Raw genomic sequence first — 484,859 nt, forward strand, 5'->3', positions numbered from 1 at the left:
CCCGCCCCGCCCCGCCCCGCCCCGGGTTCCCTGGAGACTCCGGCGTCCGCTCCTCCATCCGGCCCCCACCCCAGGCCCGCGGCTTGCAGGGTGCGGCCGGGGGTCGGGGCGGGGTGGCGCTCGCGCTCCAGGTCGCCGCCCCCGCGGCCACATCAGCAGCCTCTCGCCTCCCCCGAGGCGGCGGCGCGGCTGCGCGTGCGCGGGGCGGGGGCGGGGGCGGGGGCGGCGGCGGCGGCGGCGGGGAGCGCGCGGGCCGCGGGCGCCGGCTCCGGGGCTGTCAGCGCAGGGCCGCGAGGGCGCGAGGAGGCGCGCGAGCAGGAAGGAGCCGCGGCCCGGGGCCGCCGCCACGCCGCCGCGGGGGACTAGGTGAACGAACGCTCCTTCCATCCCCCGCCCCGCCCGGGTCCCCCCTCCCCCGGGCCGGCGCGGCCGCGCTCCGGGGCAGGTGATAATGGAGGGGAAGTCTGCGCCGTGGCCGCGGCGCGGGGTTCGGGCGCATCCCAGGTACCGGAGGGAGGTGGGGGCGCCCGGCCGGGCCCTCTGCGGCAGGGGCGCGGGAGGGCCGGGCGGCGGGGAGCAGCCGCCCCCTGCCCCGCGGAGCCCCCAGCCCCGCGGAGCCCCCAGCCCCGCGGAGCCCCCTCCCCCGCGGAGCCCCCTCCCCCGCGGCCCCCGCGCCTGCGGCTGGCCCTGGGCGGCGGCGGGGAGGGGGCGCGGCGGGGCGGGGTTGGGGGTGGCCGAGGGCGGGGAGGGGAGGGGAGGGGAGCGCGGATGCAGACGCCGCGGGGCGGGCTCGGCAACCCCGGCCCCACCGCTTCGGGGCGCGGCACTGCTCCGGGTCGCTGCCGCCTTCCATTCCTTTCTTTAAGTAAAATATATCTCAATTAAAACAATACCCCAAACGTTCATCTACAGGAAGAGATGATACGTTCGTATGTAATGATGTATATTCCATTTACAGACATGTTGCACATATACGTCCTCTTTCTGTACGTGCAAGCTTGGTTTGTTTTTTTTTTAATTGAGATATAATGCGCATACCATAAAATTTGCCCTTTTAAACTGTGGCTTTTACTTTAGTCACAAAGTTTTGCAGCTATCAGCACTATCCTGAGCGTTTTCATCTCAAAATGAAACCCTGGACCCATTAGCAGTCATTTCTCATTTCACCCCTACCCCATCGTCTGGCAGCCGCTAATTTACTTTCCCTTCTCTATGGATTTGCCTATTCTGGAAATTTCATATAAAAGGACTAATACAACATGTGCTTTTTGTGTCTGGCTTCCTTCACATAGAAAAATGCTTTCAAGGTTTATCCATGTTCTAGCTTGTACTGGTACTTTATTCTTTTTTTATGCCTAGGTAATATTCCATTGTATTGCTGTACCATAATATCACATATTGTTTATCCATTCATCGCTTGATGGACAATCCCGGATGTTTCCACTTTTTGGCCTTGTGAATAATGCTGCCATGAACATTTGTGTACACGTTTTTATGTGGGCATATGCTTTCATTTCTCTTGGGTGTCTTTGTGTTTAACTTTTTGAGGAACTGCCAGACTTTTTGCCCGGTAGCTGCTTCCTTTTACATTCTGCCAAGCACTGTGTGAGGGTTCCAGTTTCTACACATCTTCACCAACACTTGTGATCATGTATTGGCTGGTTTTTATTTTAGCCATTCTAGAGGGTGTGAAGTGGTATTGATTCACATTGACCTAATGACTAATCATATGGAGTATCTTTTCATGTGCTTATTGGCTATTTGAATAGCTTCTTTGGAGACCTGTCTATTCAAATTCTTTGCATATATTTTAATTGGATTTTTTGTCTTTTTTTTTTTTTTTTTTTTACACGTTGGGTATTTGTCTTTTTATTGATGTATTATGTTGTTCATTTATGGAAAAAAAAATAGGTTTGGGGCTAGTTCTGACTAAAAAAGCCAACCGACCTGATAGCAAGCACCATAATGTTTCTTGGGGAAAGCTGAGTTAAGTGCCGTTTACGGTTTTCAGACTATCCTACCTGTCAATTCTTGGGCATCTTAATGCCTGTTTCCATGTCTCATATCTTGAGAAAAGCCACAAAGGTATGCTATGACCAGATTCAAGAGAGACCACACACAGTTGGTGTTTTCATATATTTCTTGCTTGATTTGAAAAAAGTACCAGTTATCACTTTAATTACAAATAATTTATTTTGATGGCTGGTTAAACAAACTACTAAAAATAGCAAACACCAGTTATTCAATTAACATTTCATATGCTTAACTTCTCAGGCAAAGTGGGAGATCTTGTTTTCCTAAGTTTTTGTAGTCTTTATCACAGTTAGACTCATCTATGGGCAAATAAATATTTTTGATGGCGCTGAAGTTAAGAGCCACTTACAGCTGAATGAATACCGGTATGCTTATTTCGTGGTTTATTTCTGAGTACACACAAATTCAGCATTAGCCTTAGCTCTTTTTATAGCAAAAACCACCGAAAGAGACAGGACACCTGCCTCTCAGGAGTTCAGGCTCATTTTCCTATTACTCTAATGTGACTGTTCAAAAATATACTTCCAAGTTTCAGAAATGCTATAGAAAATAAAATTGAAGATTTCCAAGTAGAATTAATGGATAAACAACTGATTAAAACTGTGAAGAGCAGCCCAGTCCTGGTTTTCAACTACTAAATTATAAAACAATGGAAATGGTGTTTAACCCCTTTATGCCTCATTGACTTTCTTAGTAGAAGGAATAATTTCAATATATAACCTGAATGTCTGTTTTTCTTTTAGCTAATGGAATGATTATCAGATGTTTTGAGAATAATAACCTATCCAACCTAGTAGTGATTGTTACTGACTCACCCAGTGGATATAAAAATGTCCCATAGCTACAAATGGTTTTCAAGTTGGCCTTCTTCTTGGTACCTTCGAGTTTTTAGGACTTATTGAGGACTGAAAGTCAAGTGCAATGAAAAATGGGAACATGATCCCTGGGAAATGGTGATCAGAGCAGACCTGCCTCCTATATGGTGAACTTATAGGCGCTTCTCATCTTTTCTCTGAGATTACTGTAGTTACATTTCTATAGCTTAAAAGTAATGTGTGTGTATTTTAATATATATGAATAATAATATATATCTCCAGTAGAGTTCAAAGGCTAGGAGTCTCAGTTGTTTTGTCCTAATGTGAATGCATTTAATCAAATTGCTTTGCCCCTCCCCCCCATTAGCTACACTAGGGAAATGGGAATTTTGACTTGAGGAAGGATAAGAGAGGTAAGTAGTATGGGATCATGTGACATTTTGGATGTTTGGCAAAATTTGCAGTATTTTTTTTTTTTTATGATTTGATTTATTCATGAGAGACAGATTGAGAGGCAGAGATGAGAATTAGGCTCCCTGTAGGGAGCCTGATACGGGATTCAATTCCGGAACTCCGGGAACACACCCTGAGCTGAAGGCAGACACTCAGGCATCCCCCACTGAGCCACCCAGGTATCCCCAAATTTGCAGTATTTCTAAAAGTGGGTGTTGAAAATGGAAATCTTTGGGTAGCATAAAGGGTCTGAAAGAAGAGGAAAGAAAAGCAAGAATGAGAATTTGGAAGGGAAAGTTGTAAGCTATTAAGATAGGTACAATTTATTTAGGCATTTTTGCCCAAGGGAAATTCTAAATAGGAAAAGGTGGAAGAAACCTTCTTTATTTCAGTCTTCTTCCCCTTTTCCCCACCTTGCTTCTCCATGCTACTCTTCTCCTAAGGACCCAGGAGGCCGACTGTAATGACTATTGTTCATGTGTAAGCTTTTCAGTGCGTTAAGTACACCCCTTCTATTTCCAGTTTCAGGTCAAATTGAGATCAGAGTCAGGAAATCAGATGAAAATTAAAGTACTGTGAAAATACAGTCTTATTGTAAAGCTGGATTGGAGAATTTAGCTTAGATCTGTGCTTATTCTGTTCCTTCTTAATTTACCTTCCCAGAGGCAACTGTAGCACCTAAAAAGCTGCGGGTCAGGTCTCCCCTCAGGCAGGGAAAGTCCTGAATCCGGAAGTTGTCCTCCTAGGAATTGGAATGGAAAAGGAAAACTTCCTTTGAAGGCATCCGAGTGGGAGAGAGCCAGTGAGAGTTTAGGGGTGGAGCCTGTCTGGAATATTGACCTTTATCCTTAGGTGAGTCACTTTCTCCAGGAATTGCTGATGAGATAGAAAGAAAAGTGCCCCTTTAATCCTATTTTCTCCTATTTAGGGGGGAGTGAAAGTTCTGTTATCTTTGCAGAGAGGGAAATAAGAGGTGTCCTCTTATCAAATGTATCGTGTTGTGTGTATTTTGTAGGCTAGTCTAGGAATTTAATAATTTACAAAATAGGAACTGAGAACTCGTTTTCCTTGGAAATAGCTAAACCTCTCAACAGTTTTTGAGAAGGTGATTGTTTCATTGTGTGGTTAAATATAGAGAGTATTAAATCTACATCCTAACTTGTTTTACTCCTCAAATATTTACCAGGTGTCCAGTACTTAATAGGTACTGGACTAGGCCCTTGGGATTCAGCAGTGAACAAGAATGGGTCCTTGCTTTCATGGAGGTTACTCGCCTAGCAAGACAACTAGTGCAAGAATGATCACAGTAAGGTGGAATAAATGTTAAAAAGCTTAGAATACTTTGGGACCACTGAGGAAGGGGAACTCATCTGGGAGGGTCAAGGGAAGTGCTGGTTAATAGCGAAGGGTCACAAAGTAAAATAGGAAGTAGCCAGGTGAAAGGGAAGAGAGGATGAGCAAGAGTTTTAGGAAAAAAAGAACATCTGGAAAGGCCAAGAAGTGAGATAGGGTAGTATATACTAAAATAGTATTTTTCAAACTGCAGGCAACTAGGCATCCATGAGTAGACTGTAAATTCAATTTAGTGGGTTGTGACCTGCATGTTTTAAAAAAGAAATCAAATAGAAAGAAGAGCGTATCACACATAGTAGATTGTGATATGTAAAGTTTGAAAATCTGCTACAGTGGAAACAGAAAAAGCCCTGTGTGACCACAGCCAGAGGTCTTAGGGATGATGATGCAGGATTTAGTTGACCTTATTAAAGAATTTGGATTTATTGTAGAGGAAATGAAGCCACTGGAAGTTTCAATAAAGACCTGATTAGATTAATATTTTCTGAAGATCCCTTTGAATGTCCCAATTTTTCTCTATTTGAATATAAACTGCAAATTCCTTGGCCCAGTGTTACAGGTATTCCAAAGTTGGTTCTAGTCTATTTTTTTCTAAAGAATCTTTCCACTATTTTTGGTATTGGAACCTCCCATTTCGTAAAGATTTATTGTCTGCCTAAGTGCCTTTGCGCTGACAGAAGGTCTAGAGGAGTGGATCATGCTTCTGTCTCACTCATGTTGAACCTCTGGCATTTAGCTTACTGCTTGGTACCCACTAGGGATTAAGCAAATCTTTGTTGATAGAGTCTAAGCATTCTTAATTTTAGAACTGTTACATAGTAGGAGAAATGACCTTGGCATTTCTAATAATTCTTGCTTGTGCAAAGAAGTAGGCTTTATTAGAAATTCTTTTTTTCTCAGTTGGAATCGTGTTAGTGATAGAGCCATATTGATTTATTTAAAATATAATTTAGGGCAGCCCCGGTGGCTCAGTGGTTTAGCACCGCCTTCAGCCCAGGGTGTGATCCTGGAGACCTGGGATTGAGTCTGGCCTCCGGCTCCCTGCATGGAGCCTGCTTCTTCCTCTGCCTGTGTCTCTGCCTCTCTCTCTCTCTCTCTCTATGTCTGTCATGAATAAATAAATAAATAAATAAATAAATAAATAAATAAATAAATAAAATAATAAAATATAATTTAACAAAAAGCACTCTTAAAACAGTAGCAGAGAGAAGAAAAAGAACAACAGATTTTCTGATTTGGGAGTTTTTCTTCCCAAAGAGTATAGAGCAATGACTGATTATTCATGAGAGGAGGCAATCCAGCAGTCATTTGTATTTTGTTTGGATAGGCATTTTTTTGAGCACTCACCAAAAGACAGTTTTGTGGAGATGGCTAGGAACAAAGAGAATAAATTAGATTAAAATGTATCAATCATATGAACTTAATGGAGAGGCAACAGAATATTAAAATTTTGGTCTTAGAAGTAAAAATAGAATATCCATATATCCCAAAGAACTTACAAATAAGAATCTAATGATGTCAGTTTGTTGCCAGAAAATGATTGTACTGTCACAGTACTGTGACTTCACAGAATTAGATTGTGAAACCCAACTGTGAAGGAAAAATAAGTATATGGTTTCAATAAGTGGCAAGAGAAGTTATGAAAAATTCATGAAAGGTAAATTTCAAGCTCTGATTCAAATTTCTCTTTAATACACTTTTGAGATGTGAAAACTTGGCTAATTAGTTTTGTAAATTAGATTTTATGTAGCTTAAACATGAGTGCTAGAATCTAATTTTGCTAATATGGGATGGCTTTTTAAAAATACTGAATTTTATATTTTTATGTTCTACAGAGTCCTATTTTAAACAGTGAATTGTAGAACCTAAATTGAAACTGCTAACTTGTATAAATTTATCCTAAGGAAATAATTCTAAATATGGGAAATTATTATGCACAAAGATGTTCATTTTCATTGCAATGTAGTTTAGTCAAGAAAATGTCCTGCTCTAGGGAAGTGATTCATTAAAATGTGGCAATGCTCTTGAAATTTAACCATTAAAAGTACTTTTTTAGAGCAATGATTTCTTATTACTTTTTAAATTAAAAAATAAAAAGTGTTCAATATAACAAAAATTCAAATAATATAAAAATATGCAAGATTTAAAAAGTGAAAATGGTATTTCAAGTCCTTACCCTACCCTATCTCCACCCCCCACCCCTCAACCTAGGCCATCCTAGTTCTTTATAAGTAAATACTTGGAGCAGTAGACCTTTTTCTGATTTTGAATTGTACTCTCATGAGGGTCTTCTGGTTCTTCTCAAGTTGGGTAGGTGGAGACCAAGTGGGTGGGAACCAGGGTGCTAAAAACCCTATACTGCTTTGTTTGTTCCTATTATATATATATATATGTGTGTGTGTGTATATATATATATATATATGTATGTATGTATGTATTTCACATAGGGTTTAATTTAAACAAATAATTGCTTTGCATTAAAAATAAATGTTTAAAAACTATGGGCCTGATTTATCAAAATGAAGTCCAAGCCCTCTAGGAATTCCAGGTCTTACCCAGTTTACCATTTTGCTACACAGTGATAGGAATGTTCTTCTCAGATCTTTTGATTTCCCCAGGAGTTTTTAACCAGTCAACTTGTTAGAATGCACTCCCCCACGCCTCCACCCTGACTTTTTTTCCCATCTCTCTAAATCTTACCTGTTCTTTAAAGTTCTGTTCACCTTTGTTTTGTTCATTCCTTATTTCAACATGTATTTAGCGAACACCTACATTCTGACTAATACTGAATGGGAAATATGCAGAATTTTGTACCAAAACTCAAACTAGTAAAGGATGACCTTCGTGTAAATAAGGGCAATAATGTTTTTTGCAAAGTAAGAGCATTGTGGGTAGGACAGGTACTAAAAATAGAAATGGTGTCCTCTACAGTTTTATGTGGCACTTATAAAAGGGCAATTTATGATACAGCTACATTTCTGGATCTTCAGTAAGTACTTGTTCATTTATTAGCTGAGTAATAGAAAATGCAGAGTTCACTTGTGAATTAAGGATGAGACTTCAAGAAGGAGCTATTTTCATTCTTGAACAATCAATTGTGTTTAAAAATAACTTGAATCCAAGTTACTGGATGCCAGTGTTGGGCATGAGCAGAGCTGAGAATGAGCCTTGGAAGGACCTTGGTGCTGTCAACCTTGTCTCCTGTGGCCACTTACACTGGTGTGGAAGGATCATAACAGAATACAGGTGCTGTCTTCCGTATCATTACCTGGTTAGTCAGAAAGTCATGAATTCAATTCCTGCATCTTTATCTTACTAAGTTTACAACTTGGGCATATTCCTTAACATCTTTGAGACTTAGTTTCCTAAACAGCAATGTGTGGACATATGTGTCTCCCAGGTTTTCAAAAAAGACTATGAGAGAGCCGGAGCCTGATCTGCTATTTTCTTCATGATATCTGCCACTTTCCTCTTTATGTTTTTAGATAAGCAATAATTTTTATAGTAACATTTGAGTTTTCTTTTTTTAAAGTCAGAAAACTCTTTTTTTTTTTTTTAAAGATTTTATTTATTTGTGAGAAACACACAGAAGCAGACACAAGCAGAGGGAGAAGCAGGCTCCCTGGAGGGAGCCTGTTGTGGGACTCCATCCTAGGACCCCAGGATCACGCCCTGAGCCACTCAAGCATCCCAAAAAGTCAGAAAACTCTTGTACTCTAGCCTTTCCAGATTATAAGTCTTCAAAATAATTCCAGGCAAACTCATGATGGATTCCATCTTTCTAGCACTTCATGTTCTGGTTGAGCAGACAGTTCTTCAGAATAAACCCTACAATTGTGGTTTAAGGTAGTCTGTTTTATTTGTAGATTGTAAAAATGTTATTTAGATCCCTTTTTAAAATTAAAAAACATCAGATATGATATGTAAACCTAACAATGGTGTTAGAGCTACTTCCTATTCCAGCTTTCATTTTCTTTTTTTCTTTTAAACACTGGTTTCCTGAAGACCTTTATTGTTCAGTATATCTAAGTACTGTATAGTATACATACATAGTGGTCAGTGTATAAATGTAACACTTTATAGCTTGCTGGGCAGTTTAATTAATTAAATTAAAAGTAGGATAGGATTTCAGTGCCCTGGTGGTACAGTCGGTTTAGTGTCTGACGCTTGGTTTTGGCTCAGGTCATGATTTCAGGGTCGTGAGATGAGCCCTGCCTTGGGCCCTGTGCTGAGCATGGAGTCTGCTAAAGTTACTGTCTTCCTCTCCCGCTCCCCACCTCATTCGTGCTCTCTCAAATAAATAAATAATGCTTTAAAAAAGTAGGATGGGATAAATTATATAAAAGATAAATATTAAACCTCAGTTGATTTTTTTAAAAAGAACATTAGAACAAAACAGTGGATCTGAAAATTATAAGCCAGGGTTCAATACAGCAATGTATAATATTTTTGTGATCATACGGTATAGTATATTCCTTAGTAAGGGGCAAAAGAGGTGGAACATTAGGTTTTGAACCTTTTATAAAAAAATGTATAAAAAGGGATCCCTGGGTGGCGCAGCGGTTTGGCGCCTGCCTTTGGCCCAGGACGCGATCCTGAAGACCCGGGATCAAATCCCACATCGGGCTCCCAGTGCATGGAGCCTGCTTCTCCCTCTGCCTGTGTCTCTGCCTCTCTCTCCTTCTCTCTCTGTGACTATCATAAATAAATAAAAATTAAAAAAAATTAAAAAAAATGTATAAAAAGAATGATGAATAATGATGATGATTAACATTTTTTGAAGGCTCAATACACTGATATATGCACTTTACATGTACTAATTTATTTGATCTTCATAAAGACCCAGTGAGGGAGATATTTTTTTTTTGTGAGGAAACTGAGGTGAGAGGCATAGTTTCCACAGCTAGTGAAAGTCAGTATATAAGCCAAAACAATTTGATTTCAGAGCGCAAGCTCCTAACTAGTGTCATTATCATTATGTGTTGATACTTCTTGACATTGAATTTTTTGAAAGAAAATCATCTCTCTTAATTGAAGTGTGGAGATTTGCTGAATAAATCACTTGGAATTTCCCCATAAAATCACTCAATGCAAGTCCTGTTATTGATTAATTCATTTAATGAAAGCATAGCAAATACTTACATAAGCTTTGTACAGTTTCAGACCTAGCATAAAGCATTTGCCAGTGGTTCCACATCAGTAATACAACTTTGAACAGCCAGTTAATATTCTTTCCTCTTCAAAATGTACTTGACTGAAATCTCTATACTCAGGTGTAGGATTTTGTGCATAGGTTTCATAATCTGAATTTAAAATCATATTACTCTTGAATCACTAAGTTTTATGCCTGAAACTCATAAGACACTGTATTAGTGTAATTACACTAACTGAAATTTAAATAAAATCTTGGAGAAAAAAATTAAATCGTATTACTCCTTAGAACAAAACCTAGCCCTTTCTCAATCCCTGGGGGTAGTGCTATATAGGCAACCTAAGCATGCATTTGAGCATTAGCAAGGAAGCACCAAAAGAGAGAAAAACATTAATTTTTGTAATTTTTATTTTATTTTTAAATTTTTTGGGGGCGCCTGGGTGGCTCAGTCAGTCGTTTGGGCGTCTGCCTTCAGCCCAGGTCGTGATCCCAGGGTCCTGGAATTGAGCCCCACATCGGGCTCCCTGCTCAGTAGAGGAGTCAGCTTCTCCCTCTCCATCTACCCCTGCTCATGTGTGCTCTATCTCTCACTCATTCTGTCAAATAAATAAAATTAAAAAAAAATTTTTTAAAGATTTTATTTATTTATTTATCAGAGACACAGAGAGAAAGGCAGAGACACAGGCAGAGGGAGAAGCAGGCTCCATGCAGGGAGCCCGATGTGGGACTCAATCCCAGGACCCCGGGATCACAGCCTGAGCCAAAGGCAGACACTCAACCACTGAGCCACCCAGGCGTCTACGTTTTATAATTTTTAAAGAGACAATGAGGTAGTCTTTCTAGAAAAAAAAAATCATTAGTAATTTGTTTGGAGTTATTATTATGAAATATATGTGATGGTTTGTGGGAATCTGGCCCTGCTTTGGAGCATGGTGGGGCAGATACAGTTACTTATTCACAATTATCTAACAAATATAAATGAAACCTTGGCTATGAAAAATGAATACAGCAGAATAACAGCTATATGGTACTGTTTAGGATGTGTTCATTAAATGAAGGCAGAGTAAGAGAAATATACTTTGTTTTATTATTGAAAAGCAGTTTCTTAACCTCAAAATAGGATTCTCTGAACACCTTTGCTAACTATTCCTCAAGTTTTTTCAAACAGTTGTACTAACTGATATGTCTGCCTTTTAATTGTGCTGACTATACTGGGGAATGAGTGGAGAGGGAGAAGTAGGGAAGAAAGGGGCAATTTTGGAGCTCCTAGGAGTTTTAGAAAGAGGAAATTATGAGTAATCACTAAAAGTAGCTTCATAGGATATTATTGAAAAGGAAATTTGGGGGATATTTTATAAAATGCAGAAAGCAGGATGTAAAATAATATATACAGTGTGAACCTATTTTTGTTTTAAACATATATAGAGAAAAATTTAGTAAAAAAAAAGTTATATATACCAACATGTCATTAATGAATATCTCTGAATGATGGGTTTCCAGAATAAACCATTTTTATGTATCCTTGCTTTTTTTTTTTTTTTTTTTCTGAGAACCTATTGCTTCTATGAGAAAAAGAAAAAAGAAAAAAAACCCAAAACCCTATCCTAGGTGCACTAGAAGCACAGTTTCAAATGAGCTGGGAAAGAAGGAAGGGTAGTCAAGACACTTTTTGAGCAAAGACCATCATGACAACTAAGTTGATTTTTAGGTGTCTTTGAGGGTAGTTAGCTTGAACTTCAAGTTGGACTTAGAGCTTCCCCTGCGCCTTTTTTTTTTTTTTTTTTTAACTGATATTTGAATAAAAAGGTACATAGCCCTGACCAAAGGGTAGAGAGGAGAAACTTGATTGCAGGGAGTAAAGATACTGAGTTAGGACATTGTTTCACTTCGCTGCCAAGATAATTGAGTAACATAACACTGTGTACCTGTAGTTTACCTAATCTGGGAACAGTCTCTTGTACCGATTCCATGTGTTTGAACTGACTTCACAGCTCTGTGTACCCGGGAGTACTCTTTAAGGAAAGTGCAGTTTGGGAAGGTAGAAGATCAGCTTCATCTCCTTGGGTGCTGCCATTGTGAAAGTGTCCCAGGGAAGGTGACATTAGGCTACCACCTGAGGAACACCTGAGAGAGGGAGCTGCCCTGTTTCATAACTTTGGAAGGTAATGTAAATTCATGTGGCCTGTGCATAAGGGTCCTGCTTCACCTCTGAGATAGGGGAAAGAAAGAGGGGGATGGTGGATAGACAGAAGTGCTTTGAGTAAATAGTTGAAATGAGATACTGTGAAAATTATGGGGCACTCTAGGTCTAAAAATGGAGAAGAAAAAATGCTAACTTTACATGTGGCCCATCCTTTCCTTCGCTTTCTTAAAAACAAAATTTTATTTTTCTTTTAAACCTTAACACATTAGCTTCCTTTCTTCCTTTATTCTTAAAAATAGAATTTTCTTTCTCTTAAATTTTGACACATTGGTATTCTTTCTGCACCTTGAAATTCTGGAAGCTTTCATTTTCAATTTTCAGTTTAATTATACAGAGCTAAGTGTATATTTTATGTTGGTCCGGAAGTGGGTTTGCATTTGTAGGGTCTATAAGAACATAAGCCTGTGTTATGTGGGGGAAAAATCAAAGTATACTTTTGTATGAATTCTGAAGAATAGTTTTTACTCATTTGAAATGCTGATGAACTCATAACTTCCTAATTTTGGTATTTCAGATTCACAAGTGCCAGAGAAAACTGGTAAGGAAATATATTTATGTTTTAGTCTTATGTACACTATGGTTTACACGAAGGTGTTGAGTCAGTTTATAAAAAAATAATACAATAAATGTTGGTTTTTTTAAAAAAAGAATTATAAAACTAGTACCAAAGAAAATAAAACTAGAAGTATAACATTAAAATGGATAAATTAATCATAGATTTGAATTTTTGATATACCTGTAAGCTTCTTTGCTGCTAAAGGAAAAAAATAAGATGGCTCAATATTTATTAAAGAAAAGTAAAAATATCAGTTTTCAGTAGCAAGGCTAACTGTATTGTTTCTAAATAAAGTTTCATATGACTTCATGCATGAATGATTGATGAGAAGGGGATGTTCTCAGTAGTAGTTCTCAGGAAATTAATGAATGTCCATTGCTTGTCAATTAAAGGAGAGAGTCATTAAGTGAGTTTTTGAATAAGATACATGAAAGAAATGTTTAAGACAGAGTAACAGAAATAAACTTTTTTAAATTTAATTTTTATTTTTTAAAAGATTTTATTTGTGAGAGACACAGAGAGAGAGAGAAAGAGGGAGAGAGGCAGAGGCATAGACAGAGGGAGAAGCGGGCCCGAAGTGGGACTCATCCCAGGACTCCAGGATCAAGTCCTGAGCTAAAGGCAGATGCCCAACCACTGAGCCACCCAGGCATCCCTACTTTGTTTTATTATTGAAAAGCTTAAAACAGGGTTCTCTGATTGTACTCTTTTGCTATCTAACTATTCCTCAAGTTTTTTCAAATAGTAGCACTAACCGATATTTCTGGTAATAGTTGACTTCCTGTCTTAGAAAAAGAATTTGTGTATTGCTGTGAACTTAATCAGAATATCTAGTTAAATGATTGAATTTTTCGCCCCATTTTTTAGTTGGTTTGATAGGGGCTAGATATAATCTAACTGATGGCACTTGGTAGAATAAACTCTACTTTGTTTATGCAATACACTTAGTTCTTTGAACACACACGTATTTATTCTGTCAATATTTTCTCAATAAGTAGAAATGGTTTAACTATGAATTGTGTTGTAGTTGACTCATTAGCTTGTTTTTGTTCTATCCTAAATAAAGCATTCTTTCAAAAATTATTTACTTATTTATTCAGTGGAATTGAAGGTAGTGATTCTGAAACAAAATTAGTTGCTCTGGATCTGGTTTTCTTTGAAAAATTGTTTGAGATGTGTTGGGGATTTATTATACAGAAGATTTAGTATACCCGCTGATTATTTCTGGTCTTAAAACAATTCTTTACAAATGTTTGGTTGTTTTTTAGGCATATAGAAAGAATTGATAAATTTCAAGACATTACTCTTTTTTTGTCAGTGTGCGATTTTAGAAATGAGTGATTGTTTTATGTAGTCAGCTAGGTTTTGGATCTCAGTAGTTGAATCATGTCCGTGACTTCTCAAGCTTTTGTGTTTGTTAAGAAATATCAGAGCCAGCAATTTTACAGCAATTCATTGTTACTGAGATAGCAGTTAATTGTTCTTTCCTTCTCCCAGTTTTTAGTAACTTGCCAGTAAAGTTTGATGTCACTACCTATAACTTAAATGAAACTTACATGAGTGCTTAAATTCAGTTTAAGTCAAAGAAGTCAAGTTTTTAAAAGAAGATGGTTATGTATTTTAGACAAAAAAGAAAAAAAGGCAGGGAGATATTCTCATTGTACTTTAGAGGTGAGCCTTTTAACCAGAGAGGATGGTGTTTGTGAGATGGTGTCTTATATTTTAATTTCTAAGTACTTTTTTAAAAAAGATTTTATTTATTTAATTGAGAGAGGGTGAAAGAGTGTGTACATATGCATGCAGGGGAAGGGGCAGAGAGAGGGAGAGGGAATCCCAAGCCTATACGTGGCTCCCAGCACGCAGAGCTGGACATGGGGCTTGATCCCAGGACCTTGAGATGATGACCTGAGCTGAAAGCAAGAGTTGGATCCTTAACCGACTGAACCAGGTGTCCCTCAGTTTCTAAGTATTTTTAAAGGAGCTGAACAGTGATAAAAATTTATAAGATGTAAATTACTATTACTCATCTGTTGTTTGGACCAATTTGATACTTCGATCTTGTAAAGTCTGTGGGACAGTTATTGAATTGACTCACCTTCATTTCTTAGAATTGTTATGGTGGGATAGTTACTGTAGTTACTGTTCCTTGTTTAGCTGCAGGACATGATCAGAAGACATTCATGTATTTTTTCTAGTTATATATTCTTAACTGGATACCATGAATTATATTCTTCTGCCAAGCAGTAATAGTGCCTTTGGAATTCTTGAGATTTCTTTTATATTTCCATATTGATTTCTTTTGAGGGCCAAGTGATCTATTACATATCACAGGAAACACAACATGTCATTTCTGTCATGTGGGAACGAAATGGATACGTTTCATTTTAAAAAATTCTCTTTTTTTAAACTGTGATAGGAAAATTGCTAACCATTTTTGGCATTTAATTTTGACTGTTCTTTCCTCTCTGTACCCTTAGTTTTACATTGATTTGGGTAGATTTCTTTGAGGTGGAACAATCTGGTAGAAAGTGTAGAAGTGGAAAAGCTGAATAAAGGAAATTGGATTGAATAAAGGAAGCTTAGAAAAGAAAATAATATACCTGGTTTAGATAACCTAGTAGAAGGAATCAAGTCATTGTGAAACATTAGGAAGTTCAAAACAAACAAACAAACAAATACACCTCAAATAAGCAATGTAGAGTCCAGTGGATGAGAATGATGAGATCAAAGGGCTGAAAATGAGAAATGATTTTGGTAATAGCTGTAGGGCTAGCTCAAATGGAGAAGAGAGTTTTTCAATATGACTCAATAGTCAGGCTGTCAAGATCTCTGATCTCCATAAATGGTGCTAGGGTGTCCTCCTGGGTTCTGGTGAGTACCCTCATGCAGAGTGCCTCTGCATGAGGTCATGTCAGAATGGCAGAAAGTGGTGTTGGGGTGAACACAAGAATACGAGGGATGATTGTTTAGGAGCTGTTTGGGATATGTGCTAATTGATGGTAAATACTTAAGGAAAAGAGAATTGCGAATAGGAAATGGAGAAGCTGAAGTTCAGGTCATGAAATTGAAATCTAAAAGGTTTTTAAACATAATTTTTGCTTAAATGGAGGAGTTAATCATTGAGAGAAATTGGTAAGAATTTAAGTTTACATAGGTTTAAAACTTAAAATGAAAATAGTTAAAACTGAGCAGCTATAAAGTCAACCTGCTGTTTGGGTGCTTCAAAAAAGCAAATTAAATAGACATAATCCTTCTTTATGAACTGATTATACAATTAAATAGTTAAGTACTTAACTGAGTATTATTCAAAAGAATGAACCAAAATTGTTTATGAAACAAGGAAATAATTTGTAGATCAGCTGAAGTCTGGTTTTGTTTGCCATAATCTTTCTGAAAGCTAATTTAATTGACCACATAATACATCCTCTTTGGTTACTACCTACTTTTGAAGAACAAACAGAAACACAGAAGACATATACCCAAAGAGAAAGCGAAAGGAGCAGAAAGTACACAATTTATACAAATATATACGATTTATACAAATATATTTATACACATATAAAATACCCACCTGATGGACAAGTTGAGATTTTTGACTAAATGTGGTAATACTGGTAACAGTAACTCAAATCACTTTTGGTATGGGAAGATAAAGTATTAAGCTCTCATTTAATGCCTTTCTTAATAATTAAGGCCTGCTAACTCACAGGTTGGCTGGGTTTTTTACATGTATTATTTAACCTTCGCAATGAAACAACACCTCCTCTAGCACAAAGAATAAAGCAACACACATAAAATACACTGCTTTTTCCTAAGTTTTAAAAACAAGCAATTTGAACATTCATGTTTTTCATTTTTGTAACTGAGGTAGAATTCATAAGGAGTGTCTGGTATTAGTTTATTTTCCTTAAAGTCAGTTACTCCCTGACATGACTATAGACCAGTGCTGTCCATGACAAAACTGTCAAAGGGAATATAGAGTGGATTCATCTAAATGTGTTCAATGGAAAGCTGTCTTTTAGTCTGAGATTTTGCCTCTTCTATGTGCTTTTTTTTTTAATTTTATTTTTCTAAGTTTTAATTTATTTGCTCATTTTAAGTAATCTCTTCTTCCAATGTGGGACTCAAACTCACGACCCGGAGATCAAGAGTTGCATGCTCTTCTGACCTAGCCAGTGGGTGCTCCTCCCCTTTTACATTTTGGTGTTAAAAGTACACTTATATTTTTAGAAAAATATCATTTAAAAAATCTTTAGATTTTTGTATATATATATCATTTTTAACAGTTTTATTGAAATATAATTGACATACATCACTGGGTGAGTTTCAGGTTTACAAAATAAAGATTTGACTTATGTATGTTATGAAAAAATTGCCACAATAAATTTAATTAATATCCATTATGCCATATAGATAGAATAAAGAGAAATGAGGAGGGGAAAAATTCTTTTTCTCCTTGTGGTAGAACTGTTAAGATTTACTTTACTTTTTTTTTTTTTTTAAAGATTTTATTTATTCATGATGGGGGGGGGGGCAGAGACACAGGCAGAGGGAGAAGCAGGCTCCACGCAAGGAGCCTGACACGGGACTCGATCCCGGGTCTCCAGGATCACGCCCTGGGCTGAAGGCTGGCGCTAAACCACTGAGCCACCAAGGGATCCCCAAGATTTACTTTTCTAACAACTTTTATATATCCTACAGCAGTGCTAACTATAGTTCTGGTGTTGCACATTATATCCCTAGTTCTTGTGTATCTTATAACAGAAAGTTTGTACTCTGACCTTTTTCCTCAGATTCCCCCATCTGTTCCCCCTGCCTCTATCTCTGGTAACCACAAATTTGATCTTTTTTCTTTGAGGTTAGGTTTCTTTCCTTTTCTTTTTTGTCTTTCTCTTTTTAAAAAAGATTCTACGTATAAATGAGATCATACGGTATTCCCATTTCTCTTTTTTTGACTTATTTCACTTCCTTCGTAAAGCACAGAGTCCATTCATGTTGTTGCAGATGGCAGGTATTCCTTGTTTGTTTGTTTTTATGGCTGGATAATATTCCAGTGTGTGTGTGTGTGTGTGTGTGTGTGTGTGTGTGTGTATTATATATGTACACACACGACAACTTCTTTGTCTACTTACCTGTCAGTGGACACTTAGGTTGTTCCATTCTGGCTATTGTAAATAATGGTGCTCAGAACACAGGGGAGCAGATATCTTTTTAAGTTAGTGCCTTTGTTTCCTTTGGATATGTTCCCAGAAGTGGAATTGCTAGGTCATATGGTAGTTCTATTTTTAATTTTTTGAGGATCCTCCATACTGTTTTCCATAATGGCTACACCAATTTACAATCCGCTGGCAGTACATAAAGTTCCCTTTTCTTCACATTCTGATCAGCATTTGTTATCTTTTATCTTCTTGTTGATGGCCATTCTAATAGGTGTGAGGTGGGAACAATTGATTTTAAAGATTTTATTTATCTGACAGAGAGAGCACATGCGATCAGGGGGAGGGGCAGAGGGAGAGGGAGAATCTAAAGTGGATTCCATGCAAAGCATCGAGCTCTGGGTGGCTCAGTTTCACAACCTGAGCCAAAACCAAGAGTTGGACACTTAACTTTTGAGCCACCCAGGTGCCCCTTGGGAAAGATTGTTTTTAACTTGGTAAAATTTGAGGGGAAGTTTGACTGGTTAATGAGATCTAAATATTTGCAAACCACTGTTTTAAAACTCTTTAACCATAGATGGAACCCATAAGTGCTCAGTAGATCAGAGACTCACCGAAACTTAAATAGGCAGGAATCTGTATATCAGAGTCCTTTTTAAAAGATACACTTTTAGGTAGCTTTTGATAGATCATGTTATGGTAATAATTCCAGACTCGTGGTGGCTTTCAACCACAATGCTTTATTTCTTCTTCACATTACATGTTGCCTGTGAGTTGCTGAGGATTGGCTACAGTAGCTGGGGCTCTGCAGTAGCTGGGGCTCTGCACGCATCTTTGTCCCAGGACCCAGTTTGAGGAAGCAGCAGTAACCTAGAACGTGCCTGTCTCATGACAAGGAAAAGAAGACATAGCTGAACTGCTTCTGCTTATAGGTGTTTCTGCTGCTGTCATTCTGTTAGCCAATGCAAGTCACGTGGCCAACTCTGGTGTCAGTGGAGATGAGGAAGTCTAATCCTCTCATAGTCCCTTCAAGGAAGGTGGCAACAGGTGGAGATAATTCCTTACAGGAGGGCAGCAATAATGGGAGTAAAATAGTCTACAACATCATGCATACTGAAACACTCATGTAGCGTGTATGAGTAAAGGACAGTAATAAATAGATATCCACCATCAAACTGAAAAAATATAACCAATACCTTTGAAGCCCCCTGTATGTTTTTTTTTTTTTTAATATTTTATTTATTCTTGAGAGACACAGAGAGAGAGGCAGAGACACAGGCAGAGGGAGAAGCAGGCTCCATGCAGGGAGCCTGACGCAGGACTCGATCCTAGGTCTCCAGGATCAGGCCCTGGGCTGAAGGCAGCGCTAAACCGCTGAGCCACCCGGGCTGTCCCCCTGTATGTTTTTATACCACTTAGCCAAATACAACCGTTCTTTTGAAATTTGTGTTTATCATACCCTTCATATATTCCAGTGTATGAATATCCCACAATTTAGATTTTCTCTTGAGCTAATTCCAGTTTTTTGCTAGCACGAAAATGCTGCTAAGGGTATTCTTTATGTGTCTTCTGGTATACAGTGCAAGAGTCTCTTCAGGGAATGAATTTGGGGTGGAATTGCTGGAATGTGGGTCATATACATCTTTAATTTTAGTAGATAATGCCCATTGTTTTCCAAGGCGGTATAACATTTACAGTTGCATTAATAATGTTTTATGTATTACCAGTGCTCATACCTTTATTCACATTTGAAAGTGTGACTCATTTTGAGTGTAGTGAAAGTAAATCAGATTCTTTTTTGAATGTGTAGGGAGGTGCTTCTCAAACTTGTGTGTGTACACAAATCACTTGGGGATGCTATTAAAAGTGAAGGTTTTGATTCATAGATTGGGGGTAGGGATGGGAGCTGAGAGCCTGCAAGTCTAACAAGCTCCCAGGTAATACCAGTACTGCTGGACCATAAACCATATTTAGAGTAACAAGGGCGTAAGGCAGTAAAATAGAGTTGTCTTCTTTGGAACAAAACTGCTAAATGACAGGATTTGATACAGCTACTCAGTCTGGGGTTTTTGAATCATGCCTCATATTTTCATTGACATTAGATGATAGTATAGATAATTTTTTTTTCATTTTGCAGTTTTGGAAGAAAAAAAATCCCAGGACACAGTTTTAACCATTCTACTTGTACTCTACTGCTCCAGATTTTTAAATTTGTAATTTTATTTTATTTTTTAAAAATATTTTATTTGAGAGAGAGAGAGAGCAAGTGAGTGAGCCCAAGTAGGGGGAGGGGCAGAGGGAGAGGGAGAAGTAGGTTCCCCACTGAGCAGGGACCCTGGATGCAGGACTCGATCCCAGGACCCCAGGATCATGACCTGTGCCAAAGGCAGATGTTCAACCACTGAGCCACCCTGGTGCCCCTCCCCCAGATTTTTTTTTTTTTTTAAATTTGTGACTTCTATTTTGTGCAAATATTGGCCATCAGTGAATAAAGTAGCAGATTCTTTGTTCTTAGAGATTTGTTTCTTTGTAACACAGAGAATTCAGGATTTAAAGGTAAAGAATGCCAGGGGAATATTTTATGTCATTCTTCAGTTACTTAGTAGATTATATTAATGTAGTACTGACCTAGCCGAGGAGAAACAGTATCTTTAGAACTTTAATAGAATAGCCTACCTTGAAATCCTGAAGTTGCAAATTAAAAATAAAATAAATTTAAAAATTTAAAAGCAGTAGAGTACTACTGTTTCCCTTCAAGTGGTGGTGGTGGTGGTGGTAGAGGAGACTTTTTGAGGTGCTACTTTTGATAAAATGGCAGCTTCAGAATGATGTCACTTCAAAGAGAAGTGAGAAAACTCTTCCAGAGGCCTTTCACTCTAAAGTAGCCCAGTAACTTATTCACTCATTAAATCAAATGTTTCCTTTAGAGCCTTTATCACAGATTATCTTATTTGTTTGCTCATATGGTGTGTATCATCCCCAGCACAAGATAGAATCCATTAGAAGCAGGAATGGTGCTTGTTTTATTAATTTTGTGTAACCCCAGCATCTAGTAGTCACTCAGGAAATAGTAAGAAAACAAAAATGTAAAATTCCAGGGAAGGACTTAGGTCCTGCTGGAGCCACTTGTCATGTGATCTGGAGGGTAGGATACTGTTGATTGATAAGCCTACCTGAACTGCATGAAATAGAGGAAGAACAGATTCACGTAGGAAATGGAAATTTGTGTCAACTTAAAAACAGTGCCTCCCAGAACAAGGCAGCCCCATGAATGGAGCCTTGGGCTAGATTTCAGACCCACCTCATGGTCTCTGTGCACAAAGGCCCTGGTTGAATATCCATCTCTCCATCTTACCTTCCAAATTGCTTGTGCCAAAGTAAGAATACTAGGAGCAAAAGTATGAGCTGTACGAATCTTTCTTTGCATCTGGATCCCGCTTGGCCAAGTCTGTGTTGACTGTGTGCTTAGCCATGCCCTGTAAGCATTCTAATGGAGAGGACTTGTCTTGGGAGATTCCTCCCCACCCTTCACCTTCTCTTCCTTTCATTTTTCTATCTAGTGTTAGTTGGTCAAGTTTCCCCAGTTCTCTCCATTTTGATCAACCGGATAATTCTGCTTCAAAAGGAAGAAGAAATTGCCTGTATCCATGACAGGCCCTTCAGTAGTATAGACTTATCTTAAAGTTCAATCACTTTGAGGTTTGTTTTATATTTTATTTAACTGAAGATCTCTTTGAGGCAGTGAAATGCTCACTCTTTAAAAAAAGAAGCAAATGGGTAGAAGGAACAGAAAGCCACTCAGTCTACTCATATGAGGCTGTTGGGAACCTCATAAGTTCCAGAAGTATAGCTGAGCCTCTTATTACATGGAAAGTTCTCGGGTAGCTATTCTGGCCGTCTTTCTTTTTCTGGGACTACTTGGTTTCTCCTCTGCTTTACTCTGGACGTTAGTTCCATTCATCTGATTTTCTTTAAACATTGCCTTGCTATGTATGTTTACTGAAAACCTGCAAATGGCAAAAAATGGCCACTAGTACTTAATCTATTCATTGAATTATTATTTTTTTAAGATTTTATTTATTCACTCATGAGAGACACAGAGGCAGAGACACAGGCAGAGGGAGAAGCAGGCTCCATGCAGGGAGCCTGATGTGGGACCTGATCCTGGGACCCTGGGGTCATGCCCTGAGCTGAAGGCAGACCCTCACTAACTGAGCCACCCTGGTGCCCCTACTCATTGGATTTTTATGGCAAGTCCACGAGAAGTCTGCACTATAATCCCTTGGGCGAGTTTAAAAAGAAACATAGATATTCCTGGTCAGTAGTAGATCTGGGGTCCCACAATCTGTTTTAAAATGTTTCTCAGTAGGATTCCAGGATTCCTCCATAATCACAAAAAGGAAGGAAAGAAAATGAGTGAATGATGAAATAGATTAGACAGGCCATACCACCTGCTTGCTATACACCTCTGTTTGCTGTTGATCTTCCTATCAAAGGAGTGGACATTGTAAGGAACTGACAACAAGCATTGAAGGATGTAATAATTTTCATTAAAAGCAGTGACTGGCAGTAGTAATTATCAGTTCTCACTTGGTGGGTGGCAGTGCAGTTGGGCAGTGAGAACACCTATCTGTTATCAAATAAGTGCCAATTTCTTGATCTCGATGCTCTTGGAAGTACAAGGCAGACCTGGATGTTCCTGACCTGAGGCCTTTAGACCCATTGCAGTGGATCCCTTTGAAAGCCTGTGTAGCTCTGGCAGCAGCTGTCCAAATAGTCAGGCTCTCTACCTGGGTGGGTGGTATATGACCTTGCAGCTTCAGTGCCTATCACTGTCAAACTAGCTACAGTATGTGTCTGTGTCCCTTGATTTCAGAGTCTTTAGAGAGGATTTGGTTGCTGGCCAGCCACTCAGAAGCCTACTCTGGGATTGGGGGTCAGAGCGGACTTTGAGAAGAGCATTAAGTAGTAAGTGCATTGTAAGCTTTCTTTTGGTTGGCTTGCAAAGTAGAACATTTAGTGAGTATCTGTAGCTCCTTTTCTTTGTAGTTATTTTGTAGATATTCCTAAATCAGTTGTAATGAGTTGTACAAATATGATTGCAACCTATTTTTATATATGAAATAAATGCCCTAAGCAGTGTTCAGAATATTTACCAAATATTTTTATGGCAAACATTAGCATTGTCTCCTCATGTTTTAATAAAAATAACATTTTGATGAATTATATGATACATTAAGTTGTAAATAAAGTAAGTTTATTATTTAACATTTAAATATAATGCCATATTCTTTACTACTTATTATATACTGACATATGTAAAGAGTTGTAACAATTTGATTCTGAGACCTCTGTATAGTAATAGAAGCCATCACTAAAGATTTATTCATTTATTTTAGAGAGAGAGAGAGAGAGAGAGAAAGACAGAATCTTCCAGCAGACTCCCAGCTGAGCAGAGCCTGCAGCAGGGCTCCAACTCCTGACCCTGGAAATCATGACCTGAGTTGAAACCAAGAGTTGGTTGCTTCACCGACTGAGCCACCCAGGCACCCCAGAAGCCATCACTTTATTTAATAAATTTGTTCTCTGTAGAATTGCAGAGACTTGATGGCTTTACATAGGTATCAATTATGTAAAGTATGCAAAGATAAACACTTTTAGGGGGATCCCTGGGTGGCTCAGTGGTTTGGTGCCTGCCTTTGGCCCAGGGCGCGATCCTGGAGTCCTGGGATCAAGTCCCGAGTTGGGCTCCCAGCATGGAGTCTGTTTCTCCCTCTGCCTGTGTCTCTGCCTCTCTCTCTGTCTGTCATGAATAAATAAATAAATCTTTAAAAAATATATTTATTAAAGATAAACACTTTTAACAAAGATTTGAGCACAAAGTTCTGTACTTTATTTCTGTTTAGAAAGTAGCTGTATGGCTCAAAACAATTATGTGTTAAGCCCACGAAGCATAGTGTCATTACCTTAGGGTTGGTTTAAGAACATAAGTGTTTTATATGAGAATCTTAAGTATCAAGATAGTTAATCTGATTTTTTTAAAAAATTATTTTATTTTCTTCTTTTCAGATCCAGTCCCTCTGTGGAACTTCTATACACCTTTTCTTAGTAGAAACGTTATTTCCTACAAAATGAAGGCAACATCTTAATTCAAACCAGCATTTGTGTGGTTCTGATTTACCTACAATGGTGTACAAAGCTTGAGGTCTAAGGAGTACAGGGTCTTTTGCGATGACAATATGACTAATAGCAAAGGAAGATCTATTACTAATGACATAAGTAGTGGTCCAAGTAGTGGAGGAGGTTTAGTAGACTGGACTTTAAGCTTAAATACAATTCAGTCTGATAAGTTTTTAAATTTATTGTTGAGTATGGTTCCAGTAATTTACCAGAAAAACCAGGAAGATAGACACAAAAAAGCAAATGGCATTTGGCAAGATGGGTTATCAACAGCAGCACAGACTTTTAGCAGTCGATCTGAGCAGCACATGGAGTTTCACAGTTTCTCAGAGCAGTCTTTTCATGGCAATAATGGGCACACACCAGGAAGCTGCAGCCCCAAGTATGACGACTATGCCAACTACAAGTTCTGTGATGGAAGGAGTACTGCAGAGGCTGCTGCCATGCTACAGAATGAAGATGCATCTAGTGAAGGGGATGAAGACGCCATTGTGGAAACAAACCAGAAATCACCAAAGGAATCCAGTGGTGTCATGGCACTGCAAATACTTGTGCCATTTTTACTAGCTGGTTTTGGAACAGTTTCAGCCGGCATGGTTTTGGATATAGTCCAGGTGGGTTTGATTCTTTGTTTATCTTCACTGTCTTCATTGTTGAAAATGCTTTGTGTAGGTTTCTAATCTCAAACATTCTAGATTTCTAAATCTATTCTAGATTTAACTTATCCCTCAGTGAAATGAACTAATGCTGACTCAAGCAGAGAATGTGTTGTTTCTAGTGTTTTTGTTTGTTTTCCTTTAGAGGTTCTGAGAGAATAGTCTCATTCTGTCAAGTGACACTTCATGAAAAAGTACAATGATAAAGTAACCCCAACATGGGTACAATGCAAAACCCAATAAATATTATATTTAAATACTTCTTTATCTTTAAAATAAAACATATACTTGTTAAAAATGAATTCAAACAATGCAAAGTATTAAATAAAAGATAAAAAATCTTCCCTCTTCCTCCTCTTCAAACCAAATTCTCTTCCCCTCCATAGGTTAAGAGTTTGTGTGTTTACTTGCCGATATTTTTCTATGCTTACATATATACCTATGTACAGTTTCTTTTTCAGAAATAAAAGTGAAGTGCTATATATATTTTTCTGCCACTTATTTTAATTGCTTAATAATATATCTTAGACATCTTTCCAAACTAATAACAAAGATGTTCTACGTTTTAAAATGAGAGCTTGATATTCCATTGTATGAACATACTAAAATGTATTCAATACTCTCCCATGCTAGTGCTATAATGAATACCCTTATAAATATATCATTATACACTTACACTAATATTTTCATAGGATAGATTTTAAGAATGGGATTTCTGGGGATTAGGGTAGGTGCATGGGTTTATAATTTTATGGATACCATCAGATTAACTTTCAAAAAGATTGCACCAAATATTTATACTCCTACCGTTAGTATAGAAATACTTTTATTTTTCCATGTCCTAGTCAGTATTGAATATTTTGATCATTTTCATTTTTGTTAATTGATAGGGAAATGTTTTCATAAATTAATTAACATTCTTTAATTATTATTAATGTTTAGCATGTTTTCATATGTCTATTGGCTATTCTTACCTCTTCTGTGAATATTTCTTATACGAGTTACCTTTTTGTATCTATTATCCATTTTGAAAATGTATATGCTTCTTATTGATTTGTAGGAATTCTTAATGTAGTATGGTTACAGAGTTACTTATTATATAATTATCTTTCTAATGTAGTAAGTTGTTAAAATGTAGCATTCTGTTACTACCAGTTTTCATTCAACAATCAGAGAAAGATTGGCTTTGGAAAAGTGTTAGATAGGATAACATTTATGTGCCTTGTCTTTCATTGCTTGTGCCTAAAAGAAATCTCAGGTCATTTATGACACCAAAAAACTTTTTAAAGGATAACATTTTTATTTAAATGGAAAATATACATAAATAGAAACAATTTTTCCACCATCAGTTGGAGAAAGGATATGAAAAGAACCATCTTAAGATGTATATTGAATTTTTACAGTAATCAGTCAAGAAAAAGAAGGCATCCACATTGGTAAGGAAGAAGTAAAATATTTACTATTTGCAGATGATATGATACCATATATATAAAATCCTTAAGACTCCACCAAAAATACTACTATTGATAAATGAATTCAGTAAAGTCAGAGAATACAAAAATAATAACAAGTCTATTGCACTTCTATACACTAATAATGAAATAGCAGAAAGAGAAATGAAGAAAGCAGTCTCATTTACACTTGTACTAAAAATAATAAAATACCAATTTTAAAGAACCAAGGAGGTAAAAGACCTATACTCTGAAAACTATAAAATATTGGTAAAAGAAATTTAAGATGACACAAATAGAAAGATGTTCCATGCTCATGGATTGGAAGACCCAATATTGTTAAAGTATCCATACTACCCAAAGCAATCTAAAGATCTAATGCAATCCCTATCAAAATACCAACAGCATCTTTCAGACATCTAGAACAAATAGTACTAAAGTGTTTGTATGGAAACACAAAGACTCTGAATAGCCAAAGCAACCTTGAAAAAGAAGAACAAAGATGGTAATCACAATTCCAGATTTTAAGATATATATTTTAAGATACAACAACAACAAAAAAAGATACATTACAAAGCTGTAGTAATCAAAACACCGGGGTCCCCTGGCTGGCACAGTCAGAAGAACATGTGACTCTTGATTTTGGGGTTGTGAGTTTAAGCTCCACTTTGGGTATAGAATTTACTTAAGAAAAAGAATAGAATGGTGCTAAAAATAGACACCTACATTAATGGAACAGAATAGAGAACCCAGAAACAAATCCATGCTTATATGGTCAATTGATCTATGACAAAAGAGGCAAGAATATACAATTGGGAAAAGACAGTCTCTTCAACAAAAGGTGTGAAAGCTACATGCAGAAGAATGAAACTGGACCACCGGACCACTTTCTCACACCATACAAAAAAATAAACTCAAAATGGATCAAAGACCTAACTGTAAGACCTGAGGCCATAAAACTCCTAGGAGAGAGCACAGGCAGTATTTTCTCTGACATTGGCCAGAGAAACATTTTTCTAGGTATGTCTCGTCAGACAAGGAAAACAAAAGCAATATTTAATTATTGGACTCACTAAAATAAAGAGCTTTTGCGCAGTGAAGGAAACCATCAACAAAACAAAAAGGCAACTGAATGGGAGATGTTTTCAAATGATATGTCCAACACAAGATTAATATCCAAAGGATATGAAAAGCTTATACAACTCAACACCTAAAACCACAAATAATCTGAATAAAAATGGGCAGGGGACTTTAGTATTTTTCTGAAGAAGACATACAGATGGCCAACAGACACATGAAATGCAAATCAAAACCACCATGAGATATCACCTTATACCTGGCAGAATGGCTAAAATCAAACACACAAGAAATAACAAGTTTCGGTGGGGAAAAAGGAACTCTCTTGTAGTACTGGTGGGAATGCAAATTGGTACAGCCATTGCGGAAAATAGTATGGAGGTTCCTTAAAAAATTAGAAAATAGAAATGCCATATGATCCAATAATTCCATTATGATATTTACCCAAAGAAAAGGAAAACACTAATTTGAAAAGCTATATGCACCCTTATGTTTATTGTACCATTATTTACAATAGCCAAGATATGGAAGCAACCCAAGTGTCCATTGATGGGTGAATGGTTAAAAGAACCATACACACAATGGAATACTCTCCAGCCATGAAAAAGAATGAAATCTTGCCATTTGCAACAACATGGGTGGACATAGAGGGCATAATGCTAAGTGAAATAAGTCAGAGAAAGCAAATACCATATGACTTCACTCATATGTGGAATTTAAGAAACAAAATATACCAAAAAAAAAGAGACAAAAAACAGACTCTTAAATATAGAGAATAAGCTGATGGTTACCAGAGGGAAAATGGGTAGGGAAATTGGGTGAAATAGATAAAGGGGATTAAGAATACGCTTATCTTGATGAACACTGAGTAATTTATAGAATTATGGAATCATTGTACATCTGAAACTAACATTGTACATTAATTATACATCAGTACAAAAATGTTGGGGAAAATAGAAACTTCAGATATAATTAATTTAAAGATACTGAGATGGGGAGATTTTTGTGGATTTTAATAAGAGGGAGATAAGTTAGAGTGAGGGAGGATGAAAGTATATTGAATTTTTGAATGGACTATAACACTAACAGAGAACCAAATCTATCTGTCCACTTGAAATATAATTGTTTCAGGTTATTACAATAGTATCACGACTGCTAAAATGAGTAAGCTGTTTCTGGTTGACACTTTTTCTTGATAATTATTCTGAAGAAACATTCAATATTTAGCTCTAAAATAACATCTATAAGAATGTTAGCATATAGACTATTAGAATATTTATGTAGCTTATGTATCTTCTTCTCGTAATGTTTACTTATTTCTTGATACTATTTGAGATAACATATGCATTATTGATTTATAATATTAACTTAGTGTTGGGCAACCCAGGTGGCTCAGCGGTTTAGTGCCGCCTCAGTCCAGGGTGTGATCCTGGAGACCTGGGATCGAGTCCCGCATCAGGCTCCCTGCATGGAGCCTGCTTCTCGTTCTGCCTTGTGTCTCTGCCTCTCTCTTTCTCTCTCTGTGTCTCTCATGAATAAATAAATAAAATCTGAAAAAATATATTAACTTAGTGTTAAAAATTATGAAAACATGTTTTGAAAGATTTAATTTGAATATTTTTAAAACTTTTTAATTGTGAAATTTAATATACAGTATAAAAACCAAAAATGTACAGCTCAGTGAATTTTGATGACACAAGCAATCATAGAACTATCATCAAGAAACAGAATCTTAGCAGTATTTCATTATTCTTTTTGTTCTCTTGTGATTGGTTTTATTCCCCATCACCAAAGGTAATCAATAATCTGATTTTATGATTCATACTTCTTTGTCTTTTTAAATGTGTATCATTAAACACCATTGTTTGGTTTTACTTAATTCTTCTAAAACTTTATACAGTAAAGTGTAGAATATATATTCTGTGTTTGGCTTTTTTTTTTTGCTCAACATTATGCAAGTTTTATGAAAAGATAGTTCATTTATTTTTATTGCTATATATTAATCCAATTATGAGTATATCACTATATTCTGCTATTGATGGATATTGAGGTCATTGGTGTTTTCAGATTCTGGGTGCACATATGCATTCATTTCTGTTGTATACACATGTAGAAATGGAATTTCTGGGCCTTAGGATATACAGGTATTTAAATTTAGTATATGTGAAATGGTTGTACCAATTTACAGATTAATTAGCTGCGTATGAAAGGTCTCATTGCTCTGTATTCTTATGTATAACAAGTTATTGGCAGTCTTTTTAGAAATTCTGGTATACGTGTAGTGGTTTTAATGGGGCTTTCCCTCATGATTAATAATATTTACTGACCATTTATTTGGACGTTACTGGTAAAGGTTTTTTTGCTCATTTTCTTATTTGATTTTTAGATTTTTTTCTTACTGATTTGTGTTATTTGTGTGTTCTGGACACAAATCCTTTAGTTATATGTATTAAAAATCTCTTTCCCTTCTCTATGGCTTACCTTTTTACTCTCAGTGGTGTACTTTAATGAGCAGAAATTCTTAATTTTGAGATAGTGCCTTTTTTCCTACTTTTCTATGGTTTGTACTTTTTGTTTCCTGCTTAAGAAATCTTTTCATACTCTGTGATAATTAAAATAGTCCCTTAAATTACCTTTTTAAATAAGCTTTGTTGTTTTGACTCTTACATTTAGATCATTCTCTTCCTGGAATAATTTTTTATAGAGTGTGAGGTGTAGGGATTGTTTTGTTTCTTTTCTTTCCACATGGATTTCCAGTTGTGTCTGCTCTATTATATAACCAAAATCTTTGTTATAAATCAAGTACCCATTTGTGTGCAGATGTGTTTCAGGGCTCTCTATTGTACTACTTTGGTGTATTTATGTTGCTTAGCATGAATACCACACCATCTTAATATCTGGTAGAGAATGTTCTCCATGTTCTTCCTCAGAGTGCTTTGGTTATTCTTTTCCCTTTTCACTTTCACATACATTTTAGTATAAAAGCTTGTCAATTTCCACAAAAAAAGTTGTTGAAATTGTGATTCAGATTGCATTGAATCTACAGATAATTAGGAAGAGAACTGACTCTTTATAATTCCGACTCTTCTGATACATGTATATGGAATAGCGTTCTTCATTTATTTAGATCATCTTTAATTTCTCTCTCTAATGTTTAATCGTTTCTGATCGATTAAAAAGATTAATAAAAGATCTGTATCTTTTACATTTTTTGTTAGACTTATTTCTAGTTATTTGATACTTTTTATGCTATTGTAAATGTATAGTTCTTTAAAAAATTTATTTTCTGTTTATGTGTGTATGTGTATTGACCCTGTAGCTAGCAACTTTGCTAGAATCGCTTACTAATATTAATAACATATGTAAATTCTTTTGGAATTATTTTATCAAAACCATATTTTCAGTGAATAATGACAGTATTTATTTCTTTCTAAACTTTATTTATTTATTTATTTATTTATTTATTTGCCATTCTGTACTGACTAGAACTTCCAAAGCACTATAAAATAAAAGTGATGAGAACAGGCTTGTCTTGTTCCAGATCTCAAAGAGAAAGCTTTCAACAGTTTCTCATGAAGTATGGGATTTGCTATTGATTTTTGTAATATTTATCATGTTAGGAACATTTTAAAATTTTAGTTTACTAAGATTTCTGTTAAAAATCACGAATGGATGTTGAATTTCGTCAGATATTTTCTCTATATTGTTAACACTATATGAGTTTTTACCCCAAAGTTGATGCCTTTCTGTAGTTGTGGGAAATATAAATACATGGATTATAACTAAAATGCGTGACTGAACGCTTAAGTACCTTTAGAGGTAAAAAGAGTGCTATAGGAATCTACTGAACTACCAAAAAAACCAGTAAGGATGTGAAATGCTCTTTCATGTTCAAGCATGTTCAAGCTTACCACAAGGAATAAGCTTTTGTTCCAGTCTAAACTACCTTTGTGAGCTCATGCCTTACAACATCACTTTATTCATCCTGGGCCCTAAATTAAAGAACTTCATAAACTAGCATGTGAAGCACAATTATAGTAGCTGGGAGATCAATGTTCAGTAAATATTAACAAGTAGCATTCATTGAACATTCTCTGTTGGTACATTGTGTGAGTTATCTCATCTGATGTTTATGAGAACACTGAGGTAGGCTGTGTTATTTCCATTTTATGTACAAGGCTTAGATAACTAAGTTATTTGCTTAGGTCACACAACTGACGAGTGGCTGACTTACAAGGTGGCTTTTATTTATTTATTTTTAAAGATTTTATTTATTTATTCATGAGAGACACAGAAAGAGAGAGTCAGAGACATAGGCAGAGGGCTTCATGCAGGGAGCCCGATGTGGGACTTGGTCCCGGCTCCAAGGGATCACATTCTGAACCGAAGGCAGATGCTCAACCTCTGAGCTGCCCAGGAGTCCCCCAAGACAACTTTTAACTAGTTACTGTACTCTATCCTCATTTATTGGGGACATATCTTTGGGTCACCTTCTGTGAGTCAGAATTTTCTGTTGTAAGAAATTGAAACCCAATTAACCACTTAATTTAAGCAATAAAAAAAAGAATGTATTGTCTTTTGTAACTGGGAAGAATAGATGTGCAGCCTACCTCAGATATAACTAGATCAAAGACTTAATTTTATGCTTATCTTCTCTCTGTCTCTCATTTCAATTTCCATTTTGTTTGTTGCCCACATTCTCTCATATTGCATATAGACCCTGACAGTTGTGAGGTCCTATCCTTTTAGTTTGTTTTAGAAAGGGAAAAAAATGAGCCATTCTTTCTCTTTGGTTTGGAAAAATCTAAGGAAGAACTCTTTAGTTGGCTTGTCTTTGGTCATGTGCTTACCTCTGGGACAAGTCAATGTGACTAGAGAGATAAAATAAAGATCAGTAATTTCACTAGAAGCACAAAGAGTAGGAATTTAACTGCTTCTCAAGTGAGAGGGAGTGGATATTGTTTCAAGGAAAGTGGAGATGGAAAAGTATGCATAAGAGGCAAGAACATCCTTTAGTGTAGTGACTCCTTACATATAGGACTTGGCCCCTCCATGGTCTTTTTGTTTATCTCAGTCTGTGTTTCTCAAAGTGTGCTCCCTAGACCAGTAGCATCCGCATCATCTGGGAACTTAGATACGCAAATTCTCAGACTCTACCATAGCTGAAACTTAGGGTGAGGTCCAGCAAACTGTGTTTATAAGCATTTCTGGTAATTTTGATGTGGGCTCAAGTTTGAGAACTTTGAATCTAAAGTTATGTAAGTGCCCTTACTACTAGTAAATGGAGTTGGGTTGGGATAGTTAGGCCACATAATCTTTGGTCCCACTTAAATAGGTCTCAGTCCAAAAACTCAGCATAATGCTTTACATAGAACAGACATTCAGTAATTCCTTGTTGAATGAATGAGTGAAATAAACTACTTTGTTATAAAGATTCCTGAATTTTGATAATCAAACAGAGTTTTAAATCCTAAGATTCAGAATTGGAATATCCTAGTCTAAGCTCTTTGTCTTTTCTTCCCTCACTAAAAATAAGGAAATAGTTTTAAATGATTTGCGCAAGAATGTACAGCTTGTAAATGGCAGAGCCCTGTCTTTTGTGTAAATCCTGTTCTCTGTATAACATGCTGTATGCGTATCTTGGATTATCCATAGACTTACTCTGTTATAAGATTCTATAAAATGAGATTACTGTTAGCTACCCAAACATCTAAAAGAAACGTAAGTAAACTGAGCTAATACCTTTGGAATTACTGCTAGTAATTCCTAGGTAAATTTATACTGATCATTAGAATATTATTGAAAGCTGATGTCTGCCAAACCCTGAGATCCTATTATGTTTGATGAAGATAGTATTATTGCAATGCTGAAAATACTCCTTTGAAATATGAGATAGTATAGCTCTCCAGTATTCCTTTATTACTATACTGCTGTGTGTGTTTCAGAACTCATGGGGAATGATGCAATACCTAAGCTGTATTTCTAACCATGGAACTCTGAGTTAGGGCTATTTTCTGATATGGAAGGTAGACTGGTCAGAGAGAAAAGGGAGGCTTTGTTGAAGTTTTGTGGACAAAATGTCAATGTTTTAAAAGTGCAAAGAAAAGGTAAGAGGGCAGTATCAATGTTAGACTAATTTTTGTTATCAGTTTCTCAATTCACAAAGCTAGGAAGGCAACAGCATGTTTGTCTTTACTTATGAAGCATAGCTATCATTTTAGAATTTTACTGAAGATAAAATATCTCTTTTTAACATAGCTGTGATCTCAGGAAGGCACTAGCACTTCCTCTGATGTAAAGGCATTTTGATTTCTGGGAAGCTGTAAAATGTATGTTTACCTATTCTGCCCATTAAGTACAACAACAAAACAAAACCCTGGAAACTTTGTATAAAATAAACATAAGGAGATTCCATGAAAGGTAGAAAGAAGAAAGCCTGTCTAGGCCCTTTTTGCTTCATATATCCCTGATTTGGAGCTAAAGAAGCCAGCAACCTGGGAATGCCAACAGGTGTAAACAAGAAAAGCGTGTTCTCGCTAGCAAAATGATTAGGAAAATGGCAATCTAGCAAGATAGAAACCTTGTAGACAAGAATTGTTCTACTCTAGCCAACCATGACAGAAAAGACTGGCCTCATCCACACACCCAGGGCAGCAAAGGTTCAGTTTGGGTCTTAGACTTCAACCTCAAGAGGCTTTAATGAACATGGATGTACGTGAAGGGCATTATGCTAAGTAAAGTATATCAGATGGAGAAAGACAAATATTGCATATCACTTATATGTGGAATCTTAAAAAAAAAAAAAGTCAAACTTACAGAAACAGTAAAATGGTACTTGCTGGGGGATGGGGGAAATGGAGAGAGGTTGGTTAAAAGGTACAAACTTTCAGTTATAAGATGGATAAGTTCTGAGGATTTAGTGTATAGCATGGTGACTATAGTTGATAATACTGTACTGTATAGTTGATAATTGCTAAATAAGACAAAAAGTCGTAAGCATTTTAACCAAAGAAAGAGGTAACGTGAGTTGGATGGATGTGTGAATTAACTTGATGGTGGGACTCCTTTCACAATGGTATATGAATATCAAATCATCATGTTATACACTTTACATATACTACGGTTTTTTCAGTTATACCTCAATAAATCTGGGGAGGAAGAGAGGCTATAGTGATGTACTCCAGCACTTCAGCCAGGGTGTTATCAGAGAAGGGCACGTAGGGTGCCAGGACTTTCATTTTGTTGGTTAATAATAAGAGCCCCTGATAGAACTGAAAGGAGAAAGAAAAATCCATAATTAGAGTCTTCAATACTCTTTTCTCAACAATTGATAGAACAAATAGATAGAAAATCAGCAAGGACATAGAAGGACTCAACAATACCATCAGCCAAACAGAATCTAATTGACATTTATAGAACATTCCCCTCCCCAAAACAGCATCATACACATTCAGTTTACACTGTCATAGATCATATACCAAAGTAGACCATAACCTGGGCCGTAAACCAAACCTCAACAAGCTTAAAATATTGAAGTCATTCAGAGTATGTTTTCTGATTACAATGTAATCAAACTAGAAATCAGTAACAGAAAGAAAACAGGAAAACTTCCAAATACTGGAAACTAAACAGCATACCTTTAGATAATCCATGTTCAAAGGGGAAGCCTCAAAAAAGTCACACAAAACATTGAACTGGATGAAAATGAAAATGTAACCAGAATTTTTGAGTCACGGGTAAAGCAATACAGAGATGGACATTTATAGATGGATATTAGAACAAGGAAGAAAATCTTAATCGAAGCTCTCATCTCAAACTCAGAAAAAGAAGAACAAAATAAACCAAAAGCAAGCAGAAGGATAATAAAGATAAAAGCAAAAATTTCAGTGCAATTGAAAACAGCAGAACGAGAAAAAGCTGATTAAACAAATAATTGGTTCTTTGGAAAGATCATTAAAACCGACAATCTCTAGCAATATTACCAAAAAAAAAAAGAACCCCAAAAAACAAGGAAAAACCAGGATGAAATGGGGAATATCACTAGAGACCCAGAGACATCGAAAGGATAATAAAGGAATACTACAAACAACTCTGCACACGTACATTTTACAACTTACACAAAGTGGACTACTTCCTTGAGAAACAACTACTACAAAGAACACAAATGAAATAAATCATTTGAACAGCTCTATACCTACTAAGGAAATTGAATATGTAATTTTAAAAACTAAAAGCTAAATCTTCAGGCCCAATTAGTTTTGCCTGTAATTTCTATCAAATATTTTAAGCAGAATTAACACATTTTACATAAGCTTATCTGGAAAATTGAAAAGGAGGGAACACTTTTCTTTTTAAGAAGCTAGTTACTACTCAGATACAAAACCAGAAACAATATAATTTTTTAAAGCTACAGATTAATCTCCTCTGTATAGATAAAAGAAAAAATCCTGGACAAAATACTGGCAAGTAGAATTCAGCAATATATAAAATGAATTATACACCATGAACAAGTGAGGGAAGCGAGCTTGGCTCCATATTTGAAAAATAATGTAATTTGCCATATTAACAGGCTAAAGAAGAAAATCACATGATAATATCAACTGATGCAGAAAAAGCATTTGACAAAATTCAACGACTCATTCATGGTAAAAAAAAAAAAAAAAAAAAAAAAAACTCTCAGAGGGATCCCTCGGTGGCGCAGTGGTTTAGCGCCTGCCTTTGGCCCAGGGCGCGATCCTGGAGACCCGGGATCGAATCCCACGTCGGGCTCCCGGTGCATGGATCCTGCTTCTCCCTCTGCCTGTGTCTCTGCCTCTCTCTCTCTCTCTCTCTCTCTCTCTCTCTCTCTCTCTCTGTGACTATCATAAATTAAAACAAAACAAAACTCTCAGATAATTAGAAATAGAGTGGAATTTCCTCAACATTTTACTTATGGAGAAATATGAGTGTCTTTTTCCTAAGACCAGGTACAAGGTAAGGATGTCTGCATTTGTTACCTTTATTGAACATAGTGCAATAAGGCAAGAAAAAAAAGGCCTACAGATTGGAAAGGAAAAACTAAAACTGCTGCTATTTACGGATGATGTGATTACCTACTTTGAAAATCCCAAAAAATCTACAAAGAAAGCTCCTAGAACTGACACATGAATTCAGCAAGGTCCCAGAATACACAGTACATCAAAAAAATACATTCTATTTCTATGTGCTGCAATGATTAAGTGAACATTGAAATTAAAGATACAATAACATTTCTCAGAAAATACGTACATCTGTAAATCTAACAGAATATATACAGAACCTACATGCTGAAAGCTGCAAAACCCAGGTGAAAGTAACCAAAGATGATCTAAATAAAGAGTCATGCCATATTCATTTGGAAGATTCAACTTAATGAAAATGTCAACTTTCCCCAAATTGATATATGGGTTTAACAGAATTTTTAAACTCCAGATTTTTTGTAGATAGTATTCTAAAATTTATATGCAAAGGAAAAGAAAGAATAGCTTTAACAGATTTGAAAAATAAAAATAAAGGGGGAAGGATCAATCTACCTGATGTCAAGCTGATTCATATGGCTACAGTGATCAAGACTCTGTGGTATTGGTGGAGGGATAGATATGTAGATCAGTACAGCTGAATAGACAGGCCAGAGGTGGACCCACACAAATATGTTCAGCTCATTTTTGAGACAGGTGCATTGGAGAAAGAATTAGCCCTTTCAGCAAATGGTGCTGAAACAATTAGACATCCATAGACAAAGAAATAAACCTCAACCTAAGTCTTTATGGAAAAATAAACTCAACGTTGATCACACTTTTATATATGAAATGTAAAACTATAAAACTTTTAGAAAAATAGAGAAAATTCTCAGGATTTAAGGCTAGGCAAAGATTTCTCAGACTTGACAACAAAAGCAGGATCCATAAAAGGAAAAATGGATAAATTGGACTTCATCAAATAAATTTTTTGTTCTGTGAATGACCTTATTAAAAGGATAATAAGCCAAGCTGCAGAGTGGGAGAAAATATTTGCAGACCATATATCTGGGGCAGCCCAGGTGGCTCAGTGGTTTAGCGCCGCCTTCAGCCCAGGGCCTGATTCTGGAGACCCAGGATCAAGTCCCGCATCAGGCTCCCTGTGTGGAGCCTGCTTCTCCCTCTGCCTGTGTCTCTGCCTCTCTCTGTGTGTCTCTCATGAATAAATAAGTAAAATCTTAAAAAAAAAAAAAAACCCATATATCTGATAAAAGACTAGGATATATAAAGGACTCTCAAAACTCAACAGTTAAGAAAAATTAGAAAATTGGCAAAAGACATAGAGACATTTCACCAAAGAGTGTGTACAGATGGCAAATAAACATGAGATATTCAATATCTTTAGCCATTAGAGAAATGCAGATGAAAATCACTATGAGATATCACTGCATACCTATCAGAATGGCTATATTAAAAATAGTAAAAAAAATATGAAATGCTGTTGAGATGTAGAGAAATGGTATTACTCATATATTGCTGATAGGAATTTAAAACTGAATAGCTATTCCTGGAAACACCTTGACAGGTTTTTTTTTTTTTTTTTAAGATCTTTATTATTTTAGAGAGAGAGCACATATAGGAGGAGGAACAGAGGGAAAGGGACAGGCACATTCCATGTTGAGCACGAAGCTTGAGGGGATGAGAAAGGGGAAGGGTGGGGGGCATCTCATGACCTTGGAATCATGACCTAAGCTGAAACCAAGAGTCTGACACTTAACCAACTGAGTCACCCAGGCACCCCTTGACAGTTTCTTAAAAACAAACACACAAACAAAAACTAAAATTAATGTTAACTATCATATAACCTAGCTAAGTACATTACTGAGCATTTATGCCAAAGAATAAATGTTCACACAAATCCTGTACATAAATGTTTATAGCTGCTTTATTTACAATAGCTAAGAACTGGATATAACCCAGCTAACTTTCAACAGTTGAATAGTTAAATAAACTTTGGTAAATCACAGAAGTCACAGAGTAAGAGTAGTAGTCAGAATTCCATCCTACTTAATCTGACCCTGAAGCCCTTCTCTTTGACTAAAATACAGTACAGCTTCTCACTACTCTCAAATAACCCAAATGCTGTCTCTGGACACTCCAGGGTTGGTGTGGGATTTTTAAAAAACTTTGAAGGAAGCACAATGACATTTCCTGGACACTCTACAGACTCAATGTGGTTCAGCACTTCAACATTGCATCATACAACATTTCTCTTGACTAGATTTTCAATGGTGCTGCGAAAAAAACAAGTGTCATACAAAAATCAATATAGAACAAGAAATGAAGGTGGCAGTTTCCAGTTCCAAGGTTTGAGAAGTTTTGCAGTGACCAACAGGTACACACACCCCATTAATAAGTAGTTATGGTGATATAATATAAAATGTTTTTTCAATGTATTTGTTTTATTTCTACAAATGGTTACTAAATTGTTAGGAAATAAATACCCATTAAGTTGTTTGGACCAATTACATAATAAATAGGACTATTAGATGTTTCTTTTGGCCTAAGGATATAATAAAAACTGAGAAAGTTTGGGAACTTCTAGAAGCACACCTCTGCACGTGTAGGGAAAAGAATACAGAATTTGTTTGGCATAAAAAATCAATAATGGAGAGTTCTTACTGTTACAGCAATGCTAATGTGTTAGTGACTTCGCAGTAATTCTCATGGGAGTATTTGATTTGAATTGAACTTGGAAAGGGTGGAAGTAACCAAAAGGAGCTCATTCCGACAGATCCAAAGTGTGATGACCTATAGGAGCTAGACAGAGATATTGGATGTTATTCTGATGTTTCTAATATTAAGCCATATAGGCAGGTGTCTTAAAATGATGACCCAGGTAAAATGTATTCCTGAATTCCTGAATTATGTCTGATTTGTTAAAAATGATCCCTATCTCCTAGGTTTCTTGTGAAGCTTAAATGAATAAACCTAAAGAAAACCGTGCCTGGCACATACCAGGCAATAAGTGGAGGTTGAATGTTGTTTGTTAGTATTATTATCCTGTTCATCATCATCATCTTTATCACCACTACCACTCTTATCTCTGAAGGAGGCATATCCCACTAGCACAGCAGAATTCTTAACCCATCATAAAACATGGACAAGATTATTTGTTAGTTTTTTTTGCAGATTAAGAAATCTGGGACCAACCGGGACCCCAGTGCTTTTTTTAGGCTCATTCTTACTTGACTTGAACCCTGGAGGGATTCCCTTGCATATCCTATGAACCAGGATTGACCAAAGATCTGATAAACATTTCCTAACCTCTTTAGGTTCTAGTTCTATATTTATTTGGAACAACCACTAAGGCAACTGTGGGGACAAATTGGATTTTTCTTTCATTTATCTGATGAATTTAAGTTTTATTTTTCTCACTTGTCTTGGTATTAATGACGAGGCTGCATTCTTGATATTTTTGGGCATAAATCAACATGCGAATCCATAAAGTCTCTTCCTGGGACAATCACCTCTTAATAGCATTAGTAAATGGCAGGTTAGTAAGTGAATTGTGTGGGTTTTTTCACTTTATAAAGTATTTTAATATGTTATTTTCATTATCATGGTATTTTCCCAAGGGCTAGAGCAGACAGGGATCTTCATTTCATAGATGAAGCAATGGAGATCCAAAAGACGTATGACTCATCCAGGATTTATGCAGCTAGGTTATGACAGATCCATGACTAGAATCACAGATTTTCTAATTTCCAATTTAGGGCTTTTTTTAATGATCCTGTGCACTGTAGCCTGTTGCCTCTGGTCCCTAAAATGGGGACCAGAACATGGAATGACTCAGAACTTCTGAGTTCTGTTCTAGGTCCCATTTTCTGGCCTTGGGAAAATCATTTAATTTCTTTAAATCTTTATATCTCCATTTGCTAAATTAAATAATACTGTAATTTTCCTGTGAGATTGTTGTCATTAGTGTTGGAACCAAGATTCAAGTCCAGTTAGATGGTCTGGTTCTTGAGTGTGTACTCTTAACTACTAGTTATACTGACTCCTGTCCTCATTAACGGATAAAATAAAATTCAAGGGTATCAGAACTGTGTAGCAAGCTAGAGGTATTTGGGGATATAGTTACTGTATCAGCTATCACTCCCAATTTAACTCAGTCTTCTAAAGCGACTCAAGCAAGGCTTCAGAGCTCTGCAGAATGGGGTTAAGCTAAATGTTCACTGATTAAATGACCTGTGTTATTCAAAATGTTGATGCAACATTGGAAAAAAGAAAGGCTGAGATTTTTAGAAATGTCTTTTTTTTCTAAAGTGTTTTTTAAAGTGTGTCAGAAAATTCTGTTTGTTTTTCCTTTATAGCACTGGGAGGTGTTCAAAAAAGTAACAGAAGTTTTCATTTTAGTTCCTGCACTCCTTGGTCTCAAAGGGAACTTGGAAATGACATTGGCATCCAGATTATCCACTGCAGTAAGTTTTTTCCTACCTCTAAGTATGTATATTACCTATACTGTTTCTCTCTGTTAAGGAGAACTTGTAGCAGGAAAATTTTTTTCCTTTATCTGACAAATTTCTGGACCTCAGGGATATGCTAAGTAGTAATGCCTGGTAACATACCCCAAAAGTTCTCTAGGTTGGCTAATTTGTGAATTATAGGCCCTCCTTTATCCTAAGAAGTAGTATACTTGCTTCATTTTACTCCAGGACATTTTGGCAGTTATCAGTGCTTGAGACATGGGACAAGTTAGATAATGAGATTTTTTTTTAATGGTTCAGTGGTCGGTTGATTGGTATTTAAACCTTTTGTGATGATAAAAGTAATACATACTTATTTCAAAAACTGAAGAAAAGGGAAAAAAGTATAAAGAAAATTTAAAGCCACTCCAAGTTCTTCACCTATACATATATTGATCGTGTTGGTATTTTGGTATAGATCCTTCTATACTTGGATATTTATCTGTACTTGGGTATCTATACTTATACATAGTTAGGCATAGCATAGAGTAGATACATACAGTGTATTTTTTTAAAAAAAGAACAGGAATCATGTATATTCTCTCAAAATCTGTGATATCCATTTGAAGATATACCATGATCATCTTTCCATATCAATAAATATAGACATGTCATTATTTTTATTGGCTATGTACCTTTCCATTACATAGGTCTCCTACAATTTAGTCCATCATCTGTTATTGAGTATATAGGCTCTTTCTAATGTTTTGCAATTATAAACAATGTTAAATGTTATAATGAATACTTTTATATGTACAGTTTTGCATTCTTTTATTTCTTTTGTTTTTTCTTGTTTGCTTAAAGATGCTACAGCAAACCAACTTCATATACTAAAGACACTGCAATTAGAAATACCTTCTGATGGCTTAATTTTTGACTAACGTTAAATGGGTAGATGGTTCATTAAAGTGAACTTCAATAGCAATGTGACTTTGACCAACATAATTTGGTTGCACAATGGTGAACCCCAACAAATGTTACAATGAGAAAATAATGTCCTTCGGGCTTCTAAAAATAACTCAGAACCCCGTTACTGGCAATGTTTTTAAAAAATGTTTAACCTTTCTGGATAACAATTTAGCATATGTAGCTAAGCTGTGAAAGAATGCATTTTTTTTTCCTGAACAGTTTAATTACAATCCTAGAATTTACCCAAAAGAAATAAAAGAATGCAAAACTGTAAGTTCCCTAAGGTTTCTTGAGTAAAGCAGATGCTCGGAAAGAAAATAAATGCACGACATTAAATAATGCTTTATTAACATTGTTGGCTTGCTTGGTTAAGAGAAAATACTGCATGTGCCCTGTGGAAACTTCTAAGCTCCTTCTTTATATATGAAAGGTCATGTAACTAAACTCCGTCCAGCACCATAATGATATTGGGCATCAGTGAGCCCTCATAACATGCTAGGACTGTGCCTCCTGCCTTATAGCAACCCTATAGGATAAGCACTGTCATTCCTGTCTTTATAAAGGAGAAACTGAGGCTTAGAACAATGGAGTAACTTCACTGAAGACAGAGCTAGTATGTAATGGAATAACTCACATTCCAGAACATTCCCATTTACTTGCACAGGATAACTGTGTTAAGAGTTTATAAAACCAATAAATAACCTCACTAACAAAAACCTAATAGCCTCCTCTGCGTTGTAGGAATGCTTTCCTGAAGTGTTGGTCTTAGCACCAATGTACAATATTTTTTGTTACTTAATATTTTGAAAATTTGATATTATTTCTTTTAAATACCATTTGAAGATAGAGTCCTAATTACTTATTTCTGTAATTATTTGGTGAGCTAGAAATGTCTAGGGATATCAGCTAATTACTAAGGTGGAGCCAGACCTCATAGAGTAGAATTATTTGGTTAAATTCACTTTAGTCTCTAATTTTGCGTGTCATCATTGTAATTATTGAATACAAAATGGAACTGGGAATCATAGAAAATGAGGACTCCTCATTTCTTGGACAGTAACATTTAAAAGTATAAGATGACCCTGGCACATCTTGCTGTGTCAGAAAGTAAGAAAATGCCAAAAATATATATACATCTATGTTTTAAGTAAATATATATAATAAAAATATAATTAAAAATATATATGAACATGTCAGAAGGATACAGGATAACATTCTAGGCAGATCTGGGGCAATTTGACCCACAAAATAAATGATAGCTAAGATTATAACCCATGGCATTAAATAAGAATACAGTTTTCTATAGATGAATAACAAGGCAGGCAAGGTTCCTGCTGTAGTGGAATTTTTGTTAACATTTTCAGATATTGATATGGGCAGTGAGGAAAATAAAGGAAACATGATGAAGGATGATTCATGAGGGATATTTGATATTAACTAGTAAGAGAAGACTTCTCTGAGAGATGATGTATAAGCTGGCACCTGAATAATAAAAGAGAATCAGTCATATATCAAAATCTGGGAAAAGACCATTCCAGGTTATTGTTATATTTAGTCAGTGCAGTGATATCAGTACAATAATGTAAAATATTTTTTAAAGATTTTATTTATTCATGAGAGACACAGAGAGGGAGGCAGAGACACACGCAGAGGGAGAAGCAGGCTTCACATAGGAAGCCCGGTGCGAAACTCGATCCCAGGACTCCAGGATCATGCCCTGAGTCAAAGGCAGATGCTCAACCGCTGAGCCACCCAGGCATCCCAAAATATAAGCATTCTAGACAAGTTCACTTTAACAGTTGGGCCTGAGACAGGAATACAAACAGGCCCGTGGAACATATGCTATGTAGTTTAAGATTATACAACAATCTACAAACTTAAAAAAATTTCTATCTTTCTTCCTTGGCAGATATATCCTTATGTAGATCTGGAAGTGTGAGATCAAATGAGGAACTCTTAGCTTCTAGGGTTCTGTTTTGGAACATGGTGTTATGGAGAGAGTCAGCCCCTGGCCTGCCCCCTACCTCCCCTACACTTGGCTCTGTGTCTTGCATTTTGAAAGACCTCACACATACCTCAGGTCCTTTGTCCAAACTCCATCTGTACCCTCTGCAAACAGCCACCCTTTAACATTCCTCCAGTTGGGCATGTACCCAGTGGTGGCATGATCTGCCTTCAGAAGGATGACTCAGGGGGATCCCTGGGTGGTGCAGCGGTTTGGCGCCTGCCTGTGGGCCAGGGCACGATCCTGGAGACCCGGGATCGAATCCCATGTTGGGCTCCCGGTGCATGGAGCCTGCTTCTCCCTCTGCCTGTGTCTCTGCCTCTCTCTCTCTCTCTCTCTCTGTGTGTGTGTGTGTGTGACTATCACAAATAAATAAAAAATTAAAAAAAAAAAAAGAAGGTTGACTCAGGAGGAGGTCTTGGCATTGGGATATAGGCCATTTGGTCAGGGAACTTATGGTTCTGGGTATCTGGAGTATGGCCTTGAAGGGGATAAGGCACAGGTGCTGAGTGGGAACTTTACTTGAGCCCTATGCACTCCTCCGCCTGTGTTGTGTGGGCATAGTTAAAGAGAGTCTCAGAGCTAGGGCCCCTTTTACCTGATTTAGAGTACTATTGATTTTAGATTCTAGGAGTAAAAAACTTCTTTTGGCCTAAGGAAAATTTCATGACTTAGTAAAGATTTTCAAATCTCTTGTGATGTAATTTGTAAGATACTAAAATAAAATGGAAGAGAATTTATATATTAAAGAGGGCTACTTGAACAAAATAGCCTTAATTTTGTACCCTAAAGGAAACAATAACATGACTTAATAATAAACAATGGTTGTTTATAAAGAAAGCACTTCTTTTACTTGTACCTTCTTAAATAACCAAACAGGTATACCTTGACATGTTTAAGTATTTCTTATATAATCTTTGCTATAAAAGTCCTGCCATTCTTCTCTTCTCTTCATTGGCATGGATGAAATAAAAACCGAGATACAGATGGAAATTCATTACTTTTTGGCATCATGGAAGCCAATTACATTGCTCCATTGTTAAACTTTTAGGTCCTAGGTTTAAAGACAAAGCTTTCTCAAGTGATCATGTGAAGCAATAAGTACACGTAAAAATATTTTTTAAAAATATAAGGACAGCAATCTTAGACTTATCTGAAAACATTTAGAAGGCATCATCAAGCAATGTACAAAATTTCAGCTTATGGAATTATTTTAATGAAATTGCATCATCACCATCAATTGAATCTCCAAACCTAGGAATGAAAGAGGAAATACTCATCAATTATTATATGAGAGGCAAGAAATCCCAGTAATTGCTGCTTTATTATCATCAGTAATACTCATCAATTATTATATGAGAGGCAAGAAAGCCCAGTAATTGAGTAATACCATCATTCTTACAAGTATCTAAATTGGCAAAACTAGCCCAAATTTATCTTGATTCTCTAATGACTTAGTTTTAAAGTGGGCATCTGTGTAGTATTACATAGAGGCAGTATAGTGACCAAAGGATAGAACTAGTAGCTCTTGGTGCTGAGAAATGATTTCTAAAAAATTTAGTACTGAGAGGTAATATAAGTTTTAGAATTTGATTTATTTTCACCTTCTAGTATCTCCTATAATGGTGACATTTGGTGTCAGCTGAATGTTGATTTTCACACTTGGTGTTCTGCTGGAATGTGTGTCCATTATATTGCTAGCTTTTGTCTTAAACAAAACAAAAACTTTTATGTAGCTTTACCAATGTCTTCAGTGTTAGTGAAATTATATACATGTGTTCCATGTGCTATCTTTTCCCAGTGATCTGCATTTGCATTATGCTTTAAGAACTGTTGGGTTAGGGCAGCCTGGGTAGCTCAGTGGTTTAGCGCCACCTTCAGCCCAGGGCGTGATCCAGAAGACCCGGATCGAGTCCCACGTCGGGTTCTGTGCATGGAGCCTGCTTCTACCTCTCCCTGTGTCTCTGTCTCTCTCTGTCTCTCTCTCTCTCATGAATAAATAAAATCTTAAAAAAAAAAAAAAAAAAAGAACTGTTGGGTTAGCAAGGTGGAACTCAATCCAAGAGAGGCTTATGACCAAAGAAGGGAATAAAGAAGAGGTCTTGAAAAAAAAAAACAAAACTGGTAATATTTAAAGAAAAAGGAAGTTATTGGAATGAGAGTTTAAAGATAGCTTTAGTTTCATTTTGTTGGAAAATGAACTTTGTTCTGATAAATATTCTTAAGCATACAAGCTTTTAAGCAACTTGATAACTTTGCCCGGAAAACTGAAATTTTGGCTAGCTTATCTCAAAGAAAATATTTCTAAAAGCAACATTCTTGAGCATTCTCCAATATTTGTTTAGATTCAAATAACAGATTAAACATGCCACGCCATTTTGAAATAAGCTGAGCTGTAGGGAATCTGGCGGAAAAGAAGAATGCTGCAAATTACTTTGTTTAATTTGATTACATATTACCATTAACACTGAATAAAGATGAATTGAATCTTAATCTTTTAATTTTTGCTTTAATTTGTTGTGGCGTTTATATTTTATGTTAGATATTTCCATCAAATGTCTGGTTACATTTATTTGTTCATATTTAAAAGAGGGTAACTCCAAATCTGATTAGAAGCAAAGCCCATGGGAGGGGTCGGTCAACCAACTGCCTTTTTTTTTTTAATAAATTTATTTTTTATTGGTGTTCAATTTGCCAACATATAGAATAACACCCAGTGCTCATCCCATCAAGTGCCCCCCTCAGTGCCCATCACCCAGTCACCCGCACCCCCCACCCACCTCCCTTTCTACCACCCCTAGTTCGTTTCCTAGAGTTAAGAGTCATGTTCTGTCTCCCTTTCTGAAATTTCCTACTCATTTTTTCTCCTTTCCCCTTTATTCCCTTTCACTATTTTTTATATTCCCCAAATGAATGAGACCATATAATGTTTGTCCTTCTCCAATTGACTTATTTCACTCAGCATAATACCCTCCAGTTCCACCAAGTGCCTTTACTACAGAGTGAGCTAGCTGGGCCTTTCTTTGGGGAAGGAGAAACGGAGTTGACATTTTCCATAGATCAAGAATTTTGTCACTGATTATATTTGAATCATAAGCTAAAGAAATTACTTAGTTCTCTAATGAAGACACCATAAACTAGATAAATGTACTATGTTATGGCTTGATGCCATGAGTTACTACTTTTCCATCTACTAATCTGTTTGCCTTTATTTTTTGAAGCTATTTGAGATAGACATGGCCCAGTCAATGTCAAAGGCCAGAGACAGGACTGTTGTTGATATGTTAGATCAATGATTCTCAAAGTGTGGTCTTTTGATAAGTGTGGTTAGCAACTTGTTAGAGATGAAAATTCTTGTTACTACCCCGAAGCAACTGAATCTGAAACTCTGGGAGTTTGTCTCAGCAATCTTTATTTTAACCAGTGATTCTGATATACATCAAAGTTTGAGAACCCTGTGTTCAATGAACAACGTAGAGGCCTCTGGGGCTGTGACCAGATGGGAAAAGGGAAAATAACAAAGCATGAGATGAGTTTGTGGGCCATTGTAAGGACTTTGCCTATTGTGGGGAAATGGGAAGCCATTCGAAGGTTTTGAACAGAAGAGTGCTGTGACCTGATATTTTTAACAGATTATTTTGACTGTTGTGTTGAGACAGAGCTACAGCAGGCCAAGGACTAAAGCAAACAGACAAGTTAAAAGTCTGTTGCAGTAATACAGGCTAGAGGTGATGCTGGCTTGGATCAGGGTGGTAGCAGTGGCTATAATGAGACATAGTTGGAGTCCAGAACTAATTTTCAGAGACAGAAGATGGGATTGACTGATGGATTAGTGGGAGTAGCCACTTGAAAATTTCTCAGGATTTGAGAGGGGTAAAAGTAAACAAATTAGTATATGGAAAAGTAGTTAACTCATGGCATCAAACTATGATAACATGGTATATTCATCTAGTTAATAATGTTTTCATTGCTTAGAGAATTTGATCTCAAGTTTGCTAGGTAGAGTACTCTTACAGAATGCTAGAGAATCATGGCCAGCTATATTCCAATTTTGATACTCTATCAACTACTAAAGCAATTCTAGGTTAAAGATTTCCCTCTCCTCCCTCTCACCCTCCCCCCTTTCCTCCTTCCTCTTCCCCTCTTCCTTCTCCTTCTCTTCCTCCTCATCCTTCTCTTCCTCCTCCGCTGCCGCCACCTCTTCTTCCTCCTCCTCTTCTTCTTTAGAGGAGGAACAGAGAGGAAGAGAGGGGGGACTAGGAGAGGGAGAGAGAGAATCTTAAGCAAGACTTCCTGCTGAGTGCAGAGCCCTTCTTGGGGCTTGATCCCACAACCCTGAGATTATGATCTGAGCTGAAATCAAAAGTCAGATGCTTAACCAACTGAGCCACCCAAGCATCCCCTAGATAAAGACTTCTTAATAGTAAAGTCCCCAAAGTCTCACCTTTGATAAACTTCACTGACTATTTTCTACTTGAAATTTTTTTATTACTCTTGACTTTGAGAACCCACACTGACTTCCTTCTACCCTTTCATGATTTCCTCTTAGTCTGCTTTTTGGTTTCTTTTTCTTTGCTCATCTTCTTGATTTGAATACTAAAGCAAGGTACTAATACTAAAGTTTTACTTTAGTATTACTACTAATATTAATATTTTAGTATTGATACTAATAAGTATTACTGTGTTACTTAATATTAGTACCTTGTTTTAATGATCTGTCAATAATTTCACATAGTCCACCACTGCCTGCACGTCACTGACTCTCAGATCTATATCTCCAGTCTCCTTCCTGACCTCCAGAGCTGAATTTTCAATTGTCTGCACCACTCACTACATTCAAAACTAAATTCATTACTTGCTTTTACTCTACTCATATTTTCTGTATTTCTTGTCGGTTTATTAACATTACCAATCACCCCCAACTTCTACCCAGTTAATGTCCAGTCTGTCAGTTCAACCTATGGAATCTCTCCCCTTCCTTATATGTCCCACCTGCCACTACCGTAATTTAGTTTTCTTTTATCTTTAATTGGGACTGGTGTGGCAGATTCCTACCTGTACTCCCTGGTTCCAGGGAAAAAGGTCAGTGAGAATAATTTTTTTTTTAAAACTTAAAACAAGTAGTATTTGAAAGCGCCTTTTCATATATGATCAAAAAATAATTTTAAAAATTTTTACAATTTTCTTATGTAATATTTATTTTCACTTGTAAAAGTAGGAGTAAGGATTATAGCTATAGAAAGCTATATGAGGGGATCCCTGGGTGGCTTTTTTTTTTTTAAAAAAAAAGAAGGCTATATGATTATTTTAATCTTTTTATTCCATTGAAGAGTCTTTTATCATTTTTATGATTGTCTGCAGGACAATCAGGGTAAATGAAATTATAGGATTATAAAGAAGGTTTTCAGTAAGTATAAAGATGGAGAACTTAAAACATAAGATATCACTCAATCATTGAAGGACAGTTATCTTTAAAACTTGTTATTCTGGGGACGCTTGGATGGCTCAGTCGTTGAGCATCTGCTTTTGGGTCAGGGCATGATCCTGGGGTCTGAGATTGAGTCCCACATCGAGCTCCTTGCCAGAGAGCCTGCTTCTCCCTCTGCCTATGTCTCTGCATCTCTCTCTCTCTCTCTCTCTCTGTGTTTCTCATGAATAAATAAAATCTTAAAAAAAAAAAAACTTGTTATTCTGTAAAGATGAAGGTTAAATGCTCTCAAATAAAAAGATATTTCTATAAAAGTGTTTCCTATTTTAAAGAGATTTAATAATAATTTTAAATCAACATTATCTTGCCCCCTTACTTGAGTCAAAATTTAAATTATAATGATTAACTTTGAATAATTTTTCCTTAATTTTTATCTTTTCAAGAATAGATATATATTATAGTAGATAATTGTGGATATGTAACAGTAGTATATAATTAGAAAATAATCCAGGTACAATGCTTCTATAAATTGTTGGGTTTAAATTCTATTATCTCAGGTCTAAAATTTTTTGCTCCTAGATCATCTGGTAGATAAAAGAGTCAAACATGGTATCCACTGTCCTAAAGACAACATATATATTTTTAAAGCCCATCAATCTATTTTTTTAGGAGCAAATTATGTAGCACAGTTTGATTAGCTCATTTCCATTTAGGCAAAACTGATTTCTGTTGCCTCAAATGTCTTTTCAAGGAACTCTTGATTCTCTGAAATTATTTTGTAACATTCCACCTTTATAACTCATTAAATCAAAAACTATTTTCAAACCCTTCCAATATGCAAAGTGCTATTGTGTGCTTGGGAATCAGCAATAAATAAAACGGAAAATGTTCCTGCCTTCATTGAGCTTATATTCTAATACTGGGATGTGAAAAAGTGGCCAAAACCTTTCCCTAATAATTTTAGATTGGACTTCAATTCAAATTATAAGACTTCTAAAATAAAGAAAAATTAAACCCCAAATAATGATATTAATAGCTGTGGCATAATATATAGTTACAATCTCAGTATTGCTTCCTAAATTTGGCATAATTCTAAATTTTACCAGTTCTTGTCTCTAAACCTGATTGTTAGATACAAATGAAACTGTATATTCCTCTCATTTCATAATTTTAGACTATGTTTCTTAAGTTATAAATACCAATCCTAAATAAATAAATAAATAAATAAATAAATAAATAAATAAATAAATAAATAAATACCAATCCATAGCCATAACTTTGTGGAGTAGAACTACTTATGTTTAATCTAAAACTGTTTCAGTCATCTAGATTTTTAGCTACCCCCCCTTTCTTTGACACTTTACTGAGATATAATTGATACAAATCAACTATACAAATTAAAAGTCCATAATTTGATGAGTTTCAATACATAGTATGCACATGTGAAACCTTTACTGAAATCAAGATTATAAGCATAGGCACCACCCTCGCATGTTCAGAAAGATAATAGGGTGTGTATATGAATGTATGTGTGTGCATTTTGCCATCTTACATTTTATAAAATATTTCAAGCATGTAAAAAAATATAATGCTTCTAATTCTACTTAATGGCAGAATGAAGTAGTGAGTGAAACTTTCCAGAGATTAACAATGAGAAAACCTAGACAAACTGAAGGCAATAGAAGGTGATCAAAAACAGGTGGAAACTGAGTTCACCCTTAAAAGACCATGTTTACAACGGGTAAGAATTGCAGTTTGTAGGTTTTTTTTGTTTTTTTTTTTTGTTTTTTTTTTTGCCTGAGGGAGTTTCCTCAATCCCTGGATCTCATGTGGCAGAGAACTCACAGTCTTACCACTTTCAGGTGACAGAGGTCAGGAGTCTGACAAAAAGCAAAAACAAAAAACAAAACAAAAAACAAGTAGATAGAAACATGAGTGGGGCCTGTACTTGAAAGACAAATACACTAGCTAAGATCTGTGAGTTTTTTTGTTTTTGACCAAATGCCTTTTGTGACTTGTACATAGGTATAGTGGCAGAAAGTGGAAATTTTATTGTCTTGAATTATTAGATGACAGAGCTTGGAGCTGACAGAGCAGGTAGAAATTTATGGAGAAATCCCAAGAGTAAGAGAACAGTTAAAAGGATGAGCCCCAAAATCTGGGTATAAATTCTGCTCAAATCTTTGGCTGACCATAAACTACACAGGTGCAGGATGATCCCCAAACAGCGAGGCTAAAAAGGAATAGTTGATAGTTGAAAAAACCAGCTTTTCTAAAAGCAAAGATATAAGCTGCTCTACACTGTGAGAGAGACGAGAGTCTGTAGTTTGAGTCTAGGCAAATTAACTGCCTTTAAAAGGGAAATCCAGTAATGCTCAGAGGAACACAACATTATTGGAGTCATTGTAATACACTATTACATTGTTTAGTTTTTAACTGAAAATTATTAGATGTAGAAAGAAATGCAAAAGTGTGAGTCATATTTAGGAAAAGTGAGATTCATACTCAGTGGAAAGTAGGCTCAGATGTTGGATTTAGCAGTCTTTTTTTTAAAGATTTATTTATTTATTTATTTATTTATTTATTTATTTATTTATTTATTTATTTATTCAGAGAGAAAGAGAGAGAGGCAGAGGGAGAAGCAGGCTCCATACAGGAAGCCTGCCGTGGGACTCGATACCGGGTCTCCAGGATCACACCCTGGCCTGCAGGCAGCACTAAACTGCTGCACCACTGGGGCTGCCCTAGCAGAGTCTTTCAAAGCATGTAGTATAAGTATGTTCAAAGAACTACAGGAAAAAATGTTCAAACAAATAAACAAATGTAAATATTAATAAGTGAGTAGATATAGAATCTTAAGAAAGAAATGGAAACTGAAAAAAATAAATAGAAATTCTAGAGTGAAAAAGTACAGTAACAAATAAAAATATACTCAACAGGGTCAATATCAGATGGGTGATAGCAGAAGAAAGAATTCATGAACTTGAAGATAGATTGACAGAAATTATCCAAAATGAAGAACCAAGAGGAGACAGAAAAGATTGAATAAATAGAAATAGAGCCTCAGATGATGATGGGATAGTTTGATGGTTTTAAATGTAAATGGGATATATTGGCATACTAAATATGGTCAAATTTTAATATTTGATAAAACCAGGTGGTGGGAATATAAATGTTTGTTATTTTTAAAAAGCAATTATTGCTATATGAAATTACCTTTAAAATTTTTATTTAAGTCTTGGGGTGCATGAGTGGCTCAGTCAGTTAAGCATCTGCCTTTAGCTCAGACCATAATGTTAGGGTCCTGGGATTGAGCCCTGTGTTGGGCTCCCTGCCCCGTGGGGAGTCTGCTACTCTCTCTCCTCTACCTCTCCTGCCCACTCATGTGCTCTCTCACTCACTCTTTTTTCTTAAAAAATTAAAAAAATATATTGAAGTCTCATTTACATGTAATACTGTGCATCTGTGTTAGGTGTATTTTTTGATGAGTTTTGAAAGATAAACTGTGTAGGAGCACCTGGTGGCTCAGTTGCTGAGCGTCTGCCTTAGGCTCAGGTCGTGATCCTGGGGTCCTGGGATCAAGTCCTGCAACAGGCTCCCTGCATGGAGCCTGCTTCTCCCTCTCTGCCTGTGTCTCTGTCTCTCTCTCTGTGTCCCTCATGAATAAATAAAATCTTAAAAAAAAAAAAAAAACCTAGAAACTGTGTAGCTACCACCACAAACAACATACAGAACTTTCCCTTACCCTAAAACGTTCCTTTGTGCTCCTTTGCTGTCAATACAGCCACAACCTCTGGTACCATGTAATCCCTGATCTTTTGGTCATTTTTTTAGGATTTCATATAAATAGTATCATTCTGTTTTACTCATTGATTATTTGAATAACAGTGTTTGCCAGGTTTCCCATATAAAGTTGTATCTTACCCTTTTATAATTAGTAAGCAATCTGTAAGAAGACACTTTGATACAGGAAATACCCTGTTCTAACCTTTAGCCAGTTTTATCATGTTAATATTTTTGTCTGACTCTATTATTACTTTGAAGGCTGCTAAGTTGTAGTTTACTAATTGTTATCCCTTCTACATTTATTAGTTGGCATTGTACTAAGGAAACATTCTCCTGTCTTTCCTATCTATCTATGCATCCATCCATCCATCCATCCATCCTGTATGGACTGAATAGATTCTTATTTTATTTAATGGGTGATAATCCATTACTGTACTGTAATGATTCATCCTGATACCTGAATCGTCTCAGAATTGTCTCAGAATTGGTCAGGGGGAAGCTCTTTCAAATTGGTTCCTCTGTCCTTTTTTTTTTTTTTTTTTTTTTTTAAGATTTTATTTATGTATGCATTTTAGAGTGCATGTGAGCTGGGGGAAAAGGGAGAGGAGTAGATGGAGAGGGATGCATGGAGTGTGTAGCCCAACGCAGGGCACTATCTCAGGACTCTGAGATTGTGACCCTGAGATTACGACCTGAGTCGAAATCAAGAGTTGAGCACTTAACCAATTGAGCCACCCAGGCACCCCTGGTTCCTCTGTCCTTTTGGCGTGCCTCCATTATTTTTCGGCATTTTGTTACTTTCTGGTACAACAAGATATTCCAGGGTCATCTTATGTTTTCCTTGTCCCAGACCTGAAATCAGCCATTTCTCTATGGAGGCCTGGTTTCTTTTAGTGAGGGATAGTATTTAGTGATTTTAGAATTTTTAAGCTGTTTCCATATTCCTTTTATATTCCATGTTTATAGGATTCTGCCATTTTACCTGATGTTTTTATGCATATTGATTTTTAAAAAGGTTGATTGATTAGAGAGCTGCATGCATGAGTTGGGGGAGGGCAGAGGGAGAGGGAGAATCTTGAGCAGACTCCACGTTGAGCACAGAACCTCACATGAGATTCCATCTCACAACCCATGAGTTCATGACTTGAGTTGAAATCACCAGAGGTTGGTGACAGACTGATCCACCCAGGCACCCCTGTGTATATTGATTTTATGTAATAAAGTTTAACATCATAACTACCCATGAAGTATCACTTTAATAACATTTTACAGAACTTTTTGCATATTTCTATTATTTGATTTTTGCTTTTCATAAAAGAAGTCATTTAGTCAAATCTTCATACTTGGGGCAAGATTGACAGTATATCCCTCTAGATAGATGAGAATCTACTTGTTTTAAAACTTCAGAAGAATTTTACAGCCTCTAGGAAAACTGTACCAGTATTCAGTGGCTAGCACTCAAAGATGTTGTGCTTACTTCTCTAGTTCTTTTCTAAATAGGAATAAAACTTTCCTCCTCCCTTCCCATTTCTTTTCCTTTCATTCCTTCTCCCTTTTCAATTCTTCCTCTTGTTCTTTTCCAAATGTTTAGTGTCTTACTATGTAAAAGCCATTCTTTAGTCAGCTTCCAGTCCGACTAAAGTTGGACCTCATATTTTTTTAATCTAAATGCCTTAGGTTGGGTCTCTACTCAGTCCCTCATATTTATAGGGTAGTCTTAGTTTCTATTATGGCTTTCATCTGAATACTCTGTGAGTTTTAATGTCATTTATATTGTAGAACCCATGTTTAGACAAAAAGTTGAGACTATTACCTTTTCTAGTTGCCAAATTTTTAAATTGACCAATTATGTGTTTTTAAATAAAATTTCTGATTATAGCAGTAATACATATTGAGTGATAAAAATTCGAAAAATTTACTAATGAACAAAGAAGAAAATAAAAATTATCCACAAACCCATCATTCAGAAATAAAAATGGTTAACATTCTGGTTTATTTTTTATATACCTTTTTTTTGGAGCACATACTTAATTTTATTTATTTATTTATTTATTTATTTATTTATTTATTTATTTATTTAAAGATTTTATTTATTAGAGAACATGGGCAGAGGGGGAGAGGCAGAAGGAGAAGGAGAAGCAGACTCCCTCCTGAGTGGGGAGTCCAACTTGGGACTTGATCCCAGGACACAGGGATCATGACCTGAGCCAAAGGCAGATGCTTAAGCCACTGAACCCCCCAGGTGCCTATGTGTGTGTGTGTACACACACACACACACACACACACACACACATATATATAAAGACTAATGGTTTAGTGGAGACTTTCAGTACCCTTGTTTCAAGTATTTACATATTAAATATATTTTTTAAATCAATTATAGTAACTGTATTAGTAAATCTATAATTTCAAGGTCATTCCAACCCACTATTATCTTTAGTTCTAATAAATCTTAAAGCCTGTCCTTAACTCATGTGCTTCAGGGTCAGATAAGTAACATATACTTCTATGAAGAAGAGGGATGTAGAGATTATAAAAAGTAGAGACTACAGACCCAACCTAAGGCATTTAGATTCAAAAAATTAAAACCACTGTGTTGACTAAAACATAACACATCTTCAGGCCCTGGCCACCTCAGCTCTACTCTCTCCTTAAAAACTAGCTAGTGTCTACAAAAATATCGGTCTATTTTTCTAGTACTTTAAAATAAATAATAAATAGTACTATTAAAATAAATAAATTAAAATAAATAAATTAATAAATTAAATGAAGTCTTTATCAGATCATATCCCACTATACTTTATCACCTTCCAAGTTCTTAGTTTTTCTAGCTGAGTACCATCTGGTCAGTTAATCTAATAAAAGTAGTTCTAGCAAAGGTCTTTACATAGAACATTCATTCTTCCTCTCAACTCTGGAAAAATTTAGATGGTTCATATTAATCCTAGGCCACTGGCTAGTATGGTAGGTCTGCCCAATTCTTGTTTCAGTTTTTACAATATGGAGGCCACAAAGGTCAATTTTCTGAATTCTGCCAGATTCCCCCTTCCATCCCCAATGCATGCCCATACTATGAGTATTTTCTCTAAGTAGTTACATTTAGATCAACATTTTTCTCTTTTAAAAATCCTTGCTTCTAAAAATCTTTGCTTTATATAAAAAGTGATTATTATTTGTCAATATATTCTACTTTGTGTTTATTTCATATAATACATTGTGATTTACACATAAATTATATGTCATAAATGTGAAATATGTTTTATTTCATATCATACATTAACTTGCTATTTATTATTCATGTTAGAATAAAAGGACTCTAGATTCAGAGACATATGGATCTGGAAGGGACTCAGAAATTGTGATCATCATCAGTTATAACACAGATTAATTGAGTAGTGTGATGTTATTCTATCACTATGGTTTTCGTCAGTAGAACTGCCGTAGTATATATTGTGGCAATAAAGAATTTAATAAAACAATTTGGGCTTACACAAATGTGGGAGAAGTAAAGATTTCTGGTGGGAGTAGACAGAGAAATAGCCTGAAGCACTGCAGCAGAGGAAGAAAGCCATGGGTGCATTGCAGTGTAGACCTCTGGATGCCTACTATATCTGCTACCAGGACCTTACAGAAATAATGGCATCTCCTTCCTTTCTGCCTTTCAAATCTTAGGCAAGTTCCTGTCACTGGCAGACTAACCAGCAGCTCTAAGGAAGAGGATTTTGAGAAAAGTAGTTAGTTCCAGGCTTTTGAAGGGTCTCATGGCAGTGGTACCAAGTGAATCTGGTGAAGTAGCCTACCTAATTCATAGCATTCATTCTGTGACTCACTTTTCTTCACTTTCTCCTAGACCTTAGTATATGCGTGGTCCACCTCTACTGATCATTGATTTATTCTGGAGTCTTGAAGTCTTATGCTTTTTCATGGAATCATTTTAGTTTGCTTCCTATACCTATAGACCTCTTTCTAAAAGTTATTAAAAATAACACTAATTTCCCTCATGCCTATTTCTTGAACACTAAACCTGAAGTAGATTTACTCTTTAAACATTGCTTGTACCTTATTACTCACAGAAGCAAAGACCCAGGTTGTTAGAGCTACAAACACAAATTTCATGAATAATGTAGATTTCCAGGCTTAGGGAAGAAATCTGCAAATAAAGACAGCATGAATAATTATACTGAAAAACTGAGAGATCTTAATATTTGCATTGCTGGGTGCTTTGAGACTAGAGCCCAGAGGGAGGTTCAAGAATTCTGTTTTCCAAATTGATAGTGGAAATGTTGATGTAGCAAGTAATCTGCTAGTCTGAAGCCAGTGAGCTAAACTCTAGTCTGTCCATAAACTACCGATAAATAGCAACCGTTATGTACTTCTCACTTTACCCATTCACTTAACTTTCATGACCAAGCAGATAATGAATAATTGAAACCCAGCTCAGTATGTTTTATATTAATAAAGTGTTCACTGCTAGAAAAACTCAACAGATTTGGATATACATGTTTTAAATCCTAAATGGTTGAGAAATAATAATTTTGCTTATAGAGCAATTGAATAATTTTTTTGGAGAGTATTCTTCTGTTTAGCAGAAAGATGTATAAATTGTAGTAGATTCACGATCAAAACTTATGTGAACTGAATGAATTTTTTATTGCTAACAATCTTAGTCTTGACTCAAATATAAATCATGTACATATAAATGATTTGTTTAATCCGGGGTTTTCTGCTCACTAATTCTTCAAATTACATTAGTTTTATGATGTGGAATAAAATACTAGCAGTTCAAAATTATGTAATTATTTATATTGAGACTCAGTACACAAAATATGGCATTTTAGGATAACATTGATGATGGTAATTGTAAACAATGAGCAAGTGGATTGCCCTAACTGGTCTGCTAGTTCTTGTGAGCTAATATTAAATTTTAAACATATATATATATATATATATATATATATATATATACACACACACATATATGTACATATATATACACACACACATATTTGATATGTATATATTTATGCTTAAAAATAAACATTTAAAGAATATTTATATATATTTTTTTTTTTCTAAACATCTTGAGCAAGCTAAATGTGAGATACGAAACTGGTAGTGAGTTCAGGATTATATTTAAAGTACAGCATGAGTTCATCAGTTTTACTAAAGAATTTTCTTTGGCTTTAGGACTTCAGATGCTTGTTTAAATGGAGTAAAAACATAGATTAGTGATGCATGATGAAAATATCTGTCTTAACAGGTAAATATTGGGAAGATGGATTCACCTATTGAAAAGTGGAACCTAATAATTGGCAACTTGGCTTTAAAGCAGGTACGTGATACACATTTTGTTTACAGATCTTGGGTTTATACATCTTGGTTTTACCTATAAGAGTAATAATTAAATTTTAGTGCATTTCTGACCTCTGGAAAGTTTTCTTTCTCTAGAAATTGGTCAGGTTCTTCCAAATCTGAAAAATACATGATAGAATATAGAAAACTATATAAATTTTTTTATCATGTGTTAAAGAGGAAGAATGTGAGTATTTGAGTTAATATATACAAATAAATATTTAGCATTTCATCAATTAGGTGCTATTTTTCTACTTTGACTTTTCTAAAGTAAATCTTTAATTAAAGTAAACATTTATATATTGTGATCTTATGTTTATTTTTTTATTTTTTTTTGTTTTTTTTATCTTATGTTTATATAAACTGAAGTTTTCTTTGTTATAGTTACTAGTGTTCATTCATGTAAAGGAGCACATTAGACTGTCAGTTACATAGACATAGATTGTCAGTTACTAAATCGTGGATTATATATAGATTATCTACAGCTCCTTCTGATCTCAGATGAATGTCTGCCTCCTCAGCTCTTTCCTATGATGCCCAAGAGGGATGCAACCCCCTAGTAACTCTCCAGCAAGGGGGCCTAAGGAACACTTACTAATTTTAAAGTAACCTCAATTAGGACATCATGTTGAGAAACATGGTTGCAGAAAAGTAATTTCATATAATATATTTCAAAGACCTAGAAATAAAATAATTTTTGGAACTTGGGCTTTAAAAAAAAATCCATGCAGCTGTCTCTAAAATCACAGTTTAGGGGATCCCTGGGTGGCTCAGCGGTTAAGCGTCTGCCTTCAGCCTGGGGTGTGATACTGGAGTCCCGGGATCAAGTTCCGTGTTGAGCTCCCTGCATGGAGCCTGCTTCTCCCTCTGCCTGTCTCTCTCTGCCTTTCTCTCTTTCTCTGTGTCTCTCATGAATAAATAAATAAAATCTTAAAAATAATAATAATAAAATAAGATCACAGTTTAGAAATAAAATCTGGGATTTAATCTCAGCTGTAACATTAACCAGCTGTATAAATTTTGTTAATTTTCTTAACTTTTCTAGGCTTCTTTGCCCCATTCTTTTATTTTTTAAAAAGATTTATTTATTTATTTATTCATGATAGACAGAGAGAGAGAGAGAGAGAGAGAGAGAGAGGCAGAGACACAGGCAGAGGGAGAAGCAGGCCCCACTCGATACCGGGACTCCAGGACCGCGCCCTGGGCCAAAGGCAGGCGCCAAACTGCCAAGCCACCCAGGGATTCCCTGCCCCATTCTTTTAAATCACATATTGTATTAGAGATGTGTATGTTGCTTCCCAGTTTGAAATTGTAGGAACCTACACGAGAGTAATAAAATATTTAACAACAAGTAGGCTACTATAAGTTAATATATAAATTAAAATTTGAAAATATACTCCATTTTATTCTTTAAATATTCTAAACTTCTACCAAGTAATATGAGTAGTGGTGTAAATTATTCATCACATCATTCTAATAGCTTCCATCTCAGATTTTAATTTTTCCTTCCACTTTTCATCTGTACCCTTCTCCTGTATCCTTCCTCCCTGCAGCCGTTGGTCAGGATGGGAGCCAGAGATGGCTCTGGATTCTAGTACATGGATTGCCTTCTGAGAGTCAATGAGCACCTAGAAATTCTTCTCAAATATTGAATGCATCTGCGTTTTCGTAGAGAAAACAATCTTCACAAAATTTTTGCCAGACTGTCAAAGGAGTCCAGCACACAAGCACAATTAGGAATCTGTGAATTGGATTCCCCTAGGGCTTCTTTAGTCCTCACATTCTACTTAATAGGATTCTAAGAGTTCAGTCAGTGTTATACTCTTAGTTGCTGGGTTGCTTTGTGCCAGCACTGTGGGAAACACTTTATAGTTATGTAACTCATTTAAATCTCAATTTTCAAATTTGCTATTATTGTTGTTACTTTGCAGATTATGGTTGTGGTTATTCATGACGTTACTTTTTAATGTCTTTCCCACCTACCCACCAAGAGCTGGGGGAGAACAGGGAATGAATCTATTTTGACCACTGTGTGGCCAAGACCAAGCACCTTGTACATAGTAGATTCTAAATAAGTACTTGTTAAATGAATAAATTTAAATTGCCACAAGATTAGGTGATATAGGAGCAAGGAGTCAAAAGCTTATCATTTGTTTATAAAACCCAGTCTCTTATGAGTACTGCCTCTGGAGTCAGACTTCAGTTGTTTGGATTTGGGTATCTTTCAGTCTTAAGGTTGGTATCTTCTTAGACAATCTGTGGGTTACACCATCAAAGTCACTTGGGGTGCTTGATAAAAACAGATTCCTGAGCCCCATTCCATACCCACTGGCACCAAATCATGGCAGTTTGAGAACTCACCACCTTAGGGAATATTAACACTAAATTAGAGTGGCTTCTTCAAAAGGTAATGCAGTTCAATGACCATATGCAATACTTTCTTCTGACTTTTGGTATGCATATTTACATAACCAAGTAAAAATTGTTTTTGAAATGAATAATTCAGTTGGATTTTTTAAAAAACTTTTTAGGTTCAAGCAACAGTGGTTGGTTTTCTAGCGGCTGTGGCAGCAATTATACTGGGCTGGATTCCAGAGGGGAAATACTATCTTGACCATTCCATACTTTTGTGCTCTAGCAGTGTAGCAACTGCTTTCATTGCATCTCTTCTACAGGGTAAGTAGATTTATAAATGTCTACTCTACAGTCTTTCACTTTCAAATAATTTATTTTCCATGTTGACTATTTTTATTAAAATGATACTTCTTCATTATAAGATCAACAAATTTAAGTTCTTATTTAAATTCCACTTAGTTAACATACAATGTAACATACAATGTAACCTGTTCCTTTCAGATGCACAGTATAGTGATTCAACACTTCCATATATGACTCAGTGCTCATCAAGATAAGTGTGCTCTTAATCCCCTCACCTGTTTCACCATTACCCCCCATTCACCTACATTCTGGTAGTTACTGGTTTGTTCTCTATAGTTAAGGGTCTGTTTCTTGGTTTGCCTCTCTCTCTTTTCCCTATGCTTGTTTGTCTCTTAAATTCTCCGTATTACTGGAATCATATAGTATTTGTCTTTCTCTGACTTATTTCACTTAGCATAATACTCTCCATCCATGTCATTGCAAATGGCAAAATTTCATTCTTTTTATGGCTTAGTAATATTCATTGTATATATATATATATACATCTTCTTTATCTGTTCATCAGTTGATGAACACTTGGGCTCTTTCCATAGTTTGGCTATTGTAGATAATGCTGCTGTAAACATTGGGGTTCATGGATCCCTTTGAATTATAATTTTTGTATTCTTTGGGTAAATAACCTAGTAATGTAATTGCTGGATTGTAGGGTAGTTGTATTTTTAACTTTCTGAGGAACCTCCATACTGTTCTCCACATTCCCACCAAGAATGCAGGAGGAAGAGAAAATTTATCTACAAGCTTTTAAAATATCTTATTTCAGATATACCTATATTTGTTATGTATAAGCCTAGTATAGACCAGGCTTTCTGAGCTTGTCTCTGGCCTTAGGTACTCTGGTAGAGTTCCTAATGAGATCAGGAAAATAGTCTAGACATTCATTAGTTTCTGTAAATTAAATTAATTGAAAAACTCTTTCTGGAAATCATGCAGAGGATTTGCTGGCTTGTCATTTGAGTAACAAGGTTTCTAGGAATTCTGAATTTTAAAAGCAGTCCCTCTGTTAAAATTTTTTAAAGTTTCAGGTTTCAAAAAAATATCTTCACTGCTTCTGTGGCAATACAAATATAACCATATGCTCAACAAAGCATATTGCTGGCTGTAGACTTTTAAAGAGCTGAAAGGTTTTAAAAATTAACTACATTGGAATTTTTCAGTTGGGATATCATTCTTTATATTTATTTATTAAGAGCATAGCACTAGAGAACTAGCTTATTATTAAATCATAATTGTGAAGACTTGGTTCTTTTTATTTTATAATTGCCATCTTCTTACCCTTATATCACCAGCAAGGTGAAAAATAGAAAATTCTCATGTCAGTTGATTATATCAATGTTAAGCCAAATTTTTGGGTAGGTTCAGGAATTTAGAGAGTATTATTAAAATTAAGACTTGACTTCCAAAATATTTTCAAGCATTTTGTTTTGGTACTTAAATTACATTAGGGATAGGATAGTTTCTTGTCAATGTATAGAATTACTAGAATTCAGCAGAGTTAACACTGGCCAAAGCAGGGTGTGAAGTTAAGCTACTGGGGAATTAATTTCTGGTAAAAAAATAAAAAAAGTTAAAGCATTAGCTTCTTTTTCTTTTAAGTTCATTTGCTTCTGTTTTCTTTCTAATCTTGTTTCATTTGAAAAGAACTATAAATTTTTAGTAAAAACTATTTTGTTGCCTAGGATTTTCAAAAATTGTAAGAATTCAGACTTTTAAAATACATTTGCTTAAGGCTTCTTACTTTGAATAATGTGTATTCTAATTTTATGATAGCTTGATTTTTATATATGGAGAGCAGATACTACTGACCACCTTTTATAGGTGAGAAAACTGACTCAGGTAAGGTGACTTGTCCAATTTTATCGGCTTGTTTGCAGAAAATCAGAATTAAAGCCTGTTTCCTGACTCCCAACTCTTTCCACTGGTCCATGCTGGCAAAATACTTGTTTTCAGCTGAAAAGATATGGCTGGCACTCTGTCCTAGGAAAACTTTCCATATCAATCTTTAAATGTGCTAACTTTTAAAAAAGAATTGTATATGATTACATCTCTATTATTACATAATACATTTAAACTTTTTTTTTCTATTTTTTTTTTTACAACAGTTTATGGGAAAGTTAAATCTATAGATTGAAAATGTCTCCGGAATATAAGAAGTGAGACTTTATTTGAAATAAGACAAAAAGTCTGCTTTTAATAATTTTGGCTTTAGGGGGTGGTAGAAAACATGGGCTAGAAATATTTACAAGTTCTGTGACCCTGAGCAGGAACTTACAGCCTATTCTCAGGACCTCAGTTTTATTATCTATAAAATGAGTATGCTGGAATAAAATCATTTTGAGTCATTTTCAGTCTAAATATGCAGTGAGATTCCGTTGGATATTTTCCCTCTAACCATATTTAGGCCTCCATACTGGTTTATGGTTAGCACATAAGTGCACTAATCTTAAATAGTCTTTGTACCGCATCCTCTAACTGTGGGCATGAGAAAATGTATACATACAACTGGGTATGGATATATGTTATCATCCTCCCTCCCCATTTCTGTGATTCAAGAAAATATTTAGGAGTACAAGTACATAGTCATATTTTCATCATTTGTTCTCTGGACGGAAGTTCAATAGATAGAAACTTTGGTTTTAAAGAATATCCTATAGGGGCACTGAGTGACACAGTTGGTTAAAGTGTCCGACTCTTGCTTTCGGCTCAGGTCATGATCTCAGGGTCGTGAGATAGAGCCCCGTGTTGGCCTCTGCACTCCGTGGGGAGTCTGCTTAAGATTCTCTCTCCTTTCTCCCTCTGCCCCTCCCTTTTGTGTTCACTCTCTGTAAATAAGTAAGTAAATAAATCAATCTTAAAAAAGAATATTCTTTACAGAGATTGCTTTTTGTGTTCTGGCCTCCAGTGTTCAAATTTTGATTACTTCCTCCTTCGTAATGCTTCAAGACTTCTAGATTATAGAAAGAAGCAAGCATTCTGACTACCACCATGTAGACAGATCTGGCTTTTTGGTCTTCTTCCCAGTTGCTGTGCCTATAAATATGACTTAACCTTTCTTTGACATTTTCATACCATATTTGAAGGTTAAAATAAAATCTTTGGTTTTGATATACACATATATGTTACATCTGAGACATACATGTTATTAAATTTGAAACTTTAACATTATTTTATAGTAGCTTGTCAGGTCTCTAAATGCAAAATTGAACTTCTCAGATCTTCTGTGATCCCTACTTGGAATTTGTCAAAAGGCATTTTGGCAAAGCATTAGAGTAAAATGTTTTGTTTGCTTTAAGTCAGCTTATCTAAGCATTCTAACTGGAACTGATGTGCTGTTTTTCTAGCCTTTATATTTCAGTATTTAGGGGATTGATTTTCTCTAAATCATAGCATAGAAAGTAATGAGTTTTTCTTTCTTCCAGGAATAATCATGGTTGGGGTTATCGTTGGTTCAAAGAAGACCGGCATAAATCCTGATAACGTTGCTACTCCCATTGCTGCTAGTTTTGGCGACCTCATAACTCTCGCCATATTAGCCTGGATAAGTCAGGGTTTGTACTTCTGTCTTGGTAAGTTGACTTGAAATTAAATATAATGTGCTACTCAGAGTCTCATTAAATGAATATTGTTGCAACGCTGCTAGGAATCCCTTGTGGCCTTCATCTGTAGCAGAACTGTGGTGGAGACTGATTAGAACAGTAACTTCCAGTTGCTGTATACCTACTATGTGTTGTGGTTCTCATATATTTTTTTCTTCCATTTTTTTTCTTCTTGAGTTTAAAACTCTATAAGATATGGTAAGATAAGATCATCTCTAATTTCAAATGAGAAAACTGAGGATCATGGAGATTATGTGTGTTACCCACTACTGGTAGGAAGGTTGAACACAGGTCTGATATTCTATGAATTCTGTCCTTTTGCTAAGTGTGTAGGCATTGAGGAGTTAACCTATGGTGTTCTGATATATGCATTGTACTACTGTCCCAGAACATAAGGGTATAGCAGTGCTTTAAATTTGGTGATTGTCCCTCCTTCAGAAACCAACATGGCAATTAACAGCAACAAAAAAGTCACCGTGAAAATTAGCCTGAATGTTGTGTGAAGTTGTGATGTCTCCAACATATTCTCTCTCTCTTTCTCTCTCTCTATATATATACACACACACACATAAAATTCCAGATAATAGTGATAGATTATATATAGAATATAGAATCTAATGAATTGTTTTAACACAATTATTTAACACAAATTTATACTTTGGGATTCTTATCAATGTAAATGAATATGATTTGTGAGCATTGGTTTAGTGCTAAAAGTTGGCTATGGTTCTATTTTTTTTAGATGCCAAATTAAAAAAAAAAAAAAGAAAAGAAAACAGAAACCAAAAGAATACTTTGACAAAAAAAAAAAAGAAAGTTTATAAGCTAAGCCAGAAGCAAACATTTATTCATATATCCTCATATATTTCGTGGATTCTATACAGATTTATGGTATTCTTTAAAAGAAGTCTAAAGTACATTTGGTTTGAAGAAGTAGGTCTCAGATATATGTTTTTGAACTAAAGAAAGGGTTTTAACCTAACAAAGGCAATCACTTGTGAAGGGAAGCTTCATTTAGTATATAAAATTACCTTAAGTTATTGAGTGGCATAAAAGCAGTAAGTGAATAAAACTTGATGTCCAAGGAAAATTGTTCTCATTTAGAAATAAGATATGTCCACTTGAAGCAAGGTAGAAGACAATAAATGATTAATGGCCTAAATGTAATAAGATCTTGTTCATAGTGATTTTGGGTTTTCATTGTTGTGAAATATACAAGGAAAGCTGTATGTACGAGTATATTCAGGGTAATGTTTGATTCTTTTCTCTTCCAGTCAAAAAAGGCACAGAAAATGAGTTATATCAGTAAGGGGATAATCTGCTTTAATTTATTGTTGGGGTGGTAACTGGTCATACTTTTCCCCTCTCTTATACAATTTAGAAATTCATACTGAAGTCAGGGATTGAAATGTGGCTAGTATTAGAGAATGTGACTTAATATTTTTCTCCTACTCTATTAATTAATTAATTCACCCACTCAGGCAGGCAGCTGGATGACTTGTAGGCCTCATCTCCCCATAGAAATGGGCTGCTACCTGTGTTGAGGAAGGGAGACTGTCATCAATAGGCTGGATCCCAAAAGACAAAGGGAATGAGTTAGGCATGGTTAGTGCCTCTTTCCCTAGTCTTATCAAGTAGACAAGTCTCTCCCCTGTGAGGAGGAGTGGAGAGAAATGAAGGGGAAAGAAGAGGGTGAAGGGTTTCTACCTATTATTATTCTATGGGTCTTGCCAGGAACATTGAGGGTGGGGTGGGGATGGGACTGGAAGGTTGGTAGTGGTTCTGAATGGGCTGCCTTACATAAATAATGAGGAAGGGTCTATTATTTGCAAACGTGGGTATTCAAATTACCACGAAGTCATTTGTAACATATTGCTCAGTTGCTTGTTAAATAGCACTATGGGTGTCTCCTCAGTTGAAGTTCTAGTAATAAGAAAGTAAGAAAGAGAATGCCATTGAAGAATGTTATCCTAATAAATATGACAATTGTTATAATGATATAGGCTCAGTATTGAGATTCCAGAAGATAAATCAACTTCTGGGGAAAATAATGTGTGTTAGTTAAAATATTATTATTATTATTATTATTATTATTATTATTATTATTTTAAATTACAGTTGATTTACACTGAAGGGTTTTCTTGGGGTTAGTGTTGGATTATAACATTCTACGTTGTGAACACTAGGGGGCCTCATAAGATCAGCACAGTGTTAGTGGTAGTCTAAATATAAAGGTTAGGAACAGGCACATTTGAATTCTGAGACCCCATTCACCCTGCTGTGCTACCTAGCTCTTGGAAACAAAGTTTAATTCCTGAACTATTGGAAAACCCTATGTTGAAGACTGAAAGCAGTCTTTAGAGATAAGAGGATTTCATGGAGGCTGTAGGCTTCTGTTACAAATGGAGGCTGTGTATTATATGGCTCCCAAAGAATTGGACATTGAGAATAGTCTTTCTTAACTCTTCCCCCTAGAGTTTTGGATACTTAGAAATGACTTGGAACAGCTCCCCTCTTGTCTTGTTAGTTTTGATGCATGTACCAAAGCTCACTCTATGTTCAATGTGTTTTTCTTATGGTCCTGATAAAATTTGCTGATTTCTGATTTTTCCCCTTTTCACCTCACCAGTTCTCCACAAAAAGGACAAAACAAGCCCAGAGCTTTGCTTATTACTATTGACTTTATTATGTGTAGTTACCTATGTCTTTGTTCCTCAGTTAACAAAGTTAAAATTTTAGCCTCGAGTTTAGGCCTCTAGGAGTCGGCAGAAACTTATCTTCCAAGACCCTCCTGCTCCTCTCTTTTTTGTACTTTAGCCAGACTCACCCAGTTACTGATTCTCATACATCAGCCATGATTCTTCTCTTTTCTTCCTTCTGTTATTCCCTTCCCTTTTATTAAGGCCAGTCTGAGGCCTCATTTTCTTTTTTCTTTTTTTAATATTTTATTTATTTATTCATAGAGACACAGGCAGAGGGAGAAGCAGGCTCCATACAGAGAGCCTGACGTGGGACTCGATCCAGGGTCTCCAGGATCACGCCCTGGGCTGTAGGCGGAGCTAAACCGCTGTGCCACTGGGGCTGCCCTGAGGCCTCATTTTCAATGCTGAATTCATGTTTCCCTGTTAATTGATCTTTTCCTCCTCTGGATTCCTGTAGTACTTCACTGATACTTTTCTTGTTCTTTACATTTTACTGATCATTATAGTTTTTTTGTGTAAATGTAGTACCTTCCTTTATGAAGGTATAAGCTGCTGAGGACAAAATTGTGTGTTTTTAAAATTAATGTAAATATCTATATATGTATCTATCTATCCATGTATCTATCTATCAGCATTCCATAGGGCCATATACATAATGGATGTTAAATAAATAACACTTGGTGAAATGCTTTTTTTGAAAGCTATCCAGTTAGTGTGAATAAAAGTTATTCAGGAAGTAGTACACACATGAAAATAGAAGATAGATATTTTTCTGAATCATTTTGCCTTATTCTTTGTCCAATAACAGAATAAATTGTAACAAAAAATTAACCTTTCAATGAGGACACTATTATGGAAATATTGGAAGAGTATCTTATGTTAGCAAAAAATATCAGAGGATTAGCCTCCCTACAGAAAAATTAAATTGGCATCATATGGCTAAGAAAGGTCTTAAAATAGAAGGGAAAATAGAGGGGCACCTGGGTGGCTCAATTGTTTAAGCATCTACCTTTGGCTCAGGTCATGATTCCAGGGTCCTGGGATCAAGCCCTGTGTTGGGGCTCCATGCTCAGCAAGGAGTCTGCTTCTCCCTCTCCCTCTCCCTCTGCCCCTGCCTTCCCCTCATTCTCTCTCTGTCTCAAATAAATATATAAAGTCTTTAAAACAAAACTGAAAACATTAATTTTAAAAAAAGCAAAAATAAAAAGTTAGTTTAGTAAGTAATCTAAGCTCTGGACTATGATATGCTTTGGTATGACTTGCCAAGAAAATACAAAGGTATTTATTCATTTATACAGTAATTAGTAATCTTTAAAACCTATTAAAAGGATAAAGTTAGGCCAGTAACCGAACTACATGTATACATAATGGTTGCTGCCCTTTCTTCTTGTTTGCATACTGTTAAGAGGATTTAAAAAACTCTTTTTAAATTATTTATCACTGCATGGCTATTTAATTCTGGTATGTACATGATTTTATTGATTTGAAAAACTGTCAGCTTTTCTCTTTTTAAGCAAGATCCGAGAAGCAAAATGTGGATTGATTTCTCATTCTTCAAGGTTAACTTTTAAAAAATGGCTTAGTTGAAGCCATAAGAGCAAACACGATCAGCCTTAGGTTGCTTCAGTCTGTGGAAACTAACAGGGATGCCAGGTTATTTACAGGGCATTTTATAATATCACTGCCTGTATATGAGTGGTGATATGAGTAGAATCTAAATTTATCTCTCATGTCACTCTTCAGAGATTTTCAGCATTCACCATCTTAGCTTACAGTGATTCCTAGAATTCAATTTAGTGAGAAAATTCTGATAGTTATAATGGAGGGCACTTAAAAATTTGACAAATTACCGTGCCCCTTGCTTTGTTGCTCACCCAGAAACAAATGTCACTCACAGGAGCTACATATTTCAAAAGAATTTAAGGTAAGAAGAATACATGTTGTTAATGAAATTATGTAATAATTGTTGTAAAATGCTACCAACAATCTAATAAAAGGTGCAAGCCATGAATCAAAAAGATGGCTGTTATGTTTGACAGTTAAGTGGAATCATAGCAATTTGAACCACTTTAGCTGTGTTCATCCTTTTCTGTAGTTTACGTATGTCACAGAATCAATACTAATATACGTGGACATTTCTTAGGCTTAAAATTCTGCAAAGCTCTATCTGTAAAAGTGTATTCTTTTTTCATTTTTTTAAAAATTTGTATTTATTTATGATAGTCACAGAGAGAGAGAGGCAGAGACATAGGCAGAGGGAGAAGCAGGCTCCATGCACCGGGAGCCCGACGTGGGATTCGATCCCGGGTCTCCAGGATCACGCCCTGGGCCAAAGGCAGGCGCTAAACCGCTGCACCACCCAGGGATCCCCCTTTTTTCATTTTTAAAGATTTTATTTATTCATGAGAGACACACAGAGGCAGAGACACAGGCATAGGGAGAAGCAGGCTTCCTGCAGGGAGCCCCATGTGGGACTTTACCCTGCGACGCCAGGATCATGCCCTGAGATGAAGGCAGACACTCAACCACTGAGCCACCCAGGCGCCCCTGTACATGTGTAGGGGCATTCATTTCCTATTGCTGTTGTAACAAATTACCACAAATTCCGTGTCTTAAAACAGCAGAAATAAGTTTTCTTATACTTCTGAAGGCCAAGGTCTAAAATGACTTATACAGGGCTAAAATCAACGTGTTAGCTGGGCTGGCCTTTTCTGGAGGTTTTTAGGGGAAAATGTATTCCTTACCTCTTTCATCTGGTGGCTGCCAACATTCCTTGGCTTGCAGCTGCATTATTCAATCTCTACCTCTATGGTCACATTGCCTACTCTTCTGGAGTCAGATCTCCCTCTAAGTTCTGGCTGGAAGTACACCTGTGAATACATTTCACATTCACTCTAATAATCCAGAATAACCTCTGCATTTCAAAATACTTGACTTACTCACATTTGCAAAGTTTCTTTTATTATATAAGGTAATTATTCACAGGGTCTAGGGATTAGGATATGGATGTATTTGAGGTTCATTATTCAGCCTACTACAATACCCATGGTGATATACTAAGAAATTAATACAAAATATTCTTTTGACTAGGATCATTTAAATGTATTTCATTTCTAAGGAAGACATTTTATTTTTTATTTTTTAAAATTTTATTATTTTATTTTATTTTATTTTATTTTATTTTTATTTATGATAGTCACAGAGAGAGAGAGAGGCAGAGACATAGGCAGAGGGAGAAGCAGGCTCCATGCACCGGGAGCCGGATGTGGGATTCGATCCCAGGTCTCCAGGATCGCGCCCTGGGCCAAAGGCAGGTGCCAAACCGCTGCGCCACCCAGGGATCCTGGAAGACATTATTTTAGATTTTGATATTAGTACATAAGTTCATGGTTGGCTTTTAAAAAAAAATTTTTTTTAAAGATTTTATTTATTCATGAGAGACACAGGGAGACAGAGAGAGAGGCAGAGACACAGGCAGAGGGAGAAGCAGGCTCCATGCAGGGAGCCCGACGTGGGACTCTATCCCAGGTCTCCAGGATCATGCCCTGGGCCAAGGGCAGGCACTAAACCACTGAGCCACCGGGCTGCCCCATGGTTGGCTTCTAATCAACTATTTTCTCTTGCCGATTGAGTCATTAGTGGTTTTCTAAAAGTAATTATTTAATTTTATGACATCTATAAAGCACCAACATATCCTACAAAGAGAAATGTTTTAGAATCTTCCCTTTTCCAATATTTGTAATTTTTCCTTTGCCATCAGAATTGGGTTAGCTGTCAACCAGGAAAAAGATAAGAGGGTCCTATACAATCATAATTTGGTAGGAACAGGCATATTAGATTTGGCAGGAAGTTGAGATAGAATGCATTTACGGTAAATTGATTTTAGAAATTTTTATTTTTAACATAGTCACCCTGAGTTTTTAAACCATTTAATGTTAACATTTTACCCCATTTGCTTTGTCTGTTATTCTTTCTCTCTCCATCTCTCTCTACATCTATGTATGTATATTTGTATATATTTTTTCTTTGTTTTTTGGACATGAAGATTTTAAGACTATTAAACAATGAAAAAGATTTTTCCATTGTTAGAATTTTTAAAGATTGAGGTACAATTCACATGTGACACAATTCACCTTTAAAAAGTATATCATTCAGGACACCTGGGTGGCTCAGTCAGTTGAGCGTCTGCCTTTAGCTTGGGTCATGATCCCAGGGTCCTGGAATTGAGTCCTGCATTGAGCTCCTTGCTCAGAGGGGAACCTGCTTCTCCTTCTACCTGCCACTCCCCCTGCTCATGCTCTCTCTCTCTTTCTCTCTGACAAATAAATAAAATCTTAAAAGAAAAATTTTTGAAGTGTACAATTCAGTGGTTTTTAGTGCATTCATAAGATCGTATAACCTATTATATAATTCCAGAACACTTTCATTACCCCTAAAAGAAACTTTTAGCTCTCACTCCCCATTCTACTACCCTTTGCCCAGATCCTTCAACCAGTAGTCTACTTTCTATGGGTTTACCTGATCTAGACATTTCAAAAAAATGGAATCATCCAATATATGACGTTTTATGTCCAGCTTCTTTCAATTAATATGTTTTTAAGTTTCATCTGTATTGCAGCATGAATCAGTACTGAATAGCATTCCATTTATGAATATATCACATTTTGTTTATCCAGTTACCATTTCATGGACATTTGGGTTGCTTCCACTTTTTGGCTATTATGAAAAATGCTCCTGTGAACACGCTAGTACACATTTTTGCATGAACATATCTTTTCAGTTCTCTTAGTATTTACCTAGCAGTGGAATTTCTGGGTCATATGATGATAACTGTTTAACTTTCTGAGGAACTACCCACTCATTATTTTTAGTTTATTTACTGAGAAAATTTTCTCCCATTTTGAAAGTCTAAGTGGTGATTCTGAAGTTGGGGTGGTAGGTGCTTCTTTCCACTTCACATATCCTTCCAGAGATTAATGTTGAGGATAACTTAAAAGCTCAGTTGGATGCTCCTCTTTTGATCTGAAAACGAAGTACTGAAATAAATGTCTGACCTAGCAGAATAGTTCTTTCCATTTGTGTTTAGTGGATTTTGCCTTTAGTTTTCTGTTTGGTCCTATAAAGAGATTGTTGGCAACCTTAGTTGTATTAGGAGGTAAGGATTGCCTCCTAATTGGGATGTTATTTATCCTTATCTAATATTTTAAGAAGAAAACTGGGAATCTATTCAATAAAGATTTTTTTTTATCAATCTTCTATAAAATTCGTGGAGAAAGTGACACTGTATCATATTAGTCATATCCCTTTAAATGGAGGAAAATGTTTAAATAGATTTTGTTAGCATAATTATTTTGAAGATGTGATCTAGATAAAACCATTAGAAAATCTGGTTGGATATTACTTTAATTATAGTAATTGTTCCTACCTAATAGGGAAAAAAATTGAGTTTTTATCTAGTTCAAACATCTTTAGTCATAGGTGAGAGATCTTTAAATATCTTAAGATGAGGAAATACAAAGTTCAATCAAAGATAAGATTCTGCACAAGGATTGAAGAATTTTGTGAGGTGCCAGAAAAATTTGGTAACATTTTACTTATATCTTTAAGACTATAAGCTACAAGGATTGTGAGATCAACTCTGTTTTTAAGTTATGAGACCCCTACTATACATGATAAGTATTAGAATCATTGAAAAGAATCCAGGAATGTCCTCGCTGAAATCTCTAATAATAATAAAACCTTGATCAGCTAAAATGATATTACCAAAAATGTTTTGGGATGGTGTTACTATTTCAAGAAGGGATGGGCAACTTTTATCCTTGGGGATATTTAGAATTAAGTATAAAAATGTTGGAGAATCGGGATCCCTGGGTGGCGCAGCGGTTTAGCGCCTGTCTTTGGCCCAGGGCGCGATCCTGGAGACCCGGGATCGAATCCCACATCGGGCTCCCGGTGCATAGAGCCTGCTTCTCCCTCTGCCTGTGTCTCTGCCTCTCTCTCTCTCTCTCTCTCTCTCTCTGTGTGTGTGACTATCATAAATAAATAAAAATTTAAAAAAAAAATGTTGGAGAATCAAATTCATGGTATTAATGGTTTTATGCTAAAGAGGCAAAATATATATTTTTAAATATACTTGTAACTTAGCCTGTCAGAGAAATGTGTCAGTCTTTCTAATCTTATCTTAAATTTGTCATTAATTAATTGACTTATTTTTATAATTTTTAAATATAAATATTTGAAAATTGTATGCATTATATGAATATTTGTAAAAAACTTAAAGACTTACTGTATTTGTACATTTAATTTTTTTAATTTATAAAGATTATCCTAAGTACTTGGAAACTTTTGAGAGACATGAGAAATGTCTATGGTCAATAGAATATCTCAGGGTATTTAACAAAAGTCTGTAAATGTGACTAAATATTATTCCAGACCCTTCAAAATAATTTTTGGTTGGATGCTAGACATTGTGAACATAATAACAGTAAGTGTTCAGTTGTTTTGTTTTTCTTTACAAAATGTTTGACTTTGTTCTTGTAGGCAGTTAATTGTAGATTAGTTTGAGCCTTACAAGCCTTGGTTTCAAGCTTTATTGGCACCAGCCTTGAGTAGACTTTATTCTAGGACAGGTCCTCCTACTAAGATGTGACCCTTCTCAGGTCATGACTAAATGTTCTCAATGTTTAAAGAGGCCTCTCCTCTCTCTAGGATTGACTCTTGAATGACTTCCAGTCATTTGTAAACTCTGAGAAATGTTCATCTTAACAGCTCCCCAGTTATTCTTGGCCTAGCATTGTGGAGTTCACCCTGTGCATGCATGGTGTAGGATTCTATTCACAAGCTCTTTCTCTGATAGCTTCTTTTTCTCCAGTATTTTATCCTATGAATTCTAGCTGCCCTATCCTCACTCTGCTGGAGTTTTCCCTTCCTGAGCTGTGGTCTCCGATGTGCCTTCAGTCAAAAAACTGAGACTATTGTAGGGTGTATCTCATTCTTTCCCTTCTCTCAGGGATCACAGTCTTGCAATGTTTGTTGTCTACTGTCTGAAGACAGTTGATATCTACCCACATATCTCTATCTATTCTAATCATTTCTGAAAACACTTAAAATTTTGTTCAGAGGTGACATGCAGCATGTCTACAAAGCAAGACAAATAGCTAAGTCCAAAGTCAATGTGGCAGAGAAATATATTCACTCCATAGTAAAACATAACAAGAATGGAAAGAGAATGAATAATGTGATCAAGTAAGACAGTTTACCACAAAGGGGTTATAACAAAGTCCTGGCAATCTGCTATTTCAGTGTGTTCCAAATAGCAAGATGTTAATGATAATGGCCATGATAATTATGACAATGGTAAGTGTTCAATAAATATTAGCTAGGTGTCTGAGCACTATTCTACTTACATGTACTAATTCTCTTAAGACTCATAATAACCCCATGAAATAGATACTATTATTGTTGTCATTTGATAAGAAAATTGAAATTTATAGAAGGTAAATTTCTTGTCCAAGGTAGGTTGTAACACTGAAATGTGAAACTAGGTGGTCTGGCCAAACTATGATTAAACATAGTGTACTGTATTCTATCTTAGCATCTTAAGGGTTCTGAGAAGTTCAGCAGTGAAGAAAGGTGTTTACCTTTATTAAGCTTAGTTTTTCTATTTTATTTTGGAGCTTGGAACACTCTTTAGTATTGGGGGCATATCTATTATCAATTGATTGGCCAGTATTGCTTGGAATGCTTGTACTATAAGATCTTTGTGGGTAAAAATGTCCCATTTGATTTTAGAGTTAAGAGTTTACTAACTTTGGTATCCGATGCCATCTTCTATCAACTCTTGCTATTTCTTAGCTGTGTTCTTAAGCTCCTAAGCATTGGTTTCTTCATAAAATAGAAAAGGCAGTTTGTACCTCATACTTGTGAGGACAGTCAAATGAGATGATGCCAAGAAAGCATTTAGCATAGTACTTGGTAAATAATAGCCAAATAAATGTTAGCTTTTTTTTTTTTTTTTTACTGTTGTCCTTACTGTTATTTGCTATTCTCATCCAGTTCAGATAACTACTTCAATAAATGTCCATTGAATTAATGTATTCATTTTCAGTTACGTTATTAATGTTTTGACCTTATCTACAGTTTTATTTTTTTAATTTTTAAAAAATATTTTATTTATTTATTCATGTAAGACACAGAGAGAGAGAGAGAGGCAGAGACACAGGCAGAGGGAGAAGCAGGCTCCATGCAGGGAGCCTGATGTGGGACTCTATCCCAGGACCCCAGGATCACGCCCTGGGCCAAAGGCAGGCACTAAACCCCTGAGCGTCTCTTACCTACAGTTTTAAATTTGTGTGAAGTTCAGAGAAAATATATAGCATGTGAATATGTTGGATAACATCCTATCTCTTGGGAAACTTTTACTCTAATGTCTACAGTTGCTACATGATTAGAAGATAGATTCAAATGTTGTCTCTTTTTTAATTTTAGACAACTATTACTACATTTCTCCGTTAGTTGGTGCCTTTTTCTTGGCTCTAACTCCTATCTGGATTATAATAGCTGCTAAACATCCAGCCACAAGAACAGTTCTCCACTCGGGCTGGGAGCCTGTCATAACAGCTATGGTTATAAGTAGGTTAGTATTAAAATGTGTGTGCATGTGTTCTTTATGCCTTTATCTGTGTATATATTAAAACAGCAAAAACAAACAAAAAACAAAAAATAAAACAGCAGCCTGTTTTTATTTCTTAGGTAATTATTTTATATAGCGAAGTTGTAAGAATCCTCATCACAGTGGAATTTTTAACAACAAAAAAGAGACCACCTTAGAGGTCTAGCAACCAGGTATTGATCAAATAAATTGTAGTGTAGTCACAAAATAGAATATTAGCCACTAAAAACAACATTGCAACATTTTTATTGATGTGGAAAGATGTTCACAGTACATTTGGTGAAAGGAGCAAGCAGCTAGAAAAGAGTATGAATTTCCTGTTAAACATGGTGTATTGACATACATTTATCTTCTTCCTTCCCGAAACTACTAAAATGACAGTAATAGAACAGAAAAGCTATAAAACCACAAAGACAGAAGGGGAGCAGAGAGGACAGCAGGTGTGAGATTCAACAAAATTAATAAAGTAGAAATCAGATGGATGATTTTTAACTGAACTAGCAGAATGGAAAAAGCTAAAATCTAACCTGCAGGCCAAGGGACACCCATCAGAAGCAAACCAATCTGAGATTTGAGCCTCAGAAACCCAGAAAGGTGGAGTAATTAGATGCGCACTAAATATTTCTCAGAGCTACAATGAAGAAGAGTGGTTGAAAGTTTATGTAAGAAGCAATTAGATCCCAAAATCCCTTCTTCAGCTTAACCACCCGAGTGACTGCTCCCTCCCACCTTGGCAGAAGACAAGATTTAACTCTGGAGAGACCAAATCAGAGAGGCCATGGATTTAGAACACCTGCACATCTTTAAAAAAAAAAAAAAAAGAAAAGAAACACCTGCACATATGAGGGTGTGGATTACACACTGTCTGAAAAATAAGATTAGGTGAAAATTAAACAAAAAAAAAAAGATTAAGTGAAAATTTAGATGCTAAACAGTGAAAACCCTACCCCACTTCCTTTTCTTTGCTCATGGAATGCTGGCAGTCAAGCCTCTACCCTCAGGCAAAAAATCAGAATAATTCCTTTCTGGGGAAACTTATCAGCACAAAAGAAAAAATTGTGGTTACTGACCCTTGTGGGTCCTTTCATGAAAGAGCTGCGTGGCCACCTGACCATTCTTTAGGAGGCCCACCTGCTGACGAGCTCTGCCTGTGTATACACAGTGTGCTGTGCTGAACCCCTTACAGAGGAGTGGACAGTAAAAATGTCTAGCGGTCGCCAGACATTTGATTAAGGCTTCTAACATGAAAGACAAAAGCAGAAAAATGGTACTCAAAGAAAGTGTAGGGATAGTTCAAAGACCTCAAAAAACTCTCATCAGTGTCCTCAGAGCAATAAGAGAATCTATGGCATCCATAAGGCATGAACAGATTGCTCTAATAAGGAACAGATTGCTCTAATTACTAATAAGTACCCCCCAAATTAGGAAAAATATGGGACAAAGCAACAAGTAAAAGTGAGGAAATCTAATTGAAAAGCAGCAAGAGCTCTTAGGAATTAGAAATCTATAGAGGCACCTGGGTGGCTGAGTCAGTTAAGCAACTGACTCTTGATTTCAGCTCAGGTCATGATCCTGGGATCCAGCCCCATGTCAGACTCTGCATTCAGCCCTGGAGTCTACTTGTCCCTCTCCCTCAGCCCCTCCTCCTGCTCTCCATCTCTCAAATAAATAAATAAAATCTTTAAATAGCTGAAACAAAAAAGCACAGTAAAAAGTTGGAAGATAGAACTGAGGAGAACTGTTCTGGAAAATAGAACAGATAGCAAAGAGGTTGGCAACTGGAGGCAAAGAACAAAGAGAAGAAATTACCAAAGAAATAATGTAAGAAAATTCCCTGGAACCAAAGACTGTGGGCTTCCAGCCTGAAAGGGCCCACTAATACTCAGCACAGTGAATACCAGGAGAGACCCAAATCAGAAGACCTTCCTCTAAATCCCAAAATCTTCTGGAGAGAAAAGATGAGTTACATAGAAAGCATTGGGAATCTGGATGATGTCCAATAGCAACACCTAAAGTTATTCTTCAAAATTCTGAGGGAAATTATTTTGAACATAAAGTGTGGTCGTGATATCAACCAAATGTAAGGATGGAATCAAGAAATTTTCAGACATGCAGGATCTCAGAAAATTTGCTTCCCATTTGCCCTTTCATATAAAAGCTGGTAGAGAAGATATGGCCTATCAAAATGAGGACATAAATCAAGAAAGAAGGTGACAAAGGAATGAGGAAACCCACTCCATGAGGACATGTATGGTTCATTTTTCTGTGATGTAGATTGCTTTTTTGTAAGATTCAGGCAGTAGGGTCCTATGAAATGCTGGGACTTGGTCATGGTGCACAGACCAAGACCTGGCATGGGGAGACTGAAGGGAAGATGCAGGGAAGAACAGCTGTGCAGCAGGCCTCCAGGCCACCATCCAGGTTGGCAGGAGGACAGTGGGCTTAAGGAGGAATGTTTCTAAGAAACAAAAATGGAATTGATGAGTTACCTGATGAGTTTGACTCTATTCAGAGGCATTTCGTGAACTTTGTTAGAAAGTTGAGACTGAATGACTAATAAGTACCCCCCAAATTAGGAAAAATATGGGACAAAGCAACAAGTAAAAGTGAGGAAATCTAATAATGCACTTGGTGGCTCAGTTGTGAATAATTCCTAAAGTAAAGCCTAAATTTTTTTCACCCAAAATTATATAACCAAGTTGGCAAGTTAAGGGGAGAAAGGGAATTATGAAGGATCTGAAGTGCAAGTGAGATTAAATCCTCATCTGTCACAGTGGAGGTCATTAGGTAAATGTCTAAAATTAAAATCAAGAAGTCACAGTATAAACACATTATTTAGAAATATAGAATTAAACGCCAGAAGCAACAGCTAGAGAAGTTGAAAAAAATTGCTAGTGGAGAACAGGTTCTAGGAGGGGGGGCTGGGCACGATTTAATAAGCTCTGTTGTACTTTCACTTTTAAAATAATGTACATATGTTTATTTGGTAAAGATAAAATGTAATAAAAGTGAAGAGAGAACTATCTTTACCGTGTGAGTTGTGTGTGTGTGTGTGTGTGAGTTATTATTTTTAAAGATGTTTAAAAATGTCTGGGAGGCTATATACCAGCATGCTAACAATATAGCTCTGAATGATGGTACAGTGGATTTTTGTTTTCTTCTTTTGTCTTTTCTTATTTTTCTATGATATTTTGTTACCTGGGTCATAAAAACATAATAAGATGTGTTTTAGCAAGTATTCATGTTGTATTCACAGCATGAACCTGTGCATTTTGGCACAGAAATTTATTCTCTGACACATAAAACTAGTTTTTCTATGAAATATATATATATTTTTTTAAATTAGAGCTTAAATTATTAAAATACTGCAAAGGAACTTTACAGTGTAACTTCTATTTTATTTTTTTACAGTGTAACTTTTAATGGGGCATCCTAGTAATTTAGGCATATTAGGCCACAATTTATTTATTTTGCTAAAAATTAAATAATATTTAATAAGTTCCTGATGTTAACTATCAGATATCGGTAGAACATTTGATCTGATATTTTTACAGTCAACCCCACTATCTGATAACATGGGGTTTATTTTTCTGTAATGTAGATGACATTTTCCCGGAAGATTTAGACAACAGGATCCCATGGGGTATAGGGACTGGCAGTGTTTTATGGGACTTAGACCAAGAAACTGAAGGTAACCAATTGGTAATGGTCTTAGAAACTTGAAAAATCTCCAAGCTCCATAGAGACAGTCAGAGTATATGGCTTGCTGCTATACAACTGTATGTTATTTTTCCAGACCTCTGTCCTCAAAATCAGGTCTTTCTATGGCTACAGCTCATTAATTTCCCAGGGATAAGATGCTACACCTATCTAGTTTTAACACAATAAAAATGATCTAATACTTTGTTGATTTCAAATATGAAAAAATAACCTTTTAAAAACTATTTTTTTAGGGGGATCTGGCAGGCTCAGTTGGTAGAATATGACTCTTGATCTTGGGGTCAGAGTTGTGAGTTCAAGCCCCACATTGAGTGTAGAGCTTTAAAAAACCAAACTATTTTTTAAATTATAGGAACAATAAATGCACATGATTTTTAAAAACTAGTAAATAGAAAAGGATGTAAAATAACCCACAATCTTTTGTTAGTCCCTCCACCCAGAGATAGACATTGTTAATAATTTCATATATATCCTTCCAGACATTTTAATGCACTTAAAACATATTCTTTTCCTTTTTATAAAGAACATATCTTGGAGATCAGAAGGAGAGGTCTGACATGTAGGACTATAGCCTTATTCCATGTTTTATTTCCAACATTTCCTGTTAACATTGACTTTTACTTTGAATGTTTTTCCTTTGTATTCTTTTTTTTAAATGTCTAAAATTTTATTTTTAAAAGTAGAGATCTTTGTATGTAAAGGACAGCTTCAAATTAGTAGATTTCTTTTCTCTTCCCTAAATTACATGATTTTCTATTTTTCAGCATTGGGGGCCTTATCCTGGACACAACTGTATCTGACCCAAACTTGGTTGGGATTGTTGTTTATACACCAGTTATTAACGGTAAGAATTAGATATACCATTTCATAATGGTATCAAATCATTATATACTCTCAGTTGCTACCAGGAATTTTAGGGTTCAGATTTTAAGAGGTGTATCTTCCCCTCTCTCCCATTCTCCCTTCACCCCCAGCTTCTTCATGGTAGAAATGACATTCTCTGTTCTCAGTATGCACAACATATTTTTGGAAAGAACTGTTTCTCTTACTACTTGATATTTGAGAGTGAAACATACTTGATTTTTAAGATTAGTGTGGCAAAATAATGATATTTCGATTCTGGATTATCATTTACTTTGAGTTTATCTGCTATCTCATGTTTTGCTACTGTTCCTGTCCATTTATGTGGATCAATTAGAGTTAGCTAGGTTTAAACATTGTTTAAGTCAATTCAGTTCATTAAAATCTGTCACTCCTCTGTGAATCCCTTTAAGATCTGCCTTATATTTTTTTCTTACCTATAAAATGAGAATTATAATACTTAGGTTCACACGGGTTTTTGTATGAATTCCATTTAATAAGATAATTTTAATCTACTCGTACTGGCTTTTGGTCTGGCTGTCATTAAATTGGATTTTAGTATAGCCTACACCAATATAATTTAAAAAGTAATTCTACCTGAGGGAAACCATGTCACAGGGTATGCTACAAATTTAATATAAATTGTTTTTGTATATTTATATGTAATAATATATGTTGTATGAAGGCAAGTTCTCCAAAATCCAACTTCATACCTAAAATTTCAACTCCTCCTGCCTGTCAAATCAAGTTTGAATTCTTCTGCTTCCCTTTCAATGGCCCTCTACATGTGTACATACATACATACATGTACATACATGCATGCATGTGTACATACATGTGTACAACTTTTTCCTTTGTCTTTCTAACCAGATTCTTATTTCGTGGCCCTACAAAGATCTAATTTTCATTGCCTGGAATTACTGCTTTACTTCGACCTGTTCAAATCCTCTTCAGTGATTATTAGTTGATGAAGTCACTAGCATAAATATTATCCACTAATACCATGAGAGTTGTATTGTCCAACATTTCAGTGAAAAATTTGTATTATAACAACCCTGTTATTAGTAAGGTTTTAATCAGTGTTTCTGTTACTTCATCTTACATAAGAAACAATTCTGGAGCTTCCCCAAAGTGCTCCTCTTTGAAGCCATGATATTACCTGGTAGTAAAAACTTTTTTGGATCTCAGTAAGTGAATCTCTTTAGTTGGATATCACAGTGAGCTCACTGTATGTTAAATTCCACTCATTAAAAACATTGATAGAGAAGATCCATTCCATTGTCCTCAAAAAAGGTGGAGCTTTTGAGAATTGAATTTCATTTTTTGATATGCTAGAGGATGTACTATTTAAAGGACCCATCACCATCATCATTTGCTAACTAGTTGGTACCTACTATGTACCCGATAATGCAGGTCTTTTATGCATATCATTTCATCCTCACAATAAGAAAGTAATGTGCCCGTCATCTCACACCTAGTAAGTGGTAACTCAGCATTTAAACCCAGATCTTGGGGCAGCCCGGGTGGCTCAGCGGTTTGGCACCGCCTTCAGCCTGGGGTGTAATCCTGGAGACCCCGGGGTTGAGTCCCATGTTGGGCTCCATGCATGGGGCCTGCTTCTCCTTCTGCCTCTCTATCTCTCACTCTCTCTCTGTCTTTCTCTCTTTCAAGAATAAATAAATAAAATCTTTTTAAAAATAATAATAAAAAAAAAATAAACCCAGATCTGCTTGATTCCAAAGCCTATGCTTTTTCCCCCCTCAAAATTACTAATTTATCTGTTTTATTAGTTACAAAAATACACACTTTGTTTAAAGTAAGGGCATATCAGTGTTGATATTGTGACTAAGATATCTTTTAATGCTTATTAACATCTCTCAGAACTAGTAGCATTTTCAAAAATAGATTTCACAAAATACTAGTTCAGTGAGGTATTAATAGTATAATTTGATAAGTGAGCTTTGTGGTCTATTAAGTTTGGGAAGTATTAGGTCAAATAGATTTCTTTACTCCAGGATTTTTTTTTAATTTATTTATGATAGTCACAGAGAGAGAGAGAGAGAGGCAGAGACACAGGCAGAGGGAGAAGCAGGCTCCATGCACCGAGAGCCCGACGTGGGATTCGATCCCGGGTCTCCAGGATCGCGCCCTGGGCCAAAGGCAGGCGCCAAACCACTGCGCCACCCAGGGATCCCAGCTCCAGGATTTCTTAAAGCCTTAATCATGCTAATATGAACCTCTCCTGAGACTTCTGCTAGCAAGGGGTTAAGATTTCTAGAACTAACCTTCCTTCGGACCCCAGACCATACTTTGGGAACTACTGATCTAGGGCTTATCATATATCTTTACCACAGTATACTTTCAAATAATAATCTAGCCCATTTATATAAAGGGTAAGCACCTTATATCAGTATACCTAGATTTTCACTTCTTTTTCTTATGTATTCTTTTTGTCATACATTTTGCTTTGTTATAAATCCTATATACATTGTTATTATTTTTGCTTTCAGTGGCCGGTTATTTTTAAGGAGATTAAAAATGAGAAAATGGTATCTTCTCTATTTTCTAATATATTTTACATTTCTAACACCCTTCTTTCCTGTGTGTAGTTCCAGATTTCCATCTGGTTTTATGTTCCTTTTGCCAAGAGAAATTCATGTTTCTTGTAGGACAGGTTTGTAAGGTATTTGAGAGGATAATCTAGGTTGAAAGTTGACTTTCTTGAGTTTTTTTTTTTCAGTCCTTCATACCAATTTCTTTAGTGACCTAAGAAGAAAAATATCAAGCCTTGTCTGTTTGAAAAAAAATCAAGCTTATTTTTCCTCTCATTAAGGTGATAAGCATTAAACATCTTGCTACCTATCTTTATATCTTGACTATGATAGTAATTTAAAAAAATTATTTAGTCTGGTCAGCTTTCAGTTGGATGAGTCAGATTTGAAAAAATAATGCATGAGTCTTTCATAACAATGACTTTATGTCTTTGGAATATGTACCTTAACATTAAATAAATCAACATCTCAGAAGAATTCTTTTTTGTTTGTTTGTTTTATTGGCTCAGGATATAACACAAAGAGCCTTGCCTTTGGTTGAATTTTTACAGTTGTTTAAAATAGGAGGATAATTGGTTTGTTTTTCCTTATGTTTCAGGTATTGGTGGTAATTTGGTAGCCATTCAGGCTAGCAGGATTTCTACCTACCTCCATTTACATAGCATTCCAGGAGAATTGCCTGATGAACCCAAAGGTTGTTACTATCCATTTAGAACTTTTTTTGGACCAGGTATGTGCTTGTGGATTTTTACATATTTTTTATCAGGAATAATTCTTCACTGATAATAGAGATGGGCGACATTTGCTGAGTACATATTTTGATAGTTTTGCATGACTTTTTAATTTCTGAGACCCGAATAGATTTTAAATAGAGTAGATTGTGTTCATTAAATCTCAGTGAACAAAAAGTCATTTATATCAATTCTGCAGTTGCTGAGGAATTTTGTATACTTTTTCTGTTTCATCCTATTTTCTGGGATGTCTTGTTCATGAGTCAAGAAAGAGGAACCTTTTACCCACAGGAAAACACTGCTAGGTGATTTAGAGAGACAGATATACTGTCTTTCCTATATTAATCCTTTTGGCTTTTTTTTTTTAAGATTTTATTTATTCATTCATGAGAGACAGAGAGAGAGAGGCAGAGACACAGGCATTGGGGAAGCCCAACGTGGGAACTCAATCCCCAGTCTCCAGGATCACACCCTAGGCCAAAGGTGGTGCTAAACCGCTGAGCCACCCGGGCTGCCCCCTTTTGGCTTTTCTAAATGTAGACATTGGATCCCAAACAAACGGAAGGAGAGGGAAAAACCTCTATAATAAGGAACAGCATCCTGTGTCACCCAGGAAGTGACTACCAAAAAACTATGACCACAGTATTAAACCTCACAATTCTTATCACTTCTTTTCTGAGGAAAATAAAGGTTATTATTGACTTTTTTTAAAACTTAAATTCAATTAATATATAGTGTATTTTTAGCTTCAGAGGTAGAGTTCAGTGATTCATCATCAGTTGCATATAGCACCCAGTCACATCATGTGCCCTCCTAATGCCCATCACCCAGTTATCTTGATCCCCCACCCACCTCCCCTCCAGCCATCCTCAATTTGTTTTTCCTATGATCAGCAATCTCTTATGGTTTGTCTCCCTCTCTGATTCCTTCCCATTCTGTTTTCCCCTCCCTTCCCCTATGCTCTTCTGTTTTGTTTCATAATTCCACATGAGTAAGATCATGTAATAATTGTCTTTCTCTGACTGACTTATTTTGCTCCGCATAATACCCTCTAGTTCCATCCATGTCATTTCAACGGCAAGATTCATTTTTTTGATGGCTGAGTAATATTCCATGGTATGTATATGTGTGTATACATATATATGTATATATACACATATGTATATACACACACACACACATACATATGTGTATATAGATACACTCACACACACACATACATATACACCACATCTTTATCCATTCCCTGCCAGTGGACATCTGGGCTCTTTCTGTTGTTTGGCTGTTGTGGACACGGCTGCTATAAACATTGGGGTGCAGATGCCTTTTTGGATCACTACATTTGTTATTATTGACTTTTGAGTAAGAATCAGAAATGCCCAGTGAAATATCAGTAAAAGAACTCTGAAGGAAAAGTAAAATTAAAACATTCCTATGCTTTAAGAATTTTGTTTTCTTTTGTTCTCCCTCTGATATCACTGTAGATATAAAAGTCTGGCCAGTGTTCTTCATAGCAAGTTTTTGTCAACTTCCTGCCATTTAATTAGCACATAACATATAGTGAGAATTTTAAAGAATTAAGTAAACTGTGAATGGTTGAAATGTATTGTTAGCCACAGAATTTTACGAAATGCTATACAGTATAGTAACTAGAAAGTAATCCTTAAATTTTAACAACCGTGACTTATTAGTACCCAAGCTAGGATTTTGTTTTGACTTTTATGTTTTCTACTACAGGAGTGAATAATAAGTCTGCTCAAGTTCTACTGCTTTTAGTGATTCCCGGACATTTAATTTTCCTCTACACTATTCATTTGATGAAAAGTGGTCACACTTCTTTAACTGTGATCTTCATAGTGGTATACTTATTTGCTGCTGTACTACAGGTAAGAGTTAAAACCTCTGGTAATCTTTTTTTTTATCCTCAGACTGCTGTAACAAGCATAAATATGTAAATCTAAGAGCACATAAACTATTTTAACATTTCAAAAAGCAACTGAGGGGCACCTGGGTGGCTCAGTTGGTTAAGCATCTGCCTTGGGCTCAGGTCATGATTCCAGGGTCCTGGGATCCAGCTGTGTCAGACTCCCTACTCAGTGGGGAGTCTGCTTCTCCTTTTCCCTCTGCCCCTCTACCTGCTCCTTCTCTTTCTCCCTCTCTCTCTAATTAATTAATTAATTAAATCTTTTTAAAAAAAATAAAGCAACTGAATGACTTTGTATAGATTCCATCTTCCTAAAACCAAGAAATTCATTTTTAATACAATCTAATAAATAGAACCTTCAGATTTCTTGTTTCCGGAATTCCATGTCTCCCTTTCCCTCCCTCCCTCCCTCCCTCCCTCCCTCTTTCTTTTCTTTTCTTTTCTTTTTTTTATTTTATTCTTTTCTTTTCTTTTCTTTTCTTTTCTTTTCTTTTCTTTTCTTTTCTTTCTTTTCTTTCTCCTCTTGTTTCACATGAACACATTTTCTGATAGATTCCTGAGAGCTTTTGCATGTTGTAAAGTGCTTTTACATGAATAGGTTGAATGGATATAAAATTCTTTCTTTTAGAATTTTGAAGGCTTTGTTTGCTTCAATGCTTTTTAACTTCTGTTACCCATCAAGAATAACTGGTGCTGTTCTCACTGCAGATCTCATTGTACATAAGTTCTTTTTATCTCCCTAGAAGCTTGAAAGATCTCTTTTTTTACCCCTTGTTATTAAATTGCAGGTTGATGGGCCCTGGTTTGGATATACTTTGTTTTGTTGAACATCGTTTGACCCTTTCAATCTAAAAAATCCGTGTTCTTCAGTTCTAGGAAGAGTTTTGAATTATTTCTTTGATTCTTTCCCCCTTCTTTCTTCCTGGAATCTTATTTGATTCCTAAAGCTCTTGCATTTCTGATCTTATTCTCCTTTTTGTCTTTTTTTCTGGGAGATCTCTGTGCCTTTCTACATCTTTGTTGTGTGAGTGAAATTTCAGGAGACAGTAGGGTTGAACATATATACTCACCTTGCCATCTTTATGTGGGAAACTACCATTTTAAAAATTAAGGAAATCAGCTTTGTTTTAACATCTGATCGATATAATGCACATAATTTAAAAATTAAATAGTACTGAAATGTATTCTACCTTTCCAGTTACATTCCTCAGAGATACTCACTGAAATATTTTAGCTGTTTCTTCTTATGTGTATCTGCAAGTTTTAAAGTAACATGCCTTAAACTTTAGACTTTTGCTAATAAAAAGTGAGGATTTAAGGGATTATGTTAACACCCCATTTTTTCCATATAGTTATATCACAATTTTTTGTTAAATTTGCAGCCAGTGTTTGTGTGACTATGTAAACATCACGTACTATCGAGCCGGATAGTATAGTGTGATTGTATTTCCTTTTTGTGTACTTTATTTTTCTTGGGGTTAATAATTACATCTTTTTTCCTTTGCATCATTTTCCATAAACCCAATCTTTCCAACAGTTTCCACTTTTCTTTGGCTTCTTAGGCTTGGCTTCTTGCTAAACTCTGTAGGATTAGCACCTCCTACAGTGAGAAATTCTAACCTCATAAAAGATACATTCAAATAATTTTTTGACGAGAGAATATTTAAATTTGGCCTTCAAGACCAACACTGTTCTAAGTGCATGAAACATATCGATTCACTTAATTTTCACAAAAACTCTATGAGATTTGTTCTTTTCATGTAAATCTGTGATTTTCAAAGTGAAGGCCATACAAAGCAATCCAATGTATACAGGAAAAAAAGTTAGAACATCTGTGTATTTTTTCCTCATTTGCTTAAAATGTCTATTTTCTTCTATTTTTGTGATTGTCTTATAATAAACAGATTAGCACCGTGTTAAATAAGTAGGCTTAGGTATTTTATACTAGGACTAAATAACTTAAAACTTCTGGAAAGTAAAAGCATGGAGATGAGAAAGTACAGAGTTTGTGTTGGAAAGAGAAAGTAATTCATACCCAGAATATAAGTAGGAGGAGGGAGTAGATGAGAGAAGGTTAAGAAGGTACATTAGGGCCACATAGAAAGGGCTCAAGTGCCAGGCAAGGGAGATTGGAATCTACTCTTAAAATAGCAAACACCCTATGACTTAATTGATATATATATATATATATATATATATATATATATATATATATATATTTAAGATTTTATTTATTTGACAGAAATAGTAGGAGACAGCACAAGCAGGTGGGGGGAGGGAGAAGCATGCTCCCTGCTGAGGAAGGAACCGACGTGGGCCTGGATCCCTGGACCCTGAGATCATGGCCTGAGCAGAAGGCAGACACTCACCTGCCCTTAATTGATATTTTAAGCTTTTCTATAATGCTCTGTAGTACCTGAGAGTTTATTAAAGGTCACCTATCAAATCATCATTGATTCATCCAGTAAACCTTAATTCTACTAGATGTAGAGATGGGTTTTAAATCCCAGGATGAATAAATTCAGACCCTATCTCTGGAGGGAAGACTACTACATGAACAGATAATTATATTGTAATGTAATATACAAATGCTGGGAATAGCTACATATAAGGTGCTTTCAGAGCTTGGAAGGAAAAAGCAACTAACTCTACCTAGGGAGTAATATTTTTCTACTGCGCAGTAGGGACAAAAGTTATTTCAAATGCTTTTTGCCACTGGCTTCCTTTATTGCTGTATATGATACAGTCATTTATCTCTGTGTAAGTATTATGAAAAAGGTGCATTCTTCAGTCCCATGGGAAATTTCAGAGATTGTTGTCTGATCTATTGATAAACATGCCATTTTTAGAGCATGTTTCTATTTGCAACTCCACCTCTTAGCCTCATGGATTGATTTTACATTTATGTTTATGGCTCTTTGTCAGCACATTATCACACATCATTTCACCTGAGTCAATAAGGATATAATTTTTCTGAACTTACAAAAATATTAGATTTCAGCCTATACTCAGAGAAATCCTACATGTCTTTTTCTATCCTCTGACTTAATTCTGACAAGTAAAGGTTGAAAAAATGGAGGTGAGGAAAGAGTAATATTAATCATCTGTATCTCAGTTACCTTCTTATAAGATGGGAGGAATAAGAGTACGTACCTCATAATAATAATAATAATATTATTTTTAAGATTAAATGAGTTAATTATAGAAAACTTACTACGAAAAAAAAAAGAAAGAAAGAAAACTTACTACGTAGTAGATGCTATTTAAGTGTTAACTGATGCTGTCGTTATTAAAACTAGAAATGTAAGTGATGAGGCATTGATCTCTGATTACAATTGGAAAATATTTTTTAATCTTATAGTGTTGATTGATTTTCTTATGTATCTTTTACGACTTTCGTTTTTATGGGTTTTAGTTTTTACTATTTCCCCAAGAATCAGCTAATCTGCCAGACTAGATCTTTGCATGTACCATACATTGTATATTATTCCAGTGGAATAGCTTAGAGTCAGATTGTAAATGCTCAAATCAAACCATCATGTTCTGACACTAACATATGTGACACACATGTAAATACACACACACACACACACACACACACACTTCTTTGGAAATTGAGATTTAGATAAAAGGCCTTCCCCTGCCCACTTCAATCAATTCAAAGATGGACAGAATGATGAAATACTTTCTAAAGACAAAGATTCCTTGACCACTTTAAGACTCACTTGGGTTAACACCCAGCTCTTACTCAAATATTTTAGTTCACCCTTCCCATCCCCAAACTCTATATTTTGATGGAATATTCAGTAATAAGGTTTTCTGATGCATGTTTATTTTCTTCACATTTAGATTTCCTACCTCCTGGAGGCTAGAGACCAAGCCCTTTTCCTTATGGTCTTCTACACAAGACATTATATAGTGGTTGTTTTTGAATTCTTGGTGCTTTGCTTTCTTCCTAATATTATTTGATGAATCCCCCACCCCACCCCCTCACCACCCAATTCCCCAGCCAACTAAATGAAGGAAATCTGTTTGAAAGAAACCTCATATAGGACTTATTATAATGACATACATAGTAACAATTATTTGTAGTATTTTTGCATTTACTCAGATATCAGCTCTTCCTGGAAGCCTTATTTGAATACTTGATTTGGTCTGAGTGCCCTTATTCTGTGCCCATAGTCCCCTGTGAATATCATTATTCTAGCTTTTCCATATTTTATCAACATCATCTGTTTATGTGTGTCTCACCCATTCTAGAGAAGGGATCTTTGACTTACTCATTTTTACTCTTTTACCTAGCCCCATCTCTGCTCAGTTAGTTTTTGTTAAACTGAATGCCTATATCTTTTTTTTTTTTTTTCTGAGAGCCATTTCTTGCTGGAGCCTGGGATCACAGTAGGGTTTGGGGCTTTGCCCAGGGCTTGCTGGAGGTCTCAGAATCCATACAAAGGAGCAGGCTGAGCTGGCTAGAGCCGAGGAGGTAGGAGTGGTTGGGGGCAGGGGCCGGGGGGCTACCTCTGAATGACTATATCTTGCCAGCCATGTCTTCTTCTTCACTGAAGGGAAGAGAAAAGTTTACAACTGTATTTAAACCCATAAATGCCAGAAAAACTGAAAACTCTGAATTTTCTTCTCTTTGCTTTCAATAAACACCAGGTTTCTCTCTTTCAAATGACTTAGGTATTGAGAATAAGAGGCATTGAGAAATAAAACATAAAACCTCCAAATTCTATCAACATTCAGCCAGAATTATAAGTTTTTTTCTGAAATGTTTAGAAATGAAATGACTTGGTATCTAGAGAAAGGTAGGGGTATATAGATAAAACAGTATTGGTCATGAGGTGGTCACTGGTGAAACTGAGTGATGATACATAAGAATGGTATGGGTTCATTTATACTGTTCTGTGTATTTTTGAACTTCTGCATAATGAGTTTTAAAAATTAAGATTTTATTTAAGATGTTAACACAAGAATGTTTTATCTATTTGTTTGTTTTAGAGAGAGGGTGGGAGAGAAGGAGAGGGAAAGTCTTAAGCAGGCTCCATGCCCAAAGCAGAGACCCACACAGAATTCAGTCTTACAACCCTGAGATCATGACCTGAGCCAAAATCAAGAGTCCCATGTTTAACTGACTGAGCCATTCAGGCACCCCTAACATAAGAGTTTTTTCAGAGCACATTAACTTTCTAATTTTGGTCCTGTAGCTGACTATTTCTTATATCAAGTGAAAAATAAAAAAAGTCAACTTGAATTTGAAGTGGTTTGGGACTTGGAATGGTCAAGTATCTTGTATCTTGTTTTGCCCTTGGCACACATTAACTACAATTTTTTAAAGCTATTCTTTAAATTTTAAAAATCCACTTAGATGTTACAAATTACATTATTTAGGCATTTATCATGTGTCTTGCAATTAGAAGGAATCTAATAAATGTGTTTTTGTTGTATGCAGTAAGGCCACCGAACTACAGTTGGTAGCTGTGATGGATTATACAACTTACTTGTGTTCTTGCCCAAGGCCCAAGAGCAGTCAGGATTCGTTGGAATATGTCAAGGCCAGAATAATCTATGAGAGGCATTTATATTTCGTACATCACTGGTCGTATTGCATTTTGAGTCTTTTTTTTATTTTTTATTTTTTTCAGCAGTAAGGATAGGTTGGCACCAAGCTAACCATCCTGGACTACTCATTATATCTTTTATGCCATCAGCCAATATTTATAAGACTGCTAGCCATGGCTAAGGATATAGCTGTTGGCTTTAGAACATAATTTTTTCATCTGTGTCACATTAGCCCACTGAACCCACACTTTGATTTTATAGAACCAGAGAACCCTTTCTTCCAGAAACTTAGAGATGATTGGGGTCTTTCTTTCTAAGTGATGATTTCCTCCCCTTCACATCTTACTTATTCAGATGCTTCCTTCACTGCGCAAAGCTTGTTAATTTGTGAAATCAAAAGCATAATATGGAATTCCAGGTTCTGATGAACCTCGTTGACTTTCCTTCTAAGATCTACTGAAGGGAATCCAGATACCTTCTTCAGAGTTTTCTGTCTCTAATTCTTTGTTTGCCTTATTCTCTATAGTCTTTTTCAAGGATATAGTATTTTGACAGCATAATAAACTTAAGGTACAGAAGTAACTATCAATCAAATAAGCAGACTGGCAATTTCTTGAGCAGAAAAGGAACAAAGTACATTATGGCTTGTTTCCCTAATTAAAGTCTCTACTAGTTTCCCTTTGTGTTTGAAATCCTAACTGCTTCCTTTGTCTATGAAAAGACAAAAGCATAAAGCTGGGATGACATACCCTACAAGAAGCAAAAAATAAGCACATATAGGGTATATTAATTTGTTTTGTTATAAAATCTTTTAATGGGAAGAAAAGAGACTTTTTAGTTCTAGATGCCTATTGAAGTCCCACAAAGTGGGCCACCTGGGTGGCTCAGCGGTTAAACACCTGCCTTCAGCCCACAGGGCATGCTCCTGGAGTCCCAAGATTGAGTCCCACATCAGGCTCCCTGCATGGAGCCTGCTTCTCTCTCTGCCTGTGTCTCTGCCTCTCTCTCTCTCTCTCTCTCTCAGTCTCTCATGTATAAATAAATAAAATATTTTTAAAAAAAGGAATTCCAACAAAGTGCTTGCTAATTGGTGTAAACTATGAATCAAAACCATTTCTAAATGAAATTTTTAATTCTCTATTTTAGGCACTGTTTTGTGCAGAAAATTAGGTCATTAAGAATGCTACTAAAATTTCAGCAGCACCAAATTCCATAAGAAAGTCATTTTGAAAGTTGGTTGTAGAAAACCTTTGCTCCTGGCTCTGTTGTTTCATGTGAGGGAGACAAAATATTTCCATTAAATGGTGTAATGACAAGTTCTCAATATATAAAATTGAGAATTGTACATATCAGGATTTTTATCAAATCCATAATACATGCAGTCTTCCAAGCACTATGCTAGTCGCTGTACAAAGAAATAGAAGCACATTGTCCCTAGCCTTTACGATCTTCTCTCAGTCATGGGAGATTGGATTTATTAAGACTTCCCTGCATATAACAATAGAGTCTTCTTCTGTAATTTCACAATGAGATTTTTTTTTGCCAATGCCTGGATTTTAATCTTTAAAAATACTTCAATAGATTTTTTTTAAGGGGAGGATCAGACTATATATTATAGCTGACAAGAAACTTCAGTTAATATCAGTAAAGATGAAATTATTCTTAGCAAGATAGTAATTTTTATACTTTTTATTAATATGATTTTTAAAACAGAAGTCTCGTTAGTTTTTGTTACTACCTTTTAGTAGACAGTATATGTTTTTTTTTATTTTTTTTTTAATTTATTTACCTATGATAGTCACACACAGAGAGAGAGAGAGAGAGAGAGGCAGAGACATAGGCAGAGGGAGAAGCAGGCTCTATGCACCGGAGCCCGATGTGGAATTCGATCCCGGGTCTCCAGGATCGCACCCTGGGCCAAAGGCAGGCACCAAACCGCTGCGCCACCCAGGGATCCCCCAGTATATGGTTTTGAATTTTATACTTATGTGCAAATTGCACAGGTTCATAGTCTCAGAAGAATTGTGCTTAGCACATCTCAGGCCCACTTTAAACGAGCAAATGTATGCTGCTTGTAATAAAATGTATAATCAGGATATACTGATCAATGAATTTCCCAATAACAGTTTCTGTCTTATAAATAATAGTTCATAGCCATTTTGAAACATATGTTTGTTATCTGACCATGGCCACAACACAAATGGTGTAAATTAGGAGCAAGCATCTTCCATTTCTTATCTGGTAGAACATGCTTGAGGTAGAAATATGGTCTACATACTTACTGAAAGAAACACTGGCCCATCTTAGTTCTGTAGTCATGTTCACATGATTTAGTGCCATTTTAGCAATGAATAGAGACATAAAATTAATCTTTCCACAGAAGAAAAATATTTATAAGCCAGGCTACATGTAATCACAAATATCACATACAAAGGATAAAGGAAAAGAGAGAAGATAAGATCCCAATGTGCAGAATATTGTAGAAAGATCAGAGATCTTTAGAGTCAGAAGGAGTTGGAATCTCTGCTCTGCTACTTATTTTGTCACTTTAATCATGTTTTGTAACCTCCTTGGCCTATTTTTTTCCCTAACTCAGAGGATGGTAATGAGGACTAAGCTAATGTATATAAATTACTTGGTGGAATTCCCAGGACCTAATCAGTTTTTCCAATAATGTTAGTGGCTGCAGTTTATCATCATTATTGTCAGAGCCATCATTTCTTCCTTCCCCTCATTATTGAAGCTGGTTATTCAATGCCCTGAGGCCTTTTTTTTTTTTAAACCTCCTCACCATTCACCTTCCTTTTGACCCCTGTTCTTTACTGCAGTTCTCTTTTTTTTGCTCTTCTGATGAATGCCCTAAGCTTTAGATAGCACCTTTTCATTGCTTACCCTCATATTGTTGTCTTCAGTCTGGACTCCTTTTCTACCATCTCCAGTTACATGTTGAAAGACATCTTTCCCAGGGACACCTGAGTGGCTCAGGGGTTGATCTTCTGCCTTTCACCCAGGGTGTGATCCTGGACACCCGGGATCAAGTCTCATGTCAGGCTCCCTGCATGGAGCCTGCGTCTCTGCCCCTCTCTCTCTCTCTCTCTCTCTCTCTCTCTCTCTCTCTCTCTCTCTCTCTCTCTGTGTGTGTGTGTGTGTATGTGTGTGTGTGTCTCATGAATAAATAAATAAAATCTTAAAGAAAAAAAAGACGTATTTCCCATATCAGTAGGGGTGCTGGGCAAGAAGCCACAAGGGGGAACAGTGAAAAGAGCAGTAGGCCAGGCTTAGGTCATACAAGCAAAAATCCCCTAAATGTCTCCAGCCTGAACTCCCAATGCTGTAGAGTCCTTCTAGGATGGGGAGAGCCTTACTCACATAGACTTTATGTGATATGCACTGCAGTGCCCCAGATCCTAGCCATCACTGTCATCACTGTTAATCCTGCTACTTGTGAGTGCATGCAGTGGAACACGAAGACTCCAAGACTAGGAATAAGTATTTCCGGTCCCTTCTAACTCTGTGACTTTGGCTAAGTCACAGCACTGCTATGTGGCTTAGATTCCTCACTTGTAACTTAGGGGTAAAGATACTAACACTAATGTGACCATATGATTTTCATCGAAACCAGGGCACTTTTGAGAGTGAAAGGGAGTTGTTGATAATTAGAATGACAAACATAAACCATCACTATCCTGGGCAAACAAGGAAACACAGTGACCCTAGTTATCACTCAGATCCCCCTCCTTCATTCATGATATTTAATTTTGTGAATTCCCACTTCTCCAGTAAAGATGATTTGTTACAAAGCATTGTACACACTTAGTAATGTATATGCTAACATTAAAATAAGCTGGTAACTACAGCTATTAATATGAAAATCGATAATTACTACTATAGTAATACTAAGTTAAATTGGCTTTTATGGGTTACCCAGAACCCAGGCAAAAATTGTATTCCTGAAAAATTGTATTCCAAGTCCAAACAGCTGGTTTTTTTTCAAACAGCTAATTTTTAATGGGTCTATTGGGTTTTTTAAAAGATATTATTTATTCATGAGAGACACATTGAGAGAGAGGTAGGGACATACGCAGAGGTTCTCGAGAAGCAGGCTCCCTGTGGGGAGCCTGATGCAGGACTCGATCCCAGGACTCCAGGATCACACCCTGGGTGAAAGGCAGACGCTCAACCACTGAGCCACCCAGGTGCCCCAGTGGGTCTGTTTTTTACCCAGAATTCTATGTTCACCTCTTTCTGCCATAATTTGGCTTATAGTGTTCAGTTATATCTCCCCTTGATCTTGTGAGAGGAAAAGAGTACTGTTCTTCCTGTGTATAAGCCAATTCATCTTCTTATCACTTAAGTTGTTCATTCTGAACATTTCCCATTTCTGACAGTTCCCTTTTTGAGGTTTGGTGATGTCAGCCACATTTTCAATCTTTAGAGAAAAGTTTCAAAAATGATAATAGCAAATATTTGTATTATATTTATTATTATTATTATTATTATTATTATTATTATTAGCTCTTCACTGTTAGGCATTTTACATACATGAACTCAGTACTCACTGAGCTAAGTGAGCTAAGTTATGCTCAACTCTGTGAGCTAAGTTATGCTATTCCCATTCTCAGACGAGGCAGTTGATGTAGAGAGTTGAGTGACTTGTCCGAGTCCACACAGCAAGATAGAATCTACAGTCTACACTCCTAACCACTGTGTTTTACAAGAATAAGTTGACACTTTGTTGTGGTCTTAGAGGGTCATAGTTCTTAGTATGGCAATTTCTGAAGACTTAAAGCAATCTTTTTTCTCTGGTTTTGTTACATCTTCCTATTTCTTCCAGCCAGGCATCTTGCATCAGAAAGGCATTCATTCCACAGAGTTTACACAGAATCTATATCTATTGAAGTCAGGTAGGAATCCAGTCAAGAACACAAATATGTCTTGAGTGTCTGGAGAGAAGAACAGAGTGCTATGGAATTTCAGTAGTGGGAGAAATTTTTCCTATGTGGGGAGGAAGATTTATAATGGATAAAATTTTATTTTGTAGAATCCATAGAAAACCCCAGCAGAAGGAAGTGGTAACATTAGGTAAATGAGAAAATTCGGTGCATTTACAGAAAATAGTGAGAAAATTTCTGGGGCATAGGTGCTTATGTAAGGAAGTGATGAAAATCAGGTTGAAAATTATAATTTGTGGCAAGATCATGAAGGATCTTGATGACCAGAATGAAGAGTTTATTGTGTTTTATAAAATGATGCTTTTCAAACTTTGTTCCACTCCCAACAAACTTGAGAGATCTGATACATTCATTTGATGCACTGGAGTATATAGTATATAAGGGCTTGGGCTCTGGTTTCCACCACTCATGCCCATGTCAGCTTAGGCAAGGTAACCTCTCAGGGACTGTTTTCTTGCCTGTAAAAAATTGGCTAAGAATAGACCGACTGTGTGGGTTGTTTTAAGGATAAAATGAGCTAATCCATATAAGGTGCTATTACTGTCTCACTATTTTAATATCATCTTCAATAGCTGTAGTTTACTGGAGTAATGAGTCCCTTAGGGGATCAGTGAGGGGATCAGAACCTATGGAATCTAGCATCAAGAGTCCCTACCATTATTCTGATACCTCACTAATTCCTTGGAGTCATTATTCTCAATAAGTATGGTGGCAGTACCACCATAACTGGAATCCCAAGATAACCACCCACTGAGAGAGTTAATTGGCTTAGCCTTAGGCAAGTTACTTAAGTTCTTGGGGACCTTATTGTTCTTGCCTGTAAGATGAGGATGATGATTCTCCTCTGCATGGTAGTAATAATGTTTAATTGTGTGGCACATAGTAGGCCTTATTGAATGGTGTGCTCATATATTTTTTAAATTACCACACTAACTCAAATCCTATTCCCAGATGGCATCTCAAAGGAAAGAGCTAAGCAACCAGGGGATATTATTTTATTTATTTATTTTTTAAAGTAGGCTTTATGGCCAGAGTGGAGCCCAATGTGGGACTTGAACTTGTGACCCTGAGATTGAGACCTGAACTGAGACCAAGAGTCAGACACTTAACCAACTGAACCCACCCAGTTGCCCCAACCAGGGGATTTTAACAGGTTGGCTGACCTCATTCACATTCTTTTCTCCTCAAAATTTGAAATCACTAGATTTCAAATGGAAAATGAGAATCTCTTTATTTGTGTGTGCCTCTGTCTTTTAATTGGTTTCTGTCAGCTTGGGCTGAAGGAAGAGTCAGAAGAGGGGAGGATCAACAGTTCAAAAATTTTTTTCTCCCATAAAAACATCTGCTTTAGCTTTGGGAGGTGATGAATATGGTAACCTCAAGGTAGGCCGTTGAAACAGGTGAAGTTTTGAGATTCTTTTATAGCCTTGTGATTGTTTTTGTGATACAATATTACAATATTTGTACAATATAATACAATATTTATGATACAATAGTGTGATGACATTATAGGTTGTAGGGTCTGAAAGTGGGACACTTTTCTAAATCCATATTTATGATGAATTCTCTAGACAAGTATGCTCAGGCTCTAGGCTAGTCAGGCATGGAAGATGAAATGATTGTCTACCTCACTGTAGACACAGCAAGCATGCTGGATCCCTGGATAGCAAGCCCATTGAGAAAAGGTGCTCTTTTCAGGCTTGTCAGTCCTGATGAAGATGAAGGTAGGGCCAGAGAAGCTGAGCCATCTTTTTCTAGCACTCTGGCTAGGAATATAACCAGCCGTGCTCTGAATCCTGCTGAGACTGCAGATATGACTTAGAGGACTTTTCATATCACTGTCAAAAAACAAAAACAAAAAAATATATATTTTAACAGAGCTCTGTAAAAGCATTTAATTGAAAAACATAAAAACCATTACTCAAGAAATTTGCCAGAATAATTCTTGGTTGATTGTGATCTCAGAATAGTCACCATAGAAATCCTGACCTGGGACGCCTGGGTGGCTCAGCAGTTGAGCATCTGCCTTCGGCTCAGGGCGTGATCCTGGAGTCCCGGGATTGAGTCCCACATTGGGCTCCCTGCATGGAGCCTGCTTCTCCCTCTGCCTATGTCTCTGCTTCTCTCTCTGTGTGTCTCTCACGAATAAATAAAATTTAAAAGAAAGAAATCCTGACCTAATTGATTTTATTATTAAAATTTTTGAGTTTATTTTAAAAAATAAGTATTTAGTACCATACCACTTTTTTTTTTAATTTAAAGCTAAATATCCATGTTAGTTCTAGTTGTATTGTTAAAAGGAATGTTTAAAGGATGTCAAAGGATGATGAGACCATCATTCGGTATCTAAAGTAAAGAGACAGAGTTGACTTTATTGCTCACTGTTGGGTGGGAGCTATGCTGGGGTCAGTCAGGGAGAATCTCTCCAGCCCAGCAAACTGCTGATCTTACATCAGATTTTAGGAAAGTGTGGGCTGAGGGATTGGCAGATGTCCAAAAGCACGAGTGAGTTGATGCCGTCTGTACAAATATGGTTACTTGGTTGTGACTAGTGTTTTGTTTGGTTGGCCCCACACCGTGTATTTATTGGACTGAATCTGTTCCTAATTGGCTACTTTAGGAAGCAAGGACTATCACTGTTTGGCTGGCTTTTAAAGTATGTTCAATAAATCTAAGTTGTTTATTGATTGAATGAGTTCAAAAGTAGTTCTGATAGCTTTTTGTTAATGTGGCTAAAGAATCATCAGTGTTTTCCTGGGAGAGGATGAACGAAGTTCTAAATTCTCAGTCTACATTTTTGTTCTTCACTCGTCAAAGCTGCAGGAGATCCCTAGGGATTGTCCAGACCTTCACCTAGGTTGCTGATTCTTCTTGAAGGCAGGGTTTCATTTGTGAAGATCTGCTTTTTAGTTTATATCAATCAGCATAATTTCATTTTTTTTCCTTTGCATCATTTGCTGAAACATCTGCTGGGACAGTGGCTTTCAAATAATTTGAGGCTCTAGACAATAAGCCTCAAAGAACTTTGAGACAAACCAGAATAATGAGGAGTATTAGAAGAAGGGACTAGGATATATTCACTAGCATTACCTAAGAGTTTTCAGGCCTGACCCAGAAAATAAGTCTTAAACATTCCCCAGGTAACCAGATTACCTTTTCTTTTAGCTTAGATATAGATTGCTTTCTTTCACCTGTAATGTTGGCCAGGGTTAAATAACACAAGTGTTAGTAGTGGTTTTGGTTGGCCAAAAGAAAATTCAAAACCATTCTATTATCTGCAGCTGAAACTGTTATTTTCGTAGTCTTGTGTGGAAGCTGTGTACTTTGTATGGTCATCTCTGCTCTGAGAATCTTGAGTTAATAGTCAGCTTTCCATGAATCATTTTTCTGGAAGTGCTCTGAAGAACCTGTTTTAGGTTCTCAACTGGTATTACCTTCCAGCTCTGCTAATATCCCTTCCATTTTTTTTCCCCAGAGGATGTTGCTAGTTTAGTTTTATCCAGGGATTATATTTTGTGTTGTTTTGTTTTTAATTGAATAATGGGGATCTCTGGGTGGCTCAGCAGTTTAGCGCCTGCCTTCAGCCCAGGGCACCATCCTGGGGTCCCAGGATCGAGTCCCACATTGGGCTCCCTGCGGGGAGCCTGCTTCTCCCTCTGCCTGTATGTCTGCCTCTCTCTCTCTGCCTCTCATGAATAAATAAATAAAATCTTTAAAAAATAATAACTAAATAATGGACATTCCTTTCACACAGGGTTGTACCTGGACATGGATAAAAAGACCATGGATTATTTTATTCATCACCATAAACTCAGCACCAGCTTCTGCCTGATACAGCAAATAATAATCAAATAAGTATTCAGCTTTATAGTATTAGATTATTTTAGGCATTTCAGTCATGTTTCTTCATGCAGATTCTGATCTCATTGAAAGCAATAACTATGTTGTATTCTTTTCTAAATGATCCAGAAAGCTTTATCACAGTGTTTTCTCTGTTAGGTATAAATAAATATTTGTTAAATTGGATTTGAGATGTGTTCAGTGTACTTTGAGTATTTGGGCAAATACTGACGCAGTTCCTCATTGTTTGAGCAGAAGAAGCCAGACACAAAAAGAATGCATAATAAATTTATTGTAACATTTATATTAAGTATAGATAAAGGCACAAATAACAACAAAAGTAAATGAAGTTTGGTGACTAACTTGTGCGAGAAGAAGAATTGAAGACCCATAATTGATGAGCCACTATTCTTGGATACCTTACTCACAAGAAAAATATGAACTAATGTTTATCCTTTTAGCAGTACCCTGAGATGTGCATAGTCTTCCTTACTTTCCAAGTGACAATCTGAGAGACTGTAAGCTTAAAAGATTTACCTAGAGTAACAGAAGTAGTTAAGTAATAGATGAAATTTGAACTTAGAGCTGTATTACTCCAAAGTCTTTGTTCTCTTTACCTCATCACAAGTAAAAGGACTGAGAATTTAACTTGGTAATCTCATTCTTTATTAGTGGATGATGATGGAAAGAGGTCCCAGACTCCAGGGTAGGGATCAGCAAACTTTTCCTGTAAAAGGCCAGATAGTCAACATTTTAGGCCTTACAGATCACATGGTTTCTGTCACAGGTACTCAGCTCTGCTATGACAGCATAGCAGCAGCCATTGACATCGTGTAAATAAATGAGCATAGCCACGTCCCAGCAAAGCTTTACTTATGGACACTGGAAATTAAATTTCCTATATGTTTATGTGTCAGAAAATACTATTCTTCCTTTGATTATCTTTAACCATTTGAAAATATTAAAACCATTCTTAGTGTATGGGCCATACAGGTGGTAGGCCAGATTTGACCAGGAGTATAGTTTGCTGACCCCTGCTGTAGGCTGTTGCTGCAAAGAAAACTCTATCAAAGTCTCTCTCTATATATGTAGAATAATATATATATATTATATATATATATTCAATTTATTTTTAAAATTAATTTTAGTGGTAGAATTTAATGATTCATCATTTGCACAGAACACCCAGTACCCTTATATGAAATATCTTCCTTAATGCCCATCACCCAGTTACCCCATCCCCCTACTCCCCTCACCTCCAGCAACCCTCAGTTTGTTTCCTAGAGTTCAGCATCTCTTATGGTTTGCCTCCTTCTCAGTTTTCATCTTATTTTCCTTTCCTTCCCCTTATTCACCTATTTTGTTTCTTAAATTACACATATGAATGAAATCATATGGTATTTATCTTTCTCTGACTGATTTTGCTTAGCATAATACTCTCTAGTTCCATCTACCTCATTGCAAATGGCAAGATTTCATTCTTCTTGATAGCTGAATAATATTATATATATATATATATATATAATGGAATATTATACATATATGTGTGTGTGTGTGTGTGTGTGTGTGTGTATACACACGTACCATGTCTTCTTTATCTGTTCATCTGTTAATGGATATTTGGGCTTTTCCATAGTTTGTCTATTGTAAGCATTGCTGCTATAAACATTGGGGTGTGTGTGCCCCTTCTATTCACTATGTTTGTATCCTTTAGATAAAGCCCTAGTAGTGTAATTGCTGAGTTGTAGGGTACTCTTTTTTAAAGAAATGTATTTATTTACTCATGAGAGAGAGAGACAGAGACACAGGCAGAGGGAGAAGCGGGCTCCATGCAGGGAGCCTGACGTGGGACTCGATCCTGGGTCTCCAGGATCAGGCCCTGGGCTGAAGGCAGCGCTAAACCCCTGAGCCACCCAGGCTGCCCCTAGGGTACTCTATTTTTAACTTCTTCAGAAACCTCTATACTGTTTTTAGAGTAGCTGCACCAGACTGCATTCCCACCAAGAGTATAAGAGGGTTCCCCTTTCTCTGCATCCTCACCAACATCTGTCATTTCCTGACTTTTTAATTTTAGCCATTTTGACTAACGTGAGCTGGTATCTCACTGTGGTTTTGATTTGTATTTCCCTGATACTGAGTGATATTGAGCATTTTTTCATGTGTCTGTTGGCAATTTGTATGTCTTCTTTGGAGAAATGCCTTTTCATGTCTTCTGCCCATTTCTTGACTGGATTTTTTTGTTTGTTGGGGTATTGAGTTTGATAAGTTCTTTACAGATTTTGGATACTAGTCCTTTATCTGATAAGACATTTGCAAATATCTTCTTTTAGTCTTGTTGACTATTTCCTTTGCTGTGTAAAAGTTTTTATCTTGATGAAGTCCCAGTAGTTCATTTTTGCTTTTGTTTCTCTTGCCTTTGGAGACATCTCTAGCAAGAAGTTGCTATAGCTAAGGTCAAAGAGGTTGCTGCCTGTGTTCTCATCTAGAATTTTGATGGATTCTTGTCTCACATTTAGATCTTTCATCCATTTTGAGTCTATTTTTTGTATATGGTATAAGAAAGTAGTCCAGTTTCATTCCTCTGCATGTGGCTGTTCAATTTTCCCAACACCATTTGTTGAAGAAACTTTTTTTTTCCATTGCATATTCTTTCCTGCATTGTCAAAGATTAGTTGACCATAGGGTTGAGGGTCCATTTCTGGATTTTCTCTTCTGTTCCATTCGTCTACATGTCTATTTTTGTGCCAGTATCATACTGTGTTGATGATTGCAGCTTTGTAATATAGCTTGAAGTTCAGAATTGTGATGCCACCAGCTTTGGTTTTGTTTTTCAACACTCCTTTGGTTATTCAGGGTCTTCTCTAGTTCTCTACAAATTTTAGGATGGTTTGTTCCAGCTCTATGAAAAATGCTGGTGGTATTTTGATAGGCATTGCATTGAATGTATAGATTGCTCTGGGTAGCATAGACTTTTAACAATATTAGTTCTTCCGATCCTTGAGCAGGGAATGTTTTTCCCTTTCTGTTTGTCTTCCTCAATTTCTTTTGTAAGTGTTCTGTAGTTTTCAGAGTACAGATCCTTTATCTCTTTTGTTAGGCTTATTCCTAGGCAATTGTGAATGGGATCAATTTCTTTATTTCTCTTTCTTCTGCCTTATTGTTAGTGTATAGAAATGCAACTGATTTCTGTGCATTGATTTTATATCCTGCAAGAATCTTTATATATTTTTAGGAATTGCCTTTCTAAACAGATTTTAAAATCTTAACAGATGTTTTTCAAACCTCTCCCTATGTGGTGCACATTGCTACTTAATACAAAGAGATGAACATTTCAACAAAAGCAATTTGAAAGAAAATAACATTAAGGTTTAACTTACATGCAGTGAAATATACCCATGTAAAATGTGTTAAGTTTGATGAGTTCTGAGATATGTGTACACCCCTGTAATAACCACCCCAGTCAACACATCGCAGTCAGTGTCCCTCCAATCCCTGGTTTTAGACAATCACTGATCTATTCTCTATCACTATAAATTACATTTTCCTTTTATAGAATTTCATATAAGTAAATCTAAATATGTATTCTTTGCTTCCTTTTACTTCACATGTATTTTGAAATTTATTAATAGTTGCATATAGTTAGTAATTTGCTCTGTTTTTGCTGCTTTGTTTTCTGTTGTATGACTATACCACGGTTGGTTTATCCATTCACCTGCTGGTAAACACTTGGTTTGCTTCCAGTTTGGGGCTATTATGAATGAAGCTGCTGTTAACATCTGTGTATAAATCTTTGTGGAGATATATGTTTTTGTTTCCTTTGGGTAAATACCTACGTGTGGAATTGCTGGCTCTTATGGGATAGGTATGTTTAACTTTATAAGAAGCTGCCAAGCTGTTTTCCAGTGTGATTATACTGTTCTGAAATCCTATTGGTACAAGAGTTCCTGTTTCTCCACATCCTTACCATCACTTAGTATTGTCAGTCTTTGTACCTTTAGCCATTTTAGTGGGTGTAAAGGTGGTAGTTCATGGTCATCATAATTTCTGGTATTGATTATCTTTTCATGGATTTATTGGCCATTCACATTTTCTTTTGTGAAGTTCAATCTTATGTCCATTTTTAATAATGAATTGACTTATGGAGTCGTAAGAGTTCTTTATATTTCTGAATAGTCCTTTGTTATATACCTGCATTAAAAATATCATCTACCAGTCTATACATTGCTTCTTTATTTTTTTAACCATATATTTTAACATCATACGTTTCAATTTTAATAAAGTCAGTTTATCAGTTTTTCAGATAAACTAGTGCTTTTATCAGAAAAGCTACTGCTTTTCTTTGTCCTAAGAAACCATTGTCTATGCCTGGCTTGTGAGAGGTTTTTCCTGTTTTATTTGAGAAATCTTCTGGTTTTAACTTTTTTGGAGTTCTCTAATCCATTTTGACTTAATTTTTGTGAATTACAGATTAAGGTTCATATTTTTCCTTATGAATACCTGGTTGTTCCAGCACCATTTATTGGGAAAACTATCCTTACTCTCCTTGAATGACCTTAGTGTCTATCAGAAGTCAGTTTATTATGTATATGTGGGTCTATTTCTAAATTTTATTCTGTTCCACTGATGTATATGTCTGTTCTTGTATAACTGTTTTCTTTTGAGCCCGCACATGTTTTTTTAAAGTTTTAGTCTCAAAAGAAATCATTTTCCATTCTTCTTAATTGCAAGCTCTCTTCTTTATGTGAGTCTCAGTTCATTTATAGGAGTATTTGATGTGCCAGATAACCAAAACTAATGTAGATGTTTTTCTCTGTTATTTCTGCCAAATCAATATCCTTTTATTCACTGCTCTTAACATAGAATTCTCAGTGTGCTAGTATTTCAACAGCAACAGTAATTATATTTATGAATCCTTATGTGATACTGTATCTCAAAGCTCAAAGCTTCTGGAAGTCCAAGGGGATTACATCTGGATTTTCACACTTGTCACTTCTCATGGCAGCTTTTTTCTAAGATGTGAATTAGACTAATTATACATGTTCCTTCCTTTTGTATATCTGACTCCATTCCCTGCTTTGCCCCATATTCTGTCTCTTACCAATAACTGTAGATCCTTTGATATCAAGAAAAGATTGATTTTCAAATCTCTCAGTTATTTCTTTGACTGTTCTTTTTACTTCCTCCTGGTTAAATGGGTTGTCTTCTTTTCAGGGTTTACCTTCCTTATGTCAAAGAAGTTCAGAACTGTACTTCTGACACTTTTCATTTTACCTGAAGTTAAAATGTTTTCCAGGTAGTTCCATGTTCCAGCAGTATTTGTTATTCAGTTCCTGTAGACTTCAAAGTTATCCTTTTAAATATGTTTTCTGAGACCATCTGTCACCATTAAAGTAATAAACAAGGAAACGAATGGATTTCTGTACTGAGCTTAGGCAAGGAAGGGGTTTTGGTCATTCTTTCATGAGCATTTTTGTTTGTTTTCATTTGAGGTTTGTTTCATATCATAAAGGCAACATACACTTATCATGGTAAAATGCCCATAATCCCCACACTCAAAGATCACCATCACAAATATTTTGGTGTGCTATTTAAAAAATATATTTAAAAAAATTATTTCTCAAATTTGAGTATTACATATATTGGAAAGTCATACAATAAATGGTTTTAAATGAATGAATATTCTTTTTTTTCATTGAAATGTTTTGCTAGGCAACCTGCAGAAAGGGAGATGGTATAGAAACAGGGTGATCTTGGGCTATGGGCAGAGTGAAGGGGGAGCACCTAAGTTGCTCAGGGCCTGATCTCTGCCTAGTGCATCTTTCCCTAATATTCAGTGGATACTAAGAACATTAAAGTAATCTAACTCAGTAGGAGAAGATCAATACATGTTCACTCCTATAGCTATTTAAATATGTTTATTTCTATCTTTTTCCCCCTTTTTATTAGAAACTAACAGACCTCTTATTTTTGCTTGACTTTTTTTTTTTAATTTTCAGGTTGTCATTTCCTAATGTTAAACTGGCTCTTTGCGTGATTGGAACAGAATGATATGGTCAGATGAGGGAGCAATCAGTAGTGGGATTAACTGGGCCAGGGTTAAAGAACACCAGCCAAAAGATTATTATTTTTTAATTGTAATTATATATTAAATATTGAATAGATGAACAATAATGACATGCACAAGGTATAAAGAATAATAAACACCAGGACACTCACCAGTCAGCTTAACAAATAGAACACTACCAGAACCCTAGTATCTGTACCTTTTAAAGCTACACATTCTAAAAGTTTCTTTTTTTTTTTTTTCTTTTTTCTAAAAGTTTCTTTTGGACAAAAGGTCTTCACCATTTTTATGACTGGACTCCTTGGAAATCTTAGGTCCCTTCTCAAAATAAGTTTTATTCATTTCCCACCTTCCTCCACCTACCACCTTACAAAAATAATTCAGACCAAAGAAAAGATGCCTTTATTGAAATATCAGGAGTAGACTGAATTCCTGTTGACTGATAATCCTAAATTCTTAGGAGCAAACATTTATATATTCGATTTTAATTAGTGGAGTTTCTAGTCTGGAAACTGTATTAGGGAAGCATATTTTTATAGGGAAAATAAATTCAGCCTTTGTATGTTAGGGGTTTGGAAGAACTGTACTAATTTACTACTCCTGGTGTTTATTTGCATTATATTTCCAAGCCTTCCTTCCCTGAAGAATCATCTTTCTTTACATAGTACACAAGGCTGTTACTGGCATTCAGGACATTGAGAGGATGCTAGTATGCAGGAATGTTAATTCTAGCTCAAAGAAGGAGCTGGCCAAGAGAATCAATATTGTCCAAAGCAAATATATATTTTTGTACTCTGGATATTTATTTAAATTCCAAGCAATACAGCTAGAACATCCAGAACAGGCTACAAATTTGCCTTTTCAGAAGGTACACTTACCTAAAGAATTTATGCATATCTCATAAAAAACAGATGATGTAAAAACACATTCTACCCTTGGTTTGATTTCAATGTATTTTCACAGTGAAAAGCATGCATTCCTTAAATAATCATTTAGTTTTAAAATAAAATATGTTGCATTAAGTAATATCTGATACTTACTGTGATTTTATAATTCGTTAGATACTGTGTTCCAAGGAAACACTGAAATCCTTTGTTACTTACAAAAAAATTAATAAATTGAAATCTGAGTGAACTTTAAGTCATCATAATACCGTTAACAAGAAATTGCATGGGAAGGGAACTTAAAGTCCAATTAATGGAGTAAGAATTGGGAGGGAGTGGGAGAAGACATGCATATGTGAGGCAAGCAATCACTACATAGTTCATGATCACACATTTCTTACCTTTGCACTCAAGAGCTAGAACAGACTATGAAGGCATAAATTAATCTGTTTTAAAGAAGGCTAAACTAAGGATCATAGAGAAAAGTCATGTTAGGTGGTGAGTGTTAGAAACCAGTGTTCATAACCTTGCATCACGGAACTATTAGTGAATGAGGTAAACAACAAAGGTACAACCAGTGCAAAAAAAAAAAGAAAAGAAACCAGTGTTCACACTTCCATTCCAATAACCTTTTTAAAAAAATTTTTTTTAAAGATTTTTATTTTAGAGAGAAAGAGAGCATTGTGGGGGGAGGGGCAGAAGGAGAGGGAGAGAGAATCCCAAGTATACTCCCTAGTAAGCACAGAGCCTGATACTGGGCACGATCCCAGGACCCTGAGATCATGACCTGAACTGAAACCAAGAGCTGGATGCTCAACCAACTGAGCCACTCAGGTGCCCCCAATAACCTTTTAATTAAGGATCATAAATTCAGCATAATAACTGATGAACAATGAGCATGACATTAATATTTATTGAGTACTGACTGTGTATAGACACTTGTTTAATTCTTTACATATATTATTTAATTTCTGCAACCCACCTGTGATAATGGATATTTCATTGCAGAGATGAGAAAGATTTGAGGTTTATTCACTCATCAGTAGTAATTCAGTGGTAGAGCCTGTTCAGCGACACATGATTGCTTCAGGCTTATTATGGATAAGTGTTTTTGCTAAAAACCAAGAGATCAAATAGAAAAATGACATTATTTTCTCCTTTAAGAGATTTCCACATGAGATCCCTGGAACCTAGCATGTCAGATGTACATATTAGGTCAGTAGCTTTCAAATGTTTTGTTTTATTTTGTTTTGTTTTTTTAAAGATTTCTTATTTATTCATGAGAGACACAGAGAGGCAGAGGCACAGGCAGAGGTAGAAGCAGGCTGCATGCAGGGAGCCCGATGCGGGACTCGATCCCAGGACCCTGAGGTCACACCCTGAGCTGAAGGCAGACATTCAACCACTGAGCCACCTGGGTATCCCAGCTTTCAAATGTTTTTGACCACAATCTTAAGTAAGAAATATGTTCAAGGTACCTGGGTAGCTCAGTCAGATAGACATCCAACTCTTGATTTCGGCTCAGGTCACCATCTTAGGGTTGTGAGATTGATTGAGCCCCACGTTGGGCTCTGCGCTGGGCACAGAACCTGCTTAAGATTCTCCCTCTCCCTCTTCTCCCCTCCCTTCTCCATTAAAAAAAAAAAACTAAAGAAAGAAAAATGTTTATACTGAAACTAATGCATCCATTTATATATTTTATTTATATATAAATATATGTAATTTCATAGCTGAAACAAAAGTTGTATGAAATATCCTGTTAGCATACTAATACTTTCTATTCTAACCCTGTTGTATTCTATTTTATTGTATTTCATTTTTTAAAAGACCAATTACATTAAATTGACTTCATAGCTATTCGTGGGTCATATACTGAAAAAAGACATGTTAGATATATATTATTTTTTAGTTCTTTTATGTGTGTGTTAAAAACTAGATATTACTAGTCCTCCAAAGCAACTCTAGCTGATCCTTCTGTTATTTTACCTCTGTGTTGTACTTGGATTGCTAATTTTGCTTTCTCAATTTAAGAAATTATCTACAATCTGTTATTTATGGTATATGAGGATCTAGCCATCTTACCCCATGTTTTATTTCCCCAACTTTCATCCTCCTAGTTTAGGAAGGCTCAATTTTTATTTTATGAATAAGTATTGTTTATATTCTGTGGCTATAAATATCATTTATCACAGAGCCAAGCCATGTGTTATATTTTTTTAATTTTTTAAAAATATTTTCTTTCTTTTTATCTCTCTCTGATTTTTTTTCTGGAGATAGTTGCCCTATTTTTTCACTGGCATAATTTCCTATATCCTATCCTTAGTTTTTTCCCACATGATCCATCATAGCTGCCACACATCTGTACTTAGTTTTTTGCTCCCAGACTCTGTTATATCAGATAATTTGCCACTTGCCTTGATCGTAGAGACCTCATTTCTAGAGTGCTCCATCTAGGGATCCCTGGGTGGCTCAGCAGTTTAGCGCCTGCCTTTGGCCCAGGGCATGATCCCGGAGACCCGGGATCGAATCCCACGTCGGGCTCCCGGTGCATGGAGCCTGCTTCTCTCTCCTCCTGTGTCTCTGTCTCTGTCTCTGTCTCTCTCTATGTCTATCATGAATAAAGAAATAAATCTTAAAAAAAAAAAAATAGAGTGCTCCATCTACCTGCTATTTCTGGACTCTGGCTCCCCAGCTCACCTGGCACCTTCTTCCCTCACTGCTCTCTGCAGTTGGCTCTTCTATTCTCCCATCCCCATTCCTTCTCTCCCTCTGGTTCTCCCCTCATTTTCATCACACATTTTCTTTTTTTTTTTTTTTTAACATTTATTTATTTATTTTTAAATATTTATTTATTTATTTATGATAGAGAGAGGCAGAGGCACAGGCAAAGGGAGAAGCAGGCTCCATGCCGGAACCCGACGCGGGACTTAATCCCGGGACTCCAGGATCGTGCCCTGGGCCAAAGGCAGGCGCCAAACCGCTGAGCCACCCAGGGATCCCCACACATTTTCTTTTTTAAAAAAGATTTTTATTTATTTATTTGAGACAGGGCATGAGCCTGGGAAGGGGCAGAGGCAGAGGGAGAGGAAGACTCCCTGCTGAGTAGTTCCCAGATCCCAGGACACCACTGAAATCATGACCTGAGTTGAAGGCAGATGCTTAGCCAACTGAGCCACCCAGGCACATTTTCAAGAAAGTTCTAAAGAGAGAGAACATGGGAGAAAACTTCCTGAGTGCATGCATGTCTTAAAATGCTTTAGTTTAACCTTCAATACTTGGGTGACAGATTGGCTGGGCACAGGATTATGGATTAGAAATCTCTTTCTCTTGGAATTTTGAAGGCATTGCTTCTTTGTTTCCCTGTGTTGCTGTTGGGAAAGTCAGGCTCTTGTTCCTTCATATAGGACCTATGAGGTTTTTTTTAATCATTGCAAATATTTACTATGTTCTTTCTATGTGGTAGGTACTGTTAACTTTTCTGTCCCATTTCATCTATGAGACAGGGATTATTTCCACTACAGGGAAGAGACTGCAGCATGCAGAGTGTGAGTGGCTTGGAAGTAGAGAAGGCTGTGGCCTGGGCACTCTCCAATGGGAGGATGGGGGGATCAGCCGCTGAACTGGGAGCCCTCCGAATCTGAGCATCTGATGTCCTCTCTGGAGGGTTTTCCTTCTGCCCACTACTGTTCTTGGAGCAAACGAGGTCTAAAGGAACCCCATCGCTAACTGTGCAGACTCCTCATTCTCAGCCAGTACTTCATAGTCCCCAGTGGTTTTAAGTCCTGAGATTCTTCCCCTTCAGTTTTCTCCAGAAGATGTCCCATTATTTCCCTAGATGGGGAAGACAGTTGCACAAATGATCAAACAATTAGATCTTTGCTCACTCCACACAGACACTTAAATACCCCTTTGGTTTTAGCCCCAGCGCCCCTTAGTGCTACCAAGTTCACACCTTTCAGTTTGAACTCTGCAGGGCACGCTGACATCCTCTTCTAGGGAGCCCCTAGGGAGGTAGGTTTTTTTTTTTTTTTTAAGATTTAATTTGTTCATGAGAGACACAGAGAGAGGGGCAGAGACACAGGCAGAGGGAGAAGCAGATTCCCTGCAGGGAGCTGGATGCGGTACTCGATCCCAGGACCCCGGGATCATGCCCTGAGCTAAAGGCAGACACTCAACTGCTGAGCCCCCCAGGCACCCTGGGGAGGTATTCTAGGAGGTAGCTCGGGCAGCCCTGGTCAGTGAGTTACCACTGCCCTGTCTGCTCATGCTTTTTTAATTATAAAATACAAATGTACAGGAAGTTATAGGAAATAAAATAGCCTTGCATTTACTATGCAGCTTTAGCAACCCTTAACAAATTATTTAAGCAACTACTTCAAAACGATCAATAAAAATGCATCATGTATATGGTAGGTGCCACTTGTGTATCACTTCCTGGTCTCATTTGATTCCCTCCCGAGCAGTTGTCTAAATTGGTATGTATCACTGCCAAGCACGTTCCTCTACCACTGCTGCGGAATGAATCTATAAATAACATATTGTATTGTTTTTCATATTTATAAGCCTTATGGGAATCATACTTTATGTAGTCTCCTACTGCTTTTCGCATTCAACTTTATGCTTTTGAGACATATGCATATGGATTCATGTAGCTCTTTTTCATTTGTTTTAGCTTCTATATAATGTTCGGTTGTGTGACCTAGGAGTTAATTTCCTCATTCCTTTGTCAATAGACTTTTGAGTTTATCTCAACTTTGGACTTTTACCACAGTGGTGCAGTGAATGTTCTTGCACATTTCTGTGAGTGTGCATGTCGGAGTTTCCCAGCAAAGCTTCTGCAAGTCTCCAAAGATACTGGTCCACCCAGTCCTTGGAGTAGCCACTCGGCACTGGGGTGGGTAAAGCCCCCAGGCCAGTTTCCTCCAGTCATGAACACAGTTTCACCCTTTTACTCATTTTGCAGAAGAAAAGGGAGGGAAAAAATCCTGGTTTTATGTGGAATTGCTGGATTGGGGAGATACACATCTTCAAATTTAACAGATTTGCTGAGGTGTTATGCAGAGTAGTTGTGCCAGTTTATACTCCTGTGGCCAATGCAGAGTTCTTTTTACCAAGGTGATGTGCTGCACTAATGTTTAATAATTTGGGCTTTTGTGTGAGACTGTAGTGAGTTGGAACTTGTCTTCGCCCATGAGCTGTATGATCTCTGTGTGATCTCTGGCAGGCTAGCTGCACTTCACATATACCTTAGTGTCCCTTTATGTCAAAAAGGTATAATAATAGTCCATAGCGTATTATAGAGGTATTTTAAGGATTAAATCAGTTCATGTGAACCACCTTGAACACTGCATGTGTTCATCACAGGCCATTTCAAAAAACAATGTTCGCTATTATGATTGCTCAAAATTTGACTTTTGCTAGTCAGATGGGTATGAAATAGAGTTTAATGTGGCTTAATTTGCATTCCTGTATTATTAGTGAGGTTGAGCATCTTCGTGTTTATTAACACTTCTGATTTCCTTTTCTATTCTATTGGGTTGTTCTTTTTCTTACCAACTGTAGGAGTTCTCTGTATATTCTCTTTAAATATTCTAAATACTAATTCTTTGTCACTTATATACAATGCAGAGATTTTTTTCCCCCCAAGCCTGGGGCATGATTTTTAACTTTATGGTGTTTGTTGAACCACAGAAATCTTTAAAATAGTTTATAAGCTAAGATTGTATGCATTTTACTTACGAAATCATTCCCTACATCAAGGTCATAAGACATTCTCTTACAAAACTTCTCAGGTATTGCTTTTTGTACTTGAGTCTTACCTAGAATGTATTTTTGGGTATGAAGTATGGATGCTGTTTTATTTCTTTCTGTATGAATAAGCACTTGTCTCCTGAGTAGGGTTCAGCACACCTTTTTCTGTAAAGTGCCAGAGAGTAAATATCCTGGGTTTTGTGGATCATATGGTCTCTGTCACAACTACATAGTTCTGTCATTGTGGCACCACACAGGTCACTGACCCTCTCTGACTTGATTGCTCCCAATGAACATTGGCGATTATGAGTGCCTCTTTCATGAGAATGTTGTGAGGATTAAATTATAGACTAAATAGACAGGAAGTAAATAAATGGGTAGAGTAGAGTTCCAATAAAATTTTATTTATAAAAACAGGCAGCAGGTTGAATTCGGTCCATGGGCTGTAGTTTGCCAATGCCTGTTCTAGACGAATCTAATCCATTCAATGTAGATATTAAACAAGCAATTAGTAAATTGTATATATATCATATATGTACGATAGATATATATTACATAAATTTATGTATATAAATGTATATTAACTATATCCTATGTAAATATATAACAATACACATATATTATAGATTTATTTCTATTTCTTGCCAATCCCATAGAAATTAGCTACCTTATTCTCTTCAAAACTATCATTTCCTCCTGTACACATTACTCACTCACCAGCACATTTCCTTATTGAACCTCCATACATTCCAGTAATACAGAGTTTACTGCATAATTTGTTCTATTTATAGGCAACCCCAATTTTTTTTTTGAAAATAGTTGTCTTTTGGTAACTTTTCTCCTGTAGCCTACAACTACCCTCTGAAGCTGTGTATTACAAACTCATGTCACCTGATGCCATGATCTTAAGTTTCCATCTCCTGCCCTCCCTGCCGGTGACAAACAGCTCTTGTTCTCACTGGATACTCTTTGTGTCCCACTGATTCTCATGGATTCAGTCAGATAGCAGGTGTCTGCTTTGTGAGCTGGTCATTTTGCTAGATACAGAAGATACAGGGGTGGACGAGTTCCTGTGGAAATAAGGCATCCAGAACAGAAGACGTGGCCTGGCCCATTCAGGCCCCAGTGCATGACTCTCTTTCTTGTTCTGAACCTTATGTTTTTATTGATGTAACCTGAGTTCATGCAGCTTTCTTACCTTTCTCTTCATGCCCCCAGACTGAGGTTCTTATTAATTATCTCAAAGCCAGTATGGCAGATACTAGGCCCTTTTGGGTTTTCTTCAACCCAAAGAAGTAAGAAGTTTGCCCAGAGTCATACAGCTGATAAATGGAAATCAAATCAATACTCTGTCATTTCCAAGTCTAGATTATTTCTAATACTCCATGCTTCCTCCATACATTGTCCTGATGGAACTTTCTGTGATTCCAAAACAATCTTTGCCAGGGAAATACTGTTGTGCTCAAAATTGCGTATCTGAGAAACCACTAAAGAGCCGACACCGATTCAAGTACATGAGGGTTTATTAACAAGCTTGAGCTTGGGTCCAAGTATATCTGACACAGGGGAGCAGGGACTTGGACCCCAAGGTTAAGAGGCGTAGCAATTTTATAGGGGCCAGTGGCCAATGAGATTGTAACACACACAGAAAGTTGCATAGTCATGTCGGTCCACACATAGGTTGGCCAATTGAATTACAATTTACCCTATAGTGACCGTTTGAACTAGCCTATCACTGGTCAGAATTGGCGCGCAGGTGTGGCGGGCAAAAGGCAGGGTTTACATTCTTTGGCGGTTAGGGGTTCCGCATTCCTATATGAGCCGCATTCCTATGTGAGCTGGTTTCTGGTAGGGTGTGCTCAGCAGCTTGATTAGGGTGGGGGAGCACCTTAAGCAGTAAGCAGGTCTTGTGGGGGTTATACATGAGATGGCAGGTGTAGCACAAAATGGAGTTAGTCGTGCTCTGCTTGTCCAGGGGTAGGGAATTTTTGTTAAATTTCTTGGGTCCTACAATACTAAAGAAGAAACAACCTCATGCAAAAGAAAATGGGGCTTAAAACACAGCCTCTCTCTGACAGATGTCCAGAGACATCTAAAGTTGACTCCTTTGGAATGGGTACATGTGTGTCTCTCTGTTTTGACAAGCCAATCTCCTCCCTGGTAAAGGTGTCAGAGCTAAACCACAGCACACAGTTTAGGACTCAAGGGAGATACCTCACCTCCATAGCCAACATGTCAGAACAGCAGAAGGTAACAGACCATTGGCATATACTCCTCCTGCACTTATCAAGTATTCCCACTGTCTAGAAGGCCACAAATTGTCATAGCAATGAAGCTCTTAAAATCTACTAGTAGCAGACATCTGATGAAAGCTTATTGTGTGCCCCCAACTGATCATTTAGTCTATTATTTTGTCTTCACAACATTCTCATGAAGGTAGGTGCCATTATTATCTCACATGTTCACTTGGAGAAATAGAATCTGAGAGGTTAAGTGATTTGCCTGCAGTCGGCTAGTAGGTGATGGAGAAGTGCTCACAGCCATGCCACTATTCTTGCCAAGTTGTCCAAAACCAGGGAACATTGACCTCTCTAACCCCAAATCCCTTTTTATTTATTTTTTATAAGGATTTTATTTATTTATTCCAAATCCCTTTTTAATACTGAAGGAGTTTGAGAGTTAGGGGATCCTCCTGCTCTTAATATCCAAAGAAAAAAAATGTTTATCTGATCCCCAAATTCAAAGCATTATGATGGTCTTCATATTCCTGGTAGCCTAGAAAATACTTACATATATCACCTCAGTATTTGAATTGCCCTTTAAAATACTTCAACTCTGTGTCTGTATCTGTACATCTATCTATGGAGACAGGTCATTCCTCATTCCACCTCCCTTCTGGCTATTGTTCTTAGCATAGACTGAAATTTCCCTTGGCAACCCACCCATAGCCTTATAAGTAGTAAGTGAACAGTTGGTTCCCTTTCATTTCACTTGATGTACCTGCAATAGGAGAATTTATTCCTTATTTTAATTTTTATTTCCATCTTTATATGTCTTCCTTCTTCACAGGTTTATCATACAGAAAGAAGTTGAAACAAACAATGGTACAATACTGTTAAATATAAGGCTTATTGGGATTTGGGGGAAGCTTGAAGAAAATGAGAAGGTATATGTGAAAAGTTGAAGAAATATGTTATTAATTGTGGAGATACATGGTTTTTTTTCCTTGTGAAAAGAAAAGGCTCCTGGCAGTTATTTCTTTTTTCCAAGTGTGGTTCTTGACCTGGACACATGCTCTTCCTTTCAGAAGGCAATGGTGTAGACTTATGGCCTAGTGCGTCTTATGTTTACTGGGCCAAGAATGTCCAAACAACAGGAGTAATCTCTGGTGTTTTCTAGGTATTTACCTTGCTGTGGATTGCTGACTGGATGGTCCATCACTTCTGGAGAAAAGGAAAGGACCCAGATAGCTTCTCTATCCCCTATCTAACAGCATTGGGTGACCTGCTTGGGACAGCTTTGTTAGCCTTAAGTTTTCATTTTCTTTGGCTTATTGGAGATCGAGATGGAGACGTTGGAGACTAATAAATCCTACAAACTGTTCTCAAGTTCCAAGGAGGAAAACACAAGACAACTACTTATGACTCTTTCAAAAATCTTAAATCAGTAGTTTAACTTCTACCAGGGTAATCTTCAGTTGGCCCTGATTCAATTAAATGGCCTTAACATTTTTTTAAGGAATTTGTGTTAAAACCAGAATGAACAGTATTTGTGTTGCTTTTCATAGAATAAATGGTAATTTGACATAGATGTAGACACAAGCTTAAGCTCTGAAATTAATTAAATAGGAAAGAATACAGGATGTTTACAGTGAATAATTTAAAAACCACTGATGTAGCAGAGATGTGCTTTATTATTGTTTAACTTATAAAGCCAGGTTTGAGGAAACAGAGTTTTAGCCTGTCTTGTCTCATAGATGTGTTGTGCTGCAAATCCTACTATAAAATGAAAGGGACCCAAACCAAGCCTTTAATAGTTTTAACTATTAGTTTTTAACTAATAGTTTTAACATAGCAGGCATGTGTGTCAAGTTTTTTAACTTTATTTTTTGCCTAACAAAGCTAAACTCCATTCCCGAACACTCTTCCTCTGTGGCTCTGAAGGAAGCCCCAACACAATGCCCAGCCTCCTCTCTTGGCCTAGGCCAGGTTGGTCCCTCCTGCCCAAGCCCAGAAGTTACAGCACCTCTCAGGGGCAGGGGAGAGGCGGAGTGGGGAAGGGGGCTTCCTCATGTTTTCTTTCAAACGAAAAACACAATCTTATTTTTCTTTACAAAAGCAAAAAAAGGAAACCAAAAAAGATACCAACCTTTGAACTATTAAAAAAAAAAAAAAAATCATGGCTGGCACCCCTCTCTGCTAGCTGAGGGTAAGTGATCAGTTACTAGCTCCCAGCCTGACCAAATATGTTATGCTGAGCATGAGATAAACTCACTTTCCTCTGTGCCAATGCTAATTTAATTTTAGTTCTGTAAGATCTTGGCAGGCTACCCTTTAAATACAGAATGACCTCAAGAGATCTTTAAAGAAAGCAGTGGGTCATTTTGATCATTGATTTGGTGAAAGAATTTTGATCTAAGAAGACTGAATACTTAAAACCAGAAGATAAGCTGAGCTGCATTTGTAGGGACAAGGTGTGAGAAATTGTGTGCGTGTGTGTGTGTGTGTGTGTGTGAGAGAGAGAGAGAGAGAGAGAAAGAAGCAGCAAAGAGAAATGTTTGAAGGAGAGCTGAATCTTGGATCATTGATAGCAAAGATCATAGTGCTATTGAAATTTTAGCATTATGTAATTATCCTTAAACACATTTTATTGATATGCTTTTGTCATTTGGTCCACAAATTTTGCTACTCTCCATGATTTACTATTTATTACCTATATTATAATGATTAGATTTTCTTATTAAAAAACTACCATTTAATATAACCATGGTTTTCTTCTAAGATTTTGAATAAGTAAGTGATTCATTTGCTCTTCTAAAGAAGTATGTTGCATCTTTTAGGCTTACTGTTTTAAAAGAGAGGTAGGTGGGTTATTTCAATTATTGACCATGCCTGTCCATACCACCTATCTGCACAGGCTTATTTCTACATGGGACTCTATCACATAAGTGATATGCTATGTTTCCTATATATTTTTCTAAAACTCTGACCTATATTCTAAAATTTGACCAACACTTTACTTATTCAATAGTAAGCATTTTTATATCACGTACAGTTCATTTAAAAAATACAGTAGAACCTCTCAAGATCATCAGATACCTAATAGTTGAACTGGTAAAGGGAAAATATTCATTAACATTGATTTTTATGGTTTAAGTTGTGAGTTTTAGTGTTAACATTATGTAAATAGTACATTGTTATAAACATGTTGGAGGAAGTATTCCTATTACACTCTTTAAAGTGAGACTGTGGTGTAGAGTTATATATTTTTGCTTATTTTGAAACTTTAATTATTCCACTCTTCTGCCTTGTAATGAATCTTCCAAGGTAGAGAACTGAACTAATTATAGACTTTCTCCTTTGGAGAGTTATAATGTCAAATAGTGAACATTCTCTTAAAGAACAATTAAGTCAATGAATATTTAGTTGCAAAGATTTTTTAATTTAAAAAATCCATAAAGAATCTCTTTGATTTTATCGTAAAGCATTTGTAAATTACTTACTTACATTTGGGCTGTATGATTCATAAGCATTTCTATTTGCCGATAGATTTTTATCTGGATTTTTTTAAAGATTTTATTTATTTTCATGAGAGACACAGAGAGAGAGGCAGAGACATAGGCAGAGGGAGAAGCAGGCTCCACGCGAGGAGCCCATTATGGGACTCGATCCTGAATCCCAGGATCGTGCCCTGACCAAAGGCAGACGCTCAACCGGTAAGCCACCCAGGCGTCCCTTATGTGGATTTATAACATAAAAAAGTACCCAGCAAATTACATTTTTAAAGCATTTACCATCATCTTTAGTGTATTACATATTCTGAAACACACTCAAATACACACCATCACATAGTACAACAGTACCTGTGAAATAAATCAGGTAGATATTCTTATCTGTATTTTTCAGCGTAAGAAACTGAAAAGCAGAGAAGTTACACTTTTAACATTGCCTGGGTGCAAAGTGCCCAAATCGTAACTAAAATCTGGGTCTCTGGTCTCCTGAGCCAGTTACTCTTTTTATGACCCCCGAGTGTATCAAGAGTACCTAACTAATGAACTGACAGGAAATAGGCTAGAGCATCAGAATTTTCTAAAGTAAAAGAATAGAATAATACTACATCTTTTAGGTCAGACAGGGAAGCCTCCACCATCTATCTCAATGGTAAGTGTAGCCAATTCTAAATTATTCATGTGCTTAAGACCAAGGAAAACAGATAAATGAAGACTTCAGAATAAAGAATAATGCCTGATTTCACTGAACATTTAGCGTCCACCACCTTCCCAGATTTAACATCATCTGTAGATGCTAATAAGTAACTAGCATAGCTGATTCGAGTTCTTTCTCCTTTCTGTTTTGGTACCCGATCTTGGTTACAGCAACAAAATGTCTAAAAGGCATGTCATAGGGAAAAATAAAGACATGGAAAAATCAGTTACTAATTAGCTCAATTTGCTTATAAAAGGGAAGTAGATTCCTTAAACTTTTTTTACTGGTTTTTTGAAAGCCCTTACATAAGTATGCAGCTAATAAGATGATTTATTTACCCACGAAATAATTTATTATCAGTCATATATAATGTAAATTGACAGTATTTATTTTTATACACTATATAAATTCCTCTCCAAACTTCTTCCTTTCACTAATTTATCAGACACTTTATTTATATAGAGATCATCTTTTTAAAAACATATTTTTATTCTTGCTCACTAATCATTTTTTTTCCTTTAAAATATAAAGTTTAGAAGTTAATAAAATGGAAACTTATGGTAATGTCTCTTCTGGGAGACATCAAAAGTTCCACATCATACACTATCGGTGATATAGCCAAATGAAGTACATTTTATGAAGTCTTTCCGTAATTGGGCTTCCTTGCCTTATAATGTATCTGTGGTATAGTATACCCATTTATGATGGGCATCTGCTATCTTTGAATTGTTGTAAAGTCAAATAAGAATAAAATGTAAGAAATATGACCCAGCCTTGTTGTACTTCTTGGTAAACCAGGTAAACATCAAGCCCATGTGGAACTCACCTAGAAGAGACTGAAGTGACCTGTATATTTGTTGGATTGATGAGTGTGATAAACGAGGCTCTGACCACACCGTGACCTCCAAACCATTGCTTTACCACTTTATCACTGTTGAGCACTCTTCTCATTTTCCACTTAGATTCCTAGGTCCATCTGTCCACACATCCTCTCGCCTCCTCCATACTCACTGGTGGGCTCTGGGTAAGCCCAGCCCTCTGCCTCTGCTTCGCCTGCACTTGAGCAGCTAACTATGGTTCAAGAAGGACACATGACTGCTTGGACAGACCTTTGGCATCAAGTTAGCCCCCCAGTACCCAGCAGCTGCTATATTTTTCTAATCACTTCACTCTCTGGAGATCAGGCTTTTGTCTCTAATTCTGTACTGAAGGTATACCTGTCAAGGTTGCCAAGAGCCTCCCTGTTGCCAAATCCAGTGAGCAGTTGTAAGAATTCTTTTTTTTTTTTTTAATTAAAGATTTTTTATTTATTCATTCATGAGAGACAGACAGAGAGAGAGAGAGAGAGGCAGAGACACAGGCAGAGGGAGAAGCAGGCTCCATGCAGGGAGCGCGACGTGGGACTCGATCCCGGGTCTCCAGGATCACGACCTGGGCCGAAGGGCGCTAAACTGCTGAGCCACCCAGGCTGCCCAAGAATTCTCATTTTATTCACTCTCTAAAAGTATTTGAAGGTCTCCTTCTTCCTTGAAATGCTTTCTTCACTTAGCTTCCAGAAAACTCTGCCTTTTGCTTTCCTTTTCTACATCCCTGAAAGCCCCTTTCTTTTTGCTGGATCAAGCTCCTCAATCTCCACATTTTGGGATGGCCCACAGTTCAGTTTTGATGACCTCTTCTTTAGATGGACACACCCACCTCATTGTTTCAGATGCCATCTATTTGATTATTCCCAAAGGTATCCCTCCAGCCCAAGGCTCTCACCTGACTCCAGACCCATATGTCCACATGGCTGCTGGACAGCTCCACTCCAGCCACTGTGAGGTATCTCAAACATTTGAACAACACTGCCAACCACTTAACCCAACTGACACATGTAGACCACTATATCAGACAACCACAGAATACATGTGAAGGGTTAATCTCCTTAATATGTAAAGAACATCTATAAGCCAGGAAGAAAGAGACCAACACCCAATAGTAAAATAGCGAAAGATAATTCATAAAAAACACCCAGATAGATGCTCAGTACCAAACTAAAAGGAATGCTAATTAAAATCACACTGAGGGGGGCCTGGGTGGCTCAGTTGGTTGAGCCACTAACTCTTGATTTCTGCTCAGGTCATGGTCTCAGGGTCGTGGGATGGAGTTCTGCATCGGGTTCCATGTTCAGTGGGGAGTCTACTTGAGGATTCTCTCCCTCTCTCTCTGTCCCTCCTCCTGCTCTTTTTCTCTCTAAAGTATTTGATCTTTTAAAAAAAATTACACTGAGATGCCATTTCTTACCTATCAAATTGACAAAAATTCAAGATCTAATAAAACATTCTCTTGGCAAGGTTATAGGGGAACATTTACCATGATAAATTGATAACAGCTCCATAGAGGGGAATCTGGCCCATATCTACCTAAATTCTAGGCACACTTATCATTTGATCCAGTAGTCCCACTATTACTACCATCATTAGACCCAGGCAAGTGAAGCCCCTGCCCTGGGCCCTCTGCCACATGCAGTGTTTCAGAAACTGGCCAGGAGGCCACATCTAAGTCACTGCCTATTTTTATAAATAAAGTTTTATTAGAATGCAGCCATGCCCAGTTGTTTACATACTGTGTCTGGCTGCTTTCCCTCTCCAGCAGTAGAACTGAGTAGCTATAAAAGAGACCAGATAGCCTGCAAAAGCCTATTTACTCTTTGACCTTTTTTACACAAAATAATTGACCTACCCTGCTTTAGAGTGAATTCCTCAAGTTTTATTTCTGTCTCAGGTACCTGGGACTACCCAGGATCATCCATGTCATCTGGGCGGTGTGCTTCAATCTGATCTAGCCTACACAGACCCTAGTTGCCAGAAGCACCTCACAGCTTTCTAAATCACTGCCCAATGCCTGGGACCAGCCGGGGATGAGAATGGACCCCCATTTCTGTTTTTTCTATTCAGGAAGAGCTCCTTGTATGGGTCAACTAGATGCCCCCAGGAAGTCAGAATCTGCCTATAGGGTAGTCCCCAAGGCTCTAGGACTGGCCCCAGCTCCAAGAAGGCAACATGGGGGGGAGGGGGTGGTCAATCACTCTCACTGGCCAGAACGACAATGGGCTGCAGGAATGATGCTGACATTGATTTGGAGCAACTCTGACATCAGACACAGGACAAGTTCAGAACCTAGACCACCGACAATCGACTCACAGCCAACCCTTGGACTTGAGCCTCAGCATTCCCTCTTTTGTCAGCATTCTGGCTATGGCATCACCTCTGGTCTAAGCCCTGAAGTGTGACAGGGTAATGGCAGGCATCCTTCACCCTGTGTCCTCACCACTTGCACCCAGGAAAGTCTCCTCAACCTCTTGCAGGTTCTGTGCCACTTGCCAAGCAGTCTTCTGGGGGTGACTGCTCCTTTTTCCTCTGATTTTTTTCAAGACCACTGCCCCACAACGTACCCTTTCAACTGATGTCCTGTCTTAGCTCCAGTTGATTTGATGATGCCATACTCTCCCAGGTCAATCTTAAATTGTAATGGATAAGGAAGAGCCATTCATCATGTGGATGGTACCATTCTTCTCAACCTGCTTCCAGACCCTCCCCCCGCCTCCCCACCGGTGACAGCGTGGGGGAGGCAGGATGACACTTGTTAATGATGGTAAGGCAAACCTTATTCAGGGCCATCGTGATAGGTACAGGGACCACTGTACCTGCAATGTATCTGCAATGTATCTGCAATGAGATGTTGCAGTGGGGGAGAGAGGTGGGGCTCCATGCTGAGTACAGCATGGGCAAGTGGTATCTGTAGCTAAGGAGCAGGGTGGAGGTCAGTGAATGGAAAAACACTGAGAGGAAACATCACGGGTGAGGGGGATTCTGCTTCAGTGGACCTAACACGACTCTTGCTGAAGGCAGGCCAAGGTGATCAGACATCACCAGGGGGTGGGTGGAGGATGAGGGGCCCCACCAGATAGTGAGGTTTGATCAGACCTCAAAGGTGGGGAGTTCTGGTTAAACTGATTTAGCAGGGTTCTTGCTGAAACCAGACTTTATAAGGAAGTTAACAGATGGGCCTAGGAGAAGTTTCAGGAGCCTTACTAGAGTTCGAATCTTTGGGTGCTGTAAACAGCATCAAATAAATGGTATCAGGGGACTGCAGAGGCCACAAAAGCTGTATAGGTGCACCTCAGAACCCTACAGGCTCAGTTCAGGACCACAGCAATAAAGCAGATATTGCAATAAAGCGAGTCAAATGAGTTTTTTAAAAATCTCCTAGTGGGATCCCTGTGTGGCTTAGCGGTTTAGTGCCTGCCTTCAGCCCAGGGTGTGATCCTGGGGTCCCAGTATCGAGTCCCATATTGGGCTCCCTGCATGGAGCCTGCTTCTCCCGCTGGCCTGTGTCTCTGCCTCTCTCTCTCTCTCTCTCTCTTTCATGAATAAATAAATAAATACAAATCTTTTAAAAATAAAAATAAATAAAAAATAAATAAAAATCTCCTAGTCAGCATTCTGACTATGGCATCACCTCTGGTCTAGAGCCCTGAAGTGTGAAATCTATGGAAGTTATGTTTATACTATATTCTATTAAGTCTGCAATAGCATTATGTCCTAAAAAGGAACAATATATAGGGGCACCTGGGTGGCTCAGTCAGTTAAGTGGACAACTCTTGGTTTCAGCTCTGGTCATGATCTCACGGGTCATGAGATCAAGCCCTGCATTGGGCTCCATGCTGGGCATGGGATCTGCTTGTCCCTCTCCCTCTACTCCTCCCCCTACTCTTTTGCTCTCTCAAATAAAGAGATAAATCCTTTAAAAAAAAAGAACCACAATGTATATACCTTAATTTAAAAATACTTTATATTGCCAAAAAAGATAACCAACGTCTGAGCTTTAAGCAAACTTTAATCTTTTTTTTGCTGGTGGAGGATCGTGCCTCGACATTGATGGCTACTGACTGAGCAGGATGCTGGCAGCTGAAGGTGGGGGTGGCTGTGGTGATTTCTTAAAATAAGACAATGATGTTTGTCATACTGATTTACCCTTCCATTCACAAATGACTTCTCTGTAGCATGTGATGCTCTTTGACAGCATTTTACCCACAGTAGGACTTCTTTCAAAATTGGAGTCAATCCTCTCAAACTTGCCTCTGCTTCATCAACTAAGTTTCTGTAATTTTCCCAATCCTTTGTTGTCATTTCAATGGTCTACAACATCTTCACCAGGAGTACATTGCATCTCAAGCAACCACTTTCTTTGCTTGTCCACAAGAAGCAAGTCCTCATCCATCTATTAAAAGCAAGTCCCATGAGATTGAAGCAATTGAGATATGATAATTGAAAAGTTTGAAATGTGACACAAAGGCAGGAAGTGAGTGAATGCTGTGGGAAAAATGGTGCCAGTAGACTTACTCAATGCAGGGTTACCACAGACCTTCAATTTGTAGAAAGCACAATATCTGGGAGGCACAAAAAAATGAAGTGCACACTAAAGGTATGCCTGTAAATGGATTCAGTCTATATTCAGTCTTGTATTCCAGGAACGACTCTGAGCCCAGGGTTGGGCAGATAGTAAAGTCCCACCTGGGTTGAACCTGCTTCATTGTGATGGTTAAACTAAAGACTTTAAAGGTGATTTAAAAAAATAAAATAAAATAAAAATAAAGGTGATTTCCTTTTTAATTCCCAAAGGTAGTAGTCAAGTAGCTTTGGTATGAAGGTCTCCTTCAACTTAGTTCTACTCTTCTTGATGAACCAACCAATTGTTGATTCTCATATTAGCTTAGAGCATTACCATCATCATACACATAGCATGAATGTGTGTGTGCACACAAGTGTGTGCCTGTGTGCATGTGTGTGCAGTTCTGGATATGATGCTATGATTTGATTTCAGGGGTCGACAACATCACCGGGAGCACCAGGAGCACCAGGAGCTATAAGAAGCTATAAGAAGGTGGCTTATACCTACTACTGCCTAGGATTTGTTAAGTAGTTCCTCTAGAAAGGACATCATTTGAATAGGAGACTTTGTTACTGTCGCTATGAATATTCATTATACATTCATTGCAAAGTGGTTTTAAAAAATTATGACTTGTGTTTTGATTCTCTAGTGCCTTAATGGTTTCTGCTAATAGCATGTCAGAAGTTGAATATAACAAAACGTGAGATGCCTCATTATAGAGTGAGTAGCTCATGATAGATGCTAATTGGGTTTGGCATAATCTTGTGATTTCATATGGCTTAATATTAAAGAGACAGGTTTCTAGGCCCCAATGAAAGCTGATCTAGACCATAAGTGGAGTTAACAAGTTTTTATTAAGTGCCAGATTGAAGCCACTCCTGCTCTCAGCCCTGAAGAGAATCCAAAGGATGAAATGAGGCTTTTGTGGTTCATGGCAAATGATCCGTGAGAGGAAGAGGATCCACACTTGAGAAAACTAATAACAGTTTTTGATAAGAGTAAAAACTGCAAACTAACTTTCCAACAATAGAGAAATGGTTAAAAAAAATATGGTACGCAATTTGCAAAATGTATGTAAAATATATAATCATTGTGTACAATCATATTTTCCAAAAACATTTAATGACAACGGGGGAATTCTCACAACATAAGTGCAAAAAATCAAGACATATGCAGGTTGATCTTATTTACTGTGGACTGGCTTCCACCACCCCTCACCCGGGGACTGGGGAGAAACAAAGCCACTGGGGTTTTATCAATATTCCTGCTAACTTAACACAAGGAAATGAAAGACCCCCGCGCGGGGAGAAGTCAATACCTCAGGGAGGAAAGGGTTCTCACAAAGGTCAGGTCTGTAATTTCAGATGTTATTTTTAGGAAAACAAGTCAGAAGTGAACTGTATCCAACCCCCTCCCCAGGGGCCCCATGTCAGCACCCCATCCCCTGAACCCGGAGCTCACTGCTGCCCCCACTGGGGTCGGCAGAAACTGCGAGAAGAGCTGCCCCCCTCCTCCGTGTCCCCAGAAGGCAGCTGTGTGGTTTGCAGGAGCCACAGGACCCGTGACGGGTACCGACCCAGCGTGGAGCGCCAGTGTGCTCAAGGGCAAGGACAAGTGGAAAACCGAGGCGAGAGGGAGAAAGGGGCAGGATTCGGTGAGTGAAGTCCGCCTGTCGCCCATGGCCGGGACTCACATGCCCCAGTGCCACGGGTCCTGCAACTGGGCTGCTGTCGTGGGCCGTGCTATCGTGGGCCGCGCTGTGGTGGGACGCGGTGTCGTGGGCCATGCTATCGTGGACTGTGCTGTGGTGGGCTGCGGTGTCCTAGGCTGTGCTGTGGTGGGCCGTGGTGTCGTGGGCTGTGATGTGGGCCATGCTGTCCGGGCTGCGATGTCGTGGGTCTGATGTCATGGGCTGGGCCCTCCTTCCCGACCTAGTGCAGGAGGCCAGAGCGTGCAGCACACAGGAAGGCAGCCACGCCAGTTACCAGCCTCTCCAGCGGCCTGATTGAGAATTACTTTGTAGCCACCCCTGAATTGTCCCTTAAGTGGCCTCTAATCTTCTCTGGGGCAGGGGACCTGCTCAGGGAAGGGCTCGGTGCACAGCCTAGCCCCCCGTCCTAACCTGAGCAAACCGCAGCAGCCCTCTCCCTGTACAGGTAGCATCCAGGGAAGGCCCCAACTTGCTGGGATGCAGGAAGGGACCGAAGTGAGCAGGAGCCACCACGGGACCTGCAGCGCCTTTGAACTGGGGGATAGGGCACAGGGTGGCGGTGGGGAAGAGGGATGAGCAATATATGTGTGATCTGTAACTGTACATTTTTAAGAAATTGGAAGTAAACACCAAAATAACATCAGTTATCTTCTGGTGAGATTTTAGATGATTTTCTTTTCTATTTGTGCTTCTCTGCATTTCTAAAATCTTCTGCATCAAACATGTATTGTTCTTTTTGTTGTTGTTTAAAGCTATATGTCCTACCAAAAAAGCAAACTTGGCCTTCCACAGTATGTTCTAAACGGGGTTTTCAAGTGAAATTTGCTGGTGTAGTGTTTACTTGGCTCTAGCAGTTATGACAGAGTGTCTCTGTGCGGGCGGTGTCTCATCACCCAGGCTACCAGCTAGTCACTATCATCAGTGCTCACATTATGCTGATTGTCATCATCACAGGATAGCAACTTAAGGATTTTTCTGTATTCTTTTAAGGTGAGCAACTGATATGGCCAGGAACACACAGGACAGGAGCTCTTCACTTTCTTGACCTTCAAAACCTCTATCAGAGGGATGCCTGGTGGGCTTAGTGGTTGAGCGTCTGCCTTGGGCTCAGGGAGTGATCCCAGGGTCCTGGGATTGAGTCCTGCATCAGGCTCCCCGTTCTCCCTCTGCTTATGTCTCTGCCTCTCTCTGTGTCGCTCATGAATAAATAAATAAAATCTTAAAAATAAAAAACCCTGTCAGACATATATTGGGCAAAATCTATTCTCATTTTATGAGTGTTACGTACTGTGATAACTCCTTAAGCCCTAGTGCAACAAAATACATTAAACACAACTTTAGTTCCTAGGTTGCATCCTGCTCTTGATTAGATTATTGGAGTGTGCAGCCTTTGACCCAGTCGATCAATCTCACCTCCGTGGGAATGCACCATCAGAAGTAACATGGTCCCTCAAGCCTATTAACAACAAGTACCCACAAAAGTAAAGGGTTAAAAGTATGGCCATTTGGAGCCCATTTAGTTGGGCAAATGGAAATGACTTTAGCTGGAAGAGATCTTGGCCTCTGAAGCTACAAGCTCAAATCACAAATGTTCTCCTTTGGTCACCTTTGTGAAGGAGAATCGCAGGTAGAGTTCATTTTGAGTTTTAATTCAAAGATATTATGAAGCATTTCACATGAGGAAGAAATTTAGTCTTCTTGGTCATTTATCCAGAAGGCTGAATAATTTCAGGGCAGAGGAAAATGTGGTCAGGGGCCTCCGAGTAATCAGCACGTTAACCATCCTGCAGAAATGTAAAACTCTTCTGTGTGGGTTAATAGGTACAATTAACACCAAAATTAGATACCATATGTAAGTAATTGAGGTTATTTAATACAACTGTTGACTCAATACGTCTCTGGACTGTGGAGCAGGTAGTCTCGGAATTTATTAGAGTGTAATTAGTGAGACTTTATTGGATTCCACCGTCGGCTCCAGAGCAGATTTGTATGGCGCACAGCTCGGTAGGTGGTTGTCTGAGAAAGCCTGCGTGGCCGTGGTTTCCACATTCGGTTTGAAGTGGGTACGGATGTATTTTCAGATGCAGATTCCGTTCATCAAACGGAATGATGATCAATCAATTGGTGGTCATCAATCATCTGACCTTAATCTCATCCTACCCCCTCTGCCCAACCCCCTCCACCTCTCTCCCGTCCTTAGGGGCTCCCCTTATCACTACCCCCTGTGAGCTTTTCTGCCCAATCCTCAAGCTCCTTCCTCCTTCTCCTGTCACGCTTCGCTTCGACAGTGGTGTTTGCTGGCGTCGGGGCTGGCCTCGTGGTTCCCACCTTCTCAGCTGAGCTCACTTCTGTTCCTCCTCCACGGCTGACTCCCATCTATCCCTGGACAAAAAAAAAAAAAAAAAAAAAAAGGAAAAAGAAGTCATTTATCGAGCTAAGGGGAGCCTGAGGGAGGTGAGCCCATGGTAGACAGGAGAAGGAGGAATATTTGACTCTAGGAGGAGGGCAGTTGCTGTAAAAAGCTTTCCTGAAATCTAATCAGATTGAACTTTCGAGCAAAGGTTTTCAATGCTAGCCACCATCAGAATCACCTGGGAAGCTTGTATAAACCACTGCCAGCTGGTTCCCCACCCAGAGATTCTGACTGAACTGCGTGGAGGTGGGGCCCAGGGATCCCAACATTTTCACAGCATCCAGGGGATTTTTTTTTTTTTTAAAAGATTGTATTTATTTATTTGAGTGAGACAGAGCACAAGCAGGGGGAAGAGCAAAGGGAGAGGAAGAAGCCGGCTCCCCACTGAGCAGGGACCCACATGTGGGCCTCCATGCCAGGACCCCGAGAGCATGGCCTGAGCCGAAGGCAGACGCTTAACCAACTGAGCCACCCAGGTGCCCCGACATCCAGGGGATTCTAAAAGGACACCCAGGTTAAGAACTCCTCAAGAGCAGACTTTTTCATACTTTGATGTGCAGGTAAATCACCAGAGTGGGGTGTCAGGGGAGTTCCATTGCAGTGAAGATTTTGGTTCATTAGGTTTGGGGTGAAGCCTGACATTTTACATTCCTAAAAAGTTCCCAGGGGCTGCTGCTGCTGCTGGTCCCTGGATGACACTGTGAGAAAACGTTCTGCATCCCCAGAGAGGCTGAGATAAAGCCCAGGGGCTGACAGACTAGGTCTGTGCAGAAGAGGATGACAGGGAAGATGGTAAGGACGGTTGGCACGCAGGCTAAATCGAATTCAGGTTTCCCCAGATCTCACCAGCCCCTGAGTACAAGTGACATCTCCTGTTGACAATGTGTTCACAGTTCACACTCAAAGGGCTCCTGCTCACCCCTCAGTTTGCGATCAGAGCCTCCAGCTCCCTCCTTAAGGCTCACTCAGTGATTTCTAGGTTTCCCTGGGGGGCAGGGGGGGTCTCTCCACCTCAACCACAGCCTGTCGGGATCTCCTGGTTCTTGCTCCAAGCTCGGGACTCCTCCTGGGGAGGGCTGCTGCTGCTGCTGTAGGTGCCAGGCCCTGCCGGGGACCTCGCCGGGGCCCCAGGGAAGGCGCGGTCTCCCGGCGCTGGCTAGCGGGGAGCAGGCAGCGTCTACACTGGTCGCATGAGATTGCTGCGCAGGTGCCTCAGGCTTAGCTCGCTTCCCCGGGCATCTGCCCACATCTCTTCTGAAATGGCATCAAGATCCTCCCTGCAGCTCCTCTCCAGGCCTAATCCACGGGCTGGCAAAGACACAGATATCACCTCTGTCTTGGCAAAGAGGAAGAATGTAAATTGGCTCCAACAGAAAAATCTGTCTTGTGGAATTGAGCTCCTTGCCCGAAGAAGCGTTGACATCGTCGCAGGATGGCCACGCTCCTGGATGTGGTGGGCCCGGGGTTCCGGACTTCCCCGATTTTCTGACCTGGAGCATCACCCGTTTTGGACTGTTTCAAGATGCATGTGGAAATGGAAACAAGCAATGAGACATTTAAACAATATTGAATTAAACCATTAAAATTCAAACACTCTGGGGCTCCAGGCTGGCTCCCCATCCCCACGCTCCTGCTCTTGGTGAGCAATTCGGACTCTGTGTCTTGCAGCTCTAAACTATGCTTCTACCTTGGCTTCACAGTTTCTTGGTTTTAAGCAACTTTTTTATTAACAGCCGATGTGAAAAATGTATGGTTTGATTCACTTACACCATTCAGTCTCCAGCCCCCTCCTCCTGATTTTGTTGGTTGTTTTTTAACCACTGGTTCTTATTTTGGTTACTTTTAAAACTCAGGTAATATGCATAAACTTTTGTTTCTTGATTATTAATCTTTAGATATTGGGTTTTTTGCACCTACCAATGTGTAAGATCAGGCCCCTGACACCCTTGCATATTTTCTCTCTTTCTTCAAGTCCTGTTAACTGGGTTATTTTATCAAGCTTGTCTACACAGCATCAAAAGTTCAGAAATAGCCGAAGTAAAACCAGCAAATCACTGAAGTAGTAATTAGTAAAAATGTATTGTGCACACAGCAAAAAAGACAGTTTGCAAACCAGAGCATGCAAACTGAAACACAGAATGAGGCTGGGGGTGGGGGAGGATGTGGTTATAAAGCAGCTTATGTAATGAGAAAGCAGTGACTGTTCATTCTTCACAGTGATTGTTTGCAATATTAGAATTTTCTCAAATGACAGGGAACTGGCCAGTTAGTTAGCTCATATCCACTAGGAAAGCAGTTTAACTTTTGCTCATGATTTCCAGAGTCATAAGTGAGAAATAACCCAGGTCAAGTTAGCCTTGCAAAATAAGCTACATTAAGCTTTGCTTGTATGACTAAACGGATTTCATCTGGTCAGGGAATTTTTAAGGCTGGTCTTTGCTTGTTTTTGATTTTAACAGGGGAAAGCAGAGTTTAGAAAGTTATGTTTAAATAAACAGTGTTTAATGAAGGACCAGGGCAGGTTGACTGGATGCGCAGAATAGGAAATCTATTTTATGGCAGGCATGCCTCTCCCAGGGGAGATCCCAAGAGTCAAGGGCAAATCGATTCTCTTCCCTTAAATGCCATCAAATCCTGAACCATTTATGTCACTGAGACCTTTAGTGTCACTGAAAAGGAACCCTGGATATGTTTAGTTTGTTTTACTTTGGGAATGAATACTCCGGCGCAGTTTTTCCTCCCTGGTGTTTTAAAATTATCTTCTTCCTTGGTGATAGAGAAAAAAATTACCCTATCGTTTATATCTTCCAGCTGTTTAATGCATTTTGAGTGTGTCCATATACACTGACTTCTCTCTAGGATGATTTGCATAGAAATTATCCCAGGATTACTTTTCATTACCCTCTTTAGTTAGCTTCCCCGTTCTTGAGGCTTATTGTCTTTCTTCAATTTATTTTTCCTTTTGCTGCTGTGGATCTCTTAAATTACATTTTCAAAAAAAAAGTCTAGAGGTGTTTGCATGTCTGAAAATGTATTCTCCCCTAGTATCTGATTAATGTTTTGAATTAATGTTAATTCTACATTTAAAATCCTTTTCCTCCAGAACTCTTAAGACATTTCTCTACTGCCATCTAGCACTTAAGCGTCACTGAAAAGGAAGCAGCAGTCCCCAGTACTAAGCCAGACTGCTCGCTTGGAGTCCAGGTCTGCCACCTGCTAGCTGTGTGACCATGGGTAAGTTTCTCAGTATTTTCATCCAAAAAATGATGATGGTGATAACTCAAAGGACTAAATAGTGAGGATTAAATTAGTTAGCTAAGATATATAAGGTGAAGCAGCTGCTTGCACATAGTAAGCCCTATAAAAATGTTAGCTCCTTGAAAAAAATCAATTTTATGATCATTATCGTCTTGCTTTCATCCTGGATGTTCTGAAGGGTCATTATACTATTGCTGTGTGCATCTTATACTTGGTGAACTTGGTACGTGGAAGACCCTTTCAAGTATCTTCCTTTAGTTCTGGGAATTAAAAAAAATTTTTTTAAATAATTTTATGTCTCCACTTTGTCTCTTTTCTCTTTCTCAGGTGTCTTGGTTAAATGTAAATCCCTTTGGATTAAGATGATGTGTTTATATATTTTTTCTTTTTTTCCAACTTCCATTTTTTTTTTTTTGTCTTTTCTATATTCTGGGAGATTTTCTCATCTGTTTCTTCCACCTGATTACATCCTAAATTTCTACATTCATGTCTTTAATTATCACAAATAGTTTCTTGTTCTGTGCTTCTTTTGGTTCTCTCTGGAGTTTTTAATGGATGTAATATCTATATCTTTTTGTGGCACTTAGATTTGTTTTATGATGTACAATTTCTGCTAGATTATCTCCATTCCTTCCAAAATGCAATGGCCCATAGTCCTTTATAGACACCTCACTTCTTTAAAAAAAAAAAAAAAAAAAAAACTTTATTTATTTATTTGAGAGAGAAAGAGAACACAAACAGGGGGAGGGGCAGATGGAGAAGGAGGCTCCCCACTGAGCAGGGAGCCTGATGTGGGGCTCCATTGTGACCAGAGATTGTGACCTGAGCTGAAATCAGAAGCTTAACCAAGGCACTCAGGCACCTGATGCCTCACCTCTTTTGAACAGTCTCCTTATATTTTAATCCTTTTCTATGATATTAATTTCACCCTCCCATAATTGACATTTTAATTTTCATATTTATTTATTTACTTATTTTACCACTTATTTTACCATGTAGGGTGGCTTTGAGGGATAAATGGAAGGTAAGTAAAAATTTGCCAGGTAAGGCTGAAGGTGTTCCAGGTTGGGGCACATACTGCATATTTTCCTGTTGTGGTATTTATGTTTAGCTGTGGTTTTTCTGTATCGTTTTCAAAAAGCAATACTGTATCTTAGCCCCTGCCCTTCTGGTCCTTACGGCCCCCTCCCCTCCCAGCCAGTACCAGTGTTTCCTGTCTTGCAGAGATGTCTTCCAGGTGAAAATAAGGTGTCACGTACTTGATAACTAAACAGCCTGGCCAACTCAGGACTACATGAATTGGATATGCAGTGATAACATTCTACTGAGTACTTTAATTAAAGCACATACTGATAAATTGATAAACATCCGAAATGAAAGTATTCTAATGATATTATTGTATCAACAATATGATTTGAAGTCAAACAGAATGCCTCCTGCCAAGGCCACTCCTTGGTAGGGGAACAGCAAAATATTCACCCATCCAGCATAAAGGCCTCACTAAATAAAAAGTGTACTCCCCACTCACATCCCAACAGTCTGAGCCTTTGTTTTTTAATGTGGACAAACATTTAATTAATAAATACATAACCCTCAAATGTGAAGAGAGAGAAAAAAGCTTACAATTTACAACTAAAATTATAAATATACTAATATTTCTAAGCTAAACAAGTATTTATGGGTTTGGTTTTGTTTTATTTTAAAGATTCTATTTATTCATGAGAGACACAGAGAGAGAGGCAGAGACACAGGCAGAAGGAGAAGCAGCCTCCATGCAGGGAGCCCGATGTGGGACTCCAGGATCATGCCCCGAGCCAAAGGCAGATGCCCAACTACTGAGCCTCCCAGGCATCCCAAGTATTTATTTATTAAGTCAAACTATAGTTCAATTAAACAAAAATAAGGTATTTCTTTATTTCTGGAGCACTGATTATTTGTTCCATTTAGAAACTATTTAAGGTAATACAAAATGAATTTTGTAACTTCCGAAAATATCAACAAGTAACTCAACTTGCTAAGATCAGGCCTGATTCAATGTCTTTCATTTTTTTGTTGTTGTTTTTCTTTTTTGCATTTTATTTAAATACAATTTGCCAACATATAGTCTAACACCCAGTGCTCATCCCATCAAGTGCCCTCCTCAGTGCCCGTCACCCAGTTACCCCATCCTCCCGCCCACCTCCCCTTCTGCGCCCCTTTGTTTGTTTCCCAGAGTTAGGAGTCTCTCATGGTTTGTCTCCCTCTCTAATTTTTCCCACTCAGTTCTCCTCCTTTACCCTATAATCCCTTTCACTATTTCTTATATTCCCCGTATGACTGAAACCATATGACGACTGTCTTTCTCTGATTGACTTACTTCACTCAGCATCATACCCTCCAGTTCCATCCACGTACCATAATTGACATTTTTTTAAAAAATCACATTTTTGCTACTCCTTGTAACTAGGACATAGACTTTGTTTCTGCCAATCAGAATACAATCTTTTGAGAAATTTGATTCTAAAGTTAGTTATTTTGCCACTGTGCAGAGACAGAGGCAACATTTCTCTGGGGTCTGCAGTGGGACCACAGCAGCTCCCTTTCCAGATTAGGTACCCAGTATGGTTCTGGGAGATGTTCCTAGAGACTCAGCACAGAGTTGTTTCCTCCACTCCTTTAAAAGATTGTCTGAGATGCCTAACACCCAATAATAAGTGCTTCCCTGATAATGACTTTCTAAACAGATTTATCCCATATATTCCAGATTTTTTTTTTCAAACTGCTCATATGGCCTTGCCATATGGACATTCAATGAACCCACCTCTTGGTATTCATGTCCTTGTGTAATCCTCTTTCACCGAGTGTGGGCAGCCTGGGCATATTGGCTCACTTCTAATCATTTGAATATGGCAGGCATAATGGAATGTCACCTCCTGGATTACATAAGAAAAAGAGCATAGCTTCTATTTTGGGTGCTCACTCTCTCTGGCTCATTCTTGGATCATTTACCCTGGGGAAAAAGTCAACTGCTGCATCCTAAGCCAGCCCTGTGAGAGGCCTGCGTGGCAAGATTCCAAGGTCTACAAAAATCCATGTGAGTGAGCAAGAAAATAGATCCCCTCACTCTCATTTGAGCTTTTAAATGAGACCCAGCCAGTAGCTTGACAGTAATCTCATGAGAAACCTTAGCTAGAGGCCCCAGCTGAACAGCACCTGGTATCTGACTCACAGAGACCATGAGCTCATAAATGTTGGGTGTTTGATGGCATTTCTCAGAACTAGAACAAATAAACCTAAAATTTGTCTGGAACCACAAAAGACCCTGAGTAGCCAAAGCAATCTTGAAAAAACAAAACTGGAGGCATCATAATCCCACATTTCAAGATATACAACAAAACTATAGTAATCAAGACAGTGCAGTACTGGCACAAACCTAGAGAGATCAATAGAACAGAATGGAGAGCCCAGGAACAAACCCATGATATATTTTTTTAAAGATTTATTTATTTATTCATGAGAGACCCAGAGAGTCAGAGACACAGGCAGAAGGAGAAGCAGGTTCCCTGAGGGAAGCCAATTGTGGGACTCGATCCAGGACCCCAGGATCACACCCTGAGCTGAAGGCAGATGCTCCACTGCTGAGCCACCTAGGCGCTCCCAAACCCACACTTATATGGTCAGTTAATCTATGAAAAAGGATACAAGAATATACAATGGCAAAATGTCTTTTCAATAAATGGTTTTGGGAAAACTGGACAGCTACATGCAAAAGAATAAAACTGGGCCAATTTTTCACACCAGACAGAAAAAATAAACTCAAAATGGATTAAAGATCTAAGTGTGAGAACTGAGACCATAAAAACCCTACAACAGAGCACAGACAGTAATTTCTCTGACATCAACTGTTGTAACTTTTCTCTAGATATGTCTCCTAAGGCAATAGAAACCAAAGCAAAAATACACTCTTGGGATTACAGCAAAATAAAAAGTGCTGCCCAGAAAATGAGACAGTCAACAGAACAGAAAAACAGCTTACTGAATGGGAGATGTTTGCAAATCATATATTTGATAAGGGAGTTAATATCCAAAATACATAAAGAACTCATACGGTGCAACACCAACCACCCCCCAACAATTGGATTAAAAAATGGGCAGAAGACACGAATAGACATATCTCCAAAGAAGGCATATAGATGGCCAGCAGACACATGAAAAGATGCTCAACAACACTCATCATCAAAGAAATGCAAATCAATCCACAGTGACATATCACCTCACGTCTGTCAATGGCTAAAATCAACAACACAAGAAACAACAGGTGTTGGTGAGGATGCAGACAAACAGAAATCCTCATGCACTGTTAGAAATGTCAACTGCTACAGCCACTGTGGAAAAAAGTATGGAAGTTCCTCAAAAAATTAAAGGCAGTATTACCATATGATCCAGTAATTTCACTATGGGATATTTACCCAAAGAATATGAAAACACTAATTCAAAACAATACATGCACCTCTATGTTTATTGCAGCATGATTTACGATAGTCAAGATACCGAAGTAACCTAGGTGTCTAAAGATAGATGAATAGATACAGAAGGTGTGTGTGTGTGTGTGTGTATATATATATATATATACACACACATATATATATATCAAGGGAATATATACATATATATGGAATATTTCAAAGATGAAATTTTGCCATTTGCAACAATATGGCTGGATCTAGTGGGTAGAACATGAAGTAAAATAAGTCCTTCAGAGAAAGACACCATATGATTTCACTCATGTGGAATTTAAGGAAGAAAACAAGTGAACACACACACACAAAAGACACAAACCAAGAAACAGACTCTTAACTGCAGAGAACAAAATGGCAGTTCCCAGAGGGCAGATGGGAGGCGGGTGAGGAGAAATGGGTGAAGGGGATTAAGAGTGCACTTGTGATGAACTGAGTAATGTATAGAATTGTTGAATATTGTACCTGAAACACATATAACACTGTTAATCTTTTAAAATAAATTAATTTTAAAAATGGTGTTTTTCAGCCACTAAGTTTGGGGGTCATTTGTTAGGTAGCAAAAGCCAAAGAGTACAAGTGTTGCAAATTTAACTTGTCTAAAACCAGACTACTAACATTTAATTGTGCCTCCTTTCAGAGATTCCTCATCTCCGTGAAGGACTACCCTACCCTTCCAGTGGCTGAGGCCAAAAGCTTGGAATCATCCTCAGTTTCTCTTCTCTTGTGACCGATAACCAAACCATCAGCAACCCCTATCAGCTCTCCTTTCATCATATTCACTAAAATCTGCCAATTTCTTATCATCTCTGCTGCTATCACTCTGGATGAAACCACTGTGTTCTTAGATAAGGATGATTGCAGTGGTGTTTCCATCCTTCCATTTTTACTGCTCTATCTCTTTCCCACACAAAGCTGAAGTGGCCCATTTAAAGGTAAAATCATTTTCCTCCTTTGCTCAAAGCTCTCTAATGATTCCTCATCTCCCCATAAAGACAGCCTTCAGAATGACTTGAAAGGTCTGTGAGGTCAGACCTTCTCTCTTAGCTTTCTTCCCAAGCCATCCTGGCCAAAGTCTGAGTCCATCTCAGGGCCTTTGCACTTGCTCTTCTTCAGCCAAAAGGCATGAACACACCTGACCATAAGGAAGGGATTCTGTCTACTTTGTCCATTGCTGTACTCCCAATACCTAGAGTACTGCCCAGTTCACAGAAAGTCCTCAAATATCCACCGATGACACGTATCCACCCAGATAGAGTGGATGGATGCTGTGCTCTGCAGCTACAAGCCCTGAGCAATCCATAGCCTTCATTATTTTATCTGTCCTTTGTGCTGGAGCTTTTCTCTGCATGTCTTACAATTAGTTACCTGCTTATATTTCATAGTGAAACACTATTAGGTAGATGGCATGCTTTTCTCTGTCTTTAGTGGCCTCTTTCCTGAATGAGAGGGCTGACTATACCACGTGTGCATGTGTGTGTGCATACACACGTGTTTCGGGTGGGGCCTGCTGAGCCTATGCAATGGCAGGCTTCACTAAAAGCTTTCACCAAAGCATATTCACGTTAGGAACAAGTGGATACATTGGGTTTCTTCCCCAAAAATGTCCAAATAAGAATGGCTTTCTCTACTGGAGGAGCACTATGTTGCCCTGGTCCAAATTTTGGTGAAAGATGCCAATATGTGATGTTTTTCTGTAATTTCCATCAGTGTCTGCTCTTCATCCCATGTTTGTCCCCTGCACCATTAGACTCTAGAGGCACCCAGAGGCAAGAACCCTGGTGCATCTTGGGGGTGGGGGGTTCCTTCCCTGTTTGTGTGTGTGTGTGTGTGTGTGTGTGTGTTCCCCCATCTACTCCCATATTCCTGGAATTCACAATTTAAGATTGCAGATGCCCACTCCTTTTTCCATTCTCAGCAATTTTATGACTATTCTCTTTAATTCTTTTTTTTTTTTCACTCCTTTCATGTCAATGAGTTTCCAGGAAAACAAGGTGGTAAAGTCATAGGCACACTATGTCATCTTCAACCAGAAGACACGCATTATATTGTAATTTTTGCTTTTTGCCACCCTTATTATATGCTAGTTTTATTTTTCCACTTGCCTTCATTTTCTTTTACCAGAAGCTTCTGTTCCTGGTGTTATGAAATTTTATAATGATATGCCTCTTGGTGGAGGCATTTTTATTCGCTGTGCTGAACAAACAGAGTTCCTCCCTTACTTCTAGAAAAATTTCCACAATGTATTTACTCACTGTTTTATCTTCCTGGAATTCCTATTCATTGGAAATTTTACCTCCTGGATAGATTAACCACCTCTCTCATCTTTCTTTTTATCTTCTTCCTGTGAGCTTTCCTCATCTTCTTATCCTTCAATTGAATTTATTTTGGCTATCCTGCTTTTAATTTCCAAGAGCTCTCTTTATTCTCTATTTGTTCCTTGTTTTTGGCATTTCTTGTTTTATGAATACAATATCCTCTCTTGCCTCCTAGAAGATAACAGCTCTACGTGGTGCTTTGTTTGTTTTAATCTATTTCCTCTGGATTTATTTTTTCTCTTTGCTTTGGATGGCTTTCCCAAACATCTGGAGATTGTTAAATGTATGCTTTGTTACAAAGATAAACTGAGGCATATAAAACATTTTAAGAGTTTGAGCAATAACCGATTTAAATTAAGTAGGACCAAAGTGAACACAGTTAAGATTAGCTTGGCTGACAGGAGCCTGGGAGAGGCAGAGCAAGTGTGGAACCAAAGAAAGGAAATCATTTGATTGGTTGTGGCTTTGTCAGCTGTTTGTGATTGGTTGTCCTTAGCATTTTGATTTTATAACCGGAGACATTTATAGGCTTCAATTTCGATTGGCTTCTGTAGGGCCACTATGGCATTAGAGACTCTGTGTCCAGTGGCCTCCTTGTGTAATTAATTAAACAGCTGTATTCAAGAGCAAGACCAGGCATGCATTTCATTTGTTGACTGATGGATTTCATGTTAGGATAATTTGGACGACCAGGCATTTGCATGGTCATTTCTCCGGGATCCTGAGTATTGTGTATATGGCAGGACACTCCTCACACTAGGTGGCAAGAATAATAGTCACAAAAAGGCAAACGCCAGCAATGAAGTGTCATTGTCTAAACATGACATCCTCCCACAGGATACTAAACTATGCCATTAAATCCATATTTTACTGTTATCAGCCTATAATCCATGACCAACTTACCTACTTAATCTTGATGTTCTTTGATTTCTCAATAAATGCATGTGGAATGAATGAATGGATAAACTCAGCTTGGCAGGGATTAGCTCAGGGCCTGGCCCAGCACCTCAAATAACACGAGCCCAATCAGGCTGTGGCCAGCTAATTGCTGACTGCATCAGGGTGCCCTCCCTGGTGACCCAGGGCCCTGACCTAGCCCTGACCCAGCCATTCTGGGGGAGGCAGCTCAGACCTCATGTAACTAAGGCCAGAGGGCACATGAGCCCAGGGCTCAGAAGGAGGAGCATCACCTCTGCCCTGCCTTGTTGCTGCACCTTTTTTTTTTTTTTTTTTTAAGATTTTATTTATTCAGGAGAGACAGAGAGAGTCAGAGACACAGGCAGAGGGAGAAGCAGGCTCCCTGCAGGGAGCCAGATGTGTGACTCGATCCCAGGACCCCAGGATAATGACTGGAGCCAAAGGCAGATGCTCAACCGCTGAGCCCCCAGGCACCCCTGTGCCCTGCAATTCTTAACAGCAAGGCTAAGTTTATAGTCGGATCCTTTTTTGCCAAAAGTGAACATAGAGCCAATGGCTTCCAACTGTCCAGTGACCTCCAGCTACCCTCGTGGCTGTTGGGTCTGGATATTTTTCCCTTTCATATTCTCCACATTAAAGAGTTGTCAGTGTCGAATCAGCCCTGCTGTTTTGCCATTTCCCCAACTAGGAGAGCCACCTGTCATCTGAAAACACACCCTCTTTGAGACCAGTGGGGAACACGATGTTCCTTAACATCTAGAAAAAGGAGCACAATCCCTTCTGTCATTTCCCCCTTTCAGTCAGGTTGTGTCAGATTTGTCCGGATGCCAAGATAATTAATATTTTAAGTAGGCTTTCTTAAGACTTTTAAAAAGGATAAACAGATGATGCCTTTTCCTATTTAAGCACATGTTATTCATTTGCTTCACAGTAAGTATGATAATGGATACAGAGAAAAATGTTGCCTTCAGAGTTTTACAGTCTCAGGAGGAAAAACAAATCCAACTAAGTTTAGCCAATGTTATCTTCTTATTAACAGCTCAGAAACAGTGTTTCCAGGGTGGGAGAATGCACTGGTGGTCTCTGTGACCCCAGCTGGGCATTCACAGGGCTTCTGGATGACTCTCAAATATATACGTGAAATCTACAATCAGGAAAAAATTACCTTGTGCTTTGCTTTGATCACATCCCCTTTCAGATTTGTAAATTAACAAATGGAAATCTGAAGTGACAGGCAGGTGTGAAAGAGAACTCAAAGAAACAGCTGCTTTAAGGAATAATATTGAAAATGTATAAAAGCTGTTAATAAATAAAAAGAAGCCCATATGTGTATTTTAAAAATCCCAAACACTTCTTTCCTGGCTTCTCCACAATCCCTTAAGTATAAATAGCTTTTTTTTTTTTTTTTTTTTTAATTAACCAAATCTGCCAAGATTTCTGCAGACCCTCAAGGAAGCATAAAGAATATGAGTCAATGTAAAGGATTAAACTAGAAATGCTGGTGGTTAAAAAAGGAAACTGGGGCATGCACGCAACATGGAGCCAAGCTCATTGACGGGGCTGGAGAGAGGGTAGGGAGGGAAGGCGGGCTTGACACATGAGCAGCTTCACGAAAATCCTCAGTGGAGCCCTTGCATTGCCAGAGATCTCTGGGGGCGGGTGGGGGGCAGCGGCCGGGAAGGTTCCAGACCTCTTCAATCCCTCCCAGCACCCCCCACCCCCACCGCAGCAGCTCTGGGCACGTTTCTTTTTTAGACTGGTCTTCTGCCCGGGGTCTCATAGCCGAGGGTTGTGTCAGCACAGAGAACCTCCCGGGAGAGTGGAAGGTGCACCCGTATACACCAATCACAAATGACAAAACGAGCGAGACAGAGGGACCTCAGGAGCCCTGGCAGGTCCCTTTGCTAAAATAAGTAGAATGGACTGATCCCAAGAGCATCCAGGGCAGCGGAGGAGAGGCCAGGGCAATCAGAAATCACTAAAGATCAGTACCCTGACCTGAATGGCCATCTCAGGGCGTTGAGAAGGAATGACCTACAAATCCACAAAGGACCTCAAGGACCTACTGGGTGAAGATTTTAAACATCAGAATTCAAGGTAGGCATTCCCAAGGATGTAAGGAGAACGGGAACACTGAGGGATGGAAGAACAAAACCAAGTTGGACTTCAGCCCTTCTCCGGGAGCGACCAGCAGGGGGACCCGGGAGCGATGGGCGGGGGGGGGGGGGGGTGGGGGGGGGTGGGGGTGGGGGGGGTGTCAGAATCCCCGCAGGGGGCCACGTGGAGCTTCTGCCCTTGGCCTTTCACCTGACCTTTAACATAGACCACAATGACCTTTCTCTTAGAAGCCAAACTGGAGTTTGTAAGAGGGACGGAAACACTTCGTCACCCCGAATCCTCAGCTGCGGGGAGCCTCCCAAGCAGCACTACTGATTTGAATTACCTGAGGGCTTTTCTCAAGGGGAGGTCAACCCAGACATTCCATGAGGGCACAGTTGGTGGCAGGACATCCAGAAATAGGAGGAGCACAGGACACACACCTGACCCTTAAAAAGGTTTCAGATCTTTAACCCACACTCCTGATCGCCGTTGCATTCATTGTAGGAGCCCAATAATTATGTTTTAAATGAATAAATCAGTGTGCCAGGCGCTGTGGCTGACACTAGGAAGACAAGGGTGACAACATAAGATCTGTGGAACTCTTTTTTAAGACTTTATTTATTCGGAGGGGAGGAGATCTCTTGCCCATGAGAGTGAGCACAAGGAGGTTGGTGCAGAGGGAGAGGGAGAAGCAGACCCCTCACTGAGCAAGGAACCTGATGCAGGGCCCGGTCCCAGGATCCTGAGATCATGACCTGAGCCGAAGGCAGTAGCCTAACCAACTGAGCCACCCAGGCACCCCAAGACTTGTGCAGTTTAAAGTCCTATAACTTGAGAGAAGAATGAAGAGAAATCAGGATAGTACCATGTACTAACATTAGTAAGCATGCAGGTAAAAAGAGAAGGCAAATCATTATAATACCTAAAACTGTGTTTAGAAAGTGATGAAAAAAAATCTAAATGTATCACTTATGTTTATGTTGAAAAGATGAAACCCTCTGGGTAAAGAGCAACAGAATTAGCAACAAAATGTAATTATCTGCTACTTAAAGAGACACACTTACAAGTGAAAGTAGTGTGTAAGCTAAAAGCCATGTGGAAAGCACAGCTGCTAATAGTCTGTTCTCCTACAAGATGTAATAAGGTTCTACCATGTAAAGCCTATCTTAAGCCCTCTTGATGCATCATCAGGCCTGCTGAACACATAGCGTATACATGAGAAAACTCAGATATTGGATCATCTGATGGGAAAATGCACAGGTTTCCTAGCAGTAAAAGAAAAAAAAAAAAAATAACGGAGGCACCCGTGTGGCTCAGTCAGTGAAACATCTGACTTTGGCTCAGGTCCTGGTCCCGGGGTCCTGGGATCAGGTCCCATGTCAGGCTCCCTGCTCTACAGGGAGTCTGCTTCTCCCTCTCCCTCTGCTCCTCCCCCTGCTCATTCTCCCTCTCCTCTCTCTCTCTCTCTCTCTCTCTAATAAATAAAATCTTTAAGAAAAAAAAAATAAATTGAGCCACCTTACAGGCACCATTAATCATGGTTTCAGCTAACAAAAATAAAGTGATAAAGTCCATTGCTGGCAATCAGGAGAAATATGTATTTGTATTACAGCGCCTAGTGACATTGTGACTGGGATTCATCTGGCTGGGGACAATAAGGAGATGTTGCAACAGAACTATGAAATTATTCAAATCCTTTGTTCTGGTATCACTGCTGAATTTCAAGGAAATATCCTGAAAAAAGTTGTTTTGTTTTTTAAAAAAACAATGTTCATATTGGCACTGTTGTTAATTTCTTTAAAAATTAGAGAAACACTCCAAATTCTCAGTGGGAAGGGATTAGCGAAATAGGCCATGGGAACTTGTCTTAGCTACAGCTATTGAAACAACTAGCAGACATCTTCATCGGCCCAGGAGGGAGAGACACCATCCAGAGTTACCCCCCACACACACACACACACCGCCCCCAAGCTAGAAAAATGGACAGAGTCCAGGAATCATGCTATTCAGACATCAGACAGTAGGCAGAAACTGACTGGGATCCCTGAGAAAAGGGAAGAGTTGAGGTGAGGTCAACCATGGCCAAGCCTTGCTGTCTGGAGGTGATTCCCAGAGTGCAGCTCATGGAGGAGAATCCCAGACTCGTCCACCAGTCCCTCTGAGTTGAAGAGATGGACAGACCCTCGGACAGGCCAGAGTTTCTAGAACTGGCAGAGGAGGGGCCCCAGGGAGGAGAAACATGCTGAGAAAGAGGTTCAGAAATTTATTATTATTTTTTTAAAGATTTTATTTATTCATGAGAGACATAGAGAGAGAGAGACAGAAGCAGAGGGAGAAGCAGGCTCCATGCAGGGAGCCCGATGTGGGACTCGATCCCGGGACTCCAGGATCACGCCTTGAGTTAAAGGCAGGTGCTAAACCACTGAGCCACCCAGGGATCCCTGAGCTTCAGAAATTTAGACAGGGATCTTCTTGAGTCTTTGACTACATGCCAGTGAATGCACGTGTGGGATAAAATCCCACAGGCCAGACAAGATTAACTCCCAAAGAAAGAATAATAATACCAGACATTACACAGTGCAGGGGATGACCTGTGTGTCCTTCAGCCAGAGAGAAAGATCTCACTGGATATTCAGGACACTAACTAGGATCCTTAGAAAGTATCTGACAAATGGGATTTCACAAGTTCCAGGATAAAAACTAGTCTAAAAGCACCTTAAATGACTTTTTACTACTAAAAGAAAAGTTAGATAACTTAATGAGCCATATATCTATTAGGTAAACTGAATTTGTAATGAAAGGTCTTCCCACAATAGGTTTGGGGCAGTCCGGATGGGTCAGCGGTTTAGCGCCTGCCTTTGGCCCAGGGCGTGATCCTGGAGACTCGGGATCGAGTCCCACGTCAGGCTCCCTGCATGGTGCCTGCTCCTCCCTCTGCCTGTGTCTCTGCCTCTCTCTCTCTCTCTCTCTGTGTGTGTCTCTCATGAATAAATAAATAAAATCTTTAAAAAAAAATCCTAGGTTCAGATGACTTTACAGGTGAATTCTACTTAACATTCGATGAAGAAATATTATAATTTCTGCACAGATTCTTCTAGGTAATAGGTAAAGGAGCTCTTTTTCTTTTTCTTTTTTTTTTAAGATTGTATTTATTTATTAGAGATCACGAGTGGGGAGAGAGGGAGAGAGAGAGAAGCAAGTCCCAATGTTGGACTTGATCCCAGGACCTTGAGATAATGATCTGAGCCTAGGGCAGACCCTTAACTGACTGAGCCACCCAAGTGCCCAGAAGGAGCTGTTCTTAAGTCATGTCATAAGGTCAGTGTTCTCCTGATTAGCAACCAGATGAACACACTATAAGAAAAGGGAACTATGGGCTATTTCCCATGAATATAGACGCATAACAACATAGTGTCCACTTCAGTTTGGTGATGAAGGGCATCCAATGAAGGCCTCTAGCTGGCATCATACTTTATGGTCAAAAAGGGAATGCTTTCCTCCTAAGCCCTTCTATTAAGCCTTATGTTGGAGTTCAGGGCCAGTGCAATTAAAAAAAAAAACAAAACATGATGAAGGAGAGGACACTATGATTTTAAGACTTACTATGAAACTATAGTAATTACAACAGTATGATATCAGTGGAACAGAATAGAATCCAGAGAGAGACTCACACATATGTGTGTGGTCACTTGGTTTGACATAGCACCAAGGTGAGGAAAGTATAGTTTTTCAACAAATGGCACTCAAAAAACTGATTATCTATGAGGTCTTGACTCTTACCCTTCACACTGTATACAAAATTAACCCTAAATTGTTATAGTCTTAAATGTGAGGGCTAAAACTTGAACACCTCTGTAAGAAAGCACTGGAGAAAATCTTGGAAGGAGCCTTGATATCCTTCGACAGATGAATGGATAAAGAAGATGTGGTCTATGTATACAATGGAATATTACTCAGCCTTCAGAAATGACAAATACCCACCATTTGCTTCAACGTGGGTGGAACTGGAGGGTATGATGCTGAGTGAAGTACGTCAATCAGAGAAGGACAAACATATGGTTTCACTCATACAGGGAATATAAGAAATAATGAGAGGGATTGTAAGAGAAAGGAGGGGAACTGAGTGGGAAAATTAGAGAGACAAACCATGAGAGACTCCTAACTCTGGGAAATGAACAAAGGGTCGCAGAAGGAGAGGTGGGTGGGGTTATGAGGTGACTGGGTGACAGGCACTGAGGAGGGCACTTGATGGGATGAGCACTGGGTGTTAGACTATATGTTGGCAAACTGAATTTAAATTCCAAAAAAATTTTAAAATATTTCTGGAGACTTTAAGTGGGGGCAAAGATTTCTTACATAGGACGCAACCCACCAAAAAATAAAAATTGAGAAATTGGACTTTATCAAAACTCAAGTGTTTTCATCTTTGAAAGATCTGTTAAGAAAATGAAGAGGCAAGCCAACAGCAGATGAGAAGATTTGCCAAACACGTTTCTGATAATGGACTTGAATACAAAATTTATAAAGAAATCTTACAATTTGATCTCAAGAACAAGCCAATTTTTAAAATAGGCAAAAGATTTGAATGAACATTTCTCCAGAGAAGATAGTAAATGTGTATGGAGCAGCCCAGGTGGCTCAGTGGTTTAATGCTGCCTTCAGCCTAGGGCCTGATCCTGGAGACCCGGGATCGAGTCCGCATCGGGCTCCCTCCATGGGGCCTGCTTCTCCCTCTGCCTGGGTCTCTGCCTCTCTCTCTCTCTCTCTCTCTCTCTCCCTGTGTCTCTCCTGAATAAATAAATATTTTTAAAAATGCATAAAGTGGTAAATAAAAACACAAAAATGTCTAATTCATGTGTACGCAATGGGAAAAAAATCAAAAACCAAAAATGATCTTCCGTATTCACTGAAATATTTTTAAATAAGCTTCTTTTTTTTTTAAAAAAAAAAAAAACATTTTTACTTAAAAGCTTAAGTTCAAACTAGAGAATGGATAATCATTGATTGGGGAGACAAGATGCCGGATTTCCAACCTTGACCTTAGTGGCAACACCCCAACACGTGCGCTCGAGGGTGAAGAATACGGATCCGAGAATATCACATAAGTGTGATTTTAGAGTTGGAGAAATTTCAGAGAGGAAAGCTGCCTTTTATCTGGCTTGTGACTTAGAGCTGCGGCTCCATTTCTGAGCGGAGAATGGAGTCTGCTCTTCATGGGGGAGCAGAACCGGGGGCAGCCCCGCTTCGGGAGAGGTGCGGGGCGCCGTGTTCTCCAAAGGCACCAAATGTCTTTTCCAGGAGGAGCTGGCGCCTGGATGGCCCACTGTCGCTGTGTGGCCCACTCGATCCAGGCCAGCTCCCCGCTTTCACGCTAACACAGTCCTGCCGGGAGGCTGTGTCTGCAGGAGGTGGGAGCGGGGCGACCCGGCGCGGGGTGCCTGGTTTGGGCCAAGTGCCGGCAGGACCCCCAGGGGCCTGTCTGCAGATGTGCGGCTCAAGGGCCTGGCGAATATTCTGTCGCGAGGGACCCACACGAAGCACAGGGCCTCACCTTCCCACCGTGTCTCTGTTTGCAGATACGCCTCACCCGGGAGGGGAGGGCGGGCTGTGTCACCGGTGTCACGCTCCCTGAGCTTCTCCGGATCTGTGTGATGCAGAAAGAGCAGGAGGTTTGGGCCTTGGCTCCCTCGCGTCCTCACCGCTCTGACCCTGTTTTCCCTCCGTACAACTAGGGTAGGACAAGCTGATGGTTCTTCTCGGCAACCGTTGGACCAGATGTGTTTTAGAATTCACACATTTTCAGATTTTTTTTTTTTTAAGATTTTATTTATTTATTCATGAGACACACACACACACACACACACACACACACACACACACAGAGAGAGACAGAGAGACAGAGAGGCAGAAACACAGGCAGAGGGAGAAGCAGGCTCCATGCAGGGAGCCCGACGTGGGACTTGATCCTGGGATTCCAGGATCAGGCCCTGGGCTGAAGGCAGGCACTAAACTGCTGAGCCATCCAGGCATCCCCCATTTTCAGATTTTAGAAAAACAATGCTGTGCAAATAGCCTGCATCACCTCATGCTCAGGGAGGGTGTGGGGCTGGGGACCATATAAAGCCCATTAATGTTTCTGCGGGGAGATGTACAGACACTCATGGCAAGTGGCACAAATAGATGTAGTTACCTCATGTTAGCTCAGGTCAGGTTCTGCTGCCAAGTGAGCTTGCTGTGAATCTATAAAAGGACTTATGGCTTTCAAGGTTTATAGATTTTAAGACTGCAGACGGGGGATGTGGAATTGTTATACTCAAGGCCATTGTTAGGCCGTAGGGATTTTCTGTCAGGAGGACCTGATAACCATTATACCATGGGAACTGTCAGCTTTGGTGCAAATTAGAATAATAGCCCTTCTGGGTGATCACGGCCCCTGTGCCCATAACTTGGCAAATAGAGTAAGAGAAATGCATCGTTTCCTTCATGGTAAATATCAGTTGTCAGCCCCATACTTAACTAGGCACCTTTGTGCAGTGCACAACCTGTACAACCAGACACTGTACAACCAGTGGCCCTGATCATACCCACATATCAGGGTTGCTGGAAGAATAAACAGTAATGTAAGATATATATCCTCCTCCGTCGACCCCTCCAGCTCTACTTCAGACTATCTCTTGTGTTCTAGATAAATGCTCCTCAAATGCGAATGTGCTCACGAATCACCTGGCTTCTCAAAATGCAGGAGGGCTGCGTGAAACACTGTGTTTCTGGCAAGCTCATAGGTGATCTGCTGGTGCACAAACCACACTTTAGTGAGGTTCTAGACCAACTCATCCATCTTTCTCTGGGTGCCCCACATGGACTGAGTTAAGCGTGTGCCTTACTGAAGTCATGGCCTTTCCAGAAACCTGTTTCTGCTCCTAATTCCCTGACCCCCAGTCTGCAGTTACTGTCTCCCAGGCTGGGATGGTGCTCCCGCCTCCTCACCTCCTCCTCCGCTCCACACATCAACCAGTTGTTAAAACCAAAGATTCTGGGGATCCCTGGGTGGCGCAGTGGTTTGGCGCCTGCCTTTGGCCCAGGGCGCGATCCTGGAGACCCGGGATCGAGTCCCACGTCGGGCTCCCGGTGCATGGAGCCTGCTTCTCCCTCTGCCTGTGTCTCTGCCTCTCTCTCTCTCTCTCTGTGACTATCATGAATAAATAAAAAAATTAAAAAAAAAAAACAAAAAAAACAAAAAAAAAACCAAAGATTCTGCCTCCTTGGTACTTCTCCCATTCAGGCATTTTTGAGCTGGACAATTCTTTCCTGTGGAGAGCGTCCTTTGGGGGCGGACCCACCCTGAGTGGAGAACCCTCTCCAATCCCTCGCCTTCTCTCCATTTCTCCAGCTACTGACTTGCAGCGCTTTTTTCCCAGGGATAGTTTGGTGTTTCATCTTTGTGTATATTTTAATTATCCTATAACAATCTGTTAACATTTCTGTGTTCTCCACTTGAGGACAAATCCTCAGAATTCCTGGCATCCCTCCCGGAGTCTGACATAAGCAATGCTCAACACGTTTGAATGAATGAATGAATGAATGAATGAATGAATGAATGACTCAGTCCCCTCACAGCTGCAGGTTCCTGGGGAACTCAGGGCTCAGCTCGCAGGAGCTCTGCCCCAGGGTTGGGGTAGCTCCCGTGCATGTCTGGAGAGAGCCTGACAGTGCAGAGGGAGCAGCGGGGGCCGGGGCGCACCCAGATGGTGCCCCAGGATCCTCTGGCCCGCCCCTCGGCTTCTCTGGCCCTGTTCTTGTCTGGTGTCTCTATGCGGCTCAGGACGCGCAGTCATTCCTCTGCTGCTCAACCCTGGGCGCGCTGGCAGGGCTGCCATGTGAGCAGCTGCTTGAACACAGTGTTGTCATCCTGAATGGCTGCCCGGGACACCGGCTTTAGGGGTCATTTATTTATTCATTTATTTAAAGATTTTATTTGTTTGTCCATGAGACACACACAGAAAGAGAGGCAGAGGCCCAGGCAGAGGGAGAAGCAGGTTCCCTGTGGAGCCTGATGTGGAGCCCGATGTGGGACTCGATCCCAGGACCCCGGGATCACGCCCTGAGCCGAAGGCAGATGCTCGACCGCTGAGCCCCCAGGCACCCGAGGGTTTATGTTTGAAGCCCAGTGTGGCTTGTTCTGCGCAGACTCTGAGACGGCTTGTGGCCTCTGCGTTCCACTTCGGTAGACTCACAGCCTCCTCTGGGGCCCAGTCTGAATTTAACTTTTGCCATTGGCTTTTTAGTTGGAAGTCCAGACTTTAGGAATAGTTTGTCCAAACTTGCTAATAATCGGGCCTGTTCAAGCAGGATGCTGCAACAGACAAGTGTAAGAGAATCGAAAACCCATACACTGGTCCCTGCCCTGATTCCTGGCACAGAGCTCCCTAAGCCCTTGTGTTCCCCGAGTGACCAGAGCACACAGAGCATCTGTCGTCGTAATATTTGGTCCTTGACCAAATTCTTGACCCAGAACTCCAAATCCCTTGGACTTTTCTGGGTGACAGCAGTGTTCTTTGCTCTACTGAGGGGACAGCTGGTGGGCTTCTAGATGGCGGCTGGTAACTGAAAAGTCCATGCCATGATTAGAAGCTTGTTCAGTGCCAGCCCCCATTCTCCAGAGAGGAGAGGGGCTAGAAATAGACCCATTGGTCAATCACGCCTACGTGATGAAGCCTCCTTAAAAATCCCAAAATTATGGGGTTCAGAGGGCCACCGGGTTGGTGAACACGTGGAGGTACTGGGAGAGTGGGCTGCCAGAGCCCTTGGAAGCTCCACCCACCTCCCCAGAGCTCCCCAGGGGCATTTCTTTCCCTCAGATGTTCGTCTTTATCCTTCATCATATTCTTTTATAATAAACTGATAAGTTAGGAAAGCAGTTTTCCTGAGTTCTGTGAGCCACTCTAGCAAATCAATTAAACCTGAGAAGGGGGGTCATGGAACTTCCGATTTTTAGCCAATGGGTCAAAAGCCCAGGTGACCACGAGGCTTGTGACTGGCACCTGCGGTGGGGGCTTGCTGTAGTCTTATAGCACTGAGCCCTCAACCTGTGGGCTCTGACACATTTCCAGGTCCGAAGTGTCAGAATTGAATTGAACTGTAGGACATGCAGCTGGTGTCACAGAGAATTGCTTGTCATGGGGGCAGTGCCCCCCGACCTGTGTCAGGAGGGTGGGTGTGACTGCGGTGTGGGGTAGTGGGGCCATGCAGGAGGGGAGCTAGGGTTTTCTATCTCAACAACACAGGCAGAAACTTAGTAGATTGTCTGCAAGTATTTTTGTCTGAACTTGACCCTTTCTAGGTATCCTTAGTGTCTTTCAATTGTATTTAATCGGCTTTTGCCTCTTTGGCTACAGTTTTAATCTCTTCCTGTGTCTGCCTGTAGGACTACCCCTTCCCAGTCTGCCTCCTGTCTCAGCGCATACGTGAGGCCAGTTCCAATGGGCCAGCCAACAGGCCTGGGCGTGAGTGTGGCTCTGCCACTTAGGAGATGACTGATTTAGCAGAAGCTGTTTATTCTAATCTTCTGCTTCGTTCTCTACAAATAAGGATACAGGCATCTACCTCGTTGGTTGGTGTGAGGATGGAATGGAAAGCACTTAACACCTTGCAATAAACTTTCTGAGTTCGTAAAAGTTAGCTGCTTTTACGGTCAACTTTCTTTACAAAAATCTGAATTTTTGGAAAAGACTGTATTAAGAGGGATCCCTGGGTGGCGCAGCGGTTTGGCGCCTGCCTTTGGCCCAGGGCGTGATCCTGGAGACCCGGGATCGAATCCCACGTCGGGCTCCCGGTGCATGGAGCCTGCTTCTCCCTCTGCCTATGTCTCTGCCTCTCTCTCTCTCTCTGTGTGACTATCATAAAAAAAAAAAAAAAAAAAAAAAAAGACTGTATTAAGAGCAGACATTTCCCAGCCGCCTACGACTGAGTCTGCGCTTACTGTGTTGGGAAGCTCAGCATACAGCTGTCGTTCCCTTAGAACTCCTTCTTCCTTCCTTCATTTCTTCTTCAGGCATTTTCCCTTCGTCCTGCTGCCACTGTGGTTCCAGGCACAGGCTGTTTCTGGCGTGATCTATCAGGTCACGATCCAAGGCTAGATGCAGCCATAAAGGAAACCTCTAGCTGGGGGTTTGTCCAAACCAATGTGAACGCCAAGCCTTTGCTCTTCTTCCATAATGACACACTCTATTCTTTTTCAAAACAAACAGTAAAGATGAAAAAGCAGATTAATTTGGAGACTGTTTTTCATCCCAGTCTCTCGTATTTCAAACTAAGGGGGTTTTGTAGGAATTTGGGGGCTGCATTTCCCTGGTAGACCATTTGGAAAGAGAAGCCTAACCCTGGTTTCCACCTCAGTCTGAGCTGTTTCCTTCCTGCATCTCCCTTCGCCTTTGTACTTTCCTTTTCCTTAATTCTTTCCTCCCAGCTTCATCTTGTTCGAATGCTCGTCCCTCATCATCCCTTCTTGAAGCAGTTGATACCTCCGTGGTTGTCCTCTAACTGCTAATCAACCTCTTTGGCATAAAGAGCCACAGGGAAGGGTTTGGGTAGACCATTAGTGAAGGTCAAAGCTGGAAGGGCCCCGAGGTTCTCGAACTTTGTTCCCTACAACCCGAGGGACCATGGAGGTCCATGTGAACGTGATGGGGAAAAGAGGCTCAGGGGGTCCTCAGATTAATCACAGCATCTCTGCTTCATCTATTGTACATACAAAAAAAAATTAAGAGGCTCATTCTTCTTTTTAATTGAAAATCACAGACCTAGCTTGATGCTTACATTTTACAGGTGAGGGAACTGAGGGCCAACAGGAAGTTGTCACCTGTGGGCCACACACAGCTCCTGGGTGGATGGATTAAGGCCTCAAGGGCTCTTACATATCCAGAGAGAAGTAATTTAGGTGTTACTGTTTTCCCTACGTCAAAGAGGCAGTGGGTGTGATCAGGCTCCTTCATCCTAACTGTTCCATGGAGGGGTTGTTGTTATGATGGGTGGAAGATGCTGGTGCTGGGGGAGGACTGTAAGATGGGGGAAAGGCTGGGTGTTTCTCATGTCAGTCTTGCTAGAATCTCTATTGTTTCATACTGGAGACACTAGACCCAAGATGCCTGATAAACTCTCTGGGGTGAATGTAGGCCGGACACGTCTTCCCACTTTCTGTTGTTGTCCAGGACCCCAGGGGGCCACAGCCATTGGCCACATGTGCCAGCAGGTATGTGGGTGCCAGCTGTGCAAAGCTCAGAATCGCACTGTGAGAGGGATGTGTTCTCCACCAAGCCCTCTGTGTTCTGCCCCCCAAATGTCTTCTTAGCCATTGCTTCCTTGGCCCTTTGGATATTGTGACTTTCCGAGAAAAATGTTTGAAAAGGCTTTAGGTTTTAGGGAATTGCCAGTATCTTTCTTGTTTTCTGGTATCAATCAATGTCTACTATCATAAAAGGTGTGTGATCACCAGTCATGTCTCAAGGGTAGGACATAACCTGAGAAAGGATAGTCTTCCCAAGAAAGGAAGCTTTGGCATGGGGTACTAACGGGTCTGCCTTGTGCTGCTGTGTCCACTTGGAGGTGGATCAGTGATGACCTCACCCTGGCCTGGCTCTGAACATTCCAGGATATGGGCTCCTGAGTTTCTGTAGCTTCTGCAGTGTCCAATGGGGCACCACTAGTGCCATTGGAAATACTGACCCATTAGCCACAGACAAGAGGGCTTGTCTCAGTCTTACTCTGAGGAGAATGAATGAAGACTGGGGATGTTCTCTTTCAGGCTTGCTTCCCACTGACATTTCCCACTGTCCCAGATGAGACAGGGACAGGCCATGACCAAGTTAAGTCCACTTACTACATTAAAAAGAAGTGCCATCTTCTATTAATTTAAGACAGGTAAGCTTCACAGTCTGGACATTTCCCAACCAGATGGGGCCAGAGCCAAGGGCAGCAATGACACCAGAAAGGGGTGGTAGCCGGCTACTGGTGGGCAGACGTATTACAAACCATATCCGGCATGGTTGAAAATGGGATACATTTTTAAAAATTTATTTATTTGACACAGAGAGAGCATGAATCGGGGGGTGGCAGGCTGAGGGAGAGGGGGAAGCAGGCCCCCTGTGGGGAGCCCGATGTGGGACTCAATCCCAGGACCCCAGAATCACACCCTGAGCCAAAGGCAGATGCTCAACCACTGAGACATCCAGGCGCTCTGAAAATAGGATATTTTTAGATCTAATCTTCTCATGTTAAATGTTTAGGTAATATCATTTAAAGAAATTATAGTAGAGAAAACAACTTTGAATATTTTTCCTTTGGCAGAATAGAAATAAGTAAATCATTTCTATCAATAAAGCTAAACTGTGTCCATCAAGGGAGCAGAGATGGGGCATTTGAAAAAGAATGGGTCTCAAGCTGGAAAACTGGGGCTCGCAGGGCAGGTGTGTGGCTTCTGGATGGCAGACAGCTGCTTTGAGGCATGGCGTCTAGTGGCCAAAGCGTGGGGTTCTGAAGGCAAGTCAGCCCACGCTCTGTCACCAAAGCCATTTAACCTTTCAGAGACTGTTGCCTTATTTTTCACATGGGTGGTGGGACTGTGCTCATGCTGGACCTCCTCACGCACCACCCTACAGTTTGTAGACAAAACAGGAATGAAGAAAGCTCCCATTCATCCACTAAACAGGAAGGGTTCAGATCGGGGGTGGCCTCTGCCACGGCCCAGACTGCCACTGGGGTCCGCACCTCCGCTTCCCTCTCCATCCCGTGGCACACACGAGCAGGGCCCCCCACACAGCCAGCCAACCCCTACAGTCCTCTGTCAATAGCCATGAACAAACCATACACAGAAAGAAGCTTCTTTTTTTCTTCAATTTAATTGAAGTTACTTAGAAAAATAATCAGGCTTGAATGGCTTTTCCTGGAGGAAGGTTCATGAACATTTCACGCTTCTGTTGGCAATGTGGAATTCAGCTTTCTTGAACAGTACAGTAAGATACAGGGAGAGTTTTCTAAAACAAGCCCTCTACTGCATACAAATATGTAAAAAATAAAACTCACACTCCACGAAGATGTTAAGTTGTATGTGCAAACACCACAATGAGCATGCTCACTGGAAAGTAGCACGGGCAGCCCCTTCTGTACTGACCAAGAGCAGCAAACCAAAATTGGCCTGTCAACCACCGAGGGGCAAGTTGGTGCTTGTGGGCCTGCAGCCTATTCGTGGGGCCCAGTCAGTCGATGAAAAAAGGCTGGAAGGAGCGCTGGTGTTAGAAATGGGGGTGGGGGTGCCATGAGGTCAGTCCCGCTGACCCAGGAGGGGGCCAGGGAAGGTCTGGTCCCCAGGATGGCATAGGCCAGTGCAGCCTGGATCGTTGGGGCGGGGGAGGGGGGTGTCTTCGAGAGGCGCCTGACACCAGCCAGGAGGACCCTGACCCTTGGCCTCTTGCTAGGTGAGCGCAGGGCCTTGCACCTGTTCTCCTGTGGGGTCCCAACCCCACCAGCTAACTGCGCCAGTGGCTTTTCTCCGGGAGCTTTGTCCGGCAGGAAGTAGCTCTAGTGCTGCCACACCTTTGCTACCAGGGGGGTGAAGCTCACCGGGTGGCCAGGGAGGAAGGTCCCCACGGAGACGCCACAGGTCAATAGACTGCCATCTTCCCAGACCGGCTGGGGAGGCGGGGCAGGAGGGTGGTCCAGAGAAGCTGCAGGAATTCAGACCCTGTGGCTAATATTCTAGAGTTTTCTAGCCAAAGGGATAGGCTAAGCAGGGATGTCCTTGTAAATACTACCCTAAATGTACCTGGTTTTATAAACACAGCAGCACCTTTGAAAAGTGGCTTGGAGATGGGACATCTGCCTGTACTTTTCTCCAGCTAAGCATGCAATGAAAAGCATTTTCAAACAGTTTTCTTTAAAAAAGAAAAACCAAAAAAACAAACACAAGCTTTTGGTTCCCAGGCACATTTTTACCCATGGATTCTTTTACACCAAGGACACAGAATTTTTTCTACATTCTGCCAAACAGTTGATTCAATTTTTTTTAAGTTTTTATGCCATTACAAAATAAAATGTGAACATAAAACACAAGGAGAAAGTCCCTCGTTGCAGAGCTACACGGACGTATTGTCCTGTGAGGACAGTCTTTCTCTGCTGGGAGGGGCAGGTGAAGGCGGGCACCCTGCCCGTGACACAAGCGAGCACACCCAACCCCACCCACCTAAGACGGTGGCGGGAACGCAGAACTCGGCTAAACCCACGGACTTCCCATCGGAAAACCAAAGCACACGGTGAACTATTCCAAACTCTGGAATTGAAGGAGCGCTCCTCAAGGCAACCTAGGCAACCTTGAGGAGTTAGGGGGCGACTCTGGGGTCTTATGCCCCCCCACCCACCCCAGACAACCTCCAGCTCCCTTCGGGAGGGATGCAGGATTGCCTAGGGTGGTATCCAGGGCTAAAACCATTGCACTTAAGTAAAAGTTTAATTCGTTTGATAAAGTACCTCTGTTGCTACAAACCAGATGGATGCTGTTTTATTGTTTTGTTTTGTAGAAGGGTCAGGGAAGTTGTTTTATCCTCGACGATCTCGGATACGCTAAATCGACCTAACTCAAGTGTATTCTGTGGAACGTCTCTGTGAAATCTGCAAAACAGAGTATCCTGGTCACATAAGTTCAGGAAATGCTACCAACTCAATGATGCTTTTGGGGTTCATAATGCACAGCGCACACCTAAGGCTCTGAAAAGTCCTGTAGAGGGAAATTGGTTTGTTTCCCAAGGATATTTGACCTCAAAATGCCTTTTCTTTCTTTCTTTTCTTTCTTCCTTTTTTTTTTTTTTTTTTTTTTTGCATCACACTGACTTCACATCTCCTGAGAATCTCTGTTCTGTGGGGCACATGTCAGGAAACGCTGCACAGTGTTTCATTAGCAGAAGCCCTATTTCTGAGGACAGTGTCCCCTGCCTGCAAACAGGGCCCAGACCCCCAATTCCAGGGACAGCTGAGGTCTGTCACTCTATTCAGTAAAAGACACGGCATCATCTCTGTCCGTGGAGGGCACAGTCACTGTGTCCTTCACAAAGGGGAGTGAGCTTGGAAGAAGGTACACATTTTATCAGAAGCTTTGGCCCCCTTCTCCCGCACACACCTCACTCAAATTCAATAAAACCATATTCTAGGTGAGATGCGGCCGCTGCTGCTGAGCTGGTCGTGAGTTTTACAACTTTAATAGTTTCTGTGAATAAATTATTCATTCGTTTGTTTAGAATATTCTCACCCTTTCGCTATATACTGCATCAAAAACAAAACAAAAAGCAAAACTTACCCACACCCCCTCCCACCCCACCCCCTATTATTAGAACTGTAATTATTATTATATACAGGATTTGCTACCAATTCATTCACTAGCTGTAAGAGGGATGTGGCTCAAACTTCAACTGAGGCATCACCATGGCCAGAAGTGAGAAGCATGTGCAGATGGTAATGAGTGAGGAACAGGAGTGTTCCTGGCCTTCCGGAGGAAAGGGGGGCGTGGGGTCCAGCCACGGAAGGCTGTCCTTGCTGCTTGTGCATGGTGCTCGCCACGGTGCCCACGGCCTCGGCCTCTGCAGGCTCTGGAGCACGTGTGCATGTGCAGTGAGTGGATCCTGCTGTGACCTTGGCCAAAGGAGGAGTGCGGGGCGACCGCCAACCGCGGGTGTGCGAGGCCTGCTGCAGCCTCTCACGCTTTCCGCAGCAGAGGAGAGAACACTCCCACGCGGAGGCTGATGTGACAGGAGGCGCTTGGTGAAGGTCCCCTTCCCACCCTTGCATGCTGTGCCCTGCGGGTCTGGTCCCGGGGCTTCCCCAGTACACGGGAGCGCACATGATGGGAAACACTCTGTCTTCTCCCGTGTTGGACGGTGAGCCTGGATTACTCACCAAGTTAAGTGGCCTGTTCTCAGTGTGGGGTTTTCAAAATTTGGGCCAGAGGAAAATGCAAATTTGTAGGGGTCATGGACCTTTTGGGGTTGTTTAAAATGGTCTGGACCTCATGTCTAGTCCACGGATATGAGGGGTTTGCTAATTGTTGAGATGGATACTGCGTCCACATAAAGATTCTTGAGGGCCGAGACTACTGGTTTTGTTAAATGCTCTATCCCCAGGGCCTACATTTAGGCCTGGCACAGAGTAGTTGTTCAACAAATACTTGTTGACTATAAAGCAACAGCCACTTCACCATCACAACTGGCAGTGCCAGTTAAAAATTTCGTAGAAAAGCCTATTCTATCAGACTGCTAATTCTGGTGAAAAAAAAAAAGAAGAAAAAAAAAAAGCTATAATCAGCTCTTCTCCTTGGGTTAAAAAAAAAAAAAATCACATTTTTTCTTAGTGCGAGGGACTCTTGGGTTGCTCGGAATCTGTTTGGAATGGTCCCCTGCAAAGGTGCCTTTCTCTATTTATTTCTCACAGACTTCCAAGAATGGTGGCATCAACAGACATCACAATGGCTGTTATCACAGTTCACTCTCTGAGCGGTTAGTAAGGAGAACATTCACGCCCCCAAATGAGCTGTAGCAAGTGTAGAACAAAACACACATTTCTTCTGCAAAGACATTTGAATCTTGCTGCCACAAAAAGAAATCTATACAGAGACCATGTTTAAATAACTATAAATAATATTAATTAGAATTTATGGGATGCACAATTCATGGAATTCACCAGAGCACAAGGAAACCTTTAAGACAGTGTTGCAGGTAGGTATTTACGTCTAAACACAAGGACACCCATCCTATTCTCTTGCAAAGACAGCCGTCCTTCCCTACTAAGGATTTTAAATAATTCTCACCATGCTGCTCGCAGCATCATCCCCAAAGAAATATTACTTTACAAAATAACCCAATATCCATATAATTCTTTTGACAAATAAAAATCTTAAATTAAAAAGCACGATCCTCTCCCTCTCCCACCCCCTTTATTCCAATTTCAGGTAGCTTGGCACTGAGTAATTGAACATTAAAAAATCGAGTTTGTAGACTTCATACAACTGCGTTTGGTGCTCTGAGCTGATGTTCTGGAAGAACTCTGTGGTCATTTCGTCAGTAGTTCTCGTAGACTTGGCATAGGTGGGGAACTTCAGGTAGCTGCCCACGCCCGCCAGCTGCAGGACGTAGTTCGAGTCCTCCTCCAGCGTCTCATACTTGCCCACGAGGTCGTAGTGGATGTGGCACGGGTGGCAGAGCGAGTGCACTGTCTGCCAGTGCTCGTTGAAAGGCTCCTCGCGCTGTGTGTGTGGGTCGATGAGATAGGCCACAAACTCCTCGAACCTGACATCGTCACCCCTGCGCAGCGCCTCCTGGGTGGCATTCTTGCGCTGGCGCCGGATGATCTTGGTGCCGTAGCGCTTGTGGAAGGACGTGTTGTATTTCTGCGTGAACTTGTTGCGGTAGGCCGACACCAGGCGCTCAAAGGGCTCCCGCACGAACAGGAACTTCATGTAGCTTTTCAAGCGGTGGTTGATTTCCGGGATGCTGTACTGGTTCAGGGTCTTGAGGTTGGCTGACACGTGCGCCTCGTTGGCCGGGATCTCCATGGGGTCACTGTACTTGCCCCGGCCCGAGAGCACCATCATGAGCCGCTTCCAGTTGGTACACGCTACCTTGGGCACGTAGCAGTAGATGAGCTCGTGGTCCTCGTCCACCACCAGGTGCTTCAGGTCGTTGGGGGTCAGCACGCGCCGCTTGCGGCTCAGGGCGCTGTTGGCGCGACAGGTGTCCGTGACCTGGTCACGCCTCATCTGGTGCAGGATATTGGTGTTGGAGAGCTCCAGCTGTAGAGGGGACACAAGAGGAATATGAATTCAGTATGGGCGTGTGGTACGTGCCCTAGGCCACATCCGCAGCCGTGGCGGCCGGTGTCCGGCCCCCGGCACGGCTGGCTGGCAACCTAATTCTCCACCAGCTGCCTCGACTCTTTTTGTGTTGTTCCACCATGTTTCCTTTGTGGAGCAAGAATGAGGATCAAATCTGTAACTTACCCATCACCCTCTACGTGCCTGGCATTTTACTAGAGTGCTACGTTTTTCTGTTCTCTGTACAGTCACCCTGAAATGAGGCTGCTTTCACACTACCAAGCACCTGCCACCATTGCCAGGTAGCATGCTGCCAGGCGCTGGGGATGCGGTCATAAAAAGTACAGTGGGGTAACTGCCCCTTATCTAGCTGGAAAGAAAGAGGGAACCGAGGCACAGAGAGGTTAAGTTACTAGCTTGAGATCACACAGTGAGGGAGGAACAGACGCCGTATTCAAACTCAGGCTGTCCTGGTAATCAAGGTCGCCCACTTTCCACTCTACCCTGAGGTCCAGTGCTCCCATCTTCTTGATTGAAGCATGGAGAGTCTGGCATTTGATCGATCTACAATGGAGTGGGGGGATCCCACTTCTCCACAAGCCCATCACTATGAACATCTTTTGCTCTGTGCTGCTTCTGGTACCAGTGCCTTGATGTTCCTCTGGGAATCCACTTTCCTCCTTGTCCTCTCAAGCAGCTGAGTTGTGAGAAGTCTGGAGTTTGGGAACAGGGAAGAGGGCCATCATGGAGGAAGGGCTAGACTGGGAGTGCAGGGTACAGAGAAAGATGAGAAGACAGAGGGACATCACCTGAACACCTAGGTCCATACATTGCTGAAAGCAGCCCCAAGTCCTGGGCCTTTGTTACGTCAGTACATTTCCTGTTGTGCATAAAGCAAGGGGAGCCTGGATTACACCGCTGGTACCCGATGTATGGGTCTTTGCATTTACTGCCTCAGCTCTGTCCTTCTCGCTGCAGCCATCCATTGACGTATGCATTCAGACATCTGTCCAGACCTCACAGTGTACGAGGCCCTCTGCTCCACACCCTTGGGAAACAGAACCTTTTCCTAAAGGACTCACAGTCAAGGAGGCATCAGGCCAGATAGCTGGCGGCCTCAAAAGAGCCCAAAGGGAAGATGTGTGTGTTTCTCTAAATCTTAGGAACAAAAGTTTCTCCTCAAAGACCGTTCACTCCCAGTGTGAATGAGTCTTCACAGTCCACCTAGAACAGGAAACCCAAGACCTCACTGCCTTGGTGTGCCAGCAACCCCACTGTTGCTGGCTTAATGCCATGCCTCCATCTACCCGCCTGTATGTGCAATGTGGCGCTTCTTTTAAATATCAAATAGATTGATATTAAATTATGGTTAAAGCTATAGAGAAACTGGGGTGTCAGAGCTATGGGACAGGCTGTCTGGGGCTGCAGAGGATGTTGTGTCCGGTTGCCTTCCTGCCCTGAGAACACGGCCCCCATCTATGCGCTCATCTTTTTAAATTTTATTTATGATAGTCACAGAGAGAGAGAGAGAGAGAGAGAGAGAGAGAGAGAGGCAGAGACATAGGCAGAGGGAGAAGCAGGCTCCATGCACCCGGAGCCCGATGTGGGATTCGATCCCGGGTCTCCAGGATCGCGCCCTGGGCCAAAGGCAGGCGCCAAACCACTGCGCCACCCAGGGATCCCTATGCGCTCATCTTTGATGTCCTTCACCAACCCGCTTTTCCAGTCTTGCTCCTACTCTTCCCCTGTTCAGAACTAAAAGGAGCTGCAGAGCAATCAATGATTCACTCTCTTCCCTTTTTGAATTAAAAAAACTTTTTAAAATCCCAATATAATTAGTGTAGTGTTATATTAGTTTCAGATGTGCAATATTTTGATTCAATAATTCTGTACATCACTCAGTGCTCATCATAAGTGTACTCTTGGTCCCCTTCACTCTATTTCACTCCCCATGCCTCCTCCCTTCTGTACTCCCCCAGTTCTCTGTATTTAAGAGTGTGTTTGCCTCTTGTCTTTGTTTTCTTAAATTCCACATATGAGTGAAATCACATAGTATTGGTCTTTCAGTTTGTTCATGTAGCATAATACCTTCTAGATCTAGCCATGTTGCTGCACATGGCAAGATTTTATCCTTTAAAAATTCCACTCTCTCTACCACATCTTCTGTATCCATTCATCTATCTTTAGATACCCAGGTTGCTTCCATATCTTGGCTATTGTAAATCATGCTACAATAAACATAGAGGTGCATGGATCTTTTTGAATTAGTGTTTTCATATTCTTTGGATAAATACTCAGTAGTGCAATTACTGGATCATACGGTAATTGTTTTTGATTTTTTTTTTTTTTTTTTTTTTTAGCAATTTCCATACTGCTTTCCACAGTGGCTGCACCAGTTGGCATTCCCACCAAACAGTGCACAAGGGTTCCCTTTTCTCCACATCCTCGCCAACACTTGTTGTTTCTTGTGATTTTAGCAACTGACAGGTGTGAGGTGATATGTCGCTGTAGTTTTGATTCGCATTTCCCAGATGGTGAATGATGTGGAGAGCCTTTTCAAGTGTCTGTTGGCCATCTGTTTGTCTTCTTTGGAGAAATGTCTGTTCACGTCTCCTGCTCATTTGTAAATGGGTTGTTCTTTGGTGCTGTTTTATAGAAATTCTTCCTATATTTTGGATATTAACCCTTTTTCAGATATATCATTTGCAAATATCTTCTCCCATTCAGTAGGTTATCTTTCAGTTTTGTTGTTTCCTTTGCTGTATAAAGAGGGTTTTTGTTTTGTTTTGTATTTTGTTTTTATTTTTGTTTTGCTGTAGTCCCAAAAGTATAATTTTGCTTTTGTTTCTATTGCCTTAGGAGACATATCTAGAAAAAAGTTGCTATAGCTGATGTTACAGAAATCGCTGCCTGTGCTCTCTTCTAGGATTTTTACGGTTTCAGGTCTCACACTTAGGTCTTTAATCATTTTGAGTTTATTTTTGTATATGATGTGACAAAGTGGTGCAGTTTCATTCTTTTGCATGTAGCTGTCCAGTTTTCCCAACACCTTTTGTGAAGGTGTCCTTGCCATTGCATAATCTTGCCTCCTTTGTCATAGATTAACTGAGCATATACTCGTGGGTTTATTTGCCTCCAGTTTTGTCCTTTTTCAAGATTGCTTTGGCTACTCGGGGTCTTTTGTGGTTTCATACACATTTTAGGATTATTCTAGTTCTGTAAAAAATTCTGCTGGTATTTGAGAGGGGGTTATATCAAATCTGTCATTCCTTTCGGTAGCATGGATACTTTAACAATATTTGTTTTCCTAATCCATGAGCATGGAACATCTATCCAATTGTTTGTCATCTTCAATTTCTTTCATCAGTGTTTTATAATTTTCATGGTACAGGTCTTTCACTTCTTGGTTAGGTTTATATGTAGGCACTTTATTCTTTTTGGTGCAATTGTAAATGGGATTGTTTTCTCAATTTCTCTTTCTGCAACTTCATTGTTGGTGTATAGAAGTGCAACAGATTTCTGTATATTGATTTTGTATCCTAAAGCTTTGCTGAATTTGTCATTAGTTCCAGTGTTTTTTTTTTTTTTTTTGGTGGAGTCTTAAGGGTTTTCAATATATAGTATCATGTCATCTGCAGATAGTTACTTCTTTACTAATGTGGATGCCATTTATTTCTTTTTCTTGTCTGATTTCTGTGGCTACCACTTCCAGTACTATGTTGAATAAAAGTAGTAACAGTGGACCTCTCTTATTCCTCATCCTAGGGGGAAAGCACTGAGTATGGTGTTAGCTGTGGGTTTGTCATATACGGCCTTTACTGTATTGAGATATGTTCCTTCCAAACCTACTTTGTTGAGGGTTTATCATGAATGGATATTGTACTTAGTCAAATGGTTTTTCTCCATCTATGGAAATGATCATATGGTTCTCATCCTTTCTCTTAAATTGACGTATCATGTTGATTGATTTGCAAATACTGAACCACTCCTGCATCCCAGGAATAAATCCTACTTGATTGTGGTGAAATGTAAAAATGTAAAATGGATTTGGTAAAAATGTATTACTGGATTTGGTTTGCTAGTATTTTGTTGAGGATTTTTGCATCTATGTTCTTCAGAGATATTGGCCTGTAGTTCTCTTTTTTGGCAGTGTCTTTATCGGTTTTGGCTCAAAGAATCCTCTTCAACGTTTCTTGTAAGGCTGGTTTAGTGGTGAATTCCTTTACCTTTTGTTTAGGAAACTCTTCATCTCTACCTCTATTCTGATAACCTTGCTGGGTAGAGTATTCTTGGCTGCAGTTTTTTCTTTTAGCATGTTAAATATGTCATGCTACTCCCTTCTGGCCTGCAAACTTTCTGCTGAAAAAAAAAATCAGCCTTATGGGGTTTTCCTTTGTAACTGCTTTTCTTTTCTCTTGCTGCTTTTAATATTCTCTTTTTATCACTACTTTTTGCCATTTTAATTATCATGTGTCTTGGTGTGGGGATCTCATTGGGTTGATTTGGGGGCGGGGGGGGGGGGGCTGGAATCTCTTTGCCTCCTGGATCTGGATATCTGTTTCCTTCCCCAGATTAGGGAAATTTTCAGCTGCTATTTCTTCAGATATATTTTCTGACCCCCTTTTTCCTTCTTCTCCTGGGATCCCTATAATGCAAATGTTATTAACTGGGTTGTGTCACTGAGTTCCCTTAACCTATTCTCATTTTTTGTTCTTTGTTTTTCTCCTGTTCAGCTTGCTTTCCATTACAGTCCTCCAGCTTGCTGATCCGTTCTTCTGCTTCCTCTAGTCTTTACTATTTATTCCCTCTAGGGTTTTTTTTTTTTTTTTCCTCTAGGGTTTTTTAAATCTCAGTTATTGTGTTTGTCTCTGGTCAGTTCTTTTTTTTACATTTTCTCTTTGTTAAGGGTTTCACTGAGATCCTCCACTCTTTTATCAAGTCCAGTGAGTATCTTTATGACCATTACCTTAAGTCCTCTATCAGGCATATGCCATATCTCCATTTCGTTTAGCTCTCTTGCTGTGGTTTTTGTCCTGTTCTTTCATCTGGGACATATCCCTCTGTCTCCTCATTCTGTCTAACTCTCTGTGGCTGTTTCTGTTTATTAGGAATCTCTCCTGCTCTTGAAAGTAGTAGCCTTATGAAGAAGAGGTCCTGTAGTGCAATATTCCCTGTTCACCAGAACCTGGCACCTGTGTGTACTGCATGAGCCTTACTGTTGTAGCTAAGCCACTTTTGCCTCCAGTGCATTCATCATTCTCTTTGCTCATTGAGGGCAGGGTTTGGTCCCTGTGGTGTTAATGGGCCAGTGTGGGGCTGCCTTGGGCTTGAGTTGGGTCAGACCAGGCATTTGCCAGAGTCACAGTAGCACCAAACTGCAAGGCACTCTCCTTGTATTGTCCCTGGAGAGGCTTTCACTTGGTGGGCAAGGCCTGTGGTCAGACCCAGTGTTGCCCCAGCCAACTGCTGGGGCTGCAATCAGAAGGGTATGTGTGGTTACCATCTCTTCTCCCCAGGAAAGAAGGCACTGTAGAAGGCACAAGATCACTGATCCTTGTCAGGGCTGCCTGCTCACTGCTAGGCTTGTGGCACCACTTTGGATGGACTCCTGCTGATGCTGGTTGGAGAGAACAGGCCAGCAGGAGAACGTGGGGCTGGGGTACTATTAGCAAGCTAGGTGGAGAGAGTTCATGCTATGCTGGTTCCTGCAGGTGTTCCTGTATCTAAGCCAGGGGGGCAGGGAGGGAAATAGTGCCCACCAGGTCTCTTGTTTTTGGAGAAGTCTCCTAAAGGTTCTTGCCTCTCTAGCACACACTCTGAGATTAGTAAACAAATATACCCGCCTCTTGTATACCTCAGGCATTGAAGCTGGTGTTTCTATGCTGTATCTTAGTGGGGTTGTTATATTGTCTCTTTAAGAGGGTTGTTGGTGGTGGCTCAGTCTCCTATCACCTTCCAGCTCTTCCAGAGCTGAGCCTGCTAATTTTTAAAGTTCCAAGTGTTATGCCCCCCTGACTGTAAGAACTCACAAAGTTAAGTCCTTGTGGTTTTCAAAGCCAAATGTTATTGGGCCTTGTCTTGCCAGTGTAGGTTGCCTGTGCCTGGAGAGCCTAGTGTGGGGTCTTCTCCTCTCCAGTCTCTGTGTTGGCACTGCTCTTCCCGCTCATGGACGGTTTTCCCAGTCAGTTTGATTCCTGATCCTATCTCTGCCCTTCCTGCCATTTTTGGGAAATGTGGTTTCTCCCCTGCCTTTAGCTGCTGAGAGTCTGTTTTGCCAGTCTTTAGGTCATTTTCTGAGTTAGTTACACTGACTATGGGTGTTATCTAAGTTTATCTGTGGGATAAGGTGAGCCTAGAATCCTACTCTGCCATCTTCCCTGGAAGTCCTCCTTTGTTTTCCCTTTGGGCCCAACCATTCTCATTTGGGATTCTTGCTCATACAAACCTGACAGTCCTTCAAGTTCAAGTGCATTCCCCTGCTACACAATTGGAAGAGTCACTCTCTCCTCTGAACACCTACTACACTAAGCATCCTTTACCCCCCAGTCTACTTCATGCTTGGTTTTCTCAAGACTGGTGGCCACTTGCTTCACAGGGATTCAGGGCCCAAGAGCCACTACCCTACTCAGGCCAGACTATGGGTGTCCTGAATCCTGAGAATGCAGAGGGATTAGTGAACACCCCACCCTCCAACCACCTGCACAGCCACCGCAGCAGACCCATGAATGTGGGTATGACCCAAGAGGCTGGCCTGTGGTTTCCACTGAAGCACAATCTGTACAGTTCATCCTAAAACATTCACAGGGCACCTGGGGTGGGCCTAAATTAGGAAATTTCCTGAGTTTACTGGAGACCTACGGATTACCTAGTGGTCACCAGAGAACGTCATTACATCCTGCATTAGAGCCCTGTATCTGCCTCCTCCCTGTTCCCAGAACAATGATGCTGATGATGGTGATCATCAGACAGGATGAGACAACAAGAAATAGTAGGAGGAGCTACTCTAAGTCTCCTTCACAGGTTATTTTAGTATATCATTTCTAATCTTCCTGGTAATTCTCTGAATTAGATGCTATCACCACTGAAAATTTCCACACTTGAAGGAAGGAAGCAAACCAAGACAGTGCTAGTGCAATGAAAATTCCATGTGTGAATAGTAAAGTGATTCACTACTTTTAGCCTCACAAGCTACTGTAAAGCACAGAGGAGTCATTAATGCTCTCCTGATAGCCATTCCCCTTTGCAGTGCTACACTGTCATCTTTCCCATCAAGTAGAGTTTATTTAAAAAATAAAATAAAAATAGAATAAAATAGAATAAAATAAAAAATAAAAAAACAAGAAGTACAGTCTACTTCTCCAGCCCCTTGACTTCAACTGGCTGTGAGTTGTTGACTAGTGGAATGTGGTGGAAGCAATCATAAGCATGTTTTAGAGCTAAGTATGAAACCCTGCAGTTTCTATACTTTGCTTTCTTGAAAGGCTGCCATACTTTCCTACCACACGACATAAGGTTCTCCCCATCCAACAGAAGTGCCATGAAGTATGGACTTTGTCTTTCCCTGGTTGTGTTCAGTGCTTTAAAAAGTGCCAGTCACATAGTAGATGCTAAAAAAAAAAAAAAAAAATCTGTTTTGATGAATGAATCAATTAATAATCTCTTTAGGGAAATTTGATATAAAAGCAAATGAAATTTCCCAATTGTTCACCAGAAGCCAGAACATTCTTTAATAAAGGCGGTACTAGGATCAATAGTGCCCCCCAAATTCATGGCCACCTGGAACCTTAGAATGTGATACTATTTGGAAATAGGTTTTTTGTGGATGCAATTAGGTCATAATGAGTTAGGGTGGGCTCTAACCTAATGATTGGTGTCAATTAGGAGAGGAAACAGAGACTCAGAGACACCCAGAGAGAAGGCCATGTGATGACAGAGGCAAAGGTTGGAGTGATGCATCTATAAGGTACGAGATGCCAAAGACTGTCAGCACCATCCAGAAGCTGGCAAGAGGCCAGAAGGGTCTACCCAGCAGCTCCAGGAAATGAATACAGGAGCCAAGCCTTCAGTCAATAACTTTGAACAAATTGACATAGGGTATAAATGTACAAGAGAAGATAATATTATATGAGAAGATATTTTTACATAGCAAAATAAGGAAAGGGTATTAGAGCACTAGTAAGAGAGGATGAGATCTGAAAACAAGATCTGGGCTTGATCTCCTTTGGGCAAGACCATTAACCTTCTGAGCCTCAGTTCTCTTAGCTGCAAAATGGGGATAGTCAATTGACATTCAGGAATGTCAATTAAATCAAATCAGGTATGGGATTCAGCATTTAGAAAATAAGATCAATCTAGTGCAGAATTTGGACAAAGTATGGTACACTGTAGGCAGTTAATATGTGGCATTTTTTTATGAAAGAAGAAAAAAGAAACCCAAAAGAGAGGGCCAGGAATCCCAAAGATAAATTTCACCAGCCCTATAATTTTGTTGCAGGCAGTTCTAAGTCATGGAAGTCAATATTTTGGATATGAAAAGTTCTGATATGCATTTCCTTTTTTAAAAAGATGTTTTATTTAAGTTCAGTTTAGTTAACATATAGTGTATTATTAGTTTCAGAGGTAGAATTTAGTGACTCATCAGTTCCATAGAACACCCAGGGCTCATTCCATCATGTGCCCTCCTCAATGCCCATCACCTAGTTACCCCATCCTCCCACCCACCTCCCCTCCACCCCTCAGTTTGTTTCCCATTTTCTGACTTCTTAGAAGATGTATTCCACCTTAGGAGGAGCATTCATGCCATTCAAATATCAACAACAAACTGTCCAAAAGGAAATAGAAAGTCTAGGAAGGAGAGAAGACTCAGTTTTGCCTATTCAAATTGCTATACATGGTTTTCAAGGCAATAAATCACTAAATGAGCAGAGAAACCAGGGGATCTCTCCCAGTTTTTTCCCCCTAGCTCCTTCAGCTGGAGACAATTCTCAGGCTCCCTGAGGCTCCAGGGAGATAAGCATGTCAGTTAATATTGCATTCAGAACCACAAAGCCAGAGAAATGGAAACAATACCACGGTGTCATTTTACATCCGGTTGCAGAGACAAAATTAACTCAATGGGGCTTTGAAATGTGGTATTTGAGGTTTCTTTCTCCTTCCATTTCCTCCTCTTCCACGGCAGTTTAGGTGACAAATGGCACACCTGCTGCAGTGAGGTATGCCCGATTCCTCTCAGGAGGGTTTTGGGGCACAGGTCAAGAGACTAATAAGCATATTCTCAAATGTGAGACATGTCCAGTCCCCCATACAAGGAAAGAAATTCACTTGGGCCTCCAGTGTTCAATTTTTTCACAAAATAGTTCAATTTTGTTTTTTACTTTACAATAATTTTAGGGGCACTTGGGTGGCTCAGTCAGTTAAGCATCTGACTGTTGATTTCAGCTCAGGTCATGACCTCAGCAGTGTGAGATCAAGCCTTGCATCAGCATCGGGCTCTATGCTCAGTGGGAAATCCGCTTCTTTCCCTTTCTCTCTCTCTCTCTCTGTCTCTCCCTCTGCCCCTCCTCTTGCTCCAAGGCCCTCCCTCAAATAAATAAATCTTTAAAAATAAAATAACTTTAGACTACTGTTGATTTAACTCATTACAAATACAGTGTTACTGGGGCACGTGGGTGGCTTGGTTGGTTAAGTGTCTGACTTTTGATTTCGGCTCAGGTCATGATCTTAGGTCCTGAGACTGAATCCCCTGTCAGGCTCCACATGCTGGCCATGGAGCCTGTTTAAGATTCTCTCTCTCCCTCTGCCCCTCCCTGTTCATGCTGTCTCTCTCTCTAAAAAAAATTAAACTAATTTTTAAGAAGTCTATAAGATATTAAAAAAAAATACAACGTTAACTAAAATGTGCACAAACATAAAACTAGGTATACAATGGAGACCAATAACAAATGTAAACATTCAAATGAACATTAAAGTGAAGGATGATGTTGTTTTGCTGGAACTAAAGCCCTGCTTGAACCTTGAAACTGTGCTTCCTCACTGCCCCCAAGGCAGGCTCTTTGCAATATGGCATTTTTCCTCTGTGTCCTACAGGAGGTCGAAATTTTCCCACTAATTTCTCATTTCTAGTTACTGTAAAACCCAGCACCCTGTAACATCACCTGACCTTCACTTGGTACAAACTCATCATTTACATATTTTCTGTCTTTGCTCATTTCTAATTAGCCCAAGACAATAAAAAGAGATCTGCATGATGCCATCAAGACCATCAACAAACACATGGACCATGATTTCACATGGCAGGACTAGATTATAAGGGGTGGCCCTAAAAATCCAGAAATGCCTTTTTTTTTTAAAGATTTATTTATTTATTTTAGAGAGGGGTAGGGAAATAAAATTATTTATTTTTAGAGAGAGAGGAGGGGGAGGGAAAGGGAAGGGGAATCTGTGGGAGTTTTTTGTTTTTAAGATTTTTATTTATTTATTAATCACACACACACACACACACACACACACACACACACAGAGGCAGAGACACAGGAGGAGGGAGAAGCAGGCTCCATGCAAGGAGCCCGATGTGGGACTCGATCCTGGGTCCCGGGATCATACCCTGAGCCGAAGGCAAATGCTCAACCACTCAGCCACCAGGCATCCCAATGCTTTAATTTTTTCAAAAGAATATCACCAAAATAAAATTACACAACGAATGCAGTTGTCATGCAGAGCTTCAGATCCCAGGAGTTATACTGTGGACCCCTTGAACCGTGGCTTCAGGAACCTGGATTAAGGAGGGGAGCCCTGCACAGGTCACAGGGAAAAGAGGACTTCTTCACTATCATGGTCAAGATGGGGCAGAAGAGATTTCTGATGGCAGCCCGGTCAGTTCCAGATATCCCCATGCTTGTTATTAGGACCAACAGCATGTGAACAATTGCCATCAGGTACATGGTGACTTCCAACCTTAAAAAATACAAATCTGGTCATGTCCCTTCCACACTTGTCCCCAAGGACAAGACAAGCAGGGCTTACAGGAGCTGTTGTAATGGTCATAACTCTTCAGCAACTAACAGGTTCCTTGAGTATCAGGAACTCCCCAAGGGGCCACAGCTATGGGACATTAAAGCACATACAGGACCCCTCTGAAGATGAAGAGGACTCACTGATGAAGTCCAGAGTGGTCCTTTGTCACTGAAAGAGAATATCTACCAGTTGATCTAATAATTGAGCTGGGAGGAGGTCAATCTCTTTCCTCTGTCAGTCCCTTTCTCTCTTCACTGTTTTTTTTCTTTCTCAAAGGTGTTTGAAGAGAACACAACAAAGGACAACACTGAAAGAGGAAAAAACAAATATGCTAACTATGAGGGCCGTGATTAAGAATCTCATTTAGTTGTGGGGTTCCTAGTAGCAGGGACAAAAGGGGAAATGGAATTTTATCTCTTTGCTTTTGTTCTCAGAGGCATTCCCATGGTTTGGGTGGTGAATGTACAAGGTTTTAAAGGGCTCAAATTTCAGTGGAGGAGGGAGATTCTCAGATTCAGTTGGCTCACGCTGGAGTCTCTGGAGGGCAGCTTTCCTCCATTGACAAGAATACTAGGATTACCACTCACCACCACCCCATGTCTAGACTGCTTCAGAATTTACAGGACTCTTTAACACATACCATCCCATTTAAAGAACACACTGGAACATCTCTGGAGCCTAGTAAAAGAAAGTTTGTATTTTGGCAGACCAGTTGTACTTCCAGCCACATGACATCTTTTGGGCTACCACCAGGAATGGAGACTACCCGCGTTTGGCATGCATGAGAATCATCACCCGGAGGGCCTGTTTAAACACCATTTGCTAGGTCTCCCAACCCCAGTTTCTGATTCAGTAGATCAGGGATACAACCTGAGGGGTTGCATTTCTAGCATGTTCTTAGGAATGTTAGTTTGCTAGGGCTGCCGTAACAAAATACCCCAGGCTTCGTAGCTCACAGTTCTGGAGGGGGGGGGGCAGGGTTGGCCTCCTCTGAAGCCTCCCTCTTTGGCTTGCAGATGTCTACCTTCTTGCTGCCTCTTCACGTGGATGTCCTCTGTGCACATTTGCCTCTGGTGTCTCTTCCTCATCTTGTAAGGACACCAGTTCTGTTGGATTAGAACCCACCCTAAATGACCTCATTTTAATTTAATCATCTCTTTAAATAAGGCCCTAGCTTCAAACATGGTCACATTCTTAATTACTTCAACATGTGGATTTGGGATTGGGTGGGGTGTGGTGGGAGGGGCACCCTTCAGTCCATAGCACAGGTGATGCTGATCTGCTGGTCCAGGGACCATACTTTGAGACTACAAGGTTCTGTTAGGAGGAACTCCTCAATTCACAGCTGCTCTGAAACTCAGAACCCAAGTTCATCGTTTGCTGCCAAGAGGCTGCTAGACCCACCTCCGCTCTCAGCCGGGACTCCCTTCATCTCCCTTTGATCCTCCCAAAAGTATAAATTAGGTCAGAGGAGGGCTGATTCTTGGAAGCCGTGAACATGGCTAGAGGCAGGGCTGTGTCCTGCGTTCTCATTTAGATGTCTATTTTTAATTTGGACGTTTAAAGAAAGGCATCTATAATTAGTGTAAGTACCAAATCGAGGGACTGTTTGAAAAAGTCTTTAAAACTTCACTACGTTTCATCTTAAAAGGAAGAAAAAACTGGTTTCCTTTAAATTAAAACATCTTCGGTGGTGTTTGTAATTTCTTTCAGACAGAAGAACCCAACCGGAAGGAGCAGCCGTTCCGTTTTGCTGCCCTGGTGGGAAAGAGGCAGAGAGAAATGGAAATGGGAGAAAAAGGTAAATTTGGAGGCATCATGCAAGTGGGGTTTGGTGCAATCTGTCATTAACAACTGTTAGCTTGGGGCCCCGGGCTCAGTTTCTCTACTTGAAAATCCTAATATAATCCCCCTCCTGGCACCTCCGCTGCGCCTGCCATCATCCTGCCTGCTGATTTGAGAATTGGAGGAGAGAGAAACCTGACGATCTGATTCCCTGTGATTCTATCACATTTCTTTCTGGAGGTGAAGGTCCTAAATGCTCACGAAAAGGGCTAGTCTGGGGGGATCACTGAAGGATCCATATCCACAGCAAATGAGAAGCGCACACTTATCCTTGCTACCAGCTGCTGAGTACTTACTATGTACCGCCGGGCGCTGTTAATCCTTACGCTTGAGGTAGGTATCCTCGTTATTTCTACTTTACGGATGAAGGAAACTGAGGCACATGGAGAATAAGTAACTTGCTCAAGATCAGGGAGCTAGTAACTGGGGCTGTGCTCTGAGATCCTGCACTGTGTGGCCTCCCAGGGCCTGCATGCCCTCCCCCCCACCCCGCACCCCGCATCCCACCCCGACTCCAGGAGTTACTATCTGGAGGGTGGTAGAGACACTGGAGCTGAGGGTCTCTATCCTGGCAGCTCACTGGGATCATAGAAGGGCTCTAAACACCTCTGAGTCCTGGGGCCCACACCAGAACTCTGATGTAATTGCTATGAGTGCGGCCAGCTCCCAGGGCGTTCTAAAGCTGCCCAGGTGGGGGAACCATTGCCCTGCAGGCTCCAATGCCACAGTTATAAATTAAAGCACATACAGGACCCAAGCAATGCCTGAGCGTGATCCTGGCCAGAATTTATTTTCCTAGCCCTCAGATTTAAGACCAAGGGACTTTCTTATTCATTCAACAGGGTCAGAAGTCAGAGGTCCAGAGGGTCACAGTTCTCGGACATCTATGAATGCATCCTTAGGGAACCACTAGGAATTGTGTAACACTTAAATACTTGTATGTTTAGAAAAGAAAGGAGAAAAATATCAAATCTTCAAAGAAACAATCTGGTCTGAATCTGTCTCAAAATCTACAGGGTTTAACAGTGCCAGGAAACTGGATGCTTAGGATCTGCACTTGTCACTGACGAAGCAAGGGCTGTTTGATTACAAGGGCTGAATGTCTGTAGGAGCTTTTCCTATCTTTCCAAAGCAAAAGGAAGAAGGAAGAGGTGCAGGAGACAATGGGTGCCTGAGGGCCCAGTGCAGATCTCCGAAGCAGAACCCCAGCCAAGCTCAGCAGACGTGGCTACAAGGAGTAGAGATTTTAGCCTCCTGAGCTTTGTGGGCAGAAATCAGTAAGCAGAGGTTTCAGGCTAATGGTTAAATTACTTCTTTTGTATGAATCTATGACCTGGATTAGATTCACAAACTCAGAATGCCCTCCAGAGCCAGCCAGAGGTCCCAAAGCCACTGAAAGTAAGTGATGCCACTTAAATCTTGTTCAGGTTGCCAGGAGGGAATGGGAACCTGGTGTTTCAAGATGTTACAATTTCTCACGAGGAGCCAGAAAACCAGATTCTATGTGAAATCTTGGCATTCTTAAATTTAGCTACAATTTTTAAAAGTTTAATACATGGGCCAAACCATACTTATTTGCGCTGGGTTTGCCCAGGAGCCACCAGCTGGCATCCTCACCCAGGTGTCTGAGGACACTTAGAGCTAGTAAGGAGGCACCCTTCCTAGGGAAGGCTGTTCGAAGCAGCACTCTTGCTGCCCCAGCTGCTCCAGCTCACTTAACGGAACCCAGAAGCAACTGAGGTGGGCAGAAACCCCAGGTGGAACCCGCCAGACTGCAGGAATACCAGGGAGCAATTAGGAAAGTTCTCCATCAGCAGGAGTTATTAAGAGAAACCACTGGAACCTCAGCTCCCTCATCTTTCCTGGTTAGGGGTCATGCACCTCCTTCTGATGCTCTTATCACCATGTACTTATTCTGTGTGGCTCTCCCTTCCAGAAGGCAAGCTCTGGGAGGGCAGCTGGCATGCTTTCACTTTTTTGTTTATTCCTGTATCCCCAAGCATCTGGCATGTACTGGACCCTAAAAGCTTTGTTGAATGAATGAATGAATGAATGAATGAATGAATGAATGAATGAATGAATGACAGGGATAGCAGGAAATTTAAAGGCCACAGAATGGCTGATGTGGCAGCATGGGCTTCCTGCTGCCTAAGCCTCGAGGCAGTGCAGCTCCACCTCGTCTTCCCACAGAGGTTTCTGGCACAGACCATGCAGCTGCAGTGCCGGGTGGAAACAGACTCCCGATAGCTGCAGCAGCCTTTGACGGAGGCAGAGGGAGACTGGCATTTTCCACCCATCTGGTGAGGCCAGGAAGCAGGAGGAGGGAAATCACGCAGGAGGGTGCTGGAGCCAAGGGCTGCCCTGAGAAGGCCTGGCATGGGGTGCGTGCTGCTAGGGCTCTCTTTCAGCCAGGCCAGGTGCGGCTGCAGGGGCTGCATTTCCATTTTAGATCAGCTGTTTGGGCTTCCGGAGGCCTGGGCAGGGTGCGGGAGGGGCACATGAGTTAGGACGGGGCTGCTGCCAAGCTGGACTGGCTTCCCATGAATGGTAGCCAGGAACAGGGACAATGGTGAAGGATGTGGCCCCCACACAGTGCAGGAGGCTGGATTTCCTGGGAAATCAGAAGTCAGAGGGCAAGTGTGATGTGCACCTGCTGAGTGATGCTTTGAGGCCCTCGGAAGTCACTGCTGTTAGGAGGGAGCAGGGAGGAAGTTTCTGTGGCACAGTTTCAAGTGGCTCAAGAAGTGTCTCAGGCCAAGGTGCTGACAGCACCCCTTCACGAGGGGCCTCCCAGAGGGCAATGTTCTTCCAGGGCAGGGGCTTATGAATCCCCAGCTACTCCTCCTGGTCCCTCTCTCCTTGGACCAACTGGCTTCACTGGTTCCCTTCCTATACTCACTGGAATGTTCAACTAGTCATATTTTGCCCAAATCACTTGATCCCTTGAGGTCTCAGTTTTCCCATCTATAAAATGGGGACCATAGTGTCTACTTCTCTGAATTGTTCTAAGGATTCAATAAGCGCCCCCCAAAAAAAGCCCCTGGCCCGGTGCCACACACATAGGAGGCACTTGGTCAACGGTAATTTGCTTTATCAATATAATGTATTACATTACAGAGGGTCACTTCATCCTAAGTGGTTGGCAATATGGCAAGCCTATGGCTCTAACAGCAGTTCTCAATCTGTAGCGTGTGTAAGAGTCATGGTGGAGGTTGGGCAAAATGCGGATTCCTGAGAAATTCTGACTCAGAGGGTATGGCTGTCCTGGGTGCCTGCTCTTGACCATGGCCCCGTGGTCCTTCAATAAACCCATTCCAAGGGCGGTGGGCCTGTGTTCCATCCTGAGCACTGTTGACTGAGCATTGCTTTTATGCGAGTGGGTTCTACATTTAATGCCCTACACATTTGTGGTCTGTGCAAAACACCTGCAAAACACAGCCTCGAGGATGTAGGACACCGACAGCAGCCAAGGGAGGCACCTTGGATCGGCAGCTGGTCAGCAAACTGCAGGTCTAAAGAGGAAATCTTCTAGCTAGACAGAGGTGCCCTATCACCGCCCATTAACAGGCCACACAGGATGCGTGGCACTGCAGAGTAAGTGAACTGGGTTGAGACACACCCAAAAAGGTTGATTTATATCATAATCAAGTAGCTAGTTTCAACGATACCCAACTTCCTCACTGGTGAAAAGGCATTCGAGGGCCACTTAAATCTGTAATTCCACTCGGTCAGGCCTTCATTTCTGCATGCTGTCCACTTCCTGGAGAGGGGAGGGCTGCCCTTTCACACACTGGGGAGGTTGAGCTAGCTCTGCAGAGGGGTCCCCCGAGCCTTCCTCTCAACTCTGCCAGGTGATCCCCCAGTCACCCACAGATCTGGGGCTCCTTCACCTACTCTCTCACCACCCCATGCCTCAAGCTCCACCATCCTCATTGCAGTTGCAGTGCCATGAGCGATGTGAGTCCAACTTTCCCTCCTCTGAAGCTGCCAGGACAGCTCCTGGCTAACTCTGCAACCCAAGTGCCAGGCTCTCAGTATCCAACACTCATAGGACTTAGAGATAGTTAGTTTTGTACCAACACCGTAATGTTTAACAGGAAGATCGTCACAGAGTGCTATGGGGACAGGCAGGTGGAAGTTCACTATCTGTGTAGTGACAAGCCTAAGCACCTGGGCTGTTTCTCACGTGTATGGGAGCCACATATGATAGCATGGATCTCAACTTAGGCCCCCAGGTAGGTAAGATATCTTTAAGTTAATGACATAAGAGGTATGAATGCCCTTCTGTCTGTTGAGCTTTGCAGTAATTTCACACCCCCAGAGTCCTTGGAACACAGAGCTTCAGAGTTGGAAAATATCCTTGTGAACAAATGACACCACGTTCTGATTTTCAGACAGCAGCATGGAAGTCCAGAGAAGGGAACTCATCCACCCCTCCCAGGAGGTGGCAGACCTAAGATGAGAACTCAAGTCTTTTGCTTTTGTCCGAGCTGCTTGCATTGTATGGCGAAAAGAGGCCTCTTCTCATTCTGCCCACCCAGCAGCCCTCAGTGGTGGGACAGGGGTGGATTCAGGGACAGAGCAGGGGCTGGGCCAGCCCAAGGGCCATCTACAAGGTGCTAAAACATCTCTGTCAGGCACAGAAAACATCCTTGCTACCTACCACCACCTTCCATCAACCTAAGAAGAGTTTATTACTCCACGTGGAGTCATGATCAGTGGAAATCCTGAAACCAAACAGGAGCCATGACCTCTTATATCCAATATAGGAAACATGGTAAAGGCTTCCCCCCTGTGCTGGCGTGATTTGGGAAATCATTAAAGAAAAGTGAAAGCAAGAAGTGGGTGAAGTCTTGACCATTAAAACACAAAAGCAGTGACACTGGGCTAGTGGAAGGAAATGAATGGATCAATTTCAGGATAGGATTTTTTAAATAGAAAAATCAGTGCCTCCCTGATTCCACTAAGTGAGTACTGAGCGAATACAGAGAGGATTTGGGGTCTTATCCCCAGTAGAAAGTCTGGGATTCTGTGGAGCCAGCCTGATGGAGGGGTTAGAGGTCAGACTCTAGAGTCAGGCAGACACATCTGGACACAAACCCTGGCAATGCCCCTGTCTAGCCATGTGACTTGGGGGCAGTCATTTCTACCCTTTCCAGCCTCTGTTTCCTTATCTGTAAAGTGGGGGTTGATAGACGCACCTACGCAACAGGCTGTTGTGAAGTCTAAAGGGATAAAGTCTGCAAAGAACTCTCAGTTGGCCCTCAGCTGCTCTAAATGGGTGTTAATATTCAAAGTTAAAAGATCTTTTCCAGGAAAAAAAACCCCCACAGAGGTCTTCTTGGTGTTGTAGCTGTTTCTGTGGAGTGGTAGCATGGTTCAGAACACAGGTTCTACACCCAGACAGCCCACGGTTAAAATCTGACCCCCCCACTCGCTGGTGGTGGAACTTAACATGGGCCTCAGTATTCTCCTCTGTAAAATGGGGCTTACTACAGGCACCGACCTTCTAAGGTTCTTTGTGATGGTGATAGTAGCTTCCTGAATGCAGATTGCCCTGGAGGTGCACAGGTGACTGCCCCTGAGGCTTCCCTTGTCTAGTAACCTAGTAGATGAAAAAAAATAAGGAACTACCCCACACTCACCTTCCCCAACTAGAGCTCTGCCTGGACCTGCGAACAAGGAGGGAGAGTGGTTGCCACTCCTTGTCCTTCACTTTCCCTGTCTCTCTTGGGTCTGAAGGCCCAATAGTGGTGAGCTCAGGGCAGAGCAGGAGAGAAAGTTCAGGCCTGCATGTGCCCACGCTGCTGGCCCAAGCTCTCCTGAGCAATGCTGGAGAGGCCTGAAGCCCTGACCTCGGACAGGCAAGCACATCTGGCTTCCCTAGCCCTCAGATGACCCCGTGGACACCCTGCAGGTCCTGCTTGGCCCATGGGTGGGCTCTGGACTGGTCAGCTCGCCCTCTGCCACTGCCTAGCAGGTCACTTACCTCCTGGCCCTACTGTCCATACCCAGGAGGGACCCCTCAACTTGGCAGCCACTCCATACTTGCCTCAACCCAGCAGCCAGCACCAGTTAGACCACCAGGCCCTGGGGCTGAGGCTCTGGAGGGGGGCCCACCATGAAGCAACATAAGGTTTGTCTTCAGGGAAGACTCTCACATTCCAACAGGGACACAGATGAGGAAAGGAAACAGTCCTCATGCCATGTGGCAGCTGACAAGTGCTACCCCAGGGGTTGGCAGTATGCTGGTGTCAGATGCCCGGATCCAGCCCCTATCACCTGGAAGCCTGGGGCTTGCTTCACCTTCCCAAGCCTCTATTTTCCCAGCTGTAAAATGGGCCCAACAAGGGCCCCTGCCTCAAAGGTGGGAGAAAAGACCAGATGAGGAGTTAGGTCTGTCTTGGCACAAAGATGCTTAGCAACATCTCACAAGGTGGGTGTGAGGATGTGGGAGGATAAACAGTGCACACGGTGCCCTGTCCTTGTTTGAGAACGATTTCCCCAAGAAAGGAGTGATCCTGTGAGGCTAGAAGAGAAGTTCTGAGCTGGGCAGAAGGAAGGTCTTGTGGGTGGGGTGGGGAAAGAGAAAGCATGGGGGTGGGGAACCCAGGGTCACAGAGGCCAGGGAACCTCTGGGTTCTGGAAGCCAGATGCTCGATCCTGCTCACTGCTGCCCCTGCACAGGCTAGGGGTCAACAGGGACAGGACAGGTCCCCCCCAAAGCTGGTTGAGCTTCCGAAGTCCGCAGGAGACTGCTGCGTGCCCCCACCCCGGCCTTCCAGAAAGGAAGCTGCACAGACATAATTGCACTGCCGGGGTGAGGGGAGCCGCCAGGGAATCTTTTTTTATGCACTAAGTGGCATTCTCAGAGAAAAGCAAGTGGGGTCAGGGTCTGAGGGGGGCTGATCTTCATGAATTAATCTACTCCCTGTGGGGACTGAAGCCTCCAGCGGGGAACCCTTCAGTGCCCGTGAACAAAGGCATTGGTGACAGCCGGGGACCCCCAGGCTCACCGCAGGGCCTTCACAGGACAGCGCCCCGTACTCCCTGCCCCCCCTCCCCCCTTTCTCACGTTCCCTGCTCAGCACGTCCTCCAGGCCGGCCCTGGGTGCAAAAGCACCTGGCCGGGGAATCTCCCTCCTCTCTTTCTGTTTTCTTTAGAAAGACATAAAAACTACAGTCCCTCAAGAGAGGCAGGAGTGGCTGCACTCGTGTTTTTCTGGACTGCCCTGAGGAAAGGTCTGGGCAAAGGGGCAGGAGGAGGTCTGGAATGAAAGAATGATCCAGAGAACTACCAGTTCACCTGTAGGCTCAGGTGGAAGAAGGAAGAAAACCAGATGCTGCATTTATGGAAGGCAACACTGAGTGGGTACCTGCCCCGTGGCAGGGGAGGCGCTGGTTCAGTAAGAGGATCAGACATAGGGCAGGAAGAACACACCAGGAAGACCCAGGCTGGGAGAAGAGGGTCCTGTGCAGCGGTGCACTCCTGCCTCTTTACTGCGTACACGGGGGACGTGAAGTCACAGGTCATCAGCCCACAGACATGACTGGAGGAGGCCTGCTGGTCAAAGATGGGAGTCTCAGATGGGACCCCTGGGTGGCTCAGTGGTTTGGCGCCTGCCTTCGGCCCAGGGCATGATCCTGGAGACCCGGGATCGAGTCCCGCATTGGGCTCCCTGCAAGGAGTCTGCTTCTCCCTATGCCTGTCTCTCTGTGTCTCTCATGAATAAATAAATATTCTCCAAAATCTGAGTGTGGTTGGCAGCTACCTACCTGCACATGCTGGAAAATAATTAAATCTCTGGTGCACTCATTTGGGCTTTGGTTTGCTTAGGGATTCAACTTCTGGTTCTGTTTCCTGGGCTGCACTTGTTTTCCAGGGTGGGGTCAGCAGAGTCAGGGTGATGGATATGCCCACCCCCACTCTTCCAAAGCCTGTGCGAGCAGCAATCCAGCCCTCCAAGGAAGGTTCCAGCCAGCCTGTGTTCTTTGGCTTGGAATGCCAGAGGAGACCACTAAGGCACCTAAAAACAGGATGACAAGTGCTGGGCTGCAGAGACTGGCCTCAGGAAGACGGCTGGCAGGCAGAGGGCAGAGGGCCACATTCTGAAGGGCGCCGAAGAGCTGCTGCAAGTGGGTGAAGAAGGGAAGATGCATTGACACTGGGGAGCTGCCGGGATGGGCTAGCTCCTGAGCTGGGACTCTGCTGGCAGCTGCACCCGAGGAGCCAGGAGAGCCCTTCTGGGGAACGAGTGCTCCTTCCCTCTGCTCCAGGGACTCCCGCAGAGACAGAGGGTGGTGAGAAGCCCAGAGGACACCTGTCTCCATTTCTTTTTTTTTTTTTTTTTTAATTTTTGATAGTCACAGAGAGAGAGAGAGAGAGGAAGAGACACAGGCAGAGGGAGAAGCTGGCTCCATGCACCGGGAGCCCGACATGGGATTCGATCCCGGGACTCCAGGATCGCGCCCTGGGCCAAAGGCAGGTGCCAAACTGCTGCGCCACCCAGGGATCCCCCTGTCTCCATTTCTTTACAAAGCAGAGCCTACATACCCTGAGGGAGGCTGTCCCATGGTATATGGACTTTTCAGAACTCCATGCTCCCCCTGCAAGCCCCCTCACCCTACCCCTTCTGCCTCTTTTTTCTTTTTTTTAAAGATATTTGACAGACAGCAAGTGAGCACAAGCACAAGCAGGGGGAGCATCAGAGGGAGAGGGAGACGCAGGCTCCCCACTGAGCAGGGAGCTCCATGCGGAGCTCGATCCCAGGACCCCAAGATTATGACCTGAGACAAAGGCAGATGCTCAACCGACTGAGCTACCCAGACGCCTCTGCGCCTCTTATTTCAAGGCCCAACCAAATGTCTCCTCTGAGCCAATCAATGAGGCAGCCATCTGGTGTCCTGGACACACAGCTATAATCCCACTGCATCACAGGGAGCTGTTTCACACCTCTTCAGGCCCCAGACCCCGAGCTCCTTGTGTGTTTCTAGCGCCTTCTCAGTACTTAGCATGGTAGGTGTTCAGTAAATGGCTGTTGGGTGAAGAACTGATCGTTGTTATCAGTAGCTAATAATTACTGCACCTTCGCTATGTGCCAAGCATGGCCACAAGGCTTCCATGTGGATTAGCTCAGTGAACTAATGACCTGATGACAACCCTCTGTGGCAGGCACCATTCTCCTCCCCATTTGATACAAGAGGCCAAGTGGGCAGAGAGGTTAAGTAACTGGTCTCAGGTCACACAGTGAGTGAGCAGCAGAGACAGGATTCTAACCCTGAGCACGCTGGTGACTGTGCTGTGCTGCCCTTCAGTAACCAGTGAAACATCTGTAGGGCAAGCTCAGAGGCTACTGGAAGCAAACAGTGAGTACATGGCCCAGGAGGCAGGCCCCACTGCTGCCTAGGTTTGTGGGGTGCCTTTGCTGTCATCTGACACCAGCCAGCACAACACATTAGGGGACCAGGGGCCAGTTTGCTCAACCGTCTAGTGCTACTAAGACCCCCCAGTCAGGGAACAGAGTGCAAAATCCTGACCCAGGCTGCCCAGGAGGGAGACCAGAGAGGCTGCTTTCCCTTCTGGTCCACACCCCTGCCCCCCAGGGGCTCCCCAGTCAGACACCCCAGGTCTCCCCTCCATTTGGTCATTCTGAGTCTAGCCTGCCCTTTTTAGATTCAGCTCCCTCTGAACTCACCAGCACACATACCGCCTGACAAGTGAACCACCCACACCACATGGTCCTGCATCTCCACTGCTCCTGCTCCTGCCATGACTGCTGTTTGCTCTAAATGCCTAGATTTCAAACTTTAATTAACCCAGGAATCCACAGGGCAGGTAAAGGGCATGTACCAGCTGGTTAAATGCAGATTCTGGGGCCCAACTCCCAGAGACCCAAGTTCTGAACCATTCACCCAAGTGACTTGCTGGGGAAGAAACAGTTTAAAACCTCAGTGGTTAATTATTGGGTGAAACAACCCTTCACATGGACACAGTGTCTTGCAATTTGCTAGGTCCCCTTACTTCTCAGGGAGCATCACAACAGCTGATAAAATGTTCTGGACAGGAAGCACAGGCACGATTGCGTGGGTGAGCAAGGTGAAGTTCAAAGGGCTGCAGGCTCAAGGTGACAGAGTGTGTCAGACAGGAGGCGAGACCAGACGGCCCACTCTGTGTCATTCCAGCCATGCGTCTGCTTCTCTGTCAGCTGACCTAGGCCCCTTTGTCTCTGTTTCTCTCCTTTCCTCTTTCCTGCCATAATTCTTAAAAAACAATTCTAGAAACTAAAGATATGAACTAGGGATAAACCGTAAGAGGAAAAGAAAAACCCCCCAACTCCCATTCACCAGAGATCATTATTCACGTTCTGGTGTATTTTTCCAGCTTTGTTCTTATGTTCTAATTACTGTGGCACTGCTTTGTAGGCCACGTTTTCCCCTTCCAACAATTAACCAGGAACCAGGATAGTCCTGGCTTAATTGTCACTTGAAAGGAGGGGAAGATGCTGACTACCTACCTGTCCCTTTCTGCCCCTTGCCCTCCCGAGGGGCCGCTGCCCCTGCAAGCTCTCCCCAACCCCACCTTCTCCACTGGCAGCTGTAAGAGCAGGTGGCTTTTGGGAGGCCACCCTCCCCAGGCAGGGATGGGGCCTCTAGATTTCCCAGGGGCCAAGGATAGGACTTCAGAGGTCTCCACTGGATCCTCAAACCAAACCAGTGGGACAACAGTACGTGGGAGCTAGTACTTTCCACAGGGACACCGCAAAATGCAGAGGGCACTGTGAGGGACTCTAACTCCATCATCACCTCAGATGGAGGGGTGGCTGGTGTCTCAGGGGCCCGGTCATTTCTACCTCCTGCTCCTTGCTTCTGGAACAGAACTCACTGGTGATACACACTGGCCTGCACTTTTCTTTTTCTTTTCTTTTCTTTTTTTTTTTCTTTTCTTTTCTTAACAGGAGCGGAGAATTGAAGACTGTTTATTCCAGATGCTTCTGAATCGGCAAGAAACGGTGTGCGCGGCTGTGTACGCCAACAGTAGGGATGTCTGACTTCCTCTTTTCTTTTATTCCAAAATCCAGCATAGATCCCCAAGGCTTTGAGTTACTCATAGTCACAGCTTTGGGGAAATTTTAAGGCCAGTCCTGAAGAGACTTGCAAATTAGTTCCTGCAAGACTTCTGAATAGCAACTGATTACAATCTCTAATTATTTCTAAAGGAACTACTTACTCAATTAGAGCGATGGCCCATGAATGGGACATGAACATTCTTTTGATGGAGAGCAGTGAGAAATCATAGCCATTATTATTTCTATTATTATTATTGTTTTCTAAAATCATGTGATGTCTAGAGGCTATCCACTTGTTCAACACTGGATTTTACCCCAACACATTCCAGAAGGAATGTGCTCTGTGCCTGGATCCACCCCCATCCTTCTTTTACTTGCCAACTCCTGTAATGCAGCCTCTGTAATATAATGCTTCCCCAGGGGACCTTCCTGAGCCCTGTACTCCTCACTCAGAGCGATGGTTCTTTGACATTTGCTTATCCTCTCCACCAGTCCATACGCTGTATGTGTATTGTGTTCACTGCTACACCCTCAGCCTCTAGAATATTGCCTGGCACACAGGAGATGCTCAATAAACACCTATTGAATAAAGGGATTGGAGAATGTAATGTTTCTTCCTTGGGTTGAGTGTGGATTTCTGTCTAAAGTTGGTTATAAAAGTACATGGTTGACTGATGGATGGAGTGACTGATTCATTCAACAAACATTTAGGCATCTGGAGCATATTGGCTGGCAGTCTGGTTGGTCCAATGTCATCATCTCCAGTCCAATAACATCCAAGATACCACTCCAGAGTTTGTGGTGAACCTGCTCTTCTGAACCCTGCACTCCCAGGGCTACCCACCTCCATTGGCCATTCTGATGGTTCCACAGCCCTGCAATGTTGGGCTTTGAGGAGTGAATTTCTGTTTGGGTTGGTATAACTTCACTGGCTTTGATGTCAGCTCTTGGCTAGGTTAACACCTCTACTGCTCCTCAAAAGGCTGAATGGAATGAGCTAGGAACAAGGTTAGGACCTTAAAAGATCCTGAACATAAGATCCTAAGGGGTATAACACAAAATTTGAACAACTGAGGTCTTAGGAACCCTCAATGATTGGAGGGTGGGGGGGTAGGCACCATTTCTTCTAGAAGGTTCTTTTTTTTTTTTTTTTTTTTTAAGATTTTTATTTATTCATGAGAGACAGAGAGAGGCAGAGACACAGCAGGGGGATAAGCAGGCTCCTTGTGGGAGCCCAATGTGGGACTTGATCCTGGACCCAGACTCACGCCCTGAGCTAAAGGCAGACACTCAACCGCTGAGCCACCCATGTGTCCCTAGAAGGTTCTAAACAATGTAATTTGCCATTGCCATGTCTATGTCATCACTTGGTGGTGGGGGGCAGTGTGGCCAAATAAATGCCTATCTGTTTCCTTCTAAATCTCTAGAGACCTAACTGTTCATAATTACACTGGTCATCTAAGGTAACTTGGTACATCAGACAAAAACTGTTCTTTTTAATGGTTGTAAGCATCTGACATGTCCTAGATCTGCTCCTAATAACTTCCCTATTCCACCCACTAAAATGTATCTGCCCCACATCCCACTCTTTCGGGGCCCTGAGTTCGGCAAGACAGATATCTGAAGACTGTTGAGGTATGCCAACAGTATGCCTTGCTAGTGGTAGGCACTTTGCCAGGCAGCTCATTCTACTCATCCACAGCTAGGCCCAGTTCAAACACACATGCCCCGAATGTTCTTGAGAAATTACATTCTAATGTTCCAGCAGGTTTACAGATGCCTGTAATGCCCCCCAATCCCAGCTTACTCCACAGATACACACGGGTTGCTCTTCCTAGGAGCTGCCATTCTGGAGCAGGGCTGCTAAGCTCCTTCCTTTTGCGGGGCAGCATGGAGTGTGCCAGCTGGGAAGGCTCCACCCCCAGGGGCCTGTCGTCTATCATGGGGATCTCCCGTCTGCTTTGCAGAAAGGACTCTTTCTCAGCTTGGTGTAGTAGGTACTTATCTCAGGCCTCTGGTTGATGCCACTGCCTTTTAATTATAAGCCCCTTAAGCTTTCATTTTAGCCCAGCTGCCCTGCTTTTCTCTTAGAACACACTGAGGGGCAGTGGCCATGTCTACCTCGAGTGGGGACTCTGCAACCAGGGGACATACAATATGGTCTCCGCTGGTCACACAGACCACCCAGAACCCAGCCTCCAAGTGGCCTGTCAGATAATGAAAAGGACAAAAACTCCTTTGAACTCTGAAGCTGTACTTAAAAGGATGAAGCAGTCACTGGTTATGTAGTTTTCGAAGAACTTCAGATGAGACATTAAGAATCCCTCATGAAATATGCAATTATTTCTCTCTGCCATGAGGGGAGGGGGAATATTGGTTTTCTGTCCTGTCCTCCATTGATGGAGACCTAGCTGGGAATGCCATCGCTGCAAGCACTGTTCTTGCCAACCCTGCTTCATTAAGGGATGGACAACACGGGATAGCTGGCTCAAAGACGGAAGAGGCCTCTGTCATCAAGTCACATCTCGATTTTTCTTTTTCTTTTTTAAAAAGATTTTATTTATTCATTCATGACCAGGAGAGAGGGAGAGGGAGAGAGAGAGAGAGAGAGACGCAGAGACACAGGCAGAGGGAGAAGCAGGCTCCATGTGGGGAGCCTGATGTGGGACTTGATCCGGGGTCTCCAGGATCATGACCTGGGCTGAAGGCGGCACTACATCGCTAAGCCACCCAGGCTGCCCACATCTCGATTTTTCAAGATGGCAGGGGCAATGTGATAGGGAAGATATGCCACAGACCCCTTCCATCGGCCTCTAAGCCCTACCTAGATCTACTTGAGTCTGGTGAGTGGTGAACCTGCCCGGGGATAATCCATCCAGGGAGACCTGATCTGGGGCTACAGCTGTAGATCCCTACTCGCCCCACACCACCAGAGAAACCAATTCTTGGTTTGTACAGGATGGTAAGAACGGGAGGACAGGAAGACCAGGATAGTGAGTCAGGCTCTGCTGCAAAATGGCTGTGTGACCCTGTGTGAGTTACTTAGCTTTTCTGAGTCCTGAGGGTCATCAGCCAAGTGGGGAAAAGAACTACTTCTCATAGTTTTGAGCAGTAGTTTTGACCTGTCTTGTGTAGGGCTGAGAGACCCAGGGGAGGCATACTTTGGAATCAAAAAGCATTATTATCAACAGCTTGGTTGGGGTATCATTTATACTTCTGATTTTGAAAGCAATCTCGGAACGGTCTGATCCCATTTAGAGCTGAGAAACTGAGACCCAGAGAGGTGCACTTATTCGCCCAGGGTCACACAGCATGTTACAGCAAGGCTGGGATGAGGAGTCAGGTCTTCATGCTGGTGTTTTCCTGTTTTGGCATCATGGCCTAAGGCTCATTAAGTACATGGTCATCTTTAATTCATAAAGGAAAGAAAAATAACAAGAATAACTGGAAAGAGTTGCTTTGAATTGAGCCCACACTATGCTAAGGGCCTCACAGGTGGCACTGTTTAAATCCTTTACCATTTCATGAAGAAGGTGGTATTATCATCCATATTTTAAGATGCAGAATTGAGGCTCAGAGAGCTGAGGAACTTTCCCAAGGTCACCCAGGTATCTGAGGAGTCTGACACCAGAACCCATGTCCCTAATGCCAACACCCTGCCACCACTTCTAGTTCTGAAGTGCTAAAATACTGGGGAATGAGACCCTGCGTCACAGGGAGGCATGCCAGATTTAGCAAAAAACAAAACAAAAACAAACAACAACAAAAAACAAACAAAAAAAAAAACAAAACAAAAAACAACCCAAAACACTATTGAAATCAGAATGTCAGATAATTTTAGTATGAGTATATCCCAAAGACTGCACGGGACATACTTATATGAACACATTATTCCTTATCTGAAATTCTACTTTGGGTGACTTTGCACCTGCCAGCCCTACAGTGGGTAACATGATGTGTTCCCTGAGGCAAACCATGTGGCCTCTTTGGGTCTCCATTTCTGTCCTGTAGAAGGACAGGACTGTCCCCAGCCACTTGTAAAAGCTCGGATTGAATCCTCAGGAGGAGGGAAGGATGGAAGGAGCTCTCTAGGGACTGTTCTGAGCCAAGACTAATCCGGGAAATCACTGAGGCCTACGAGGTGCAGGACAAGGGTGATGGCAAGTGATGGCAAGGTTTTGTACCTAAAACCCTGACAGCATCTCCCCTGGCCCTTCGGGACAAATGCTTCCATGAGCCCTGAGCTCCCTGGGCAGTAACATGAACAGAAAACCAGAGTTCCTGTCTTGTTTTCTAACTGTGGTGCAGACACACGACACAGACTCGCCCATCTTCACCGCCTCTGAGCATACCACTCAGCATCGCTAGAGTACGGTCACGTCATCACCTTGGCCCATCTCCAGACACGTTTCATCTTCCAGAACTGGAACTCTGTCCCCAGTGAACAGCTCTAACTCCCCGTTCCCTCTCCCCCAGCCCCTGGGAACCACCCTTGAACCCTGTCCTTCTGATCTGACTCCTCTAGGGGAGTCAAATTTGACTTCCTATGGTGGAGTCGCATAGTATGTGTTTGTGTCTCCTACTGCACTTGGCAGCACATACGTCCTCGAGGTTCAGCCGTGCTGTGGTGTGTGCCAGCATCTCCTGCCTTCTTAAGGCTGAACAGTTTATTTCATGTAACTTTTTCTCTCCGGGAAGAGGTGCAGAAAACACCCTGACAGACTCCATCTTCTGGCTCCACAGAGGAAGCCCCTTGCCAGGGAGGGCTGCTGGGTCGCAGCCACCACAGGCCCTTAGGGCCAGGCCAGCTCCCGCCCCAGAATCTAACCTGGACTCCCACAGACTTATAGGACTTACCACCTCCTGGGGGCACTTCTCTCCACGCCAAAGGCCCTGGCACCCAGCCAGAGGCAGATATATGAATATATGATGCACTCCAAGGAGGTTTTATTTTTGTTCTAACAATACACTAAAACAGGGAGTGATTTATTGAGGGTGAGCGTTGGGGAGGGAGCAGTGCAAATTCCCATTTGGCAGCAGGCCATGGGCCGAGGGAGCCTGCAGAGTGAAGGGCAGTGCAGGCACTCAGGATAGCCTGTTTGCGCCTCGGTTGTACCAATGGTAATGGTACCAACAGGGAGCACCCAGAGGGTGGCAGTGAGGCTCCAGCACACAGTAGGGGCTCATGAGAGAAGGCTGGTTTCCAGAGGTGGGGTGAGGTGGTGGTGCTCAGAAGACAAAACCCCAAACTGGATGGGTATGTTGAGGAGTCTGTTAATAGAATTCAGGGGACAGGACTGATGAAAAAGAGGACTCATTTTGCAAAAATCAATTAAATCAAAAGCCCTTGTGTCAGGTCATTTAGTCTGGTAAGATGCCCACAGGCTGCTCTCCAGGCCAGGGGGTGTCCACGCTCCTCCCTGGACATGTGTGGGTGCTCTAAGGAGAAAACTGCTCCCCTAGGTCCACAGGGTCGGAGCCCCCAGTGTTTGGTGGGGGATGGGCATTTCATTTACCAACAGCTTTGGGTTTTTAAAATGAAGCACATGTGTCTCCAACCAGTCAACTGGCTGCCTCAGAAAGAAGACCCCAGATGCAGCCCAAGTGGAGACTTCAGCTCTCCTGATTCAGAGCCCAGGACCCTCATGCATTTCAGTCTGGCTTTTACATTAGAATAAAGTGAAGAGCAGGGGGTGGGAGGGGTGGGGGGGTGGGGGGGTCAGAGAGAGAGGAATGAGGGGAGCCACCAACCACTCTGCCTGTGAGCATCACTCCAAACGGAAGACAGGCTGCTGGCCTCACCGTCCCTGGGGAAGGGAAGAGAGGTGACATGGCCTGAGCACGGCCCTGTGCCTTCCATTCACCTTCGAGTCCTGCCTCTGCTGCAAACTTGCTGTGTGACCCCGGGCAAGTTGTTAGCCTGTTTTCTTACTGGCTCCTGGCAGACCTTAATGAGTTAACACAGAGGGCTCACCATAGCCCTTGGAAGACTGGAAGCATTCAGTAAGTGTTCACTCTTACTATCTCGCCGCAAATAAAGTCCTGCTACGTGTCAGCTGCCTCATCGTGGTCATCAATCCTGCTGGCTGCTACCCCAAGTCCTGTGGGAGGGGATACCACCCTCACTTACAGATAAGGAAACTCAGGGAGTTTGCAGAGGGCTGGAGGGGGGACTCAGGCCAGGTATGTCCGGCTCCTTTAGAAGGAACCAGAATCCTGCACTGAGGTGTCTACCCCAGCAGGAGTCTGCCCAGGTACCTCAGCACCACACCCCAGGGAACTGAGGGACAGAGGCCTAGAAAACCATGAGCCTCCACCCAGGCTCACGTGAACCCTTCCCGTAATACTTTGGTTTGTCGGTGGGAAGTTTAAAATCCTTGGGGAGCTGACGCGATTAGGTTTCTAGAAAGATGCTCTCTCCATCTCAGCCTCAAAAAGGTCTCGGTTATTTATTTTTAAGATTTTATTTATGAGAGAGAGAGAGAGAGGCAGAGACACAGGTGGAGGGAGAAGCAGGCTCCATGCAGGGAGCCTGATGCGGGACTTGATCCCAGGACTCCAGGATCATGCCCTGGGCTGAAGGCAGGTGCTAAACCTCTGAGCCACCCAGGGATCCCCTCCATTAACTTCTGACAATATTTCCCTGCCAGGGCCCGTGAGAAAACCCCCAGATGTCAGAGGGAAGCAGAGAGGGAGCCTGCAGAGGAAGAGCAGGACCCTCTTTCCTTTTGAAAGAGGTGGGCAATGAGCCCTGAAGGCGAGGATGAGCAGAGGCCCAGGAAGCAGATAGCAGAGGTACCAGCATGCAGCCACGAGATCCGTCCTCTCCACGAGCAGAAATGGTGCCAGCACTTCACAGGTGAAATTCACCTCCACCTTTAAAGGCATTGGAAAGTCAGGATTCATCCACTTGAGATAGGTGCATTTACGCTGTGTTGCATAAAGCCAAGTCCTCACCCAAGTCCTGCAGCTGACTGTGATACGAGAAATATGCCAATAGCCATGGTGAGGAGAGGTCTTAGCTTGAGCTTCCCAGCAGCTTGGGTATAAAGGGAAATAGGATGGGTCATGAAACTTTCACCTCTGACAGAGTTGGAAACACACAGGAATTAGAGCTGACACCAGACTGAGTGCAGGCTCTGCCACCTGCAGACCTCGTGAGCTCAGGCAATACTGAAACCTCTCAATCCCTCGGATTCCTCATCGCTGAGTGGTCCTAACAACACCTCAGTGTATTAGGAAAACATCCTGTCACTCTCATCAGATGAGACACATGTGTGGGAGTGCTTTGAAAACTACTGAATATTTCACACAAATCTTATTTATCAGGAAGTATCTATGTCAGTTCCTCAGAACAAACACGCTTGTTTTCAGTGCCACTTGTTTTTGAGGTAGCTTGGGAAACATTCCATCAGCCAACTCCTTGTACGAGGGCCACCAAATGCTAGAAAGGAGAGCACCACCATTTTTGAGCACTAATTATGTACCAGGCACAATTATACCATTTGGGTTTAAATCACTTAAGCAACCCCATGTAACCTCATCCCACCTTCACAGAAATTCTAGCTACAGGTACTATCAGTATTTCTATTTCTACAGAAATGGAGACGCTGCGACAGGGACCAATCCTGTTCTCCCCATAGATGTGGCACTGAAGGTCAGAGAGACAGGGGGCCGGCAGTGGGCCCTGGACCCAGATGGGAATGAGGCTCTGAACTGAAGGTGGCCATGGTGAGGTGGCTGTGTGTGTGTGTGTGTGTGTGTGAGAGAGAGAGAGAGAGAGATGGAGTGGGGATGGAGGGAGATAGGAAGAGAGAGAGACAGACACACACACACACACACACACACACACTCACTCGGGGAGGGGGGAGGGGAGCAGAGAGGGAAGGAGGGAGGGAGGGAGGGAGGGAGGGAGGAAGATAGATGCAGACATAGAAATAAGCAGGAGGGGGATCCCTGGGTGGCTCAGCAGTTTAGTGCCTGTCTTCTCAGGATCCCGTCCCACGTCGGGCTCCCTGCATGGAGCCTGCTTTTCCCTCTGCCTGTGTCTCTCCCTCTCTGTCTCTCTCATGAATAAATAAATAAAATCTTAAAACAAACAAACAAACAAACAAACAAACAAAAAAAACAAAAACAGGAATAGAGACTCAAGGGCCCAGAGAAAGCCCTGTGGAGTCACAGCCTCATCCTGAGGGGGTGGAGATGGGGGCAGATGAGGGGAGGCAGCCACAAACCCACACACACTTTCTGCTCTTGGAGTACATGTGCCGTCTGTTCCAGCAGGACAGGGTGGGTTCCTGCCCTTTCCAAGCAAGCATTTCCCATGAACGGATGGATAGCAAGACCACAGAACCACAGATGCCCAGGGGGCTCCACGGTAGGGTGTCTGCCTTCGGCTCAGGGCATGATCCCAGGGTCCTGGGATCAAGTCCCACATCGGGCTCCCTGAGAGAAGCATGCTTCTCCCCCTGCCTCTGCCTGTGTCTCTGCCCCTCTCTCTGTGTCTCTCATGAATAAATAAATCTAAAAAAAAAAAAAAAAAAAAAGACCAAGGAACCGAGAGTGGGCTGAGACACAGGATGAGTACCTCTCCTTTTCCTTATGCCCCCCACTGAGCCCTGCTCCTTGGCCCCCAGGACACCAAGCCCAGGACCCCAGCTCACTAAAGAAGGCCAGAGCATACAGACGTCTGGTTGAGAATATTCAGGGTCATTTTAAGAAGCCCCAGAGCGAGGCGGCATCTGACCAGCTAACAGCTCACCACACTTCCTGTTTGTGGGAACTTGTTCTGTTTCTTTCAAATTAGATTTCTACTCACTGATCCTCTCCAATCTCTTTTTCTTTTTTTAATTGAATAGAAAATCAAAAGGAAAGCCAAGGAAAGCTTGTGGTGTTCTCCTCCCTCAAAGGCCGAGCGTCTGCTGGCCTCAGTCACTCTTGGCTGCTGACCATGGCATTTCATACCATTTGAGATGAATACATGCGACAGTGCATATGGGAAATGGGTGTGAGGTGGCTGTAGTCCTGGGAAGCCCCTGGGGTGAGTGTGGCTGCAGCCCAGACCTGGCCCCTGTGTCCTGCTGGATGGGGGACATGCTGTGCAGGCCTGCCCGGCAAGAGGCCTTGCAGAATGAAGGTCTGGAAGGGGAGGCCGCATGGCAGCCCACAGGAGGCAAGAGGCACAGAACCAGAGGCAAACACACCTCTACGTAAAGGGCAATGATGAGTGCCCAAGGCCCCAGGAGCGCAGGTGAGGTGTGTCTGACATCGGCGTCACGAATCCTGGCTCTGCCCCTCATTATTGTGAGGGCATGGACGAGCTTACTGAACCCTCCCTGGTGCCAACTTCCTCATCTGTGGAAAGGGAAAGTGATGGTGCCCACCACAGTGGACTGTGGGCACATGCTTGGCACACAGTAGGCCCACAGACATGGGAGCTGGTATTCGCTACTCTGAGCACCATCCTACCTGCTCTGTGGGCGTGCTTCCTGGGGCCTCGGGCGCCTCTGGAGGTCTTTCCTGAGCCACAAGACTCTACTTACCCAATTCACAAAAAGCAACATGTTTATGAGGCCACACTATAGCTGCAGACCCAAAAATGTAGAAAAGCCTGGAAGGCAGCAAAGATCTAGAGAGATGTTTTTATTCCCAGAGGCTATGGAGCAGGGACCAATTCCTGAACTGTTTTTTTTTTTTTTTTACTCCAGCAAATGGGTACAAGGCAAAGAAAGCTGTGACCTGGGTCAGCCTGCAGGAAGTGGCTCAGGTCCTGGGGCTCATGGGGGTCTCAGAGGAAGTGGTGCCTTTCAGCACCCCCACACTGTGCTCCCTGATACACCCTCCCTGAGCACCTCTGGTCCCGGCCACTTCTCTGGCCAGCACAACCTCTGTGTCACCTTCCTGGGCCTGCTGGCCACTCGGCAACTTTTCATTCTGAACACTTTAAACAAAGAGTCCCAGCTAAAAGGGGGTGTTTATAATTCAAAAAGTGCTGATATGCCAACTAGTCATTTGCCCTGAAGTAGGCATTAGCCGGAGCAGCATTTCTTGGAATTAAAAAAGAACTATGAATAGACTTTTATGCTGTGTCTGCAGTCAGGGGCCTCCAATTAATGGCAGGAAGCCTGTATTCCTGTCAGACTGCAGCCAGCACTGCGCAGGCGTGTGTGAAGTGTGTGTGTGTGTGTGTGTGTGTGTGCGCGCGCACGCGCGTGATAGAGAAAGAGGGAGAGAAGGAAGGGATGGATGAATGAAGAATGGTGAGCAAGGGGACAGTGGATGGACATACTCGAATGTACAGTAAAAATAATGGCCGGCTATTTGACATCCAACAAATGCACTGGGCCACTCTGAATCTCAGGTCATCACCCAGAGAGGCAATGGATGGCCCGGAAGCCAATGCATCAGGGGGATGGTCTGGTTCCCTTGTTTGGAAGCCACTGTAGTCAAGTCCCAGCCCCGGGGCTAGGCCTGCAGCCCAGCCCACTCTGAGGCCAGCAGAGGAGGCCACGGTCACAGTCACACCTATTCCGTACCCTCGACCTCCATGGATGAGGGATCTGTGACCCTATTTAGTATTTACTTTCACACACGCACTCAAAATCAGCCCCCAGCACCAGTGGTGGACACCTGCTTTAAATGGGGACTTGCCATCCTCTAGTTCAGAGGGACACCTTGGGCCACATCTTCTTTGGGACCTTCCCTAACCCCTGCCACTGTGAATGTAACACAGAATAGTGTCTAAAAGCCTGTCTACATTCCAAATCTGGTCCACTGCCACTCAGCTGTGTGACTTTGGGCAGGGCACCCAAACACTTTGTGCCTCAGTTCCCTCATCTGTAAAATGGGAATGATACCTGATGCCCCACCACCTCCTTCACGAGCACTTGTGAGGGTTAATGAGTTGGCAGATGTAAAGGGCTGGCACAGTGCCATGCATATGATAAGCTTCGTAAAAAGTTTCTATCATCCTCCTCCCTAAGTATTTGGTAAAGATCAGCATCCACTCTGGGATCTGAGCTCCATGAGGGCAGAGGGCCCACCTGTCTGGTTCACTTCTGCATCTCCAACACCTAGGGCTGGTTCTGACACAGGACAAGTCTCAGAAAGTGTTGGCTCAAAGGATGAGCAAAGGTAAACATTACTGCTCCAAACATGACGGGCGTGAAAGACAGTGGTCTCTGGATGCGACTGAGCCCTTTATTTATTTTTAAAAGATTTTATTTATTTATTCATGAGAGACACAGAGAGAGAGAGAGGCAGAGACACAGGCAGAGGGAGAAGCAGGCTCCCTGTGGGGAGCCCAATGCGGGACTCGATCCCAGGACCTGGGATCATGACCTGAGACAAAGGTAGATGCTAAACTGTAGAGCCATCCAGGAGTCCTGCCACTGAGCCCTTTAGGGGTTCAGGCCCAGACATTAGGGGTTCTGGCCCAGATGTTACTTTGGAAGGAAACGTCTGGGACTGTACTAGTTTCCTGTGGCTACTGTAACAAATTACTAAACATTTCATGCCTTAAAGGAACACAAATTTATATTTTACAATTCTGGAGATCAAAAGTCTGACTAGGACCCCACTTGGCTAAAATCAAGGGGACTTTAAGTCATGGAAAAAAATCAAATCAAATCAAATCAAGGGGATTTTAGCTTCTAGGGACCTCTTGCATTTCTTGGCTCATCGCTTCTTGCCATCTTTGGAGATTCTTCCCTCTCTTCCCTCTTCCCCACGTAAAGAACCTCTGTGATTACACTGGACCCACCCAGACAATCCAAGATAATCTACCTGAAGGTCAGATGATTAGCAACTTTAATTCTATCTCCTGCCTTAATCCCTTCTTTCTTTGCCAGGTAACAAAACATATTCCTAGATTCTGGGGATCAGGATGTGGACATCTCTGGGGACCACCATTCTGCCTACCACAGGGACTTTCCATTGTTCAGGAAGATGGGAAAACTAATGCAGAAACTCCCTGTTAAACTGTTCCAAACCATTCTTGGAAGGTAAAGTTTTCCTGTTTTTTTCTTTTTTTAAAGATTCTATTTTTAGGTAATCCCATACCCAACATGGGGCTCAAACTTATAACCCTGAGATCAAGAGTCACATGCTCTGCCAACTGAGCCAGCCAGGCATTCCTGGAGGGTAAAGTTCTTAAAACCAGTTCTTAAAAAGTTCTTCTGGAAGGCTCTTCCTGAAATGCATGGCTCCAGGCATCTGTGCAGTGGCAATTCTCTAGAGCCCATAAGACCAGTCTTAAAAAGTATAATAGTCCAGAAGCAGAATCAGAACACGTTCATGGAGCCCCTCCTGTGTGCCTGTGCTGGTGCATTCGGCAGCACTGCTACCGTTCATAACCAGTCTCTATTGAGCACCCTTTGATGAGGAAACTGTGCCATAGAGAGGGTTAGTGACCTGCCCTGAGGCCATACCACCCATGAGTGGCAGAACTGGGATTTGAACCCAGGGGTTTGTACTCTAGAATCCTGCTTGCTTCTGGCTTGCTTGCCAGCTTCTCTACTGTTCACATACATTCTCTCATTTCAGCTGCACAGCTGCCTTGTGAGGGCAGGGTTTCATTTTAGTTCCCATTGCTGAGACTAGGACACTTGAGGCCAAGAATGACTGTGCGGCCAGCCCTGTGTGCCCTGGCTGCTGCCTGCCCTGCATCAGGACACCTTACCTACCTGGTAAGGTATTACTGATGGAAGAATTTTAGAAAATAAATAGTTTCACCACACACCCTGTCCCCTAGAGCCTTTCAGGACTGTTGGCTGTTTTTAATATCTACCCTCCCCCCTCCCATGTGTAAGCAATCCCTGTTGTTTAGGAGGAGAAATGGGAGGTGTCTCCTGCCTGCCACCCAGGGCTTCCGGCTGCCTGCAGGTTGCAACCAACAGGCAGAGGAGATGCCTGGAAGAGTAAATGTAGCCGGTCTCCCAGGATCTCCTTAATGAAAAACTTCAATCCTGTGGATGAGAGTGGAATAGACACAGCCCTCATTACTACCCACATCTAAATTAAACAAGACAAGAGAGGCTCTTGAGAAAACAAAGGCACGAGTAACTGAAGTCTTTGAGAAGAAGACATATGCTCCTGCCAGGGAAGCTCTCAGACTTTCTGGGGTGCCAGAGAACCCCAAGCCCCATCAGATGTGGAGTAGGGGGCTGGAGGCCGTACCTTTCTCCAGACTTCGCAGGGCCCTAGGCCTGAGTGGGCCTGAGCTCGCTGACAGTCAACAGGCCTTTATTGACTGTTCATTGTCAGTGAGCACAAGGCTGTCCATTTAAGCGCTGATCCAATATTGCTATGTGTTGGGTAAGCTCATCGAGAATTCAGAGGATGATGTTCACTCAACAAGAGACAGGCACGCCACATGAGCTTATTTATTCTAGCAGCAGCCGTGATCCCAGTCCCATTCATCCCCAAGTGCTATTCCCCGGGGCTGGGGGCGGGGAGCTGACAAGGCTTGGGGGGGTGGAGGGTGTAGGAGCCTGAGTGAGCATGGGGGGGCGTGTATGGAGGCAGCTGGGGTTCCACATCTACAAAGGATAATAGTACAGCCCGATGGCGTCAGGGAGGATGGTGAGCCTGTATGAGGTCTTCGCCTGGTGTGCGGCACCTGATGATGGTGAACGCGGCATGAGCTATGGTCATGTCACGCAGCCTCCTATGATCTCTGACAATGACCGACAGCGCCACTGCTCCTAGTTCCACTTTACAGATGGGGACTCCTAGGCCCCCAGACGGGCCAGAACTTGCCCACGGATTTCTGGCAAGTCAAGGCCCTGGGCAGGATTCACATCTGGGACTCGAGCCTGGGCTCTTCCTACAGCCCTACCTCTACGTCAGATACTCCAAGTGTGCACCCACTCTGGATTTGACATTAGGTCTTGAGTTCCAGCCTGCCATCTTTGAAACCAAGATGACTATGAGGGAAGTACTGTCAGCAACCCCATTTACAGAGGGGGCAACCAAGGCAGGGTCTGAGTGGGTAGGTGGGAGGGGGATGCAGGGGGTCATGCTGGTGGCACATGTTGGGGTGGCAGCTCCCCAGGGAGTGCCAGAATGTGAGTAGGAGAAGCTCTGCGAACGAGGATTCCTGGCCAGCCGCTGGTTTGCAGGGCTAACAGCAGATGTGCATAGATTTGCCCGGCTAGCTTCACAACAAATACTTTTTTCCACCAGCCTCTGGAATTCAGTGGCCCCAAGACAGGGCGGCTGCTTGGGCTCTGAAACCCAGAGCCCAAGGTAGACCTGGGTTTTTATCTCAGCTGTACTACCTTCTAGCTGTGTGACCTTGGGCATAGGACCTAACTCCCTGGGTCCTAATTTCTGCAACTGTAAAGGGAGCAGGGCCAAGAGGTGAGATTATTGTGAGGAGCTCTGCATCAGGCACATGGCCAATGCACAATCAGAATGAATCATCTGCTCCTTGTGCCTCTCACCACAAAGATGAGGCCCTGATGGCTGGCCCCAGCACTTGGTTTACCCCTCAGCTGGTTGTGGACCCTGGGGGAAGTTGTGCTACCCAGTCCCTCATTTTCCTCAGATGTACAAGGAGAGAAAGAGTTTTCACCTCAGAGAATCCAAATGACACAATTTGTATAAAATGCCGGCATGATGCCTTACGTGGTAGCTCCCAGTGTGACTTTCCTATCCTCTCCACGCTGCTCCGTCCAACCCTGATCCACCATGGCCTCAGCCATTCCTGAGAATGTTCCTTTCCTGCCTGTATCTGGCATCCCCCTCAATAGAGTGAATTTTGGGGGAGGGGGTCACAAAAAGCACTATATGCTTCAAGGGAGACTCCTGTTTGGGCTGGCTTCTTGGGAGCCAGACAGGGCCACCTTTTTTTTTTTAATATATTTTTTATCATTCATTCATTCATTCATTCATTCATTTATGATAGACTGAGAGAGAGAGAGAGAGAGAGAAAGGCAGAGACACAGCAGGAGGGAGAAGCAGGTTCCATGCCAGGAGCCCGATGCGGGACTCGATCCCGGGACTCCAGGATTGCGCCCTGGGCCAAAGGCAGGCGCCAAACCGCTGAGCCACCCAGGGATCCCCAGGGCCACCTTTTAAGACTCTGAGCCTGAAAGGAACGTAGAACAAAGGCATGTAAGACACACTGAGGTCCTGTGTTTCCCTTCTTTCCTTTCAAAGTTGTTTTATTTTTTTTCAAAGTTTCCCAAAGCATCCTTCATCTTCAAAGGTCTGGCTGCCAACTTGACTTTGCCCTCTGAAGTTCTTTTCCTTTCACCCTTGCAGGCACTGCTTAAGAATGGCCTCTGCACATGGCCCAGAAGAGAAGGAGCCCTCATTGCACTCCCCACCACCCTGTCCACTACCCTCTCATCACCCTACCCCCTGCCACCCGCACACCGCCCCCCCCCCCCCAGTTTGTATTCAATTATAAATTGGCCAAGAGTTGTCCTTGGGTCTTTTCCAAGATTAATTAGAAAGCTGACATTAAGGGCATTTGTGAAAAGTATGCCTAGCTATTTATTCACAAAGGAAGGAAAGGGGGGGGATAATTTCTTGTGCTATTTTCTTCCATCTTCTTGTGACATCCTCCCACCAGAGGCTCCAGGATAAAGGTGCCAGCAAACAGATGAAGACTCCAGTGAACGGGCAGCCTGGGCGGCTCAACGGTTTAGCACTGCCTTTGGCCCAGGGTGTGATCCTGGAGACCCAGGATCAAGTTCCATGTCAGGCTCCCTGCATGGAGCCTGCTTTTCCCTTTGCCCTCTCCCTCTGTGTGTGTGTGTGTGTGTGTGTGTGTCTCATTAATAAATAAATAAAATCCTTAAAAAAAAAAAAAAGACTCCAGTGAACTCTGCGGCAGTCAACTTTTTCCTCTCTCTCTCTTTTTAAAGCACTGGTTATTCATTTGGATTTATAACCTATTCAAATGATGTCTCAGTGCGGCAAGAAAACACTGGGAACCTCCCACAAAAGGAAATTCATCTATAAACCAGTGCAAAAATCAAATCCATCTGGGTACTTCAGGCATGTTTTAAAAGAGATATCTCTAAAAAGCATTCTCGGGATATCAGGCAATAAATACATTCAGCAGACAAGCCCATCCTGGCATGAACGCTGTTTTACTGAACATGACATGACTGCTCTAGGGAAGATGTGAGAATAGGATGCCCCCACCCCCTGTGACACTTCATCACTGTATCAGGATATTAAAATGGAAGCTTTTGCTGAAGCGCCAACCTACATGACACTTAGGTGTCTCCATCCAAAGCGGGTGTTAGCCTACAGGCAGCTGTTGCAGAGGAGGTAGGAAGTGAGCCACCTGACTCTGAACCCTGACCCAGGATGGTCAATGCTGCTCACAGCAACACAAAGGGTGGGATATAAGGAGATGGAAAAGAGCTGCTAGAAAGGTTTCCTGGAGTGACCCCTAGGTGGGTCAGTGGTTGAGCCTTTGGCTCATGTCGTGATCCCAGGGGGTCCTGGGATAGAATTCTGCATCAGGCTCTCCCTCTGCCTGTGTCTCTGCCTCTCTGTGTCTCTCGTGAATAAATAAATAAAATCCTTAAAAAAAAAGAAGAAGAAGAAAGGATCATAAATCCTGCCCACACCTGCCCACATACCCACGGGAGAGGGCCGGAAGTTTCTCCTTTCGCCTTAAACTGAGAGAGCGGCTTTGAAATCGTGGACGAGTTTAGTATATGCGCCCCTACCGTCTGAGGCTGGAACCTGTTACTTACCAAGCACTTTGGCCACAAGCAAGGACTCTGAGCTGGAGAGCAGTGCCCCCCCCCCGCCCCCATCCCACCCATCAGACCCTGTCAGGAAGGCTCAGGTGTGGACTCCCCAGGACCAGGCAGGCCTCACTTGGGAGAGGGCCGCCACAGGTCATCCTTGGGCCTGCCCAAGAGGGGCTGCCTGCAGGGCTAACAGGGATTCATTCTCCACTTTCTGGGTTGCAGAAGGAGTTGAAGAGGCAGGGCACAAACTACAAGCTGATGGAGAACCTCCTGAAGGAAAGTAAAGGCAAGGATCCCCAGGGACTGAGAAGTTGCCAAAGAACCTGCTAAAGTATTGGGAAAGAAAGAGCCTGCTGGAAGCATCTGCCTGTGAGCCTAACCAATTCAAGACTGTGTCAGCCATGCCAGAATCTTCTTTCATCCTTTCCACCCCCTCCCGCCCTCCTCATAGCCAGAGCTCAAGTCAGAGAGAGAGAGAGAGAGAGAGAGACAGAGACAGAGAGACAGAGAGTAAGAGAGAGTAGAGTGAGAGTGAGAGTGAGAGTGAGAGTGAGAGTGCAAGCACAGATGCTGACCCAGCTGCTCCCAGGTGCAGGGACGGGCCAGCTGAGAGCGGAGAAGACGGGTGGACTTTAAATGAAAAACTGTGGGACAGCTTTCTTGAGATACAATTCGCATGCCATGCAATTCACCCACGTAAAGTAGACTATTTAATGGTTTCCAGTGTATTCACCGAGTTGGACACCACTCATCACAATTAGTTTCAGCACATTTCCATTACCTTTAAAAGGAACCCTGTACCTATGATGCCCCTCCCAGTGCCCCCAGTCCTAAAAAATCATTAATCTGCCTTCTCTCTATGGATATGCCCATTCTGGACCTTTCACAGAGATGAGATCATACAGTATGTGGCTCTCTGTGACTGGCTTCTAAATGAAAGAACCGTCAATACTGCCCGGACATCCCGGCTCTGCCACTTGCTAGGCTTGGGTTCTCAGGCAGGCAGTAGCAAGCAGTCCCCTCCTCACAGGGAAGTGGTGGGGATTAAATCTGTCCCCAGTTCACCGCTTCATTTGAGTGAATTCATCCAACTCCCCAGCTGGGCTTGAGCTGGCAGCAAAATACCTCCCAGCACACCCGCCTCATGGCACGCCTGCAACGGTGGGTGTCGTTATTTGGATAACGTCTGTCCTTCCCCCAGAGGAAAACTCATGCCTCCTTCCCTTCCCTGTCCCTAAAGGCGCCTGGCACGCGCCTGACATGTCTCAGAGCCTTGGTAAACATTTATTTACTGGCTGATGACGGAGGGCAGCCGAGAGGAGAGAGGGAAGGCCCTGAAGCACAAGGGGCGTGGGGGTGAGGCCGCAGGCAGGGCAGCTCGAGAGGCCCCCACATGTGCACGCCTGCTCAGGAGGGCCAGGAGGCAGTGCCAGATGGCAGACAAACTCTATTGCTTTCTGGTAAGTTTTATGTGTTTCCTTGTTTTTTAGTTTGCCACTGACATCTGCTGCTTTGCATTGTTCTAGGGGCAAAGTGTAAAATAGAAAATGTGTCTGGGATGCTGTGTTCCTCCCATCCCAGGGGCCCTGTTTGCTCAGGCCTTGCCATCGGGCCCAGGCCCACAGGCCTCCACCCCCCACCTCCGTTACCTTTCTCTTCCTGTATCCCTGTGCCCCCTCATCTCCTTCCCTAAAGCCAGATGCCATGAAGCTAAGAAGGTGAAGATGACAGTCTTCTCAGCCGGTGTGCATGAGTGTGTTCCAGGAGCCTCTGCCCCGGTGCAGAGAACACGGGATGGGAAGCCCATCCTCATAACACAGGAGCAAGGGTGGATCCATCCAAGAGATCACAGATGTCATTTCCACATGGCTGAGAGTGGTTTTCCAGGGAGAGCACAGCCTGGCTTCCACGTAGCCCCAGAAACGGTGAGGACAGCATGGGGTGGTGTGGGCCAGAGCACGTGACAGGCCCTGAGCACCCTCCAAGCTTCACCAATCACTGTGCTGGTGCTCCTACAGACTGTACTGTGTCCTCATGACGACTCTGCCTTCTGGAGATGGGATCTCCCCATTTCCCAGAGAGGCCCAAGGAGGTGCCACCATCACACAGTTCGGGAGATGCTGCAAAAGTGGGTCCCAGGGCTTCTGCTGGGGCAGCTGGCCGGTCTAACATGCACGTGCTCTCAGCTTGTCCCCACACCCGCCCACCCCCTGTAAAGCAGGCATGATCTTCATTACCCCAGATCTAGGTGAGGAATCAGACTCCACGAGACAGAGTAACCTGACTGAGGTCACTCAGGCAGTCAGTGGAATCGAACCAAAGTCTGGCTAACTGCAAAGTCTTTGGACATATGGGGCCCAACCTCCTCACTGATGCCGCTTACTGATGGCTCCCCTGCTGACTGCAGATCTGAGAATGGCCTGGGGTCTCTAGGGGGAGGGAAGTAGATGGAAGAAATAAAAGAAATAAAGATGTTCTTGTGTGGACATGTGTGTATGTGTGTGTGCACGCATGTAACTAAGTCTGTGTTATGTGTCTGGTATATGTAAACGTGTGTCCATGTGTACCTGCGTGTGTAGATGCATATGATTACTGTGTGTTTGCGTCCAAGTCTGTGTGCCTGAGTATGCTTGTATGTTGGTATATGTGTACCTGTGTGTTTGTGTAATACGAGGATATAAATAACCCCTATACATATCCAGGGGACTTGGGAGATTGGGCCCCCTCTACAGTGGAAAGATACTCATTTTTTCAGTTAATAGGAAACAAAGGAATCTTTTCTTAAAGCTTTAGGGCCCCAGAATGTAAACTTTATGCGACTAGGTTTACAGTCTCTAAGGGAACGATGTTCTTTGAAGATCAACCCTGAGAAAACTGAGAATCCACCCTTGCATTTCAAACTTTTTTGACGACTCCACAGTGAGAAATAAAGTATTTCATTCCACATACGTTGAATATATGTATACACATGTACATACAGTTCTTTTTTTTTTTAAGTTTTTTTGTTTTTTATTTATTTATGATAGTCACACAGAGAGAGAGAGAGAGAGAGAGAGGCAGAGACAACAGGCAGAGGGAGAAGCAGGCTCCATGCACCGGGAGCCCGACGTGGGATTCGATCCTGGGTCTCCAGGATCGCGCCCCGGGCCAAAGGCAGGCGCTAAACCGCTGCGCCACCCAGGGATCCCTGTACATACAGTTCTTAAAGCAATACTTGCCCTTACCATGTGTAATGTACTCTGATATTTTAAATTTTTTTTTAATTCTTAAAAAGAAAATGCTAGCAGTGAGCCAATGAACTGATGTTGCAGAGCCTACAGTTTGCAGAACACAGGTCCAGGGTGGCTTTCTCCTGGCCCGACATGAAGAGACTTCATCTGTCCATTTAAAAGATAAACAGTAGGCAGTTGCTATGGGCCAACTACTTTTCTGGGTTCTTTGGAAACAAGTTTCCTGCCCTCCTGGCACTTAATTCTTCTTTTTTTTTTTTTTTAAGATTTTATTTATTTATTCATGGGGGAGAGACTAAGAGAGAGACGCAGAGACATAGGCAGAGAGAGAAGCAGGCTCCATGCAGGGAGCCCGATGTGGGACTCGATCCCAGGACCCCTGGGATCATGACCTAAGCCAAAGGCAGACACTCAACCACTGAGCCACCCAGGCATCTCTGGCACTTTCATTCTAAAGGAGAAAATGAATGAGGAACCTGTTAACACTTAAATAAGATCATTTCAGGTGGCAGCAAAGTCTATGAAGGTATTTCAATGGGTTGGTCAGGGAGGACTTCTCTGAGGCGGTGGCATTTCGGCTGAGGCCCTAATGATGAGGAGTTGGCCAAGTAAGAGGTGGGGAGAAAGGCTGCTCTGTATTTCATGTCCTGTCTCTACCATCAAAGGCTAGAAACTGACCTTGACTGGGACACATGGGCAGGCATTCTGTCCCTCCCTCCCCTTGCTCCCCAGGCCTCCTGTCCTCTCCCCTTTCACAGCTACACTTTTCCCCAAAACTCCACATTAGAATTTGGTGGCCCTGCAGTGGCACATATTCATTCTTTCCCTGGAACATACAAAATAACATTTGGTCCAATTAACTCTGTTATTAAGGCAAACTACCTGAGGACAGCTGATTTTGTGGAGGGTGATTCCAACAGTCAACAAAGCTCAGCAATGAGGAGGCAGAGGACAGGAAACGGGCTGAGAGCCATGCATCAGAAAGTTCATGCTGAGAAAGGCAAAGATGGCAACAGGCAAGCCTCCCTTTCCAGCCTGTTCCATGGCTTCTCCAGAGATGTCTGCGTGGCCAGCAACCTTGTTGCCTGCAGGTTCTTGCTCAAATGCCACCTTCTCTGCAAACCTCCCCTGCCCATACTATTTAGACCTCAGCCCTCCCTCCTGACTTGTTACCTGGTTACCTGCCTAGTTCAAGAACGTTAACTCCAGGGCTGGGGACTTTTGCCTGTGTTATGCCCCATCTTGTACACAGCTGATGCTCAATAAATAGCTATTGCACAGGTCAGTGAAAAACAGCTTTCATATATACAGCACCTACTACGTGCTGGGCTTTTTACATCCATGACCTTGAGTTCTCACAGAAACCCCACATAGTGGTTGTTTTCATTCCCATTTTACAGTTTATAACATGAAGGCTCTCAGAGTCAGAAAGGGCAAGTGAATGCGATGAATAACTAACGGATGCGGATATGAACCTGGGTCTCTCTGACTGCAAACCCACAGGGGGCCACAATGCATCCACTCACATAACAATAATGTCGTCTAAACCAGATGACCCAAACCAAGATCCTTCCAGAAGCAAGCTCCTTTGGGACAGAGCGCTTCTCTTTTGTTTTGGCTAAAGAAGGGCAAAGGGTGTGTTGTTAATCGAGAGATGCCTCTCTGCCAAATGGTGGGGTCATCCCCACCCAGTGGAAGGAAAATTTCATGTTGTATTGTTCTTCATAAGAAATTTCCATGCTTTTTGTTTTTCAACACATGGAGGCGCATGGAACATAAATAGCCAGAAATTCATGCCGCTAAATACCCTCCCCTCAGGGTACCCTGAGATTGAAACTGGTTGTGCTCCTCTGAGCACCATTGGGGGGGGGGGGGCGCATGTTCCTAGGGGCGCAAGTGGCCCAGAGAGGTGGGACCAACAACCTCCCATTCCCCTGGCACAGCGGGGACCAGCGGCTGAGGCTGAATTAACCAGAGGAGACCTCTGGAGGCTGGGGTTCTGGGACACCAGCAGAGTGATCTTGCTTGGGGATGGCAGCTGCTTCAAATTATGAACTATTCCAAACGGTGCAGATGAACAAGTTTTTCAGCCCTGGAAGAAGACCAAGGGACTCGGGCCACAGCCTTTATCTTCAGACTCTTCTGGGGGGAAGCCTCCAGCCCAGAGGCCCAGGAAGGAAAGGCCAGGAGCAATGACAATAGAGACAGAAGGCCCCGACCCCCTTCCCTGACCAGCAGCAACTCTTGGGATTGTCTGCGCAAAGTCTAAGCGCCAAGGGGAGGGGAAGCCCCCCGTCCCTTGTCACTCTCTCCCCCTCCATACTCCCAGCCACCCCATGAGCCTGGTCAGGAGCTCATTTCATCCCTGACTGTCCTGAAATCCCCAAGCTTGAAGCTGGGAATTGAGGGTCCCAGGCAGCGGTATTTCCCAGGGCTGGGCCGGGGGGCGGGGGGGGGGGGGCAATGGAGAGAAGCAGGAAATTCTGTCCCCAGAGAACATAAAAATGATGGGTTCGCACCTTTGACCTGCACCAGGAACGGTGTGGACCGCCTCCATCGGCTCATCCCTCCATCCTCACTTCGACACACGCTGTGAGCTCCTGCTCAGTGCCAGGCACGAGGCCAGGCCCTGGACACACAACCCACTCACCAACCTTCCCGTCTGCTCTGGATTAGGCCCCGAGGAGCCATTGTGAGAAGGCAGTAATAACTAACAGCTACGGAGCTGGGCACTGTTCTAAATGCTTCTCACATGGTAACTCATCCATCCTCAAAACATCAGAGGCGATTTCTAAGCGGATACTCGACGAAGCAAGGAAGCTAACGGGGAGCATATTGGGGGAAGTGAGAGGAAGGTGGAGTCAGGCGAGTGAGCCTGAGTGAGCCTGGGATGCGGATGCAGCGGAGGGCAGTGCAGGACTGCCGGCTTGGCTGTGGCTCCACAGACCCCTGCTGCAGCTTTAGAATGTTCTTTGGTGGGAAGAGGGGCAGAGGCTGCAGGAGAGCAGCGGTGGGGGGTGGGGAGAGCCTGTGCACCCCTGTTCTACTCCAAAGGGAGGATGCACATGGGGACTGAGTGCAGGCATGGGAGAAAAGGGTGTTGAGGAAGGACTCTGAGGATTTGGCCTCTAGTGGGTGCAAAGGGGGACTGCCACTTGCTGGGGTGGGAGACAGGAGGCGAGCAGCTCTCCTCTGTGTCAGGCGTGTCAAACCTGCAATGGCAAACCTGTTTGCCATGGATGCGATGGGGAGCAAGTCCAGGGGTCCTGAGCTGGTGTGTTACGGAGCAACATTAGAGACGGTGAGTCCTGTTGTATCCCACCGCATGTGCACCTCCCCCCACCTCCAGAGGCCAGGAGGGCCTAAGAGGCCACTGTTTCTGGCTTTGGGTCCCAGGGGTGTGGGTGGGGCTGCGGGCCAGAGGTCAGCTGTGACCACCAAGCCTGCTGAGCCTCCAGGCAGCAGCGGAGGCCAAGGCCCTTCCCGGGACACCAGGCCCAGCCGCTGCCAGTGCACCCGGGAGACTCAGATGCCAGGCTTGTACTAGATCTGAATGGTGTCCAGCTTGCTGGGATCCATTATCGACTCTCACTGACCCTCTCTTTGCCCTTGGAGAAGCATTCTAAGCTGTACTGTTGGAGCCAACGTTGGCTCCAACCAATAGCAGGGGGCACGTTAATGTTTCCAGGCACAGCCGGGGGGCAGGGTGGAATCTGAAAGGAGCCTGGGGAGCAGTGAGGGATCTGCCGCAGGGGCATGCCACCCCCTGAGACAAAGGGCTGGCTGTTCCCTTCCTGAAGTTTCTTAGGGGACAGTGAGGAATCACAGGGGCCCAGTCCTCCAACACCCCCATCTTCATGCCTACATCCAGAGCATAGGTTTGGGGCTGTCCCAGGTGGCCAGCCCTGCTAGCTGTGCAACTCAGTGAGCCAGGGACTCATCCGCTCTATGCCTCAGTTTCCACACGTGTATACCTCACAGGATTATTGAAAGGATTCAATGACGTAGAAGACCATAAACTAGAGCCATCTGTCACATAGGAAGAACTCACTAATTGTTAGTGATGATTATTTCCTGAGCCCCTAGAATATGCTGACATGAGGGGCGCTGTGCCAATTTACAACTTGTTCATTGCCCATTTCAAGGAAATCCTCGAAGGCCAGCACATTCTACTTGAGTTGCCAACAGTGGAGAAACTCTCTCCAAGGATCTCTGAAAATGGAAGGGAGCAAACTTTCTCAGCCTCCTTGTCGAATGTATAAAAGATGGGCTTTTAGAATCCATAGTGATTCTGTGGCCACGTGACTGTGTGCTTGGAGCAGCACAAGAACCTTTGAGTCCTGCCCACCCCAGTGCAGCCTGGCTACCAGGAGAGTGTGCATGGCTACTGAGTCCATCCTGACCCCCAACCCAAATGAGCTTAGACTGGAAAAATACTGGAAACCATGACTGGGGAAGAGGGATGTAGGACAGTCTGTGGCCAGGGTCACACTGTGCTTCTGCCATGTTCTAGCACCCAAGTGGGCATCAGGCTGCATCCTTCCTGCCCAGTCCCACTGGAATGGAGCACAGTGAGCAGCCTCAGGGTGGCCTACGTCCTAGCTTCCCATTTAATTCCCTGATCTGTTCCTGGCTTCCCCTCCTGAAGTTCCACCTAGAGGACCACACTGGTCTGCCCGATGCTGAACATCCCTGAACGCTGTCTTTAGTGTCTGCTTGACTGTGGCAAGGATAGAGAGCACCACACATCCAGGCAGCCCAGCCTACCAACCCACCTATAATCATCTCCAGGCCCCCCTTGTAGATGAGAACGGCCCACCCACAGTGTGCCCAAGGGGTACGCTTCACAGAAAGCAGGGATCTTCTGGTTTTAACCCCAGTGATTTGTTTTGCCTGGTCTTCCATAATGTTGGGGATGAAAATGTCTTATTCTAAGATTTTCAGACACATCAAAAGGATGATTGACCCCATCACTTTCATAGAATTACGAGCCTTTAGAAAGAGTAGAGAGGCCTTATGGGTACAAACACTTGAGTCTGGATACAGCAAGGTCTCTCAGGGGCTGGTTCCCCTTGGACTCACCCCCTCTGAGACTCAGCTTCTCCATCTGTGTCAGATGGGGTGGTTAATGAAGATGAAATGAGATCATGGACGTAATGAACAGGCAACAGGTAATAGGACTGGACTGTGGCAGGAGTTTAGCCTTATTTAACTTTTGAGAGAGGGAGAGAGAAACAGGGTGAGTGGGTGAGGCAGGGCAGAGGAAGAGGAAGAGAGAATTTTAAGCAGACTCCATGCTCAACACAGAGCCTGACATGGGGCTAGATCTCATAACCCAGAGGTCACGACCTGAGCTGAGATCAAGAGTTGAATGCTTAACCAGCTGAGACACCCAGGTGCCCCCAGCATTATCATAATTGTTATTGCTGCTGTTATTTTTTGCCTGTCCAGCTCCTGTGTCTTGTCTTTTCTGAATTTTATGGCTGCTTACACCCTTAAACTTTTCACTATGCTATTTTCCCTAAAAGCTTCTGCAAAGAGGGGGAGAAACTGCTTCTTTGGGATACTGGATGATATCCCAATAATCCCTAGCATTGCATGGGTATACAATAAAGGCTTCGGAAAATGCCATCAATAACATGGTTATTAATACTCCTAATATATTACCAGGTGCCTTGCTAAATGCCTTATAAACATTATTCTCATGTGACCTTCTCCATCTTACATAGGAGTCTATTGCTAATGCTATCCCCATTTTACAGACAAGGAAACTGAGGTACTGAGTTCATTTGCCCAAAGTCACATAACTAGTAAGACATGGGGATGGGATCTGAACCCAGATGATTTAACTTTGGAATCTGCCCTTTTGGCCACCTTATAATGCCTAAGGGATATGTAATTTTCAGAGCAGACGTAGAAGGGAAAAAACCCCACTGATGTTTAATCTGGGATTTCTAGAGTTAAGTCATGAATTATGGGTGACGGGATAAATAAATAATAAATTCCAGAAGCTGTGTGTGGGGCAGCTGTGAGAAAGATGGGCACCACAGCTTACGATGGTGGTGGTCAGTACTCTTCCTGGTTCTAAGTGAAACAAAGAGGAGATCAGGGGAAGGATGAAACAGACGATGAAATTATCCAGAGTTCCCAGGGAGGCTTCTGACCTCACCACTCAGCAAGCTGGGGGTAGCATCATTTCCTGTCCCCTCTGAGTGATGCTCTGCAGCCGCTGCAAGTGGCACATAAGAGCCTTTCTCCAAATCACTGAAGAGATCCAACTGCAAGTGGCTAACTGTGCTCCCATTACTCTGCTTATTTTACAGATAAGAATACTGAGGCCCTGGGAAGTGAAACGGCTTGTTTAAATACCAGGGTAAGTAAGCAGAAGCCATGTGTTACTGACCAACCTCATTCATTCATCCAACAGATACTTAATGAACAACAACTATCTGAAAATCCCCAGGAGACAAGCATCATGTTTTCAGTGACTCAACCATCCAGACCAGCGCTGTCCCACAGGATATAGCATGAGCCACACTTATAATTTAAAATGTTCTCACGGTGACATTTAAAAGGTAAATAGGTGAAATTAATTTTAAGTCAGTATCTCCTCTCAAATACTGTTTTAACATGTCATCAGTTTTTAAACAATATTACTGAGATATCTTACTTTTTTTGGGGGGGGGGGGGTAAATAAGGCCTTGAAATCCAGTATGTATTTTCTGGATAAGTACACCTTAATTTGGACTGCATACATTTCAAGTGCTCATGGTCACATAGGACCAGTGGCCACCATACGGGACAACACAGATCCAGATCCATGGTTCTCAATCCCAGTATGTGTTACAATTACATGGAGAGCTTGTTAATTAAAACTACAGTCCCAGGTCCCACCCAGAGATTCCTGAGACTGAAGATGAAGCCCGGGAATCTGTTTTTTAACCAGCATTCTAGGCGATTCTGATACAACTGGTTATTTTGCAACCACTGAGCTGATAAAATGAAATGCAGTCCAGTCATTTGTTGTACCTAACAGAGAATGACCATTTAGCTAGCGAATGCTCTTTCTTAATTCATATTGATTAGGGAAAGCTTGGTCTTAATTAGCAAAATCGGAATTAAAGACAACATTGGGTTACATTTAGCTGAATTACTTTTCAAGAATAAAGAGTAAACTCAAAAGAGTCTCCAAGTAGAGGGTGTTTATTTAGGTAAGACTTCCTGATTAAAAATAAAGAATATTCATCCCCACACTTTGTTAAACGCTTGAAAAGCCAATTAAGTCTCTTAAGATGAAACAAACCTTCCATCCTGTCTCCAGCACTAATTTGTGAAACACAAGCCTTCCTTAGCAGACAATGGACAGTTAGTTGGATGGTTGATGACTGGATGGTCAGGGTGCCTCTGATGAACTGGGAATTGCAGGAGTGAGGAAGTGAGGAGTTACTCATCACAAACTTTAATTATGCACTTTCTGTATGCCAGGCACAGTCCTCAGCCCTGAAGCTCCTGGGGTGGATGAAGATGAGTCATGCTCGGGAAGGGGTTTGCATAGTAGCTAGTGGGACAGATGAGGCTGTGCCAAGCTCTGTGGGAGCACAGAAAGGAAAACACTAGCTCTACCCTAAAGCATGAGAAGGCTTCTCTGATAAAAATGGAGCTGAGTATTGGGTGACTACCAAGTGTTTAACAGGTAGAGACCACGGACACTGGCAGAGGAGTGAGCACCTTGTCGCAGAGTGTTTGGAGGAACTTGGGCAAGGAGATTAGATGCCAGTGGGAAGAAGGCTGAGGTGATGCTAGGGATATGGGCTGGAGCAGGGATGGTGAAATGGCTTGATGGCCAGGCCAAGACACCAAGATTCAGTCCAGCAGGTGACAAGGGGCCATACTGTGGTTATAGGGATGCACACAGCAGGGCTTCTGTCCACGATGGATGAATGAATGGACTGGTAAATGACAGAATGAATGGGAACACTGAAGCCAGGAGGCCAGTGAGGCTGAGGGGCAGCTGTCCAGGTAAGAGGGTTTCAGGAGATGTGCACCAAGTGCTGACAGCAGATAGGAGATGTTTTCAAATGACCCAGAGTAAGAAAGGTAAGAGTTGGTGAGATTGTGGTAGGGAATCACCTACCACGTGGCACAGGCCAAAACTTGATGGTTTGGTGCAGGAGGCTGCAAGTCACAGGAGAGCAAGGAAGAGCTCATGACGCCAGAATCTCCAAGAGCCCTGAGGAAGGAAGAGGTCAAACCCTGGGATTTCCAAAGCATTCCTTTTCATGGGTAGGCTTGGGCCCTTCAGTGCAAGATCTTCATCTAAGAAAAAAAAATTTTTTTTCTATAGGGAGATCACTGGTTTGGTCAGAAATACAACACATATGCCAAAATCAAGTGGCTGGGAGGAGACAGGGGAGCAGGAACCCTCAGCCACTGTTGGCAGGCGTCCTGACACATACTCTGTAGGGACACTCTTGCACTTGTGTATGCAGAGACAGGCATGCACAGGATGTCTGAATCAATGTTGTCTGCAAAAACAAACTGGAAGCAGCCTATGTGGCTCTCTATAGGGAGATGGATAAATAAAATGAGGTATAGTTATATGTTGGGAAATGATACTACAATTAAAAACAACTGAGCACTGGACCTCAAAATGCAAGGTTGAGTGAAACAGGCGTATTGCAGAATAATGAACCCAGGATGACAGCACCTACATGAGCTAGGACACCACCCGTACTGCCTACTGTACATTGTATATGGTGACACAGAGGGGATGTAAAAGTGTAAAAACACAGACTGTTATTTATGGTACATTCACAACAGAAAATTGACAGGAGGAGGATGAAGGGGAAACACGAAAGAGATTTCTCCCTTGGTGATGAATGATTTCTACCATATATGCAGACCTAGATGAGAGCTGAAACAAATATGCCAAAATGGTTTGTTATTTTGGGATGGTGGGAAAAAGAGTGTTTTATTATATTTTTTGCTACACTTTCAAAAATTTCCCCAACTGGGGGCAGGGTGGGTGGTTAGAAAGGATAGAGTAAGAGGCAGCCAAACATGGTTTAGAATTATCCAGCCCTACCAACACGTCTCATCCCCCAGCAAAGGAGCGGGCAGATGGTTCTAAATATACCTGGAAGGTGCCTCCTGGGGTGTAACACTGCATTGTACATACTCAGACGACTACTGGGGCAAAGGCAAAATAAACACATTTTCTCTGCCTCCCTTTCTCAGACTGGCACCCAGGCCAAAGTAAGGGTGCGGCTGTCATATCATTTATTTACACAAGGGCATCTTCATCAGCATGCTTTAAGTAACAGTATTCATCTGTTTGGCTCTCCTTGGGGGCCATCCATCTGTACTCCCCCTTCCTGGCAGACGAGGAACATGGTCTCACTGCATGGCACCATAACCAAGTCACCTCTGTGTGGCAATGCCAAGCGTGCACAAGGAAGAACTCTGATGGGGGCAAGTAAGGGCTGCTTCTGCATCATTGGGGGTTCTTCCCCTATTTCTGGCAAAGAGCTCTGTGGTCACAAGATTTTTAAAAAGATTTAATAGTATGGTGAAGCACATAATGCGTGGAATCAAGAGCAAGCAAGCATTATCATTATTTTTGGAGCAAGATAAAAATATCTGTCTTGGAGCACCTTCCTTGCAACTAGGAACTGTGTCTTAGTCATCTTTATGGGTTCCAGGGTTTTGCACAGAGTAGGTGTTCAGAAAATGCTTGCTCAATAAGTAGAATCATGAGAGGACACACACACACGTTTTTGAGAACTATGTTTTTGCTTTTGTGAGTTTCATTTCTTTTTGTGGGGCAGTACTACCTCATGGTTAAGGATGTAGATTCTGGAATCAAATTGCTCAAGGAAGGTCTTGCAACAGACAAGGACCCTTTCTTTGCTCAGTAGCTTGACCTCACAGCATCCTGAAGAGGGCAAGACGAGACCCTCAGCACCACCGCTGGGACAAAAGATGCACCCACTACGCATTTTCACTAGTTAGTCCTCATGGCAAGCAAGGTGGATGGGCAATACCATACCCATTTTACAGATAGGAAAGCTGAGGTTCACTCAAGTCCTGTGACTTGTTGGAGCTCACACAATTTACTAGTGACAATGCCAGGATTGAAGGCAGCTCCTCCAGCTCCAAAGAACTCCCCCAGGACCCCTGGTGTTGCAATTTCCCATTAACTGACTCAAGGACCAACTTCCAGAGTCTTCTCCAGCTGCTTTGTTTTCCACCCAGCAAAGGGTCTGGTGGGAACTCCCTTGGCCAACTGGAAGCTCCTGACTTCTGCTGCGTCAGGCCAGGAATCTGACTCAGGCCCAGGGGACTCTAATTCCCACATCAAAGCCAAGAGCTTGAAGTCACTCTGGTGAAGTCCAGAGAAGGCAGAAAGTTCTAATGCAAGAAGACAATGGAGACTCCCAATGGGCTTTAATTATTCCCTGCTCAGCCCAGGACTGACGCCCAGAGATGAACGGTTCCAGCACCAGCCTGGCCTTCCTATTCCACAACTTCAGAGAACTCTGATCCTTTGTGCTCAGAAACTGCTCCCACCCCTTCTGCCACGTTCATGCTTCATTTTACTGTAGTATGTAGTAAACATGATCCTGGGGAGAAGGCCTGGCAGAGGACTCAGGTGAAGGCATGCCCTACATCGAGTGCATTTCCTTCACAAAAGCAGTGCTGGCACAGGGGCCTGTGCTCCTGACCTCGGGCCCACGTTTTTCATGGAAACGACCACCAAAAGCACAACATGAATGGTGTCCTGGTCACCAGAGATATCTTTGAACTCACAGGGCCTGGTGCAGTGCCTAACACAGAGTAAGTGCTCGATGAACCTTGAATAAGAGGATAGATTAACATGTAGATTAACAACTAGAGGGATCCCTGGGTGGCGCAGCGGTTTGGCGCCTGCCTTTGACCCAGGGCGCGATCCTGGAGACCCGGGATCGAATCCCACGTCGGGCTCCCGGTGCATGGAGCCTGCTTCTCCCTCTGCCTGTGTCTCTGCCCCTCTCTCTCTCTCTCTCTGTGACTATCATAAATAAATAAAAATTTAAAAAAAAAAAAAACAAAAACAAAAACAACTAGACTCCCACTGGGTCTTTCCAGAAGCCCTGAGAAGAGCATTAGCCATATTTTACAGATCGAGGAAACTGAGATTTGAGGAGGTTAAGTGGCTTGGTAGGGCCCCACTGTTGCTCAGGGGCAGAAGTAGGTTGGAACACAGATAGGCTGGGCTTTTGGACTTCTGAGTTGTGTGTCCTCGATACTAAGCTGCCTCCCACTGTCACCTAACACATGGCAAAGCTTTCTGATAAACAGATATGCCGGTGAAGCCAGGGCAAGACGGTAATCTCTAGTATAACCCCAAGGGCCAGATCTAATCAGCTGGCTGTTTTTTATTTCCATAGTTTTATATTGTTACATTTTACTTTATTTATTTTAAAGGCTTTATTTATTTATTCATGAGAGACACAGAGCGGGAGGCAGAGACACAGGCAGAGGGAGAGAAGCAGGCTCCATGCAGGGAGCCCGACATGGGACTCAATCCCAGGACTCTGGGATCAGGCCCTGAGCCAAAGGCAGAACTCAACCACTGAGCCACCCAGGTGTCCCCATAATGAATACCTTTGTTGGGCCTCTTTCAGCTCTCGAAAAGTCTTCCAAGATGTTCACATCTCTTTTTAAAGCAGGCTGTTGCTCACCGTTTTCTCTAGGACTGGCCAGAGGAAGGCCTCAGATACTGGTCATATTTCTCATATGAGCTAGAGTCACTAATCAACTTTTATTCCTATCCATGAAGGAAACAGCTAAGTGAATTTTAAAAAAAATTACAATTGTTTTAGCTAATAGAAAAGAGAAATACAAATGGAGTGATTCAACCCTCCAAATGCACAGAAGATGCTGGGACAGGAAGGAATGTCTAGATCCTCAAGGAGCTCTACGCAGTCTCCAGAATGCAATTCTCCCTGTCAATTCCCCTTGAATAGAAAGCTATTAACTGGATTCTCACCTTATTTATAGGTACCGTGTCATTTTAATGAAAACTAAATTTTGCTTGCTCTGTCTTTTCAATCCTTTCTCCGCTCAATTGCTTTCCTGTGGCTACATGGGAATAATTTATATTTAAATCTTCACCTTAGTCACGAGAGTTTTAGCTCACCTGAATGGAGAGGCAGTTGCTATTAGACAAATTAATACTCTCAAGAACTTCATGCAAACTCATCCAGCTCTCCATTTTGAATCGACCCAGCTTTGACCTAAATGGTGATTTTAAGTAAAAAGTATCCACTTGCATTATTTGAAAGAGGTGTGTGTGGGTTGGGGGTAGGGGGGAGAGTGAAGAGAAGAAGAAGAGGGGTCAGGGGAGTGGCATGCAGGGGGCAGAGCTGGGAGCGTGGGGAGTGGAAACAGAAAGATGAATTTTTCTCCCACGTTAAGCCAATGGTGCCTTCACTGGCTTCAATTTTCCTGCAGATGGTCTTCCTGGGGCTTTGCTTCTCCCAGGGCAGCCCCAATCCTTCTCCTGGCTTAAAGGCCAAGTGCCCCATGGGAGTACCCCATCATGTACCCAGTCTCTAGCCCTGAGCAGGTACCCAGTGTGTCTTGAGCACTTCTGTAAGACAGCACCTAATACAGTGCCTATCACAAAAAGCATCAAATAAATGTAGCTACTATTATTAATCATATTATCATAGTAAATGTTCAATAAACAGTTGATGAATCACTACATGAAAGAGAACCCTGAATGGACTATACCCAACTTTCCACAGCTTCACATGGTAGAAGTGAGTCCCACTACTGCCTCCACCAGACACAGCACACATATGAGAGTCCCCCATGTCTGCGTGATGTGGGACAGGACAGTCATTGGATTCCACCCTTGGCAACAGAAAGAGATTCCAGTGCAGTTCGATCAGAAAGAAGCACGTTTCTTGGAGGAGGTAGCAGGTGATCTGTGGCCTTGAGTGCAGGTTGAGTAGGAAGAGATTTTGGCTGGAGCCACATCAGGGGCCAGGACAAGAGCTCCAGGGATTTTTCTGAACCTGCCTTCCTAACAGCAAACTTTTCATCAACATTAAAACCCAGCAGAATTATAGGTGCTGGAATGCTTGCATCTCATCTGCAAAATGGAAAGATGGAGCTCATGGGTCTCTAAGCTGCTCCTCTGCTCTAACAGTCTTACACTCAGCCCCCAATTTACAGACACAGAAATAACCACATTGTTGTGTTTTCTGAGAATTATAGGGCCACCTGATGTCATGCTGGAAGTGACACACAGAAAACATGACCACAGTATTGCTAAATTCAAGTGTGAACACTTCCCCCTCCACACTTTGAGAGTAGGAAATATAGAATGACAAATGCCACCTCAACCCAATGGCATGAAACAGTATGAAATGCAGAAATGGCATGAGACAGTGCCTTGTGTACCAGAGGACTGCACCTGGACAATTTCTCAGTAGGAGCAGTTACTAAAATCTAAAGTTGTGAAAAAAATTTTTCTGTGGAACTTTCTGGAATATGGGTTAAGTCTGAATGAAAAAGTCCTTTCTTTCAAAGGAATTGTAAGCTAAATTGACCTTGGCATCTATCCTCCCATCTCAAATGGTAGCATCTGTTCACCTCCCAGTAGATGTGTAAGGACTACCCTGGGACCAAATCCTTGCTCTGCTTCTAAGCTGTGATAGTAGGCAAGTTCTTAAGCTCTTTGGCTCTGGTTTCTTCATCTGTAAAATGGGGATTATCATGGCATCTACTTAATGGGGTGGTTGGAAGGTGAAGTGAGATGAACTGAGTAAAGCACTTAGCATGTGTATGGTACACAGTAAGAGCTCAATAAATGCAAGCCATTATTAATCGTTATTACTGCTGTGCTATTTAAGGTTTAGGTACAATTACTTAGTATCTCCAATGTGCAAGGTACTTTTAACTATTCAGTTGACACCATAGGCTTGAACACCCAAATGAGAAGAAGACAAGGCATAGAAGCACCTGGATGCTAAATTGATAGCCTCAGAAGTGCTGGTCCCTGGCATGGGCCCTTGATGACCTCCCAGAGCAACTCCTGAGCCCTATATCCCACCACAGCCCCTCTTGGCATGTGGCAACATCCAGAAGGGCTTGTGTGTTAACCACAGGTTTGCGGCATCTACACAGAAGAGGGACTACATGCCCTGCAGGCTGGGCCTACACAGGTCTCAGACTACCTCCTACAGAGAGCCAGCTGACAGACAATATAAAGACTTAAAAACAAAGCCAAGGTCAACAATAATAAAAAACTCAAAAGGTTCTATTTAGCAGCAGCTCCTTACTTTCGATAAAATAGTATCCATAGTTCCAGGCCTTGTCCGGGAGACCTAAAAGTCTAGAAGAAAGTGACACATAGGAGCTGGATTTGTGTGGACCTGGTACCAGAACCAAATTTCCTACACCTTGACAGTGATCATCAGCCAACCATCTGGTCTTTAGAGTCCCCTGCAGCTGGGTGACCAGGGAAACACAGAGGGCATGCCGGTCCCACAGTCTGGCAACCAAGCCCTGGCACACAGTGAGACAGCCTGAGCTGCTTCCATTTGACTTTTAGGAAAAGTCAGGTCAACTCTGTGAATCACTGTGTAGAAATGTTTCAAATGACTTTCTGGAACCATCAGAAAACAGCACAGCATCTGCCCAAGAAATACCCGAACAGCACAAGAGTAATGGTGCAAATTGGTTCATGTCTCTAGGGTGCCCAAGCAGAGAGGGGGAGCTAGGCACCCACAGTGCCAGGAGCTGATATTTTGATCTAAATGAAAGCCCCGCCTAATCCATCACACCAATCCCTTCATCAGCTCAACCACAGCAACAGTGCTACCTAACATCACTAAGTGCTAGGATGTGTCAGGCGTTCCAAATACATAAACAGGTGTTTGCCAACGTGGTGAAATGGAGCTCAGCTAGGCAGACAGACTTGCCTGAGGTCACACAGCTAATTAGGATTGGAATCCCTGCTTGTTGACTCACACAGTTAGGCCTTAATGATTAATGTTTAAAAATGGAGAAAAAGTGTTCAAAATTTATCCCTGGATGATAAATCACAGCTTAATTTTTCTCAATACAAAGCAACTCAAAGGAACTTGCAACAAGCATATGTATTAAGAGTCATCAAATAAGTTTGGGGGTTTTTTAATACCCAAACTCATTTGCTTATATATAAATATCAAGGAATAGAAAAGCAGAATTTCAAGACAAATTGAATAAAATAGTGTGCAGTAACATCACCCTTCAGCCCTTTCCGGAGGCTATATATTATATTAAGATTTTGTTTTAAAGGCCTTCTACCGGGACACCCCGGTGGCTCAGCGGTTTAGTGCCACCTTCCCCCCCGGGGTGTGATCCCAGGGTCTTGGGATCGAGTCCCACGTCGGGCTCCCTGCATGGAGCCTGCTTCTCCCTCTGCCTGGGTCTCTGCCTCTCTCTGTGTCTCTCATGAATAAATAAATAAAATCTTAAAAAAAAAAAAAAAAAGAATTTCTTTAAAAAAATAAATAAAGGCCGTCTACCTAATGTTTCTGGAGAAATAAGACAGATGAGGTTTTACAGATTTATTTCAGCATAAATTAATGCTAACCATCTGGATGGATAAGATAACCAAATAGCCATAAAATCTTGGCAACCTCCAGCATAAGAAAAATTGCTTGGGAACAGAGAGGAGAAAAAAATCTGTGCTGAGTTTGTTGGAGGCATTCCAAAGCGATCACAGAGTTTACTAAGATTTTGACTTACTCTTGCACTTTAATCATAATATATTTGCAGTGTGGGGCACTACGGGCAGTCTTTGAAAGGACAGGGTTACCCAGATAATAATTCCTCACAGTGGCAAAGCACCTTTAACTGAACCAAGGAGTCTGGCTTTTATTTTGAGATTTCCGATGGCCCCTGGAGCTAGGGAACAGCTGGGTCTATCGTCCTCTGCAGACGTTAGAACTGCACTCAGAGAGGGAACAGGTGGTTGGCTCTGCCATTCAAGATTAATGCCCCTTTCACTACCTGGTGCTGATGCTCGTTTACCCAACCCTACATCCACCCATCCATCTGTTCATCTGTCTTTCCTACCAAGTCCTATTTATTCTGTAATCCTTTAAGAAAGAGAAGAGAAGGGAGGGTGGGGGGTAGGGGAAGGAAAGGAAAGGGTTCCTTTGGGGTGGAGCCACCTCTATGTATCTGGGCACAGTTTTGCAGGAAGAGTCATCTTCCCTGCCAGTCATGTCCTCGGCTTGGGGATTCAGAGCCCTGCCTTCCTTCCTGGTTCCGCTGTGTCTCCCTGGCCCTACCTCATTTCCATGGCTCTCGATTCTTTTGCCAGCTTCATGCACTTACGGTCAAGTGCTAAGCATGTCAGGAACCCCCGCTCACCTCTCTGCCCTTCTGCTAACCTACTGGACTGGTAGGACTCCTGCCTCACCAGGCTACCTCTCCAGCTTAGGTGACACAGCGAACAAACAGTAGCGTGATGGAACTGAATCCAGCGACGAGTATCCAATAGGAATGAATTTTCCCACCCATGTAAATGTGTGCCTGTGTTTACCCATGCATTCATTCCTTCGCTCAACAGCTAGTAAGCATCCATCAACTAATCAGCAATGTGCCTAAGGGCTATAAAAAAGAGTAAGATTCAAGTGTCAAATAAAACTGTTTAAGTAGTTTCAAACAATCTTCCTTGGGGGTGACAGTCTGGTGTTGGAAATTCAAGGACAGACCCCGCCTCTGCTGCCCTCCGCCCCCCCCCCCCCCCCCCGCCACTGAAGTCTGGGAGTGGGTACAAGGGGAATCTCAGCCTATCTACTGTGTCCTGAGGAAAATCAGTCCACACCACCTGCTCCGAATGGTTTATTCTGACGTCACCAAGCTGCTACCAGCAGTTGCACACAAAGTGCTCAGTGTAGCTGCAGCTGGCTTCAGCCTGAAAAAACCACTGGGTGCCTCCTCCAAGGTGGGATTCCAAGAAAAAACAAGGTCAAATCATAAAGTTACTTAAGCCCAACCCATTTCTGATTTCTCTCATGATGACTGTATTGATGATTTTTATAAATATCAGAAATCTCTTTTTTCTTTTCTTGGAGGAGGGGGAGGGGAGCATGTTCCCAGCTTTGCTGAAGCCTCAGTACTGCTCTGGCCTGTCTGAGTCATCCCTCACTGGGCAGGCTCTGGTCTTGAGCCAGAAGGTGTCCACCACAGCTCCTGAGTACATTATCCTACTCTCCAGGCAGCCTCCACTCCATTTCTGCTCATGACCCCTCTTTTCTCCTTCTTCCACTGTCTTTTTTCCTGTCAAAGGCCACTTGCCCTTTTGAGACACAGCCCATCTTCTGAAGGTGATCCACACCTGTCCTGTGAAGGCAGGTACAGTTTAGCCCCATTCGACAATTTGGAGATGGAAGGGACAGTGTGCGCCAGGCATCTGCCTGGTGGCCCTGGCAAAAGGTTGGTGCTCAGTGACAAACTGCTGTGGCCACGGTATCTGGCCAGGTAGGGCCAGGAGCAGCACTTGGATCCAGACCCTCGTTCTCTGCACTTCTGGCTCATTTACACTGCTGCTGCTGCTCCTGCTCAGATGAGGCATCTACTGCCACAGGGGCAGCTCTCACTCCCTAATGAGGTGGTTTCACATAGGAATCAACAGCAGGGTGAAATCTTCAGGCCCTACCGAGGGCACCACTACTAACTCTAGACTCTGTCACTCTGTGAAAAACAAGACTACAGACTAGAGAGAGATGGAAACCCCAAGATCTGGGCCAAGACATGACAGGTGTTACCAAAGCTGGGGTAGGCAGGAATCAACCGAAATCAAGGACCCACTTGCATCTGGTGGTCAGCGAAGGTTTCTTGTCACCATGGATGGAAATAATACACAACCCTAACAAATGTCCCTGCAGATTGAGGGAGGGGGGACAGAGGATCTCCTGTAGGCTCTGTGCTGAGTGCAGAGCCCGATGTGGGACTTGATCCTATGACCCTGAGATCGCGGCCTAAGCCGAAACCAAGAGTTGGACATGTAACCGACAGAGCCACCCACAGGTACCCTCAAAGCAGAGAGCTTTTGCACGTTGCTCAGCCAGAAGCATGAATGCCTATGTATGCCTCAACACCATGCTCAGGTGAAACCTCCCTCAGGAAGCCTGCCTGATACGGTTGTTCCCTCACCTGGTTCCACCCAGATAGAACCTGCCATTCCCAATGCTGTACAACATATATACTTCTAGGATGGCCCAATCTCACATTTTAGTACTTCAACATATGTCAAATTAATCAAAACAAAAAAATTAAAATGAAAAAAGGGCAGATGAGTGTTTCTAGACTGTTCAGACTGAGGAAGAGTAGGCTTATGAAAGGAAACAGGTTTCCTTTCATGGCAGGACTTATCAGAGCTTTTGGTGTGCAAGCATGCTCGTTGAATTTCTGAGGACTGCAGGAGGTAATACTTCTAGAAACTCAGCAGAGTAGCAGAATGTCTCACTGGGCTGGTGTGATGACTAATTTTATGTGTCAACTTGACTGGGCCACAGGGTGCTCAGATAGTTAAAGGTTACTCTGGGTGTTTCTGGATGAGATCACCACTGAAATGGTCGACTGAGTAAAGCAGACTGCCTTCACCCCCAACATGGGTGGAGCCTGAATAGAAAAAGGGTAACTCTCCCCCACAATTAAAAGGGAACTGACTCTGTAGGCCCAACTGCCTTTAAGCTGAGACATGAAGAGACCTGTCGATCCCCATAAGCACGAGACAATTCCTTACAGTAGACCTCCTTCTGAGCATTTGGACACACACTCCCTAGTCCTTGTGTTTCTCTGGAGAGTTCTACTACAGTGAGCACCCTAAGCATCACTCTGGGTAAGTGTGCCCATATTTACTGGGCCACCTTGGAATCCTTGAAGACAGCCACCTAGCTGACTTCTGGTTCAGCCTTTAGGACAGGGGCAGACACACAATGGGTTCTCCACTCGTTAATCTGAACTGATGCCAAAGAAAAGCAATGTGGAATTAGGGATCATTTCTATTTTCTGTGGTCGTTCAGGGCTTTATTCTGAAAAGGACTGGAAATCCAGCCTTCACGAACCAAGGGATTCCTTGGCTGACTTCAGTTCTCCGTTTTTTATTCTAATGCTCTATGAGATGGGGACTTTACGTGGTAATCCTCTCAGATAACAGATGCATTTCTGCATTAACATCTAGGTCTTATTTTTGTATGTCTTATTTTGAAACTGTTAGTCCAGAAAGTAATAAAATGATATCTTTTTAAAGATAAGGAGACACAGTTTTCAGTTTTTATACCATAAAATTCACCTGCTTGAGGTGTATAGTTCAGTGGTCATTAGCTTACTTACAGTTTTATAATCACCACTGTAATCTAATTTTTAAAAAGATTTTATTTATTTATTTATGAGAGAGTCAGAGACACAGGCAGAGGGAGAAGCAGGCTCCCAGCAGGGAGCCTGATACGGGACTTGATCACAGGACCCCAGAATTATGACCTGAGCCAAAGGCAGATGGCTCAACCACTGAGCCACCAAGGTGCCTCCACCATAATCTAATCTAATTTTAGAGTGTCTGTTGTGCCAAAAAGAAACCCTGTAGTAGCAGTTAGCCTCATCTTCCATTTGGACCCCCAAGTCCCATATAGCCATGGATCTACTTTGCTTCTGAGAATTTACCTCTTCTGGATGTTCACGGAAATGAAATGAAATCACACGGTATGTGGCCTTTTGTGACTGGCTCCTTTCACCTAGCACTCTGTTTTTGAGGTCCACCTGTGTTGTAGCAGGAATTGGTGCCCATTCCATGTTATTAATGATCTCTTTTCCTGTGCATGATCATTCTGATGATCATGCACACAGTCACATGGCCCAAGCCTGCTTCTTCTCACTCAGGGATGTGTAGCTAGGGCCCTTTGCTACAAATACTACACAGCAGACCAGAAAAAGACTCGAAGCGGAGACCTTTATACTGATTAAAGCACTTGCCTTTGTGCTACATGATTTTATTTATCATCTCGATGAATTCTTATAAGGACTTTTTCAGTAGATAATATTATCTGTCCCATTGTTACTGAAGTTCAGAAACTGTGAGGGATTTGTCAGAGGTCACACAGCCATTGAGTGACAAGACTGAGATTCAGGTGTGGACCTCTTTGACCCTATCTATCATCCTCCTCCCCCCTGAATCCTCATCCTCAGCAGGAACACGGAGCTTAGTACTGAGAATGGTGGGTCCAGTTCTCTGTCCCTGGAGGAACATGAGCGTGTGCAGTTTATGTGAAAGGTCTCGGTGACTTGGAAGTTAGTTTGCGTGAGCACGAACCAGAGAAGGGAGGGCCTCCCTTTCCATCCTACCTGAGGCAGGTGTGGGAGCTGATCCATCGCCTCGATGAGCAGAAATAAACTGTCTACTGAGAGGAGGTCCCAGGACGCCCTACACTTCTTTCTGCCAATAGTCCAAATGATGATGTTTCCTAGTAAAACATCCTAACTTCTGCAGCCTAACCAGGCTCCATGGACTGGCGCCTGCCCTGCCCGTCCTCCCGACCACACTTCTCTCCCTACTCTCACATTCATAAAGTCTACCCACATCCTTTGTCTTGGCTTCTTCAAACCATCTGTCTGCTTCTGCTGTGGGGCTTGCATACCTGCTTTTTCCTTCTGCCTGATGGTTTCTGTTCATTAGCACCATGGCTGGCCCCTTCCTCTCCTTCACATCTCACTCAGCTTACATGTCCTCGCCTTAGTGAGGCCTTCCTGACCCGCCACCCCTCTGTCCCACCACCTTAACTGCCTGGCTTTGTTGGATTCTGACTCCCTGGTGAATGAACGGATGTCAAACAAGATTCAGGTCACTCAAATGAAGGCAGATGGGTTGTGGTGCTTTACTGGGCAGTCCAGTGGGTAACACTGACTCCTGGGGATGTGAGTGGGGCACAAACGAATGGCAAAAACCCCAAACAAGGGGGCGTGGGCGAGGCCTCTCCTCTGCACACTCAGAAGTGACCTGTGGCAGGAGCCGGGAATTGGTGTGATGAGCCGAAAGTGATTCCAGGGCCACTTTTAATGAAGATCTTCCCTGGGGAGCTGGGACCTGTCTCATGTGTTGTCATGCTCTGTTGTGAAGGATGCAAAAGAGAAGGAAAGGTACCTAGGCTCCCATCAAGGGCAGGTGTCAGTACTGCCAGGACTCGACAGCCACATGGTTCAAGCCCCAAATCTCATGCTGTATCCACACAGGCCTGGCCTCGCCATCCACAGGACTCAGTGGCACATGGCTTTGCTTGGAGGGCTCTCTCCATCCCCAAGCCATGCTGGGGGCAGAGGCCAAAGCAGAAGACCCACTGCAGAGCTCTGCCCAGGAGACAAGACTGAGAGCAGCCTCCCAGTTGTTTACAAACAATCGTATATATGCTCGTCTTCCCCTCGCCCATCTCCTGCTGAGGGATCTTACTGCACGGAACACATTTCAGACCTTAAATCCCACCCTGGGTAGACGGCATTGGCTTGAGGAGTTGCAACCGTCTGAGTTAGAATTTTGACTCCTCTACCAGCCGGGTGACCGTGAACTGAATCTCTCTTAAAATTCCCACTTCCGAGCAGCCCTGGTAGCTCAGCGGTTTAGAGTCGCCTTTGGACCAGGGTGTGATCCTGGAGTTCCAGGATCGAGTCCCACATCGGGCTCCCTGCATGGAGCCTGTTTCTCCTCTGCCTGTGTCTCTGCCTCTCTCTCTCTCTCTCTCTCTCTCTCTCTCTCTCTCTTCTCTCATGAATAAACAAATAAAATCTTAAAAAAAAAAAATTCCCATTTCCTTATCTGCCAGGTGAAGAACGGTGATATCCACCCTCACAGGTTGAGCGGTATCCCTTCTTCCTACACTCATTCTGCCAACATTTATGGAGCAGCTACTATGTCCTGGGCACTCCGCCATGCAGCAGAGCCTACATCCGGAGGACCTCAGGGAAACAAAAACAGGACGGAGGCCATGGGAGCAGGACCCAGTTACTTCCCTCCCAGTCTCTGCTCCCCCATCATAATGAAATTGGACCAATGCCACACTTGTAAAGACTGTTTTGGGTATTTACAAATAAAATGTGCCCAACAGTGGAGATTAAATCCCAGCAAAAAAAACTAATCAATTAAAATAAAATAAAATGTCACAGAGTGCATGATGATACAGGGCTCAATGAATGTTCGCTGCTCCCTGAAAATATAAGTTTTCTCTCTCTCTCCCACCCAACAGAAAGATGAAATACATTGTTCCTTTCATTCCTTGGCATTGTGAACAAGTAGCATGAAGAAACAGGGTGTTCTGTTACACAGAATTATTGTAGCAATAAAAAACTGATATAGTTGCTGAGTTAATTCAATGATACCTCACATGTGGCTGAATAATCTATTCATTTGATTTTCTTTAATTTATCACACTATGCCTCCATTTTCTTATCTGGAGAATAGCTAAATTGAGATAAATTAAAGGAATTAATGCAGGTAAGATATTCAGAATGAGATATGGCACCAAACAAGTGCTAGGTGTTAGCCATTATTATTATTTTTTTTTTAGGATTTTATTTTTTTTATTCATGAGAGACAAAGAGACACAGGCAGAGGGAGAAGCAGGCTTGCTGTGGGGAGCCCCATGCAGGACTTGATCCCAGGACCCCAGGATCACGCCCTGAGCCAAAGGCAGAAGCTCAACTGCTGAGCCACCCAGGTGCCCCCATATCTGAAATTCTGACTAATCACAGGGATTGGACTTCTCTCTCCACTTCTCTGCTCTGCTTCCTTCAAATCTCTACTGGTTTCTCCCAGTTCCAGATGGACACCTGGAGAGATTTATATTCAGTTCCTGCAAACATCATGTAGCCCGTAATAGGCTGATCAAACATTGGGGGCATTTAGGCTCTGGGCCCCAATAGGGGCCATAAAATATCTTGTGCCTCCTTTAACATAAACGCTGTTAGAAAAGGCTGCCTTGATCTGCAGCTTTCACAATAATATACTGTTTGACAAGCTAATCTCTGCTCCCTTCCTCTTCTCGTTCACACCTATCACCAGGTCAGCTGAATAACGCTTTTGTTTCCAACCGAGTCCAGTTCTGGTGCACTAGAACCAAGTTTGGTTGCTTCCTGTCTTTCGTAGGCCATTATTAGAGACCGCTTGACCTGTATGCTAAGACATTTGTTCATTTTTACCGAGACGCTGGGCTCTGTTTGTTGTTACAGGAGCATTAAAAATAATTTAGAAGTTGTCATTGTGAGAATAATGGTTCTCATTTCGGAGGGCCAAGAGGACCAAGCACTTTACCCACATCCTTTCATGTTGGGCACTCAACAGCCCTGCAAGACTGGTAGTGAAGCTCTAACCTTCAGGTAAGAAAGTGGAAAACGAGAAATGATCAGGCTCCCAGGCCAGGTCAATGGAGGGGGTGGCGGGGGGTGACAGCTGCCCCACCCCCAGCCATCGCTGGGAAAAGCTGGGAAGGTAATCAGCTGTCTGCTTCCTCTGCAGCCAGCATGACCCAGTGCAGGAGACCTGGCTGAGATGTGTGCCAGGGAGCAGAGGGGGACCCTGCCTCAGGTCAGCAGGGCTCAAGCGCAAGCCTCCCAACCAACGCACGTGTGACCTTGAGCAATACCCCAGCCTCACTGAGCCTGAGTTCCTCGAGCACGAAACTGGGGTGTACGAGAAGAGTTAAGGGATGACCAATAAACATGACTGAGTGTCTGCAGCTGGCCAGATAACTCTATATACTTAACACATATTATATCACTTAAACTTCAAACAGCCCTCTAAGAGGGTTATGGGATTAATTCCATTCTACAGGAGAGGAAACCAAGGCACAGAGAAGTATATGGTTTAGGGCCAATGAACCCGTGGTTCTTCAACCACTACTCTGAGTCAAGTCCCAACACAGTATGTGGCACTGAGTGAAGCACTCAGCAGATAACAGCAACTGTTACGGTATTCGTATTGTTGCTATTATTGTTTCTACTATTATTCTTGGTCTCAGTCGCCAACTTGGATCCTGAAGATAATGCATCCTACTGACATGATATAGCTAAGAAAAAAAAAAAAAAAGAAAAACAGCAAAGGAAAACAAAGATTAGGACAGGCCTCTTTATCACTTAGGTGGAAATGCGTAAGGCCACTGGCTACCATACTGTACTATCATGCAGGAGTCATGTGAGGGCTCAGAGCTCCAACCAAGAAGCAAGCATGGGAGAAGCCAAAGTCCTTGATGTCTGACAGTTTCTTAATTAGATCCATTTCAATGGTAAATTATTCTGTTTCTTCAATAATGATGCCCATTGTCACCCATTTTTGGTTCAACATTAAAAAGTATTTCTTTATAAACTTTCATTCAGCCAGAATATTTTAAAATAAAAACTGATTAGTGTGATCTCCACTAAAAACACATGGTGTAACAGAGATACCTATGCTACATTTATCTGAGCAAGGAAATTATAGTGAAGGAAAAAAAAGTATCTTCAGAGTTATGCAGCAATATTCTTCAGGATAACACTAAGTATTTAAAATTTTACCTTTCAAGTTTCCATGTATTGAAACCTGCTATTGTGCCTGGTACTTTATATACATCAGTATTTAATGTGTTCAGTATTATTAACCTGAGAAAAGTAAGGCTCAGAGAGGTTATGTGCCTCGTCCTGATCACAAAGCATCTGGGTTTGAAAGAACATCTTTTGGTTACCACACACAGGTTAAGAAAACCTGGGCATTATATCCTTGACTGAAAAACCAATGAGGGAAAAATGTGCACTAGTTTCAAGCTAAGGGCAGGGGGCAAAGAAAATGTTCCAATCTGCCAGCAAAGACTGAGATTCCTCAGTGAACAAGAAAAGCCATTCATCATTCAATTAAAGTGATAATACATTTTTGGAACTCCTGTGTGTCCTACAAATCACTACAGACGTTCAATGGAGGGCAGTCCTGGGTGATGGCAGATGCTGAACTCCGAGTGCCTGGGTTCAAATCCCCAGCTTCACCACCTATAAACTGGGTAATACTGGGCAAGAAGTTACTGAAACTCTGTGGGTCTTGCCTGTTTCCTCATTTGTAAAATGGGGATGATGACAGGGCCTTCCTCATGAGGATGGGAGTGAGGGGGATAAAAGTGAAGAGTTTAGGGCAGCCCCGGTGGCGCAGCGGTTTGGCGCCGCCTGGCGCCTGGGGAGTGATCCTGGAGACCTGGGATCCAGTCCCACATCAGGCTTCCTGTGTGGAGCCTGCTTCTCCCTCTGCCTGTGTCTCTACCTCTCTCTCTGTGTGTCTATGAATAAATAAATAAAATCTTTTTTTTTTTTTTAAAGTGAGAGTTTAGAAGAGTGCCCAGCACAAAGTAAGCCTTAAGCCAGGGTGGCTACTGTTATATGAATGTTAGCTGATGTAGGATTTATGAGCTGGTCCCTGCCCACTAGGACAGGCCAGTGAGGGAACCAATGAAGTATTTTCCCAAAAGGTTAGTAGTTCTAAACACACCATCTTAGAACTGACCTGGAAATCTTTTAATTCCTAGAACTATGGCTTGATTAGGCTAGTATCAAACTTCCCAAACATACCAGCAAAAAAACTGCTCTGGGATACAGCAATCTGGAAAGCAAAGCCTTCTCTGTGCTGGGAGCTAAAGGGAAACTGGGCTGAGGGGAGGAAGCTGATTAAACCTACTGTAAGCTATCCTCTGCATTCTGGGGAGAGCTGACCGCAGGGGAAGGCCAAGCAGCCGCACAGACTCAGGGAGGAAGGATGCCCCTGCTGCTTACGGAGAAGCAGCAGACTACACACATACTCTTTCCTCAATGTTCGGCCAGTGGGGATGCAACATGTGCCACAAAACTGACCTTTTTTTTTTTTTTTTTTTTATAGAAAAACTGACCATTTTGATCTTCTAGTGGCCCTTCCAGGGAATGTTCTACCAGACTCAGAGAGGTTAAGGAGCTTGCCCAAAGTCACACAGTGACAGATCCCAAGCTACTTGCATGAAGCCAAGAAGTAGAAGTGTAAAAGGCCAGCACTCTGGGAGACCAGACAGAAAGTTCAATGAGTGGCCTAGTAGAAAGTCCCATTGTCTGGAGACAGGTTCCAGGGGTGATTATGATGCCCTGATATCATCACCATAAGGATGGTTAATATTTAGACAGTGCTTGCGACATGACGTAGCACTCTACACATTATACTTAGGTCTGTGGGTAGCTCTTCTATTATTCCCACTTTATAGAAGAAACTGAGGTCTAAAGGAGTTAAGGAACTTGTCCAAGTCAAACATCTGGACATAGATATCCCCAGACATTTATTCTTGAGAAAATGCTTTAGGCTCACCATAGAAAACCTCCTGGGTTTTCTATGGGTCAGTGTTAACCCATACCACTAACCTTCCCATTAAGGTTTCCCATTAAAATGTACAACAGGTTAACCATAGCCCCTCAAATATAGATCCAGTCTAAGTCCCTGGAACCTGTAAGTAAGATTTTTATTTGGAAAAAGGGTCTTTGCAAATGGGATTATGGATCTTGATGTGAGGACACCATCCTGGGTTGCCAGGGTGGGCCCTACATCCCATGGTAAGTGGCTATGTAAAGGTGAAGCAGAGAGACGCAGCCCTAGGTCGAGGAAGCCAGTAGAACACCAGAATGGAAGAGGCAAAGAATGCATTCCCCCCCTAAAGCTTCCAGAGGGATAGCAGCCCTGCCAACATCTTGACTACATACTTCTGGCTTTCTGGAACTGTGAGAGAATAAATTTCTATTGTTGTAAGCCACCTGGTTTCTGGTCATTTGTCATGTAGTGGGAAAGGGAGGCCCAGTATTAGGAAATGAGGCTAATCTGTAGGCCTAGATGTGTAGGTGAAAGCAATGGGAAGAAGAGGCACCTTGCTGGTGGCATGTGAAGCCCAGGGGAGGTTTGCTGGCTGGAAGTTGTAGGAAGAAGACCCCCTCTCTGCACATGCACACCTGCAGTAAGATGGCTGGCTAGCTGGGGCCCTGAGTGCAGTCGTACTGTCACTCATCTCAGCTGTTATTCTGTGTGCCAGAGACGACCCTGGCCAGTGTTCCATGACCCCTTTACCCCTGCAGTTTGCACTCCACTGCGTGGACCAGATGGGCCTCAGGAAGCCTATAGGACCATGTACGTCCTCCACATACTTGTGCTTCTAGAAACAACTGTTCTTGTGCCATGCTGATATTCTTGGGCCTTCACTGTCAAGGATCAAAAGCCTGGGCTTCCCAAATCATATCAAACATATACGGCTTGAGCAGAAATCACAGCATTCTTTACTCCAGGGCTGATGATAAAAATATTTTCTAACTGGTATGACCAGTCAGAAGAAAAGCTGGCGGTGACCCCAGGTATGGACAGGAAATTTCAGAGTCCCTGCCCAGGTTGCTAACTTCAGTATTCCCACTGCCACACACCTGTAAGGAACACAGGTGTTTCCATGAGCCATGAAAGGCTCGCCTCACTTTACATTCTATGGAGGGGGAATAAAAGAAGAAAAAAAATTAAGCTTGGGCAAGATGTCTGAAAATGGAAAATAAAAGAAAGCCTTTCTATAAGTAATCCTTTGGAAACAAAGTATCACATCACTTTAACAGTGGCTTTTTCTACATGCTATTTGTCCTCTGGAGTCAAATAAGATACTGTTCTGGTTCTTAATTTGCTGCTAGACCTCTGGGGTAAGTAGGCAAGTAAATCACAGTCCAGTGGAACAAGTGCTTTGGTGACAAAGCTAATGATAAGAGCAGTAATAGTAATGATATGTGGGCAGATGTTCTAAGCACTTCATATGGACCATCTCTCTGACTATTCATAACAATCCTAGGAGATGGGGGTTAATATTGGCCCAATCCTGCAAATGAGGAAAGTAAGGCCGAGCACAGGCAAATCACTGTGGAGTCAAGATTTCATTCAAGCAGGCTGGCTCTCATCTGCCCCTCTGTATCCCTTGTGAGACTCACGGGAGCAGAAAGATGCTGCATGCAATCAGCCTGGAGATCACAAGAAGCTTCTGAGGAGGCTATGCAGGCCAACAGACAAGATGTAAGCTAAGGAGGAAAGATAATGTGCCCCCATCCTGTGTTAAGAAGTAAAGAAAAAAGTGGCTATCAGCCACTGTTTTAACTTGAGCCTTCCAATCTGGTGGTTATTTTTTTATCTCCATACATGCTCTTTGGGCTTTCTCATGTGCCCATCGCCTTCAGGAAGCAGGTCAGGACAACTAGCTTTGTTTTTTTCACATGGGAAATCAAGGTGACTGACAAGGCAGAAGCAGAAACATTAGCTGAGTGTATGTGTGTCTGAGAGAGAGAGACAGAGAGAAAGACAGAGAAACAGGTGGAGGAGCCCATGAAGGAGGCTGAATGGGATACAGGGTGAAGGGAAGCAGTTCATGGAGGGACCTAATGGAAAAGGAAAGGACCACTGTGCCCTAGGGATGGTGTTAGGCAGACACCACCTGCGGATTCTGAGCATGGGGGAGCCCGTTGGTCTCTGCTGCTGGCCTCCGAGGCAGGGTGACAAGGACAGAGTCGGCAGACCAGGGACCTTCAGAGGCCTGTCCCTGCCAGAGTGCAGCTGGCCAGGGGACACCCTTCTCTCTCCTCCTCCTCCCAATTAGGCCAGTAAGACCTTCAGCAAGCTGAGCAGAGAGACAGATTCTTCTGACTTCTTGGCAAGCTTCTGCTACTGTCCAGCTCTTGGCTTGTTTAGCATTTAGGAAAAGAGGGAGGGGGAATAACTTAGATTTATCAGGTGCCTCTTGCCACAGGAGGATGTGTGTGCCTGTATGTGTGTGTGTATGTATTCTCTCTGTCTCTCTCCACTGACACTGCTGCACCGAGCACTTTCCATGTGTCAGGTACTAGCATTTTAGACATTAACTCAGTTTTCTCAGTTCCTTTTAAGGACTTACTGTTACCCTCCAACTCAAGGAGAAGTTAACTGAGAAAACAGAGAAGCTAAGAGCACAGAATGAGAAAGTGGCAAGCTGGGATTTGAACCCATGTTGCCTAACTTCTGTTCTTTTAAAGATTTGTTTCTTTTGAAGGGAGAAGGGTAAGGGAGAGGGGTAAGGGAGAAGGGTAAGGGAGAGGGAAAGAGAATCTCAAGCAGGCTCCCCGCTGGGTGTAGAGTCGGATGCAGGGCTCAATCTCATGACCCTGAGATCATGACCTGAGTTAAAATCAAAAGTCGGATGCTTAACCAACTGAGCCACCCAGGCACCCTATTATTTAAAAAAAATTTTTTTTTAAAGATTTTATTTATTCATGAGAGAGAGAGAGGCAGAAGGAGAAGCAGGCTCCCTCTGGGGAGCCCGATATGGAACTCAATCCCAGGACCCTGGGATCACTACCTGAGCCAAAGGCAGATGCTCAACTGTTGAGCCACCCAGGTGTCCCTCAAAAATTTTTTAAAGATTTATTTATGCCTAACTTCCAAAGCAAGAAAGAAGGACCTGTTATCACACCCATTTTACAGATGAACAACAAAATTCTGGAGAAGCTCCAAAACAGTGCCCAGGGTCCCACAGCTAACTGACAGAACATGACTTGACCCCGGAGTCAGCCTGGACCCAAAGCCCATGCTCTCTAACCTCCAGCTGGCTGCTCTACGTGTTGGAAACACTCCCCATCCGGTGCAGGAAGGACACGAATCTGACCTGGAATGGGGAGACGCCCAATTCATGTTTATGGACAGACAGCCTGAATGAAGAATGAACGAAACCTCAACTAACACACCCAGGTCTGGAGGCTGACTTCAGAATCCAGCCTCGGGGGCAGCGGAAGGATTCAGAAGCATCCTTTTCAGAGAAAAAAAATAATAATCATTTGCACCATTTCTGAAAGCTGGAGGGGGAATGGATTGAAAACAAGCAAAGCTCTCCAAATAGTGATAAATACCTTAAATTATCCAGCAAGTGTAAAAGCCTTCACGCTGCTCTTTTTCCCAGCACAGAAACAGGCTCTTGATTGTGGCTGGTTTAGAATGGAACATTCAGGAGGGTGTGGAGCCAGCGGGGCAGGAGGGGGGGCAGGGTGCAGGGGGGTGAGGAGAGGAAAAGTCTCCGGGTGCCAGGAGCACTCGGCCCAGCTGGCTGGCAGGAGACAAGGCGGGCAATTGTACAGGCTTGTGCCTGCAGAGGAGTGCATGTGCCTGTGATCGCTGGGGCTGGGCACTTCCTCAGTTCGTGGGGGCAGTTTTCCCTGCCCACAAAAATGGGGAGAGAGAAATGTCAGGGCTGCAATGGCTACCTAAGGACTGCCTTCCTTTCTGGAGCTTAGCGTTGCCTGGGGCTTCTCTGTGTTCTTACAGGAAAACAACTGTATTAATTCCAAAGAAGAGAACAGTTCACGGAGGACTGTAAATTCCCAGACTCCAATTCCCTCCAAAAAACATGGGTTTGGGTTGAGCTTTTCCCTCTTCCTCCGTGACCCATACATGTCTGGGGAATGCTGCCATCAGACGAGTATAAATTAGTGCTGTCCACCCCAGGGGAGGGGGGGCAATAAATGGTCATTGGCAAGAGGGAGGGACCTGGAATGCTTCTTCCCTCTGTACCACACAGCTGATCTCTAGCCCCAGATAAAATAAACATCATTTCCAGGGCATGTATCCCATGCCCACTTGTGTGGTCAGCTGCACCCACGGACCAGGCAATCACAGCCCATTTAGTTGGGCAGATTCTACTGCCTCTGCTGCAGCTCATTCTGGCATGTGCTGTGCTGTCTCACGGTAAGGAGCACGGTGTCTGCAAGGAGTAGGTTTAAATACTTGCGACCTTAGAGAAGTTACATAAGTGCCCTCTATCTCCATATTTGTAAAATGTGGATAATGATCACACCTACTATCTAGGGTTATAAAGATTAAATCAGTTAATATGTATTAAGTGCTTACCACTTATTTGGGGGCTTACTCTGTGTCAAGTACTTTATAAAACTTGACTTGTATTATCTCATTTAATCCCTATATGATTCTATGGGGGTGCTAATACTGTCTTCATTTTCTTGTTGAGTAAACTGACCTTCAGGGAAGTTAAGGCAGTGGCTCAAGGTCAAGGGTAAATGGTTGTGAGTGGGTGTTGGGTGCTGGGATTGAAACTCAGGTATTCTCACTCCCACTTCTCGGGGTTGGCTATTCTAGCTACACTGCCTTCTGAAGAGGTACCCCCATAAATCTATTTCCTTTAGAATCAGCAGTTTCAACCCTGGCTGAGCATACAAACCATCTCTGGGGATTTTAAAAGGTCTCCCAAGATTCTGATTCAGTAGGTCTGGGCATCTCAGGAATTTGAATGTGCGACCACAGTGACCAGTATCACCTGGGCCTCAGGCAGTGCTAAGAGGTGGAGATGCTTCATTCATTCCTCACCACCTTCTAGCATAGAACCATCACCATTCTGTGTTACAGACAAGGAGACTGAGTCCCAGAGGAGCTCATGGATGCCCAAGATCAGAAATGAGTAGGAAGCAGAGTCTGGAAGTGGAGTCACTTGTACCTGCAACACCCTATGGATAAAAGCAGGAAATCAGGGACACTTGTCTAAGAATGCCCTCTGACCCTACTGGACCCCTTCCCAGCAAAGGGCAAAACTGCCTCTGGGGCAACTGGGTGGCTCAGCTGGATTGGCAACCAACTCTTGGTTTCGGCTTAGGTTATGATATCAGGGTTGTGAGATTGAGCCCCACACTGGGCTCTGCACTGGTTCAGATTCTCTTTCTCCCTTGCCCTCTGCTCCCCAACCCCTGCTTGCGTAGTCTCTCCCTCTTTTGGAAAAAAAAAAAAATCTGCTCTGAAATGCAAGATAAGGACTGATATGAAACTCCAAAGACCATAGTCTTTAAGAACATGTGTGTCATTACTGCATGGCCTTTATCTAGATCTGGACCCATGTTCTAGCAAACCCCATGAAGACGCGGCCTTGGCAGGGCAGTCTGTGAGCTAGAGGGACCATGTGACAAACAGCACCAAGCCACGGGGGCTGAGGCTGCATAACTTTTACATCTTAGTACAAAAGTAGTGGTCAGGAAGGGGAACACTTGTAGGTCTCCATGGCACCAAGATGCTGTCAACCTCTTACGAGAAAGGCCACCTATGGTCAATAGTCTGGGACAAATAACCATGATGAACCAGAGACTCTGCTGGACCAAATTCACCGAACTGAATGATTCCTGGGGATGAGTCAGGGCCCACTTACCTCACCAAATAGAGTCACTAAGTGAAACCAGCTCTATTTATTAAGAAACCATCAGAAATTTTATTCAATAAGCTTTTGAAGACACCTTTTATTTGCCAGGTCCCATGCTGGACACTGGCAGAAGGACTATGACCAAGAGAGAGTCCTCACCAGCTACCCAGTTTGCCACAGTCCTGGAGGAGAGGACTGGGCAACAACTTGCCCATTCTGGCTTTCGGGGTCTCAGCACACAGCGCTGTAGAAGCACTGCGGAGGATGGGGGCAGTTCTCGGATCTCTCCCTGCCTCTCTGTTCCCCAACCTACTGCTACACATGGGACTCCCCTCTCTACCCCTTCCCTTTCCTCCTCTCCTTCCTATTCTTTCCTTCTTTGTTTAATCAAGAGACATTTGTTGGCCATCCATTGTATTCCAGTTCAAAATCTGTATTTCAGGCATGTTGAGCCTTGGAATACTCAATTTGAATACCAATGGAGCTGGATGCTCATATTATTTCATCCCATTTTATTTGTCCATAATCACACCCTGTAGAATTCAACATGCAGACAGATGCAAATGACTTACAGAAATGCAGTCCCAAGAACAATAGAAGGAAATTGGATAGTCTTATCGTAATAAAATCTTGCTTTGCCAGGGGAGAATTCAAGGCCTAGGGGGCTGAAAAGGTCCTCATGTTTCACAATCACCCCTGATCTTCTGTATTGTGTTTCAGGGAAAAAAAAAAAAAAAAACAACAACCACAAAACCCAAAACTTCCTTTATTAAATTTCTCTATTCTTGCCTCCATCCAAAGTTAAATTGTTTTTGGAAAGATTGAGAAAAACAGCTCAGGTGTTTTTCGGGGAGAGCGAGCCTATTCTTGGCACAATTTTAAAATGTTAAATATATTTTTAACCTCCCCCCCCCAACAACTTGCAATTGGTAGCTATTTAAATAAAATATCCCAATGTCATTTCTATATACATTGGTCGAAAGACGCTAAGAAAGAAAGAAGGAAGGAGGAAAAGAAGGAAGGAAGGAGGGAAGGAGAGACAAGGAAAGAAGGAAGGGACATAAAATAAAATCAGTATTTGCTCTGTATCCACAGAAAATTACTAATTTTTGTTTCAAATTTAGATGCAGAGTTTTTAGGAGGCATAAGAAAAGTTTAAAATTAGGAACACTACTATGCAAACTTACTGAACATATGTGCCAGACATTCCACAAGGTGCTTTAGGCTGATCATCTAAGGTCATCACTGGAATGACCCCACTGGGTTATTATCATCATCCCAAGTTTACAGAGAGGAAATGGAGTCACAGGGAAGTCATACAACTTGTCCAAAGTGCCACATGGGTACCACAAAGATTCACACCCAGGCAGTATGATTCCAGGACCCGCACTTGTAACTAACTTACATCCTCAAATGGCACAGTTTGAAGAGAGAGACTTTCTAGACTCTGATTTTCGAAAGTTGATCAGGTGTATTAGATCTCCTTGGCTTCCTACACTATCCCATACTCCCTTCCCCACAAAGCTCTACTTCTCCCCACATCCTGAGAGGAGTGTTCTTATCATGCCTGTCTTTTGCAGATGTAGAAATCAGCCTAAGTAAGACAGTGACCTGACCAAGGTCACGCAGCTCACAATAAATGGGGCAGAAAGAGCAGGACCTCAAACTCAGACCCTTTGACTCCAAATCTCAAGGTTAATCCTATACATTTGCTATCATACCCCAAAGTGGCCAGACCACCAGAGAAAAGATAGCAGGGAGGAGAAATGAAGATGAGCAGGTGTGTGGAGGTAGCACCTGTCATATACCTGTCTGGTGCACTCGGGCCTAGCAAGGAATCACTGTCTGTGTCCTTCTGAATAACATGGACGTTGGCCATTTGTGTTATTATAATTAAACCTCTGAGGTCTGCCTCAGGCTCGGGTTTATTAAAATTAGATGGGTATCTTTAAAAAGCCAAATATAGCGTAGTTCCATAAACGCAATCAATAAACAGGCCTGAGCTGGTGACATGGAAATGCGTGCATGGAACAGTTCTAGCAATTCCATAAGTGGCACATGCAAAATTTTAGGATATCACTAAGGCCCACTGGAAGAATTATTTCCTTATAAATCTATGGCGGTCTTAGGAAGTCGAAATGGCACCATAAAAAGAAAGAACTCCACTTCCCTGGAAAAAGCACAGCCTACTTACTCTGAGGGGGCAGTGGGGGCTGTTCACACTTGTAACATTTTACAGTAACTGTAGCCGGCATCCATGAGGTACTTCCTCCTGCTGCGGTGCTGGTGCTGGGCTGTGCTCTGCGTTATATTTTACTGGGAAAAATAAATCTTACCTTTTTTATAAAAAACCATGCTTCTCCAGAACACCTCATAAGGGAGGGGAATGAACAGAAGAGCCTTGCTATCTCTCACAGACCTGAGAAGACCACACTTAAAAAAAACAAAAAACAAAAAAAAACAAAAACCACCTAAAATAATCAGGAAGTTTTTCATCACCATCCTCACTCTTCTTTGATATAGGAGATACATTAACAGTTGTGCTGAGAAACAGCTTTTTAAACATGTGGCTGCCAGGGACGCCTTGGTAGTTCAGTCAGTTGCGTGTCTGGCTCTTGGTTTTGGCTCAGGTCAGGATCTCATGGGTTGTGGGGTTGAGCCCCGGGCTCAGCGGGGAGTCCACTTGAAGACTCTCTCCCTTTGCCCTTCTCCCCACTCTCTCTCTCAAATAAAATAAATAAATCTTTAAAAAGTAAAATAAAATAAAAGTAAAAGTGTTGCTGCCACTTCACCCTCTGGTTTAATATTCAGCTTATATGGTGGTCTCACTGAGCACTAGGCTGTAGGGCTAGATGGCACCTAGAGACCTAGGGAATGATAGAGAGATGCCTCCACTATAAAGGAGGAATTACCTGCCATCCTCCAGTTGTCTGCCAGGCAGCTGGCCAGAAGTGCTCAATTTCATGGTGGAGAAATAAATGGAGGTTATCATCTCATGTCCAGGGCAGACGGAAGCTCTGGATGGAGACTGGTAACTCCTAGGTGGTAGGGGCCTGCATCATATATCTGTATCCTTACCACCAAACAGCCTAATTGCTGTGACATATGATATGGTGATGACCCCTATGTTAGATGGATGGCTGCTTGGATGTAAGGAAGGACAGACAGACAAGACATTGAATAGGTGGGTTAAATAGATAGATGAATGAATGGCAGAAGGAAGGAATAAGGGTAAAAGAATAACAGTCACCCTTAGGAACTTGTTAAGAATGTTACCATAAATGCCCTAAAGATAGGGAGGAGGCCATCTATGTTACATCAGTGCCCTTGAAATGACATTGAAGCAACCCAAACAGAAATGCACAGCTGCAGCTAATCTCATCTCTCTGGAAGGCATCATGCACTTAGGCAAACCCTTCTCAGTCAGATACTTTGTTTTTAGGGTCAGACTGCCCAAGCCCCTTGGAAAACCAGCCTAAGCAAACCAATTGACAGTAATAGAGAAAAACTCCTCAAAAATGATAAATGAATAGAGCAGGTTACCAAAAAGTACAGTCTCTGTGTGTCCATTTTTTAAAAAATACAGATGTATACCAGAGAAAAAAGTCTGGAAGGATTTATCAAAACTGTTAACAGTAATTATTTCTGGATGATGGATCTACTGGTGATTTCTAATTCATTCATTTGACTTATACATGTTTTCTGTATCTTCTGTAATAAACCTTTCTTTCATATCAGAAAAAAAAAAATTAGAAATCGCAGTAACTCTGATTGTGCCAGAGTAGAACAAGTAGTAGCAAACAAACCCACTGGAAAAAGCCTTAGCTAAATCTCAGATTCAGTAGACAACCCTAGGTCCAAAGAAATGTTGAGGGTTTCAATCCCAGCTGAGTTATAAGGGATGAATCTGTAGAAGTCCCATAGCCGCTCTGAAATAATATGAGGATAATGGGTCAGTCTTCCCCTCCATCCATGCAGACCTCAATAGAGTCACACAGAGATGGGAGTGGAGTGGATTAGGGCTTGGCCAAACCTCCAGAAGGAAGTCTGACCTGCTGACCTAACTCAGACCAGCCTGCCAGCCCCTACCTGATGTCCTCTAGAGGCCTGGCCCCATCCCCTGGGCACCTCCTGCTTTGCTGGGGGAACAGTTAGTGTCTGTTTTTCTTGTGACTATGGTGAGGAACAGCTGCAGGACACAAATCACATTAAACACATTAGTGGCTCCAGAGTGGGCTCCATGGCACAACTTCTAATTCATACAATGCCTCCAGTTTTGCTAGTTCAACTAAATCATTTATCAATCCCTTCACGGATGTCAGTAAATCTCAGCATCTGGGGACCTGTAAACATTAAAATAAGAAGCTATAAAAAATATTAGTAAACCAATTAAAAGCTCAAGGAGCAATAAACTCTACTTGCATTACACCTAAAAAACAAAAACAGACCCTCCTCCTCTGAGATTAAATAAACACTCTATATCAGCAGTTTTTCAAAGAGCTTTTTCTTTCTTCTCAAAAGAGGTCCCCTGGTCTCCCATCTGGTGCCTTGGTGAGCTGGAGATCATTTATGGATCAGGCAAAAAGGAATAAAGGATGGAAAAAAACCTGAGTGTTTGCCTCTAGAAAGCAAATGTGATCAATATTTGGTTGCAGGAATTGAGAAATGGCCTAGAAACTGTATTATTTGAAAAACACCCAGTTTGAATCATGACTGGGAATTGACTAATATTTACCCAAATCAAATAAAAAAAGGAGGCACAATTATTATCATTAACCACGATAATTAAGAACGTGGAACTAGCATGCTGTGGAGTTTTGCCATTCACAAAGCACTTCCATTCAGTTATTCTATACACACAAAGTAGGTAGAACTGCAATTCCTAATTTTTTAGACAAGAAGCCTGGGACTCAGAGATGGAAAGTGGCCTGCCTGAGGACACACAGCTAATGAGAAATAGCGCTGATGCTTGAACCCAGGTTTAGGACTCCCAAGCTCTTTTCCTCTCCTCGATGAGCTGCTTCAGCCACCATGCCAAAGACAAGGGATCCAAACACACGGAGATCCTACTACATGCCAGGCACCATGTTTGCAATGGGATCCCTGTGACCACTTGAGCTTCTGTTAAAAATGACTTCCTGCTTTCTCTCTTCTCCACCCATCTGGAGCTCACTGAGTCATCCCCAAATGGGAAATGAGGCTCAGTATGTTTAATTAAAAGTAATATCTTCTCTTTGCCAAGATTCCTTGTCCTAATCCTGATGCAAATAGAAAGGACAGGTGGCTTCAGAAAAGCAAGGAGGTACAAATACTAGTAATCTCCAACTTCCAGAATACTTTATCCAAATTCTGTATCGGCCATGGATGGTCTTCACTGGCTATCATTAGATTGGCATGAAAATCCCAGTGCAGAGCTCTCACCGGTCACGGTCAGAGGAAGGAAGCACCTTACCCAGGAGGCAGAGCAGGGTCAGATGGAAAAGCAAACACTTGGCGACAAGTTGAGAAGGGCTGCTCATGCTTCCCATATGTCTGCCACATTCTGGGCACTATCTGTGGCTCTTTCCATATTATCTCCTTTAACCCCAAGGGCAAGTGAGGCAGGTGCCACTATTTCTATTTTTATTGATGAAGAACCAAGTGCCTGAGAAATTGCCGCCTGCTCAGAGACATGGGACTTGAGCCAAGCTGCATCAGATTTCGGGCATAGGTGACTTAAAGTTGCAATTCAGCAACATCACCTCGACCCTCAGTAGAGTGAGTGGGCAAGGCCAAGTTTGGATGATGGAAAGCAGATCAGCAGTGAGAAGAGGGGCAGGTGAGTGAAGCTGCGGATGCAGTCATCTGGATTCAGGTCTCCTGCATGCTGACCCCTTACCAGTAGCAGAGACGTCACAGGAAGAGTAAGGACAACAGAAATCCAGACATCAAAGGCTGGACCAGAGGCCTCTCTAAGACCCATCCAGTCCCTGCATTCCTTGACTAAAATTCCTCCTCAGAGGCTCTCCTCAGTGGCCTCAAATCTTGGGATTTGTCAGGACTGTGGGTAGAGCTAGTCTGTGCCCACAGACCTAAAGTCAAAGACAAATGTCAGATCTACACTCCCTTAAGAGGGCTGGGTGTGGGGTTTGCTTTGAGGACGAAGGGGATGTGCAGGATGGATGGAGGTAAATGGATTAAATTTTTTATCTTCACAAAGTTCAATCTGAGAAGCCATGTCCAGAAGAGGACCTTAAACTTGGTGGAAATTTCCTTCAGGTCTTTCTCTCCTGCTCGCCATGCACAGTGATCTCTTTCATGGGTCTCCTCTGGCCTATAAAGTGAGCTTTCATGTCCTCTGTGCAAAATTGGTTTCCCTAACGTGCTGAAAATAGAAGAGATGTACACAGCCGTGTTTTCCCTCTGGCTACACAGCGAGACTACCTCAAGAGAAGCAGAGGCCTGGCCGTCAAACCCAGCCATCGGTGGGAGGCCAGCCTGGGCCAAGCCCAAGGGTAACAGTGCCAGAGACCTGGTAAGCTGGAAACTCCGGTCTATGGGCTTTCCCTGAGCTTTGGGAACCAAGGGCTTACCCCTGATCCTGGCTTGGTACTCAATAGAACTTTCTAGGTTTAAGAACAATAGAAACGGCATCAACAATGATTTTTTTGAATGTCTCCTATGGGGCCAGGATCTGAGTGAGGTGCTGGGGTATAAAACAAACCAAATGTGCTCCCAGGAGCTTATCGTCTACAGTCTAGACTAGTACCATCCAATGGAAGTATAATGTGATCTATACATGCCATCATTTTGAACCCCAGGAGCACATTTGGGAAAAAATCCCCCAGATTTTCTAGCAGCATTTAAAGAAGTAAAAAAAGAAACAAATGAAGTTAACTTTAGTAATATATTTTGTTTAATCCAATATCTAAAACTTTATCACCTCAACATGTAATCAACATAAAAACAGATAATTTATAATTTTTTTGGTACTAAACTTTCAAAATGTGGTATGTGTTAAGTTAATCCTGACGGCACCTCTCAGCTCACATGAGCCATATTTCAAGTGCTCAACAGCCATGAGGGCTCGGGGCATCACACTGAGTGACACTGCTCTGGACTGTGAAGATGGAGGATTGAGTGGTGACAGTGACAGCTGACAGCTCTTCGAGGCAAACAGTGTAATAAAATTACCAGGGATCCCTGGGTGGCGCAGCGGTTTAGCGCCTGCCTTTGGCCCAGGGTGCGATCCTGGAGACCCGGTATCGAATCCCACGTCGGGCTCCCGGTGCATGGAGCCTGCTTCTCCCTCTGCCTGTGTCTCTGCCTCTTTCTCTCTCTCTCTCTGTGACTATCATAAATAAATAAAAAAAAAAAGTCTACTCAAATTAAAAAAAAAAAAATAAATAAAAAAATAAAATTACCACCGATGGTATTTATCAAGCAGTTACCACATGCCAGTCACTCATGTGATCTTCCCGAATGACCCTAAAAGACTGCCATGCCCACTTTACAGATGAGGGAAGTGAGGGACAGAGAGGTTACACCTGTTGCCCAAAGTCACAAATGTAATCAAGGACACATGGATGCGGAGCCCAGAGCCTGTGCTGGTACCCAGAGCATCATCCCAGGTCTTGAGCACAGAGTCAGAACCTGCTCTCCTCAATCTTACCAGTGTTGCTCTTTGTGATGAAGATCAAGCAGGAGGACATATCTGGAGCCCTTGGTAAACTGTGAAGGGCATTGTGTCAAATACAGAGTCCTACTAAGTGCTTTATAATGTACTATCTGTAGCTAGATGGCCTGGGTTCAAATCTCACCTCTGCCACATATGAGCTGTGTGACCTCCAACAAGTTATGTACCTCCCTATGCCTCAGTTTCCTTGTCTGCATAATGCAAATAATAAGGGTCATCGTGAGGATTATGTGAATGAATATAAATAAAGTGCCCACCGAGCACCTAACTTGGTACCTAAGCAGTCAATAGTAAGGAGCAGCTCTAAATATTTTGATATAAGCAGGGTTTAGATGCTGTGGGGGTCTCTAAAGTGTCTAGAAGGAAGAAGACAAAAGCAGAAAGCAGAGAGAAGGGCCAATCATCCATCCACTGTAAAGTGGCGGTGTTAGCGCCCCCTGCCCCCAACTGCCCACCCAGGGCTGCTTCCTCATCTCCAGATGAATAGGACAGAATACGAGGTACACACTATTGTGGGCTGAATTGTGTCCCTCCAAAATTCATACATTAGAGTCCTCAGGCCTGGTCCCTCAGAATATGATCCTATTTGGAGATGGGGCCTTTACAGAGGTCATCACATTAAAATGAGATCATTAGGGTGGACCCCGATCCAGTGTGACTGGTGCAGTATAGACAGAGGAAGTGTGGACGTGGCAGGATAGGGAGACTGCCACCTCCACTCCAAGGAGAGAGCCTGCAAAGGCCCATACCTTGATTTTGGCCTTCTGGCCTCCAAACCGGGAGACCACAAAAGTCTGCTGTTGGAGCCCCTGCTCCCCACCCACAGGATGTGTTACAGCAGCCCTACCACACGGACACCCACAGGGACGTGCATCTCCCCCCTCACCCTGACTCCTGACCCTGCCGGACTGCAGAAGGGCTCAGGGGTCAGCACCCAGCCCCAGCCCCACAGCCTGCTGGGAAAACTCTCCATCTCCTCGGCCAGCTCGCTGGGGTGGACCCGCTGCTGTGGAAAACTGCCCAGGAAGGTAGGCTGCGTCTTTGAACACTACTCACTCTGTTTCCCCTGTTACCTTCAAAATTCCCCTCTGTTGAGTGGAAGAGAAATAAAGCGTGTCTTTATGCAGCCCAGGCTGCCTTGGACAGCACGCTCCGGCCTGAGCCAAGACAGACACAGTGGCTCATTGAGCACTGTGCTCCCTCCGTGTGTTCTGGACACACTACACCGAAGCCCCCGGACCCTCCAAAATGCACACACGTCCATCTGGGTCCTGGGCAGCGAAGGCGGGGTGAAGGCACAGAGGCACCTCGGTTCGCCTGCCGCCCCGACTATCTGTTGACTCAGCGCGTGGGGCATATTTCTTCTCTCCCTTCCAGGATCCCATAATCAGAGGCAGTTACTGCTAATTCCCTGAATGAGCAGGGAGACGGGACATGCGTGATTCCTCATGTGCTGCTCCCAGGGGGAGCCTGGGAGGGGAGCCAGCCTGCGAACCATTTCGGAGGGGTTCCTCATATCTGCTGCAGGGAGCAAAGCAGCACTGTGACTCTGATCCATTTGCTCTCCTGCAAACTGCTGCGTGAGAGGCAGCTTCCTGGAAGACCTCACTCCTTTCTCCACAAACAGCTTCTCAGGTTCTAATCAATCATGTCTTTCACCTGGGAGGATTAGTTAAACACGGACAAGTCTTGTGTTCTAGAACGCGGATCACTGTAAGGAATGGAAAAGGTGGATAAATGGCCCCTTAGGGGAGAGGGTGTGGAAACTTTAAAGTGTATCCTCTCGGTTTCCCTCCCAGGGAGAAGACCCTCCAAACAGTGACCTCAAGATGCTGCCCAGAACACAGACCAGGTCGCCTGAACCTGAAAAACCACCGGGTGTTCCGGGGCAGCTGAGAGAGGGCTCTGCCATTGATGAGCTTTGCCGCCTTGTATTACTCAGCTTCCCTGAGCCACATTTCCTTTCTTGATCAATTTCTAAAACAGTAAAGAGGCAGTGTCTAATGATTTTCGCTAGCATGTTGTCCTTTTGCAGAGAATATTCCATGTATCAGAAACCCTGAAACCTCCTGGGTGAGGCCAGAGGCAGGGATGTGGGCTGGGTCACCTGTGGAGCCTTGGCACCTAGAAGGGCTCAATAAATGCTTGCTGAGCAGAAATAAAGACTGACAAGGTCTTCTTTGTTCCTCCACTGCCCCTCGCCTCCTGCCCAACAAAGTCCCTGTGGTTGTGAAGACGGTGTGTGGATGTTTTACTCTGTATCTCATGGGCTGGGGGTGACATTCCAAAGTCCCACGAGTGAAGCTGGCAGGGGCCACTTGTGCATCAGTTAGACCCATCTCAGTTAGCCTGGGGCTATGGACATTATGGGGCTCGGATGCCACAGAGGCCAACAGGGTCACCACATGCACACTGACCTCCTCCAGCATACCACCGTTGGTCCCATTGGGAACCAAGATGGCGGAGTTGGTTTAACAGGTCTATAGCATACCCTAACTACACTCTGGAACTTCCTTTTTAAAAGATTTTATTTATTCATGAGAGACACACAGAGAGAGGCAGAGACACAGGCAGAGGGAGAAGAATGCTCTCCGCAGGGAGCCTGATGTGGGACTCGATCCAGCACCCCGGGATCATGACCTGAACCAAAGACAGACACTTGACCACTGAGCCACCCAGGTGCCCCACTCTGGAACTTCCTAATGCAAACATGCTTCCTGGGTTCACTCTGATTATATTTCCACCCTCCTTTTTACCCCAATCGCTTACCCACTTCCTGGAACACTCTCTATTAGGCTGACTTTCCTGTGTATTCTGTGTGAGGAGCAAGGAATATGGCAAGGCAGTCTGACACTTACTAGGGACTTCTGGCTATGGAAACCAAGGAGGCCCCTGCCTCCCACACACCTTTCCTAGCCTCCGGAGGGTTCCCCAAGTGCATGCTGTCTGAGGAATCATAAACCATGTTCTCCCTCCTCCCCAACCTTCTGCTCAGCCTCTCAGCCTTGGGCTTCTGGGCAAAAGCCTGACAGATCTTTGGGGAACAAGAACAGAGAAGGATTCTATCCCTCACCATCCTGCTGAGGCTAGAGGGGCAGCACTGCCTCCATGTTGGCATCTCTTAAATCAATTAGTAATGAATTAAAAGAAATGCCATGAAGTGGAACATACTTGGCCACAGCTGCAGCTCCAAGGTCAGGAGAATTTGTACTGAGCAGCTGGAAGCCCTTCTGAGTTCTGCAAAGCCACTCACCTCACCACTGTTCAAAAAAAGGGCACGTAGAAAGCTTCCCCATCAAATCCACAAAGCTTCCTGCCATCTCCATCAACTGGGCATGAATGCCATGCTCCCATTCCCCCCAAATCCTCAGAATTTCCCAGATTTTTAAGAAGGGATAAGACAGCAAGGAGCAGAGACCCAAAACACACATGCCAGCAGCCAAAGGATGAGAGAATGAGAGCTAACAGCATGCTCCTTATTGGCTAGACATGGTGTCAGATGCTTCGTGTGTATTTCCTTCAATCCTTACAGTGCAGATGCTGTGAGCCTCTCAATTCTGAATGTGGAGGGGCTGGTGATCTGATGATGAGCTCACACTCTCAGGGAAGGTGGAGGCAGAGATTAATACAGGAAGTAGGGATGAGGGGCTGCAGGGTGATCCTGGCTCACTTTGCGGGAAGGCCAGACGCTAGCATTGGTCTGAAAGTGACCTCGCATCAACCCAGCTTCAGCAAAGGGATGGGGTTGTCTGGCCCAATTCCTTGCTCCTGGTCAGTGGACCGGACAAAGTCTCTAGAGCCTCGGGCTGGGGATAGACGATGCCCAGGAGGTACAAACCCCTACAAGAAGGGTGCAGGAAGCTTCCCTACAAGGTGCACCCTCCTCTGTGCTCTCATTCAGTACAGGGTGTCCTTCCCATGGGGAATCCAGGGACCAGGGACACTGCACCCCCTGCCAGAAGAACCCAGTGTTAACTTCCATGCTCAGCCCTCTCCACACACATCCATATCCTTGGCCATTTCCCATAGTCTGTGGGATCTCCCATGTCTAGTTTGATCTCACCACTAGCACCTACTCCCATATCCCTAAGCCTTTCTAGAAAAGTCTATGTGAGGAGCTGATGGAAAATTCTTTGAGTCCATCAAGAACTAGGATAAGCCCAGAGGATTCTGAATTCTGAATACCTGCTGAGCTGCAGACCCATAGCCAGAGAGCTGGGGTTCTAATCCTATTTTGCCACTACCTGCTATATGCACCCGGAACATCACTTCACCCCTCTGACTCAGTTTCCTTGCTGGAGAGAATGGTAGCACCTACTTTATGGGGTGATTGATAAAGTTCCATGAGATCATGTAAAATGATGACATGAATATAGATCTCAGACCAGTGTCTGGCTTGTGGGAGGGACCTGAGATTACAGGGTTGTGACATGGTGGCCTCTGTGGCCCTCTCACTCACAGGGAGATAGCATCTTCTTTCTGCTCAGGTACGTGGACTCGCACACATGGCCCGTCCCACTCATACACATCTTGGCATAGCTTGGGGTAGCCGCTGACAGTAGGGTACCTGCCATGCAGTAGGTGCTCAGAAATATTTGTTTGAAGAGGGTAAATGCAGGTAGAAGCCACCTAAAGGTCAACTGATGGATGAGTAGGTGAAGAAAATGTAGCATTTCCATAGAATGAAATGTTATTCAGCCTTGAGAAGGAGGGATTCCTGTCTCATGCTGCGCGAATGAACCCTGAGGACGGGAGGGTCTGTGAAGTAATCCAGTCATCAAAAGATAAATGTCATATGATTCTGCTTGTATGAGGCACCTAAAGTATTTGAACTTAGAGAAACAGAAGTAGAATGGTGGTTGCTGGAGGCGAAGTGGAGGGGAAACAGGGAACTGCTGAGTGGGTGCAGAGTCTCTGTTGTGCAAGATGAAAAAGTTCTAGAGAACTATTGCACAACAACGTGAATATACTTGACACCAATGAACTGCAGACTTGGTGATGCTTATGGCAAATTTCACGTTATGTGTTGTCTACCACAATTTATAAAAAGGAAAGATGCCTCCGTTTACAAAATGGATGGTCCCTGGGTCCAGGGAAGAGCAGGCTGGCCCAGCATGTGGGTGGGGAGTACCTGCGGCTCCTGGCCCTTTGCACCTGCTTCCAGGGGGAAACAGAGCTCAAGATCAAAACCAACAAGGCTCATCAGCTCACAGCCTCATTTCAACCTGCAAGCGGTGTTGGGGCTTCCAAGATGGAGTGGTTGGCTCTTCCAGACTGAGTTTGTAAATGCTGCCTTCTGTCTTGGGCCTTAGGGATTTAGGACCTGGCCAGTTAATGGTAAACACAGCAGTGGTAGAACAGTTTCTAAATGACACACACACACTGCTCTCCAGAGGCAAGCTGGCCAGATATACACCAGTGCTCAGGGCCGGCTGGTTGGAGCTACTTTGCAAGGTGGCCGCTGTGCCCCTCACTGCCCGCCCCCACACCTTGTCTAGTGCCTTCCTCTCTTCTTGGGACAACCCAGGATGTGGGACCCCATCAGCTGCTGCCTGTGGGGCCAATAGGCACGGCTCCCCAGCGAGCGGCTTCCCTTTGCATAATTAGATCAATTATCCTGCTGCCGACAATTACTGTCATTGCCTGGTGCCACTTTTAGTTTATTTGGCAGTTATTCTTCTCCTCTCAATCAAACTACAAGTAGGATGGCACCGAAAATGTAAATGACTGTTAAAAAACACTTAGAACTCTCTGCATTTTTCATGAATCTCTAAGAACTGGGTGAGTGAGAAGGATGGCACAAACATGGGCTGACCACGGTGGGTAAAAATCACATGTCCTTTATACTTCCCAGCCCCCCTACATGCATCTACTTATCCTTACTCTACCCCACCCTGTTGCCCTCCTTGTCTGGTGTCACCTAAACCAGAGGTCCTGCTCCTGAAGAGACACAGAAAAGAGATAAAATGTTAACTCTGTATAAGGTGAAGACTAGGGTCAGGGGGGATACCCCCAGAAAACACCTACTGAGAGCTTCTGGAAACAAGATCCGGATAAGAAAATAGGTCAGGTTAACAAGAGCTGGGACTGGAAGGAGCCAAGGGCAGTAGAAAGAATAAATTTAAAAAAAGATTTTTTTAAATTAGGAATAAAGAGCAATAAATAAAGACTTTGGGGAAAGAGAAGAGGGGACTGGGGGTCTTGGGGTTGGGTTTTGTTTCATCAAAACCTCCCAGAATGGCCTTGGGTTGGTCACTTCTGCTCAATGCTCCCACCAGCACAAGCAGCAGTGGCCAGGGAGGGGCCCGGCCAGAGAACCCCAGGTTGGACCCGCCTGCAGGTGAGGGCTGTGTAGAGGGGGTGAGGGGCTTCTCCCACCCCCAATATAGAACTACTCTCTTTCATCTAGGGTTCCAAGTTAATATTTGTTTACGGTGTTTTTCTTCTCAAAAACATTGGCAGGGGGTGGGGGCACTGCTGTGATGTGTGGTTATAAATGGCACGGTGCCTTGAACAGAGCACATAATCAATGTTAATTAAATTATAGGCACTCAAACATCCCCCATTTCAAAATGAACAATCCAGGTGTCATATTCTTGGCTCACGCTAAACCTTTTCAGTGAGAATCCACAGGTCATTTTCACATGAACAGACACCAAATTGTAAAACAGGGCTCTTACAACCAGTATTAATTTTTTAATGCAAATAAGAATTGAGCATAAAGCTTTAGAGTCACTTAGAAATTAATCCAATGGTGTTATGCTGGATGGCTTTAAACCAGGAGAGGTAATGGCAATGGCATCCTGATAAAATCCAGATATAATAAGAGGCCTTTTTAGCTATCGTGAAAATGGGGCTGAAAATGAAGAATGATAGTAATGATGATTAATAAATACTACATGCTCAGCTCTTCACAAGAATCAAATCATTTAACCCGTGACAATCCCATGAGCAGGGCCATTATTGTCTGTGATTTGCCCAATGATCATAGTGGATGTAACCTCAGGCTGTGTGGCTTCCCGATGTTCAGTTCTTAACCACCCCACACTTGCCAGGCCCTCAGCAACACTGCCTGAGGGAGTGCCTACTGTGTGCAGGACCCCCGGGTCAAAGCTCATCAAGGACTGCTGTGCCTCCTACATTTTAGCCTGAAATCCAGTCTGATTTCAAATTCCAGCCCACATGGAATTACCCTCCCTGGCTGGCAAAGGCCTGTATGGGAACCTGGTTCCTCCTCTTCTGCCCTGTAGACTCTGCAAACACATGGGTCGCCACTCCCACTATCATCTCCTCCTGCAGTGCCCTCCTACCGCTGGCACTGGGCCTGCAGCTCCAAAGTGAATAAGCAGGTGTGAGAGTGACCCTTTCACAGACTTGGCTTCCAACTAGTGAGATTAACTGGGCAAATGCCCACACACCCCAGGGTTGATGAGGTATTTAGATCGTGGCACCTAGAGTTTAAAGCATAAATAGAAGATTCTCTACCTGGAAATAGAAATGTAAAACACATCCCCCAACTCACTAGCTTCTGGCTACAGCGGCAGGAGACCCTGATGAAGAGTCAGACCAAAGCCCTCTGAATAGCTGCCCCTCCGCCCCCATCTAGGTGACCTTCCCAGCAGCGTCATCGAGGCCACTTCTCCCTTGCTGGAAGTCTGAAGGATGTAGATGAAAACAAACCAGGGAAGTTCCTAAATTTTTTTGACCACACGCCCAGCACTGAAGACAGAGTGGGTAATTTTCATTATTGCAAAACGCTGAGTTGCAGAGCAATGCCATAACCCTGCATCCTCCTCCCTCCCCACCTCTACTTCTCACCAGTCCTCCCTCAACCCTTCTGTTTGCCCTGGTGGACAGGGAAAGCTTTCTTCTAGAACCGAGGGACCCAGTGATTAACAAAGTGCCTCCTGAGGACCCAGGGCTGCCAGGACACTGGTTCCAGGGGCCGGCAGCCTCCTGCCTCTGTATGGGAATTTACTAGGATCTCGCTGGTGACCTCCATCATGGCAGGTCACTGCACGGAGCACTGCGTTCCCATTCTGTTATTCCAAGGGGTGTCTTTTTCTCCTTCTTGCCTACTTTGTATGCAACTGGCATGAAACTCATAATCTGTCAAGCACACAATACTCTAACTCCTGGGCAAATCTGTGTCCAGAGAGTTGGTATGTTAAAGATTTTATTCTTTTTTTTTTTTTTTAATTGCTCCATTGTGGAAGAGGCCCTTGAAGGCTTTAAAAAAGCCACATCAGTCCACCCCCTTAGGCTGGCCTAAGCTGTGCTTGGAGAGGAAGTTCTGGAAAACTGATCTGAGTCCAATCCTAGCCCTGCTGCTGTGTAACCTCAGGCGAGACTTGAGACTCTCTGAACCCATTTTTTCCTTGCCTGCGAGGGGCTCATAATAGCATGTGCCTAGCAGAGTTGGCTAGCAAGATGAGAAATAGTATGTGCAGCATGCCCTGTAACATAACATCTTGCCCTGTACATAGAAAATACTTAGGACAAGATAGGGAATACTGCAGTTATGATTATGGGTAATAGTAAAGTTACCCACATCTCTAACATGGCAAGGGTTGGTGACCTCAGCTCTGGTACATTGGGAGCACCAGTAGGGCACAGAACAAACTATTGACAGACATGTGTTGGCTATTCTCCATTTGCTCTTCTTTCTGTCCTCCCATCCATCCTCTACCCCTCTCTCTTCCCCAGGAGGCTGATCCCATGGACCACATCAGCAAGCCTCCAGGCTGATTGTTGGATGACCTGTTTCAGTTTGGCCAATATGAGGAAAGAACCAGCAGAAGGGAGGGAGGGAGGGAGTGGGAGAGAGAGAAGGAGAAAGAAAGGGGAGAGGAGAGTGGACAAAGGACAGAGATTAGGCTGTATATCTCCTGCTTCCACTACAGTTCTATTGCCTCATTCCTTCAGGCCATCCCTTCAGTGGCAATGGCTTATCTCTATGGCCAGTCTCAGGGCACCTGAAACCTTACTGGTTACCTTGTTCCTGCTCACATCTCTGCAAGTGGTTCCTTCAGTAGGGAGTTTCAAAGGTTGAATCTGTTTCCTGCTAACCCACTGAAGTACTACGGCCATCCCTTCAGTGGATGGCATAATGATAAAGGGAGTGGTCCAGAGGGAGCCCAACTTTGGGGATGTCCCCAAATGACCTTGCTCCTAGGTTGTAACTTTGAAACCCTGGCTGGACTAAAGTGAAACCAAATGCAGACCAGGCACTTGTACCATATCAGATGCCTAGGGCTTTCAGGGATGTCCATTCCAGGGGTGCTTGGGTGGCTCAATTGGTTAAGTGTCTGCCTTCGACACAGGTCATGATCCTGGGGTCCTGGGATCAAGCCTCACATCAGGCTCCCTGCTCAGTGGGGCATCTGCTTCTCCCTCTGCCCCTTCCTCTGTTCATGCTCTCTCTCTCAAATAAATAAATAAAATCCAAAAAATTTTTAAAAAGAGGAAGGTACGTTCCGTATAATAGCAAAAGGATGGAAACGACATAAATGCGCAACAGTGGGGGCCTGGTTAAGTGGGGGGTAACAGAAACAGGATGTGTGTGGTAGTCAGCCCCCACGGTGGCTCTGAAGGACCCTTCCTCCTGGTATTCATGTCCTCCAACACTAAACAGAGATGACCCGTGTGACAAATAGACTACTACCCAAGTGGCAGTGTGTGACCCTCAAAGCTAGGTCAGAGAAAAGACATAGCTTCTTCTTAGATGTCTCCCTCTGGAATCATTCATTCTAGAGGAAACCAGCTGCCATGCTGAGAGGACACTCAAGCCACCAGTGGAAAGGCCACATGGAAAAGCACCACTTGTCAGCAGCGGGAGTGAACCACCTTGGAAGAGGTCCTCCTGTCCAGCCTTCAGGTGATTATGGCCCAGGCAACAAGTGACTGCAACCCAAACCAGAATTGCCCAACCAAGTCACTCTCAAATTCCTGACCCACAGAAACTGTAAGAGATCATGATTATTGTTTCAGCCACTAAATAGTGGGGGTGATTTACTGTATCAACAGATATAGTAAATGTAAATGGAAACATTGTACAGTAGATAAAAATTGTAATTTGGAGCACTATTTCATGAAGCAGAAAATGCTCACAATCTATTAAGTCAAAAGAACAAGATATAGGCTACGTTCTCATTTTTAAAAAATTTATATTTTTATATATTTCTCAAAAATGACTGGAAGAAAATAAATTTAGATGCTTACTTACATTGATTACCTTTGAGTAAAAGAATTAAAGTCCTTCTAATTTTCTTTATGTCTTCCTGTGTTTTCCAAAGTGATCACTTTTTATAATTCAAAAAATAACTTTCCTGGCATATATATTATTTTTTTATGGAAGTTTACTTTACATAAGTGAAAATGTTTGGCTCCAGCTTTCAAGAGGAGCCTGTTGACTTACAGCAGGAAAACACAAAGACAATGCCCACCTTGCAGGCTGCCCCCGGTCCCCTTCCTGATCTCATCTTGCTTCCTTCCTGTAGATCTAGCCTGGCACCTCCACGACAGCATCCAGCCCAGAGTATCCTTCAGAGAGTCAGAGAAGCTTGGATGTGACTGGGACCCTCAGAGGTTCCACTTACTGCACTGTGACAATGGACTGCCCAGGCTCTTCTTGAATACTTCCTGTGATGGGGAGCTCACCTCCATGAGGCAGCCCATCCAATGGCAAGCAACTATCATTGTTAGAAATGTCTCACTGAGCATTTTGGCGGCTGCTGTTGGTTGGGGCTGTCCCGTATCTAAGGCAGGAAGATGATGGCCGCAAAGAAGACGGAAAGGTCACTGGAGTTGATCAACTCTAGACTCCAACTAGTTATGAAAAGCGGAAAGTACGTGCTGGTGTACAACCAGATTCTGATAATGATCAGACACAGCAAAGCAAAACTGGTCATCCTGGCCAACAACTGCCTGGCTTTGAGGAAATCTGAAATAGAATACTATGCCATGTTGGCCTAAACTGGTGTCCATCACTACAATGGCAATAATATTGAATTGGGCACAGCATGTGGGAAATACTATAGAGTATGCACTGATATCATTGATCCAGGTGATTCTGATATAATTAGAAGCATGCCAGAACAGACTGGTGAAAAGTAAATCACGCAAAATTTTTCTTTTTTTTTTGAATTTTTCTTTAATAAAACTGGGCAGAGCTTGTTTTAAAGGAAAAAGAAAAAAAGAAAAAAGAAATGTCTCACTAAGATGAATGGCTATGCCCCTTAAAGTTGGTCACTTACTTAAACAGGAAAGAATGGCTGGTGTGCAAGCACCATGACAGCAGGCGCGCTTTGCTTTGCTTATTGCTGTATCCTTTGTACCCAGCACAGTACCCAATATACAGGAGGTATGCAAATATTTCCTGAATGAATGACTGAGTAGGTGAATGGATGAACAGAGAGCATTTACCAGGCACTTAACACTCTGGGAGCTCAGCCTTGAGTCGAATGCATCCCATCTTGGCCTTCTTAGAGTTTAGAGCCTGGCAGGCGAGATGGGCATCAACGAGTAGTAACTAAATAACGAACTGATGAGTGTAATGAAGGAGCACTTCAAGGGGCTCCAGGTCATCTGGTTTAGGGAGGTCCCAGGAAAGCTTTCCTGAGAAAGCAACATTTAGGACATGGTCTGAAGAAAAGGCAGGTGCTGGCCAAGCAAAGCTGGGGGGAGAAGGACGAGGAGGGGGAGGAGGAGGAATGTTGGGAGCAGAAAAGAGGACAAGTGGGGACCATAGAAGCTCAGGGCGAGAGAGAAACAGAAGAGTGACAGTGGGCAGGGCCACTGAGGGAAGGGTGAGGCAGAGACAGGGCCTTGGAAGCAGGACACAGAGGGGGGTGATGTGTGCAGACCATCACACCTGCATCCATCCTCCGGGGAGCAGCAGGTTCAGCCGGCGACATTGTGCACATGGCACTCAGGAAAGGGCTAGGCAGGGGCTGATGTGGGCTGGGTGATGGATGGTACGGCCCCACCGTCGGGGCCCCTGGAGAACCACATCGGCTGGACCACCACAATGACCAGCTTGGATGAGGCAGGGCCAGTGAGGGTGAGCATGGCAGGTGGATGGCTGCCTGCTAGAAGCCCGGCCAACCTGCTGGGAGGTGTTCACCCCTTAGGATCAAGAACTGTGCTCTGTAAACTCATCTGCTTTGCTGCTATTGTTTTTTTTCTCGTTTTGGATTTATCCTACCTACCTTTATCCTTTCATTTATCCTAAACGAAGTATTTCGTTTATCCTTTCATTTCCTAGTTTAATTTCCTTTTAATAAAGCCCTAATCTTGTCTTGGCTCACCTAATGGGAAAAGGGATTAGTCTCTGGCTAACCCAGGAGGAAGGGGGGGGCAACTGGGGGCCCTTGGGGTCCCGAGAGGGGAAAGTAGGGGTCAGGGATGTACTTCCTAGCCCTGGCAGAGACTACAAACTCGAGGAAGGGGGGCAAAATAAGAGCCACCAAGGTGCCCACCCTGCCCCTGGGTCACTGCTCCCTGAGCTAGTGCCAAACTTCCAATACAAATGTCTCTTCCAAAGCCGGAGCAGGGAGGCCTGAACTCCAGTCCTGGCCTATCCCCTGGCCCTGCTCTGGGTAAGTTCTTAAACCCCCACTTCAAGCCTCAATTTCTACACTTGTGTGACAGACTAATAACCAGCGTTTCTGCCACAGAGGATTCTTGCAAGTACCTGGCACAGAGAGAGTGCATTTGAAAGTCTGATGAACCCTGCTTCAGGGGTTGGTCCTTGGGGGTCAGTCCTCTGGGGTACACGCAGAGAAGCCATGGACCTGCTCCAGGACCCGGGGCCAGTCTCTGTAACCACCCCTCTCAGCTCTGACCAGACTCTCCCAGACTCAGGCACCTACGAGGTCTAAGTTCAACCCCACTTTCCGGGGACAGACCCATGTTGGAGACGCCAATATTCTTCTCCTACCCTTCCTGGCCAGCCCTGCTGTCTTACTCTAGGACAGAACCACCGGGTCGGGAGTGTGCAAGCCGAGGCCACAGTGCTCGCTGCATACGGAAGGTCCATGACTCAAGCCCAGACTCCAAGTCTAGGGCTCTCTCCTCTGCCTCCTAATGCTGTTCCCGAGACCCCAAAACATGGAGCAGGAAAGTTCCTCAGGAAGGAAGGCAGATTGGCTAGTCGGGATGCCTAGGCAGCGCCGGTCAACACCAGTGAGCACAGGTATGCCTTTTGAAGGGAGAAGACTGGCCCCATGTTGGACACTGGAGGTAGAAAACAGAATCTGGTCTTGATGAAGGATGGAACATAGGAGAAGCTAATTAGAAGGTAACAGAGGAAAGCATCAGGTGGGTGGGTGATATCCCAGGAGGCTGTCTCATGTCATTTTAAGGGTGGAGAGTCAAAAGGCAACCTGAGATGAAATGCATCAGAGGAGGATGTCTGAAAGGTGGGGAGTAAACCATTCGAGGGACTTCTGGAAAGTTCTCCAAATGGACAGATATTCAGGAGTGTGTGCTCTGGGTGTGTCAGGTAAAGGCTGCAAGATGCGCATCCAGCCTCTGTGCAGTGATAAAGACCGTGATTAGCACAAGGAAGCCTTTCTCAAGATGAAACTGTTCTCTTTTCCATGAGTCATTTCAAATTATACCAGCCCACTCCCTGGGAGAAACCCTCTTCAAGAAAACCAGCCTCCAGCAGAAGGTGGCAAAGTTGAGGACACCAAACAAGTCCCCTTCCTGGTTAACTGCACTCCTGCACTCCAGGAAACTCAACTTTATTCCTTTGGTACCAAGAGGAAGCCAGTGGAAGTGTCTGCTTACAAGAGGACTGTGGGGAGGCATTCTGACGTGCCCTGTTATCGCCCTGCGTTGAAACGGTGAAGGCTGTGCTTTATAGGAGCCTATGAACACTTACTTCATGAGATTCAGACCAGACTCTGGCACAACTGACATTTCCATCCCTGATCTAGAATGAACTGTTCAAGACAAAGCAATTTTCCAGATAAGAGAAAGCTCTCTAAATGCAAACTCACAAAAATAATGATTAAACTTTCTCGTGTGTATGAATAGAAGGTATCAGAATGTTCTTTCTCTAGATTCTCAAAATGAGAATCCCCTGAACATGTCAGGGTTGTGTAAGAGACATGCTGAAGAAATGCAGACTTGTCACAGATAATCCTACATCAGCAGATGACCTCACCCTGTGGCAGACAGGCCCTCCCACAATAGAGCAGGAAAGCTACAAGTCTTGGATTTAGAAGTTTTGGGGTATAATCCCAATAGCTGCTGTTGACCCAAGCACCCTCTGAGCTTCCACATCTATACGTCTATATAGTGGGTATCAATGAAGACCAACTTAATAGGATTTTTTTTTTTTTTGAGAAGTTAAATGAGATGTCTTAAAACATGGCATGTAATTAGTATGGTAGTTTATTCTGGAAAATACTTTCAAATGTAACTAAGAGTTGGAAATAAACCCTAAAACTTCAGCAGCCTTTACTTGACTACATACATATCCAGCAGCATAATCTTTTCATTTAAAAAAAAATTCTCATTTTTATTGTTTTAATGAAAAAAAGTGATAATAAATGTTGACTGTAAAAAATTCTAAATATCAAAAATAATTTGAAAGGGTAAATTTTATGAGATAAAAAGTAATTTTAAGTCTCTTGAACATGCTTACTGGCTCTGATAAAGCAACCACCCAGACACAGGCTTGAGGTTTTGTCAGAGATCTTCCCAGCATTTTAAGAAATGCACAGACATTCTGTCTTCACAATGATAGAATTATTCTATTCATGTTGCTTTGTAATCTTTTCTCATTTACAGTGTCTCATGAACATTCTTTCATATTAAAAATCATAGTTGTGTACTGTCATTCTAAAGGCCATTCAGGATTCTGCAGTATGGATGTACTATCCTTTAATCTCTGATGAGTGATTTCTGGTGATTTTTAATTTTTCACTGCTATGAACAACACTGAGATGAGTATCTATGTCTCTGTACACTTTTCCAATTGAGTATCTCAGCAGCAGATCTACTGAAATGCAGGACTAGATAATTCTCGATAGTGGGCACTGCCCTGTGCCCTGGAGGATGTCTAAGCAGCACCCCTGGCCTCTGCCCATGAGATGCCAGTAGCAGCTCACCAGAGGGCAAAAACCAAAATGGCCAGATGTCGCCAAATATCTCCCTTACCAGGGTTGGGGGTGGGGAGTAGGGCACAAAATGCTCCCTGGTTGAGAACTACTGCTTTAGGATAAACTCCTAGACATGGAATCGCCAGACCAGGTTTCTATACTTCTTATCTTGTTACCCATTACAAAATGCCCTTCACAGATCAAGTGCTCCTGCCACAACTGGGGAGATCTAGCCTCCCTTCCATTTTTGCCAGTGTAATGGTGAGCAGATCAGCCCATTGTTTTGTTCTGTTTTTTTTTTTTTTCCTAATTAAATTAATAGACTTTTTTTTTTTTTTTGAGCAATTTTCAGTTTACAGAAAAACTGAATGGAAAATACAAAGTTTCATTTAGCTACTCACCTCCAGTTTCTATTATTCACATCTTCCACTGGTGTGGTACCTTTGCTAAGCTGATGAGCCCTAATTGATAATTACTTTTAACTAATGTCTGTAGTTTATATTAGGGTTCACTCTTTGTATAATGACATGTATCCACCATTACAGTAGCATACAGGATAGCTTCAGCACCCTAAAAATCCCTGTGCTCATCCTATTCATCCCTTCTTCATCCCTAACCCCTAGAAAACACTGATCATTTTACTGCCCCCATAGTTTTGCCTTTTCCAGAATGTCATACAGCTGGAATCAAACAGTATGTAGCCTTGGTAATATGCTACATACAAGTTTCCTCCACATCTTTTCATAGCTCATTTCTTTTTTTTTTTTCATAGTTCATTTCTTAATAGAGCTAAATAACATTCCATTGTAGGGATGTACCATCGTTTATTTATCCATGAACCTCCTGAAGGGCATCTTGGTTACTTCTAAGTTTTGGCAATTATGAGTAAACCTGTTATAAACATGTGCAAGTTTTTGAATGGAAGTTTTTTTTTTTTAAGATTTTATTCATGAGAGTCAGAGAGAGAGAGAGAGAGAGAGAGAGAGGCAGAGGCACAGGCAGAGGGAGAAGCAGGCTCCCTGCAGGGAGCCCGATATGGGACTGGATCCCAGGAATCCAGGATCACAACCTGAGCCGAAGGCAGATGCTCAACCACTGAGCCACACAGGTGCCCCAGGACGTAAGTTTTCAACTCATCTGGGTAAATACTTCGGAGTAGAATCACTGGGTTGTATGAAGTAAGACTACGCTTCATTTTGTAAGAAACTGCCAAACTGTCTTCCAAAGTGGTTGCACCATTTTGCATTCCCACCAGCAACGAATGAGAGCTCCAGTCACTCCACATCATTACCCACATTTAGTGGCATCACTGTCTTGGATTTTAGTCATTCTAATAAGTATACTTGCCTCTCATTATTGTTTTAATCTTTAATTCCCTAGTGACATGATGCTGAGCATCTTTTCATGTGCTTATTTGCCATCTGTGTATATTTTTTGGTCAGGTATTCAGGTCTTCGACCTATTCTGAATTTGGTTCCATTCTTATCGTTGAAGTCTAAAACTTCTTTGAATAGGTTGGACATCAGTTTTTTTATCAGATATATTTGGCAAATATTTTCTCCCAGTCTGTGGCTTATCTTTCCATTCTCTTCACAGTGTCTTATGAAGAGCAGAAATTTTTAATGAGATCCAACTTGCAAATTTTTTTCTTTCATAGATTGTGCTTCTGCTGTTGTATCTCAAAAGTCATTTCCAAACCCATGGCCACCTATATTTCCCCAAACGTGATCTCTTAGGAGTTATCTTCTACAGTTTTGCATTTAGGTCTATGATCCAATTTGAGTTAATTTTTATGAAAGGAATAAGGTCTGTGTTGAATTCACTGTTTAACTTCCCTATTTAAAAAATTATTAGCGAGGTCAGGCATTTGTATTCTCTTCTGAACTGTTTGGATGTGTTCTTTGTCCTAAGTTTTTGGTTATGTTATTCATGTCCAGCTATATTTATTTTTTGCTATTTAAATATTGGTTTTATACAGAGTAGGTGTTACCCATTTTAAGTATACTGCTTGATGAATTTCTATAGATGTAAAGTCCAGTTAACAATTGCAACTACCACCACATCCAAATTTTAAGATCCATAACCCTAAACCATTCCCTCAAGCCCCCTGTAATCACTCTGTCACCCCAACCCCAAGCAACAAGTAGTCTGCTACCACCACAGCCTGGCCTTTTCTAGAATTTCATACAAACGGGATTAGATAAGTTTGCAGTTTCTCGGAGTCTGACTCCCTTCATTTAGCACGTTTTGCTGAGATTTGCCCTCACTGCTGTACCTATTGGCACTTGTTTCTTTTTGTTCCTGAGCAGCATTCTAGTACCTGGATATACCACATTGTATACATCCATTTGCAAGTCTGTAGACATTTGGGTTGTGTCCAGTTTAGGTCCTTTAGGAAAAATACTATGAATGCTCATCTACAGTCTTGGTACTGTGACCAGCTGCTTTAAAATATTTTGTCATGTTCATCTTCAACCCATAATAGACAAAGCATGTCCTTATTACAGGCCAAACCATGTCAACTGATACCAAGAAAGGGCAGTAAGCACTGTGTGACTCTAGACCTAGATTTCAAAGCACAGAACCAGGAGTTATCCACCACATGCCTCCTTGACTGAAGGATGGCATAAAATTCTAACAAAAGGTCATAGGAAGCCAGATGTTAACTCCAAGAACTCCAATCCCTGGAAGCTACCCAACAAACCAAGGTGCACCTAGAGTATCAAGACCAGGAAATGGACTGCACACTGACATTTTCAAGCTTAGCACACTCCCAAACTGGCATTTCTAGAAAAGACATTCTCAGCTGGAGTGCCAGGAGAAAAGGCATGTGCATAGCTCTCTGGCTCTGTGCCTGCCACTGGTATTTGGGATGTGTTCAACTCAAAGCCACTGCTCTTTAAAGACTGCTGGTGCCTTTCTGGTTTTAGGAAGGAGGAGGGGAAAAGCTTGAAACTCAAGTTACAGCCAACAACAGGAATTAGAGGACCTGGACCCGTTCAGATAAAGACACTTCTCCCCCCCACCCCCCATATTCAAGGAAGATTTCCACCAAAGTGATGCAGGAAGGGGAATGGGAGACAAATGATCCACAGCTCTTTCCTTTCAAAGTGATCAGGCCAAAGGAAGGCAATTCCCAGCAGACACATAAACTGGTTTTTGGTGTTACCCCAACCTTAATTTCTTACCATATGTGCCCACCCCATCCCACTCCCTCCAAGCCCCAAGTATTCCCTTTATCATGAGAGTGGCAGGTGCTGGACACCATTTCCTATCCCATCTTGGTTTGGAGGGTCAGGACACATGGCTGACCTTTCTCCACATCCCCACTGCTAATTGCATCATCAGTTTACACATGAAGATACTGAGGCACAGAGAAGTTAATGGCTTGCTGGAGGTCACTCAGCTGCTAAATGGCAGAGCCAAGATTCAAGTCCACACTTTTAAACACCATGTTATGCTACTAAATAAATGGCATAAAACCCAAATGTTAGAAAACTAAAGAGGATGCTTCCTCTTGCTTCTTTCCCAGAGGTGGCCATGAAAGGGACTACTAGAGATGGAGGGTCCTTTGTAGGTCCCTGGCCTACAAAGCCAAGGACTTTTAGAGGAGCAGCTCAGGCTGGCAGAGAGAACACAGAGAACAAAGGGCTGACAGCCAAGATATTTCTTCAGCCTGGCACCCTGCCCAAGCCCACACTTCCACTGTCCTTCTCTTAAAGCACAGGGTGGCCCATGATGTTTCTTCAAGTCAGAGTAACTCAGACTGGCCATAGAAGAAGGTGGTAGGGTTTGGTTGAGAAGTGGGGGCAGGATCCCTGAAAACCATGAACAGCACAGAAATGAGGATATGGGATGGCCAACCACCTGGGTTTGGATCTGGACAGCACTGCTCTACCCTACAACTCTGGATCAGTCCCTAGAACTCAGTGACTCCACCTGTACAATGGGATGATCGTGGCTACAACCCACAGCAGAACCTCATATAAAGATGCATAGCTCTTAGCATGTCATACATAGCCCTGCTAGCCCTGTTGTCAGCATCAGCATCAGCATCATTATGAAACTGTGCTTCATTAGTAGTAGTAGTATTATAAAACTGTAGTTGAACCAGTCCACTCTCCTAGAATGGCAAGCATATGGGGGCCCAGCAAGAAAGATGCTCAGAGGCCACACTGAGTGCTGGTGCGGTAGCTGCTGAACACAAAGACCACCAAGCCACACCCCACACCTGCAGCCCCAGGTTCCCCATTCACTTCCTCTGATGAAGCGAATGCTGGTGAACTCCTCCCCCTTAAGAAGTGGGAAGTGGGGATTCCCAGGACTCTGAGCAGCTCTGTCACAGCAGACGTGGTGGCCACAGACATGTCCTGTGGCTATGTCAATCCACCACATGTCTGCAGCTGGAGCTGTCAACTCAGTCATTTCTCACCTTGTTCAAAGACTTTATCCAGCTGAACCGGCTCTGCCAGGTGCTGGTGCTGCCTTATGCCTCCTGACAGCCTCCCGATCCCCGGGGATGCAACAGTCGCTCATAAGGTTAAGTGGCAGTTTCGTCTTTTTAAGAGTCTGAGCATATCTGAAGGATTAGAAGCCTTGAGCTCATGCCACTGAGTGACCAGGCAGCATTCGTGATGGAAGGGTTTTGAGATGCTCCTTGAAGTGTAAAAAGGGACCTTCCTTCCTGAAAAGGTGGAGATTCTGGCCCCTCTGCTCTCCCCACGGTGGCTTGCACAGAATTTTGCTACATATGAAGCACAGACTCGGGGGCAGCGGTGTTGAGCCCCCTCAGCATGTTACCCTGGACTCCTAGCTGGAGGGTCAGGTATCATCTAATGAAAGGCTTTTGGGATCAATAAAATTTAAGAGAAGGGTGGAGCTGGCTATAGAGGCAGGGCAAGTCTTCAGTCACATTTTTGCTCCAAAGGGAGAGAACTTTATGCCAACGTTCATGCCACATGCTCTTTCTTCTCTCTCCCCACCTTTCTGCACGTGATTATGAATGAATGAATGAATGAATGACCTCATGAGATAAATGGAGACAACACATCTTGTTGAGGGGGTGATGATCTGTTTTTCAGCAGAGGGTTTTTAGGGGGTTGAGGCCTATTCTGAAGACAGATCAGAAGGAAGCAGCCAGGTCTGGGTTAAAAACCCACATGGTGAAACAGAATCGCCCAACCAAATCTCCAAACACAGGGGAGACCTGTCTTAACACCTGAATGAGGTGGTCTCAGGGCTGGTAAAGGGCCCTGTCACAGCCGCCCAGCAAATATATATTTGACATATAAATAAAATGACCCCAAGAAGTTATAAGAGTGAAAACACAGAGAAGTGGAATGGAGGAGAGATCCTCGCGGAGAGATCTGGGAATGGTGTAAGATGCAGGGTGTATCGCAGGGGATGGATGAAGAGCACCTCTAGTCCCCAGAGGAGACCCCTGGGGTCCTGGGAGACCTGTGCCTGGACCAGTGCCTCTTTGCTCACATTCCCTTTCTGGGGCTATAGTCCAGTCCCAAGAAGCTAATTCCACATGATGATAGCTGTTTTCCCAAGGAAGACACCACCACCTCAGAGATCCTAGTTAACCAAATAGCAGCCATCGGATCACAAGCTGCCTTTCATTCCCTGAGTACCTACTGCAGGTCTACTGTGCACCAGGGTTCATGGAACATGGTAGTGCAGAGACTGTTGTCAACAGGACAGATGTGGCCCTGTCCTCATAGAGCATCAAAGTCAGTGGGAAGACATGTCCATCAATGAACTGCCAAATAATTATTCATCATCAAGGTCTCAATGAATCTGGAATACAAGCCCCAAGAAGACAGGGATTTGTGTTGGTTTCGTTCACACTATGTCACAAGTGTCTAGAAGAGAGCCTGCCACAGAGCAGGTGCTCACTAAATATCTGCTGAATGAATGAAGTGCAATAAAAGAAAGGCAAAGGGTGTGGCAAGAGCATATGATGAAGGGACCTAAGCTAGTGGGGGCACCTGGGGAGGTTTTCCCAAGGAAGCCACATGAAGTAGATACAAGACTGCGCAGGCACTGTGGGACAAATAAAAGTGAGCTGGGGGAGAGGGTGGGGGTGTCAGAAGCACTGAGAAGCCTCGGTGTGGACAGGGCCAGGCAGGGGCCAGATTATGCAGAACCACAGTCAGGGATGCTTCCGAAGCCTGACCAGACCCACACCCCCACCCCACCCCCCAAAAAATCTGTATTAAGAACAGGGGAGGGACAAAGGAAATGTGACACTCCTCCCTCACTGTGCTGGTCCCCTTCCAACGCCACTGAGTAATTAAAAAATCATCTGATGATATATATCCATAGAATAATGTATGCCTTCTTTTAATTGTTTAATAGAAGGCAGTGAAGAAAGCATGAATTACTGCCCCAAATGGGATATTTGTCAAGAAGAAGGACAAGCCATGACCAGTTGGCCCTCACACGAAACTCAGGAGCAGCAAAATATTTCAAGCATTAAACAGTCACAACACAAAACAGAAGGCGGCCCCCTCCTCCTGCTTCCTCTGGCAAAGCTCGGAAGTTTTTATGGCATTTGTGTACTTATTCCCGGATGGAAGAGCTCTCATCCCCGCCCTGCCAGTGGTCATGCTGTGAAAAATAAGGGATGGTCTCAGCCTGACAGAGCCAATGATACAGTAAAGAGTCTCCCAGGGCTCCAGGAAATCAGGGTTTCAACACCACCCGCCTCCTTGGGAGGCGCACAGCGGGGAGGCCCTTCCAGGTCAGCTTCTGATGCATGTGTTCCTGGAAACTGCAGGCTTCCAGGCTTCCAGGAGAGGGGCAAGGAAGAGCAGGTGCTGTCTGCAGAGCACCGTCACCAGCCCAGATCAGGATGGAGCTAAAAGGCAACTGGAGTCCTAGGGGTCATTTCTGGGAAAAGCTCCCACAACCTGCAAGGGGACTGAACAATTTCTTCTGAGCAACCTGATAGGCTAGGGGGGTAGGGGACCAAACTGAGCACACCATGGGGTGGTCTCCAGACGTCCTCCCTCTCCCCCAAAAGTCAATTCCAAGCCCTTGTCAATTCCGACATTCCATAATCAGGGAATCTTGGCCATGGGGTTCTAGGGCCCCTGGCGCCTAACAGTAAATTCTTGGGAGACCAGACTCCTGCTCATATATTTAGTACTTCTCACCTCCTTTAGCCCAGTGCTTCCCTTGCACAGAATTCCACCTGAGCTGGGTGGAAGCTTGTCTCAAGAGCAACTTGGGAGCAAGGACTTGGTTGTTTTAAATCCCAATCTTCTGCACTGAGCACACAGTGGGGAACTGCTATTTACATAAGCAGAAGTCTCATCTCCAACTCTGCTCATGCTATGTCCCCTTTTCATTTCCCATCATCAACCCCAAGTCTCCCTGTCCTGCACTTGGGGCACACGTCCCATTGCCAGGGTGGTAGAAAGAAAGCAGCTGGAACCAGAACCCATTGCAAGCTCCTGGACACACCTTCCTCCTTGCACCTCTCACTGTGGGCGCCTCCAAGAGTGGAGTGTTTTTTTTTTTTTTTTTTTTTTTAAGATTTATTTATTCATGAGAGACAGAGAGAGAGACACAGGCAGAGACACAGGCAGAGGGAGAAGCAGGCTCCCTATGGGGAGCCCCATGTGGGACTTGATCCCAGGACCCCGGGATCACATCCAGAGCTGAAGTCAAATGCTCAACCACTGAGCCACCCAGGTGCCCACCACCTTGAGATTCTTACTTCCTAATATTTTGACAAGAAGCCTTGCAAATAATGTAGCTGTCCCAGGAAGAAGATAGAAGAAACAAGCCCAGCAAGGATATTATTTCAGGTTTAAGGACAGTCTTCAACCCAATCCTGTGTGGAGCTCAGGAGCATGACTTTACTCCTCTGAGTCTGTGTGATGTGCGGTTAGGAAGAGGTAAGTTCTCGATTCTTCTCCACCTCTGTTCAGAGGAGGAGCAACTCCAGGAGCCCAAATGCAGCCTCAGAAGCAAGTTACAGATGTGGCCGTAAAACTCAAGCATACAGGAGCTGGAGGGTGAGCGCCCAGACAGCGGAAGGGGACTGGAGGGACTCTGGGCAGAGCGCCAACAGTGTCTACTACCACTGTCGATAAAATTACTTGGGTTGAATTATTGGGTACAAAATATGAGGTCTAAAGAAGAGTGGCTGACTTGCCCTGGGTGACTCGACCAAAAGGGGTTTCAATGAAGCAACTCCCTTCCAAAGACAGACGCTGTCATCTTTCTTTCCCCGCCAACCAGTACTCATAAATACACCATCGTGAAGGCACTTCCCTGCTTCACCTCACTGAATCTTCGTCTTCCCACATTTGGTTAACAGCATCCCAGATTGAGCAACAAATTGATTCTTAACAGTCTCCAGCAATCTGCACACATCACAGCAAATTTCCACGAATGCCTCCTGCTAGCCATGTTGTGCAAGTACTGGTTTGCATAACTGTTACCCCAGGGTAACAAGGGACCCTTCTTTTTAAGCTGAGCCCAACTAGGATCCTGTTTCAGGAGACAGCCATTCTTTAGGTCAGATCTAAATTGTGGGGTGTAACTGCTAACATAAATTGCCTAAATATCCAGTTATGCCCATTCCTCCATATTTGGGATGTCAATCTTGATTAAAATTCCCAATAGAAGGGATGTCTAAGCTTTTCAGAGAAACAAGAACATTCCTCTTTGCCTTGAGATGTTTCAGTGAAAGAAACTAAAATGGGGGGCACATGTACCCACTTGTAACCAATTTGCTTTAGTAACTTGATATAGCTTTCCATCTGCTTTGCCCATTTTTGCCCTGAGGGGTAGAAGCTGTCAGCTTCCCTTTTAGAAAGACAATTTATCAAGTTCGTTGATATTCTCCTGTCTCTTCTCTCCCTTTTAGCCTGGCTTCTCAGATTTCATTTCCAGTCAGTTGGTGGACTGTATTTCTAAACTTGGATGCCACTGGCACAGTTGGGGATTATCATCATTTTTATGGTTGTTACAGCTAACATTTACTGAATACTCACCACCTGCCAGGAGTTATTTTATGCATTTAACATAAATTAAGTCATTTAATCCTCACAGCAAACCCTATGAAGTGAGTATGGGCATTATTCCTACTTTACAGATAAGGTAAGAGTGGCATAGATAGGTAAAGCAACTCACTCAAGGCCTCACAGCTAGACGAGTGGTCAGTCATTTAAGATGGTCCCTGCTGATCCCTGCCCACCCTTGTATGCATGTCCTGTATACCCTTTGGTGTGCACAGGACTTGGGAATGTGACCGACTATTACTCCAATGATTATAATACAGTATAAGGCCAGGGCAAAGGGATATTGTGCATGTAATTAAGATCCTTCATCAGCTGATTCTGTGTTAATCAAAACAGATGCTGTCCTGGATGGGCCTGACTTAATTAGGTATGCATTTTTAAAGAGGGCTTATACCTTCTCTGAACTCAGAGAGACTCCTGCTGGCCTGGAAAGACCAAGTTGCTGTGATTTCTACAGCTCCAAGGAAATGAATTCAACCAATAACCACGAGAGAGCTTGGGAGGACATCTGAGCTGGTCACAGGGGACCACAGTTCTGGAGAACACATGGATTGCTGCCTGAGCAGAGGACTCAGCTAGGCCTGCCCAGACCCCTGAACCATGAAAACTGTGAGATATTAAACAAGTGTTGTCATAAACAGCTAAGTTTGTGGTAATTTGCTACACAGAACAAATATAACTAGTAAGGGGCACTGGCTAGTTATACAAACCCACAGACCCTGGCTCTTGAGTTCTCACTGGTAACTACTTTTCTATTTGCTGCTCTAGATCTGGAATCTGGGGTGGATAGAAAAGGAATTACTGAGTAGATTGGTCAGAAGACTCTGTTCTTATGAGGCTGGGGATGTCTTGTTCTTACCCCATCTACTCAGCATTCAACATGTTTCAGGAACTACGTGAGGCATAAAGCAGACACAGAGGCACACAGCATGGACCTTAGCATCCAATGGGGAGGAAGGCACTAAACAAGTTAACAAAATAAGTATAACAATAATAATTACAATAGGCAAAGGGCATAAAGTGAAAGTGCTAAGGGAACATGTAAAAGGTCCTACGGAGCACCCTGGCCTGTGTCTGAGTAGGAGTCAATCAAACAGAGGTGAGGAGAAGGGAAAGAGCTTTCTAGGCAGAGGGAATAGCATGTACAAAGGCCCAGTAGGAAAATGCAAGGACAGAGGAGGAACTTAACAGGTCTTGGGTGGCTAGAAGGGAAGGAGGGTCCCAAGATGTGGCTAAAGAGGCAGGGAGGGGCCACCTCCGTTGAAATGATACTGCTCTATAGCTGACACTGACCCTTTTCCACAAGCGCAATTCAATGCCGCCTCACCCAGGACAATAGAAACACATTCCACTGAGCACTGGTGGCACAAAGTCAAAATTACTGCTTTCTGAGAAGGAAACTGGAAATGCTTTCAGACTCAACAAGCCTTGATAGGTTCATGTTGTAATTCTGGAAGTGGGAAATAGAAATCATTTGCCCTTTGTCTTTTTTTTTTTTTTTTAAGATTTCATTTATTTATTCGTGGGAGACAGAGAGAGAGAGAAAGAGAGAGAGAGAGGCAGAAACACAGGCAGAGGGAGAAGCAGGCTCCATGCAGGGAGCCTGATGTGGAACTTGATCCCAGGACTCCAGGATCACGCCCTGGGCTGAAGGCAGTGCTAAACCTCTGAGCCACCCAGGCTGCCCCCCTTTGTCTTTTCTTGCATGTAAAAAACACAGAGATGGTCTGAACACGTGTGGTCGGTGGGCTGTGAGAACTGGGGAGCCACCAGTCAGCATATGTCAAGCTGGAGATAAGGCCCCTAGGAAACCCAAGAATAATGGGACCTTTGGGATTAAGCAAAAGAACTACAGTCTCCTGCCTCCTGACCTTGGGCTTAACTGGAGAATGTTGGGGGCCTGACATACATTGGTTCCAGCCCTGAGTCACTATATTGGGAACAGCATGTGTCCCAAGACTTTTAAGAGCCTTGGCAAATGAGCAATGAAGGGAGTAAGGGCATGAGATGGCAGGGGGGAAGGGTCATCTCTTGCTGCTGTCACTTGCCAGTTGTGTGACCTAAGGCAAGTTATTAACCTCTCTGAGCCTTGGTATCATCATCTATCAAATGGAGTTTCTTTTTTATTTTTTTTTAATTTTTATTTATTTATGATGGGGGGGGGGGGGGCAGAGACACAGGCAGAGGAAGAAGCAGGCTCCATGCACCAGGAGCCCGATGTGGGATTCGATCCTGGGTCTCCAGGATTGCGCCCTGGGCCAAAGGCAGGCGCCAAACCCCTGCTCCACCCAGGGATCCCTGGAGTTTCTATATTACAGGGTTGTGATGATTCAAAGAAAAGTATAGAAAGCACCTGAATTGTGCCTGGCACAGGGTAAGTGTGCAAGGAAATGTCAACACTATAAACACTGCTGCTACAACCACCACCACTGCTGTATCATCACCATCATCACTGTCATCATCATTATTATCATGGTCATTGCTACCACCACGAGCAGCAGCATCCTATCAAAAACTGAACTGGCTTTATGAATAAGCTTATAAGCTTTAATCTTCCACAATTTAAAACTGGAGTTAAGGATGCATTAAATACTAGGGAAGGAGAGAGAAGCCCTCCCACTGCCCCCCAGATACTGGGAGTGCTCCTTTCTTGGTGACCATGGCTGTGGCAGAGAACTCAAGTCCCAAAGTCAAGGAAACACACCATAGTTTTGTCCACCTCACTGGTGCTCTGAACCCGGGCTCACTAAATAATCTGTTGATTGCAGTCTAGTGCCCTAATTGGTCTGACTCCAGAGAGAGGACGTGCTGATGTGCTAATGAGAATATTCCAGTCCTTGTGGCAGTTACAGTTTGATTTAAATTAATAAATTGGCTTCTCATTTATTTTTTAAAATCACATGGGAAAAAAGCCTGTTCCCTGGGGCGTCTCCAAGGAAATGTTGCATTTGCATCCACAAATATATTTTGACCACACATTGGGGGCTACCCAGGCCAGAGATGGTAATTAAGAAAAACACAAAGCATTCGTGTATGCTTCCCAAATGCACAGAACGCTTTCACACCCATTTTTTTCATTTGCGCTGCCTCGATCTTATAAAGTATTACACTTCTCCTTGTTTCTCAGGGGTTCGGTGAATGCTGCTTTTAAGGTTAGCATGAATAGACAAAAGTTCTGGTCTTTTAAAAAGAAGTTGTTAGTGACATAATTGTAAGAGGGAGTGTTGGTTAGAATGAAATGTACAGAAGGTTTTATGAGGTTTTAAAAAAGCTTTTCTTATTAAATAACTATAAAACCTCACAAAAATAGCTCAAACTAACTTTGGAGAAGGCCAGTCATAATTAGTAAAAACCTAAAATGCAGAATATTTTTTAATGCCCTTTTAATATGTGAAGGCCACACAGTAAAAAGAACCCACAGCTAATAAGGCGCCTGTGTCTTTCACAAACAAACAGAACTTCGTGAATCAGGCTGGTGTCCTTAAGAAGGGTAAACTGGTCCCACTGTGTGAGCTTGCAGAAGCCTCGTATGCTCACTGGGCCTCAACTTCACGTGAAAAGAAATCAGCCACCAAGGGAGAGCACTGAATCACCTCCAGGTACCTTCCAGCTCTACAAGACTTGTCTTTTCTAATTATGTTCACACTAGTAATTTGCTCCTCAAATTCCTTCTTTTCGGTGAGGTTGGAAGCAATGCTACATATTCTAAATTAGCAGAGTTCAAATTAATGAGCTTTTACTGTCTTCCAGGTTGATTTGAAGATGAACAGAAATAGAAGAAGAAATGAGACCTAGTAGCACTTACTCACACAGAATCACGGGTACACATCATTGATTTCTGCTCCCAGGGCATCTGTTTTATGGAAGCCCGAGACAGGCAGTTCGGGTGTCGCACTTTCTTTTGGAAAAACAGCATCAATGTGCTGTTTGTCCAACGGTGGAGAGTAAAGGATGAACAACTAGGGTCTTTGGAGAGTACTGGAGATAGGCACCCCCATGTGGAAGGGCAGATGTTGCTGGAAGTTCATCCAATTTTCCAGAACGTTTGGGCATTCAAATTTCTCATCCCAGGAAAAGGTTATTTCAGTGGTTTCAAAGGTTTTATGTTACTGCTTAGAGCAAGCTTAGACCTAATATAACTACAAAAGCAAAGTCTGATGTTTTCATCGGGTATTACAGAAAGAACTGCATCCTTCCCGAACCCATATGCTGAAGCCCTAACCCCTCATGGGACTATATGTGGAGACAGAGCCGATACTATAGGAGGGCAATCAAGTTTAAAAGAGGTCATAAGGATGGGGCAGGCCCTCGTCCAATAGGAACTGGTGTCCTTGAAAAAAGAGACACCAGCTTCCTTTCTCCTCTCTCCACTCATGTGAAGAGGCCACGAGGGGGCCCAGTGAGCAGATGGCTGTTTGCACTCTAGAAAGAGGTTTCACCAGACATCAACCCTGCTAGTGCCTGGATCTTGGACTTCCAGCCTCTAGACTGAGAACACAAATGTCTGTCGAGTGAGGCCTCTCGTACTAATCCCTCTGGCTGAAATCGAGCACCTGCAAGTGCCAGGCACCACACTGAGGATTCCAGGTGCTTCACCCCATTTAATTCTCATACCACCTATACGTAGGAAGTGCTAGCATTATCCTCGCTTTCTATGAATTATTGGCTTATTAATGTGTTCATTTATTCTCTGGCCTCCTTCATTTACTTATCTGACAAACATGTGGCAAGTGCCATACCTGCAACTTGCTACAGAATAAACTGCTTTGATGCCAAAGAGGCCGATAAAGGACACCAAGCACATGGGTCCCCGTGACCCCCGTATGTGACTCTGAGACCACACACACTTAGTCTGGAGTTGATCTGGGATGTCTGCCTCTTTCTATCCCATCTTCCTTGCTGCGACAGCCTTTTCATACCTATTGTTTCAAACCACCTCCCTTCTTTTTCTTCTCCTGCCAATTATGCACTGACCCCCTTTCAGACCTCAAAATTGAGGTTTGCACATAATTGCTCTGACAATTCCCTCAGTATTGAGGCCGGGACTGGGTGCATCTTAATGAGATGCGTAATTGCTTGGCACAATGCTTTTTATTCACTAACCATTCTGCACTTCAGACCGGCAATTCATTTACCACCCATCTTCCCTCGATAAAGGCTTCAGGTTCTCCTGCTCCAGCCTGAGACATTGAGAACAAACATTGTGCTTCTCGGGAGCCCCATTCATCATAGTCATTTCGCTCATTTGCAATTTCCAGAATGGAGATCCATTTGCGCTACACCCAATTTGCAATTTGTTGCTTGAGAAACATCTCATGGCAGCTAAGGGGAGCTTATCTCATATCCCAAAACAAGATGAACCTAACTGAAATTAAACAAGCCTTTCCTGACCTCGTCACCAACTGCAGACGGGAGAGTTGGTGGCCAGCAAGCAGGAAGAGCTGGTGGCCAGCAAGCAGCATTTTACACCAAGTGCACGTGCATGCTTATCTACCAGCAGCTGCCTGGACCACGACAGTACATCAGCAGCAAAATGTTAATAACCACATTAGGCTCGGTCCTGTAGTTGACATACTGCTCCCATTGCCTGCACCACTGCCTGAGAGAGAGAGAGAGGTATTGGTATTCCTATCTTGAGAGGTGATACACCTGAGCCCTGGGAGCCTACACGACTTACTCAAGAACACTCCTGCAGTGTGGTGAAGCTGGGACTTGAACTTGGAGCTTCTGGCTCTCTGCCTCCCCCAAAGGCCACTTGTGGACCAAATCCAGCCGTGTCCATTCATTTATACATTGTCCAGGGCTGCTTTCACACTGCAAGGGCATAGCTGAACTGTTCTAACAGAAATCTACAATGTTCCCCATCTAGGACAGGTGTGTAGACCTAGAACGTGTGGAACCGACTTGGTTCAGCGCTTTAGAAAGCTCCAGAATGGGGATCCCTGGGTGGCGCAGTGGTTTAGCGCTTGCCTTTGGCCCAGGGCGCGATCCTGGAGACCCGGGATTGAATCCCACATCGGGTTCCCTGCATGGAGCCTGCTTCTCCCTCTGCCTATGTCTCTGCCTCTCTCTCTCTGTGTGACTATCGTGAATAAATAAACAAAATTAAAAAAAAAAAAAGAAAGAAAGCTCCAGAATGACGTGGCTTTGGGGTGCCTTGGCTCCCAGTATGTGGACAACCCTGGAGTGAACACTAGACGAGAAGTCAACTGATCCTGCTTATGGTTGTGGCTGTTGCTGGTGTTGGTACACAGTGACACCCTCTACGAGGTGCCTGGCATTGTTCTAAAACATTTTACTGCTGTATTTTCATTTGGTCCCTGCAACAGACCCATGAGGCACGTACTATGATCATCCCTATATGGACAGAGAGGAAACTGAGGCATAGAGAGGTTAAGTAACTTGCCCAAGGTCACCCAGCGAGTGCTGGCAGGACTGTCTGCTCTAAACCAGTACGCTCTACTCCCTCCTCTAGGTTAGACTTTAAAGTTTGGCCTCATCTCAGTTATTAAGAGCTTGCTCTGGGGACTGGCTTCGTATCCTGAGCTTCCTTCTCTTTGCACCTTAAAGAGTGTGATTTTCCATGAGGCTAGCCTTGAGGACGATACTTTTGAGAACACTGGAAGCATTATGTTCCCCTGAAGGAAAATCTTGACAAACAGAACACCATTAACTCCAAATATACATTCAGTCCTTTTCTTTAATGGACTAAACACAGTGGGAGTACCTCCCACACACAGGACCCCGTCAACAAAACAGTGATCTGATAGAAATTTTAGGTGGTGTGTACTGCTGTTTAGAAATGCTTACGAATGCAAGGCTTTGAGATCTACAGCACCCCATTCCCTGGAGGGAAGGGAGCCACAATGAGCCAGTGCCTCGGCCACCAGGGTTGCTGGTTCACAACTCTCATTTGTGATCGCTTTTCACAGTACTTCACTTTATGCCCAAAGCAATCTCTTAGAAGGCAATACCGCCGCTGTCATCAGCAGCATTCCCACTGTTCACACCAGCAGATCGCTGCTAGATTCCGCTTTCCTGACACCACCAACCCAGCATCTTCTAGGCCTCACTCAAACCCTGGATGGAAGAGTTCGTGTATTAGTTTCCTACTGGCTGCTGTAACAAATCACTGCAAAATTAGCAGCTGAGGGCAACCTGGGTGGCTCAACGGTTTAGTGCCACCTTCGGCCCAGGGTGTGATCCTGGAGACCCAGGATCCAGTCCCACATTGGGCTCCCTGCATGGAGCCTGCTTCTTCCTCTGCCTGTGTCTCTGCCTCTCTCTCTCTGATGAATAAATAAATAAAATCTAAAAAAAAAAAAAAAGTTAGCAGCTAAGCCAACACATAAATTATTTTCCCGTGGGGGGCGGGGGGTGGGGACACAGGCCCTAGGGTCAAAGTATTGGCAGTTCCTTCTGGAGGCCACTTGCTTTCTCTGGCTCAGGGATTGGTCCTCCCATCACCCTGATTCCTGCCTCCATCCATCATCCCATCTCTGTCTCTTACCTCCCTTGTGATTACTCAGAACCCAACTAGAATGATCTTCCCTACTTAAAATCTTTGACTTAACCGCATCTGCCAAGTCTCTTTTGCCACATAAGGGAACATACTTATAGGTTCCAGGGATTAGGATGTGAACATCTTTCATGGGCCATTCTGCTACCATAGTTTAGGAGGCAAGAAACTCCAGGCCTTAGGCTGTGAATGCCTCTGGGCTAAGGGCAAAGTTAAGGACAGCACCAGAGAGGATGAACGGATGTCTGCTCTGGTTCCCTTAACTGGGTTCAGCAGCCTCTGCTGTACATGTTCACCTTTGAGGCTGGCTTGACTCTTATCCCCCCCCCCCCCCCCCCCCCCCCGCCGCCAGATCCTTCCCCAGGTCATGATTAAACTGTCCCCCAAACCTGTGACCTGTGGCTGTAATCTGTGGACTTTCCCAAGATCCCACAGTGTAAAGCTTGAGATCAGAAGCACAATGTTATTTAGCAAGTTAAATTCGACCATCCAAACTGATAAAGACCAGCAGGGTTTCTTAGGCTCAGGAAAGCCTGCACCCCATGCACTAATTGGATAACGAATGGCCACAATTCGCCAGGGGCTGTTTTTGGCAAGGCCTTATCCTGACAAGATGCTTATCACTTCTTCCCTTCTGACTGGGTTACATCCATAATACCGTGGGGAGGGAGACCCGGTTATCAGTTGCAATTGACTCTCATTCTCCTAGCTCCTGGTTCTTATTTCAGGATTACCTAAACTTGAATGCCAATAATTTTTTTTCTTTTTAGCAAAAAGAAAATTACAATGTTATATGCTCCTCTCTGATAAGACAATGAACAAACCAAACACCACAATAAGCTCATTTTGTCACTTGCTCAGAAAAAATGGCACTTTACACTGGTTGGGGGAATCAGTTCCTCTAGATCCTTCTCATTAAGAAAGGGGTTGGCAAATTATTTCTCCTGTACTGATCTCTTAAGACCTCAGTTTTAAAGACAGCAACGTATCAGCCAATTTTTTGGCAACAGTTAAAGGCATGTTGGAAGAGAAGGCTATTGATTAACAAGAGGTTTGGAGATTATCTGTGGAATTCTATTTCTTATTCAATCCCTTTCCCCCAAGACCATGAATAATTGGATGTCAGCTGCTTCTGAACTCCCCTAGTATCTGCCAATTCCTTTAAAAAGTCACATTTCTTTTCAGACACCAGCTCATTTATCCTGTAAACTGGAGGAAAACCTACTGAGAGCTGAGGCTGAGATTCTAAACTGAGATTAACCATTCTATGAACAAGAGAGACCCAATGCAGAGAGAAGGTGCAGGAACATTTTATGAGCCAGTCTCAGTGGTGATCAAATACTTTTAGGGACGTGTTCCAGGACACCCTCCTTATTTCCCAATGTCACTCTAGCAGGCAATTTCCCTATAAAATGAGATAAAGCCTTCAATCTGCTCCATCAGTCCTGGAATGAAGGTTCTGTAGGAATGATAATTACAGAATTACAAGGCTGTGGATGGCTGAGCTCACTTACTAGCTAAGGGACCAGCTTTCTCTGATTTCTCTGAAAAGATTACAAGTTGTCCCTCATTAAATGGACTTTCAGGTTTCTCTTGAAAAGTGGAAATAAATAAATAAATAAATAAATAAATAAAGTAAGTAAGTAAGTAAGTAAGTAAGTGGAACCCAGAATGTTCCACCTGCAAAATCCAAGAGCTCAGTGTGAGTTTATTTAATTCCTTACTCTTGGTGACAAATGAGTTTGGGGGGCAAGTTAATTAACCCATTCTGACAATTCCCTCCACCAGCTACTGCTGGTAAATAGGTCCCTCCCCAAAAGAAGAATGAATCAGAGAGAAAATTGCAGATGGTCACCATGCCTAGGCAGGGAAGTGCTCAAAAAAAAGAACACCCAAAGTAGTCTCCCAACTCTTAAACCCATGGAAGTACTCCCCTGCAATTTCCCTATTTCAGGCACCATCTCTGGCCTGAGCAATCCTGTTCCAGGTTCAAGGGTACTCTGTTGACTCCCGAGGGGGCTGAGTGAGTTTCTGGGAGGGGTCTAGAAGCCTGGAAGCGGAGAGAAGTCCTGGGCTCTGGAGGCAGGCGCACAGTACCCTCTCATCAGCCTTGCTCCTAACTCAGCACCCTATCCTGGACAGGATGGGCCTCGGGACCCGGCTCCCCGCCCCACACATACACCCGGTGTGCCTGGAAAACCCACAGTCTTCACCGCATTGAGTCCCAGCAGACCAGCGAGCAAGGGCAGACACGTAGCCAGCCCATTTACGAACTCTCACGCAAGGAGCACGTTTCACCTCTACATCAGGACCAATGAACTGAGAACCAAAGGAGTTCAAGTCACCCCCGTGTAGGCAAAGCATCTCTAGGCCAGCTGAGCCAGTAGAGGGGGCCTGCTCCCTGAAGCCGGGGGCTTCACAGCTGGATTGAATCCTGGCTCTGGAACTCCTCGACTTGACCAGATGGCCCTGCACAGGTGACTTTATTTTATTTTTTTAAAGATTTATCTATTTATTTGAGAGAGAAAGCGAGCAAGCACAAGCAGGGGGAGCAGCAGGAAGAGGGAGAAGCAGGCTCCCCTACTGAGCAGGGAGTCTGATGCATCAGAGCTCAATCCCAGGACCTTGGGATCACGACCCAAGCCAAAGGCAGACACTTCACTGACTGAGCCACCCAGGTCCCCTGCACAGGTGACCTTAAGCGACAACACCAGCTCCCTCAGCTACAAACTGAGGAATGATGCACTGAAGAGCAGTAACAGATTGTCTGAATGCGAGGAACTATAAAAATCACAGAGCAAGAGGAGCTTCTCTTCAGTCAGTTACTGGGATCCAGACTGTGATGATCCTTGGTTCTGAAGGAAGAACAGTGGGGAATTTTAAAGATGAAAACATAAAGACAAAAAAAAACATAACGCTCGCTGGCACGTTGGACACAAGTCAACTCATTAAATTCTCACAACACTTCAAACAGGCAGGTACTGCTGTTACCCCATTATGCAGATAAAGACATTGAGGCACCCAGCGTTTAAGAATCGACCCAAGGTTCTTCTGCCAGTTAGTGTAGCTTTACACCGAGGCAGCCTGACTTGGAGAATAGGGTTTCACTGCTGTACTCTGTGGCCTCTTTAGATAAAGGTAAATACATAACTCCCACATTCCTGGCGAGGTGACTGAAGCCCCAGAAGGTTGAGATGTTTGCCCAAGATCCCATTGCTGGCAAGTGAAAAAAGGCAGAATTTCAACTCAGGACTGAGAGTTCTAAATTCCACGTTCTTCCCAAGAAACCACACTGTAGGGATCCCTGGGTGGCGCAGTGGTTTGGAGCCTGCCTTTGGCCCAGGGCACGATCCTGGAGACCCGGGATCGAATCCCACGTCGGGCTCCCGTGCATGGAGCCTGCTTCTCCCTCTGCCTATGTCTCTGCCTCTCTCTCTTTCTCTCTCTGTGACTATCATAAATAAATAAAAATTAAAAAAAAAAAAAAAAAAAGCCCAGTTTGGGGACTGGAGTTTAAAAAAAAAAAAAAAAAAAGAAACCACACTGTATGAGATCTGCTGCATTGGAGGTGAGGATGATGGGGGAGGAGGACACCTAACAATGTCATTTGCAAATAAAGGCTGGAGGGAGGTGGGGGAAGTATATAGGGTCCACCTTGGGCTCTTCCTTCCTGTTTTTTTTTTGTTTGTTTTTTTTAAACAACGTGAGTTCAGGAACAGCACAGTCCATGAGACAACAAGCTTGGACTCTGGCCACCCAAGAGAGCCCCACTCAGGTCCAAGCCCTGAAAATCCCCTTCACGCCAGAGACCCAGTATCCAGGAAGGATGGGGTTACCTTTTAAAGGCACTGCAGAGGCCTTCACTTCCATATTGCTCAAAGCCACATTTCTTTTCTCTCTGAATCGAGCCCGTTAGGAATATTTAATGCACCCAGAGGAACTGTGAGGCTGGCCTAGCCCACCAGGGGCCTCCAGGTTCCTGCCACTGACAAGCACTCCATGCGGCACAAACACAGCTTCTATATACTCAATTTTCAGAGAGTAAAAGTGTGCCAGGCTCTGGAAGAGATAAGGATCTCTTCTGGTTTCCTCACCTCCAAAACCCATGCACTTGTCCCTTGTTATCTAGTGCACAGGACCGATGCTGCTTCTAGGAGCCCCAGGGAATGAGCTGTTTGCTCAGAAACCTTCCCCAGTTCCATTCAGCAGGCGGGTGCTGGTCCTTGGACCTGGCTTTGGGTAGTAAAAGCCCAGAGCAATGGTTCTCAAACTTGGCTGCCCAGTGGAATCAACAAGCAAGCTTTTACAAAGCACTGTTGCCAGAGAAATGCTGATTTAGGAAGCTGAAGATGTGGCCTCAGCATTGGGATTTGTTAAATCTCCTTTTTTGATTCTAAAGTGCAGCCAAAGCAGAGATCCCAAGCTCGAAAAGATGGATTTCCCTTTTTTTTTAATTAATATTTTTTTTATTTTTATTTATTTACGATAGTCACAGAGAGAGAGAGAGAGAGGCAGAGACACAGGCAGAGGGAGAAGCAGGCTCCATGCACCGGGAGCCCGATGTGGGATTCGATCCTGGGTCTCCAGAATCGCGCCCTGGGCCAAAGGCAGGCGCTAAACCGCTGCACCACCCAGGGATCTGGATTTCCCTTTTAACAGATAGAAGATGATTCAGCTCTACACAGCTCCATCTTCCGAGTGGTTTGAACTTGGCCTCACTCATTTGTCCCCAGGGATCATTTGCTCCTTTCTGGCTTTTGTGCCTGAATAACAATAATAGCAACAAACAGCAATCACTTATGTTGGCCTCTGTGCCAGTCACCTTTCCAAATACTTCACATGTCTGGATTCATTTACTCCTCACAAGAACCTTAGGAGGCAGGTGCCAATATTATCCTCATTCTGCAAGTGAGGAAACAGGCACAGAGAAGGTCAGAAGCTTTCCCAAGTCACAGAGCTGGCAGGTGGTGGCTCCGGAATTCCAGCCCAGGTGGGCTAATTCCAAGGCCCATGCTCTTACCCAGTTCTCGGCTATGTGGCCTCAGACACTCCCCTTTTTCTCAGAGCTTTTCCCAAAACACTGGGACAGATCTCGAGGCCGAGATCCAAGCAAGCACTGAACTCACCCAGCTCTCAAAAATGAAGCTCTGCACTGGCAGGATGTCATGATATCCATGGATATGTCTGTGGATATTCCGTAGGGAACATGCTGGAGACTGAACAGACGGTCAGGGCCAATTCTCCAATACTCAAAATGACTGCCAGACACCATATTGGCTGTTCTGTGGCTTTAGAGCTCTGATTTAAGATGGAGAAAAAGAGATGTTGCAAAAGGTCATTTTAGGCAGCAGCAGAGTTTGCCAGGGTGTCACACCTTTGTGGTGTCTTCCAGAATGGCCAGCTTCTTTCCAGGGCAGCCCAACACCTGCGAGGCTGGGACAAGGCCAACCAGCAGTGCTTCCTGGTATGATAATATAGCTATCGAGCAGTGGAGGAGCAGTTGCAGGCACCCAAGCTGCTGACCTTTCTGGAAGTCAGGAGCCACAGAGAACCTTCGCCTGCTTGTCCTCACCAGAGAGGTGTTGGTGAGGATGCCCACTCGGAGGGATGGTGCTGCAGTCCTGTGAAAGTTACCATGTCCTTTCCCTTTATCGGTTTGTAACAGTGCAGGGACGGCAGAGGCGGTTGTCCCTCCATGTGCCACTTCTCCCGAGCCCTTGCTTAGGCTCTGCACACACACAAGCACATGTGCTCACATCTAGTCTAGGTTCGTGATCTGATCTGTCTATGCTACTCCAGCATCCAGCGCTGAACTGAAATAGGATTTTATTTTGTCATGGGCCAGTTTACTGGCTGACGCATCTGCCAGAGTATGTGCTAGTAGAGGGCAAGGTTCTTTGTCCTCAGAGTCCCAGGTTCTAGCAAAGCGCTATGCACAGAGCAGGTGTTATGGATTGCATTGTGTCCACCTCCCACACACACACACATACACATTCATATGTTGAAGTTCCTGGTACCTGTGAATGGGACTTTATTTGGAAATAGGGTCATTGCCAATGTAATTAAGATGGAGCCCTACTGGAGTAGGTGGCCCTTGGATCTCATAGGATCCTTTAAGAATAGTTCCTTTAAGAATGGGAGTTTGGGGCAGCCCTGGTGGCTCAGCAGGTTTAGCGCCCCCTCCAGCCCAGGGCATGATCCTGGAGACCCAGGATCAAGTCCCACATCGGGCTCCCTGCATGGAGACTGCTTCTCCCTCTGCCTGTGTCTCTGCCTCTCTCTCTGTGTGTCTCAATAAATAAGTAAAATGTTAAAAAAAAAAAAAAAAAAAAAAAAGAATGGGAGTTTGGAGACACACACACACACACACACACACACGGAGAAGACCATGTGAGGGGGAAAGAGGGAGATCAAGGTGACATTTCTACAAGCCATGGAACACCAAAGACCACCAGCAAACCACCAGAAGCCAGACAAGGGCCCAGCCCAGGTAGCAAGCCTTCCTCGTGGCTCTTGGAAGGAACTACCCCTGCCAACACCTGGATCCTGGACTTCTGGCCTCCAGCGCTGTGAGACCAGGGGATGCCATTCTGCAAGCCACTCAGTCTGAGGCCCTCTGTTGTGGCAGGCTGAGCAAACTCCCTGAGTGGGTGCCCAGAAGGAGAGAAGGGAGGGGACAGAGGAATCTCAGCTCCTTTTCCATCAATGCACATTTACTAGGTTCCTGCTTGTGCTATACATGCCATGGGAGGAGGAGGGAAGGAGAGAGGACAAGAGGGAAAAAAGAAACAAGGCTGGATGTGGACTAAGTACTGAGGGACAGTGAGGCTCTGGCTTGAGCTATCCCGCCCACCTCCTACCCCACCCCACCCCTACATTCTGTTCAGGCTGTGGCTTGCTTTCCCCACTTCCTTCAAGCACCCAGCCCCTGCACCAAGCCGCTCCAACCTCCCACCCTGACACAGTCTGGCCTCCAGAAAAACCTTACCAGGTGGAAGGTGAGATGTAAATGATCAAGACCTTTCCAGGCATCAGCCCTTCCATGGTATCTGCATATAAACTTTCAAGAAAAATGTTTTTAGGGCAGACACCAGGCATCAACTTGGTTTAGAGATGTATTTTCTGGACCAGGAAGATCACTTGGCTCAGGGGACTTCCTGCCTTGACGGTTGAAGCCACACACCAGACTGGCTCAAGGCACAGGCAGTCAGCTCCCTTCACCCCCCTCTCCTCCAACTAAACACCCGCTGAGCCCCTCTTCTGTGGCTGGGCTGAGATAGCTACCAGATGAACAAGACACAGCATCTGCCTTCAAGGGCCTCAAATCCTAGTAACATCACGTCAGGTGCACAGGCTGAGTGTCACGGATGAGGAAAATGTGGGCAATGGGGTGCAGTGAGGCAGCATATGACAGACCTGCACTGTCCAGTATGGCAGTCACCTGCCACATGTGGCTATTAAGCAGGTGATGTACAGCCAGTCCAAGCTGAGATGTGCTGTGTCAAATATACATCAGACTTCAAAGATTCAGTACAAAAACAAAAACATAAAATATCTTTTTAAAAAAAAATCTTTAGGTAGGCTCCATGTCCCACATGGGGCTTGAACTCATGACTCTGAGATCAACAGTCACATGCTCTACTGACTGAGCCAGCCAGGCATGCCAAGAACATAAAACATTTTAATAATTTTATATTGAGTACATGTAGAAATGATCACATTTTGGATACACTGGGTTAAATGAGACATATTATTAAAATGAACTTCGCCTGTTTTAATTTTTCAAAATGTGGCTACTAGAAAATTTCAAATTATATATGTGAGTCACGTTTATTCCTGGTAGGCAGCATCATCCTGGAAGGGCATTTAACCTGAGCGTGGAGGGAAAAAAAATCAGGGAGAGCGTCTGAAAAGAGGTTTCACCTGAGCTAACTAAAAAAAAAAAATCAGCCTTGATTGGACAGCTTTCCATGGGCCCAGAACTTTTCATATACTTTTTTTTTTTTTTAAAGATCTGATTTATTTGAGAGAGTGAGACAGAAAGAGCATGAGCACAGAGAGGGGCAGATGGAAGGGAGAAGCAGACTCCCCATTCAGCAGAGAGACTGAAGCAGGGCCTGATTTCAGGACCCTGAGACCATGACCTGAGCTAAGTCAGAGGCTTAAATGACTGAGTCACCCAAGTGCCCCTTTTCATTTACTTTCTAATTTAATCTTTAATAACTGAACTTTTGTTCCTTCTTTATTTTTTTTAAAGATTTATTTATTGGGGCGGGGGGAGGGCAGAAGGAGAAGGAGCAAGAACACTGAGCACAGAGCCCTGTGCAGGGTTGGATGCAGACGCAGGGCTCCATCTCATGTCCCTGATACCATGAACCTCAAGATCATGACTGAGCTCAAAAACAAGAGTGAGATACTTAACGGGGAGCGCCACCCAGACACCCCTTGGTTTCTTCTTTATAAACAGGGTCTCCAGTACTGGAAAACTTCGTTTGCCCGCGATTTCACAGTAATTAGTGGTGAAGATGGGGTGGAAAGTCTGCTCCCCACCAGATCTGCAGGCCAACTTCACTGTTGGGAAGAGAGAGGGGATATGAGGCAGGAGGCAATGCCCACCCCTACCCAGGTCTCTCCTACAGAGAATCTGAGAACAAGCCAGGGCTTCGTTGCAGCCCTAAGCATCCAACAAGGTTCAAATCCACTCCGCTGAGAAGCTACCTGAGTTGTGTAATTTACAGAAAAATCAAATTATGTAGAGGCCTCTTATAATTGAGGGTAATTTAGGAAAGAACTTTCCAAAAATGGCAGATTTTATAGCTGTGTTACCATTTGGAAATGGCCGAGGTCATTTTGTCATTCAGACGCTCTTCTCTGATTGAAACAGGCCAGATGATAGTCACACAGACTGACACAGAAAAACCCCATTAGGGCACTGAGCTCACTACCTGGAGTTGAATATACTGGGTCAAACCAGGCTTCCTGAGACAAGGCAAGTGCCCATAAAGATAGGCTGAATGAAATGTGTGGATGAAGCCATGTGCTTGATGGCATCACATTTCCACCACACAGAGAGGGGTTCTTATGAAACAGCTACTCTGGGACACCTGGGTGGCTCAGTGGTTGAGCGTCTGCCTTTGGCTCAGGGTGTGATCCCGGTCCAGAGATTGAGTCCCACATCAGGCTCCCTGCGAGAAGCCTGTTTCTCCCTTCCCCCACTGTCTATCTCTCTGCGGGTCTGTCATGAATGAATGAATAAATAAAATCTTTTTAAAAACCCAGCTATTCCTAAAGCACTTTGCGGGGGGCGGGGGGGGGGGGACACGGTATGACAAACTTAATTGCAGGAGAAGTTTAAACTTAACTTAATGGCCCTACCTGCCTGTTGCAGGATATGCGTTGAGTGTATAGGTACTCACATATCACACACATAGAGAGGCACCCATGGCCTTACTGATCATCATGTCTAGCTTCTTAATAACAGAGTCAACAAGACACATAACATAAATCAAAATTTTTAGGAAGTGCTCACAATGAATACCTAGTAGCATCCAGGCAAGAGGATATCATTATATCTTACTACTATTCAACAAAATTCTTAGTGTGCACCTGTACAGTGTCTGAGCCTGTAGTACAGGGTCCCTTGCATAGCTCAGATCCCCTCGGAAAAGTCCCAGGTCACCTAACTCAACTCAGACCATTAACACCAACTCTTCCTCAGTACACTCTCAGGTGCTTTTTGATACATGATTTCAAAACTCACAAAACTCCAAGACTGTATTGTGTTCCTATTTTACAGATAAAGAAACCAATGCTTGGGAGGATCAAGTAATGGCCCCAGGTCATACACCTGGGCTGGGCTCCCCCATTCCTGCAAGCACCCAATTCTCTCCTCTGACCCAAATTGTGTCTGACTCTGGAGTCCCCATCTGTCCAGGCTTGATTGGAAATCTGACCAGGGCGCCTTCCCTGCTTAAAAAATAATAGAGGCACTGGCCATGGTGAAAGAGGTGGCCCACTATCGCTGGATTTAGCAATGGGCTCGCTCATCTATTGTAATTTGCAATTAATAATGAAGCATTCTCCCAAGCGCTGCATGTAAGATCAAGTTCATGTAATATTTCATCTTTGCCAGCCAGCTGCCGTTCTGCTAGGCTGACAGTAAGTAATATCTTTGCATAAGGAGCCAGTCCACAACTAAATCAATTAATCCCTCTTTGGCTGGTAGCAGCTGTTGGGTCAAAACAAGATAATTAGATGGACTCGTCATTTACCAGGTGGTTGATAATGAAGGGATTAATTGCCCAGAGTTGGAGGCTATGCAATGTCTGCTCTTTCCTGCCTTCACCAGTGTCGGACCATCAGCGTTGGTCTTCCCAAATGAAAATTTGGAAGGCAGAGAGCCTCTTCTTTCTTTGCACTTATTCAAAACTGGAGCTGCTCCTTCTGCAGTGCTCATCTGATGTCTGGCATGGAACAAGTCTGGATTCTCCACCTTACGGGGTTCAAAGCTCTCTGAGTGATCCTTATGAACAGCCAGGGTTGAGAACCCCAAATCTAGTTCATTTTGTAGAAGAGATCACTGTGGCAAGGAGGGGACATGCTCTGCCTTTGAGAAGCCCCGCCACTAACCAGTGGCTTGACTCAGAAGCAGCAGCTGGCTTGTAAGTTGTACACTATCACCTGTGGGCTCCCTAGGACCACCAATCCTGCTGGTGGGTAGACGACCCAGACAAGCCTGATTCAGCGGGCACCAACCTGCCCTTCCTGTTGTCTCTCCAACCAGATCCCTGCACCGTTCTTCACTCTGGCCACAAACCTCCTCACCATTCTCTAAATGTGCCATAGACTATCCTACAGGGGCCACGCTCCTGTCATTCTTCCCCTCCTTGATGGTGTTCCCTCTTCTCTGTTGGGTGAAGTCTGATGTGTCTTCAGAGGCCTAGCTCAAATACAAAGCCCCCCACTTGCCTTGTATGTTAAAGGGTTGATTACTCCTAATTCTCCCATAACTGAAAAGCTTCTACTGCAAGGCATTTATCATGTCCTATTACCTACAGGCCTCTCCTCCCCATGTCTTTTTCTTGTTTATCCTCTAAATGTGTGCAGAAGAAACAAAGTTTGGCAAGCATTGCTGAGAAAGCTGTTTTAGGATGGTGCTAGAAGAGCCCCACCCTAACCCCCTTGGATGATTCAAGCTTTTATCAATCTAAACTTAAAGCCCGGGACGCCTGGGTGGCTCAGTGGTTGAGCATCTGCCTTGGCTCAGGGTGTGATCCGGGAGTCTCAGAATAGAGTTCCGTATTGGGCTCCCTGTGGGGAACCTGCTTCTCCCTCTGCCTGTGTCTCCGGTCTCTCATGAATAAATCAATAAAATCTTAAAAAAAACAAAAAAAAAAAACAAAAAAACCCCACAAAACCTTAAAGCCCCCCACCCCCACCCCCAGCAGAGTTCCTGAGGGTGATTCCTGCTGAGCCTGGCCACAGCCAAGAAACAAAGGCCTCTCTCCAAATGTCAGGTTCAGTAAGCAAAAAAAAGAAACTTCAGTTGTTTATTGGACATTACTGTGCATGCCACATCACTCCACAAGCCTTGGTTCCTGACTTTGGGAATTTTACAACGATCCTGAGCACATCCATCTCAGCTTGAGTCACTAGAAAAAAGAACCTCAAGGAAGCATTTTTTCCACCTGGAAAAGATGAAGTGATAGGTTCTCATCCTCCTATAATCTCGCCAGGTCAGATGGACCCAGACAGGCACTACCACTTAGGAGCTATGTGATCTCGGCAAATTGCTCAGTTCACTGAACTGCAGATTTTAACTTAGCTGAAAAATGGCACTCAACCTTCCTTTTTGGGTTGTTATGAAGATTCACTGAGATATGTGTTGAAATGCCTCGAACAGTGTAGTATAGTATGGTATAGTGAACGTAGGTTATATTTTCAATGAAGAATAACTGTTCTTCCTTTCCTCCTCTCTCGATCCTTCCTCCTGGAGCCTACCTTACTTGTGGAGAGATGAATCTACTTTAGCATATTGAAGACTAGACCAATAAGGCGCCATCAAATAACTTGTTTTGTCCTGCAAAAAAATTTTTTTTGGCCTCAAACAATTCACCCAGAATACCTACAACTAGATCCCTCAAACATGGACTGGCCCTCATGGACCCTTAGAAATGGCGTAGACAGTTGGATCTAGTGCACTCACGCAAGCCTTCTAGACTTTGTGTTTATGAATTCCTGGTCAGCCCCTGGGCTGTGCATCTGTCTTCTCGGAACGTGGTAATCACAGAGCAAAGCTAAATGCTAAAGAAAGCACCAGGCAGGGCAGGGCTGAACCACATGAGTGATGCTGTGAAGATTTCAGGGAACCCACAAGAGGACCAGGAGGTGGGCGAGGGAGAAGGACAAGCTGTCTCGCTCTTGCTGGCATTTTGGGGCAATTATGCCCTATTAATGGCTGACAACACAGCTCTGCCCTGCGAGTCTGAGCTGAGCCAGGGCGGCCCACAGATGTGCTTGGCCCACAAATATGCAGTTGGCAACTCCTGAACTTTCGGTGACTTGACACCAGCTGATCTGATCGGCAATTACATTTTATTTTGGGGCCAGGAGACAGCAGAGAACCAGGGAAATTATAAGACATCAGAGTACAGTTTTTCTAAGAATACCAACTATAAACTTTTTTTTAACCAATTGTTGTTTTAATGGTTAGGGATTTGTGAAGCACTAAAATAAGAAAACCTTAGACACCAAAATCAGATTATAGCCAATTTCCTCAAGGGGGCTTTTAAGCCTTTGTCCAATAAAAATGTGAGTGATTCTGCTGTTGTTTTAGAGGGGAGACAGGGTAATTCCTGCCAAGAGAACTCTGCCAGTGACAGTGAGTGCAGCACACATGGATTTGTAGTTTCTCCCAAGTTTGAATCTTTGCTTCCTACTAGCTGTGTGGAATAACTTTCTGGGCCTCAGTGCTCCCATTCAGGAAATGGGAATATTAGACCTAGCTTGGGGCTTATTAAAACCATTCAATGAGTGGTTTAGAAACATCTAGATAACAACTGGTCCATAACACCAGTACAGGGTAACTGAGATGGTGCCTTCTTGCTCTAACATTGGTTTCTTATCTATAATAAACAGTTCTGTTTTCACCATCATAGATCAAACCCAAATAACCAGTCAGTATAAAATGGGGAAATGGCATTTCTAGGAGCAGTTTGGTTTCTAGCAATTACAGGGTTTGTCATCCACCTCTGTGATAACATCAGTCCAGGCTTAGCAGCTTCCACAGCTTGGCTCCTTGGGAAACATGAGAAACCACAACCATGCCCACTCGGGTGCATAGTTAGTAAATCTCTCGTGAACACAAAAGTTAACAGGAGCCCCTGCTCCCTTCTCTCCTGACACCCAGCCCACGGCAGCCCAAATGATCACCAAGACAGTGTCTCTGAGGCACTGCTGACTGTATTTGCGTAGGAATGGAACATAATTGCAGCTTGTAAAGGAAACCAGCCTAAGAAAAAACATCTCAGGCAACATCCCGAGGAAACAGGGAGATCTTCCTGCAGGGACAGATCCTGGTTGCCAGAGAAGGGGGTCAGACAGCTTGCCCACGACATTCTTGATGGAGGTGACTCACCCCCCCCACCTACACCCTCACACATGGCTCCCAGAGCTGCCTCTCCAGCCCCATCTTCCCTCCCAGGTCCTAGGCTCCTGCTAAATGAGCTTTTCACCCAGAAAACAAAATATCACCAGAAGGAAGAGAGGACCTCTACCCAGGAAGGTCGTCGATCCTTTGGTAGTTTTACAAATGGACCAAGCAGGGTCTCCCTTTCCAGCCAACTCACTCATGTCAACTCTGGTATGACAAGAGGAACCAGACATGGAAGGCTAACCACACATGTCCAGCTCACCCCCTTGTGCCCAGCGCTTGGCACTTGTAATAGCGAGGAAACAAATGGTGAAAGAGTGGATAAAGCCAGGAATAAACAAACTCTACAGGAGGCACTGGTCAAAGTACATCTTCTCATGCAAACCTACAAGGCAGGTATTGTTAACACCATGTTATGAATGAGGAACAGCAGTTTAAGAGGAGTTAAGAAGTATCTTGCCCACACGCACATAGCTAGGAAATGAAGAAACTAGGCTTTGAACCCATGTCTGATTTTGAAGTCAAGGCTTCCAAAATGGAAACCACCCTCATGACCATGATAATGACAAATGTTTACATAGTCCCTGACACATCAGAGTTCTAGCCTCCCAACATTCCAGAGATGTGGACTCATCACTAAGCTGCACAACCAGTGGGAGGTGAGGTAGGGATGTGAACCGAGGCTTTCATTCTTTCAGCCACAGAAATTTGGGGGCACCCTCTATAGACCAGGCCCTGTGTTAGGCAGTAGGGATCCAACACTAAGCAGCCCAGACACAGTCCACAGACTTCCTGTCCAGAGGAGTGTCTACCTCAGAAATAAGCTCTTCCCATGATACCAGATTCTGCCCATAGAATTTCCCCAGGAAAACAGGAGTGCTGCAGCAGCTGTACTCTGAAAGGGAAAATGATCTGAGAACAGAGCACGTCAACAAAAAGACAGGAATGGTTTGCATCTAAGTAGCCTATGCTGTTCTCAACATGGCTTACCAAAAAGCCTACCCTTTGCCCAGGCCAGTTCTGCCTCTTCTTAAGGACAGGTATGTGAACACGCTAGGAGACTTGCCTATCATGATCAGATTATTTGGGTGCCAAACAGAACCCAAATATCAAATTCCCTGCTGAGTCACCAGAGAACTCAATAAGGAAGCCTCAGGCAATCGGAGTTTGCAATTAGTAGCTAATCAGGCCTCCTCACACTATAACTCCAGAGAAGTGGGGCTAACAGGATAGTGAATTCATCTGGTTAGGCCACCCATGATGCACACACTCCGGAGCCCATTTTGCCAGAAGGGAGTGCAGGTGAGAGGCAGGGAGGCTAATGTAGATCAGCAAGCTCCCTTTGCAAGACTTTAAGGAATGCAGTGTCTTTGAGGACATGCATTATCTTTGTTTACCAAGCACCTTAGTCCACAGAAATACTATATGGAGAATGTGAATACAAAATAAAGCTCAGAGACTATGGCCAAAGCTGTACATTTTTTTTTTTCTTTTCTCAACAGCAATCAAAGGTCAGATAATGGGCCACCAGTTATTCACTCACCATTTCCTGGTATCAAGTGCTAATTACCATTCCCACAGGAGAACCAGCCTTAGAGTCTCCCCATCAAGACCCACACACCCCATTGAGGCCATAGCCGTAGTGACCATAGCCTCTTTCCTTGGCTCATAGCTTTCCACAAGGGCACATTACCTTGGTTGAAAGTTCTTTTGCTCAAAGAGAAACTCTTCAAATCAATTTACCACGATAGTTGCTTAACCAAAAGCCACCTCACAGAACTGTCTCAGTAAACTGGTTCAGGGAGGTTGAATTCTTGGGGGATCATGGACTTCAATGAACTGATGAGGGAGCAGGATGGCAGGTTCACCCACATGTGAACCCTTGGGAGTGCTAAGGAGAACACTGGCCAGCTCCTGGCTCTATAATTTCAGAGTCCTGTTGCTGGCACCCATGACTATGTGGTTCTCAAACTTGAGCAGCTCTGAGAACTTAGTCCAGCACTGCACAGAAGCTTCTCTCAAATTCTAAATCCCTCTAGCTAGAGAGAAACAAGAAAGTAACCACTGAAAGTAAAATATCAGGCAGTGGAAGTTTCAAATCCCCAAGGAACCAAATATTAGAGTTTTTCATCCTCTCCTCCCCCAAAATATTGATGCATGGAGACCAAGCCAAGAAAGCAAGGAAGTTTCCAGGGCTTACTTGAGTTGGGTTGTAGAGTTCCTGCAGGGGGCTTCGAGACCCCTTCCGGCAGCAGATGTCCACACCAAAGGGGTTTCTCCGCATGACTGTGGAAAGAAAGTGAAGGCTCATCAGAAATGAGAAACAAATCCTTATTGTCTGACAAAGGAAAAGGCACAGAGGTGGGGGAAGAAGAAACAGGTAGGAAAGGAAGAGAGAGAACCAGCTTCTAGCGTAGCTGTTGCACATCTTCCCCAGCATTCAGGCATCTCCACACTCAGGAGACAAAAGTAATGCTACACATTTTTCCCAGCAAGTTTCTAAGAAAACAAGACCGGCATCTAAAACTCACTGAAATGAAGCTACTTACAAAAGACAGCCTAAAGGTTGTTCCAAGAGAGTGGGTGTCCCCAGACCCGGGCTTGGGGGTACATGTCACATTCCACAGCCTCCTCCCTCAAGGATCAATTACCACCTCTTATTCCTACCCTCCAGCACCTGGCCCTGGTCTCCTGAGCTGTGCCTCCCACCAACCAAGTCAGACACCAGGGCTCCCTAAAGCCTCTTGTAAATTAGGTTATGTTTAATGAAAATATCAAGTGGAGGCAGAAAGGACAAGGGTTTGTGGTTCTAAACAGACAGAGGTGGCAGTTACAAGTAATAAAAAAGGGGGAAGGGGTGCCTGGGTGACTCAGTCATAGGTTAAGCATCTGATGCTTGATCTCAGCTCAGGTCTTGATCTCGGGGTTATGAGTTCAAGCCCTGTATTGGGCTCCACACCCAATAAAATAAAATAAAAATAAAATAAAAAATTTAAAAGAGAATTAAGGGAACTGCTCAAAAGCCAACGGCATTGAGGACACGAAGAACTTTTTTTTTAAAGGTTTTAAGCAATCTCTATCCCCACTAAGGGGCTCAAACTCACAACCCCAAGATCAAGAGTCTCACACTCCACCGAGCCAGGCAGGCACCTCCACAAGAACTATTTTTAAGTGGAAAATAGTCTTTTTTCACTCTTCTTGTTCACAAAACATCCTCATTCCAGGCAGTCCTTCCCAGAGCCCAACACAGTCACCTGTTGATAATTATTTGTTGAAGGAAGGGCGGTGTGGAGGAAGAAGGGTGGCGTGGAGGAGGGAGGAATGAATCAATGAGTGAAAAAGTGTTTTCTTCTCCCACAGGAGGCAATTTTCTTTTTTTTTTTCTTTTTTTTTTTTTTATTTATTTATGATAGTCACACAGAGAGAGAGGCAGAGACATAGGCAGAGGGAGAAGCAGGCTCCATGCACCGGAAGCCTGACGTGGGATTCGATCCCGGGTCTCCAGGATCGCGCCCTGGGCCAAAGGCAGGCGCCAAACCGCTGCGCCACCCAGGGATCCCCCTCTTTTTTTTTTTTTTTTAAAGATTTTCTTTTTATTTATTCAGGAGAGAGAGAGAGAGAGAGAGAGAGAGAGAGAGGCAGAAGGAGAAGCAGGCTCCATGCAGGGAGCCCAATGTGGGACTTGATCATGGGACTCCAAGACCACACCCTGGGCCAAAGGCAGGCACTAAACTGCTGAGCCACCCAGGGATACCCAGGAGGCAGTTTTCTTGTGGAATGACATGGTAAGGGTGTAAGCAGGACAAGGAAAGCAGATTCATCCACAAGCCTAAAGAATTCGCCCTTATGTAGGAGCAGCACAGCAGACAGCCTAGGTCTGAATTCTGGCTCTACCACATACCAGCTGGTGACCTTGGCAAGGCACCTAACCTTTCTGTGCCTGTTTCTTCAGCTGTAAGATGGGGATGAGGATCTAACTCCCTGGGATGGCTGTGAGGATTAAACGAGATACTACTATCTGCAGAACACTTAAACCAGGGTGCTGGCCAAAAGGTGTTTCTTATAAATTTCTTAAGGGGATCAAACTGCACAGTGGATTTGCACATAATAATTACTGACAAAAACCGCTTACCCCCTGGGGAGGGAAGGGGAGAATTTCTCTATTCTTGAGCCATCAAACAAGCTGATGGGAGGCTGGCAGACCTCAAGCGGGGCTTTGGGCTTCTCCAACAAGAAAGCCACAGAAGCCTGGGAGGGCTGGTTGAAGGCGGGGTGGGGGGGGAGGGCAATCCCAGGCCCCTCCCTCCGCTCGGAAGCCAACCTGAGGTCAGAAAAGTGAGGAAAGCCATCTCTGCAATTACTTCTGGAAGTTCTCCAGGTGAATCAACTCTTTCTCTGGCAGTTCTCCTTTGACTTGTCACTTTGAGCCATGTGGAAACCCTTAGAGCAAATCATCGATTCTAGGCAACTGGAAGCTGCATTTTCTCTCTCCTTGTCTTTTACCTCCTAGAGCAGGGTCAGCTCACTTTTTCTGCAAAGGGCAGGTGGTGCTTTGTCTCTGTGCCCTGGATCTCTGGGGCACCTTCTCAGCAGCCACAGACAACACAGACCCAAATGGGCATGGCCAGGTGCCAAGGCAATCTCATTGGCAGATGCCAAAACCGAATTCCATGTCATTTTTATGGGTCAGGAAATCTTCTTCTGTTCCCCCCAACCCTCCAACCGTGTCACAGACACAGGCGCTGGGCTGGATCTGGTCCATGGGCTGTAGTTTGCTGATCCCTGCCCTAGAGAACGGTCCCAAGGATGCCTGGAGTCAGTGCAACAAGCCCCAGACACATTCTACGTGCCCCACACAGCCCTCTCCGGGGAGGCGATCTACGGGCAAATGTCCACACAGAAAAGCCGGTAGAATTTGATTAGGCTGTGCTGGGGGGAAACACTGGTTCTTTGTCCCTCCACGGCTGCCTGCAGAAGAAGGGGAAAAATCCACGTTGTGTTTTTCTTTAATTTATGGCTTCATTTTTCATTTCCACCAAAAACGAGGTAAACTGTTAAATGCACGCAAGTTGCCCTCAGTGCACAATGACATAGCAACACTTCGGAGGAGAAAAAACAGCCATAAAACTTGTAAAATTATGCTCACGCCGTGCAAGATTAAACTCTCCCCATGGCGGCAGACGGGCTCACTGAGATGCTGGCTTGCAGGACCGCCGGGGTGAAAACCCTGCCATAGAGTCCATTAAAAGTCAGCTTTTATGGGGGGCAGTATTCTTTAATTGGTTTATTTTTCTAATACAAGACCTTTAAAATGCTTTGACCGTGTGGGGCCTGCAACTCAGGCCCTTTCCCAAGGCTGCCCGCCCCCTGTGCCTCTGCCAGCCCCAGCCACGTGTGCTTCGGTGGGTGCCCTGTGAATCTGCGTTGGCACCCGGGCCACAAAGACCAAAGGGGCTTTGTGTGCTTTTTATGAGGACAACAATCTTACTATTTATCGAGTGCGCACCGTGTGCCAGGCATTTGGTGAAGTGGAATCCTTCCCACGGTGAAGGAAGTACCTGCGTTTTATAGGTCTTTGCCTCCCTTCACTTCAGAAATCTGCTGACCAAGGCTAAGACCATGGGAGTGGAAAGCAGCCACATGAAGACTCAGACCTGACTGCCTAGGCTCTTCACATCCAAACGAGAACAGTGAGGACCTACAGTGTGCCTAGACACAAAGGAAGGCTTGGCAACGATGCGCGTAAGGATTGTGTTCACCACCCTGTGTGTCTTATGAGAAGTGGCATCAGAGAAGGTTTCAGTGACTGAAACACACAGATGGTGACGGCTAGGATTTAGAGTGCTCACAGCACACCAAGCAGTTCGCACATTTAACCTACACAACAGCCATATGAAGTGGGTACCACCACTGTCCCCACTTTATGGATATGGATACTGAGGCACAGCAGAGGAAGATAAGTTGCCCAGGTCTTGTGGGAAGAGGTTGAAGCGTGGATTCCAACACAGGCAGCTCAAACTCTTAGCTGCCACAATGGACCAATGGTCAGGTGCCAAGTCCACCACACATCTTTCTAGTTTGGCCCAAGACTGAGTGGGCTAGCCACCTCTAGGGCAGGAGATCTAAAATGGAATCCAGTGTCATAGGAGTTATTAAAGTGATGTGACATGATGCGACAGCCAGACTATTAAATCACAGTTACTACTATACTCCATTCTTTCAACAAACTTCTCAAGCACCCTTGGTATGCTGGGCATGGACATGGGGGTATAGACTCTCTCCCATCTTCTTTTTAAGATTTTAAGGCAGAGGGAGAAGCAGGTTTCCTGCGGGGAGCCCAATTTCGGACTCGATCCTAGGACCTGGGATCACGACCTGAGCAGAAGGCAGATGCTCTACCACTGAGCCACCCGGTGCCCCAACCCTCCTCATCTTATTCACATTTTTCCCTGGTGCTTGCTTGGCACACAGTAGGTAGGTACTCACAAAAGCCTGTGAATGAGCTAGGATTTGAGGTTTCGTTCATAAGCATTTGGAGAGGCTGTTTTCTGCTACAGAAGGAAGAAACTGCCAGTAGTATCCGACTGCTGTAATTTTTTTCCTTTGAAAGTAAAAGGTCCGGTGATCAAAAGCCCTAAGAAAGGAATCCCTGAGGACATTTGACAGTGGCCTTCTGTCATCCACCCATCACCACGGGTTTTATTTAGTTGCAACACGTGTTTTTTTTTTTTTTTCCTTTCTAAACTCTAATCAACAAAATTCAATACCATTTTGTAAGAATCTAATTGGCTCAATTTATAGCACCATTTCTTAGACCCAGGAACATTTCTGTATATTCCAAGACACATAAAAGAAGCTGAAATCAGACTCAAGCCCCAGTGTTTGTTTTACTATGATGAAGAGCACACTGTTCTGAAGTGGACACTCTTAAGTAAACGGACAGCAGGTGACACAAAGTCGGCTCACAATAAAGGAGCAGAGCCCACCTCATCCTCTGAGTGGCTCCCTGTGACCCTGCCTGTGGGTCTGGGTGGAAGGGAGCCACTAGATTGTTAATTCAGGTCTGATGATGTAAAACTGAAAGCCTCTGCGGCCCTGGGTGTGAACTGACCTTTGATGTGTTTTATAAAATGGAAGATATTTGGGATACTCAGGGATTACAGTCCAGGTCCATAAGTTTACAGAAGAAACTCAGTTTAAACACTTGTGTAAGCTCCCCAAGGTAGCTAACAGCAGAGCCCAGGGCTGGAACTCAGGTCTTATAAAGTACAGCAAGAGTTAATAATCATCATGACAACTACGATTCATTGTACGATTCATTGAGAATTTATCATTCTACCTGATGCCTGACATATGCTAAGCCTTTTTCTCGTGTTGCTTCATTTACTTCTCATAAAAACCCTCTATGTCAGAAATAATGCATGACAATAATATCATTTATTCTCATTTTACAGTTGAGCCGACTGAATTCGAGAGGTTAAGTAACTTGCACAATTCTACCCCTGAAATTAATACTACACTATATGTTAACAAAAAAAATTGTTTTAATTAATAAAAGTAGAATTTTCTGTGTCTCTATGAGATAAAGTTTTATCTCAGGGAATCTGAAGCTCTTTGAATCCAGTGTGTATTCAGCACATCTTCATGCCCAGATGGGTTCAGGTTTTTGCATTCCCTGTTTGCTCCTGCTAAAGAATTAAGAACCAAAACTCATGTTTGGAATCTGAGGGGTTCTTGGCTCCCATCTGACCACTCCCAGGCATTTTCAGAGAGGAAAACGTGGCCCAGGGAGGGGTTGGGATAGCCCAAGTTCCCACAGCAGAGCTGAGAAAGAAGGGCCAAGCCTGCCCTGTCCTAAGCCAGCTCACCCCTCCACCTCTGAGTCCCAGGCAGCCCAGACCCATGGCTCTCTCATGGGCCCCCTCCACACGCCCTCTGCCCAACTAAGTACTTGGCACGTAATAGGGACTCAGCATGTTGTGTGAAGTGAATGAGATAAAACAACAGGTCAAGTAACAAGAGGTTTAAGAGGGACATTTTTTGTTAAAGGGTTATCAGGCCAAACCACTTACTAATAGCAAAAGAACAAAGAATATAAGTTCAAAGTTGGTTAGCTAAGAAAACATCCTCGAAATTACTTAACTGGCTTCTTAGTCAAAGGAATTAAGACAAAAACATAAGGCAAAATGAGTATGATCCACTCTTGGGGAACTGTGATGTGCCCTAAATGAATTCTACAAGCATTCAATAAATGCTGTATTTTATTATGTCTCTCCTCTACTCCCCACCACTGCTCTAGAGGTAGGTGGTACATGCCCATTTTAAAGACCAGGAAACTGAGGTTCAGAGAGGTTGGAGAATTCACACAATGACATGGCCAGTGAACAGCAGAGCTGGGATCCCAACCCACGTTTCTGTGGGTGCAAACCCTGCGTGCTCTTCCCCAGTCCTCTGAAATGAGACTTGCTATAGTTAATAGAAGTTGAAATTGGGAGAGGTCAGGCAAAAAGACAGTCCTGAGTATTGACCCAGTATTCTTCAACTACCCAGACTTTGGGGGCTTTATAAAACATTCAGCTCTCTTGTATTTGCAGGTGATGTTTCAGGAGCCCCAAAGCACGGAGGGTCGGAGGCCCAGGGCACTGGAGTTCAACCGAAGCTATCATTAATACCATCATCAAACTTTAGTTTTTCAACTTGATATTCTCCCTTTCTCAGTTCCGACAATAACCCAGAGCTATTTGCTATCATTTCCAGATCTGTTTTTCCTTATTGGAGACTGTACCAGCAACCACTAAAGAACCCCAGAGGTATCTGGGGTTTATTAGATTTGGAAATATTCAGAATTATGATAGCTAATTCCCCGGTCAGTATCCTTTCGCTACTGTAAGCTCCACCAAGCTCCTACTGCCCAGCCTATGGAGGTGGTGGCAGAACTAAAGTGAATTAAACTTTTGGCAGATGAAGGTCAAGGGTATAAATCCAAGAATTAGGTAAAAGCACTTGATATAACTCTGGATGAGGAAAGTCACAGCTTTATCTGAGAGCCAGGAGATTTACTGTCATAGAAACCTTCCACAGAGAGACTGTGACACCGAGCCTTGAAGAATATACCACAGGCACTACAACACTGACCCACCGGAAAAAGAACCCAGCCATCAAACATATTTACCAAAACCAACAGCCTCGGTAATCAACGCACCCCCTTCTTTTAGACAATTCTGGCCTATCTGCAAAAATGTCCTCAGAGCAGAGGTTTGTGCCCACATCCAAAAAGCACAAGGTCCTTGCCCAAGGGCAAACCAGCTGTCAACCTGACAGGTTAATGGAGAACCAGGCACATGTAGGACAAGAAGGGCCTTTAGAGGCCATCTAGTCCAATGGCTTTCACACAAGAAAAGAGAATCAGTATTTATGATCAGAGAAAAGTACCCTCAGAATTGGTTCTGAGTGAGCAAGACAAATGGCAGGATGTGAATCTCAAAAATGATCTTCCTGGACAGTAGTGTTTGAGTCCACCTGAGAAAGCACGAAGAGGTGAAAAGAGAGGAGGTGCCAGGCACTGAAAGTTTAAGAAACCCCAATCCAGTGGAACCCACTGCTCCCCCAGCCCCATTCTCCGGGGGGGAAATGGGCATCCAGAAGCATACGTGACTCATTCAAGGTCACAAAGCTATAGATCTCCTGTCCTTTCACAGCCAGTTCACATGTGATGAACTGATACTTTCTAGTCTCTTCTATTTTTTTTTAAAGATTTTATTTATTCATTCATGAGAGACACAGAGACAGAAAGAGGCAGAGACACAGGCAGAGGGAGAAGCAGGCTCCATGCAGGGAGCCTGACGTGGGACTCGATCCTGGGTCTCCAGGATCAGGCCCTGAGCTGAAGGCTGCACTAAACCACTGAGCCTCCCGGGCTGCCTTCTATTTCTTTTAGTACTTGTCCCAACTCATTAGGCCCCGTGCACTCACTGTTCCATCACCTCTAACACTCTTTCCTCTGCGCTTGCTCACGTTATCGCCGCCACCGCCACCGCCACCACCCCTGCTACCACACTAGTTAACATACCTGTCTCTTCTTTCTGTCTTCCCTCTGTTTTGTTTTTTATTCTTTTTCAAGGCACCTGCTATCTTTTTTAGTTTAAATGCTTTGTTGGCTACTGCCTATTGCTGCCACAAGACTATAAAATCCATGAGAGGTGGGATGTGGATTATCTTATCCACCATGATATCCTCAGTACCTAAATGAGTGTCCAAAATTCAGCGCCTGGATGAATGAATGAACAAATGAATGAATGAATTTGAGCTCTTTCCCCAAAACATAAGAAACCAGACCATTTCAGAAACACAGTTCCCCTCATCCAGTGTCTTCAAAACCTGCTTGGTAAGAGTCTTCTGCGGTCCTTGTGAAAAAGGCATACATCCCCTGCCCCTCTGAATCAGGCTCCCCCAGAGAGGGGCCTGGGAAGCAAGCAAGGAGGTAAATGAGCACCCCAAGGGATTCATGTCTCAAAAGGATCTGGGGAAGCAGGACTGGCCAGATGGGAAACACAACAATAGGGTACACAGATGGTGTACCTGCAGGACAATCTGGAGAAGGGGGGGCGGGGGGACACTCTTTCCAGCTGGGGCCAGTGAGTTCAGGGGCCAGGGGTGGCGGAGGAGGTGTCAAGGGTATGTGCTTACCAGGACCAGGGGGAGCCTCACTGTGAAGGGTGTACCGACTAGGCTGAGGGCTCTTCATTTACTTGTACCTAACTCATTCCAAAAAGAATTTCAGGCCAGACTGAGAAACCATTCCTTTGATTCTGTAGTCAAGATGGAGCCCTGATAGATGATCTTTGAGGTGGAGAATAACACAAATGCGGTTTTACCCATTTTTTTAAATTGTGGTAAAATTTACATAACAGAAAACGTACCAGTTTAACCATTTTTAGGTGTCCGGTTCAGTAGCATGAACCGTGGCACATTCACCACGCCACGCAGCTATGTAACCATCACCACCAATCGTCTGCAGAACTCTATCTTCCCAAAATGAAACACTGTGTTGTTAAACACGAACTCCCCATTCGCCTCTCCTTCCAGCCCCTGGCAACCACTATTCCACATTCTGTCCCCAAACTTAGCTATTCTGGGTACTTCACATTAAGTGGAATCATACAGTATTTGTCCTTTTGTGCCTGGCTTGTTTCACTTAGTACAATGTCTTCAAGGTTCATCCATATTATAGTGTAAGTCAGACTGTGTAAGTCTTAGTCAGTGTAAGTCCTTTTTTAAGGCTGGGTAATATTTCATCGTGTGCATATACCATATTTGACATACCCAGGCATCCACCAAGGGACACCTGGGTTGTTTCCACCTTTTGGCTACTTGGAATAATGCCGCTATAAACACGGGTGCTAAGTTGTCTTGCTTGGATGTGGAGCGTGAACCTGAGGGGACCTGAGGCTTTGGGGTGAGCATGCCGCGCAGGTGGTCACAGGAGCCTGGCTGATGAGCACATGGTTGGAACTGTGGCCTCAGAGCCAGCCCCCACCATGAGAGTCTATCATCAGCTTGCACCCTAACCTGGTGTCACAGCAATGAGCCAGGCGAGGCATCGGAGTGGCATGAAGCCACCTGCTGGGGTTTGCTCTTCTGCAGAGAAGCAGAATTTGGCCCAAGGGACTTGAGTCTGGTTTTTGGGTTACAAGAACCCCCCCACCCCACCACTTCACAGACTGCGTTGCTCAGCTCTCTCTCATATAGAAATTCCAGGGCACCGAGGCAGTACCCCAAAAAATTGCTGGGAAGATGACACCAAAATTGAGATAGTAAAACTGTTTCCTTAAAAACCCAGCATGAGGGATGCCTGGGTGGCTCAGTGGTTAACCGCCTGCCTGCGGCTCAGGTTGTGATCCCGGGGTCCTGGGATCGAGTCCTGCATCAGGCCCCTGCAGGGAGACTGCTTCTCCCTCTGCCTGTCTCTGCCTCTTTCTGTGTCTCTCATGAATAAATAAACAAAATATTTAAAAAACAAAACAAAAAAACCCCCAACAGCATGATTTCAAATTAAATACAGAAATTGTTAAAAACAGGCCAATACATAGACACAGAAAGTTGATTTTCTATGACTTGTTGCCTAAGGCCTAGGCAGGATGGTGAGTGACGGGTAAACAGACATAAGAGTTCTTTTTAGGGTGACGGAAATGTTCCAAACTTAGATTGTGGGGATGGTCATATAAGTCTGTAAATACTAACATTCATTAAATTTAACACTCAAAATATGTGAATGTTATATGTAAATTATATCACAATAAGGCTATTTAAAATATAAGTACAGAAATGTTTAAGAGAACCCGTAAGATTAATATTTTCAAGATTTTGGGGATCCCTGGGTGGCTCAGCGGTTTGGCGCCTACCTTTGGCCCAGGGCGTGATCCTGGAAACCCGGGATCGAGTCCCACATCAGGCTCCTGGCATAGAGCCTGCTTCTCCCTCTGCCTGTGTCTCTGCCTCTCTCTCTCCCTCTCTCTCTCTCGTGTGTCTATCATAAATAAGTAAATTTAAAATATATATATATATACACATATATATTTTCAAGATTTTATCCTACATGGGCAGGAGCTCTATCTCACAATCCCAACAATGACTTAATTGAACAATTTACTTGATTTTAGATTATTTGATTTGAGATTTTAAGTTGAAATCTTGTTCATGTATACTATTGGGGCATTTTAAAAACTTACCAGTCACTCTATTTCTAAGGCTGATGTATTAGATTTGTTTATCTAAGTACTCATTGGTTAATCAAGCAACTGAAGTACTCGAAAAAGACATTAACTATATTAAATTTTAAATGCAATTTAAAATGTTAAAATCAGGTTGGGTTAAATATTAATCAAAGGCTACCCTGAATGTAGCCATGAACATTTACTAGACTTCTAAGAAGAGTCAGATTTTTATAGGCTAGCATCCTAGACTTGTAGCTTTAGTTTTTCTAGAAGCTTTTTTGGTACACAGCCGTCACCTTGAATGACATGAAAATGCTCACAATAACAGAATTAACACTTAGGAACTGGCACCTTCACGCTGGTTGAAGGTGGGAGAATCAGAGCATCTCAGGTAAAGGAGGACCAGCCCCCAGCCCAAATTCGGTTCCCAAAATCCAACAGCTGTGGACGAATTTTACTGTTGAAAAACATAAGACCCTGTGGAAAAACAGAGTTCAAGGAATCAAAATTGGCAGTTAACCTAGGAAAGCCCTTATAGATGACATTTTATGTTCCTTTAAATAAAACAAGAGAGGCAGTGCTGGTGGTATAGATCACATTAATTACATTCTACACCTTGAATAAGTAATTACGAATATTGTACAGTTAATTCTCATTTACCCTTCCTTGCATGCTAGAGAATTTCTATACTCTCCCCTGCAGTTTTCCTGGAATGCTTATAAATTTATTTTACAGTGATGCAGATAATATGCCAAAATACTTTCTTCCCTGCGGCTGGTGCTTCAAGTCTCGTTTTACGACTTGGAGACATTTACGTCTGCCTCTGGGGTTCCCCCGCAGCTCCAGACGCAGGGAATTATTCCAGGTCACCTTTATGCAAGCTACTTGAGCGTGGTGGGGCATTAACCCCACACCTACCCTCTGGCCTTAAGTACAGAAAGTTTGACTCTGTGCAGGATAACTTGGCTCTAATGCAGTTGGCCTGTGCTGGGCACCCCATCTCTTGCATAAGCTTTGCTCCCTCTTGCCCACACAGGGATTGCTGCCCAAGCTTTGTCTCTCTCAAGGCCACCTGGGCAAACCTTGAGCACACCCAGGCTTTTGCTTTCTTTTGCTTTGCCCCACTCTGTCCTAGAAGGCAGAATGGGGGCCTGGCTAAGATCATGGTGTAGCAGATTGAATAGTGGACCCCCCGAAATACTCAGAGCACCTCTGAATGGGACCTTATTTGGAAATTGGTCTTTGCAGGTATAATTTATTAAATTAAGACAAGGTCACATGAGGCTGGGGTTGGCACTAAAGCCAATGACTACTGTTTTTATAAGATAGGAGGGGACACAGAGAGAGTAGAGAGGCACAGCTACCAGCCAAGGAGTACCAAGGATTGCCGGGAGCCAGCAGGAGCTAGGGAGAGGCAAAGAAGGCTTCTGCCCTAGAGCCTTAAGCCCTGCCAACACCGTGATTTCAGGCTGCCAGCCCCCAGAGCTGTGAGAAAACAGATTTCTGTTGTTTTAAGCCACCGAGTTTGCAGCACGTTGTTATGGCAGCCCTAAGAAACTAATACATACAGGCTCGTGTCCTGTACAACCTCGACGATATACCCAATCTCTTGGCTTCAGTTACCTATCTGTAAAATAAATTCTACCTAGTAGGTATGTTCTGAGGACACCTATAAATCAATCCACGTTAGGCATGTGTAAGGGCTCAGGAAGCTATAATTAGCTACCGTTCCTGGTGTCCCGAGCCTTCTCTTTCTAACTACTCCCCAAGAGAGCACCAGAAAATCCTCTATTTCAACCACAAATCTCCCTGTTATGGACATGATATATATACACAGTAATCTGTGGACACAAGATCATTTCACAGGATGGAGAAAGGACTTGGTGATGTATGATGGAAGTCTAACCATTTTGGCTTTGCTCAAGACACACGTGAGGCAGCTGTGGGAAGCTGCCCGGGGCTTGTTGAACAGACAATGTGTGTACCTTGCCTCCAGAAGCAAGAGACAACTAGAAAGAGATTATCCCCCACAACAAAACACATGCTTATAGTCGTGAAGAGCCAGAGCTTTCCAAGGCATCCAGCCATCCATCTACCCAAACCCATATTTTCATTTCCATATATCTAGATGACTTTAGGATGGGAATTATCATTTTAATTGTTCATCTGTATTATCTTCTTCTGACATTTTTCTGGCACAAAGTGCTAACTTTTAAAATATCCATACATGTACTATGTCACTGCAGCCGTGAAGACATTTACAGCCTTCAACTCCAGCATTTACCCTGTTGGGAGTGACAACAAGTGAATAATCCAACAGAAGCTAAAGAATTTATGCACAAAGATGTTTACTATAATATTTCCCTTCCAATGGCCGAAAATTGTAACCACTGTAAAACGCCCATGATTAGAGGAATCATTTTATAAATTATCCACTTAGGTACGTCATTAATAAATCACAGTATATTAAGTACTCAAAAACGATACTGTTATTAAAAGTAATAAGGTGAAGACATTAGAAAAAGGATTTAAGTTAAAAAGCAGCAGATTTTGGGGCGCCTGGGTGGCTCAGCGGTTAAGCGTCTGCCTTTGGCTCAGGATGGAGTCCCACATCGGGCTCCCTGCATGGGGCCTACTTCTCCCTCTGCCTGTGTCTCTCCCCCCCCCCCCCCGTGTCTCTCAGGAATAAATAAATAAAATCTTTTAAATAAATAAAGGGCAGCAGATTTCCAAATACTATGAGGACCAGGATCTCAGCTATGTAAATATATATACATATAAATGACAACAGATAAACATACAAAAACACATTCTTCCACCTTGTTTATCATTTTTCCCCCACTTAAAAATGATGATGTCGGGATCACTGGGTGGCGCAGCGGTTTGGCGCCTGCCTTTGGCCCAGGGCGCGATCCTAGAGACCTGGGATCGAATCCCACATCGGGCTCCTGGTGCATGGAGCCTGCTTCTCCCTCTGCCTGTGTCTCTGCCTCTCTCTCTCTCTGTCTCTGTGTGACTATCATAAATAAATAAAAATTTAAAAAAAATGATGATGTCAATATAATGGGAGATCCAAAACAACTCTAAGTGTCATGGACGTTCCTGAAAGCCAGGGAAGTTCTAAAGAAAGTGTTAGATCTCTCCCCAATAATGAAGAAAAACCTCTGTAGCCACTGCTGGGGCTATTTTCTGCCAACAGATTTCTGACAAATGAGAGCACAATGAGTATGCTTCATGTCTGCATGTCTCAGGACTACAAGTTGCTTAAGTATAACTTGAGTTGCTCTTATCAAGAAGTGGTATAGGGGTGGACAGATAAAAGCTGGCACTGGAGAAAATCCAAAAGTGGGTGGAAGGAGGCAGGGGGTGGGCGTAGAGAAGGCATATCTGGGTTCTAAGGGCAGCTCTGCTGTGCTTCTTGAAATGTGGTCAGAAGGGAAAGACCACTGCAGCTGTAGACTATTAAACATGCCCACGCTCCCCATCTCCCTCCATCCCTTCTAGTGAGTCTGACATGCAAAGCTGAACCTCACTCCATAATCTCTCTGAAGACATGAAGTAAGAAGGGAATGAGCCCATGGGGGTGGGGTGGGGGTGGGAAGCATGAGGACCAAAGATATTATAGTGATTTTCCCTAGGGAAATATTTAGCATTTTGAGACTTTTTCCTTTAGATAGATAGATAAAAGCTTTGTGACAATATGGAGAGTTTGCCTAAGAAGTATGACTGTTGTGCAGAGTATTCTTATTGCCATGGTAAGCAGGAAGGCATGGCCTCTAAAGATGCAGCACACACATCCAGCCTGAGTTTAGATATTAAAATTCTTTTCAAAGTCAGCCAGGCAGGATCTATGTGTGCAAGCAAATTAAAGAGCTGTAAAACCATAAGAGGGTGTTTGCAAATGGCTGTAGCTCCAAAAAGGGTCCGATGAGAAGTGGCCAGGTATGTTAGTAAGGGCTCTGGTTCAGAGCTTGCTGCCACCAGCTGTGTGGGTGACCAGAGAAGAGGAGGACAAAAATAAGCAGAACATATTCTGAGTTCCTACAATATGCCATGCTGAATGCTAGGCACTTAACTTCTCCTTTTTTGGGACCATCCTAGAACATAAGAGTGATCACTTAAAGAAAATAAATAAATAAATGTCATTATTTCCATTTTACAGACGAGAAAACAAATTCAGGTAGGTATTTACTAAAGTCACACAGCTTGTGCCTGACAGATTCTGGAGACTGACATAGCAGGTTAATCTCTGAGTGTTATCAACAGAAATCTATCTGATAGAGAAGGGGAGCAGAGCAGACACCAAACATAAAAAACAGCATTTCACAATGCTAGGCCCATCCCTTAGTAAGAGTAATAATGTGAAAATATGGCAATAGGATTGAAGTCATTTAGTAATAGGAACGGAGCAGAATTACCACACCTGTCTGACTCAGATAGGTCAAAACATTGACAGAAAAGTGTTTAAACACATACACACAACAACATGGACTTTGTAAAGCAAAGTAGCTACGGCTAAGCCCTGAAGGCATCTGAACTCCTGCAAGCATCTTCACCCCTCTGTGCCCTAGTCTTCTCACTGATAAGAGGTGAAAATAGCAAGAGAACGTGCCTTATGAGTTAATAAGGGGATAGGGTGAAAGCACCAAGTATGACCAGCCACAATTCCAAGGTACATGCGTTGTTCTCATAGTTTGTGACTTCTCTGAAATCACGGTGCAGCCTTCTTCCACTTGATAAAGCAGGGGATGATGGGTGATGGTGAGGTGCATCCCCGACTCCCTTCACAGATCCAGGCCTTCCTCGACCTTCAACTTCTAGCTCAACCCCCTGGAAGAAGCGTGTTCCCTCTCCCTTCCTTTCCTTCTTTCTCCCTCTTTTTTCCTCCCTCTTTCTCTTGTCTCAATCTCCTATAAGTTTAATGCTTTGTTTCCCAAGCCAAGACAAATGTCCCCAAGTCCAAATGGCAAAGTGCTACAGCATTAAAAGCCCTGGACCCTTTGAGGGTGAACCCAGAGTGAGGGCTCACTCAGGGACAGGCAGGCAGCTGCAGGCTAACAAGCTCTGAGACAGCCCCATGCACAAATCATGCATCACAACGCTGGGGACACGTGCCTTGGTGCCCCAAATGGCTGTGGAAGCCTGTGGGTGTCAGGATGGATCAGGGTAATGGGTCTTCAGCAGCATGGAGAAAAACCCTCTTGTCATAAGATTCAGCCTTCCTCCACATAACCGTCCCAGCTCTTGCTGAGGCCAGAAATCAGTGTTCTTCAGATCAATGGTTTCTAGTAACTTTCCAATGTTTTGCCACTTAAATAATAGCCAGCTTTCTCAAATCTTGAGAAACCACAACACCTAAAATAAACACAGAAGAATTTTCCCAATGATCAAGCTTTCCTCCCACAAAACTTTATTAAACAGTTAATTCAGTTACGCTTGAATCATATGTAGATTGACATATATATGTGTCAATATCAAAAATATTAATATCTGAAAAATATTAACATATCACCATGACCTCCAGATGATCCACCAGCTAAGTATGAAGTTACTCCTCCAGTAGAAGGTAAAGGAGGTCAGCATCCCTGGGATCAGGGCCGAACATCCAGAAGGGTGAGGGTGTAGAAAGCATCCATCCATAAGAGGTTCTACACAGAAAAGGCTAGTGGAGAAATCCTTCCTGGGTATCCAAAGTCAAGGGTGAGGATTTGGCAGAGAGGAGAGTCAGAACAGAACTAGGATGGCTAGAAACAGCAGAGGAGGCACTTTTGCCTTTCACTTCCTTCTGATCTCAGGCAACATCAACACTCAAGGCTTCACTTGCTTTTTCACAACGACTGTGTTGGAACCTAAAATTCTCAGTTGTTAGCTCATGAACATCACCCAAAGAAATAAGAAAATCTCACTTCCTTCCAAGTGAGGTAGGGAGCCTCAGAGGCCTGAGCTCCCATGTCTTGACAAAAATTTTCCTGGTTCGCAGGCCAGCTATATCACAGAAACAGAACCGAGCAAGTCCAGGGGAAAAAAGAATTGGGTTCCCTACGCCTCCAGGAAGCTCTTCATGGGGCACAATTTTGGCCCTGGTGTAGAGGTGGGAGGCTCAGGTATATATTTATCTACCATTCTCTGATCATATCTGACACGCTGAATCTTTATTCAGCCTTCTCCTACTTTATCCAAAATCTCTATGTCTTTGGGGTAGGGGGGTTAAAACTCCAACTGAAGGGGAGTGGGATGTGCGGATGGATGAAACATGCCAAGAGGATTGATAGTAAGTACACTGATCCCGATGAGCACATGTAATGGACAAAACTGCTAAATCGCTATATTGTACATCTGAAACAAAATATAACACCATATGTTAAGAACACTGGAATTAAAATACATTTAAAAAATAAAAATAATAAAATATAACTGAAAGTAAGAAATCAAGTCTCATGGTATTTGGAAACAAGCAGTATAATGTCCCACCTAACTGACCTAATTAGCCACCCCCTTTTTTTTAACGTCCTGAATTTTATTACACCAGCCAGTCAAAGGTTTTGGCTTTCCTCTGGCTGAACAATATTAAAAATGTTAGTCAAATCCAAAATCCAATCTTTAGTTTCAATTTTCTTTTATACTCTGGCTTAAGCCTGGAATCTTCCTGCCTGTTACCAGAAACCGCAAAAGATATTTTATCCGCCAAACTTATAATGCATGGGGGAGAGGTCACAAATGATTTCTGGCTTCGATCCCCTAATGAAGTAACCAATGGGCCTCGAAAGCAAAAACCAAAGGGTTTTATTCAAAGTTCAGGCTGTATTCTTCAAATGTCCATCCAAAATAAAAGGGATTCATTACTCTCAGGACTAGATCTTATGTGACCATTGTCTGTGGATGTCAGTTGCAAGTAATGGTTCTGTGTACCTTGTGTACCCCTCAATCATCCATGCTGGTGAGACTGTGATGAGCCAGACCACTCAGAATCAGCAGGTGACCCACAGCCTCACTTCCAGTCAGCTGGGTACTGCAACAGCATCCTTAAACATTTAGCTCTCATCTCCTGGGATGTCTGGCCTGCAGAGTTACTCAAGCACAGCTGGCCAGGGAGAGTCAGGAGCAGAATCAGTGCTGGGGCTCTGAAGGGTGCAGCCGGGGGATGCATCCACATACTGGCCTTCAGAAACTACTCACACCAGAACATATTTATGGTTGTAAAACTTCATTTGGGGCAAAGAAGTAAAACAGCCCATTCCTGGGCAGCCCGGGTGGCCCAGCGGTTTAGTGCCGTCTTCAGTCCAGGGCCTGATCCTGGAGACCCGAGATTGAGTTCCATGTTGGGCTCCCTGCATGGAGCCTGCTTCTCCCTCTGCCTGTGTCTCTGCCTCTCTATCTGTGTGTGTGTGTGTGTGTGTGTGTGTGTGTGTCATTAATAAATAAATAAAATCTTTAAAAACAAAAACAAAAAACAGCCCATTCCTGACATAGGAGTGATAATAACGGTTAGCTGCCTGCCTGTTCCAACGGGCCCTCCACCTACAACCCAAGGCCTCCCATGGTAAAGATGAGATATCCCGGGTCAGGGAGATCACGTGATGCACCTGGGGTCACCAGCTGAAATCACTGCCTCTCTATTCCATCGATGGAGGAAACGGTGGCTCAGTGATGTAACGGATTTGTGCAGGGGCACAGAGCAAAGTGGTAGGGCAGAGACGCAAACCCAGATGAATAAGATTCGAGTTCAGTCTTGCCCCCTCCACACATGAACTGCCTTCCATATGAAAGTTTCTTTTAAAATGGCGAGGGGGTGGTATGCACTGAAGAAATAGTTTTCTGAGCATCCACACTCTACAGGCCCACGGAGGTGACCAGGACAGATGCAGCCCTCTCTGAGCTTCAAGGGCCAGCAGCACCCTCCTCCTTTGGCATCTTTCTAGGATTCTTTGACAACAAGGAAACAGAGGCAAGTGACTAAGTCCCTTATCAGCTACCTGGGCACCAACTCAGAGGCTGAGATTCCTGAGATGCCTGGGTGGCTCAGTGGTTGAGCATATGCCTTCGGCTCAGGGCTTGACCCTGGAGTCCTGGGATGAGTCCCACTTTGGGCTTCCTGCATGGAGCCTGCTTCTCCTCCCTCTGTCTGTGTCTCTGCCTCTCTCTCTCTCTCTCTCTCTGTCTCTGTGTGTGTCTCTTGTGAATAAATAAATAAAATCTTAAAAAAAAAAAAGGAGGCCAAGATTCCTGTTCGTACCTCCAAGGGGGGTGGGGACAGGGGACTAGCACCTCAACAGCCATTCAGTGTTCCATCAATTAACTAATCAGCCTTTTTAGCCAGGGTAACTGAGTCCTAAGGGCCCAGAAGCTTCCTAGCTTTTACTCAGGAGGGTGAGGGGTCTGGTCTATCTCCCAAGGAATGGAGCCAGCTACCCGTTCACCCCTCTAGAATGCCTACCACAGACAGTTCTACTGAGTTCTTTCTGGAGCTTACGGTCAATCCCTCCCCGGACTGAAAGAACAGGGACTATCAGACGGCACTTCAGATTTCTGGGAAAGGAGAGGCCTCGCCAGGAAATTGAAAGCCAGAAAGCTTTCGACCAGCTGTGCTGTCACCCTGGCCAGAGGGCCCCATGTACCCAGGGCTCTCATCAGAACAGAGGCACGGAGCTCCAAGATGCAATCAGAGAGATCAAGATCTTAGGAAAGAAACTTAAAGAGAAAGGTCTGCTCAGAAGCAAAGCTTGAGGGGCACCTGGGTGGCTCAATGGTTGAGTGTCTGCCTTCAGCTCAGGGCATGATCCTGGGGTCCCGGGATACATTCAGCTCCTTGCATGGAGCCTGCTTCTCCTCCCACTGCCTATGTCTCTGTCTCTGTGTCTCTCGTGAATACATAAATAAGATCTTAAAAAAAAAAAAAAAAAAGCAGCAGTAAAGCTTGATTCTACACAAATACAGGAGAAGAAACACAGAGAAGGCACACAATATATAAATGAATTTGGAAAGACCGCTTGATTCAGGAAAACTTATCTTTAGGTTTATTACACGCAAGCCATCTAGTTGATCCCAAGGACAAGGAACGTCTGGTGTAGTTAAAGACAGTGGGCTGGAGACCAGGAAGCCAGTGTTTTGGGCTGAGTTCTTCACTGGGGGGTGTGACTTTGGTGACACTCCCCCTTTCTGGGTCTCCATATCCCCACCTTTAATTAGGGGGGTTGCTTTATGTAAGATCCCTTCAGCTGCAAAATTCAATACTTCTGTAACTCTCAGCCCACTGGCTGCTCCAGGGCTCTCCCCTCCATTGCTGTGAGGTTCACCAAAATTCCACTGGCAATGCGCTCTACCAACAAACAGGCCAGCTTTTGTGGTCTCCTCAGAGCATGGTAACCACAGAAATAAACACAAATGCACCAAAAAATGTAAATGGGTCGTAAGCACTCTTATACGTATGAAGTCAGCAGTGAGAAATGTATAAGATTGTCTACAGATCTTTTGTCGACACACAGTTTAAAAAAAAATTTTTTTTTAAATATAAAAAGGCCCATTTGTTTGGTTCTCAACCAGGTCAGTCTTGAGCCAGCAGCATTAGAAAACTTCAGTCCCAGTCACAGCCATGGGTTGCCTCTTCCCAACACACCCATTGGAGGGAAACTGGGATCTTTCATAGAGGTATCCTCTATCCTGCCGGGGCAGCTGGGAGAAGAAGGGGAAGCTGCCCTTGGCATTGACCAATGAACTCATCATCCTGCCTGGCTCAGAAATAGAAATTGAGCATCAAACATAGCTTACCAGCGTCTCCCTGACCAGCATTTACCGAAGTTAATTTGATCGTATGAAAGTCAGGGGTGCGGACGCCTACCCAATGGGTAATGATTTACCTATCATCCCAATAATCCCCGACCACCCTACTGTCTCCTGAAAGCAGGTACTAAGCACCTAAATGGGCTGGGCGCTGTCTTCCTATGGGACCCCTGGGTTGGGCTGCATGCACAACAGTGTGAATGTACTTAATGCCTCTGAACTATACACCTTTTAAATGGCTAAAATAGATTTCATGTTATGTGCACTTTACCACAATGTTTTTTAAGAAATATCAAAGAAACAAACAACAAAAAAAGTTTAGGGTGCAGCCCCAGGCACACCTAATCACACTGATGCAAAATAGAAATGCTCAGCCAGTGAACTATTTCTAGCATGTCCCCAAAATGTCTGGGCCTGATGGTAATAGCCTCTGCTCTAGCCAGAGTAACTGTGGGCCTTTGTTCAAGCATCATACCTGAAACCTTAAAAGTGAATCCACAGCCATCTCCACCCATCTCGGGGTCTCCATACCAAGGCCTAGCCAGGTGGTTTTCCAACCTGACCACTCCTCTGGACCACCTAGGGTGAGGTCCATGCAGATTCCAGGACACTCCCCACCACGCCCCCCTCCAATCAAGATCCTGATTTGATAAGTCTATCTCAAGACCCAAAGGTCTGCCCTTTTAAGTGCATCCCAGGTAACTTAGGGGGATTTAGGATGCATTAAAGGGTCTGGGAGCAATGAGAAGGGAGTAGCAAATCAGACACAGTCCTTGCAGAGTCTTTGGAAGTACCCAGAGGCATGTGGCCACAGGGACTGCTGGCAGCTCCTAGTCTCCAGGTAAGGCTGCCTGGTGCTCTCTCTCAGTTTCAAGGAAGCCCTTGACTTTGAGTCCTGGAACAAGTCAGGGCAAGGCACACGTTGAACTGCTCTCCTGCCTTTCCCCCTGCTGGTAGACAGACCATCAGCCAGAACCAGAATGCCCAGATTCCAGGGCCAACTCTCTCCGCACACAGCCACCTACCTCATCATCGAGCCTCGGGCTTTCAGACTCTGTAAAATGGGCCTGATGATACCTGCCCTGCTGCCTCCTAGGGCTGTTGTCCCAACCACGTGACCTTGGGCTCTTTACAGTCCACCTCTCTTGGCCTCAGCTTCCACATTTGTAAAGTGGGAACAAAAACAGTATCCATTTCACAAGGTTCTTATCTGCGCTACCTGGGCAATGCAAACCAAGAGCTCAACCACCAAGATGCACGCACAAAGCACTTAAGTGTTAACGATCCTTGTATTTATGGATATGTTGCTTGTAGATGTGCTTGGGAGGGAACAAATCTAAGAGACGACAACTTTCACACTCGTGTCATTGAAACACAAAATCCATGCATGCACGCCGTCCACCCTGTGATTATAAGTCATGGCCCTTTGCCTTAGAGGTGACAAGAATGGAGGTGAGAAGCCAGCCTTTTGACTTCAAATGTGAGTCTCTCCAGGCAAGAGGCCAAGGGATACTTCCATCAATAATTATTGAGCACCGCTGACAGAGGGAAGGACGTGGCCTTTGATAAAGGAAGGGGCCCAACCCTGCTGCTTCCAGAGCAGACTCTCAGAAGGAAGGGAGTCACATGGTAGCTGGGTGTCTGACAGGAAGGCCTGCGGACTATGCTCCATGTCACCCCATCGAAGGCCACAGAGAACGACTCACAGATCCCAGAACACATCCAGTAATTTCTTTTCCCTCTGTCAAGCCATTCTCACTTCTGGAACTTTCTTCGCTTTCTCAGTTGCCTCAGCCATGATCCTCTTCACCTACATTTCACTGGCGCTGTGGCTCACGCATCCCCGCCTGATGGAGGCAATGTCCAGCATCCCCTGATCCCATTATCCTGTGTGGGTTTCCTCAAAACACCAGCCCTGTCCCCTTGAGCCTGAAGCCCTTGGGTCCCCCTGTCCTCCTCACTATGACACCAGGGCCTGGCCCCTGCCAAATGCTCAGAAAACACTTGACTGAGTCCACTCAGGGGAAACCTGGAACCCAGGCACCCAGGGCTCCTCCCACCTTAGGTCCGTGGTCCTGGAGTCATTCTCAGATCTGCCTCTCTGATTCTACACCAAGTGGCTGGGTCTGGTACTACAGCTTGCACTGCTGTGACGGGAAAGGACAGAGCCCAGGGGCTGGAAACCCCAGGTTCTAGAATCACAGACCTTGGTATCAGCCTCAAGCTGTCACTTCCCACCATGTGACCCTCGATGAGCCATGGCCTTCTGACAAAACCATCCTTTCATGGACACCAAAGGACAGCACGGCTGCGGGCACTCGTTTGTGGCACACGGTAGGTGTCCCACAAATGATGTTCTCTGTCCTCTGTCCCCACGACCTGTGCGACCTGGGCCAACTCCCCTTTCCCGCTACCCCCTTCTCATCCCGCAAATGAACGTTAGAAAGCATCCTCAGCTCACGGGGTGTTCCCAGGATGAGAGAAGGTAGTCCTGGGAAAGCAGGGCATTGGGGCCACGCCCGAGCTCTCAGCACACCGCAGCGGGCCATGACGTCCATGCTGTGGCCTTTCCTCCTAAACCCGCGGCCTCCTGAAGGGCACGGACCTGCACTCCCGCCTCCGTGCCCAACACTCGATGCCTGGCATGTGACCTCTGAGGTCACCCCAGGCCCACCAGCAGCCAGCTCAATTCCCGACGGGAGTGTGTGTGGACAGGACGCAGAGAAGGCATGTGGTTTGCGGTGGGTTGCACAGCTCTGCAAAGGCAGGAGGAGAAACGTGCTGCAAGTGCAGAGCGGGGGTGTCACAGATGGTGAAAGACCCCACCTGCTCACACACCTACTGGTAGGAGGAAGCTTGCTGTTAAAAATGAGTCAACTTTCTCTTCGACAACAAGACAACCAAGGCTGTGACAGCGACGGACAGAGACCAGACCTGGCGTGCGCGAGGGAGGAGGCACCTCGGCCCGACTCCCGTGGAACTTAACCCTTTGCGTGCGGAGTCAACGTGTACGTGCGCGGGGCCGGCGTGTGTGTGCATGGGGTTGGCGTGTGTGAGGGGGTGTGCGTGCGTGCGGGAGTCTGCGTGCGTGCGGGGGGTGTGCGTGCCGCGGGGGTGTGCGTGCGTGCTGCCGGCGGGTGCGTGCGTGCTGCGGGGGGTGTGCGTGCGTGCTGCGGGGTTGTGCGTGCGAGCCGCGGGGGGGGGGGTGTGCGTGCTGCGGGGCTGTGCGTGCTGCAGGGTGTGCGTGCGTGTATGTGCGTGCGTGCTGCGGGGGGTGTGCGTGCGAGCTGCTGCGGTGTGAGTGCTGCGGGGGTGTGCGTGCCGCGGGGCTGTGCGTGCGAGCTGCGGGGGGTGTGTGTGCGTGCTGCGGGGCTGTGCGTGCGGGGGTGTGCTGCGTGCTGCGGGGTGTGCGTGCGTGCGTGGGTATGCGTGCTGCGGGGTGTGCGTGCGAGCTGCTGCGGTGTGAATGCTGCGGGGGTGTGCGTGCGTGCTGCCGGCGGGTGCGTGCGCGCTGCGGGGTGTGTGTGCGTGCTGCGGCGGTGTGCGTGCGCGCTGCGGGGTGTGCGTGCGGGGGTGTGCTGCGTGCTGCGGGGTGTGCGTGCGTGCGTGGGTATGCGTGCTGCGGGGTGTGCGTGCGAGCTGCTGCGGTGTGAGTGCTGCGGGGGTGTGCGTGCGTGCTGCCGGCGGGTGCGTGCGCGCTGCGGGGTGTGCGTGCGCGCTGCGGCGGGTGCGTGCGCGCTGCTGGCGGGTGCTGCGTGGGGTTGGCGTGCGTGCGCGCGGGGCCAGCCGGGGGAGCACCCGCGTTGGGGGATCCCGATTGCACCCCCGCACAGGGGCCGCCACACCCGTCAGGTACGTTAGCCGGGGCCCAGGTCAGTGTGGCAAACGCGAGTGGGCGGGCAGGCGGCCCAGCCCCCGCCCTGACTGCGGAGTTTCTTCCGCAATATCGTCCTTCCGCCAAGTGTAAGGCGATGTTATGAGGCACCATGGACAGCACCGCCCGGCCTCGGCCTCGGGCCTCAGGCCTCGGGCTCCCAGCACAGCGTGGCCGCGGGACCCACACCAGCGCCCGCACTGCCGTCCCTATGACCGGGGCCGACGGCCACATCCTCCCCCCGCTCCACTGTCGGCTCCTCCCGGACGTGAGCTTTGCTCCCACTCAGTCCAGCAGGTCTGCGGGCCCCCGACGGCCCCCGACGGCCCCCGACGGCCCCCGACGGCCGGTGCTGTGCTCCGCGACAGAGCGACGGGTCGGGTCGGGGCAATGACAAGATCGAATCGGGCATCTGCTGCGCGCTTCTCTAAGCCTTACAGCAACAGCTCAAAATGGACAATTTAGAGATCAGTCTGTGAGAATGCTGTCCACAGGCCCTGATGACGGGCCCCTTAAACCAGTTCCACCGATCGTATTTGCCGTTGTCTTTCATTCGGAATATACAACGTTCTGACAACCCGAGGAGGCTCGTGCACTGAGCTCTGCTACCTAACAAGGTAACGCCAGGAGGGTCTCTATCCCTAGAATTTATTCCCTCAGAATAACCAAGTTGACAAGTCTGTTGTGTTTACATTTAGAAACTAGTACCTTTACTCAGGTGTGTGGAATATGGAACCAGACTCGTGGGTTCCAAGCTGCGCTCTGCCGCATCCTGGCTCTGGGGCCATGGTTACTGGCCTCCCTCCACCCCCGCCTCAATTTCTTCATCCGTGTGGGAATAATAGTAATGCTGCTCGGGGCTGTTGTGGGGATTAAGGAGCTTTCCAAGAGCACTTAAAAGAGCAGGTGGTACACTTGTGAGTACTTATTAAGGAAATACTTAATAAATGTAGCTCCATACATCACACAGCACTGCCTTAAAGAGCTAATGACCTGCTTTCATTGTAAAGATCTCCAAGGGTAGGTTTCAATTTTTATTTTAGAAGGGGAAAGGCAGTAAAGGCAGTACAGAACACTGGTTAAGAACGCAAATGATCAAACCCCATTGCCTGAGATGCGCAGCTCTGCCTCTGACTTCCTGTGTAACCTTGGGCAAGTCACTTAATCTCTCGGAGATTTAGTTGGTTCATCTAATGAAATGGAGCTCAAACTGCCTTCAGCCTTAAGTGAGTTAATAATGTGAAACACATAGAAAGTAATAGCAAAGTATGACAGTTTGCTGCTGTCATTGTAGCTCTAGGGGAGGTCCTGGCAACAATTGTCACCACTGTCATATTTGTAAAATGTCAAGATGACATTTGAAGTTCTGGAAAACAACTAGGTAACCAGCCACAGGCCACTCTCACCCAACCCAGCTCTGTTCACAGTTCCTGGCTTGTAGCTCATCAGTGAAGGTGAAGCAAGCAGGATTCAATTAAAATCGGCCAGGTTTGCTGTCCCAGTCCCCATCCTGTGGCAAGGCTGAGAGCTAAGGAGACAGAAAAGAAGGGCTGATGCACAGACAGAAGCCCACTGGTACGGTATGTCTGGCTGTTCCATGGTGACAGTTAGCAGAGCAGCAGTGAGCTGCGGTGACAGAGAGCCTGGTGCTCCCACCCACCACCACCATCACCCCCACCACCCCCAGTCCAAGCACAGAAGCATCCACAAGGCGGGAAGGCAAGGAGCCCCCAGCCTCAAAGAGCAGCCTGGGCATCCAGCCCCCAACCCTCTGAATCCTGGTGTGCAAAGGCAACAGACAGAATGATCCTTCCCTGTGGTGACCTGCCCTGGGAGGCCTTGAAACCTTGTACCCAGCTCGTGGGAAGCCCCACTGCAGACTGGAAACTCGCTCACTGCATCCAGGAGGGAGGCAGAAGGGTCACGGGAGAGCTGGTGCCCGAGGAGAGCTTGAGAACGTCTCACTGCGGACAGAACGACACAACATAAGACAGTATTTGGGGGGCACCTGGGTGGCTCACTGGTTGAACATCTGTCTTTGGCTCAGGTCCTGATCCCAGGGTCCTGGGAGCGAGTCCTGCATCGGGTTCCCTGAAGGAGCCTGCTTCTCTCTCTCCCTGGGTCTCTGCCACTCTGTCTCTCATCAATAAATAAACTCTTTTAAAAAAAAAAAAATTTTTTTTTTTCAGCAGGAGTTGAACTAGAATAGAGGTGCTACAGGTACTCCACAGAGGAAGAGTTTCCTACAGGAGGGAGCTGGGTCATGAAAAATTTAAGAAAATGGCAAAGGAGGCAGGGAAGGGGTTGTGGTGACAGCAGGCCCTGCACACCCAGGGAGCACCCTTCTAACCAAAGGGAAGCCAATCACTGAAAATAAACCTTTCTCTGCCTTCTAAGAAAGGACTGCATTTTTCTGCCAGATCTGATTCAGTCTCACGGGTATTCTGTGATTGTACTTCCCTGTCTACCTCAAAATGCCCCAGCTTGTTGGTCACCCTCAATCTTGGGTACATTTTGCCTAGCCCACGTGATGTGGCCAGTCTGACGCATGTGACTCAATTTCCCAAAGGCTCCCACAGCTTTAACGTGGCTGGCTTAAGTGGCTACAATATCTTTTTTTTTTTTTTTTTTAAGATTTATTTATTTATTTATTCAGAGAGAGAAGGAGACAGAGAGGCAGAGACACAGGCAGAGGGAGAAGCAGGCTCCATGCAAGGAGCCCGATGTGGGACTTGATCTCGGGTCTCCAGGATCACACCCCCGGCTGCAGGCGGCGCTAAACCCCTGTGCCACCGGGGCTGCCCTACAATATCTTTATTTAAAGACATCAGCAAATTTTGTCTCTGGAAAATTGGTCCTGCTGGAGAACCTCAGATTTAAAGGTATAGGAAGAAAAGTTCACAGACATATAGGAATGTGCATGTATGTGTGTGTGAGAGCATACATGTGTGTTTACACGTGTACATGTGTGTATGTTTTAGCTCACCTAACGAGAAGAGCTGCCTTGAGCTGGATACTTAGGACTCTGCAAAGGTATAGGGTTTCTCAGGCTTGGGTAGGGTGAGGCAGATTCTAAGGCTCCATTCCAGTTCAGCACAGAGAAAGGTGCTGGGGCCCACTGGTGACGTGTGAGGGGTCACACTAGGAGAGATGGGAGGTGTGTCTGTTGGTATCTGGGTTAGCCCAAAGGACGCCCCCCCGCCCCGAAAGTTCTCCTGAATAATCCTGAATAATCATCTGAACTCAAATGGGGTGGGGTTTTAAAAAATCTCTAAAGGCCTATTAGTTCAAACATTCTGAGCCCCAAATTATATAAAAGCCACTCTCATGCATTCAAAGCTGTACCTTTGTAAGCACTAGTGGCACAGTGGTGTGCATAGCTGCCTCCCCAAGCAGTCCTTCCACTGCAATCAGAGGAAAAAATATGCTGTTTGTGTTGAGAAGAACCCCGCTGAACCCAGTCCTACACACTCCCTGGCAAGCCTGTGCCACAAGCCCCAGGTCATGAGGGCTCTCCTCGGTGGGACCTGGGGTTTGGGGATGGAGAAATAGTTCCCCAGAAACTTGGCCAGCCTGTGGAGTCACTATAACTTCTGTGAGACTCTAAAAGCAATTCCATTATATGCAGCTTTCACTTTACAGACTGACTGCCCTCAATGCAACTTTAAAAGGAAAAGAGAAAAGGGAATTTCACACAAGTGAAATCATGACTTCTCTGGAGTTGAAGACAGTGCTTCAGAGAGGGAACTGAGAAAGGAGTGATTTATGAGAACTGTGAAACCTCAAGACCTGTCTGTGAGAACATTCTAGATTCCTGTTACAGCAGTGACTTTCAGGCTCAGAGTCAGGACATCAACATCACACAACCATGAATGGTTTCCAAGCCCTGTACTTTCTTTTCTTTTTCTTTTTTTTTAGATTTATTTGAGAGACAGAGAAGAGAGAGAGGCAAGAGAAGAGGGAAAGAGAATCTCAAGCAGACTCCCTGCTGAGGGTAGAGCCTGACATGGGGCTTGATCCCACAACCCTGACTGAGATCACGACCTGAGCTGAAACAGAGTCAGATGCTTAACCAGTTGAGCCACCCAGGTATCCCTGAGTTTGATTCTTTCCGTGCTGCAGCAATGCTGACCAGGCATACTGTGGTAGGTGGGGTGGGCCTGGGTTGGAGAATCTGGAATGTGGACAGGCCCTAGACAGTAAAGTCAAAAGAAGGTACACAAAGAAAAAGGAATGTAGTCCCCACGCTGTCCATCCCACTTCTCCAAGAAACTCAGTCCATGTGGGTGTTTCTATCCCAACTTCTCGGCAACCACTCCCCACCTCGAGTTCACACAGCTGGGGGACAGGCTAACACTGCTCAAGAAGAGAATGGTATGCTGTGCTCCTTCGTCTCTCAGAGATGACCTGGGCAGCTGCCCAATCTCAAGGGACTGCCAGGAAGAACAACAAATCAGCAACTACAGAGTGTCCTGGGCCCGAATTAGCCATTCCTCAGGGCCCTGGCATCCTCACACATTCACTCCACCTCCCCAACCCAGTCCCTGCTGCCTGCAGATCCCTCCGATGCTGGTGGCAGCGAGTCTCCTGTTCTGAGCCACAAGCAACACACAGTAGGCAATTTACTCCTAAAAAAACTGGGGGCTGTAGAGGGCAGTCTGCAGAGTCTGTTCCAGGATGGAAGCTCAGAGGCATCCACGGCTGGTTCTGACTACTGCTATTGCTGGCCGCCAGGAAGCCTCAAGTCCCCACCAGCAGAGGTCCTCCCTCCCCAGGGTGAAAGGCAAACATCTTATTGGGGGAAAAAACAATCCACTGGCAAAGGATAAAGGATTTCCATCCTGCACAATCCCATCCTTAGGCTGACTTGGGGAGAAAATGTGTAAGACTTGATGGGGCTTAACCTAGAGAGGGAACTAGGCTCCAAAAGCCTTGAGCAGTCAAGGCTGACAGGAACAACATCATAAAAATAGCAGTTAAACGTTTTGCACCCCTGCTGTCCACTGGGCACTGGTTCAGACTTTAGAACTCCTATCTCACTGAATCCTCTCAACAACACTAAGAATAAGAAGTAAATACTATTATCTCTACTTTATAGGTAAGAAACTGAGGCAGTGGAAGATTCAGTGACTTGCCCAAGGCAACACACGGTTCATTCATTCCTTCAACATATATTTATTTCCCGTGTGTCTCCAGCCACTGTACCAGATCGGGAGCATAGAGTGGCTACGCAGTGGGAAGCCACATGTGACCCCTCAGATGGGCCAATCTGCAAAGGGAAACATTGCGTCAGCTGAACCATGAGAACACATGGAGGAGGTCCCCCCAGGGGAGACAGGCCTGTGTTAGAGTGTCCTGCTCCTTAGAGCTGCAGGAAGGAGGGGAGGCTGGAGGGAGATCTGGTCCTGCTGGATAGCATTTCTGGGACGTGGGACACCTCCCTCCTGTCTGAGTCAGCCTCATCTTCAATGCCACCTCAGTGCCTCCATGTAGCAGGGTCTCATGACTGGGGAACTTCCTCTGCCCACACCTCAGTAGTGGCCCCCTGAATCCCTCATGCAGCAGGTAACTGGGCGCCAATGAGAGAGCAGTCCACAAGATATGTCTGCCAGCCCCTGCACATCCCAAAGTCTGGCAGAGCCTACACTGTCCTTCCTGACTCACAACCCAATGCAGCCACCAGAATCCCCTTCCTATGTGCTAAAACCCACCAAGAACAAACATTGAAAGCTCTTCCACCAAATCCAGAACCAGAACACCATTTTCAATGGGCCACACAGAGCCCAAGACAGGGGACCGGGAGGGGGAGGGGCTATTCTCCAACTAATCATGGAGAAAGTCAAGTCTGGATGGCTAGAACAAGCTGGAATTACACCTGTGGAAAAAGAAAGTACTACTATTGAATGTAACCTGCGTAAAGTCACAGAGGTAATCAAGGTAAACCAAAAGAGGTTTTTAAGCTTGTGATGTGACTCAGAGACTACAAATGCAGGAAAAAGATAAAAACCTCTGGGCTTTTTCATGAGCACAGAATCCCACGAGGGAGCGTGAAAAGGATTATGATGGAAGAGAGAGTAACACGTTGAGTGTCTAGTCTTTAGACGTGGCCTCAATCAATGCTATCAACCCATTTAAACTACACAGCCATTCTCTACAAGGCGAGTTCTATTCCTAAAATGGCCACTTTACAGGGGGGAAACTGAGGCACCAAAATGTTAGGTAAAGACACCGTAGAGAGCTAGAAATACCTCTCGAGCCCATGCCACAGTTCAAGGTTCCAGGAAGCAGACAAATGCTCAGCCACCATGAATCATCACTTCTCTTGCCTAACGGAAGTGTGAGAATTCACAAAGCAATGTCCCTCCTCATGCTCAAGCAGGATGTCCAAAGATGGAGCCCTGATGCGACTTAGCTATGTGACCGTGGGTCAGCCAAGTAACCCCTCCGGTCTTCTAGCATCTTCCTCTGTGAGATAAAGGTTGGATAAATAATGCCCAAAGTCCCCTTGAGCTCTAAAAAGCTACAGCCAGACTGGGTACAGTCACCTTTCACTGGGCAATTAATTTGAAATCATTGAGAAATATGCAAACGTATCTGAATTCAACACCCTCAACCCAACCAACTTGCCAAATAATAGGAAAACAGTTGCTTCAGCCAGAGGAGACTTTTAAAGTTCTTCTCTGGTCCAGAGGGCCAGAGACAGGCAGACCCAGACAGGCCACGAAAAGGCTCTGGCCCCTGCGTGGGCCCTGCACTACCTCTTGTCAGAGTGACTGAGGAGCAGGGGCATGGCCTCATTTTCCTGTTTTTATAGCACTGCAGGTAACCCTGAGGGATTCAAAGCCTGAATCCTATGCTGATTTGTCCACCTGAAGCCAGTTCTCCTGGTCCTGCCCAGTCTACCTCTCCAGACCAGTAGCCCTCTCAGGCCACCCAAGGGGCCACCCCAGAAAGCCCCCATTGATTTGCCAATGGATTCCATTCTGTGTAGATGACAACACAGAGGACTGCAAGGAATACCCCCAGGGCCATTCTTCACATCAACAGACTTCCTTGAAATGAGGCCTGGAGCAGGGAGAGGACAGAAGAAGCACTAAAGACAGAGCGGAGTATAGCGCTATCAGGTGCTGACAGTACAAGGGCTAGAGTCCCAGAGACGCAAGTTCAAATCCTTCCTCAGCCTCAGCCTCCCTAACTCAAAAATGGGCCTTAAAATGGGACATACTTCATAAAACTGCAATAAGGATTAACTGGAAGTTGTGTGGTGATGCACAGTGGTTGGCACCAAGCAGGCATTTAATAACAAGAAAACAGGAAATCTGGGGCATTGTTTCTATCAGATTGCAGCAGAGTGAAATCATTTCCAATTCAAGCTGCTAGTGACCTGTGAATCATTGCCATTTCAAGGTTCAGAAATCTTTCATTGTGCTGTGGCAGACACCTGACTTGCCCCCCGCCAAATCTGATCTTTCTAACATAGGATGAGATATGGAGTAGGGCACTTGGGCATTTGCAGTAAAGACTAGAGTTCTCACCTTTCCTTGCAGAGGGGAGGTCACATGACCCAGCTCCAGCCAATGGCATGTGAGCAGAAGCACCACCTCAACTTCCAGGACATACCAGCCCTTGGAGGGGTATAGATGTAGTGGAGAGCCATCTTGGACCACACAGATAAGGTTAACATTCTAGGGGCTGCAGAGCAACAACATGGAAGGAATCTAGGCCTCTGACACCATGGAGCTACCTCAGCGGCCCAGAGCAGGATATTTGTGAGAGAAGAACTTCCATCCTTTGTAAGCCACTGTTATCTTGGGAACCAGTAGCAGCAATCAAAACTGGGACCTAATACACTCATGTTTTCCCATCCAGTTTTCCCATCCAAAGCTCATAAGTACCAGGTGAGGTTGGTAAAATTATCTCACTCAGCTCATAGATGAGGGAAAGGACCACAGAGAAGCTAAGTGATCTGTTTAAAGACATAGCCCCAAAGTGTCTCAGCTCCAATTCTAGGTTACAGATCACTTCTATTCCAGGCTGTGTCCCCAAGGAACACTGCTGACTGCAGCAGAATTCAATTCACAAAAAATTCAGAGTGCCTCCTGGGACCTCGGCATCCTGCCAAGTCCAAGAGACACAAGATATATAAACTGTGGCCCCTACTTCAGGGAACTAACAATCTAATAGAAGATTAATAATATAGGGTTAACACCTTCCTTTTGAATAGTGGTGATAGTTTATGAAAGGTTTCCTTGTTCATTATGGAGTAGCAGAACAAGGACACCAGCTGCAGAAACTAAGCTTGGAGAGGTTAAATGACTAATCCAAGATCACTCCATAACTGGGAGAATTGGAACTAAAACCCTTACCTTCTTCTAAATTCAAGTCCAGTGTCTTCTCTGCTACCTAACTATAAAGCACCATAAATTACTGGTGTTGCCTGCTAAGCCATCCCAACCCACCCCTATTTCAAGATGCATTCTTGGTACCAATCCTTGTTTCTTGTTTAAGTTTTAATTCACCCCACACAAGGCAGAGTTCATAGAAGGCACCATAAGCCCCACCAATAGCTCAACAAGTGCTCTGCCATGTTGAATCCCTGGATTAACTCTAACAGCTATGCCTTTCTATGTATTAACAGCGGATAAATTGCAAACAGAATTAAGTAGAACATTAATACAACTGCCCTCTTTTTTTCCAATAGTAGTTCAGTTTTCTACAGGCCTTTGTTGTGCATCCAGATCATTGCTAACCTGGACTATAAACTAATTAATTAAACACCCAACCTTGACCATTAAGACTCTGTTTGATCTACCCCTTGCCTACCTCTCTCCCATTCTACCCTAGCCTACCATTCCTCTGACATGCCAAGCTTATTCCCACCTCTGGGCCATTATCCTTGGTGGACCTCAGGACTTCACATGGCTTACGCCTTCACATCCCATTCACATCAGCTAAAAAGTCTCTTCTTCAGAAAGCCTAACATAACCATCCCTTCCAAAAGAGCTTTCCCAATCTTTATTCCCTAACCCTGGTTTAACGGCATTCTTCACTACCCAAAATTATGTTCTCTACCATGGTGTGTTTTCTGATTGACAATCTGTCCCGTCAGAATGGAAGCCCCATGACAGCAGGGACTTTGTTTAGTTCATTGCTCTACCTCTAGCATCTGGAACAGAGCCTGGCACAGAGTAAGTACTCAGTAAGTATCTGAAAAATAAGTGGATAAATTCATTTGTTCAATATTTACCATGCGCCAAGTACTGTGCAAAGCTCTGAAAACACATATTTAAAAACAAACAAATAAGCCAATGATCCTAGCCGTGAGTTCCCAGCTGAGAGAGGGAGCTGCCTACAGAGGCGTCCAAGGCCAAGAATGCCAGAAGAGAGTACCGCAGTGTTCTGGAAGCACATGGGAGGGAGCACCGCCCCACCCCCACCCCAGTACTTGACCCTGAGGAACCACAAGCCCTCCCTTGCTGGAGACAAGGGTTCCACATGGACACCAGCTGGAGAATCTAATCCCATCCTTTCTTTATGCTGGCTATCTGACTCTTCTGTTTAGGAAGCAGTTGCGCACACAGAAGATTAAAGCCATTAAAAATTTTTTTTCCCATTTTTAAAAATTGAGATATAAGTGACATATTACATTAGTTTCAGTTGTACAACATAACAACTCAATATTTGTAGATATAGAGAAATGAGACCACAATAAGCCTGCTTCCACGGCTTCAGATGGAAGTGCACATCTTTCACCACATGTAGCTCCAAGTGTTTTTCTTGTGATGAGACCTTTCAGGACCTACTCTTTGTAACTTCCAAATCAGCAATATAGTAATACACTAAGTCTAGTCACCATGCTGTGAACGACATCTCCAAGACTGACTTTTTTTAACTGCCAAGTGTGCACCTTTAACCACTTTCCTGCCTTGCACCCAATCCCAATCCCATCCCAGGAACTATTCAGAACAATTTTGGGAAAGTCTCTACTAGACAAGTGCCTGGAGCCTGAGGACTGGGAATGAAGAGTTTCTGTGTAAGGAAGGGGTGGTGGCACAATGGGATTAATTTTACATACTCTGGGATGGGAATGGGGGCAGAGAGGAGACAGGCATAATAGCCCCCAATCTGCAGGTAGAGGGATAGGGCGCTTTGTTTCCAGAAGCCTCATTCAGATGCAAAGGCCTCGAGAGCCCTGGTGGCCCCACTTTGGCAGGCCCACCAGCTGTGATATGTCAGTTCTTTCCTTTATTTACTGAGGCTGCTAGACAGACAAAAAGGCGGAGGGAGATGCTTTGTGAAAGCTGAGACTGAAATATTGATGAAGGACAGTAATTGCACATCCCCATGACAGGAGGATAGGAGCTGCGGCTGCGGCTGCCGGAGAAGGTTCTCTCTGCCCATCAGAGCTGCTCTTTCCACGGCTTCAGATGGAAGTGCACCTGCAGCCAACCCTGGGCCTGGGCCTGCGGTCCCAGCCCTGAAGCGCCCTCCCCACTCTTTGTGCCCCCCCCCCTCCCCACAGGGATGCTACCTCCCCGTGGAGCATTCTCCCATGGCCATTGCCTGCGCTGGCTTAGAATCACAGAAAAGCTGCAATGAGAAGCCAGAAGGAAGTTTCGAGATGAAGCAGTCAGTCCCACGTTCTCTGGGAGGCAAACCTAATGTCCACGAGGTGGAGTGACCTGGTTTCCATGCCCCTCCCCTGGCTTTCCTCCTTCCCATCCTGTGTTTACCCTCCTTCTAGGTTAAAGGCCACCCTGCCTCCCTGCTGGCTGCTTCCCTTCACTCAGCAAACATTCCCCTTGTCTCCTGCCCTCCCTTCATGGTCAAGCTCTGCCCACTTGACAAACCTCCATTCCTCTCCAGTCTCCCTGCCTCTCACCCCTCCACCAGCACCTGGGCTCAGCCCTGCTCACTGCCAGGCTGTTATGCAAGACCCATCATGGTGCCCAGGGGACCTCTTGTCCCTACATATCCTGCTCCCGTGCCAGCCTGACCACCACCTCAGATCCACCCCCCACACCTAGTCCGAGACTGAGTCCGAAGTCTTCAGGAGGGCCGTAAGCCCTCCCTGAGCTGGCTATTCCAGCCTTAGGGGTCCTTGCTGTGCATGTACCCCACCCTTCTCTCTGACCAGTCCTGCCTTACAGCTGTCTCCCCTACCGTGGGTGAGCCTCTGTTCCCTGAAAAAGATGGGTGCAAGTCCCAACTGCTGGGTACCCATGAATGTGACCTTATTTGGAAAGGTCTTTATACATATAATGAAGTCTAGATGAGGTCACACAGGGGCAGGGCAGGCTAATCCCCTGACTGGCACCCTTATAAGAAGGGATTCTGGACATAAGACACGCAGAGAAGACAGAACACGGGGAGAATGTCAAGTCAAGACAGAGGCAGAGACCTGCAGGAATGCATCTACAAGCCAAGAACACCAAAGACTGCCAGCAATCAGCAGAAACTGGGAAAGAGGCAGGGGAAAGATTCTCTCCTCTGGAGCCTCCAGAAGGAATCGACCCTTGACTTCAGACTTCTAGCCTCCAGAACTGTGACAGAATAAAGTTCTGTTGTCTCAAGCCATCTAGTTTATGGAAATCTGTTCTGGCAGCCCTAGGAAAACAGGGGCTTTGGAAGTGAACCCTGGCTTCTGATGTTAGCTCCAGCCCTTCCCAGCTGAGCCACCTGGAACAGGTCCCCCGAGGTCTGTGAGCCTTGGTTTCCCCTCTGTACAATGGGGTACCATGTTCTCTTGGGTATTTTTGATAATATACTTAACTAATTTGCATAGAAGATAAATAAGCATCACTGCTGTTATGAGGACTCCTTTTTCTGGGAGGTCTTCTTGTCCTTCCAAAGCTCATCCCAGGGATATCCTCCACACACTGCACCTCTCAGATCCCAGTGAATGGAGCCCCCCCGCCAAGTATTCCAGGATCAGCTGTTGGGGTGCTTCCCCCTCCTGGGCTCAGTAATCCCTTCTCCCTGGGGCAGGGCTCCCTTCCTGCCCAGCAGGCTTGAGAGGGCTCCGTACCCCCTGCCCAGAGAGCAGCAGGGGGGCTGAGCCTCCCTGGAGACTTCTTCTTGAGCCAGCCAGCACCCAACCTGTTGCTTTTAAAGACAGGCCCCTTGCCAGCTCCATCTGCCTCAGGGACAAGCTGTTTAATGAAGCGAGAGTTGGCTCCAGGGAAGACAATGAATTTTAATGCTTCAGGACAGCAGGCATGGTCCTGAGGGGCTTAGACATTGTGGAGCCCAACCCCCTCCCTCCTCCACACCTGAGCTCCAGGGGGCTGGGTGACTTGCCCAAGGTCACACAACTGGTTAGTGGCAGTCAGTTCCAAAACTAGAACCAGCTGTCACTCCAAGTCCTATGAAGAACAGCATCGCTGGTAAAAGTCAAAAATATGCAGAGAGGAAGACAGGAAGTGAGAGGGAAAGAGGACAAGGGAGAGGGGTGTACCACCAGTCTAGAAAGTGAGCAAAAGATTTCTTTCTGGGTCATTCCAGATTAGTGGAATTTAACCCGTAAGTCTAAAAAGTGAAGACCCTATTACAAAAATATATTTCCCTCTCCTCTTCAAGTCCTCCTTACCCTACTAATCTTCACTCCCCATTCTTCCAAAGATACTCCTTTCCCTGGGGTTCCATAAAAGGGAGGGCCAATGACCTGATGTAGTGATAGCAAAGGAACAGCTTCCCTGCCCTCTGGAGAACAGACCTTGATAACGTATGACCTGCCTCCCTAACGTGGCTGGGATCAGAGTTTCCTACCCCAAATGCTTAGCATTAACGGAGAACCTGAGACAGCCCATGACCCTGAACACTATATGCCTAAACCCAGAGCTGAATGAACAAACATATCAGTGATTGAGAGGACAAGTGAATGAAATCAACAGTTCTGATCACAAGCTTAGAAAATGGGTTTCCTAAGAATTCAGTAACTCACCTCCCCCAGCAACCCCAGTGCAGCCTCAACTCAAGCTCCTCCTTCTCCTAACTCTGCATGGGAAAAACAATACCAAACAATGTAACTGACTGCTCAGGGTCAAAGGTTCCGGTCCTGGCTCCAGCCCACAAGAACCCTAATGGAGCCACGTGGGACGAGCACATGAAGACCCTCCAAAGGCAGCTAGTGTAGGCACTTCCAACTGGTTTTTAAGTCATGGGAACCTCCATTAAAAGAAAACCTTGGGCAGAAAAGCCGTCTCAGACTGAGATAGAAACAGCTGTTCAGGTGGGAAGGGAGGAGATGCTTCCTTCACCCATCCTCCATCCTCACCAGGAGCTCCTGAGATTTCTCTGTGGAACCTTAGGCTCCCTGATACCCAGGTGACAAGTCCCGATCTGGCAGCAGAGGAAAGGGAAGGTGAGAGCAAGGGACATACTCTCAGTCATCATGAGAAACATCCCTGCTCCTGGCCCATTCTCACCTCCAACCACTGCACCAAATTCCAGTGAGCCATACCCACCAAAAAGGGCAGTTGCTCAATAGCATCCTTGTGCCTCTGTGCCCTTGCATATGCTGTTCACTCTCCTCAGCTTGTCCCTCCTCTTCCACCCATGGTCCCTCTTGCTGCCAATGGTGGACAGACTCTAATGTTCCCCAGCCTTGTGTAATCGTCCTTACCTCCCGAGTTTGGGTTAGCTTAGCAACTTGCTTCTACCTAATGGAGTATAGTAAAGGTGAGGAGATGTCTCTGTGGTTGCATTACATGAGATTGCTACTTCCATTTTGCCATCTCTCTTTCTCGCTGGATGGCTTTGATGAGGCACATCCCCATGTTGTGAGTTGTCTAATGAAGACACACGTGGCAAAGAACTGAGGGCTGCCTCCAGCCAACAAGCAGAAGGAACTGAGGCCCTGGATCCAACAAACAGCCTGGAAGGAACCAAATCCTCCCGGCAACCACAGGAGCTTGGAAGCAGATCCTTCCCCAGTCAAGCCTTCCGTTGAGACCCCAGCCCTGCTGACATCTTCACTGCAGCCTATGTGAGATCCTGAAGCAGAAGACCCACCTAAGCCATGCCCATACTCCCGGTCAACAAAAGCTATGAAATAATAAATGTGTACTGCTTTAAGCTGCTATATTTGTGACAATTTGTTACAAAGCATTGATAACTAATATACTACCCTAAGGAATTACTACTGTGTGCCTTGTAAACTCAGCTCAAAGGGCACTTCCTACATGAAGCCCTCCCTGAAAGGTTAGGCACTCCCTCCATAAACACCATGGCCACCATCATCTCTGTTTTCATCCATCTTGGTCATCACAACTAACATTTCTTAAGGACCTACTCTATGCCAGGTACTGTACTTGGTGCTTTACATCTACAGTCTTAGTGGAACCCTTGGGGATAGGAGTTCTGATCTTTCATGCAACAAACTTTACTGAGCATCTACTATGTGCCAGGGTTTCTGCTAGGCACACCCAAGAGTCAGAGAAGGAGACAGTAGGAACAAGACCCACAGCTGCTCATTGTTTGCTGTCCTGGAGCTCGTTTTCTAATGAAGGGAGACAGAAAAGAAACATGAAACACAGATAATCTCAGAGAATTTTAAGAGCCAAATGAGGGGCTTGGGGAGCTGCTCTAGGTCTGGGCCATCAAGGAAAAACAAAGTCTCTTTCAGGAGCTGACACTGCAGCGAAGCCCTGAAAAAGAAGACAGACAAACAAAGACCCAAGGGAAGCACAGGGCGGATGGGATAGGCAGGCCCTGGGGCAGGAACAAGCTCAAGCTGGGTGTTTTCATCTTGTCTCACCAACATAGTCTACAGTCTCAGGCCTGGTAAGGCAGGGTCTGGGCCCTGTACCAGCTGGAGCAGCTCAATCAGGAGCTTTCCAGAAATGCAGAACTTCAGCCCAGCTCCAGCCCCACTGAATTAGGGTCTGCCTTGTAATGAGATTGCCTGTTGATCCATATACATGTGGAAGTTTGTGAAACTGGTCTATTACACTTGAAAAAATACTTGTTGAATGAATGAATGAACAAATGAATGAATGCCCCTAAAGATCAAATTTCCAACTTCAACTGCATCCCTCCCGGCACCCAGACAGCCTCCCCGTCCCTGGCGGGAGGGAGGGTGTCAACTTCACACCCTGTAAAGCAGGCTGACAACTGTCAGCACAATGTGAAAGGGGACCGCCAGCCCACTTTGGGGTCAAAGCAGCCAGGAGCTGCCCCACATCAAGTCTTTTGCAGCCCCCATCTGCCTCCACCTCCCTGCTCACCCCCAGCCTCACATGGAGCGCCCAATTCCATTACTGGTCCCCAAATGGCTATCAAACCCACACAGCTTAGCTAAAAATACCCTTCACACTTGTCAGGCCTCCCCACAGTTAAATCACTGCGAGAAATCCAACAGCTGTACTGAAGGAGACACGTAAATCCAGCTTTGGCCTCGACAGGGCCAGGCTCAGCCACGTGGGCACCACACAGCCAAGGGGGAAGGGGTGAGACCATGTCACTTCTTCCTGCAAGACCCCAAAGTGACCAAAATGGGGTGATTCCAGGAACATGAACAGGGCTTTCGAGGAGTAAAGCCGAACTACTTCTAACGACCTACAACCAACACCTGCTCACAAAGTCACGGGGACGCGAGACAGGTGACCTGCCTGCTCCCCCCCACCCCCAGGATCACGCTGTCAGCCTTTGGAGGGAAGCAGGGCTGGCACGGCCAGTCCCACCCCACCTCTCCTCTGGGGCTGAAGGTGACAGTAGCTCTGCGCAGCATGCAGCTGCGTGCTCATCTTTCCTGCTGAAAGTCTGTGGGGGAAATCACATTTGTAAAACTGGGACTGTTTTACTTTCTTAACAAAGCTCTCCCCAGTCTGGGAGGAAATGTTAGTGAATCTCAACCCACACTTCAAGGTAGTAGAGTAGGTCGCCTTTGAAATAAGGCCAAAGCCTGAACATGCTGAAAAATAAACTGTAATAGGTCTCACATGGGGGTCGTAGGCCTTATTTTCCTCTTTATCCAGACTATTAGGAGGATGAAGGAAATAAGAGAAAGAAAGCTTTAGCAAACTCCGGGCTGGGGGCATGGGGGAAGCAGGGAGTGATGCACAGTTAAGCTGTAGCCCGCCAGCCAGCCTATACCATGTCCAGGAGCTGCACCAGCCAGGCAAGAGCAATGATTGATTAAAGTGGCCCAAAGGCATTCTCTGCCTCGTTCACCCTTTGACTCACCCTATACTCACCCCACATCACCATCAATGGGATAAGTGGATCTGATGTCTCCCTTATGCCTTTCACTCCCCACTCTATTTTCAGGTGGGGTAGGGTCTTGTAGCATAATAGTGCTATGCATTATCATCCACACTGGCAAATGAGAGGTTTCTATTCCGTCTCTGACCCCTTACAGTAGCACCTGGCAAACAAAGGCCTCCAGGCCCAATCCTCCCCACTTCCTGCTTTTGTGTACAGTTTTATTGGAAGACAGCCTTGCTCATTCATTTGCTTTTCACCTGTGGATGTGTTTGCTCTACAAATGGCTGCACAGTTAGGAAATTATGACAGAAAGTGTATGCCCCCCCGCCCAAAGCCCTAAGATGTTTACTCCTTGGCCCTTTAAGAAAGAGTCTGCCAATCCTGCCTTAGAAGAACCAGATGATGCTCATAGTAGAGTAAAAGTACAAAGTATTTTCCACACTGCTTAAAGAAAGACCAAGGGCAGCCCAGGTGGCTCAGTGGTTTAGTGCCGCCTTCAGCCCAGGGTGTGATCCTGGAGACCCGGAATCGAGTCCCATGTCAGGCTCCCTGCGTGGAGCCTGCTTCTCCCTCTGCCTGTGTCTCTGCCTCTCTCTCTCTCTCTCTCTCTCTCATGAGTAAATAAAATCAAAAGAAAGAAAAGAAAGAAAAGAAAAGAAAAAACAAGACCAAAATATCCAGCTGCTGATTGCCTCTCCAGATCTTGATCTCTAACTTAGAGCACTTATGACTTTCTAACACCACTGGATGGACCAGGTGAGACGATGCCAGCTGATCCAGGAAAGTACACTACAAATACCAAAGAATGAGCACTGCCCCTCTGCTGTGGGTTGCAGGTTCTAAGACAAGCCCAAAGGAACTGTGACTTCCACCAATGTTCCCTTGGCTGTCAACTCAGAACAGGCGAAGGGTGCCTTCTAATTTGGTTTCCCAAAGAGTCCGAAGGGGTCAGGTAGGAATCAACTCTGACTCCCAGTTTGATAGTGATGCAGCCTGCTGACAAGTTATGGATCCTCCCATCTCAGCTCTTCCAGGCATTTCTTCTAGCTGAAATGAGTCCTCATTTCAAAGTACAGTCTGGGGCTTCCAGCTCTACATCACTTTCTCCACCAACTGGCCAGACAGCAGAGCTTAGGCTCCTCCATCACAGGGAGTCCTCGGAACAGAATCATTAATCTCCTCACATCTCTCTTCCTCCTCTGTCTTCTCTGTCTGGACTTCTGATGATGTGGAACCGATAAATCACTTATAATCTTTTTATTTTTTTTAAAGAAACTGACACCTGAATATAAACTCTGCAAAAATTCTAAAGATGATATAGAAATGGGCCCCAAAATAGTTTTTATCTTCTGTCCCCAATAATGGCCCCAATTTTGGCATCTTTCTGTATTATTTATTTTCCACCTGCCAGAGGAGTATGATAAGCCTGGACTTTGGCGTGAGCAATTTGCCCAGAGAGTATGTAAAGAAGGAAGCTGACCTTGTGAGGAAGGAATTTTGCAGTGGATATCCCAGTCAACTCATCCTCTCCACCTCGCTCACCACAGCCAATCCTTATCTCGAGCCCACACAGGACTTCACAGCCCAACTGAAGTGCAGTGAATCTGCACTTTGGGAGCACTTGTTCTCTCTTCTGAATGCTTTATCGCAATCATGTTTTGACTTCCTTTCTTCTCACCTCATTTATCACTGCGGTTGGTATCTCTTTGGTTGAGAAAACCAACCATTTTACTGCGAAGGACAGGGCGGTTTATGATGTCTGGAGTGAGGGACAGACATGAAGGAAGGTGGGGAAGAACTGTATAATTCTGATGATAATGGGGCTACTTAACTTTGCTGTAAAGGCAGTTTGGGTGTCTGAAAAATAACTCCTTCCACGTGGAAAGTCTTGCCCTTTTGGACACTCTTGGTTGCCCATCCAACAGTCATCTTTCATCACTGACAGATGCCTGCCAGCGTTCAGAGAGGCAGAGGGCCCAGGTCTAAAGAATGACACATGAATAGTCTACACCAGTTCCAGCACATTCACTGGGCCCCACCCCTTTGTTCCCTCCCTTGCTTCTCCTGCAGCTAGAAAAAGCCAGTGTGACCCAGTTCTACACCAGGAGGTGTGAAAAGACCACTAGGAATGACTTGGGGGCTGAACTTGGCACAGAGTAAGCCCTCAATAAATTTTATTACTGCTACTATTGTTATTACTACTATTAATTTTAACAGAACCTTTTCTTTCCTTTCCTCTCTCCTTATTTCCTTGCATCCCTCCAGTGGTGAGCCAAGGCTGGTTTGGACTTACTCATAAGAGTTGATTATATGCATCTCTTCCCAATAATGAGTTCAGTGACATCACAATGGTAATTTGAAATCAGCCATGAAGGGGATATTTACGCCATGGAAACTGGCAAATGCTATAGCTCAGGACTCTTTTGCCCCCCAAGAGCTAATAGTTAAATACTCACCAGCATGCCTCTCTTCCTCCTTCCTTTCTTTCCAACCATCCATCTCCCTATTACAACCAGTGAGTACCTACTGTATGCAGGACATTACGCTGGGTTCTCCTTGAGAACTCCAAGGTGAGTAAATCACTGCCCAACCTTCAATGATTTTATAGTCTAGCAATAAACTTGTATCTGTGAGGATACATTTGGCGGCAAGTAAAAGAAAACCCAACCAGCAATGGTTCACTTAAGAAAGTCTGGAGGGAGGCAGTAGTCTGGCCACCTGGCAGTGAGTCAAGGATCCCAAACATCCTTGTCAGCCACTCTTTGCATATTGACTTTTCTCCTCATGCCTATGGTCTCATGTGTACAAGAGAACTGCTGCAGTTCTAGGTATCAAGACTGCTTTCAAAAGCAAGAAGCAGGGACAAGGACTTTTTCTTTTTATCTAGGAAGAAAATCATTTAATCCTCCTAACAAATTCATGAGGTGGCTCCTATAGCAATTCTCGTTTTACAAATAGGGATACCGAGGCCAAAGAGATTAAATAATTTGCTCAAGGCCACACAGCCAGAATATAAATCCAAGCATTCTGACTCCAGAGAGCACGTGCACTATGTCAGATATACCATAATGAGAGATGCGAGCTCTGGAGAACAAAACCACACCATCCACTGCTTCATTACACTACTTCGTACTACCCTCCACCGTCACGTGCATCCACCTCATACCCAAGACTTTTTGTTGCTCAGAAATGAAAATCCTTTTTGTTCATTCTTCTATGACCCCTTCCCCCAATCATGGGCAAAGTATCAGGTGCTTGGATTTGTTAACTGACATGCACCCATCTCAGCCCTAAGACTATCCAACCTGAATGGAAAACCCTGCCACTCCTGGTGCCAGCAGGCCTGCATTTGGCACCTTCCTGTTCCAATTACCCACTTGAAAACCTGGAGACTCCAATCCTGTTGGGAATCAGACGATCTTCTTGGCCTATTGCCTGTTAACTGCACACCCCCCTTTCTGGCGCTGATTTCCTTTGTACTGTGCCCACTGCATGGGAAGATCTTATGATCTGGACCCTCCCAATTACTTTCCCATCACAGCAAGTTCCAACCCCAACTGGCATCCCCACCGCAAAATGCTGGTATCCCCACTAGAGGCACCAAGAAGAAAAACATTACTATTTGCTAGGGTGGCCAAAAGACTTGACTACTCTATTATTAATAATTTTTTAAATAGAAAATATAAGTTCTCTACTGGGTTCTCTGGTGTCTCTATGACATATGCCAGAATCAGAACCTGCTCTGCAAAAGAAAGTCATCTGGTTTGGAAATCTAAGTACCACTTAACTAAGTGCTGTGGAGGACACCGTTCCAAAAGTCACAGCCTGGGGCTGTATTTGTCATGGCAAGTTTAGGTCTGCTACCTGAGCAAGTGCCAACTACCCAAAGGGAACACTGGCTAGTCCTATCACCACTTCTCTCCTGACTTTTTTGCTTTTGGACTTTCTGTTTTCCTTTGCTTTATTCTGTCCTAAAGAGAAAAGGAGATGGAAAGACCAAGTGGCTGCAGGAACCTGTAGGAGACTGACATGAAGGAACCCCTCTCCCATCCCACCCCACCCTGGAAAGAAAGATTACCGGAGGGCTGCACACACACCTTTGTGGGACTCCATTTCAATTGTGTTTTCAATCTGTTGGATCCAATCCCAGAGCTTTCTAAATGGTTTGCTCAGAGTACCTCTGATATACTAGCGAAGAACAATTTGGGAAGGAAAGCTAAACCTCTTACTGTCCCTGAAAAAAGGGAATTGTTGAGAAATACAATTGGTCATTTAGGATTCTATGACCTTGGGCAAAACACAGCACAGCTCCTCATGTCCAGTGCAATGGGGAACTGCATGCTGGGGCTCTGCAGCCAGAACAGCCAGCATGGAATCCTGCCTCTGTCACTAACACGTATGATCTTGGGTGACTTTCTTAACTTTTGTCTCTCAGCATCCCGAGTTCTTCTAGCTCCCTTCAGAGCATTAGTAAGAGGCGTAAATCTGTAAATTTTACACATAGAATGCTCAGAAGAGAGCCTGACACAGCTGTTTGTAATTCACGTTACTTTGTTATTTCGATTATCTGCCTCACCAGATCTTGCATGAACTACAGAAAGTAATATATTTAGGAGATAGAGTTTCCATTCAATAAATATTAGTTTCCCTCGAAAGGAAGGAAGGAAGGAAGGAGGGAAGGAAGGAAGGAAGGAAGGAAGGAAGGAAGGAAGGAAGGAAGGAAGGCAGGCAAGAAAAGCAAGAAAGCAAGCAAGAAAGAAAGAACAGATCAAGTATCTTCATATATATTTTGTTCTATATTTAAGCGCAGATTTTTGGATATTCAACCAATCAACCAAGCCATGTGCCCAGTTATTCTCAACAACCTGACTCCCGCATACTTTCTTCCACTCCATTCCTCAGCAGCACGGTGTGCATTGGTTCTCCGAAGGGAACGTGGACAGGCCCCGCAAAAGAATGCTAGAAGGCTGGATGGGCTGCAAGGGTCACAGGGCCCGAGTTCAGCAGGGCAGAGAGCCCCCTGCCCTGGAGAGGCCATTCAGTCACCCACAGCCCTTGAAGGAGCACCATGACAGAGAAGCTGAGAAGGCAATGAATTCATCATTTCTTTAAAGTTTTATAATAAAACCTTCTGTGAGTCCTTTTCTCTCTTTCACTCTGCAGGGCAACAGCAAGGAAGCTCTGCCAGGATCTGGCCCAATAATTCTGGGGGATTCCTGCCTTCTACGGAGATAATCCAAGCAAAAAGGACTACTGCGTACCCCTCCTGGGAGCCTCCCACCTCTCAGGACAAGGACACCACACCTGTTGGATCTCAGAACCATGCGTCCCTGTTTTTCAGCCTCAGGCAAAATGACAGCACATGTCTAACCACATAGTTGCTGTGGGAAGACCAATGACCACCCAATTGACGTTTACTGTACGTGAGGCACCTCAGTGGCTCTACAGTTAAGTGTCTGCCTTTGGCTCAGGGCATGATCCCGAGGTCCCGGGATCAAGTCTCACATCGGGCTCCCCACAAGGAGCCTGCTTCTCCCTCTGCCTGTGTCTCTGCCTTTCTCTCTGTGTCTCTGAGCCGAAAGCAGATGCTCGACCACTGAGCCACCCAGGCGTCTCAGAAGAACAATTTTAAAGGCAGTTAAGCTTACAAAAGATCACCACTCCCAGAGCACCCGAGTGGCTCAGTCGGTGAAGCATCTGACTCTTGGTTTCAGCTCAAGTCATGAGTTCAGGGTTCTGAGATCTGAGACCCAAGTGGGACCCATGTCAGCGCAGAGTCTGCTTATCCTTCTCCCTCCCTCTACCTCTCCCCCAACTCACATACACTCTCTCTCAAATAAATAAATAAATCTTAAAAAAAGAAAAGAAAAATGAAAGAAAAGACAAGACCTCCTCTTCTCCCATTCACAAAGGAAATACAAAATAGGACGTGCTGACAAAAATACCTGTCCTGCTCATGTAAAAGCTGGAAACACATCATATGTTCCCTTCCCCTATCCAGCCAACCCTGCTTTGTTGATGAGGACCCCTCAGAGACAACGCCAGCCTCAACTTTCTGCAGGGCCGCAATCCTTCTGGGGTCTGAAATGTTCTCAAGGGAACTTCCATCTCCCATTACTCCCTTCCCTGCCACTGGATCTGAAGAGTTGAATTTATTTTTTGAATGAAGCCACAAAAGTACCCAAAAAAAACCTCCTCAAAGGCAGGAAAGGTTACATACCGTGAAAATATGCTTTCTCTTCTCTCCCCCAAGCTCCCTGATGCAGCCACAGTCTCTCCACAGATACTCAAAGAACATACACTGGGCGCTGGGCCCCTACGTCCTCGCTGATACCAGCTCTTGTGTGTCTCTATGGACAGGCTCTGTGCTAATACAGGCCTGTGGTGCATGTGTTGGTATATGTAGATTAGCTCTGCATATATTGTGGTAAAACACACCTAACATAAATTTGACCATTTTCACCATTTTCAAGCATATGGTTCAGAGCATTAAATATTTACCTACCATGCAACCACCACCACCATTCATTTCCAGAACTTTTTCACCTCCCCAACCTGAAACTCCATATCCATTAAACACTCATTTCCCCTTCCACCTCCCTTAGCCCCTGGAAACTACCATTCTACCTGCTGTCTTGAGGAAGCTTGAGGAAGCTACACCCCCCTAGGTATTGCACATAAGGGGAAATATACAGTATTTGTCCTTTTGTGACTTGGGTTTCATTTATCATAATGTCTTCAAGGTTCATCCACGCTACACTCTTCATGTCCCAATCTCCGTCCTTTGGAGACATCTGGCTGGCTCAGTCAGTAGAACATGCAACTCTTAGTCTTGGGGTTGTGGGTTCTAGGCCCTATTGCATGTAGAGCTTACTTAAAAATGGGGTGCCTGGCTCAGTGGTCGAGCATCTGCCTTCAGCTCTGGTCGTGATCCCGGGATCCTAGGATTGAGTCCCACACATTGGGCTCCCCACAGGGATCCTGCTTCTCCCTCTGCCTGTGTGTCCCTGCCTCCCTCTGTGTGTCTCTCATGAATAAATAAATAAAATATTTTTTTTAAAAGATTACTTAAAATAACATTAAAAAAAGAATTTCTTTCCATTTTTAAGGCTGGATAATATTCCACCTTTGTTTATAACCACCTTGTGTTTATCTAGTCATTTCTTGATGGACATCTGGGCTGTTTCTACTTTTTGGTGATTGTGAATAATGCTGCTATGAATGTGAAGGTATAAATATCTGTTCAAGTGCCCACTTTCTGTCTTTGAGGGGTACATACCCAGAAGCGGAACTGCCGGTTCCACTACGGTTAAGTCTACGTGTGAGTTCTGAGGATCCGCCATACTGTTTTCCATGGCAGCTGCATGTGGATTATCTTTAAAACAAATGTTAGTGTGTTCTCCACAATGTTCTATGCTACTATTTCAAAAGCACTTCGTACTCTTCATCTTAAGGGAAGATGAAGTTATTTGTTAATCCCAATTTGATCCTTCACATCCAAGATGCTCAAACAGAATTAACAGACACGAAAGTTGCTAGAAGGGAAATGTGATGATATGACTATCCAGTTATTACTTAACAGTAAACCCACAGGGCATCTGATTATCTTTACTCCCAAAATAGTTCTTCCCCTCCAGATTAGCTGTCCTGAAATAACTTCCAGTGCCCTTTACTCAACTCTTTTCCCAAGTCCCCCACGAAATGAAGCAAAGAACAAAGGTGTCTGTAAAACAGTACTCAGAGGAAATAGCCCATCCTCAACAGGGGGCATCTGAAAGGAAGAGGCAATGGCCAAAATTCTATTTCAGCACACACCCACTAGGCCACCGTGGAAATTTTTAGAATGTTAGAGAGAACCACTTCGTAAATGTCAGACAAAGAGGTTTAAGGAAATAAAAAGAGAACACTCGTTATTTTTGTTTTAGTGAAAAGAAAGAATTGTACAGAGCCTACAGGCAAGCCGAACACGGAGCACTTTTAGAGAAAAGGGCCTTATGAGCACCAAGAAAAAAACCCTCCAAAAGAGAGGTTAAGGCAGATTGTCATTTAAGATGTGAACTTCTCAAACACATGATGAGTCATTCTGTAGGCTGATGCCACTCCTTGCAGGTCACCATCAAGGGTATTAGCACCTCCAGAGCAAAGCCAAAGACTGCCAGTTAATCACCAAAAGAGGCCAGCATGACCAGGGCAGATGAAAACTCTGAAAGTGTGTATCTTAGTCTGTGTCTGTGTTTAAAACAAACAACAGTCCCAGAGATGAAGAAGTATTTTTCTGACTTGACCTCAACCTTAACCCAGGGAGCAAAATCTTACAGAAAAGCTCAGTGTCTACTCTACTCCTTCAATTACACACACACACACACACACACACACACACACACACACACACGCACGATTCGCTAACACTATGCTTCCAGAATGAAAATGTGTGCCATATGAGGGCATCGAAATTCTTGCTGGCTCACTGCAGGCCACCTGGAGCCCTTGTCTCCAATGCTCATTAGCTTTGTAATTAGAGAGGATGGAACCTCTGCGTTCCCAGATGGAATGCTGTGGTTTTACCCATTTGCAACTCTCCCCACAGGCCCTTGACATGTGTCAATCGCTTCTGATTTTGCTGAGGCATGAATTTGAGTCAAGAGCCCCCAGCGAGAGAAGGGGAGGAGAGAAGAGTGGCCTCAGGTCACCAGAGACCTGCCCTATATGGCCCAGTGTCTTGGGGTTTCTGGCCCCCCCCACTCACACACACTCTCTTTTATTCTTCTTTGTGAAAATATGGCTCTCCCCGAAAAGCTGCCTGCCAGAGCTATTGATAGAAGTGAAGCAAAAATTAAAAAGTCTAGGATTGATGGTTCTTAGCTAAAAATGGTGACTTCCCCTAAATTGGAGATGCTACCTATGTTCTTCTTATGGATCCTAAGTTATAATAAATTTAAAAACATAGGTCAATTCAATGGCACGCTTTATTTATTCATGTTATTTAGCACTTTCATTCTGATATTTAGGTAACCGTTAAAAGTCTGAAAAGGTTACCGAAGTCTCTTAATATTCTGCCACTGTGACTGGCAGTTTGTGAGGTCCTGACTTGTCCTGGGTCTCTCTATCCCTCACACCTCCATCAGCTTTCTGAGCATCTAATAATTCCACTCTGCACAGCCATCCCACTTTTAGGAGACAAGCCCTATTTGAAATATTTCATCTTATGGCCCCCATCCTAATACAGTTTTTCATTCATGTGTCCCTACTTTTAATTCAGAAAGTATGGCAGTTTCATCTGTAATATATGATAAATATTAGGTGTGATGCAATTATCTTAGCAAAACCTTCCAGGGAGGTACAAATATTATTTTTCCATATTTTTATGAATGCAGAGACAGAGAAGGGAAATAAATTGCCCAAGGTCACACAGCAGCTTGGTGCTGGAGCCAGGAATAAGCACGGTCATAACCAAATCACGGTGTGCCAAAGCCTGGATTCTCTGCTATCACAGAAAGAAAGTGATAGCTAGCTGGGTAGCAGGGAAGAATGGTTAGCAAACATTCAGATAACTTTTTGCTTTCTAAATCCTACTGCCCAGCTCTGCAACTTACTAGCTGTGTAACCTTGGGCAACACTTCCCTGTGTACTGCAATTCTCCATCCCTCAGTTTCTTCATCTGTAAAATGAACACAATAGCAGAAGCTGCCTTATAGAATTCCTATGTGGATGAAATATGTTTAGTGCTAACACTGCATCCAGCACATGAGAAGTACATGTGTATAGGAGTGAGCTTTTGCTATTCATACTTGAACTTCCTAGCTAGGCCTTAATCAAAACTCAGCACTTCTTAAACTATGCACGGTGAATGCTTCCCAATGATGAATGATGGAATACTGAATTAGGGTATGGATTGGAAACTGGGGAGCTGATCACAATGTCAAACAGTTTGGCCAACTGGCCTTTGGCCAACTGTTTATACAAACAAGCCATGAAGAAAAAATAAGAAGTGGTGGAAAGAAATGGAATAGATTTGGGGGTATCTGGCTGGCTCAGTTGGTGGAGCATAAGACTTGATCTTGGGGTCCTGAGTTCAAGCCCCACAATGGGTGCAGAGATTACTTTTTAAAAAAGAAAGAAAGAAATGGAATTTTAATAAGATGCAAGGTATATAGAAAGTGCTGAATAATGGTATGATCAAAAAAATTTTTTTAAATTTTCTTGAACACCTAACAAAATACTACAGATAACGACTTCCTCCCAAGGCACAGTATGGAAAGTCGTGGGAAGGTGGCAATTTTACAATGGAGAAACCACAAACACTACCTCCATCAGGTGATCAAAACCCCATCAAAGGTGACAAGTCTTGCTGAAAGTATGCACCCTTGATATGATGTGACACCAACAGCACTCTACCATGGCCTTTCTCTTCAAATCCCCAAACCCCAGTCAATTCATGAGAAAAACCTCAGATGAATCCCAATGGAGGAAAAGTCTATAAGAAAACCTAACCAGTACTCTTCAAAATAGCCATGATCACCAAAAACAAGAAACGTTTGAAGAACTAACACAGCCACATGCCTGAGGAGACATGACAGCTGAATAACGTGGTGTCCTGGGTGGGATCTTGGTCCAGGAAAAGAACAAGAGGTTAAACACTAAGGAAATCTAAATAAAATATGGACTTGAGTTAGTAATAACGTACCAATATCAGTCCATTGGTTATGACAAATGTACCACGCTCGCATAAGATGTTAATGATAGGGAAACCAGGGTACATGGGAACTGGGTATGAGTTCTACTATCTATACTAACTTTTCCCTAAATCTAAATCTATTCTAAAACTTAGAAAGCATTAAAAGGATTTTTAAAATTTCTACCAAATAGCCACCTCAAAAACCTCAGGGACCAGGCCGGGCAGAAATTCATCTATAGATTTTCGTGAGTGGCATGATTCAATGAGGTTTGATAACTCACCCATCATCTGGCTGCTAGGAGAAGACATGGCAGAGATTTCAACCCAGGTCGGACCTCAGGGCCCACCCAGTTAATTGCTTGGCCTTATGGTTGTCCCCTAACAGGATGGAAAACCCCTGTAGCTATCTCAAGATCAACGGTGTGGCTAAAGCCCCCTAATTGGCTGGGTCCACTGACAAGCCCAGCCCACAGCCCTAGGATTTGCTGTTTTAGATCTTTTGCATCTCACAACCACACTCTAATCCAAGATGACATCCTCCCAACTGGGGGACAATTTAAACAAATTTAAAATGTATTTGAGGGCACCTAGGTGGCTCAGTCGATTGACCTTCTAACTCTTGGTTTCAGCTCAGGATGTGATCTCATAGATCTTGAGATCGAGCCCTGAGACAGGATCCCCGGTAGGCAGTGAGGCTGCTTGAAGATTTTCTCCCATTCCCACTCCCCCTACTCACCTATGCTTGATCTATCTCCCTCTTTAAAATAAATAAATAAATCTTTTTTCAAATAAGTAAATAAAATGTATCTGAGCTCTTTTTTCTCTGTCTCATTCCAAAGTGACACAATGATGGAAGCTGTGAGCTGGTGTTCTCTCAGTGTTCTCTCTAGAACACTACTCCTTTTCTCTCTGCATACCTGTGTGCTATATGGTGTATAGCCAAAGAACAGTCTGGACTTGCTTGAACCTGACAGCAAAGGAGCACTCTTTTTTTTTTTTTTTTTTAATTTTTATTTATTTATGATAGTCACACACAGAGAGAGAGAGAGAGAGAGAGACATAGGCAGAGGGAGAAGCAGGCTCCATGCACCGGGAGCCCGACGTGGGATTCGATCCCGGGTCTCCAGGATCGCGCCCTGGGCCAAAGGCAGGCGCTAAACCACTGTGCCACCCAGGGATCCCAGGAGCACTGTTCTAATAGCCTTCTAGAACACTTCCCTATAAAGCTAAGGCTCTTGGGACTGCTGCCTCTGACTCAAACTGAACTTTCCAAAGATCAGGGATTTTAAGCTACAGACACTGGTGCTGGACAGCAAGTGCCTCAGCCATCAACACATTCTAGGCACAGAGAAGGGGCAGGGGTTGGGAGAAAGCAAAGATGAACCAGACCTGAAGCCTCTTTCAAAGGCACACAGAATCAACAGGGGAAATATGACACCAAATCGTCACCATCACATGAATACCCACCAGATACTACTGGCTTGGTTCTTGGATGAGTACTTTAGAAATACTCTGTACTTAATGCTTGAAAAATCTCTGGGAAGTGGTTGCTGTTATCTCTACTTTCCAGATGAAGAAAGCAAGATGTGGAGGTACGAAGTAACTGTCAAGCAGCAGAGCGCAGTTGGGGGTACCTGAGTGGCTCAGTCCTTGAGCAACCCACTCTTGATTTCGGCTCAAGTCGTGATTTGTGTCCTGGAATGGAGCCCCTCATCAGGCTCCCCACTCAGCAGGGAGTCTGCTTAAGGATTTCTCTCCCTCTCCCTCTGCCCCTCCCTACTCCCATCAAATTAATTAATTTTAAAATTAATTAATTAATTAATTAAAGAAAAAAGATGAGAGCAATTGACATGATCCAGAACCTGGGCTTCTCATCTACCTGTGGTATCACGGGCTATTGTGGGTAACCTGACAAAGAGTGAAACAAGGGCAGGGGTAGTTTATATAAGGACATTTCATGGGCAGGCAAGGCCTGAGATTCTACATTTCTAAACTCTAACAATGGTAATGCTGATGCCACTGGTCCTCAGACACACACTGAGTAGAAGTCCTCACTGAGCAATAAGGACCATCAACTCTGGGTCAGTTCTATCTGAAGGGGAGGCTGGCTTCATTAGACTTCCATCCTGGGTTTAGGGACACCAACTCCAGACTTAAATTAAGTGGTCTTACTCTGCCCTGAAAGGGTATAAGAAGTACTAACATTCTTCATGAACTCCAAGACATCATTTCTCAGCCTTTCTGAACCCATGTTCCTAAGATGGCTTCTCGGTCCATCCATCATGTTCCTGGCTCGGCCAGAAGACTTGGCCAGCTTTACTCTTGGCATTTTATATATAGAAAAAAAAATAACCAATTGAACAGATATGCTTTATCAAATTAGTCTCTCCCCCACTCCTAATACACATCCCCTCTATACGTTGCGACCCGCCGATGAAGATAGCTGAACTAACAGATGTCATAAAGGAAAGTTAATGTAATATAGTAAAAAGGATTGTCCTTCACAATCTAACTGTATACAGGTCTCTTCACATTGAATCCAGAGCTATGATCTCTTTCATGCACCTATGTATAAATACATATATAAATTAAATTTTCTAAAGCACCACAAATGAATCCACGATCCTGTTTTAGGAAATAATGCCCTGGTTTATAACTCTGAGGTTACCTCTGGTTAAATGAATGTCATCACAAACACATAAGGCAGTGTACTTTTCCCACCCGCCCCCTAGCCCTCCCCATCTGCTTGGTGTACCCATATGGATTTAATTTTAGTAGACACTGAGCCACCTTGGCAAGAGCAGAGGAGATGTTTTCAAATGCCTCCATGCCACAATGTAAGGTTTATGTTCCTTGAGGTAAGCAACATTCCACATTGCTTCTGGAATGCAGCATAGTCAAAGAGTCAGTGTGAGATGTGGCCCTGAGGTTTAAGGACATGGAGACCTCATGGAGATGAGCAGATTAGAACACCCAGACATTAAGACCCTCTTATGCGAAAACAGTCTACCCCAGTGCAGAATGACCCATGGAGCACCAAGGACAGACACTCCCAAAGACAAGCTGCCACCAACTGCACAGGAGACAGTGTCAGACTCTGATGTGCTTAGACTTTTCTGTCATTCCAGGACGAGCCCCTGAACCACAACTCAGCCTACAGACTCCAAAGGGCAGGGAGACCTCTGAAGAGGGGATCAGAAGGAATAATGTGCAATCTTTTCGCACATACAAATTCTCTGACAAGAAGAAACAGCTCCCACCAGGACTGATTTTACAACCCAGTATGATGTAGTCTTCCAGCCCAGAATCTTTGCCGCAGCAGTTTTACAGAAATGCAAATGTGTCAGGTCTTACCATAATTAGCTACTTTTTAAAAAATGTAGAATTCCCATCTTAAATTGCCTAATGAAGATGGGGTGGTGTAGCTAATCAGAAACCTGGCTTCTGTGAACTAAAAATAATCAAGCTCCTTAATGAAATAAAATAAAAAATGTTAGCCCCTACGTTCTGGTGCTTCATAAACCAGTATGCAGATGAAAATAATCAAAACAACAAGCTCCCAAGAAATCAATCTACACAAGCATGACGTTCTGCAACCTGGCAGATTGGAGATTAGCAGAGCTTGGGGGCGGTGGGGGTGGGGGTGGGGGAGCATCTCTCCCAGCAGGAACCACATGCGGCCAATATGGGATCACACACCGAATCCTTCCTTCCTGGAAGGAAACACTCAGGAGGCAGCGGCTTCTCTCACTTCCTCAATGGGATCAGCTGAAATCCATCCACCCGGGAACCTTCAGACCTGTTTCTAATGTTATACAAATGAATTTAAAAGTCACTTCGGGGGACGCCTGGGTGGCTCAGTAGTTGAGCATCTGCCTTTGGCTCAGGTCGTGATCCCGGGGTCCTGGGATCGAGTCCCACATCGGGCTCCCTGCAAGGGAGCCTGCTTCTCTGCGTGTCTCTCGTGAATAAATATATAAAGCCTTTAAAATAAGTAAATAAGTAAATAAATGTCTGTCACTTCGGGCTAAGCAGAAAGTCCAGCAAAATGGAAATCACTACACAGAACCATAAGGGGCAGGTGGCCAACGCCTGGTTAGACTACCACTGGAACTGTGTTCTTGCTCTCAGCTCTCAGAGTTGAGAAGTGACATTTTGAGAGCTGCAAGGGAACCACAGACAGCCCTGAGGGTGAGGTCTCCATGCATCACGTCTATTACAGCATTAAAGAAAAGTGACACACAAGCAGCGGTCCTTGATAACTCATTTTGCCATCTTCTTCCTTAATAAAATATTCTGAACTGAGAAACTGAACACGTTGCAGAAATATGTAATAAGTTGGTGTGCTGAATAAGTGTATCCCTAAAACTTCTATCACTAGGACATTAATAATCTTGAAGGAAAAAAAGGCTCAGTCACTTCAAAATGAACTCTGCCAAGAAAACCTTTCCCTTTCTATTAAAAAAAAAAAAAAAAAAAGCTAGCATCTCTAATAACCCAAAACCTTCTTTTCATTATGGGGTAACTTTAATCTTATTCAAAAGAGGGGGAGGGGTGGAAGTTTAGTTTCTCTTGAAAGAAATGCCAGCTTCAGGCCAATCCAGTGAAGACACATAAAAACAGGGCATAAGCGATCAAAAAGACTTATTCTGGAAAAGTTGCATGTGACTCACTCTGCACATGCACTGACTAGAAGGCGGTTTCAGAAGAGCGCTTTCTTTTCATTGCTTATTGATTGATCTGCATTTCCTACTGGCTCATGTGCTTCCATTCTGCCCGGGCCTTAACAACCTACAAACCACTACTTACATGTCTCAGGGGAGCACAATTTGGAAGGAAATGTATCCTTTTATATGCCAATAACCCTCTTCGCATTTATCTATGTATTCTATTTTTGTTGGAAAGCGCAGATTCGAGGGGTCATACACAAGGGGACATACACAACCATCAAAATGAGGCTTCATGAAAAGTGCTATAAAGTTTAGTGATCCCCCTGCCTAATACCTTACCAATGGTCTTATTTTCCCCCCCAGATCAGAGAAAATTAAACTGACAGTTAAGCTAACATGACACCTTCTCCGTAGTACTTCACAATATACCAACACTTGGTACTTGATACCAAGATGAAGTGTAAAAGCAAATGAATCTATAATGCTGGGAAAGCTTGATCATGTTCATGAGTTTATTAAATTTTTTGCATTCTCCTGAACTCAGGGCTCCTCATTTCTTGGTCTGTAACCCAAAAAGGATGACAATGAAATCCACAGCCACCATGGCAGGATATGATGAGTACAGTAATGGAGGCAGGTTCAAAATATGATGGGAACTCATAAAAGTATGATTGAATCTGTTGGGGATATAAGAGTTCCAGTGATTTGGGGACTGGTCAAGGAAAAAGATATGACCAGGAGAGGTAGTGACACACAGCAAGCAATATTGGGACCTGGGGTGGGGAGGACTTAGGGCTTCACGAGTCAGAGAAGTTCCTCACTGCAAGAGACCATCCTGGGGCTTTGCTCAGGGTCCACCATTCAGAAGGGGACAAGAACTAGGGATCTCCCTACAGGGAGAGGAGACAGGAGAGAAGGGTCTAAGTGATATCACTCAGCATTGGGGAGTAACTGAGTCCCAGAGCTCCGGAGGACAGGAGCAGCTTGGGGTCTTATAGCCACAGGGCTCTATCTTAATCAATAACCAACAGATGCTGGGTATAGTTTCACGGGATATGCAAAGCATGCAGGCCCTAGATGCTAAAAATCTGTATGTTTGGGCTATTTTTAAAATAATTAGATGCATTAAAAAATGAGTTTGGCACCAGGTTTTTGAGCTACAGGGTTTTAGCTTGCACCAAAGAAATAAAAAGCTGGGAGCCAATAGAGTGGCCATCTTTTGCACATTTATGTAAAAGGACACAGAAGGGGAATCTTTATAGAGGAGGCTGTGAACTAAACCTTGCAATAAACTTTGCCAAAAAGGTGAGGGATAACTAGACTCCTTGTGGTGACCACTAAAATGTATATAAACATAGTACTGCCACACTATACACTTGAAACCAATAGTGTATGTCAATGTTCTTCAATTAAGAAAAAAAAGAAAACCAGTCTTGGCAGAGGAACTGCAAGAAGGTATAGGCACTTGGGACGTCTGAGTGGCTCGTCGGTTGAGCATCTGCCTTCAGCTCGGGTCATGATCCCAGAATCAAGCTCCTTGCTTGGTGGGGACCCTGCTTCTCCTTTTGTCTGCTACTCGCCCCCGCTTGTGCGTGTGCACTGTCTCTTTCTCTGACAAATAAGTAAATACAACCTTTACAAAGAAAGCACAGGCACAGAGACATGGGCAGCTTCCAGGGCTTGCTGTTCAAGGCAACAAAACAAACTATGGGGGACTGGTGGGACTGGAAGCCAGGGAAAAGGCTAGAGAGAAATGAGCCCAATGCATGATACGACATCTAGGAGCACCAGTTCTAGAGTCCAATTCCAATTTCACTCCTTTTGAGAAAAAGTTACTTCATCTCTCTAGCTTCCATGTCTTCAGCTATCATTATAAATACCTGTTCCCATGCTGGTTATTCTACATGTGATTAATATGTCAGCAGACAACCATACTAATGACCTGGCCTTGGACCTCATGCCAAGAAAGGCTGACTCCCTGCCACTGACTACATTGTTGCCTATCTACAACCAAGACAGTGACCAGGCCAGATCTAGGCTGGGAGGACCCACACGGGATAGGGGGGAGGCAGGAGGCAGGAAAACCACAAGACTGTTGCACCTGTCCTGGCAACGGAGACTGAGGGCCTGAACTAGAACCGTAACAGAAGGATCCACGTGAAGGAGAGGAATCCCTAAGACATTTCTGAGTGTGTCAACAGGGATTGAGGGGAGGAAAGGAGGAGAGAGAGGGGGAGAAAATGAAGAATTCAATGATGGTTTCTGGGGATTCCAGAATCCCTTTTCTCCATGGCCCTTAATCTTTAAAGAAAAATGCTTTAGTGAAAAGAAGCAAGGCTCTAAACTCAGAACAATTCTTCCAAGGAGAAAAATGTTACTTTCTGACACAGTACTTTAAAAAAGAAAAGGAAGGGGGTTCCCTGGGTGGCTCAGTTGGTTCAGCATCAGACTCCTGACTTCAGCTCAGGTCACAATCTCAGGGTCATGATCCAGCCCCATGTGGGGAGCATGGAGCCTCCTTTAAGATTCTTTCTCTTCTGGAGACAAACCATGAGAGACTCCTAACTCTGAGAAACAAACAAAGGGCAGCAGAAGGGGAGGTGGGTGGGGGGATGGGGTGACTGGGTGACGGACACTGAGGAGGGCACTTGATGGGATGAGCACTGGATGTTATACTATATGTTGACAAAATGAATTTAAATTTTAAAAAATGTAAAAGAAAAAAAAATATTTTCTTCCTCTGCCCCCCCCAAAATAATAAAGTAAAATAAAACCTAACAAAATTTGTTTTCTTAAAGATTTTATTTATTCATTAGAGACACAGAGAGAGAGAGAGAGGCAGAGACACAGGCAGAGGGAGAAGAAGGCTCCATGCAGGGAGCCCAATGCGGGACTTGATCCTGGGACTCCAGGATCATATCCTGGGCCAAAGGCAGGCGCTAAACCACTGGGCCACCCAGGGATCCCCAAAACCTAACAAATTCTTAACCTACATTCACAGGTAGAGGGGCACCTGGCTCGTTCAGTCAGCTAAGCATCTGCCTTGGGCTCAGGTCATGATCTTGGGGTCCTGGAATCAAGTCCTGCATCGGGCTCCCTGCTCAGTGGGGAGTCTGCTTCTTCCCTCTCCCTCCTCCTCACCCCTGCTCATGCTTTCTCTCAATATCTCGCTCTCTCTCTCTCTCAAAAAAATAAAATCTTTCAAAACAAAACAAAGATAGGTAGAGTTTTTTCCCTTCCTTTCCTCAACTTTTCCTGCAACATTCTAATTAAGCTGCCCAATGGATTACTAAGATTTTATGCTCTACTCTCTCTCTTACTCCTAAATTGTCAACGTGTTCTCCAACCATAACATCCATTTCTGTCACACAGGGCACTGTATGTAGGGCTATAGTCACTCTGCTACCCCCTAGGTTAGAAAAGTTGCCAAAAGTACATGGACATAGGGCAAACTGTGCAGTGGAAGAAAGCAGAAGTTAAGATGGTCAAAAATAGAAAATAAGGGGACAAATTAGGGACTAAGGACATGGAGGAAGTTATAAGCTAAGATCAGAAATGATGATGATGGTGATAGTGGTGGTGGTAGTGGTAGTGATCATGGTGATGTGATGATGGTGGTGATTGGGGTAATGGTGATGGTGGGGATAGTGATGGTGATGATGGTAATGGTGGGGATGGTGATGGTGGTGGGTGGTAACTATTTATTGACCACTTACCTCCTAGACAAATACTACCAGTTGTCCCCTAGTATCCGGTCTCTCCTCCTTACATAGTAATAGAGTACTCAGGCACCAGCTAGAGCCCAAAATTTCCTCAACTCACTTTTGAATTATGTGGTCATATGACTACATTCTAGTCAATGGGATAAAACAGAGACATAGGCAACTTTCAGGCCATACCTTCTACTTCCCTTTATCACTTCCTAGCTGGGATGTAGAAATGATGGTAGGAACTAAAACAGCCACCTTGGACCATGAGATGGAAAACACATATTAAGGATGGCAACACAACAAGGTAAAGAAAGTTGGGTCCCTGATCATTGTGGAAGTTCCATAACCAGCCCTGGCCCTCTACTCTGGCCATATATCAGAGAGAAATGACCTTTGACTTTTTGAAGGCACTATTATTTTGAGCCTCTTAAAACAGCTCACCTCATAAAACTCTGTACCAGGTACAATGCTATACATATTACATGCATTATGTCATTTAATCCATATGCAACTCTCTAAAGTAGATCCTGGTTTCATTGTTCTCACCTGGGGACACACCTGTTGGCACTATTGACACCCCATGGAGAATCGAGCTTTATCACCTCTTCTAATGGAGCACAAAAGGGAGGGGAAGCTTCCTCAGGAAACACAACAGTAAAAAATAAATCTTGGGGATCCCCAGAGTCAGTGGTTTAGTGCCTGCCTTTGGCCCAGGGTGTGGTCCTGGAGACCTGGGATTGAGTCCGCATCAGGCTCCCTGCATGGAGCCTGCATCTCCCTCTGCCTGTGTCTCTGCCCCCCCCCCCCCGTGTGTGTGTGTGTGTGTGTGTGTATGTCTTTCATGAATAAATAAATAAAATCTTAAAAAAAAAAATAGGTCTTAGCACACTCAATAAGCACTAACTAACTACCGGGCTCAGAGCTAGGTGCTAGCTAAGGAACCAAAGCAAACAACATCTCTACCCACTCGGTTCTCAAAGTCTCATGTGGCAAAGAAATCAAAGAAGGGCGAGTACCAAAAGGAAGATTTCAGAAAGTCGTGACTAAGGGAAGGTCCAGCGCAGCAGGAGCATCCAGAGGAAGCTCCAAGTCGGGGAGGGGTGGGGGGGGTGACAGAGGGGGCCAGAGCGGGGTGACCCAGGAGGGCCTCACAGAGAAGGTAGCCTTTGAACATAGCCTTGAAGAAGTTGTAGCTCATCAGGCAGGGGAGAGAAAAGCAGAGAGAAGCCAAGAAACAAACACCTCCTATGACATTCCTTGGGGTTGGAAATCCATCCCCTGGGCTGAATAGCCCTATGCAGGAGGCCGCCAGGGCTGCCACCACTAAACACCATGGACCTGGTGGCTTAAATCACACACATGGATTGTCTCACGGTCCTGGAAGTCCAAGATCTAGGTGTGAGTAGGGCTGGTTTCTCCTGAGGCCTCTCCCTGCCTTGCAGATGGCTGTCTTCATGCCGTGTCCTCCCACAGCCTGATGAGTGTGCACACACGTTTGTGCCCTGACCCCCTAATCTTACAAGGACACCTGGCAGCTGGGATTAGGGCCCACCCATGTGACCTCCTTTCATCTTTATCACCTCTTTGAAGAATCCCTCTCCAACAGCACCTGGCCTGGCTGCCTCAGTCGGTAAGAGTACACGACTCTCCATCTCAGGGTCATGAGTTCAAGCCCCAGGGGGGGCACAGAGCCTAGCTAAAAATTAAAAAAATAAAGACTCCCTCTCCAAATGCAGTCACATTCTGAGACTACAGGCATCAGGACTTCAGGGTATGCATTTGGGGAGGTCACAAGTCAGCCCATAACACTACGAAAGGATGTAGAGGAGAATGACATGAACAGGTCTTCACTTTAGAAAGAATACTCAGATGGCGGTGAGGAGAATGGAATTTGAAAAGGAAGGGCCTTGAGGCAGGCAAGCCACCAAGGAGGTAAGGCGGTCACCACATGAGGCATGTGTTTAACTGGAGCCAGGCTGGTTTTGCTCAAGAACAAGCTCCTGTGGCCTAATGCAAATCTCTGCCATTCCCTGCTGCAAGGAGTCTACTTGTCCACGTGGATTCTCTGAACTACTGTTTCAGCACGTTCCCAGGCTGGGCCTGCTCACCCACCACCAATACCTGCCAGTGTCTGGGAACCCCCCAGAAGCTAAACAAACAGTGGCCCAAGGAGCAAGAATAAAAACACTGCCGTGCATTCCAAACACAAGTCAGGGGGCCCAGGACCCAAGGCCTGAGCTTCAACCCTTGGCAGAGGAAAAACAAGAGCTCTGGTGTCCTGAGGCCCCTCTAACCAGCCCCCCTCACAAATAAAGCCCCAGCAGGAAGCCCATTAACACCTCACAGGGGCAAACCTCAGGCCCGGTAGGAGAAACTTCAAAAGACATCCCAGTAGCACAAAACGCCAAAAAAACATCAATCAAGTACACCATCCCAGGAAGTAGCCAGCTGAATTTGGGGAAGGAGTCTCACACATAAATTAAATGTCCCTGAGAGCCCCCATATGGCTCTCAATTTATTACCATGGAGGCCAACCGTGCTCTTTAAGTTTAAAAAGGATCAAGGCCTCTATAAACAGCATACAGCACTATCTTCATTGTAAAAGGAAAAAAAAAAGTCAAGAGAAACTTTTTTTTTTTTCTGTTAAGAAAATGATCCTTTTATGACAATAATTCCCACTACACTGAACTATTTGCCTCAAGTGTTGGTATAAAATCCAACTTGCCATTCGGCCCTTTAAAAATGTATAATGTCAGCTATAATTACCAATTGCCTTTTTGATTTGTTGAAATTCGTTTCAGAATTGGATTTTCTCCTGAGTAGGTGACCTGCCTGAATGATATGCTAACACTCAGGTGTGTTAGTAGTGGAAAATCTATGACATTGCTTATAGGCTTAAACACTTTCTCCTCCCTCCTCTGTACACAGGCAAACACTCACCAACCTTTCACTGCAAAGACAGCTAAAGCTCACGGTTCATCCTTGTCACAGCAAAGATGCATAAAAAGGGCCATTTGAGAAGCATTAATATTCCCCAGGGATTATCAACTGTGTTATATACCAAAAGGCATCATCCATCTCACTTCCATACTGAAACCACAAGTTGCCAAGATTTCTCTTTCTTTTTCTTTTCTTGAACCATCCAGACCCTTTGCTCCTCATCATAATCATATTTAAATAGCTAGCCAGTACAACACACTTAATCTAAGCCAGGCTCACTTTGAGTACTGTTGCCAATTCCCGGGTCAGAAAGAGGGAAAGAGGCTCAGAGAGGTTAAGTAACTTAGCCAGGGTCACACGGAGCATGGCAAAATGGGAGACCCCAACCCCAGCTTTCAAGATCCCAAACCCAGGCTCTAAAGTGCTCATTTTAATGGCCTGTTTCCAGGCTAATTCGCTTCCCAACCAGCCTTCTAGTATGACAGATTTTTTTTTTTTAGTATGATAGATTTAGAAGGTGTTTTGCACTTAAATTTACTCAAGGTTCAAAAAGCAATTTTGAATAATATATACGAGGCTTGAAAAAAGCTTTTAATAAAATAAATAAAAATAAAATAAATAAAAATAAAAAAGCTTTTAAGAATTCCAATAGATACCTTCATACAGGGATCCCTGGGTGGCGCAGCGGTTTGGCGCCTGCCTTTGGCCTAGGGCGCGATTCTGGAGACCTGGGATCGAATCCCACGTCGGGCTCCTGGTGCATGGAGCCTGCTTCTCCCTCTGCCTATGTCTCTGCCTCTCTCTCTCTCTCTCTCTCTCTCTCTGTGTGACTATCATAAATAAATAAAAATTAAAAAAAAAAGATACCTTCATACACAAGATTCTGTCTTTTCTTTTGGATTATGATTTCTTCCATCTTCTTCTGTTTAATAATACAAGCACTTACACCGTGCTTAGAGTTATACAAGACATGAGCTCCAAACTCAAGCCCAAAAAGGGTTTATCAAAACTTGTGAAATGTCACAACAGTTACATGCCATGCTTTGTTCAAGAGCTGGAAACCAAAACAAAATAATAGGTATGTGTTGAGTAAGAATTTGACTTAAAATTTATAGGAATACATCCTCTACCCTAGAGTGCCAGTTCCCTGAGGACAAGGATCCTGTCTGTGACTTTTTATCCCCAGGCTTCGCACAAAACTGGTATATAGTAGGTGCTTAATAAGGATTTGCTAAAATGGAAGATGGATGGATGGATGCGTGGACAGATGGATGACGGATGGATGGGAGGATGGGATGGATGGACGGTTGGATGGATGGACAGATGAATAGATAGGTGGACGGATAAATGGGTAGATGGACAGACGGAGAGATGAGTGGACGGACTGCTGATAGATGAAGAAATAAACGTTCAGATGAAGAGACGTTTCTACCAGCAGTTAAATGGCTGAAATGATCCGTAAGGAACTTACTTTCTCTCTGTTTCTACAATTGTTTCCTGGCCAGATGCCTATTTCTCCACAGTCCATCCTGGATTCAGACAAATGAAAGACCTAGCTGCTGAGCCTGCCAGCACACTGACAACAGGACCAAATGTGGGCTGCTACTGAACTCTGACCTTCCGCCAGGACAGGCAGACATACACCAGCAACTGTGCATTCAATCGCTGCCCATTTGACAAACACACGCTGAGCACCACTAATTGTTCTGGGAGGCATCCCCGTTTGGCCGCACCAACACGTCCTTGCAATCTCTGTCCCTTGCAATCTCTGACCCTTCCCAAGTCACCAAAGTGGGAAGCAACATTTACTCAAAGACTGACACTTTGCGTTAAAAAATCACTCCAGAAAACAAGTCCTGCAGTGCCATTCCGTTCTGACTGGGGAGCTAGGAAAAGAAGAAATTCTCTGGTTTTCGTGAACACTGCAGCAAGGGGGCTGCTGGGCAGAGCTGCTCACACATGTGTCTGCTTTCCAGCAAACACAGAGCTGGAGACCCACTGTGAAAGACAGCCACGTTCCCACGGCACAAAAACGGGGCGGGGGGCGGGGACTTACATACAAACAATTTGCCATGGTAAACACGGAGAGAAATAACAGGTCAACACCCAGCAAAACTCCTGAGTAAATGCCAGCGTTCTAATAAGCAACAATATTCCTTATTCAATAAGGTGACATGGCTCTGTGGTTTCACACATAAAATATTTCATTTGGGAAAGCTCAGGGAAGCAGTGTGAACACCGCGTTCAACCAATCACGCGGCCAAGGCTCGCTCCACGACAGTTCGATGACTTTTTCTAGGTCACAGAAGCAGGAAGTAGAAAGGGCCACGTTTTGCACCTGTTCTGATGTATTTCTCGTTGCTCGAAGGACACATTTTTGGCCTCACACCAAGTACTAGGGTTATACCCAGGTAAGATGAAAGCTAGGAACGGTTCCTGTCCTCGTGAAATTTCCAGGCATGTGAGGGCTGCAGCCAGAAACTGAAGCTGGCTTCCCTAACTCCACGGGCAGAGTCCTCCAGGAGCTGGTCAGGGTTCTCCCAGGAACTAGCCAGCCAGAGGAGGAGGGAGGGAAGGCATCAGAGAGAAGCAGAGAGAAGAAGCCCCACCCGGACACCTGAAATGGAACTAACCAAGTCCACGCTGAGTTCCACCTGTCTATCTTAAAGCTAGCTCCCAGATCAATCTCCGTCTTGGAAGTGAACCCAGTGGCCCCTGAACAGAGATAATCCAGTTGTCTTTCATGCCACAAAGAACGTTTTTGAAGGACCAAATTATCTATTTCTAATGAATCAAGCATCACAGTTTCTCCTAGTAGACAATTTTAAAATGATTGTCCTATCTTCCACCCCACCCATCCCAACACACAGAAAATAACTTGCTGTGAAAACAGAGCCCAAATCGAGCATGAAAAAAAAATGATCAGAATATTTAAATCCTCAAATCGTCTCTACCACCTCACATTTTGCCTTGAACAAAGATGATTATAGGGAAAATAAATAAAGCCCATTCTGCAGATGGGGACCAGAAGAGCCTTTCTAAATGATGCAATGCTGAGCCCACTGCTGGAGATGTGAATGAGCTGATATTCTAGAGGGGCCTCTGTGTTTGGGTGCTGGTGGTAGGGAGATTTCAATGATCAGCCTGCTTGAGAACCCCCGAAGTACACCTACAGAGGTCATCCTACAGCAAAGGCTGTCTGGACAGCACCCACCCCACCGCATACCAAGCCTATAGGGTGGCCTATTCCACATACACTAGAATCGCACATCATCCTTATACCATCTTCAAAGTTGGCACAATTATACCCATTTACAGACAAGAAAACTAGGGCTCAGTGAGAATATACTGATTTGCTCAGGAGGCATAAATTCCCAGGCTTTCCCAAGAAAGCCTGCTGTATATTCCTCTACTGCATAGAAAATCTACCACTGAGAAGAGCCAGAGCGAGCCCTGGAACATACAGACCACAACTGTATTTGAGTGGCTGGCGCTGGTTCAAGGAATGCCTTGATTTAATGTCCTATTATTGATTAATATAACTGGGAAGGAAATGCTAGTGGAGACAGACACCCCAATTTTATAGGCTCCAGCAGAGTCACATTTACCAGCTCTATGGAGGGTGCTCGGGTCCTGTCTGAGATTCCACCAGGAAGCAGACACTGAACAGAACAAGTTCACTAGCCTGCTGCTCTGCCGGGCACAGCGTGGAAGCCCCTTTCCACAGCCAAGGGGATAAAGGCAGAAGATGCCCACTGGCAGGGAAACAGGAAACAATACTCCAGGCTGGGGAGAGAGGCCCACTGTAATCAGATAGTAGAGCAGACCCAAATCCATTATTCCCTCAGTGTCGAAGACTCAAAGCATCACCCCACATCTCCCAGGGGTCTGAGGGAGGTATTCTGATACCCTAAAATAGGACATATCCATCTGGAATAGCATCTTTGCCCAGGACACATGGATAGACATCCCAGCCTGCTTTTCTGGAAACAGGTCAGAGCTAGGAGGAGTCAGAAAATAAAGGTTTCTATCCCGTCACCCCACTAACTCTGCAATTCTCAGGCGAGTCACTTCACTTTGTGCCTGAGCTTGTAAGATACGGAGGTGGAAGGAGACCATGTTTAGACTCCCTGCCAGCTCTCACCCCAGACCCACAACAGTGATCAGGATGGCAGGACAAACATGCAGGGAGATTTCCCAAGATGCTGTTCACAAGGAAGCTGCCAACAGAGGGAAGCCAACCTGCTTGGCATCGTATTTGCTCGAGCTCACCTGTGGTGGATACACATTGCAGAAATGCACACAGATCGGAAGGAAGAGGCTGTGGCGGGGAAAGAAAGGGTAGAGACCCAGAGACAAAGAATGTCTGTCTCAAAGGTCCCCCCAGACTTGAATCTGATGGTAACCTCTAAATTGTCCCCCATAAACCTCCCAGTCATTTATCCACTGACTGAATACATACATACAAGAAACAGCACCAGGAGCCAGGGTCACTGGGGCCAACTATTATTATTATTACTATTACTATTACGCAATTAAAGTACTGGGAAATAAAGACATATCTAAGCGATGCTGGGTTGATAGGTGAAAAAAGTCCCTTAACAGAGGAAAAAAGTCCACCAGCAAGATTCAAAATATGTCCAATTCTTTCCCCCTCAACTCACATATTCCAAAGAAATATCAAGCAGTCGACTTCAACACAAAAGGCCCGCAGTCTCCAAGGCCAGAACTGAAAAGGAAGATGCACGCGCCAGGGGCCATGGATTGTCTGGCTTCCTGAGCAGAGACAAGCAAAGGTCAAGGGCTCTCAAGGGAATGCAAAACCTCCCGCTCTGATGCTACTAGCCCAGGACAGATTTAGTTCCTCCCATAGAACACGGCGCCACAAGGGCTCGATGCACAGAGCTTGGCCTGTGCATTGCCAGGGTCGTGCCCTGGGAGAAAGATCCTATCACTGAACACATCCTAAGAATCTCCTTTAACAAGTGCTCTGAAATTTCAGGCGACAGATCCATATCTATCCTGTAGTAAACTCAGGGTGAAAAAAAAAGTAAGAAAAAAAAACAAACCCCACAACTGGCTATGTTGCAGCAGTGGTAGTATTCATTTTCTTAACCACTACCCACGTACTGACTAGTCCTTCTTACTACTAACTACAACCACAGGCACATTACTAACTTATCACTAACCACTAGGCTATACTGCCTCTCAGTGAATGAACTCACATCTATTCCTCTATGGTTTATAACACATATACGTGTTGATGATCTTGCATCATATGTAAGACCATGCGAGATAAGCAGAGCAGGTATTATTAGACCCATTTGACAGATAAAGACACTGAGGCGCAGCAATTCAGAGACTCACGCTGAATTGTAGTAAGATGGAGGGCTCACGCTGATAAGTAGTAAGATGTGTTTGGCTACCTCTTGCCTCACTGACTACAGCACAGCTGTGCAGAGACAAGTGACTCCACTGACAGCCCCTGCATCCTTGTTCAATTCTGACGCCAGCAGCTAGGAATGACGGCTCAGGCAGAAGTCCCTCTACCCAACAGAGTCCCCTTCTCGTCTATATACAGCTGGCCTCCTAAACCACCCTCTCTCTCTTTCTCTCTCTCTCTGCAAGTGGCTTCCAGGAAACTGGATCATCGCTCTTCTGTACCAACGCTGCACCTGCAGAACCTACCAGGCCCCGGATGGGGAAGGCTTTGCCTAAACAGTTCTCCGAAGAGCTGTCCTGGCCCTGCTGCAGTGCAGGGAATCTTCACATCCTGGCAAGCCCTACTGCAACCATGTTTCTGCACCGCAGCCTCCAATGAATGAAAATAATCAATTTAAGCCAAGTAGATCCAACAGGCTATCACACAAAGTACTGGTGTCAACTCAAACTTCATAACCAGCAATTACCCATCAAGCCGGGGCTCCTTGGGGTCACTTCACTGGGTGGTGGGGAGGTGGTTACTAGAGAGAGGGTTGAAATCAGACGAGCATGACAGTCGTAAAAGAATGGGGTTCCACTTGCTTTTCTACAGTTATCCCCATCTTGATATCTAAAAACACCAATCTTTCCTCTGAGGTCAAAGCATCACATGGCTACCCCAAGCGGGCTTGGGCAGATTTCAATCTATGATGCTGTGCCCTCAAATTTTAAAGGAAGTCAGTTGTTTTTTTTTAAGATTTTATTTATTTATTCATAGACACAGAGAGAGAGAGGCAGAGACACAGGCAGAGGGAGAAACAGGCTCCATGCAGGGAGCCGGCTGTGGGACTCGATCCTGGGTCTCCAGGATCACACCCCAGGCTGCAGGCGGCGCCAAACCGCTGCGCCACCAGGGCTGCCCAGGGAGTCAGTTTTAGATAATGGTCTGAAAGATACTTCCTTTCAATAGCTATAATTAAACTAGAAAAACATTAATTTGTACCCTTGTGGTATGAGGGTTTCCTTGAAATTCCTTAAAAGAAGTCTATAATCAATAGAATGGCTGAACATCATTCATGCAGCACAAAAACCTGAATTGAGTACAATCTGTGAAGGTTCAAATTCCCTGCTACAGAAACAGCAGTCTGTCTACCAAAAGTGTTGTGCCACACCTCTGTTTAGGCCTGATCCCATGACAAAGACACACACACATACACAGAGGAAACTCCAGTTTGCAGCGCTGAGCCTCAAAGCTCCTTACCATATTAGCTTCAACTCTATAACTTGATTAAAGAGAGAAGAAAGCATTAAAAAAAAAAAGCTTTTTAAGGAAAAACAATAGTTTCTATTAAAATGCATAACACCACCTTTCAATAGATGAAAGGACTCGGTAGAAACACCATAAACCTCAGAATTTCAAAGTAAATTGCTTCTTTTGTTTAAGGCAAATTAATATCAGATCACAGACAAAAAGTAAACCCTCCTGACATCCCCAGTCGGATGTTATATCCAATACACAGCTTGGGAGGTTCCGTGTTGACAATTTGGCAGAGAGGGACGAAGGGCTGGTTATAATCACCTTCCCACTCAAATCCTCAAATCCTGTCTCATTACCTGAAGTGTTTTTTCCTGCAAGTGACATATAGATGATTTGCTAGTCTCCATTTGCTTTGCATAAGCCACCATATGCAGAGCCCAGAGTGTACTGACTGTGACAGCACATCTGTCCAGGACCCTCCTAAGTGCCTTCCAGAACAAGATGCATGGACAGCGGAAGGTCTGCGAGTGAAGGCCTTGCCAGGAGCTTCAGGAGAATCAGAGTAAATCTGGCGCAGAGGCAACTAACTAACCTCCTGAACATCCCTTCCTGGGCCTCCAAGAAGCTGACTCCCTCAGAACCACATAACTAATGAAGGAAATTCAGCATGAAAATGTGTGTAAAGCCAAGTCTTCCCTCTTACCGTACCACAGGCTCCTGGCATGTGAACAAACGGCAGGCTTGCTGCTCCCAAGTCAGTTTTTGACTCAGAACCAAGGTGACTTCAGATCCAAAGTGACCCAGCATGCCACTCAATGGGGAAACAAGGGGTGGCACACAATAGGTACTCAGGAAATGCTGGCCACTGCATTAAGAAAAGGGGCCGATGAGAAAACATCTGGCTTCATTTCACCAAATTTATCTGCAATTTCACTACCACCACCTGCGGAGGCCATGCTCCCCCAATGGATGGTGGGAAGGATGAATTCTTCCTGGGGTCTGGTTCCTGAATCTCCTTCAGGGCAAAACTCTTCCAAGAATTAGGTTCGGCCTCAGAAGTGGGAGGGCAAAGTCGTCAGTCACCAACTCCTGTATGATTCGTGGACCTCGGCATCACCTTGGAACTTACTGGAAATGCAGGCTCATGCCCCAGGACAGGCCTCCCAGGGACCCCAGAGGGATTCCCCCACATCTGAAAGGTAACTGCAGACTTGAAACTGAAAAGTCCCAGAAAGAAAAGACACTGGTAGACAGAAGGAAGGGGACAGGGTAAGAGAATGACTCCTGAGATGGATGTCAGCCCCTCACTAGTACAGGCAGACTGGGATTAACCTGCCTTCAGGAAATTCATCCACACTAACAGTGAAAAGTGGACTCGGGGACAGGTGAAGCCCTGTGGGTGCAATGTAGGGATCCCAGCAGATGCTGAGCTTTGGGGTGCAATGTTAATTTCACTGGAAAATCCTCAACCTCTTATGTTGCATCCCAGATTTTGTAAAAGAAATGGATTATGGGGGTCATAATCCAGCTTCCCCAAATGACTGAACTACCTGGCCTAGGAGGGAACTCACTATAGCCCTGGCAGGGAGGATTGGGAAGTGAAACAAAATCATGCATGGAAAGTGCCTCCAGCACATCACAAGTGCTCAGTAAACATCAGTTATTGTTCCTTTACCTCCAGAAACTCTTAACTCAAGAAGGAAGAGCCCACAGGAACATTTTGTCCCACGATCAGCTTAGGCACAGAATAAGAAGGGAAGTAAAGCCAAAGGAGTCCAACATGCAGCACAAAGGCACCCCCAATATGCCCCTTTTTGTGCCCTGAGTGAACTGGGAGATAAAGATGTCAGGCTGCCCAGTGTCTGCCCTTCCTCTTCAGAGCAGGTGTCCCTTTCCATCTGTGTGGCGCATGGTGACATTAGATGTTTGTGTGCTCTGGGGGCTCTCTGGGGGAAAGGAGCCTTTTTAAGCAGGGCAGCTACAGAGGACAGTGGAAAAGCTTCTCTCCTTTATTCAACTGCTCTACAAGCCTCTCTTTCACACCTCATTATCTGGGCTGCCCGCAGCCCAACAACTGCTGGCTCTGAGCTCTCCATCCTGGGGGTTCTGAATGGTGGTGGACTTCTGGGGAAGGTGTGTTTCTTAAGCTCTGAGGTCCTCCACTTTCAACCATCCCAGAAAGTGGAAGGAGTGATGTCCACCTCATTGCATCATAGGTCAATTGAGAAACTGTCAAATGGCAGCTGCAAGTGAGGAATGAGGATTAATAAAAGGAAAAAAGGTGACCATTTTGATACCTTGTACTTTGACACAAGGATCTGAGCCCATCATAAAAATTATATAAATACACTTCTCACTGAGACATAAAAAGACACTGCTCTCAGTGGAGGAACAAGGTGAATGAAAAAAAAAAAAAAAAAAAAACAAGAGCCAGTGTTCCTGCTCTCCCCACTACCATTTGTCTAGGGCTTGGGCCATATCAATACCCATGCTGAATGCTGGCTGTGTTCCCCATCTTAATCCTCCCGACAGCCCTAGGATGGTAGGCCAAGGTAATAGGTCTCTCTATAGATGATAAAACTGGGCCCAGAGAGGTTAAGTAGCTTGCCTACCATCACACAGTTAATAAGCAGCCTGATCCCAGAGCAGTAGTTCTCAATGGGGGGAATTTTGCTTCCAGGAGACATCTAACATCATTTGAGACATTTTTGGTTGTCGTAACTGAAGGATTATTACTGGGTGCTAGTGCATAGAAGCCAGGAATACTGCTAAACATTCCACATACAGTGTAGAGGGCTGCCCCATACAACAAAGACGTATTCAGCCCTAAATGTCCACAGTGCAGAGGTTGAGAAAGCTTGCCCTAGAATTTCTATTCATACCCACAGCACTATATTGTCTCCCCTCCGGTTTTCTAATGTGGCTGAAAAGGGCAATAAATATATTTTATAAAGGATCATAGATCAGAGTACCACAGCCCTGTAGCCAATGTTGAAAATTAAAAATCCTATCGGATGCTATATGTTGGCAAATTGAACTCCAATTAAAAAAAAAAAAAATCCTATCAGGCCTTTTTTTTCCTTGACTTTCTCCAGTGTTCCCACCTTGAGGCTTTTAAGCTTGCTTTTCCCTCTGCCTGAGCTGTTATTTCCCCTTCTCACCAAATCCGTCATGTATGTCTGGGCCTCACACCTTGGCTCCTTCACATCAATCACGCCCTTCTCAAGAATAAAACATAGCTGTTTATTTGTATACCATCTAGTTCCGCCTATTAGACTGTAAGTTTCTGTAAGACAGCAGGAATCTGTTTCTGTGTGGCTTACTGCTTTTTCCTCAATACCCAAAAAACTGTCTAGCATGCAGCAGGAACTCAACAGACATGGGGTAAAACAATGAATGACTGACACGTGGAACAAATGAATCAGTCATGATTGAATGAACTAGCTGAGATTCCTTCTCCATCAATTCAGGAGCGTTAGCTTTCCCAAAGCTTTAGCATATCTGGGTAAAGGTCCCTGTGGAACCTGGTACATCTTGCTATAGTAATCATTAAGCTAGATCAGGCTGGCACACCTTTTCCTGTAAAGAGCCAGATAAATATTTTTGGCTTTGTAGGCTGTTCAGTCTCTGGAACAACTATTCCCAACTGTAGCACTGCCACCGAAGCTCAAAAGCAACCCTAGAAGATATGTAAACGAATAAGCCTGGCTGAGTTCCAGTGATACTTTATTTAAGAACACTGATAATTTGAATTTCATGGAATTTTTCGTGTGTCAGGAAATAGTCTTCTTCTTTGATATTTTTCCAACCATTTGAAAACCTAAAAATGGCTCTCAGCTCGCAGGCCAGGCAAAAACAGGAGATGGACTAGATGTGGCCCATAGGCCACAGTGTGCTCACCCTTGTTCTAGATCTTCTCGAATTTTGGTGATTTACTAAAAAGGATAGCCCAGAGTCCTTGCACAATTGTCATCTTATTCACCCTCACAGTATCCCCAGGAGGGTGATCCTTCATATCCTTCTCTACCTCAGTTTACCTCTGAAGACACAGAGGCCTGGCCTCTGACTCCAGGGGTAGAATTCTTTCTGCACTGAACAGATTGTCACAAAACCTTGTCCAAAATGGATACAAAGCCCTGAATGAATCCATTATTGATTTCAGAGAGTTAGCAGGGAGAATCCCAGTGAAGTGAGCATTGGAATCAGCAAAGATTCCTGAATTAAAATACAAATATCAAATCAACAAGAGGGCAACTGTGCATCCTGCCCCCAGGCCAGATAGCTGTTCCATTTGCCTTAGAGAAAGAAATATGGATACCAGCCCTTCAGTGTTACAGGAAAAAGTTAACAACACAGAAAATTGCTTGTGCTGCCCAGGATGGCGAATAGGAACCTGAAAGGTGAAGGCTTCATAATAAACACACAGGACTTATATTTTAATACCTAAGCCAGGTGTCACCCTTTTGTCATCTTAATTTCACAAATGTTCCTGAAAGGTAATTAAGACTCTCAAACTGAACACAAACACTTGGGGGAAAATTCACATCCAAAATTCAAGAAATCTGAACTGCATTCTTCATGATTACAGTCTTAGAAATAACCTCTGAATATATGTACATATCACCAGAAAACGGTCCCCAAATCTATCACAACCAAACATTCAATCCGTGTGTGCAAGACAAGAGAAGCAAGTCAGGGGAAGAGCTAACTACCCCAATCCACCTCCCCCCAGGGATCAGGGCGACTGGTGGAAATGCAAAAGCCATGAGCTTCACCCCTCAGGACCTGTACACCTAGAATCAGAGAGAAAATGACCATAAAAATCAGAGTAATGGCCTAGTTCAGCGTCTGAAGCAGTAGACCCCTCTCATTCCTTAATTCCCAAATCCTTTTGCTAGGGAATTCTTAAGGCAAAGGTTTAAGCCCAATAAGAGTTCAGTGAAAACATCTGGGACAGGCTGATGGATGAATCATAAAGAAGAAAGCCTGGACACCTCAGGCTGGTTCTTCACACCCTGGAATTCAAGATGGTCTATCTCCAGTTGGGTTTCTGCCAATGACATTGGTGGTGTTTGCCTTGTTCTATCTCCAAAATGCCTTCCTCTCTGCCCCTACAGCTAATCATCTAGCCTGGATTCACCTTTGCTGAGGAATAGCTTTCACTGTGGTCCTTCCCATTCAGAGAACTTAAATGATCTTTTTCTCAAGATAACTCCTTCTGCTTCAATAATTGACTACATTGGTGACCTTAAAGTTGATTTCCCACACCAGGACACTTCTGAAATGAAAGGGACACTATTTTTTTTTAATATTTTATTTATTTATCCCTGAGAGACACAGACAGAGGGAGAAGCAGGCTCCTTGCGGGGAGCCTGAAGTAGGACTCGATCCAGGGACTCCAGGATCACGCCCTAAGCCGAAGGCAGATGCTCAACCACTGAGCCACCCAGGTGTCCCAAAAGGGACACTATTAATAATTATGCCAGGCCTACAGCAATAAACCAGGACTATCCAGGGCAAACTAGGGCACAGAGTCATTCCAACTATAAGCTGTCGGAGGAAGTACCCTGTATTATCTTGTTCACTCTGCCTCACCTTTTTAGCCAAATAGCTCCTAGCATAGCACCTAAAACATCATGATAGACATCTGATAATAAATATTTGTAAAATTGATTCTGTAAATTAGAGGAGCCCTACAGGGTACAACAGGTATTAGCTACTCTGGATTTGCTTCCACAAACGATGCTGTAGAGGATTACAAATAAAATCCTACTAGAAAAGTCACTGCTTCTGATATGCCATATCATTTTATTTCTACTGTGGACATTTTAAAGTTTCTCACTGATAGTGATTTTGTATATAATAATTCTTTTAAAGGATTTTTTTTTAAAGATTTTATTTATTTATTCATGAGAGAGAGAGAGAGAAAGAGAGCCAGAGACACAAGCAGAGGGAGAAACAGGCTCCATGCAGGGAGCCCGACATGGGGCCTGATCCCGGGTCTCCAGGATCAGGTCCTGGGCTGAAGGCAGAGCTAAACCACTGAGCCACCCGGGGCTGCCCTATAATAACAACTAATAGTAGTTATCACATAGAGTCCTGTGTATGTTCATTACAGTCAAAAAATCTTGGATACATCCTCCCAAAAACCCTAATAAGGAAGCATTAGCATACCTACTAAGTGAAGAAAAGGAGGCTCAACAAGGCTAAATAATTCAAGGTTATAGATTCTGGTCTTCTCTTGCATTGATTAGAAAACTTACCAGTCAGAACATCCTGGTTCCCAAGTTATTTTTCAAAACCACTTCGTGATCAAGACAAGGTGACATAACGTTCAACTAACTATCCAAAAGCCAAGAAATTGGCCGTACATGGACCAACTGTACCACTGACCGTCCCCGGCACTCACTACATTATGTCACTTCAAATTAAATGAGAAAAGAGAAGACCTAGAAGAATATTAGAAAGATACTATGATAACATACAGCACAACCCTTCCCTAAAAGAGAGCAGTAAGGCAGAAATGGGCATCCTGATTTCCACGTTCCAAGTAAGTTTTGTAAGGCAGCCCCACAAATAAGACCCCAAAACAGAATTTCCTATGTGATGGAAGGAAGTGAGCCCCTGCACTCCTGAAGGGAAATGAAGGCAATACCAGAAGCAGAGAGAAGATATTCCACTAGTAACAAGACCAACGAAAATGACTTTTGAAGACAGGAGGGAGTTTGGGCTGTAAACACCACAGGATGGAGGCTGATTCAACCCAGGGTTGCCCTACACTGTTCTGACATTTTGTCCAACTTCTTTTTCTCAGTAAAATTCCACAAATTAAGTAACCCATCTCCCAGGATGCTTGGATTTATGGTGGTTTCACATCTAACACAAGAAGTTTAAAGCCCCTGTCAACCTCACCCATTCAAAAGTATGTACAAATTCCCCAAAGCTATGAACAAGGCATTCTCATGGGTACATTCCTCAAATTACAAGCTACCAAAATACCTGACAATAACACACTGGGTTATTTACTCCCCTGTAAAAAAGAAAAAAAAAAGAAAATTCAACAACCTCACATATCCACTTGCAAGAATCACAAACCGACTTCTCATAAATGTACTCCCAGGAAATTAGCCGAGCAGCTCAGCCCCAACAAAGGGGAAGCTTTGTCTGCCAAACAAGAGATTCTCTTCATTAATGTCTCCCTTGTATTGATTATAGCCAACACGCTGTACAGTGTTTCCACAACAAGGAGAAAGGAGCAAAGTTTTGCTGCAGGTACTAAATTCAATAGCTGCCAACTCCCTGCAGATTCCACCCTGCTCCTGAGAGCATAGTCAGCCATCCCTCATCTCAAAGGCTCTCCACCCAGCCAGATGGGTGCTGTGTACACTGCCGCTGTCGGCCAGCAAGACCATATAAACCTTCAGCCAAAAAATTAACTGGGTTCTGGGGAGCCTGGCTGGCCCAGTAGGTAGAGCATGCATGTGACTCTTGATCTCAGGGTTCTAAGGTCAAATCCCACAATGGGCAAAGAAATTTTAAAAAGTTAACTGGGTTCTAAGAACAGCATAGAGCAACATTCTTATCGGCACCATGCACAAACTGTAAACCACAACTCACATTCTCCAACCCCACCTTCCTGGTTCAAAGATCCCCATTTTGTTACAGGGCTGCAGACCAGGACCCAAGGTTGCATGAAATGTTAGTGAAACTTGGTTAAGACTGGCTTTAACTGAAAAATCAGACAGAGGTGTTACAAAAAAAAAAAAAAAAAGAATACTACATATCTCTTGCACAAACACTGTTGTGGAGAGTCTTGCTAAACAGATAACGAATATATAGCTAAATACATTTCCCTGTCCCACTGAGACCAAGTTCTGGCCAGTGGAATGAGAGTAGAAGTGGTGAGACCCAATTCCAAGCCTGACTCCGTATCATTATTCCTCTGGCTGGCTGCCTAAAAAAAGCAGATGACCTTCAGAGTAACCTTGGGAGTGCTATGTCTTAAATGGCAGATCAACAAGATGGAAGAAGCCTGGGTCCCTGAAACATCAAATGAAGGACAGGTGCCCAATGAGAACACCTACTCTAGACTGTTGCATAAAAGAGAAATAAACTTGTATTCATTCACAAGATTTGGGGAAGTACGTTAACTTATACAGGCAGTCATGCAGAGTCCATTTATAAGTATCTAAGTCCCTACTGGAGCTGGGGCTTTCTAACTCGTTCCCATCCATGGAGTCCAGTGTCCTATGTCACTTGTGAATGCTACTCTTTATTATGCACCCCTGAGACCATAGCAGTCTGGCGGGCTTCTCCCACAGTCTTTGGTCTTAGAACAAGGAAATCACAAGAGTGAGGTAAACTCCCTGTCAATAGTTTCAACAGGTATTGAGTACCCACTATAAGCCAGGTTCTTCTCTAGATACTAAGGCACAGAGACATGCTTTCTGCCCCATGAGAGAGGGGCAAAGAGGAGACTCATCAACAAATACTGTGCTTTAAACACAACATGCTATGACAGAAGCACGTGCAAGACACAAAACAGCAGAGCGCTACTGCTTATTTGAGGGAAGCTGGTTAGGAAGGTCATCATAAAGAACACAGTCTGGCAAAGGTTTAAAGGATGATTATAATTCTGGCTGTACTGAAGATGGTGGGAGAGGTAACAGTGGTGGTGATTGTAGCATCGGTAGCAGTCATGGTGGGAACAGTGGTCAGTAGTAACGGTGGTGATGGTGGCAGCGCTGGGAGTAATGATGGCTCAGCTCTAAGAAGAACTGTCCCACCAAACAAATCATCACAAGAGATATTTATCTACTGCTACCACCATATTTTCTCACAAGATTATCATATCCACAAAAAACAAATATCATCCTATATCATAAGAATGATAAGTGGGTAGATGAAGGTTTGCTTTACATGAAATTGTGAGGCTAGTAATTGTTATAAATTACAAAAATGGTCCCATTTGCTCACTCCTCCCTAATGTGCCTCTTTGGCCCTGGAACCTTGCAGGCCATTCTGGGCAGGGCATTCTGGCCTATTCTGTGCTTGGCCATGTGACTAGCTCTGGTAAATGGGATGTTAGCAAACATCCCACAGTGGATTTAAAAGCATCTGCATGAGTGGCTTGCTGGCCACCGCACCTTTGCCACATCCACAAGAACTTGATGGGACTACCCTGTCACCGGATGCAAGACATGTAGAGCAGAGTCAAACGACTTCAGTCATGCCAGTCAAGGCTGTTCTGGATCAGTGATCCTCCGACATGTGAGCAATCAAGCCAAGACCACCCAGGTGTGTGAACAGTACACAATCATCATGTGCTACTAAGGATTAGGTGGTTGCCTGCTAGGCAGCATATTATGGCGATAAATGATAGAGCACTATCATCCTCATTCTCCTTTTATGGAGGGACAAACTAAGAAACTAAGAGCGGTGAAGTAAATTCATCAAGGTCACACCACTGGTACCTGGCAAAGCTGGAATTTGAAAGCAGACAGGGGCTCTCTTCTCTGGTCTCTGCTCTTAACCATCTCATCCACCTTAACTTCTCTCAATAAAGCAGTAAGAGTTGAGTCTTTCTCAGTAGGAGGCAAAGCGCTCTGCCCAGACTTCCCAGTGGGACCCTCCGGGCTAGGAGAAGGGATCCTGGGTACCCTAACTGGTGGCACCCACCCCCTCTAGGCACTGACCTAGCACCAACAGTGATGGAGGCTGTCTGCCCTCCCAGGAGCTGCACACCAAGCAGAGGGAGCCCACACACCTGAGCTCAGCTTGCCCTTCCCTGTGCTGCACCATCATGGCTCAGACCCTTGGCCTCCTAGAGGCCTCCTGAGGGCCAGCACCTGGAGCTAGCGCAGTCTTCCTCTCCACCACTCTACTCGCACGCCCACCCTGCAAGGCCTTCCAGTTGGCAGCAGCAGTGTCTCTTCCCATTCACCAGGAAACCTGTAGAAGTGTCCTGGCACCTGCCTCTGCCCTCAGCCCCCTCCCCCACTTCCACATTCTGTTTCCAGACTGCTCAAGCCTGGCGTCCAGGTTATCCCACTTGAGGTCAACTGCTATGACAGTCAGCTGTGTGTGTTCCCTCTCCCATCCCCATTCCTCCCGGCCTCTAAGTAGCGAACAACAGCTTGGCCAAGAGAGTATCAGCAGCCTTTGCCAAAATAAGAGGTCTATCAGGACGACTCTCAGAGTTCCTGTCTCCTCCTACCCCTCAGCCCAGCCAGGCCTCCTACACCTTCTCCATTCTTGCCCATCGCCATGGGCCCAAAGGTGACCATTCTAACCTTAGTACCAGGACAGGCTTTCTCAAAGTGATATACCTGTACCAGAGAGCCCTGGGATGCTCGTCCGCAAGGCAGCAGGTTTTGGAGCCTCACCCTGGCACGAATGAAGACTATGGGAGGGAGGCCTAGGGGCTCTGTGCACAGTAAGCTTCACCCCCCGCCTCACGTGCCTGGAATGCACAAACACCTGAAAACAGCCTTCCCAGTGACAACCTTACATGGCAGGACAGGAGCCACACTGGCCAACAGTCAGCATATCACTCATATGCTTCATCTCACACCTGCCTCTCTTTAGCTCCACAAGTAGGTACGACCCTTCTGCCATTTTAGAGATGGGTAAACTGAGGCTTTGTGGTCTCAAATAATGCCCAGGCAATGTGGCTAACACATAGCACTGCTAGGCTCTAAACATAGATCAACCGCACATTCTAAACCTGCTCCAAAATACTCTGATGCAAGATGATGTACAGTGACACTGGGCCTCTGTGTTCATGGGTCACATGTGATCCCTAAAGTCATTATCAGAATGAGAACTTGGAAAACGGGTGCTTTATTTTTAGGAAATTCTCGCCATACTCCCTTATGGTGAGAGAGTGCAGTGTCATGGCAGTGTCCAGGGATGGGAAGGACATAGCCAATTTCATACCTCCTGCCCAATTCGATTCCCACTCAGTGGCAGAGGGTAAGGCGACTTGGGAGCAAAACTGATATTAGTTATCTGTATAATTCACCACCTCAGAGATAATCCTTCCTATCTCCTCCCAACTGGTCCTATTTTATCAAAGCATTAGGCACAAAGTAGGTAAATAACCAAACAGTGGACAAAGTGCCAAGTGGCTAAGCAGATAACAGTAATGACAATAACAGCTGCGTTTATCGAAAGCTCACCAAAGCCAGGAAGTGCTAAACTCTTTACACATGTTATCTGACTCCAGGGAATATTATCCCTGTTTTCCAGATTAAGAAACTTTAGGTTACAGAGATTAAGTAATCTGCCCAAGGTCACTCAGCCAGCCCAGGAGAGCTGTGGTTCCAGCCCACAGTCACTGTGAAGTTCACTACTCGAAAAACCCTTGCTGTGCAAGGCGTGGTCCCCAGAAGGGCAACACCAACATCACTCCGGAGTATGCTACAAATGCAGGATCTCAGGCCACACTCCAGACCCAGGAAGTCAGGAGCAGATGCAGAGTTGAGTCTGCAAAGCATTCATATGGACAAGGGTTTCTCAGCCTTAGCACTACTGACTTTCAGAGTTGGAGGATTCTTTGCTCTGGGCACTGTCCTATGCAGGGCAGGACATTTAGCAGAATCCCTGGGTTCTACCCACTAGACAAGACGCCAGTGGTAACTGGGCTTCCTCCTCAAGCCAGTGCCCCATGTCCCTGAGAGAACAAAACAGCCCCCAGCTGAGAGCCCTGGTTAGCCTGGGGTGCTCTTCTGTGGGGCTGAATTTCTGGCATGGATCAGAGATTACAGGGGCCTGTCTCATAGGGGTCTGCACGCCAAAAAAGAACCTCTGAGTTCCAAAGACTGTGTTTGGCTCTAAATCTGTCACGACTGCCCCATGAAACAGAGGGTGACAGATTCACAGATTGGCACCTCTGTGTCCAGCCCCAGCACCAAGAAGGCTGGACCAGAGCCGGGCTTTGCCAAACCTCATGGCATACAAGAGTCACCTGGGAATTGTTTGAAAACTACAGATTAAGGTGGTGCCCACCCCACCATTCCAGATCTCCTAAATAAGAATCTCCAAATGGGGCCCTGGAATCTCCCTTTTAGAAAAGCTCCTTAAGAGATTCTAATGTCCCTCATCCAATAACTTTTAGGCTAGAGCATTCCAAAGAGTCCTAAATGTGAGGGTTTGCTCTCTTCATAAGTGACTCAGGCCTCCTCCCCAACCAGCTGTGTTACTGACAACTGACTCGAAGGAACCAGATCACACGGAGGGTGCTCAGGTTGCCAGAAGCTGTGATCCAGCCTGCATGATCCACCCACTCTCCCCCTGGCAGGTGCTTCACACACGTGGAGGTAGTGCCCGCAGGGATGTACTCAGCAGTACCAACGGCAGCACTATGGTGTCTGATTTTTTTAAGCACACGTGCCACTGCCACCTAAATCTGTTAATGACATTAACACAGCCTGATGGCGTCGGGGGAGGCAGGCTGCTCCAGCCCTGCTCAGCGGTGGGGAGGGAAGAGCAAACACAAGACTCCTCTGCAGCCGCAAAGCTGCATGAGGTACCAGAGCGGCCCGGAGGGGCAGGTCCTTTCACAGCCACCAACTGTCCTCAAGGCAAGAGGATGACTACGAGGCTGCTGGCCTGGGTGTAGGAGGCACCCTCAGATAAGACTGCCAGAGAGCCAGAACCATTTCCCAGATGGTGGCACCTCCATGGAAGGCTCTCTGCAAAGCCAGAAGGAAAAAGCTGACATTTACCAGGTGCATGCAACATGCGAGGCACTTCACCTGCAGTGGCCCTTCCATCGCTTCAGGGAGGCCTGATGGCCTCTGTTACAGATAAGGAGAAACGGAGGCTAGAGCCCCAAAGCAGTTCATCCCAGAACACCCAGAATTCATGATGGGAAGGGATCTGGGCTCACTCTTAAGAAACTCAGATGCACCACCTTGTCGCTTTTATGTCTGCAGTGTCTGAAGGGACCTTTAGGAACCAACTCTCCAATTCAGCCAATAGCTCTCTGTGAGCAGAACCCCTGACTGCCACACCGCCCAGCCCCGGGAATCGACCTGCAACCCCCAGAGTTAAACGCTAAGTCTCGACGCTCAAGGCTTTGTGGCTCACAGCAAAACAACTGAGAGGCTGTCTGAGCCCAAAGCACTTCACCATTTTTCATTCAAGAATCCACCCAATGCTTTCTTTTTCCTTTCCCTTAAGTCCTCATCTATTCAGTCACAGCCCATCTCACAGCCCATCCTTGGCTTTTCTAGTCAGTTCCTGAAGCAATCTCTGGCCACAGAGAAAGGGAACAAGTCTTAATGGGTCCTGGGTGCCAAGACCTGGTCACCGCCTGTGGCCAGGACACCCTGCCAGGAAGGATCAAGACAGCCCTGCCACAAACCAGTCCCCAGTCCTAGTGCGCCTGCCAGGGACCCAGGGCCCACGGTCTCCCTGGTCAAGCCCAGTCAAGTCGAGGCATGCCCAGGTGAGTGAATGGAAAGACTCTGCTCTTGGCTGCTCTGTATGGGCCCAGAGCTGGTCTAACCACTTACATGGGCTTGCTCCTCTATTCCTAAACATACACACTTTCAAGGTGGGTATTAATTAGGTATCCCAATTTGCAGGTGGGCAACAAGGCTCTGACAGGGCTAATGACTTGCCCAATTTTTATGGTCTGGATTTTGGTGTTTCCCTCCTCTCCCCCAAATTCATTTGCTAAAATCCTAACTCCTAAAGCTGACAGTATTAGTTGGTGGGGCTTTGGGAGGTGCTTCAGGCATGTGGGTGGAGCTCTCAGGAATGGGATGGGTGCCCTTATAAAAAAGGGTCCGGAGAGATGTCTAGCCCCTTCCACCAGGTCAGGACATAGCTAGAAGGCATCACCTGTGAACCAGAAAGAAGGTCCTCACCCGACCATGCTGGCACCATGATCTCAGACTTCCAGCTTCCAGACTCTGAAAAACAAACTCCTGTGTTTATAAGCCACTGTCTGTGCTGTTACAGCAGCCCAAACACACCAGGACACCAAAGCTTCAGACCTAGAAAGTGACAAAGGCGGGGTCTGAGCACAGGCCCCACAGTGCCACTCCCCACCCTGAGAATGTTTGGAAAGGCATATTAGTTCCATGCACCAACAGCCCCTTCCCCCTCGTTACTTGTACCTTTTATTACATTACCTAGATCTATAGACTAGCACCTAATCTGTTAACACCTCGGCCCAGCAGCACCACCTGGGAGCTTGTTAGAAAGGCAGAATCCTAGGCGCTGTCCCAGACTCGCCCAACGCTGTGAGACGCTCCGATCAGATACTTTTTGCACTTGATAGTCTGAACTGCCACACGTCTGTCGGCTGCCCGATTTAGCTCCCACAGCTGTCTCCCAGCTAGCTTGCGTAGTACTTGTTTCACACTTGTGGGGCGGGGCGGTAAGATGGTACAGAGGAGAGGGAAATAAATTCTCACTCACAAATTACCTTCACCCTGTGAAACTATCAGCGGTCTAAAGAGAAGATCTGAGTTGTTTGTGTTTCGGGGACGATGTTTTCTGCCCCACAGCAAACAACAGGTACTCATGCCAACAGGTGCATGTCTCTGTTAACTGAAGTATCTGGCCAACCCGGTCTGTTCTAAAACCTATGCACGCAGATGGGCTTCAGGGAAGAGGAAGAGGGAGCAGGGGTGTGCTGAGCCGGAGCTAGGAGCCTCTGCCTGCCCATGTGCTGGCAGGGGAAGAGGGAAAGTTAGGTGTTTGCTCAGAGCCCTGCCCTCACCCTAAAATCGGCAGCGGCCAGCCAGGTGTCTGATTAATAATAGTTTCCACAGCGATGGACACCAGGGTTTGTTGGTGGAAGGCACTTAATGTCTGCAGCCACCTTCTGCAAAGGTAGCTAGGTTTGGTCAGGTCCAAAGCGGACACAGTGGCTTGCTCCATGGGCGGCTTGCTCCTCCCTCTTAATAGAAAGAAATAAGCACAGGGGTACCTGAAGGAGGTCAAGGCACGCAGACTACAGCTACACGTTCCTTCTCCCCAGCTAACTTTCTCAGGCCAGGCCCCAGGCTCAGTGCTTCCCCTGCCTCCTCAGACTTAATCTTCACAGATGCCACAACGGTGCCCATGCTGCCACCCTGAGTCCATTTGTGATGATCACCTGAACACCTGCAAGCTTAAGTGACTGGCCCCAGGTCGAAAATCTAGTCAAGGGGCTGGGTGAGGATTTGAGCAGAGGAGCTGTCCGACCAAATGCTAGACCATGAACCCCAAGGGGAAAAAAGTACTTCAGGTCCAGCGCCTCCTCTCAGCCTCCACAAAGGTCATCCAGGAAACTGGGGTTGGGGGTTGCCTTCAGGGACTCAGAAGTGCCCCCTTGCTGCCTCCTGCAACATGGAGTCTCACTGCATGTCCACCTAGGACATGCTAACATCTGTCCTTCCCCGGTAACTCCCAGGCAGCAGGCCTTACAGGTAAGAGCATAAAATCTACAAACAGAACTGGGCTCATGGCCTGGCTGTGAATACAGTGAGGGCAGGCCTATCTGAGCATCTTTCTACTCTGTCCCCAGATCCGGGTATGACTTCCCATCCAGAATGCTCTGGAAAGCTGCTCTGCTTTTATGCCTGTCTCTCTGAGGCTGAAAAACCCAGCCCCTCTGGACCATCCTCAAGGACTCAGAGGGAAATGAAGTGCCCTTAGCAGCAGGCCCTGAGCTCCAGGGATGCACTCAAAGGGCTCTATTCCACCCCCTCCATCAAACCACCTACCTTCCCACCTGGGCCCTACAGAGATCAGAGACTGAGAAATCTCCTCTCAATGTATTCCCTGAAGTAACCAGACTAATCTGCCAGCCAGCTGCAAACATTCAGTTCCTTTCTGCTTATTTCTTTTTGTTTTTTGTGGGGTTTTTTTAGAGATTTTATTTATTTGACAGAGAGCACAAACAGGGGGAGTGGCTGGCAGAGGGAGCTGGAGCCCCAAGTGGCGCTCGATCTCGGTCTTGGGATCATGACTTGAGCCAAAGGCAGATGCTTAACTGACTGAGCCACCCAGGCACCCCTTTGCTTATCTCTTTCAGAGAACCTAATGCATTGAAAGCCAAACCCTGTAGAGGAATCTCACACCACCTCGGAGCCAACTCTGCTGTCCAACTGGAACCCCCCAAGGTAAAGGGTTGGAAGTCCCTCTATTAAACGGGTTTTGGCCCTAAACCCCTGCTCTCCTGTTGATGGCTCCTTCTTAGATCACATAATCCTTTCAACCCACTTCACAGAAAAACACCTAGCTAAAAACAAATTTGTCTTGTATTGGTAACACGCCAAAGGGCAGAAGGTGTCACAGGTTCATTTGTCTTCTTCCTTGCTCGTTCATTTCTAGTACTCTTGGTTCATTTTGCCTAATTAGCCACGTGGCTTAAAGCAAACCATTTAAAATTCTCTGTGCCACTTATCACTAGGCTGGGACTGATACTTCCGAGTGTAAAAAAAAAAAAAAGAGGCCGACAAACCCTCAGCAAGCACCACATCCTCCAAAGGGGAGGCAATATTGTACGTTAAGGAAATAAAAGGCGAGCCCAGATAAGCTGCCAGGTATTAATGCAAAGTAATAAATCAGGAAAAGGCCCAACAGCAATGGTTTATGGAGACAAAGCAAGAACTTCTCCCGAGGAGGGGGGAGGCCAAGAACTGAGCTTCTAATCTAATAAATCAAAGCAGAAAAAAACAAACCATTAACAAGGCCCAGCAAATGCATCTCAGAAGACAGCTGCAGGAAAAAATAGAAGGCGCTTACAGGTCACCTGGGGTGCCAGATTAAAAATCCACAATCAAATACTGCAAAGCTGTATGAATCTTATTTAGTGGCATCAAAACATAGTTTATAGAACAATTCTCCACTGGGCCCTGGGCTGGCTGCATGGTGACAGGGGCTCGGAGGATGCCCCAGACCCTGTGGCCGCAGCCTCACAGGGTCAAGGGAGGACAGCAAGAGAGAAAGGAGAACAAAAATGAGAGGACCCCAGCAGTGTGGCAGGAGGCAGAAGCCCTGAAGGACCCACCCCTATTTTTGATGATTCCCTTTCCTATCTTTTTTTGGAGGGGAGGGGGTACTGGGGGCCAGAGCTAACCATCTATTTGCTGACATAATAATGCCTTCTCCATACTCATGAAGCTCTCATGAACCACCAGCATGGATATGCAGCCACTTGTCAGGGCACATTTTCTCTATGTCTTCCTCCTCAATGTTTTCTTGCAGGAGCCAATGTTTAAAAATGTACAGTCTGGCCTCAGAACTGCATAAAGTTAATGGCCCAACACGTGATTGCTGCTCCAGGCTTGGGGGGGCGGGGGCAGAGTACAGCCCAGGCGTCTGGCCATGGGGTCCCTCAATTCATCTCTTCTCACCCCCATTCAGACCAGAAGTAGGGTGCAAGCATTTCCACCTCAACTATTGGGGATCCAATGGCTGGTCACAGGCCTCATCCCCAAAACCCCAACCCCAACCCCTCACCCTCCACACCACCCACCTTGGCCTCTACAGAAAGCCCAGGCACAGAAGAGTAAATCAAAACTAACTGCTTGCTTCTCGAACAGCCTGTAAGAAAAGGATGAAAACCTAACACTCCTCCCTTCCCCCCGAAAAAAGACCAATCAATACATACTTGCTGATGCTTGCTCTATTCTTTCAGATCCATGTGAATTACAAAACAAGAACCATGGACCAGACAGGGAGACCTACATTCAACTAGCCCTGGGAGATAAAGAGAACAGGCTGGCAATAGCAAGCCACTGAAGTTTATAGAGCAGGAGAGTGATGGCCATGTTGAAAAGGAGTTAAAAAGATCAGGAAATGATGAGAAGAAATACAAAACTGAATCACCTCTCTCTTGTCCTAGTGCTGGAAAAGAATATAAAACAAAAATAACTCCTCCCTCCAGCCACCTGCAAACCATTATATCAAAAGTTTCCTAAAAGAAACCCCCAACAATGTTATCAGCTGCAAAGGACCATTAAAATCAATGGCTAACTCAAGTACCCAGCTCTTTGAACTGAATCCTTCCCACATCTGCTTGAATGGACTTTCTTGGAAATCATTAAGAGCTTCGCAAATAACCAAGACCCTTTGCCAGCAAGTCAGATAAACCAGAAGTGAAATTTGCTAAAATCTTCAATGCAAAGGGTTTCTTAGGGAAGTTTCCAATAAAAAGCATCTTTGAAGGCCTGGCCCTCCTGTGAACTGAACTGCACAGTAGATTATTCCAGTCATGAGACATTAACACTATCTCTATCCTGCATGTGCTCATCCCTTTGTTCTGACTTTTTATTGGGTTGAAGTTAAGCCCACCCTGGAGGTTTAAGATCCCCCTAAAACCCAGTCACTTCCCATTCTATCTGCCTGTTTCCCACTAAAGGCTGGCAGTAAAGCCTTTATAATAAAATGGACTCATATGCTTAGGTACGTGGGGAAGTGTACATCTGACCCACACACAGACCAACAGGGAGAGGAGGCCTGCTCTCAAAGAGGGAGGCTGTGACAAAGATGAAACATGAAGCCCAACATCCCTGCAGCCACGGGATCGAACAAAGCAGGGGATGAGGAGGTGGACCCGGACAGTTCCCAAGAGAAGCACATGCAGGGCAGGGGGGCCTGAACCAAGTGCCACAGGTGTGTGTGCAAACAGCATGTGAGGGGGCAGCTGGCTGCGTGACCCTGCTCTTGTTCACCCCACCCCAGCCACCACCACTGACCCAGCTCCTCAAGGGGATGGGAGAGTTAGTGAAGACCAAAAGACTTCAGCCCCTCACAGAAGAAACCAGAAAACAATGGTTACAGGAACCCCCAAGGAAACTATTAGTAGAGAAAACAGGATGATACACAAGGTTCTCAAGAAGTTGTGAAAGCATCAAAGGACTGTATGAGCTTGCTAGGGCCTCCGTAACAAACACCACAGTCATTTACTGTCTCACAGATCTGGAGGCCAGAAGTCCAAGATCAAGGTGTAAGGATGACTTCCTCTGAGACCTCTCTCCATAGCGTGCAGATGGCCGCCTCCTCCCTGTGTCCTCACTGGTCTACCTTGTGTTAGCACGGGTGTCCAAAGTGCCTCTTACAAAGACACCCGGTCACACTAGGTTAGGGCCCATCCATATGAATTCATTTTAACTTAATCACTTCTTTAAAGACCCAAATACATTCCAAAGTCAAGAGTATGAGGGCTTCAACATATGAATTTGGGGGGCGGGGTGGGGACACAATTCAACTCCCAACAAATGATAATGGCTTTAAGGCCTACCACCTGTGACATGGCAATCCTAGTAGGCCAGGCACTCGGTGTTCCTCAGCTCATTAAACCTTCACACATGTCCTGTGAGGCAGGTGTTCTCGTTCCTAAGTCACAGATAAGAGCCCACATGGTTTGAAGGAGGCCAAACTACACACAGGCACAGTTACAGAGGTAGGTCTGAACCCGGGAGAGCGATAAACAGTGGAAAGGTGCTTCTGGATGGCAAATTCTTTCACGCTCTCCAGCTCAATGAGCCCCTGAACACACCTTAGAACTCATCCTTCAAACTTTGTCTAGGATTTTTGTGGCAGGAAATGACACATCGTGTTTTCTTCGTCTTGTATGGAAAAAAAGGAAAAGTTTTAGAGTATTAGTCTGTGAGTCAACTTCTTAATGGAGACGTCGTTTTATGGTGCCAAAATAAGAAATATGTAAACAAAGCGTATCAAAGAGTGAGGAGTGGCCCTGCAGATTTAATTGGCACTGCTGGAATGACCCTGTGCCATTATTTACTGATAGGATTAGCAGATGTGAGCGTGGAGCTGCTCCCCCGACTTGAAATAACGTAATGTATTTTTCCAAATGCAATCTAAAGCGTTAGTTAATACAATAATCCAACACAAACAGCAGAACTGATACGGGCAACTGTGGCCGCCAATCACTGCACAGCACCTAAAAGAAACTGGGCTAATATGAAGCCTAATCAAAAAACAAAATTAAATAGGATAAAGATTAACAAAAGTTAAACCAAATATTTGACATTTATTCCACTGTTTCCATGGCTTTCCAGAAAATCCAGGGGCTCTAAGAACGAACCCTCTAATCTAATAATAACTCATTAAATCAATATTTCCACCCCCCCCAAGCCCCCTGCACACACACACAGCAATCACATTCAGGAGTTGAATAGTGTCAGTGAAAAATGTTCAAAATGAATTGTGTCTCTTTCCTCACTTCCTCTGTAATTTACTCAATAGTTAAGGGAATTGAAACCAAAAAAAGTACAAAGTCCTTCCCAAGCCAAGGGCTTAAGAGACTTGGCCACTGTGTGTCCCAGCTTTGGGCTGCTCCATAGGGCTTCAGTGATGGATAAGACAAGGGTCTTATTCGAGAATCTTCAACTCTTGAGCCCACCGAGGAACTGTTTTCTCCAGGAAAGATCTCATTACCTACTACCTACTACCCTGATATGAGGTCAGCTCTGGAAGTAAATTTTCTATAGCTTAGTGAGGAAAAAAAGAGAACTCCATGAAAGCCAGGTCCAAACCCACATGCAGGTCTTCACTCGTTATGCAACGTTGGGTAAGTTACTTAAATTCGCCAACCTTCAGTTTCCTCATCTGTAAAATGGGGTAAAAATGGAACCCTCCTCACAGAGTTGTGGTGGGAATTTAGTCACACCAGGTGCTTAGGAGATTTAACAGTCGATACTAAATTATGTACTGATGACAACGTGAAGTAACAAGATACTACTTTATGCCTGTTAGGTTGACTCTTACTAAAAACACAGAAATTAAGTGTTGGCAAGGATGTGGAGAAACTGGAACCCTTATGCACTTGCCAGTGGGAATGTAAAATGGCACAGCTACAGAAAACAGTATGGAGGTTCCTCAAAGGATTACAAATAGAATTACCCTATGATTCAGCAACCCCACTTCTGGCTATTTATCCAAAAGAACTGAAAGCAGGATCTCAAAGAGATATTTGCAGACCCATATTCATAACACCACTATTAACACAATAGTTAAGACGCAGGAGCAACCCATACATCCATCAATGGAGGAATGGATGAGCCAAACGTGGTGGATACATATGCTGGAATATCAGTCAGCCTTCAAAGGGAAGAGAATTCTGTGGATGCCTGGGTGGCTCAGTGGTTGAGCATCTGCCTTTGGCTCAGATCGTGGCCCCAGGGTCCTGGAATCAAGTCCCACGTCAGGCTTCCTGAAGGGAGCCTGCTTCTCCCTCTGCCTATGTCTCTGCCTCTCTGTGTCTCTCATGAATAAATAAATAAAATCTTTAAAAAATAAAAATTAATAACAATAATAATAATAATAATAAAAGAAGGGAATTCTGACACTTGCCACAACATGGATGAACCTTCAGGACATTGTGTTAAGCAAACAAAGCCAGTCACAGAAAAACCAATACTGTCTGATTCCATTTTATGAGGTGGTATCTAAGTAGTCCAAGTCACGGAATGGAAAAGTAGAACAGGGTGGGGAAGAAGGGGATACAGGGCATCCTTCAACAGATACAGTTCCCCAAGCTGACAAGAGTTCTGGAATATGTCCCCCATGATGTGAATATACTGAACACTGCAGAATTGCACACCTAAAAATGGAAAATAGAAGTCTAAATGAAAATGGAAATTTTAAGTGATGTGTTTTTTCACCACAATTAAAAAAAAAATTTTTAATTACAGTTTTAAACCTCTCCACACAGAAAAGCAACAGCACTGTTTCAGTGTTTTAGAACATGAATTCCAGATGCAACCACGCCAGCCAGCTGGCCCCGGAGTTGGGGTCCCGCACCTGTGGCGGCAGCACTAATGCCCACAAGATTGTGCGGAGAAGGGGTGCGGCGTCGGGAGTCAGCTGCTAAGGAGATCAGGATCGGAGGAGTTTTCAGAAGTTAACTTGAAAAGAAGTATTCTGCCTTAGAACAGATTCTATTTTAAGGCTTTGAGACAAAATCCTTCCCCTGGAAAACTGCCTCCAACTCACTGATCACATCCTCAAGAAGCAGGGACCCTATTTTTCATTGCAGAGGTGTTACCACGGAGCTGTTCCAAGAAGAGCAATGATAAGGAACATTAATGTGCGATGTGCTGGCTCTGAGGCAGCGAGTCCCGTGGACGCGAGCGAGGCCCAGGCCAGAGGGGCCAGCCAGCAAGCTACCGAGTTCCAGTGTCCATCCTCCACCTTTCAGCTCCACGGCACCCTTTCAGAGAGGACCCCAGCTGGAGATTTGGGGAAATCGGCCCAATCCTACCCACCAGTCTGTAGCCTCCGGTCCTAACACAGCAGGTGTGTCTAGGGGGCATTTCTGCCCACGTACAACCCCGGGGGAGCCTCACACCAAGTGATGAAATGCTTCAGAGGGGCTGCCGGGCACAGGCCTTAGACACATCTTCCTACGTATACGTCCCTTCATCCTTCCCTTCCGACAAGCACGAGTCCCAGTAAGCACCCACCTGAGCCAGGGGACAGGGGAGAGAAAAGGACAGAAGGAGAGAAGCTTCGCTGACTCCTCGAACCCCCCGGCCTGCAATGGCTGCCCCCCCCCCCCCCCCCCCCGCCAACCTGAAGCCTGCTTTCCTTGCAGGTCTCCCAACATAATTAAATGACACCTTTCCCATTTATGAAGCATCTGACACGCACCTACATCCACTGCTCCATCTCTCTCATATAGACATTCCAAAGCCACTGGATTTCAAGCCAGCCGCCCTATTCACCAGTGCATCCCCCAGCACCCCTGCATCTAATTGGTACTCAGTAAATATGTGCAGGAGTAACCACACTCCAAGAACACCTCAGTTTATTCAAGAGCCAATTAAACAGCCCAAGGCCTACCTGGTCCCAGGCAAAAAACTCTCTTCCACATGCATCATCTGGTGAACAAGCAATCAAGGTCTGGTCACATCGCTAGACACTAGTTCCAAAGCACACACAGAGTTGGGGCTCCCCCCACAAATGGGATGGCCAGGGCTACACATACTGCTGGCAAACGGCTCTAATACACCATTTCCACGACAGGCATGTTTCACTCTCTGATCTTTTTGTTGGTTAAGAAAATCTAACTTGGCTGAGAGAAGGAAAGAGAGTTATGGCTAAGTGTATATATAATTTCAACTTGAAAGTTTTCTCTGTTACATCTTGTATTCTTGTTAATAACAAGAATCAGCTCAACTGATGTCATGCCCCACGGTGGTATCTCCAAGCTAAATCTTGTTCCAGAAGTCTAGTTCAACAGCCAGAAGTATAATTTTAAGAGCAATTCCATTCTCTACTCATAGCTTCCAAAGGGCACCAACAGGGATTTACTCATGCAATGAATCAACAACAATATTTATTGAGTTCTTACTTTGAAGCAGACACTGGAGCGTGTGCCAGGGATATACAGGGAGAAATAAGGCTCTGCCCTGAGGCAGCCTCTACTCTGGGGAAATGGGTGATAACAAAAAGGAGTAAGAAGCTAATTTCAGAAAGTGATACTTGCTTTGGAGAAAATAGAGTAATGTAATAAGGGAGAATTCTTTAGACCAAATGGTGAGGGAGAGTGTCTCTAAGGGAGTAACATTAGAAGCTGAGACTGATTGATGGAATGAGGAAGTCTTTAGGAAGAACAGCATTCCAGGTGGCGGGGACTGCAAGTGCAATGGCCCTGAGACAGTTTTTGAGCAGGAGAAATTATACCACTGGAACACAGCAAGTGAGGCCAAGGGTAGCAGAAGACAGTTATAAAGGTGGGCAAAGTAAGTGGTGAGAATTTCATTCATTCCAAGTGCAATGGAAAGCTATGAAGGATTTTAAGGAGGCGATCAAGGTAAACTACAGAAAAAGAATAGACTGTAGAGGTAGGGGCGACCCTTCATTATGTGGGTTTTACTTACACGCTTTGGCTAAATTTTCCTGCCCATCCTATCCCAGGTCACTCTCAGAAGAGTCTAGATCACATGAAGTGGGTATGGTGGATTCTCTCTGATGGTCATGAGAGTTATCTGGGAGAAATCTAATAAGTTATTCATTTAATATGTATATAGTGAGACAATACTTGGCAGAGAGCCTGAAACCATACCTAAATGCAACAGGCTCTCAGAAATATTTGTTGGATAAATGAGTAAGTGATTAAACATACTGCTCCACTTAGCTCAATGCTAAGACAGATCAAAAAAGTCAGAGGCACCTTGATACTCAGCACGGCACCTGGTCCTCGGTAAGGGCTCTCACCGAGTCAGAGAAACAAATGAAATGCAAGCAAAATGACAGGCTATGCCTAAAGATTGCCCTGTATTTTTCTCTTTGAACTATGGTCAATATTTTATTATTTCTCAAACCTTACTCTAGAATTTTGGAAACGGTTCAAAAACATGCACTCCCGAGATCTAAATCTTGTCTTTTCAGACCCATCATACATACTAAAAGATTTTTTTTTTTTGAAATGTCAGTTCTTATCATGATGAATCCATCCTCTCTTTTCAAAGGGTGAAAGAAGCCCAGTGTCTACTCTTCAAATTCCCCTGACCAATGTTTAGCAAAAACAGTTTTAAGACTTAACATATAATAAAGATGCAGCATCAAACCCAATACCTCTCTTGATTTTGCTTGACTTCTCAAGAAAGGAAATCACTGTGCTTCTACCTTCATGTGGGAACAGCACGGGCTCAAGATTTTCTGACAAAAATTTCATATTGTCTGCAATTTACCTTAAAACACTTTGGTACCCACTGTGTGACATAGCATACATCCATGTTAATGGAGGTACAGTCAAGTAACATTTAAGGTCCCTAAATAGGTAAGAGACACACACTGCTAGGGGTGGTTAGTATTTGCAAACTAACAAACAGACACTCACTGCCCATCGGCAGTCCAATAGCACATTCTCCATCTTTATCTCCCACATGTACCAGAAGGTAGGAAAGTTAGCATAATGAAAATTGGAAATAACTTCACACTGGCAAAGAGAGGGGTGTATCAAGATGTGTGGTTTGGCTGGACTTGCCTGCTTTTCCTCAATAAACTCTAGGCCAAAACCTACATCTTTCAGAGTACACTCTGGCCCAGAGTCTCCCCTGGTCTGTGAGCAGACATTTTCAGAGGATTCTGTGGCCTGACCTAGCTAGAAAGTTAGCTGAGTGCTTTCCCAGAACTTTCTCATCTGCCCTGAGGGAAACTTCCATGTGAGATACAGAGAACCTAAGAGGACAGACAACTGGGACTCTATCGGGCTCCAAACACAAAACATAATGAATGCTTATGTGACTCTTGCTAAAAATGTGCATGAGGCAGGATTTGGTCTAAGGCTTGCTTTCTTCATAATATTCCCATAACATTATACGGGAAGCCCAGTGGCCCTCTGCTCCCTTGAAATGCTAGAGACACAGATCTCTGCCAAAATAAGGCAGTCACAGTTGTTATGGGCTGAACTGCATCTCCCTAAATTCATATGTTGAAGTCCTAGGCCCCCAGTGCCTCAGAATGCGCTATAATTGGAATTGAGGCCTTTTTAAAGAGGAGATTAAGCTACATTAAGGCCTTTAGGGTGGGTGCTAATCCAAATCTGATTGGTGTCCTTATAACAGGAAATGGAGACATGAGAAGAGCCCCCGGGATGTATGCACACCAAGGGAAAGGGAAGACCACGTGAGGACATGGTGATAGGGCAGCCGTCTGCAAGCCACAGAGTCAGGCCTCAGGAGAAACCAACCTGCCGACACGTTAATCCTGGACTTCCACCTACAGAACTGGGAGAAAAGGAATTTCTGTTGTTGAAGTACACAGCCTGTGGTATTTTGTAACAAGCAAATACTACAGTGAACAACAAATAGGCCTAGGTGTCTGTACGTACATACACACACACACACACACACACACATCCCTCCACCTGCAGGTGCCGTGTGGGCTGCCCTCACTGGCAGAGCAAATTCTCACTCTCCACAGTGCCTCGATCTAGACCTTTCCTCCTTGGACAGAGCAAGCCCCTTTCTCCTCCTCCCACCTCAGACACTAGTCATCTGTGCCAAGTCCTGAAAAACCCATACGAAAAATTACGTTGTCAGATAATACTTCTATATTATATATAAAAATATGCTATACATAGTATATACATTATATATATTATGTATATATGATATACATTATACATATATACATAAATATAAAACAGATTTCAACCATGCGAATATATGCAAATAATAAAATGATCTTAACCCTACCACCCACTTGTAAGATTTACTTTTTACTTTTTTTTTTTAAACACTGTTGCACATGCATTTTAATGGGATTCTTAACCCGAAGGAGCCGGCAATCTATGTTCAACTGGCTGCCTCTCCAAGTTCAACTTCCTCTTCAGTAAAACAGAGACAGTGAGAATCACCCCAAAGCTGTTTATGAAACAAGATACTGCTTCTGAAGCACCCTGCATCGGGGGTGGCTGGCACTCAAGATGAGGCGCCACTATTATTAGTCTAGTAATTATTGCTAACAGGGTCATTGTAAGCAAGAATTTCTGACAGTCGTGGGGTGGGGAGAAGGCTATTTTTAAGCCGAGAGAACTTAAAATCATCCAAGGCTGTGTTCTTCATTTATTCGGAGAGCTGCTGTGTCCACTAATGGAGTTCACAAAAGCAAGGTAAGATACTGAAATATCTCACACCAGAAATGTGGCTTGCTGTTGTTTAGTTGTAACTATATCCAGCTACACCTCTTTGTAAAAACCTAGTGCTATGGAATCACTAAATTGGACTATCATGTATTTGTACAACAAAAATGGAAACTAGAAGACCCCATGCTTTTTTTTAAAAAAAAAAAAAATTTATTTAAATTCAATTTGCCAACACCCAGTGGACCCCCGTGCTTTTAAATACTCTCCCTCATCAGAAATCCCATTTCAGCTGCCAGGAGAGTAGAGCTGGGCCCCAAGCTAGGGCTTCCCTAGTCCTCAGAAGGAGGACTCTTCCCTCCGATTTGCTTCAGAGCCCTTTCCAGCTCTAGACTCAGTGGTTCCATGATTCGGTTTATCCTTGGAAGCAGCCCTGGCAATTGGGCCTTTCATGTGTGGTCATTATAAATAGGCACCATGGTGATGCCTGCAGAGAAGTCCCAGGAACACACCCTCCAGACAGTCTCACCATCCAGGGGAATGAACCAGGATACAGAGCTCATGAACCCCGGGCTGGCTCTCTCAAACTCTCACGTTCGCACGGGCCTTGAGGCCCAGGATTAAGCTCTGGCTAATTAACCCTACAGTCCAGCAGAGCAACAGCCAGCAGCCAACAGGCAAAAAGCCAGACCCCCAAAAAGCTGAAGTCATCATTTTCTAAAGCTAGGCGCACCACGGGCAGTTCTTGGGCTCCCATCCCAACAGCCATTAGCCACAGAGTGGGGTCCTCTCAGCTAATACTCATTTCCATATTATTAAGAAAAATCCACACTGACTTTAAAACACTTTTTTTCCCATGGATGCAAAGGGAAGCAGGAAGACAGCGAGTGACTCAATTACATCTGCTCAAGAATATGGATTAATGATCATATTTTCCCTAAAGACAAAAATCTAAAGGTCAGACAGGAATGACTAGCAGCATCATGCACTGGAGAAGTCACACAACAAAATGAAACTCACAGTCTAGCAGAGAAGGATGCAGGAAGGAAGACACACACACACACATGTGCACACACATGTGCACATGCACGCACACACGGAACTGATGATTTACGTTTCAGCTTCAAACCAAGTCAGGCTGTGCAAAGGCTCCCTTCACCTCAGATCGCCCTGCTGCCCAAAAATGGTGTGTCAAGTATTGTAGTCCGAGTGGAGGAGGAAGGCGGTCCCAGCAGGAAGTCTGCGGTCAGAGGTCTTTTCATTTTTCCACTGTTCCCATTTTCAGCTGAAGCACGCACAATGAACCTCGCCGATCATGAAAGCACCGCGGCTACCGAACATGAAAGACGTGCTAGGTCTGAATGTAAGGCTCCCCACACCCACCTCCCAGCTCCGACAATGGATGGGGGGGAACATGAAGAGGTGCCCAAATCCATTTTTACAAGGAAAGTCTAAACTGATGCATTGTACAGCTGCCACCACACAGAAACCCCAAGTCAGGGCGGGGTGTTAGATGTGCAGCCTTCAGCTTCTAGGGCAAGGTGAGGGCTAGGACCACGGACCGTTCACAAGAACGGACCTGCTGGCCCAGACTTCCTAAAGCTGCTGCAGCTGTCATCAAATCTGGGCCATGACCTGCCCTTATGGCTTGCCCCATAAGCAGCTTCCTAAGATCAGATACAAACGTCCCTTTAGGTGACTGCCCCTGCATTCTCCACTGGAATTATTTGCCATTGCAGAGGTCAATTTCAGATTCTGCAGAACTAGCCAATCTGTCAGAGATGTGTTTCTCAAAATGATTTAGGGAACGTTCTGAATCAGAATCACCCACGGGATCTGCCTGTCAAATAAGAGTCCCACCTCAAACCTACTGAATCCAACCCCAAATCGCCTTTTGATCAAGCTCTCCAGGTGATTCAGTAAGAAAGAGCATGAATGAGACTCACTGCCCTAGTGTAGCAATTCTCCCCAAAATTTCCAAGAGTGAGTCTAAAAGAAACACACATTTCTGGTCCCTACAGCCTACAAGGGCTCACTCCCTGAATCCTGACAGAGATCGTCTGGGGTGGGGACCAGGGATTTAATCCCCCTGAGAGCACCCATGTTTGTGAACTCCTGATATCAGGCCTATTTCCCCCAAAAGTGCCCCCCCTCTCCTTTCCCATCCTTTTCCTAACTCCTATGTCTTAGAGAAAGAAGCCTATGAGCACCACTCACACCGCCACACCCCTGCTGCCAACACCAGATTAGGTTTCCTTACTACAGCCTCTCAACATCCTGTCCTCTTTCATATAACTAACTACACCTGTTATTAAATACTTTCTGTTTAATGCTTGTTTCATGTCTGATCGTCCACTAGGCTGATAATAATGATGGATCTGTATCACTGACAACCTACCACGTCCCCAGCCCATGACCTCCATGGTGGCCCGTGACCACCACACACAGTGCAAAGCTGAAAAGCCAGACCACTGATGCCACCTGGAAACAATTCCCCCTGGAGTAAGGCAAGAGACATGCCCTTCCTGACTCTATCAGTTTCCCAGGGCTGCTGTCACAAGTACCACAAACTCAGTGGCTTAAAACAACAGAAGCTTACTCTCTCCCAGTTCCGGAGCTAGAAGTCCAAAATCAAGGTGTCAGCAGGGCTGTGCTCCCTCCAAGGTTTCTGGGGGAGAATCTGTCCTTGCTTCTTCTGGACTCTGATGGCTCCTGGAGTTCTTGGCTTGTGGCCACATCTCTCCAGTCTCTGCCTCCATTGTCACATGACTCCATCTTAATTAATTACATCTGCATGGACCCTATTTCCAAATAAGGTCATATTCTGAGGTTCTAGGAAGGACATGAGTTTTGAAGCAACATCATCCAACCCAGTCCACTGACCAAGCAGATGTTCATGAAATACACTTGTGCTTGCCAAGGACTGGCATGGAGATGTCACCTCCATCTGAAGTGTTGAACCTCAATGTAGCAGAATTAGTAGTTAAACCTCCAATATCCATTCTCTAGCTCTCTTTAGAGCTAAAAGGCAAAAATATTAGAACACGTGACTGCAGAAAATAAAAGACTACCTCACCCAGCCTCCCCTCAGACAGCAATGGCCGTGACTCAACAAGACATAAGCAGAAGTAATGGGTGAAGGATACACCTTCCACTGTACCTCTCTCCCTCTTCCCACTGGCAGGATGCAGACATGGAGGTAAGACACATTCAACAAGTAAATGAAGACAACCCAGGCAAAGCAGTACAAGATGGAAGGCATATGAGCCTCCAGCACCACGGAATCACTGCATCCACCCAGAACGAGTGACCCAAGAAATATATGCACTATAGCTTCCTTAGGTCACAGTGATACATATGTCTTCCTAAAACAGGAGGTAAATGGAATAAAAAATTCATGTCACCTCTTTAATCTAAATTGGTTTTCCAAGTAGCAAAAAATTCCAAAGAATACTACCTACTATAAGAGTGCAAGGTGTCTTTTTAATTCGATTATAGATTTTTCACATCTTGCCTTTCTTGCTTTAGTTATTCATCAGAAAAAGAAAAAAAGAAAAAAAGGCAGCCTCCAACAGCCCATGGTGACCCTGGACCAAAAACAGCCATGATGCCACATGGAGACCACATCTCCAAGGCCATGTTAGAGCATGCCCAGATGTTGTCTTATCTTTCAAAATACTTTCAAAAACCAATTCTAACCTCTTACCTCAGTCACAAGGTAAGTCTTAGACGCTCCTCCCTGAGCTCTTCAGTCATGGCACTGTGAACTTCTAGGAATCCACAAGCTGGCTAGAATTCCTGCTGCCCAAGTTATTAAGCTGGTATCAGTTGTCATTTTGGTTTTGCTAGGTGGCTCCTCCAACACTCTCAACATGGGTTTGATATCATTGGTACAGCTCAAAGCAAGCACTGTGTGGTTTCTGACCAATGTTCAGTACTTTTGACAACAGCACCCCCAGTTTTCTTTGGAAACCATTCTCTTCCAGTCTCTCCTACTATCAGCTCCATTCTTGGGCTGTGACCCCAGCCACACCAATGACATTCATTCATTCATTCAACACATTTATTGAACGCTTACTATAAGCTAGGCACTGTTCTAAGAGTTGGAGAAAGGACAGTAAACAAAATATAAAAATCCCTGCCCTCACAGAGCTTATATTCTAGGGCTTTTATGGAAACTGCTGGGAATGAGAAGTACTCTTTCTTTCTGTTGTTCAATCTATCCTGAGAGGATAGGTTGGCAGCCTTCTTGCCACCAAAAGGAGAGACAGGGCATTAGACCTAATGCTAGAGTGCCTGCACCCTGCCATACTTTTTCAGTTCTCTGTGCAGGAGTCTTTTTCTTTTTTTTTTTTTTTTTGGCTTAAACCAGTGTGAACAGGGTCAGAGAGATGGAGGACCTACATCTGAAAGTCTCCCGACCAACCAATACCGTAAGCTCCCTCAGAAAGATATTTGATGCAAGTTTGGAAATGCCAAGTAAAACCAGGCAATTTTTCGAGAAGGCCCATTCTTGAATATTCCTCACTGCCAGGTACTGTTTTAAAGGTTCCTTCCATGTTGTCACTTCCAGTTTAAAAACCATGCCCCTAGGGGCATCTGGCTGGGTCAGTCAGTAGAGCATCCACCTCTTGATCTGGGGGTTGTAAGTTCAAACCCCAAGTTGGGTGAAGAGATTACTTACAGAGAAAATCTTAAAAAAAAAAAAAAAAAAAAAGACATCCCCCCCTAAAAATCTCCTAGAATGGAGGAACCAGGTCATGGCCTCTCTCCAGTGTTCATTAAGAACCAAACCATAGGGATCCCTGGGTGGCGCAGCGGTTAAGCGCCTGCCTTTGGCCCAGGGCGTGATCCTGGAGACCCAGGATCGAATCCCACGTCAGGCTCCCGGTGCATGGAGCCTGCTTCTCCCTCTGCCTATGTCTCTGCCTCTCTCTCTGTGTGTGTGTGACTATCATAAATAAATAAAAATTAAAAAAAAAAAAAAAAAAAGAACCAAACCATATCAACAGCTCCAAAATGACCAGAAACAATGGTTCTAGCCACCTTGCCCTCTTGAAATTACCTGCCACTGCTGATGGCTACAGGTAGCATCACCTTTGCTTCCCAAAGGACTAAGTCACAATGCCTATTCTCAAGGTGGTTACTGGGTCCCAGAGCCTCTAATAACTGCTTTCAGGCCTAGGCAACTCAGTGCAAGCATTGAGTGGTTTCTGACCAACACTCAGTGCTCCATCTTAGACAACAGCACCCCCAGTTTTCTTTCCAGAACACTCTTTGTACTCACAGCTGGCAGGAGTGTCTGAACGAGACACAGATAACCAAAGTTAATTGACCACATCCTATTTAACAGGAAACCTACCAGCCAGCTATTTTAGAAGTATTCTCACTTCCTTAGTCCGCTCCTCCCACAGTGTGAAATTTGATGGGAAATAAGAGTGTGCAAAAAAGACAAAATGGGGGGAGTGACAGCGAGGACCCCAGAATTCTTTTTTTAAAGGTTTTATTTATTTTTTAACACTTTTCTTACTATTTTTTTAAGATTTTATTTATTATTCATGAAAGACACAGCGAGAGAGAGGCAGAGACAGAGGCAGAAGGAGAAGCAGGCTCCATGAAGGGAGCCCAATGTGGGACTTGATCCTGGATCAAGGATACCCTGAGTCGGAAGCAGACACTCAACCGCTGAGCCACCCAGGTGTCCTGGTTTTATTTATTTGAGAGAGAGAACACAAAAGAGCAGCAGAGGGAGAGGGGAAAATAGACACCCTACAGATGCGGGGCTCAATCCCAGGACCCCAGGATCATTACCTGAGCCAAAGACAGACCTTAACTGTCTTAAGCCACCCAGGTACCCCAGAATTCTGACAGAAAAAGGCTTAGGGGAATCTCCCTGGTGGAAGAGAGGCAGGAGGCTTGTCCTTCATGTGTATTTTGGGGTGATCTGGTATCAGCTGGTAGAAATTGTGGGAGACTAACATTTCCCCCAAGCCATCCTTTGATGCTGCCATTACAGTGGTTTGCATCCAGTCTTCAGTCCAATACTAAGAATAAGTGGATTGCATTGTTTCAAGATAATACAAAACTCTAAGATGTATGTATAAATGTTAATTATAAGGACACCTTGCTGACTTAGTCGGAGGAGCATGTGACTCCTGATCTCAGGGTCATAAGTTTGAGTCTCATATGGCATGTAGACATTACTTAAGTACATTTTTCTTAACTTTCAAACTGTTAATTATAGCATTTTTTAAAGGAAGAGTCTTGTTTTAAAATGTTCAAAAGAATGATTAAATTATATCCATCAAGACTTCCCCTCTGGAGGCACAGGCAATAGAGATATCACATGGGAAGCTCCATCTGCCGTGTGTGTGTGTGTGTGTGTGTGTGTGTAACCATCAGTAATGTCTTTTGCTTTTGCAAAAGGAAAGAGTCATCGGCTGGATTTGGTTGCGTTTTTCTCTCCCCTGCCCCTGTTTCCTGTTTAGGGGAGGCTGTCCCCCCAAACCTGAGAGCATCACCAAGATGCAGCTTCCCAGAGAGGCTTCATTCTCAGAGCACTGCTAACCACTACTCCCCTGAAAGTGGTACAAGGCAGTAAAGAATTGCTCTACCATGCCACAGTATCTTGGTCCTTGTCACCAAATGAACTCCCTCACACCTGAATTCCTCTTTCCAAGACCATTGGCAGAGGACCACTGGGTGCATAATGCCTCCTAGAGCTATTATTAGTCAACTGTAGAGCAACTGTCCATTTTCCTTCCAGCTCAGGGAACATCGCACTACACATTTTTCCTCCTCAATCACAGAAAGGAGGTTTTCACACAGACACTAGCCCCATAGTTTGCAAACAGAAGTAAGTTCTTAGTAGGGGCGCCTGGCGGGCTCAGTCCAAAGAGCATGTGACTCTTGATCTTGGAGTCACAAGTTTGAGCCCCACGTTGGCTGTAGAGATTACTGAAATAAATAAATTAAAAAGATGTAGGTTCTCAGTAGAGCATTTGAAGTCAGACAGACGTGGGGATCCCAGATCTAGCACTTTGCTGCTGTTTCTGTTCACTCAGGCTACTATAACAAAACAGCAGAGAATGGAAGAAATTGATTTCTCATAGCTCTGGAGTCTAGAAGTCCAAGATCAGGATCCTGACATAATCAGGTGAGGACCTTCTTCCTAGTTCACAGCTGGCACCTTCCCCCTGAGTCCTCACATGCTGGAAGGGGGGAAGAGATCTCTCTAGAGCATCTTTTATGAGGGCACTAATCTCATTCCTGAGGGCACCTTCATGACCTAAGCACATGCCAAGTTCTCAACTCTTTTTTTTAAGAGTTTATTTATTTATTTATTTTTAGAGAGAGAGAGAAAGAGAAAAGAACTCAAGAGCAGGGAGGGGCAGAGGGAGAAGCAGAGAATCTCAAGCAGACTCCACGCTGAGCGTAGAGCTCAACACAGGGCTCAATCCTAGGATCCTGAGATCACAACCTGAGCTGAAAGCAAGAGTCAGATGCTTAACCAACTGAGCCACCCAGGCACCCCCAAAGTTCCAACTGAACAGCATCACCTCTGGGCATTAGGATTTCAACATATGAATTTGGCAGGGGCTGGGGGCGGGGGGGGGGGGAGATCACAAACATTTAGACCACAGCACTAAGTTAATTACAAAATGTGTCTGCATCCCACCCAAAATATAAGGATGCCGACAGAGCCTCCCTCACCAGCGCCTTTGCCAGGTGGTTGTGAAGACTAAATGCTTTAACAAAAGTGAAACTCAGCACAAAGCAAGGGAGAAGCTAGGACAAATCTTTTAATTGAAATTCAACCCTGAGGATGATCTAGTGGCCTCTCAGACTCTGAGACTGTGGAGGTGGCTTTCAGACAAGCACTTGCCTACTGATGAGTTTCCCTTCCCCTGGAAGTCCACTGGCAAGGTACTTTGGGACGCCAAAGGAAGTTCTATTCTCTTCCCAGTCATCCAGTGAAACTTTCCCTGCCCTTGCTGGCTCACCGACTCAGGCATGCAAGCAGGTATTCAATAAACATCTATTTTATCGCACATCTGCAACAGGACAGCACCAAGGACAGAGTCTGGGCTCTCCCGAAGCCTGGCACCTAGTGTGGCCCAAAAACAAAGAGAGAGCATCCACCCTGAGTTTGAGGGAGGCTCTGTTCAGCATCTGGCTGACAGCTAAATCAAACTGGCTGCAATCAGTAAGACCAACAATCTCATATGCAGCTGGCTGGAGCATACATGGACAGAACCATCTAGGAAACAATTTGGCTACAGTTATCAAGAGCCTTCGCAAATTTATTGTCCTAGGCATTCTCATTCTGAACATATATTTCAAAGAAATGTTAAGAAACTCAGATAAAGATTTATGGACAAAGAGGTGTATCATGGCAATTTTTAAAAAGGGAAAATCTTTCTTGAAAATGTTCAACAAAAGAGAATGACTAAATTCTATCCATATGATGACATATCCATATGATGGAATATTATGACATCCATGATGAAATATTACGGTGTTTTCAAAGAAAATTGGATGACACGAGAAAATACCCATGATTCACTACTAAATGGCAAAAGCAGACACCCTGTACTATATGCACGAGGCCTTTATCTTTCTAAAGATATATATGTGCACAGAAAAATAAACTTGAAGTTAACAGAGCGCCTTTCTGGGTGGTGGGGATCAGGGATGACTTTTCTGGAAATGGATCAAAAAAATTCTCTATAATACACCTGAATTAAATTGATAATTGGAATGATATATATGTATATATCACATATACACATTATATTACACACTATACATATATATTATATATACATATTACATATACATTATACATATATACTATGCATGTTGTATTATATACAATATACATGTTTTATACACACACACACACACACACACACGCACACAAAACACTGCTTTACTCTGCCACTGCATGGCAGGGGAGGGGACAATAGTGGAAGACAGCCAGTGGTGTTGCGAACCTTGCCACTTGATAAACCATATGCCAACAACGTCAGCTCCATTAAGACGGATCACTCACTATGATTGTCCCCTGCTGCTTCCCTAGCACTTGAAGTGGTCCTGGCACACACAGTAGACATTCAATAAATGCCTGTGGGATAACTGAATGAATGCCTGGAGTCCAGCTCAAATAGTTCCCCGACCTCCCCTAAACTAATTACTCCTTTTTTTCTAGCCGCCCATAGCCATTATTACAAAGCTCCACAGCTAACAATTATGGGTCTGCCACCACTTGCTAAATTACAAGCTATCTTAATGCAGGAACTAAGTCTTACTTAGATTTATCTCTTTAGTCAGATAAATATTTGGTCAATAACTGAGTGATGGATGGAGGGGTAGATAGATGTCAGTTTGTTTACACCTTAGGAAGTTACCCATTTTAATGATGATTTAACCCTAACTGTAAATAGGTATCAAAATTGATACCTGCTAATAGAACAAGATCTGAGTTGGGAGAAAGAGTCTTAGAAACCGTCTAAGCAGTAAACTGCAAAGTTTTTGGTGGTTCCAGCCTTGAAAGTTTTTTCCAACAAAATTTTACTCAGGACCCCAAAATATAAGAAGGGATAGGCAAGCAGCCACTCCACCAGAACCCTCCTTGACCTTAAGTCATCGGGGACTTGGAGGTGTAGTTTGAACACTGCCAATATCCACATATATTCACTTATCAGTAACACATGAAAGGGTCTCCAGAAGGGGGCAGAAGAACCAGGACTAGAACCCCAGTGTCCTGACCCATACCCACTTGCCTGCACAGCCTCCTCTGGTCAAGTTCATCTATGTTTTACAGCAGATCAAACACTCGGCAATCCCAGCAGAGGCTAAGGAGCCAAGGCCCGGTACTCTGGGGCCACTCCTCATTTATTTCCCATGAAAATTAAAAAGGAACATCACTGTGACCCTCCAACGACAACATCCTTTACATAGCTTAAATCCCTACCTGCAGGAAGGCACGGACTACCAGACCTGTATTTATTCTTCTAAATCCCCATTTGTTGCTTACAGACACAGGAAACACAGTCTGCATTAACTGGAAGAACTCACTTGAGTCCTGTAGGTAAGAGCCGGGAGCCATGCCTCTCCTGAATTAAATGGATTATCCTAAAAGGAGCAAGGCCACCTTACTAGTTAATATCTTTAAGCACATAACTGTCTTTGATCTGAGAGCTCACACCTTTCCCAACAAAAGCTATTTTACCACAAGTGACTAGAAGACTGCCTGTTCGGTGTCTGATTTCAAATCTGCACTTCCATTTCCGAACAGCAAAATTATACAGAAAGCCCTACGTACGTAAAACCTGGACTCATAAAGGATTTCATGATCTAATTCTCTCGTTTTCAAAATACTCTCCATTCCAGTACTTCTGCACAGACTTCCAATAATAAGCACTGCCTTCATCAGACCTTCCGATCCTTAATCCCTAAATCCTTGCAAGTTTGCCAGTGTAAACCCAGGAACCCCTGCCGCTCGCAGGGCCGCACGCTCCCTTACACAATGATGCGCCATCTACGCCATTATCTCACTTTCTTAAAAAATTAAGGATTGGAAAATTCAGTGCGTTGTTTTAATGGGAAAAGGGGGATCAAAGGAAGATAAAAAGGGGATCAAACCCCTATGTGGGAGCCTGCGCTAGTATATTTATCAATGGGTATCAAGTACTACAGTCTAGCAGAGAAAATTAAGGGAGCCTGCAGCTTTGTACTAAGCACAATGCCCCCCCCCCCCCGCCCCCGCCCAAGTGATTCTGAAAGCCAGGGATGCCTTTTGATGCTGTGTGTGAGCTCTATAATTAACCCGGCCTCTCTCCCACAGTCCAGGAGTGGAGTGGGGCCTTTTGATATGAAGATTACCCAGGGCAGCATCTCTCCAGGGAACAATGAGATGAGACCCCACACACAGCCCACAGGGTTAGTCTCCTGGGGATAGGGGGGCAGCCTAACCTTTGGGCTTCAAGCAGCTGACTTGGTTTTCCATTCTCTGCTACTCACCTCCAGGATAGCACCCAGCTGTGTCTTGACCCCAGATACACCCAGGAGCTCACCCTGGACGAAGAAATTCTCCCTGTGACTAGTTACATACACACTTTTCCTTTCTCCTGCCACTTACTTCTTCCAGAGCCTCTGAGGGTGAACCCAGAGCACCATTAGCAACTGAGAGACTGAAACTTAACCTCCACGGCCTATAATTTTGGCACAAGCAAAGCAAACATCGGAGTTTTAAATCCCATCACAGAGTGCTTTTAAGTTCTTTCTTACTTTGCACTTTAGACATGCATGAATAATCTTCCTACCTCCCATTAAACGATAATAATAGAAACTATTTCAAGCTGGCCCAAGCTCATTTGAGAAAATGAGTTGAAAACGTCTGCCCTTCAAACAAGAGAGCTTAATTAAGTGGAGCTTAAATTTCATCATCTGAAAACCAGGAGACCCTCAACCTTCTATGGCTCCCAGATCCCAAGAATAAAATTCAAACTTGAGAGCATCCAGTCCTCTCCAGGTCCACTGTTGACCTTACCCTCCTGGAGCCTCCTGTGTTCCCAAACATCACTCTCCTTCCTGCCTCACCCCTGCTGTGGCAGGTGCCCTCACCTGGAATGTCTTTCCTCTCCTTCTCCCATATCCCCTAGCAATTCTCTACTCATCCTTTGGGCCCAACAAACATCACCTCTCCCGGGAAGTCCTCAACTGACCCCCACTCTAAACCAATGATCCCCAGTTCCATCCTTACTTGCCAGTCTCTCTTTGTAACCCCAACCACATTTGGCCCCATAGACAATCATGTGTCTTCTGTCCACCCCAACTGAAATGAATGTTCCTGGGGCCAGTCTTTACACTCAAACGTTTGTGTTAGAATCATTTTAAACCAAATGTAAGCAACTCCCTGAACTCCTCTGAGTTTCTACTGACTCCTCTGGAGAATGGAGTTGATAACTGTTTTTCTCTCTGCATTACAGTTTGTTAGGGCCTCATTAGGAGGCTCAAGCTTTATTTATTTATTTATTTATTTTTAATTTAGGCACAGAGAGAGAGAGAGAGAGAGAGAGAGAGAGAGAGAGAGGCAGAGACACAGGCAGAGGGAGAAGCAGGCTCCATGCACCGGGAGCCCGACGTGGGATTTGATCCCGGGTCTCCAGGATCGCGCCCTGGGCCAAAGGCAGGCACCAAACCGCTGCGCCACCCAGGGATCCCGGCTCAAGCTTTAGAGGGCACTAACCAGAAGACTCTGAAGCTATTTCAGAGGCTGGATGACTTGAGCGACACGTGTATGACTCCGCAGCTAACATATTTTATTTAACATCTAAAGTTGGGACGCCTGGGTGGCTCAGTGGTTAAGCGTCTGCCTTCAGCCCAGGGCGTGATCCTGGAGACCCAGGTTCGAGTCCCACATCAGGCTTCCTGCATGGAGCCTGCTTCTCCCTCTGCCTCTGCCTCTCTTTCTGCTTGTCTCTCATGAATAAATAAATAAATAAAATCTTAAAAAAATAAAACATCTAAAGTCCCAGACAGTCAGCAGTCTTCCCAGAGGGTACAGCTTACACCCAGGAAATAAAACATACCTTAAATAAAGGGGAAAGGGGCAAACAAAACAAAACAAGAAGCAAACAAAAAGCCCTCATCCACAAAAGTTCTCTAACACCTCTGAGCGGCACCATCCAGTACTGTAACATGTGGCTGCTGAGCACATGAGATGTGGCCAGTCTGAATCAACATGCGTTGTAAACATCAAGTATGCACTGGGTTTCCAAAGACTTTGCACAAAAACGTAAAATCTCAATAATGTGTAATATCCACTGCCCGTTAAAAGCTTATTTTAGATGATTCATTTCCCCTGTTGTTTTGTCCGTTTGTTTCTTTACTTTTTTTTCAATGCAGTTACTGGAAAATTTAAAGTTTCATGTGTCGCTGACAGTATATACTGGTTGGACAATGCTGCTCTGGAAGAGTCCTGTTTTCAGACCGTCCTATCCCGGCTGAACGAGCAGATCTCCCCCCAGGACATTCAGGTTCCTCTCAGGGTTACAGCACCTAACTACCCACCACACGTTTGAAAGTTGTTTTTTTGGTTGGGTCTGCATCTAGCTGTGGTGTTAACAGAGTTGTTCTTTGCTCCAATGGGGCAGCTCGCTCACTGCCCAATCAAACTGACAATCCAATTGGCAATGATAGTGGCTAACAATTCCACCCCAGCCACCCCAGGAAGCAGGATTTTCTTCCTGGTTCCCCATCAGTATCAATGTGTTCATTTTTTCAAATATACAGTTATCGAGTGACTATTGCTGTGGTCTCAACGTTTGTATCCTCCCCACTATTTATATGTTGGAAACACATGCCCAAGGTGATGATGGGGTTGGGGGGTTAGGTCATGAGGGTGGGGCCCTCATGGATGCTCCCTCACCCCTTCGGCCATGTGGAGCTACAAGAACTCTGTGCACCAGGAGAGGTCCCTCAATCATGCTGGCGCCCCGATCTTAAAATTCCAGAACCATGAGAAATTAATGCCAGTTGTTGATACATCACCCAGCCTGTGGAATTTTGTTGCAGGAGCCTGAACAGGAACCGGGAATAGCTACAGGTGCCAGGCTCTGTTCCAGATGCTGAGCTACAGTGGTAAACAAAGCACAGCTGCTCTTACTGACCCAATACACCAGAGTGCGTAACAACAGAGGTGCACCCACACAAAGCACCGTGGGGTGCAGATGAAGGACACCCATCCCCTCAGCCTGACCACGTGAGGCTGGATGAAGATTTTACACAGAAGGCAACATACAAGCTGGACTTTGACCTCAGAACACACACAAGTGGAAGTGAGAAGTGTCATCTGAACACAGGTGACAGCACCAGCCCCCAGAGGGAATGAGCTCACCCAGGGATAGAGTGTAGGGTAAGAAGAGAAGAGGCTATCAATGATTGTCCCGCTTAAAGTCCAGAGCTGGGCTTAAGGCCCTTCTAACAAATCACCTCCTGACCTAATTAGCTGAAAGCAGGAACGTGTACACAAAGCACAATGATGGGGTGAACGGTAGTCTGGTGTCAGTTGGACCTGAGCAGGGGTCCTATTTCAAATTTCCAGCTCTGTGACCTTAGACAAGCTCCCTGATCTCCAAGCCTCAGTTTCCTCATCTATACAATGGGACTGGTAAAAGCTCACCTCACAAGATCATGAAAACTAAATGTGATAACTGAAGTACCGCAATTGGCGCACTGTCTGGTACATAGCAGGTACTCAATAAGTGAGCATAGTTGTATTATTCTCTGTGTGTATGTGTTTTATTCTTAAGAAAGCATCAGAAAGGGACACCTGGGTGGCTCAGCTGTTGAGTGTCTGCCTTTGGCTCAGGTCGTGATCCTGGAGTCCTGGGATCCCACATAGAGCTCCCCGCAGGGAGCCTGCATCTCCCTCTGCCTATGACTCTGCCTCTCTCATGAATAAATAAATTAAATCTTAAAAAAGAAAGAAAGAAAGAAAGAAAGAAAGCATCCAAAAAACAAAAAATCTAAAGAAGGGTTTCCTAGTTATTGTTATTCTGGGCTGAATTATTCTTTGTTGGCAGGGAGCAGCGGAGGGGGAAGCTGTCCAGTGCATGCAGGATATTTAACAGCATCTCTGGCTTCTCCCTATTAGATGCCAGTAGGACATCCCTCCGCAGGTGTGACAACCAAATTATCTCCAAATACTGCCAAAAGTCCCTTGCAGTGGGGGAGAGAAGGGAGCAAAATTGTCCCCGGTTGAGAACCACTGGTCTAAACCAAGTGAGGTGGAAAGTTCATCTGGAGGAAGGTCCAGTGGCTAAAAAGATAAGCTTTTTCAACATATAAAGAACCCTGAGCACTGATGGAGACCACCCTCCCACGCCACCCTTGACTATCAAGCCCAGCAGGACTATCTCCAGCAAACAAAGGACACCAAATATACCTTGGCCCCGCCCGAATCAGGATTATAGCCTTCTAACTACATCTCAAATCCTGCTCTGGTGACCATGGCAGAGATGGGTCTCTGCCCCAGATATGAGTGCCGTCCACAGAGGCAGCTCCACCGGGCTTGCCCTTAAGAGTGGGGTGACTGTCCCCTATGCAGGAAGAAGCCACATGGTCCTCCTCTGCACACAACAGGTTCAAGTGTGGTGACAAAGGCCAATCAATCATCTCCTGTGCAAAGAGCCATGTAAACCACCCAACCGCTGCTCACTGAAGGTCTGCCACAGAACAACTGCTATTTTTCTGAAACAATTTTTCTTCCTCCTGAGTTCAGCTTCAGAAATGGCGCTGATAGTGTCCTGTGTTTCATTTTTCAAGTGTCACCTTGTAAAGCTAATGAGAACCCGAGGGGTAAGTATGTGCATAACTGGGAGGAAGCTATGGCCTTTGCATTGAGCATGAAACCACAAAGCGGAGTTTTCACCAAATGAACTCTGCTTTTGTAAAATGCAACACTGAGGGGCGCCTGCATGGCTCTGTGGGTTAGGTTTGTGTCTTCAGCTCAGGTCATGATCCTGGTTGTCCTGGGATCAAGCCCCACATTGGGCTCCCTGCTCAGTGGGGAGTCTGCTTCTCCCTCTCCCTCTGCCCCTCCCCTGGCTCCTGCTCTCTCTCTCTTTCTCTCTCAAATAAACAAATAAAATCTTCAAAAATAAAATGAATGAATGAATGAATGAATGAATGAATGAAAGAAATACTCCATTGAGGCAGAGCTCAGGTTCAGGTGCCAAGGAAGTTGTGCCGGCACAGCTGGCAGAGGGTTCCTGCAGACAGAAAGAAGATACAACAGCCTGGACCCAGGAACCCCCTAGTAAACGTGGCAGTGCAGGGTACACACACCAAATGGATAAACGCTTGTTGTGAACACGAAGATTACCAGCTCAGGACCAGAAACCATAGCGCGTGCCCCCACCAATCTGTGTCCTCTGTGTCTGCAGCCATTTCCAAGGTACTTTTCTTTCTCATTTCTCACTTGATCCTCACCGTCAGCACCACGTTGGAGAGGGAATATGGCCACCTCTACTCGGCAAAGGAGGGGACCAAATCTCTGAGGCTGTGACTTCCACTCATTCAATTCATTATTAAGTTGCTACAATTCGCCGGGCACTTGCCCAAGTGGTGAGGGGGTGGCCAGGTACCACGTCAGATCCTGTCAGAGCCTGGAGAGCCTTGAGGAAATTCTCAAAGAGAAGCAATATTGGCATTTGGGCAAGATGACCCTGATGGGCAGGAAGATCCCACTCTTTGCAGGATATCTAGTAACCCTGGCCCTGCCAACGAGACTGATGCCATCAGTCCTTAGAGACAATCAAAAGCACCCCCTACACGTTTCCAGGGTCACCTAAGCAGCTCAGCAGTTGAATGTCTGCCTTTGGCTAAGGGCGTGATCCCGGGGTCCTGGGATCGAGTCCCACATCCGGCTCCCCACAGGGAGCCTGCTTCTCCCTCTGCCTGTGTCTCTGCCTCTCTCTCTGTATCTCTCATGAATAAATAAATAAAATCTTTAAAAAAAAAAAAAAAAGAGCATTCCCTACGTATTTCCAAATGTGGGGACAGGGGGTAGCCCCCAACTGAGAGCCCCTACAGATGTCCTGAACAACAGATCTTAAGTCAGACAGCCATGGTTCCTCAATCCTCTCCATCTGACCTAGACAAGTGATCTCCTCTATGCCTCTGTATCCACCCCCCTGTAAGATGATGACAATCACCTTGTACGATTCCTTTGAGACATAACATATTAAACACCTGGCCCATGTCAACCTGCAGAAATAATAGCCAATAAACACCTGTATTATTTCCCCAGCTCATCTCCTATATGCCATCATCTCCTTCCAACTTTAAAGCCACCTTCTCAGGGAAGCCTCGTCTGAGCACCTTCCTGCAAACTGCAGCCCCCAGCCGCTTCCATTTCACATCCTCCTTCCTTGTTTTATTGTTCTTCTGTAGCATCTGTCATCATCAAAACATGCTCTGTGTTTTAAATATGCATGTGTTTATGGTGCCTCCCCCCAGAGAACAAATCACAAGGACATGAATTTTTGTCCATCTGGGTCCCTGCAGTATCTCCAGCACCCAGAACAGAACCGAACTCTTTTTTTTTTTTTTTTAAGATTTTATTTATTTATTCATGGGAGACACACAGAGAGAGATAGAGAGAGGCAGAAACACAGGCAGAGGGAGAAGCAGGCTCCATGCAGGGAGCCCGATGTGGGACTCGATCCTGGGTCTCCAGGATCACACCTGGGCCGAAGGTGGCATTAAACCGCTGAGCCACCCAGGCTGCCCCAGAACCGAACTCTTAAGAAGCATTCAACAAAAACATCTTGAGTGGGGCAGCCCGGGTGGCTCAGTGGTTTAACGCCGCCTTCGGCCCAGGGCGTGATCCTGGAGACCCGGGATTGAGTCCCATGTCAGGCTCCCTGCACGGAGCCTGCTTCTCCCTCTGCCTGTGTCTCTGCCTCTCTCTCTCTGTATCTCTCATGAAAAAATAAATAAAATCTTTAAAAAAAGAAAAAAAACAAACATCTTAAGTGATGTCAAATGGATATAGTAGACAGCCAAGTTCTGGAAACTGGTCTCTGGACTACAGATTTTGTGTTCTTTTCTCTATAGCGAATGACCACAAACAATAATAAAGGTAAAGCATGCCAATTGTTAAGAGACGTAAAGTGTGACATCACAACACTCCCTGAGAGGGGCCTTTGTATCTTCCCCTTTCTGGGATTCTTCGAAGTTAACAGCTGCTAGCAGAAACCCAGCCATCAGCCTATTTCAACTGGAGCTGCCTTTGTGGGTTTTCTCCCCAAGACTTTTAGGATAACGACTCACAAGCCAGAGATTGATAAAGACGTAAACCCTTCTATTACTAGGTTTCTTTATCCTTATTCATATTGGCTTGAGTCAGAAATGAACTTCAGGTGATATTAGAACTTCAGATATCTACTCCTCCCACTTATCTACAGCTAGATGCTGACTCCCCACTCCCACAACTGGCATTAGGTTATTACCAATACCGTACCTTGACCCAAAGTTGGCTGCAGGGGGTCTGGCAACTACCGATTATATTCAAGACAAGGCCAGACCTGGGGTTAAGTCTAGGGGACACTAGCACCCTGGGAAGGAGACATCAGGTCTTCCATTTATGTTTAGTCTAAAAAAAGAACTTTAACGAATGTTAATAATATAAATAGACACAGCCACTTCCACATAACCTGTCATACCAAGTTATAGGCCTTTCTGGACATGCATGGGTCACAAGGAAGGAGGAGAGCCACCAGGTGAAGGGACTCTATGGCCACTTCAGGGGATCCCACTGCTCTTAGTGTAGTTCAATGGATTGCCATTGACAACGAATCCAAAGTAGATCTACAGATCATACTATCCTCTTTCACTCTATGTAACCTTCACAAAATGGAGAGGAGGCTTAGGGAGATCCCAGACAAGAAACTACAGTGCACTAACACAACCCACACTCGCACACTGCTCTGAGGCTCCATATGCCACCTTCCAAGGGAAAAGGATAATGGAACCACAGTGCACAAGGTGTCAGTCAACAGAATGACCCAGATAATAACAAACATAAGGTTTTACCATCACTACTGTTAGACAGAAATACCCTTATCCTGGAGATTCAGATAATGGTGGTAATATGTATAAATTATCTATAAACAAAATATATTAGCAATGACTAATGTTTTACCTCAAGTATGTTTTACCAATAGTATAGCCATGTGTGGTGAGTACTGAGGATGTCTGCTCATCAACCACTCCACCCCCTCTTCTAGAAGGCCTTTCTATACTGCAGAGACTGATAATTTAAGAGCTATACCTAAATAAAAATTCAAAAAAAAAAAAAAAGGGGATCCCTGGGTGGCGCAGCGGTTTGGCGCCTGCCTTCGGCCCAGGGCGCGATCCTGGAGACCCGGGATCGAATCCCACGTCGGGCTCCCGGTGCATGGAGCCTGCTTCTCCCTCTGCCTGTGTCTCTGCCTCTCTCTCTCTCTGTGACTATCATAAATAAATAAAAATTAAAAAAAAAAAAAAAGAGCTATACCTCTCAGGCTTCCTTGAAATGGATGTGCTTTTGGTTCCCCCAAAAAGAAGCCCTACTCCAGATTTAGAAAGCAAACATGAGGCACAGGCCAACTTCCCGCCTTCTGGGTGGTTCTGCTGGAGGCTAACATGATGATGGGGACGTGAGGGGTTTTGCAACAGCACCTCATGGTCCCTTCTCTGACTCTCTGGGTGTTGAGAGGTGGCTGCAGTGGGGAAGCAGCCTACTACTGGAATCAGGAACTGACCCCTGGTTTTCAGTTCCATCAGTCTGTTCTCAGACTCAGGAGTTCCAGGGACAGTCTGGGGCACTCCTGGTGGGCCAGTTTTGAGCAGTCACACCAAGATAGGTTTGTTTATAAATAATTACAGACAGCATCAGCAGGGACTCATTCCTGGAGGCTTGGCCAAGAGCCCTACATCTCTGGCCCTCCCCGTAATTGCAGTTTCACTTTCTGCTTCAGGCCCTGAACTCTGCATCCTAATAGAGCAGGAAAGCAAAAAGATTCAGGGGTCAAATGGAACAGACCACACCAGAAGCTGTTTGGGCCTGGCGAAGCAACTTGACCCTTCCCTTTGGCCTCCGCGCACACTGGTGAGGTGGGGACAGGAGGAAAGAGGTGTCTCTGAGAATCACCTATTTACTCTTTAAATGTTTCCTAAGAACCTCTGGGCCAACCTCAGAGACAAAAACTGTGTCCTAATAATCAAAAGAAGATGTACAAGCAGACAAACAACTACAATACACCTCTAAAAGGGCTGGAGAAGAGAAATTATAAAGGCCATGTGAGCTCAATGGCTGTACAGAAACTAAACTCTGTACTGTGATACTTTCCACCAAGAAATTTCTACATCTTTTTTTTTCTTTAGATTTTATGTATTTATTCATGAGAGACACACAGAAAGATGCAGAGACATAGGGAGAAGCAGGCTCCCTGCAGGGAGCTCAACATGGGACTTGACCCCAGGACCCCAGGATCATGCCCTGAGCCGAAGGCATAAGCTCAACCACTGAGCCACCCAGGCTCCCCCATCTATATCTATTTCTATTGGAACTTCCAGAGTCAAACCCCAGGTGAAACAACTTACTTCCCCACCTTTCCCGACATCATCAGTTAATCAAAGAGAGCTACTACCTGCAAGCCCCGAGCCTCTGAAAATGGGTGCAAGCTCCCCAGGCACAGCAGAAAAGGCTTTATGGGCCCACATGCTGGCAAAGCTTTATGAAGCCCACAATTGGGGCTACTGGATCCTTCCAGGCCCTCAGTTGGAGCCTGCATCATGCTGGGTGCTTTTCTCATCACCTCATTGAGGTTATGGAGTGTGCCATGCTTTACAAAAAAGTACTTGCCCAATTTACAGAGGTGCCCTCAGAAGGCATCAACTGCAAGACAGTGGCTATGTTCTGTCCCACTAAGAAAGAGAAAGGCTGGCCGTGAAAGGACAGCCCAGAGCCAAGGGGCCATCTAGTACAGCACAGTCAAATTTCCTCCATATGAAAACGTTAAAAAAAAAAAAAAAAGTCTCTTAAAAACAAGAAATTACCATAACTTACAGGGTTAGGAAGCAGAGGAACTCCACACCAGGATCCACCCAGGTCTTCCACTTCGAATCATCGGTCCCTTCAATCTCTATATTCCTACTGAGTGCCTCCATAAGTCAAGAGCTGGGGATGATTGTTTTTATTCATGAATGCCAAGGATCACACCCTGAACATTTTGTGGAAGAATTTCCCAATACGAGCTCTGTTAAAATTTTTCTCAAATCTCTTTTACTGAGTTGTAGTCTAGCTTAGGGGTGGTAGGGTTAGAGAAATGGGATTTACACGGTGACCACTTTACCAAAGTGCATGACCAGCTGCCCAAAGATAAACACGAAGCTGCAAGTAAGAAGAATCCTGGCTTCCCATGTGGCTTGCCCCAGGCCCCCCACAGCAGACTCTCCTCAGACCCTCCAGGGCTTCCCATCCCAAATCTCTCTCCACGCCACACTCTTTTCTGCTGCTCCTCCCTCTGCTATCCGCTTTGAACAATATGCTGCTTACCCTGCCCCTTCCCATCTCAAGGATGGGCTTTGGGCTGCCCTATGCCTAGAATATTCTTCATGGGATGGACGTGTGGATGGTTCCTTCCCTCCCTTGAAGTGTCTGCTCTCCCAGGTCATCTTACCAGTGACAGTCCCTAATTACCTCTATATTAAATTGCAACTCCTGCCTCCCACCCATCTCCCCTGCTTTGTTTTTCTCTCTTCACACCATCTGATACACTATCTATTTTACCTCTGCATGTGCTTAAAGTCTGGCTACCCTACTAGAATGTAAGTGCCCTGGGGGCAAAAATCAATGTTGAATCCCCAAGTGCCTAGGACAATCCCTAGTGCCTAGCACAGAGCAGAAAAGAGAGAGAGACAGAGACAGAGCTCATAAATTTTGATCAATCATGTTTGATCTAAGATATGTCAAATCACAGTTTCCAGGAATTTTTAACTGACAGACCAAACTCTTCAGTGACCTCATAGGAAGATGTACCTTCCTCTCCGTTGTCATAAAGATGAGGTCTCAAAACTCAAGAGAAGAGAAACAAAAAAGGGGAAGAAAAATAAAATGAAGAGCCAAATGACCTTCCGGTTTTTCTAAGAATCTGAATTCCCAAGCCTGCTGGCCATGACTTTCCTGAGGCCTTTTGCATCTGCCCTCCCCGGATTAAGAAGAGTTCTTCCAGTTTGTGGATGGAAGAGGAGGAAAGGGTGGAGCTTGTGCTTGTAAACTTTTGACTTCCTGTTTTTAAATGGCTGTGCTAGAGCTGGTCAGAAGCAAAATGACTTTCCAACCAGATAAATAGAAACTGCAGCCACTTCTGCTGCAGGATGGGTTCCCCTTGGCCCCAGGCCCCACAGAAATCTCCGGCCACTCTTCCCCTTGAGCCCGACCACCACTTTTTACTTCAGAAGGCAATGACTCAAGGATTCCTTAGCAGTGGCTAGAACTGTTAGAGGAAATTGCCTAAGTGCATCTGTCTTCCCTTAATGCAGCGAGGAAAATGCCCCACTGAGGCGCCAACATGTCACCCGCCGGAGTGAGACCCCACATTGGACAAGTCTTACCCTTCAGCTATTTCATGTGCTTTCAGAACTCAGAATATTTGAGACCCTCCTGATGCCTTTTCAAAGGAAGTTTCAGACAGCCAAAGAACAGCCCCTACACATTGCTTTGACTCCAAACTCACTTCATGTCTAAGCAAAATATTCTTTTGTTTGTTTTTAAAATTTTATGTATTTATTCATGAAAGACATAGAGACACAGGCAGAGGGAGAAGCAGGCTCCCCGGGGGGGCGGGGGGAGCCCGATTCAGGACTCGATCCCGGGACCCGGAATCACGACCTGAGCCAAAGGCAGAGGCTCAACTGCTGAGCCACCCAGGTGCCCTAAACAAAGACATTCTTTAATTTAGAATTAAATGCATGCGGGGGCACCTGGCTGACTGAATCAGCTGAGCACTGGACTCCTCATCTCAAGTCTCCATCTCAGGGTTGCGAGTTCAAGCCCAGCGTTGGGTGTGGAGCCTATATTTTAAAATAAAAAAATAATTAATTTAATGTAATTAGAGGTAAAATGTGCACAGCAAAAAAGAAAGAAAAAAATGATACAGGACTGACATCCTGCAAAGGAAGGGGGAAGGGGTGGAAACATATGCAAGTCTATAAATGGAAAAAGTTGTGATTAAATTTTGTCTTTAAACTTAATAACTAATCACCATAATGATGAATTTGTCTAAAATACATCAAAATGGGTACAAAACGCATAATATGATCTCAACTATTTTTTTAATCTATATATTCTATAATTTGTAGAATAAAGCACCAGTTGTCTCTGGGTGGTGGAATAATAAATGACTGTTTTTCTTCTACACTTCCTAAATTTTCTAAAAAGAGCACATATTATGTTTATGATTGGACTAAAATTACAACACGCAAGTATTGTGCATTCAATCAAATAAAGTGAAACTATGAAGGGGTAACCCAAGAAGTCTTTAAATAAAGGGTATAATCTTTCAGTACACCCATCCAAGGCAAAGAAATCCCAAGCAACAGTGAAAGTAAACATACAGGCGAGAGGAAAAAAGAGTAAGAGAAGCAGGGAGAAAAGGCATTCTCCTCCGCGGGCTTCTCTTCTTTTAACAGGAGCTTTCAAACAAAACCACAATCCTCCGGAGTGACACAAAAGGAAGGTTCAGAGGAGCTGTCTTCACACACTGGGCACAAATGCAGCTCCAGGGGGCCTCTTGGCTTTGCCTTGCACAAGAGAGCCCCATCAAAGCCCAGCCGTCTGGGGCAGGTATGCAAGACACTTTACTGTGAAGGATGCACATTTCCAGGAGGCGTTCCACTGAGCAACCCAAAAGTGTGCAGAAACCACCAGCATGTGGCTCCATTTTCATCACCTTCAGGAGCAGCTCACACCCACAAAAGGTGTTCGGCCTGCAGATGGGTTTCTTCAAGTCAGTAGCTAAGCAAAGCCAAGCTTCCCCAGGACCCAGGACACCAAACAGTGCCCCAGCTGTGTCCTACCTGGGGGAATGTTCTCATCTGCTGCGCAACAACTTAAACCAAATCTGTGTCTGCAGGAGGGGGGTGTCTCAGGTCTCAGAGACCAGCAAGGCAAGGAAGGGTCCCCACCAGACAGACCCAGACTCACTTGACAGGGCGTTCTTGTCAAGGCTGGAAAACCTTCCTGAAAACCAAAGAAGTGGGCATTCTAGGGCTGAGCCACCTCATGCTTTCATCCAGCAAATATTTTACTGAGAGCCTACTAGGTGTCAGGCACTGTGCAGAACACGGGAATGAGAATGGGGCCTAAAACCTGATCCCGGACGCCTGGCTGGCTCAGGCAGTAGAGCGTGTGATTCTCAATCTCAGGGGTGTGAGTCCAAGCCCCACATGGGGTATAGAGCTGACTTAAAAATAAAATCTTAAAAAAAAAAGCAAAAAACAAACAAACAAACAAACAAACAAAAACCAAAAACCTGATCTCAGCAAAGACTACGGACTCAGAGCATCAATGATCTAAAGAAGGACACCTGTGTGGCTCAGTGACTGGGCGCCTGCCTTCAGCCCAGGGCGTTATCTTGGAGACCCAAGATCAAGTCCCACATCAGGCTCCCTGCATGGAGCCTGCTTCTCCCTCTGCCTATGTCTCCCTGCCTCTCTCTCTGTGTGTCTCTCATGAATGAATAAGTAAATATATAAATCTTTATAAATCTTTATAAATCTTTATAGAGAGAGAGAGAGAGAGAGAGAGAGAGAAAGCTGCCTTACTGACAAGGCCTAATGCTCCAACCAAATGAAAGATGGATCAACTACTCAAGTTTAGGAATTAGAATAGTACAAAAGACAATTGGCCCCACATCAGAATCAGAGGGGGAGACAGCCAGCCCTCCTCATCACTAGCAGTTTCCTTCCTCCTTTCTCTCCCTCTTCTCACACTCCAGATGTTCTCTGGCCACCAATGAAGCTGCGAATCCATTTCTTTTGGAATACTATTTTTCTATTTCAGATACAGGTACGTGGAACTCCTGCCAGAGGGCTCCAAATTTTTAGCAACACAATCTGTGCCATGCTGTGGTCCCTTCTGCCTCCCTCTGGGTGAGCTGGAAAGCCTGAAACTGCAGAGCCTGGTGAAAGGATCATCCCACCACTACCCTAAATCAAAGAAGCAACTTTGGTCAGCTAACTTTTAAAGAAATCCAAAGTAGTAGAAAATATGTATGTAGCATCAGCTGTCATCAGGTTTGTTTCATGCCAGTAAAGTTTAATAAAACAGAAAAAAAAAAAAAAGGAAAGGAAAATGTTTAATATTGGTTTCAAAACATATCTTTATGCCCCATGTCATCATAAACTGCTGGCACAGAGTTTTCGTGGAACCAAATGCAATACAAAATAAGGAAGACTCTTCAACTGACCCATCTTCAGGTCTACATTCAACAGAAGGTATGGAAAGCACCAGTTGCTAAAGACTGGGGAAAAAGAAGACCATACTCATATAGATATGAATAATAAACAAATGCCATTTCTGGGAGGACGTGGGACCCAGAAGGGAAGCAACGGCTGAGAACAAAGGCCAAGGGCAAAGGATCCTTATCAGAGCACCCATAGAGAAAGTTCTGTCCCTGATTCCCAAAGGCTAGTCTGAAAAGTCCGGTGCCACTTTCAAGTCAACGTTGTAAACGAGGGCTGGAAATTTTAGCAAAGTGCCAATTACAAGTTGGAAGTTTCTTCCTCATGTCTCTGGTTAGAAAGTTCCTTCCTAATTCTTGGACAAGAAAAGCAAAGCCCAAGCTGCCTGAAAAGCACAGAGAGCGGTGGTATTAGTTAGTATCTCCCCAGACAATTAACAGGTACAGAGAAGTTAAAGTGCATTCCCAACAGAGTCTAATAACCATCCCTGTTCTAGGTAGGCGTTTCTGCAGAGTACTACCTGGCATGTTCCATCCAGGCAAAAAAATTTTTTTTTAAATTTTTATTTATTTATGATAGTCACACAGAGAGAGAGAGGCAGAGACACAGGCAGAGGGAGAAGCAGGCTCCATGCACCGGGAGCCCGACGTGGGATTCGATCCCGGGTCTCCAGGATCGTGCCCTGGGCCAAAGGCAGGCGCCAAACCACTGCGCCACCCAGGGATCCCCCAGGCAAAATTTTAAGTGACCTAAACACATGTCTACAGTCTAGACCAAATCCTTCGGCCCTTTGTTTAAACTGGTTGAGCCTAAGTGTACTCGCACACCACCCAGTCCCCCAGTCTCTGGGGTGGAGTCTGGCCTGGCCTCCAGGATGCTTCTGTCTGTCTGGCCTTGGATGCTGCAACCACTGCCCACGGCCCAGAACCTAAGTGATGAGGTCCATTTTTAAATCCCTTAGAAGTTTCCCAACCACCGGTTTGGGTGAGGAGACAAACAGGGCTGCAGTTTGCTGACATGAAACTAAAAATATCCCGTTGCAAACAAAAGCCATCTTTTACAAGTCTGGCTCGGATGTCCTGAGGTTCCGTGTGGTAGCGTCAGAACATATCCTTGGCAAGGTGGCCGCCTTAACAACTGCTCCAGCCGGTGAGTGCCCGGCTGTCAAGGAAGCTCACCCCGCAGCCCTGCCTGATTGATGGAAAGAACAGCTTCAGTCCTCTGCCACCCACCCAAACGCAGGCTGGAAGAATTCAAGGCTGCCTCTGCCCAAAGTGTTAGATACACACTGAAAGGAGAAGGGGGGTAAAAACAAAAAACAAAACAAACAAACAACCCCATTTCCCTGGAAGGAAACGTGCTTCCAGTTCCCTCCTTGCAATTATAAAAGCAAATTATTGCTGTGGCTCTACTGAGAAAGGCAACTCGGAGGCGTAGAAAAAAAAAAAAGGATTTCGAAGCCAATGTGGCCCAGAGGGGCCTGCCGGGGTGAGGCGGGGCGGGGACACCACGGCTCCCCGGGGAGATGAGCCACCAGCCGAGCCGAGCCGAGCCGGGGCCTCCTTGGGTGGTTTTTACCTGTTGGGCTTGCGGGCGGAGCTGGAACCCCCGGTCGCCGCGCTCCAAGGCGCCCCTTACCTCCTCGGGTCCCAAACTTTCCTTAGCGCCCCTTGGAAGGGGCGAGCCTCCATCCTCCCCTCGTCCAGATTTCAGACGTGGAACTGGTCTAAGCTTTCGAGGACTGGGGGCGGGGTGGGGGGGACGGTGAGGGAGGCCCACTGTCACAGGCCCCGAGCCCTCCGGGGGCTTCGGATGCTCGGACGCCAGGAGTGGGGGAGGCAACCTGACCGTCAGCCCCGGGCCGGGCCAAAGTTTCCTCCAAAACTGCCGCGGCCAAGGCGGGGGCAGGGGCCGTGACCCGCGCAGGGTCGGAAGAGCCGCGGGGGAGGGGGCGCAGGGGGACGCAGGCCCCAGGGCACCCGCCGCAAGGTCGACGTGGAGCCGGACCCGGGGGGCAAACACCGGGCGCCCGGCCTCTTCCCCAGCCGGGCGGAGGGGCAGCGCCGGGCACCCCGCCTCTCCCCGCACCTCTGCGCGGCGCCGAGCCCAGGACACGTGGGAGTCAAGCCTCGGGCTCCCCAGCTCGCAGCAGGGACTGGCGACCTCGGCGGGGGCACAGCCTTCGCCCCCGCGCCCTCCCCCCCGCCCCCCCAGGAGAAGGCAGCGAGCCGGGGCGCAGGGCGGCCGCTCCCGGCGTCGCTTTCATCCCCAGATCGCGGCACCAGCGGGGAGTTGCGTTCTGTTCAAACCCGCCTCCCACCACCAGGAGCTGCACACGACCTCTCTACCTTGCTCTGCTACCTCGCAGACAGACAGACAAGAGACACAAAGAAAAAAGGGAGAGAGAGAGGGGGGGAAAAAAAAAAACAAAAAACCCACCAACTACCGCCCCTCCTGCTCCCATCCTCCACCCTGGAGCCGGGAGGAAGAAGGGGAAGGTGAGCACGTCTTCCTTCCTCCTCTCCATCCCGACTCCGGGCAGACTGGGCAGCAAGGAGCCCCGAGGTGGCTGGGGAAGAGGTAAGGTTGGAAAAGGCAGAGACCCGGCGCCAGCGAGCGGCCGAGGGAGAGCGCGAGAGAGGAAAAAAAAAAAAAAAAAAAAATCCAACAAAACCACGCTAACGCGCCCCCTACCTGGGTGCAACATACTTTGGAAATAGAAGATGACCAGGATAAAGGATCCCAAGCAAGTGGCCAGCACCATCCGGCAAATTCTGTTCATCCTCATCACTTCCAGCAGCGCCGGCTTCATGGCTTTGTCCTGGCTACGGGGACCGGGCTGTCCGGGAGGCGCGCCGGGGCGCAGGAGCCGGGACCCTGCCGCGCGGAGCGGAGCGCGGGAGGCGCCGGGCAGGGCCGGGCAGGGCTCGGGCGGGGGACGAGCGGGCGGGCTCCGCGGCGGCTCTCGGGGCCCGCCGCCCCGGGCAGGGGTCTGGAAGGCGCGGGAGTTGCTCTGGAAGTGCCGAGATGCGTGGCCCCGCCGGCTGCGCGCGCCCGCTGCTCCGGCTGCGGCTCCTCTCCGCCTCCCCGCCTCCCCGCCTCCCCGCCGCCGCCGCCTCCGCTCGAGCCGGCGGCCGCCGCGCTGCCTCCTCGCGGGCCGGGCGGCTGCGGTGCGAGCGCGGGTGGTGCGGCCGCCGCGCTGGCCGCTGTGGCTGTGGGACGAGCCCCTCCCTCCGCTCGGAGCCTACTTCATTGCGCTCCGAGGACCTACGCGTTCCGGGCCGGGCTCTACCGAATGCGCCTCGCAGCCCCGGCGAGGGGAGGGAGCGGGCGGCGAGCCGGGGGGAGGAGGGGCCGGAGCGCCGGGGCGGAGCGTCGCGCTCCCCCCGCCCCTGCCCGGGAGTTGGTCGCGCCCAGCGGGTTCCCGGGGAGAGCGGAGTGTGCGCCGCGCTCCCGCAGGGTCCCAAAAGCCCTCAGTCCCCGGCCGCGCTCGGCCGCCGTCTGGAGGTTGTGTCAGCGTTTCCATGACAAAACCCGGAGGGAAAAAAAATGCGAATAGAATCGCCTCGGTGCTGCCACCCACTCCCGCCGGCGTCTGCGGAGGGACGCGACCGGGCGCGCCGACCGGGTGCCCAGGGCGGGGGGGCGGGGGGGGCGCGATCGTTTAAAACCTCGGGGCGCGGGCGCGGGCGCGGGGGCGGGGGCGGGGCCGAGAGGTCGCCCGAGCCCCCGGGGCGCGAGGGCCCGCGAGCCGACGCTCGGTACCGGCGCTTTCGTTTTTCCTTCCGAACCACAGGCTGCCTCGAGCGCTGTTTTAAGAGAGGAGTTAAAAACGGCGGACTTGGGGTCGGGGTTAGGGAAACTCCGCTGCCCCCGGGGTCAGGCGCACGCCCGGCGTTCCCGGGGATTTGCGCCCTCTCTCCGTCCACCAGGCCCAAGGGGCTTGCTCGCGGATTTTAAGACTCTGCCTTCCCAAAGGGTGGAGAGAGCTCCCTCCAAATCCTCCCAAGTGCCCTGGAGCCCCCGGGGGGGGGGGGGTTGCCCCCGCGAAGTCAGCACCCTCAGGACTGCAAACGACTGATGGAAAAACCCCAGCCGGCCTTAGCACTGGCAGGTAAACGGAAAGACGGCGTTGCTTCCTCGGATTGTGGGAAGTAATTTAAAATTTCCAATCCCGGGCATTTAAATTGTTCAACAGTCAGTAAAGTGGATGCAGGCGAAGGGTGCGAAGATCTCCAGCTCCCCTCCCCTGTTCTCACTTTGGAAAGTCGGCTACCGCAGGCCGCTTACCTACGCTCGGCGCTGAAGATCTTGGTCTCCTGCCCTTTACGGTTTCTGTAAGCAAAATAAAGGGGGCTGCTATGTCTTTTTATTTTCCTCGTAAGTCTACATCGAGTTTTTAAGCAAAAGGAGTATTTAAATTCCAACAATGATATTTGTGGGAGGGGTGATGTTATTGTAAAGACTGACTTTTGTGTCATCAAACTGTTACTACTATTGACCCGTAATGAAATAAGAGAATATGTCTTTCAATGCCTCTCGCATAATAGGCATTTGGCAAATACTTAATGTATCTGAATGTAAAGGGACTTACCCTCTTCCCAGTCCATCAGACACAACTTGCAGACACACTCATGCAGCAAAACCCGCCTCCTACCACCTCAGTTCCCTTCCCCCAAAGTTTTCCTCCAGAATTGCAAGGTAGGGAAAGTAAAATGTTATCAGCCTCGCCTTTGATTACAGAAGACAACTGATCACAGCACAATATGTGTGTAACTGGTATGTACTGTATTAATTTGTACTCACTTGTGAATGAGTTACTTGCTAAAGGCTGCAGAGCTGAACAAGCCCCAGAACACAGTCATTCATCAGTGATTCTCCCCACAGGAGATTGGGATGGGAGTTGAACACATGGCCACCTGCCCCAACCAAGGCAGGGATTCTTTGCAGGGAGTATGGTTAGATGAGCACTTGCAGCGCTTTGCCTAGAATGTCAGGCTCTCATTTTAATTCCTGGTTTTACAGAGCAGACGAGTGTCACCCAGCTGGTCTCTCACCTCCCAGGGCAGAGACCACACTATACCTAGACAAAAGCCTGGACATGCATAAGGCGGTCTGAGAAGCCACAGGACGAGGAAGAGCTCAGAAGTGTAATCTCTGGTGGATCTTGATGGGTTGGGCCACATGGTAGAGAAGGTGGTGAGCCATGCCCAACATCTATTTTTTATATTCCCACAATCAGTCAGGAATTGGCCCAAACATACAGTGAGGGGTAAGGCTCTTGTTGGTAAACTACCACCTCTTCCAAGAAGCTTCCCTGATTTCTCACCTGAAGTAGCTTCTTTCCTCCTCAGTGCTCTGAGTACTAGATCCAAACCCCTCTTGGATCATGTACCCACTAGGTGGGGTTTTATTCCCCTCTATCTCTCTAGTGCTCAGCCTCATGACTGGCACTGGGTAGGTACAGATAAGTCAGAGATGGAGAAGTAATGCCTTCTTGGGCTACAAAGTTAAGTTAGATCACCTCTAAAGTCTAGCATAATGGTCACCGGTAATGGACTGTGATTCTGTTGTTCTACCCACATCAGGGGTGAGGGAAAAGGTTCCATTTGTTATCTCTCTCATCACACGATAACTTCCCAATCTCAAATGGACTCATTGCTTTCTGTACGCTTCTGTTCTAACAAAACTTTTTCACCTCTTTTACTCGTGCTACATGATAAATATTGACCAGATAAAGCACAGCGTTGACTAATAAGACTGAGGAGAAGGGAGAAGATTTGGTATTTTGAACTTTGAAGAGAGGAGAAGAAGGGACTGCCTTTCAGATCAGAGTTTTTGTTTTCCCCAATGTATCAGTCAGGACAGTCCAAGTTATGCTTGGTTTGCAGTAACAAACAAGCCACAATTTCAGTGGCTTACAACCACCAGGGCTCACATCTCACTCCACTGCATCTGTGGTGGGCCAGCAGAGGGGCTGTCCATGTGGCATTTTTCAAGGATGAGGCTGAAGCAGCTGAGGACGATGATGGTTGCCATGCCTGAGGAGAAGAAGTCTGTGGGAGGTCTCACTTGAACAATTCAGTGATCCAGCCCGGAAGAAGCACATGTCCCTGCTGTTCAACATTTATCCATCAGAGCTACTCACAGACAGTTCCATGTCACACTGAGGCCAGGAAGTCTGAGCCTAAAGCACTTGGGGAGCAGTCTTCCCAGCTGCAACCCCCAGTTCCCTTCAGATTTTATTTTCCCTTATTTTTCTAATTCCCTTGAACCCTGAGAGCTCCGGCAAACCAGCACTGTGCTCTTCCTGGGACCTGGCTAAACCTTGCCTCATTGGGAGGCTTGAAACTTTCTCTCCAAATTAAACAACATGCAAATAAAACACGTGAAAGCCTGGTGTGGTCCTGAAAAACACATTGAGAAGAAAGTTCTATTTATATGGATGATCTTGGAAAACTCACAGGCAAGGAAGAAAGAGATGTGAAATAAGAATTGTCACTTGCGTGTGTCATCAGCAATGAACCCACAGATATTTCGCAAGCCCCCCAATCCCTAAAGACCAGGCTCTACCTCCTTCCCGTTGACTGTGCCTTCAATGCACAGTCTTGCCGAGATCTGACAGGACTGGCAGCCGTGCCCCTTTCTGCCTTTGTTTGGAGCGGGGAGTGGGCCCAGGGCACTGGGAGACAGAGAGCTCTTTAGCATCCTTGGGAAAGGGGGGCTTGTCTTCTGCCAACATCAACCAGGGGCCCCAGCTCCTCCGAGGACTGGCCTTGCCCATTTGCATCTCTCCGGCATCTACAACACAAAGTACTCTCAGTTAACCAGAGCACAGTAAATATTTGTGGAGTGGAATCAGAAACCATTTGCCTAGAGCATGTGGTGATCTTAGGTACAGACTTTCTACTGGTAGGTAAACCGCAAGCACACAAGTGGGTGACTCATGACATAGCTCTGAGACCAGAGGCGTCCTCGCAGGCTTTTTAGAACAAGGTGGGGAAGAAAGAGGAGAAGGGGATGGGAGGAGGGGAAGAGACCAAGAAGGACAAAAGGAAAGAGGAAGGAAGATGATGAGGGAGGTGAAGAAGGAAGAAAGAAAGAAGCATCCACTGTTATTCTGTTCGTGTTCTGATGCTACTTTTGCCCCTCTGCCCGGGGTAGGCCCCGGAGGCTCCTCTCTTGCCTTCAGGAGGAGAGATGGCTGTTGGACCCCAGGGCTCGACCTCACTCCAGGAGCCCCCTGCCTGGCCTCACCCCCTCTGCCCGTGTACACACAGCACGGACATCAGCTCCCGGGGCTGCTCCCCCCACAGTGGGCCCTGGCTGCCTCCCAAAGGCCCCTCCAGACCACCCAGAAGGAAGCTCTCACCCTGCAGTCAGGTGACCTTGCTCCCTCTGCCCAGCCCCACACCTGACTCAGGTGCCATAACAGTGGGCGCTGCAGCTCTTTGCAGGGCTCCCTCCAGCTGGGCCATGTTCTAGGCTTTTGATGTGCTTCCCCTCACCACCAGCTTCCAGGTAGGGGCGGGCCACTACTAAACTTGTGTTATAGAGGAGGAAACTGAGGCAGAGAAAGGGGACCTACTATGCCCAGGGTCACACAGTGGTGTTGGCAGATTCGAGGTCACAAAGCCAGCAGGCAGCAGCAGCGGCTCCAGAGTCCCCTCTCATCTCCTACCTTTACTGCCAGTCAGGCTGAGGGTAGACCACAGGGACCTGTGTGCCCTACAGATGCAGCTGCCTCAATGGGCAGGATGCCAGAGAGATGACATGGCACTCTGGCTGTCAGGTGCCCTCACTGGTCATCTCCCTTGTCACCCCTGCCAGCCTCTCCGCATGCCCCTGAGAATCATCTTTCCAGCCACCGGCCTCCACCCCCCCCCCTTCGCCGGCCTCTCACTGCTCTTCAGTCATGACATTGGCATCTCTTATGCGTACACTGACATCCACGGCCTAGTAATTTGTTGAAATATTCATTTGTATTTGTTCTCCTGTATCTTTGACTTCTCCACGACCCCTCCCTCTCCAGCAGATTTTTCCACCTGCCTGAGGGATTAGATAAAGACTTTCTTGGAAAAGCACATAAAATGATGGGAGAGAGAATGCCAGGGAGAAAAGGGGGTGCTTTGGTGGAGATTTCTGCAGGGAGGGGTGAGTGCCCTCCCACCCTGTGTCCTGTAGTTACCAGGGGAGGCAGGAACCTGGAACCATGGCCCCCGTGTTACCAGAGACTCCGACCAGGGCCTCAAGCATGGCCTGAAAGTTACAGAGCTGCTGCTCTGGGAGGACAAGAACAGGAGATGCCTTGGCGGTGACCAGTGTCCCCAACACAGGACCCAAAGCGCCTCCAAAGCTTTGGCGCCATGGCCAGATGAAGACACCAAGAACCTCTAACTGAAAACCTTAAAATTTCTCACTCCCACATGGAATTCAAAATAGAAATCCTACCAAGGCAGAAAATACATAAGAAGGGAGCGGAGAAAGTTCAATTTTTTTCCGATTTTTTTTTCCTCTCAGCTTTAATACATAAATAAAACCTATTGACTCTAGGTGTACAGTTTGCTGAGTTTAGGCAATTGTGGATTTTTTTTTAAAGATTTTATTTATTCACTTGAGAGTGAGCAAGAGAGAGTTCAAACGAGAAGGGGCAGAGGGAGAGGGAGAAGAAGGCTCCCTGTTGAGTGAGGAGCCCGATGCAGGGCTCAATCCCAGGACCCCAAGATCATGACCTGAGCCAAATGCAGATGCTTAACCAACCGAACCACCTAGGCACCCTGAGTTTAGACAATAGTAAACGGTACATAACCTCCATGACTGCAATCAAGATACAGACTATTTCCACTGTCCAGACAGTTCCCTCTTACTCCCCTGCTGTCCATCTCCTGCCCAGACCCTGGCTCCAGGTAGCCATTGACTATCTTTCTTTCACCATGGTTTTGCCTATTCTATATATATATTTTTTAAGTATAATATATATATATATATATATATATATTTTTTTTTTTTTTTAAGTAGGCCCCACTCCCAGGGTGGAGCCTGACATAGGGCTTGAACTCACAACCCTGAGATAAAGACCTGAACTTAAGAGAGAGATGCATAACTGACTGAACCCCCCCCCCCTGCCAGGCACCCCCGCCTTTTCTACAATTCTATGTAAATGGAATCATGCTCCCTTGTAGCCTGCCACGGTTAGCTTCTTCCACTAACAAACTTATTTTGAAATTCACCCACCTTCCTATGTAATTCCTTCTTTATTGCTGAGCAGTATTCCACCATGTGGATTTACACAATCTGTTCATCCATCCATCAGTTGGCAGACATTTGCACGGCTTCCAGTTTCTAGCTAATATGAATAGCACTGCAGAGGACATTTGCATGCAAGTCTTTCCATAAACAAATATTTTCGTTAATCTTGGGCAAATACCTAGGACACTTTATATAAAGGGCATGGCCTACCTCTCCCCCAAAGTCACTGTTGGACCCTATTGCATTGCTACCAATAGAGAAGGAGACTCATATCCTTTTCAATACTTAGTGTTGTCAGCCTTTTTACTCTTAGCCTGAGTGTTTAATGATCTGTCACTTTCATCTCAACTGCATGTCCGTGATGACCAGTGACACTGAGCATCTTTTCATGAGTTTTTTTTTTTAATATTTATTTATTTATTCATGAGAGACACAGAGAGATATTGAGAGGCAGGGACATAGGCAAAGGGAGAAGCAGGCTCCACAAGGGAGCCTGACTTGGGACTCGATCCCAAGTCTCCAAGATCACACCCTGGGCTGAAGGCGGCGCTAAACCGCTGAGCCACCTAGGCTGCCCTTTTCATGTGCTTCTTAATCATCCAAAAATCTTCTGTTGTGCAGTTTGTTCAAATCATTTGCCCATTTTTCACCATTATTTCTTTTCTTATGATCCGTTGTGATATTACTAAATTCTTCATATTTTCTGGGAACAAGCCCAGTTTCAGATATATGTTTTGCCTATGTCTGCTTTCTATTTTGTTTCCTTAACTGTGCCTTTGGAAGAGCAAAAGATTTCAAAACCAAAGTCCATTTCAGTAAGTGTTTCTTTGATGGCTCATGTTTTTCTGTTCTGTTAAAGAAATCGTGGCCTAACTCAGTGCCACAAAGATTTTCTCCTGTGTTTTCTTGTAGAAACATCACAGTTTTAGCACTTACATTGAAGTACTTGACTATGTTGAGTGAAATTTGGTATCTGGTGTAAGGTAAGCATGGAGGTTCTTTTTTTTAAATACAGATGTCGGGATCCCTGGGTGGCGCAGCGGTTTGGCGCCTGCCTTTGGCCCAGGGCGCGATCCTGGAGACCCGGGATCGAATCCCACGTCGGGCTCCCAGTGCATGGAGCCTGCTTCTCCCTCTGCCTATGTCTCTGCCTCTCTCTCTCTCTCTCTGTGTGACTATCATAAATAAATAAAAAAAAAATTTAAAAAAAAAAAAAATAAATACAGATGTCTAGTTGTTCCAGCACCATTTTTATATAATATTATTTTATCCCATGTTGTGCAGTTAAAGTATGCCACATCAGGATATAATCCCCATGGGCATGCTGTAGTCCTCAAGACATTAATAATAGATAAGATTCCAAGGATGTTATAGAAATGAGACCAGAAAAGATTTCATCTTTTCCCCCAGAAAATCCCTTGGGATGTTCTGTACTGTTATCCCATCCTCTGTATCACTTCACAAATGCACAGAGGCAAAAGCAGCCATCTCCTTGGTCTACTGACAAACATGACCATAAACCCTCAATGGGCCCATTTTGTTTCATTTACTAAGGACCTGACTGGATAATCTAAGAAAGACTAATTATAACCGCCCTCCCTACAATTTGCAGGAACTGTGTATTAAACATCTCTCAATCCTGTGGTCTTTGAGGGCAGTCTAGAAATACATATTAAATGAGTGATTTAATTTTTACCTGCAGCCTGGAAGAAACTATAAAATATTGGCAAGACCAGTGCTGGGAATGGTGTGAGGAAAAGAGAACCCTTAGGTACTGGTGGCAGAAATGAATATAAGTCAATACAACTTTTACAACATTTCTGGAAAATGAGCCAACAATAATTTGACTAAAATCACTAAGTTATTGATTCAAGGAATTTGAATAGTCACGTACTTAGCTATGCCAAAATCACCTGTCTAGCAATTAGGGTTTGGTCTAAAAAAGTCTAAGACCTCCATACAATGGAATACAACTACAAAGGAAATGACTGAATCAGTTAAAGATATTACAACCTAGTATGTATATATGTTCTTACTTTTGTATAAATACGTAAGCAAGTCAAATTATATTTATATACAAATATATACATTTAATACAGTATTAATGGTAGGTATTCCTGGATGTTAAGATTTTTTAAATCAAGTTACTGCATCATCTAAGTCATTTTAAAGAGTATATATTATTTTTTAAAAGGAAAAGCATACAGCTATTTTCATTTTCAGAGGGAAAAAATGTCCTAATAAAAGGAGAATGTTTCTTAAATCATCAAAACCCAATTCATGCCCCTACTTCTTCTATGAAATTTTCCCTAAAACCTCGGCCTACGGAGGTATCTTCTCACTTGTAGGATACAAAGCCCTTCCACTATAATTCAGCACTTCTTCACTGTTGCATGGCTGCAGAGTCATTGAGTGAGCCGTACCCTGGCTCCTGGGCCACACCTCGTAAACTCGTGAAGGTTGATTTGGGGGACCTGAAGCCACTGACCTAATGTAATGCTAGGCACACAGCAGATGGCCAGCAAGTTCTTGCCAAATAATTTCCTAATGCATTAGAAAGGGCTTCCGTTGCATACCTACTGCATGCCAGACTCTGCTAAGCACTTGACATGCACCACCCCAATCCTCACATCAATTACGCAAGGCTGGCACAAGTATCCCATTACTCAGATGACAAAACTGAGCCTCAGGTAAATTACAGGACTTGCTTACGTTTGCACAGCTCAGAAGTGCCACATTATATGGCTCCAAGACTCATGCTTCAGAGTATCAACCATGTCTGTATGTTCTACAGACATCTAGCAGGGCCTCCTCTAGACTTCCTATCTAGAGCATGCCTTACCAAGATCAAAGGAGCTTGGGGACACAGGTCAAGGTGGGGGTGGCAATAAGGAGATAAAGGAGAGGTTTTCAGGCCGTCACTTGGCCTATGCACTCAGACATGCTCACTTTCAGAGCCTTTCCTTCCTGCAAATCAAACCTCCATGAATTTTATTTATTTATTTATTTTTTGTTTAATTTTTTTTATTTATGATAGTCACAGAGAGAGAGAGAGAGAGGCAGAGACACAGGCAGAGGGAGAAGGAGGCTCCATGCACCGGGAGCCCGATGTGGGATTCGATCCCGGGTCTCCAGGATCGCGCCCTGGGCCAAAGGCAGGCGCCAAACCGCTGCGCCACCCAGGGATCCCCTTCCATGAATTTTAAACCAGGGTTTTAGCATTTCCTCTCCCTGCACATAGTTGTTCAGATGGGAGGATGAGATGAGTCTGTGTCAATGACTGGAGCAAACAATATTCACCTTTGTCTTTTTTTTTTTTTTTTTTTGCCCTAGGGCACAGTGAAAAACCATGCCTCTCAGAGTTGTCTATGACCCTCTCTCTGGAGATGAAAGGACTCCTATAAGCCTACTGACCCAAAAGTATTGTGAGGTGGCAGGGCATGAAAAAGAGGAATTATCTAAGTATTCAGGGTTAGAGATGTTTTCCCCTGAAACAGTCCCTTGTGTTCTGCAGGCAGCCTGAAAAATCACTGTTAAATGTTTGACCCTAAAGTGCAAAGCTCCTGTGTGTCAAAGGAAAATGAACAAAGAAAGAACTTTTTTAAACAGAAAATAAAAATATGGTGAAAATATTCATGGGGGCGGGGGGAGAAAGGAAAAAGAGCTAAATTTCTTTGCTATATGTAAAGAGCTCATATGACAACTAAGATAATACCACCACGACCCCAGTAGACATATGAATAAAAAACATGGATGGGATTTTTCACATAGGAAAAGGAAATATAAGTGGATAATAAAATACGGAGAAATGTTCAACCTCAATGATAAAGAGAAGCAAACCAAAGCAAGAAGACACTCTTTTACTCCAACAAATTAGCAAGGCTTTGTGATAAATGATACCTTACCCCTGATGCTGGGTGGAGTGAGAAGGGGATATACATACATTGCTGGTAGAAGCAATTGGAATGAACCCTTTTGGATCTGGCAATAGGGTTGAGGCACGAAGTGTGGTTACTGGGAGTGTGGGCTTTGGAGTCAGGCAGATCTAAATTTGCCATTGGCAAGTCCCATAACATCTTTGGGTCTCAGTTTCCTCATCTGTAATATGAAAATGATAATACATATTTTTAGAATTGTTGGGAGGACTGCACAGATCAAGTCTGGCCCATAAGAGGCACCCATGACCATACGTTGAGCCAGGAGCTGCTAATGCAGAAAAGCAGGAACAGGAGAGAATCTGCATTAGTGGTAGCCCCACAAAGTCCTGTGGCAGTGGCAGTGTGGCCTCTTTGGACTGACTGTGTATTGGGATGGTGGCATTCCACCTCCCTTCTTCGTGCTGACTTTTTAGCTATCTCCCAGCACTTTTAGCATTTCTCTGAGTTACCCATCAATCCTTCAATGAAGTCTTTCTCCATCTAAGTCAAAGCTGGTTTCTGTTGTGTGGCCCCTTCCTTCCTCCCCTTTACCTTTACCTTTATGAATAAGGTAAAAAGGTTGCAGAAGCCAGTCACCTTTGCTTTTCTAGATACATTGTGACCAGCACACCCAAATCTGATAGGGGTTGAGCTAAGAGATGGATTCGGAGCCACATGTGTGCACAAAGTTCAGCCTACCTCTAACTACTGCGTATGTAACACTGCTGTGCATTGGATTGTGTCCTCCGAATTCATATGTAGGTAGACACGTAAAGCCCAGTATGACTGTTGGACATGAGGCCTTAAAAGGGTTATTAAGGTTGGGTGCCTGGTGGCAGGTGGTTAAGTGTCCAACTCTTAATTTTGGCTTGGGCATGATCTCAGGGTCGTGAGATCAAACCCTGTGTTGGGCTCCATGCTCAGCAGGGAGTCTGCTTGGGATTCTCTCCCTCTGCTCTTCTCCCCACTCAAATAAATAAATAAATCTTTAAAACAAAAGGGTTATTAATGTTCAATGAAATCATAAGTATGTAGCCTGAATCCAGTAGGACTGGTGTCCCGATAAGAAGGGAAGAGACTCCAGAGCTCTCTCTCTGGCACACTCACAGAGGACAAGCCCTTTGAGGACACCTGAGAAGGCTGCTGTCTACAAGCCAAGGAGAAAGACCTCCCAGAAATCAACCCTCACAGAATCTCAGTCTTGGACTTCTGGTCTCCAGAACCACGGAACAATAAGTATCTGTTATTTAAGCCACAGAGTGTTTGTTATAGCAACCCAAGTAGACTTTGGGTGAGTCCCTGTGGAGAGGATGCTTGTCATATTTACAGCCACCCAGCATCTTTGAGCATTCTACATTGCAAATCCTTCCCATTCCAGGGAGGAACCAAAATATGTGCTGGTTCCCAGCATGCCTTGCAGCTAAGATGCAGCAAGTGACCTTGGCTTTGCCCATCAGACATAAGTGCTGTGTGCCAAGGGCACAGCCACACAGGTCTGGCTCTTTGGAGGAGCTGTGAATTCACAGAATTTATGGTCCCACATTCATCCATGTGAACCTTGGATCTGTGCCAAATGACAGAGTATTTATTTTCTGTGGTACCCAAAATGAATTACCACACATTTGGTGGCTTAAAACAACAAATTTATTCTCTCACAGCTTTGGAGTCCAATAGTCCAAAATCAGGGTGTCAACAGGACTGAGCTCCTTCTGAACACTCCAGAGTAGTTGCCTTCAACTGAGAACTCTGATTGACACGTACTTGACTTTCCAGTCTCCTTTTTCCAACTGGAAAATGCAAAGAATAATGCATATTTCTATGTGAAAGAAGCCAATCTGAAAAGGCCACATGCTGTATAATTCCAACGACATGACATTCTGGAAAAGGCGAAACTACTATGGAGGCAGTAAAATGATCAGTGGCTGCCAGGGCTTAGTGAGGAGGAAGCGATGAAGAGGCAGAGCACAGAGGGCAGTGAAAATACTTGAATGATACCGTAATGATGGATATATGTCATTAAACATTTGTCCCAACCTATAGGATGAACACCACCAAGAGTGAACCCAAATGTAAACTATGGATTTGGGTGATAATGATGTGTCGCGCGTGTAGCTTCATCGATTGTCATAAAAGTCCCACTGTGCTGGGGAATGTTGATAACAGGGAGGCTACGCATCTGTGGGGGCAGGGGTATAATGGGAAATCTCTGCACCTTCCCCTCAATTTTGTCGTGAACCTTAAACTGCTCTAAAAAAATAAAGTCTTAATTTTAAAAGGACATCTTTAAATTATAGAAAGAAATTATCACTGAAAAAAAACAAATAGAAAGATTGGACCAGTATGCTTTAAGATCCCTTCCTGGGACGCCTGGGTGGCCCAGCGGTTGGGCATCTGCCTTTGGCTCAGGACATGGTCCCGGTCCCGGGATCGAGTCCCACATGCGGCTCCCTGAGGGGGGGGGGGGGCTGCTTCTCCCTCTGTCTGTGTCTCTGCCTCTCTCTCTATGTCTCTCATGAGTGAATAAATAAAATCTTAAAAAAAAAAAAGATTCCTTCCTGTCCTGACACTGGGGTGACTCTAGGATCATGAAATGCCCTCGGTTCCTGTAGGTAGATGCGTCAGACCAGTGCCACCAATATTAGGAACTCAAATGGAGATCCTTTTAAATGTGACCTCTGTGGGGTGGGGGTGCGTGTCTTGACCACAAAGGGATGTTTGTCAAAAAGAGCAGGTCGAATGATGGGTGCTGGTAAAGAACAATAACCTTGGAACCGAAGTCTCATTCTGTGGAGTCAAATTGTTAATATTCAAGATGTTAAATAATCTTGTTATGATCATGATAAACGGAGGGCTCCAAACACAAAAATTGAGAATGCTGATCAGCAAGGGAGAGCAGCAAGACTAATTGCACACGGCAGGGTGTGAACTTCAGAGCCATGACAGTGGGAGGGATAGGGCTCGCTTGCTCTCTGGAGAGGCTGAGAAACCCTGGAGCTGGGGGGTCAGAGGCAGGAGTTCTGATTCTAGCTCTGCCATCCGCTGACCCTGTGGCTGGAAGCAAGTCATTCCCCTTTTCTGGGTCTCAATAGCCACATGTGATTAAAGCCTCAGAAAAGTAATATCCCAACAGACAAGTGTTAGGATCTGTTCTATGAAAGGGCTACTATTTTCTCCTTGTTTTTTTTTTTTCTCTTTTTTAAGATTTTATTTATTCATGAGAGACACAGAGAGAGAGAGAGGCACAGGCAGAGGGAGAAACAGGGTCCATGATCCCGGGACTCCAGGATCACGCCCTGGGCCGAAGACAGGCGCTAAACCACTGAGCCACCCAGGGATCCCCTCCTTGGTTTTAATTAAAAAATCAGTGCCACTTGGATGAGAACATGCCTCAAGAGGAGGTAATGCTCAATAGTGTTAACGTGAAACAGAATCCAGCATCAAATATCACTCAGGTAACTCCAGACCAGGAACTCTGTCAGGAACATCTGGGCTCAGAAATCTGACTCCCAACTAGCACAAACAAAAAGGGCCTTTTCAGGGCACCTGGGTGTGGTTGAGCGTCTGCCTTCAGCTCAGGTTGTGATCCCGAGGTCCTAGAATCGAGTCCCACACTGGGCTTCCCGTAGGGACCCTGCTTCTCCCTCTGCCTGTGTCTCTGCCTCTCTCTCTGTGTCTCATGAATAAATAAATAAAGTATTTTTTTAAAGTGGGGAGGGGGCTTTTCTTGGAGCCCGTAATTGGAATCTTCAAGAAGCAGAGCCGGCTTCAGGCATGACTGTATTCAAGGGTTCAAGCCATGTCTTCAGGACAATGTCCTTTTCCAGCCCACTACTCTGCTGAACTCTGTGTTTTCATTCTCAGGTGGCGCCGGCTGCTCCAGACTTACCTGCTTCAGCTCTGTATTCCCTGTGGAAAATGCATGCCTCCTTCCTGGCCACTGCAGCAAGTCTAGTGCTTCATTCCGATGTGCCCAGCTGTGGTCCCCTGCCCGTCCCACACCGGGGACAGAGAATGTGGTATTCTCATTGGCCAGGCCTGAATAGCATGCTCTATCCCAGAGCCCGGAGTTGGATCAGCCCCACCCACAGCACAAGGACCAAGGGAGTGGGCAGGATGGTTCCCCGTGAGGTCAAGATGGATTATTTTATGAGAAAGGATGCTGAACATACTCATTCCCTGTTGCTTCTGCAACAAATTACACAAACATGGTAGTTTAAAATGACAAGAATTTATCAACTTAAAGCTCTGAAGGTCAGAAATCCAATCTTAGTGGGCTGAAGTCAAGGTTGTTAGCAGGGCTGTATCACCTCTGAAAACTCTTGGAAGAATCTCTTTCCTTGTGTTTCCTAGCTTCTTCTGGAGACCACCTGCATTCCTTAGCTGGTGGTTCCATCCTCCATTCTCAAGGCCCCAGCATAGCATCTTCCAATCTCTCATTCTCTCTCTCTCTCTCTCTGAAGCCCTCCTGCCTCCCTCTTATTAAGATCCTTGTGATTACCTAGGGTCCACCCAGATCATCGGAATCCTCTCCCTGTCTCAGAATCCTTGACTTAGTCACATCTGCAAAGTTCCTTTTGCCATATAAGGTCACATAGCTACAGGTTCCATAGATTAAGATGTGGGTATCTTTGGGTTATTACTCAGCCATGATTCACCCCATCCCACTGGATGACAAAGAACAGATTTCTTTTTAAACCACATCTTCATCTGTCCAGAGAATACAAAAATCAGTAAAGATTTATTGCTAATAATGAATATCCTATAGTAAAAAGTTTATTGGTCATTGAGGTCTAAAGACATAAGTTTGAGTCCAAGCTCTACCATTACTTGACCCTCTTTCAGTCTTTGGTTTTTAATCTCTACCATGAATATGCTTACCTCAATCCCTCTGTTTCTGTGACATGTTCATAGGAGCACATTTATATCACAAAGCAACATACAAATGGAAATTTCTGACACGAAATGTATGGACATTAAATTTCACCCACCTTTGAGCCATCCATGCCAAGCAGAGGCCGTGAGTTATCTCCCCCCACAGAAGACAGATCCCACCTAGAGCCAAAAAAGTAATTCATCAGCTTTGAATCTTGAGGTAGCATTGGAAACCAACATTTGCCAAGAGAGAAAAGGACTTTCTATATTTCTTTAGCTCTCATGAACACATTAACAGCAGCCAGGCATGGCTGCCCAGATGCCCAAGTTTATTCTGAGTACAATGTTATGGCTCTGAAGACATGGGAAGCCACCTGTTCCCAGCTCAGTGGCCTGTGGGAAGGAGAAAAGAGAAGAAGGCAGAGAAAGCATTTCAAATGCCAAGGTCCTGCACCTCCTGCCTTGGGACCCAGCCATGAACAAATGATCAGACCTGAGGAGCATATAGGATATTAAGCGGGAGAAGCATCATGCCATACTTTCCCATAAGTAATCTGGGGAGTAGGAGGGAGATCGGAAAGAAGCCCCAGTGAGGCCACCTCTGGCATAGGATGGTAGCACTGGTGGAGGGCTGTGTCTGGCTGGTAGATGGCCTGCCCCACCACCGTTAGCTTCCCGTGGCCAGCTCAGGATTTGCAGGACTTTGGAAAGCAAATGGCCTCCAGCAGAACCTAGAATCCATTGTGATGCAGTGATCACTACCCCAGGCCTGGAGAAGACACAAGGGGATCCAAGGTTCCTTGCAGAAAAGAGTTAATGTAGCCAACCTGGGACTATGTGCAAGTTTGGCTGGCCTCTGGGAACCTGAGTTTGGGCAGGGTTCTCACCATTCCCAGAACTGACGAGAGTGGCTCTCCATGCCCAATATCTTGGTACAAACCAACGTGATTTATGCTGAACACCTGCCTTCCTCTGGAAGCCTGGGCTTTTGGGACATGCCAGGCAAAAGGTACCTACGTGACTGAGCCCCAGTGAAGTCTCTGGCCTCCCAGGTTTAGTCAGTTTTTGTTGATAGCATTTCACACGTGTTGTCACAACCGGTTGCTAATGAATTAAGTGCAGCTCCGTGTGAATGCTGGGAGAAAGGTCTTAAAACCTGCGCCTGGTTTCCTCTAGACTTTGCACCGTGCGCCCTCACCCTTAGCTGGTTTTGCTTTGTAGCCATTCACTGTAAGAAACCACAGCCATGAATATAATTACATGATGAGCCCTATGAGTCCCTGTCAAGAAACTTTGAAGTTGGTGGGGTCCCCTGACCCAGGTCCCTTTCCGCATGCCTCCACATGTCACCTGAGCTCTCCTCCATTCACCCAGCTGAAGTCCTAACACAGAAGCAGGTGGGGGGAGGAATCGGAGACTGAGCATTCAATGTTGAGCGACCCATCACTTCAAGAGGTTGTATAAATTATTTATTAGACCACATTCTGATTTCTCCCCCTCTTACCATTCATTCCATTTCCTTTGTACACTTAGGTGCACTCAAGCCCATGGTATTATTATTGGAAACTGCCACCTTCCCCACCAGTCTCATTTGTCATCTCTCCCATCCACTCAGCAGCAGATGACTCGGCACTTGCTTGGCAATCTGGTGCCCACCTCCCCACATCTGCCCAGCTCCTGCAACTGCTCAGCACCCACCCCATGCTAACATCTAACTCCTCTCAACACCAACACTATCTCTTCCAAATATATATCTATGTATCTATGTTTGGTTAATATATATATTTAGTTAACATATGTTTATGTTTGGTGGCCTCAGTTTCCTTATCTGTCAAACGAGAGTTGGAATGACAAGCTGAGTTCTTGATCACTGCTCAGTAGAACTGCATGATTACCTATGAGCGTGTCCATGTCTCAGCACAGACAAATACACACCAGGCATATTGTCTTAATTTAGGTTGCTATTGCAAAAATACCACTGCCTGGGTAGCATATACAGCAACCATTTATTTCTCACAGTTCTGGAGGCTGACCGTGAAGGAATGAGCCTACTTCCTGGCTGTAGACAGCCACCTCCTTGCTGTATCCACGCATGGCAGAGAACAGAGATGGGAAGCAAGCTCTTTCAGTGTCTTCTTTTAGGGGTATTAATCCCATCATGGGAGCTCCATCCTCATGAACAAATTACTGCCCAAGAGACCCATCTCCAAGTACCATTACACTGGGGATTAGAGTTTCAACATAAGAATTTGTAGAGGACCGGAATGCCTGGGTGGCTCAGCAGTGGGATGCCTGGGTGGCTCAGTCAGTTGAGTGTCTGACTCTTGGTCTTGCTCAGGTCAGGATCTCCGGGTCATGATCTCAGAATCGTGGAACTGGGCCCTGTGTCAGGCTCCGTGCTCAGAACAGAGTCTGAGATTCTCTCTCCCTCTCCCTCTGCCCTTCCACCAGCTCACTCACTCGCTCTTGCTCTCTCTCTAAAATAAATAAATCTTAAAAAAAAAAAAATACCTGGGGCACCTAGGTGGCTCAGTTGGTCAATCATCTCGCTCTTAATTTCAGCTCAGGTCATGATCTCAGCGTCATGGGATTGAGCCCCATGTTGTGCTCTGTGCTCTGCACGGAGTCTGCTCATCTCTCCCTCTGCTCCTCCTCCTCTCCCACTCTTGTTTCCTCTCCAATAAATAAGGTCTTCAAATATAAAATAAAATAAAATAAAATAATTAATTTTAAAAACTCCCAGTTTTGACTTGACCATGGAGAGTAAAGTTTGTGTTTGTCCTTTTCTGTCTGGGTGAGTCAAAAGTAAATGTCTTCACCATTGAAAGTTTTGTAATTGGGAAAATATTCCCTGAAACCCAGTACCATTCCATAAGTCAGCACCTGGGAAACATTGGCCTCGTAGACCTCAGGAGTCCTTGCCAGCCTTAACGTGCTGTGATTTCTCACATGGAACCCACTCCAGGCAGGTATCTGGACCAGAAAGTTCTTTTCCAATGCTATAATTACATGTTTCTTAGGTCATATGAATCCCCCTGTAACTCTCTTGCTTTTACTTTTCTTTTTAAAAATAAAGTCTTAAATTCTTCCTTCTTCCTTTAAGGAAGAAGATGCAAGAAGGAAATACTTGAGGAAAAACCAAAATACCAAAATTTGGACAAACTAAACAGGTCAAAGAAGAAAAAGTGACAGAAAGAAGCTTGGCCTTCCAATAATAATAATTTGCAAAGGATTTTTTGAAATGGCGGGTTTGTCCAGTGCATGTATAATGGAATTTGATTTATCAAAATTCAATTCTTATCCAAGAAGCTACAGTATAAAGTGAAGCTTACAAAGAGCAGGGAAGGCAGAGTCATTACCTTCTTGGAAGACAATGCTGCTGGGGACTTTCTGAGTGCCTCTGGAGAGGTCACAACCCCATTATGATGGCTTCCAAATTTATCCCTTCAGCTCTGCCTCCCACTCAAGCTGTAAGCTTTACACTGAAATATGCAGCTGCTTGTTTGTCTGTAGCTCCTCTTGGATGCATAATATGCATCTCAGTTTGGATGTAAACAAAAGAGAACTCTTGAATTGCACCCAACCTTGCTGATGTGTTTTCCCTAGACTTTACCATCTTCTTAAATGACAACACCTACATACCCAGTTACTGAAGCCAAAAACATAGGAGTCCCCCATAATCTTTACAGTTGCTATTAACAGCAAAGGCAGCTTTTGTTCTTGAAAATAAGAGACACCCCAAACACAAGTGGCTTAAACAAAAGAGAACTTTATTTTGTTCTTTTCTTCCTCCTGTATGCAGAGAAGGAAGGAAGGCTGTCCAGGCTTAACTACCAGGACTCTGCTCAACACTGAGGGATACAAGCTCCTGACATCATCACTTCACCATCCCTAGGTGTGATCTACCTCTTCATGGTACAATATGGCAGTGAGGTTGCCGGTCGTTGCATCAGGGGTCCAAGCAGCAGGGTGGAAGGAGGCATGGAAAGGTAGAAACAAAGGGCACACACTAGCTACCTTTTAAGGAAGGTAATTTTGCTAACATCTCATTGGCAGAACTTAGTCCTTTGACTGTTCCTGACCAGATATTGGGGCTGGCAGTGGCCAGCGGCTCCTGCCCTATGTGATCCATGAAACCTATAGGATTGGGCCCCTGCCTGCTATTTGACCTCATCTCCTCCACCTTGCTTTAACACAGTGTGGCCACCCAGGCCTTTTCCGATGCCTTTTGAGCATTCCAACCTTGCTCCTGCCTTAGAGCCTTTGGCTTGCTGTTGCTTCCCCCAGATGCTGTCCTCCAGATGTATGCATGGCCACTCTCAGTCCAGCTGTCACTTCCTCACTGGGGCCTTCCCTGACCGCCCTGTGCAAAGCAGCATTTCCTGCCAGCCTCCATCAATCACCCAACTGTGTTGTTTTTCTACAAAGCACTTGTCACTCCCTGAAAACACCTTTCACTTGCTCTGTTTGGTTTTGGTTTGTTCTTCTCAACACCACAACACACGCTCCATCATGGCAAAGGCCCCAGCTGCCTTGGGTAGAGCCAGTCATCCACAATGGCACCGAGTAGACACCCGATAAATATTTGTTCATTCATAAATGAATGAAATTATCGATTTGATTGTCATCAATATTGCCCAACCTTCCCACACAGACAAGCTGCTGCTGTCTTTGGGGAGTTGTTCACTGCCAAGACAAGGAGGCAAGAATTCATGTTCCCTAAGGCCTCAACCAGAGAGACAGGAGAACAGAGCCTGGACTCCAAAGGAAGCTGTACTTGGCTCCAATTTGACAGCCGGAAGCCACGACCTGGCCCTCAGTGAACTGGTGAAGAGAAAGATCAGTCGGACTCTGTAGCTTGTACCAACATGCCCTGTGGACACGATTGCACTGAGTTTCCAGGGTGCCAGCCCCCTGGGCAGTGTGACCTGTGGCGGTCAAGGTCACCGTCTCCTTCCCAGTTCTACTACATATGGGCTGTGGCAGTGTAGACTTCGGCAAATTCACCAAGCCCCCTGTACTTTGGTTTCCTCATCTATAAGTCAATGATAATGACAGCCCTGCCCTCAGCACTGCTGAAACAATTGAGTTATAATATACAAAATACTTTTTAAGCTGGATATGTAGTAAACAGCCAATGTATTATCAGATGCCTGGCTATTATCAGATGCCTGGCACTTCACACATGTTTTCTTGAAGCTTCCCAAAAAACCCCGGCAAAGTAAGCCTCCCAAATAACCCGCAAACTGCCTGGAATAAGTTCTGGTTTCTTGGAGTGCTGATAACTCAGCAGATTTGCCTTGAGTGGCCATCCCACGGGCTTCTTGGGCCACCTGTTTAAGCTGTACTGAGATTTTACTGGGGGCCACACCCTGCGGTGTGGTGCAGGAAATCCGGAGGCTTATGGGTAATGGGGAGACATGAGCTCCCTGGCATTTCACTGAACAGTGGCCAGTGCTCTGCCAGGGACCAGGAAGGCTTCCCAGGGGAAAGGGCATCAGACATGTCTAGATAGGTTAAGGAGGCAATCACTAGGCAAAAATGTGGGTGGCAGTGTGGGGGAGGAAAGAAGGGTCGATTCGCAGGAAGAGTGCCTTCCACAGAAGGGAACAGGGCAATCTTTGTGCAGCTCCCTGCTAACTCTCAAATGATGCCGGCTTGTGGCAGGTGCTCAGTAAATACTTGTCGATTGACTAGGAAACCAAGGTAAGTTAGGCATTATTACCTCCAGAGAAAAATGAGGCTTGGAAGGGCTAACTTTCCTAAGGTCCCCAGAGCCAGAAGTTCTATATCCAAACTTGAATCCATGGCTTTCAACTGTCAGTTGAATTATGAACGTAAAGTCACACACGTTTGAGGTTGGGCGAATATCATAGGACATGATAGCTTTTAGCGCAGTGTAATCCAAACAGAGAGAACCTGCGCCGCCAACCTGTTAGTCTGGATGAGCAGACGGTTCAGTGTGGACTATAGCCTGTTCTAAACAGCACCAGATGGCAATGCTGGAGGTCAATTCAGAAGCGAAGGCCTGGAGGTCAGAGGCAAAGGCATTGGCCTCTGTCCTGTATTCCCTGTGGCCCAGCTTGACTCCGGGGAAAGCAACACGAATACATCTTCCTCCTGCTTAGCACTAAGCACAGAGTCAAGCAGAAGTCAGAGGCAGCCAGAACTGAGTTCACACACTCTACTTACTAACTGTGCATCCTTGAGCAAGTTACTCACTTTCTCCATGAGCCTCGGCTTCTTCCTCTGTAAAATGGGGATAAGTAACGCCTTCTCTGTGGGGCTCTTAGGAAGATCAAGTGAGAGATGACACAGCAGGAGAAAGAGGAGAATATAGGAAAATGTTAAGTATTAACACACACACCCTCAAAAGAAAGACCAGAAAAGCCCATAGGCCAGGCCAAACTGTTAGCTGGACTTGCTACAGTAAGGGAGAGATCACTGCGACAACACCTGAGGGATATCTTGGAGGGAACATGTCTGGGAGGATAGTTATAGGGCATAGGGCTGGAGATGATGGTTTGAAGTGAGTCTTGCAAAGCTGGGAGCTGCCTGGGGTTGGGCAAACAAAATACGATACAATAGCTTCTGGCTTGGTGCTAGCCAAGGTGTGGGAGTCTTCCCAACCAAGCTGTTAGTCTTGATAAGAAAACTATTTTAGTTAGTTTACAGTCTTATATTCCAGGAATATTTATTTATTTATTTTTTTCCTTTCACCAATATGAATACCCAGACAGGGGCCTGTTGGTTGGGTTCTGAGCGTGTCATGGAGCTTGTCAGAGGAATTACCTCCTCTGCTCTCACAGCCATCCCCGGAGGAGTCAAGGAAGGGCCTTATCTGACCCTTCCCCGCGGTGCTAGGAGATCTTCTTTATTCCTACTTGAGAGATGAGTAAACTGACATCACACCGGCCTTCTTTTTACTACCAAAGAAAAACAAGCATCAAAGAGGTTAAGGAATTTCCCTGAAGTTGACAGAGGGGTAAATAGTCCATCTGGGATTTGAATCTAGCACTTTAGACAGTGAGTGGAATAGGGACATATAATAGTTCCTTAAACCAAACAATAAAAAGTAGAGCTACCTAAGCATTTTTTTGTAACAGCCCAAATGAGAAAAAATAAATAAAACAATCTGTCAACGGCAGAATGGCTACATAAAATGTGGCACAGTGGCATGTGGAACAGTCTACAGCAAAGAAAATGAAAGAGGGAAGCACTGCCACATGCAACCACATGGCTGATTCTCAAAAGCACAATGTCAAGGGAGAAAAACCAGACACACAAAAAACAACCTACTATCTGCTTCGCAGATCCTTTATAAACAGGCGAACCTAATGCAGGCATTGGAGGGCAGGATGCAAATTCCCTTTGGGAAATGGGCAGGGGCCAGTGGGTGGGCAGGATCGCAAGGAGTGTCCCAGGAACTGGGAAAGCTCTATTTCTTCACCTGGTGGTATTTACACAGGTGTGCTCACCTGTGCTGACTTATCCGAGTGCACACTTAGGGTTTGTGCATTTTCCTCAATATTTTCATGTAAAAGTTTTGTCTTAAGCAGGGATATTTACCCTTTGCTTTAAATGTTAATTTCAGGATCAGTATTCCAGATGTCTATGATCGCTCAGGTTGAAATTCAATGAGCTAAGGCCCCAGAAGCACTTAAAGCGTGGTGTCTGGAACAGAGACCTATGTTCAGTAAATGCTAGTAAGTATTATTACTACTATTATTATGTCTGTGACTTTTCCAAATGGCAGTGGAGATTTCTGAAAAGCACAGCACGTCTCATGCCCAGCTCAGGTGCCAGGAGTTTGCTAGAAGAGGGGCAGGATGGTATTACTCCAGAGGAGATCCCCCAGCGCCCAGGCAGGTTACGAGCGTGGCCACAGGCCACAGGCTGGCAGGGGCTGTGGGCACCTTGGGGGGCTCAGCCACCCGCCACACTCCAGCCCAGATGCCTTCCCAGGCCAGATGGTTTTCTTTGCCCATTTTCCACACAGGACACCTTCTTATAACATGAGGCTCCTGGGCTCAGCCCAAAGCACAGGTGCATGTGTTCCTAGGAAAAGCAAAGTAGCTGCTGGGCACCACTGGCCGCCACTGCCATCGAGTCAGCCGCTCCCAGCCTGAAGCACCCTCCCCCGGGGCACCTATGCCCCTCCCCTGCCTGCCCCACCTCTGCGGCCCACCCCGGGTCCAAGATCACCCCTTCCCACATGCACAGTGCTAGGTCCACACTGACACACTCACACCCGCACGGTCATGTGTTCACACTTACATACTCATATCGCTCACTTGCTGACAGTCACAGGCTCACACACCCACATGTTCCCCATGGACTGACACACCACACACATCCGCTCACACACATTCTCATGCACATTCATGCTTTGACTCATCAAGATCAACTTGTGACCAGAAAGGAGAGCCTTGTGAGACCAGGGCAGAGTTTGCCCAAGCACAGTCCCCCCATGTCTCAGGTCACAAGCATCCCCACGCAAACACCCCCACCCTCCTCAGTCAGCCAAGAGCTACTGAGGCAGGACACACGGCTTCATGGCCCAGGAATCTGCCTCAGGTGGTTTTCACTCACAAAACACCTGGGAGCCAGGGTTTTCTAGAGAAATGGCACAAAAGTTATGATGGGTGCAGTGAAACTAATTCCAAGGCAGGGTGCAGAGGGGAGTAGGAGTCCACGCCTCTAACCCACCACCGCCCCCCTGCTCTGAGCACCATGAAGGTGGGTCTGACTGAACGTGGAAGGGGCTGGGATGGGCCACAGGGCCAGGGAGGGAGGCAAAGGTTGACTTACTTCTCTCACAATTCTGTTGGCTGACCAGCTAGGTCATCTCTGCTGGTGTCACTTGACGTCTCTCATGTGGTTTCAGGGAAATGGAGGCTGGAACATCCAAAGTGGTTTCCCTGATGTGTCTGGCACCCCAGGCGGGATGACTGGAAGGCCGGGTCTCTCTCTCTCTCTCTCTCTCTCTCTCTCTCTCAATCTGTCTCCAAATAGCAAGGGGCCCTCCTTACACGGCAGCTGGATCTCAAGATTAGGAGTTCCCAGAGGAAAGAAGTCCTTCTTCTTCACCTCAGATTGTCATATGATAGTTAAATAATCTTGAATAAATTCATCTTTGTTTTAAAAAGTTTACTATTTTTGTATCCTCAACTGGCATCTCCTCAGTTCATCACCAAGTTTGTGATAACATCAGATCTCGAGGAGTAAAAAGTATGTTGTGACGATATCCATATTTTCTGTTTTATAAGAGAGGCAAAACCTTTCCTGGAGTCAACCATGGATGGGGTATCTTTCCTACAGATGTCAAAAGAATTCCTCCAAGACAGATCATTTGTTTTCAGATATGAAAATCCAGCCTGAAGTATATTAAATTTCTAGACAAAAACATTAGAAAAAAACCCTAATGGCCTTAGGCTTAGCAAAGATTTCTTAAATAGAACACAAAAAAGAAAAAAAAAACCTCAACAAATTGGGCTTCACCAGAATGTAAAATTTTTGCTCTTCAAAAGACAGCCATGAAATAAAAATATAAGCCCTGCTAGACAGAAAATATTTGCAAAACACAGAACTGACAAAGGGCTTGTATCTAGAATATAAAGAGTGCTTACAACTCAATAAGAAGGTAAACCTAATACTACCTAATGGACAAGTATTTAAACAAATACTTAACCAAGAAAATGATACAGATGGCAAAATATGCACTTAGGAGATGCTCAACATTACTTATCATTAAGGAAATACAAATGAAAACCACAGTGAGGGGACGCTTGGGTGGCTCAGTGGTTGAGTCATGTCTTCAGCTCAGGTCATGATCCCAGGGTCCTGGGATCCAGTCCCACATCGGGCTCCCAGCAGGGAGCCTGCTTCTCCCTCTGCCTGTGTCTCTGCCTCTCTCTGTGTGTCTTTCATGAATAAATGAATAAAATCTCTTAAAACAAATAAATAAAACCACAATAAGGTAACACCACACACCACTAGAATGGCTAAATTAAAAAGACTGATGGAAAAAAAATAAAAAATAAAAAAATGAAAAGACTGATGGTATCAAGTATTGGCAAAGATGCCAAGCAACTGGGACTCTCAATGTCGGCAAGTGGTATATATAATGTGGTACAACCACTTTGTAAAAACAGTTTGGCAGTTTCTTATAAAGTCAAACATATACCTAACATATGACCCAGCCATTCCACTTCTAAATATTTACCCAAAAGAAATGAAAGCATGGGATCCCTGGGTGGCGCAGTGGTTTGGCACCTGCCTTTGGCCCAGGGCGCGATCCTGGAGACCCGGGATCGAATCCCGCGTCGGGCTCCCGGTGCATGGAGCCTGCTTCGCCCTCTGCCTGTGTCTCTGCCCCTCTCTCTCTCTCTCTCTGTGTGACTATCATAAGTAAATAAAAAAATTTAAAAAATTCTTAAAAGAAATGAAAGCATATGTCCACACAGACTGGTATATGATTGTTCATAATAGCTTTATCTGCCAGTTAAGAACTAGAAACAAACTAATGTCTACCAACAGGTGAACAGATAAACTGGGACCTATCCATACGATGGAATATGGCTCAACCACGAAAAGAAATTATGGATTTACAACAGGATGATTCCATCATCTCAAATAATCATGCTGCATAAAAGAAGTAGCCACAAAGAATACATACTGTATGATTACATTATATTAGGTTCTGGAAAATGCAAACTTGTCTGTGGTGGCTGAAGCAGATTGGTATTTTTTCCCCTTGGCACAGGATGGGGAACAGAAAGAAACAGATTACACCAAGCTATAAGAAAGATTTTAGGGGTGATAGATGTACTCATTATCTTGATTCTGGTGATAGTTTCACAAATGTACAAGTTATGTCAAAACTCATCAAATTATGCCATTTGTTGCTTGTCAATTATACCTCAACAAAGCTGTAATGAAAAAATATACATATAAATATATATATGCATATATGTTTATATCGACCTTTACTTGTTTGGGACAACTCTTTGCAGCAGGAAAACTACTCTTGGATTTCATCATTTATAAATCTTCCAAACACTACACCAGGACACGTTTTAGTGAAACATATGGACATACCCACCTGGATGAAGCTATTTGTAACTTCTTTTTTTTATATGTATAGATTTTATTTATTTATTCATGAGAGACAGAGAGAGAGAGAGAGAGAGAGAGGCAGAGACACAGGCAGAGGGAGAAGTAGGCTCCCCATGGGGAACCCAATGAGGAAGTCTATCCCAGAACCCTGGGATCACAACCTGAGCCAAAGGCAGATGCTCAACCACTGAGCCACCCAGGTGCCCTGCTATTTGTAGTTTCTTATGCAAACCTCTTCAACATCGTGTAACATGTATCAGAACATTGACTTGATTGAAGTCTTTGAGGTGGAACTTTCCCGAATCTTCATACTACATCTTATCTTCGCGTTTTACTCACGAAAATTTTACTGGCTTTATTAGGTTTGCACAAACTGTGTGGCCTTTCGTCTTCTGGGCCTTAAGTTCTGCAGCAAGGTAATTTGCTTCCTGCACCTGAGTGACTTTTTCCTCAAAGGCTTTACTCTACTTGTGATTCTAATAACCATTTAAATGACCGGCTCTTTCCTTCTCAAGTGGCCATGGCCTGTGGTTCTGTGTCTTTTCAAGGGGCCATGCCACCTCTGCATCTGCAAGTTGTGTGCCCCACAGGAGTACAATGGAACAGGACCCCGTGGATCACCGGCCTGAGGAAAGCCCATGGGTATGAGTGGCTTCCATGGTAAAGGATAGCGTCTCTTGTGTCCCTCGTTCGACCAGTGAAGTGAAAGATCTCAGAAAACCGTGATTCCTTGCCAGTCGGTGACTTCCGTTTTCAGGTCACCCTTGTGATGCCCCATCCCTAACCTCATCAGGACTATCCAAGTCCTGGGCCCAGAGCTCTCCTCTTACACATCACACCTCCTCTTCGAAACTCACCACCCTACTCTCAAAAAGAGTTTGTAAAACACAAACATTAATAAAATATAAAGTAGAAGTGCCTGATAAATAAACAAGAAAACTGAATGCATGCAATAATTCACAATGCAATTCTCTCCTCACAGTCTATGTTTTGCAGTGTTTACAATGGAAGTGGAGAGGCAGGCAGGTGGGGTGGCTGAGGCACAGTGGGTGGGAATTCCTTTTTCCATCTGATATATTCTCTCTGATTTTCTATGACCCCTGTCGTATTTGTTTGCTCCTCTAAGCCAGGCAGCAGCAGTTAAGGATGTCTGGGAGAGGTCATTCGGGAGGGAGGAGCTGATGTCATCCACCTGCAGTCCCCCCTCCCTAACCCCCCACCACACCCCTGGGTAATTCAGAGCTCACTAGCTTTCAGCCGCCCTTGACTCAACAGCTGGGAATGGGCTCAAGAGATGAACATTAAACAACTCTACACTCCTGCAGGGGCTGGGGTGGTAGGTTTTCTGGGTCAACTTTGTTAGGACTGTTGTTGTAACAGTCCTCATTATTGAATCAAACACTAATCTAAGTCTTGCTTGAAAGTATTTTGTAGGTGTGATTTTTTTTTTTTTTTTTTTTTTGTAGGTGTGATTAAAGTGTATAATCAGTTTACTTTAAAGAAGGAAGATTATCCTGGATAATCTGGACGGGCTGATTCAATCAGTTTAAAGGCTTTCAGAGCAGAATTGAGGCTTTCCTCAGGAAGGAGAAATTCTGCTCTGAACAGCAGCTTCCGCTCGTGCGGACTTCTTCAAGGCCTGCCCTATGGACGTCAGACTTGCCTAGGCAGTCCCCACAACTGCTTGAGCCTGTTCCTTGCAATAAATCTCTTCACACGTTATCTCCTGCTGGTTCTGTTTCTCTAGTGGAACTCTGATACAGGAGCCGAAGAAACTTTCACAAAACTGTTATGTGATTGGGGCTGTTCCATCAGCATCCTTTATTGCAAATGTTAGCAGAGTGCAGACATAAAATGTTAAATATGTGTGCTTTTTCTTGTTGATCACAAATTCTCACAGAACTGAGTTCTACAGAAACCTAGTTTAGAAACTCTGGTTCAAAGTCCTCATTCTAGACCATTTGCCTGAACCTTCTTTACGGTTCAGAGACAACACTCTTAATGACACTGTGCATTTTCTCATTTGGAGCTTTTTTTTTTTTTTTTTTTTTAAAGATTGATTGATGAGACACACAGAGAGAGGCAGAGACACAGGCAGAGGGAGGAGAAGCAGGCTCCCTGTGGGGAGCCCAATGCAGGACTTGATCCCAGGACCCCAGGATCGTGACCTGAGCCAAAGGCAGATGTTCAACCGCTGAGCCACCCAAGGGCCCCTCATTTGGAGTTCTTAATCTGAGTCATGATTGGCAGACTGTCTTGAATAAGCAACCCTCCCAGCTGTACTTGATCCAGGGACTCCCCTACCCCATGGCCCTACTCCCCTTGCCCTAGTAAGCCAGTTCCCAAGAAGCTATCCACGGACCAAGAAGAAAACAAAGATCTCCTTTACTCCTGTGCAAAATGTAGACAATGATACTTTTCCTACCCAACCTCATAGGACTATCCCAAGAATCAAATGAGATAAAAAATTACTTTGAAAACGTGAAGTCATAAAGATGGAAGGATCATCATTATCTTTGTAATTATCTTAATTATTATTATCGCACTACTAAACCCACCAATTATTCTCTTCCTGCCCACACCCCTTTCTAAGAGCATTTGCTTTCATCCCACAAACCCAGGCGACGTTAAGTCACTGTGTATTTTACCCAGTGGTATACGCTGAAACATTTAGATTCCCTTAAGAATTGGCTATAGGGGCAGCCCAGGTGGCTCAGCGGTTTAGCGCTGCCTTTGGCCCAGGGCGTGATCCTGGAGTCCCGGGATCGAGTCCCACATTGGGATCCCTGCATGGAGCCTGTTTCTCCCTGTGTCTCTGCCTCTCTCTCTCTCTCATGAATAAATAAATAAAATCTTAAAAAAAAAAAAAAAAGAAATGGCTATAGCTCTGCACTCAGGATCCTTGGAAAAAGTTACTTTATATCAGTTAAGGTCCTTGGATTGTAAATTTCAGAACCCCCAAGCACACTGATTTAAGAAAAATCACTTACTGATCCATAAACTAAAAGTTTGCAGTGGACTATCACCACTAATGACTACATAGTACTACAGGTCATAGCCCATGCTAGAAATAAAAAAGGAAATGGTGTAAAAATTGGAAGGGAAGAGATAAAACTGTCATCCCATTTACTTAGAAAAACCAACGGGATCAACAGACAGATTATTAGAATTTATAAGCAATGTTGCCTGATACAAGATTAGCCCATAAAAATCAGTAGCATTTTTCTACACCAGCAATAAATCAATAGAAGAAAATAACTTTAAGACACATATTTTTTCCACATTTTAATGTCTCTGAAATTGGGATGCATCATACATTTGAATAAGTGCAAAAATAAAAATAAGATACCATTCACAACAGTCATAGGTATTTTAAATGTCTTGGAAATAACAAAGAATACATAAGACCTCTGTGGAAAAAACCTTAAAGCTCTAAAAAAAGATACAGAAGATTATCTGAAGAAATGAAGTGACTTTTTGTGTTCTTAATAATATGATTAATATTATAAAATTGTCAATTCCCTCCAAATTAACCTATAAATTCAATGTAATCCCAACGAAAATTCCATATGGATGCTTCAGAGGAACTCACTAAAATTCTATATAAAGACCTTACTATGAAAACTAAAACTATAGAATTAATTTTTAAAGATTTATTTATTTATTTGTGAGAGAGAGAGAGAGGGAGTGAGGGGCAGGGCAGAGGGAGAAAATCTCAGGTAGACTCCTAGCTGAGCTTGGAGCCCTATGAGATCCTGACCTGAGCCAAAATCACAAGTCCGACACTCAAATGATTTAGCCACCCGGGTGCCACTAGAATTATTTTTTTATGATCTTATTTATTTGAGACAAAGAGCACAAGGGTGAGCATGAATGGGGGTGGGGGGGAATGGGAGAGGGGAAGAGGGAGAAGGAAAAGCAGACTCTCCACTGAGGAAGCCCAATATGGGACTCTATCCCAAGACCTTGAGATCATACCTGAGCTGAAAGCAGATGCTCAACCGACTGAGCCCCCCAGGTTGCCTCAGAATTAATTTTTTTACATACAGAATACCACTGTGACATGGGCCAATGTTTTTCAACCTTTTTCTATTACCACTTCCTAAGGACATTTTCTTAGACATTTTTTTCCCTAATTATAACACCCACCCTCACCCCAGGGAAACTTTAATACCACAGTTATATTGATTTTATATGTATATAATATACATATAAATAATACATATAAATAAATAATTACATATAATTACATATATATATATATATATATATATGCTTTATGTATAAAAAGAACTAAGTTTTTTCATCCCCCAAGAACCAACTTTTGCCTCTTGGGTTGATCACTCCACCCACCCACTTAGAATGCATACCTGTATAAAGTGAGGAAGAAATTAAAAAGAAAAATCAGATCCATCAATTAGACTCCTGGATATATACTCTAAGGAAACAAAGTCAATATGTCAAAGAGATATCTACACCCTCACATTCACCATAGCATTATTTACAGTAGCCAAGACATAGAAACAACCCAGGTGTCCATCAAAAGATGAATGGATTAAGAAAATGTGGTACAGGGGAACCTGGGTGGCTCAGTTGGTTAAGATCCAATGATTGATCTCAGTGCAGGTATTGATTTCAGGGTCATGAGTTCAAGCCCCATGTTGGGCTCCATGCCTACTTAAAAAATATGGTATATATAGTGTATATATTATACATACACACCCACACCCACACAGTGGAATAATATTCAGCAATAAAAAAGAAGGAAATCCCACCATTTGTGGCAACATGGATGGACTTTGAGGGCATTATGCTAAGTGAAATAAGTCAGACAAAGACAATTTTGTATGATGTCACTTATATGCAGAATCTTGATAAAAAACAAAACTAAACCTAGAAGAAAGATCAGACTTGTGGTGGTTGGAGATAGCAGGAGGAGCGGGAGAGGGAGGAGGAACTGAATTAAGGCATCAAAAGGTTCAAACTCCCAGTTTTAAGATAAATGAGTACTGGAGATGGAAGGCACAACATGAGGACCATAGTTAACGTTGCTGTGTGCTAAGAAAATAAATCCTAAAAGTTCTCAGCACAAATAAGTTCTTTCTTCCCTTTTTTTGTAACTATAGGAGATGATAGATATTAACTATTTGTGGTAATCATTTCATAATCTTTGGAAGTCATGTCATTATGCAGTGTTTATGTCAATTATATCTCAATAAAAAATTACACAGTGTTTGTGTCAATTATATCTCAATAAAAATGAAAGAAAAGTTCAAAAGCAAACACAAATCATAAGACAAAACACTGATAAATCTGATTACCCTATTAGTTTCCTATTGTTGCCATAACAAATTACCACAAATTTACTGACTTCAACCAGCATTCATTTATTACCTCATTGTTCTGCTGGGGGGAAGTCCAGTGAGCTCAGCTAGCTACTTGGTTTAGGCTCCCACCAAACTGGCCTCAGTTATTTTCTGGAGACTCTGGAGGAGAATCTGTTTCCAGGCTCATTCAAATTGTTGGCAGAGTTCAGTTCCATGCAATTGTGGAACTGAGTTCTCCGTTTTCTCACTGGCCGTCAGCTGGGGGGTCCTTCTCAGCTTCTAGAGGCCCCATCCACCTTGGCCTCCTTCCTCGGTCTTTCAAACCAGCAACATAGAGCCAAGTTTGTCTCATGACTGATATCTCTCTGACCTATTTCATTTCTTTTCTTGTCTCCCTCTGACATCAGCCAGGGAAATATCTCTGCTTTTAAGGACACAAGTGTTTAGATTGGGCTCATCCAGATAAGCCAGGATTATCTTCCTATTTAGGGGTCTGTGCTAAGATCTGAATGATTCTATCCCCCCTTTCCAATTTCATCGAAACCTCATTGGGAGGTGATTAGATCATGACGATGGAGCCTTCATGAATGGGATTCATGCCCCTATAAAAGAGATTTCGTTTTCTTTTTAAATTTTTAAAAATATTTTATTTTATTTATTCATGACAGACACACAGAGAGAGGCAGAGACACAGGCAGAGGGAGAAACAGGCTCCCTGCTGGGAGCCCAATGTGGGACTGGATCCCAGGACCCCAGGATCAGGCCTGAGCTGAAGGCAGATGCTTAACCACTGAGCCACCCAGGTGTCCTTAATTTTTTTTTTAAGAGGCTTCTAGAGAGCAACCTTGATCCTCCCTTGACAGCTGAAAGATGCCATATTTGAACTAGAAAGTGGATCTCACCAGACACTAAATCTGCTGGAATCTTGATCTTGGATTTCACAGTCTCCCATACTGTGTGAAATAAATTTCTTTGTATAGGAAAACAAATGTGTAAGCCACCCCACCTATGATATTTTGTTATAGCAGCCAGAATGGACTAACACAGTCCATTACCTAAATCACACCTGCAAAGTGCCTCCATTGCAGTACCTTGATTGTGTTTGGATAATCAGGGGACAGGAATCTTGAAGGGACATCTTCAGACTTCTGCCTACTACAATGACTTTAAAACTAAGGATTTCTGATTTACACAGGACACTACGGGCAAAATTAATGAGCAAATGAAATAAGGGGAGAAATATTTTTAATTTCTGAAACCAAAGGTTAATATTTATAATATATTTATATGTATTTATATTTGCATATATTTATAATATATAAGGAATCCTTGCAAATCAAAAGAAGAAATGGGCAAAGAGTATGAACAGGTAGTTTGTAGAAGAGGTAACCAAAATACTTACAGATATATGAAGAAATGTTCACAATTATTAGTAATCAGAGAAATGCCAATTTTAAAGCATGAAATATTACTTTTATTTGACTAGCAGATATTAGAAAACTGGATAATGCTCGGTGCTGATGGGAACAGAGAGCTATGGGAACTTTCTGGCACTGTTGTAGGGAAGAGAGACTGAGACACCCATTACCCAGAGAAGTCAGCCATTACTTAGTCAAATTATGTGCCCCATTTCCTTGCTTCAGGACCTAGCAATCCCACTGCTATTATTATGACTCGAGGAAATTCTTGCCTAGCACCACCAGGGGATTCATAAAGCATGTTCACTGTGGTATATTTTATGGCAAGGGGATGGGTGAAGTAAACACACAGCATGGAGAAGTATGACGTGACGAGAAGTAATGAATGATATGGTGCCCACAGCATCATGTACAGACCTTAAAAATGTGGTACTCAGTAAAAAAAGTAAAAGAAAGAGCAAAACATGACAAAGTCATTTGTGTAAATGAAAAATACAACAAAAAAAAAAAAAAAGAAAAATACAACAAAGGATATAAAGTCCCATGTTAAATACAAGAAGATCACCACACAAGAGAAGAGATGGGGAGAAGGAAGATGTCGGAGTTATTGGAAATAAGCAAATAGATTTTGAATCAAAGGCCATGATCTGAGGCTTATGATCACTCAGCTTTCGCCATGGATGTCTGCTTTAAAAAAAAAAAAAAAGTGGTTAAATAAGAATGGTTTCAGGCACAGCCTCATCCAGGCCTCAGGCAATGTGACCTGGCTCCATTCTCGGATGGATTGGCTCTGCCCTCAGCCTGGCTCAATTTTTTTAAGCCTTGTTTTGTTATCTGTTGCTGTACCACCAATGACCCCAAGGTCAGTGGCTTACATGAAACTTGATTAAATAGCTTCTAAGGCAAATGTGTGTTCTGCTTGCTTGAAAGGCCCTACACAGACTTATGGTTGAAAATATAACATTTCGTAGTGGCTGTTCCTGCCTTAGTCATTGTAGCCCCATGAACCCAGTGGAATGGGGGCCACAGAAGTCCCTAGCATGCCATTTTGAACAGTGGGGGTCACAGCTCTCAAGACCAACTTTGTACGCGTTAAGCTGCAGATAAAACAATCTGCACATGGTTATAATCACCTTTGGACATGGTTATGATTTGATTAAATACTTGAGATAAGGTTGTTTATTTTTCTGACAAAGAGAGAGGAAAGGATAAATGTTCATTACATAAGGACTCCAGCTTAGTCAAAATGAAAGCGTTAATTAAGGCTTTGGTGTGATTTTTATTAGCGGTGGTGCTGGGGGAGGGCAGACACTTCTCAGCTCACTTCCAGGCTTCATGTGAATGGATCCCCCCTCAAACCCTGAAAGTTGGGGGAGAACCAGTGCATCTGAGGCTCTGCTTCTCCCTCTCGCGCTCTGCAACCCACCTAGGACATCACCATCCCGATGGCTGCATTAGTTCTTGAAGCTGCCATAACAAATTACCACAAACTGAGAGGCTCATTCTCTCACTCTTCAAGAGGCTATGAGCCTGAAATCGAGATGCCTCCAGGGTTGGTTTCTTTTGGAGGCTCTGAGGGAGAATCCATCCCAGGTCTCTCTCTTAGCTTCTGGTGGTTGCCAGAAATCCTTGGTGTGTTCGTTGACTTGCAGATACATCCCTCCAATCTCTGTCTCCATCTTTCCAGGAGTTTCTCTCTGTGTCCTCTCCTCTCTTTCTAAGGATGACAGTGATTAGCTCTGGGTCCTGCACTAATCCAGTGAGATCTCATCTCAACCAACTACCTCCGCAAAGACCTTGTTTTCAAATAAAGTCACATTTGGAGGTCCCGGGTGGATGTGAATTTTGAGGGGACACTATTGGACCTGCTATAGTAGCCTAGCCTTGCATTTGCCCAGGCCTGGGTAGGTGATTTGTGAATGCGGGTGAATTAGGCTGCTTCACCTAATGCAGAGGGAGGGAGGGCATGTATGGATTATGTGCCATTTGGTTGGATCTAGGCCACTCGATGACACCAATAATAAAGAAGAGTGTTCTGACAAACTCCTGCAAGCAGCAAAACCTTATGCTTTGGTAGAAAGAGAGGGCAAAGAGCAGCAATTTGATCTGAGGCCTCTTTAAGACCCTGAGGTCCTTGGGACTCCTCCCTAACCATCCAGTGGAGAACAATCATCCTTCTCCACTTTCCTTGGGTGGCTCTTCTATGCCTAATTATGCAGCAACCAACCCCAGCATGTGAGCAGAATTCCTAACCACAATCTGTACCCTGCAATTGAGAGGCGTATCCAAGGAGACTGACAGGTAGATGTGAATGTTATAAATCAAGATCTTAATGTTGCATTCTTAATGCCTTTTTCCTCTAAAAGAGCTTCTGAGCTCTCCCCTCAGCAGACTTGGGAGGGATGTAATTGGGAATGTCATCCTGTCTGATTCCAGGTCTGGGTGGGAAATAATCTTCCTATCCTGGAAACCCAATCCCTGGGGGTGGGGATGGGCATGGAAATAGACACCGCAGCAGAGTGATGTCTGGACTCTTCCTTTGCAAGTAACCTCACCCCAGAGAGGCCATGTCCATACCTCCAGCCAGTGCAGCAAAGTGGTCATCCTTGAATTCAGTTGGTTGGTATCAGGTGCAAGTGTGGCTGGGCATGAGTCATTTGGAAAGATGTCATTGCTCATGGCCCTTTTGAAGATGCTTCAGGAGCTTTGAAACGATTTGTGGGTGAAAGGCACACGGATCTTTTACAGTATATTGTTTTCTGTCTTTAAGTCCTGTTGGTTCATTTCCTTAGTGATTTCCTGAATAATTTTTGAGCCTTGTTTTGTTATCTGTTGCTGTACCACCAATCACCCCAAGGTCAATGTTTTTACATGACAATAATCATCTCATTGGTTCACTAATCTGCAGTTTGGGCAGGGCTCTGCTGGGCAGCTTGTCACTGCTCTGTGCAGCATCCACTGGGATAGCTCCACCAGGCTCAAGGGTCTCCTTCTAAGATGGATTCCCACAGCTATCAGGCTGGTGCTGGCTGTCGGGCCCTCTCCATGCGGGTCTCTCCAGGAAGGCAGCTTGGGCTTGCTCACAGCATGCTGGCTGGGCTTCCAGAGCCAGTATCCACAAGATAGAAAACAGAAGATGCCAGCTTCCTAAGGCCTGGGACTCAAAACTGACAGTGTCATTTCCACCATAGTTTATTGGACAAGCCATCCCACAGCCCAGGTTTGAGAGATGGGACATTAGGGGCGCCTGGGTGGCTCATAGGTTGAGCATCCAACTCTTGATTTCAGCTCAGGTCATGATCCCATGGGTTCGTTCTCAGCATGGAGTCTGCTGGAGATTCTCTCTCTCCCTTTCCTTCTACTCCTCCCCCTTCCTCTCAAAATCAATCAATCTTTAAAAGAGAGAGGACACAGATCCACTTCTCAAGGGGAGGAGCAGCTACTATAAGATCCCACTATATTCCAAACCCTGGGAAAACAGAAATAATAGCCAATGTTTATTGAGCACTTGCTATGTACCACCATACACGAACTATCTCATTTAAACCTTTAAAAAAAGGTAGGATATGGTGTGGGGTAACAGACCCCCAAAGATGCCTGCATCTGAATTCCTGGAACTTGTGAATATGTTACATTACTTAAAATTATGTTAGATTAGGTGATGAGGGGAATTAAAGTTGCAGATGGAATGAAGGTTGCTAACAGCTGACCTTGAAACAGAGAGGTCGTCCAGGTGGGACCCAAGTACTCACAAGATCCTTCAAATAGGAAGAGGAAGCAGGAGAGTCAGCATCAGAGGACAAGTGACAAAGATAACAAGGTCAGAGGGACACACTGGGAGAAGGACATGCCTGCCCTTGCTGGCTTTGAAGACAGGAAAAGGGAGCCCCAAACCAAGGAGTATGTGCTGTCTCTGGAAGTTGGGAGAGGGAAGGACACGGATTTTCCTGGCACCTCCAGAGGGAACCCGCTCTGCCTACCTCTTGATTCTGCCCGGTGAGGCCCATGTCAGACTTCTAACCTCTGGAACTGTAAGGCAAAACAGTGAGGCTGTTTGTATTGTTGTAAGCCACTAGATTTGCGGTAACTGGTGAGAGCAGCCATAGGAAACTATACATGGTGCTGTTATTCTCCCCATTTTACAGATGGGAAGGTCAAGGCTTGGAGAAGTTAAATGACTTGACCGGAGTAGTGACACTAGGAACCAGCAGAGCGAGGATTCCAGCCCCTGTGCCCTCATCCACTGTAATCTGCGCCACGAGAAGCTTCACAAACTAGTGGGGAGGGGCAGGTGTATACGTAAAGAAGAAAACAATGCAAGGCAGTGAAAAATGCAATGGCAGAGCCCATCTATGGTCCATGGGGGCAAAAATGGAAGAGGGATCCACACTCCACCGGGAGGTCAGGGAAGTTCAACATCAAAGGTAACTTAGGGCTCTTTCTGCATAAACAAAGGGACTTATAATGGATCGTGTGTGTAGAGTCCAGGAGATGAGCCACAGCTGGAATGAGGCATCCAAACAATGTTGGCAGCAACCAGTCATTCCTCATTTCTTGATTGGCTTTCCCTCAGGCAGGCGTCCCCTCCCCTTGAGATGGTAAAGGTTCCATCCTACCAGCACCCCCTGAAGAAAGCTACTCCTTGCAGTAGCTACCCCCAAAGTCTCCTAGGATTGAGGTTATGGAACCAGATCGGGCCCCGTCCCCACCCCTGAAACGATCGCTGTGGACAGGAGGCCTGAGAAGCTGAGCAGCCAGGACCCCCTAAGCCCCAGGGGGTCTAGACCTTCTTCATGTGTTCCAGGAGTGGAGGCAATTCTCCAAAGGAAAATCAAGGTTTGTTCATCAGAAGAGAGAGGAATGAATGTCAGATGTGCAGAATCAGGTGTCCATTATGCTAGCTTACCTGCCTAAAGTCAAGTTTAACAGATGAGGGTCACACACGTGGCATTTATTCATTGCATGTGGCAGATCCTGCTGCATTCCTTGCACATCCCCATTTCTTGCTAACAGAACCCAGAACCTGCATTTTGCTCCAGTAGGAAGCCTGAAACCCTTGAGTTCAGGGGCCGAAGCTCCCCAAGCTCCAAGGGATAAATTGTGGTTGGTCTAAACCAGCACAGTGATCCCACTGCGCTTTGTTCGATACTGTCCTTCCCGTCCGTCCTTGCTGCTAGTGGTAGCCACATGCCCAAGTTCCAATGGGATACAAGGAGAAGTCGGCTTGGGGGCTTCTGAGTTTTCGCTTTCTGATAAAAAAGTTAGGAGAGTTCCCTGTGGCCAACCCTTCCCCACTTCTCTTCTTGAACACAGTCATGTAAGGACAAGATGCTTGGAGCTGTAGCAGCCACCTTGTAAGCATGAAGAAATAAGCCCAGGACCAAAGGCAGCATGCTGAGTGTGGCAGGGGAGAGGCAGAAGGTGTGACGGAGCCACCGTACCAACCTGGAACTGCCTATCGGCACACATTTTGATATGAGAGATAATTAAATGTCTTTATTGCTCCAGCCATTGTTAGGTATTCTGTAATGTGCAGCCAGACACACACTGACACTTTATTACAAAAATGAAAGATTATTACACCCCTAGTCTGTTTTCCTTGAAGGATCACAAGAAACTATCTAGAAGCTCTCACCAAAACCATTAACTCAGATGCTCTCTCTGCCAGAATTTCAGCAGCTGCCCATTAATATAGCTTCTGGAAGCAGGCAGGGCTTCTGTAGCTAGTGTCGCTAGAAAGCTATTTTGACAGCATAGTGTACTATATTATTAGCTGCATAAAGTAGGCAAGTTAATTCTATTCCCTCTGAAATACACGAAAGAAGAAGGCATTTCAGTTCTTCCTGGGTATTGAAGAGAAAATCATAAGGGACATTTTTTCAAGCTTTCAGCAGGGTTTTTTTTTAACCCCCGCCCCCCGCCCCCCGACAAAAGTTTTGTTTTGTTGTTTTGTTGGTTGACAAAGTCATGGAAGTCCAACATTACTAGCAGGACACTCTTGAAACAACTGTAGAATTATCCTTTGCTAAATGGAAGTGAACCGAATCCTGACTATTCAAACAAGACTCACGCAGCAAAATGATTACACATGACTCACCTATCTGGAGCTCCGCAAACATAATCTGAAATCAAGGGGAATATTTTGTTTGTTTGGGGCTTAATTCAGTAAATAACAATTACGGGTTTGTAAACCATAACAACAGCTGCAACAATTATTTTCTGACTGTATACTCTTAGGTATACAGGCACTCGGGCTAGTGCTTTCAATGGATCAACTTAATATTCATACCCACCTAGGAAGTAGGTATGATTATTATCCACATTTTCCAGATGAGGAAACAAACCTGAAGCTGTTCAATAAACTGACAAAAGTCACACAGCTCCACTGGGTGCTGATTGTTAAATATTCAGGAATTTTGTGAGCTAGCCGTTAAACATCGGTAGCTTGAAATTAGCGTGGTGGGAATATTAAGATCGCAGTAAGCGGCATATGCTACAAATCGGGGCTCCCCCTCTCCATTCATGAGTGCGCTACTGCACAGTTAATAACCAATCTAATTGAAATATTAACATTTAACCAAAACAAATACATGACTCTACTAATGGAAAATGGCAGACCAGGTATGTTGTTGATGGATTGGAAACTGAGTGGGATTAGTGAATATTCCAGTAATAACGAGCCCCCAGACAGACCCAGGCAATGTGGCATATGTATGCAACAAGAGGATTTTGAGGTTATGAGGATCATCTCTGTGATTCAGTTAGTCTCCAAATAGAAAAATGTAAATTCCTCAAAGCTTAATCAGTGTCATGGCCCCCAGCACAGACATCTGAGTTATGTAAATATCACAGACTTGAGAGCTGGGTAGTGTAGAATACATTTGCAAGAATATAACTATTTTAAAGATATTTGCAGAAGCCTTCATTTTGGGTTGTTGAAAATATCCTATCCAACCAAGAAAAAGAGTTGAATTGCTTATGAGCCCAGAAAACAAAGATGATGGCAGTATTTTTAGTGTTTAAAATCAGAAAATTGCAACCAAATGTGTCTATAATACAGAGAAAATTCAAACTGGAACTAATATTAAAAGAAAAATACATGTTTGGCCCTCAGCTCATATTGTAGGTCTTGTGTTGTTTCTTGGTATTTCCTATAGCAAATTCTATGCTCTAGGCACTCCAACCACTTATCTAGCCTTTGCATATACTTTCCCCACTGCCTTTCTTTCGGCTTAACAAACTCCTGTGCAATCCTCGAGAACCAGATCAAGTATCACCTCCTCTTGGTGGCCTTCCCTGACTCCTCCAGGCAGTATCAGCTACTCTGTCCTCTGAAGTCTGAGAGCCCCGTTGTAGTTATCTCTATTTTGCTATGATCCACTCAGTCTCACAGGGATCTCTCCAACTTGATGGTGAGCCTCAGGGGACAACCGTTGTGTCTAATTCATATCCGTATTCCCAGCATAATCCCTACCTCTTCTCCTACCATTCTACCTTCATATTCCACCCTAGTCACACTGCCTTGACCAAGCACTTCCCACCATAAAGCTTCTGTATGAGCTCTACATGGAATGATACACGCACATACACCCTTTACCTGCTAGGCACCATTCCTAATGTTTGAGGCAACCTTTAGGCCTCATTTACATGTCACCTCCTCCTAGAGTTCCTCCTGGATAACCCAAGCTGGGTGAGATGTCACCCTTCCCCTCATTTTATATTCTCATGCTATCCTCCATCTTCTTCCTCCGTGAGGATTACAATTAGGATACATACTAAATTTGTGTGATTATGTGCTCAATGTCTGTCTCTGCCACCAGTCTAAGATCCATGAGAATATTATTCCCCGGCTTCAGCCTCCCTACACCTAGTACAGTGCCTGGAGCACAGTAGGTGGGCAGACTCATGTGCTGAATGAATACGTGAGTGGGTGAATGAACAGATGAACAGTGGGTCTCCAGTTTATGTTTTTGGATGGATGAAGTGTTTATGGGGGTGACATGAGCCAGCTTCCTGCTTGTCTCCCTCCTCCTCCCCCTGTCCTATAACCTGATGGACAGATATGTCAGCATATTATTAAAATATTCTTCTCTTTCACTTCAGTCTTGTGATGGGTACTTAATTTCATATAAAGGGATTACTGGTAAAAAAAAAAAAAAGGATTACTTTGGACTTTGATCCATTCCTGATAATACCCTGCATTGTTTCCAGGTAAGAGACTCAAAGAACTTTTTCTCAGTTCCTGACTAAGCCCAATACAGTGTGCGCAGCAGACACAGAGCTCCTCACTGCACCCCCACTCAGGATTCATTTCTCTCTGGAGAAGCATTTAGGGGAGCCCTGCTGGCTGCTTGTTAAGGCTGGAATCATCCCAACAAAGCAAGAATTGTCCACATTAGCTGCTAGGGAAGCAGCCAAGCCAAACAGACCCTCTCTCTGGGGCCATTTGGTTAAGCTCTGACCTCTCATTCCCTCCAGGCTAATTATCTAAACATTCATTAAGTAATTAACCCAAAGCTCCACCTTCCTCACTCTGAGGCCTTTGACAATACGTCTTCCTCTTCCTGCCTTCAAACCTGTCTCCTGCAAAGTAATGGTGGTGGGATAGATGATCTTACGCCACAGAACCCTTGACATCATAACTGTCATCATTGCCAACTGACCTAAGCCAATATGGTCATGCACAATCCCTTGGGTTCTTTTTGACAGAAACAAGAATTTTCCAGAACATGTGAGGTGAGCAAAAGTTAGCTACTTCACTGCAACCTCACTACTGGTTAGAACGAAAGCAAACCTCAGACCAAATTCACCACATCTCGTGAAATTTAATTTATTAACATAAGCAAGCAGTTAACAAATGGTTTATACCACATGAACTTGGTAAAATTCCAGCTCTCCAACTTTGTAGCTGGTCTGCTCACACATTACAGGGAATATTTTCTGGAGGATCAGACAAGACAAATTTCAGAGCAGGATCCTGTTAGCCCCACAGTTGGTATTAGACAAGCAGCTAGCCTGCAGCCCTCTGGCTGAACACAGGCCCCAGAGCGTGCAGGACACCTCCCTGAATTCATAAGCCCAATCAGCCAAGCAGAGAGAGCGTCTCAAAAACATTTCATCCTTTCCCTTAAACTTGAATACCCCTAATTTTACTAAAGAGAGCCCATTTCTGACATCTGTTAGGTCGTTAGCCACAAATTTCACCAAGAAAAACCTCCTTTTGCTATTCTCTATGCTAATTAGTGAGACACCTGGTGTTGACCGGAGACGGGGAACAGAGGAGCTTATAGCAGGTGCCTTGAGGTGTGACCCTTCAGAAGCAGAATCATCTCTGGAGTGTGGATTCCTGACTGGCTTACAGGGTCCCTGGCACACACATATATCACATCATCAAGAACGAAGTGTGGTAGGGTCATAACAGGTATTATAATACCAAGACATTCTTCTTTAACTTTTGTGGGGTCATAAATCCTCAGGGTGCATGTATTGAATTCAGGGGGGTCCATGGTTTTGGGTAGGGAAAACTTACATCTTTATTTTCATTGACCTTGGTATTTATAAACCCCGTAACTTTGTCATTAACATAATTTTCAGATCACATTATAGCTGCTTTATATATCTTGAAATATCAACATTCATTGCTTCTAGATTATTAGACCCACTGATACGCCTTTTGTTAACTATATTATCACATCATTATAACTTCTGTGCCATATATTAATATGTCATAAGTCTGTTTTTATTTTTTTTTCTGGGTACAGCATACTTTATTGATGATACATGACAAGGTAGGGCTCCCCAAGCCCCTCCCCTTCCTCAGGGGGTATTGGATGTAAATTGGAGGTCAGGAGATTCCCAGTTTGTTGGGGGATTAATTCGGGGCAGGGACTACTCCCCAACAGCTGAGGGCCTCTCTCTTCCTCTTGTTCTCTCTGGGGTTGGTGGTCCAGGAGGCTCCTACTCCTTGGAGGCCACATGGACCATGAGGTCCACCACCCGGTTGCTATAGCCAAATTCATTGACATAGTGGTCATTGAGGGCAATGCCAGCCCCACCATCGAAGGTGGAAGACTGTGTGTCACTGTTGAAGTCACAGGAGACAACCTGGTCCTCCTGCCCTTGAGGGGGCCCTCCAATGCCTGCTTCACCACTTTCTTGATGTCATCATATTTGGCAGTTTTCTCCAGGCGGCAGGTCAGACCCACAACTGACACGTTGGAGGTGGGGACATGGAAGGGCATGCCAGTGAGCTTCCTGTTCAGCTCAGGGATCACAGTCTTGGTGGCATCAGTGGAAGCAGGGATGATGTTCTGGGCAGCCCCTTGGTCATCATTCCACAGTTTCCCAGAGGGGCCATCCGCAGTCTTTTGGGTGGCAGTGATGGCATGGTTGGTGTTCATGAGGCCCTCCATGATGCCAAAGTTCTCATGGATGACTTTGGCCAGAGGAGCCAAGGAGTTGGTGGTGCAGGAGGCATTGCTGACAATCTTGAGGGAGCTGTCAATACTTCTCATGGTTCACACTCATCACAAACATGGGGGCATCAACAGAAGGAGCAGAGATGATGACCTTCTTGGCCCTGCCCTTCAAGTGAGCCCCAGCCTTCTCCATGGTGGTGAAGACCCCCAGTGGATTCCACAACATACTCAGCATCAGCATCACCCTATTTGATGTTGGTGGGATCTTGCTCCTGGAAGATGGAGATGGACTTCCCACCGATGACAAGTTTCCCGTTATCAGCCTTGACCATGTCGTGGAATTTGCCGTGGGTAGAATCATACTGGAACATGTACACCATGTAGTTGAGGTCAATGAAGGGGTCATTGATGGCAACAATATCCACTTTGCCAGAGTTAAAAGTAATCCTGGTGACCAGGCGCCTGATATGGACAAATCCATTTACTCTGACCTTCACCATCCTGTCTCAGGGACAGGGCTAGCCCTGCACCAGAAGATATGGCTGTCTGTCGAACAGGGAGGAGCCAAAGTGTGATTTTAAAATAGTTTGGTGGGATGCCTGGGTGGCTCAGCGGTTGAGCGTCTGTCTTTGGCCCAGGTCGTGACTGTGGGGTCCTGGGATCAAGTCCCACATCAGGCTCCCTGCAGGGAGCCTGCTTCTCTCTCTGCCTATGTCTCTGCCTCTGTGTGTCTCTCATGAATAGATAAGTTTGAAAAATATCTTAAAATAGTTTGATAACTGTTTCTTTTGTAAATTTTTAATGTTAATTTTATTTATTTGAGAGAGAGCGTGCAGGTGTGTGTGCACCCACGTTCATGAGAGCAGGGTGGGGGGTGGTACAGGACTAGGGAGAGTGCCAGAGGGAGAGGAATGTCCTACACAGGGCTTTATCCCAGGTCCCTGAGATCATGATCTGAGCTGAAACCAAAAGTCAGATGCTTAACCACCAAGCCACCCAGGCACCTTGATAACTATGTTTCAGTATAATTGGTCTCCTCTGCAATCCAATGTATTTTATTGTACATTTATAAACATCAATCTAAGAAGCAGTCCTTAGCACAAAAAAAGAATCTCTGATGTGCCTAAGAAGATGACCAGATGACCAGATGACTCTTGACCCAGAGTCGCGGGGCCTCCACAACATTGCTTTCCTTCTCAGCTTCTGGAATGGAAATCTGCAATGTAGTGTCTAAGTTTGTGGCCCATGAGCCACATCGGATATTCCAGTGGCTTAGAATTGCTCTGTTAAGACAATACCCCGTGTCACATATTGGGTTCTTGGCAAAGCAGACTCGGAGGGAGGGACATGTAAGCAGGAAGTTCATGGGGGAGTGCACTCTGTCCTGTCCAGAGAGTGCAGCCAGCGGGCTTGGACACAGTGATAGGTGGCCAGTGCAGCCCCAGCAGAGGCCTCACCCCTCCCACGGGGAGCTCGGGCCCAGCCTGGTGCTTCTGACTTGTCCCAACTTGGTGGGGAGCTGACCAGCCCCCCGCATCTCCTCGTCACTGGATGTAGCTGACTCCAGGGAGGGAGATGTGTCCTTGGGGAGAGGGAACTCCACTGAGCCCATCCTCTGTGCCAACACCACACTGACCCCACCACAAACCGCTCACCTGCATACATCTGGAAACCGCACGACAGCTCTACAAGGTGTGCTTAGCTTACTACCCTCATCCTGGATGGGAGGGAGGGATGCTCAGAGCAAGGGGAAATGCATCCCCTACCATTGCCCTGTGTCACAGGCTGACACTTCCCCTAAATTTGGACTTCAGGTTAGGTAACTATCAGTTCTCCAAGCTAGAATCAGCGAAGAGAGAAGCCCTCCTTCTGTACTTGCTCACTCAGGTTCCCCTCAGAAACTGCTCCTCCTTGTAGCCTCCTGTTGTGATCAGCGCAGCACCCCCGTTTGATCCACACCCCAGGTCTCTGACCCCCACTCAAGCCCCATGTCTTGTGTTTCCCAGCCCCACCCTAGCTCCCAGCCCTCAGCCCTCCCCACCGACCTGTCCACATTCACCTGCACTGTTGGCAGAGCCTCTGGAGGCTCCTAGTGCCCCAGCCCCAGCACCCCTGTTCCCTCCTCTTCCTCACCAGCCAGGCCAGCACTCCTCAAGCTGAGCTCCCAGCATATCTGATCATAGCACCCCATCACCCAACAGATGAAGTCTCCACTCCCCACAGGTGTCTTCTACAAGATGTTCCCAACCTTCCTTGCTGTCACCTTCTACATATACTCTACTCTGGTTCCAGCTAAACTGGGTGACTCATTTTATTCCTTGATATTACCCACGGTCTTCCCTTTGCCAGAAATGTCCTTCCTGCTACCTGTCTCCCTCTGTTCCCCATCTTTGCCTTCATCCATTTCACTTGGGGAATATTTGCTGAGTGCCCGTCATGTGCCAGACACCACAGAGGAGAAAGCTAGAGTCAGATGAATGGGGCTCTGACTTTCCGGCTTTACCTTCTGTTGGAAAAAGAAGGTAGTGAACAAATCAATCAACACCCTAATTGCAGATTCTGGTGATTGGTACAAAAGAAGTAGAACGAGTTGATGCAGGTTGGCTGAGATCTGTGGTCACACGCGGGGACTGTGGTACACATATGTGAGATGGGGAGCCCCTCGGCTTTTTCCTTACTCATCTAGTCCAGTGAGCCCTACATTATCATATTCTGCCTCCAGAGGGATGTGAAAAAAGCTTGGACATAATGGGGGCTGGAAGGTGACACATGAAACAGCAGGGACCCCAAGGGCCTGCCTGAGATGTGGATAGCTGGGCAGCTAGTAGAGAGAAGCCCTATGTGTGGGAGTGCAGGAAGGAGCAACCCCCGCAGTCCAGTGGGCTGCGGGCCTGGGGGCAGGCCAGAGCTGCGCGTGCTCCCAGGACCCGAGGAAGTCTTCCACGTGGACCTCTGGTCAGGCAGAAGCCTGGTGTGAGAGAGACTGGAGGAGCAGACCAAGGGCCAGACCCTCCCTCCCTGGTCCAAGTGCAGCCTGTGCACAAGCAGGGCCCACTTTAGCTGGGAATTCATTAGAAATGTAGAATCTGGGACGACTGGTAGGCTTAGCAGTTGAGCGTCTGCCTTCAGCTCAGGGTGTGATTCCGGGTCCTGGAATCAAGTCCGACACTGGGCTCCCCACAGGGAGCCTGCTTCTCCCTCTGCCTGTGTCTCTGCCTCTCAGTGTGTCTCTCATGAATAAATAAATAAAATCTTTAAAATAAATAAATAAGTAAATAAATAAATAAATAAATAAATAAATAAATAATTGTAGAATCTTGGCTCCTCCCTAGACTTACTGAATCATATTTTGCATTTTAATAAGATCCCCAGGCCATTCATAGCCACATTAAAGCTGTACTTCAAGACCAGTTCACTGTAGGTTCTTTTAGATCCTTTTAAATTTAGGAATTTGAAATCCTATCATCCTCTCTGTTAAGAGCAATGTCAAGTGCTTATTCCTCTGGGAAGCCTGGCCTGATCCCCCTAAGCTGTTGGAATTTACATCCTTGTAGTTATCTAATGTACTTGGCTGCAACTACTGGATCATAGGTTCCTTCACTTCAGATCAGGGTGTACATCTTAGTCATCTTGCAGTCTCCAAATTCCCTTGCAGCATCTTGCCCCTCATGGGTAAGTTATCAGAAAAACAAAACAAAAACCAAAAAATGTTAAAGCCATGTACTGGTGCATGTCAGTGGGAATGATACCATATCAGGTAAGACTCTTATAGGGGAAAGTCACAGAATCCTCTATCAGCTTATGCAAAAAAGGAGGGATTTATTATCTTCCATAGCTGAAAAGTATAAAGAGAGCATCTTCAGGCATGGCTGGATCCAGGTGTCCAAAGAATGTAATCAGAAGTCTGTTTTTCTTCATTTCTCTACCTTTTTTTTTTTTTTAAGATTTTATGTATTTTTTCTTGAGAGACAGAGAGGCAGAGACACAAGCAGAGGGAGAAGCAGGCCCCATGCAGGGAGCCCGATGTTGGACTCAATCTCGGACCCCGGGATCATGCGCTGAGCTGAAGGCAGATGCTCAAACGCTAAGCCACCCAGGTGTCCCTCATTTCTCTACTTTGCTTTCCTGTATACTGGCTTCATTCTTAGGATCAAGTCCACGTATTGATAAAAATGGCCTCCAATAGTCCTAGACCCCTAAAGTACCAGCCTAGTAACCTGGAGAAAACCCCTTTTCTTGATATTTGCAACTTTGTCCTATGCCTATACACTGGCACAAAAGATAAGACTTAGCACCACTTGAACCAAATACTATTATCAGAAACAAAGGAGAAAGGATATTGAGCAAGGGGAAGCCATTCAATGCAGCCATCGTGAGACAGACCTGCTGTGCTATCATTAAAAGTCAGGATTTGAAAGAATATTTATTAACCTGGAGGAAAATTCATAGAGACTTGCTAAATGAAAAAAAACTGGCTGTAAAACATCACTGTGAAATGATATCACACAGGGATATGAAAACATATTTTTTTAAGATTTATTGATTTATTTGAGGGAGAGAGAGTGCACACATATGCACACAAGTGAGGTGAGGGGTAGAAGGGGAGAAGGAGAGAGAGGATCTCAAACAGACTCCCTGTTGAGCAAGGAGCCCGACACCAGGGCTCGATCTCATGACCCCGAGATCATGACCTGAGCCAAAATCAAGAGTCAGATGCTCAACCTATTGAGACACCCAGGCACCCTGAAAACATTTCTTACAATGTTCATAGGCCTAGAATTAGAACAATATCCATCCCAGTGGGCCCTGATAGGATTAGGATATTTTTTCTTTTTCTTTTCTTTCTTTTTTTTTTCTTTTTGCCATTTTGAGATTTCTATATTGAATGTGTACTGCATTTATTATCATTAAGAAATGTATTTTAAAATGATTATGTGTGTGATGGCTAAAGTGTCCACATGACTGAGCCACGGTGCTCAGATATTTGGACAAACATCATTCTGGATATTTCTGTAAAGGCATTTTTTAGTGAACTTTGAGTAAAGCAAAGTTTTATAATGAGGATGGGCCTCAACTCATCGGCTGAAGTGCTTGCTAGAAGACTGACCTCCCCCCAAGCAAGAGAGAATTCAGCCGGCAGATTGCCTTTGGAGCTGAACGGCCCCTCCTTCCCTGTGCTTCCTGCTTGCCGGCCAACGCTGCCGAGTTTGGACTTGCCAAGCTAGCCATAATCCTGTGAGCCAATTCCTTAGAATAAAATCTCTCTCTAGGTACGTATGTATACAGATCCTGTTGGTTCTGTTTCTCTGGAGAACCCTGACTTGTACAGGATGGTTGCTGCCTTCTATTGTTAAGTCCTCATCAAAGATAACCACAGTCTTAGAGCCAGAAAGCCTGTGTTTGAGCCCAGGAGCCCCCCGCCAGAAGGCTGCCTCCCCTCCCAGGGCCTGGTTTCCCCCTGTCTAACGCAAGGATGAGCATGCCAGCCTCAGCTGCAGGGTGAGGGGGACAGAGCCAACAATCACCACTGTGGCAGTCTATAATATCACCTTCTGACACTAAGGTGCCAGTTACCTATTTCTAAAGATTAGGTGCTGCCATGAATTTCTTTACTTTAGAAGTCAGCGTGAAAATAAATAAATAATCAATCTCTTGAACCGAGAGTATGTCTAGTCACTGATGACTAGATAAAAGGAAACGTCTGTTTTATCTTTGCACTTAAAACACCTGCAGTGTCAATAGCTTTCCCGGTCTCATGATTAGCGTGGAGCAGACTGATCTGTGTTTAAACCTAGCAAGACGCTGCTCCCACAAGGAAAAGCCTCTCACTTCTTGGGTCGCCTCTCTGACTTTGTACTTTCTTTGTGCGCCAAACATCAAAGGTGGCAGGAAGTGAGACACTCACTTCAAACCCCCAGTCTCCGCCTCGTGGAAGAGCTTCTAAAAGCAGTGGAAACGAAACAGCCCCCTCTCCCGATTCCGGCTTGGGCTCACTGAGGATGCCCAGAAAGGAAGGCCTGCTCTTTGGCAGATGTGTGTCTCACTGAAGATACCAGCAGTTTCCCAAGATCCCCAGGGCTGCCCCGGGTCTGCCCAAGTTCTCTGGCAGCTTCAGAGATGCTCAGGTGAGCCTCCCCCAGGGCCTGCTGTCATTCTGTCTATCCCAGCACTTCTCACGTCTGTCCACCCAGCAGTCCCTTTATAGAACAAAAGATGTTAATGAAAAAAAAAAAAAAAGATGTTAATGCTCCCCTCATTGCGTTGTAATGAAATTCATAGATAATTTTACCTCCCTGTGCACAGTTTTTAAAAAACCAATAGACTATCCTATCCATTATATGAAAGAGTAAAAGAAGAAATTTAGAAGAAAAATCGGTCATTTAAGATTTTTTTACCTTATTATTATTTATTCATGAGAGACACCCAGAGAGAGGCCGAGACACAGGCAGAGGGAGAAGCAGGCTCCCTGTGAGGAGCCTGATGCAGCACTCGATCCCAGGACCCTGGGATCATGCCCTGAGCCAAAGGCAGATGCTCAACCTCTGAGCCACCCAGGTGCCCTGAAAAATTAGTCATTTAGAATAAAACAATGTCCATGCTTGCAGTCAGTCAATGAATGTTTATGAGCACCTCTTCTCAGGCAATTGCGTAGGTGCTGAGTGGTGAACAAAACTGGCAGGCAGAGGGATAGGAAACCTTGAGGGTAGGGGTTCACAGCTCAGGCAAGACATTCGCTGGAAATCCTAATGAACTAATTGGATGCTTGCATCTTCCTGTGTTAATTTATTCAATATTTACTGAATGTTGAGGGGGAAGGAGGGGCGAGCTGTGCTCTGGGAGATGGGAAGTCCGCAGCTACCAGCCCTTCCCCTGTGGAACCCCGTTCTAGGCAGGGGCATCAGTTTGAATACAAGAGGAATTAAGAGACCAAGAGCTGATCTATATGAGGACATTGGAGGAGCCAGGAATGTGGCGAACAGAACAAAAGCTAGGATATCCTACATCCCTCATACAAAGCCTTTGATGTGGATGGGAGGGAGGGTCATGGCCACTCCCAGGCTCCACCCCGGCTTTCATTTAGAGCGATATCACTTCCACAGACCACGGCCAGAAACACATCTAAGTCTTAGAAAGAAGGTAACCCCAGGTTTCCCAGATCTCAAGACTTTCAGAAAGAGACTAACTGCAACTCCCGGGTACCCGTGCAACTTCCCACCTGCTGCCTCATCGACGTGGCTCTTATTTTTCCCTCTCTCTAGAATATTCTTTCCCCAGGCATCCTCATGGACTCACTCCTTCACTCCATTAGATTTGTGCACGTGACAGCTCTGGGAGAGGCCACCCCATCTGCTGTATGCAAAAGCCTGACCTTCTCTCAACTCTCCCTCTTACTCTGCACCACTTGTCACTTATCCCTCCTGACAATCTGTCACATGCTCACTGGTAAGCTTTGCCTACTGTCCATCTCTTCTACTCAATCTACGCTTCACTGGGGCAGGGGCTTTGGTTCGCTGCTATGACTTCAGCACTAGGACAGCACCTGGCCCATAGTAGGCTCTCCACCAAGGGGCGTCAGGCATCATATACACCCAGTAGCTAGCTAGGGCCAGCCCACAGCAGCTTGTGGGGGTCAGCGGCACCCATCTCTTCCCCAGTGCATGTTTCACGATATCTTAACATCTGCCGGGAGGGAGTATTTACACCCCAGAAATTGGCCAGTGCTATCTACCAGGACTTTTCACCCCTGGAAAGCTGGTTTTTAAACATTTACCAGTGTATCACTGAATAGAAATGAATGTGCACTGTTGGAAGACACCTCTTATGTTCAGGGAGGCAGTTCCCATGTAACTCCAAGGAAAACTCACTCATCATCAGACAAACTGTTTAACCCCAAGTTGTGTTGTGTTATGGGCTAATAGCAAGGTGGTCTGGCACAAAGGCCAAACACCTCCTATTTGTTCTCTACATGCTAACTTACTAACATTAATGGGCAAGTGCACTCGTGATCACACTAGAACCAGCTCATCTAAGGGTAACATTTTCTTTTTGCCCTGGTAATTTTAAAAAATGGCTATTGCTAGTCACTAAAATAGGAGAGTTGATAAATAGTTGTGATAATCTCCGCCATTCCCTCTTCAGAGAAAACAGTAATATTGTATGTAGTCGTTTTTGATAAATATAGAAAATAAGTAATTATTGCTAGAGCTATTCATTAGGAATCTCTATTCCCAGTCACACTTCTGTAAACACAATTCATTGTTTAAAATAATCATTTTGAAAGGCCAAGCCAAACTTCTCATTTCTGGATGATGGGTACCGCCTTGAATAGAGAGGCTGCAAACACACAGGGCAGCCTGGATGCTTAGCTGGTTGTCTCAGTGCCAATTGTGCAAACTAATTTGAAAAGATCATTTTCCAACATGGAAAAAGCCAGAAAGCGCAAGAGAAAGCTAACATGTCTGTGTGTCCCAGCCAGGGGCAGCAGGAGGTTTGGAGATCTAATTAAGAAATGTGCGCTAGGTAAAAGTCTCGGGGATTGACTTTGTGTCCACTCAGCCCACAAGTGCTTCTTTCATGTCTAACCTTGACTGAACCACACTTCTCAGAAAGTCCGGCCGTGATGGCAACTAAATTCCATTAACATCTCCCTTCTCAGGTTCTGAAATATTTATTTGCTTTAAAATACACACACCCATCTCTGTTTCGTTAGGAGGTAGAGCCACCTTTTTCGTTGGGGGTAGATTTATCTCTGTCACTCTCCCCATGTCAGGCTGAGCTGCTGGGGGAGGGGAGAGGGGAAGCGGCCAGGATGGGGGAGTCCCAGAGGCTCCACTCTTCATCAGCTAGTGGGAGAAACCTTAGCACCACCTTGACCAACCCCAGATCCCTGCTCCCTCCTGCAGCTAACTTTTTGTTCTGAATCAGTCATAGCATTAGTGACTGGAGTAAGATCACTGGTACAACATCAGAGATTTGTGTTCAAATCCTGGCTCTGGCATTTGGGCAAGCCTCTCTCCCTCCCTTTCTCTTAGTTCCTAATCCATTTGGGAGGATAGGTTGGACCAGTGGTGGTACTGTTCCTCTTAGGGTGTCCTGGAGATCTGTGAGGACATATTTGAAGATCATGACGATGGGGGATGCCATCGACATGAATGGGCTTTGGCAGGAATAGTAGATGTCCTGCAGGGCTCAGGACCATCTCACACAATGAAGAATTGTTCCACAGCCCACATGACTTCCAAAGGCCCAACTGCACATTCCTGTACGTCTGTGATCTTTTTGGATCACTTTGCTTCTCCAGACTTTCCTTTCCTCATCTTTAGCTGAGAAGTATTATTCTTTGAGCTCAGGCCCATTTGGACATTTTGGGAGTATATAAGCATGATTAAAATCAGTATGTTCCTTCACAACAAGTATTTCTTCTTTTTTTTATTTTTTAAAAAAGATTTTATTTATTTATTCATGAGATACACAGAGAGAAAGAGAGAGAGGCAGAGACACAGGCAGAGGGAGAAGCAGGTTCCCCGCAGGAAGCCCAGTGTGGGAGTCGGTCCTGGGGCTCCAGGATCACGCCCTGGGCCAAAGGCAAGCGCTAAACTGCTGAACCACCCAGGGATGATTCTTCTTCTTCTTCTTCTTCTTCTTCTTCTTCTTCTTCTTCTTCTTCTTCTTCTTCTTCTTCTCCTTCTTCTCCTTCTTCTCCTTCTCCTCCTCCTCCTTCTTCTTCTTCCTCTTCTTCTTCCTCTTCCTCTTCTTCTTCTTCCTCTTCTTCCTCTTCTTCTTTTCTTCTTCTTCTTCTTCTTCTTCTTCTTCTTCTTCTTCTTCTTCTTCTTCTTCTTCTTCTTCATTTGTTTACTTGTTTGAGAGAGAGAGGGAACAAGAGTGAGGGGTGGGGCAGAGAGTCCTAGGCAGATGCCATGCTGAGCTGGGAGCCTGATGCCAGGGCTCGATCTCACAACTCTGAGATCACTACCTGAGCTGAAACCAACTGAACCACCCAGGGCACTTCAACAACAAGTATTTCTTGAGCACCAAGGAGGTGCCAGGTACAGTGTTGGGTACTGGGACCCAACCTGAGCCAGATGGGTAGTCCAATACATTCAAATCTGTAATCCTAGAAAGGACAAAAAGGACATCATGCCCGCAGAGTTAGCAGTACTCAAACTCCATTTACTGGTTTCCTGTTAGGTGCCAGGCACTGAAGTACTAGTAGGGGTTTTGAGAGGAATACAACATATCTCCATCCTTAAAGAGCTCCGAGTTAGACAGAGTGATGAATAAATAGTAAACCAGTCACAATACAGTGTCATAAATCCTGTAATGCGGGTTTCAACACTAACAAGATAAGAGCTCTCATTTATCACACACTTCCTATGTGCCAGGCCTAGGAGAGGTGCTTCCCATACATCACATCATTTCAAATTCACACCCTCATGAGGCAAGCCAGTATGTGTGTGCCACCATTATGATTTTTGCCACTTCCACCTAACACCTGTTCTGTTATTTATCTGATATTTTCCTTAACTAATTAAACTAACCCTTGTTTTAAGTAATGATATCTCTGCAATCATAAGGCTGATGAGTTAGATTTATGTATATAAGTATTTTTTCCTAATACCTTTATTTTTTTAAGATTTATTGATTTATTTGAGAGAGAGAGAGACAGAGAGCACAAGCAGGAGAGGCAGAGGAAGAGAGAATTTCAGACTCCACACTAAGCAGAGAGCCTGACATAGGGCTCGATCCCAGGACCCTGGGAGATCACGCCCTATGCCAAAATCAGGAGTCAGATGCTCAACGGGCTGTGCCACCCAAGCGCCCCTTCCTAATATCTTTAAACAAATGCATAACAAGTCAAAATTTAAAACTTTGGATACCACCTGAGACATCTTGTGTATCAGGCGTTGGGAAATGTTGTAGATGTGAGTCAGGGTAAGAAATGGTAGCTGCTGTAGAAACTACATGGTCAAGGTTGATTTTTTGCTCATGTTACAGTCCAATGCAAGTGACTGGGGATCAGGGATTTTCCACAAAGTCACTCAGGGACCCAAGCTCCTTCCATTTAAAGGTTCCATCCTCCTCTGGAGCCTCAAGGCCTACCCTGGGTTCTCTGCATCCAGATGGCAGGTAAAGGAAGAGGCAGTGTCACATCCCTTTGGTCAGAATTCATCCATATGATCCCGCCTAGCAGCAGGGGATGCTGGGACATGTAGTTTGCTCATGAGCTCAAGAGGAAAGGAAGACAGGTTCAGGAAAGACCTAGCATTACCTCTGCCACCTCGAGGCAAGAATTCCTACTTTGGAAACACTAAGACAAAGTATTTCCATTTTACAAATGAAGAAAGGGAGATTTTAAAAAGTTGAGCACCCTGTCCCCAGGTTACACAGGCATTAAGAGGTAAATCTGGTTTCAAGACCAAACCAGGGATCCCTGGGTGGCGCAGCGGTTTAGCGCCTGCCTTTGGCCCAGGGCACGATCCTGGAGACCCGGGATCGAATCCCACGTCGGGCTCCCGGTGCATGGAGCCTGCTGCTCCCTCTGCCTGTGTCTCTGCCTCTCTCTCTCTCTGTGACTATCATAAATAAATAAAAATTAAAAAAAAAAAAAAAAAAGACCAAACCAAAGACTGTTACAATCATCACCTCTGTTCTCCATGAGGGCTCCACACTCTACCTCTGCTCAGAACTCACTCTCCACCTCCAGATCTGCACATCAGTCTGTCCACAGATGTCCTTACTTGAGTGTCCGACAGGCACCTCTCACTAAACATGACCTGAACCCAGGCAATCATGTCTCCCCAGACCACTCACTTTCTCCTTCTGAATTTCCTTTCAGTAAATGAATCCATTGACCAAACCAGAAAACTAGACCTTACCTAGAATTGTCTTGTCTCAGAATGCTTTTAGCAGCAGGTATCAGAAAACCTAACCAAAATGGCTTACATCATTATGATATGTCCCACCTCCTATGAAAACAAGCCACCAAATGTGGTAGCTCCAGGATTGGTTGAGGTGGTGGTCCACTCTTAGTATCAGGAACATCAGAAACCCACATTCCTCTGTCTTTCCACCTGGCCATCCTCAGCCTGTTGCAGATCTCCTAGCCTAATTCCAGGTAACACAAGCAGACAGCAATGTCCAGAGGCAGAAAAGAGTCTCTCTTAACATTTGCTTTTGAAGAGCAAAGAAACCCTTTGGAGAGGCACCCCAGTGGATATTTCCTTCATGTATTCATGTGATCAGGGTGGTGTCACATGCCCATCCTAAACCAGTCATGGGCAAGGGGAATGGAATCACTAGAATGGCTGAGATTAGCAGTGATTCATCTCCTGGGGTCCTGTGAAGACCAGGCCCCTCTCATCACAATGGCCACCTATACCAGAGCCAAAATGGTGCTCTCTGGGCAAGAAAGATGGAGGACTGCATGAGCAACAGTGTCTTCAACATCCAACTGATCACCGCTGTTTGCCAATTTTACCTCTTTTGTGTCTCTTGGTTCCATACTTTATATTTGGTCTCCATAGAGGCTATCATAATTCAAAACCTCAGGAGGTTGGGCAAACTTCAACTAACAGTGAGTGACTCTGTGAGCATGTAAATAAGTCCTTCTTAAATGCTAAAAATTATACATTCTGACACTTAAATCATTTGTATGTCAATTTGTTCCAGGAAATCTTCTCATAGATATACAAAGATGAATTTTATCCTGGTTTTTGTGCAAACTGTGAAAAAATAAATAAATTTTAAAAGTGAGACATCAGAATTAATGGGCTGGTACTATATTTGATGATCTTAGTTTCCAGAAATAATTGTGACTAAAATGGTTATGGAATCTGATTTCTGAAGATGCATTAATTAACATTGTTTAAAGTGGTTTTGTGGAGAACATTTAGAGCATATATGTTGGTAGCTAACTACCATTCGAAAAATTCACAAAAAACATCACAGAAACAGAAATGTGTGTTGTACATATGCAAAACCAAATTTGTGATTTCCCCACCAAAAAGTCCTTCTATCTATACTCATCTCATTATGATAAATGGTAATTTTATTCTTCCAGTTGCCTAGATCAAAAACCTTGTGCATTAGTTATGTATTGCTACATAACCAATTATCCCCAAACTTAACAGCTTAAGACACACATGTATTCTCCCTGTTTCTGTGGGTGAGGGACCTGGATAGGCTCCTGGGTGGTGCACATCAATGTCAGCAGGTGCTGCCCCTAGGTCGTTGTCATGTGGACCTCTCCAGCAAGGCATCTTGCTTCATTGACATGTACACACAAGGAATAGAGAGAAACTGCTAATGGAGGAAGTCAACTTTTTGTAACCTAATCACAGAAGTGACATCTCATCAACCCTGCCATATTTTGTTCATTAGAAACAAGGGCCAGGGTCCAGCTCAGATTCAAGAGGAGGGGAGTTACACAGACATGAATACTAGGAGGTGGGGATCATTGGGAGTCATGTCTGTCCCACTTTGGAGTCATCCTCAATTCCCCTCCTTCTCTCAAACCCTATATCCAACCTATCAGGCAACATGACAGGCTGTTCCTTCAAAGCAACAGATCCAAATGCTTCAGTTGTTTGCTCAAATGTCACCTGTTCAGTGATATTTGATCATCTCCCTTACTATTGCAACCAACCTATTAATATACACATGTTCCCATACTTCTTCTCTCATTTTTCTTTTTTCTTTTTTAAAGATTTTATTTATTCATTTGAGAGACAGAGAGAGAGCATGAGTGGGGGGAAGGGTAGAGAGAAAAGCTGACTCCCTGCTGAGCAGGGAGCCCAATATGGGGCTCCATTCCATGACCCTGACATCATGATTTGAGCAGAAGGCAGACACTTAACCAGTTGAGCCATCCAGGCAGCCCCCTCATTTTTCCTATAGATCACGATCATTCTAGGTATTTTTATCATTTTCAAAATGATGTCTCTCCCCCACCCCTTGGCACAAAAGCTGCATGAGGGCAGGGATTTTCACCATTTTGTTTGCTGCAGTATTCTCCATGCCTAAAGCAGCTCAAAAATTTTACTGAATGAATGAATGAATGAATATTAAAATACATGAAGATGAGTTCTCTTTTAAAAGCCCAATACAACAGGGAGAACATTATTCAAAGATTCACAAAGATTTCAACTCTTCTGTACAAGCAGGTGTGGACGCTGTTGGTTTTTCCAGGTGCTCTTGCTTGGCTCCCAGGTTGTGCCCACCATAGTTATAACTCCCTACTACACCAAAACCAGAAGGGACTGAGCAGAGAAAAGGACTTCATTTCAGCCTTGAAGGGTGGTCTCTAATTTAGCTTTGCAAACCACACTACATGGGCTTCTGGGATGAAACTACAGGGAACATTCTGCCAAGGAAGCCTTCAACACCCAGTGCCCACCAAGGGGCAGACCATGGTCATGGGTGGACAGCAGTGGAAGGCAGCCCAGGGCAGAAGGAACTGGGTGTATTTTTCTGCTTAAAGACCAATAGCCCTGAGGCTCAAGGGGCTCTTTGTAAAGCAGAGCTCCTCAAATTTTCCACATCAGTATCCCTCATGGTAGTTAAAAATGAACACTGAACCCTAGGGGTTTGTGAGGGTCCAGTCTGAAGCTGACCAGAAAACCAGAAATGTATCTGCTATTATTAATTTCCTCCTTCAAATTCACCCAGAATTCACATTTTCCTCAGCAACACAGCTGCATCTGATTTAATATACAAATAATGCTTTAAATTACATATAGAAGTTTCCTAAAACATTCTACCTTCTTTTCAGTCAATGAAGGCAATGCAAAAGGACCGAGGCTATAAATTCCAGAAAATTTGGGCTGAAGAGAGTGCATACTGCAGAGCAGATTCAGGACTAGGGCAATTTCTTCCCATGATACTTTGAGAATTCAGATATATGCTCGTGAATGTGCAGATGCAGAAGGCAGCTGGTGGGGAAGTCAGAGGGCAAAGCACCGTCAGGGATGAAGCTCTGCACAACTCTTGGAGGCTCTGGTCTGCGGAGACTCTTTAACCATTTTCTCGCTGAGAGGGTAAGAAGCTCGAGTCAGATGGTAGACTTTCAGATCCTGGTCTCTTTTTTGGGTTGTTTTTACCTTGGAAAAATTCCCAGTTTTCCAAAGACATTTTCCATGAACAAAGACCTCTGATTCCTTTGTTCCTGTTTTATTTCCAAGACTGTAACTTTTGGCACCTGTAAATACACTAAGCCTCCAAGAATCCAGTCTTTACAATCAACTCCATTCACAGCTCAGATTTCATTGTCATCATATCAATTGTGTTACATGTGGTAAAAAGAAAAGAAAAGAAAATTTTGGCTAATTCAGGCTTTTCAGAAAATCTGCTAAATGAAGTAAATTTGGGAGCTAGGCTCTACCATTAGATCAATTCTGAATCCACATTTTTACCTTTTGTCTTAAGTCTATTTTCTCCTTCTCAAAGAATAATGATTCAAGCCTGAATTCGGTCCCTCAAAACTGGGAGTGTCTCTTCCCCTGACTAAGGGGAACATCTGAGCAAAAGTCATCATTAAATTCATACCATTTCAATAGAAAGCTATGGAAGATGAGGAGTAGCCAAACAACTTTTGTTTCTGCTCTTTTCAATGTTCCACCGAGAAGCATGGGGCTCTTGATCCCGGAATCGAGTTCGAGTGCAGAGATCGCTCAATGTTCCACGGAACACAATGAGAAACCACAAGAATCTTTCTGATGTGAGGTGTCTGGGTAAAATGAGGCAGTGCCTGGTAGCGAGGTCAGGTGAGAAATAACCTTGCTACAGGCTACCTTTGCTGCCCTTTTGCCTGTCACAGAAATGACCTTGTCTTTGCCACATGTTGGCACCTTGTTGGCACGTTTCCCTTAATCAATACAAACCTGGTTGAAAATTCTTCAGCAGGTATTATCTGCCACATGGCAAACTTACAGCCTTCTACATGAGCTCCTACAGTACAGATCGGAGCCTAGGTCAGCTGGCTGCTTGCACCGGAATCCCAGCCAGCTCTCCCCGTCTCTGGCTGCCTTAGCTCTTCAGTGCCTCAGTTTCCTTATCTGTAAGCTGGGCCTAACCATAATGAGGATTCGAATGAGTCAATGTGCACAAAGTGTCACTGCCTGGCAGGTAGGAAGGGCTACATGTGTGAGCTCTCACTGCATTTCACCAAGACTAAGATGTCATCGATTGTAAGCAGCGCCACTGTTGTATATACCGCTAAGAAAGTAAAAAAATGCTGCCAGTTAACGATGATGCAATGCTTTCTTATCTCCTCAAATGTTTATTTTAGACTTACCAAAAGTGCTCATTGAGTGACTTATGTAGATTTATCCTACGTCACCCTTGAGCAAAGCTAAAGAGGAAAATACAGGTGAAAAAAAGTGGTTATTCTCAAAATGTTCTCAGAGTCCAAATCTTCATAGTGATTTTCAACTCAGTGTTGTCAATGTTCATTGTTCTCAACACAAAGTCCGTCCTCTAGGCAATCGATGGCATGAGGAGGAAGCGCTTCTTTCTTGGGTGCTGCACTCTGATTCTGAAAGAAGGTGTCGGGCAATGACAACCCTGTCATGACCTTGTGTCAAAGACAATAAGACATTGATCTTAAGACACATTCCAGTTGCCTATCTGCTAAAAATGTGTGTGGTAGGGGTGGGCAGTGCATCTTAGAATCAATGAAATGTGTTAATAATATTACATTATCAGGGATCCCTGGGTGATGCAGCGGTTGTGGCGCGATCCTGGAGACCCGGGATCGAATCCCATGTCGGGCTCCCGGTGCATGGAGCCTGCTTCTCCCTCTGCCTGTGTCTCTGCCTCTCTCTCTCTCTCTCTCTCTCTGTGTGACTATCATAAATAAATAAAAAAAATTACATTATCATTATAAATAGAGCAGACAAAGCTTACTGAAATGGTTGCATCATCACAGCCCATGCCTTCATTGAATTGTAAAGAATTATTAACCTTGGTCAGAATCTCAATCAGTTGTTCAAACGGATCTTTTGAGCACATTCAATTTGTTATTCCACAAGGGCACGATTTTCAGCTTGGCTGTTTAATTCTGACCCAAATCAGGAGCAAGTAGTCTTTACCACAGTTTCTCCTGGGATGTGCTGGTCTCTATCCAAGGAGTTTGGAAAGGAAAGGTCAAGTCATTTTTTATTCGTGTGTTTGATCATGAATTTGAGGGGGAAAGCAGCAAGCACAGTGTTGATTCTCTTCTGGTGGCCTCTTCTCTTTATCCCCTCTGGGTTTTGCCCATCTTTCAAGAGGCATCCCTCTAAGTGCAATGGAACTAGTGGTTCCTGCTCCAGTTGGCTTGTGGTACAATCGCCTGGAGAGTGTGGTAACTGGGCTAAAGCAGACTCCAAAGTGAGACCCAAGAGTCTGCATCTTAAAGAACTGGCTCCTCCCCATGATTCTGATGTAACTGAAATCTGCGGGTCATTGCTTTAGAAAAAAAAAAAAGCTGATAGGAAAAAAATGGGCAGAAGATGGAGAAATGGGCGTGGTGGCAAGACATTAGGATGTGTCCTTTCTACACAATTCGTTTTCACAAAGTGACTCCTTTTTAGCAGCTTTTTAAAGGTAATATATTGACTTTATAGTGTTCTTAAAACAGAATGAGAGATGTAGGGGAAGCTGTGGAAAAGGTTGGTTTACGTTCTGCACCTCCATCAGCAGCACAATCCCAGCGTGTGAAAAACTGGGAGATGTTCTGGTGCACCCAGTAGGACATCAGAAGTGCGGGCCAGCAGCTCTGAGACCTTGAGATACCTGTACCTTCCGCCCCCTTCCGGCCCCACTCAGCCACCACCCCAAAGCTGGGACCCCCCTCAAGATCAGAAGGTGATGTCCAGGGAGATCGGACTAATGTGCCCACCCAGCAGTCTGTGGAAAATAGCAACCAATTGATTCACCTGTTCAGAAATTACTACGGGAGTTCTTTTGAAGAAATAAAATACAGGGTCCTCTGTAGAATAGTTTAAGGGTATTTTTAACTACTTATAACCCCAACAGCCTTACAAAGTAATTATTTCCATTCATGAATAATGGCCTTCTAATTTTAATTCTTATGAACCTACATAATTGTTACATAGTTTTAATCACAATATATATACATATAGTTTTATGTATACATTTTTGTCTTAATATAATTCTGTAAACTTTCTTCATGTTTTATAGTTGCCGTATAATTTTAAATAACAGCACAACATTGCTTTTTATTGATTCGCCACAGCTTGCTTAATCCAACTGCACAACTTCTTTTAGCTGTCCGCTGTTACAGGCAACGCTGGGATGCAAATCTTTTTATGCAGCATTTTTACACACCTGCTACTTCAGCCAGTGGCCAGGTTCACTGAAGCAGTTTGGAACAGAGAACTCTGCCTGGGACATTGGGTCACATGTCCACTCCTGAACCAATCATGGGAAGGGGGTGGGGAGCGTCCTGCTGCCAGCTTCCCAGAGGGGCTGGTGCCCAGTGACAGTTTGGTGACTGAGTGGATGACTTATTAAATAAGACAGCCAAGCATCAAAGCAAGCACAAACATAAGAGCAACTGCAAATCGTGGCCTTCTGCCGTTGTCACCTTGGTTTCTGATACACTTTGTTGTTGCTTTCACAGGCTAAATGTATGTACTGAAGACTGAGAGTGAGGCAGAGAAGCCCAACCTGGGGAAATTATTAAACTGTATAATATAATATAATATATTAATGTTCTATTAAATTATACTATTAATATACATTAATATAATATTAATAATATATAATTATATAATACAATATTATTATATAGAAATGTATTCCTAAAGTCTCATGATGGGCTTGCTTCCCCACTTGTAATCTTCTCTCTCTCCCCCTTTTTTTTTTTTTTTTACCCCCGGAAGAATTACTATTAGTCACAAAAATATTAAAGAAGGGGGGCAGGGAGGAGGAAGAGGAAGGAAAGAAGAGGTGGCCTCTGGAAGCTGGGTAGGGTGAGGAACTGCATTCTCCTCTGAAGTTGCCAGAAAGACTGCAGCTCTTCCCATACCTTGATTCTAGACTTCTGGCCTCTAGAACTGTAAGAGAATAACTGCACTGTTTGAAGGCACTGAGTTTGCAGGCATTTGTTACAGCTGCAGTGGGCAATGAATACATCTGCTCTTCGGGCAGGGATGGGGAAGACACAGAATTTAGTAACAGGAGAGATATATAATAGCTGCTAACATCCAACCATGGAGGCCTTGCTCTGTGCCGCATATTCACCCAGATTCAAACTGCATGACATGGAGGGATGAGCACCATTATTATCTGCATGTGACAGATGTGAACCTGAGGCTCACAAAGGTTAGTAACTTTGTGAGCTGGCACAGCTCAGCAGGGGTTGACTCAGGATTTAGACTTGGTCCAGCCACGTGCAGTGGTGCGTGCCTGTGGAGCTCTGGGCTGTAGCGCACCACGCCCACAGAATGTCTGCACTAAGTGCCACATCACTACAGGGAACTCCGGGGGGTGGGGGACCAGCAGGGGGCCTGACTAAGGAGGGTTGAAGTGGCTCAGTCAACAACAGAACAGGTCAGGATTTAGAGATAGTGAGGAATCCAGCAGAGATGCTGCATGAGACTTGCCCAAGGTACACACTTTGTGGCAGAGGCAGGACCTACCTTGGACCCTCCAGTTGACTCGAGAGGACTCTTTTTTTAAAAGTATATTTGATGGTGGGGGTTGGGGGGATCACTATGCCTCTGCAGGGGGCTGGATCTTGTGGGAGGCGTGGTGTAAAGAGCCAGGCCTGGAAGGGAAACAAGGTAGATCCTTCGGGACTCTGCTTGAGGCTCTGCTGCAGACATCACTGCTTCCTAACCAGACAGAGGCTCTGGGTGGCTGATCTTGTTTTGTGCGTGCTCTTGTCTCAACATAGAAATGGTCTCAGTGTGGGCTTCATGTTTCACTATGGATGTAGGGTCTCAGTGTGGACATTGTCTCTCCAGCTGCTCTTTAGAGCTTCTGACTCCTCACAGAGCCTCGCTAGCACCTTTCCCTCAAGCTTTAACACCTCTGTCCGCACAGAGGTCGGAGAAAAGGTTGCAAACTCCACCAGCCCAGAGCTCCCGGGGATCCTTGCAGGCTCTAGGCTCTGGTGTTCATCTCACCAAAGGAACTAAAGGCCCCAGAGACCTGGTTTGCTGAGCCTAGCTTCTTGAACCTACTGGTGGCCACTGCAAGTAACTGTGTGTTCTGCACGCCACCTAGCGGGTGCCCAGGGCCCCAAGAGTTTCTTCTCAAACCAGATCTCCAGGCAGGGGCTCCCACTACCCTTCCTCTCAGGTTAGCTCCGGGGAGGTTTAGCTGACTTAGAGGGTCTCCAGCCCTCTTGGCTTCTGGGACACCTTAGAAATGCTCGAGGCCAGCTAGTTCCCTGAAACTTTGTGAATTTACACTGAGGCTGCCCCATCCCAGGCTCTGCCTGAGAGTCCTCTGAGTTAAAATACAGAACAATGCTTTTTGTCATTTATCAGCTCTGTGTCCTGAATGAGCATGGGGAAGCCAGGTGGGGGAATCAGTACCTTATTTCAATATGAGAGGAACTAACAGAGGAGAGTGAATTTTAAAAAGCTATTGAGAACACATTGTTTGACTACTTAGATAAAATGGACTCATTCCTTGAAAAACACAAAGACTGTAACTCACTTAATATGAACTAGAAAATTTGAATATGCTTACAACTGCTAAAGAAACTGAATTCGTAATTTGAAAAACCCCCCAAAAGAAGTCTCCAGACCCAGGTGGTTTCATTGGAATTCTACCAAATGTTTAAAGAAGAATTAACACTACCTCTATACATTCTCTATCAGAAAATACAAGAGGAAGAAACACTTCCAACTCACTGTATGACACTGCTATTATCCTGATATCAAAACCAAAGACAGTACAAAAAAGGAAACTATGTGAATATAGACATAAAAATCATTAATGAAATATTAGCAAGTAGAATTCAGCAATATATAAAAAGAATTGTACACCATAGCCAAACAGGATTTGTCCTAGGGATGCAAGGCTGATTCAATATTGAAAATCAATCAATGGAATCCACCATGTTAATAGGCTAAAAAAGAAAAGTCACATGATCATATAAATTGGTGTGGGAAAAACACTGACAAAATTCAATGCCCATTCATGTTTTTAAAAAAAGCTCAGAAAAATGAGAATAGAGAATTACTTTCTCAACTTAATAATGAGCACCTACAAAAACACTCTACAGCTAACATACTTAATGGTGAAAAGACTGAACGTTTTTCCCTTATGATTGGGAAGAAGGCAAAGATGCCAACTCACCACTCTTATCCAACACAGTGCTTTGGCCTGAAGGAAGGCCAAAAAAAAAAAAAAAAAAAAAAAGGTGGGAGGTGTGGAATAAAAGGTGTACAGACCAGAGAAAGAGGATGTATTTGCAGAAGATATGATTGTCCAGGTAGAAAATCACCAAGGAGTAGATTACCCTCAAATAAGATTACATTCAAATAAGTGGATTTACCAGACACAGGGATACAAGATACATCTATAAAAATCCATTGCATTTCTATAGACTAGCAATGAACAGATGGACATCAAAATTTTTAAAACAGTATCATTTATAATTGTTCATTACAAAGGTGAAATACATGTAATCTAATAAAGCATGCTAAGAACTACAAAATATTTATGAGAGAAATCAAAGATCTAAACACACAAATAAATAAACCATGTTCATGGATTGGCAGGTTCAATGTAGTAAAGATGCCAATTCTTTCCAAATTGCTATACAGGTTTAACCCAATTCCTATCAAACTCTCAGCAAGATGTTTGTAGATATAGACAAGATTATTCTAAGCTTTATTTGGGAAGGCAAAGGAATGAGAATAAGTAAAATAATTTTGAAAGAGAAGAATAAAGTAGGAGGAATCAGTCTATTCAATTTCCAGACTTATTATAAAGCCAAAGTAATCAAGGATTTGTACTACTGGTGGAGGAATAAACATATAGACCAATGGAACAGAATAGAGAACCCAGAAATAGATCTATGCAGACATGCTCGATTGATTTTTGGCAGGTGCAAAAGTAATTCAATGGAGGAAAGGTTGCCTTTTCAATACACAGCACAGGTGCGATGGGACATCTGTAGGCAAACAAACAAAATCCTTAACCTAAACCACATAGTTTGCACAAAAATTAACTCTAAATTTGTCATGGGCTTGGATGCTGAATATAAAACTATAAAACTCTGAGAAAAAGGCAAAGGAAACAATCTATGAGATCTAGGTTCAGGCTACCTTAATCTTAAAACTACAGAACACAAACATACAATCATCTATTTCAAAGAAAGTAGGAAGCACATTCTTTTCTTCACCTTCCCAGTTGCCGCCCTTTCCTACAGAAATGATAAAATCATGTGGGAAGCTTTTTCAAGCTACCAATGCCCAAGTTCCATTCCCAGAGATTTGATTCATTTGGTCCAGGGTAGTGCCAGAGCGTCTACATTTTGGAAAGCTCCCAGGTGATTCTGATGTGCAGCCAGGTTGAGAACCACTGTGTGGAATGAAGAGCTCCCACAAAACACCATCAGTATAGTGATTTTCCAAAGGTGATCCCTGATCAACCTATAGCAGCAGCCTCACCTGGGTGTTTGTTAGAAATGCACATTCTCAGGCCACACTCCAGCCCTGCTGAATCAGAAACAGCCATCCGTGTTTCCACAAGCCCTCCCTCCAGGTGATTCTGATGCCCACTCAAGTTTGAGAACGTCTGCCTCAGTAGACAAATTCTGAGCCAGCCAGGAGCAGCTGGTTCCCAAATAAGAAAATACATGTGGTTAAAAAGCAGGAAGAGCATTGTTCAACCTCCCCGGTGATCAAAAGAAAAGCCACGTTAAAACAGCAGGGAAATTCCACCTAACACCTGTCAAATGAGCAAATTTAGAAATAAATCAAGCAAAAGACAATACTGCATGCTTCCCTCTTCACAAAACTAGGGTAACCAACCACCCAGTTTGCCTGGGACTGAGGGGCTTCCCAGAAGTGGGGACTTTCTAAGCTAAAGTCAGGACTATTTGGTGCTTCGACCCAAGACTTATCAGATTCTTACAATTATTGCTTACTCTCTATTTTCTCCCATTAGGCAGTGAGCCACAGGGGCAGAACCCTGTGTTTCTTTTATTATGTAGCCTGGTCTCTATCCTTATACATAACAGATGCTCAGTATATATTTAGGGAAGGAAGACAGCAAGGAACAGAGAGACAGAGGAAGCGAAGGGGAGAGGATGATAAACCTTTGCTGAGCAGTCAGCCCCTCCCTCAGTATTTCCATAGTACCAGACATGCCACGATTATAATTCTGACTGCACTGCATTACAGCTGCTTGCTCATAGGTGGTTCTCACTCAGTAAACCATGAGCTCCTCCCATGCATGGACCGTATCCCACCCACGGCAATATAATCAAAGGTGTCAGTGCCTAGAGGTTAGGAGGATGAGTTCTAAGCTCAGTCTTCCTGGGTTCAAATCCTCACTCTCTGTACTATCAACTGTGTGACCTCGGACAAGCTGATTCACCTTCCTCTACTTCTCTATTCATCTGAAAAATGGGTATGAAAAGAATACCATAGGACCTACCTCATGGGTTTGTTGTGAGAATTTTATGTGTCTGAATGCATGTAAACCATTTAAAATGGTGCCTGGAATACCCAGAAGGCTCAATGCTGTTGGCTATTATTATTATTATATTACAGGAAAGGGACTCACAAACCCCATTTGAGGGATTGAAGTTACCTTCTAGTGATCAGGAAGCTGCAGGTGGCTGTATTTTCTGGATGGTGGATAAGCAGCAGTGTGACTGCCTCCAAACAGTCAAGAGGAAACTTTTCAGGGATGAGAAGATGATGCAGGAAGGCTACAGGCTATCACTAGGCTTCTCTTGCCCATGTGCTCCTTCACACGTCCCCTACTTGCTTCCCCATTTAGACCAGATACCTCAGTGTCCCTATACTTCCACACGCACTGTCAGTTGAGAGAGGCAAGGGCCCTCACTAGAAAGTCATATCTAGGTGAATGGATCCTTTGGTTCATTATGGAATCCCTAGGACCTGGTTTGTGGCACAAGAGTGTGCATTCGGGAACTACGTGTAAACTGACCAATTTTAATGGTTGTAAGTCCTTTTAATTCCATTTGTGTATCAGTGTTCTGAACACCCTCACCTCTGGTCCTGCCCTTGACCATGTACTTCCCAGCTGTGTCATTCCTGTTGGGTCCTGAATCAGAAGCAGAATGGCCATAAACAAAGTGACTCCATTGGCATTTACCCGAAGGGCCTGGAAATCTAGGTCCTCACAAAAACCTGCACATGAGGGGCACCTGAGTGGCTCCGTTGGTGAAGCGTCCGACTATTGATTTCAACTCAGGTCATGATCTCAGGGCTGTGACATCGAGCCCCGCTCTGTGCTGGTGTGGCACCTGCTTAAGATTCTCTCTCTCCCTCTGCAGCCCCACCCCAGTTGTGCACATGGACTCTCTCTCTCTTAAAAAAATAAAACCTGCATGCAAATGTTATAGTAGCTTTATTCATAACTGTCAAAACTTGGAAGCTACCCAGATGTTCTTCAGAAGGTGAATGGATAAACAGGAGTACATCCAGACAATGGAATATTATTCAGGGCTAAGAAAGAAAAGACATGAAAAGACACAAGAAAGCCTCAAATACAAATCACTAAGTGAAAGAAGCGCATGTGAAAAGGCTACGTTCTGTATGACTCCAATTATCTAACACTCTGGAAAAGGCAAAACTATGGGGACAGTAAAAAGACGAGCCATTGTCAGGGGTTCAGGGGGACAGATAAATCATGTGGAGTGCCGAAGACATTGAGGGCTGTGAAACAAATTCCGAAAAATAAAGTGGCCCCATCTGTGAACTTCCCGGGACTCCCCTCTCCCCAGGGGCCCACTGACTTGAGAGCTAAGTAGTGCAAACAGAGCACACTAGATTAAAGAGGCAAGAGCCTACACTGTCCTTGTCACTACCCTTTTTAAGGGACCTAACATGAGCACCCCTTGTCCCAGCTCCTTGCTGGCATCCACATGTATTCTCGGCTCTGAGGCACTAAGCTTGTCTTTGCGATGGAGTTAGGCATAATGAGATCATCCATCCAGAAGAGAGGAGCTCCTAAAGCCAACAAAGGCTGGATTAGCACCTGTCTCCCTCTCCCCTGCTCCCCAGAACGGATCCTCCCTTCTGTGTGTCCCCACTGAGACATGCTACCAACCACACCTTTGCAAGCTTACTTCTTTATCTGTGTCCCTTTCCTGGACCAAGAGTCTGTTAAGGACAGGACCCCATTCGTCCATTGTCAGTTAGGGAGCCCCTACCTGTGAGGTCTGGCAGGCACAATGCTCCACATGGAAGGCGGGGATGGGTAAGACACAGCCATAGCTGCTGGTGAGGGTTCAGTGCAGGAACCTCATGTCCTGCTCATTTCTACTTCCTTGGCACTGAGTGCCGGGCCTCGCAAATGAAAGACGTGTTTGTTGAAGGAACGGATGAAAATCCCTGCATGACCCCACAACAGGCTACAAAAAGGGCTGCCCCTGAAATCTGTTCCAAGCTCTCTGGCCATCTAGGCCTGGAACCTGGGGAGGGGCAGCAATGAAGGCAGTGTCCAAGTCACCTAAGGACAGAAGGTGTCCCTTACTGTCACAGATCAATAGCCAGGTGAGCCAGCTCAGTGTCCTGACAACCCAGCGCTGCCCTTGTGAGAGCACCCCAGTCCAAGGAACCATCCTCCCAGGAGAGGAAAGGTATTGACAGGGTTCTTTCTTGTCCTTTGATTTTTTTTCCCTCCTTTTAAAAAAATGAGACCATACCCACTATGCACTATTTTGCAACTCTGGGGCAGGTCCCCCCCACTTAAAAACATATAATGTATATATACACATATTTTTTAAAAGATTTATTTATTTATTTAAGACAGAGATTTAGAGAGAGGGTGAGCAGGGTGAGGGGCAGTGGGAGAGGGAGACAAGCAGACTCCTTGGTGAGGAGCCAGAAGTGGGGCTCAGTCCCAGGACCCTGAAATTACAACCTGAGCTGAAATCAAGAGTTGGTGGCTTAACCAATTGAGCCACCCAGGTGCCCTAAAATATATAATGAACATTCTTCCGTGTTACTAAATTTATAAGTCAAGTACCAATTTTAATGGTCGCACAGTATTCTGCTACAGGAATGCATCAGCCTTTATTTAATTTTTTTTCCGTAGTTGGGAATATTTAGGCAATTTCCAGATTGTCATTGTGAGGAATATCCTAAATCTTTCAACCCTTAGAAGAAATTCCTAGGATGGGAATTGCTGAGTCAGAGAGTGTGTACATGTCAGCTTTGGACATTTATTGCTGAACCACCTACAGATTTCTCGCTGGGCAAGGATAAGCAGGCAGGCTGGGAGTGGGCCTGGGCAGTTTTATCCAGCTGCTCCTTGGCCTCATCTGGATCCCCAGGGAAGAGACACATTTCAGAATTCAGAATTTTCCAGAGAAATACTGCAGTATGCATTGCAGGTGCTGTGTTACACCTCCAGAAGGTTCTGAGGTGGACCCACAATCCAACTCCTAATTCCCATCTCCTCAGTAAAACATATGAACATTGATAGTGACAGAAGGAAAGCAAAACCACAACCAACCTCCTGGCAGCTCAGGGCAGGTTTTGCCACTATCTATGTTTGGAGCTAGAAGTATGTTAAAAACAAAACCCCCAAACAAAAAAAACCCCACCAGACTTTCAGTGTTCAGAATTTTTGCAGTTCAGATTTGTGGAGAAGGCAATGTGGTAGTCAGCCCGCTGCTCTGCGAGTGAAACGGGCTCAGCCAGGCTCAAGGAGGTCACGCAGGGTAAGGGTCAAGTCCTCATCTGGGGAAGGAAGCCCATCTGTGTTTGGATGTTGGCTTTCCCTACCATAAGCTGGGTGACCTCGGGCCAATAGCTTGCCCCTTCTGGGCCTTATCTCTGCAGAGCTGTGGCGAAGACTACAGAACACTCAGGAGGTACCTAACCAGTGCTGAACAGGTGAGAGCCGTCGTGAATTTGCCGTGGA

General features: G+C 44.0%; 2 protein-coding genes, 3 long non-coding RNA genes and 2 pseudogenes across 19 annotated transcripts; 5 read left to right on the top strand and 2 right to left on the bottom strand.

The window, feature by feature from the left end:
- The first annotated feature begins 226 nt into the window (after positions 1-226).
- Positions 227-124,999, top strand: SLC41A2 (solute carrier family 41 member 2). 9 transcript variants are annotated; one of them, XM_049115357.1, is made up of 14 exons: positions 258-366; positions 11,799-11,969; positions 12,525-12,548; positions 22,599-22,690; positions 23,792-24,516; positions 40,438-40,545; positions 57,979-58,050; positions 60,602-60,746; positions 64,205-64,351; positions 75,571-75,718; positions 80,239-80,318; positions 83,486-83,617; positions 85,356-85,504; positions 115,995-119,787. In XM_049115357.1, the coding sequence occupies exons 5-14, from the start codon at positions 23,962-23,964 to the stop codon at positions 116,178-116,180; spliced, it is 1,722 nt and encodes a 573-aa protein (XP_048971314.1). In that variant the 5' UTR covers positions 258-366; positions 11,799-11,969; positions 12,525-12,548; positions 22,599-22,690; positions 23,792-23,961; the 3' UTR covers positions 116,181-119,787. The 9 variants fall into 9 exon arrangements, with proteins under 9 accessions (XP_025318062.1, XP_035551857.1, XP_048971314.1 ...); XM_049115358.1 differs by lacking the exons at positions 258-366; positions 115,995-119,787 and adding exons at positions 6,206-6,312; positions 124,886-124,999; XM_049115360.1 differs by lacking the exons at positions 258-366; positions 115,995-119,787 and adding exons at positions 6,206-6,312; positions 115,665-115,703.
- A 29,542-nt stretch (positions 125,000-154,541) lies between these two features.
- CHST11 (carbohydrate sulfotransferase 11) lies at positions 154,542-414,390 on the bottom strand. 4 transcript variants are annotated; one of them, XM_025462325.3, is made up of 4 exons: positions 333,414-333,429; positions 332,674-333,175; positions 290,824-290,909; positions 154,542-159,491 (listed from the first exon to the last, which is right to left on the bottom strand). In XM_025462325.3, the coding sequence occupies exons 3-4, from the start codon at positions 290,905-290,907 to the stop codon at positions 158,637-158,639; spliced, it is 939 nt and encodes a 312-aa protein (XP_025318110.3). In that variant the 5' UTR covers positions 290,908-290,909; positions 332,674-333,175; positions 333,414-333,429; the 3' UTR covers positions 154,542-158,636. The 4 variants fall into 4 exon arrangements, with proteins under 4 accessions (XP_025318110.3, XP_025318097.3, XP_025318091.3 ...); XM_025462312.3 differs by lacking the exons at positions 332,674-333,175; positions 333,414-333,429 and adding an exon at positions 414,160-414,390; XM_025462306.3 differs by lacking the exons at positions 332,674-333,175; positions 333,414-333,429 and adding an exon at positions 414,145-414,390.
- LOC112669321 (60S ribosomal protein L30-like) lies at positions 253,830-254,428 on the top strand (annotated as a pseudogene).
- On the top strand, positions 315,671-329,319 carry LOC125755929 (uncharacterized). The gene is made up of 3 exons (XR_007413516.1): positions 315,671-315,904; positions 318,906-319,076; positions 320,086-329,319. It is a non-coding gene; the product is annotated as an uncharacterized LOC125755929 (long non-coding RNA).
- Positions 333,259-336,333, top strand: LOC112669325 (uncharacterized). Its single transcript, XR_003142175.3, has 2 exons — positions 333,259-333,763; positions 336,004-336,333. It is a non-coding gene; the product is annotated as an uncharacterized LOC112669325 (long non-coding RNA).
- An 809-nt stretch (positions 414,391-415,199) lies between the features above and the next one.
- On the top strand, positions 415,200-438,639 carry LOC112669328 (uncharacterized). Of its 4 annotated transcripts, none has more exons than XR_003142187.3 (5): positions 415,200-415,564; positions 421,612-421,682; positions 433,291-433,477; positions 437,083-437,194; positions 438,376-438,639. It is a non-coding gene; the product is annotated as an uncharacterized LOC112669328 (long non-coding RNA). The 4 variants fall into 4 exon arrangements; XR_003142176.3 differs by having other exon boundaries at positions 415,209-415,564; positions 433,291-433,403; positions 438,376-438,635; XR_003142181.3 differs by having other exon boundaries at positions 415,209-415,564; positions 433,291-433,383; positions 438,376-438,634.
- Positions 438,640-457,308: 18,669 nt separating this feature from the next.
- Positions 457,309-458,934, bottom strand: LOC112675044 (glyceraldehyde-3-phosphate dehydrogenase-like; annotated as a pseudogene).
- Positions 458,935-484,859: the final 25,925 nt, after the last annotated feature.

The sequence above is a fragment of the Canis lupus genome, chromosome 10 (assembly GCF_003254725.2).
Source record: "Canis lupus dingo isolate Sandy chromosome 10, ASM325472v2, whole genome shotgun sequence".
NCBI lineage: Eukaryota > Metazoa > Chordata > Mammalia > Carnivora > Canidae > Canis > Canis lupus.

Excerpts from the sequence above, each read along its gene's own strand:
- SLC41A2 (XM_025462277.3), top strand. The coding sequence starts at position 23,962 with ATGACTAATAGCAAAGGAAGATCTATTACTAATGACATAAGTAGTGGT. Across the intron at positions 75,719-80,238 it reads ACAGCTATGGTTATAAGTAG|CATTGGGGGCCTTATCCTGG; the intron begins GTTAGTATTAAA and ends TCTATTTTTCAG. Across the intron at positions 80,319-83,485 it reads TTATACACCAGTTATTAACG|GTATTGGTGGTAATTTGGTA; the intron begins GTAAGAATTAGA and ends CTTATGTTTCAG.
- CHST11 (XM_025462306.3), bottom strand. The coding sequence starts at position 414,262 with ATGAAGCCGGCGCTGCTGGAAGTGATGAGGATGAACAGAATTTGCCGG. Across the intron at positions 290,910-414,144 it reads CCAAAGTATGTTGCACCCAG|TCATGCGGAGAAACCCCTTT; the intron begins GTAGGGGGCGCG and ends TTCTTTCCACAG. Across the intron at positions 159,492-290,823 it reads AACTCTACAACCCAACTCAA|CTGGAGCTCTCCAACACCAA; the intron begins GTAAGCCCTGGA and ends TCCCCTCTACAG.